At 42.7% G+C, this 567333-nt stretch overlaps 33 protein-coding genes, 1 long non-coding RNA gene and 1 other non-coding gene across 78 annotated transcripts; 21 read left to right on the top strand and 14 right to left on the bottom strand.

Moving 5' to 3' along the window:
• The first annotated feature begins 20340 nt into the window (after window positions 1–20340).
• LOC138202247 (growth/differentiation factor 10) lies at window positions 20341–25262 on the top strand. The gene is made up of 3 exons (XM_069156115.1): window positions 20341–20810; window positions 22210–23117; window positions 23528–25262. Exons 1-3 carry the CDS (start codon window positions 20564–20566, stop codon window positions 23717–23719), a joined length of 1347 nt encoding a protein of 448 aa, XP_069012216.1. The 5' UTR covers window positions 20341–20563; the 3' UTR covers window positions 23720–25262.
• Window positions 25263–27622: 2360 nt separating this feature from the next.
• Window positions 27623–30907, top strand: gdf2 (growth differentiation factor 2). Its single transcript, XM_069155361.1, has 3 exons — window positions 27623–27715; window positions 27793–28102; window positions 28910–30907. The coding sequence occupies exons 1-3, from the start codon at window positions 27623–27625 to the stop codon at window positions 29827–29829; spliced, it is 1323 nt and encodes a 440-aa protein (XP_069011462.1). The 3' UTR covers window positions 29830–30907.
• Window positions 30908–34639: 3732 nt separating this feature from the next.
• On the top strand, window positions 34640–42555 carry rbp3 (retinol binding protein 3). 2 transcript variants are annotated; one of them, XM_069155359.1, is made up of 5 exons: window positions 34640–37301; window positions 39809–40113; window positions 40371–40561; window positions 40688–40830; window positions 41654–42555. In XM_069155359.1, exons 1-5 carry the CDS (start codon window positions 34640–34642, stop codon window positions 41977–41979), a joined length of 3627 nt encoding a protein of 1208 aa, XP_069011460.1. In that variant the 3' UTR covers window positions 41980–42555. The 2 variants fall into 2 exon arrangements, with proteins under 2 accessions (XP_069011460.1, XP_069011461.1); XM_069155360.1 differs by lacking the exon at window positions 34640–37301 and having other exon boundaries at window positions 38848–40113.
• A 2778-nt stretch (window positions 42556–45333) lies between these two features.
• antxr1c (ANTXR cell adhesion molecule 1c) lies at window positions 45334–85013 on the top strand. The gene is made up of 18 exons (XM_069156114.1): window positions 45334–45606; window positions 57730–57801; window positions 60378–60449; window positions 61088–61169; window positions 61307–61337; window positions 61427–61500; window positions 61602–61670; window positions 62622–62702; window positions 63877–63937; window positions 65365–65463; window positions 65803–65872; window positions 69523–69601; window positions 72591–72686; window positions 72797–72835; window positions 73174–73272; window positions 73393–73560; window positions 74961–75041; window positions 82099–85013. The coding sequence occupies exons 1-18, from the start codon at window positions 45449–45451 to the stop codon at window positions 82360–82362; spliced, it is 1695 nt and encodes a 564-aa protein (XP_069012215.1). The 5' UTR covers window positions 45334–45448; the 3' UTR covers window positions 82363–85013.
• A 16717-nt stretch (window positions 85014–101730) lies between these two features.
• Window positions 101731–116246, bottom strand: ubtd1b (ubiquitin domain containing 1b). The gene is made up of 4 exons (XM_069156112.1): window positions 115563–116246; window positions 107476–107703; window positions 107165–107322; window positions 101731–106583 (listed from the first exon to the last, which is right to left on the bottom strand). Exons 1-4 carry the CDS (start codon window positions 115642–115644, stop codon window positions 106314–106316), a joined length of 738 nt encoding a protein of 245 aa, XP_069012213.1. The 5' UTR covers window positions 115645–116246; the 3' UTR covers window positions 101731–106313.
• Window positions 116247–116950: 704 nt separating this feature from the next.
• Window positions 116951–138171, top strand: mms19 (MMS19 homolog, cytosolic iron-sulfur assembly component). 2 transcript variants are annotated; one of them, XM_069156104.1, is made up of 31 exons: window positions 116951–117038; window positions 117482–117530; window positions 118189–118289; window positions 118443–118528; window positions 118683–118757; window positions 119180–119249; window positions 120929–121057; window positions 121193–121254; window positions 123994–124080; window positions 124199–124273; window positions 125296–125373; window positions 125878–126016; window positions 127064–127218; window positions 127425–127503; window positions 128118–128243; window positions 128332–128413; window positions 128531–128628; window positions 128846–129004; window positions 129412–129567; window positions 129787–129886; window positions 130117–130219; window positions 131219–131296; window positions 131382–131508; window positions 131617–131723; window positions 132037–132093; window positions 132182–132368; window positions 132492–132574; window positions 133527–133691; window positions 134768–134827; window positions 135520–135620; window positions 136092–138171. In XM_069156104.1, exons 1-31 carry the CDS (start codon window positions 116951–116953, stop codon window positions 136120–136122), a joined length of 3093 nt encoding a protein of 1030 aa, XP_069012205.1. In that variant the 3' UTR covers window positions 136123–138171. The 2 variants fall into 2 exon arrangements, with proteins under 2 accessions (XP_069012205.1, XP_069012204.1); XM_069156103.1 differs by having other exon boundaries at window positions 131216–131296.
• A 69-nt stretch (window positions 138172–138240) lies between these two features.
• On the bottom strand, window positions 138241–148771 carry zdhhc16b (zinc finger DHHC-type palmitoyltransferase 16b). Its single transcript, XM_069156110.1, has 10 exons — window positions 148681–148771; window positions 144963–145272; window positions 144685–144879; window positions 143564–143652; window positions 143452–143480; window positions 143191–143324; window positions 141694–141779; window positions 141469–141592; window positions 140595–140665; window positions 138241–140515 (listed from the first exon to the last, which is right to left on the bottom strand). Exons 2-10 carry the CDS (start codon window positions 145245–145247, stop codon window positions 140413–140415), a joined length of 1116 nt encoding a protein of 371 aa, XP_069012211.1. The 5' UTR covers window positions 145248–145272; window positions 148681–148771; the 3' UTR covers window positions 138241–140412.
• Window positions 148696–164408, top strand: vps35l (VPS35 endosomal protein sorting factor like). 5 transcript variants are annotated; one of them, XM_069156106.1, is made up of 30 exons: window positions 148696–148841; window positions 150248–150347; window positions 150588–150770; window positions 150949–151068; window positions 152164–152188; window positions 152493–152572; window positions 153227–153355; window positions 153524–153608; window positions 153694–153750; window positions 153869–153965; window positions 154923–154970; window positions 155119–155212; window positions 155396–155596; window positions 155731–155777; window positions 156289–156400; window positions 157678–157794; window positions 157889–157942; window positions 158033–158113; window positions 158218–158280; window positions 158390–158475; window positions 158567–158647; window positions 158808–158871; window positions 159341–159439; window positions 159579–159656; window positions 159844–159958; window positions 161334–161473; window positions 161689–161854; window positions 161929–162047; window positions 162879–163028; window positions 163177–164408. In XM_069156106.1, exons 1-30 carry the CDS (start codon window positions 148729–148731, stop codon window positions 163273–163275), a joined length of 3003 nt encoding a protein of 1000 aa, XP_069012207.1. In that variant the 5' UTR covers window positions 148696–148728; the 3' UTR covers window positions 163276–164408. The 5 variants fall into 5 exon arrangements, with proteins under 5 accessions (XP_069012207.1, XP_069012206.1, XP_069012210.1 ...); XM_069156105.1 differs by having other exon boundaries at window positions 152490–152572; XM_069156109.1 differs by lacking the exon at window positions 148696–148841 and adding an exon at window positions 149286–149334 and having other exon boundaries at window positions 162882–163028.
• get4 (guided entry of tail-anchored proteins factor 4) lies at window positions 163795–173015 on the bottom strand. The gene is made up of 9 exons (XM_069156111.1): window positions 172845–173015; window positions 170932–171010; window positions 170489–170570; window positions 169915–170064; window positions 169218–169356; window positions 168303–168443; window positions 168085–168160; window positions 167858–167930; window positions 163795–166964 (listed from the first exon to the last, which is right to left on the bottom strand). Exons 1-9 carry the CDS (start codon window positions 172982–172984, stop codon window positions 166873–166875), a joined length of 972 nt encoding a protein of 323 aa, XP_069012212.1. The 5' UTR covers window positions 172985–173015; the 3' UTR covers window positions 163795–166872.
• A 6257-nt stretch (window positions 173016–179272) lies between these two features.
• mrtfab (myocardin related transcription factor Ab) lies at window positions 179273–222013 on the top strand. Of its 17 annotated transcripts, none has more exons than XM_069156091.1 (19): window positions 179273–179542; window positions 180046–180110; window positions 184740–184920; window positions 205845–205910; window positions 210717–210772; window positions 211265–211340; window positions 212043–212204; window positions 213081–213244; window positions 213323–213469; window positions 213690–213761; window positions 214339–214523; window positions 215499–215670; window positions 216003–217424; window positions 217573–217779; window positions 217923–218015; window positions 219124–219264; window positions 219410–219502; window positions 220193–220256; window positions 220504–222013. In XM_069156091.1, the coding sequence occupies exons 3-19, from the start codon at window positions 184797–184799 to the stop codon at window positions 221079–221081; spliced, it is 3822 nt and encodes a 1273-aa protein (XP_069012192.1). In that variant the 5' UTR covers window positions 179273–179542; window positions 180046–180110; window positions 184740–184796; the 3' UTR covers window positions 221082–222013. The 17 variants fall into 17 exon arrangements, with proteins under 17 accessions (XP_069012192.1, XP_069012194.1, XP_069012193.1 ...); XM_069156093.1 differs by lacking the exon at window positions 179273–179542 and adding an exon at window positions 179657–179773; XM_069156092.1 differs by lacking the exon at window positions 179273–179542 and having other exon boundaries at window positions 179810–180110.
• A 21473-nt stretch (window positions 222014–243486) lies between these two features.
• Window positions 243487–277236, top strand: shisa8b (shisa family member 8b). Its single transcript, XM_069155358.1, has 5 exons — window positions 243487–244021; window positions 244653–245334; window positions 256218–256342; window positions 270988–271101; window positions 274942–277236. The coding sequence occupies exons 2-5, from the start codon at window positions 244694–244696 to the stop codon at window positions 275592–275594; spliced, it is 1533 nt and encodes a 510-aa protein (XP_069011459.1). The 5' UTR covers window positions 243487–244021; window positions 244653–244693; the 3' UTR covers window positions 275595–277236.
• Window positions 277237–282899: 5663 nt separating this feature from the next.
• desi1b (desumoylating isopeptidase 1b) lies at window positions 282900–287705 on the bottom strand. Its single transcript, XM_069156083.1, has 6 exons — window positions 287283–287705; window positions 287084–287105; window positions 286943–287012; window positions 286716–286825; window positions 286029–286151; window positions 282900–284982 (listed from the first exon to the last, which is right to left on the bottom strand). The coding sequence occupies exons 1-6, from the start codon at window positions 287368–287370 to the stop codon at window positions 284901–284903; spliced, it is 495 nt and encodes a 164-aa protein (XP_069012184.1). The 5' UTR covers window positions 287371–287705; the 3' UTR covers window positions 282900–284900.
• Window positions 287706–287794: 89 nt separating this feature from the next.
• xrcc6 (X-ray repair complementing defective repair in Chinese hamster cells 6) lies at window positions 287795–295760 on the top strand. Of its 2 annotated transcripts, none has more exons than XM_069156081.1 (13): window positions 287795–287842; window positions 289484–289594; window positions 289770–289879; window positions 290331–290472; window positions 290858–291109; window positions 291327–291513; window positions 291667–291853; window positions 291958–292126; window positions 293249–293410; window positions 293582–293711; window positions 293873–293973; window positions 294893–295009; window positions 295201–295760. In XM_069156081.1, the coding sequence occupies exons 2-13, from the start codon at window positions 289522–289524 to the stop codon at window positions 295398–295400; spliced, it is 1830 nt and encodes a 609-aa protein (XP_069012182.1). In that variant the 5' UTR covers window positions 287795–287842; window positions 289484–289521; the 3' UTR covers window positions 295401–295760. The 2 variants fall into 2 exon arrangements, with proteins under 2 accessions (XP_069012182.1, XP_069012183.1); XM_069156082.1 differs by lacking the exon at window positions 287795–287842 and adding an exon at window positions 289066–289303.
• Window positions 295761–295939: 179 nt separating this feature from the next.
• On the top strand, window positions 295940–301273 carry LOC138201850 (uncharacterized). 4 transcript variants are annotated; one of them, XM_069155357.1, is made up of 8 exons: window positions 295940–296080; window positions 296282–296399; window positions 297084–297161; window positions 298066–298116; window positions 298263–298313; window positions 298412–298462; window positions 298708–298749; window positions 299552–301273. In XM_069155357.1, exons 2-8 carry the CDS (start codon window positions 296357–296359, stop codon window positions 300262–300264), a joined length of 1029 nt encoding a protein of 342 aa, XP_069011458.1. In that variant the 5' UTR covers window positions 295940–296080; window positions 296282–296356; the 3' UTR covers window positions 300265–301273. The 4 variants fall into 4 exon arrangements, with proteins under 4 accessions (XP_069011458.1, XP_069011455.1, XP_069011457.1 ...); XM_069155354.1 differs by having other exon boundaries at window positions 296277–296399; XM_069155356.1 differs by lacking the exon at window positions 295940–296080 and having other exon boundaries at window positions 296172–296399.
• A 1674-nt stretch (window positions 301274–302947) lies between these two features.
• josd1 (Josephin domain containing 1) lies at window positions 302948–310138 on the top strand. Its single transcript, XM_069156080.1, has 4 exons — window positions 302948–303392; window positions 303496–303624; window positions 306119–306313; window positions 307199–310138. The coding sequence occupies exons 1-4, from the start codon at window positions 303028–303030 to the stop codon at window positions 307296–307298; spliced, it is 789 nt and encodes a 262-aa protein (XP_069012181.1). The 5' UTR covers window positions 302948–303027; the 3' UTR covers window positions 307299–310138.
• Window positions 310139–310959: 821 nt separating this feature from the next.
• Window positions 310960–322930, top strand: cbx7b (chromobox homolog 7b). 4 transcript variants are annotated; one of them, XR_011178633.1, is made up of 7 exons: window positions 310960–311260; window positions 313884–313927; window positions 314430–314495; window positions 315138–315204; window positions 315309–315693; window positions 317155–317480; window positions 322463–322930. XR_011178633.1 is itself a non-coding variant. In XM_069156078.1 (7 exons), the coding sequence occupies exons 2-7, from the start codon at window positions 313916–313918 to the stop codon at window positions 317355–317357; spliced, it is 774 nt and encodes a 257-aa protein (XP_069012179.1). In that variant the 5' UTR covers window positions 310960–311260; window positions 313884–313915; the 3' UTR covers window positions 317358–321269. The 4 variants fall into 4 exon arrangements, 3 of the variants coding, with proteins under 3 accessions (XP_069012179.1, XP_069012178.1, XP_069012180.1); XM_069156078.1 differs by lacking the exon at window positions 322463–322930 and adding an exon at window positions 314225–314265 and having other exon boundaries at window positions 317155–321269; XM_069156077.1 differs by lacking the exon at window positions 322463–322930 and having other exon boundaries at window positions 317155–321269.
• Window positions 322931–327439: 4509 nt separating this feature from the next.
• On the bottom strand, window positions 327440–330675 carry LOC138202233 (histone acetyltransferase p300-like). The gene is made up of 2 exons (XM_069156076.1): window positions 330462–330675; window positions 327440–329046 (listed from the first exon to the last, which is right to left on the bottom strand). The coding sequence occupies exon 2, from the start codon at window positions 329015–329017 to the stop codon at window positions 327746–327748; it is 1272 nt and encodes a 423-aa protein (XP_069012177.1). The 5' UTR covers window positions 329018–329046; window positions 330462–330675; the 3' UTR covers window positions 327440–327745.
• Window positions 330676–332882: 2207 nt separating this feature from the next.
• On the bottom strand, window positions 332883–336158 carry LOC138202232 (uncharacterized). Its single transcript, XR_011178632.1, has 2 exons — window positions 335945–336158; window positions 332883–334509 (listed from the first exon to the last, which is right to left on the bottom strand). It is a non-coding gene; the product is annotated as an uncharacterized lncRNA (long non-coding RNA).
• A 2202-nt stretch (window positions 336159–338360) lies between these two features.
• Window positions 338361–372463, bottom strand: ep300a (E1A binding protein p300 a). Of its 5 annotated transcripts, XM_069156074.1 has the most exons (32): window positions 371937–372457; window positions 369090–369772; window positions 367672–367851; window positions 366293–366623; window positions 365863–365982; window positions 365299–365538; window positions 364868–364973; window positions 364617–364742; window positions 363961–364078; window positions 363567–363708; window positions 362505–362579; window positions 362112–362197; window positions 361718–361873; window positions 360241–360729; window positions 358385–358793; window positions 358084–358202; window positions 357807–357870; window positions 357350–357525; window positions 355878–355966; window positions 354676–354756; window positions 353966–354022; window positions 353767–353844; window positions 353593–353660; window positions 353133–353283; window positions 352119–352265; window positions 351898–352011; window positions 351609–351774; window positions 351273–351440; window positions 350960–351121; window positions 349983–350264; window positions 348884–349844; window positions 338361–339822 (listed from the first exon to the last, which is right to left on the bottom strand). In XM_069156074.1, exons 1-32 carry the CDS (start codon window positions 372028–372030, stop codon window positions 339464–339466), a joined length of 6597 nt encoding a protein of 2198 aa, XP_069012175.1. In that variant the 5' UTR covers window positions 372031–372457; the 3' UTR covers window positions 338361–339463. The 5 variants fall into 5 exon arrangements, with proteins under 5 accessions (XP_069012175.1, XP_069012170.1, XP_069012173.1 ...); XM_069156069.1 differs by lacking the exon at window positions 338361–339822 and having other exon boundaries at window positions 344179–349844; window positions 371937–372463; XM_069156072.1 differs by lacking the exon at window positions 338361–339822 and having other exon boundaries at window positions 344179–349844; window positions 363621–363708; window positions 371937–372463.
• Window positions 372464–385353: 12890 nt separating this feature from the next.
• On the top strand, window positions 385354–397951 carry l3mbtl2 (L3MBTL histone methyl-lysine binding protein 2). The gene is made up of 17 exons (XM_069156067.1): window positions 385354–385820; window positions 385943–386060; window positions 386298–386431; window positions 389496–389574; window positions 389922–389998; window positions 390440–390557; window positions 391444–391578; window positions 391847–391935; window positions 392027–392273; window positions 393594–393661; window positions 394075–394179; window positions 394344–394491; window positions 395275–395357; window positions 395483–395717; window positions 395928–395993; window positions 396079–396222; window positions 396297–397951. The coding sequence occupies exons 1-17, from the start codon at window positions 385470–385472 to the stop codon at window positions 396662–396664; spliced, it is 2565 nt and encodes an 854-aa protein (XP_069012168.1). The 5' UTR covers window positions 385354–385469; the 3' UTR covers window positions 396665–397951.
• On the bottom strand, window positions 397943–405441 carry chadlb (chondroadherin-like b). Its single transcript, XM_069156068.1, has 11 exons — window positions 405372–405441; window positions 403144–403308; window positions 402801–402995; window positions 402538–402693; window positions 402306–402451; window positions 401073–401354; window positions 400776–400995; window positions 399792–400065; window positions 399282–399694; window positions 399026–399192; window positions 397943–398854 (listed from the first exon to the last, which is right to left on the bottom strand). The coding sequence occupies exons 2-11, from the start codon at window positions 403306–403308 to the stop codon at window positions 398545–398547; spliced, it is 2328 nt and encodes a 775-aa protein (XP_069012169.1). The 5' UTR covers window positions 405372–405441; the 3' UTR covers window positions 397943–398544.
• Window positions 405442–405806: 365 nt separating this feature from the next.
• On the bottom strand, window positions 405807–412649 carry rangap1b (Ran GTPase activating protein 1b). The gene is made up of 16 exons (XM_069156066.1): window positions 412501–412649; window positions 412024–412140; window positions 411770–411897; window positions 411494–411553; window positions 411099–411278; window positions 410866–411000; window positions 410558–410716; window positions 410346–410459; window positions 410161–410260; window positions 409860–409944; window positions 409341–409503; window positions 409091–409174; window positions 408489–408591; window positions 408128–408216; window positions 407345–407466; window positions 405807–406911 (listed from the first exon to the last, which is right to left on the bottom strand). The coding sequence occupies exons 2-16, from the start codon at window positions 412133–412135 to the stop codon at window positions 406827–406829; spliced, it is 1719 nt and encodes a 572-aa protein (XP_069012167.1). The 5' UTR covers window positions 412136–412140; window positions 412501–412649; the 3' UTR covers window positions 405807–406826.
• Window positions 412650–414300: 1651 nt separating this feature from the next.
• Window positions 414301–428596, top strand: zc3h7bb (zinc finger CCCH-type containing 7Bb). 2 transcript variants are annotated; one of them, XM_069156064.1, is made up of 21 exons: window positions 414301–414494; window positions 415295–415356; window positions 415482–415518; window positions 415821–416018; window positions 416619–416777; window positions 416965–417105; window positions 417190–417232; window positions 417329–417567; window positions 417657–417942; window positions 418807–418865; window positions 419046–419145; window positions 419406–419567; window positions 419702–419907; window positions 420000–420100; window positions 420696–420877; window positions 421153–421232; window positions 422423–422679; window positions 422789–422894; window positions 423248–423356; window positions 424099–424232; window positions 424441–428596. In XM_069156064.1, the coding sequence occupies exons 2-21, from the start codon at window positions 415298–415300 to the stop codon at window positions 424474–424476; spliced, it is 2694 nt and encodes an 897-aa protein (XP_069012165.1). In that variant the 5' UTR covers window positions 414301–414494; window positions 415295–415297; the 3' UTR covers window positions 424477–428596. The 2 variants fall into 2 exon arrangements, with proteins under 2 accessions (XP_069012165.1, XP_069012166.1); XM_069156065.1 differs by having other exon boundaries at window positions 414301–414822.
• Window positions 428597–430138: 1542 nt separating this feature from the next.
• tefa (TEF transcription factor, PAR bZIP family member a) lies at window positions 430139–440392 on the top strand. Of its 2 annotated transcripts, none has more exons than XM_069156063.1 (5): window positions 430139–430382; window positions 435460–435831; window positions 436396–436613; window positions 437531–437742; window positions 438517–440392. In XM_069156063.1, exons 1-5 carry the CDS (start codon window positions 430307–430309, stop codon window positions 438536–438538), a joined length of 900 nt encoding a protein of 299 aa, XP_069012164.1. In that variant the 5' UTR covers window positions 430139–430306; the 3' UTR covers window positions 438539–440392. The 2 variants fall into 2 exon arrangements, with proteins under 2 accessions (XP_069012164.1, XP_069012162.1); XM_069156061.1 differs by lacking the exon at window positions 430139–430382 and adding an exon at window positions 433801–434160.
• An 828-nt stretch (window positions 440393–441220) lies between these two features.
• Window positions 441221–442942, bottom strand: phf5a (PHD finger protein 5A). The gene is made up of 4 exons (XM_069155352.1): window positions 442824–442942; window positions 442471–442494; window positions 441591–441757; window positions 441221–441417 (listed from the first exon to the last, which is right to left on the bottom strand). The coding sequence occupies exons 1-4, from the start codon at window positions 442873–442875 to the stop codon at window positions 441328–441330; spliced, it is 333 nt and encodes a 110-aa protein (XP_069011453.1). The 5' UTR covers window positions 442876–442942; the 3' UTR covers window positions 441221–441327.
• Window positions 442943–443938: 996 nt separating this feature from the next.
• aco2 (aconitase 2, mitochondrial) lies at window positions 443939–453384 on the top strand. Its single transcript, XM_069156060.1, has 17 exons — window positions 443939–444047; window positions 446056–446198; window positions 446403–446661; window positions 446773–446865; window positions 446978–447136; window positions 447269–447419; window positions 447579–447683; window positions 448020–448111; window positions 449030–449135; window positions 449276–449433; window positions 449525–449598; window positions 449692–449803; window positions 449906–450184; window positions 450277–450468; window positions 450686–450818; window positions 451520–451641; window positions 451737–453384. The coding sequence occupies exons 1-17, from the start codon at window positions 444012–444014 to the stop codon at window positions 451866–451868; spliced, it is 2346 nt and encodes a 781-aa protein (XP_069012161.1). The 5' UTR covers window positions 443939–444011; the 3' UTR covers window positions 451869–453384.
• A 2040-nt stretch (window positions 453385–455424) lies between these two features.
• Window positions 455425–463768, top strand: csdc2a (cold shock domain containing C2, RNA binding a). 3 transcript variants are annotated; one of them, XM_069156058.1, is made up of 5 exons: window positions 455425–455588; window positions 459385–459758; window positions 459918–460040; window positions 460616–460809; window positions 463097–463768. In XM_069156058.1, exons 2-4 carry the CDS (start codon window positions 459571–459573, stop codon window positions 460776–460778), a joined length of 474 nt encoding a protein of 157 aa, XP_069012159.1. In that variant the 5' UTR covers window positions 455425–455588; window positions 459385–459570; the 3' UTR covers window positions 460779–460809; window positions 463097–463768. The 3 variants fall into 3 exon arrangements, with proteins under 3 accessions (XP_069012159.1, XP_069012158.1, XP_069012157.1); XM_069156057.1 differs by having other exon boundaries at window positions 461504–463768; XM_069156056.1 differs by having other exon boundaries at window positions 455427–455588; window positions 460616–463768.
• Window positions 463769–463864: 96 nt separating this feature from the next.
• On the top strand, window positions 463865–482144 carry gucy2cb (guanylate cyclase 2Cb). The gene is made up of 27 exons (XM_069156059.1): window positions 463865–468590; window positions 469221–469333; window positions 470344–470411; window positions 470609–470824; window positions 470991–471112; window positions 471396–471498; window positions 472401–472515; window positions 472972–473113; window positions 473998–474080; window positions 474173–474281; window positions 474960–475041; window positions 475298–475400; window positions 475548–475607; window positions 475687–475758; window positions 475905–476009; window positions 476154–476240; window positions 477388–477520; window positions 477621–477758; window positions 477987–478063; window positions 478143–478234; window positions 478323–478481; window positions 479353–479545; window positions 479615–479789; window positions 479892–479990; window positions 480176–480270; window positions 480368–480444; window positions 480698–482144. The coding sequence occupies exons 1-27, from the start codon at window positions 468389–468391 to the stop codon at window positions 480912–480914; spliced, it is 3237 nt and encodes a 1078-aa protein (XP_069012160.1). The 5' UTR covers window positions 463865–468388; the 3' UTR covers window positions 480915–482144.
• A 213-nt stretch (window positions 482145–482357) lies between these two features.
• Window positions 482358–500906, bottom strand: kctd17 (potassium channel tetramerization domain containing 17). 5 transcript variants are annotated; one of them, XM_069156051.1, is made up of 7 exons: window positions 500446–500906; window positions 490868–490976; window positions 490370–490461; window positions 489467–489613; window positions 488290–488415; window positions 487620–487755; window positions 482358–486004 (listed from the first exon to the last, which is right to left on the bottom strand). In XM_069156051.1, exons 1-6 carry the CDS (start codon window positions 500800–500802, stop codon window positions 487660–487662), a joined length of 927 nt encoding a protein of 308 aa, XP_069012152.1. In that variant the 5' UTR covers window positions 500803–500906; the 3' UTR covers window positions 482358–486004; window positions 487620–487659. The 5 variants fall into 5 exon arrangements, with proteins under 5 accessions (XP_069012152.1, XP_069012154.1, XP_069012153.1 ...); XM_069156053.1 differs by having other exon boundaries at window positions 489515–489613; XM_069156052.1 differs by having other exon boundaries at window positions 489467–489610.
• Window positions 500907–501760: 854 nt separating this feature from the next.
• On the bottom strand, window positions 501761–510464 carry plbd1b (phospholipase B domain containing 1b). Its single transcript, XM_069155351.1, has 11 exons — window positions 510178–510464; window positions 509408–509630; window positions 508786–508869; window positions 508137–508278; window positions 507910–508050; window positions 506758–506902; window positions 504684–504884; window positions 503492–503632; window positions 503198–503383; window positions 502958–503064; window positions 501761–502522 (listed from the first exon to the last, which is right to left on the bottom strand). Exons 1-11 carry the CDS (start codon window positions 510275–510277, stop codon window positions 502346–502348), a joined length of 1647 nt encoding a protein of 548 aa, XP_069011452.1. The 5' UTR covers window positions 510278–510464; the 3' UTR covers window positions 501761–502345.
• A 12-nt stretch (window positions 510465–510476) lies between these two features.
• Window positions 510477–510549, bottom strand: trnar-ccu (transfer RNA arginine (anticodon CCU)). The gene has a single exon. It is a non-coding gene; the product is annotated as a tRNA-Arg (tRNA).
• A 473-nt stretch (window positions 510550–511022) lies between these two features.
• cby1 (chibby 1, beta catenin antagonist) lies at window positions 511023–512609 on the top strand. Of its 3 annotated transcripts, none has more exons than XM_069156047.1 (5): window positions 511023–511096; window positions 511330–511428; window positions 511663–511768; window positions 511886–511998; window positions 512178–512609. In XM_069156047.1, exons 1-5 carry the CDS (start codon window positions 511091–511093, stop codon window positions 512256–512258), a joined length of 405 nt encoding a protein of 134 aa, XP_069012148.1. In that variant the 5' UTR covers window positions 511023–511090; the 3' UTR covers window positions 512259–512609. The 3 variants fall into 3 exon arrangements, with proteins under 3 accessions (XP_069012148.1, XP_069012149.1, XP_069012151.1); XM_069156048.1 differs by having other exon boundaries at window positions 511029–511176; XM_069156050.1 differs by having other exon boundaries at window positions 511029–511181.
• Window positions 512610–513198: 589 nt separating this feature from the next.
• On the top strand, window positions 513199–518055 carry pdap1a (pdgfa associated protein 1a). Its single transcript, XM_069156046.1, has 6 exons — window positions 513199–513460; window positions 514374–514456; window positions 514536–514610; window positions 514989–515113; window positions 515266–515417; window positions 516509–518055. The coding sequence occupies exons 1-6, from the start codon at window positions 513448–513450 to the stop codon at window positions 516541–516543; spliced, it is 483 nt and encodes a 160-aa protein (XP_069012147.1). The 5' UTR covers window positions 513199–513447; the 3' UTR covers window positions 516544–518055.
• Window positions 518056–520247: 2192 nt separating this feature from the next.
• sh3bp1 (SH3-domain binding protein 1) lies at window positions 520248–534503 on the top strand. Its single transcript, XM_069156044.1, has 18 exons — window positions 520248–520493; window positions 523357–523399; window positions 523809–523913; window positions 523997–524073; window positions 524555–524666; window positions 525026–525102; window positions 525193–525280; window positions 525358–525426; window positions 525561–525651; window positions 525734–525870; window positions 527956–528067; window positions 528429–528510; window positions 528602–528682; window positions 529686–529799; window positions 530277–530374; window positions 531161–531326; window positions 531476–531846; window positions 533741–534503. Exons 1-18 carry the CDS (start codon window positions 520444–520446, stop codon window positions 534025–534027), a joined length of 2160 nt encoding a protein of 719 aa, XP_069012145.1. The 5' UTR covers window positions 520248–520443; the 3' UTR covers window positions 534028–534503.
• On the bottom strand, window positions 534475–547484 carry cdc42ep1a (CDC42 effector protein (Rho GTPase binding) 1a). Its single transcript, XM_069156045.1, has 4 exons — window positions 547372–547484; window positions 542680–542792; window positions 539666–540657; window positions 534475–536176 (listed from the first exon to the last, which is right to left on the bottom strand). The coding sequence occupies exons 3-4, from the start codon at window positions 540135–540137 to the stop codon at window positions 535458–535460; spliced, it is 1191 nt and encodes a 396-aa protein (XP_069012146.1). The 5' UTR covers window positions 540138–540657; window positions 542680–542792; window positions 547372–547484; the 3' UTR covers window positions 534475–535457.
• Between the last annotated feature and the right edge of the window lie 19849 nt (window positions 547485–567333).

Genomic DNA, 567333 nt, shown 5'->3' with positions numbered 1-567333 from the left:
AAAATGGTTGAACTCTAGAGAAAGAACCGTTTATTACATCTTGTCTGCCTCAGCAGTCGTCCTCAAGCCAGCAGTGTTGGAGAGGTTGGATCATTTAAATCCTCTCCGGGGAGCTAATCTTCGATTCCATGCTTTAAGCCAAAGAAACATTTTAGGCCATGTAATTACTCAGCTTTCACAATGCCTGCATCCTCGCCTGCCTGTGTACCTGGCTGGCTCCCCGAACACGGTTATTTGCACAGCTACCAATTGCTTGTAAAAATGAAAAATACAAAAAAAACCCAGCTTCTGAAACAGAACAACTCATTACTTTTCATAATCAAATTCAGATTTCGTTTATTCATCGACTTCAGTTTTTCTTATGAAAACCAGGTTTCATTTTTTTCTGATTTAGACGCTGATGGTGCTGAAATATTACAGTGCAAGTAATAGTGCAGGGACACATTAATGTGTTTATTTGATCACAGACAATAAAATGTAGCTGCACGCGAGAAGTCAGCGATCATAAACTTAAAATGATGTTAGATAATAAAAGTAAATGAGCAAAAATGGAGGCAAACAAAAGCATAAACTACGCACAGTTTAATTACCACATACATGCAAAGACACATCAGCTCACATGTTCACACGTGACTTTTCTATGGAGTGATCTTGTACTACACGCTCTGTTGAGGCAGCTAATTGTTTCCTTACTGTGTCTAAAAACTGTAACAACAGAAGTGTGAAAATATAACTTATTTGCGACTTCGAACTCTGAATCCGACAAAAATGAATTTAATTTGAATGAGTAAACTTTTGTAATCTTTGAGTAGTTCACTAAGGTGTATTAAGGTGGTCCGCTGGACGTATATTTTTTATTCCAGTTTAAGTCATATACAAGGTAAAGTTTATAATATAACTCCAATATTAATGTAAGTTTAACATTCATAACATAACATAACAAGTTGATTTGGAAAACTTGTTAGCACCTTCTGAAGCAGTTTCCGGCCACCTGAACAAGGTGATCTCCACCATCACCTGACTCCTGAAGGCTGCGTCATGTTTAACAGCTCATGGCTAACATCGTCCGTCTGCTGTTTGATGCTGGGAAGATGGCGTTCAATGGGTTTGTAAGGTTCTTGTTGTTTTGTTTTTTTTAAACGCTGCCTTTTATACAAAACGATGATGATGAGAATGAGTCAACTAAAAAAGTAAAGATGCGAGGCGTTAAACCCAAGCAATGAGCTGAAAGATGCTAAACTGCAAATTAACAGATGGTTTTAATATATATTTTTCAACAAAGTTTAGTAGCTCTGAAGTGATTTAAATTACAATTTGCGTGTTCTTTGTTGTTTTCTTTTTCCTTAATGTTATTTTGTTACTTCCAGGGTTTTACTTGTTATTGCAGACTTTGACCACGAGGTGGAAGCTGTGAGTCTTTCTTCGGTTCTGCGAATCTGTTGTATAGTTGGTAAACATACACATATTTTTTAAATATGCATGTACACGTACTTTTAATAACTTATCTATCAGTACTTTAACTGAATAGTTTGCTTTAGATGCCGAAGCTGTGCTGTCAGTTACAGAGCAAGATAATGTTTGCGTGCATAAAACTTGAACTTTGTTTCTAGGGAAATAGTACAAATTCTAATAAACTCTTAATACATTTTACTGTGAAGTTGTTTTTTTATCGTTTACTTGTCTCGAAAATGATGTATTGTTCATTTCTAAGTGATTTTTCGGGTTTATGGTCTTTAAATATTATTTAATGTCCTCTGTCAATAGCCAAAGCATGCTGCCATGTTTTTGAATTATTGTTAAAGACAGCAACATCAAAACTACAAAGCCCTGGAAGAGATTCTGCTAAATATTGCCAATAATAAAATTAAAATAGTGATTGTAGCAGCTCTAAGTTTTTGCCTCTTAAGGACAAAACCTTTCACGTCAATGCAGCAACATGACAAAGTAGAAATAAAGTATGTAATAGTCTCATGGCTCTTTCCAGATTTCAAATAGGGGTCTAACAACTCCGGTAATTTTTTTATATCAAAGTTCAGCCTAAAAAGTTTGGAAACTGCACGAAAACTTTGGCAAAGTAGGGAAATATTATTCAGCTGTTAGAAATGATCGTAAATCTGGTTTCGAACCCTAATTATCTCCCATTTTTATATCTGTCTTTTTGAACAATAACCTCAAATGGAGTGATACAGCAGAGTCCAGCATGTGACGACGATCAACGCAGATCTGTCTGAATATCAGAACCTTCAAAATAAATCATGACGTGAAGGTCTGGGAAAGTTTGGACTTGTACCATTTAACTCGGAGCTCCTGCTTTTCTCTTCAACGTCTCCTGTTCCCTCCTCGTTGTCATTTTTCACTTTACCCCATTTTTCTCTTTTCGGTCGCACACATACAGTTCTGTTATCAGTTCAAAGCACAAAGAGAGGTCAGCGAGGGAGCGTGTCAGTCAGACAAGTTGTCACCCAAATGATGACAAATTGGCCGCCTCCCCGCTCGCCTCCCAATCAAGTCCAGACCTGGCTTTCATGCGCGCATATTTCCTGTAAATGGAGATCGATGGCACTCAGGTGAGGCTCACGGTCGTGTAGCTCAGTCACATGCAGTCAGCACTCTGTCGCCGCCATGTAGACTTAACATCTGCTTAGAGTCAGAAATCTGAATTTATCTGGGTTTCAGGGGTGCGTTTAAGTGTCCCGTGATGACCTACATGCTTTCGTCAACCAGAACAAACACTGAACACATCTGGTTTGGACAAGAAAATTGTCACATTTGATCGTATTGAACACAATTGCCGTTGGCATCAAGCTTCCTCTTACTTTTATGAAGCAAAAGGTGCAAAGACAGTTCCTTCACCTGTTTCTGATCTCGACGCTGTCGCTGCTCAATGGGCTGGTTTCCAGGGAGACAAACATCGTGTAACCCAACACAGTGAGTCCTGCAATAACATTGTCTTTATCGTCGGCGATGGGTGGAATTTTCTCATTTCACGTCTTGAAGCTGCGAGAATATGCAGGAATGCTTTTCCTCCTGGTGAATGTAGAGCAGAACACGGGGCAAAATATTTACTCTCTTTGGTGCCATTTTCTCTCACTTTTTCTGGACCTTTATTGTCTCTCTATCTTCCTTTCTATCTTTGGCCACTTCATTCATCCAGGCTGTGTTTGGATAGCAGCTTCACATGGAGCTGGAGCTGTTTATGTTTCATACTCAGACCATATTCAGCCATATTAACTCGAAACTCGGCCGATGTCTCTGTCCAAGCAGGTAAGGGATTTAGCTGACGAGAGGTCTCTTACTTCTGTTTGTTACTTCCAATCTGATTCAGGTTGATGCCTACCTTGTCAATCCACCGGTTTGTCACAAGCGTCTCGGCTTTGACTCCCAGTGCTGAGCGTTGGAACCAACTTCCAGGATTCTCATGATAAATTTACAGTGTTTGGCCGTGACTGTAAGATACGATGCTACAAACACACTAAAAAATTACGCAGTCAAAATGTATTCAGTTTTGGTCAATATAGTACCAGCACAATACGGCGATAACGATAACCAAGGTAAAGAATATCTGTGCTTGGAAATACATCAATGCGCATTCAATTTTACAATCAACATTGTTTAAGGTCAAACGTGAGCTTGTTATGTTTAACACGGACTCAAAATAACCATATAACAACTGGTCAAAACTGTTGGTATGAGTTGAATTTAACCCACTACATTGGTTTGTGAACTGGCATCCTGAAGCCTCGAGTTCGTCGTTCCGGCCGTTGCCATATTGTTTTTTTTGGAGCCAGAGGTGACCAAATTTGAACAAGCTGGGGAAACGACTGAGAACCAGAAGACACTACGTCCCGCCCACCTATGGCAGAAGTCTGACTGCCCCCCGGGCCTGTCGATCAAACCAGACCCAACCCCCCCAAACATACATCTCTTTGAGGCCTAATGTCCAATTAATCATGGAATTATTTTCAGTTGGAACACCAGAAAAACTAATCAAAAGGAGTGAATTTAGCAAATGCCACCGTAATACAGACATCATTTAGAGCCAGCCCCCCTGTGGCTATCAGTGGTATTGCACTTGAAGGCACTTTCGCATTGGCTTCACTTTTAAGACCTAAAAGCTCCATCCACTTCTATACAGTCTATGGTTTTGGTGCACCAAGCAGGAAGACGTGGACGAGACACGTAAAGGTTCGATTTATGCGCCAGCCGCTACTGCAGTAGAGAATGGTAAATAAGAAAATATCCGAATTTTGATTGCAACTATTTTAGTTGATACAAATCCATTAATCCTCCTAGTTTGCACTCGTGTGAGCAATTCAACTTACTTTGCCTCTCCAACAAAAACAGTGTAGTTTACAGCTCCATAAGTAAAAACAGCAGAGGGATGCTGGGGACCGATGGACATTAAGGTAAGTTAAACATGGGAAATATAAGTTATTTTGCACATTTATGTCTCGTTTTCATCACGTTAGTTTCCTCTCTGCTTCATCTGCTTTGTTGTTGTTGCTTCAGGGAAACCCTCCGAGATCCATAAAGTTTAATGTTCTGTCACAAATCTCACCTTTTACCGTCCGTTGGCACTTGAGAGACACAACACACTGACTTTATTCTGTCTTCTCAATTAAAAGAATGAAATGTCTAGAGGACAAACGCAGGACAAAGGTTTCTACAAGGGCTTGTGCCGTGATGTGGACGAAAACCAGGATGAAGCTTTTGCTCCGATTTTCTTGCCATCACTACATTCATTCCCGTTTGGTCAAAATGCTGAGAGGGGTTGCGGGTGTTGGTGGGGGCAGAGGTGAAATCCAAAACTTTGAAGCTAAGCCACAAGGTTTGCATAAAGAAAACAACCCCGGACCTCAGCTGGCAAACGTGAACAAAATAACCCGACTCGTTTTCTTTTCTTACCACAAGCTTCCTCCAGGCGGGGGTCCGCCAAGTCACAAATTAACGTTGATTTAGAAACAACAGAAGCCTTTTGTCTCACAGGGCTCGGATTTTTTTTTCCTTCAACCATTGAGCCACTTGGCTCAGCGTCTTGTTATTTTTCCACGCATAAAACTTTCATGATGAAATAAAGCAGAGGGCGGACGGCGGCAGGGACAGGCCGCTCGCTAGGCCTTTGGCTGCTATCACTCATGAACCTGTCTGACTGATGAGATGAAGGAGAGCTTGACGTCTTTTTTTTTTTTTTTTTTTCTGTCTTTGCCTGCATCTGTCTTTTCCCTCTGTTTCTTCATCTCTCTATGGTCTGTTTCTAAACTGTCTCTGCTTTAATTTCACCCATCTTTTCCTTTCTCTAACTTTCTTTGTTTCTGTTTTTCCTCCCATCCGCTTCATTTAAACTCAATTACCAAACCTTTTTACTGGCATGCAAGCTTGAAAATCAATCTTGCTGACAAATCAAAATCACTCCTGTTATCTGTATCATTTTCTTTCTTGTCTTCCCCCATCGCACAGACACACACACACACACACACACACACACACACACACACACACACACACACACATGCTCAGGTTCCCTCAGATGTCGGGTTTTGGGATTCATTCTGGACATCTGATGAAGAGGTGCGTCTGGGTCATTTCCACACGGATGTTGGTTTTGCCCGCAGAGCGTCTCTTCAGCGTCAGTATCTGATATTCATATTCTGTCATCTGTGGTGTTTTTCTAAGCCCCCTCTACCTGTCCTCATAAATAAGGATAAGCTGCAGATTTAATGGCAGACAATGGTAGCTGCTGGTGTGCCTGACACTTCACTTATTTCACGTCTGCAGTTTTGTGCCTTGGTTTCACATTTTATGACGAGGAAACTCAACTTATGTCCCCAGGATACATGTATAAGTATTTTTTTTTAAACAAAGCCATGATTGATCTGAGCATTTCTGAGTATTCAGGGGTTAGAAAACTCCACCATGTTACAATCTGTCAAGCAAAAAAACCCCGAACACAAGTTACTCCTAAAGCCTTAATGTTCTTTAAATTCAAGGGGCAGATAAAAAAAAAAAAAGAAAGAAAAAAGGGTAGCCTAAACATAACTGTGACACAATATCAATATGTAAAGTTGTAATGATGGCTTATGATAGCAGGTAGTATATGATTCACTCTTCTTTGCTCTCTGTAGTCTTTACCACTCAACTGATACCTCGCTCTTGCTAAAACCCAGCTGCTAATGCAACCCAGTATCACGGCAAAGCGTGAAATAGATACGCCCGTCCACTACAGCAAAACGTGAGATAGCTACGCTTTGGGCTGTCGAAGTGTAAAAGTTACACGTTGGAACATGTAGAATCACTTTTTTTATTTTTATTTTGAGTGACAACTTGTGGCTTTTCCCATTCACTTCAATACAGAAACAGTTTTTATTCAGCTAGCATCTAGTGGCCATTAAAAGGAATTGCATTTTCATGTACAGATTTCAGTGTTGGACACCTGAATGCTACAGCGGTTCACATCGGAACAAAACCACATTTTCATTCCTCTGTAAATGGGGCATTACAGTATAAAGGGAGGTTCAGATTCTTGCCATTAGTTGCCAAGTTTTTTCATCAATTATCAAAACACCACATGGCCAATCAGAAATATGTTTGCACAGTGGTTCACTTACTTTTGGATCATGTTTTGAAACAATGGGCAAGGTTACATCCTTCAGTCTGAAAATATGTTGTTTATGTCTCTGCTTCTTATATATTTATTCTGTTCCATTTGACTTTTACCTTTTTACGCTAAAACACATCAGTTACACATTTTTGTCTTTGAATTCCTTTTTACAATTTCCGATCCCTTCGAGCTCTCAACTTGCGAGAAGACAGACGTTAAAGTTAATTATGAAACGACACATTAAGCCAAGTTCCTCTTTCCTCTCCAGCAGTAATATGAAGTAGCAATATCAAATGTCTTAATTAGAGATGTTTGGCAGAAAGAACCAGGCTGACCTCACCTCTAAACACACACCTGACTGACTGAGAAAGAGAAGAGGGAGGGGGTGGGGGGGGGTAGAGGGAGCACGGACAGAGGGAAAGTTCACCGCAGTGCATTTGATGTCAGGAGTTCGGGACTGGGTCATGTGGTCATTAACGGCAACCTGAGAGAGAGTGTAGCGGCGGTGTGAAGTGGAAGACAGTGATTATGGGAATAATTCAGTCGGAACAAGAAATCACCTCAGTTCTGGCTCAGTGACAAGATTGCGGCTGCGTGTTCATGCTCTTTCACATTTCATTTAGTGTGCAGCAATAGAAATATGGGTTAATTAGTGTCAGTGAAAGTGGACAATTGTAACTTTTACAAAAGAAAGATATGGCGGATGTCAGGGTGACAGTATTACAGCCATGATGCTATGGAAGCTTATTGTGTGTGGGTTTGTCCGTGTGAGGCTTGTGCAGTTTATAGGTATTAGGAAAAGTATTTACGAGGGTGTATTTTAAAAGAATTTTTTTATTAAGATTTGCAGCTGCAACTAGAAACACGATTTTGTAATGATGAAAGTGAAGCAAAACAGTAAAAGTTTTAGGTGGGAAAATGAAAAGTGATCTGATGGATGCTAATATTTATACATGTAAGATTTGCTAAATAGATACAAACCATATTATAATATTAAGTAATACTTTAAATCCTTAAACTTAAGAAATGATCTCCTGAAAAAAACCCTAGTAAAAGCTCTGCAACTGTAACTGTAATATGTCTCCCTGGGCTCTGTGGATAAGAGGCACAATAGATTTTTGTAAGTTGTTTTAAAGTCTGTTATATTTTTACACTATTTACAAAAGATACAAAGAATCTAGCGAAATGAACACGGTTTGTGAATGAATGACTAACGTGAAGATCCTGAGTCCGAGCCAGTTGAGAATCACTGGTCTAAATAGCTCAACTGGAATATAAAAAAAATGACGCATAAACTATCAGGGTAATAGCAGGAAGAAACTGTATCTCTGCCAACGAGACAGAAAGTCTGAGTAACATAATATCACCTCAGACTTTTTAGCTCTTGGTGAACAAGAAACACCCAAAACCTCCAAAACCTCCTTAACTCAAAGAGCTGGTCATCTTACCATTAAATAATCTTATTATAAAATCCCTTTAATTGATGTTTGCGTGGAGGGTTTCAGTTCCATGGGAACGGACGTTTTCAGTTTGAGAATCGGACCATTAAAAGTATTAAGTTAGTTTTTCCCAGAAGAAAGGCTGCAGCTGACGGTGGAAGAGCTTCGACACAATATCCACACCAAGAAACAAAAAAACAACTAAACTCATGTGTAACTTTTCCAACATTAAGAGAGACAGGTGCAGTCTTATACAATAGCAGTAGCAGTAAAATTGCGTGTTCTGCTTAAAGGAACAGTTTGACATTTTGGGAAATACGTTCATTTGTATTCGTGTCAAAGTTGAACAGGACGGTCAAAATGAAGCTATACAGCTCGCAAATGGCTATCTTAGCTTAGCATAAAAACTGGACAGAGTAGGCTTAGTTTTTGTGCAGATTAAACATCGGACATTATTTGTGTAACTTTGACCACAAATTCAATTTCACAACTGCAGCTTACATTAGCTGCAATAGTCAGTAGACGTGTGGGAATGTCGCCGCGTTTGTGCTAGCTTCAAAATGAAGAACGCACAAGAAAGCAAAGTGCTGTCTTGTATTTCCCGGCACTCTCTCTGAAATGTTTTCAACTTGCATCTTTACAGTTTCTGTTAAGCCAAGCAGAGCCGTTACAGTTTTTTATGCTAAGCTAGGCTACCTGACTACATAAATAGCATTCGGACATAACCGCGTTGATCTTAACATCTAAATCTCAGCAAAATGGTGAAAATATGTGTGAATATGTTTCCCGGAATATAAAACTATTCTTTTAAATCCTAAAATTACTTTGGAGAGCATATTGTTTGCTACATTTGTCCTGACCTAGACAGCAAGGTTTAAGACTTATACTGTCTCAAGTTCAATATGTTTAAATTATAAAAGAAAAAAAAGTAAAGCTATAACTTCGTATTTCTGCCGTCACTCTGCTTTGCATCATTTCCCTGCTATCAGTAGTTTGCTGCCTCCTTCTCTCTTTCACTCACCGGCTTTCACAGACAGGAAGCAATTCACTAACCCCTCTCATCACCACTACAGTTGTTCCTGTCTCCAGCACTTTGGCAAGCCGTTCTGATAAATACCATGACAATTCATATACAGCGAGCCCGCCATACCATATTAGCCTCAATATGATGGAGTGTGTGAATATGGAGCACAAATCTCGGGCCCCTGACTGAGTACGGTGCAGTATCCTCTTAAACCCCTTCAAAAAGCAAGCATTCCCTCATGGATTCATGAAAAGAGCCCATTTATAGACATGAAAAAAAAAAGGCCTGTTTCAACAGACTTTAAGTGCAGCAGCCAAGGAAAACAATGTGCCTGGCCAGAAAAACTGAAGTCTGTAATGCACCGACTTAATTCCATTCTCTCGCATGAAAAGAGAATAAAAAGTTCAGGGCCGGCTGGAAAACTCGCTGTGTCCGAATTGTGTGCGACTGACAGAGGCACTGACATACAAAGTATCACTCTGCACGAAAATCAACTTGAGGCTAAATCACACCACAGGCTGCCTCAGCGGGGCCGCAGTACGTCACAGCGATATGACAAGTGATTTATGGACAGCAGAGAGAAAATGTGAGAGGGACAGAGAGACATAAGCAGACTGGGAAAGAAGTAGAGAAGGGGGGAAAAAAAGAAAAGAAGTTTACAAAGATAGAGTAATAAAGTGAGGGGGGGGATGGAGGGCGCTTGGTGCCAGTCGTCAGTCCATTTGGTCCATTAATGCGGAGAGTAACGGCCTCACTGACTGAGGGATGATGGAAAAATGGCTCCTTCTAGTAAGGCAGCCCTTGAAGTGATGTATAGTAGCGAGGACAGAGCGCAGCGCTCCTTCTTCCTCAACTCATCACAGACATAAACAACAAGGGCTCTTTCTGTAAAGAGAGGGCACTTTCACAATACAGAGCCAAAGAAAATTCAAGTGTAAGAACTGCACTGTTTAGGTCTGAAAATCTCTGCTCTATTCTATCTTTAAATATTATTGCTGAATATTGCACTGATGTAGGTTCAATTCGGGTTGTTACTTCTGTCCATGTGTCTGAAACTAATGCAGGATTTTAGTAGAACATGACAGCAAACGCCAAATATTACAGTCGACTGTTTAATCACTGCAATAAATGAGTGCAAAAGATATATTAAACTGAACATAACAATAGTAAACTGTTCCAAACAGATTATATTTAAACAATAAAACCTTTATTTCTTTTTAAGTGACCGTGGTGTAAGTGTGGTAATGCATGAAGAGCTGTTCCAATACATTTAAGTAACGACTGCAGTGGGGTTGAACTTGAGGGTTTTAGTTACTGCGTTCCTTCAGGGCCTTACAGAGGTCATGGAGAAAAATGTATTTGTCACCATATAGATATTTTAATAATTTATACTCACCAATGATAAGCAAACATTAAATGACATTCGACACATGTCAATATCTGTCAAATAAAACGCAGTGTTTTTTAAAGATCTTGCATTAAGGCCCTTTAATCTAATCTAACTACTGACGACCAATTCTGATTGGCCGAAGGTGTGAACCCAGGTTCACCACCAGCTGGTTGGAATACTACCCAATGAACAATGCTAATTTTCTTACACCACATCTTATTTGCAGCTTTGATAGTCATAAGAAGATATTTTTGTGGTTTGAAGTCCCCAAAACCATCTCACTATAGTTGTACAGCTCCTCTCTTAAGCTTTTATCCGGAGCTCTACTAAGAACAGACTGTTTTGTGACTGTCTTTAAGGCGCATTGATATCAATGACTCTCTTCTGATTGGTTGATTCTTTCCTGAGTGCTTTTTGACACTCACAGAATTTAGACTTGCACTTAGATTTACTTTGTACTTATAATCAAAAAAAAAAAAATGAAAATCTGAACATATACAATGTAAGACCTTTGAGCAGAATAATCTTATAGTCACCTGTACGTTTTCTAGCAAAGTAGAAGTTATAAAAGTTGTTATCTGAACTTTAGTACTTCTTGCTCATTGCGGATGAAAATTAATGAATTTCAGCCATTCCTGAATTCCTAAATGTTCGTGGGAAAAGTTATTTCAGACATTAATGTCTTGCTTTCATCACTTTTGTTTCATCCATATGTGGTCAATCATGATAAACTTGTCTGCATGAATTATTAAGTCATGAGTTAGTAAATGGTGTACACAAATATTTCACAGATAAAGAAATCTAAAATGAAATGTACTTTTTCTCTGAGCTCATGATTCATTAATCTGCACACAAATGTATAATCTTTCATTGTTGTTACCTAAACCAGGCTGCCAATGATGCAGATGAGATTATCCTTCCCAGGAAACATCAACAAATATTAATATGAATATGTATAATATACAAAGACAAGTTATTGTTGTACTTAGCAACATGGAAAGATGTAGTTTACATGCTTTGTCAGCCTCAATCTTCCTTCATCTCAGCAGCGTAGCGTGGAGGTGGTTTTCAAGACGAAGCCAAGTACGAGTGTGAAATCGCCTGGTGCTGCGAGCCATTCCCACTGGCAGCGACAGATCTGCAATCACGGCTGGCTTTTAAAATCCAGCTGGTCCAGGAGCCCGAGATGTGAATAATTGGTGCAATTTGAGATCGTTGTCAATTTTTCAAATAACTGACAAACACGTCGTGGATGATTGTTCTCAGACGGGGCCCTCTGAGGAGGAATCGCCAAAACAACTTGCTTAGAGAAAATTGCAGCCCTGACAACACTGGAGGAGAATGATTATCATTTACTAATGAGGGCTCTTCTCCAGGGAGACATTCGGTCTCATCCGTCACACCGTCACAGCCTGACTTAGACTCTAAGGTTTGGGCCCCAGTTACAAAGGCTCCTCACGACATGTTTTCTTATGATTAGTGAGCGTCTGAGTGCGTCCCTCAAACTTCAGAGTGGAAATCTGCTGTTGGAAAACACGGAAACTTGTTTTTCAAAAGTACGTCTCAGAAGTTTTCAAGCCTTTTTGCGCTTATCTGTCTTTGGTTTTTAAATTCAACACTCTGGTTTGATCCGGTTTCTCACTTTCCTGTTGTGTAAAGGGATTTCCACAACTTCTTGTTCGTAACCATAATGAAACTAAATTTCCTCCTTAGAGTCAATCCATCTTCTGGCCTCACCAGCACATCAACCGCTTGATCAGACAGTAATACACAATGAGAACTTCACTTTGTTAAAAAAAAAAAAAGAAACCCACAAAAGTATTTTCCTAATTGGACCGCTTGAGGAAAAGCGTGTCAGGGCTGAAATCCATCACGCTGATTGCTGGCCTTGTCTGCGTGGAGCCGCATCGGGTGGTGCTGTGTGGGGTTTTGTTGGGGTTCTTGTGGTTTTGGATTCTGCACATGCTTAGTTGGATCTCGGGAGGGAAGCCCTTGTGCAGCCCGAGAGCAGCTCATTACCTCGGTTAGTCGTCAGCCCCGTTGTCTGCAGTGGGATGATAAATGAGCGGGTCCTTATGTGTGGCTCTGACAGCCCCGTGGCACGAGGTCAAGCTGACATCTATCGAGGGACGCGAGCAGCGGGGAGGCCGAGAGAGAGAAGCCACCACACTTCAGGGAACCTGTGGGGGATTTCTGGGAATTTAAACACACCGTTTAGAGGCTTTTTCTGGCAGCACAAGTTGTGTGAACAGTTCACATCCAACTGGGATCTAGTCAATTAGCCACTGGTAGTCTATGTTCGATTTTGTGTTCTGATCATGTCTCGGGCTGATTTTAAAAATACATCATCACTAAACTGTGTCAGATTATATGACATAAATTGTATAACATGAGTGCACAAGAAGAAGGTTCCACGTGGCAACCAACAGTGACGTCACCCGTTGGTTTGTGAACGGCCGTTACAAGGCCTCAAGTTTGGGTTTTGGCCGGCGCCATCTTGCTAGTCCAGAGTGGTTTGGAGCCGGTAGTGACCATATTTGGGCGAGCTGGGGGGCAGCGGGCGGTGGATTGGACACGATCTGATTAGAAACCCGGCGATACTACGCCCCGACCGTAATCTGACTGCACCACAGGCCTGTCAAACAAACAGACTCGCCCCCAAAAACACAGTTTTTATTTAGTTCATTAGTTCTTATTCTCTAATTAATGACGGAATTATTTTCAGATGGACCGCCAGAAAACTAATCATAAGGAGCGACTTTAGCTAACAAAACAGAGATAACTCGTGGAGAAATTTTATTGACCGAGAATTTTTAGAGACTAGTTGAATGGGAGTCTATGGAGCCGGAGGCTTTTTGGAGCCGACCTCTAGTGGCACCCGGTGGTATTGCAGCTTAAGGCACTTCTGCATCGGCCTCATTTTTCAGAGTGGGAAGAACAGTCAGTGGTTTGAACCTTAACTGGGCCGAGACCCTCTCTGTGGAGTTTACATGTGCCTGTGCCTGCACGGGTTCTCTCCGGGTACTCTGCCTTCCTCCCAACATCCAAAAACATGCATGTCAGCTTAGTTATTGATTCTAAATTGCCCGATGGTGTGAATGTGAGCGTGTGTGTCTGTTTCTATCGGTCTTTCTGTGTTGGCCCTGTGATGGGCTGGCAACCTGTCCAGGGTGTACGCTGCCTTCACCCAAAGTGAGCTGCGATAGGCTCCAGCCCCCCCCCCCCCCCCGTGACCCTGTTCAGGATAAAGCAGGTATAGATAATGGATGGATGGAAGTCGCAGTACATTGTTGCACACTACAGAACGTACAGTACAGCACTCAAACGCACATAAAATCTATTTTCTGGCTACGTAGAGAGGCACACACATGCTCTACGCCTTTTCGTCGATCGCTGCATGACACAGACCTCATAGAAAACACACACACGATGCCGATGACTCTTCTGTCAGCAAGCTGCCCAGGTGCTGCAGAAATGAATAAATACCGTCTAATTCTCCTCATATGTCGGTTGTTATTTTTTCACCATAAAATCTGGCAAATTGCAATGATTTGCAGTCATAAATTTGTCATGCGCAAGTTTCCCTTCTGACTCCAGCAGACATTCCTCTTTCGGCTGGCACCGCTGCAGCTACTTCTAATGCATGAGACAACCGGATATCTCCCGGAGAGAGCCAGAGGGGTGTGTGAGTATGTGTGTTTGTGGACCTGTCATTCTTGTTTGAGTGATGTTGATGTGAGCTGAAGTGGCATGACAGTGTGGCTCTCTATGAGGGAGGTATGGCACCGAATCCAGAGTGGATTGGGGCATGGTGTGTGTGTGTCCGTGTGTGTGTGTGTGTGTGTGTCCGTGTGTGTGTGTGTCCGTGTGTGTGCGTGTGGCTTGGCAGACATTAAGATGAAGGGATGTCATGCCCCTCAGACTCTCACACACTCAAACACAAGCGTCCACATCCAGCATCAGCGAGCATGAATGGTCATTCAGCTGCAGCCAGCAGTATGAAAACAAGTCAAAAGGAGGAGAGGGGGGGGGGGGGGGGGGGTCCCAGGCCAAAAGAAACATGGTGGGCTCGTCTGTCCTCCTCCCCTGTCCTGATGAGCACCCCAGGCAAATATTCGGTGAATGAGAGCATATTTTGGGGGGCTACACTTCAATTTCACCCTGCAAAGGAGGATGATGAGGAGGAGGAGGGGGAGGAGGAGAAGGGGGAGGAGGTGGCGGAGAGGTGACTCATCCATGATGTCATACAAATGAAAAATGTTAAATGGATCTCGGTGTGTAATAGAGGATGTGAATTTTGGCCTGCTTGTTGGTCTGGTAGTTCTATTACTGTACATTTATTACTTACCGTGTTACTGAAACTAGACTTCCCGCCCTGTGGTATCAGTCAAGATGCAGTTCACGTCCATATCTGCCCGTATAATAACGTATGTAGTGAAGGCTTTGCCGATCTTTAATAAAAAGGTATTGAATACGTTTTTAGGGATGTATAAATAAAATAGATTTGACTTGCCTTTTTTTCACTGTGTTGTTCTTAATGAGCTGTATCCTTGACTCCTATCGGATGTTTTCGCCAGATGTAATGAAATTCCCTCCAGGCGTTCCCGATATATCTCATTCACAAGAATGCAACAGACATGAAGTCACAGCACACTTGACTTTTGTCCACCAAAACAATTTCAAGTCCGACTGAACATTTGTGCCAAGAAATTTCCTCAAGGTGTGCCACAGTCTTCTTTTTTGTTATGGTGTTAAAAAAAAAAAAAAATGGTAAAAAAAAAATGGTGTTTTGCTGACCATTATGATATCATAGTGTTAGGTAGACAGACATGACGGGACCCAGATGCAGGACTCAATGAGCACAAACGAGAACGTGGGTCAGACAGAGCTCAAAACAAAAGACTTTTCTTAGAAACTCCAGGCGGCCGACTCAAAGTAGTCACAACGTGAGGTGACCAAACAATCTGGCGCTGAGCAACTGCAGGAGTATTTAAGCAGAGGAAGGCTGATGAGGAGATAACATCCGGGTGTGTGGCAGGTCATCAACGGCAGGTGGAGTGAAGGTGAAATCAGAAAGGGGAGGAGCTTAGCGCCAAGGAGACGGACAACATGAAACAAACACAGACAGACACGTGAGGAAAAGGGGGGAACCGTAAACACAGGGATGGGGAAGGACAATAGCTGACGGATCAGAACACACAGTGAAGTTGACCCACGACCTTTCGGATAAAAAAAAAATATCATAACCTTATCATTTTATCTGTGTGGACATTTGTTTGAAATTTTCTTCTAATTAGCACATACGTTCTTTAATTATGGCCACAAACATGTTTTGTGGGGTCGCAGCGTGACCTTTGACCACCAAAATCAATCAATAAATCTATCAATCAATCAAACTTGATTTGTTTAGCGCTTTTCCGACAAGTACATTACAAAACAAAGTGTTATGCAATAAAAAAAAAAAGAGTTGCCTTGTGGTGATGCACAAATCCGATGATGATCTGTATGGCTGAAAAAGAGGCAGCTAGCTGGTTAGCTTTGCATGAAGTCTCTAAAGGCAGAGAAACAGCGAGCGTAGCTCGAAGAAAGGAGGTCACTGCACGTAGCTAAAAAAAATCTCCCTGCAAAACCAACTTTACATTTTTATACCCCAGTTACTGTACAAATTAAACAAATAAGGCAAAACATTTTAATTTGTAAACTTTAGAGATGTAAGTAGGTGGATTTTTTTTTTTTTCTCCCATTCAGCATGCTGTCTCCTCACTACTCGTCTTGACTAATTTTTGTGTGAATATTATGCAGTGTTTTATCATTTTTGGGGGGGCGTAACCTTTACTAAAATATTTATCTCTAAAAATATTTTGTGAACATTCTTGAAACGTCTTTCATAACATTGTCAGAACATTATGCCCGAATTATTTTTCTGTTTTCTGCAGCAAATGTTTTCATGTTACCAGAGTGTTATTATTTTAGAATAGGATAATGTCCTTAAAAACCACTGCATCCTTTCCAGCTGTGTGCTAAGCTTACCGATTCTCGTATTTACTGTACAAATGTCAGATTGGTATCAGCCTTGTAATGTAACACTTGGTGAGAAAGTGAATAAGCCCATTTCCTGAAAAGTCAAACTATTCCTTTACGTAACTGTTACAAAGAAGTAAAACTACAGTTTGGGCCTTTATTGCACTGTTTTATTCATAAAACAAGTTCCAAAAATAACTTCTCCTGGGATATAAAACCTCAAGCCATTTAATATTTGTCCTAAAATGCCTAATAATGACTGTTTTTCTATGTTCGCTCTCTGGTTCTACACTCTCTACTTTGTTTAGCAGCTTTACTGGTAACCAGGCTGACGTGTGTGGGACACAGAGCCTGGACACGGTCCTTTGATCTCTGGCAGCAAATCCACAATAATGAGGTGACTTTATGATCATTGAGAATTTACGCTCATTGGATATAACAGTTTTCAATTCAGTAAATTATGAGCCATGTCCCTCTTAATGTCCGCCCTGACATTTTCTCTACTTCTCCGATGGCAGGCAAGCTGTTAAGTGAGGGGTCTTACAAAGTTTGCTGCGGGTGTGACAAATACTCATAGGGGTTTAAATTACCTTTGAAGTTGTGGCTAATCACTGTGCATGAGGCGGTTCTGGCTCAGTGGCGAGGAGTCAATGTGGAGCCCGGTTCTTTTGGCTGGCAATAAAGTTTGATAGTAGAAAATGTCACAACATCACCGGTAAAGGCTCCTCAGAAGAAATGAGTAAAGTCCTCTGTTTCTTTCTACCAGCGTTCATAGAAAGAGGAGCACAATGTTAACCTTGTAGTCAATGTGAGAAGGCATACATCATGACCTCAAAGGCAGCGGATAAGAAAAGATTAGATTCTGTGATAACAGAATAACATGAGTGAAGTTGATGCCAGAGGGTAGTTTTCTCTCCCTTCAGTTATTGTACTTGAAGAAGTCAAGAGTTGACAAAAAAACAAACACATTAAAAACAGTTCACAGTTAGATTTGGTGATTAAAAAATGTTGGATAGTGGCCTGAATGTTGATCAGGCAACCAAGCCAGAGATTGCAATGAATGAAACATCAGTTCAATCAAGACCAACCACATATATAACTACATGTAGGCAAAGTTCTCTCTGCTGAATAAACAATTTGAAGTCCTCATACCTAAAAAATACCGTTAGCCTCTGCCATCCAAAACTAACCACGTCTGTCTTTTCTTCCCTGCCAGCAGGCTCGGTTAAGTCTTGGTAGCTCAATCTACCAGGTTAAGGTTAGAGAAAGATTGTGGTCATTTTGTAAAGAAACCCACCTTCAGCTGTTGGTAACAGATTGAATGTGAACCTTGGTCTCCAATATCAGAGTCGTGCCCTTTGTGCCCCCATTCATCTTCCCTGACCTCCCTCTTCAGAAGTTTTGTGGCACTATAACAACATGAAGCTACTTTCAGGGCCCCAAATCCCAATGGGCCGATTGGTAATCCAGCCTTGGCTGACTCTCACCTTTGTTTCTGAGTGAAGAGTCCTTATTCGCGTGATTACAAGGCGTTGCTTGTCAGGAAAACTTTAGTTGTTTTAAGTGTTTGATCAAACGATTAAAGCTTTTGTGTTTTTTGTTGTGAGGACAAAAATTGTTTCTGAGTCTTTTTGGTGTGAGAGAACTCATCTTCCTCAATGTTACATCAATTTACTTTGCACAAAAAAAAACCTAACTAACCTCATTAAAACCAATTACACAACCCCACGCTGAGTGATAACAGCTTTTGATTACTCCCTGGGAGGAGACTGATGCTATCTGGCTCTTTCATTGAAGCAGCATGACCTTTAAACACATCAATGTTTTACTGAAGGGGATCCCAGTCCTAGCACAGTCCTTTATCTCTGATGTAGGACACAGTGGTGTCAAAGAGCGCCTTGTGATTCCCCCCCCAGGACCAGTAGGAGGTATTTTAATGGCTGGCTGACCCATGGTGGCAATAGCCTGCTGCCATGTCTCTCACAGGGAATCCATTGTGCTGCATCAGAAACGCAGAAGTCAGTCAGTTCTTCTTGTGCTGCTGTCTGCTAAGGTCTGACTAAATGAAGCTGTCAAGCAACACAATGACAGTGTTTCACCTTGAGGCGGGATTTTTTTTTTTGCCTGCCTATCAGTCAGTTGAGTTCCTGTCCTTACGCTCGTCGGTCATCTTGATGAGCAGTCTGGAATAACCATCCTCAGTTCAGTTTACAGGGGTTTGAAGACGTTTTTTGATCATTTTATGTTAAGCGGCGGGTTCACTCAAAGTATGGAAAAGTGAAGTATATGTTTTTGCTTGAAGTTCAACTTTTCTGAACTCTGATGAGCAAATTTGTATCTTTGGCAAGCAAACTGTCGTCTATAAAGAACAACAACCAACATATTTTTTTTTTACCAACAACTGCAAGTGTTCACGAGTGTTCTTGGGGTTTCAACCCCTTCAAACTTTTTACCATCTCTGTGCAACTTGGAAGTCTGTCAAGTTGTGGCAGAAATCTCCACTCTGCTTCCACAAAGCAAGTGGTCTTGATACTGTTGACCTTTGAAGGAAAGGACGGCTGGAGAGTTTAAAATTTTAGCAGGTGTTGCACCATCCAGGTTTCTTTATCTGCTTTTGTTTGAGAACAAACCAAGCAGCAAACAACAGTGACTTCACCCATTGGTTTGTGAACTGTGATTACGAAACCTGAAATTCAGATTTTGGCCATCATCATCTTGCTAGCGCAGAGCAGTTTGGAGCCAGAAGTGACCATATTTGGATGTTCTGGGGAGGATCGAACGGTGGATATCTGAGTGCACCACAGGCCTGTCAATCAATCACATCAAGAACACGGCTTTTAGAGGCTTAATTTCAAACTAATGACAGGATTATTTTCAGGTGGACTGCCAGAAAACGAATTAGAAGGAGTGACTTTAGCCAACAACACAATGATTACTTGTGGTAAAAAAAAAATTAGATTTTGTATTTCATGAGGACATTTGAATGGGAGTCTCTTGAGCCAGAAGCTTTTTGGAGCTAATGCCAAGTGGCCCCCCGCGGTATTGCAGTTTATGGCCCTTCGCATCAGTCTAATTTTTCCAACCCCGAAGCTACGCTCCCTTTTATATTCAGTCTATGGTATAAACTCTTGATGATGTTGATCCAGTGTAGAGACAGTTATAAGTTAATGATATAAATAACCGAGCAAAGCTTTTTAACAGGATCAGACTGATTATTGTGTTTTTCCCTTCAAAACTTGGAATGAAAAAAGTTAACCACAAACTACAGAGAAAATTTAACTAAGTTCGGTATCTTTAGCATTGATACGTTTCTGTCTATTAGCCAATAGCTCGCCAGCCACAATCATGCATGTAATCAATACATCTAGCTCTGGCCATTTGGCAAGGAAATGTGGATGAATTTTGCTATGCCACTTTCTAGCTTTTTCAGGCTTTCATGGTTGCCTCATGGTGAAAATGCAATCAGTGGGTTTTTGAAGAGTTTTTCCATGATAAGAGCACCACAAAAGAAATTCCAGCCACGTCTGCTATATTGGCATGGAGGCAGAATCACCAGAGATAAATACAGCCAAATAAAACTGTAGGTATTCGCATGGCTACAAACAGAGTTGATTAAGAACTACTACATAGCTGCAAAGAACACAGTAACTTCATACTGTTGATCTTTCTACAAACTTTCTGCTCTAGCCTCACTGAAAGTTTGTAATGTACCACAATGATGCATAACGTCTAACCTTTACTGTAAATGTATCTTCAGTGGAAGTTATTACTGTCTTGAGAAGCTCTACAGTTTGCTGCCAGTCAATCACACGCAGCTCCGGGCTGCATGGCTCTCGTTGGCTGTGCGCTCCGAGGCGTCACCATCAGTCATCCAGCAGCAGCGCCTCATGCATGCATCCTGCCCGGTTCTCCTCCCATTGTAGAAACAGCTGTAGACCGTGAACCGTGGTGTGCGAGTCTGACACGGATTACCTGGATACCGGCTTGGAGTGTGGGTGGGCATCAGCCAGCGAGAAATAGAAAGCGTGCATTTCTTTGACGCACGGACTGAAGTTTCTTTTTGAATGTAATCATCCTCCTCATCTTCAGCCATGGCGAATCGGCTTTTCCGTATCCTGCATCTATTGGTGATTCTGGAGTGCAGCTGGGCTCACCTCGTTTCTGAGGGTCTTGACGGTGCCGATGCCCCACCGGCGGTAGAGGAGCGCGTCTTTACGCAGGACAGCGCGAACCGGGACATGGTCTCCATCAACATGTTCAAAGTGTACGAGAAGTACAGTAAAGAGCCGGAGAGCCAGAGGGAAGGAAACACCGTGAGAAGTTTTAAAGCTGTCCCGAGTGAGTGACTACTATATTTCTTCCACTGACAAAAGGACTGAACATAACCAGGGTATCCAGTCTAAGCAGTCTGGGATTTTAAAACAACAGTGAGAAACAGAACTACAAAAGTGACGTTCAGGTTTTTGGTTTTGTTGACTAATTAAGATTGATTAGGCATTTAATAAATAGACTACATAAGTGAAAAAAAGTAGTTTTCTTTATTTACTTTGAATTTAGACACGCTGTTATTGTGTCCTGATTAAAAAGGTGACATACATATTTGTAATATGTCATAACCAACACAAAATAAACAAAAAGCAGTTTTTATTTACAGAAGTAATGAAAAAAATGATAACATGCATATATAGGTAATAGATTATATTTATTACTTTTTAAATATTTCCTATTTGTCCTTAGATTAAACTTAATAGTTTATAGAATGTGGAGTGCTTTGTGCTCCCACTGTAAGGCTCATTTTAGAGGATGTGTTAGATTTTTTTTTTTTTTGCACACTTCAAGCACAAAAAGACCTTTTACAGACTGAACATACACTATTAAGACAGAAAGTACGCATTCAACTTGAAAAGTCCAAACACACACCCACAATAGTACCTTGAAAAAAGGTCTGATCTTAATTATTTCATCCTAAACTTCCTGAGTGCAGGTGTTTTGTCAATCACCCAGCCGTCCCTCCCCACTCCCCTCTGGGCTAAACGTCTTCACCTCCGTGCTCCGTCAGTGTTGTGATTTACTGAACTGGAGGACTTAAAGCCTCCTAGACTGTTAGTTCCCCAGTAGCTGTAACAGCCTAGGTGTTAGACAAAAGCCTATTATCACACCCAGACACCGGCTGCACTGCAAATAGCCTCAGAGGAGCTCTTTCTCCTATAAGCATTTCCATATGCCGCCACGACAGACCTACTGGACCGACCCAATGTTTGTCTTTCAGGCTGCGGTGGAAGTGCGGGAGACAAGGTTGAACTTCAAGAGTATAGCTATCTAGGATGAGGTTTTTGTTCATGCATGAGGCAGGCACTTAATATTTTCCATGCTGCTACTGCTGCTTATGTCAGTCAGATGTATTGAGCAAGATTTGGCAGATGATAGACTGGAAGCTGGTATTCACTTCAGTCAAATGTGCCAGAATGAAGCGATAAAGAAGAAAAAAAGAAGAGAGGGGAAAAGGTTCAAGGCAGCAACGTGATCTCTTCACTCGTCTTTATTGTTCATTTCAGAGAGAGCTGCTCCCTCAGGGCTTCTTAACATTATATCTGTATGGTTGAACTAGAAAGCATCACTGTTTATGAATTCCGGTCCAAAGCTGTAATGAATTTAGGAAAAGCACTGAAGACAGGATTAAAATAATCTTTTAACCTTTTAATTTCTATTCTAACTGTATTTTTTAAAAATTCCCCAGGAATCTCACAGGGCAAAGAAGTGTTCCAGTTCAACCTGTCCTCCATCCAAAACTCCGAGCTCGTCCTCTCCGCCTCTTTCCACTTTCTCCACAAGCGGCCCCGCCACCACCAGAGGCCGTGGCGTTTCCGAAGGCCTCGCCACCCATCCGGAGGCTTCCAGCATCCTCATCCTCCCTCCTCCCAGCTCCTCTTCTATGGATCATCCCCAAACTCTGTTTTTGCAACACCACTGGGAAACATAACTCTGGCTCCTTTCAAGAAAGGCTCTTGGCAAACAAAGGATGTAACTGCAGTGGTGAAACATGCCAGGGATGTCAAAGAGCTCGTGGTCACGGTGGAGTTTGATATGGGGTTTGGGGCGGCTCGCATGCAGCAGCGGAGTCCTCCTGGCCAAGAGCGCCTCTCTCCAGCCAATCTGCCGTATATGTTGATATACGCTGACGATCAAGCTATTGATGAGCCGAACAGCGTGTCCCTTTCGCTCCAGAGATATGGGCCTTCCGCGATAGGGGAGGAAACGTCTGTCTCAGCTTCAGCTTCAAGGATCCGAAGGGAGCTTCATCTCCAGATCCAAACCAACGACATCCCAGAGGTCCAGTTCAACACCTTGAAGAACCACGAACTGTGGCAGAACACGTATTTCCCAGCAAAAGCCAAAACTGCGGTCAAACCGGGAAGGAAACAGGGCCAAGTGAGCGGTGGGGGTCTGAGTAAGCCCCAAGTGCTGAGCTTTGATGAGAGGACAATGAAGAAGGCCAGGAGGAGACAGTGGAGCGAGCCCAGGGTTTGCTCCAGGCGCTATCTCAGGGTGGACTTCACCGACATCGGCTGGAGCGAGTGGGTGTTGGCGCCGAAGTCCTTCGATGCCTACTACTGCGCAGGGACCTGTGGATTCCCCATACCAAAGGTGAGCCACAGAAAACTTGGACTTAACATCACAAGAAGGTTGTTTTGCAATCATCTGTTGAGGGGGGGAACGTTTCTCATAGTTTTAAACATGTACGTTCAAGCATGATGTAATTAAATCAGAACTAGTTTGGAAGCCAATCACGGTCGAAAATGCAACGTACACAAGTGTGATGTTAAAACGTGACGTCTTTTGATTTTGATTTGATTTTTGATTTTATACACTTTATTAATCCCCGAGGGGAAATTTCTTTTTTTTTTTCTTTTCCTAAAAAGCAGGCACATAAAAACCCCAAAGAGAACATGAAAAATGTTCAATATTCGCCTTTATTTCAAGGCGTTCGAAAAGAAGTCGTTCTCGTTCAATCGTTGTAGTATTAATTCACTTTTGCCCACTTCTCCCTTCCTCAGCTGGCGCGTCCGTCCAATCACGCCACCATCCAGAGCATCGTCAGAGCCGTGGGAATCGTCCCCGGCGTCCCTGAACCGTGCTGCGTTCCAGACAAGATGCGTCCCCTCAGCGTTCTCTTCCTTGACCCGAGCAGGAACATGGTGCTGAAGGTTTATCCCGGCATGTCTGTGGACACATGCGCCTGTCGGTAGGGAAGGACCCACGCGGGCCACCAGAAGCCGTGATCAATGAAGATGAGAGACAGTGAGGACGACGTCAATGTAGACTCGTCATGTTGCAGGAAGGCACATGTCAGATGGAAGGAAAGTTGTGCTGAGACCCAGTTAGGACAACCGAGAGTCTGAATAACTTTTTTCTGAACTCTTGGACTTGTTTGGTCTCTGCCATGATTGGACGCTGCCTTAAGTTTTTCCTGCTTTTCTAATAATTTTCATAGATGTCTTTTCGTCCGCTTTCATTCATTTTCTCCACTCTTTCAAAATGAGGAAGTGCCCTTAAAGAAACCTGTGTTTGTTATTCTCTGTGTTGACTAGCTGGATGGTGAAAGGTTTAGGACAGAGCTCCTACAGGCAGATCAAGCTTCCATTGATCCTTAATAAGCTTTTTCAGTCTTTTTTTTGCTCCTTTTTTTTAATTTTATTTTTTTTTACATTGGATTGATTTATTAGGTGATTTTGCCTGTTTTGGTTTTAGTTGGACTTGATTTGCTTTGGTGTAAGTATGGACTCAGACTGAACGGGACCTGGTTTTGGAATCTGCTCAGACTTCTAAAAAACAACCTGTGACCTTTTAGGCTCTGGTTTGATGAGCTTCAACTTGTCGTGAAATTTAAGGTGTCTGCTGCTTACCTTCATCTTTCATATTCTCACGTGAAGTTTGGTCAAATTGATAAACTACACACTGAAGGAGAGTTTTGGACATAGAGGCTGCATGGCAGCATGTCCACTTTCTAATAAATCAACCCTCGTCATGTAAATAGGGTCGTTACTAATGCAAACTAAGTGGTACTTATTCTTGAGGGATGTGGCACTCTGAGTGACCTATTGAACTGTTTATATCATGCATGAGCGGTCATGTCTTCCTTAAACTATATTTCAATGGTTATTTGTTTATACCTTGTATATAATGAGTGTATGTTGTCACGCTGAGTGTTTGAGTGGCAGCACGTTTCCGCTGCCTCCTACATCGCAGAGTAAAAAACGGTGTGTTGCTGCCACCTGCTGTGCATTTTGTGAAAGTTGAAGGGACTTCAAACTTTAAAAAATTCCTGTACTTCCTGTGGCTATTCAGTATTTCCCTTTAATATTCAAATATTGTTTATCCTAAATTGTATGTACAGTTTTTGATATGTACAGTAATGGCGGTTGATTTCCATGGTTACTAAAAATAAGATATGTATGTATCCACTTTTATAACTCTATGGCTAAAGTGTAATTAAATAGTAATATGATGTGTGTTTACCAGATCAATTGCATAATGTATGCTTGGTGTGGAAATAAACTGAATTGTACATACATTCAAAGACACTTGTTAACTTAGGTTTCATAAAAAGCATAGTGTGTACATTTGAGATATAAATTACTGTATTTCACATATACTTTAGATGATTTTACATTAGGTTACAGTTTATTTAAAGTATATGATATCTTGTTTTATTGATGTATCATGATAATCTTGATTGTTTTTATAATTAAATTAGATTTTGGATAGTAAAATGTGTCTGATTATCCTGAAGGTGTTTCTTCTTTGAACAAAGCTACTCAAATTTAAAATCAAATGAAATAATTTGTTTGAATGATCATTTTAGTTAGTTCTTTGTATATAGGCAGTAATGACATGGAAAACTTAAAGCTGCAAAGATCAATATTTTAATACCAGCAATGGAATCAGATGATTATGTGTCATATGACAGGAGTCACTTGAAGCAACAAACAGAGAATTATATCCAAACTTCATTCCATCTTAACTCTATTAAGCATTTTAGAGACTTTTAGCGAATTGTTTTGTTTTCATGGTCCACAACTTACATTTTTTTCAATCTTCTCTGTGTCTAACAAGTTAAAAAAAAATACAGACCCTCCATCAAAAGTTGTTGCATGTTTGTTTGATGTGTGCTAACACTTCACCAATATCAACTTTATAAGGTGATAATATGATAAAGAAAGTAAAATGCGGCAGAAACATTTGAATACTAATACTAATTTCTTGACTGGAAAACTTGGACAAAACATTGGCATGTTGGCATAATGCCAGTAGTGCTAATCAGGCACAGACAATTGGCTAAATTCCCATATCATTAAGTTGTTTTTACGACATATTTCTCACCCGGTTATTCAGACAACACAACAGATCTTTTTCAGTCCACTTTTTCCTCAGTGTTTGTTTTCCTCCTGCATGCCTACATTATTTGCTGTAACCATGCCAGTACATTTTGTCGTCGCCTTTCATCGCTGATAGACTCCATAGAGAGGAACTCTTAAAACCATGAAAGGGCTTCAATGAAAGCATTTTTATGAAACCCAGCATGAACCGAGTAGTCACTGCATGAGTGAAAGACAGAAATTCCAAGATAGGCCGGACTCAGGCCAATGTCCCGAGACATACTGGCTTGTGGTTCGGACTCAAAACTCCCACAGGAACGCAGGGTAAAGTCCCGCTATCCCATCAACCAACTCAGACCATCGTGTCTTTGTTCGACTTGCCAGTGGTGTGAAATAATCTCTGCTCTCAGATTTTATAGTTTCCCTGTGTAAAGTTAATGAACACTTTACCATGTGTTGTTCTTAGGAACACTTTGCATTGTGGCTGTTCTTTGAAGAAAAGATATTCTCAAACGTTTTAAAGAATGAAGTACTATGTGTCAAACTAAATTTCCCAAGTGACACTTCCCAACAATTTTTTCATTCAACAAAATCCCCTGATTTAACCATGTAATACCGTCGGAAAGGCGACATAACAACAACATAAAGAAACTGTTTCAAAGTCGAAGAATACATTTACATCTCTTGCTAGAAGTGGCGCCACTTGTCGGTTAATCTGCCAACTCTGATGTTTCTTCAGCATTGAAAGGTTCGTCTGACCTGTCAGGTCACGTTGCCCCGTCATAATTACAGTCATTCCACTTCCTAGAACCAACGACCAAGCAGTCGTAACGCGACTGCATCAACTTAACGTGAACGTTGTAGCATGGCAGACCTGACGTCTCATCACCCTACATTGCTTAGAGCTTTATTTCTGAAATATCTAAATGATTAACAACTTATTTTTACATCATTCCAGTGTGATTTCTATATATAATAACTGTTGGCTGTAATAAAATAAAATATAATGACATTTCTTTTGTATTTGGGCCAAGTCAGAGGGCAGTTGTTAACTTCTTCAGCAACGCGCTCGCGTACCTCCAGGTGGAGCCTTGTGTGTCATCAGTTGTACTCGGACCACAGTTTGGGAATCACAAGCTTAGAAGAATCCAGAAGTGCACTGTAAGTGATGTATTCTTGTTTCTCGTTTGCTGGGAAGCTATTTTAAGGTAAAACATGCCAAATTTAGCTACGTGTTGAGATTATTCTCGGCAGATAGCAGTAGGTGTACGGGAAGGCAGGACTGGTTGCATCCTGCTACCACTGACTCAAAAATACAGACCATTATCTTTTCTAGGGCTAGCTAGGGAAGAAAAACAAGGGTCTTGCGCTCTGTAATCTGTATTTGTTACCACTCTAAAACTACCGTCGTCTCTACTAAACAACACCTGATAAAATGCTAATGTTACTGGAGATTTCATAATTCAGAGGGTTTTCATAACAAACCTGGCAGCTGCATTTTCAGGATGACGTTTCACCAAGGCAATGTCTTTTGGCTGGTCTCAATATGAGGTCACAGTTTCACCCTCAAACTTGGAAAAGTCATTTTATGGAAATGTCTGCCTGTCAGTAACCCCGCATTTTCCAGCGCCTCCCTGATTATCGCCTTCAAATGTTTACAGAGTCTTCATTAGCAGCCAGCCCTCTAATGATAACAAAGCTTTAAAGAAGGCATCAACGGCAGTGATAAGCACTATTTTGGTTGACAAAAGTCCCCCTGTTTACTCTGGGAGCATGGGAGCGGACATCAGGACTGTGTTCCTTGCATTGGGGATCTCCATTTTCAAACTTTGCCACCGCAAAGTCTGTTTTCAAGCCGGGCAGAAGGTGAAGTTTGTGCCAGCTCAGTGGCCTAGAAAAAACCTTATCTCAAAATGCAGACCTCCAGATCCTTCCTGTTCCAGGTGTGTTTGAGTCTGGTGGTTTCTATCAGCTCCTGCAACTGTAAGCCTCTCAGCAATGACATCCCAAGTGAGGACTTCTACTCACAGCTGTCAGAAGACCTTGTGGAGGAGGAAGACGTAGACCTGCATCTGGAAAACCTCCTGGGAACCATGAAGGAGGGTTTTCTGAGGCAACTCAACCTGTCAGATGTTCCTCAGGAGCACAGCAAGATATTCCCTCCTCAGTTCATGATGGAGCTGTACAACAACTACACCTCGGACAGCTTGGCAGTCCCTCAGTCCGATGTCATACGAAGCTTCACTGTCCAAGGTACATGAACAGGGTTTAACGGGACATGAGAGAGGTACATTGTGAAATAATCTTCGTTGGAGGGAGACTTTTCTGGGTAATAAAGATAACTCTTAACCTTTTTCCTTAAAAATCCCAGAGAATCGATTCACATAATTTTCTAAATCCTTCCCTGACAAATGCCAAGTTTTGTTGTTTATGAAGTTGATTCATGGCAGTTTATGTTACCCGTATTTAATATAATCGAGAAAAAACTGTTGAAAATTAGCATTTTCTTGGCACATTATTTTTTTTAACTTTAATTGTTCACTTTTTAAAAAGGAATTGATGTCTACTCATAACCTTTCATCACTATGGTCAAAAGTGTGTTTTTTTCTGTAGACCTAAATATTTAAAATTCTTCAGTAATTTTGGGGTTCCTGTCCTGTTAATCACTTTTCACATGCAAGGCACCAAAGTATCCTAGCACTTCTTTCATTGATAATTTGGCAAATCATTGTTCAATAATAGTTTCATTTCTACTTTAAAAGATGAGAGAAATAATCATGTCAGCTTCCTCAGCTGGTTAAACTGTCTGTGTTGGCTTTGGAACTAGTTTTAGTAACTTCCTACGCAGATGTTGAACCAATGAAATACCATCAGACGAAAACATGAATGCTAACGCTAACGCTAACCTATCCACTGGGTAACAGTAATATTGAGGAGCTGCCGAAGCAGAAAATTAAGTTAGACTTCAATTTCTTCTTCACCAAATAAGTACACACCAAATATCAAAGCTCAGCTGCCATTTCAGATAAATAATCTGATCTTTTCTCATTTCTCCAACAGATATCACACTTTCTGTGACAAATGGCTCAAAGTCAAAGCACAGGTTGCAGTTCAATGTCAGCATCCCCAGCCACGAAAAGATCACGACTGCTGAGCTGCAGCTCCTCTTCCTCCCGGGTGACAGGTCGAAGGTCCCCTCCCACATTTTCAAGGCCACCGTCAAAGTTTATGAAGCTGGTTTCAACAATTTCACATCCACGACCCAACTACTGGTCGGCAAAGAGGTGACGGGTTCGCAGAGCACATGGGCAACGTTTGATGTGACCACCGCGATTCAAAGCTGGATCAAGTCGGGACGTGGCGCAAATGTCTTTGAAGTGGTGGTGGATAAGAAGGGCTGTGGGGCTTCTGATAATGGAGAGGAAGGAGTCAGCTGTATAAATATGAGCGTGTCCGTTGGAGATAACAATTCAGCAGCTTTAATAGTCTTCTCAGATGACCTTGGCAACAGGAGGAGGGAGACAAAGAAGGAACTAAGAGAAATGATCCTTCACGAAGAGGAAACTATTCTTCACTCGGGGGCCGACTGGAACAGAGGAAACCAACTTCCAAACGAGATCCCGGAGGCTCAGCACCCACGGAGAAAGAAAAGAAAGGCAGAGAGGCAATACTGCCAGCGAACCTCGCTGAAGGTCAGCTTTAAAGATATCGGCTGGGACAGCTGGATCGTGGCGCCTCCAGAATATGATGCCTTTGAATGTCGAGGCCTGTGTCACCACCCGCTGACGGATGAATCGACCCCGTCAAAACACGCACTCATCCAGACTCTGATGAACATCAGGGACCCAAAGAGGGCCAACATGGCGTGCTGTGTTCCCATCAAACTGGACCCCATCACAGTCATGTATCAGGAGAATGGACGCCTCACCATAAGATACCTGTATGAGGAGATGAAGGTGGCAGAGTGTGGCTGCAGGTAGTCAGAGAGGGCTGGTTTGTTGTTTGTGGCAGCAAAGGCGGTTCTACATTTTTTATTCAGTTCAGTCCAATGTTCGCAAGCGCATGTAACAACCTCCATTGCCCAACAGGTAGTGCGAGCCTGAGAGGAAACATGGATACCTACAAGGTTTTCTTTTCAAAATGTTCCTCATCAGGACGGCACATCAGTGACATAAAAGTCTGAAGATTTCCTCTAATCTCAATTTATATTTTGAGCGTCAACAACAATACAATTTTCCTGTTTTAAAAAGCATTTATGAGCCACCACCGAATCATTATTCATGGTCATTCAGAAAAGTATAAAAATTATGCCGACTTGGTTCAAAAAGCGTAGCTGATGATGAAGGGGAGAAGAGGACTGGAGGGAGGTTTCAGGCCTTGCCCATACTAATAAGGATATTTTACAAAATGAACATTTTCCTAAATTTTTTCGTGTCTCATCCACACGCAAACAGCGTTTTAGGTCACTAAAATTGAGACTATTTATTATTTCATACGTTGACACCAGCAAGCAGAAAGCCAAAGCAAACAGACACATTTTGCATATCGTATTTAATTCTCACTAGGTGTAAATAAATAGATATCCCTTCCTGTTTCAACTTTAAGATTAATAAAAGTATATTATTTGTATGTAGTACATAATTTAAAACAGAACAAAAGTATGTAAAAAGTAAAGTCAGAAAATAAGATTATAAAAGTCCATTCATCTTTAATTATTGTTATTATAACTAGTAGAAAGATTTATTTGACTTTGTAGAAGAGTATCATTGGTAATTATAAGCTGGTAAAACATATAAATCGACTTTTAATCACAAGTCATCTGCAGACAGTATCTTCATGTAAATCTGTATATTACTATTGTAAGTGTAATTTGTTAATATGGATATATATCTAGAAGTAGTCTGTAAATTACTGCTATACTGCTGATGTTGCATCAATAAGTGAATTTGTGTTTAACTACTACACAGGGTGACAGAAGTAAACTCCTAATGTTGATATATCTGTATTTGAACCTTTTAATAAAAAAATTAGTTCAATCAAAACTGATTGAAAAAATGTGCCAGGTTTTTCTGTCATATGTTTCATGATGTCAACATTTTGTTTCTGATAGCTTTCAAACTCTCAAATAAAAACAATTCTTGAGGAAAATCTGAAGTTTAAGTTTTAGTTATTCAATGAATTAGTAATCTTATCTACTCAGCTCAAACTTCGTTCACTGCATTTGGTAAACTTTTTGCATGTCACAACACAAGTTCACAAACTATCCCTGTGACTGATCACTGTCAGCAAGCTTTGTGTGGAGTCGGTGATGTGATGTCCCACCTGTCATTAGGTGGAAATGAAAACAGCTGTGCATCACTGAGTGTGTTCATGTGGACTTAAACATCCCAGTTATTATCAGGTTTTTGAAGTATCCCATTTTTGTGTTTGAAAACCAATTTTTTTTTTCCAATTGAAAAAACCTGGATAAACCCTTTTCTTGGTTTTGAGAAACCCAAAGTGTACCCTGATGGAAACCAAGATACAGTTGCACATGTATGTATATCTTATCCTGGCATCTAACGTGCGGTTTTAACAAAGAGACATAACAGAAACACAAACAATGCTGGCAATGAAAGCCTCTTACTTTTGGAGCAGTGAAGAAACAGTTTTGTGTTTCGGTAATGAAATAATGAAATATACAGTACATACCTCCGATTGTTATACTCGAGTTCATATTTCATTATCTGATGCTATAAATGTATGTTGTCATGTTTAACAGCTGTGGTGCTGAGGGGATCTAATTAAAATAGTGACCAAAGCACCAGTGGACTTCCGCCCGCGAGTTCTACATAGAAATGTTGAGGTTGTGTTGCTTTTCTTAACCGCGTGATTTATTGTTGTTTGTTTCGAACCACAGGAGTTGTTCTGTAGTAAACTGGACTTTCAAATATTCTTCAGGATCAGTGGGATCTTTTTTGTAAAGGTGCGCTGAGACCACAAAATATATTTATTTCTGTGTCGTCAGGAAGGAGGGTTGAGAAGTCGTCAGTCGTGGCTACAGAGGCACCATGTGCTCTGATTAACGCCCAGAAGCCCCCATAGCACTCAATTCTGACATGCTAGACTTTTTGTAGGGCTGTCGTGCGGTGTCCCAAAATCTGCATCGCAATTATGTCACGCTACAAGGCCCATTCAACATTCCTGCCATTCATATTCGTGGCCGACATGGGAAATTTGTAGGCAATGTCTTAATTGTGTCAAAATCGGGCTGAATTTGTGTCGTCTGAACCTGGCTTATGTCACGTTTTGAAGGTTAACTTAATCAGTAAGTTTGGGCCAATATGGTAGCTAGAAGCTAAGAGCACAACAATCATAGGAGGAAAATGACTTGATATATTGCTAGCTGGCCAGACAACAGGTAATAATATTTTTTTTTAACCAGAAAATGATAAGCGTACAGTGAATTACATTATTCCAGTCAAACAAAGTGCTTTCACATATGTTCAGTTTTCATGACGCAGTAATGCTCACTGTCAGCTTTGTAAATATTCGAGGTCAGCGACACAGCCTTATCAGAGCTGAACCTCCAGTGTCAGGACCAATGAGGGGACAAGTTTATGGAAACACTTGCTGGGGTAGCACTAAATTGTTCTTGTCTTAAAATAGCAACAGTATCAGGGCCAGTAACTGAGAAAAAACTGGCTCAGATTTTGCCTCATGATATCCGGTTCTTTCCAATCATCAACAGTTTGTCACAACAAAGCTTGTTTATATCTCTGTTGATGTTGGTTTTTTTTTTTATTTATATTTTAAGATATTGATAAGAACAGCATTTGGGGGCCAAATTGAGAAAGGCATGGACATTGGTCAACTCATTCATTTCATAATTCGTGAACATGGTGTCTGTGACCAGATTCTAACAAACCAAATTTAGGGCAAAGAGTATGTTTGTGTGGGACAAGATGGGACATGTTACCAATGCTGAGAGGTGTTGATGTCCATCCAACTTAGAAAATAAATACACGCAATATGCTATGCAGGTTACATGTTAGAGCTTTAGTATAAGAAGGACTAAATAAGAACTTTTCTATGCTAAGTAAATTCAGAAATTATAAAAGGAAGCTAAAGTTTCTCAGTAAGTGCTCCTTTGCAGTCTGCTCAATGTGGTAAATGCAAGTTATTTATAACCGACCTCAAACAGACCCATGATAAAAGCCTTGCCTGCTTTCTTCACAGCTTTTGAAAAATTAAAAAAAAAGGATTCTACAAAAGCATTTGTCCTGCAGCACAGACATTTGAAAACTAGAGCATATAAGTTACCTGAAGAGGTGGAGCTGGGAATGGCATTACACACCAGTTGACTGAATTTCGAGTACACTTTGAACGAGCCAGATTTGCCATCGTTAGCTCATTAAACATTTAATAATATCGCATTACATGTTATTTTGCACATACAAACACCATAGCAACATGTCCACAGATAGAATTTGGACTCTGCTTTGTGTATAACTAATTTGATTAGCCATCTGGGGTTTCGAGGTCGGTGTTGATGAGCCTTTTTCCGAGTCAGAAATCCAACTTTCCGGAGCGTTCCAGTCAAAATTTCCAACTGGGAACTTTCAAATTCCAACTTTCCAGTTTAAATGAAAATCAGCATTAGAATCTATCTCACTGAGATAACTACTGTCACTTCACTCCTTCATTCGGCACTCCAACTGTTTCACAATTTAAGCATATTAACACTCCGGGGATTTTAATATCAAGCACTGAAGTAATCTGTATTTTTGTTACACGAGTGTTTCAAAGGTCTTGATTGGCATCCCGGGGTTTGGCAGTGGGGATTATATTGTGTAAGGTGTGAGGCAGCATTAAAGGTTAAGAGGCTAAGATTAGTTGAGCACCACCTAGCATTTGGAAGGAGGTGGAGCCTGACTGTTTTAGGTCTGCAGAATTGTCTGGATCGTGGTCATTTGGAGTCCTGCTCTTAAGCCAGTGTTGACGTCAGGTTCAATACAGAGTTTGAATTAAAAGGAAAGGACGGAAGCTTGACAACTATCAATCAACCCTTGGTTTCTATATCCAGAAAATGACTGTACTTTTTTTTTTTTTCATTTCTGATCCCGCGTGAGTTTTAAGAGGGCTTTGCCACGTGTTCGCAAACCGTGTAATCATGTCAGCATTGGAGCGACCCAGACATGACCCCTAAAGCTACCAACAGCACCAAATTACTCCACCATAAGCTTTCATAAGAGGCGAGGGAGAGAGAGTGAGTGGGAGGGAAGGGAAAGTGTGAGAGTTTGTGATCAAGCTTTCGCACTGATCAGTCCACCCTAATTCCATACCCGTCCACCAAAATGTGTTGCATCTAAAATAATATTTTAGGTGGTATAAGGTATTACATATTGAATTTAGCAAATGATGGCGACTGTAATTCAAGCTCAAATAATGTAATGTAATAATGTGTAATGTAGGTAACTGTAAACTGTGCCGGATAAATGAAAGATACAAAGCACTTTTCCAAGTACCAGAATCCAAATTTGTTGCATTTGTTTGGTAAGAAACTGCACCTCCCATTTACCAATTTTTACTCTGTCTGTTATTGTCAGCTGGCTGAAGCACCACAGATAATGCGATTAAAGGTTTACTGGGAACAAAAGCCTCTTATGTTGATGTTGCTGTCCCCAAAAAAATCTGTGACAATGACATATTCCCTCCTACAAAAACCGTCTCCGGACAGACAAATAAACTAAACACATCTCAGCGAAACGGTAGACGGAGTGCTCCATTTTCCACCAGAAGACATTGATGATGGCCCAACACACACCACCGCTGCTACTGATGCTTCTACTATGTACTGTGTTTGTCAGCTCATCATTCCAACCAGCTCTGGTATTAGAAATGGCCAAGATTCTTCAGGAAAACTACTGCCTTCCCGAGAAGCTGTTCGGGATGCAGGAGGCCATCCAACAAGCCATCAACAGCGGAGAAATCCAGCAGATTTCAGACAGGAAGACACTGGCAGCTGTGCTCACGGTTGGAGTACAAGGAGCCCTGAACGATCCACGGCTGACTGTGTCATACGAGCCCGATTTCGTCCCAGTGATGCCACCAATGCTGCCGTCTCTCCCGAAAGAGCAACTGATCAGGCTAGTGAGAAACTCTTTCAAGATAGATATCCTGGAAAACAATGTCGGTTATTTACGGATAGATCGGATCATTGGGGAAAACACAGCGGCGAAGCTCGGCTCTCTGCTGCAGGACAACATCTGGGACAAAGTTGCTCAGACATCCTCACTAATCTTTGACCTGAGGTACAGCACAGCTGGAGAGCTGTCTGGAGTTCCTTTCATAATCTCCTATTTTTCAGACCCTGAGTCGCTCATTCATATCGACACCGTATATGACAGGCCTTCCAACACAACCAAGGAATTGTGGACTATGTCAACAATAATGGGGAAAAGGTATGGAAAGAAGAAGGATGTGATTATTTTGACCAGTAAACGTACCATGGGGGCTGCTGAGGAAGTGGCATACACACTGAAAAACCTTAAGAGAGCCATCACAGTTGGGGAAAGGTCTGTTGGCGGGTCAGTTAAAGTCCAAAAAATCAGGATTGCTCAGTCAGATTTTTATATAACAGTTCCTGTGGCAAGATCTGTAAATCCAATCACAGGCCAGAGCTGGGAAGTGAGTGGCGTTTCCCCGACAGTCAATGTCATCGCCAAGGAGGCAGTAATGAAAGCCAAATCACTTCTGGGTATCAGGAAAGCCATCCCAAAAGTTGTGCAAAGTGTTTCCGACATAATCAGAAGTTTGTACGCTTTCACTGACAGAGTTCCTGCTCTTCTTCAACATTTGCAATCTGTGGACTTGTTCTCTGTCGTATCTGAAGAGGACCTAGCAGTCAGACTCAACCAGGCCCTCCAGACTGTGTCCGAAGATCCACGACTGATTATCAAGTACGTGCAAGATCATGTAGAGGAGGACCCTGATCTTTATAAAGTTCCAGACGAACCCGGATTATTAGGGGCATACATTGATAGAGTCTTCAAAGTGGATGTTCTCCCAGGCAACACTGGCTTTCTCCGCTTTGACAAATTTGTCGAGTCATCTGCAGTGACTAAACTAGAAGAGCTCATGGCTAAAAAGGTATGGGAACCCCTCAAAGATACCGATAACCTAATTATTGATCTTCGCTATAACACAGGTGGATCCTCTACCTCTCTAGCCCATATTTTATCTTACCTGCACGACGCCTCCTACAAGCATCACTTTTTCACAATATATGACCGAATTCAGAACACAACAACAGAACACGACTCTCTGCCCAAAATCACAGGCCCGACGTACGGCTCCAAGCGTGGGGTTTACGTGTTAACCAGCTACTACACAGCAAGCGCCGGTGAAGAGTTTGCTTACCTCATACAGTCCTTACATCGGGGCACAGTCATTGGGGAAATTACATCTGGTAACCTGATGCACTCTAAGACCTTTCAAATAGAAGGGACAGATATTGCCATCACTGTCCCTTTCATCAACTTTATAGACAATAATGGGGAATTCTGGCTAGGAGGCGGTGTGGTCCCTGATGCCATTGTGCTCGCAGAGGAAGCTGTGGACCACGTTCATGTGATTGCAGAGTTTCACAGAGGCCTCCGGGCCCTCATGGTGGGGACTGGGGAGCTGTTAAAAAAGCACTACGCTACCCGTGAAGTCGCACTGCAGGTTAACAAAGTGCTTTTAAATAAATGGGCTGAGGGATTATACTGGTCAGTGGTGGACTTTGAATCCTTGGCATCTCAGTTGACAGCAGATCTCCAAGAGACTTCAGGTGATGAGCGCCTCCATGTTTTCTATTGCGATGTCGAGTCTGAGTCAATTCACGAAGCTCCAAAAATCCCCACAGCAGAAGAAGCCGGATTTATAATCGATACTCTGTTTAAAATTGAACTTTTACCAGGTAACATTGGCTACCTCAGGTTTGATTTGATGGCGGACATAGAAGTGGTGAAAGCCATCGGGCCTCAACTCATTAAATTAGTGTGGAGCAAGATAGTAAACACAGATGCCCTCATAATTGATATGAGGTACAACACCGGTGGTTATTCAACAGCAATTCCCCTCTTGTGCACCTATTTCTTTGACGCTGAGCCCGTGCGACATCTTTACACCGTTTTCGACCGTACGACAAACACCATGACAGAAGTCATGACATTGCCTCGTGTGAGCGGTCAAAGATATGGATCCTCCAAGGACCTCTTCATTCTCACTAGTCATATGACCGGATCAGCGGCCGAAGTGTTCACTCGAACAATGAAGTACCTTAATCGGGCCACAGTTATCGGGGAACCAACAATTGGAGGGTCTTTATCAAGTGGAACGTATCAGATCGGGGACAGCGTCCTGTACGCTTCCATCCCTAACCAGGTGGTTTTGAGTGCTGTCACTGGGAAAGCGTGGAGCTTTTCAGGCGTTGAGCCTCATGTTATTGCGCAGGCAACTGATGCTCTTCCTGTAGCGCAGAGAATCATAGCAACAAGGCTGTTGAAGAGAGTGCAAGGGAAGTAATGTTGTAGTCCACTTTCCTTTGAAAAACATTAGTTGTTGTGTATTTAACCACCTCGTCAAAGTTCTTAGTTGTGGCATGTGAGGCCTTATCATCGGTATTTGTGAATAAATCCATTGAACCTCAGTATCCCAATGCTTTTCTGTTAGTTTGACTAGAAAGGAGGTCACTTTGTATTACAGAGCTGTAATCACATTATAATTTTGATGTTCTTTGGTTTAAAGGTTTAGTGTCACATGTACTGTTTTGGAGGCCTTTCCACACAAATTCAGTCATGGTAGAAAAACATTATATTACATTTTACAACATGTGTAACATTCAACACAAAATGTTAGCCCAGTAGTCCAGTAAAGAGGGATTTAATGGATATCTCAATACTGGCTGAAAATCCCTCACATTACAATAACCTCATTTCAGCGTGTACAGTTAGTCTTTTTAATTAAAAAAAAAACTTTTAATTATGATGAACCAAATACCAAGTTTTCTAACAGCAAACTACACAGCACTTTAAGCTTTGTAAACTTTGTTCTCTCACTTTATCCCCCACACACACACACACACACACACACACACACAGACACAGACACACACACACACACACACACACACACACACACACACACACACACACACACACACACTTTTTATTTTATTTTATTCACATTCTGTAATGTTCTTTTTTCTGTTTTACTTCACTTTTTTCTGTCTGATTTCCACAGTAAGGTACATGTTCTGTTGACCCCTTCATGTCTTTCCTCTTTTGTTTTGTACTTTTGTCCAGTTTGCTGTAATGATGTCGAAGCTGTTCTTCTACTTAACCAGCAGATGGAGCAAGTACCCAACAAACCTAAACTGGATCTCCCGTTTCACTTCTCTGTTGAGCTGAACTGCTACTAAACATGTACCATTTATGAAACAATAAAGAACTGTGAATGATTAAAAAAAAAAAAAAAAAAAAAAAATCCCTTTTTTGACCATGAAGAAATTATTGAGTGTGGCACATATGAGATGAGTTTGTTTTGGCAGTGTGAGTTATTTGAACATTTTCATCTTCAAAGATATGGCCTAAAATTCACTTAACACATCAATGGCACCATTTACATACTGACACTGAGGGTCTTTGCAAACACTGTAACTGATTTACCCAGGTGGAGTGAATATTTTCACCATCTTTTCAAGATATTTCTCTGTTACAAAACTGACCTATCTACAGTAACACATTTAGCTTGAAATAACTTTAAGTTTAAGTTTAAAAAACCATGTATAAATTTAAGACCAGTATTTTCGGCAATACCTTCTTGTTACTACACTGTCTTGGCTAGGTTGTTATTGCATTACAGAGGTACTCAGGATAATGCGATTAGAGGTTTATTGTGGACTAAATCCTCTTATGTGTGTGCGTACAGAAACCTTGCAACCAAAACAGTGCCATTTGACAAAGAACCTCTTTGGAGAAGGAAGTTCAGCTCAACAACTTCCACTTCCCAGCTACTCATTTTTTGTCTGACTACACTGGGCAAAAATGGCGAAGTCTCTCTTTCTGGTAGCATCTCTGCTAGTTTTGGGAAATGTTGTCTTTATCCATGCCTCGTTTCCCCCCAGCCTTATTGTAGATATTGCAAAGATTGTCATGGACAACTACTGCTCACCAGAGAAGCTGATGGGGATGAAGGAGGCAATTGAATCTTCAAGCAGCAACACTGAGGTTCTCAACATCCCAGACGCTGAATCCTTGGCTAATGTCCTCACCGCTGGAGTCCAGACCACGGTCACTGATCCGCGCCTGAAGATCACCTATGACCCAGCATACGTTCCTGTGGTTCCCCCACAGATGCCTCCCCTGCCCCCAGAGCAGCTCGTCGCCGTCCTCCAGACCTCCATCAAGCTCGACATCCTGGAGGGAAACATTGGCTACCTGAGGATTGATCATATCATTGGGGAGGAGGTCGCTGAGAGGGTTGGCTCGCTGCTTTTAGAGCTCATCTGGAATAAAATCCTGCCCACTTCAGCGCTGATCTTTGACTTGCGCTACACTGGCAGCGGGGACATCTCAGGACTCCCCTACATTGTGTCTTACTTCACGGAAGCAGAGCCTCAGATCCACATTGACAGCGTTTATGACCGGCCCTCAAACACCACCACAAAGCTGTTATCGATGACAACACTGCTGGGGCACAGATATGGCCTAACCAAACCCCTGATCATCCTCACCAGCAAAAATACCAAAGGTATTGCCGAAGATGTTGCGTACAGCCTCAAGCACCTGAAGAGGGCCACCATTGTTGGTGAGAAGACCGCCGGGGGTTCAATAAAAATTGATACAATCAAAGTGGGCGAAACCGACTTCTACGTTACAGTGCCAACTGCAAAGTCCATCAACCCCATCACTGGCACGACCTGGGAGGTCACAGGTGTGACACCGGATGTGGAGGTTAATGCCGAGGATGCCCTCGCCACCGCTATCAAGATTGTCAACCTCCGTGCCCAAGTTCCAGCCATCATTGAGGGATCAGCAACTCTGATTGCTGACAACTACGCCTTTGAAAATATTGGGGCACATGTGGCAGCAAAGCTGAAAGAGCATCTGGCAAATGGTAAGTACAGCAAGGTCGTCAGCAAGGATGATCTGGAAGCAAAGCTGTCCTCGGATCTGCAGACCCTTTCCGGGGACAAGCTCCTTAAGACCGCCATCAAAACCCCAGCTTTGCCTCCTATGGTAAGACCCTAGTAGTTCCTTTTTTGACAAATGATCTGGTGTTTAAAACAACTTTTTTTTTTACATCTTTAAAGTCAGATTTGCAGAGATGTTATTGTAGTACACTAAATAAAAAGGTATAGTCAATGGAGTATAGGATATAAATTCAATTCATTTGGAAGAATTATCGGTGCAAAATTGTAATTTAATGATTATTTATTTTGAGTAAGACATATTAGGGATACAAATGCTGAGTTGGTGCATTTTCATCTCCCCAGGAATATTCTCCAGAGATGTATATTGAGCTGATCAAAGTCTCCTTCCACACCGACATATTCGAAAACAACATTGGCTACCTGCGTTTTGACATGTTTGGAGACTTCGAGGAGGTCAAGGGCATCGCCCAGATTATTATTGAGCATGTGTGGAACAAAGTTGTCAACACTGATGCCATGATTGTCGATCTCAGGTGGGTAATCCTGCTCACAGCACAAAGCTTCTGTTCAAAACTCTGTGTTCCATTTTGGTATACAAATCTTCCCCCGAAGCTGCTGAGCAAACAATGACTTACCATGTTCTCTAAATGGATTTGCAGGAACAACATTGGTGGCCCAACAACAGCTATCGCAGGCTTCTGCTCTTACTTCTTTGATGCCGACAAGCAGATTGTGCTGGACAAGCTGTACGACAGAACATCTGGTACCACCAAAGAGCTCCAAACTCTGCCTAAGCTCACTGGTAAATAAAAAGAAAATCAAGTCACTGTATTTATTTCATTGTGTGCAGTAGATGTCTGTTAGCAGCTAACTGGTAAACATAGTGAAGCATTTATTGGCGAGACGTATTCCAGTCAAAATTTGGTGAAGACCAAAAACATAGCTAGAAGCAGAGATAATTTACATCCACCTGGTGGCCAAAGACATGATCCGTAATCAATGTGAAATTTAGCAAGTTTCGCCAATCAACTTAAAAGGTAATACATGTTTTTACAGCATGTTTCTGTAACGCCCAAGTGGCCAAAAATCAGTCTTATGCAGGTTCAAGAATACAAGAACATAAAAAAGTAAAGTGCCTCAAGTTTAGGCACCAAAATACACCTGGATAGGTTCAGGAAAAAAAAAAATCATAATTTTAGTCAAAATAAATAATGATTTGTAACTGTGTTACGCACATCATGTAAGCTACGTAAGTTAGATATATGAGGTTATGTACCTTGTTCTCCTGGGTGGAAATACTGAAAACACTTGCGGACTTTCCCACATTTTGTGCTTTCTCACATGACCTTTTACCCTGTTATACATGCGTGTACCTGGACGAGACAAAAAGTGACACTGACAGGGTATCTTCTAGTGGACTGATGGGTGTATTACATGCTTACATGCATGATACCATGTTGCGTACTAATACCTTCATCCGTACCCAATCCTTCATCATTCACTTGCTACCATCTTCACTTATCCTATTTAAACTCGACCCTTTTCACTATCCTCAAATCACTTTGCTCCGTCATCTCTCTGACATTTTTCACCTTGTTCTGTCACCATCGTATCCTCCTCTTCAGGCGCAAGGTACGGCTCCAAGAAGAGTCTCATCATCCTGACCAGCGGAGTGACCGCCGGTGCTGCGGAGGAGTTTGTTTACATCATGAAGAAGCTGGGCCGCGCTATGATTGTCGGAGGGACCACCGCTGGGGCCTCCCACCCACCCAAGACCTTCCGGGTTGGCGAGACCGACGTCTTCCTCAGCATTTCCACCGTCCACTCCGACACCACCGCTGGGCCGGCCTGGGAGGGAGCCGGCATCACACCTCACATTCCCGTCCCAGCTGACGCTGCCCTCGAGACCGCCAAGGCCATCTTCAACAAGCACGTTGCGGGCCAGAAGTAAACTGTCCTGAACTGAGCCAAGGGAGGAAATCAGGAAGTCACTTTTTCTTTGGCAGCCAAATGGTTTCAAGAATCTGGCCTTGTTTGAAAAGTTAACAATCTACAGTAGTTTGAGAACAAAGTGTAATCTGTTATTCATCCTCTCAATACCCAAGCCTTCTTAGTCTGTAATATAGAGCAGAAGGTTTCTGTAGTTTTTAATTTCTGTCAAATGTTACTCTGACTGTTGAAGGTTTTGAGAATGAACGGCGCTGAAATGCTGATGCGATCCTTTTGTGAAGTATGAATGTATATGTGTGTCAAAGATAAGTTGCAACATTAAAACAACTTGAAAAATTTGCATTTTTGAAAAGTCAAATACAAAAGAGCGGAAATACGTTGAGTCAACACTTATAGATGCTTCCAAACAATGTTGGAGATTCAGAAGTGGAACCTCTGTAAAGAGATTGATTTGTTACTCTGGAATGGAAATCATCGCACCACGGTCACTATACTGAGGATAGAAAATGCTGTATGTCCATTATGCAGTTAATGCAATCTACTTGGGTTGTATCAATTCCAGTGGTAAGACAATAAAAAAAAGACAATAGAAATACAAAATTGAGTGTGTGTTGGTCTTGTATTTTACAGCATTGGAGACAAGAAATCAGCTACAAAAACCTTTTTAAGAATGTATTGTGCAAGTGCTGCTAGTTTAGAGATGTTTTGGTTTAGTTTACCAGAGCATGTAACATTTGGCATCTTTTAAACTCTTACACCACTCGTCTCCGTTGTTCAATAGCTAAAATGTTTACTCACTAAAGAGTACAAATATTACCTTTTACAGTGTGTACATTTGCAGTACAATAAACATCCACTAAAAGGCATGTTATGCAACTTTTCAAATTTAGTGTTTTGTCAGTGACAGTGCAATTTTGAAGCTTACACTGTGTTTAAAGGCAATTATGTGAAGGGGTGCAGGAACATGTTCGCCTGGTTTCAGTGGTTTGGGTTTGGAGTTACAGCATATCGTTCATCACAGCAGAAAATACAGTGGATCATTTCCTTCACATTCAAAGACTTCCTACCTGATCTTCACATAAACAACTTTGAATAAAGAAACGTCAAGTAAATGAACCCATGTTTCCTGTTGAACACTCAGGCACACTCGTAGCCAACAATCTTAATTTCAACCTATTTATCGCAGTCTTTCAGCATCGTCCTATTAAAGTTAAGTTCAGCTGTCTCTAAAGTTAGAATTGGCCGGAAACAACTGAAGCTGCGGTGCAAATGTGAATATGTGCAAAATGGTGCAATGGAAAAAAAAAACTCAGGAATAACCCCGAGCAGAAGTAAGGTCAGTAATGACCTTCAGAGAAAAATCAAATGAGTTTCATAAGTTTTCCACATTGGACACATGAGATCACCTGTATAACACGTGTTTACCGCATGTTGCAACATATGATAACATGGGGAAAATATGTGGAAAAGCTTTCACATGGGAATCGACATGGGCTTCACACAATTCACCATGAAAATGGTCCAAAACCGGGTGTTTACGCTGACGTAAAATACATGTGCACAATATGTGGTCACATGGGATCACATGAGTTTTTGCACATGTGTAATTCATGTGTTTTTTTCTGTAAAGGACCGGACTGTCTGCCTGGTTTGTGTTACAGGTAACAACAGAGCAGATTACATTGATTGTGGTGATTTTTGTGTTTAAGTCTTCAGGAGTATAGGAAACATCGAATTAGCATAAACAGGTCTGATTCAGCCGTAGAAACGGGAATGTGAGGCTGATATCAGGGAGTTTAAATTGCTTTTTCAATTGCTATTGTTAAAAAAAATTTTTTTTTAAAAACAATAGAAAAAAAAAGGAGTTGAATTTCATTAAAACACTTGTTTTCCCTTTATGGCAGCATATCATTAATGTAATTGCCCCGGTGCAAATATTTTACCCCATCGTCCCAAAAGCCCTACATAACATCTCTCAAATGTACAAACGTAAAAGTAGCATTTTCCCAGTATGCCTTCTTCCTTTACTTTTTAGTGTAAAGCAATCACTTCAATAGGTTTAAATAATGGGTCAAAGTACTTTTTTTTTTTAAATTTTTTTTTTTTTTAAATCCAATAAAAACAAACAAAAATAGGTAAAACAGGCTATGACTCAAACTTTGCATGGGCCCCTGGCAGCCTCTGGGCTCTGGTGCACTGCAGCAGTTGCACTGTCCATAGTTACGCCATTGTACCTTTAAACAGGTACAGATACACGATGCATAAACTGTAATGTCCCAAAATATCACAATTAGCCACACAGCAAACTTGGGTCCACGTAGTGCTTCTTCAAATATGCCCAAAATACATAGCCTACAAAATCTGTACGATCGGTCCAGTTTTGATGTAGCAAACCTCTGATTGCAAGAAAAAGTAAAACTATCTCTTGGTATGTTATTTTAGATTTAAGTCAGTCCACTTTGCTTCCTTTGGATAAAATCTCACGTTTAAAACTATCAAATCATTGGATAATCCATGATTATCCTGTCAGGGCGCGTTCTTATGGCTCTTTCAATAAGCAAAGTTATCAGACAAGTATTAAGATTCCTCTAAAAATATATTTATTTTTTTTATCCAAACTTCACCTCAGATTATACTTCCCTGTGTGTCACTCTCAGTACAGCCTTTGGTTTCAGGAAGGTGTAATTAACACAATTGACTGGTTGCAGCAGCACAAACTGTAATCTTTAATGAGGAGACAAAGTGCTAAAATGCTAAATGAATAAACACACAATCAGTGTCAGAATAAGGCTCCTGTAATGATCGTCCCATCCTGTGTCACCGAGTCCTCGTAAAAAATGCGCCAGTCTGCCACGTGAGGGAGGCGCAAAATGGGATGTTGACCCATTTTTTGGGTCTTTTTTTTTTTTTTTCTCCTCCTCACGATGAAATATGAAACCTGGTCCATTTCAGCCCAGTCTGTCCCCCGGGCTCCCAGTTCCTCCAGCTCCAAACTCTGCTCTACATTACTCCATTCGCGCTTTTTCACAGCTAACACAGTTCTGACACTTTAACAGTAAACTTCTGTGCATTTGTACATCATTTTATCCTTTCTCCAATTGACCCGCCACCGGATTAGTTTCTGCAGAGAAAAACTTTTTTTTTTTTTTTTTTTTTTCTCCCCCCTCAGCCAACTGGATGTGGATTCTGAACTTATTTTTGTAATCCTTCCCTATGAGAGAAAACTTCTCCAGCTGGCGTTCACAGCAGGATGCGTCTCATGAATGAAAACTGAGTTTAAAATAAGACACGTGAAGCATCGCCTGAATCTCTTTTGTCTCTGTTGCATCTCCGCCTCCACTTTTTATAACTGTCTCTGGGATGTAAAAACCCACTCACTACTTTGCTTGTGTTTCTCTTTTTACACACAAAGGAATTACGTGGTTTTTTTGTTTGTTTTTGTTTTTGTTTTCCCCCACCGAGGAGAAATAATGGCGAGATTTTTGTTGAACACGAGTTTTATTCTGGTTTTGTTCGGATTATTTTTGCTCTCTTCATCACCCGCTCGAGCCGAGCCGGAGCTGCAGGACGAGGAGGAGGAGGAGAGCTCCTGTCAGGGCGCGTTTGACCTGTATTTCGTGCTTGACAAGTAAGTGGAAACAGCTTGGCACCGTTTTGTTTTCAGAAATATTTTTCTGAGGCAAGTTTCTGTCGAAGAAAGTTTGCAAAACATCACGTAAATTAGTTCATATTTGCATTTACGTTTCTGTCAGGGCTTTTATTGCGGGTTTTACTTTTGTTTGGCGCGTGTCATACTCAAACTGTGTGCGTGTGGGGGAAGGGGGGGAGGTGTGTGTGTGTGTGTGTGGAGGTGGGGGGGGGGGAAGCCAGTTTACCTGTCAAGAATGAGGTGAATGTGACGAAAAGTTCAACTTCTATCGTGAAAGTTCTTCAAATGCACGAAAATGTTTCGACAACCCGGTTTGCATTAGATTACTGAGCACCGCTGCATCTGCGCGGGCGCGCGCGCGTGGTGACGCAGGAGAGGAGGCTGACTTGCAGAGCAGTTTGCTGAACAAGCAAAAAAAAAAATTAAAAAAAATGAGGAGCGATGATCTGGATGCAGCAGGAATGAAACATGTCTGTCCAGGTTTTAAAAACTCCACTGTCATCATTAGAAAAAGAAAATCTGGGAGGCAAAGTTTTTTTTTTCTTCTTCTTTCATGCCCACCCGTGCTGAAGGGACTTTTTTTTTTATTTATTTTTTTGCTCACCGTTCACTCTTTCATTTCCACTCTCTGTACGCCCACATAGGAAAAATGCTGTGGTTGTGTGACATCTTTGCGCTGGACTTCAGCAGCTGGAGAAAAACAGCAGAAACGTCTGGAGTGCCGGCTTCTCGCTTCCACTGTCGTCTGACATTTTTGCATTCATTTTAGGCTCTTAAACGTACGACTGCAGGCCGCTGTGTCAGATTAGGAGGAGAATCCGCTTAAAGTTACCCTGTTATCCTGAGATGATTTTATCTGGATTTAAAGTAAACAGCTGCATCAGCTCTTACCCTCCCTCTCGCACTGATGGAGCAATGCCAGAAATGGGGAGGGAAAGGACCGGAAGCAACCACATTTATGGCAAATGTGGTCTTGGTTTGGAAATGTTGCACGCAGCACCTTTAAAAAGAGGGTTTTTATGGGGTTTTGTCCCTGAAGTCATGAGATAGAGGTAATAAGTGTCACGCAGTTTATAATCACTTGACCTTGTTTTTTTCACACTTGATGCCCCCCCCTTATCAATGAATCCCTATGACATGCTAGTATATGTGCCTTGCTTGAACTTCGCAGAACCTTTTGACATTTTTTATGGCATTTTATTCTTAAAGGGGGAAAAAAAAACGCACAAAACACAGGAATTATTTGCTTGTTCTGTGAGGTAAACACTGACACATGTTACAAATAAGAAAACAGCCCTATCTCCCCCCCCTCCCACCCATGTCAGATGCTATTGTTAGCTCTCTTGCGTGATTCGGGGGCCCACTCAGGGAGTGACTAACAAGACATAATTTGTGGTCTTCAAACAAGAGGAAGCTCATTAGAGACTTGTCTCCGTCCTCCTACAGCCGTCCCTCAATCCCCATCCCGCAGGCCTGAGCTGGTTTTATGAGACGCAGCTCGAACTCTGTGCCCTGATTTATGCATGTGGAGGTGTAACGATCACTGGGAGGAGGTTGTGAGAGGATGCGGGCCACTGCGACGCATGCAGACCTCCGTCCAGCCAACACAACGACATGCTGCAAAGATTTCAACTCCTTCAAATCTGAGACAACTTGAGTTAAACATCCTGTGCGAGGTTGGATAGCTATAAGTGCTTGCTTAGTAGACTTGAATAGTATGTTTAAGAATAAGTCAACACGCCAGAGGCACATCCGCTTTCAATGACCAATTCCAAAGCCTAAAGTCATCATGATAGTGGCAAGCGTTTTGAGTGAAAACAACAAAATATAACTTTTTAACCTTAAAATAAGAGTTTCATAGCCATGTATATGGGACACTGACTTGTAATGAGAAGAACGGCATCTCTTTGTTTCCTCTTCACACCCTGTTTGACTGTTCTTTCACGATGTAACTTTGGTAAGTGAGTCGGATATCCAGCGGAAAGAGCACTTTTTGTGAGCATCTTTTTGAGGACTTGTGGAGCTGCAGGTGACAGAGGGTGATCCTTTTACTTTACTCTGCAGCCTGTGGAGCCGGCTGACGGGCTGCAGAGCACGGGAGGAGCGGGTTTTGTCCGATGCCCAGGCATTTTTCAGTTTCAGTTTCTCATTCTTTTCTTACTAGAAGAAGAAAAATGTTTCGATTATGCACCGTTACCCCAGAAAATATATGAGTATAGTCGTACCCTTCTAAGAGCCTGTCGCAGTTGATTTGATTCATTCATCTGAATCCTGTAATTACAGCTTACGGCCACAGAGGGCGCTGCTGCTTCTGCTCAGCAAAAGTGACAAATTGTTGCTTTACGTGCTCACAACGATGAAGCTAACATGATTCTGTTCAGCAGGTTTAATGTCTACTATGTTTACCCTCTCTGTTCAGTGTGCCAATTTTCTAATTAGCACTAAACACAACGTACAGTCTAAGTTGTCATCAGTTTTTGCAGAGATACAGTATTTAAATCTGGATCATAGAGCTGGACAGACCAACCAGCTGACTGACTGACACTGACATGCTGCTAGCGTGACTGAAAACATTGATATTGGTCACACAAAACACAATTGAACTTAATCCTGGGCAGGAAGCGTGAGTGGTTGTTCAGAAAATCCTCCGAAACATGTTGAACTGATTGAACTGGGATGGCTGCGTTTGATTTAGGATGACAAATGTGTGTTGTAGGTGGAGAAAAAGGATCACGAGTTAGTAATTGGGGGAAGCTACTGCTGCGCTGGCTCGTAAAGTGGATTCCAAAAGCATTGATTGCAGACTTCCGCAGATGATGTCACGTCATGGCTCAAACATGGACGGAGCTTGTTCAGACATTTGGGTGGCTGAAGGGACGAGATGGTGGCTAAAGGCTGTATGGTTGCCAGTTTGAATTTGGGACATCCGGGACTGGGTTTGGAAAATGTGGGCTTTATTTTAAACTGTCATTTTGCCCTACAGGACTTTATGACACAATAATGGAAAGTAGTGTTTTTACAATACCCAAAGGGCTGAGGAGCAGCAACACAACATCCAATGACAGGCCAAAAAGGTCGAAATCAAATGAACGTAGAGTCTGGGTCTCCCTTCAAACCCCAGCAGCACAGAGGTGTCAAACTGCCACTTTAATACGCAGGTAATAATATGTAATAGGATACAGATGTTGGAGTGAATGGAAAGACTGCTAAAACATATATATGTTGTTGAGCTAGGAGCAAAAACACAGCCAAAATCACAAACAGAGGGTCTTGCCATGAAACTTAATGAAACGGGGGTGTTTATTGAAAACATGTGAACAATTTTCTTGGCCACTAAAAGTAAAAAAAAAAAAAGATCTTTAAATTAAATTAAATGTGGGAAAATATGGGCTATAGACATACCCGCCACCCACAGTTAACAGTGTGACATCATATCACTTTATTGTGGTGTATGGTATATGGTTATTATATAGACGTCCCAAAGCAATTAACTGCCTCCTTTGCTACTATAACCTAAATAAAATCACACAGAAACAACACTAAGAGTGAAAGCAGCTGTGTGAGGCTGTGGTTGTCACAGTGGGGCCTAAAATGCTAACATCAGCTATTACTATGTTGAGTAACTTCGGGGTCTGTGAAATGAGGCCAATGCGTAAGTGCATTAAGCTGCAATACCGCCAGGTGCCACTAGAGGTTGGTTCCAAAAAGCCTCAAACTCCATAAACTCCCATATAACTTTTCAGTCATTAAATTTTTTTTCACAACCTATTTCGGTTTTGCAAGCTAAAGTCACTCCATGTGACTTCTGGCGGTCCTTCTGAAAATAAGCCTCAAAAAGCTGTGTTTTGGCGTGTCTGTTTGATTGACAGGGCTGAGATGCAGTCAGGTTACGGCTATCAGTGGGCGGGATGTAGCGTCCTCGGGTTTCCAATCAGATCGAGTCTGATCCACCGCTCGCTCCACCCTAGCTCGTCCAAATACGGTCACCACCGGCTCTGAACCACTTCGAAACCAATGGGTGACCTCACTGTTGAGGAAAAGTTGAAGGAGGTCATTACAATTCATGTCATTTTTGGAAAAATTTCACAAAAAGCCTAAATCGCAACCTCATGGTGGTCCTAGAGGTCAAATCAGATCGTTGGGTCTCTGGACAAACTTTAATAGCCGTCCATCGATTCATTTTGTAGATATTTGGTTTGGACCAAAGTGGTTGACGGGCCAAGAGACCAACTATCGCCACGGTTACACCGCCAGCATCGCTGCAAGCACACGTACAGCCAAAACCTACCAGCCAGTGCCTGGTCGTCTCAGACCTCCTCAGACATGATGGCTGCATAATTTGAGGTTTTGGCACATTATGCACAGATGTTTGCGATTTACTTGTTGGTCAGTTTAACTGTCATTTGCTGTATACCTTTAATCCCTGTATTGCTGCATGTGTGCACGGAGATTACACGGCTAATCAAGGAAGAGATCATCAGATTACAAAACTCGTACCAGCCGACGAGCAAAGGCCGGTACAAAGTGTTGTAGAGGAGGAAGCGGGCCTCGCTGGAGGAGTTCCCCGTCTCTCGACAGACCGCCATCTCTACCGTTTCGTCAAATTGGTCGAAAAATATTTTAGTCTATATTTTTAATAATGTTCCCCTTCAGTTATCGGAGTTTAGGTTGCTTCAATTTTTTTTTGTATGCTGATTCAGAGCGTGCTGTTTTATATGGAACACATTGCCAGATGAAAAGTTTTGGCTGTTTTCATAAGGCAGATACAGGAATTCACCTCTAGGCCAAAATGCTAATGTTCACCTCATAAATATGTTTGTTTTTGGTTGACTGGGCACGGATCAGCAGTTGTTGTCGCACATTGTAACTCCACAGTATTGGAGTAAACTGATTTATGGATGACTAAACGCATTGTGGTTGCATCATATTACCGCACAAATGTAACGAGCAGGTCGAAAAGTATTCAAGCCGAGGTCTGTTGCCTCCATTTCTTGCCTTGCCAATGTTTTTCTGCTTTTCTCCATTTCCACTGATCTCTGGTGTCATCCCTTCACCTATTCACTCCACTCTGTGCGCTCGTCTCGGTGTTAATGCAGCGCTCTCAGATGTGCAGATGCACTTGTCTGCGTACATTATCCTCTGGTAACGGAGAAATCGGAGCCGTTTCTGCCTTGTCTTTGTTTTTGAAAAAAAAAGTGCCTGTTGTTGTTGATGTAGTTAGAAGTTAGCGCTCCCACTGGGCGTTTGGATCACGCTGCCTGAATCCAGCCAAGTCAGCGGAAAACGCAAAGTGCAGCTGCAGTCTGTAAATACTTTTGAAATGTCTGAATACGTTCTGGCTGTGGAATGACACCCGCTCTGTGATTGGTCCTCTTTCCTCTCGCAGGGTGTTGCTTTGGCGTTTACAGGAGGAAGAAATGTCAGCTGAAGTGATATCATGTTGTCGGTCTTTCAAGAACTCGTGGCCAAAAAACAGAAGCGGATCAAGGCCACGACTCGGCCTCAGTTGGAGATAGAGCGCTTTGTGGTCAGATAAAGACTGAAAAATAAAACTCTTTCGACACACATCTCCAACGACTCTCCACCAGCTCGTTATCCACAAGTTTTTTCCAAACAATTCCTGTCGGTTTTGGAATGGAGGCGCAGCATTAGCTCAGCAATCACGCAGTAAAGACTTTGACTTCTGCAATGGCTGTAAAAGTAGGTTAGTGGTTTTAAACAAACAAATCCTTGTGCCCACTCAGTTAAATTGGAGCGCCATCATTGGCTGCAGGCTGGGGTGGTGTGGGTAGGCCCAGCTGGAATGGCAGACAGCCTCCTCGGTAAAGTATTTTTTTTTTTTTTTACTTTATTTTTCCTTCTTCAACACTTTGAACCGTGAGAATGATGCCGAGCCTCGAAGCTTTCAGACCGATTGAGCTTTTTTCCCACATGCCGTCAGCCTGTCAGAACTTCCTGTTGGGTAGTTAGGAGGGGACTTGATCGGGAGTTTAAAGAAGAATAACAGTGACTTGCAAAGAATCAGTTGAAGAGGTTTAATATTAAGGAAACATGCCTCAGCTGTAATATCCTCACAGGATTGCAGGCAGAGTTAAAAAAAAAAATCCTCTGACATCCAAAATGGCCACTTCAGAAGCTTTAGCACAGTCAGCTTTATTTATATCAACTAGTTTCTCCTATGGAGGCACTTTAAAGCAATTTTAATCAAATGGGTCCTATTTTTCTCATTTTCAGATTATTATTTTTTTTACATTCTGCGACTCCGATAGAGTAGTTTTCCATAATTCACAGTTTTTTATGAATCCTTATTTTTGGTATTGTGGTCCTTTATGAAACCCCTCGGTTCATTCTGTCTGAAACAAGTCATTTTATCTCCTGTCTTCTGTCTGAATGTGATTGAGGATCTGAGAGAAGACAGCACGAACAGTACAGCAGGACGTCTCCAGTAAATAATACGTACACATATACGTAGCACGAGCCGTATATCATCATTTTTGTTGTCTCTCCTCACGGGTCTTCTTTAATATGTTCGGCCACTTGGAGATATCGGAACAACCAGTAAACACAATGACATCGTTTGACCGTCTTACTTTGAGTTGCTATAAACCATTGCTAGCAAATCGTTGCCTATTTTTCCTGAGCTGACAGGAGCATTTCTTTGGAGCTGAGTTTCTTGCCGGTGAGTCAATAGTCAATAATAATCAACTGTTCAGGTTTCCACCAGCTCAGAGCTGCTAGTTCAGATAGTCACTAGTTACGTGGTGCTGAGAATCTACTGTACAAAAGCTTATCGCTGTTGAGACTGAAAACAGTTGTCTGCTGCTGATGAGACCAAGTTGACTGAACCAAAACACTAAAGTTGCTGGCAGTAAAAAAAAACGAAACAGTTCCCTGATTCTGCGTTTTAGAAGTGTGGCACCGTATTTTCTACTGTTCCATGTAGGTTCATTAGTTTCTACTCATTGTTATTTCAGCCAATATAAAACACTAAACTAAGATGGCAGACACCTGATAAATTATCGGAATATTAACGTCCTATTTGTGAAGATGTTAGCGTGCAGATGTTAGCATTTAGCTCCGAGCACCACGGTGCCCAAATACAAGCCGACAGAGGCGCTTCAGAGTGGCTTCATATCAAGTGTGCAGAACTTTATTTGAGGATGCCACTGTGAAGTAAAGCAATGCAACTTAGGTAAATCAATTGTCACCCACACAACAATAATGCAACTGTAGTAAACATTAATTGAATCTCGACACAGATTAAGATTTAACGCACGGATCAATCATGTGCCAAGAGTCTGCTCTGGAAATAAACCAGCCCGTATACAACATCACGGCGTGTCTTTGAAAACGGTCAGCTTTAATGTGAAGGACACATTATTTGCAGTAAAGACCTAAAACATGGAAAACACACAGTTCTTATCCTTCGGAGTCTGTTCTGCCTCGTTGCTGCGTGCGTTTCCACGGCAGCATTATTACGCTGAGGAATCCTCCTTTAGTTTCTTCTGCTTCGTGTTGTTGTTGCTCTTTCTTTTCCCTGTTTTCTCTTCTTGGGTCTCTGACTCACTGCTTTTCTGTCTTCCTGTCTTCCTGTTCTCCTGTCTGTCTGTCTGTCTCACCCCCTCCACTCCTCCAACTCAACTTTGTGCATTGCTCAATACACACACACACACACACACACACACACACACACACACACACACACACACACACACACACACACACACACATCGCCTGACTCATTTTCTGCACATCCGGCCATTGAGACTTCACCCAGTCAGCAGAAAAAGACTAAAGATTAAAAATGATGGAAGATGTTTTTATTCTTCAGGTCTTGTCCCCCCTTCACACAGTCTGTTTACCATCGCTGAGCAGTAATTATGCATAATACCTCCCTGAGTGCTCAGAGTTGTTTGGAAACAAAGGGTCACGTCCTTGAATGTTGCACCGCTGCTGCAGCCGCAGAGAAAATCAAGTATCCCAACTACTTTTTGGTCAACTAACCTGAGACTGTAGAAAACATGAACGAGGCATTTAAGACGTCGCACATCTGCAGAGGGAAGTTTAGAAACCTGCATGAAGCCATGAAAATGCTAGTTTGTGCCTCAGTAACGCTGAAGTTGCTGCAGCAACCAGCAATATTACAGCTGATTGGCTGTCTTACCTACTTAGTGAAACAGTTCTTGCCACTTTAACAAACATTAAATGAAAATCATTTCCATAATTCTTCATTGATATGCAAACTCTGACACAATTTAACACCCTCCTTATACTGACAAAAGATAAGAAAGGTAACGGTAATTTAAAAACTTCCAAAGGATGCATCAATATGATGAATGATAAGGAGACATGTTGTATCCTGGGAAAACTTCCATTGTAAATGTAAAGAGCTTTTCTTCAGCCTTTAGAGTGGAAGTTTTCCAGACTTTGAACATTTTACATCCATGACAATAATCAGTTTTAAATGCAACCAGAGCTGCTGATTTTCCTAATCCCTGCATAACAATCCTGTTCTCCTACTGATTTATCTTCACTATGTTCATCAGATTACTGCACATGCTTTGTCCTTTTAACATCATATTATACCCTTTATGTAGTTCATGACTGATTTAATTGACTGTCTGCTTCTACAGGTTTCTTTTCTTGGATGAAGTCCTCTGCTTGGTGATGTTCAAAATATTTTTAATGGATATTCAATGAAACCCATTCAAAACTAGTCATTTGGTGACACTGGCACACCAACAGTAATGCTGATCAAGGTGATTTAATTGGTTGTTTAGTTCTTGCTTTGGTTGTGTGCTGGCCATGCCGGCTGAAGCAGGCCAGGCACTGGGCCGTACAGTTGGAGTTTTAATCAAATCATCTCCATGTTTTCTCTGGCAGAAAACTTCACACCTGAGCCAACAGATTTTTCACATTTATCTCAGTCCCACAGTTGAATTTACTGCAGTTACACCGATAAGACTCTTCATCTTTCCCTTCCTCTGTCTTTCCTTTTTCTTTTGTTTCTTTTTCTCCCAAACGGCTCACGACCAGACACATGGTTTTCATCCCGCTCCAATCGAGAAAACGCCAGTGCTCGGCTTTGACGATTTGCTTGACATAACTTTTCAAACTGTAGTTGGGCTCTCACCTCTCTGAAACTTCATTATCCAAAACCCCAAACCGCTGAGCGTCAGGGCTGAATTCAGATCATTAAAATTAGATCAAGGGATTGCGGGAGGAACAAGGTACCGCATAAAATGGTTTCATCAAGAATCATAGAAGAAAATGGCCCACTTCCTCTCCAACACTGTTTGGACAGGTGAGTGAAACTGCAAGCTAGGCTTCGGTCCCACGACTGCAGCCACCTCAGACAATCACACTGTTCCAAGGCAAACAAGAGCCGTTGTGGTTCAGAAATAAAGATAAGCAGCTAAAAACCAAACGTGGGAGTCCTCAGATTCACCCGAATGTTAAATAAATATTCAGAAACGATCCCCACACCTCTGCACGACTTTTAGCTGCACGACTCGACCAGACTTTATATTCTTTCTTCTCTTGTTGCTATAATGGAACAATCCGCACAACATTTTGGCTCCCGCCATTCCTTCAGGTCGGAGGCCGTCTGTCTATGAACGTGTGCACGCAATCCTTTTGTGACTATTTCTGTTTACGCTGCACATTCTCTCAAACCAAATCTCCTTCTTTATACCTCAGTCTTTTTTTATTTTATATTTTGGGAGGATTTTGTTTGGCTTGTAAGGTCTTGTCCTTTTTCTTTGCTCAGTCAGCCTCCCAGGAATGTGAGCTTTGATGTGGGGAGGAACAGGTCATGTCATCAGAACAGCAACAAGACCGAGAAAAACGCTTCAATAGGACTTTTCGTTGACCAGTATCTGCAACTGTTCAAACCGGATGAGTGAGAACACAGAAAATTAGAATAAGTATATGTTAAAGTGGATGATTTTGTTGTGTTTGGAGTACATGTTTCCAGCAGGGGAAGCCCACAAGAGCCCAAACCTGATCCTCTAACTCTGGCAGTGTTCGTCCAATGGTTATACTCGTTTCCTTTTTAGCAGCTTACCTTAGTCCCTGCAATCAAACCGTTTGTTTTCCTTTGAGTATATATTGAGTTATATTACAGCAGTAAGTGTTACCACAGTGACTGTGTCTCATGTTGAATGTCCTTGAAAGGCCTGTACTGTAGCTGGAAAGTTTGTTGGGAGTTCTGACAGTCCACTTCAAGGGATGATATGGGCAGTAAGAAAAAAACTTTAAAAGCAGAAAATTTGGGTGGACAAGGATCCAAAACATGAGTCTACAACAGACTCTGGTTTGGCAAGATAAAAGGCCTTGAATGTCTTGAGGCATGATGGGAAACTCCAGAGTATTCCCAAGCTGTGTCTTCCCCCAAGCCTGGCCAAATACAATAATTGCCCCTCCACTTCCAAGGAATAACACTAACACTATGGGGTATATAACCACCCTCACTCAATTGCAGACTAGTCCAATTAGTCACAAATCATTTCCGTTTTCATGTGACTGGTTTTGTTTTCCAAAGAAACTCCACGAGAAACCCGAACTTGGTTTCGGTGTATTCGAATATCCACATAATAGAAATACACTGTAAGGAAAATAAATATTTTCTCACCAGGTTAAAGCATGAGAAGCCAACACGTAAGAGCTAGTTCGTCCTGTTTTTCATGTCTAGACGTGATTCTCAGGCAGATAGTTGGACCTTTATTGGGCTGGGAACTGATAAAACAAAAATGTAAAAGTAGAATAACAGAGACTGTGTTTAGTTTGCTTTCCATTTTCTCCCATCGCTCTAAAACAAAGCGGCTGTTTAAAGACATGACCTGCCAGTTTGTTTGGCTTATTACTGAATATATTTGGCTTCCTGGATGACTGCCTGTGAACTAAATTGAAGCCGGTAAAGTTGAAATCTGGAAATCCAGCTAATCTCAGTGGATAAAAACTGGTGTTGACCATTTGTCCCATACAGAAAAACAGCAACATGTCACCACTGTGTCTAACGCCGTTACATCAGTTAGTCAGCACCGAGAATAACATTGAGTCAGCCTCAGTCTCCTTCATCCTCTGAACAAGCCTCCAGCTTGACCACAGCCAATTAGCTCATTTCCCAAGTGTCATCTCTCCTGGCTTGTTCGTCTGCTAAACGGATGACCTGCTGACTGGTCACTTTGTGGCTCGAGCCCTCTCCTGTAATCTTCACACTTAATGACATTGACGCAAATACACACTCATACACACTCATACACACACAAGCAGTCTGGCCAGAGGAAATTAGTTCACCTCCAGGGAGTTATTTTTATTGCAGTCCGGTTTTATGGAGGTTCTCCTGGGGAGACCAGGGCCTGCGTTCCTCCAGGGGATCATTCAGGATGCAGGACGGAGCTGAATTATCCTCCAGACGCTTTTAAGTCACCAGTACACTTAGTGCTCTCTAATGTACCGCACAGCCTAATTATTTTAAGTTTCTCCCCCCAATGCTGTTTGTGTTAAATGAACAGGAAGGTCCATGTTCTTCGTAAATTTAGCTTTAATATTTCCCCCTTTGAAGGTTTAGTAATAGATACAGGATGTGCTCGTTAGCCACAGCAACTGTTGCATAAAAGTAATATTCCTTCAACTAAATAAAAAGGAAACTATGGTTTTGTTTTGAATTCTGGCGGCAGACAGTAAAGTGAATGTAACAACGTTTAACGGCGGTGTTTTTCTTGACAAACATCCAGCTTATTCTTCGTGCAGCGGCGATAATGATGCGACCCCCCATCGTCTTTGGTTAGCAGGGCTGTATTTTTCCTGCTTGAACGTTCTACCAGATGGAGCCCACAGATAGATTAAACTTGGCATTTGGTTGGAGTCACAGATACTGTAAAGACAAATTATGTTTTATGAGTGCTTTAGTCATTTGCAGCTATGCTAGCTAACAACCATGAACTGAAGCTTCCTGTGCTGCTTTTATAACGGTGTCATGAAAATAACTGAAATACGTTTTACTTCCTCCTGTTATTAAATAATGAAAAAGAAATATTACCTGTATGTGCAAATTTCTTTCTTGACATGTTTGTGTTCCTCCCTTTTTCTGTGTGTCAGATCTGGCAGCGTGAAGGATCACTGGGATGAAATCTACTACTTTGTGGAGAACCTAGCAGAGAAATTTAAAAGGTAAGAGATACTTAATAAACATTCATGTAAACATACAATTAAGCCGGCAAATATGACTCAAATATTCCTGCTGTAACATCGGAAACATTTGCAAACCAGATTGAAGGTCTCCAAAACATCTTGTAGCATCGTATTGGACTTCCTGGAGCCTCGAGATGGAGCTCACTAAAGAGAAACACACACTTTACACAGCATTCACCCCGGCGAGGCAAAATCAAATCTGAGCTACAACCGGCCATGTGTTAAGCCGCTCCGTCCCCGGGCCGATGATTCACTCAGGCTGCAGTAGCTGCCCTGATGCCTGGTGTCGGTGGGGTTGTTACCGTCTGCGACTCCAGGCTGGAAGGTCGTCATGTATGTGATTCGTTTTATAGCCTTTCAGAAGTATCGATTTCAGAACTTTTTTTCTCCAAATGTTACTCAGATCTATTTTCTACAATAAACTTGAGCTCAGTTGAGTTTTCTTTGTTATTTCAACTGATATTTAAAACCAGTAATGCAGGCTGATCCCTTTTATTTATGAATTTTCTTGTCATGTCAGATCAATAATCATCCAGACATGCATTCTGCAACTGTTTTCTGCTACGAAAGCAAATGAAGATCCTCTTTTATTCTCAGATGATTTTAATGCAATTCAACACCAAAGAAGTAAGTGTGGAAGAAAGATGTAACATTTCAACATTTCACGTCCGTCCCTCCGGCTCGTGGGTGGCTTTGTTTTGTCCGTACCGCTCGAAGGCCACAACAACACCTGGAGCTTTGCGGTCGAGCCGTAGCGAAGAGCCGTCCCTCCTCAAAGTTTCAGTTTTAAACAAACACGAGAAAGTTTTAAACAGTGCGAATCTGCCTCAACTTACCGTGTCTCACAAACAACACACGTCTCGCTTCAGATGGTTAAGTGTGTGTATAATTCCTTTCTAAATAAAACTTTTCAACAAACAAAAATGACAAACTTTTCCACATCTGAATGTTGTGTGACGCAGTCTCAATATCAACATTTATGGTATTGTCACGCACAGAGGGTTCAGATCCACTGATGCTGATGTGTGTCGGGCTGCGTTCAAAGCAACAAAACAATCATCCATATAAAGAGGTGCTAGAGAGTTTCTATGTGGGATTTTTTTTTTTTTTTTTTGCATGAATATGACCTAAAACATCCTTGGATTTCCATAAAAGTCCCAAAAGTAGATGAAGAGGACCCAACTAAACAAATGAGACTAAAACATCATAGTTGGTCATTTATATATTAAAGAAAACGATCCAATATTACATATCTGTGAGTGGATAAGTATGTGAAGCTTTGTTTTCAGTATCTGGTGTGACCCCCTTGTGCAAGCAAGTAAACATTGTTGGGGACTGTGGATCAGCTCGGAGGCTCATATCTTCATACAGAACAGTTTCCACTCTCGGCTTTGCTCACAAAAACTTTATTTTTCTTTAACCATTCGTTGGTAGAATGACTGACATTTTCCTTAAGAATTTGCTGGTATTATTCAGAATTTATTGTTCCATCTATGATGACAGGTCATCCTGGCCAAGATGAAGGAAAACAGGCCGAAACCATGATACTGCCACTGCCGTGTTTCCCAGATGGGATGAGGATCTGATGTTGCACTGCAGTGTTTTTCTTTCCCCAAACCAATCCTTTCCCATTTAAACCAAAAAGTTTAAGTTAATTTTGATCTCATCTGTCATTTTTCTGGCGTATCCTTGTGATCTTTAGAAAACTTGAGACGGCCTGCAATGTTCTTTTTGGAGAGCCGTGGCTTCCTCTTTTCAACCCTGTCGTGCACACCATCATTGTGATAATTGTTGGTAGATCACTTCTGAAAAGGGTAACAATGGTCTTCACTTTCCTCTATTTCCACACAATCTGTCTGACTGTCGATTGGTGGAGTCCAAACTCTTTGGAAATGGTTGTGTAATCTTTTCCAGCCGGATTAACATCAACAACTCTTTTTCTGAGCTCAGAAATCTCTTTTGAATGTGTATTTGTACTCTTTCACAAACCTGTATTGTGAAGCTGAGACTTTGACAGATTCCTGTTCTTTAAATAAAACAAGGCTCTCACTCAGACCTGACTATTATCCTGTGGATTGAAAACACCTGACTCTTGTTTCGCCTTCAAATTAACTGCTAATCCTGGAGGTTCACATACTTTTTCCAGATAAGTACTAAATCATTTTCCTCAAGTAATAAAAAATAAATAGAACTGTGAAGTCTTACATTATATTTATGCAGAAATATAAAAAGTTCACAAGCTTCGAGCACCACCGGACTGTTGGAGTGACCTCAAAAGAAGTGAAGTCATTTGTCTCCAGTGAGATGTCCATTGTTAAAATCAAGATTCAAAGCGTGAAAGTGAAACACATGATGAATTACTGACTGTTATTTTATGTTTCTGAGGAAAACAATGTATTGTTTGTGTTTTATTACTGTAACTAAGCATTGTGTTCAATGTTTCTGATTAATCTCAGATGGTGTAGAGATGTTTATAGCACTTACTCTACATGTTGTATTTGTTCTTTGACAGTCATCAGACCTTATCATCACTTTTTCCATTTTACCTGTTCTAGTCCCATGCTGAGGATGTCCTTCATCACGTTTTCCTCCAGATCCTCCACCATCATGAAACTGACAGAAAACAGGTAAATTGTGTCTTTTATAGTCTGCTGTTAAGTCTAATTTTTTTTAACATCACCCTTTAATGTAATTACTGAACATCAACCTTGAAACATAAGCTGCATTTATGTTTTTATGTAAATATAATTTGAACATGGAAGGATCTCAAGCAAGAGAAACAATCAGCTGCAGGGTAAACTGAGTAAAAGCAGATGTTCTCTGAACTGACATGAAGCTGAAAACTGGCCCACATCATAATGTAGCTGTTGTTGGATAAAAGTGAGTTTTGCTGCGTGAGACAGTTTTGTGTCCATCATTCATCACAGCTGCCGAAACTAAGCTTTAATTTCTAACACAGCCGGCATTAGTCAGTGGTTAAAAAAGTATTCCGATTCTTTACTTTGGCAAAAATATGAATAGAGAGTAAATATACTCCAATCAGACACTGGTTTTTTGTAAGATACAAGCCAAAGAAGGTTGGGAATCTTTGGCAATGCATTGTAGTTTATTCGTTTATCATCACTAATAGCTACAAATATGAAGATAAACTTTCAGTAAAATAAAGTATTTCCTTGTCAAATGTAGTGTCATGGAAGCACAAAGTCGTATGATACAATAGTGTTCATCAAATCCAACTCTTTGCTGTTGTCCTGTCTGTGTGCAGAGTGAATATCAGAAAGGGTCTGAACGCTCTGAAGAGAGAGATTCCTGGTGGAGACACGTTCATGCACCTCGGGTTGCAGAGTGTAAGCCTGTGTTTCAATGTGTCAATGTTTCTATACTGCAAATCAATCTTAATCTCATTTTAAAGTTCATTGAATAACCAGTTTAATATCAAAGTTTTCTGACCTTTTTACAATAAACGTGTCTTTTCCTGTTAAAGGCAAACGAGCAGATACGCAAGGAGAACTTTGGTAAGCATAAAAAAAAAACATTTGTTGGGAAGCTTAACTTCCGGATAAGTTGCATGTTGAAGTCACGGCACAATAATGTGTTTTTCCAGGTACCGCCAGCGTGATTATTGCACTGACAGACGGAGAGCTGCAGGAGCATCAGCTCCTCGATGCACAGCAACAGGTAACAAAGCTCCAGGAACAGATACTCATCTGGATGCTCTCCTTGCTTGACTGACAGTTTTCTGGTCCTCACTCCGCTTGTTGCTTTGTGTCTTCCTACAGGCAGAGGAAGCCAGATCTCTCGGGGCGATTGTGTACTGCGTCGGTGTCAAAGACTTCAATGAGACGCAGGTAGTGCAGATGCACACGGCTGCTTTTCACTTACACTCCCCAAACTTTGGCAGGTGGGGTGCGTTTAAAAAAATGCTGATATTCTGGTCTGGTTTCCAGCGGTTTGAGGCCGAGCTTTGTCCATTAACGGCTCAATTTTAGGCTTACACTGTGCTTTTTTTTTACAGTCACGTGACGAGGGTAGTTCATCAGCTCAAGTAACATTCACCTGTGTCCACATGCAGCGCAGCAGAGCAGAGAAACCAACAAATTAGCGCGGCTTTCAGTGACAGAAAAAAATGCTTGTGCGACTTTCATACTGAGCTGAAATGAAACGGGTGCACAGAAATTAAGTAAATAAATCGCAGTTACTGGACGTAACATCAGTTCTATGAGTGTGTTCGTATTTTATTTCTTATAGGGACAAGACGATGGTAGAGGAAACACTGCTGATGATCACTTGAAATATCTTTAAACAGTTCACCATACAGTGCATGTGCTGTGCCACATGTGCGCAGCGCTCCAGAGACGAGGAAACATCAGAAATGCTGTTACCACTCTATATTCAGCGACCCCTGCGCAGTTTGGCGAACCAATCGTTTTTTTTCCTGAAATCCAACCCTCAGATGATTCAGGTTGCTGTATTTAATGTGTCAGACCATCAGTAACCTCTCGTTTCACTGATTGGAAGTAGATCCATTACCTGATTGTGGATAATGTGAGATCATTACTGTGGACGGGATTCAGTGTGCGCACGTGTGTTTGTGTTATTACTTTCTTCATGTCCAAAATGTCTATAATTATAGCACACCTGTACATTTAAAGCCAAGTCGGCTTGTTATGAAATATCAAATATCAACCATCGGGGGAAGCTCCAATTACTCACCTTTCATTTTTGTGTCTTTTGATTAATTTGTGGATGAATTCCTCCTCTCCTCTCTCCTCCCTGTCTGTACCTCTCTCCCCCTGCAGCTGGCCACCATCGCAGACACCATCGAGCACGTGTTTCCTGTGCTCGGCGGCTTCCACGCGCTCCGGGGCGTCATTGATTCGGTAAATAAAGCTCTTTCCTGTTTGGAGAACCAGCCTGCAGCTGAAACTCACAAACAGGCCGTTCAGACGGCCACATATTAAACCTAAATCTCTCCGGAATTCGTACAGGTTTTTTTTTTTTCTCTCCTGCATGTTTGTTTTTTTAAGCCGAGAACTGACGTTAGGAAACACTCTCGACTGCAAAGTCACAGAAAAGTCACTTAGTAAATGTAAAAAGAATATATTCAAGATGATACGTCCGCTTACGTTCCACTTCTTCAATGTTGGCGTTCAAAAGAAGCTCTGACCAGTCAAAGTTTCAGCTCCGTCTCGGGTCTTACGTTTTTACCAAGCAGCAGGCCGAACTGTCACTCTTTGTTTACACTGGCTTCATGAAACACATATTCAGTACAGCTCAGACAGGTTTGGCCCCAGGAACTCACTTTCTCTCCCTCAGCTAACAAAGTTGAAAAAGCTCTGTTAAAGTTTGCTTTTCTGTCATAAAACCCTCCAGATGACAGTTTGCTGAAACCATCTCCTCCGTTAATGTCACTAAACCTGTCAAGCTTTCTGTTCATACGGTGGATTTATCATTCAAAATTATTCCTAATTTTGTTTGAACAGTAGATTCTTGGTTTCTGAAAGCAGTAAACGAAACCAGGCTTTTTTTTTATTATTTCTAACCAGTGACCGCAGAGTTTTTAGAGCTGAAATGACTGTCAGTGGCAGATTTGAGCAGCTCCACCTCATTAAGTTAACTTCAGCTCCAGGAGTTGGTCGAAAACTCGGTCTCTAACTGATTTATCGCACGCACACTTGTATTACAAACGGTATCATTTCTGAATAATGTATACATTTTATTACATGCATAATAGTGTTGCTCTATCTGTGGGAAAATCCAGCGTTTAACAGGCCTGCGGTGCCGAACTATATTTGCTAAGCTAACATTTGAGAGTTGGGTGAAGAGGTTTAGCTGACGGTGATTGGTGTGAATAGCTGATGAGATTTTAAGAGACGCACTGATTCAGTATTATCAAGAATTATATTAGATTACTCCACTTCCCGAGAGCCCCAGAACATTTTTATGGAGCTCTTATCTCTTTTTATAACCGTGAAATATTTAAAGCCTTTCTGTTACGAGCAGGCCAGTATCAACAGAAGTGTAAAACAATCCCTGTTATCCTTTCTTCTCCAGATCATCAAGAAGTCCTGCATTGAAATTTTGGCGGCCGAGCCCTCCAGTGTGTGTGCGGGAGGTGAGGAGTTAGAAACACACACACACTCTCAATGACACACACACAAATTAAACCGGGTCCCTCCTGAGTCATCGACACAGGAGCCAGCATTGAACTGTGTTGATTTTATTAGCGGGAGCCTTCCTCCGCTGCTCTGAATTATGTCTTAAAAGGAAAACAACCATATATGGGCGTCCAGTTTCCTTGAGGGAAATCTACTGGGATGTGGTTCCGTGGCGGGAATGACATCACTCATGAAAGGGATTGACCGTGAGAGAGTGTCAGCGGTGTGATTGGCTGCAGCTGAATCGTCAAGGAGACGGCATCCTTTAGTGTCCTGCCAAGAGAAAGATTATGACAATTAGAGCAATAATAAATGGACATTAAAAGCCACAAATGAACAGATAAAAGCAGGGCTTGATTAAAAGTTTTTGGAAAAAGCAGAAGGACTTTTTTCACATCTGCTTTTGCCTTTTATTTTACTTTCATCCCACGAGGGAAATTATTTCATTTCACACTGAATAGCATTCACTGGCCTGCTGTTATTCACTGCTCTGTTCAGCTCGGTCCTGCAGGTTCAGTCTCATCAGACACGTTTATAGCGTCCACCAGTAATAAGCAGCATTAGTTTTATTTGATTCTTTTTTTTTTTTTTTAATTGCACTTTAGTCCCATTTTCTGCAAATGATGTTTTCACACTGTATTGTGGTTCATTAGGAGACTAAGTGCAGTTTTATCTTGGTGAAGCAGTTCTTTGTTCTCACATGGACAAATAAACTGAAGCAGACAAGACGGCGTAAGATCTCCATAGCAACAAGTCTCTGAACGTCTCTTATAACTGCCACCTTATCAGGGTTTTTTTGTATTTAAATATAATTTCTGGCTTCTTAAAACATGAATAAGGATAATGATAGTGAGTTACTTGGCCTGTGGTTGCTAACAACAGAATACCCAGTGGACTTTTGCAAATTTATGACATGAACTTTTGTACATTTTTTCCATCCTTTTCCAGAGCACTTCTGTCATTTAGAGGAGACAGCATCTCCCCAGAGGAACACCGATGATAACACTGGTCTTCTTGGCTACAGTGATATTATACTGACTCTTTGTTGATGTTGCTAGAGTAACTTTTACGACGACTGTTTCTCAAATACATTGTTGAGGTGATCCTCTGGTTCTCCTCTCGCCACTGGCGACATCGTCGGCTGCTGCAACTTTTCCCTTCAAAGCTCTGAAACGGTCTCACTACGAGTCTTCGGTCTGAACTTGGCTGTGGATCGAGTCATTAGAGCCAATTTAACCACGCTAGGTGTGAAATGTAACCGTTACATCTTAAACAGGAAAATGAGCTTCATGTAGAACACAGTAATAGAGTATCAGATGTGGTTTTGTTTGGCAAAGGATGCGTGTCAAAAATGTTAAAATGTCAACGTGTGTCATACAACCAGAGTCTTTTCAAGTGGTGGTGAGAGGGAACGGCTTCTTCCACGCGAGAAACATCGACCAGGTGCTCTGCAGCTTCAAAATCAACGACACCATCACAATCAGTGAGTAGACAAACACCGAGGTTTCCTTTTAACGTTAAACAAACTGGTCTGTAGTGGTGGATCCTGACAGGAAGCAAATGGTCAAATTTAAAGGTACAAAACCAACATATAAACCCTGGAATATCAGTATTATACTGGTCTACCAAAGCTCATGCTGATCAGACTTTCACCTGCCAATATGGTGTCTGTAGTTTACAGTAATACATGCCTAAATAGTTTAATATAGTTATATATATATATATATATATATATATATATATATATATATAATATAGTTTAAGTTGATGACTGCACTCTGAAGGAACGTACATTCATCCAAATGTTGTATTTCACTTCCAGATGAAAAGCCGGCCGGTGTAGAAAACACCTTCTTACTTTGTCCAGCTCCTGTTATCGATGAAGTCGGGAAGTAAGTGCCTCTTCTTTTTTGGATTGACTTCATGTCATTTGTTCTCACAGATCCTCTTTCAACTCCCTCTCCATGGAAAAGGCTTCTATTTCACGATAAGCGGCATCCACGTGCATCAAAGATCACATTCTTCACCTGAAACACAAAGCAACACATGAATGCATCTACGTGTGTGTGTGTGTGTGTGTGTGTGTGTGTGTGTGTGTGTGTGTGTGTGTGTGTGTGTGTGTGTGCGATAAGAAGCCTGCCATACATTAGTCATCTTTACGATCCCTATCCGAGGCCGCATTCCTCTCTTCTAGATCCCAGTATAGCTTAGAGAAATATAAGAGGATCTGCGGTGCCAGCACACACAGCGGTAAAGCCTTCGTGGATTTGACCCGCTTCTGTCGTGAATTAGAAAAGAGCAGCGAAAACAACCAAAGACAATTCTTTATTGACTCACAGAGAAACCAGGAAGTCGAGACTACAACTCCCAGATCTAATGTACCTCACTTATAAATTCTGGTGACAAAACTCAGGATCACGTGTATTAATGTTTGTATTTTGAATAGAGATTCGGTTCTGTCAGTGTTCAGAAGGGCAACGACGGGTTGTGAAAACTAAGACAACTGAGGTTAGTCTCTTCAAAACTCTCACCACACGACGGTCACACTAATTTTCGGTGTAACCCTCGCAGCCCCTCGTCAGCCCGCCGTATTCTCCTTTTGGAGCCCGACCGTGCGCCAACGTCAACAATCCACAAACCTCCCTGACCGAACTCTTTGTGGGAAGAAAAGTACACGCAGCCGCAGAATACAAGGTTGGGTGAATGGTGGCAAAGACTTTAAACACACAGGGACACAAAGAGGAGAGGAGGAGGCCTGTCAGCCGGTGTTAGTCTCTCTTCGTGTGCCTTCTTGACCTTTTAGGAGTGTTTCTATAATTTGGATACAAATTCCTCCATTTCGTTCTCCCATAGCAGTTATAAATCACATTAGCAGTTGGTGTTTGCGCTGGCAAGAGAGAGACTTTGATTTTAACTGCAGATGGGAAAGATTTTAAACAACCTGGACTGATGTCTCCGACTCTGAAGCTTTAATCGATACTTTGGCAGAAGGATTGTAAAACTATGGGTACACTCTGTGCCCCGGCTGACTTTAAACCTCCCACGGATTCTCTTCTGGCTTTGTATATTTTTCTGCACTCACCTCAGCACTCCTGAACTTTCCGTCCTTTTATGCCTGAACACTTAACCTCTCCCGACTCTCCAGTCATCTCCTCTCTCCACCTCTGTCTTTACTTTTCGTGCCACGGCGGCTCCTCCCGGCCCGCCTGTTCGTCTTTCTCTCCCTATCTGTCTTTTATTTTATCTCTGATACACACGAACTCCTTATTTCATCCCCCTGTCAGTCTTTTCCTCTCTGTTAAGCTGTCTGCTTGTCCAGTTCTTTGGCTGATCAAAGCCATTTAGCAGTTCGCCTGCTCTTTCAAGTGTGTGGGCCATGTGTGTTTATCTGCAGCCTGATTCTCGGCAGGGTGGAAAAACCTCCGGGAGAAAAAAAACCTGAAAACCAGACTAATGAAGATAGATTTAGAGTCATAATATTATGAAAGTGATTTACTTTTGGTAACAAATTGGACAATTTTGTCATTACTTTATTTGAAAACCAACATTGTCACACTGCATGATGCTCTATTTTGTGGTCATCTACCATTGTTTTAATGTGTGTGTGTGTGTGTGTGTGTGTGTGTGTGTGTGTGTGCGTGCGTGTGTGTGTGTGCGTGTGTGTGTGTGTGTGTGTGTGTGTGTGTGTGTGTGTGTGTCTGTGTGCGTGTGCTTGTGTGTGTGTGTGTGTGTGTGTGTGTGTGTGTGTGTGTGCGTGCGTGTGTGTGTGTGTGTGTGTGTGTGTGTGTCTGGACTGTCTGCCCTGTCTGTTTCTTTGCTGAACAGCTGTTTGCGGCTGTGCTCTACATTTCTTCCCCACCATGTTTCTTCTTCACATCCTCCAACTCACAGCAGTTTAATCTGTCTCTTCCTTCTCCTCTTCAATGTTGTCGTCCTCTTAAAATCTTTCTCTGCTCTTCCTCGTCTTTTATTCATCACTAAAATTCAGATTATTCAAGGTAATTGACTTTTTACAGCCAAACTAGATTTGTGAGGAATAAATTCAGCACAGTGTTGAAATTAAAATCTTAATTTATACCTACTGTATGGACCTTTAATATCATGCTTTAAATCTATGAAACCCTAACCTCAAACCTGGAGGGGCTTGTTCAACTTCTGCACATGCAGCATACTGTGCTGGATGTGTCTGGTCAAATCTTTTACCTTTGATTACAAAAAAAAATCACATCAAAAACATATTCTGTGACTATCTTGAGTTTGAAATGTCTTTATGCTCAGATGTCTGTTTTCAGCATAGCATGCATGCTATGACTTCTCCCACTAACCCGGCTACTCTCTCTCTCCACCCTCCTTCTCTAAAGCCAGACAGGTCTGGGATTCAGACTACAGACAGGTTTATCGGTCAAACGGCCTGTTTTCCAGCTGCCAGACCTCATTCACATCCAAGCGTGCCTTTCATCCACCTTTTTAAGAAGTCAGCCACAACAGGCTCCGAGGAGGTCACTGACGGTCACTTGAAATTCTCAGAATTGTTTTTCAGGACTCGGAGGGGGAGGGGGAGTCAGACCATCTTCCAAAAACCTGAGAAAGATTTGAGCTCCTGGTAGGAGTTTTGACACAGATGAGGTTTGAACTGGAAAACAGACGAACGCTTGTTTTCACCAGTTTGTTGTTAAAGGGAGAAACTCCGTTTAAGTGTATTTTACACCCCATAAACGAAATTATTTTGCAGCTCCGAGCTGCGATCGGGGACCGAGTTTAATGAAGACAAGGGGCAGATATTGTTGACATTCCTTACAGTGCAATTAGTATGATGTCATTTCTTGGAAAAATACACAACCTGCCCAAAAACATTAAAAAAAAAAAAACACTTTGAGCTGGCAGCGTTTTTTTTTTTTTTTCCATTTTCATTCGCTCAAAATTCATCTGTCCCACACCGGCCTTCATGCCTGCAATGTTAGGTCACACAATCACACCTTCAAATTGATTTTTTTTCTTTCAGTTTTTTTACCACAATGGAAAACCTTTGTATTTGCTTCATTAATGTTCCGACTGGTCAATTACAAGTGAAATGGGGCTTGTAAACAAAAGTCACACAATTCGCCAAGTGCCTCATTTGTTGTATTTTTACAGTTTCTCCTGCCAGGTTGGGGATTCTTGCAACTCCACGAGAACCACAAGTAGTCGAATTCCAGTGTCTGTAGCCAAAGAAGAAATTGCTGACTGTCAGCATCAGTACAGACGTCACTTTCATAGCTTGAAAATCTGTCTCCGTGGACTCTCTTGTGCTTTGTGGTTGCTTCCTGTTGGTTCAAATTACATTCCCACTTCTAATGAACCACCTCTCAGTTCGCCGACAGTTTCAATGACGTTATTTGGTGTGAGCCTAAGTTCAAATGACATCATTCGGGTCAAACAAACTGAGCACAAGGAGGAAATGCTTCTGACCTAAATAAACTGATCCAAATTTGCTGTAATTTTATACCCAAACACAGAGATACTCATTTTTCCTGTCCTGTGTGTGTTTGTCGTTTTGTTTCAGGGTGATTTATCTTCAAGTGAGCATGAATGACGGTCTGTCCTTCATCAGCAGCAATGTCCACATCACCACCACAGAGTGTGTAAGTGACAAACTTCATGCATAACCCCTCAATCTGCACTAGTACTACTAAAAAGGTTTAAGTGTGTGGTACAGAAGATTTATATCAGTGCATCTTAAAACAAAACTATGATTATTTTTTTTCAATGTTTCTCTTAAAGATGCAACAAAGAGCAGCACTAAAGCAAGAAATACAGTTCAATAAGGAGAGATCATTAGGAGTGGAAAATAATGTCATGAACTAAAGACAGTTTGACCAATAAATTTAGACTCTGGTGATGAGAGCCTGCTTCTTAGAGAGATGTCCCGAATGTAGGAGATAGGCTCCACACTGGAGGTGGTGAAATGAAGAATGCACATTACAAAATGTTTAATTGATTAAGCACCAAATCATAACATAAGACATCTCAGGGCACTCAAGTCAGGAACCCAGCAATTTAAAAATTCCCACGAGCGACAGAGGGAAGGAAAAACTCCCTTTTAACAGGAAGAAAACCTCCAACAGCAGGAAGGAAAAACTGCCTTTTAACAGGAAGAAAACCTCCAACAGCAGGAAGGAAAAACTGCCTTTTAACAGGAAGAAAACCTCCAACAGCAGGAAGGAAAAACTGCCTTTTAACAGGAAGAAAACCTCCAACAGCAGGAAGGAAAAACTGCCTTTTAACAGGAAGAAAACCTCCTACAACAGGAAGGAAAAACTCCCTTTTAACAGGAAGAAACCTCAGACGGAAGCAGCCTCGGAGGTAGGCGGTCATCTTCCTGGATGATCAGAGATGACTCATGGAAACTTCAGCTGAGGCTCCCAGGAAAAGATGGATGAGGTGGTGATGGGGAGGAGGAGGGTGTGTAAGGCAGAATGGCAAAATGATGATGATATTTAAAGAACAGGGATGAGAAACTGATTGGCTCAAAATCACAGGCAGAAAGATCATTAGGCAAGTATGGTGACGACGAGATTATAATTGAGTGATTTTACAGCATGGTGGAAGTGACAAAGCAGGAATGAGGATGAAACGTGAAGGAACATAAGCTTTATTAAAAACAGTAAAAAGGAAAGGTGGAACTTATTTTTTGAGTCAGCGTCTTTCTGTCAATTCAATATTTTTTTAGCGATCAGAATCAGGTCTCTCCTTTTGAGATATAGTATGATCTGTAATATATTAAACATTTCTTTTTGTAATGTAGGCTATACGGTTTCCACTCTTCCTCCTTCTTCTTCTGTCCTCTCCAACCTCCTCTCTTTTCTTAGAAGTGTTGCTTTGTTCTCTGCAGCGGGTTCCCTCTCCCCTTCGCCTCTTTTATCCTCCCTTTTCTCAATTTTGTTATTTTCCCCTTTTTTTGGGGAGCCAAACCACAGGGGTTGGTAGCAGCGATCGACCCCCCCCAAAAAAACACCCTCTGAACCCCCGCAAGGTAGAGAGACGAGACGTTAGAGAAGGAGGTTCAAGCTCTGACTGAAGTACCCTTGTGCAAAGCATTTCTCCCTCCAGTGCTAAATGTATAACTGGGTCACTGTGAAGCAGGGCAGGGCTCCAATCCCTGAGAAACAATATTAAATAAAAGATGCCATTCAGGGTAATTTAAAGCAATTTACCCAAATAAAAGACGTATGTTGGATCATATGGCCGCAGCAGATTCCCACCCGACCGAAAACGAATGCGCCCTTTGAAGCTGTTCTCCCATCAGTCCGTGTGACATCATGTTCAGGGAGATACTGTGAATTCAGACCGCTGTGTTGTGGCTCGTGATTTACAGACGTCAATTAGACATGCCATTGCAATTAGCTGCTTCTCGCCACTAAACTAAACCATACCGGCTGATGTCGTGGACCGGGCTGGAGGAGGCACGACAAGTTCGCCAACTGGAGACGGGTTGGCCGACGAACGACATGCAAGTGTAGAGGCGATAAATCAAAGTTGAAATAGCCGGCTTACAAAATACACTGCATGGGACGACGCACACACTTTACATGTGTCAAAGTGGCAAAATCCAGATGTGGCTACGATTGGAATTTTCAGCATTGTTTGCCAAACAATTACCTCATTAAATGTTTTAATACACCAGATGATTAATAGATCATCAACGTCAGCTGATTGGGAGATTCCTGACCAATATTAATGTGGTGCCAGTGATGTGCTTTCTGCAGCGACGCCCCACTGCTGAGTTCAGATAAATCCCCCACATCTTCACCGCACGATAGATAGTTGGATATATAGTGGAAAATCTTAACCGCATGTGATTCTCATCTGCGGTCTGTAATGGGAACCATGTTTGTCTTACGGACGCCGGCCCGGCTTGAAGAGAGCCGTGTGAACAGACGGATTCATTCAGGGATCGCACGACTTCCATCGGCCACTGTCATCGAGGGGAAGAGGAATATTACAGCGACAAAGAAAAACACTCGGACTGCCGGCTTCCTCTGCCGTTGTTACGACTACCGCCCGCACTACATCTGGTGCTGCCGTTACTACTGCTACGATAGTAACTGTAACCTCGACCCGTACCGGAAGGAAATTCTGAGCTTTACTTTAATTACAAATGTTTTGGCATCAAAATATAGTTAATGTACCAAAAGTAAAAGTACTATTTCCACCCAATTCAGAATAATTTGTATGATATAACTGAAATATAATTAGTGATGCAATAATGTATGCATGACTTTAATGTTGTAGGTTGGGATAATTTGAGTTTTCTCCATTTTTCTGAAGATAATCATACATAATGATTTTATTTGTTAATTAGATATGTATTAATAACCTGAATATGTAAAGTAACTCGTAACTAAAGTTATCAAATAACTACGGGGCAGAGAATAGAAACACAACTCCAACTACTCCTAATACTGCTTGTTGTCTCAGTGCTCGGCTTCCTTCCTCGAAGGGACACGAGCAGAGGATTTCAGTCTTTCTTTAGCTGTGTAAATGTGGGTGGATGAAGTGAGTATCTGTGCAGTCGGCCTTTCCTGGTTTGGTAAAAGTGAAGTACAAGCGTTGCGTATTTCTGCTCTCCAGTTCGATGGCACCATCCTGCTGGTCACCCTGCTGGTGTTGTTCCTCCTGCTGGCTCTGCTCTTCATGTGGTGGTTCTGGCCTCTCTGCTGCACTGTGGTAAGACTCACCGACTAAATTCAGCAAGTTGCCTGAACTCGTCTTGAACTCAGAAAAATGTGTATCACTGTGATTTTGACACTCATGTAATGTCTCCGTTTTGTCCGAAGGTGATCAAAGAGCCGCCCCCCCCACCTCCTCCTGAGTCTGTGAGTCAAAACACACACAAATACACACACACACACACACACACACACACACACACACACACACACACCGAGTAATATCAATGCACTGATCTGACTCTGACTGATCTGAGTCTGTATGGAAGAATGGGTGTGGAAACACTTTAATGCCGGCCATCTATATATTTTAATAAACAAAAGTCATTTACACACATAAAGACTAGAAATGAATGATTTCACTTCACGCACAGACCTCAGCTCGGTCATTAAAACTTGACACTTTTCAGCGACTTGCAGCAGGTATCTTGAAAAGTGTTTCAGCCGGGGAGATGTCAGCTTTTCTGTAATTATTTGTGCTTTAGGAGTCCGATGATGAAGACGGCCTTCCCAAGAAGAAGTGGCCCACTGTGGATGCCTCATACTATGGAGGAAGAGGAATCGGAGGGATCAAGAGGATGGAGGTGACGAGATGATACGAGCTAAAAGAATATCACGAATCAAATCTACAGATTACATTAACTGCTTGTATTTTGCCGTGTGTTCCTGTGTTACCTGCCCCCCCCCCCCCCCCCCCCCCGTAGGTGCGCTGGGGAGGGAAGGGCTCGACCGAGGAGGGGGCGAAGCTGGAGAAGCCCAAGAACGCCGTGGTGAAAATGCCGGAGCAGGAGTACGAGCCCTACGAGCCCAAACCTAAGAAATCTCACAACAAGAAGGCGCCTCAGAGCCGGAAGTGGTACACACCCATCCGGGTAAACACAGCCGCAGTTTCACACCGGACCGTCACACAACGGGGCACTGTAGTGTTGAGAATTACTAAAACTTCTGTTCCTCTTAACAGATGCTGAAAACGTTAGTGTTTAGTTTAGGAATGCATCTGAAATATCTGCTCTTCAGGGGCGCACAAATCTGCCTTGTTTACAGTTTGACCGCTCTGCATTTTTGAGTCCTTGCCCGCTAATTTCCAAATAAGTGAGGCTAGAAGACATTTTGAAAAAAAAAAAAAAAACCACAGAGAGGCCCAAAACTCTTGAGCTGAAGTTAAAACATGAAAAGCACCATGAGAGGAGTACGTTTTCGCAAGACAGCAGGGAGGAATAAAACCCGTCCCCAGCCATGTTTGTGTATAATTAGTTACATAAGCAAAAGATTTCTCCAACTATCAACATGCACACACAACCACAGTAATTTAAGACACGCTGCAGACAGAGAGATATTATGGGATCTGCCGCCAAAGCAGCTTGTGTTTAAATCGTGCGCTACACTACAGCTCTGTGGGGACACTGGCCTATGGTACAGTAGCAGCACTGTTATCGGTACACTGTGTTTCTAAATACAGGCGCCGCAGTGATTCGCAGGGAAATTTTACACTGTTCATACATAAGTCACTGTAAGGTACACAGACTGTGGGGAAAGACTAGGTACAGGGGGCCAGCTGGACTACGGTTGGTCCGTATGCAGCTCCTTATTTCTGCACCTGAAGATCTTATGATGTATAAGTTCACTTCAAATGAGGATATCATCTAACGATCCTCGAAAATGCAACATCTGGCCATTTTAATCCATTAAATCCTGCAGATTTGGGCTCATAACTTTTGTCCTGCAGCTCGGTCAAAAGTTAAATACAGTAAAACACACCCTGTACCCTGGATTTATCTTATTGTTATAGCTGGGATCATCATTTCTTTCCTGTGTGTTAGAAGTTAGCTCCTGCTCAGTTGCTAATTCTTTTTTTCTGTGTAGATGATGTTATTTGTGAAAAGGGGTGCTGTATTAATTGCTTTATACTGCGACAGGTTAAGTGTTTCTGGATAAGGGACTATTATATAACCAGAGGTCGTCATGATTAATTATGACTCCACACTATCAACCAGAGAAGAAGGGACCGATCAGTAGAATCAGCTGCTGCAGTGTTTGTCTGGTATTAAAACTTGCAGACTCTTGGGCTTGATTGAGGACAGACCATAGACCGAGTGTTCGCTGATACGGGAAAATCTGAATTAACAGGCTTTTATTAGGTTACGGATAGATGTGTGTAGATGTGTGTGTGTGTGTGTGTGTGTGTGTGTGTGTGTGTGTGTGTGTGTGGAAGAGTTTTGGCGTGCAGATGTGGCCAACCGTTGAACCTCTCCCTCTCCTCCGTCCCGTTCAGGGTAAACTGGATGCGATCTGGGCTCTGTTTCGCCGCGGGTACGACCAAGTCTCCCTGATGAGACCCCAGCCCGGCGATCACGTAAGTTTCTCAGCAGCGTTTCACTTCATCGAACGCTCCCACACACACCCACTCGTCTCCAGTTCATCCTTCCCGCAGCGGTTTATACTTGTGGTGACCCACAGCTGCATGACTCTCCTCTCAGTTTTCCTTTCTGTTTTGTTCTGATCTTCAATCACATTTTACATTTTCATTTTTTATGTATTTTCTAGTTGACATTTTGTTTACTGATTTTTTTTTTTTTTTTTAGCCAATTTGTCAATTTACTTTACTTTATTAAAAAAAATTTATAACATTACTGATACCTCGACCTAAATTATATTTTTTTTCTGTAACAATTTCATCACCATTACATTATCATTACATCTCGTGTTCAGTACAAATCTTTAGTTTTCATGCAGTTTAGAGGGGGAGAGTGAAACCTGGGTTGTTTTCTGTAGCTACAACCGATGTCCCCTATAAATGCCTCACAGAGAAGCGCACACAATTCAGACGAGTGTGCGGCCAAAAACTGTTTTTAAAACAGTGAAATAAGGTGTTCTTACATAAGATTTGAGCTCCATAACCTGAAACTGAGTGCTGTGGCTCACTGAGATTTAACCCTGCATCAACAGAGCATAATTTATGCGTTTTAAAATGAAACCACGTTGGTGTGGATGTAGGGAAGGAATCAAAATTAGGTTACAAATAACAAGGCATTTTTTGATGCTCGATACTATCGAACCGATTTGGTTTGTTAGTTCTGCAGCTACTTTATGTCTGATGGGGAAAAATGCAACATCACACTGTTTATTTCTAGCATAACCTTGGTATGCAACTTTTCAGGTGAACAAGCGAGCCAGAGGCTCTTGATTTTAGGTTTACTGTTTATGTTTTCAAACTATTTGTTTAATGTTAAAAAAGAAAAGGCTTGGAGAATATTGAATCTGGTTGCTTTAATATCAAGTTCTTGAAATCCATCGAGGAGTGTGACAGGTCTGCTAACGTTGATCAAAGATCGTATATAAAATGGGCGTAGCCTCTGTGTCTGTGAAGGAAGCCAATGTGGAAGTGCCTTAAGATGCAATACCATTGAGGCCCACCAGGGGCAGGCTCAAAAAGCCTCTTGCTCTTACAGACTCCCACTGAAACAGCAAAATAATTCCATAATTAATTCGATATTAGGCCTCAGCGAGAGAGATGCTTGGGAGGGTGTCTGGTTTAATTGACATTTCCAGGGTGTAGCCAGGTTTGCGGTAAAGGTAGGCGGGCGTAGTGTTCTCGGTCAAATCCACCGCTCACTCCTCCCCAGCTTGTCCAAATATGGTCACTTCTGGTCTCGAGGCTTCAAACCAGCAGTTCACAAACCAACGGGCGACATTGGGGTCACTGGACTCTGACGCAGTAGCATCAAGGACTGAACAAGACAATGTGGTAAGGAGTTGCTCATCGGTGTTGGGAGTGATGCTGGATTGGTGCACTACGGTACAGTTGGTACACTAGTGAGAGTTAGAGCAAACAAACACACCGAATCCACCCTCCAAACTTTTCATACGGACAGTATCACTTGTTCCGAAGGCCCATGTGCACCATTTCACTGCAAAGAAACCAAACTTGTACCAGAAAGTCGTTTAGACGGAGGGTTTAGCAAACCGTTCCCGACAGAAGCGTTAGCAAAATGTGTATCGGAAACATCTGAATTCTTGCTGGAGTTCCTAAGTCATGTGATAATCCACTCTGGGGTGAGAAAATTTGTCTGAGGGACAAAACCCAACATTATGTTCCAAAGTGGTGCCGTTTTAAAAGCCTTCTGCTGTTTGTGCAGCCTGAAAATACTTCAGTCATCTCTACCGATTACTCATCCCGCCCTCCCGTCCGCCATCTGTCCGCCCGTCTCCGTCACTCCTGGTGTTCCTGTTTTGGCGAACACCTCCGTTGGCTCATTCCATCCCGTTGAGCCGCTCTCGCTCTCACACCTGCTTCACATTAGACGCCATAAATCGGATAAAACGCAGAACCGCAGCTCATATCCTCGTTGCTCGACGGGAGTTTTTTTTCTGATGTGTTCGTGTGTGTAAACTGGTAAAAAAAAATGCTCTCATCTTCACAGATTAGCCACATGGTTTTAGTTTTAATACCCGGAGCCTTTCTGTCCAAACACCCCAGATAGGAGTTAAATGTGGAGAGAAGATGGGAGTTCACTGAGTACAGAAAACTCTCCGGGGATGTTTTAAACCCCTCGGACACATCCAGCAAAGACAGTTAAAATGTTTAAATGTGTTGTATATAATAAAAGCGCTAGTTTTAATGGGTACTCTGTAATTCAGTGGTGGATGATAAACGAGATGGATAAACTAAATTCTAAATGTGTTTAACGCTAATGAGCAAATGTGGCAGTGGCACGTTGACGCACGAAAATAAGATGGTACACAGATACCAAACTGATGTTAGCTTCTAGCTCAAAGCACGGTGATGCCTGAGAACAGCCCTGTTGAGCCGTGAGCACATCTAGATTTTGCAGCCGTATATCAACAAGCAGTTTTGGTCATCTTGGCCACCTTCTTCTTTCTTACCAGTATCTCTTCAGTTTTTCTTTTTCTATGCCCTCCCTCCCGCCCTTCCCTTTTCTTCTCCTCTCTACAGCCGACTCTCCTGCTGATCAGGCATCGTCCCAACCACTAGTTAAAATCCTGCCTTATTAGCAGAAAATTTCCAATGATCTTTTTTAACGGGAATTCCACATTTAAGAGTGTTTTCTTGGCACCACAAACAGGTAGAGAGACAGAATTTGCAGCCAGATAATCGTTTAGTTTTCCCTTACACAAATGAGATGAAAAAAAAAAAAAAAAAAAAAAAAAAATCAGTTAGCTTACGATTACATCTTTACCAAAGCAAACTGGCAGTCAGACAAAAAAAAAAAGATTTGGCATTTGATTTCCTTCATCAACATTTTCTCTTACGTAGAAAAGCTTTTAGCCATGATGGCTGGATGCGTGAGCCCTGCATGATGCAATGCTTATTCACTCGAGGAAAGCTTCTCTCTTTCCACTCAAAGGATGTCGCCTTAAGTCATTTGCGGTCTGTAACAAAGCTCTAGAAATATCTAACAGTCCGGCAGGCCGGCTCATTTCCAGGCAGCGTAATGTTTTATTTCACAAGGAAAAGAGTGGAAACAAGGGTGAGGCACCTCAGTCCCGACTTTAAGTGTTACCTGAAAACCGATACGGCGTTAAAATCCTGCCAGAGGTTTTCGATCCCACCCTGAACAGACCTTTGAGAGCAAACTATCACGCTGCTGGAAAGATTTTCAAATAAGAAAACTCTCCAAATGAGCTCAGTTCGGATTCTTGATGCTTTTTTTTTCTTTCTGCTGATTGCAACAGCCGAATGTCGTTGAGACCAACAATGCTGTGCTGCGCACTCATGACTTATTCAGCCTCAAAAAGTAGAAGTGTAACCTCGTGCTGCTTTCACTTTTTTTTTTTATGTTTAAAACTGTATCACGTTTTAAAATTGTTTTAGTTGTATCTCTGTAATATGTGTTAATATAACACTGATTCAGCCGATATCCCAAAAACACACAGGTTACGAGGAATAATGTTCTTCCACACATGAAATGATGCATTTTGCTGCGCGCTTTATTGATAACATTTTGTCTGAAGATGCAGAAATGTGAGATATGAGTTCGTTTGAAGAACTAATCATGAGTCCGATCAACTTGAACCGAACGTGGTGTAAACCTTCTGCAGTGTTTGGCCGGACCGTGTGTGAAACGCGAGACGGCTTTTATCTTGAAACGGATGCAGGAAGTCTGGGCTTTCAGCTGACCGCCGGTGTAAACTTCATCTCCCAGTCAGCCCGTCACTCATCTGGCGACAGATGCCGCGTTCAAATATGTGTTTTATAACGATCCAACGGCTTCGTCTTCTCCCTCCGTCATTCTGCCTTTTTAGGTTTCCTCTTTTGCGTTACTCGCCTGCTGGCTCGCTAAAGCGTCAGCCGGCGAAGTCGCCCGTGTTGCCGTTGCCGAGCGGCGGTGTGTTCACGACTTAACCGCAACCATACGGCGCACGTGACTCCGCATGTCGTAACCGTGAGCGCACGAGTTTCCATTTGAAGGCAGCCTGACATCCTGCTGTTGTGGTCCAGCCAAAAAGAAAAAGGCGTGACTTTGACTTTTAACAGCAGTAACTTGTGACTTTACTCACTGATTTCAGTCGTAGTTGTGCCCTGACACACACACACACACACACACACACACACACACACACACACACACACACACACACGCGCACACATTTCTTTCCTCTCTGCCAGCTACGAACCCACTAACCTCTCGGCTTGTTTGCTCAGCATATTCTCTGCACTGCACGGTACTCCGGTGCAGAGCGGGCAGACGGTACGTGTGTTGATGTGAAGTTAAGATCCCGGTTATCTACATTTGAGAAAGGAGTTAGAGACATTTTGAGATCGCGTGTCACCAAACCGCATCCTTCACACTGACGTCAGAGGGTACAGTATAAACTCACATCAACGCGAGCCTCTCCGGGGAGGCAGTTAACAGGCTTAAGGACATGAGGTAATACCGATGGCAGACGACTGCCAGGCCTGTCTCCACCAACTGCCCGACCATGTCTCACACACACACACACACACACACGCACACACACACGCACGCACACACACACGCGCGCGTTTTGCCCAGGCCGAGACAGTTTTATGACCTCTGTAAGACTGCAGACGGTGGAGGAGGTCAGTGAGACAGAACAAGCGAGCGAGGCTTTCTTTAATCCAGGAAAATGTTCAGAGAGCCGCGGCTGGATGCTAACAGAGCGACGTACACGACGCGCGGCGGGGATGAAGAAATGAACACGATTCAGTTCACGCTTCTTTATTTAAATTCGTCTTTAACCTGATTTAAAGGTCTAACGCACGCTGAAAGACACTTTACAACTGGTTTTGACGAGCTCAACGAGTTACCGTCGTACATACTTCAAGCAAAGGTTTGCCGCTTTGGGAATTGAAGCACTTTGCTTTCTCACTGAGAGTTAAAAAGTAGATCGACACCCTCCTTCATGTTTATTACATATGAAGTCATTGCCAGCAGCACAAAGACTCTAAACAGCGGTAGCTCGCCTCACGACACCTCTGCAGCCATCATATCTCACATGTTTAATGCATTTAGCCAAGATTATCTGTTTTTTTGTATGAATTAAACTATATAGTTAACCGGTTAACCAGCTGTTTTCTTGTTATACTAAACCAGGTTAGCCAGCTACCACCCACAGCCACGTAGTTAGTTTAGACGTGAAAGTCTTCTCTCCAACCTCTCAGCAAAAAAAGGCAAATAAGCAGATTTGCCCAAATGTTTTTGAAGTTATGCACTCGATGAGACATTTGAACACGATAACGACTGAAACATCTGCAGTTTTAGATTCATTTCACACCTTTTTAACAAGCTGAGAACCTGTTATGTGGAACTAAAGAGCTCACTAGCTTCTCCATAAATGCGTGTTGGCACGGCGCCAACGTCCAGCACGATACTCGGAGAATATATATTTAGCCAAAAGAATTTCCTCCAGGCAAGAAAAACCGTTTTCAAGAATTTGAGTTGATCCTCAGTTTCTGGACCGACGTGTAGGAATGCCAGACGGGATCGGTGGCGACAGACCAGAAACTGGTGGTTCTTCTGACTGTTTTTATTGATTCTCTGCCAAATGATTTTTCTGCCTCCGTGTGACTGCGTGTTTTGTTGCGCAGGGAGACTTTGCTGCGTCTGTATCTGACCACTTTCACGTATTCACGTCGACGTCCTGTATTTTTTTTGCCATCGTTGCATTGGTAACTTTAAACTGACCCGACGAGAGGCGAGTTGCAGTTCGGTGTCGGAGAGGAGTCTGCGGTAGATGCAGAGATGTTTGGTGAAATGAAAGAGGACCGCGGCGGTTGTCTGGAGAAGAGGGCAAAAGTTTACAGAAGGAATCTGTCCCAGTTTAATTCGGTTTATTATCTTCTTCTGTCTGACTCGTACTCGCTGTAAATGAATTCTGTCAGGCTTTACCTGCGTGAATGTGACGCCGCATGAATAATATACATCCAAATCCAAACACTTTGTGCTCAAGCTCTTTTTAAGATGTCTTCATTCCGCACAGCTTCGTAAGTGACATCATTTTCCACCACGTAAAACCATAGTCCTCATTGATACTGCTTATTTGCAGATTAACATTACTTCACTCCACTCTGGCTGCCAACCACACACAACTATGGAGCGGGTAGAGTTTCTATGGTAACAGCGACCTCTGAACTAGCTGCAGCTGGCGGGTTGGTGTGAAAGTTAACGAGTAACTCAGGAGCGAAATGGGATTTGAGCCGGAATAAATGAATTTGTTTTACAGTCTGATAAGTCAGCCTGACGCTGTTAAAGTGTTCGACCTCAGCTGCTTCCTTTAACCACCTCTCGCGCACACAAAGCGCACAGCTGAAGAGAGCTGCAGGACTACGACCACTTATGTTACTGAAAGTTCAATTAAAAATGCAACAAATGCCCACAAATGAATTTATTAATAGACAATTTACGACAGTGAAGAGGAAAATCTTAGAAGCTGTGCTGCTGATACAACCCTTGAACCCTGTTTGCAGATTTGAATGCTAACATTTGGTAATCAGCAGTAAAACTATAGACTGCGTATAAAAGTGGACGTAGATTCCACATTATAACAAGTGAGGCCAATGCTGAAGTGTCATAAACTGCAATACCGCTGAGAGACACGGCGTGTCTGTTTGATTGACAGACCTAAGGTGCAGTCAGGTTTCCACTGTAGGTTGCCGAGTGTAGCGTCCTTGGTTTCCCAATCAGATCAAGAGAGACTTGTTGCTCCTCCCAAGCTCGTCTAAATCTGATCACTTCTGGCTCCAAAATAGGGAAACTCGAGGCTTCAGAACAGAAATTCACAAACTTGACTAAAACAAAGTACAGCTGAGGCTGATGGGAAAGTCATTTGTTGAGCTAATATATTCATAAACTTGATCAATGAGCTGAAAAAGAACATCAAGGAAACTGCAAACGTTTTCATGTTAAATGTCTGTTTGTTTCTTTCAGGGTCGATGCATCAACTTCACCAGAGTGAAAGACGAGGCGGCAGCAGCCAAGGCTGCACCTCGCGCCCCGATCCACACGCCGTCGCCACCACCCCCGGACTACCGCCCCGTGTCTGGCTCCCCCTCCTCGTCTCCCACCCCCGCTAGCCCTCCTGCCAGGTCACCCCCCTCAGGCCAGGTGCCCCCCGGACCGCCCCCGTCCCGCATGCCCCCGGGGCTTCCCTGTCCACCGCCATCACGTCCTCCACCCAGCCTTCGGCCCTGAATCACACAGACAAGCCCCCTCCCACCCTCCCAACGCACCCGCTTTGATATCACATTGATATTACCGCCCTGGCGACCAGTTCTTGGTCCTCGCTGCCAAAGATACTCCTGCTACAAGCCAAAGATCAGCAGTATGTTGAATCCCAAGTCGTTCTATGGTCCTCTTCTTGAAGGGGGAAAGAGTGTCGAGTAAAACTGTAAGCAGGCCGTAACGTCTGGAGGAAGAATTGTAATTGTTGACGTGCCAAAGCAAAAAGTGAACCCCTCTAAAATCACGTAATGTAATTTTCTCCAGATTCTGAGTGCTAAAAATGATCCTGACTTGCAGTTTGACTTATGATATTCTGTCTCGTACAGATCGAACGGGGTGAATCGGGGAAATGTTTGACTCAGTGTCCGTGTTCGTGAGATCAGGGAGGATTGTTGCTGGACAGCAAAGCATGTAGGAACAGGAAGTCCACAGAAGACTCGTTTCTTTGGTGTCTTTATCAAGTATTGACTTTTCAGATGAAAAGTAAGTTTGTATTTGAAAATCTGAGTAACTGTGTTAAACATTAAGCAGAAGGGATTGGCTTATTGTGTGGGCGAATCAAAGGTTTTCTGAACCGCAATTTGAATTGGTTGTTAATGGTGTTGATTTACAAATAAAACAGCTCTGTCTGGCTAGAAATTCGTTTTTTTTTTGTTTTTTTTTTAAAAAAAGATCTTTCACCGTTTTGTGACGTTTTGTGACGTTTCTTTTATCGCGCGAAACCAACAACTCCCAAACCGTTAAAACGGAGATGAAACAGTTACGTGATTAGTGGTCCAGTTTGTGTATCGTTCAGTGACAGGGAAGTGTACAGATGTTTTATGGAAGGTATGTTTTTACAGTGTATGTTTGAGATGTGTTTTAAATGCTATGTTGGTTGATATCTTTGAGGCTTTGGATTTTGTCCTTAACCACCTTTTCATGTAGTTGAATTTAGATTACAGCAATATATATTTTTTTTTGTTTTGTTTTTTGGGGGGGGTATCTGCGCACATAGACTGCTGGGCAACTACAGTATCTTTTTGTTTTGTTTGGACATTGAAATCGAGCATCCAGAAATCAGGTCTCTCCTCACCTTGTTTTGTTTTTTGTTTTTTTTTCCACACGGTCCTGATACTGTACTTTGATACCATTCTGTGTATGTTATGTCTTCAGTTATATCATCACCGGTCACATTGCAACTGCAGGGCAGTTCAAAGAGCATCTAATTTATTTTACTCCCCGACAGAAGTAGAGGAGAGTACTTGAATATCGACAAGGTGTCCAACCACCAAGACGGACGCTGTGTGCAGAATTTAGCAACACAACAGCTAACCATTAAAAAGTCATAGAAGGCTTACCAGCGTTTCTCAGCGCCTCAGCTACACTCAAAAACATCACGTCCAAACTCAAAGGGATTCAGTTACCCTGTAAGTTGTGTGTATTAGATTTAAAACTAGCGCCTAATAGCTGGTGAGAAATTGAGCATGTTTGCAGTGGCTACGTGCTAAATTAAGGAAACTACGGGACATCGCCCGCCAAAATATTGAACCAGAAACAGCAACAAACCATGGGATTTTGTGTTCAGGGTGTAGAAAAGAGGTTGAAACTGCTGGTACTCCTTTTATATCCAGTGCCTTCTGGAATTTTCTTCTTCTTTGTTTCTTTTTTTTTTTTTTTTTTTATAATTTCCTTTTAACGTACGTCATTCAGTTATGTCCTGTACCGTTGCGTTACAACATGCCTTCGCCACTGAAAAACTCCAGTGAGCTTGCTATAGTTGAAACAACTTTTAATGTGAAGGAGCTGCATGTTGAAATCATCTAATTCATTGTGATGCTTTGGTAAAATCTCCATAAACAAAATGAGACACTGGCAAGATAGCCACACATTCAGCGAGACATTTTTAGCATGAAATTTGCCGACATTTCCCACAATCCCTGCAGCTTCTGATCAAAAGGTGGTGTCGCCGCCATTGCCTGTATATAAAACGGGACGTGGCGGCCAGGTCTGAAAAATGAGGCCTTAAACTGCAATACCGCAGAGCGCCACCGGGGGGCCGGCTCCAAAAAGCCTCTGGCTCAATTGAGTGTCACTTAAATTCTCTCATGAAATACAAAGTCAGTTTTTCGTGTTGATTGTGTTTTGTTTATGGTCGTTCTGCTCCTATATTAGCATCACCTACTAAAGTTCAAACATGTTGCAACCTTTCTAAAAAAAAAAAAAAAAGATTTAAATTGGGGTTACATGCAGTACTTGTTTCTTTCTTTTGCATTTGATTTTGCCTTAAAAAAAAAAAACGTCAACTGTTTACAGACTCCTGAACGTGGAAGCACAATTAATATTGTGTATTATTGACAACTGGTGCAACATCAAACCGCAGCTTCTTTTTTTTTTTTTTACATCCTGCTAACTGGGTTCAACTTTACATGAATCGAATTCAACTGTTGTTATGCGACACAGATGCAAGTCTTCAGTGTGGATTCACAGTTTGTGATCCGGATGAGATACTTTATGTTAATCCGTGTTTTTTTTACGTGTATAAACAGCAGTACTGAAGCAAATATGAAAGACGTATATGATTTTCTATTGTTCATTGACATGACTTTTGAAACCGTATCAATAAAGGTTGACTCCTAAGCTTCTAGTAGAAAGTTTCTATGTGTGATTTTTACTTGGACCGGTGCTTAATTTAGGATTCAGAATAAATCAGTCTGGTTTCCCGACGCCGTTCAGGATAACGCAGGTATAGATGATGGACGGACGTTTGGAAGCAGCGGCACCTCGTCTCCTGATTTCCAAAAATAGCCCTTTTCTAAAAAAGACGTCGTAGCAGGACCAACAGCACGACGCCGTCTGTTTAATGAGGTTCCACTAATCTTAACAAATGAGTGCACCATGATGACTGTGACCATTTACACATCTGAGTCGAAGCTTACAGGTCGTTTAAAGCAAACATGAAAGCAGAGAGATGTTGAAATGGAGTTCCCAGTGTTGCGGTTCCTTCCGAAAGGGGCCGGAATCAATAATTAGATCCAAAATGGAGCTCAAATGACAAGATGTGACGTGAAATAAATGACTTGTTGGCAGGTGAGAAATGTGACTCTGCAGCTCCATTCAGCTCTGCAGTGCGTTTTAATGTCTTTCAGCTCATTGTTTTTGGCCTGCCGTTCACCGCCCTGACTCACTCTCACGTTTCTCTTCTTTGTTGTTCTAACAAAATAGTTCTGATAACTCCTCAGTACACAACCTGTGCAGCTCCCAAAGCCAGAAAGACAAAGTTAGTGATTCACTCCGATTTAAGTGATTATTCCCCTCAGTAGTTGGTGGAGATCAAAATCAGAGCTAATAGAGTGAATATTGTATTTAAACCACCAGCTGATGTTGGTGCACGTCTGTTTGATTTTCCAAGCTACATACTGTAAGCCCATGTTCGTTAACACGTCAGCCATTAGCTTTATCAGGTGGAAATTGAACTGGGCTGTACATTTGATTATGTACATGATGTAAGGCACAACAATCTAAGTTGTGTAACACACACAAAAAAAAAAAATGAAATACTTTAGCATGAAAAGTTATAAATATCCTGCAGTTAATGAGTTCCTACTCTCAGCTAGTCTGTCATGGAAGAAAGAACCAGAAAAGTGGCTTCGCTGTGGAGGATTTTCCGCATCCGTCAGTCCCCCCACCCCCACCCCCACCCCGAGGCTTCTTCTTTGCTGGTGGAGGTCACGGTACTTTCCACCGTCCTCTCTCTTGGTGCCACGCTGCGTTCACCACCGGCTACTTCCCGGTCAGGGAACAACGTCGCCGCCGGACCTGAATTGGAGCCGCGTCAGAGCGCGGCCTTCCTGCCCCCCCCCCCCCCCCCCCCACCCCCTCCACCCCCCACCCCCACCCCGAGGATGCCACTCCGTAAGCCGACAATCGAGGTGTCACGTTGATAACTCGGTGCGTGTGACGACACACGGTGTGTCGGCGGAGCCTTCAGAGCGTGCTCCTGTAATGAATTTAATGCAGCCAGAATAGCCCCCGTGAGCAGTTCCATCTGGATAATTACTGTGCAGTCTGCGTTTTTTTTCCCCTCCGCATGCAGCGGAGAGAAGGATGTGGGATGTTGAAAGGGGTGGGCTGAACCAGAGACATGGAGAGAAGAATGGAGAAAATGAGGCAGCTCAGTTCTTCAAACGGACACGAGGGAGCGAGCAGAAAGCGAAGAACAACAGCAGCTGGACTCTCCGTCGCAGACACATCACCTACAGCAGCGTTCTCGGGCTTTCTGCTTCAGTTTTATTCACATTTGGACTATGTTTAAGTTTGATGCGATGTTTTTCATCTTGGAAAAGCTGTCTATGTAAAAGTCACATTAACTTTCTAAAGTGACAAGTCTTTATCCGTGACACCGTGGTGACCTAAAAGAGCTGAGTTTGCCTGCGATGGTTTGTTTGCAAGGGTTACCAACGGTTACCTAACAACAAAGCATTAAAGTCCAAGAAGTTGAATTCACCAAATGCATGTGTATAAAAATGGCCACAATATGTGAAAACAATGCACAAGTGCCTTAAAGTGCAATACCACTGGGGGCCCACTAGGGGCTGGTTTAAAAAAAAAAAAAAAACCTTTGGCTCCAATAGACTCCCACTGAAAAAGCTTCACCTTCTCGGTCAATACATTTTGGTCACAAGTCATTATGATGTCATTCACTAAATAGACTCCTTCTGATCAATGTTCCCTCCTTCTGAATATAATTTCATACATAATTAGATATTAGGTTGCAAAGAGAGGTATGTTTGGGGACGTGCCTGGATCGAGTGACGTCACTGGGTGCGGGTCGGTTGCTGGGACAGGTGTCCTCAGGTTCCAACCACGTGGCAACCAACAGTGATGTCATCCATCGGTTTGCGACCTGCTGTCATGAGGCCGTCGCCATCTCGGTAGTTCAGAATGGATTAAAGCCAGAAGTGACCGTATTGTGTATTACAGCGCTTGGCTAAACCCAATGGCCTTGATAAAAAAAAAAAAAACTCAATTGGGAATAAAAAAAAAAGCATCTGTGTTTTTTTTCCCACAGCCAACTTGAATGGCAGGCTGTTTCCTGCGTCCTTATTTATCTTAACAAACAAAAGCCTCGCTGCTCAGGGTTAGAAGTGGTAATTAAATGGTCCGGCTGCCTCACCACAACACTCAGTTTTAAGTTCGCTCTCCGTTTCTCGTCTGGTTTGCAGATATTCAGACAATATTTGTGGGAAGTGAATTCCCCCCCATCAGCCACCACCGTGAAGCCGGACGGGGCTCTGAGCCTCCACAAAACATATCATTATATAAAGTCTCCAACAGCATACGGACTTCTATCTGTTGTTGTAATGAGAGGTGGAGGGGCTTCACTACTGCCGTATGATTATGATTGTTACTCAATGTTACGGAGGAGGCAGCTGCTTTATTTATAGTGGATGACATGTTTACAGCTGTTTGGTTTTCTCTCTGTTCAATTCTTTCTTTCTTAATTCTTTTGTTCTTTCATTCTTTCCTGCCTCTCTTCTTTCTTTCTTTCTTTCTTTCTTTCTTTCTTTCTTTCTTTCTTTCTTTCTTTCTTTCTTTCTTTCTTTCTTTCTTTCTTTCTTTCTTTCTTTCTTTTTTCTTTCTTTCTCCCTCCAGGCAGAAGAAAACCAAGGCCCATAGGAATGTGCTGATGGCTGAGTGTTTCATCTTGGTCTCACATTACCGCCCAGACTGAACCTCACTGACCCAACACACACACACACACACACACACACACACACACACACGTACAGCAGTGTTTGTCATTGTGCCTGTATTTTGATGCCCCTGGTTACCAGGGAAACCGCTGTGAGTGCAAACAGCAGGCTGGAAAGATAGAAAGCTGTCCTGTAAGCACACTGGTGGTTGTTTTTTTTGTATAACCATATTCATGTTTCTCATGTTTTTCATCCTACATATACGACCACAGGAGGCTGGTCTGCATTCTGCACATTTAACTGGCCCCAAAGAGGCCAACGACCAGAGATTTGACAACCTTTAAGTGCTTCTTTCTTCTGTCTATAATTTCAGTTCCCGATTTTTGTGTTTTTAGTATGAGACTACAGGTTGCAACATCTCATTCTGAAAACAGACCTGTCCACAGAAAGGTTGACTAAACTCCACCTGACTGTCAAATCCGCCACCAAACATTTGCTGCTCTTCAGTAATTTTCCGCAACGGATGATGTTGTGGATTTTGGAAAACCCCGAGTGGCAGAGCGACAACTGCTGACTCACACTGCTGTAAACTGTGTACGCGTGCATGTGTGTGTGTGTGTGTGTGTGTGTGTGTGTGTGTGTGTGTGTGTGTGTGTGTGTGTGTGTGTGTGTGTCTGTGCGTGTGTGTGTGTGTATGTGTGTGTGTGTGTGCGTGTGTGTGTGTGTGTGTGTGTGTGTGTGTGTGTCTGTGCGTGTGTGTGTGTGTATGTGTGTGTGTGTGTGCGTGTGTGTGTGTGTGTGTGTGTGTGTGTGTGTGTGTGTGTGTGTGTGTGTCTGTGCGTGTGTGTGTGTGTGTGTGTGTGTGTGTGCGTGTGTGTGTGTGTGTGTGTGTGTGTGTGTGTGTGTGTACATGTATTTATGTCCTGGTGTGGACCTAAAACTGAAGACCCACCGTTATAGGGACATGTAACTCTGGGGTTAAACTTAGGTTGAGGGTTGGGCAGGACTGATTAATTATTTTACAGATTTTCATTTGTTTCATTTTGAATTTAAACTTGAAATTTTGTTTTTCGTTCAGCTTTTTATTTTCAAATAAAACACTCCGTTTTGTGAATGAAGCTCTGTGGAGAGTCGGGCCGTTAACGTGAGACAAACGTTTAGCTGGTAAAAAAAAAAAAAAAATTCTGGAAAACGGGTCAATACTTTTTTAGTTTCAATTTACTTAAATACATTCAGGCTTAATTGTGTTTTTAATTTTATCGATCGCACTCTTCCTTCCACCGTTCTGATCAGAGGGATCCTCAGATTGAGGTACCGGCTCACTCACTGCTCACCAGGAGTCATTTGTTGCACCTGTGATGTTCTCACTCACCTGGTGGTCGTCAGCCTGACTGGGAGGTTATAAAGAGCTTGGTTGGATCTGTATCTTTGTGTATCTGGGGGAGTTGTGTTTGAAGTATTAAGTAGTTTTGTTGTTGTTGTTTTTTTCTTCTTTATTTAAGCGGTGTGGAAGGTTTCTACCTTCAGCCCGCCTCACGTTCATATTCTGTTCTGCTCCCCGGTGACTCCCAACTTTGATTTTGTTTGTCTATCATTTTTGATAGACTCAGTGTGGAGTTGTGATCCCTCCCTCCTGCCCTCCTTTTCCTTTACCCAAGGGCCCCCTACTGTATCTTGTTTTTGTTTTTTTTACGTGCAGTATTTCTTTAGTAGTTTCCCACCTGATGACCCCTGTTTACCAGGTTTTGTGGTTCTTTTTGGAAACGTAGCCCCGTTCAAAGATGCTTTAATCGTCTGTCGGTACCAACAGAAGCGTGACTATCGCAGACATGCTTGTCCGGCCATGTCTCCATGAGCCCAATTAAACTTGATGACGTGCGATTCTCTCATCTCACGAGGATGCACCAACGGTGCCATTACCAGGCAGACATGTACACAACAGTTGGGTGGTTGGTCTGAGTTGAATGTTTGCCAGGTGTTGGCATGTTTTCGTGTCATCCGGTACGCTGAGAGTTTTTTTGTGTTTCATTAATTTTCTTTTCTAGAGATGTGACAACATCCTCCGGGGCTTTCTGGCGAACATAATCAACACCGAACCATCTTTGGGAACTACAGCTTTGTTTATGTCTGTACATGACACACGATGTGGCAGATGATGCTTATCAGATTTGTTCCTGTGATCTGAGGTTCCAACCGAAGCCTGACAAACATGACTGGACACAACAGGCCTGTCGGGCTTCGGATTTTTCCACACGTTGAATAGATGCCTACGTGAGGCTGCATTTACTAGTGATGGTGAGATGAAGCCTCATGAGGCATCGAACCACTTCAGCCAATTGGTTCCAGAAAGGGTTCATTACTCGAAGCTTCATGTGAACACGAAACCACCTACTGGCCAAGTGTATAATCACAGGCAGCTGTATCTGAACCACATAATGTGATGCATTGAATTTTTGTGTCTGTTATGGCTGTTGGGAATGACTGAATTACAAAAATGTATGACCAAATAATTTCTGTACATAAATTATCACATATGTGCATAATAAAATATTTTTTGAATGTATTCTGTGTGTGTAAATTTTCCCAAAATGGTAGTATCATATGATATGGCAGGTTGTGTAATAATGTTTTTCTGTCACTTTAGGAAAATGGCATGGGCTTAAGCAGGCAGAGGACAGTGAAAGTGCTTGTGGAACGAGGAAGAGGGGACTGAATATGTTTGTGTAACTTGGACAATGATGTACAGGACAGGGGACATTTTATTCATTTTTATTCAGAAATAACAGTTTCTCAACAGTTTTTGGTTTTGTGGATGTCCACATGTCAGAAGTAAGGCTGACAGCAGCCACCTTTTCCACTTTAGCCTTAGCCTTCTCCTTAGCTGACTCATACTTGGCCTCCACCATGGCCTTCAGAGCCTAAAGGAAAAAATATATAGTGCTGAACTGTGAGACACAATAAAGTACTCATCTGTTTCATGCATGCACCCATACATACCTGCCTTGTAGGGAGGACATAATTAGGATCCAGTTTGGACACAAATGCCCTGAATCCAACATCATCCACAATACTGAAGGGCTGTGTGTCCTTCACTATCATGGAGACGAGGGCTTCATCCAGCTCTTGTTTTCTGGTGGCTGGTTAAAAGAGAATAAATACAGTGTCTGTTACCTGTCTTTATTTGCACAATAAACAAAAGTGAACAGGGAAAAATTGTGAGGGTGCATTTGTAATATTGTAATGACTTACCTTGGCTGGGTGAAGCTCCAGTTTCCTCCTTATTCTCATGCAAGGCACGGTAATGCCTCAGCATGGATGAGGTGTTGTTATTGTACCCCAACTCACCTTTGAATAAAATAAGAAACTGTGAAAAATACAGTTCTTGATAAGCAAACCTAATGTGTCTGAAATAGAGTTAGATTTAGCTTACCTTATTAGGAGTTATCAAATCAAAGTGTTCCCACACAGGGGAAATCCTCCTCTTCCCAGCTGGCTCCATCTTATCACCTATCCTTCTCTCCTCACTCTCCTAAATCTCCAAACTATCTCTCTCTCTCTAACTTCTCCAAACTATCTCTCTCTCTCTCTCTCTCTCTCTCTCTCTCTCTCTCTCTAACTTCTCCAAACTATCTCTCTCTCTCTAAACTCTCCAAACTATCCAAACTCTTAACTGACCCCAACTCTCCACCAACAACCCACATTTTGAAAGGAGCCTGAGGGGTTTATATTGCTGTCAAACCTCCCGGCAAAATCTGAACCACTTCCCGAAGCAGTCACGTGGTACAGCCGGGCAGCGAGGCTTCGGACGTCATCATTTTTGGCTCCTCCCCTAAATGAAGCAAGCCTCGACACACGCTTCGAGGACACGCCCCCTCCGTTACTCGACACACGCTTCGAAGCGTCGGCACACCTCGTAACATCACTAGCATTTACATAGTTTGGAGGGTCGTATCATTTTTGTTTTGCCTTTTGGAAATTTCTATTTTTCTTTTTAGTTATAAGGAAGGTGCAGGTGCTGAATACAGTAAACACTGTCAAATTATCAAAACACTAAATCTGCAGAGAAAGACTAAGGCCTGTTTTCAGCAAATGAGCCCTTTGGACTTCTGTTGCTTTGTTGCACTCGTTGCATCTAAACAGAGTTTTCAACTACATTTACAGAAGTAGCTTAAGTTAGCTGGCTAACGACCAGCTAATGAAGCCGGCCAGAGAAACTTTTCATTTTAGACAAGAAAGTGGACCGTGACTGGCCGGAGTAGAGAAGTCTGCTTTGGTTTACCTCTGTCTGAAATCAAGGACACATTGTTTATAGAATTATTGAAGAACTTGTACAGTAAGTACAGTAGCTTTTTTTTTTATTTGTAATTTTTTTTTATTTTTATTTTTTATAAACTTCACGTGTGCCACACGAGAACAGGAAGCGTGAGCTACATGGGGGTGCTGGGTTTGGCCAGAAGGACTCGGGACAGCTGTTGAATATGAGAAAGAAAAGAGAAAACTGAAACTCCTGTCGCTCTGTGGGTGTCAGTGGAGCGGCACAAAAAGAAAGAAAAGGAGAGTGCAGCCGCCCCGGTGCCAGCTGTGCTCCGAGGTGAAAGGAATTACAGTTCTGTGATGCAAACGTGGCACCCGGAGTTGCCCTCCGAACCCCCCCTCTCCTCCTCCCTCCCTCCCTCCCTACACACACACATCCCCCTCCTCATCCTCCATGCTTCCTCCCTCTTCTTCCTGCCAAGCCAACATGTCCACTCAGGCCCCAGGGCCGACTTGTGTGGCACAGACGCCCCCCCCCCCCCCTCTCCCCCTCCGCCCTCGCCCCCTCCCATCCCCACCTCCACTTCTTCATCTCCTCCCCCAAAGAACTTTTTTTACTTCGTGTATTTGCGCCATGCTGCTAATTAATTTGTTACGAGACTCTGCAGGTTGTCCAGGAAAAGTTTATTTTGACCGAGACCGTCTGTAGGAAGCGTGACTGTACCTTCATAACTTTTATGACCATGCAACCCCCTCGCTGGGAGGTAGGGAGGACAAGAAAGATAAACAGAGATCACAGCTTGTTCCTCCTGAACACAAACACACACACACACACACACACACACACACACACACACACACACACACACACACACACACACACATTTGTTGGCAGGGATCAAGAGAAATAAAGGTGGTCTGGTTTAAAGAGACAGGGGGTTCAGAAATAAGCAGAACATGGCGATGAAGGAAAGATGCATGCAGAAGAAGAACAAGCACGTTTTGCCAAAAGTTCTTTGTTGAAAGTGTTTGATGGACGAAGTACTTGCATTTTTTTGACCTAAAGTAAAAGTAGCAGTCGAGAGGTATTATCAGCATAATGAAGAAAATGTCCTCCGTGATATCGTTCTAACCTTTTATGGTATTGTCAGTGATGTAACAATGAGTAATGGATATCTTACTGTTATTGCTGAAGGTGGAGCCAATTTAAACTATTTACAGGCACAGAGTTTATCCTTGTGGTTCGCAAGCTTGAGGTTTGACCAAAGTGGCGACCGACCATGTCGCCACCCGTTGGTTTGTGAACCGCCGTTTTGAAGCCTCGGGTTTTCCCTTTCAGCCGTCGCCATCTTGGGTTTTTTGGAGTTATAAGTGACCATATTTGCATGAGCTGGTTGAGGAGTGAGCGGTGGGCCTGAGTCCATTTGACTGGCAACCTAAGGACACCACGCCCCAGACACCTCAGGCGCAAACCTGCCTGCATCCCAGGTCTGTCAATCAAACAGACACACCCCCAAACGTACCTCCCTTTTAAGACGTAATATCTGATTAATGATGGAATTTTTTTTTTCAGAAGGACCACCAGGACACCGATTGAGGAGTGAATTTAGTGAATCACACCAATAATAACTTGTAGAAGAAATGGACTGACAAGCCCCGGCAGAAGTGCCATGAAGTGCAATACCACTGAGGGCCACTAGTCAGGAAAGGCTTTGGTTGTGTGACGCACATACAACTTCTGTCATGAAATACAAACTTAACACATTTTTGTAACGGTTATTGTCATTCACAATGACCGAATTGGGGTTCATGATGCTCTTTTTAAATAAATGTCACAGGAGAAAGGCTAAATTAATTCACAGTTTTTGCTCTATGAATCAGCCAGATGAAAAATAAACAGTCCACAACCCCCCCCCCCCCCCACCACCACCACCACCACCACCACACACACACACACACACACACACACACACACACACACACACACGCATACAGTCCCTCGACCTTTCAGCCCTTTTAATGCACACATCCGACAGTCCCAAGAGTTTTACATCATTGGAAGGACCTGCAGACGCCGCCGGGTAATAAAGACACAGGAGACACGACCAGAAACAGGGAGGACCTGACGTGACCAAAGTCCGGGACCAGACACAAATCTCACAGTTACACGGTGTTTGCCTCAGCCAACCGAGGAGCCAGGACACCCACAGTCTGCAGTTCTCTTGGCTGGATTGGTTCTCATCGCCACAAATGCCCTCATGTGCAAAGTCACTTTTCATTGCCACATCCTAATATCATGCCTTTTTTTTAATATTTGTCGTAGAAAGTAAATGGAGGAGAACTCTCTGCCTCGTGAAATTTCATCTGGCATTTAACTGCTGTAGTCCAGCGTGGATGAAGTGAAGAGCCTCGACTTTTTTTTATCGTATTTAAACCACTGTGTTTTTGTAGCGACCGTCTATTGTGCAGTAGAGAAACCATGTGATTATTTAGGTAGAGCTGAAGCCGTGGTTAAACACTTTTTTGACTTATCGGTATCCAGCAAAGTTCTACACTTGAAGGTTTGTTTTCACTGCACGACCAAAGTAATGCTAAGAGGGACGTATGTATTGTCTCATCTGGTTTCAGTGGGGAGACAGATGGAGAGACTCCATTTATATTTATAGTCTGAGTAATACAACCACAGACTGAAGAAAAAGTGTAGGTGTGGTATAACTGAAGGGAAAATCCATCCACTGAAAGATGCTGCATTAGCCGCCACTAGCATACCACACCTGAACCATTTGACTTTCAGGGGTCGGCGTGCATTGTGGGTAATGTTGGGTCGTGTCTTCGGGTTGAGTCCCTGCTTTCTCCTCCCCGGCTCGTCCAAATAAGCTTCACTTTTGGCTCCAAAACACCGAGATGGCGACGGCCAAAACACCAAACTCGAAGCTTCAAAACGGTCACAGAGCAGTGGGTGACGTCACGTTGGATTGCGGCTCGGTAGGACAACGGAAACCGAGCTGATTCTGCGGCAAACTTTTACTCCATTTCCTTCCGGTGTGAAGACTTTGAACAAACATATTTTCCGGTGTGAGGGCCCTCTACTGCAACACTGCACGGCTCAGAAACATCAATTCTGCTTTAAAGCTGCCGTGACAGTCAGATGTCATCTCCAACCGCAGGATGAGACAGAAACCAGCGGTGCAACATGATAGGACATAATCTAGTGACAGAAATTGTCCATTTTTCCACTACCCTGCTGTGTCATGCGGTTTGGAGAGAGCGATATGTAGGCCAGCAGTAATTATGCTATAATGACGGTATGTGTGTGTGTTTCCATCAAGAAGGTAAATGCCCTGCTTCTGTCACAACCAAGTAATTTAGATGGTTTGTCCCGACGAGAATGACAGCAGTGATCAGTGACAGCGGGGCCTCGATGACTTGACTTTCGATTCGTCCATGTCATTACGCCACAAAAATAAACTTTATTTATATGGCACAATTACAAAGCGCCTCAAATTGGTAATGAGAGAGCACTGCACAGCGTGAAACATACAGGTTTAAGGAAAACATAAAGACATTAATCAACATTTAATTTGGCGCTTTACTGGTCGGCTGTTTATGTTCTATTTGTAGCGATTTTTTTTTATTTATTTATTTTTCCTACACTGCTCATGATGATTTTATTGTTGAGAGCTTGCTTTCGGCTTCATTCTTGCTCACTTTGTCGGTTTAATATTAAGCTCCTGTTCACGTGAAGGTTAGCGCAGCCCCTCTAAAGGGTGGACCAATCAGTGGCCGGTGGGTGTGGCTAAATGCGAAGACATTGAAGTAGTTTCAGTAATGGGGTGGTCAATACCGATTGGTTAAAAACTGCTCAGGTAGCTTCAAAATGAACCCGAGGTCTACACCCATTAGGATGCAACCATAGAGTGGATATAAAAGTGGTCCGGGTCTGGAAAGTGATGCCAATGCAGGAGTGACTTAAAGTGCAGTACCACTGAGGGCCACTAGAGGTCGGCTCCAAAAAGCCTCCGGCTCCATAGGCTCCCATTCAACTTCTCTCGTGAAAAACAAAGTTAATACTTTTTTTTTTTTTTAATTCGTTGTAACTTTCTGGTCAGTTTTACTCACACCTGCAAACTTCCAGTGTAAGGTCGACTTCTCTGACCTCCAAGCGACCGTTGCCTCATTTCATCCGTTCTCTGTGGGGAAACTCCGCCTTTGATAGAGCTCGTATCAGCAGCTAATACCCTGCAAGCCACTGGCAGATTCACCTAAGCTACAGTCTGGTACAGGTAAAGCTCCGGCACAGCCTGCTGATTACAATGCAGCTGCCGAGGAGCCTCCTGATTGGCTGCAGGGAAATGAGGAGATGGTTACTTTGGATCTGGGGGATTGAGTCAGTGTGTCTTGTGCCATAAACCTGCATGGGGGAAAGATGTGTGTGTGTGTGTGTGTGTGTGTGTGTGTGTGTGTGTGTGTGTGTGTGTGAGCTCACTGGCCTCTTCAGAGTGAAATCTGAAGTGTTAAAGATGCTCCAACTACACGTCCTACATGCTTGAAATCTTCATTCTTAATTAACACTCGTGATTTAGTAAAACGGACTGCAGAAATAAAAGTTGAAATTATTAGAAAATACCTTAGTAATGTGCAAAATCTGTTGCTAGGATACATCTGCAACACTGCCCAATCACAGGCAATTATCTATGTAAACTGGAAGTCATGGTAGCATCTCAGTTTAGTTACATTTAGGAGGCTTATAGATGTTAATTTGCTGAAGCTGACTGACCTTATTCAGTCAACGCAACATTATCTGTGTAACGCCACTAAGACTGACAGTAGTAGCTTTGTAATTTGAGGTAAACTATTTAGAATTAAAGCTCGAGTGTTTAGGACTTTGAGGGCTCGATTGGAAGACATGGAAAATCATACCGGTAATCAGTTTTCACAAGTGCAAACTATAAAAACCTCGATGAACGGTTCTCAACTGGTGCGTCGCGGCCCTAAAGCGAGCCGCGGGGGCCACGTTTGAGTGGGTCGAGGAAATGTGTGTGGACGAAAAAAAAGTTCGGGGATAAAAGTTGTACAGAACTTCTGTGCTTTTATTTTGTCCGTTTGACCGTTGTCACGACGGTAACGTCAGTAGTTAGCATTTGTAAACAGGTTTAGTAAAAGAGAAGTCAGCCTTTTAACTTAAAGGGACAGTGTGTGGGATTCAGTGACACCTAGTGGTGAGGTTGCAGAGTGCAACCAACCAGTCACCCCAGGTTTCCCACAGCCTGATGTGTGCTCAGGCGTTTTTGACCTTGCAGTGACTAACTGGATTCTGCGTCTCCTCGTTGTCCTGCCCTGCCTCGTCTCCCTCGTCTCCCTCGTCTCCCTCACCCTGCTGCTTAACGGACTTTCACATATAATCAGGGGTTTGACATCGGTAACTGGATGCATTTCACGTGGGAATACACATCGATTTCATGTATGATCCCGGGGGAACTAAACGGACTTCACACATTATACCATAAAAAAAAATAAAAAAAACGTTTCAATTGGGCAAAATACGTGTTTCATACGCGCAAGCGCGTGTTCTATAGTTCACATGTTTTCACATTTTAAGTTTCACATGTCCAAAATCACGTGGACATGATCACGTGTGAAATCTTATTTGTTTTTCTGTGAGGGAACAGACATCTCCTTCACAGAAGCAAGACACAGATGATCTTTGTGGTCATGTGTGTGTGTGTGTGTGTTGTCATATCTCATTATTGTCATTTGGTGGTTCTTTGTGCTCATCTTTTTTTATTTTATTTTTTGTGGTCATTTAATGTCTCCGTGGTCATGTCGTCTCTTTACGCGGTTGTTTTGTCTTTCATGTGGTCACTTTATGTCTGTTTGTGATTATGTTGTGTCTCTTCGTGGTGGTTTTGTGTCTCCGTGGTCGCCCGCGTGCAGAAAGCCTGACCTGGCCTCGTCACGGCGTCTCTGGCTCTGCTCCGACTGGGTGCCGTGACGCGGTGCGTCAGGCCACAGAGAGGGAGGGGTGGTGGTGGTGGTGGGGGGGGGGGGGGGGGGGGCGGAGGGGGGTGACCGGGTTCACGGTTGTAGTTTACGGGAGAGGGTGTCAGCTGAGTCGCACCACATATTAGACGAGGTTTAGCGCGCGAGCCAGGTGAGCGTTGGGTAATTGGATGAGGGTCCGGCGAGAGCCCGAGTCCACCGGGATTAGCTTCGACGAGCCCTACGAGCACCAGCCAGCCAGCGAGCTGAGAGGGTCCGACCCCTTCATCCATTCTGGTTCCAGTACTTTTGTTATTCCGCTTTACATAACGATCCCCCTGTATTTACCCCACAGAGAGCACACGCTCTCCTCTCATAAACATCCCGATGACTCACGAGTGACCTCCAGTTCCTGTAAATCAGCGCAGCAGCTTATTCCACCGACGTCCAGTCCACGACACACCGACAGGGATCAGCGTGCAGAAATAATTGTGGGTGTTTGTTGGAAAGTAAGCCAGAACGACACGGAGCCCGCAGCTGCAGACGAGGGAGGATTAATAAAGGGTAAAAGACATTTGTATTCCCAGTAAAAACATTACCAGGACATTTTGGAGAGATGTTCAGTTTACTGTTTACTGCTGCTATGAAACAAAGCCTGCTGGGAAAATCCAACAAACGCAGCCAATGTTCTTCTTTTGCCAGATCATTAAAAAAAAAAAAAAAAAAAAAATCGAGCCATCACAGGAGGAAAAACTCAAAAGTAAATCTCCCATTTCGTGTCAAAATATTTGCTTTAACGGCAAACTGTGATTGAGGGAAATCACATGATATCTCGGTAATAAAAAAAATAAAAAAAACTGGAAAATGAAGACGAACGGCGAGTGGCAGCGACAAGTCAGAGCACCTCATCACGTTATCGTTGTTTTGGTCGCTCTGTGGGATTCTGGATTGTAAAAATTTCCACGACTACAACTGGGAAGAATGCAAGTCAGAACCTCAAGTTGGAAACGGTCAACATTTTTGAGGACTTTATTTTTTTTTCCGAGCTGCAGCTCTCTTCCAGATGCAATAAATATTAAATTGGACTTCCACCTTTTGTAATCGATCAAAAATACACCTAATGTGGCAAACCCCGTGCGCGATGTTCCACCTGCGGGCTCCTCGTCTGCAGATCCCCGACGTCCTTATATCCGGCGTTGGCTTCAAAACTTTGTTCCCGACCGTCGGCTTCCTGTTTTTCCACCTTTTTTTTTTTTCTTGTGGTGTTTTTGTGAAAGACCAACTTTGCTAACTTTGAACTTGGCGTGCAGGAGGCGACGTGCAGGTGACGCCAGCTTGTTGGAGAAGCTGAAATGCTACTTCAGGGTTGTTAAAAAAAAACAAAACAATACGCAGCAGAATCTAACATAACGTGTTTCCTGTGCTCTTATTGATTTGGATAAATTACTTTTTATTTGTACCTAAAATCATCTAATCTTGGAAACTCAGATGTGACATTGATTCTGTGGCTCTGTGTCAGTTATGTGGCGGTGTGAGACTCGGTTTGAGGTTCTGGGAAACGTTTCTCTTTCACTGCAGTCGGTTGCGCTTTTAAATCCAAACATTTCCATCGCTGTGATGTGCACAACTTTTACAAAGGTTTTGACAGTAATCGGTGTCGAGTTCTGTCGTGACGTGCACAGGTGCTCGATTTCCTGCTCGTCACCCCCCCCCCCCCACCACCACCACCACCTGTTCCCCCGACCTGCCTCAGCCGTAGCCGCTCTGTAACCTTCACTGCTTTGATAAAGTAACGGAAAATACCGACATCATTACGTTGTTTAAGAGGGTAACCGGTTATTTGTAACTTTCCCAACACCGAGAGTAAAACCTTATCTGTCTGCACTCACCATCAACGCTGGCCACCGAGCGTCCGCCCGGGAAACTGACGGTCAGTAGATGTGTGGAAGCTGCAGAAGTTCTAATTACAGACAGATTTGCTGTTTGAGTCCAGCTTTCTCTGGACATTTGTTTTTGAACTTGATTTTCATTCACCACTCCCTGCACGGTGGACTTCTGACCGGACGGACCGCAGAATGTGGCCCCGGCCGATGGGCAAAGCGTGGGCGTAGCTTTGCTTTGTGATTCTGTGGTAATGATGGTGTTTGTTTGGGACTTTTTTTTGGAGGGGGGCGGGGGGGGATTTTTGGCCAAAATAAATATTTATTTACAATAATGAAATGCAGTATAGGCTGTACGGAAATGAAAGTTTTAAACAATGTTCTTGCACTTGAACATTGTGTTAAACTTCATCTCGTATAAAGAGACTTTGCAGTTCATTGGGAAGGATCAGTGTTAAACTTTACGACGTCCACTCTCAGTGGCGTTGCAGGGGGAGAAAAAAAAAAAAAAAAAATGAGTCGCACATTGCGAAGTAGGAGTTACATAAAACATAAAGACTGACGTCCAAAGTGAAATTAAAAATCACAAGCCAGTGACGGCGTTACGACCCCTCGTCTCTATCCAGGCCTTCAGCAGCTCTCCGAGGGTCATCCTGGGTCTGTCGGTGCAGGGAACAGAGCTTAGAATAAAGCTGACTGGGCGAGTGACCGCAAACACAGCGCTGCCTGTGAAATTCCACCGTCAAGAGGGGCTTTTTTTTTTTTTTTTTTTTTTTCCAGGCCCGCTGCACCACAACCCTCCAGAGAACCTCTGCTGACTGTATTTGCAGAGACTGAAAAGTTGCCTCCCCACGTGCTTTTACATAGAAGTAAGAAAATGCTCTCATTGGCTGTTTACGGTGACAAAATCAGAGCGGAGCTGTTGCATTTTTCTGCTCTTTTCTGCCTCGCAGACAGCAAGTGATTCGTTTTCCAGTTCTGATGTGTTTGTAATAAACAGAAGGGGAAACAGGTTCATTATCAGAACCACTGCTGCTCACCGCAGTTCAGTGGCAAAAAGAGAAGAGCGCCATCTACAGAAAGTCAAACGGCATCGTCATCGGTGACCTGTTACTTCCCGTGCATGCTGTTTGATTGACAGGTGGCTGCTCTTTGTCCAAAATGCCACCCTTTGATTACAAAACTTTTACTTTGAAAGGGGTCAAAAGTCAGTTGTGGTAGTGCAGGTGTAAATCCATCAGCGCACATCCCATAATTTCCTTTTGAAGGTCTTTAGCAAACGTGAAGATGAAAAACTTCTTAGGCTCCATCATTTTTTTTAACTTTGGACAACGCTGCTGTAAATCATCTGATTAATGTCTGACTCAAAAACAAACAAAGTTATGTGTGCTTCATCTGCTGCTCTGCCCAGGAAGCCCCGGTTCATTTTAAGCGTTTGAATTAGAGCACAGCGCCATCTTGTGGTGGTGATAAATGCTTCAACATGTAATGAAACAAAATGTTCCTGGAAGAAAAGAACTCAAACACAAGCTATCATTTTTTTTTTTTTTTTTAAACAATAGTTTGATTTATTCAACAGTTTAAAAACATAATTTTAAAATGAAATCAGCATACAAATGAAGTGTAAAATAATTTGCAGGTGTCACTCATCATCAAGACATGTCCCCATTGTGACTTAATTTCTCTTTTACTACAGATATATATACTTTTTTACACATACTAAGATGACGGAGACGATATGAAAGACATGTCATGAGATCTTCGAGTCCTTCAGATATGGCTGTTCTTGTTTCAAAACCACGAGAGCGTTTTCTCTAACCGCCGTCTTCAGGGAGTTTTGAGTTTTTAAAAGACGAGGATAGAAATATACGCATGTCAAAAAAAAAAAAAAAAAAAAAAGTACAACCTACTATGGCTTTTATAACCAGCTGAATAAACACCTTCATATGCAGTTCAGATCCATCCGTGGACCCGTGTACATACATGTGCCCGACGTCATACAGGCCTTCCATGCGAGTCTTGCACGACAAGTCAAGACGTGTAGAAATGTAAGCTACCTTCCAGCCGGCGCAAGACAACAAACGTTTCGGCTGGTGTGGTGACGGTCGTCCGTTTTGCACCGCTCTCGACCGAAGTTCAACACATTCAAGGTGCTCGGTGAACAGAGACACCTGCAAAACGCTTCCTGTGGAAAACCGATGAGAAACGCCCACAAACAGAATGTGGTTGAAAGCTCTGGAAGAAAGCGGCCCGTTTGCAAAAAAAAAAAAAAAAAAAAAAAAGATCAGATGCTCGGCAAACGCTGGAAATATATTTGTAGGCAAAGTGTCACATTTGAAGTCGACATGTGAAGCCATGAAATGGATTTTGATGCAGTTTTGTGTACTTTAAAAAGACAGCATTTTGCGATGGCCTTGTTTGTAGGAACTAAAAAAAAAAAAAAAAAAAAAAAGATCTGACCGCAGGTGAAGTGGTTCAGGACACAGAGGAGTGAAATTCACAGCTTTTTAAAAAAAAAATAATTAAATCGCTAAAAAACCCAAATGTTTCTGGTGTTGTGATGTGGTTTTGCCCCGAAGGCTGACGAATGAGAAAAAACAAACACCACAGGAAACAACAGATGTTTTTTTTTTTTTTTAACTCTGTCTGACCTCCGTGTCTGGGAATCCGCCAGCACTGGAACATCAAGGCTTTTTTTTTTTTTTTCTAAAGTTGACCAAACATTAAATTGTGTCGCGGTGCTCCGTGAAGGATGGAGACACCAGCATTTATTTCCCTTTTTAATTAACGTCCGACCAGTGAATTTGAAGGGTGCACTGGGAGGGGAGGATAAAAGGCCGCGCAGACGGAGGATCCGCGCAGACGGGGTTCAATTCGAACCTGCCGTTCTGCGACACCGCATTGAACTGCTTGAAGGACGCAGACTGGTTCTGGTAGCTGCTGCGGCACCAAACGAGATGGTTCCTATCGTGGTTCCCTGAGGGACACCTTAAAGCTCCGAAAGCCCTTTTACACTGTCGTAACATGTGGTCCCTTTTAAGTTTAACACGGCACGATGGCCACTGCTCAATCTTAAAACTGTTAAAAAAAAAGAAAAGAAAAGCAGAGCGTCTGTCCACCTCGAGGCTCGGAGAGTCTCCGACCGTCACGGCCCGCCGAGCAGAATGCTGAATGGACACTTGCGAAATAAAACTGTGTAGGCATACTTTTGAATATTTACTGTGTAAAAGATGAGAGCCCGGTGGGGCCCAGTGGTCAAGGCGACAGCTGGGAATACATTTCAAAGTGACAAACATTAAAACGGTTGGAACCACCGACAGAGGCAGCTGATTATCTGACACAGGCTTGTAGCCGACAACGCTTCAACCATCACTAATGGCTGGTTTCTAATGAAACCTGCAATCAGAAACAGAACTGACATGAGGTCCATTGTATTGCACACGCGGAGAGAAATGCTCGTTCAAGTTTGCATACGATGATTAGGAAATATCCCTTTAAGAACCAGGAGGTGGAGGGGAAAAGGAAGTGCGACGAGGCTCAGGGATGAAACGGGTTAGAAGAAAAACAAACAAACAAACAAACACTTTTTTTTTTTTTTTTAAAAACCAGCAAGAGCTTCCTGATGTGGTTGAGCTGTGGCTCAGGTCGGTTTTATTCCCTCTGTGATGATACGGGTGGAGAAGTGCATGGTCGGAGCGGCGAATGAAAACAACGAGCTGGAGACTTGTGTGGCGGGATGAACACAACAACAACAACAACAAAAAAGTATTTTATCAAAAAAGAATGTCTGACCGCTCAGCCCTGAATAGGTCACGTCCGATTTTTAACAAAACAACTGACGCTAACATGACCTGGAAGTGTCTGCGATGCACACGTGTATCCTGTGATATTTTGTTAGGTTTGTTGTTGTTTTGTTTTTTCAAATATTGAGAAATAGATTGTAGATTTTAGGTGCCCGGAAAAAGAAACAAACAAGTCTGAAAACTTTAAATTGCGTCTGTAAACTCGGCCGTATTTAACAAACACGTCTTGCAGAGGTCAAATGTCACGCGTCTCCACTTGGTTTTAAAATCCAGGTCAGTATGAACCGTCATGACACTTGACGCGGTGGTGGAAATATGTAAACCGTGTAAAAGAGTGGTAGGATCGGTGTTCCAATGCGTTTCCAGTCGTTAAGATCGTCGGGCCCGAGGGGAACTTCGGCGTGAAGTCGGTCTTGTTTTGCTTGTGCCGTCTGGCAGCCACTTAGGTCGGCGACAAAGCTGTTGCTTTTCCACTTCGAATCTTTGTTCTTCAGTGATTCGAGTGCGAAGCCGACCAGATGTTCGGTATCTCCGTACCGTACGTAAAAAGCAGAACTTCAAAGCTCAGCGTGAAACTGAGGAAAAAGTCAAATGACTCGTTCGCTGCGTTTTCTGCCACTGGGAGATAAATCTTGATCTTTTTTTTTATCTCGTATTCTTTAACCATCTAACAAGAAAGCGACCACATGAAAGACTAATCGGCTAAAATGATGAATTTGGTTCGTTTTATCAAGGTGTGTGACGACTTTTTTTTCAACATGGTGACAATCTTTTCAAACAAATCCGTGATCAAAGGGTCACTCCACCGCTTTAGTAGTTCACTTTCATAAAGTTGGAGGATTTTGAGGAGAGATTTAAAAAAAAGAATGGTTAAATTAAAGCAGCAGAGGCCGTAATATGTCAACTTTCATCCCTAGTTTTGATTCAAGCTCCAAAAAAAAACCAAAAAAAAAAAAACTCCTACAATTCCCATAATGCAACAGGATCGTGTGTTAAGGTTTGACATGGCGGGTAAACGGATTGTCACGTGTGAAGCGCTGGATGTAAATACGCCCTGCAGGGGTCGCTAGAACTGCAACTGAAAATCCCCAGCTTTTTGCGACCTTTCAGCTCCTTGTTTTGACTCACCGCTCCACATCAAAGCCATCTGTACCGCTGGTGAAGAAAAAAATGAACCAACGTGATAAAGTTCCCGGAACCACATCAAGAATAGAAGGCGAATGAATCCCGGATTTACATTCATCAGGTGGTGACGAAAACAACAAGGAGCAACTGAACTGATCATTTCGGAGGTTTGTTTCTCGCCTCCTGGTGGTCGCGGTCGGTAACGCAGCCGTTGCGTGGGACTTTCCCTCCACAAATGGCACGACTGACTAAAGCTACGACCTGTGCGCCCGTCCGCCTCCCGAGAGCTACGTCGAACTGAAATGGGCCGAATGCACATAAACACCCATCATTAAGTTTTGTCTGCAATATTTATGAAATCTTGAAAAAAAAAAAAAAAAAAAAGGCAGCAGTTATAGCTTATAGTGATCTAAGAGTTCCTGAATCTAAAAAAAAAAAAAAAATACACAAGGCTTAGGCTAGCGGGGAAAAACTCACGTCTTTCAGGACGTTAAGCCTTACTTTGTTGTTGTTGTTTCGTAGAAGGCACACAAACTACCACAAAAGAATAGTAATAATCTTTGAATGTGCAAAAAAGCTCAGTTTACATTATTTCCTCGATAAAAGAAAGAAGGGTGGCGCGGGGGGGGAGAGGGGGAGAGAGAGAGAGAGAGAGAGAGAGAGAGATAGGAAGAAAATGTTCAACATCGCGCTCTCTGCCTTCTTTCCCTGTTTCTGTGGAGAACGAGGCTGCAGGTCAGTCTACGAGTGTCTTGGTAGAAATGTGCTTTAAGAACCAACACAAACACACTCTGCATTTCCTGCGTTGGCACTTCAGTTAGCACGAGCGCAGACAAAAGGGCGGAGGCCGAGGTCACGCGTGCGGCTGTGACGTGCACGTTTTGTATGTGGCTGAACAAGGCTGCACTCCAAACAAGACGGTTTTGGAAAGAGGATGTCGTGGAGTCGGTGCGGTGACTGGAACAACTCAGCAGACCTCACTGGAAAAAAATTAAATAAAAACACAACCACACACTCGACATGAAAGAAAGCAGCACTTCAGAGTCTCTCCCTCACGCTTTTGTTTTACTCCAAAGTAGTTTTGTGCCTCCTCAGTTCATTTTTCTTTCAGTAACGGTAGCTGTTGTCAAAAAGAATAAGTTATCCAGCATTAGGAGGCACCTGTGGTCCTTCAGTGTCCCTCCATCGTCCCTCTTCGTCCTCAGTCATTCGGACGCGGGCTCGGAGGCGGCGGTGGTCGGGGACGGCTTGGGCGCTCGGAGGGCCTGCGGGTTGACGATGACCTGGATCACAAAGTCCTTCTGGATCTTGGTGTCTTGCAGCCGCGTCTTGTCCGTGAGCAGCTTCCCGGAGAAGAACCAGCGCTGGTGGGCGGCGTCGATGTCCTCTTGGGCCTGCAGCTGCTTCTTCAGCTGCCCGATGGTGTCGGCCATGCTGGCGCTGAGACGCAGGTCTTTTCCTGTGGACAGACGTACCTGCACAGGAACAGAAGGTGGGAAAAAGATGGTGAGAACCCATCTGGGCAGAACCAAACCCTGCCGGGCTCCGGTGGGCGCAGTCGGACCGTCGTGGGAACTGAGCTCCCCTGGTCTGGATCCACTACATGAGGAGGTGGCAGTCAGCCAGTGTCTCTTTCCTTTGGCTTCCATTTTGTTTGGTTTTGCTCCATTTATTTCCCTTTTAGTTATGTAAAAATAAACGCATTTCTTTCTACAACTCACGTGTGGTCTCCCCTCTTTTGTCCGACCTTGAGGCGGGTTGTGACGCAATTTAAAAAAAACAAACTCTGCATGGAGAGGTGGAACAAAGTGACACTTAACGCGGTTGGCAGCTTCTTCCAGACATTAGCTCGAACCACACTTGTGCGGGACCGAGTATCAAACTTCTAGACTTTGACGCCAACCAAAGTGCTTCGATACGATCGAGTGGGCCGTCACAATTATGACGAAAACCATGACTCGTCCCCATCTGTGGGTTACTACGGCGATGAACCACTTAACTCCTCACATAGCGGGCGAAGCAACACATCCTTCCGCATCCGTTCTCATCACCGTACCTTGAGCTGGAATTCCTTCTTGGGGGCCACCGCAGGTTCAGGGCTGTCGCTGGGGTCGTCGTCGCTGCGCTCTGAGATGAGGTTGACGGGCGGCACCAGGCAGTAGACGGGCAGCTGGTAGCGGTTCCCGAGTTCATCGTAACACTCTGTGAGAGTACCTGAGGAAAGAAAACGGGAGAGGCCGTCAATCAAATGTACGACTGGGGAAACGGCTCATTTTGTGTGTATTCTGCGACTTCCGTCTTTTTCCTCTGACGATTCAGAAAGAAGGAAGAAGTCTTTGTGCGTCGCGTTGCGCGGTCGCTCCTCACCGTGTGGCAGTGTGATACTGGCTCCGTCCACTATCGCCTGGGCTAGCTCGTGGTCGTTACACTCCAGGGCCACAGCGGCGGCTTTCAGGGCGTCCCAGATCTCCTTCCGGCCCTCGAAGGCCGGCGCCGTGTCCCAGAATTCGTCCCGCTTGCTCCGCAGCTGGCCCTCCGTCATCGGGTAGTCGCTCTTCCACTTGGGCCGGTCTTTTTTCAGCGGCTCGTTGCGTCCTGCGGTCGGTACGGGTGGAGTTGTTTAAGCGCGTTCAACATATACTTCGGGTTTATTTACACCGATTGTTGTTATTAACGCATCAGTTTAATGTTGATAAACTTAAAGAGACGGATGATCAGAAGTTACTTTAAACACACAGACGGGCATCGTGTCACACAGCATCCTGGAAACACCTCATTAACATGCGCCCTGTACGTTTCCGTAAAGTATCTGAAGCTGCCCGCGGCAGGTTCATCGCAGACTAAACATGTATTTACATTTAATGTCTCTCGGCAAAAGATTTCGAACGGACGTCACTGGAAAGCTGCACTGCTCTGTCGCGGTCACACGGACACAGTTTTTCTATCGTCTGCGTGTTAAAATGTGTGAACGTGAACGACTGCAGAGAAGAAGCAGATTTTAACAGCAATAAACCGCCGGCAGACAGAAACGCCGGCTGTCACCAGAGATCGCAAACATCCCGCTCCAACATGTCGTCTCCATCTAAAATTAGGAGGTCTTTCAGAGTTTGCAATATGCATGAAGCATGTGCAGCCTATATCTGTCTGTGTAACCGTAGCTGCGTTTCTCACCATTCAATATTAAACGCGGAGCACTTCTTTAAGTGGAGGGAGAAGAGGAGGGTGCGAAGACTCTGCCGTCACCATCTGCCAATCGGCTTGTTGCTCCTCGCTGATCGAAACACTCTACCGGCTCCTAAATGGTGAATGAGCTCCCCATCGACATCAGGACAGCAGAAAGTCTGCACATCTTCTGCCGCAAACTAAAAACACACCTCTTCCGACTTTACCTTGAATAGTAGAACTTTAGTAGCGCTTAAAATGACACTTACTGATAGCACTTTGTAGTTTGGCTATCTTGAAGAAAATTGTATTTTCTTGATTCTTGTTGTTCTGGGTTTTGTACCCTCATGGTTGAAATGCACTTATTGTAAGTCGCTTTGGATAAAAGCGTCAGCTAAATGTAATGTAATGTAATTTACTGTCACAGTTTGTGTCATTGCTGCGGTGACAGAAGAGAAATCTATGATTGAAACGGGTGCCGAATGTCAGCCGTTCTAGTTTATGTCTTCAAAAAGCACTTTCGGGGCCCTTTAAAATCCAGGACAAACCCTGCATCAGTTTCTGTTTATAAATGGCTGCGAGGCTGAGACGCAGTGGACTGATGGAAAATGAAGAGGAGTATAAAAGGAGACAGCACTTGTCCAACAGGTCTCCTTTCTTTCCAACTAATTATATAAAGTGCGGGCGGCTCGGGAGGAGTAATTTGTCTGGTGTAGGATTATTTGGAAGTGAAGCACCACTTCCTCACCACCACTTCCTCACCACCACTCAGCTAATAGACATGTGGTGTCTGTGTGAGAGACCAGTAGGACCACGTAGTGCAACCAAAGACGCTTATTCAAATGTATTTACACACACGAGGTGGTGATATTTAACAGTCAAAACTCACAACAAACCAAACCTCTTATGAAACAAGAACATGTTTATGCCTTTGTGGCCTGAATTTATTTGTTGACATTTAATTGCGGTGCAAGCTACAATATCAATCGTATTCATTTATAATTCATTTATCTTTTCTGAACTTATGTTACAAAGTGCGTCATACAAAAAGAAGCCATGGAACCAGACAAGCTGTAAAATGCTGTGACACAATGAAGTAAAGCAGTGACAAATAAAAGAATTACAGTAAAAATAACACAAATCTGAGCAATAAAACACGGTGTCAAAGGAATTTAGGTTCCTTACTAAAATCAACCAATTCTTACAACAAATGTTCCCACATTTTTTCAGACTATGTACCAAACTAAAGTCACCGTTAGAAATTCCCTGATTTAACGATGCAGTCGCCTCAGAAATGCCTAAACAACAACAAAAGGCTGCTGTTTCAAAGTGAGAGAACACATTTACATCTCTTGTTAAAAAAGCAGCTCTGACTCTTCTGCAGCATTTAAAGCTTCGTCTGAACCGTCAGCGTTGTCACTTTCCTCTCAACAGTTTTTTTGGGACCTTGCAGCCGTTTCTAAATCGCTCCCGGTCCACCTGCTGAAACGATCAACGACTGAGGGGTCGTGATCCGACCGCGTCGAGCCAACGTAATGTCAGATGTGACGTCAGCCTATGTGGCTCGGCGCGGGCAAACTCTACTTCTAAAGTGATTAACATCATTGTAACGTGGCCGTGTAATAACTGTTTATATGCTTTTATGGTGATAAAGCTTTAGGACAGTTTGAGGGCAGTCAGCGGTGCAGCCGGGTTCCACCAGGTGGAGCAGAACCACAGTTTTAGGATAAACACATCATCAATACACTACAGGTTTTTTTTTTGTTTTGTTTTTACAGCACCAAAGACATTACATTATACATTCATTACAGGAAAATGCTTAGATTTTGTTCAAATAGCTGCCTAGCAACCACCTCCATTACCTCAGTACCTCGATATCTTCCGTTTACTGCAGATCCTTCCTCTCTGAAAAGTGTCTGGCCCATAAACCCGTTTCTGGCTGTTAAACAACAGGCATCCCAGAGTCTGGTCAGGAAATAGTCACGTAAGCGTTGTGTCTGTACTGTCATTGCATGTCTAGCGTGCCCTCCTTCAATCTGGACTCCCTCTAAAGACCCACTGAGCTTCACTGTGCACCAGAGAAAAGACTAAATAAGTTTAGGTCGTAATGAAATGCACTGTGGTTAGAGGGCTAGACGTACAATTCATGGGAATAAGTGTGGTTTTGTGTGTGTGCGAGAAGCAGGCAGCACCAAAAGAAAGCGATTCAAAGGAACGACCTCGTCGTACTAAAAAGGAGACATAATGCATCGCAGACACATGAAGCAACATCGGGGTGTTTTTCACCCTGCTGGCCTCCTAAAAGCAGGTGAACACGTGACGAGGCTACGATCAACTGGCTCGTGTTTACGAGCGTTAATGTGAAGCGGCATGAACAAGGCTGGAGGACCATATACGTTGCTATATGTCCGGTAAACAAAAACAAACAGCTATAGGTGGCAGTAAAAGGATGATGTGATTCCTGGAAATAAAATAAAAAAAGTTTAATAAAATGCTGCTCTGGCCTTGTAAAGACATTTAAGAGACTCACATTCCCCTGATGTGAGGCAAATCAGAAAAGTGGGGCGTTCGTCTGTGTTTCCCTTTTAAAAACAGCGAAAACATGTAGCGGAGCGCCGGATGGATGGACGGACGGATGAATGGATGGATGGATGGATGGATGGATGGACGGACGGATGAATGGATGGATGGATGGACGGATGGATGGATGGACGGATGAATGGATGGATGGATGGACGGATGGATGGACGGATGAATGGACGGACGGATGGATGGACGGATGGATGGACGGATGGATGGACGGACGGACGAATGGATGGACGGACGGACGGATGAATGGATGGACGGATGGACGGATGGATGGATGGATGAATGGATGGATGGATGGACGGACGGACGGATGAATGGATGGACGGATGGACGGATGGATGGATGGATGAATGGATGGATGGATGGACGGACGGACGGATGGATGGACGGATGGATGGATGGACGGACGGATGGATGGACGGACGGATGAATGGATGGACAGATGGATGGATGGACGGACGGACGGACGGATGAATGGATGGATGGATGGATGGATGGATGGACGGACGGATGGATGGACGGATGAATGGATGGACGGACGGATGAATGGATGGATAGTGACCCGGTTGACCCGACGCAGACCGCGTGGACGTACGACTGCGACACACGTAGCCTCCCGCACGCCGTCTCTTCCCTGTAGCTGCTCATCTTATCGCCACAGCAGCGCTTTCTGTTGTCTGCAGCTGGAGATAAAAGTCGGCCTCTGTGGCATCCATGATGTTACTTTGAAAACATCCGCAGCAGACCGGGAGCGAATGAAACCGATCCCGCCGAGACAAAAGACTCGCCTCCAAAATGAAGACCAGTTTCGCTTGTTCCCCGCCGACCCGACGCCTCGGCAGAAGTCTTATCTTTCCTTTCAACTTGAATTTCTTTGTTGATTCCCGAGACTGCAGAAGATCTCAAACGGAGCTGGAAACGAACCTTTTTAGTAGCAAAGTGGAAAATGTTGAAGTAACACGGGCTTGAGTGACAGTTTATTACATATATTTATACAGTGTGCGTGTTTGTGCCCCTCAGCTTGTATGAAATTATGATGTGGAAGCAAGTGGAGGACTATAGAAGTGGAAGACTGCAGTACTAGTTATACGTCTAAAATTAGTGAAGTTTTTTAAAACAATGAAACATTCAAAGTGACTCGTTGACAGTTGGACACATTGAAAACAGTGTTTGAAACGTTGCCGCAGCTTTTTTCTTCTTTTTTTTTAGATCACTGAAACAAACAATTTTTTTTAAACATTGAAACTGTTTTAAAAAAAAAAAACATTTCAAATTACAACAGTAGGTCAAAACCTATTACATGGCTGGACCGTGCGTGAAAGGCTGAAGGGCTTTTAATTTGAAATGAGTGCTTTTAATTTGAAACTAGGACTCAGGCTGCCACGATTTATTGTCAGACAAATAATTGCAATTAAAAATCCGTCCTTTTCTTGTTAATTTTATGCCACTATTAGAGTACAAGCCTAAATCATAGTTGAATAATATCCATTCACCTTATGTGGTGTTGGTCTTTGGAGCTAAATCTATGATGTTGATGTTAAGAGATGGTTATAAAAATGTGGTTGGTTGAACAGAAGTTAATCAATGTCGTGCTCTTCTCTTCTCTGGCTCGCACATCGTCTAATTTTAGGCGCAAACGCGGAAAAAAAAACCCCACTGGCACTGTAGAGTCCTGACAGACTGGGCTTTTAGTCTATCATTAAATAGATTTTCTGCCCTTTTTGTTGAGTACGACTACAACACTCACTGTAGGTACTGATGTTACCTCATCAGAGCAATAAAGTGCTTCAGAGCACAAAGTATAGCCTGACTGATACTGGATTTGTGAGGCTAAAATCAATATACGAGATACACCAGCCAATATGTGTACGTTTTAGTCCCATCGATGCAGCTGACTTTCAACAAACAGCGGGACATTTTAGCTTGTAAATGTAATGCTTTTTTTCCCCCCTGTAACTTTTAATCAATGCCAACAAGAGCCACTTCCACATTACAGTCCATCTATCGTGACACAAGGTATTTGTCCTAAATGAGCATGAGTCTTTGCAGGAGTGTATTTCAGACTTGAGGATGCAAATGAGCCTTTTCTGTCCTTCAGTCTGTGGTGCAACACACAAATCACCGAGCCGCCTCCTCCAAAGGAAGTCACAAAGTCTTCCCTGCAGGGCAAAAGTAGCAATCAATTAACCCAAATAGTTCAAATTAAAAGAGATGTCTTGCGTATTTGACCTCGTCCTCTCACATAGCTGTCTGTCTGCCTGAGGGTGTGTTAAGCAGAGTAGATCCAGTTGCGAAAGAGAAGCCAGTCAATGACGCAGCAGGACATGATGTGACTTGTTCTTTTTGACTGAAGCTGCAGAGAGAGTCTGTTGATACCAATCAGGTTGGGAAATCACCGCGAGCCGCCGCCAAAAACCCGAGGAATCTTGGCTGTGAAGGCTTTGACTTTAAATAAACACTTTGGCAGACGACAAAGACACACACATTACCTTCAAGGTCATGTTGGTCGCTAAAAATCTATATGGAGGTGTTTGTTAGTGATGCGGTCATGTTGCCAGGGGTCAGGAAAGTCGACGTTTCTAATGAAGCTGGAATCAAGCTTTGAAACCTCCCGAACTTCTGATGGAAACTGGAGATAATTCCTGCTGGCAAAAAGACTGACTGAAAAATGTTCCATCAGTGACAAACAAAAGGGACACAACTCGCATCCAAATGAATAACAGACAGAGATTTCTCAACAGTCACAATAACATGAAGATTTAACTGAACTGTAATTACACTGCATTTATACTTGCTGCTAAGAATCTCCAGCAAAAAAGAAATCTGAGAAAGAGAAGTAACTCTGATATGAAATCAGTTTCTTTATATTAAATTCAGCAACTTTTTTTTGTTTTTGTTTTAAGTACAACGACTATCCACTACAACCATTTAAAAGATTTGGCCAATTGCTGGATTTTAGAGCTGCAGATAACAATTATTTTAATTATCTTGATTAATCCATCAGCTGTTTGGTGTCTAAAATGTCAGAAAATGGTAAAAAAGAAATTCGACAAGTGTTTCCCAAAATCTAGTCTAAAAATGTCTTCTTGTGTCTCGACCAACAGTCCACAACCAAAAGACCTGCAGTTTATTGCCATAGAGGACGAAGAAGCTGCAATCAGAACATTTGATATTATTCGTTTACTTGAAAAATGACTCAACATGATTAATCGATAATCAGAATAATTCGTGGTTAATTTTCTGTTGATCAACTAATCAATGCAGCTCACTGGATGGACAAACGTTTGCAGGAGGCTGAAGGTCTTTTCCCGTCCTTCTTAAGTTTGTCATAACATTCATAGATAAGTCTATGAAGGAAGTCTGTGAAGTCTCTAATCATACAATACAAAGTGTATTTTCAAGCATTTATCATATGAAGTGCTAAATATTATTGTCTTTGTTGTCTGGGGTCAAAACTTTGCAGAACTTCACACCGTCTGCCAATTCAGCTGCACGGCGCCTGTGTGTGTGTGTGTGTGTGTGTGTGTGTGTGTGTGTGTGTGTGTGTGTGTGTGTGTGTGTGTGTGTGTGTGTGTGTGCGCGCGTTCAGTTTAGTCTGGTTGTAAATATCACGTTTACGCGTGCTAAGTGCTGAAGCAGCGGTCCAGATTCCATCTATCAAAGACAAGTAAAAGAACCGAACGTGTCCGTTCACTGGTGTTTATCTTCGGAGGAATGCTATCTTCCGGGAAGGTGCAGAACTAACGGACATGAACTCCAGCGCCTGATGTGAAAATCCAACAGATCAGAAACTTCCAGGATCAGTGTAGCCTCCGCTAATTTGTTGGCAGTTACAGTAATCACAGCGCCCTCCACTGAAATATGGGGCTCGCGGGACAACGTCAACACTTACAAGACAGCGATTCATCCTTCAAGCTTACGATTGTGGTGGATTAGGAGTGAGACTTGTATTGTTGGGTGAGAAAGTTGTCAGCCTTCTTAAAAGGTGCATTGCCACAAGGCAGCTACGGGAAAGGAACTTACTCCAAACTGGGACCAAAGGAAAGTGGTTACATCTGCAGTCGGGAAAAACCTGTTCAAACAGCAGGTGAACTTTAAATACACACAACGAACCACATGTCTGCATCCGTCTGACAGAAACCTGCTTCCTATTCAAAATGCCAAAAATGCAAACCAGTACCGGATTTCTTCCCCTTTATTTGCAGTTGTGCAATCTCTTACTTCAGCGTTCGTGCCTGCATAATATAATCACTATCTGATCCGAGTTAAACCTTTGTACACACTTCTGTAGAAGGTCGATGATCGTTTTTAAGTGCGAAAATATTCTCTGAAGGAATCGAAACGTCTCCCCGACCACAGAGAAAGACCACCGTGCCATACAGCTCTCTCTACAGCTCAGCAATCAAGTTTCCCAACAGAAAACAAATGTAAAGCAAGCATGTGAAACCTGATCAGAAGTAGTGACTCGAGATGCTCTTTGAGTTACAGTCTGACGCAGGAGTGAAATACACCTGGGTACAGAGAGTCTCAGGCGACCTGGGACCTGGAGGGGGTAACACACTGAACCAGTCAAAGACCTCAAAAACAGGATTATTTCGCGATGAAAAGATAAAGACACCCGTCGTTGCAAAAAAAAAAAAAAAAAAAAAAAGAACAGCTTTGACATTGTTGTGATTTAAAGAAGCACCCAAACCAAACCTTACCTCCTCGTCCACCGTTCCTGGAGGAGCCTCGGCTCTGTGTGTCGTCCCAGCCTTCCCAGTATCTCCCCACACATCCCCCCATGGTGGCGAGCGGGCTGCAGATGGGTCTCCACGGGTCTCACTAGCCGAACAGGGGGCCCATTGCGGACGAGGACGATGAACTAGGTCCGATGATGAAGATGAAGAGGAGGAGGAGGAGGAGGACGGGTCGCTGGTAGAGCGCCGTGAGCTTGATATGTCATCCGTAACCACAACGAGGGCAACGACCGGAGGTGTTTAAAAGCACTTTTGATAATCAATAACTCTGAAATCGTGGTTTTCTCTCTTTATCAAGAAATACTGCCACGAAACCCGAAGCTCGTGGCCCTCACGAGCGTTATTAGGAGTTTGGCTGCCAACCCAGCGACATCTGCCAAACACGTCTTTTTTTTTTTTTCTTTCTTTCTTTCTTAAAGTGATAGGAAAGAACCAGCACGTGTCTGATAACCAACTCGCCTGTTGAGTGCGTTTAGCTGTAAGTGATGTCGACCAGCAGTCCGAGCAGCGCGCACCTTTCTCGCTAGCAGGCTAACAGGGCCAACCAGCTAGCTTACCACAACATCAGTAAACACAAACTTCCGCGCGCTCGACATGATTTCCGTGCCTCTCCGCGTATATGTTTTAGGTTGTCACAGTTTCCTCCTCCTTCCCCCACCCACCCACCCACCCACCCCCTTCCCTACAGCCCTCAACAAGAAGCGGCACTTCACTTCTTTGACGCCGTCTCCGGATGTTTTTCCTTCTTTATATCCAACCAAAACGTGACTTCCCTCTCGGTTGGTGAAAAGGTGACTAGTAGCGTTGAGCTCGCGACACCGAACTTTTTACGCCTGCGCGTGAGCACGCCGGAAGGTGTTGTGTTCACTTACCTCGGGAAGAAACGCACTCACGAATGAACGCGTCGGCAAATACATGTGAAACTGACCGAGGTATTATATACCTAGTACATACAGCAACGTTTTTTTTTTGTTGTTGTTGTTGTTTTTTAAATGAGTATATCTTTTGTATTGATACTGTGTGGGAATTCATGAAACCGTGGCTCAGTGACGAGGGTCGACTGTGTTTGCCCATGAATATCGCAGTTTGCTAGTTGAACTCTTAGTAGTATTTTGGAATTCGGACAGTACTTGAATGCAGCACCAAACAATAAACGTTAAGGGTTTTTTTTCAACGTTCAACAAACGTTTACATTGAAAACAACTTGAAAGTAATTATTATTGATTTATCCGTTGATGGCCCTTTATAAAAAAAAAAATTAAAAAAAAACATCATGTCAAATTATTGACTTTTGAGTTTCACCCGAAACTTTTCGCGCATGCGTGGTTTCAGTGTAGTCACAGAGGTCCACGATGGCTGCGGACAGTAGCTTGCTGCTGTGTCTGGTGGAGGAATTTGTCTCCGGACTACAGGACAGCAAGGCAAAAGACGCAGCGAAAGGTATCGAAACGCTCCACGTTGTTTAAACTCGACGCATTTAAAGCGCAGTCTCGTTTGACAGAAACGCCGTCGATGCTGCCGAGAGGCGTTGAAAGGATGCAGCTAACTTTAGCACCACAACATCCTGTGTGTTAACCACGAGCACACACGAGCTGTGACATCGGTTTGCTCCTTTCGTCGCCGTAACAGCGCGTCCTGAGAGCATACCTCGTGTTTTACGGTATTGTCACGGTCCTACATCTCAACATAACGCCGCTCGTTAGCTGCTGTGTTTGTGAATGGACCCTGTAACCTTTGAACCCGCCGGTGCTGCAGCTGCTACACACGACTTAGTGATTCTCCACGTGTGTTGTTTGTCTTTGGGTATCTTGTCAGTTTTTTGTTGTTGTTGTTGTTGTTGTTGTTTTTAAGCTACAGTCCACTAAACCTGGCTTTTTGTTCAGGTGTCATAGATGGACAGTTTACAACACTGCAGCTGGTGGAAGCTCTCGGGTAAGATGTCAGCAACAAACACGATCATCACGTAAACAAAAACAAAAGCTATAATATCATTTTCACCTCTGGTTGATGCTCTTTGAGTTGAAGACACGGGAAGTGCTGTGAATAGAAAAGGAACCAGGTTTTAGTTGAAAATTATAAGAAATGTAATCGTGCCAATATTATTCTTAATCAAACCACTTTAAGATACCTGTATTATATTTTGGGCTTTTGCTCGGTTAAAGATAAGGTTCTTCAACATGGATAAAATCCAAGACCACAATATTTTTTTGCCAAATACTTAGAAATAATGTGACAATGTTGTAGCGATGACTGTTGGGGCTTTGTTAAAATATTTACACTGAGATTTTTTAATTAATAATCAGTAGTAATTTGGATATAATAACACAATAGGTGAAGGCAGAAACAATAGAGCAGCTAAAGCTGCCTGCTAAATTCAGAATCTTACATCTGTAATCCAGCCATTGAAGCCAGGAAAAGACAACACTTTAGATCTCCAATATCTAGTCTCACATCACGTGTCGATATAGTGTCGACATATTTCCCAGACCTTGTTACAGGCTTTATTTAAAACACAGCCAGAGTTGCTCATTCATTAATATTTAACAGTAATTCACGTTTTCATTTCCTTTCCTTTCCTTTCCTGCTGTAGACTCAGTCTGACCAGTTCTCAGCCGCACACTCGAGCCCGAGGAGTCCAGCTTCTCTCTGAGGTTTTACAGGAGTGCTACGCAGGGCTCACGGAGAGAGAAGGTACACCTCGTCTTCCTCCTCTTTACTCTTCGGTAGCAAAACTATCAATACTGCCGAATCGAAATAACTGCGATTTGATTGTCAGTTCTTTCGCAGTTTTATGTAAACATCGATCTTTAAATCAGCTCGTCTCTCTATGTCGCTCCTCCACAGTGGAAGTGCTCATTTCATTTTATGAGAACCGTCTTAAGGACCATTACGTCATCACACCGCCTGTTTTACAGGGACTCAGAGCGCTGGTGAGTCCATCTGTTTTGCTTTTTGTCTTTGTGTTGGCATATTTGCGAATCATTTTGAGAAGCTTCAGATGTGATAGTAGTGACTAACATTGTGTATGTGTGTGTTGTGTGTTGTGTATTGTGTATGTATGTGTGTGTGTGTGCCTTTTTTCAGACAAAATGTACAACGTTGCCTCCTGGCTCCGCTGTGTCCATGCTGAGGTCTTTGTTCCAGGACGTTCATGTACAGGTGAGACTGACATCATTATATTAAAGATATTTAATTAGCATCTTTTATTGTGAGGGATAAATACAATGTTAGATTTAAGTTTAATGGGGAGGACCAATGACAACCGATCAACAGAAAGGAAATAAATTGGCATGAAAGGTTTCTATTTGTCGCTGGCTTTAGCTGCATGTTTAGATGCACAGCAGCAGTGTCACTGACTTATCTAATGTGACAAACTCTCTCTGTAGTCGTAATATATTCAAACCCACACACGCACGCAATATTTGACCACACTTGTCAGGGAGTGTGGTGATGTTCTTGTTTCTTCTGCAAAGCACTTCTTCTTTTATGTTTAATTATGTTTTGTAGGCAAAGGTGACTCATTAAATGTTCCTGAGGCCTTTGCGTGTTAGAGCTCACACGATGTGTTTATTCCCCTCCAGTCCCTGATGCTGACAGAGAGAGCCTGTGTCTACAACATGCTCATCAACCTCATGGAGACCAGAGAGGCCGGTAAGAGATAAAAGAGTGAGGCAGATGGTGGAGCAGGTTGCTCAGCAGTTGTGGGGTTGGTGGTTCAATCCCCGGTTCCTCCTGTCTACATGTTAAAGTGTCCTTGGGCAAGACACTGAACCCCAATATGCTCTCGATGGCAGACCTGTTGTTACTGGTGTGATGGCTGTAAATTACAAAGTGCATTGTAGAGCTGTGTTAGAAAATTTACTCAGAGGCTTGGTTCAAAATCAAGCATTTATTCTTGCAAGAAGGAGCAAATACATGAACCCGCAAAGAGAGGTGTCCAGCAGTGCTCCTAGATCTCCGCCGTAGGGCAGCTTTTATACAGTGTGACAAACAATTGACAGTCACCACCAATTCCTTTGTATCTGCTTTCGTATGGTAATTCACAAGATAAGGACACAGGGGAGTCGTCAATTAGATATGGAAAGTAAAACAAAAAGGAATCACTTGCAAATAAGACAGAAAACAGAAGAGACTTTCCGGAGCCACAATGCAAACAGAGGAAGAGACAAATATTTTCTTTCCATCAACCTGTTAAAGTAAAAAGGTGCGATATAAGTTGAGCCAGTGGAGCATTTCAAACTCTTAGACTGTAGTAGATGTGTAGGATGCAAATAGAGGGCTGACAGATGTGCAGCTGCACTAGTTCTGATGAAAGTAATCTAAAAGTAATAGTAATATTTGCTGTGTATCTCTTCAATTAAACAAAAATAAATAGTTGATTTAGAAGTAAATGTTTTACTTAGTAACTGATAAATCCCCCCAGGTCAAATATTTTCTGGTTGCTGGTCGCTTCTTTTCTTCTTTATTTGTTATTTCATAGAAGGAAATGAATCCTTTATCCAATGTTTAAATTAGGCAATCCTGAACATCATTGGAACCTCCAACCAACATCTTGAACAGATTCCTCAGACTTAGAGGAAGCAGTAGAAATGTTTTTTTGTTGTGTAATTCACAACATGGCTGTCTGTCCTATGTAAGACCTTGGACTCACTGCATGTGTGTTGTCGTAGGACATCTAGATTTTCTTTTCGGGGCTCATTTCAACAGGTCAGAGCAGCCACACAGCCTGTGTACAAACTCGTTTCTTGCTGCTGGCATCATCTAAAGATTAAGCATCTCATCTTTTTTTACACGCGTCAGTCCCAGCAAATACCGACAGGGAAAACATCAGTGATTATATGTGTACTCTATAATCATAACAGAAACCCAGAGTAGGCTCTAATTATATCATTTCAGTAATGTAACAGGTGAAGAGCAGTGTTTTCCGGTGCACTCTCCCTCCCTTTACCTGGAGAGTAAACAAAAATCACGTGACGGCTGTTTGGCCACAACTCTTCACTTGTCCGACCTCAGACAGTCGATGATCTTTATCAAAGGGAAACTCGGTATAGACCGATGGGATTGGCAGTAGCAGTGCTGCATCAGTCACACTACCTGTGTGGACACACACACACACACACACACACACACACACACACACACACACACACACGCACGCCAGCTGCAGCTGTACAGCGAGGTAGATGTCACGCACATACCGTGCAGACAGCGAGCTCAAGGCCTGAGGCCTTTGTCACTAGTCAAAACATGACATGTTGACCTTGTATGTCTACTGTCATGTAAAACTTGATAATAAAAAAAGAAGCCGTCTCTGCTTCACTTTTCCACAGAACTGAAGGGCTTGGGGGCCGACTTTGTGTTTGGTTTTGTCCAATCAATGGACGGGGAGCGGGATCCTCGCAACCTCCTGTTAGCCTTCCAGATCGCCAAAACCATCATTCACCGTGGATACAATCTGGGTGAGAGCACATACGCCATCCTCTCGTTGTTTCCTCTGTATCTCTGTCCCCCTCTCACTTTTTTCTCACCCTTTTACCGTCCAACTGCTTCTGAAAGTACTTTGCCTCCCTTTCATTTCCTGTCTGCTGCCTCAGGTAAATTCACAGAGGAGCTGTTCGAAGTGACGTCCTGCTATTTCCCCATCGACTTCTCCCCAGTAAGTCTGTGTTTACGCAGCTGGTTTGGACCAAGAACTGACGACAGTAGACAGAAATGTTATCACCGACTTCCTGTGACCTCAGACAAACTGTAGAGAACAATAATACAGTGATTGCATCCTTGTCTGCTCGCACACAGTTGGCATGTCTCCGTCACGGAGGATCATCAGATTGTCTAATTAGATCAGAGCAGAAGAACATATGATGCACATTTCACAATGTGTATTAATAACAAATCAAATCAAAAACGCCTTATCATCCTAAACCCTGATGACATACAAAGACATACAAAGAGCATGACTTCTAATGCTGTAAACTGAATCATGCACTCATGTATTAGTTGCACTGAAATAAGAAACTATTTTAAATTAGCACCCTCTGAAGACATGAACCTTCAAGGGTCGGATTAATTAAATAGATATTATCGTACAGCTACATAAATATATAAAGTTGAGCATGTTATTATATTTTGAAGTTAAGATTTATTGACATTATTAATTCCGTCATTATTCAATGAATCACTTTATCCATGCAACATTGACATAGTTGCATTTCTTGTATTGTTCGACTATGTGTCCAAAATGTTAATATATGTGGTTTATTATAAAAGACCAAGAAAACCAGTGAAAATTTCACTTTTGAGAGGTTTTGTGCAAAAAAGGACTAACGGTCATAAATAGATAACGATTAACTGTCAAAGTAGCCAATGGGAATCAGTTTTATTGATTAACTTGTCAGTTATTTAATAAAATGGAAACATTACAAGGCAATAAGGGCAGACCGATTTCTGCACTTGTGTACAGTGGTGTGAAAAAGTGTTTGCCCCCTTCCTGATTTCTTATTTTTTTGCATGTCTGTCACACTTAAATGTTTCAGATCGTCAAACAAATTTAAATATTAGTCAAAGATAACAAGTAAACACAAAATGCAGTTTTTAAATGAAGGTTTTTATTATTAAGGGAGAAAAAAAAAAAATCAAAACCCACATTGCCCTGTGTGAAAAAGTGTTTGCCCCCTAAACCTAATAACTGGTTGGGCCACCCTTAGCAGCAACAACTGCAATCAAGCGTTTGCGATAACTTGCAATGAGTATTTTCCAGCTGTGGAGGAATGTTGGCTGACTCATCTTTGCAGAGTTGTAATTCAGCCACATTGGAGTGTTTTCCAGCACCAACCTCCTTTTTAAGGTCATGCCACAGCATCTCAACAGGATTCAGGTCAGGACTTTGACGAGGCCACTCCAAAGTCTTCATTTTGTTTTTCTTCATCCATTCAGAGGTGGACTTGCTGGTGTGTTTTGGATCATTGTCCTGCTGCAGAACCCAAGTTGGCTTCAACTTGAGGTCACGAACAGACGGCCGGACGTTCTCCTTCAGGGTTTTTTGGTAGACAGTAGAATTCATGGTTCCATTTATCACAGCAAGTCTTCCAGGTCCTGAAGCAGCAAAACAGCCCCAGACCATCACACTATCACCACCACCATATTTTACTGTTGGTATGATGTTCTTGTTCTGAAATGCGGTGTTACTTTTACGCCAGATGTAACGGGACACACACTTTCCAAAAAGTTCAACTTTTGTCTCGTCAGTCCACAGAGTATTTCCCCAAAAGTCTTGGGGATCATCAAGATGTTTTCTGGCAAAAATGAGACGAGCCTTAATGTTCTTTTTGCTCAGCGGTGGTTTTGGTCTTGGAACTCTGCCATGCGGGTCATTTTTGCCGAGTCTCTTTCTTATGGTGGAGTCATGAACACTGACCTTAACTGAGGCAAGTGAGGCCTGCAGTTCTTTGGATGTTGTTGTGGGGTCTTTTGTGACCTCTCGGATGAGTCGTCGCTACGCTCTTGGGGTAATTTTGGTCGGCCGGCCACTCCTGGGAAGGTTCACCAGTGTCCCATGTTTTCTCCATTTGTGGATAATGGCTCTCACTGTGGTTCGCTGGAGTCCCAAAGCTTTAGAAATGGCTTTAGAACCTTTTCCAGACTGATAGATCTCAATTACTTTCTTTCTCATTTGTTCCTGAATTTCTTTGGATCTTGGCATGGTGTCTATCTTTTGAGGATCTTTTGGTCTACTTCACTTTGTCAGGCAGGTCCTATTTAAGTGATTTCTGGATTGAGAACAGGTGTGGCAGTAATCAGGCCTGGGTGTGGCTAGAGAAATTGAACTCAGGTGTGATAAACCACAGTTAAGTTATGTTTTAACAGGAGGTAGCAAACACTTTTTCACACAGGGCCATGTGAGTTTGGATTTTTTTTTCTCCCTTAATAATAAAAAACCTGCATTTTGTGTTTACTTGTGTTATCTTTGACTAATATTTAAATTTGTTTGATGATCTGAAACAATAAGTGTGACAGACATGCAAAAAAATTGGAAATCAGGAAGGAGGCAAACACTTTTTCACACCACTGTATTTGTGTCTTTCATCAGTATATTCAGAGTAAATCATTCATTGGTCTCTTTCTCATCGCTCAGTTCATATCTGACAGAATGCAAATCACTGAACTGATGTTGCGACTAAATGTCAACATATGTAGTTTCGACCCGTTTTACAGGCACAACCTGGTAGTTTATCACAGTACATCAATCATTTAGAAGCTTTGACAGAAAATACATTCAGGCTCTATGAAGTCTCTTGTTGGTGATCATTACGTCTGTGCAGACTGCTCAGTGTTTTAAAAGTCTCACAATCTCTCCCTGCTTCCCCCCCCCCCTCCCCCCACACACACACACACTCAGCCTCCCAATGACCCCCACGGCATCACCAAAGAGGAGCTGACCGAGGCGCTGCGGGCCGTCCTCGCCGGGACTCCACAGTTTGCGGAGGTAGGACGGTATCAGTTAACATCCACCTTTTTAGGTTTTGGAACGATTTTGTGACCCGAGAAGAGTCGGCCGTAACGATTTAAAACGGACTCTTATTTTTTTTACCGCACTCCTACAGTTTCTGTTACCTCTCATCATCGAGAAGCTGGACTCAGACGTCCAGAGCGCGAAGCTGGACTCGCTGCAGACTCTGGTGAGAAACCCATCTCAAAAATTGTTCTAAACATTGGACTGACAATTTCCCACCATGTACTGCCCACTGCAAAAAGTCTGTATTGGAAAATGTGAATAATACACACCTGATGAGTCTCTTAAAGGTCCCATACTGTAAAAACTCCGATTACTGTTTCTTTTTTGACTAGAAAGCAGGTCTGAGTGCTGTACAAATTCTTTGAAAGTATCAAAATTAGTCTGCAGAGAAATGCACACAGCGGGTATTCAGCAACGATGCTCTTTGGACGACCCATTTGCACTTCTTTTACTTGATGTCACAAACTCAAGGTCATATCATCTGTTCGCCCTCATCACGGCCCACTGTCCGACCTTTTATGATGATGAAAACACTAAACTCATTCTGTCATGTGGCTACAAGACCAAAGAAAAGCTGTGGTTGGTCTGGGAGTGTGTGGTGGCGGGGTGTGGTTAGCTCAGCTGCACGGGGTAGAGAGTGGGAGGAGTGGTTCAGGGAACGGTGCCGGGAAGGTGTGATGAGCACAGCTGAGCTGGATGTGAACTGATGAGCTCTCCCCTATAAAGGGGAGCAGGGAGAAGGAGGCGAGGGAGAACGCGGTTGCACAGAGACATTGGTGTGTGGGCCGGGCAAATAAAAGCAGTTTGCACCCGAGCGTCTGACTGAGCTCCAAGGAACCCCCACGGTAGCTCAGACGTGCTACGGAGTGCACCACTCAGAAAAGAATCAGCCAATCAGAAGAGAGAATCATTGATATCAATGTGACTTACAGACACAAAACAGGCTTGTTGGTGGAGCTCCAGAGGGGAGATGTAAAACTATACCGAGGTGTTTTTCTGTACTTAAAACTACAAAAATAAATATCTTCTTATGGAAAATAAGGCTGCAAATAAAACAGCTAGATGACAACTAGAGTGGAGCCGCTGAGAGGACCAGAGCAGGGAGTCATATGTAAAACCTATGAAGGTGAAGCAGTGTGTTGCTGTAAAAGTTTATTTCTTCGCTCACCACACTTTATTTTTCAGACTGCTGGTGTGTCACAATATGAACACAAGGACTTGGCCGAATTCCTCGAGGGACTGTGGGCGTCCATGCGCAGAGAGGTCTGTCTGAGATCAGTTTATAATCAAGCAGCAGCAGTGCTTGTGTGTGTGTGTGTGTTTGGTGTCTTAGCTTTGTTAAATATTTATCCATCTTTTTGAGTGTTTTTTTTTGTGGAGCCAAAATTCAACTTGTATTAGTATTTTTTCACCTCGAAGAACCGGCTGTCATTTTAAGACTTGAAGACTATCAGCTTTAAACTCTGCAGTGTTTATTCCATTAGTTTGTGTTGTTTGTCCATTTTGAAATTCTGCTTTTGTAATTACGATTTATGGCTCCAAGATGTTTAAAAATGTCTCCTTCTTCTAACTATAGAAATAATCAACAATATATCACTGTTTTTTTGAGACTGAAGGCAAGTTTATTATACAGTGAAATCCAACAAATCAAATACAGAAATGCATGAAATGAACCTTCTTTTGACTAATGTTGGACCACCAGAGTGAACAAACTTCCTGCGGTCGCCTTCATGAGGTTAAACGAGGCTCTTGTTTGTGTCGCTGCAGGTGTTTCAGACTTCCAGTGAGAGGATCGAGTCTGCAGGCCTCGCTGCTGTAACTGCACTCACTTCCTGTCTGTCTCGCTCAGTCCTCAACTCCGACTCTGATGACTCACTCGGCACCTTCCTGGAGCTCGTTCTCAGAGGTGAAATGGAGCTTCAATGCACGTGCATGATCAAAATCTGAATTAAAACAAAAAACATTTTGCTGCAGGGATGGAAAAGTTACGACAGGAAACCCATTTTTTTTATTCTTATACCACAGTGTCTATGTTTGTTTCTTGAATTTCAGCAGCTTTACTCCACCCTGATGTGTCATGTTTAAATATACAGTGTTACCCTCGGTGATGGTTGGGTTTCTCCTGAAACTTATCAGTCGCAATTTTACAGTCATTTTAGGTCATATGCATATAAGTGGCTATTACAAGCATAAATGTAAAAGCTATAATGAATGAGAAGAGAGTCTTAACTCTAATTATCTGATACTGTCTTGTTCTGGGGTTGATGGTACAGTATCAGTCATTCTGGGCGTTTTTACACCTGAAAGTCTGGACTGAAGTCCAAACCAAGTTTTGTTACATTGTACACATTTTTGCAACGTTGCAATTTTGGGGGCGCATTGAAGAACTTTGCATCATTTGTCAGCGCCAACGTGGGCTGCAGCTCCCTGATTGGTTTGCAGACAGGCATGCGTCTGACATCAGCGTGTTCAGTTCAGCATGTTCTGTTTGAAAGGAGAAAAATGAATGAACAGACTATTTGATTATTTCTATTGAGGTATTACTGCCGTCATACCAAAGTACAGTTAAGTAATTTGTCCCCTCCTCTTTTCATCTTCTTTTGTTTCATCGCTAGCCTGGCTTTACTTCCTCTAATTTGTCCAGCAATCCAAACTAGTTTTTTCACCCTGCAAACAAACCAAACTATGGTTCAGTTTGATGCAGACCACCTCTTTGAGTCCAACTAAACTTTGGTCTGGACCGTTCACCTTTCACACCTGATATTTTTGTTCGGACCAAACTAAAACTCTGCAGGTCTGGATCAAACAGGGAAGGTGTGAAGACGCCTTACAAACATCAGCAACACCACAGTGTTTCAGTGGTGGTGACTTTAATAATCAGTCCAGAGCTGTGAGACACGTTCAGTGGTCTTTTTAAAAAATTTTTTTTACTGAAAGCGTGATGTTGTTCCAGACTGCAAACATCACCTGTGTGAGCCGGACTTAAAGCTGGTGTGGCCCAGCGCCAAGCTGCTCCAGGCCACATGCAGCGCCTCCAACAGGGCGAGCCACATCATAACAGCTGCCGTCATGCCCTCTCTCGTTGAGCAGTACAATGACAGAACAGAGGTAAGAAATGTTTTTGGATTTTTAATACGAGCAGGTTTTATGATGGGGATATTAGCGGTTTTACTGTTGTTGTATTGTAACCATCCGAACTGTACATTTTTTTGGTTTCAGTTTTATTCACATTAGTGTTGTTTTACAGTCATATTCATAAAATGAATGTTGTGTTTGACGCCATCCGTTCTGATAATCATTTCCTCTCTGAGCAGTGTTCCCACAGACGCACACTGCTGGAGGTGGTCCAGAGATTCATCCAGTCAGTAAAAGTCTGCCAGCCTTCCGACAACGGTGAGTTCAGAGCCTCAAACACACCTCCTGACTGGTCCCGGCTGGTCCCGGCTAGTCCTGTCTGGTCCTGTCTGGTCCCGGCTGGTCCTGTCTGACACCCTCTGATCACACAGCTGCATCTCCTTCAACTTTAACACCAACAAATAGTGATCAAACTCTTTAAATTCTACCGTATCATTTGTTTGTTTCAGATTTGTGTCTGAATAAAGTAATTATTTCCTCGTGATGTATGACTTCATCGCTGATATTTTGGACCACTGTTCTGTGTGTTTGTGTCTAAATCTGAAACATCCCATAATATAACAAAAGACAGAAGAACTTACTGTATTTTAATTATGACATTTTTACACTATAACCAACTTGGAAAATATCACAGTTTCACGATTATCATCATCAGTTCAAATGAGCCTTAAAGGACCAGAAACAGAAGGAAATCCAAATTTCTTCACTGTTGTTCATTCACCCCACTGTTGACATTAAACATGAATTTTGCAGATGTTTAGTTTCTAGCTGTTTATACTGTTAAAGTCAAAAACAATTATTTTTTTTATTTTTTTTTTAAATGGACGAGAGAATTTCTCCTAAATCATTAGTTTCCTGTGTCTTCTCTTCAGATGAGAGCGTGTTTTCATCCTTCCGAGGGTCTCTGTGCAGCGTCGTCTTCTCGGCGCTCTCTGAGACTAACTCCAGTCTGCAGATCACTGCCGCCTCCGTGCTCACCTCACTGGCACAGCAAACAGGTGAGACGACACAAACCCTCAAATTTACAACCTATACCCGAGTCCGTTGTTTTTGCTCCACATATTCTAAACGCTCTCTCCGCCTCAGGTCTGCTGTCAGACTGTGACATCCAGCTGGCCGTGGATCACCTGACCAGGCTGCTGCTGGCGGAGGAGGACGACGGAGTCAGGTCAGCTCGTGGGGTCTTTCCTCTGTCACCTATTTGGTTCCTGTTTCGTTTCATCTGTTGCAGTTTAAATAACGATAAATCTCATCCGTCATGTGTCCGTTCTGTTTTGGCCTCCAGTCTCGCTGTGGTGGAGTGTGCCGGAGCCTTAGCAGAGCTGCACCCGGCAGCCTTCATCACTAAACTCATCCCGAGACTAAAGAAGGAGATATTTTCTGGTGAGCAGACACAAAAAAAAAAAATCGAATTAAGAAACTGCAGAGAAACTCTACAGATATTTATAATTGTACCAGCAAAACATAATCATGGATGTCTTTCGATTTTTCAATATATAAGAAATTAAATTAAGTACAACATAACTGATGTTTTTTTCTTGAGTTTACAATCTGCATGAACGGACCTGACGAAGCTTGTCCTCTCCTCTTCTCTGTTCAGAGCCGATGGATCGAGACCCCAGAGATGCCTCCGATCTACATTCCCATCATGCAATGCGTCAGCGGTGTTTGTCCGCTCTGGCTGCGGTGTCCGTCCAACCCAGTGTTGTCCAGGAGAGCACACCCGTCCTGCTGGACGTCCTCAGTTCAGCACACACAGGTAATCTGTCGGGAGAGATGCTTTTTGACTCGTTTTTTTTTCTAAATTGTTTGGTGGAAGTCAACTTTTTATATTTATAGATTAGAATTGTAATTCAGCTCAGACTGTAGAGACATGGTTTTGGAACATTTTCTCACACGTGGTGCAAAGCAGCGGCAAACACAACAAAAGTGTCTTTGGTAGTTTTAGACAGGTGCATTTGTCATTTTCTTGTTGTTGTTTAAATAGCAAATGTACACGCTCCATCAGTTCACCCACGGAAGAGTTGGTTTTATAGGTGTGATCAGGCATATCGTTGGTGCAGCGTTATCTTGAGGGAGTCTCTTATCGTTCACGTACAGATTTTAGAAATAAAGAAACCAAACTAGCTTCAGATGAGCGACTCCGTTTTTTGTCGTTAATTTCAGGTAGCGTCAGTTTTTGTCTGGAAGACGTGGTGCTGGCGTGCCGCAGCCTTCAGAGGATAGCAGAGCAGGTTCAGGACACCGAGGAGACAGGACGGTGCTTCCATGATGTCATCATCCCGCGCCTGCTGTCTCTGGCGCTGCAGGCAGCTCTGCAGGGTGAGCAGACCATCAATACAATTTATAATACTTTCCTCTTCCTGTTTCATCATAACCCTTTATTCATCAAAGCTAAATCTATCCAATTTTACTAACAGGGATTTGATTGGCTGACCTTCCTCTCGCCTCTTCACCCACATTGTAAAACAAAAAAGTAAAATGTGTGAATTATTTGTGCTGGAATTAAAAAATGTTGCACTTCCTGTTTCTGTTGCGCAGGTGAGGTGACATCTGGTCCTCGTAGTCCTCTGACGGAGGAGGCCGTTCTGTCTGCTCTGTTTCCCGTCATCAGTACTTCCTGCTCCCGGCTGCAGCCCACGTCAGTCCACTTACCAACATATTAATGTCGTCTTACCTCATGTAAATGTGGACTGATGTACTGATCAGTGTCACACTGAGACAGTAGAAGACTCTATTTTCACACCCGCAGATCTGAATGTGACACAGTTTTTTTTTTTTTTTTTTTCCAGTCTGTTTCCTTTAACTTTTATTTGCTTTCACTCTGAGCGTTTCTCATGAAGTGTGTGTGGTTTCCTTTGATGTCGTCAGGTTGGCGAGACAGACGGCGTCGCGGGCCGTCTCTCTCTTCCTGGATGGCGACGTCTCCTTTCTGCCCGACAACTCCTTCCCTTCACACATCCGGCTGCTCAAGGTGTGTTTTCTTTGTGTTTGAACAAATATGTGTGTCACCAGATGTCATAAAATGTTCATCATCATCTCTAAAAGAATACATCATTGTCATTGAAAGCCATTTTAAGAATCCAATTATTTTCTATTTATTGCACATGATTGATGACAGTCAGTCCCTCCAGGAAAGTGCAGTCTTGAGGATGCCAATAATCAACACAAAATTCAAACAATCCTCAACAATATTTGCGGGAGCTTGAAATTTGGCAAAATTCTTCTTTCCAAACAAAACTTATTAACAAAAATAATCCTCATCTACAATCGGCGCGACTCGACTCCGTCTCCTCTCATCAGCAAAATAAACGTTGTGCTTGTTAATTGGAAAAACCCGAACAAGCGGAAAAGCCGGAAGGGACGACGGGCATTGTGAGAAATGTGGTCTTATTATTAAAATGAGGAATACTAAATGTTGAATTTAGTTTATAGATACCGCCAGCACTTTGAGACTGCACTTTGTTTTTGAATTAAACAGCATCTGAGGCTTTTATTTTGACAGCAGATGTAGCCTTTGTTTTCTATTTTACACTCAGTCTGTTTTGTAAAGCTGCGTCATTTTTATAATTTTTTTTTTAACTTTGAGCCCCATAAGTTCAATAAATGAATAAAAAAAAATATTAGAAATAGAATATTTCAGTGATGTATAACATGCTTATTATCACAGGAAGTGATTACATATTACTTTTTTATCAGTGATATCAAATCTTTTTTTTTTTGTTTTCCTCAACTTGCAATTTCTTGTCCACAATTTTATTGCTAAAAACTCACTTAAAACCCAGAAAATTACATCACACTCTTTGAAGAAATTCCACCAAAAATCAAGCATTTTTGATCAAAAGAATTCAGCGAAATGCTGGCGGGACTGGAAAGCAAATCCCTGCTTTATGTTATGGATTTGCACCACTGTATTATGCCACCTGTTACTTGGAAAGTGGGATCATTGAGGCTTGCACCATTTTCCCAGCAGCAGCAGCAGACGGATTCATGGAGCCAGTCCCAGACGGTGTGTCTGCTGATGGGCTGTGTGTGTTCGTTACCTCGCAGCGTGAGTCTCAACCTCAATCTGGCTTTACTTCACATCCTGTCCTCGTTTGAAGTCCTCCGAAGCTTTATTCTGACGTGTCGTGCAGGTGGAGGTGCCGCAGATGGAGCGGCTGCTGTCGGAGCTGGAGGAGCTGAGCTGCACCTGCAGCCACCAGCTGTCATACACGTCTGCTGCAAAGTGCTTCGCCGGCCTGGTCAACAAGAGCCCGCAGGGTCAGACTTGAGTTTCTACACTTCTGTCAGAAGTCGGTGTTTGACTGAACTCGGAGCTTCACCTCATCGGTAACGAGCTGCTGGGATGTTTTCTTGTTTGTTCTGCAGGTGATTCTCTGGACGGCCTGATTCGGAGGACGATGGAGAGAGTGTGCAGCGAGTTGGACTCGACGTCCTCCTCTGTGCGCACTCAGGCCTTCACACTGATGATCTGGGTGAGAGTCACTGCAGATCCTGAATGATAAAGACACATTTAGTGCATGATACTGAACAATGGTGTCATCTTATTTCACCTGCTTTGCCATCGCTGACCCGTCCCTCCGGCACCCGTCTGTCCTCGTTCACATCCCTCCTTTTTAGAGCTGCTTTTAATGTGTGATTATGTCATGTGTATCCACTGCCGTTGGATTTAACTTGTACTGCAGTTCTTTCTGATCATTTTAACATGGAAAGCATCTTTGAGTATCATGAAAATCCCTCTATAGATAAAATGTATTGTTATTATAATTAAGTTGCTCTTGTCTGCAGGTTGCCAAGGCTCTGCTGCTGCGATACCACCCTCTGTTCACAGCGATGACCGACAAGGTAAATTTCTCTGAGTAACACCGAGCGGATTGTTTGTTTTACGCCGTATTATTCTCTCCATTCACTCTCTCCTCTGTGTGCTGCGCAGCTCTTCTCTCTACTGGAGGATGCCGATCTGGGTCCGATGGCAGCAGACGGCTTCTCTCTGCTGATGAGTGACTCCGCTGACGTCCTGAACCGCGGCTGCCACGCCGACGTACGCATCATGTACCGCCAGCGCTTCTTCAGCGAGAACTCGGCCAAGCTGGTGCAGGGCTTCAACGCCGCGCCGCAAGGTAGGAGGACGCGAAGGACTGGCTGTTAGACAACAATTTAAGGGAGAAGAGTTACTGTCTTGTGATTTCATACATCCAGTGGTTATCTTGGGTTAATTGTTTTATTGTTTGTGTCTCCACCAGAGAACAAGCCCAACTACCTGAAGGCTCTCTCTAACATCGTCAACAAGCTGCCCAAGCAGGTTCAAGTCACCGAGCTACCAGCGGTGAGCACGACGGAGCTGTTGTGGTCTCTGCAGAAACGAACCAAATAACTCAAATTGACTAGCGCCTGTCAGGGCCACATGATCACTCGTATTAAAATCAAGGACAAAGTCTCCGACCATAGACTGAATATAAAAGAGGACGTAGCTTCCATGTTGGAAATACAAGGTCAATGCGGAAATGCCTTAAGCTGCAATACTACAGAGGGCCTGTAGGGCTCGGCTCCAAAAAGGCTCTGGATCCATAGACTCCCATTCAACTTCTCTTATGAAATACAAAGTCTATACATCAGTCATTATGCTGTCATTTACTAAAGTCACTCTTTCTTATTAGTTTTCTGGAGGTCCATCTAAAAATAATCCCATCATTAATTAGATATTAGGCCTCAAAGAGAGGTATGTTTAGGGGCGTATCTGCTTGATTGACAGGCCTGTGGTGCAGTCCGTTTTCCAGTACAAGTAGGCGGGGCTATAGTGTCCTTGGGTTCCCAATCAGATCGAGTCAGAGTCACCTCTCGCTCCTCCCCAGCCCGTCCAAATACGGTCACTTCTGGCTCCAAAACAGCAAGATGGCGACGGTTTATGAGCCGGTGGGTGACGTCACGGTTGGTTGCTGCTTTGCTCTGACACATTTTTCATTCGGGACATCAGCTGCATCAAAACAAACGCTCCTACTTTCTCTCTCTACAAATGACAACGCAGCGTTACACCACAGAGCAGCAGAAACCGGCAATAAGGGAAATAAAGTCTGAGACACCGACAAAAAGAAAAAACTCTCAGAAAGATAGTTGTTCAACAGTTGTCTGAATAAGAAAAGATGAGAATTTGAATTTGACTGTTTTTATGTTGTTTTAGATTCATAAAGCTCCTGATTTCAGTTTAAAAAGGAAGAGCGTACCCCTTTCTGTAGAAACACGATCATCGGTGACGTAAAGTTGGTTTGTCCTCCTCACAGCTCCTCTCTCTGCTGCTGGAGGCCTTGACGTGTCCCGATCAGGGCGTCCAGCTGTCCACTCTGTCCTGCCTGGAGCCCGTCCTCATCAACCCGCCGCCAGCTCTCATCCAGCAGCTGGAGGCGTTGGTCAACAGGCTGCTGGCCCTCATCTGCAGTCCGACCATGGTTAGTGACACATCGCTATCACTGCCAGAGGTGGAAACTATGTACACTGACTCCAGTACTGTACTACAGTACAACTGTTGAGCTCCTTTACTTTAGTATTTCCATTTGATGCTACTTTTTACTTTATACATCCCACTACATTTCATAGGGAAATACTGTACTTCTACTTCTATTCTAATGAACTACATTTATTAACATGCTCCAGTTACTTTTTTAGATGAAGATTTTAAATGATGGATGATTTAACAACCTGTTAAAATACAACACTGTTACAGATTTAAACCTTCTGTTTCCAACCTTTTTCTCTTTGTCAAAAATCTGTGTAGTCGGATTTCAGATGTCCGAGTTGTTAACCGGTCATCCAAATAGTGATTTTTCTCTCTAAATTGTCCCATGGTTTCATAATAATGAACGTATCGAATGATCCAACATCTCAGCAAAAATCTAAGATTAGAAAAAAAAGTAAAAAAACGGAAAACAGATTTGTGGCTCAGAACTTCATTTTTTTCTTTTTTCCTGTCTCAGTAATGATCTGATGACCTCTCACATGTTTCTGCTGTCACTGGATATAAAACTGAATATAAAGCAGTTCCAACCAGCTCCACCTGCAGCAGCTACAACAGTAACATGCTGCTGACACACTGATGCTTCACTGTTAATTATCTAATGCTATCATATATGATAATACATCAGTCAGAGGGACCAAATTCAACTTTTATTTTAATACCGTTACTGCATTTTGCAACTAAAACCTCTTTATTTTGACTTAAGTAGGATTTTTCATGCAGGACTTTTACTTTTAAAGGAGTATTTTTACATTACCGTATTGGTACTTTCGCTTCAGTAAAATATCTGAACACTTCCTCCACAAACTGCTCATAAACGGTAAGAGTGCTTTTTGGGTGAAGCTCAGTGTCCCGGTCCTCAGGAGCACAGTGGGAAATGTTCTTCATGCTATTTAGCATAACCGCCCTTCATCTTCATCAGGTGGAGCTGCTCATTATATATCATAGACGTTTTGTTTTGTTGTTTTACTGGGAGGTCCTAACATGATTTTGTATTCCTTTGTTTTACAGAGCGTACGGATTACATCTCTGCGCTGCATCTACGCTCTCTCCCACTTCCCTGTACACGAGGTAAAGCTGAACGTTGTTGATGTTTGACAACTTTGTCTCTCAAAATCTTCTTCGAGTTTCCTGTTGACTCACATTTAAAGAGGAAACGTGGCTGGAACTTGCTAGAATTTAAATGGCAGATACTTTTCCATGATTTCCCTCATTGCCATCCAATAAACGCTGATTATTCAATGAAGCCTGTTATGACCGCTGTGACGAGCTTCACAAGTCATGATTTATTTTGTACGGCCAATTTTATAAAGCGAGGGCAGAGTGCAAAGTGCTCGACTCCACTGACTGAAAAACTGTACACGCGATCCATTTGTTCAGATCATTACTGTTCTCATATTTGTGCTGCTGAATCATGAACCCTGAAACTGTCACCTGAACAGTCGAACATTAGTGTCAGTCAGCTGCTGAAAGGAGCCCAGAGAGTCAGAGTTTATCAGTCTGTGGAGTCGACTTCAGTTGACAGTTCCTCATGAGCTTTCTTTACCAGATTGTATGAAGTTCTTACACTTTATATGTCGAAGATCAAATTTTTCACCCGCCATGAAATAAAACGAACTGTGCTCCAACATGTGAATACAGTTTTACCGTCTGTAGCTGCTGTTGTTTGCTCCTTTTTGTCATGTCATGCCATTTGCTGTAAAGGTAACATTGCAGTCAGGTTTCATGTCGGTACGTTTCCTTCTACCTCTCTGTGGTTGAAGGTTTTGCCGTTTCGGGCCCGAGTGCTACGAGCGTTGGCCCGACCTCTGGACGATAAGAAGAGGCTGGTGAGGAACGAGGCGGTTCAGGCCCGAGCAGAGTGGTACGGATCAGCTCCTACTGTTAAACACGGACTCTTGATTTCAGCTTGTTGCAAAGTCGGTTGGTCATGAGTTTGTGGAAAACTAGATGAACGAAAACATTTGGACGGGTTCAGCACCTACAGATGTGATGAAACAAATGCAACTGTTGAATGTAACTCAGTTAGTCTCCCCTTTATGTTTTAAGATGCTACAAATTATATCCATCTAAGAAAAAGCCTGAAAAATCAACAGTTAAATCTGAAGTAAAGAGACTCGTTGCTATGGAGATGTTGCATCGTCTCGCCTGGTTACTTACTTCATAATGTTGCAGACAGGAGAATTGCGAGTATTTTTTTCAATCTCGTCTTGAATCTTTGGTCTGAACTCTACTGAACTCACTTGTCAAGGTTAGAAAGTGCCAGGATTCACTCACTCTGTATTTATTGCTGATTCTCCATAACACGGCATCTCTGTCTGGTTTCTCCTTGAAGGTTTCTCTTAGGAAGTCCTGGAGGAAGATGACTTTACACCTCAAGTTCATCCAAATCCAGAGGAAACTGAACTCCAGGACCAAGTATGAAAGGTGTGCAGGGCACTCAACAGCTCCCTTTAATCATGTCAACTCTCCATCAACCCTCTGGATGTCCCAGCATCCCTCTACCCTTCCTCCTCACTTCCCTCACTCCTCTTCCTCCTCCTCCTCTTCTCCTTTACACTGAAATGTTTGTTTTAACTGTATGTTCATGAACGCACAACTAAGAGTATACGGACAGATGCAGTAAATCTGCCTGTGGAGCCTCGTCTAAGTTAAAAGAATAGTCGTCCTTCTCTCTACGTATGGGAGCGAATGTCACACAGAATTGAATGAAGACAATTCAATAACACCCCAGAAATGATTATAATCATAATAAAATTGACTATTTTTCATGTTTAGTAGATTCTTAATAACAAAATAATAAAACAACAAAGATCATTTTTTTGGGTTTCTTGCGACATTCTTACATGTTTAGAGTCCCGAAATTCAAACTGCCTCGAGTGCAGCTTCATTGTTCTCCGATCAGAAACGTCCGACAGGAGGAAACAATCAATAAGCTCTGAGGCTGCGCACGGACGATGTGCAGCACCGGGAGGTTCACGGAGTCGGAGGAAGGAACGACCTCAATGAGTAATCGATCGCGTGGTCAAAATCAGCACCTGTGCTACACATGCTTTTGTGTGCAGCGGTCCGCCATGTTTTATGATCCCGAAATTGGAGCAGAGAGCGCACGTCAAAGTTCGTGACAAATTATTGGAGAACAGAAAAGCAGCGGCAGGGAGAAAAATCTGGAGTAAAAGTGGTGGAGAGCGATGATTGTGTTTTTGTGGGTGAGAAACGTGTGCGTTGTCTTTGGAGTGAGTGAGTGTAATGGTAAATGGTCTGTACTTGTACGCTTTATCACCTTTTGGTCTCAAAGCGCTTTAACATGGTTTTTCCCATTCACCCATTCACACGCTAATGAGACAGATCACCGTGCAAGGTGCTGCCATCAGGAGCACATTCACACACCGATGGTTCACCATCGGGAACAACTTAGGGTTCAGTGTCTTGCTCAAGGACACTTAGGCATGTGGACAGGAGGAGCCGGGGATCGAACCACCAACCTTCCGATTAGTGTGCAACCCACAGTACTGTGTGTGTGTGTGTGTGTGTGGGGGGGGGGGGGGTGTAGTAGTAAAATTCATGGTGAACCGCTCCATGAATGTCAAAGGAAACTCACCGGATCGCGTGCCCATCCCGATGCAACGTTATTATTTTTTGGACCATTTGGAAACGCGAATGTCCTTCAAAACACGTCCAGACTCTTTATTGCTTCTTGAAGCTTTTTTTTTTTTTTTTTTTTTTTAAGGGTCTGTTACCAATTTCCAGAGTTTAACTCAAAAATGAAAGTGAGCCGTCTGTAACTCGGGTGCTGATTTTGATCAAGCAACGAAATGCGTAACATTTGCTCATTAGAGTTCAACCTTCCTCCTGCTCCGTGCTCGTCACGCAGTTTCACAACTTATCGATCCACTCTCATGAAGGTGCTGTCAGATGAAGACACGCACCCCTGTAGAGAGAAGGCAAACAGAGCGTATACTTTCTGAGGACATAAAGAGAATTAGGGCTGCTGGAAAAAAAACAAAAAAACAACCTCCTGATCCTCAGTACATGTAGAGCCGATCGAGATCACCGGTGAGCCAGCGGGCACCGACAGACCTTTATGCTCTCGTGTGGCGAATGTGGAACTGAGCAATAACGTGACTCATATCAAGCACTGACGTGACTGATATTTCAAGACGCATTTTACACAATTAAATATCTATGTCGCGCTTAATGTACGTTGAATTAAGATTGTTTTGTGAAGAGTCTGTCAAACATCTGCCTTGTATTCTGTCAGTATTTGATGCTACATATCATAGTTCATATTACGTCCTGTGGTTTGGTTGGCCGACTGTGGACCTCCACATCAACTTAATGCCAAGGAAATAAGACAATATTTAATGTCTAACATAAGATGTCATTAAAACTTTTCTTTGTAATTTACACAAAAAGCTGCTAATGTCGGTTTTTAACATTTCAAAAAATGATCACCTGGAAATGGAAACACTTCAAACAGGAAATTGCAAAAAGTTATTTTATTTTAAAAAGACAAGAGAAATCAAACCGGAGCACAGCTCCTATTGGTTACAAATGATGTCATAGCTAGACGTCACGTTTCAATGGCAACTACAGATCCAAACTTGTCCATCATGAAGTTACAAATGTGAGCATTTTGCTGTGGAATTAAAAATGATGTCACAGTGCCTGATTCACTTCTTCTAAGTGGCTCAATTTCAAGGCTCAACAACCAAACAAGGCACACCAAAATCTCTTTACAAGTTTAAGATGACTAAATTAGTAGTTTTTTTTTTTTTTTTACACCGAAACTGTCGAGGAAACAGATTGTTTCAAGTCAGAAATGTAAGAAAAGTGAATCAAACTCTTGGTTTTCCGCTCGTCTTTGGCACCAGAACATCAGTTCAGACCGGCGGTCTTCGGTCTCGTCAGCACACACAACAGTGGAACTGTTGGTGTAAACATGCAGAGTAGTAAACATCAAAACAACACGTTTGAAAAGGACACTGAAATCAAGAATTAGTATTGAAAACGCGTTTTCATCTCATGACTGGCGTCCGCCACACGTCAAACACGCCGATCGGAGACACAAACACACACTTATCATGGACAACCTGTACAATCACAACTTGAGGACGAGGTCTCGGCTCAGATCTCCGGTCAACGCCGAGTCGGGGATCAGTTCAGTCTGCCGTTAATGGTGCCACGTCGTGCACTTTGAGCGTCGGGTGAATCGTGAGCACGTCGATGCTGACCGTGTAAACAAGCGAGACGTTTTCCTGTCCGTCTGCCCGTTAACACTCCAGCCTCACATGGAAGAGGAGCATCTGCAGCTTTGCAGCGCAAATCAACAGCACAACGCAGCTTTTATGGTGGGAGTGAAGCTAAATAGGATGAAGTTGTAAAAAAAAAAAAAAACTTTCAACTAGACAAAGACGGAAACCATTTGCACAAAGAAACAAGCACATTAACAACACAGCAGGAAGAAGACGGCAGCGACCGATCTCAACAGAGCAGTGTGGAACTTTTGTCAGTGATTACAAAACCCTCCGCAGCCTTCGGCTACTATTGGAACTGAAATAAAAAGCAACACCACCGACAGTGACGTCACCCGCTGGTTTGCTAACGGCCGTTACGAAGCCTCGAGATCGGATATTGGCCGTCGCCATCTTGCTGGTTGGGAGTTCGGACCGTATTTGGACGAGCTGGTGAGGAGCAAGCGGTCGATATGACACGATCTGATCGGAAACCCGGTGACACTACGCCCCGCCCACCGATAGCCGTAACCTGACTGCACCTCAGACGTGTCGATCAAACAGACACGCCCCCAAAAACACACCGTTTTAAGGATTATTTTTGAATTAATGACGGGATTATTTTCAGATGGACCACCGGAAATCGAATAAGAAGGAGCGACTATAGCTAACAACACCGACATTACTCTTGGAAAAAATTTACTGACTTCGAATTTCACGAGAAGTTGAATGGGAGTCTATGGAGTCGGAGGTTTTTTTGGAGCCGGCCTCTAGTGGCACTCGGTGGTATTGCAGCTTAAGGCACTTCCGCATCGGCCTCATTTTTCAGACCCGGAAGCTACGAACACTTTTATAAACAGTCTGTGATCTAAACCCACGCAATACGACTCCTTCCACTCTTGATGCACTCAACCGGCCAGCACGGGAAAGTCTCACCAGACACCAGATTTAAAAACTGTGAAATACAGAGAAATGTATCAGTATGCAAAAGTCCTGCACTGTCAGTTTAAGTTCATGAAATCGTCCGGGCCTCCTTACATCATTCATCCATCTTTTCATCTCACTTTTTAAGAGTCTGGCGTGTCGGTGCAAAATATTCAGTTCAAGAAACGCACAACTACTCTTTGCTAAAGGTTGTGAGGACGAGGTTTGGGCTCCTCAGAGATGCCGGCCAGCAGCACCTGTAATTCAGTCCAGTCCCAGATCTGACCTCCAGCAGTGTACGAGGCTGACGGGAGGAAAGGTGGGAAATGACAAATAATCTCAAGGTGACAAGTGGCTTCCATGTGGCTCCACCTTTCTATCAGCGCAAATCCTAACACGAGCAAAACGCTCTTGATTCGCGTTACTCCGTTTTCAAATGAAGTGAAGACAATGCAGGTGTGAAGGTTTTAGTAGGGTGGACATTTGAAAGGGTGACGGTCAGATGGCCATCGGGTCTCTCCTGGTGACGGTGCAGTCCCACACGAGGCCATCTCCGTTGGGCAGGTGGGTGGAGGGCAACAGGACCCGCGTGAACCAGTGACTGAGGAGCAGAAGAACAAATGACATGAGATGTGGCTCAAAAGAAGGTTTTTAATTCAAGGACTCCCAGAAAGACTCACCTCCTGTTCTCCACCCCAAACAGTAGCTTCCAGTTGGTCATTACGCCGTGATGATACGGATTCCTGAACACCTGCGTTGGAACAGAAAGAAACATAAACACCTATTGTTGTGTTATGTATACATACAGTATATCGACGTGGTGTTTTGTACTTGACACCTGCAAAATCAATCTAATTCAAGCTTTTTTAGGTTCAAATTTGCTACTTTGTGTGTTTGTCCATCATTAGAAGTTTTGTTTTGTTTTGTTTTATCGAGGTCTTGGGTGCTGTGGTGAGTTTCCACTGTTTTGTGCAACAACAAGGACTTCATGCTTCAACTTCAGATTTTTTTTTTTTTTTATGTCTTTGCTGAAGCCTGCAGCGTTAGAAATCCAAATATCTTGCGGCCTTAGAGCTGCATCCTGAATGAACTTGGCTTGCGGAAGTCATTCTTGCCTTCAGCATAGTTGTCTTTTCCCCGTTCATTCATCTTCCACTTGGTGCACAAACGCCGGCATCAGCGTTACAATGACAGGAAAACCGTTTCACTGCATTCAGACCAAACAGTCCTCAGGACATTCAGGAGAGGAAATCCCCCCCTCCTCCCCCCCTTCCCCGAGAACTAAATAGGTTTGAAATACCTTTGACGTAACGCCACGCAAACGGAGCCAAATCGTCAAATCACAGTCACACCGTGTCCTCCGATGTGCGCCGGCTTAATAAAGCCCAGTTCTTGGTATTGTGCGTCTCCATTTGAAACTCCTTCCTCTGCTGTTTTAAACGGCTTCGCTCTTGGCTGTAGTTTACTGTGAGCTTACCGTTTACACCGTGTTTTAACACTGTGAAATAGTTCCTGCGGTCCAAAAAAAAACCCCGGCTGCTTGTGTGTACGTACCCTCCCCTTCTCGTTCAGTCTTCTGGCCTCCTTGCGGTTGATGTGTCGCTCCACGTTGGTCTCTCCTCTGCAGATGAGGATGATGTGCCACAGCGTGAGTCCTCCCAGAGCTACTGACACCGAGCTGCAGGGGGGGAGGGGGAGGGAGAGGGAGGGAGAGGGGGGTCACGGTCACGTCACAGCCTGAGCGGTCCGTCTGGTGTTTGTGTTCAGAGCGCTGCTCACCTGGTCAGCACCCAGAGGAAGATGATGCTCTTGTGAGCAGTGGTTTCTCTGGCGGTGAAGTCGGGAGGAGGCGTCTGATAGTAACTCTGAGGGGGACAGGAAACACAGTCGGTCTGCTGTCACGGTGTCACACTGGCGGCAAATACCGTTACTTCACATTTAGATGTGACCCGATGAGGTTTTGAGCTGCTTGTTCATCCCGGCCATTTCAACTCTGGGTCAAAACAATATGTACAATATGTTTAAAGTCGTGTTGGCGAGAGATCCCAAGACCCGGACGTCTGACGAACCTCAAGCCGAGTCGGTGTCGAAAGCCCGCAGCTGTTTGTTCGCCAGCTGGCACACCGGGGAGATCCTTGATCGGAGATGAATATGAGAGCGGACAGTGATGACGGATCGTTTTCAGCTCTCCCGTTTCGCTCACCGAGCTCAAATTCTGCCTTCGTACAAAACATTTCACTCTTGCTCCTCGCCGGGTCATCCCATCAGCAACACCTCGACCGACCGCATGAAACGAGCTCATCAGTTCAGGTGAAGAGCGTCTAAACAGAACCGGGGCATTGAGTTGGGTTTATGGGGTGGCGCTACAGTTGGGTATCGTTCAAAACTTTTCAGTACCGATACCTTGACCTCATTATTGAACGCTACTTTTTTTATATATATATATATACATATATATACATATAACAATTGTATAAAAGTCATTTTAAGAAAAAGAAAATGACTTTACACATTCCAGGTCTTTACTTTCTTTACTTTTCATCTAGTTTAGAGCGGGAAGGTGTAACCGTTCGATTTCTGCAGCTTCAACTTACCAATGGTACACCAACGTCTCGCATCGTCTCATTAGACCTTACAATTTACCCATGTCCCTAAACGCCTCGCATCAACCATAACGCGAGCTATCGCTGGGCGTTACAATTTACCGATATCCCTTGAACACCTCGCATGCAAGCTTTCAGAAGACGCTGCACTTTACCGACGCTCCCAATGTCCCCGAAACGTCCCACGGGGAGGCTACCGCCAGGTGCTGCAATTTACCGACGTTCCCCGAACGCTTCAGACAGATGCCATCTCGAGACGCCACAATTTACTGATGTCCCTAAATGCCTCACATCCAAGCTATTGCTGGACACTGTAATTGTTTTCCAATATTTCCTCCATGCTTCAGATAGATGAGATCTCGACTACAGTTTACAGATGTTCACTACATGCTTAAACATTCTGTTGGTAAACGCGAGCTTGCTGCTGCAGCCGAGCCTCCGGCCTGCAGTCACTGCAGCGCCTGCGACGAGTTTTAAAACATAAATGTATCCGTGCGGACGTCGTCTAGGTATCCAAATGTACCGAACGACAAGGAATCTCCTAATACTAGACGTACCAATCTGCATTTGTATCGAAGTCCAACCTTGGGTGGCATTCGGCTAAAGGGAAAAATAAAAAAAAATCTCCACCCACAGACGGTGGAAGTTAAAGGCGCTCTTCATCCAGCCTCACCTCCACGGCGCTGTACGCCTCCAGGAACAAGTCCCTGCTGCTGACGCTGCAGTAGAAGCAGCCCAGCGTCATGTAGACGCAGAAGCCGAAGAAGTAGCGATGGTTGAAATGACCCACGCAGTTGTTCAACCAGGCTGGAAACACGTTCAGGTCAATACGCACGACGAGAGGGAACACCAGAAAATACACTTTCAGAAACAAGGTATTCGTTTTCATGTATTTTCCTTCAGGGTTTTTGTGCGTGGCTGGATGGAAGGATACGACAGTGGTGGTCCATCTTCAAAACGCACCTGTGAGAGAAAAGAAACATTTCACTGTGAAGAATTAGGCCAGAAACCGACAACGTTTGTGAACTCTCCACACGAGATCTTACACGTTGCAGATGCTGCAGTGATGCGTCCTCGGCGGTTTTGGAGTGATGCATTTCTTACAGATGGACACGGAGGGCATTTGAATTTTATCCTGAAATATACAAAATACGACAAGTAAGAGGACATATTATTGTCTTACTGGAACAACAGTCCAAATAAATGTTTACAATTTAAAGGAAGTGAACAGAGGGAGATTTTAACAAATGGACGTACCAACATGTTGCACATCCAACAACATCCTCGTGTTTTTTTGTAATCAATGTTTTAGACCAGCGGAGGGAGGCCGAGTTCATCGGTGCCTCAAAAAAAAAAAAAAAAAGGTTGAAGGGAACTTTGAAACTTTTATTTTGAAGGTGTCCAGAACTTCCACTGCTGCACTTTTATTTTGAAAGACACAGGTTTCCCGTATTTGCATTTTTACAAGCTTTAGAAATCTCTCCGAGCTGACTGTCGTCTCCTCGGTGCTCCAGACCTCAGTCAAACATTCGCTGAATTTTTGTCGCATTACTTTTGGTCTCAGAAAAAAAGAGCTATTTTATTTTTTTCTGAATCTGGATCGTGCGAAAGCTTAATGTTTGGCAAAATTTTAAGTGACACATGTAGAGTAAAGTGATTTTGATGAAATATCACAATTTTAAACTTAGATTTGTTTTTGTTTTTCTAGACGGAAGCATTCATGATTACTTCAAGAAGTGTCGGAAATTACAAAAAAATTGTTTTTGCAGTTTTCGGGCTCTTGAAAGATTTCATTATGGCAATAAAAACATTTTTTTTTAAAAACATGCCTCTCAAACATGCCGGTGATTTTTTTTTTGGAGATTAGAAGGTTAATTCACAATAATCTTCCTTTTTATTTCATACAGTTCAATTTAGACTCTTGAAACTTGATGAGCATCACCGATTTAAACTTGTTCCAAAAGAACGTGTGCCTTTAGTTTATTTCCTGTTTTTAACAGTGCATGAAGGCGTTGTGTATTACTAAACTATTTTTTTTTTTTTTAAATAAATTTAAAACATTTGCCTCGCAATGTAAAGACTCAAGAAAAAAAAGTGTTTCCTGAGGTGAGACCAGCTGAGGACGGTTCCAGACCGTCTCCCCTTCAGGGCGCCAGGAGTTCGGTACCTTGGGTGGGTGTCCCGGGGACGTGGTGGTGGCCTTGTAGTAATGGAAGACCACCATGACGAGAAGCCAGTGGCCGCAGCACAGGTGCCAGACGGTCCAGTACACGGGGTACGTGCTGAGGATTGTGGGTAGGACGAACAGGTAGACGATGATCACGACCGAGGACGTCAGCAGGATGACGAGAGTCACGAACACCTGAGAGAGAGACAAGAGGGAGGCGGGTGAGGACGGGGAAGTAGGAAGGGTCGGCATCAAAGAGGAGGAAGAGGACGGCTCACCACTCCAAACCAGCGCGTCACGTTGTCCACGATCCAGTAGACGGGCTCGAACGCGCAGTCCAGCAGAGTGTCCGAGTTGGTGAGACTGTTGTAGTACAGCGACTGGAGGAGCAGCTTGCTGTAACTCCACAGGGCCGACAACCTGCCCCCGAGCCACGGCTTGCTCCCCCCGCCGCCGCCACCGCCGCCGCGGCCTCCCCTCTGCAGGCGGCACAGCCGGCACCAGCGCAGCGCCAGTCGCATGGCCCGGGATAGCTGCCACCTCCAGCTGCTGCCCATGCGCATGCCACCGCCGCCTCTCCTACACACTCTGCCCTCCAGACACACGCACACGCACACGCACACGCACCAGCAGTGAGACACGCAGGCGGCGTAGAACAGCAGCTCTTCGTAACGGAGCCTGACGGCCGCCGAGGTTTCCATCGCCGCCTCCTTCAGGAGGAGTCAGAGCGGAGTCAGGGAACCAACAGGGGGACGAGCGAGCCGGAGAGGAGGCGGCGATGGCTTTCCTCGAGAGCACAAGACGTCCGGTTTGCCCGGATCCCCCGTGTGACGCATGTCCGTCGTGGCAAACGAGGACAGGGGCTCTCGGCTAACGAGCTCCGCCCCGACAAATAAACTTCTCCTGTTAATAATTCACAGCAAATCCAGACCTGCTGGCCAAAACCACCTGGTGGAGACCAGCAGGGGAAATGCAGAGTGGTAACCCTGTAAGAGAAATGCAACGTGATGGATGTCTTAAGAAGGAAATGAAGTGGCAACCGGATCCTCCCGGGGCATCATTTCATGAAAGTGAGTATTGGTTACACAGATAAGACTCGTTCAGGTTCTCCAAAATAGGATGGCATTAATAATGAGGGACGTTAATCAGAGAGCTGACGTAAAGCCGGGCAACAGGCTGCCATCTATATTTGGTCATTGTTTTGTTCTGCTTACACACAGTGTTGGAAAATTGCTCATGTCTAGAAGGAAACGGAAAATATGAGGCGTATGCCATCTGTCAAGTTCAAACTTGATGACACAAGTTTTCCTTTCAATCTTCATTTAAAAAAAAAAAAAAAAAAGGGCGGCAGACTACTTTAATAATTAATGACCGCATTAATTTGATAGCATCAGAGTAAATACACAACAACACAATTGGATGGAACCCCATTTTTGGCAAGAAAATAAAAAGTTACAACGAAGCCCCTTTTTTTGTGTGTGTGTGTGTGTGTGTGTGTGTGTGTGTGTGTGTGTGTGTGTGTGTTCACGCCACCTTTTGAGGGGGGTACTGCATTACAACCAAACGCCGGTAAAAACAAGGGAAACGAGGAAGAATATAGTCGCATGTACTAATAGATTTTTTTGTTTATATTATAATGACCACTTGAATATTTATAAGTCGTGTCCCATCCCTAGTTGAAAGAAATACTAAGAAGCCATAGCGATATGTGCGAGTGCAGCCGGAGGATCCTCCGGTAGAGATATGTCTGTCTAAAAGAGACCAAAAGCCAAACACACTCGGTGTGCTGTCACAGAAAACATAATCTTTATATACGAGATGCTGCAACCAGAAAATATTTTTATTTCTGATGTTCCAAACCTTTCCTCATTTTTTTTTTTCTTCCCTTTTTACTGGCAGATCTGCGCTTCTACACGAACGAGACCTTTCACCTCCAACTCGGTATTTTAATTTGAAAACTGCTCGACCGCTTCGCAGCAGAAAAACCACAAGGAGAGCCGGTTTCTTCTTTTTACGGGTTGAATTAAACACCTCGCCGCTCGGGCCGGATGACGTAACGGCTCAAATCGATATCACGACGTGAGAGAAATAAATATTCGGCGGCCTCCGAAGACACGCGGAGCCGCACGTCTGATCTCTGCACAGACAGGCTGCCGACTGACGACACGGGATGTTTAGAGGCGTAACATTCGTCTCCGTGTTGGCAGGCGAGAGGGAACATGGGAGCGTGGCACCCAGCGGGGCACTGCGGTCTCCATGGCAACCTGCCGCCCTAAATCGGTGTCTTAGAAGACGGGAAGATCACTGCTTTAGCGTCTCCCTGTAATAAGCTCTACTTCGTCCTCTTCCTCTGTGCCGTCCCTCCGAGACGAGGAGGAAGACGAGGAGGAGGAGGACGACGTATCTGCCAGTTTTCACTTTTAGACAGTCGACTGATATGCTCGTCAATTCGGAGGACATTCATCACTATTTTGAAGTTATTATTTCAGTAATTCACCGAACATTTAAGTCTTCGCTTACTTTAATGAAACAGATTGAATGCTCAGATTACTGGAAAACGTCCCTCTCATTATCCGTCACAGTTTGCGACACAACACAGATGCCAATCGATGACTTCTACAGAGATAACTAAAGATCGTGTTTATCACTGTTCCTCTCCGGTCCTTTTGTTTTCAGGCCCTTTCAGTCATTATGTTGTGGCTGCACAGTTATGTAAGGCTGTCTGGCTGCTGGACTGCGACAGTAAAAGGTTTCCACGGTCTCTTCATCGACGAAGTAATCAGCTGCAGCAAACTGTGAATCAAGAGTCGAAATTGACAGCGTACATCTTGGCATTAACAACTTAACAGTTATTTTAACCGTCACTGAAGCTGTTGTTTTACTGGACGGTCTTTCTGATGATTTGGAGTTGACACTTTCTGCATGTCGGGGGAGGCTGAAGTGAGACGTGAACAAAGACCAAAACACCTGCACCTGATTTATTTAAGAATAAAGTAAGAATTAAAATCACTTTTCCCTTCAGACTATGAGCCACAAACCTCCAGAGCAGCCAAACAAAAGTCAACAACAACATCTGTAATATAACAAAAGTTGAAAAAAAGCCTTTTTCAGGCCTCAGTCAATTAATTGATTAATCAAGCAAAAGAAAATGAAACTTTTTTCAAATGAAAAAAAAAAATTCTACAACTTTCAGATTCCAGCTTCTTAAATGTGAATATTTATATTTCTTTATACCGCCATGATCATAAATTGAGCATATTTTGGTTGTGGACTGTTGGTCGGAACAAAAGCAGACATTTAATGCTGCATTTTGGCCTTTGGGAATCACTTATTAACATTTTCACCATTTTATGACGTTTTAAAGACCAAACAGTTAATCAACTAATCGAGAAGATAATCAACAGATTACTTGATAACGAAAATATTCATGAGGTAATAATTATTAGTTGCAGCCCTACGTGATTGACATGATCAGACATTTATATCGAATAAATTTTGATTTATTTTTTTTAGAGAGAAAATAATATTCAGAAATAATAATGATAAATAGGCAAATTTTACTTAGATCTCTAATAGTTGATATAACAATGCTAAATCGTGTATATAAGCCTTTCTTTAGGCATGTCATTATTTTGTTGTACCTTTACCTAAAGCTGATTAAATACTGGATTACAATATAGATATTAATGTGTGTCTCAGGACAGTAATTATATTATATTACAATAATATAGAAGACAGAAAAAGGTAACAAATGTCCACATGAAAGCAGTAAATAAATAAAAGACAGAATAATTTTAATAAATATCTACTATTGACATTTAACTGGTATAAAATGATCCAATCAGCTCCAACATGTCACGCTTTAAGGTTAGCGTGCTAACTGCTAGCTGCCTGCAGCCGCCTCTAAACCGACCAGCGGTCAGAGTCGGGTTTAATCAACCCGGTAGACGGTGAAAGGACCGACTCGACACGGGGGGAGGGGGGGACAAACTCTACCTGGTCGGGAGAACCGGGCGGACGAGCGTGCAGCGCCGCGGTCAGGTCATGGCTCGGTTGAACGGGGGAACCGGGATCTCCTCCGACTGCAGCAGACCGACCGCAGAGAGCCGGGAGTCTCACGGAGATCGTATATTGGACAGATGTGTCATTACGCGGCGGTAAATCCGGCGCTTCTTGTGAGTGAGGATATACGGCCGCGAAAGTCCTCGGGAGTGATATTTTAAACAAAACATGAAGGTCGTCTTCAACGTCCCCGGTAACGGTAAATCAACCGTCCCGTAGATAACGGGAACTTTCTGCTAAATGCTTCGATGTCCGAAATCTTGTTTCAGAGTGGCACCTCTTCTTTTTTTTTTTAATTTCGCTTCTTTGCGGTAGAAGCTCGCCTGAAATTGCGCAATGCATCCTGGGAAGTGAAGTTCTATCGTGCAATATAAAGTTAATTAAAACGCCTTTCAAATCGCGCTGTGGTTGTCGCAAATCATAGGCTGACACGTTATTATATATTCACAGTATCAGTCCTTAATGTGACACCAATAAATATTTTACAAATCTTCTATTTGTGAAGTAAAACAGCGCGTTTCCTAAATTGGACCTAACCAGGAAGTCCTACGCTGTCACATGATGTGGAAAAATGGCTGCGGTGCAGTGGTAAGATGTTGTTTTCTTATTATAAAAACTCCGTTTTATCAACATAAACCAGTTAAATCAATGACCTGTTCATGACGTGAGACGTTCGAGGACATAAATGTGGTACAAATACGTGTATTTTGAGCCTAATTTTAAATTAGTGTCCTACAACAAATGCCAACTTGGTTTGCAGCTTTGCAGCATAATATGACCAACTAAGAGCAACATCATCATTATCATCCTGCTTGTTCAGGCTGAGAGGTCTCTGGACACAGTGTGCTTGTAGGCATGTCAATTCAAATGAAACTTTTGCCTTCTTACCAAAATAAAAGTACATAAGTACAGTCAGCAAAATGTACTTAAAGTGTCAAAAGTAAAAGTACTCATGATGCAAAATTTGGGCTGTCATGTTTATTATATATAAATAATCGGAACGATGTGTTGTTTCAATGATGGTAGAGCTAATTTCAACACATGATACTCCTCTGATCTACATATGACAGATGATATGGAGGAGACATTTCAAATATTGATCTGAAAAGTAACTCGTAACTATTGCTGCGAAATGAAAGCAGTCAATCAAATAGGACAATAGAAGCAAGCAGTAGCTTGTTTTGTTAGACAATGCCTCTATTTATTAGGTAATGATCAACATCTGGGTGTAGATGTTAACACGCAGAGATGACACTTGTGTATTATTTGTGTTATTGGTAATCCCGTTAATGTATTTCTACCTCTGCCAAAAGGAGTTTGTGTTTCTGCGTGGTTTGTTTGTTTATCTGTTTGTCAGCAGGATTATGCAAAAACTACCCGCACGATATTCATGAAACCTGGTGGAGGGGTGCAACGCGGGTCGAAGAAGAACCCGTTACATTTTGGAGCGGAACCGAATTAGAGGCTGATCTGCTCTCCTGTCTGTCTGTCGTCTAACCAGGCGTTCCCGTGGACGCAACTATGACGCGGAGCTGCAGAGGTGTCACCTGGAGGCGTCTCCGGTCGAGTTTGGAGACTACCACCCCCTCAAACCCATCATGGTACGAGTGTCCTCCTGCTGTCCAACTACATTTAAAAAAATAAAAATAAAAACACACACACTTCCTCCTCTTCCTCCTTTATCCTGACTCTCCATTACTGCTTCAGTCATTTTTAAAAAAAAACTAAAAAAAACTAAACAGTTTTGCCTTGAAAAAGAAACGGTTAAAAATGTATTAAATGAGCTATAAAAAAAAAAAATCAAGCAGAACATCAGTACAGTCCCTCTCTTCTCCATCCAGGTGACGGACACAAAGACCCGCCGTGGAGCCCGTAAAGGCAGCACCTCCTCCTCTTCGTCCTCCTCTTCCTCGGTGCCCCCGGACCCCCTCAGCTCCATGCTGGACGGGACCGACCCCCTGTCCATGTTCGCCGCGGCCTCGGCCAGCGAGACTCCGGCCGTGTCCCACAGCAGCTCGGCGGGGGTGAGTTCACGCTGCAGGCGGAGCAGCTGATGTTTAGATACATCAATAATATTACGGGGAAACACTTGCGAAGATGATCTGTCGGCTGCTTCATCACTCACGCACAGGTGAATGTGTTTCATAAATGGAGAGAGAGATACCAGACTTTATGTTTAAGGCGCTGGTGTTGTGCTTCCAGGACCTGGGGAGGAAGAGGAGGGAGAAGGAGGAAGAGGCGGTGGGGCCAGACTTTGAGCATTGGTCATCGAAGCGAGGGGAAATCCTGGCCCGGTTCACCACCACCGAAAAACTCTCCATCGTGAGTCAGTCTCCATCCAAACAGCAAAGACCAAAAGTGTTTCCTTGGTCGGGGCAACAAATGATGGACACAATATTAATTTCTCTATTAAACCTTTTTAACAGCAAACCAGCTCTTTTTTTCACAATCATAGCAGTCAGAGAAGGACAGAAAACAAACAAACAATAAGACCTACAATTATTTTTGAAGTACATCGATTTATTCATATTTACCTCAGCACCCAGCTGGATGTAACAGTAGATCCTAATAATGAATCAGCTGGACTGAAGGGCCCGAGCCTGTTTGAAACAACTGGTAATATTTTTTATTTAAAAGTCACAGAACTTGGTTCAAACACTCTAAAATCAGAATAAACAGTTTCAAAGACACTTAAAATGACCACAGAGAGACAGTCTGGGGGCTCTGTGGGGTTTGGGGGGCCTCGTTCTTGTCTTTGTCCCAGGACCTGTTGTCTCATAATCCGTCCATGCCTGGACACAGACTAATAACAGAAAATTGATGGCTTGATCAGCTAATTAAATAAAAATGCATTTGAGTTGTTGATGAGGTTTTGGTTCAAATCAGCACTGTGTCTGTAAATGCTGTCTACAGCAAAGAAGAACAAATACAAAAATTTAAGACTTTTTAATACCCACTAAGACATTGTTTGAGGAAAAGGAATTCATCAGTTTTTTATAGATACTGGATTTTTGTGGTCGATACCAATACCGATATTAAAGGGTAAAATATATGGATAAAAGATACTGCTATTCTTTATATATGGTACATATAAACACACAATGAACCCTCATATATGCAATATTGATATTTATGGCAAAGATATGTAATGGCAGGATATTTTACAGTTTCGTGTCCACACTGACATCAGTGCTCTGAAAAAGTAAACCTCACTGGGAATTTGATAATTATAAATAACTATTAAAAACACAAATAGAACAATTTCTAATCTACCCCAACAATGTTTTTCTCTATTATGTTTTGTAAAAAAGAAAACGGTTCATATTGAGCAGCATATAAACTGATACCAATATGTCTGTGATTGGCCGATATACTTTATAAGACCGAAACCTAATCTCAACTTCTTTGTCCTCACAGAATCTTTTCATGGGCTCTGACAGAGGTAAGAACTGAGTTTATATTCAGCATAATAAACTCATTAACCTGTATAATCTGGAGATTCTATATTTTTTCCTCTGTACAAGATGAAAATGTATTGATGCTGTGATCCGAAGCAGCTGTATTTTATTCCTCTGAAGAAGCTCAGTAGTTGTTCTTGTCCCTCCGTCAGTCCCTGTCCTGCTGCTGTAAACACTCATGTGTACAATGTTGAACATGATCTTGTCTACCTATATTAAAAGAAAGCCATGAATGTATTAAAGTGCACTTTGGTTGAAAATGAAATGAATCCCTGCTGTGTTCAGCAGGAAAAGCTCTCAGTCCCGGGACCTCAGCTGTTTCGGAGAAAGTTCGGACTCGCCTGGAGGAGCTGGACGATCTGGAGGAGGTATGTTGGTTTGCACATGCGTGTGTGCTTTTACGAAGGTGTGTTGTCATGTTGGAGAACACTGTTGCCATGGCGCCACAGTTCAGATCATTTCTACCTAATTCTTTTCCCTCAGACGCCTCAGAACGTCACAGTAGAACTCTGTGTTGACAGTCTGACCCTGTGGGACCAATATTTGGTGCACAACCTGACGAATGTCACAGAAAAACACACCCGGTTGCTCCTGAAAAGATACGACTTCTTCGGTCTTTGACAGTAACGTTCTGCCCCTCTTGAAACACAAATGCCACTGAAGACACTTCGCCCGGCTCATTGCTTCATTGCCGTAGACTCTCTGAAGCATTTCAGAGGTCTCTGCTGCTCATTTCCTGAATTTGACACAAAAGTTGGTATATGCTCTCTGCTCAAATCTCAAATGTGCACAAAAGCAGGTGCTGATGTTGATCAAGCGTCGTAACTTACTTCTATGTCTGCTTCCCGGTGTACATTTGTTTAATGACGAGGTTTCAGAGTTCATTTCAAACTGGGAACATCCAACTTGAATTTAAGGCCAGCAAGTACTCCGGCGCTGTCTCCTTTTAAGATTTCAACATCGATGTCAGGTCTTTGATTCAAGCGAACATCCTTTAAGCTTGATCACGTTTGTGTGTTCAGGGTTCCCAAAGAGAGCTGCTGAACCTCTCCCAGCAGGATTACGCCAACCGCATCGAGGAGCTGAACCAGTCCCTGAAGGAGGCCTGGTCCTCCGATCAGAAGGTCAAAGCCCTGAAGATCGTCATCCAGGTAATCCGGCGCTTGAAAACACTGAACCCCCCCCCCCCCAGAGGAACAGTCACATCTTCTGTCTGTGTCTGTTAAGTCAACAAACACTGATTGATTGATTCATCTGTGGCAACATTACCAGTTCTTCTCTTTAACAACGTGAGCATTGAGTTGTGATGTATGTTCCAGTGCTCCAAGCTTCTGTCCGACACCTCGGTGATCCAGTTCTACCCCAGCAAGTTTGTTCTCATCACCGACATCCTCGACACTTTCGGTGCGTAAAGACGCCTCGTTTCCTTCAGTTCAGTCCTTGTACAAAGAATTGCTGCTTTTCTGACTCCGGTGTTGCTTGTTTGTAGGCCGGCTGGTGTTCGACAGAATCCTGACCATGTGTTCAGACCCGCGACCTTTACCAGGTACGGAGGCAACATCCAACTAATGTCGTTGTCATCTGTGCCCGCGAGTACGCTCAGGGTTTATGGCAGTTGGACCTCTGAGGGGACATTTTGTCTCTCGGTTTGTGTCCCACCTCAGACTGCTTCACGGTGGACGAAGTGAACGACACGGCCAAGGAGACGTGCCTCAACTGGTTCTTCAAGATCGCCTCCATCAGAGAGCTCCTGCCTCGACTGTATCCTTCAGAACATCACGCAGCTTAGCGAACATCTGCCTGCAGGAACTCTTCCCAGATCATCGGGACGAACCTGGACTTTATATTTTCTATGCCATCGCCGGAGGCATTATGTTTTCAGGTTGTCCGTCCCATTCTTGTTAACGCGACATTTCAGGAACGCCTCGAGGAAATTTGTTCAAACTTGGCAAAACCGTTCACTTGAAACCAAGGATAAACTGATTAGATCTGTGGGTCAAAGGTCAAGTTCACTAGGAGTTTAATATCTTTATGGTAGGTAGGTAGGTATGTACTTTATTAATCCCCGAGGGGAAATTTTTTCGATAATCATGTACACTACAACTTGAGTGGTTAGCAAAGGCATCCAACCATTAGGCGCTGATTGTAGTTTATATCTGCCCTTTGATTTATACTTACATTTTTCTGGTCTCAAATTATTGAATTAAAAAAAAAAGAATTTTAAGTTTTTTTTCAATGTTTTTCCTCACAGAGATCTGTACGCATAATGGTGTTAAACTTTTCATACATAGATTATTTTGCATGTGCAGAGCTGCCATTGACTAATCTACATATCTGTTAATAATAATGCTGATATATAAACATACATATTTACATCTAAATGGGTGTGTGAACATATTTTGGTCTTGATCAGGACATTATTTGTTCCTACCTTCACCAGGACACAAAGTTGAACCGGTTTTAAAATATATCTCCCTCCGTGCACTCATGCTCGGAGGGGATAGCTGAGGGGTCAGGGCACAAACAACGTGGGAGCAAATGCCTCCAGCAGTGACGTCCTGGTTGTAATCCAGACCTTTGCTGCAGGTCATTCCCTTCCTCTCTGACAAAAATGCCCAAAATTGTAAAACTAAATCAACTCCCACTGAACTGTGCTTGTATTGACCCTGACGATCTGTGTGTCTCATATAAATTGGACTCTTTAACCTCCGTGCACAGATACGTTGAAGCTGCCATCCTCAAGTGCAACCGCTTCCTCAACAAATCGTGAGTCCTCTCAGTGTTTGTTTGCAGAGTTGAAAAGTTGAAAGCTTGATTAGAGTTGGTTTGCTGGCTATTTCTGATGCATTTGACATAACAAATAGTCCATTTTGCTTATGAAATATTGTTCTTGCTGCCCCTCCACCTTCCATAGCGGCATTCAGGAGACGCTTCCTCGGTTAACGGCCATGATCAGAGGGATTGGAGATCCTTTGGTGGCTGCGTACGCCAGAGCTTACCTCTGCCGGGTGAGACGTTCCCACCTCTTATCCGTTTTTTTTTTTTGTTGTCCCCCCACCCCTCCCAGTCCCTGCTCGATGGACAATATTGATTTATTTTGGCTCGGCCATTTTGCATCCCACAGAGCATCTAACGAGATAATTGTTTGATATTCTGTGCATCCCGAGTTAGACTTTTATTTTGAAATCTAGGTGGGCATGGAGGTGGCCCCGCACCTCAAAGACAGCCTGAACCGCAACTTCTTCGACCTGCTCGGCACCTTCCGGCAGATCAGCGGAGAGAGCATCCAGAACCAGCTGGTGGTGCAGCGGGTGGAGGTGCCCGAGTACCTGACGCTCTACTCGCCCGCCATCAACTGGATCCTGCAGTGTATCGCCTACAGAGCTCCGGAGGTATCTACGTGGACTTTTACGTGTCGGCTTTTGGCGGTTTCATTGCAAAAAAGTCAACCTTGATGAAACCCTCCCAGAAGCAGAGACTCACCAGTGTTTCTGCTTTTAATGCTGTTTGTGTTTTTCTTCTTCAGTCTCTGCTGACGGAGATGATGGAGAGATGCAAGACGTTGGGAAATAAGTGAGTGCTTTTAGCCACAAAATGATCATGAAAAAATGTGTTTTCTGTTGGTGAAAAGATGAAGTGCAGCAAGAGGTGCATGTGTTAGTTTTTCTCTGGAGCAGTTTCTTCCTCGTTTCAATAGTATTTAAGATATTTTTGTTTAGATAAAGTTGACAGTTAACAGTTGACAGCTTTATCTTGCAGATATTAATGGATTAGACAGCAGGACATTTTTTTTTAAGTTTTTGATCCTCAGAATAATTTGTTCTTTATTCAAATACAAGTTACAACCACTCTGTAGCACCCAGTGATTTTAAGGGGTTACCAACCAAAAAGAAAATATATTAGGAAGCACGTAGTGAAAAAAAAATAGGTTCACAGTCATAACAGAGGAAAGATGATCCTATAAATGTACTTTACCAAAGATTTACTAGTATTTATTCAATGTTTAGATTGGTTTCTGGAGGCGGTGACAAACCGTGAACGTCCTTCTGACCGGAGCGATCCTCCATGTTCCTGTTTCCCACAGTGCTTTGCTCCTGAATTCGGTGATGAGGGCGTTCAGGCCGGAGTTTGTCGCAGCCAGAGCCACCGACTTCATCGGGATGATCAAAGACTGCGACGAGTCCGGCTTCCCAAAGGTCAGAGGACGCGAGCGGCGGTAGATATGGTCAACTAAAAAAACTGTTTACTGTAGACAGAGTTAAAGTGTAGAGAGGGAAGACGTTTGGAAATCTGTATGGAGTCGTTTTGTGTGCGTCATTAGAGCCCAAACGATTTATCGGTTGAGCAGTTTTATTCTCAGATATTGGCCGTCACAAATATATCAATGAAACTCTTTTTAACAGAACGTAAAACAAGACAAGATGCTTGAGGTAAATTAGAAATGATTCTATTTGTGTTTTTTTTTTTTTTAGATTTATAGTTATTAATAAGTATCACATTCCCATTAAAGTCTACTGTTTCAGTGCTGAGATGTCATTTTTGACACTAAAGTTTATCGTCCATCCGTTTTCTGTCACTTATCTGGGGTCGGGTCGCCGTGGCAGCAGAACGAGCAAGTTTGTCCAGACTTCCCTCTCCTCAGCCATGTTTTCCACCTCTTCCTGGGGGATCCCGGGCCAGATTAGATATATAATCCCTCCAGCGTGTTCTGGGTCTACCCCAGGGTCTCCTACTTCAACGTGTCCTGATGAAACACTTTAACTGGCTCCTTTGGACGCGAAGAAGCGGCTCTACTCGGAGCTCCTCCGGCATGACGGAGCCGAGCCCGGCCACCCTGCAGAGGAAACTCATTACAGTCGCTCCTTTTTTCAGTCAGCACCAGAGCTCATGACCGTAGTTGAGGGTCGGAACGTAGACCGACCAGTAAATTGAAAGCTTTGCCTTCTGGCTCAGCTCCTTCTTTCCCAGCACAACCCACGCTATATCCACCTGTCAGCATCCCGCTTTGTTCTGCCCTCACTCGTAACCAAGACCCTGACATACTTCAGCTCCCTCACCGAAGGCGAGGACTCCCGCCCCAACCCGAAGCGAGCCAGCCACCGTTTTCCGGCAGAGAATCACGGCCTCAGACTTGCAGCCATATTAATACTCAGCTGCAAACCGTTGGAGGTCACGGTCTGGTGAAGCCAACAGAACCACATCATCTGCAAACAGCAGACAATAAGGAGAGAGGCAATTCTGAGACTCCCAAACTGGACACACTCCTTCAAATCCTGTGCATGAAAATCCCAAACAGGAATGATGACAAACCTGGCCTGGGCTAACGGCCACTGGAAACATGTTCGACATTCCTCGACTGATCCGATTAAGATCATTTATCCCTGCATGCCAAAAATCCCGTATCAGTTGGGTTTGAGTCAGTTAAATGTTGTTAAAATACAAATGAACGTTTTGATTGTCGTCTCCTCTCCAGCATCTGTTGTTCGGTTCTCTGGGTCGCAGTCTGGCTTGCGCGGATCCTCCGGAGTCGGAGAGGCTGACGATCCTGAACGAAGCCTGGAAGGTGGTCACCAAAGTCCGCAGCCCTCAGGTTCTGTAGCGCCGACGCCAGCTTTCCCAAAGATACGTTATTCCAGTCGACACGTTCCCAGATTGTTACTCAAAATGTTCCTCTCGTTTCTCAGGATTACATCAACTGTGCTGAAATCTGGGTGGAGTTCACCTGCCGCCACTTCACGGTGAGTAAAACACAGGAGAGAGGATCGGTTGAAGATCTTCATATGATTTGAAATTGCTTTTCTCAACTCTTTCTTTTCTCTTTCTCTCAGAAACGGGAGGTCAACACCGTTCTGGCTGACATCATCAAACACTTGACGCCGGACCGAGCGTTCGAGGACGCCTACCTGCAGGTCGGCAGGATTTACTCGCTGCCTTTAAAAAAAAAAAAAAAAACTTCATCCTCGTTACGTTTTCCCCACGGTGACTCTCTTCTTGTTTCTTGTCCTGCGTGCAGCTGCAGTCAGTGATCAGGAAGATCCTCACCTACTTCCACGACTTCTCCGTCCTCTTCTCCATGGTGAGCGCCGCCGGTTTAAAACAAAGAAAAGGCACGATGAAACCCGCGGACGCACTTCGGAAACGGCCGCTTCCTCGTGCCTCAGTGTCTTTCTCGTCTGTCCCCACAGGAGCGCTTCCTGCCGTTCCTGGACATGTTCCAGAAGGACAGCGTGAGGGTGGAGGTCTGCAAATCCATCATGGAGGTCTTCATCAAGTGAGAGTTTGTTGCGATCGGGAGATTTCTTTGGTTTGTGACAGGAAGAAGGAAAAAAAGCGATGCCTTCTTACAAATTTGTCTCCTGCAGACACCAGGTGGAGCTCACCAGAGACCCGGTCATCCTCAACGCCATGCTGCACATCTGCAAGACCATGCACGACTCTGTCAAGTAGGCTCTTTGTGTTAGTGTGTGTGTGTGTGTGTGTGTGTGTGTGTGTGTGTGTGTGTGTGTGTGTGTGTGTGTGTGTGTCAGTGATTTTGAACACCTACTTTCCCAGTGCTGTGTATTTCCTCTGGTTGTGAGCGTGTCTCTCCTCTTTGTCTCGCAGCGCTCTTACTCTGGAGGACGAGAAACGATCTCTGGCTCTGCTGATCATCGGCTTCATCCGCATGGTGAGACGCTTCAGACCTTTGTCTGTGGTTCAAAGACAAACACTGCTGTCGTATTAGATTTGAATGGTTTTGGGTGTAACATGAAATGAACCAATCAGAGAGTCATCTCCTATTCCCTTTATAAGACGTGTGCTCTCACATTAGTGGAGTTATTTTTTTTAACTCGGTCGTTATATTTTCCTGCAGCTCAAGCCGTGTTTTTCCATTATTATTTTGAATACACCAACTTCTATCATGAAATAACTTTTCCAAACGATTCAAATTTCTTTTGAGCTCAAAAGTTCGGAAAATGACGTGATACTGAACAGCTATTTCTTTTCCTTCTGATCTTTATTTTAACCCACCAGCCATTATCTATTGATAAAGTAGTAAATGTCACAAAAGTACATTTTAAATTGTAGTCTTTGAATAAAAGAGGAAAATATATTTTACATATGTTTTGGTTTCTTTCTCTATCGGTGTTGTTCAGGTTTCCTTTGGTCGTGACTTTGAGCAGCAGTTGAGTTTCTGCGTTGAAGCCAGAGCCACTTTCTGTAACCTGGAGCCGGTGCTGATGCAGCTCATTCACGTCAGTAGAAGTCTGTGTGTGTATGTGTGTGTGTGTGTGTGTGTGTGTGTGTGTGTGTGTGTGTGTGTGTGTGGATTTGAATTTCATATGAAAGCACACAAACACCAGCTTCATCTTCTTTATGTAAAACGTTGTCCAGACGGTGAACCAGCTGGCCATGGAGACCAGGAGGGTGATGAGGGGGAGTCACTCCCGGAAAACTGCAGCGTTCGTCAGGGTGGGTCAACACACACACACACATACACACACACACACACACACGCACACACACGGCACCTATGATCACCTACAGGAAGAGATTTCTGCAGTGCCAGAGAAACCAGATTGAAGCTGTGTTTTGGGTGTAAAAGGAGCCCTTAGAAAAAAAAAAAAAAAGTGTTTCAATTAGTGTGTCTCTCCTCCAGGCGTGTGCTGCCTACAGCTTCATCACCATCCCGTCTCTCAGCAGCATCTTCAGTCGTCTCAGCCTCTATCTGCTCTCCGGTCAGGTTGCGCTGGCCAACCAGTGTCTCTCCCAGGGTGAGCCGCTGCTGCATTTTACATTTTATACTGGAAGGAAAAAAGTCTGTAGAAGTTCAGGGTGTTTTCACACACAGAAGGACCAAACTGACGGTTTGTAAAAGTGGACGTAGCTTCAGAGTCTGTGAAATGAGGCCAAAGTGGAAGTGCCTTAAGCTGCAATACCACCGAGTGCCGCTAGAGGTTGGCTCCAAAAAAGATTCTGGCTTAGAGGCCATAGACTCCCATTCAACTAGTCCCATAAAATTCTAAGTCAATACATTTCTTCCACAAGTTATTTCAGTGTTGTTAGCTGAAGTCGCTCCATCTTGATAGTTTTCTGGCGGTCCATCTGAAAATAATCCGTCATTAATAAAAAAAAAAAAAATAAGCCTCAAACAGCCGTGTTTTTGGGTACGTGTTTGTTTGATTGACAGGCCTGAGGTGCAGTCAGGTTACGGCTATCGGTGGGCGGGACGTAGTATCGTCGGGTTTCAGATTGAGTCGCTCACTTCCCCCCAGCTCGCCCAAATATGGTCACTACTGGCTCCAAACCGCTATAAACTAGCAAGATGGCGCCGGCCAAAGTCCGAACTCGAGGCTTCATAAAGGCCTTTTACAAACCAATGGGAGACGTCACTAAAGATCTTTGCATGACTTACCTACGTCCTGTCGTCATCATCTATGTGGGGTGTGTCTTCCCGTACTACAAACACTGATCGGTTTGTAGACTGGTGTTTCATCTGACGTCGGGATGTTGCCAATTCAACTGGTAGCTTTTTCAGATTGAATGTAGAAAAACGAATGAACAGATTTTTTTTTTCTATACGATTATTGTTATGGCAACACCGCTCTAAATATTTCATCTCCTCTTCTCCCTGTGTGCTATCACGGCTCGTTTTTACTGACCTTCCAGTTCATCTTCTTGTATTGAACCTCCCTCTTAAACATCCAAAAAGCAAACGAACCTAACCCGAGCTTAGTTTGATCCAGACCGAGACTTCCTCTTTTGGTCCTTTGGTTCGAGGCACCTTTCACACCTTCTATGTTGGTTCGGACCAAACTGAACACTCAGAAACAAAGTAGACCGGAGAGTACTCATCGTCTTCAAATCTCAGGCTCTTTGCTGCTCAACTTCTTTCAATGATTCCTACCTTTTCTTTGTCCTTCTTCCCCCTCTTGACATTATTTTCCTTCTCCCTTCATTTCTTCTTCTTCTTCCTTTCCTCTTCTTTTCTCCTTTTGTTTCCACCTATATTTTCCCACCTCTCTCCGCATCTCTTTATCATCTCTCTCACGCACATTTTCCGTATATTGTATGCCTCTCCTTCCACCTTTGTTTCTTCCTCCTTGTCATCGTCCCTCAACCTCTCTGTCTTTCGTCCCTGTCCTCCAGCGGATGCGTTCCTGAAGGCGTCAGTCAGCCTTCTTCCGGAGGTTCCTCGCTCCATCAGCGTGGAGGGGAAGCTGCGCTCCTCGGAGAGCTTCCTGCTGGACTTCATCAACAACTTCTTGGCAACGCTGCTGGTTGTCCCGGTAACTCACTCTCCGTTCTTTCTCATCAGCCTCCCCGGTACTGAAAGATGAAGGGGAAAAAAATCCTACCAGCTGAGGACGTTTAATTCTTCCTCCCTGCCTCTGCTTAGACAGCTCAGTGAAGGACTCAGATGTTGGTTTACAGGAGATGTACCAGACCCGGTTGCTCGCCCGGTATTCTTCATACAGTTTGACAGACCGGTGCGTGTTTGCAGGATCATCCGGAGCACGGGGTGCTTTACTTAGTCCGCGGTCTGCTCAACATGGTCCAGGATTACACCTGGGAGGACAACAGCGATGCAAAGGTGCGGGTTTACGTCAGCGCCCTGCCCCTGCTGGCCGCCATGAGCCAGGAAACTTATCTCTACTCCATCCCCAAAGGTAACAACACACACCGGAGGATTATTTTAGCACCTTTATAGCAACCTGATTCATTCTCTGTTTCCTGGTCTCAGTGGACTCCAACGAGACGCTGTACGGAGGAGACCCCAAGTTCCTATCAGAGATCAACAAGCTGTGTGAGACTCTGGTCGGACAGATCCTGGACCATCTGAAGGTGCTCGGGCGGGACGAGGTGAGGCCGGACAGAAATCTCACCGTGACTGACATGACTCACTTTTAACTTTTAGTTTTTTCCCCCGTGATGCTTTTCACTTTAAAACTTCTTGATAAAAACGGACTAAATATTTTTTGTGGACTGGAGGTTACGCTTTTTAGTCAAATGTGATGAGTTTCTGTGGTGATTCAGATTTAAAATCCTCCATTTGATGATACTTTTTAACCAAAGTTCTTCTGCTGCATTTATGCAAACCGACGCACCGAAGAGTAAAACCCGCCGTGATGTCACCTGTCGGGTTGTGAACTGCAGTTTTGAAGCCTCGAGACAAGTGCTGTTCAAAATGGCGTACTTGTATACTAACGCTCACTATTTTAAAGTGCATAAGTGTGTTCACACTGACTAGTATGGAAACACGCAGTGTGCTACAAGTACCCGTACTAATATATAACAGTACTATATGTGAGTGTACTAAGTACGTCATTGGGAACACACCCTGGCAATTTGGCTGTCACCATCTTGTTTTGTTTTTTTTGGGGCCAGAAGTGACCATGTTTGGAGGAGTGAGGTTGAACTCGGGCATGTCGATCAAACCAGGCAAACCCCCATAAATACCACTCTTTAAGGCCTAATATCTAATTAATTATGGTATTATTATCAGAAGGACCAACGGAGTAAATGTAAGCTATTGAAAACAATCTTGACTTTGTATTTGATGAGAGAAGTTGACGCTTATTGAATGGGAGTCTAATGGAGCCACATCGGCTTCACTTTCCAGACCCCACAGATTTCATCCATTTCCATAAACAGCCCGAGGTCGCACTGACACGTCTTCCCGCTCTCTTGCAGCAGAGCGCTCGCCGCCAGGGCGCTCTGGCCTTCTCCTTGTTTGGCGTCCTGTTGGCTCACGGTGACCTGAGGAACAACAAGCTGAGCCAGCTGTCCGTCAACCTGTGGAACCTCAGCCACAAGCACGGACACTGCGAGACGCGAATCTCCGTGAGTCCTCGACACACTTGTTGGAATGTTTCCTGTACTTGGCTCACATCACAGGCTCAATCATTTCAAAAGGCGGACTTGCGTCACATAAACATGCTCTTTGCGAGTGCAGACCGACTGACTTCTTGTCTCGTGGTGTGTGCCGTAGGTTCGCACTCTGGAGTACATCAAGCATCAGACTCAGCAGCCCGACATGGCTCACCTGTCGGATGCAGTCCAGAGACTCGCTCTACAGTCCCGCACCTGAGCACCAGCCGCAACAACGTTTGTAAAACTCTTCGAGAAAACTATTCAGATCAAATTTATGTAAATAGAAACTAGCGAGCAAGCACGGAGCGGTTTGAAGATGCCTTAATGTTGTTTGGGTGAGAATTTGAAGGGATGTGAATGGATTAAAAGTCCTTTGCGTATGACATATTCACACTACCCGTCTCATGTTCCAGTAACTGCTTAACTGCTTTTAGCTTCTTGACGCCATCTGGCTCACAAGTGTGTTGACTGTCCAAGGCTACAGGATGTTTCCTCCCAGTGAGCTCTGCAAACCACAAGAGAATCAAATTAACTTTCGTTCTTCCAGCAAACCGGGAACCTGGCAGGTCAGAGCACCGAGACGCCACATGTTAGGATGAACAACATTGGTCCTGTTGTTTTCTTTGTGTGGGATTTACAGTGAAACAGAAACAGCTACAAGTTGTTGGTTTTTTTTTTTGCGTTTGAAACACACTACATGATGCAGTAAAAAATAGAAAATGGAGAGGAAGCTGTCTTTGACATTCTCAAACTCTTCTCAGTTGTAGTTTATTTATGCAATTAGTGAACTGCTGAAAAGGCAAACACTCTGCTTTAGTTCTCAAAAGGACAGAAATCATCAAAAACAAAAGCTGTGATGTTCACTGACAGACAGCAGGCCTTCGGTCACACACACACACACACACACCCACAAACACACACACACGCGCGTTGTCCAAGTAATTACAGGAAATGTTCAGACTTAAGTGACTTTCAGGTTAACGAAACAAACTCCTCCCCAAAGTTTCAATGAATCCTCCTTTTACATGGTTCAGCTCTTGACATGTCGAATAAAGGACACGGTAACAATTAACACTGGATTAAAACGATGTACCTGTCATACGGATACCAGAACACCTTCTCTAACGATCTCTTCGGAAAATGTGTTCTGTTGCTAAGCAACCTAAAAGTCATTTTGGCCTGAATTGCCCTTTAAAAATGGTCGACCTCAGTGGTGTAACAAAGACGTCTGCAGCATGAGCCGGCCGCCACAGTGACACCTCAATTTGCATTATTTTAACAATATTTGATTTTATTTAAATGTTTAAGCTGAGTCGCTTAAATAAATGTTTGCAGGTTTTTGATCTAGAATTTTAGTTTATTTTTTATTTTTACAGTTTCTGAAGACTCTTTGCCACATCTCGTCTTTGTATCTTTAACACCAACATTAAATAGATGCTACCACTGCAGAGCGTGTACACTGACAAGTCAACACTATTCTATCTGTCCTTCTGTAGCCCTGTGACATTGTGCCAGCCAGTCCTGCACGGGTGCCCAAATGGCCAATATTAAAGGTCCCATATTGAAAATTTAAATTTATACATTTATTTTTGTATTTATTTATTTATTATAAAGCAGGTCTAGGTGCTATACAAGTACTTTAAAAGTCCCAAAATTCAGCATTGGTGCCGTTTGGGCTTCCTTGGGTTTGTGATGTCACAAACTCACACTGATGGTACATGTCTGCCACTTAGCTAGCAAGCTACAAGACCAAAGAAAGGCAGTGGTCGACCTCAGAAACGAGTCAGCCAATCAGAAGAGAGGGTGGTTTGACACCAGAGCATCTTAAAAAGAAAGACAGAACAGCCTGTTCTTGCCGGAGAGAAATAAAATACAGCAGATTTTTAAAAAAAAACATATTTAGATCGTTTTTGGTACTTTAACCCAGGAAAATATCTTCTTGTGGACACCACAAGTGTACAATATGGGACTTTTAAATACATTGTATCTTAAAAAAAAAAATAATAATAATAATAATCTAAAAGTAAAATATTTAAATGAACCAAAAGTATGTGACATAATTCAATAAAATATTATAACAGCTTCATTTAATTAGTATTTCAGCGATCTGATTTTTTTTTCAATTCGCGTTCGTTATATCTAATATATTTTAAAATGAAAGAAAAAAAATCAGTTCTCTGAAAATAAGTTGAGTTTAAACTACTGTATAGAATTAGTTTACAAGGTATTGGTTCATTTTAATATTTCACTATAAATGGTTAATTTTTGTATTCATACTTCTTACTTTTTATGTCTTCATTAATATTAGCCATTTAGGACCTCCATAGCCCGAAATACAGATTAATACAGAAAAGGAGATAAACATTCCTCTACATTGGAAGACCTCTGGACATTCCTGGTATTTAATGTAAATTTTGACCTCACAAGGGGACTGAACCCGTTAACATGCAACTGCAGAAGGAAAAGGCCTGGACTGGACGAATGTCACTGAGGACAAAAAGATGGTGAAGACTGAATGACGCGAGCAAAGAAAAAAAAAAAAAACCTGTAGCCTCTGAGGGCCGATGAATTTAACACTGATAAACAGCAGCCAGTGTATGAATCATGCTTCTTATTATGCACCGGCTGAGCTGATGTTTTAATGATGATCTGCCTCCAAGAGGAATTTATTTGGGAAACCAAAAAAAAAAAAAAAAAAAAAGTGGGGGAGGGAAGAGGGGGGGTGGGGGGCAAGCCTAAGCCAGAAATAATAAGGTTAGCAGCAGGTTTAAATATCAGCAATGTACAACAGGCAAGTTTCAATCCAACAGACGTGTCGGTTTCCTGTAAAGTCCACTGTGCAGACTCTAAATTCAAATACGTCGGCGCCAGAGTCGGATTTCTTGCAACTGGAACAAAAAGCCAAAACTGGATTTTTTTTTTGTTTTTGTTTTTTTTTGTCCGAAACAATTCCTCTTAGCGGCAGACGAGCAAGTGCACAGTAAAAAGTTGGACCGCTACAATGGAGCTATTTGCATACAGACAGCTGAATGTTTGCACTAATTTAACTGAACAGAAGTGACACTACGATCTGCACTACGAATGGGTTTGTTTGGTTGATAGTTAAAGGTGCACCGTGTCCGTACACCTAGAGATGAGACGCTGAAACGTGGCCTTGGCTAAAAGTACGATTTAATTTACTACCAAACGAAGAAGCCCGTAACGGAATAAGTTGTAAAAAAACAAACACAAATGCCGACAGCAGCTACACCGCGACTCTGATCGAGCTCCGCGAGGCCGTGACGAACAAATCAGTCGGAGGATTGTAGTGAGTCGACCGAACCCTCTTATAAACGTGTATGAAGAGGGGTTAAGACCTTGCGTGGCTGTCCTCGCCACTGGGAGACCCCAACCGTCCCCCGTCTCCTGGGAGCAGGCTTTCACGGGGGAGAGGACAGTTTGTCATCACATGTTTCAAAAATCCCACACCCCTAAACAAGAGCGCAAAGAGTCCCAAACTAACAAAAGTGATGATTGAAATAAAATAATATCTTCTTACAAGAATTCAACAACGGGAAGTTTGCAGTTTGGCGCAGTCACTCCAGGCAGTGCTGACAGGGTTGTTTTTGGCGGCTTCTTTCTTGTTCTGATTTTGGACTGGATGGTCGGGCTAATGGAGGGACTTTAGTGAAACAGCACGCCTCTGAAAACACGGACCAGCCCCTCGCCCAGACCCCGATGTGGAGGTGAAGGGAGGGAAGGTGGTCTTCCTCTTTTTTTTTCTTTTTTTCTTTTTATGTATTTGTTCGTTCGTTGTCGTCCTGAGCTGCGGGGCTCAGTCCAGCTCTATGGGGCTGCTGTCCTCCTGGGCTTCTTCGGCCCCGTCATCCTCCTCACCCGCACCCATCAGGCTGTTCAGCAGGTTTCCTGTCGGACGCAACACGAGAGATCGTCAGCAAAAATCAATTCAAATCCGGCGCAGGTAACTTTTTCACTCGGACATATTTCCATTCAAACCAGATATTGAGCGGACCCGTACCCCGCGTAGTTTATTTCAAGAGTTTTGGGCAAATTCTGTTTCTCCCCATTTGCATTTTCACTGCATGCTGCTTTACAATAATCCTCCAGGCATGAAAAAGTTAAAGACCCCTTTTATTTTGGTAACTGCACTATTGGAAATCACATCTTTTGCTTCTGGTATTGGTATTTCTACAGAAAAATAAACAACAGTTGTGGCAAACTGTTCATTTTTTATTATCGATAATATTAATCAAACATATCCAGGGGAAAGAACAACCCTCCACCTCGGCCTACTCAGTCTTGTAAATATTTGCTAGATTAAATGTTATAAGTTTTGAATTTGAAGTTCTACTTTCTACGTACATTATGTTCTCATTGGGTGTAAACTTGTATTGGGGAGGTTTGCGGTTTATGTAGGTTTAGTTTATACCCTGAATCAAAAAATGGAATTATTTTGAATCATTGTAGACCGGCTACAGTCTGATTTGGTTTGAGTTACAACTACATCATTTAGATGTTTTGGGTTTGATTCCTTTAAGTTTCCTCTTATTTCTGAGTCCTCTTTAGCTGCTTCTGCATGCAGCTCTATGAATAATGCAAAATAGGAGAAACTGAACGGACATTTCTTAGCAGCATCTCCTTTCAAGAGTAACTGATCCTGAAAAAGTGCCAATTATTTGAACCCTGGAAGTCGGCGAGTCGTATCCTACACCTAATGACCTCCCCATCAGAGCCTGAACCTTGTGAAACCAAGTGTAAATTCTCCAACTGAGCCCGTTCTGTAGTTTGGGTCAACTCACCTAGGAGTCCGCCGTACGATGGGGACTGTTTGGGTGGAACGCCAAAGAAAAGCTGTCCTATTCTGTCGAGATACTGACGAGACGGGAGAGAATTAAAACACAGACAATGTTTACATGAAATATTCCACCATAAAATATAAATAAGATAATATTGAAAACAAGACACCCGTGTTTTGTTTTTTTAATGATCTTTACCCGAATAAGATCAAAGAGTGCTTAATACTCACCTCATTATACATGGGGTCCCTCTTCAGTGAAGGCTGATATTGCTCACATAACACTGTGAAAACTGTTAATTTACCCCTGAGGAAACAACAGAAGAGCTTTAAATCACCCTCGGTCTTATTTTTCAAAACACAATCAATGATATTTATAGAGTTCCTTCTGCCGAGCGTTAAGCGGCGCAGACAGGTCGTTGGGTTTAATACGAGGTTGTTTTGCTCACCCATCCACTGCCAGCAGCAGAAACCAGATAAAGTTTAGTAGAGGCTGGACGAAGGGAGGGCCCTTCTCTATGGACGGGTGTTTCTCTGTGTACGTGCTGAACACCACGGAAGCGCTGTTTTTGTTCTTTAAGCAGAGGAACCTGCAGGGTTTGGAGGATACAGACGAAAACATCACCGAGACTGTGGCTGAAGAGAAACACCGAGAGCTCTTGAAAAGAAACAGCTGACGGACAGAAAATGGATATGGCTGCGGGCCGCCGCGCTGCATCAATACCGCCGTCTCACCACGGAGAGGTCCTGAAATCTACAACATTAAGCTAATAAAGGATTTGGATGATCGTGTTTCCCCGTACCAACTGTAGGCTCGACCAGGGCAGCCCAGGTAGATAAAACACAACTCATTCCAGTGTTTTCCCCGAGGCTGACATACACAAATATCACATATTTGAACACACGAGTTGCGTACACTGCAGTAACTGTAAGGGGACTACAGGCTGGTCTTTGCTAGTGTCTGCTGACAGCCTGCATTGTGAAACCTTCAGGGAACATGGTAAATTGTAGCATCTGATGACAAGTCTGTATGGCAGGCATTTAATGGACAACTGTAAAGTGTGGCTATAGGAAATAAACAGGGTTAGACTCTCCCCCTGTAAACTGAATGAGTCTCTGCATGAATATCAGTCACACACCAACACAACTACATTCTCAACCTGTGGGAACACTGTTACGTTATGTACTGAACATTACAGGCTCTTTATGCTCTCATTTCCAGGTTGGACATCATCTGAAGTTGTTTTAATTAACAGGAATATATATATATATATATATATATATATATATATATATATATATTTATTTATTTTTACAGTGAGCCAACGTCTGTTTCAGAGATGTGGGAGTGACAGTTCACTTACTGTAGGACGGCCTGCGCCACAAACATGTCGACCTCACTGCGGAAGCCTCGCGACGCTGAATACTCCACCAGCATCTGTGCACAGCCCTCCCCGTCAGACGAATGCAGGAAGTGGTAACGAGACTCGCTGTAGTTTTGCTCTGAACGTGGAGAAATTTTACATTTTGTTTGTTGAGATTCACTCAGGAGCAAAGCAGCAGCAACACAACAATAACAATAACAACAGCAACACACACCAGCCACGGTGACGCCCGCAGCACACGGACGACATGACCTACAGACATAATTAGTTAAGGATTGACTATGGAAGACAGGATGGGCGTGATTGGTCAATAGGACTTTGGTCCATCTACTGGTCCATCATACACACCCAGCGTGTGCTCACCTTCAGTCCAAGTTGGATTTGTTAGTGTGTGATTTTCAAAACACAAAAAGAACACCTATTAAGATTTTGAATATACCGTTTCTGTCAATGCTGGGCATCACTTCACCATCATGCTAAAACAAACACACTATAATGAGAATAAATGAGCACAATATTGAGTAGCAATAAATACCTTCAATTAATCACCAAGTAAAAACATTTGCTTGCTCGTGTTTTAAAATAACTCCGATCTAAATTTCCAATCACTTCAGGCTCTTGTAACGTGTTGTTGCTATTCATATACACGACACGAACAAAAAGAGGAACTGATTACCTTTCCACAAGGTCACAGCCAGCAGCTGGTGTAGTTTAGGGTGACCCAACTTGCCGGAGCCTCCTGTGGACCATTTCAAGGCTCTGGACACAAATGCCACTCTCTCCGGAGAGTTCTGGTCCATCAGGCTGAACAGCTTCGCCAGGCTTTCTGCTCCACAAACGCACACGCGTAACCAAAACCACAAAAACGTCACCGAGGGGATTCTGGGAAACATGTCCCTTTGAAAGACAGACTTCTTTGAAATCATGACGCTCTATTGCTCAAGCATTTACCAGCAAGTAAACAGATCAACCAGACGAGGACAGTATCAACTATTATACCATATAAAATCCATTACCCACAGCAACATTTTGCAGTTTTAAGTGCCGCTAACATGCTTGTTGTACAGTGAAGGCAGTAATGACCCTACATTTCTTATACATTTTTCATTCACACAGTCAAAGGGCAACAGATTGAAAAGGCACAATGTATGTTGCAACTATCAAACTATACAAAATGGACAGCTCGTTACAGGAAGTCTTGTAGATGAATTGGAGTCGTTCACAGAACCTGTTAAAAGTCTGCCACCCACCTAATATTTCATCTTCAACTTTTGTCTCCGATTTCTCCAGAACCTCCAGCACCAGCATGGACAGATCTGCTGCACTGTTTTGCTGCAAAGAAAATGACAAACAACTTTATTTCTTTTGTCTGAACTGTCACACAAAGTAATGTGGGAACCGTAGAAGAGACCTCATCAATCGTGATCGGTACAGCCTCACCTGGGAGCGCACACAAAAACAAACTGTTCACCATCAATAGAAACTTCAACTGACGATAAGAAGAAAAAGAAGAAGAAAAGACGATTTGTCTTTTATCTGTTCATTTAATGCCACTTTTCTGGTACAAGCCTAATCTTTGTGTAATCATACACACACCACATTAAGAAGAGACATTTTTGTCAATAAATAACTTTCTAGCATGATGTTAATCGTTTTGAGGGGAAAAACAAAAACAAACTAGTGCAGCATGTACCTGGTTATAGCTGAAGAAGAGCAGAGCACCGTTGTACATCAGCTCTCGGGCCTCAGCATGTTTTGCCTGTGACATGTACCTGATGGCAGAAAGGAGCATCAGCATTACACAGGAGATGATACGAGCTGCTTATCAAGGCAAACACATGCTTTGCTTGCATCACTCAAGATAATTCCTGCTTCCCTTCCTCTGCACGGTGAAAAACAAGCTGCCAGTGTAGATCCTGCATTAAGTTACAATTACCTCCTTACAGACCAGAGGCCCGTCACCGTGTTTTAATATCAACATCTTTCACTCTCAGCTTGTAATATTGCAATTCGGACTGTTAGTCATGACAGAGAGCCGGTTAACGACAGTAAGAGAGCACCGAACTAACTGTAACGCAGTCATACGATGAATTTGTTCCCGCACACAAAAAAGAAGAAACCTGCAATTTTTCCCTGAAATAACTTGAAAACGACTCAAGTTATGAGCCTCCGTCGTCGGTGATTCCATATCTGATGAAAATCATTCTTTTTTTTTTTATTTAAAAGAACAAAAAAAATAAATAAAACAAAAAAAAAATAGCACCGCTCCATCCGTCTTGAGGTTTGAAGCGTTTCTCCTCCAAACAGCGTGTTTCGGTTCCTTAGACACTTCAGGATAGTCCAACGTTTTGATCTTTGTCATTCTGGGGGTGATTTTTTTAAAATCAGGGAGTTTTTGGGTCGTTATTCTGTTAGAAAATAAATGGACTCGTGATGCTTTCTGACACCGGGCTCCAAGATTTCATTGTGCCGTATCAAAGAGACCCAAAAACAAATCTCCTCCATTTTTCTCTGGAAGCTTTCTTTGTCTGTTTGTCTCCCATTTATTCTGGTTCTGTTCAACCTGGGGTCCATCTTCCTCCTGGGGTCCATCTGGGGTCCATCTTCCTCCTGGGGTCCATCTTCCTCCTGGGGTCCATCTGGGGTCCATCTTCCTCCTGGGGTCCATCTGGGGTCCATCTTCCTCCTGGGGTCCATCTGGGGTCCATCTTCCTCCTGGGGTCCATCTGGGGTCCATCTTCCTCCTGGGGTCCATCTGGGGTCCATCTTCCTCCTGGGGTCCATCTGGGGTCCATCTTCCTCCTGGGGTCCTCCTCACCTCCAGGTAGTTTGACTTCACTCCCATCGAAGCTGCTCGGAGGTCTTAAAGCCTTCAACAGACGTGTCTACTTTAAAAACACAGCACCCTACAAAATCTGACGAGCACATTTTAAAAAACAATTTCCAAGTAAACATCGATGATAATTTCACAACTTTTCAGGATTAAATTACACATTTCTTAAATGAGATCGTTTCATTGTGTCCTTAAACATGAAGGACACAATGAGAACATGAGACGTGTCCCAGATTCTGTAGATTTGACCGGTGTTCAGGTAAGAATAAGAAGCTTTACTATAAAAACAAATAAAAAGAGACGCGAACTGAAAACATGTCGATCCATCCCAGAATGCGGCGGAGCAGAATGTGGCTACGAGCTACATGCTAACACAAGTGGACAGCTTCAACGAGCGTGGTTAATATCCAACTAATTTACAGATGAAGTGTCTTTTTCCAATAAGACACGAAGGCGGACTGTCTGTTTTGCGTCCGTAAGTCCAGCTGACTTGACTTCGACTGTCATTAGCTCGCTATTTGGTGGCGTTGCTAAAACACGTCGCTGGCTAACTCAGCCGTCGTTAGCGGTGCCGTTTTTTTTGTTTTTTTTTGTGATCGACGCGACGACGAGCCAAACAAACAGACGGGTGGGCGGGACCAACCAGGCAACCGACCAATCAGAAACGGGAAGGTAGCGGCAGCAAGGTTGACAGCGGAATGATCTGGAACAGGCAGGCCTCAAAGCCAACTGACAATTACAGCTGCACCTACGGATATAACACCGGGTCTTACCTAAAAAATAAAGTCCTGTACATCTGGTGTGCTTCATAGTAATCCCCCTTTTCTACGCTGGCTCGCAGTTTTCCTTCGACCCGCTGTACGCCTCCACGGTTTCGGGCACTGGAGCACCTCAGAGACTCCTGCTCCGACATCGTCGTTCGTTTGCAGCAGCGCTGTGTGAGTATCGAGCGAACGCTTTACGCCCTCGTGGCTTGCCGTAGTGGTAAATTCGGTCGGGAAAATGTGGGAACGAGCGTTTGAAGCCGTGGGACGTGCAGAGGACCCTGAAAGCAGCACAGTTCAAATTAGGAGAAATAAACAGAGGGGGGAAATGCACATAGTTTTTCTTTCTAGCTGTCTATTATTGCCTGAAGGTTTTCTTTGTGTTATTCTTTTTTTTTTTTTTTTTGCTCCTAAAGTCAAAGATCAGCATTTTAGAAAAGCATCAGCAGCATAGGCCTATCTGTCCTATTTTCGACACAAAAGATTTCAATTTGACGTTTTGTCTTTCAAGGGATGAAACCATCTATTATTTTTTTTTTAATGTCAAAATTGTAATTAAAAATGGCAATGCTGTTTTTGTACAAGGATATTATTTATTTTATGGACAACTTGGATGCAAATATTGCAGATCTCAATCTGGTGATTATTTTGGGTCAATGTCATATTCATGCTGTATTTATTTCTAATTTTGTTAAGTTTCAAATTAATGGATAATACGAATAGAAAAGTCTTTAACTTTGAATGTCTCTTACCTATTTTGTGCTCCACGGTTGTTTACTTGATTCTTTCTCCTTCAGCTTTACTTTTGTCAGATTGTTTTTTTACTTTTATTGTTTAAAATGTGTATTAGATTATTCTATAGCATGTCCACTATTGTTAATTTAACTCTATCCTTTATTTCTTAGCAACAATTCCCTGTATCATTTCATATTTAAAAAAAAAAAAATCAAAATACCATGGACTGTTAAAAAATAATGATGTTAATAATTATCCTTATTCATCCACATTGTTCATATGGTAAAAATGTTCAGGGTATGAGTTTTTGTCCTCAAAAATGGCATTTGTCAACAGAAACAACAGCATTTTCCGTTATTCAGTCTGTGTCACAGTTTGAAGTGATTTTTTTATTTGTTCTATTTCAGATGGATTCCCACCTGAACCCACTGCACACATCTTTCAAAGTTTTAGATCATGTCTGAGAGAAGAAATGCCAAAATTCCATTTTAATGCATTAAACAATAATATCAACTGAGCTCTTTCTTACAAAATTTTTGCTATAATGCTTTTGCTACACTTAAAGACAACTATACTTTTTTTTTTTTTAAAGATGGTAGAAATGTCAATGGCAGAGGCTGAAATCCAGACTTTTTGTATTGATCAAGCACCCATAGCTCTGTGCATACATTTTGGTAGATGATCTCTTTAAGCTCTCTGTACCTTTTGTCATACTCCCATCACTTGATCCACTGAGGATGTATTAACTTGAATGTTATAAACAACTGATTGTGAAACAGCTGGAGATTGAATTTCAACATGCATGGAAAAATGTATTGATAAATAAAACACAGAGGAAATAGTTCAAATTAATAGTATCATGAATAATAGATTTTATTTTATTTTCAAAACAACATTACAAATTGCTTTGGATGGTATCACCAGGACTAAAACATTACAGGCCGAGGCAAATAACACCAGGTAGATCTAGCCAAAGTAAAAACACAGTAAATAGGACAACAACAGTTATAATAAAACGGGTAAGATGCATTTTTTTTTTTTAGAGTGGGAGGAAACCCATGAAGTCTTGAGAAGCCTGAAGGGAAATCAGCTTGAAAACACAGCTTTGTACTTCAATTATATTATATTTCTATTGAACCAAATCTTAGCAAAATTTAAAAGGAGAAACCCGACAATCCAACAAATCCCACATGAGCAACAGTGGGGAGGACAAACTCCCTTTTAACAGGAAGAAACCTCCGACAGAACCAGACTCAGAGGTGAGCGGCCATCTGCCTCGACCGGTTGGGTTGAAGGGAAAAGTCAATATGAAGTACAAAGGATTACAGTTTCTCATATTTTGCCGACATCTATTTATGTAGATGGAGGCAGACAAAGCATAAAAACAATTGGGGATCCAAATTTATCAAGTGAAAATGTCACAGTGTCTATAATGATCTAGAGAAAGTCTAATGGGCCTAAAATATGAAATATGAATGAAGGACAATACTTACCTTTAAAATACTTGCTGTGAAGAAACTTAAACTAAAAAGGATACAGAAGCCTCCTTTTAGGAGACCTCGTTACTCATATGAGGGACTCGACCGTGAACCCAAAAATTGTAGAGGCAGGTGAACTCCTCGTTTCCCCAGTTGTTCTCAATCTGTAGCTTCACCTGAGAAAAAGTTAAGTCGTTTCGTTTCTAGAGTGAGAAACACAAAAAATTTGAAAAAAACAAGAAGACATCAGAGATAAAGTTGATATTTGGTGCACCTGCTATCTACAGTATGTGAACCATGGGATGTTTGCATGCTTTGCATTTTAAATAGCAGCTCCATCTTTAAGATACAGTTCAATTAAAGTAGTTTATAGTCATTAAGATGGCAGGAGGGTAAAAACACATTTAAAGCCAAAGTCTCCCATTTTGCAATGAGTTTTTTTGCAATATTTTTGAATGTGTCCAACTTCAAAAAATGAATAAGAAGTGATGTAATCCATACAAGAAGACTGAAGGACTGAAATGCTGCACCGTCCTGATCATATCTCATTTTTCCCAAATAGGTGCCTCTGTCATCACTGCTGGTCATTCCCTGAAAGTTAAAAGGTAAAAGGGGATCAGCTGAGCAGGTCGTTGTGCACTGTGGAAACATGAAGACAAGATTTTCAGGGATAACAATGGAAAATGTGTGACTTACATAGACAGAAAAGTCCCTCGGTGCACTTGTAATGTCTCCAGAGGATGACTCACTTTTGGTTATGTGGCCGAGCGTCACGTGAGTGATGGAGATGGTGTGAGACAAGGAGACGACTAAATGTCCCGACTTCCCATGAAAGCACCATCTTTCATTAAGGCGTGGTTCTGAATGTCCCTGAGGGGAGAAAAAAAAACAGTATTGTAGTCTTCACAGTTCATAACTACATGTTTTTTTGCATGTTGCTTGAAATAAGTGTAAACACATTTGGCTTTAAGTGCATGGCTGTGTAATCTCTACCTGAAGCTGTGTAGAATAACTTGTGCCATACTCTACCTTTGTTTTCATGGGTTACATACATGTATGAAGAGTGACGAGGATAAACGCTGGCACCTGCACACAAAAATCAAATGCAAAGTTAAAAATCAACCTCTGAACAAGTTCCTCAATAAAACACAAGTATGAGTCATCATGACACAGATGAAGGCTGTGAGGATCACCTACCTTTTGATTCTAAGGCAAAGTTTGACACATTGAGGAATGGTTTCACCTGCTGTCTTAATGAATACAGATCCTGCTTGACCTCTCTGAGCTGAGTAGTTGCTGAAACACAAAACACGAAGAGAAAAAGAGTTAGAAATATGTTGGTTTGTCTTGAATACCAGGGACCAATATGAAACAAGCTGCCATGTGTTTTATTCATGCATCAAGTGAAATGATTGTTAGTAGCAAGAAGTCACTCACCATAAACCAGATAAATCAAGAAGAAGAAATTGAAGACAGAGAGCTGGCACCATATTCTTGGAGCTGCAGAGACACAAACAAAAAGTTTAGAGCTTCATAACAAAATAAAAACATCTCTTTCGTTGAGAAAATGCTGTCATACAGGCAGTGCAAGAAGAAGTATTCATATCCTTAATTTAAGGGTTTTCCATTGTCCGAGGATAGTACCTGGTATCCAGTATCAGGGACTATTTTAGTACCGCCTTCATCGAGCTTCTAAGAGCGCTAAGCTGAAACTAAAAGGTGACGTGAAAAAGCTAACGATCACTATTGGTTAGAGGGAATCATCACAATCCCTGCGTCACTGCTTGTTCGATACGGGACGTCCTTCACACAGGCCGTCGTTAAATAGCCGAGCTAACGATTGTTGTTTTTTACTACATTTACTTTTTGTTGTTTACTCCTAGAGTAATGGCAGCTTGCAAAACCAGGATGTGGACAAAGCTAACAAAAAAGTTTATCAACAAGCCGCCGAACAATTAGTCCCTCAGCTATAACAGCTGAAGAGCAATACAGGAGATTAAAATACTCCATTAAAAGCACTGTCATGGTGCATTGGTGTCATGCAGTCATTAAAACCACAGAAAAATGTAATTCATGGCAACTAACTGGAAGCGTGAGCGCTTATTGGGTTCCTTGATTTATAATTTCTATGAAATTCATAGAAAAAAAATACAACACCAAGACAATACACAACTAGAGAGTACAAAATCACATTACATGTCAGTTGACTAAGCCTGCCTGAGCTCTGCACAAAAACTCTCAGAAAAAGTCTCAGTGCAGTTGTATATTGCCTTAGTGCACTCCTACAATATACATGAAGTTTGCAATAAGTTTGCTGATTCAGCTCTCCAGTCCTGCTGGTAACTTACCTCTTTTTTTTTTTTTATGGAGGGAGAAATTAATCTGTGAAAAAGAATACATTCAAATCTGCAATGACAAAAGTAAAAAGCTTGAAGTGAATGTTTTCCTGAAGCAGAAGTGGATCTGATCGTCTGAAGGACTGAATTCTGCTTGTTCTGAAGTTGGGCTGCTCAGTTGTGACATCATTCCATTCTAACATTACATATGCAAATTATGTTTACAGAACACACTCAGCTGATTTATGCATTAAATCTAAAAACATTCACTCTGTAATAGCTTCCAATGTATAAACTACTGAAACGTGTACAGGTTGCCAAATTGATTGAAGTGCAGTTACTCCACTGTTATAACCGTCCCGGCATTATTGTAACAAGACTTAAATATACATAATTAATCAATCAAATACTCAAGATGAAACACATTATCTATCGTTCACATTAAAGTGACCACTGGAAGAAAACAAGTAACACTATTATTGACCAAATGCTGTGATATCGATCTTGCAACGATGATGTAGTGATGAAAATATATTGACACAATGAGATCTTTGGTAAATAATCCTTAATAATGGGGATGAAATGACAAAGTGGGTAAAGGCAAAACAGAATAGCTAGAACTATTTGGAAATTTTAGAAAATGACATAACTTTTTAATGCAGCCTTTAATTAAGACATTTATGCCATATCCTTTAATATAAAAGTATTTTTGTGTCTTTATTATGGAATCAAATAAAACTGTTTTAAGAGCACATTTCTCGCACTGCAACCAAAAATCAAGTTTCTAAGTAAAAATATCTAAAACTACTACCTTCATGAGAAGCAGGGTAATGAGGCAAATGGCAAAGATTTGGCCACTTTCCTGACCGATTTGCCCTGTTTTATTTCATCTGAAGCTCTTTCCAGCAAAGAAAGTGGGACTGTCTGTCTTTATCTTTCTGATACTTGACATGCTACAAACCACAAACATGTTTCCACTGACTATTAGCATGCAACTGATTATAATTTATTCAGAATGTAATCCAGTTGAGGCCGGCCTTAAAATATGTGAAACTGAACTGAAATGTAGCTACTTGGTTCAGGAACAAGGCCTAACAACTGTCCCGCTATCATGAGCGATGTTTTCACCTATGAACTGACTGCTAGATCGACGTGTTAGACATTTTCATTTTTAGTTTAGAAAACAGAGATCCTTGCTTATTTCAGAGTGAAGGCAAAGATGATTTTTTTTTTTTCTCATATCAGATCTTCAGGACAGACCGTCCGCACTGTTATTTGCAAGTAAACAAATCAGATTCGATATGTCCAGACATCACCAACCTATCTGCATGGGTTGCTTTGGTAACCATAGACATATATACATTTCTATATAGATTAGGTTAGATTAGGTAGTTACTTTATTAATCCCCGAGGGGAAATTTTTTTCACTACAGCAGCATACAGGAAGCAATAGATAATAATAGAATAATAGAAAGCAATAAAATAGCAGTAAAATAGCAGTTAAAAATATAAAATGCACAGTATATACAGTACAGTATATATCTATATATATTATATACAAACAACCAAGAACACAGACAACAGTGTTATTGTTGTGTGATGGATTTTGCCAGAGGTGAGTTATCCAATATGGATAATAGTTTGTAATATAATATGTAATATAATCAGTCTCTGAACTGATTTATTCAGTAATCCAGTCATAAGTCTAACCACTTAGAAATTAAAAAAAAAAAAAACTTGCAAACAAAAACAAACTTTTCATCCTCGGGTTTTAATGCCCACCCTCAACCTCCTGCAGTACCCGCAGTTTGACTCTAGAGGGAGACAGAGGCTGTGCAGGGAGCTGCAGCTCCGGTTGAGAGAACCACGCTCCTCCGCTGCTTTCTCCGTTTCCTCCAGTTTAATATTATACGCATTATTTTCAGCACAGCGCCGCGTCTGACACGAACAAACAGGGCACGGCCTCCTTCTGGAGGTGCTGTCGCGAAAACCTGCGGGACGGCGTCGCTGGAGGAAGTGGGTCTCCGCGTCCCACGCATTCCCACGCAGGAGGAGGGTTTTCCGGTTAAAGTTTCCTTTGTGATTCGGAAGTGGCGGTGCGATGCAAAAAACCCCGCTCACCCTCACAGACACAACACACAAGTGGCGAACATGATAAGTAAGCTGAAATACACCAATTAATGAGATAGTGTGGGAGTAGTTTGTGTTTCGTGGAGGGGGGAGAGGAGAGGAGAGGAGAGGGGGGGACGGGACGGGACGGCCGGACGGTCCTCGGGGAACGCCTGGCTCCTCCGCTATGCTAACGGCAGCTCGCTAACTTGGGATGTCTTGACCGGCTGCCGAGCAGGTTTCATCCGTAGTCTGTGCCGGCTCTCGGTTATTGTTACAGGTGGTCGCCCTTCACGTTTGTTATCATGTCCGCAGGCCGACTCGTGTTTGCGCTGAGTGTGTTAACTGCCACCCAGACGAGCTAACAATAGCTTAGCATGCGTTGTCTCGTCGTGGACAGTGACAGCTCGCGGCCTCCTGAAACCTGGAGGAGCCGTCTGGCTCCTGTTGTCATTTATCAGGATTTATTTTACTTTCTGTACTGATGACTTGCGCAGACGAGCAGAGCCGCGGTAATAACACGTGTCCTCCTCCGCTTGTCGTCCTCTGCAGAACAACACACCGAAGCTCCGGCCTGCTGAGATGAGAAAACGCCCCTCGGAGGTTTTGTAAAACAGGTGAGCAACAAGTCGAGTTTCCATCTGGCCCAGCTGGTGTCGGGACAGGTGGGAGCCAGGCTGCTGGGACTTGAGGATCTGTTGTTGTTGAAGTCTTTGTGGTGGGGTTTTTTCTCCCTGTGTCTTGATTGTGAAACAACCACAGCTGTGTGTGAGTGTGTGTGTGTGTGAGTCTGTGTGTGTGTGTGTGTGTGTGTGAGTCTGTGTGTGTGTGTGTGTGTGTGTGTGAGAGTCTATCTGTGTGTGTGTGTGTGTGTGTGTGTGAGAGTCTATCTGTGTGTGTGTGTGTGTGTGTGTGTGTGTGTGTGAGAGTCTATCTGTGTGTGTGTGTGTGTGTGTGTGTGTGTGTGTGTGTGTGAGTCTGTGTGTGTGTGTGTGTGTGTGTGAGATTGCACTTGTGATATACGTGTGAAAGGCCAGTGTGGGCGTGTTGAGTGGAATTTCGGTGTGTTGAGTATCTTCCCTCAGTGCGTTGCAGCAGAACAGCACAACCTGCATGTTTGAACAGCAGCCCTCTTGTTGGGAAAGTTTGCATGAGGCAACTGCTGTCTCTGTCCTTCCTCTTGAAACGACCGGGTTTATATAAATGTGTAACACCTGATATATCCAGGTCGCTGTGCAGAGATATAAAGCCTCGCGCGCACTTTCTCACATCCTGCTGACGGGAGATATGCATCTCAAACAGATGTGTGTTGTTGTGACCGAGAGAGAGAGAGAGAGAGAGATTACATGTTGTACTAGAAGAAGCCATTGCACACATTATCTCACTGTCTCATCATGGTGGCCTACACAGTTTTTGAGTATACACTTAGGCCTGTCACTGTTGTTGAGAAATCGCCTGACTGTGATGATTTGAGATGACTGTAATTATGGTGCTTAATAGTTTCCATTCATCTGTTTAAAAACAGCTGCATGAAAGTAACAGAGATTTGAGGTTTGACGGGAGCACTTTTAACGATGTCTTATTGTTGCTCCCCCCTGAACACACACACACACACACACACACACACACACACACACACACACACCACCAACAGGCTATTATAAACGGCGCATGCGTGGAGAATTAGCACCACCATGGTACATTGTTTGTTTTGATCACTGCGAATTGTCACTGTCCGAAGTGTCTTTGTTTACTTCAGGCTTTCTATATAATAAGTGGTTGTTTATGTCACATCTGTGACATCTGTGTTTACAAAGTCTAAAAGGCAAACAGAAATATAAACATTTATTTATACATTCAATGGCACTTCTTCTTCATGATGTGAATATGTTTCATTAAACTGTAACAGCGGTCTAAAATGAACAGAAAAAGGAAGCTCTACAGTCTCTACACTGACTCGTAGATGACACTAGTGTGTGCCAAAAGTACTGCATTTACTCTTTATAGAAATATTTTGTCTCATCTTGACTGCATTTCAATTTAGCACTGCTGTATTTCCTTACCTTTCTAAACCATTAACCGGGTTTGTTATTAGGAGAAACCGAGCTAGATTCCACCCGTAGCACGAGATTTCAAGTCTCTCAGGTGATCAGGTCAAAATCAGCATGCAAACCTCACTTGTGTATCTCTGTGGAGTTCGAGCTGTGCTTGGCAGCTGGTGAGTGAGATTAGCAGATATTCTAGAGGAGGGACGGACCGGCTGATGCCATCAGGACACGGCACGTACAAAGTCTTTGACTCGCAGGACATCAGGCGGCTTGACATGTGACGGAGAAACATTTGTTTTGATGTGACTTTTAAAATATATTGATTGAGTTTTATTGACGCCGTCACGTCTGTTGTCTTTTAAGATACCCTTCATCCCATACAAAATCACACAGTGCTCAAACGCTGTTGTTACTTGTTTGAGAAAATAATTGTGACTTCGACCAGTTCAGGGTTTTATAGCGTGGGTTTGAACCTCAGTAGTTGTTCAACAGTGATGGAAATGTCCGGTATGGACCATCATGTACCAAAAACTGTCAAGTAGCAAAAGCCGGTATCAGATATCAGATAGTTCTGGTGAAGTGGGACAGGACAGAAATAATTGATAAGTCTTGCGAATGTGTTCTGATTTTTAAATCCACTTTTAAAAACACAACATCAGCCCATTCACCTGTGTTCTCACAGATCTGCAGGTATTTATTATTTTATTGATAAAAACTGGTGTTATATGTTGTAAAATATCTCCAAAGGTCCGAACGTTTCAAATCTGACATGATAAAACGTGCAGACATCCCTAACGCCAGCGACACCAACGGGAAAATTGAGTATTTGTGTGGCTAGCGAGCCGCTATTCAGACGTGCGCGTCGGCATTTGATTGTGAGCGAGCGGAGGGACATCTCAGACAACACTGCCTCTTTGTTTTCGGGCCCGCTGTGCAGTAATGACAGGATCCCCATCAGAACCCCACGGCTGCAAAACACATATTTGCAGTGCGAGCGAGAGAAAGGGAGAGATCAACACGCAGCGCAGCAGCATGTTGTGCCTTTGTAAACAGCCATCAGAGAGTAGCCGGGCCCGCTCAGTGCAGAGGAGTGTTTCATAAAGGAAGATAACCAGTTACACCGGGCCGACTCCAGTCAATCAGGAAAATCTGTCGTGTAGAGCGGGTTTAAATGACATCACTCTCATCTCAGACAGGTTAGTTCTCAGGCTTCATCTCCTGTTCGGATACAAATGGACCGGCCGGCCTGATACACAATGAGTTCTTCACTCTACTGTGTGAGTCACACCAAGTCTGATTTTATTTCGTGTTTGCTGCCTCACTGTCATGAATTACTGGCACCCTTTTTGTCACACAGATATGTCTGCTGTGTAAATAGCCACAATGTAAAACTGACAAAATAATAATTTCAGTTTGACTTATGTTAGAGTTTGATCTGGAAGTCCATAACAATGGACCTAATTGCTTTCAATGGTTTGTGTTTTATATACAATGGTCGTACAGCGATATCAGAAGATATCCATATAAATAATGGCTGATATGTCCCTGAAATAATACACACAGTATTTTGGGGTATTTCTACAATAACAACATTGTTGACCACATGATCAAATAGCCACTTTATTATTCATTTTAATAAAATTGCAACAAAATAAGTGATCCACTCTTATATGTCAGCATAAATGTAACAGTTTACCTTTAAACGTTCAGTAAAAATTCAACAAAAAGGATCACTTAGTTCTTCAGTTCGGAAACAATAACAGAAACTCAGACTCTGTATAAGATAGCTGCTTTCAGCCATGGTTGTTTCTCTGTAGTGATGATGCCATTACATCAACAAGTCAGAATATTTCCATTATCACGATATGAATATTAGAAATGATCTATTGTCGTGAACGATGGCACACCATTTAGACACGGTACTGGACTGTCACTTGCACAATCCAAGTTGCCGTATTCATTCATTAAATGTAAGTTGTTTTTATTCCTGTTGAATCTTCCACATTAATTCAGGGTCCAGAGGACAATGGCCAGTATGGACTTGAGTCCCTGATATTTTTCCAAGGAGAGTCCTGCAACGAACAGGAGTTCAGAGTTACAAAATGTGCCACACGTTCTCTTATATTCTCTGTGTGTTGACTGAACTGACTACATGGAAGCATTTAAGTCAAACTTTCAACAGTCAGCCCCATTTCAGCTTTCGACTTCACTTTAATCGTCCCCCCGGGGGGAATCGTCTTGCAGCCAGATACAACATAGACTACACACAAACATGCACACTGTTTTATAGCGTCCTTTATGAGATACCTTCAGCTCTGAATTGTTGGGAGGGTTAAATGTATGAAAATCGCACCCACATCTATAAACAGCCTTTCTAAAACAGTGGTCACAGCAACAGTTGCAAAGGCTCAAACATGCAAATTCTTCGCTGATGTCTGGTTTAATCCCGAGCCTACAGCCCTGCATTCTTCCTCTTCCCTGTACTGTTTGTGTTTGAGGGAGACAGAGAGAGCAAGAAAGCTACTAACTCAGTCTCCTGGCACTCGCTGTTTTTGACTTGTTAAAGCCTGTAAAAATTCCCCGGGTACCTTCTCTTTGTTTTTTATAGCTTGGGTTTGTTGCACTCAGCTCTGATTGGCCTTTTAAAGACAAGCTGATGACTGAAAATACCGTGTTTCAAGTGGAAGAATGGAAGTGCTGGGGCTTCAGCGATTAGACCCAAAGTTATATTATCCATAAGTTACTACTGTGTGCAGTATACATCTCAACAAAGTACAAACTGACTCGGGTGTCGTAGCACCTCACTGCTCGCTTTCATGGTCCCATCTGCTGTATTTATTTAATTCCTGTGAACTGCTAAATGGCTACAAAGACAAACTAGATATCTGATGTTAAATGGTTTTGAATGTGGATGTGAATGTGATGACCTGATCTTGGCCGTTGTTAAAAAATAAACATGAGCCAGAAAGGTTATGTGCTCAATAAGCAAATAAGAATGCCCGAGTTGTACTATTTGTCTTTGCTGCACCGATGTTTTAAAACCAATCTTTTATTTTGACGGGAGAACCAGAAGTATATCTGACTGCACCTCTAAGTAGAAAATCCATTTTATTTTGGCAGGATTGTTTTACTTCTTTCTCCGTAACCCTGATCGTTTCAAGAGACATGAAACTTTTCGTGTCCTGTTTTTAACTCCAGGTCTCTGTCACCCTGGCGACGATAGTCTCACATAAAGGGGAGGAGCCAAGTCACGGTATGGAAGTTGCCGGGGCGCCAGGCTCGGCCCTGAGCCCCCAGAGCGAGGCGGTGACCAACGAGCTTCAGGAGCTGTCCCTTCATCCCCCTCCCGGTCCGCTGCCTCTGCAGGAGCGCAAGAACGGTGAGACAACGATGCACGCAAACTTTACAGCACTGCAGCAACACATTTTGGTGTCAAAGAAGACGCCGCAGATGTCATGTCATGTCGCGAAAGTTTTTGTCGGCACTCTATTCTCATGTGACACAAACTGTAATTTCCAATGACATACGTGCAAGCACACATCCTAAGTAACATGTTAATGCTACTGTTGACCTGATGAGCGTGGTCATGAAGGGACTCATTTCTGGCCTGGTAACATCCCTGACTCGTATAAAACTGCGTTTTCAAAATACAACTTGTGCACGTTTTAACCTGCACAGCTTCTGGCAGATGAATATGAACGAATAAAAACAGCGAGTCCACAATAGTGTTTTGAGGTCGAAAAGCTTCTGACAGTGATATAGTGCACTGCAGCCCTCTGCTGCTAAGGAAGAGACGGGACACCGGCTGCTCACTCTGCTTATCAGCATGTCAAACCTTTGTTTTGGAAAAACACGCTTAGACTCTGTGGTTGTCTGTCCCGGCACAATGTCACACACAGCGTTGCTCGCCTGCAGTGCGGCCTTTCATGAGTTTATGTTCCACTGAAAGGATTTGTAATCAGGTGGTATAATGCACTTTTGTAGATATGTGGGCCATTGTGCATACGTTGGCGCGCTGCCTGACTCTTAGTGCTCACCACAGCTGAATTTGTAAAGGAGTCTTAGACAAAATCCATTTTGCATTATTGTCCTCTCAGCTTCACTCAGGTCTCTGCAGAGAGGCCGGAAAGGCAAGCGAGGACTGACCTATTGTCCATTAGATGTTTACATCTCAACCAACCGACTATAACAGATGCTATGTCCTCAGCATGTGGACCGAGGATGATTCAATGTTGTATTTACAAATTTCGTTCCTGGCTGTAGGGATGGTGTTTTTTTGTCGGCGCCACTGAGCGAATGTACAGGAAACACAATACAGTAACTATTTTGGCCTCTTCGCTGAAGGGACCATAAATTCCTCCGAGCAAAAAACTAAAACGTCCGCTTGGAGAATATGTTACATAAGTTGAGGCTAAATAGAAAGTGGAAAAAAAACAACTTATCTGAGAGGCCGAAGTTTAAGGTCAGATGAGGCTGTATGTCTTGTTCGTTTGTCAGAAGAGACATTACCTCAGCACAGAGGGCGTCTGAAGACAAGACAGACATAGAGATTGAAGTGCTGAGGTGAACCAGTGTGTGTGCGTGTGCGTGTGCACTATGTGTCTCCAGAAAGAAGGGAGTGAAGAAGCTTCTGTACCTAATTGGCTCGCTCCTCTGCGCTGACCTGCTGCTGCAGTAGATTAGAGTGTGCTGCATGTTTGCTCGGTGGACTTAACGCTCTGTAGGCCTCCTTTGTGTCTGCTGTTGGCTTCCAGCTTGGACCGCTGGGCTCTCGGTGCAGAGAGACACACACGGCAGCTTCCTTTGCTTTAAATCACGGTGGAAAAGTTTTCTGGTTTGGTTCGGGTTCACACTGCCAGATTACAAGTGAATCACAGCTTGTAAATGAAAGTCGCAGGAACTCAGAAAGAGCTGGAGGTTTATTAATGTGTCTAATGTTAACTGGTGGTTGATGGGTTTATATGTCTGCTTTTGGAAGTAAAGCATGATATCTGTTTACTGTAAAGAAGGCATCGGTGAATATGGACCATTGACAGGTCAGGTCTGTGGTGAGTCAGGTTGCGGCCATCGGCGTGCGGGATGTGGTATCGTTGGGTTTCCTAACAGATGAAGTCAGACCTGTCTACCCCTCGATCCCCCCCAGCTCGTCCAAATACGGTCACTACCGGCTGCAAACCTCTCCGAACAAGCAAGATGGCGCTGAACTCGAAAAATCCGAACTCGAGGCTTCATAACAGCCGTTCACAAACCAGTGGGATACGTCACTGTTTGTTGCCACTTGATATAAACACCAGAGCGATACCCGTTAATTGACTTAATCGATTAATAGAAAATAAATTTGCTAATATTTTTGGAAAATAATGAACTGTTTAAGCCCTGAGTCAACAAAAAGTGTCAATTACTTCCAAATTCAAGCTTCTTAAATGTGTGCATTTGCTGCTGGTCTCTGTCGTGTTGCAGCTATTCAGAGCCACAGATCAAATGGTACCTTTATCACCTGACCAGGTGAATTACTGCACAACTGCTGTGGCTCAAATGGCAGAGCCACACTCATCATAAGGTTGCCAGTTCGATCCCCTGGTCCTCCCGTCCACATGCCGAAGTGTCCTCGAGCAAGACACTGGTGTGTGAACAGGAGGCAAGCTTTAAAGTGTTTGGAGATAAGCTAATGTGATCGACCATTTATTATTTAACAGGTCCATCTGTGGTGGGAATGCAACTCTCAGTTTTTATAAAGTTTAAAACACATCAAATTATAGGTGCACTCTGGTATTTGCAACTCGGAGCTTCTGAATGTCTCTGCCACCAAAACACAATCAGAAACAGTCAGTTCAACAAGCAGAGGTAATCAGAGGATTAGTCAGATCTGGGATAGTGTAACTGTTACACACACACACACACACACACACACACACACACGCATATCTTGCTATATAAGAAGAGGCAGCCATATTGACCATTGTTCCCAGCCGGGCGTTGGCCGGCTAGGTTTTTTTTTGGAGGCACAATTGGTGTTGATCTGTCAGGAGAAGTGGAGGCGAGGTCAGACCAGTAAACGATTTACCGTCTGTGGGTGGTAAATCAACAGCGGCAAAGAATAACGCACTAAGCACGTAAACAATCAATGTCAGCATAAGACGTCGGGGCAAAGTGAAGCTAGGACTGCAGTGGAAGTCATAAAAAGAGAAGACACTTTGTTAATGTTATGGTAACAGCATTCAGAGGGATGTTTACATCATTTAAGAAATGTTTAAGAACGGTCCTGTGACTACACGTCATAAGACAATGTTTACCTCGCAGGAAGACACAAAGACACACTCTCTCTCTCAGCCTCAGGCCTCCACTCCCAAATTTAAACCCCCTCTGCTTCCTTACACTTCACTCTGCTAGCCAGAAGCAGACATGTCGCAGCAGGCACTCCTGCAGCTAATCTGGCATGGCCATGCATTCAGAGCACGGGAGAAATGCATTGCATGTGACTGCGTCTCTGCGTCTCTCTCTATGCATACGTTTGCGGCAGGAAAACAGAACCCACAAGAAAAGCTTATCGAAGCTTTATCTCTGGCACCACGTTATGCAACGTGTTTATTGCAGAGGGTCCTTCCTCTGTGACGGAGGAGTGCTGGGATGTTTATTGTTCACCTCACATGTGGGTACACATAGAGAGAGGTGACATGTTTTTCAGGACAACAATCAGGGACAGATGTTTAGGTCAGTGTGCATTAGTGTGTGTTGGTGTGTTTTAGTGCATTAGTGTGTGTGTGTGCGTATGCATTAGAGAGGAAAAGAAAGTCAGCTCTGATTAGAGACGTGAAGGCTGAAAAACAACAGAGACCGGCCTTAAAAGCAATTTACATTTCCCGTCATCCCGGTCACAAACTTGCCTCTGCAGTTTTCCAAAGAAACCTGAAGTGGTTTAGACTGCGATAACGTGATTGGATTGAGATCATTCAAAACTATGAGGCCGACAAGCTAGTTTCAGTGTGGGGAAGTGGGCTGTGGCAGCAGCAGCAGCAGCAGCAAAAGGAGGAGGAGGAGGAGGAAGGGGGCAGATGAGGAGGAGGAAGAGGGGGAGGTCATGTCTGAAATGGCACTATTGCATAACTTGTCGGGGAGGGAACAGAAGGAAAGCGAGGGAAAAATGGAAAGCAAGAAGAGAGAGGGGGTGTGTAACTTGTATGTGAGGAGGTGAGGCTTGGCACCAACTTGTTTTTGTTCTTCTCTTCTTTTTTTTTTTTTTTCTAAACCGCCTGAGAGTGCAGAGGAGTGACCAGAAAGTTTTCTCAAACTTTTTTTATGAAGAGGAGCTTAACAAACAAGTACATGGCATCAGGAGAGAACAAAGGTGGACCTGTGGGTGGACCTTGTTGTGATCCGAGGAGCAATAAGGCGCAGACACACCGACCCACACGCCCTCTGTGTCGGGGCGTGCGCACACTTGTAGACAAGACAGTCCACAGAAAGGGAATGTGAGGTGCGCTGCTACCTGTGGAGTACCAGCTGCCGGTGAGAGGAAAACCTCTTTTTCAATGTGGCTTTTCTGTGGCGGGACTTTTCTTCAGCCTTCTGCCGCTCTGCTGTCTTCTGTCACACTGTTTGCTCCGCTTGCGTCGGGGAGTATGAACCGCTAACATTGCCGGGAAGGTGACGCTTCCCTTCAGCATGGTGCAGAAGGACATGACTATCCAGTCAGGTAAAGTCCACTTCAGTGCTCCTTCTGCCGCCTCCTTGTCTCTCTCTGGTCTGTGAGCGCTTGTTGACTCTGCTGGACTTGTTTGTTTGAGAATCTTGACTCTGCTTGACTTTATTTTCCTCAGCCACCTGCCATTATTATCAACTAAACCTGTTGGTATTTAGAGTTGAAGACGCTGATTGTTCTTTTCACTGTTTATTGAAATCTTGCGTAGTAATTGTGTCACTAAATTTGAACTGAAGCTACAAATACAAATATTCCATTAAAAGGCGAAAACTGCAAACTTACAGATGTTACCGAATTGATTATGTAAAGCATCAATTTCTAGTTCTTTAATGAGGTAGTGGAGAATTGCAGCATACATTATATAGTGTGTAAACCAGACAAAGGAAGCAGACCGGGTTGTGAGGCCGGGTTTGCAGGGTCTTTCTGTGCGGATGAGGCCAGTGGACGTGTAGCTAAGAAGAAGAGGAATTGGTCTTTTTTTTTTTTTTTTTTTCTTTTGTCCCAGAAGGCCATCCGTCAGCTGTCATCTGTCCAGCCAAGAAAAAAGCCAGTGGGCCAGGATGCAGGCAGAGCTGGAGAGTCGGGAGGTTAGGTGAGGGAGCGACATAACCCGGGCTCACTGAGTGGAGACTGGAGCTGGGATGGTGGTGGTGGTGGGGTGGCGGGTGGGAAGTAGGTTAGAAGCATCACCGACTCTGCTCCAGATTTAAGTAGAAATGACCCACTCATTTCAGTCAGAACAGCTTGTTCCAGATCAGCACACGGACAACATCTGTCTGCCACCGCTGAGAAGAGGAAATGGTGTGTCATGATGAATGCGATGAGATGGTGCAACCGCAGAAAGCGTCGCCAGCAGTCAATGTTCAGTGTACAATCAATAGCTACAGCAGTGTTGAACTGAAAGTTCCCAGCGCCTGACTTGAAAAACTAGTTACCTCCTAGAAACTACAGCCAGGTTGGAGATGCCACTCAGGCTCCGAGTATTTGACTCTTTGAAAGGGGGCAACAAAAGGCACAATTTTGGTAGACTGATGTTGAAATTCTGTCAGTAAGATTGTTTTGGCTCACTTCATCATTCAGACAAACACCCATGAAGATCGCATGGCTCTTCGTCCTCACCCTTGCATGATGTCAAACGATGGGCTACAGCTTCCACTGTGATGCTGTGAGTCATTAAAGCTGGGGTCTGGTTGGCAGCAGGCAGACGTGATTAGTTAAAAAAAATGTCCTCTGAACCCACACGACAGGACGCTCGTGCTGTCGGGCAGCGTTTAAGATGCGATGGCTCGATATGCAGCCGGGTGGAGGCTTCGCTTTAGCCCAGCGCTGATTCAGGGAGGCTGATGGTACTGTTATGTAACACACTGGGAGGCTGCCAGCAGCAGAGGCCCCAGAGCTCTCTGTCAGGCTGAGAGTAGGAGGGGAGAGGACAGGGAAGAAGAAGATCGAGGCTGGTGGATGGCAAGAAAGGAGAGGAGTACGCATGAAGAGAGCATGAGGAAATGTAAAGAGAGAAAAACAAATGTAGAAATTGACACAAATAGGAAAAAAGGAAGGAAGGAGTTATGTTTTTATAGCCAAGCAAACAGCTGCACCAGACACAGTCTGGCTGCATGTCTCTTTTGCTTTATGCCAGTGACTCTGTGGTTGCATTAGTTAATCTCCATGTTTGCAAGAAAACACGAAAAATAAATGCTGTAATAAAATAACAACAGCATGATTTTGACTGTAGTTTGAGCGCATTTATTGTAAATCTGTCAAAGTGTATTTGATAATAAATGGATGTCTGCAGGCCAGAGCATAGAAAATTGCAACACCTCATTTCATCTTCCCTGCAGGATCACATAGCAGGTTGAATCTAAACAACTGGAGAGCTAATGTTGTAGTTTTTGGTGACTGTAAACAGCTTTCAGTCTAATAAACATACAGCCAAAAACATATTTATGCAACCGGGGCAAATTCTGCAAGAAGCTTAAATCTTCAGTGTGTCCAGCACCCCACGCACACACCCACGGGGTACGCATGACTCACCAGTACACACACACACACACACACACACACACACACACACACACACACAGTTCACAACTCGTGTCACTGTCGGGACCTGGACATGCACTTACAGGATCTGGTAGCCCTCCATTCTCACAGTGTGCTCTGACAGCACGGAATTTCAAACAAGCACCAACACAATCGCATGTTTGATTTGCGATCCAATAAATTCCTGTTAGATAATGAGAAGCAAGCGAGCGCAGTCAAGCAGCCGCACTCAGATCTCGTAGCCTAAAGCAAAAAAAAAAAAAAAAAAAAAAAGCTGCTTCATCAGTTTCGCAGGTCTGCTCGTAGCAACGGGAACACGATGCCCGCACACCCACAGGTACAAGCCCACTCATGTAGCTCGGTGCTCTTTAAAGACACACAAGCACACACATATGCTCTATCGAAGTCTGAGGACAGTGTCGGAGCAGACAGAGCGAGTATCCCACCACTTGCATTAACAGATATTAGATCAACATACAGAATTAGATCAGTCGTATTGCACCAATATGTCGTGCTGCGTGGTTCGGACATATTCAGTTATTCCCATTTATAATAAGTGTTGTGGGTTACAGAACTGAAAATAAATGCAGCATCTTGTGTAGGCAACATGCTGCAATGGAAGTGTGCTGGGTGTTAATGAGAACGGTGCACCGTTCTCAGTTTGCAGCAGTAATCTTGTATTGTAGCACGGCATGCTTTGGAAAGGGTTAATGGGAAAGTACTGGACTAAAATTTCAAATAAATATTCCACTACCAAACCCAACATTATCCACTTCAAACCTACTTTTAAACCCTGTGAATGAGGGTTTCAGTGGTGTACTTGTAAGTTCCCGCTGTCACAGGTGCAAACCTGCTGCCGAGCGAACGCTCAAACAAGCAGCATCACAAACGGACCACGTATCCTGCGCTTGCTTTTATTTCTCTCGTCTCCAACTCGACTCGCTCCGGTGTTCCTGAATAATAGAACAGCCATTAGCCCCTGACTCGCGTTCGAGCAGCGAATGTTACGTGCTTATCGTGAGCTGATGAACGCGGCGGAGGTCACGGCGAACTGACGGGATCTCTTGTTTGGTTGGGATGACTCAGACGTGAGCCGGGAGAGTCTGTTAATGACGGCAGCGGTCAGGATGAAGCTCCGTTGTTTGGACTGTGAAATAGATGCGAGGACACGCGGGACAAATGTTGGGTCTTATCTACCGAACATGTCACACCAGACTCAAGAACACCGCTGTTTGTGCTCGTTCCCTGAGGCTTCCAACGGTTGTGTGTCGTGTCCCTGTGGTAGCGCAACAAGCCCACTTTCATGTTTAGTATAAACTGTTAATAACGCATGATAAGTTATCAGTCAGATGCATCGGAAAGTGAAAGAAAGATCCTTTATCAGCAATAAACCAGATCTTCAAACACCCCGCATGAGGAATGACCCTCTTGAAAGCACAACACTGTTGTCTGTGTTTCTTGGTTGTTTATACATATATATATATTAAAAAAAAATATATATATATATACTGTACTGTATATACTGTGCATTTTATATTTAATATTTTTTTACTGTTATTTTATTGCTTTTTATTGCTTTCCTGTATGCTGCTGTAGTGAAACAAAATTTCCCCTTGGGGATGAATAAAGTAACTACCTAACCTAACCATAGAGTCAACAAAGGTGCGTACTGCACCTTGAGAACATGAAGCAAGCTTGACATGAAAGGTTTTTGATTTGATTTTTGTGCATAGAGAGAACGACCGAGAGGACGTGTCAGGAAGTTGTCCTCACTTTTTACACGCTTAATTCTCCACCTGTGTGTCATTTAAACTCTTGCAGAAAAATGGAAACCAACGATCCCATTAAAGGCCTGCGTCTAATAAAAGCCCTGACGCTGAAGCAAATTAACAGCCAGGCTTTTATTAGATGTTACATATAATGGCCAGAGGACCCTCCTCTGTTAGATGCTCATTCGCTGTAACACGCGCTCATCCTCACTGAAATTGTTTTCTGTATTTCTTGCCGGCTGCGACTGCCTCTTCTTTGCGGCCAGTCTGCCCCGCAGTCTGTCTGTTGTAGGTCCGGAGGGGAAGCCAGCCGTTACAGAGAAAAGAACCTCGTCTGTAAGTCGGGCAGGAGATTAGGGCGTTCGTCACAATAAAAATGGTTTTCAGATGTTGGCGTTATGTAACAGCCTTACACAGCAGTCATCGATGCACCGCCAGCTCTGCTACTCTGTTTTTTCCTCCCTCGCAGCCTCTAGACTTCTCTGAAAGTCTCGGCTTTGTCGTGCTCGACCTCCGCTTCCCCTCCTCCTGCAGTCCTTTGTGTTTTACAGGGAAGACTCGTGCTACCAGATGTTAACAGCTGCCGGCTGTCTCGCAGCTCTGCTTTTCACTCAACACTTGTGCTCTTATAGATGCTTCTCTCTCCTTCAACAGTATACAATTAGACCTCAGTCTGACAACTTTTTATGGACATGATGTGACGTAGTGAGGTGTGCTGCGGCTGGATGGTCTACAAAGCACCTTTGTGTTTAACAAGAGACTGTCAGAGAGCAGTCGCGAATACTTGTGAAATGCTAATTGTTGAGAGCTTAGCAACAGACCCAACATGACTACGCAGGAGTTACGGGCTGTGAGATGAGACTATATAGGATGTAAACAAACCTCCAGGCTATTGATGTTATTGGAAGAGAAGCTTGTTTGCTCTACGACCTGTATGTTACAAACTAGAACGTTGTCTTGGTAGGAGCTTGCGTTCGTACTAAAACTACGTTCCTTTTGGGACATAAACTTAAGCTCAGGAAAATTCAGGACTACGCATCCAGGAGGTCCTGTACAATTACTTCATCTGCAAAGCTTTGAAGAGTTGGCTTGGCCGGGAGTTTACCTCTTTTGAGACAAACAGTGAGTCCTCCGAGTGATCGAGTGCAGCCTCGCAACACCATCGTTTATATTTGGGTTTTGTGCCAGATTCCACAGTCTTTGCTCACGATTACGCACACGGCTGCCGCGCAGCTCCAAGTCTTTCCTCAGCGAGTTCACATGTCATCAACTTACATTCCTCCGACTGGGTCTCTTCACAGCTTCAAAAATGTCAGTGGATATAGGCTCAGAAATCCCGGGCCTGATGTCAGTGTTGAGTCACAGTCAAATGCAAACAGTGCTGGTAAGTTCCACGGCAGAGCGGGTGGGAGGGTGGGGAACAGGAAGTAAAGGAAAAAACAAACACCTTCTGTTTTCCCCTGCTGGAATGTTAATGGCCGGTCTGACCTGCGGTAGACGGACACTCGGTGCGGTTGGTTTCTTGGCGGCCCAGGTTTTGTTTGGTTCATTGTTCGTCCATCTGTCTTGCTGGTAAACCTGCTCGTGGCACAATTTCAAAGCCCGGGATAATACAAGTGAGGAGTATAAGGGCCAGTGTGTTATCTAAGTTTCAGTACAGATAAGAAAATACCTCAGCGGAGGGATGAGAAACAGTTTTAGAGTAACCTTGTTTAGGTCAGAAGAAATGTGGTCAAGGAGAAAGTAAACATGCCGACGAATCCAACCGATTGATTAATTGATGCTAACTTGGACACGGTTTGGACTTGCAATGGGCCACTTGTATAATGTGGCAGAGGTGCTGGTTTCTCATGTCTTCACTGTGGATGGACAAGTTAGGCAAAAATTCAATTTGATAACATACTGTTGAACCGGCATTACTGCTACTTAAAACAAACAAATAGTCACATGCTATTTGATTTTCGATAATTTAATGACCATTCAAAAATCACAACCCATCCCTTGTATTCAATCAGATATATGCTGTGAGGTAAATGTATTAACTCAGATCAGGTTGCGACCACGAGACTCAAATTTTTTGTCCAGTATAATAACATAAAAAGGACATTAATTCTTTCCCTGCATAAATACAGAGAGTAAAGCAGAGAAATGAATGGAGCTCTTTCCTCTAACTGAATATCGGCATATTGACTGAGCAGTTTACGTGATCTAAAATGAGGCAGATGTATGATAAATGCCGTTGAAGTAGTGAGACATAATCGGTCATTTACAGAAGTCGATAGATGAGGACATTTCAGGGTGGGAAGACTTCTGCCAAGTGGAGTCCAAGACAGATGTAGGTGATGTTGTTGTTGACTGTGCTGCTGACTTCCAGTTTCAATGATGGACATTCAGTGTAATGTCAGAGAATTTTCCTCGCGTGCTCCATGTGTGTCTGTTATTGTTTGTTCGAAATGATCGAGGGAAGTTTGTACTGCTTGTTGTGGAAAGGCTCATGTCTGAAGGACATCTGCTCCGTGCAGAGAAGGTCAGGCTGTCCCACAATCAGGATAGTAAATTACAAACGCGGGTTAAAACTTCTGTAAGTTTTCCCCCTCAATTTCAGACATTTTGAAGCATCATGAAGTAGTTCTGAATTTTAATGTTGAGTCATTATTTCTGCAAGATCTCCACGCACTAATTATATTCTCTCTGCTTGCACAAAAAGGTCTTTTTTTAGTTGTTTTTTTAAAATTCCTGTAAATGTTTTTCAGTGAAAGATAAAGCGAAGACCCACATGAGGGTGTCCAATGCCAAATTACTCTACTTAAATGTCCTGAAGCCAGAGCTAAGACACCTAATTTGTCCTGCTGAAGGTTAAAAGCATGTTGGGACTACAACAGCATGCAAAAATGTGCATTTTATACAGGGCATCAGACCTATCGTAGTTTAAAGTCTTCATACTGCTTTTGTTTTACCACGCTATTGGTGTAGTTGAAGGGATATTAGTAGGTTAACAGGACCACTGTGGAAATACCCGAACAACCACTGGATGGATTACCATAGAATTTGATACAGATAGCCACGATGCTGAGAGGACGAAACCTAATCAGTTCAGGTCAAACCTAATGACAGCGCCAGGAGCAGATCAAGGTTTTTATTCATCTGGAGACATATCTCAACATCTACTGGATAGAAAGGCACAACATTTTGTGCAGATATTCTTGGTCCCTGCTGAAGATGAAATGTAATCACTGTAATAATCATTTAGCATTTCAAGTCCCCATCAGGCCAATTGAATAACTAAATATCTGCAAAACTAGTGCGAGTCCCATCAGCTTCAGATTTACTGTGCTCAGAGCAAATGAGCAAATATTAGCTTATTAATCGTTTTACCTGCATGTCAGTATTACGCCTGTTGCCACAATTTATCGCTCCATGCTGCGATTGGCCAGCTGTTTTTTTTCTATTTGTGATTTTTCCATACATCTTTATGCTACACTGAAAATGCGGCCCATTATTTGTAAATACTATTTTGCGTCCATCTTCTCCGTGATGGACTGTTTTCCTCCATTTGATCTCTGACTTGGTCGGACATCACGTCTTAAGTAGTTCTGAGAGACCATAATTCAACCCTTAGTGGTTAAACCTAATTATAATCCACAACTACTAATTCAGGGGGAGTTGAGTCATGGGAAACCGTAAACTGTACTTCCCACACACTACTGCCATTAAACCCTAAAACCATAAAAACTCCCCTCTAAACGGCAGCAGTACTCACCCTCAAGGTAACGATGAATGTTATCAAACCACACAGAGTTTATACGTTACTGTTATTGCCATGGAAATCAGAGCGCCATGTTTCATTATGTGGACTACACAGATGAACTTGCAGGGTGAGAGTTGCCGTTGAGATGTTTAATAGGCTGCGATTTCAGGAAAACTGTGTAAATGGTGAAGGGTTTGTGATTCTGTGCCCTGAGGATGAAAATAACGTCCGACATGCCGTGTGTCAGTCTATGTTACGCTGACATCGGCTCAACCCACACAACCACATTCTCATCCCAGCGTGTGTTGTCATCTCTGCGTTTCCTGCCCAGACCGTGAATCATAACGGCAGGTGGACTTTAATCTCACGCTCACAACAGTCAGTAATTGTAGTTACCAGACACCGTTTGTTCAAGGCGTGTTTTCAGGTGCGCTGATAGACTCACGACTCGTCAGCTCGGAAGTACTGCGCAGTTTTCATATTTGATATTTATACTAAGGCCCTTGTTTTATTTATAGCTCGACTCCTCCCTGTGCTGGATATATGGCCATATGAAAGATATGAAAGCCACATGTCTTATGTCATGTCTCATAAAACATTGATTTTGTCCAAGGGAACGAGGCTTAACATTTTCTTGTGTGCGTGTGTGTTTGCAGACCAGGAAGTGTGTGCCTCAAAGTAACCTTACCCTGCTAGCGCACAGGTGATACCAAGCTGAATATAGACCCCTTATGGCCAGCTGGCCCTGCTATTTAAAACGGGGGAGGGCGGGGGGGAGGGGGTGCGGCCAATGACGGTGTTTCCCATCAGCATTCTGCAGGAGCCACAAACACAGTCGGGTAAACTACAAAAGAATCAGAACATTTGCAGACAGGCTCGGGATGCGTTGGATTTTATTGTGACGCGGCATCAGTCCAATAAGGGCCTCGTCCCTCTCCTAAACTACCAGCGTGAGTTCATGGAGGAGTTCATATAGGAGCGAGCTGCCTCCTCAAGGACAGGCCGTTCATAAACCTTTCAGACTTCCAGTGGTGATCGGGTGTCAATCAATCACTGGAGACGTCGGTGTGTGTGATTCATCCCAGGATCAGATTTATCACAGCATCTTTGACAAAGGTTGATTATGTGTGATGAGGTCATCACTGAAAACAGTTATTGTCCTTCGTCCAATGAAAACTGTTCATAGGTTGGTTAAGATATTTTTGAGAGCGAGCCTGTTCAGCCAGACAAAGTGTTTGATAACAGATTATCTCAGCGTTGTTGTGATTTTGATCTGTAAACTGTGTGTGTGTGTGTGTGTGTGTGTGTGTGTGTGTGTGTGTGTGTGTGTGTGTGTGTGTGTGTGTGTGTTTAATAGGGAGGAGGTTTGCATGTGGCAGCCCCTCTGAGCTTGTAACTGAATGAATGGCAACAGCTGAGCAGGAGAACTTTATCGGCAACACTCGCTGCGTGTGTGTGTGTGTGTGTGTGTGTGTGTGTGTGTGTGTGTGTGTGTGTGTGTGTGTGTGTGTGTGTGTGTGTGTGTGTGTGTGCACGCGCGCGTGCGCGTGCATGTGTGAGATTCAGGAGGAGCTGCAACCAGAGCAGTCTCACTGGGGACTCTCTCTGTGCTGAGCTCACTGATGTCCTCTCTTCCTCAGCCGCTGGCCTCTTTTTTCCGCTTCCTCACCCTTTCGTCTCTCTTGTTAATTTTCGTCCGCGACTCTTCCTGTGGATTTCTTTAACCGCGGCTCTCTGTAAAAAAAAAAACCCAACAACTGCAGAACACCGCTGTCGTGACTCGCCGGCTGCCACTGCAAGGAAAAGGAGAGAGCAGGAGGCAGTAGAGAAAGAGAGACGCTGAGACAGACCAATCGATTACTCCGATACAGAGGAGAGGCACGAGGAGAGCACAGCCGAGCAGCAGTGCTTTTTCCTTGCTGGTTTAGTTTAAAAGGAGATATTCTTTGACTTGTATTGGAGTCTTTCGAAGCATTTTATTCACATCTTTTGGAAAGAGAGGACAGCTAATTGTTGGGACGGCTTTTGACACATCAAGGACTCTTTCTTTCCTCCCTTCCTTCTTTTCATCAGTACATCCAACATTCAGGACGTTGAAGGAGGGCCGCTTTTAAAGAAGAAGTTCAATGTTTACCAAGTGATCGATCTCCATTGTGAATGATAATGCTGGACACCAACCACTGCCTGTCCTTCGAACCCTCCCCGCCGGGCTCCCCTCTCATGGCAGACGACATGGAGAAGGCAGGACTGAAGACGGATCATGACAGACTCGTCTATCACAGCCTGAAAGAAGGTGGGCGATCTGGAGAGTCGCACATAGACCGTAGACACGCACGATATCTGATATGACTTGTGTTTATGAGCCTCAGTCTGTATTTTCATATCAGTACTTTACAGCTACTTATAAATAGTTAATAAAGCTTTGCTGAAGATAAGTGGCTGGGTTTAGTTGCTTGTGTAAGATGGAAGGAAGTCGAAGTGGTTCCCTCTCTAATTTGAGTAGAGCAGACTTGACTGATGTGTTAAATTAAGGACGTGTGGGCAGCTGCAGGTGTGACTGACTCAGCCTGTGATGTGACTTTCACATCACATACCGCTTCCATATTAAAGCTGCCCTGAAAAGTTTTCATGTAAGCAATCGAAGCTATGTTTACATGTAGTGCTACTCTCCTAAACGCATTGTGAATACTTTGAAGTCTAACAAATGTATTGAATGAGCTTCATTCTTCACAGCTACTTTTTTTTTTTTAAGGCTGTTGTCTTCTTCTGTGTTTTTCTTAGTACGTCGTTGCATTTCTCGGGGAAATAATCACCAGCTGTAAATCAGAGGAATAGAGTGATAACCATCCGGGGGGGGGGGGGGTTCACCATGTCACCCGTGTGTTCATGTGTGCATCACAACAAAGAAAACAGCGTCCCACTCATAAAAACATTGCTCCACAGCGCTACTAGTGGACAAAATGTCCACAGGGTACCTTTAAGTAATAATCCAATGTCAGCGACCATCAAATATTTAATGCTAATCATATTTTATTTACAGTCAAATCGGAGGCTTCTGATTTTAACTTTTTATAGTGGTGTTGAGTATTTTAGGGTGTATTGTGACTGCCACTGTAACATTTTTGGATTTAGATGTGATTTGCTTTGAAAAACATTGTGTTCCCTAAAAATGGAACAAGAAAAAAAAAATCAAGGCAGCCAACAGTGACATACTATGAAAAAATGAGGGTCTGCAGCCTAATTTGGTATGGTCCACGGTTAGTGCAACAGTTTTGAGTTTGTTTATGACCGACAGTACAAGCAGGGGCCGGAATCACAGATGACTGGCTACAGATAAAACAAAGCATTCCTGTGAGGCTAGGATGATTGAAGATGGAGGAGAAAAGCAAGGGAAAGAAATTCATAAAAAAGAAAAAGGAGTGTTTCCTTTACCATTAAAGCAGCTGACTTTAATGGTAGACAGTAGACAGTAACTCTACAGGAACTCCAGCTGTCAGGGAAAGATTACCGCCAACCTTTTGTTAAACTATTCAAAGCAGGAACACATCTCATCGAGAGAAAGTGTGAGTGACACGAACTGCATAAAGCCATTAGCTGTGGGAATTTGACTTGTGTTGCTTGAACTTTAAGAGAATTAGTATTCACCGCAGCTCCTCTCGCTGTCATCTGGCTCCTCGGCACAGTGCGGCAGTGCGAAGGCAGCGGGAGTGAGTCCAAGGTGTGAATGGCCTTAACCTTGTATTGTTCGTGCCCTCGAGCTTCTTTCCATTCTCGCTGATGTGTGAAACATGTGGTGTGGTCAGGCGCTGCGTTCATCTCTCTGTTCAACAGATGCAATCAAACTGGGCCACAATGCAAAACCATGAGCTCATGCGGGAGGACATCTTCCCCGGCACAACGTTTCCAGCACCGATGCCAAGCGTGGCGTCCTTTCGAAGCGTCTGTGAGGCGGCAGTGTGATCTCGTATGTCTTCATCTGCCTCTGCGGTGGGCATGGAGCATTTTGCCTCTATGTGTGTGTTGCTGTGGTGGGTGTGCGCAGGCCTAGTTGTTCCAAGCGAGGGGTCTTCGGGGACAGTGACGAACTCAGACATGTTTAATCAGATCTACTGACACACGAGCGCAGCAGGATTAGCCCAGTTGGCCACCAACATCTTGGCTCTAACTCACAGGTCTCCTCTTCCTCCCCCTCTAACGGTTCTCTATCTGTACAACTTAGTCCTTAGATCCTTCTTTCCTCGCTCATTTGACTTTTTCAAAGGTTTTTCCTGGACTTTGACAGTATTGTAGTTTGCAGCTGCGATATGGCTGTTTGGTGTTTAACTACCGAGCTCGTCTGAAATTATGACCTCATTGTTGCAGTTGAAGACTTAATCAGTAGTTATTTGTTTTATTTAGTAGGTTTATTTAGTATTTAGTTAAACATATCTCAAAGGTTAACAAAAGGTCTTGTTTCACTATTTGATGATGAGATTACCTGACAATTAAAGTACATTTAAAAGTCCCATATTTTACATTTGCCAGTTTTATTTTTAGTAAATATTATAGCAAATTATTTCCCAAAACATCTCAATATAGTTTTACATCTCTGTTAAGCTTCTCTTTGGAGCTTTACCAACAACAGGCTGTTTTGTGTTTGTGTCTTTTAAGGTGCATTGATATCAATGAGTCTCTCCTCTGATTGGCTGATTCTTTTCTGAGTGACGCACATCCAGGTCAACTACAGCTTATCTTGACAGCTTGGTTGAACGTTTCATCCTGAGGGCGAACATAAGCGTGTCCGACAACAGAAAATCACAGTGACATCACAAATTTACAGATGTCGAAGCAGCTCGTCTAAACTGCACAGTTGCTGAATACTGACTGTGAGTTTTGACACATTCACAGTATTTAATTTAGCACCTGATTTGTAATCGCAAAGGACATGGAAATCTGAATTTACACAATATGGGACATTTAATGCGTAGACCTACACTCAAAATATTCATACCGGTTAGAGTCTGAAAAGAAGAAGTTAGTTTTGCTGTCTTCCTCTTTGTAACTTTATATTCTCTGGGACTTTCACTGGCACTTTTGTCATCAGGTTGACAACGGTGCCAACGTGTAGCCGTAAGATCACAGGTTCGATTGACTGTTTCTTTGTGAAGTCAGCAGGCTGCGGTTCTGTGTCGTTTCCTCTGCTTTATCTAAAATGTGTAAATGAAGCCATCTCTGCTGTCTTCCTGCCGCTCTCTTTGCTCTAACTTTTTATGACTGCACAGGCGAGCTTCGGCTGTGGCCTAGTATCCCAGTAAAATTGCCCTGTCTTTTCATCCTCGTCTTAAATTAACCAAAATGGCCTTCAAACCTGATTTAAGTCCCAGAGTGTGTCCCGGTCTCCCAAAGACGAAGATGTGTTTTTTTTTCAAACTCTCATCCAGCAACAATTAACAAATCATGAGCATCACTGCTGACTATGTTCAAGTCCACCAATGAAACCATGATTCCTGCAGCTGTTTCTGTTCCTTCTTGTATTTATGTGGCCTTAGTCGTGTTGTGTCTCTATGCCGAGTAGGAATGTTTCATGTCGTCAGGTTTTTTATTGGGGAAAAAAAAAGACCTCAAACTCAATGAGACTGTGATTAAGAAAAAAAATAATAGCGATGTCACTGTTTAAGAAATCAGATTACTACAGAAAGATACTCAAGTAATTAAAGTGCATGTGAACCTTTCTGCCTTTCTGTGCGGAGTTTGCATGTTCTCCCTGTGCTTGCGTGGGTTCTCTCCGGGTTCTCCGGCTTCCTCCCATCATCCAAAAACATGCACCTCAGGTCAGGTTACCTGGCGCTGCGCTAGTGGCAGCCTGTTGCAGCAGCTCCCCCCTGAGAGCCCCCCTGCTGTAGCGAAGAAATTTCCCCTCAGGGATTAATAAAGTGAAATAAAAAAAAAAAAATTAAAAAAAAAAGAACACACTCTCTCTCAGTACAAAAGGTGTCACATCTGACGGTTATGACTCCAGGCTGAACAATTCACAGCCGCCACGCACGTTTTGTCTTTCGGTTTCATTCCCGTGCTGTTCATTCTATTTATTGATAATTTGGTTGTTAGATCTGTGCTGTCATGGGATTTGCTTTCCCCATATGAACCTACAGTTTCTCCACTTCTGCAGCTTTTCACACTTTGCTCCATCACCAGCATGCGGGAGGCGTCACTGTGTGACTTTTGCAATGTCTTTCTTTTTTTTTTTACAAACTGGTGGAAAACTGGATTTATTGACAGCTGACAGTTCGACAACACAAGCCGATATTTCCACTGGACTAAACAGCCAGTGCTTCTAGTTCCTTCACTGTCAGACATGAGGAATAAAGAGAGGACTAAGATAGAGGCAGAGAATAAATAAGTGAACTGGAGTGTCTTGGCTGTGTGGAAGACGATGAGGAGGAGGCATGGCGATGTGAGGCTGGGATAGAGGGAGCGTATAGGATTCTCTTTCCCAGAATAAACCTCTTTCCTGGAGGTGCCAAGTGGTTCGGCATCTTATCCTGCATGGCACGGTTAGTGTGTTTCTGTGTGTGTGGGGTTATTGTATGTATGTGTGTTTGTGTGTATATGTGTGAGTCCAGGCAACACGTGAGTGTTTGCCAGTGGATTCACCTCTGAGGAATAATTCATCTCTCCGCTGCTGCACGGGTGGAACATATACATGAAACTTTCCTGGCCGTGTTTGGGTCTCTGTGTTTACGCCGCCGAACCTGAACCGACATGTTATTGCTTCCAGTGAGGAGTCTCTAGTGTTTGAGTGATACCTTAAGATGCAGAGCGTACACACTTGTAAAAATAACAGAGCGGTGCTGGGAACGCCAGCGACGACACAGAGCCAAAGAATGACATTTAGTAGCACAGGCACTGACATTAATTCATGGGATTAGCAGCGTTGCTGTCCAGTCCAGGACTGTTTGTCATAACAGAGCAGGAGCAGCAGCAGCAGATAGCCGGTTGGCTAGCGGGTTGGCTAGCCTGCCAGCCCCAATGATGTCACTTTGTCAGTGGGAAGGAACAGGTGCTGCTTGTTCTCAAAGTAGCAGACACAACCCTGGCCAGAAATGCTTGGGAATGTTCAGTGGTGTATTCCACTTCACACACACACACACACACACACACACACGTAACCTTTCAGCAGGGACAGCTGCTACATGTAAAACAAGAGCCACATCAGAGTGGAGCTGAACTGAATGTTTATGTCGGTGAAAACAGGATTCAAGCAGTCCCTCCAGGAAATCGTAAAGTTGTGAATAAATAACACAATTTCCCCAAAATGTCCTCAAGCTTGCAAATTAGCAATTTTTTTGTGATTTTTCTGCAAAAGTTCGTCAACAGAAGCTGTGCTGAAAGAATTACGGCCCTAAAGTAATCTTTTCAAACCAAAGAAATCCTCTTTTACAAATCAGCTGGGCTCTGCTGACTCTCATCAGCAAAACAAACTCAGTGCACCAGATAAAACATGAACAATCAGAAAATCCGGAGGTGACAGGGATTGTGGGAAATGTGGTCTCCTCCTTAAAATGAAGAATACTAAATGTTATATAAGTTTTATACAGTTTTAAGAGACTGCACTTTATCTTTGTGCATACACGAGGCCCATGTCTTGAATTAATATTAAGTAAACAGCATCTAAAGCTCTTATTTTGAAAGCAGATGGAGCCTTTGTATTCGATATTACAGTCACAGATTGTCTGAGCTGAACTTTGAGCCCAATGGTTCAATATGTTTAATAAATACATTGACCAAAGAAACTCACTAAATTACATCACAATTTTTTGATAAAAATCCACCACAAAATCAAACATTTTAAAACGCAACGATCACAAAAGAAGTTACAAAATCCTGAAGGGGCCGTTTAATGTGAGAACAGCGTGACAACATACTCACTCATTCGTCTGATTTTATTCAATTCTGGTTTTTAGAAACCATCAACAGGTAAGTTTGTGTCACATCTTTGGTTTTAAAATGGAAAGCGACTGTTACCAAGAAGCTCGGTTGAAGCAGAGAGCAGCATCCGTTAACAGCCTCAAACAAACCGTCACACCACAAACGAGTGTCTGCAGTGACAGCCATGTGGCCTCTGTACATCTCTGTCCCAGGCGCTGATGTGTTTGTTGTCCACGAGTCCAGATCACTTCCCTAAGTTGCCCTTGTGTTGCAACACAGCTGGCACAGCAGCTCAGGACGAAATACAGCAGACTGGCGTGGTGCTGCAGCTGTCTACATTAAAGCTGTTGTTCTGTCAAATTCAAGCTTTGGTTTAACTGCTTTTCATGGCGAATTGATTTCTCATATAACATTTAGGAACAGTTGTGAGGCTAAAATGAAGGCTAATAAGCTTTCAGGGTTGATTTGTAAGTTTAGTTTGACTTTTAAAGGTGCAAGATGAGAACAACTGGAATAAGTACTGTGCCTGCAGAAAGGTCCAACATAGTCTAGCTCTTTTTGTCATGCTTTGTGTTGCTTAAACCTCTCTTCCCCCGGCCTCGGCGTTATGTAACAAGCACTTCCTGTTTTGAAATGACGTAGCAATCGGACCATATGTACATTTATGTTTTGTCCTCATCTACACTCAAGTCAAAGCCGGTCTTGTTTTGCTCAACGTTGTCCGCATTTTTCTTTTCTCCCATCTTTTTGACCTTTGACTTTCTCGCAGACACTTTGATGAATGTTTTCTCACCCTCATCTGAACACACTCGGCGTACAGAATGAGAAAAAAAACCCTAAAAATCCCAGAAACAGGAAGTGTGTTGTATGAGCACACCCTTCTCGTACCCGCCTCCGTTTCAATTTTCAACAAAAAAAAAAGAAGTGTGAAAGAAGAGGGAAATGTGAGGATGAACTGGGTGTCAGAGACTGCAGGTCCTCTTTGTGTCTGAACACATCTATGCTCCTTTGCGTGCTTATTTTCTTAAATGTGGCTGATCGCGAGGCTTTTTGAGCTCGGAGCTCCTTCGCTGCAGTTTCGTTTTCTCACTGACTCTCTTCTCTTCTTCCTCCCCATCACCTCCTCTGTCTCCATGCAGTCCTCCAGCTCAAGCTTCAGCAGAGACGCACACGAGAGGAGCTGGTCAGCCAAGGGATCATGCCACGTAAGTCTCTGCTTTAAAGATTTCTGCGGAGATGCATATTCAATTGTCAATATAGTCACAGTAGTTTCATTTTACAATGCATGTACATGTGCCATATTGTTGCATCTACTGCCAGTGATCCAGATATTCTAATACACATTATATATATATATAAAAAAAAAAAAGCTCCATCTGACTCACTCTCATCTAAAGTATTTTTTTTATTTCATGTGTGGAAGATCTTAGTATTATAACACTATAAAAACCCATGCTGACAATATGGGCAGTCTGTCTGTGCCTTTAGGCCGAGGTCAAAGTATTAACCCTTTAAGATCCAGCATTAGACAGCACATCAGACCCTGTCACAGATCGTGTTTTAACATAATACCGAAGCTATATGTGCATGGTCGTTCGATTCACATGCTAAATGGGCCCCGTGCTGCCACATGTATAATTATCTACCGATGCATTATGGGCTGTGTTGGTAAATAGTATTATTCGGTCTTATTTTGATCATTTATTGTGATGGGATACAGTGTTGTGAAGGTCGGCCGTGATCTGTGTTACTGGTTTGAGTGTATGCGTTCTGCGTGTGTCATATTTAGCTGTGTCTTCGCCACCACGGTTATCAAATATGGCAGCTTCCTCTTCTTCTAAATCCACTTCCTGTTTCAAAGTTGTGCATATCACAAGAAGCAGAGACATACTTTTTTTTTTTAGGGGGTGGGGTTGAATTTGTTCATTTTAAGTGTAGAATGTAACTTTGGCAGTAAGTGCATGACTTTTTCTTTAAAAACGAATAAATAAAAAAGGTAGCAGGCAGACCACATCCTCATATAGTATTCATGGTAGTTAGACTTCATAAAGAGAGTAGAAAAATGTCTCCACATGGAGGCAGAATACCTGAGACACAAGCTGCCTGGTAGGACTGTTCACACGGAGAAACAGATGCACAGACGATGCTGGCTGCTTCTCAAAAAGAGGCGACGGAGACAGAAATAGGTGCGAACGCTGTTTTTCCTGAAAAGCAGAACAACACGCTACTTGTCTTCACGCCTTTTGAACGAGGGGACGACGACTCAGACAAATGGGTCGATTTTATAGCATGTGGGTGCAAATACCCTGAACAGGGAGCCCCCAGTCTAAACAGGGAGTCTCACATTCAACCATCTAGTCGCTCCAATTAATCTTTCTGTCTGTTGCTTTGGCAACAGGTCTCATACCAGGCCGCAGCTGGATTGGGATCAGCATGTAGTGGTCGAATATTTCACTCTCAAGCTACTTCTGTGGTGATTTAAAAAAATAAAATAAAATAAATAAATAATAAAAAATAAAAAAAAAAATAAAAAAAAAAATATATATATATATATGTATTTTTTTTATATATATATGTGTATATCAAAAGAAATGCATAGAATATAGAGGGAGAAAGACAAAAGCATGTGTTTAAATGAGATTGATCCCAACGTGATGACTTTGTTGCCTCCAGGGTTTTACAGAAAAGCCTTTATTTTGACTGTTGCCTTAAACCAGTTGGAAGAAATTTTCTATCTAGATATTATATTCAGGGTTCAAAAGTTCAAAGGTCAATTTCCCTGTGATATATTAATCTGCCCTTGTCTGGTCATTATTCAACGCTATAACTACATATATTTTAAATCCAATGGTGAGACGGTTATTAAATCATTAATCATTTGGAGTTAAAAAAAAAAACCACAATAGACCCAAAATCCAAAGATATTTAGTTTACTAGTGTTCAGAAAAGCAGCAGTTTATCAAATTTAAGCAGTAAGAACCATCAAATGTTTGACTTTATGGCTTTTAAAATGACCTAAATAATGAATCTGTTTATTTTGGTGACTTATCATTGCAACTCTTATGTTCTTCATAAAATCATGATGCTTTTTTAACCGCGTCGCTCAGCTGAAGAGGACACAGTTGTGAACTGCTGCATGGTTGGTTCCTGCTGTGGTATCAAATCCTCGCACTGAGGTGACTTTAGAGCGGTGGGTGGTGTGAGTGAGTAATTTTCCACCCTCCCTCCCTGAACACTGTCTAGGTGTTCTCGAGCAAGGCACTTAACCTGCAACCTGCTGCAGTGACGCTCCTATATTGTTGTGGTTGTCTCTATATCATCGATGTAAATATGATTCAGAGTAATTTTGCTGAATAGGGAGACTTTAAACGCATAATATATGATTAAACACACTATAACAACGCTCCTGTGTCTTGACGGTTGACATGTTTTTACAGTCAGATGGTTGAGTAATTCAACAAACAACTCACAGTTTGTCTGATAAAGTTGACCACTTGAAACTTTAAATAATAAACAACAATATCTGAATCATCCTGTGAGATAGTGTGTGGAGATGGTAGGCAGCTATATGAAAGGTGAAAGTCCTGAGTGGTATGAGATCATGTGTCCACTGATGAAAACAGAATATAAAATGCTGTTTAGGTGCCCAGAAGTTTTCATTTTGTCTTTGCGGGTTCACATAATTTTCACGCTTTTTTTCTCTCCCCTCATTGCTTAGTTTGTTTGAGGTTGTCAAGCTGTGCAGTTGTTCACTCGGAGCAGAGTTAATTTATAGTTGCTGCTGCTTCTTCAGCATTAATCTCTGACTTGACTATGATTGTTTTTCTTCATATGCAAGAAACAAGTATCGTCTTCACTCCGCACCAAGTTGAAATATTTCACGAGTGTTTCAGTAGTTCGTAGCGACGGGATCTGCTTTATCTTCGTGCTATTTTATTGTGATCTTGACCGTTGGTTATATCACAACTGGTATGAGGTTGTTTTTCAACGTCAGCAGTTGTGACATGAGGAATTCCTCCGACCCTCACCCAGCCATCTGTGGCACACATTCAGCCGACGCCCTGCTGTAGCCGCAATGTTCACGCTCCCGCACGCTCTCTGCAGGGATTTCACCAGCCCCTTGACCAATCAAACGATCGCTCTATTACAGCAGCGCAACTGCCACTGTCCTCCGAAACATCCTTCCCCAAATATATAGCGGACCTCTTTGTTTATCGTCTTCACATTTGTAATGAAGTCTCTGATGTTGAAGGCTCAGAGTTTGGTTTGTTGCTCAAAGAGATTCTCTATCTTTGGACAGAAGCTCTGCTTCAGGCCCAATACTGTGATGGAACTTTTTTTTTTTTTTTTTTTTGACACATTCTTGTTTCTGGACTGTCTTTTTTTTTTTTCATTTTAAGATAAAATGCTGGACCAATTTTTCATGTTGACCGATGGGGCTGGTTGCCGAAATACATGAATTTTATGGCACTGACGAAATTGTCTTCTATCGAAAAATGCCTTATCATTCGGTAATACATTTTTATACCCAGGCTTCATCCACACCATCACGTTTTTGTTTTAAAGCACATAACTTTTTCTTCGTTTAAACAATGGTAAATCTCATCGACATCAGTGAGACACTACATTCCTTATATGTAGCCTCTTTACTTGGGCGGCCCGTCTGTGCAGACTAAATCAGTTTCAGCTTATGTAAATCTTACATGAGAACAACTTATTTCACTATTTTTAAACAAATTTTCAAAAACCTCTCAAATTTACCTGCGCTGCAGTAACTGGCGGCAACCGTCTACTGATAGCATGGGAGGCGTTTAGGGGTCATCTGTAAACTATAGCTGCAAAAAACAACTTGAGTTCCACTCTCCCCCTCTAAACTGCATGAAAACTCACGATTTATGCCCTTATGTGGGATATCATTTATTTTTGATCAAATCGATTCGATAAAATTGGTATAAAAAAAAAAAAAAAAAAAAAAAAAGTAAAATTAAGGAATCACTATAGAAGACATGGTATCAGTACCGGACTAAAAAAAATGTTTTTTTAATACCCAGCCATATTGACGAGATGTAATTTGTGTTAGCTCTTTCTCCACAGTAGTAAAACTCTCTTTCTCTCTTGAGGCAAGTTCAGCCAGATACAAGCTTTCGGCGTGCTTAAATTGTGCACATACATGTCCCTGCTCTCTCACACTCAGACAACATACTCATTCCCACCTCCACCCAAACACCATGTACCTCCCAGACAGTCATGGCTGAGTGCAGATCTCAAAATGCATGCGGCTCTGGTATATTCAGCCTAAAATAACCACGAAACGGTCATGAACCAAATTAAGTGTGCAGATTTAGAAACAGTGTTAGAGGTTCATGTGAAAATGTTTGACTACATCGATCTGTGGAGGAGGTTTAAAATTCACCTCAATTTCAATTATTATTATATTTCACCAACAAAAATTGCTGCAAATGTAGATCGACACCAACTTTTGACTTCAGTTCAAGCTAAGAGAAAGAGTACATGGAAAAACTGTGTCGAACACGACTGGTTAAGGAAGAGTATGGTTACATTTGGGTTAATGAAACTGCCGAGTGAAGCTGATGGTTACAGTCATGTAGTGCCATGGTCCTTTAAAAGCCAAGCTTATCGCAGCTAACTCACTGTTATTGACTACATCTCGACATTTCCTGCAGCTGCTTCAGTGTGAAAGCCACGGTGAGTCTAATCATAACATGACTGTGATGTGAAACAGCATAAAAGAGATTTGCAGTGAAAACATGCTTTAATACCCGCACACGCAGCAGAGGCCCATCACACCAACAAGCTGTTGTCAGAGTGTGGTTTACAATAGCAGCCCTGACATTCTCCCCCTGCAGCCACTTCTGCTTTGACTCAGTCTTCCACTAGAGATGCATTTGTTCTCACATTGTCACTCTCTGAAAGGGGCATCACAGTTACCATCTCAGTCTGTCTGAGCTGCATCCGTCTTTTATTTATTTGTTTTTCTCTTCTCCTTGCAGCACTGAAGAGCCCGGCAGCTTTTCACGAACAGCGGAGGAGTCTGGAGCGAGCAAGGGTGGGTGACAGAAATACCGCAAGCAGGAACTTTCTCAGTGGATTTGAAGCCGCGCATAACAACAGGGTTGCTCAGCATTATAAGCATGTTTTGTTAAATGCAAAAATTTAGATTTAACTGACCTGCCGGTATGAGAAATTAAAATAATAATCTGTATCTGGTCTATTACATTCTGGTTTCTCTGTTTTTATGTTCAAATAATAATATTACAACCAATTCCTGGTTTGTAGAAGCTCATGCAAACTTGTCATGAGCTTCAAAAGTGGCAGCTGTCAGAAACTTTACCCCCAGAAATTTTCCCAGTTCTGGACCCTGGACAAGATTTATGGTAGCGGTCATATTTTATGGTATTGTAGGCTGTTTCTTTTCTTCGTTCTCCCTTCCTGCTCTGCATTTTCATTATTTTAGTGGTCTTTTCTTGTTTGTTCGTTTGTTTCTTTTATTTTGTCCTCCTTCCCTTCATCACATGTCTCTCCCTCGTTCCCACCCCAGACCGAGGACTACCTGAAGAGGAAGATCCGGAGTCGTCCTGAGCGCTCGGAGCTGGTCAGGATGCACATTCTGGAGGGTGAGTTTCAGCCAACAGGTCAAAATGGACGTCAACACTCGAGACACATTTTCGAAGTGTTATTATAAAACGAATGTTTTTAGTCAAGTCGAACATACGAAACCATACGAAAGTAAAATAATCGACGTGTCAACAAAACAGAACCAGTTCCTTGTGGAAAGGTTAATGCAGAGTTCCTCCTTCACCTCAGTGAACTGAGCTGAACAGTTTGACAGACCACAAAAACAAATTCATCAGCCTAAATTGTTCATAGGGATCAAATTGAATTCCTGTCGATGGAGTTTCACAAAAGGTCGTTCCAACGCGCCTCCATTGTATCTGCAGCTTTTTGAAAACATTTGAACTAATTTACGGTATTATCTTGATGAGGAGATGTTTTTTGTTTTTTTTGCCATGTCATGCTGCAGTGTTATACTGGTCATAAAGTGTCTCATGTCTTATCAGTAACAAGCAGCTTGTTTTTAGTTTGAGTTTTAAACTTGAGCTTGAGGAAGTGAAAAAATAAACCCAAAATTCTGAATGTGATTCTCAGAAAGCCGACGTCGCATCATCACATTATTTATAGCAGATCCTCTGATAGCTAGAGGATTTTTTATTTTTTATTTTTTTTTTCATCAGTACTTGGTGGTACCTTACCTTTGCTGTAGAACATAATAAATCACTTGATAAATAAATCTGCACCCCTCCCCACACCTCCCACAGAGACGTCAGCAGAGCCGTCTCTGCAGGCCAAGCAGCTGCAGCTGAAGCGAGCGCGACTGGCCGACGACCTCAACGACAAGCTCTCTCACAGACCGGGTCCCATCGAGCTGGTCCACAAGAACATCCTGTCGGTCACCTGCTCTCTGCAGCACTCACTGCCGGGTAACGACACATATCCAGCAACACTCAGACACACATGTCTCGATACAGGGAGAGTTAGCATCAAGCTTCTCACTGTCAGACACAGGAAAACACAAACACATGCAGTCACACATCTGTGATCAATTACACACCGTCCAGTCACACGTACAAAGAAGCACATACATTCAAACAATAGGGATTCTCCATTTGAACTGACATATAGTACAATTCATCAGATGCAGGTCAACACACTGTCGTAGGTTTGCCACTTTCAAACAAGCATTCTGGTGCAGGGAAGCACACACACACACACACACACACACACACACACACACACACACACACACACACACACACACCACACACACACACACACACACACACAACATTTGGCTGCACTCACAAGCACACATAGTTTGTAAAAACGAAACAGTGGACAGGTTGGGGTGCGTTCAGGCACACAAGTTCGAACACGTTGGATTTCCGTTCAGTCTGAACACACATCACCTCAGCAGTTACAACATCCAGGTATCTACACAGATGAGTGTGTAAACGAACACAACGCTCAGTCGTGGCTACAGGATCCATCATCCTGCAGGATGGAGTTCCACACAACTCTTGTCAGAGAAATGACGGAGCAACTTTGTTGGGACACAGTCCTGTTTTGAAACATCCAGTGTTGTTCAACTTCTCTAAAACTAGTCATTGCAGATTGCTAAACAGCTGTGACTTTGTTTGGTTGTTACACATTGTGGGGAAGCCAGGAATGGAGCTCCTCTGGTTACTGCTGTTGGCAAAATCCCCAAACGTTCAGTGTTAATGGCCACAGAAGTATTAAAACCGACCACTGAGATGTCACAGAGAACTAAATCTGGAAACATGTCTGCTCTGTCTCAGACTCTCCAAAAGGAGCCGGAGGAGAGAGCTCGTCTTTGGATGAAGACAGCAGTGATGCGCTGTCACCAGACCAGCTGACCAATCACGACTCTCCCCTGAGCGCCGTCCCTCAGCTGTCCCCTTCCGAAATGCTCCCCCAGAACGGGGACATTTCCCCCACACAGGTATGAATTGAATCATAAAGATCACATGAACTTAAAATCATGATGACACAGTTAACTAACCTCATGTCTTTAAATCAGTTTCTCACACAGCCCCCTACTCCTCCGCCTCCTCCTCCGCCACCTCCTCCCCAGGTGAACGGGTCAGACTCCTCCCCTTTCCCAAAAATGACAAACGGAACATCGGTGACTGCAGCGTCTTGCCGCCCCTCTACTGGACAGGTCAAGGTGAGCTGGTCTTTCTTTCAGGGAAGCAAACTTTGAACACCGGCTTGTTTTTTTGTTGTTGTTGAACATCCTGTGGATTTCATGAGTTATGAATAATTGTGTCCTTAATCTCTTTATTTGTGGAGCTGCTATAACTGGCTAACCCTTCCTCATCTCTTCATTTCCTCACTTCCTCCTCCCCCAACCCTATTTCTCACGGTCTCCTGTCTTGCAATCTCAGGCTAAGATGAGTTCAGACCGTCCTCCGCACAGACCTAAAAAACCAAAGGACAACAAGCCTAAGGTCAGCAAGGTCTGTTTCATTTTTCATTTTTAGGCTACTTTATAACGCAACTTGACTTTTAAGAACTTTGATTGTGTTTATCGGATTCATCTGGTCCATCAAGTTGCTCCCAAAACAGAGTGAGAAATATTGCCTCCTCAGATGTGGAAAAGCGAGTTAAAGGGCTCTTTGTGATTTCGGTGTCTGTTCCTTTAAAAGTGGAAGAACAGGGACTTCTCTTGAACCTCGAGGTTATGTACTGACATTTAACAATCATACAAGGAGAGCTTTACAGTAGAAGAGGAACACGTAGAGCTATTTTCTGCAACCAAAGTATCCTCAGTACATCACAATATGGGCTCATTTTGTGGAAGTTCTTGATCTTTTTCTGTAGTTATGTTATTAGTATCAATCTTCCCACATACATGTACTAAATGCACACACACTTCACACTCTAAAGTTTTGTTTAAAGGCTTCAAAAAACACCCACAAGAACTTTTGAACTAAAAATGAACTTCTCTAAACCAAGACAGGATGAACTCCACACATTGTTATCTTTAGTTGTCTCATAACCTCTTTTTTTTTTTTTTTTTCCCTGTGCGTGCAGGTGAAAAAGCTGAAGTACCATCAGTACATCCCTCCAGACCAGAAGGCAGACAAGGAGCGTCCGCCTCAGATGGATTCGTCCTACGCGAAGCTCCTCCATCAGCAGCAGCTCTTCCTGCAGCTGCAGATTCTCAGTCAGCAACAGCAGCACTACAACTACCACACCATCCTGCCCGCCCCTCCCAAGTGAGTGTCGAGCATGGCAGCGTGTGAGCGTGTGGGTGTGTGTGGGTGTGTGGGTGTGGGGGGGTGTTCAGGTTCGACGCACCTAATCTTTCTTCCTCATATTAAACCAGTGGTTTCAGTATAAGAAGAACATTTCTGCAGCACGGCCTGCAGACGGTTATTGTTCTGACTTCCTGTCTTCTCCAGACTTTTCTTGCTGTGGCTTCTTCATTCAACATCAGTTTATATTTTTTTTAGGGTGAGTCTCTAGAATCTGGTGCCTGAAGCAGGAGTCAAGTCTAAAACAGTCATTTGTGAATTTCGGTGCAACTGGTGCAATTTTAGAATTTTGTCATTAATTACTTAAAATATCAAAAGTACCTGAGATATTTAAAGTTTAGATATGTAAAGGTCCATATAGTACAAGTTCAGATTTCCATTTATTCTTTAATATATAGCAGGTCTTTGTGCTATCAATGCTGTAAAAACGTCAAAATAAATACGCACAGCCTTGTCCACTGCAACTGTGTCGTTTGGACGAGCCGTTCGGACGTCTGCGTTTGTGATGTCACAAGCTCATGCATCTGTCACTGCCCACACTGTCCAACTTTTTATTCCTAGAAGTCATTCTGGCGTGCAGACAGTCAGATACATGACTGAACTCATGACTCTTGGTATCGCTCCAGAGAGAAGCTAAAGAGAAGACATGTAAAACTATATTCGAGATGGATTTGGTATTTAAAACCACAAATATATCTTCTGGATATCAAGACTCTGGATAAAACACTGAAAAATATTTAAATGTGGGAGCTTTATTGTCTGAAATTCAACACAACAGGCAGTCAATGATACTAATTTGTACATTTACCAGTATTATATTTGTATTTCTCAGAGATCCTGCCTATATCACAGCGTTCTCTGCTCCATCAGAGAAGAAGGAGAAATATCTACGAATCTATCTTTTAAATAAATTTCCTGTTTTCTGTCGCCCGTCAGGCCACAAACTGAGCAGCCGCCCACAACCAACTCTGGCCCTTCGCCCTCCCGCAGCATTCACTCGACGACCACCACGGCCCCCTCAACTCAGACTGGGACTGCCCGTCAGAGCCAAACTGCAGTGGGAGGAGCCAAACCAGCCAATCTGCCTGCCAACCTGGACGAGTTCAAAGTAATTTAAACAGACAACTTTACCCAGAGTCAGAAAACAGGTTTATTCAGCTGATCATGTCCAGGAATTTACAACAGTCTTGTCGACTAATAAAGTGCAGCAGAAAATCAACAAACACCATCTCCTAACTGAGGCCATTTTTTTCGTATTGTCAACTCATTATTACTGATTTGTTCATAAAGCATGTTTTTAACCAGTATTTTCAGCACCCAACTTCCCTTTAAAATCCAGCCAAGAAAGTTTCTCTGAACTGAACGTTTTTTGTTGTTGTGTGTTTTCAGTTTGACTCAATACTTGTTATATGAGTGCCAGTCTGCTTTCTTATCCTCCAGGTTGCTGAGTTGAAACAAGAACTGAAGTTGCGTGGTCTGACCGTGTCCGGCACCAAGAATGACCTCCTCGAGAGGCTGCGCAACTACCAGGAGCAAAATGGCGGCGCTGCATCGGTTTTGAAAAATGGCATATCGCAGTGCAGCCAGCAGGGCGTCCCCTTCGCTGCCAGCACCACCACCATGTCTTCTCCAACCACAACCTCCACCCTCGACCAGGCAGCAGAGGGTGGCTTCAAGTTTTCTTTGTCCTCACTGGCTCAGGCGGTTCCAGGGCGGGTCATGCGATTTGGCAGCACCAGCTCCAGCCCTCCGGTGTCGCCCACGCCCTCTGAGAGGTCGTTGGCTGGAATGAGTCCGGATGAGACGAGCTGTAACGGAGACATGTTCGGAGAGATGGTGAGCTCTCCACTGACCCAGCTCACCCTCCACCCCTCTCCTCAGCACCCATCAAACATCTCCCCGCTCTCACAGCCTCTCTCCGTTGTCAAAGAGGAGATCCAGAGCTCCTGCAGCCGATCCAAGTCTTCACCTGCTTCTGTCCAGCCTCCAGAGCCCCTACCTGGAGTAGCCATGGAGACATCGTGTGTGGACAAAGACCAGATGCTCCAGGAGAAGGACAAACAGATCGAGGAGCTCACCAGGATGCTGAGGCAGAAGCAGCGGCTGGTGGAGACCCTCCGGTCCCAGCTGGAGCACGGCAAGATGACAGGCGGAATCGTGGTGAAGAAGGAAGGAAGTGAGAAGAGCAGAACATCCCCAGAGGTTAAACTCCAAACTCTGATAAAAGCCTCAGCCATCCAGCCCCCAACGCTCCCTAACGGCGTCGTGGTGAAGGTGAAGAGGGAGGTGGAGCCGGAGGAAGGGATGGAGGGAGTAACAGAGGAGGCTCAGGCGAAGAAGTCGACCCAGCCGTGCTCTCAGGAGACGCTGCTCAGGCTGCAGCAGATTAATCGGCTGCAGGTCCAACAAGCCGAACAACAGAAACAGCAGCCGAAGCTGCAGCAGAGTCTGATGCAGCTGCAGAAAGCAGCAGAGGCTAAATTGAACCCTCAAATACAGCAACAGCAAAAGAAAGAAGCTCAAATCCTGCTCCATCAGCAGCAGCAGCTGCAGCAGCTCATCATACAGCAAACCCAACAGAAGCAGCTACAGGCCCAGCAGAAGTTAGCACAGCAGAAACTGGCCCAGAAAAAACTTAGCCAACACAAGCTGGTGCAACAAAACCAGCTCAAGCTAAGCCAAGGGCCGGTCGAAGCTCAGCAGAAGAACCAGCTTCATCTGAAGCAGGTTCAGGTTCAGATCCAAAACCAGACGGCAACCGGCCAGAAGCCAGCGATGAACCAAACCCAGCAGAGGAAGCAGCTGAAGGCTCATCAGAGGCAGCAGCAGAAACAGCAGACGGCAGCTGTCACCACACAACAGGTAATGTGCTTCAAATCCTGCAACATAACTGGAATTTAGTGTATTTAAGAAACCACACAAGCATCTAATAAACTTATGTTTAAATGAATTAAGAAAATAAGCCCTTGAACATCAGTGACATAAAGAAACATTTGTTTTCTGTGTGCAGGTGACTCCAGTTGTCATCAACCAACAGAACGGTACTCCGCTCCAGACTCAGGCCATTTCATTAGACCTCCTCAAGGCCAACGGCACACCCACACTGGTCACCGACAGCAACGGCAACCACTACCTGATCGCCCTCAGCAGTCACGCCACAGACGGACAGAACGGAGTGTCCTCATTGGCCAAAGCTAACGGACGAATCACACTGCAGGTAAAGAGAACCTGGTGTTCTGTGGCGGACTGAACGAGGTTAATAATAATAATATATGACCAAATATTTATCGGTAACGTTTCTCTACTTGTTGTCTTTTTTTTTTTTTTCTTTTTTTTTTTTTTTTACTTTTTTTTTTTTAGAGATTGCAGTCGTCCCCAAGTAAACTGCCCAGCACTGACAGCCAATCAAAAGAGGCGCCAGAGACCGAACCTGTGAGCCAACCAAGCAAAAAGGTACAACAAGGACTCTGAATAATTTCTACATGACAAATGCTTCTTAATTACTAGTTTAAATTGTACATGCATGTAATTCCATTAAGTTTTTTTTTCATGATATTGATACTGAGATATATAGCACAACAAAATGCATGGATCTGAAACTCGAGCAGAGAACGCACAATAAAGCCTGTTACATTTTTGGGGAACCGAAAGAAGTCGCAGGGAGCCAAATCCACAAGGTGAAGGTGGGGCGGGGCGGGGGGGTCTCTCGAACCATGAACGTCACCGTTCATTGCTTTAAGCATAGCAAGACATTTGCAGACAACAGGAACAATCTCCAAACATTTTGATCACCCCTCATATAGTGAGCTGGTACGGTTATATTTATGAGGTGGTACTAAATACTGGATAGGAACCAGTGACATGCAGTAAAACAAAAGGGGCGTAGTGCAGTGGCAGTCGGTGTACAATCTGGAGAGTATTAGTGTTATAGTAACAGTTATAATAATGCAAGGTAATGCAATATGTCATATTATATAACGGTGTGCAATTGCAATGGGTCATAATCAATGTAATAGACTAGAAGTATAGTCATGCAATAATACAGTGTATGTAATAATAATAATACAATTTATAGTGAAAATACAGAGATTAATTATAATGTAACACAATCTAATGTAATGTAGATAAAGTTCGGTTTTTTTTCATGTTAATTAACTTTTTTCTTGACTTTTCACCCAGTTCCTCATTTCAGATTGGAGCTGTTGTAGATTTTAAACTTGTATCGAGGAGTTCAGTTCTGGAAATATATTTTGTAGAGCCTTTATAAACATGAAAAGCTGTCTTGGACAAAAGCAAAAGGATTTAATGCATCACTGTCACTGTAATGCGGCAGAACCGTCCGCAACATCCATGCAGTAACATGATCGTGCCACAAGGTGTCGCCGCCAACACAGTTTAAAACGGTTGAACTCAAACAGACTCTGAACTGACGACATGTTAAAAAAAAAAAAAAGCAGCCTGTTATTCAGGACTCCACCGGCCAATCACAGCTGAGTATTCAGTACATTGACGAGAACCGTTATCCAGTGTTTAATGAGTCTTCACCGCTGTCTCCCCTCAGGGACAGAAGGCCGCGCTGCACTTGGACACTAATGGCGCCCCGCAGGCCGGCCTGTCCGTCACCGCTCCGCCCAACCTGCAGCCTTTCTTCGACGACATGTCCGACAGCGAGAGCCAAAGCAGCTTACTGTCGTCTCTCAAGGTAACACGAGCCCCTCCTCCGGCCACCGGACTTCCCATCAGCATGTCATCTGTACTGCTCAGCCTCTCTTCATTTGACTTTTTTCTCTCCCTGTTTCTTCTCTTCTCTTCTCTCACTCCATCGCTCGGTCACACCACCCGGGCAGAGAGAGGAGGTGTGTCCGCCTTACGACCGGCACACATTGTTCACCCCTCCCTCTCCCAAACCCAACTCCTCCCTCCCTTCTCAGCGCTCCAAAGTATGTCCTCCAGCATGTTTTGCTCTCCATCCCTCCCACAGTATTGATCGTTTGTCGTGTCTGTTCCTCCATTTTCCATCGACTCACTCTGATCTCCTTTGAGACTGAACTGATCTTTTTTGATGTGTGTTTGACGCCTCGCGTCCTCTGCTGCTGCCAGTAGTCTCAGCTATTCCACTTGTATCTTCGCCAGCTGTTCTTCTATTTCATTTAGCTACTGTCTACTTTCCCACAATGCTTTTGGTAATTGTTGCAAACGTGTTGTTTTTTCGATGTTAAAAATGTACCGGATTGAAAATAGCAACTCGGTGGTCAGTCAAGTGTTTCCAGTCTTTAGAAAGTGAGAAGTTCTCGTTTTAGGACTCATACTGAAACCTGTTGTTGTCTAAAAAATGTTTTCGCCTCGGGGATTAATAAAGTAACTACCTAACCTAAATGTTATTAAAGAGCACAAAAGTCAAACAACAGAAACAAAATGCATGTTCTGTATTCAATCTTTCAGTTTAGTTCTATTACTCCCCAGTTGTTTTACATTTTACAGTGAAATCATATCATCCAGACTTTTCTACTTCAGACACCAGAAGCCTTCTAACTATTGAGTTTTCAGCTGGAGTGTGTTTCAGTGTTTCCAGCAGTGCTGCGTCTGCACGTGTAATGATGGTGGCTGATGAACATGTTGCTCTCTGTCAGCAGGAGAACGGTGTGAACAGCCAGCAGATGGACGACCTGTTTGACATCCTGCTCAAGAGTGGCGGTAATTTACTCTGCTGCAGAATTCAATTCAATTTATTTTCATTTGTATATTTATATAGTACCAAATCGCAACAGGAGTCATCCTGGGGAACTTTACAGAATGGTTCGGAGTCACCTGAGCCAGCTCCAACTATGAGCTGCGTCAAAAGGAAACTTTGAATCTATATTTAAAGCAGAGCCAGACTGAGCGCTGCATCACGAGTCTGTCGGGCCGTATTGACAACATTCACCTCTCTGTCCTCCTTCAGAAATCCCGGGCTTCAAGACCAATCCGGACCCGTCCCTCGCCCCCCTCCACTCCGACCCCCCCTCCCCGTCCACGGCCCCGTCCCCGCTCCACCTGTCCCCTCCCACCCCGACGGAGCCCCTCATCTCCCCTCAGCCGTCTGTGGGAGAGCCCTGCGCGGGCAGCGGGCACCTGGAGGACTTCCTGGAGAGCACCACGGGGGCCCCGCTGCTGGGCATGGAGCCCGGCGGCGGCCTGGCGCTGATGGACGACCTGCACAGCCAGATCCTGAGCGCGCCCAGCATCCTGGACCACCCCCCCTCGCCCATGGACACGTCTGACCTGGGCTTCTCGCCTCACTCCGCGGGGCTGGACTTCGGTGACCCCACTCTGGACAGCATGGACTGGCTGGATATCTCCATGGTGGGGAGCGCGAGCGGAGGGAGCGAGGGGCGAGGAAGAGGAGGAGGGGGAGAGGCTGGCGAAGGCGAGGGGGGGACGAGTTTAGCCCCGCTGGCGCCGCACACTCCGCCGAGCGTCTTCTCGGCCGATTTTCTGGACAGCACGGACCTGCAGCTGCACTGGGAGTCGTGTCTGTAGCCGCCTCGTACGCACACGGATGGACATGCGGTCGCTCACACTGTGTACAGGCTCCGTCTTTATTTCATGCACATACAGATACTTTCTCTATGCTGTCTACCACTGCGGGGGTCACTGGCACATGCTAACACACACACACGCACACGCGCACACGCACACGCACACACACACACACACACACACACACACACACGGTTCGCCCTGTCTTTCACTGGCTGTTTACTGCACGCAGGGTGAAACCAGCAAGAAACATAGAAGATAAATCCATAGACAGGACTTGGACTTGGACTTGAACTGAACTGGACTTTTTCAATTTGAGTTCTACGGGGATCCATACAGCAGGTTCAAAAACACAGTTTCCTGACCTGCATTTTAACCGGGTTGAAGTGAAACCAGTCTGAATCCGGAGGTCACTTCAACCCGTTTCAACCTTCGATAAACACTTTGTCGGCTCCTCAAGTCAGCAGCGTGTGTCAGTGCCTCCTAAACTTTGCACTTATGCTGAATCTGATTGGTTTAAAGGGGGCGTTCAGGTCAACAGCCCGATCTTAGCCGTTGATGGCGTGTAAACAAAAGGCAGCTGTTGGTGGCCTCAACACGGTGACCTGAACCCCGCCCACACTAGTCAAAAAGAAACAACCGTCATTGGTTGACAGTTGCTATTGAAACGAACCACATCAGTGGCAACGGTTTGAATTGAAGCCTCATTGAAGGTTGCGTATTATTGGTAACATTATGGTAGACCACTATGTATTGCTGTATATGGGGTGTATATTATCAATTGTCCATATGACTATTTTTCTTTGCTGGTTGCTTTAGAGTCGAGCGAGCCGGCTGGGGATCATAGGGTGAGGGCGGGGCCTCCAAAAATATTTGGACCTTGACATTTTTTAAAGAAAAAAAGTTAAAAAAATAAACATACTATAAAGAACTCAAAAGATTTGTCTGTTTTCTTTTGCAATTTTACAACGCATAAAATGTTCCATGTTCTGTATGTCAAATAATAATAATTAACAATTCAATTATTATTTAAGTAGTTTCCTAATTAAAACTTAACAGTTTTCATAATAAAAGTAAGACAAAACATCACAATCTATTTTATTGATTTATAATTATTTTTACAACATCTCTAGTAACACATACTTTATGGTTTACTTCAGACCTGGGTATTGTACGGCCCCTGGGCCACATCCGGCCCTTTGGCCGTCCCTGACCGGCCCGCGTGAGGTCAATGGTAAATTAGGAATCAGACGTAAATAAGTACATCATGCATGTGTAACCCAGGTAATGTTCAGTACCCCAATTTACAGATGTTCCCTAAACGTCTCACCACGGAGCTAGTGGTCTGAACTTCCTGGCGGTTGCCCGTAGCAGAGCTCTTACCTCGTGTGAGGGAAGCACATGACAGTGTGTGTGTGTGTGTGTGTGTGTGTGTGTGTGTTGAATTTGTGTGTAAATGTTGTAAAAGTGTATTGTTTGAAATAGACCTGTCAATGGGCGGTAGGAACAAAATCAGAGGACCTTAAAGGATCCAATTTTATTTGCACTTTGTTTTCTGAGATCTGAGTTTTTTGGGATTCAAGCAAACAACCGAAAATACCTACCGGTAACCCTTCCCTCACTGAACAAAAACAAATAACTGAAAAACAGCAAATGAGGTAATTACACGACAAACAAAATATCAATAGCTCTTATTACATTTTTGTATAAAGTTAATTTAATGCTGGTCTTTGAAATACTGCAAAAATAGGCTAATTTTCAAAATCTTTTTTGTGAATGTTGATTGAATAGTGATATAATGTTGATGTTTTTACAGTGCTTGCACCACATTTTAATATCTACTACTACCTGTAGCAGCTAATAAAAAACATACAATTTACTGCTTTTTATAAAGAGATCAAATTAATATTGAGCAGAATTGAGTTCAGCCTATTGGTCCGGCCCTCCACAGCACTCCCAGTTTCTCATGAGGCCCTTTGGGAAAATGAATTGCCCACCCCTGGTTTTACGTGATCCCAGTGACAAAGTAAAACGCCACAAGAGGGCGCCATTGTAAAGGAATCAGCTACTTTGATTATTGTGCACAAACCATCTGGACTCCAACAAGTGGATGTTTTCAAATTTTCGTTTTACTTACAAAAGTAACAAGTACAACTCTGGGTACCTTGCATATTTTTTTTTTTTTTTTTTTTTTTTTTTTTTTTTGCAGTACTTATACAATAAAACAGTGCATTTACTAGGTTTTTAGAGTATTTGCTGGCCTCTCACCTTTATTGTAGACAGATGACATAGGTCGCTTGCAATACAATTTTTGTCCAGCTGTCCAGGAAAACTGTATTTCCTCTAAAAAAAAATTGTTTTTTTTATATTTGAAACATTTTGAAACTGTTAGTGTGAATCCTGATTATCTGTTCAACTTCTGTTTCTATCCTCCCAGCTGGACCTGTTGGAGAAAACAGATGGAGAAAGCTCATTTGTGTGGAGTTGGTGAGTTTTCAAGACACATTGGCACAACTTATTGATCACATCTTTCATTATAATGCAGTTCATCACAACAACAGTCCAGGCTCAAAGACTCCCACACAACATTTTACATGTTTTTTTTGTTTAGTACACATTTTTATGTAAAAACTGTAAAGTCAGGTCAGTTTAGTCTTTAACATAAACCTTCTCTTTGTGTGTTTACTGCTCAGTGGTTGTTCACTGCTAATGACCTCATTTATACTCTGTAATGATGAGCCCATGGCCGTCCATCCAGATTAATATTTTGACCTTCATCGGAAAACATTTGGGCACTTCTGCTCTTGTGAAACACTACAAATAGCCTATTAGTAGGGATTTTTTTGTATATTTTTATTCTCTTTTTTTTTTAGCATTTCAAAATATCTGTCCATAATGCTGTCCAGGTTTTTTTTTTTTTTTGTTTTGTTTTTTTTTGTTTCCACATCATAAAGCTTCATACTTTGATAGCAGAACAAAAGGTTTCACAGATAAATTGCAAAGTTGGAATTAAACAACAGGCGTAGGACTACAGAGAGAAATTCCTCATTAAAAAGAGGCCAATTTCTTTACCCACAGAAGTCTCAACAGACCATTATTAACGGGAGAAGTCATTTAAATGACCGGTAATTAGGGAGCTCTTGTCTTGAACAGTGAGAGTAAAGTGACCTCTTCATCATCTCCTCCTCGTCTCCAACACGGACTGAATCAAGTTCAAGTTTGACTCGCTCACGTCTTCCTTTGAGGGCCCTCGTCGTCTCTCTAAGACCATGGTGAGCCCTCAGTAGCTCTCCAACACACACACACACACACACACACACACACACACACACACACACACACACACCGCAACACATGCAAATATCCAATGCACGGCACACAACCACGCGACCAGCTCAGTGTGCTCTTTCAAATTCCCTCCACACAGTGCAGCGTCAGTAGTGTCTTTCTCTCGGCCCTACACAGAGCAGATAAAAGTCCCGAGGCCATGCCAGTAATTAACCACAGAGAGCTCCAAAGGGCTGCGGCACCGCGAGGGCTAAAGATGTCCACATCCCTCTGACAGGAGCCTGCAGCCATGCAGCACTTTTAATCACACATGCTCAGAAAAGCTTTTATCATCCAAATGTAAATGTTGGAGAAATGAAAGAGAAATGGCATTTTTCTGAAGAAATAAATCCATCCTCTTCGTCATGTAGTTGGTGTCAAAGGAAACCGGATTTTTTTTTTTCTCCACTGATAGAGTTTAACCTTTAAAATCGCTCAGACTTTCAAGTGGATTTAAAGTGGACGTAATTTCCGGGTCTGAAAAGTGAGGCTGATGCAGAAGTGCCGTGAACTGCAATCCCACTCAAACCGCTCCACAGACTCCCATTCAACTTTTCTCATGAAATACAAAGTCAATAAAAAATTTTCCACAAGCTCTTCGGGTGCTGTTAGCTGAAGCCACTCCTTCATATTCATTTTTCCGGCCGTCCATCTGAAAATAATCCTGTTATTAATTAGAAAATAGGCCTCAGAAAGACGTGTTTTTGTGGGCGTGTCTGAGGTGCAGCCAGGTTTCGGTGGTCGGGACGTTGGTATCGCCGGGTTTCCAATCAGATCGAGTCGGATCCACCGCTCGCCCAAATATGGTCACTTCCGGCTCCAAACTGCTCCGAACTAGCAAGATGGCGACGGACAAAACTCGAAGTCGATGCCTCGCAGCGGCAGTTCAGAAACCGATGAGTGATGTCACTGTAGGTTGCCACTTGATCCTACATTTCCCAAAATACAATTTCTCCTTCTCTGTTTGTCAGATCCTGTAGACGGCCTATCGGTAAGTCGGTGTGTGTGTGTGTGTGTGTGTGTGTGTGTGTGTGTGTGTGTGTGTGTGTGTGTGTGTGTGTGTGTGTGTGTGTGTTTGTTCAACCGAACTGTTCTGGGTTCCAGGAAGAGCAAATGTTTCTCATCGAGCCTCCGTCTCCTTTTTCATGTGAAGCTGTAAGATGTGAGAGGAGCAGCCAGGTTAGGGTGGATCCTGCTGCGGCGACGGAGCCTTTGATAGCAGAGGAGGTGAAGGCTGACATTTGCATGGGGAGAGGGGATCAGGGGAAGGAAGTGGGCGGTGGGAGGGTGTTGAGGGAATAGCAGGGAGGATTTGTTCAACACCTGTTTGTTTGAAAGAAACGGGAGTACAGGAGAAAAAGACAAAAGAGCGACAAAGCAGCAGAGAGTGCAAACAGTGCAGACAACACAGTTTCTTTGAAGCTGCAACCTTAAAGCAGAAACCCGCTGACTCGTCCTTCGTTAGCTAACCGCAGTCCACATTAACAGCTTCAATACGATAGAACCAAACAAATTACAGCTTCAAATCTGCAGTTAAATCAAGTCTTTGAGAAAGTCTCGACAAATATTGAAAATGGAGCTCGATAAAGATGGAACATAAAGCAGAATGATTGATAGATCGTTCAATATTTGAGATAATGCTGTTTTTCCTGCACTCAGCAATATTTTTTACACCTTTTAATTGGAATAAATGACCGTCGTCTTCAAGGGGTCGCTCACTGTGACAAACCCACGGATGATTATCACCCAGCTCTGCAGTCCACTTTAACTCTTTGGAGTATTTTTGCATCTTAAAGCTCACTGTTTTGGTGTTATGTTCTTTACTGTCTTGGTTCAGTCTCACTCGCTCTCATCAGCACCTTTTTCAGCCACAGGAGGAAGCTGCTTCCACCAAAGAAGCCTCGATAAACCTACTGCATGGTTCTCACTACCAAACCAAAGACAGTTACCATTGTGAAAACTAAGTTACACAGATTTAGTAACTTGGCTGGCAAACATAGTGGAGCATTTAATGTTCAGAGAAAAACTGACAAGAGTTGGTGAACACAAAAACACAGAAAAAAAATCAAGGACAATTTTTGACCTAGATTTACCAAGTGATCAGAAACACAACTTAAGTGAAAGCTAATATCTGTTGGATATGTAAAAAAAAGTTTGCTAAAAAGTGATCCAAATGAACTTGTAACTCAACTTCAAATTTAACTTATTTGAACTAAAGTTAACATATCTTAACTTTACGAAAGTAACTTAACTAAATCTATCTTATCTTACTTAAACTGAAACTCACCAAATTGAACTGCACGAAACTCATTTGTTTTAACAAAAGAAACATTGAAACACGGCTACAGACACAACCTTTGTGAGGACTTTGGCTGTAAAATGAATTCCTTCACTAACGTCAAACTGGAACAATTAACGATGTCAAGCACAAGAAAAAAGTTTTCAAAAACATCCTACATGCTGCTTGATTGACATAAAAAGGTCAGAGCACCAACATTTTCTCCATGTTGTGTGTCCGTGTGCTGGCTTGTTGCCCCGGGGCCAAAAGATTGCAATGAAATTGGATGTAAGAACAGCTCTGACGAAGGAAAAACAACTGTCTGTTTGATGTTTTTCCAAACAAACCTTTTAAATTCAAATTGGTTTTATTAATTGGAAATGAAATGGAAAAGCAAAAAAGACAACTGGATTCATCCGACATGACAAATTGGGTGGGATCTGAGCGGGCTCTGGGAGGGACGCCTGCGCTCACGGTTGACTAGTCATTATGTGATCGAGGCCTGTGTCTTTTAACATAACCTTGGGACAGCTAAACTGACGGGAGAGTTATGTAATGCTCCCGTGTTGGCCTGGTTTGGAGGATTTTGTTTTGAACTCCACAGATGTTAATTTACTGGTTTAAGAAAAAAGAAAAAAAAACAGTGCAGTATTGTAGTTCAGGTGAGTCGTGCAGCTGCAGAGGAAGTTCGTGAGGAAAAAAAACAAAAACGTTTTACTATAAACACTGAAGCATGAATGTCAAGTTCGACACAATCGCCCGCTGTGTCAGATCTATTCTACGTCAATGGATCTTCATTTGCATACGAGAGATCTCAGAGGTTTGATCAGATTGTGAGAAACAAAGAAGCTTCACACACACACAACAAAAACTTCACAACTTAGTGTGGCGTATTTCTTACTCATCCATTTTTCAGTTTAATATAATAAACAGCTGTGGAAGTCGATATTTTATATCTCAAAGCTGCGTCCGATCATGGGAAGAGTGCGTAATGCAGAATGGACATGATGAGGACAGAATATGAAAGTAGGTTCATCACAACGAAAGCATCAATGAATTGACCGGTTCAGCCCAAACAGCCCTGAGCTCTCGGTCTGATTGGAAGGAAGCGTTGGTTTAGACGCCTGATCAGAGCGAGAGTACAGAGAGCTAGTCAGACCGATTGTACCGCGAGTCAGTCACATTAATGCATACGCTGACATTAGTGGGATGTAGGGTACAGTAGAGATTATATCTTCTAGGGATGTTTATATGTCTCGTACAGCTGTGGGTAAGGTGATTTATAAAATCTCCTGTCAGTCAAACTGAGGAGTCTGTGACGTCTGAGCTCAGACAACTGGAGTTTCTGTTGATGTTTAACCCTCCGTACTGTCTGTGTTTCTCATTGTAGTGTCAAAGATTTAAATACTTTTTTTAATAACACTGTACTTGCAAAAGAAAATTCTAAAAAGATATCTTTAATATTTGTGCTCATTTATCATGTACTTTCTCTACTCAGATTCTGCATCATCTAAAAGTAAAATGTTTAGTTTTTGGGGGAAAGTTTATTTATTTATTTATTGTTTGATCATCAGGATAGTTTTGTTTTTTCTGTAAGGCCTCTAATATTTGCAGCATCATTGCTAAAATGAAGTCAAAAGTGAAGTGACAAATGTTTACACAAACATCCAAAACAGTGTCAACTTGTATCATACCCTACTTGCTGTAGTATTCTTGTGTAATGAGGTTCTATTACAAACATAATCGGTGCACTCACTTCTGGTGTTATCTCTAAATAGATGGTTTGGATGGAGCCAGATCTAGATGATCTTGTCGGCTTGTTTACAGTTCGACTGTCATATTTGTTTCCTGTGTGGCTTTACTGAAGCAACATTGCAAAACAATATAACCGATAGAAGTGTTTGGCAAAATGAAATTATCCTCTAATTTGAATTATTTTGCCGCATTCATTAAAATTTTCAGGAGTGAAAATCTCTTACAGCAATAAATGTTTGAGTCTTTTGACTGAAATCTTCATTCAGACCTGGAGAGCATTTTGTCTCTCAGGAAAAGTTTAGATCACAAGCAATGATAACAGATTATAATGGTTATTATTATTATTATTATTATTATTATTATGAACATGCAGACAATATAATGGCACTCAACCTCTAGCCCAGATAGACTCTGAGTGATTACCTGAGAAAAGTGGAAAAAGCAGACGGTAGTGAGAGATGTGAACGAGTCGAGAGGGAGGGGAGGGGAGGGGAGGGGAGGGGAGGGGAGGGGAGGGGAGGGGAGAGGGATACAGGTATAGATATAAATAAAAACAAGGAGCAGCAGAGAGAATGAAAATCAGACAAAGCCAGAAAAAATAAAATAAGAGGAGAGCCAGTGGAGACCCCAGAGAGGAGAGAGGAGCTGCAGCGCTGTTGTTCAGTGTGATTAACTCCAGAGGAAGGAGCCTGCTGGAGGACTTACCGAAATAGCTGCTCCCTATTAAAATCAACTACTGTGACTGCCACTCACCTGGCTGCTGTTTAGCATTGCAAATGCACACGATAAGATGGCACAGTACAGCGTCTATAGGAAGCCTGACTCTCAGTCAGGAAGAGTTTGAGTCTGAACCAGTGAGACGGCGAATGAAATCTTTAGAATATTAACACTGATCTGTCGCTAAGTTAATCAGGAGTCATTTGGGTCCTCAGTGAGAAAAGGAGAACATTTCAGTTCAACTTTTATTGCCATTTAAGCTGCATTTCACGTCACCAAACTTCAGGTTTGATTTGGAGGAAAATCTGCTGGGTTGCTTTACGGCACAAAACAGAAAGCCGGTCCTGTTCTCCTGAAGCAGAGGTGACAGCAGCTAGATTACAGGTTTAATAGAGGAATTCAACAGAACGACCACGTTGGGTAAAGAACAATCTGTGAAGTAACATTGTTTATTGGAATATCCTCTTTATTATTAAAAAACACAAGCACCAACTTTAACTTTAAACTCTGGTCTCATAGAGATCAGCACAAGTCATTCAGAGACACTCACAGTAAAAGTCGAGGAATGAAGAAAGATGTCAAAGTGAAGTTGACTGTTGACCCGTTGGATATAAAAGGTTGGTTGGTGCCTGAATTCTTGCGTTATGGCCACAAACATGATTTGTGAGGTCACCGTGACCTCTGACCCCCAAAATCGAATGAGTTCATCCTTGAGTGCATGTGAACATTTGTACTTAATCAGATTAAATTCCCGAGAGGAATTAAGGGGTGTCTGAGTTCCTGCACATGACGGACAGACGGAAGGACAGCCAGCTCAAAAACATACTGCACTCTTACATGTTGGTACACTTACTTCTGTCGTACTTTCATGTCAACAGAGTAGCGTTGGGTTTCACGCTGAGTGCACTATCTGCGTACTTAAAGTGTACCGTTGATTGGTGTCATTTTACAGCAATTTTATTGCTTCTAAGTGCAGCGAGTTACTGCAGCTTTGGTTTTATGGGTAAATTTCAACTAGCAATGAAACCCCGACGTCATCCGTTGGTTTGTGAAGCTACTGCTGTTTTGATGTTGTCATTTTGGCCGTCGTCATTTTGCTTTCTTAGAGCCAGAAGTCACCATATTGGGCTAAGCTTGGGAGGAGCTACAGCGATGGATCTGACTCGATCTGACGGAGAACCCGAGGACACCAGGACCGCCCGCCTATATCAGAAACCTGACTGCACCACAGGCCTGTCAATCAAACAGACACGCCCCCAAATATGCCTTTCTTTTAGGTATAATATCTACTTAATTATGGAAGTATTTTCAGATTGACCACCGAACACTGATCCGAAGGAGTGACTTTACTAATGACACTATAATTTATTGAGTGTGTATTTCATGAGAAGTTGACCCTTTTTGAGTGGCAGTCTACGGAGCCAGAGGTTTTTTGGTGCCCGATATCCCCTGAACATTCAAACATAATTAACAACGTGAGGCTCTGCGACCGTCTCACACACAACACACACAGCGCGAGAATATTTCTGCCCAGGTTTTGTTTGGGAGTTTTAGACAGAAGCTGCATATCTCTGCTGGAGTTTCTGCAGGTTTTAAGGTTCCTGCTTCTTCACTGTTTCGCTGCTCGTCACAATGTGCTCTGTCACAGATATCAAAGCTTTGCACTCATCCACTAAGCCACCCCTCATTCTTCTGCTATATTTTCCTGTCATACACTGATTTCCTCATCTTCCTCCCACGAGCCACATTCAGTCAGTCCTGTGTGTTCACGTTGCTTCCACTTCTATTCTTGTGAGAACCCGATTTAATTTAAGATCTTCCAAAGGAGGAGTGTGGCGTGGTTTGGATGAGGCGTGCAGTGAAGATTAACCCCTGATATTCCCATGAAGTTTCCCCCACTGAAGTAGCAGTACGTAAAAAACCTGTTTGAGTTCAAATCAGCTCAAACAACGGAAAACTGTGTCAACCTCCAACAGACTAACACGTCAGTGCTGTCGGGACCAAAAAAAAAAAAAAAAAAAAAGAACATTGACAAAAAGCAGCTCTGTGATTGGCCGATGTAATGGGAAGCGTTGACACCTTGACCTTTTACAGCAACAGATCAGAAAAATCGATGGCTTGACTTCATCAACGGATTTTATGTCTCATGTTGTAACACTGAGTTGTTCAACTTTTTCCTCCCCGACCTTCAAAATTTAGATCCTTGTGGGGAAACTGTTTAGGTAGTGCCTATTTCATAAGAAATAACAAGAAAGTCCAATAAATACTTATGAAAAGTAAAATATAAAGAGAATAAATGAGCTGGGGTGCAAACTGGTGCTTTAGGACATCAGCAAATTAGTTATGGATCTGGTGTAAGCTGAGAAAACAAACAGACATATTATGTCTTCCTCTCCTCACCGATCTACACATTCAGCTTTCACAGTAGGTGTCCTGCTCTATTTGGTCTTAGCTCATCTCAGCCTTACACCTATCTCTCTGTCTTGCACACACACACGCACACACGCACACACACACGCACACACACACACACACACACACACACACACACACACACACACAAACTTTTTTCTTTTTTTTACTACCCTTCTGAAGATTTTTTTAGAGATTGTATTCCTTAGCCTCTTACCCTAATGTAAACCAACTAAATGCCGAACATTAATATCTGTATTTATTTAGTCTTGATTTTGCCTGCATGACAGCACTTATGATGATTAACCTCACCACCTCACCCCCCTTCTTTTCGCTGGAGTGTAAAACTTCTCAGAATGAATCAGAACTTTTCCTTAGTTAGGTCAGCGGTATGGTTTCCCCTCCAGGACCTTCAGACTTAAAGGGTGCTGCTGACCAGATTGAGTCGGGTTCCTACAGAAATGCCACCTGGTGGGTTTAAACAAATTTGACTTGGACTGATGCATCCTTCTGCGAGTATAATCTTTGATAAATAGTGTGTGGATCGTATGTATTTATTGCAGCAAAGGGAAATGAGGAGGCCTGCTCTTCCCTGTCGGCTGTGCGAAGAAGCAGACGAGGAATCTAAACCTCAGGAGTCAATTCTCCAAACCTGAACCTAATTAACTGTAAAACTAGAATCACATCTTAACCCTCAGAAAGCGCGCTCTACCCCCGCGGTGTTTGGCAGGCGTCCTGCCGTGACATAAACAGCACTATGAACAATTTCACCAGCTGACATCATCACCGCCAACACTACACTCATTTTATTGTACATGACCAGGCCATCTCTTGCTTTATTTGTTTTCTATATGTTACAGTTTTACACTCTTTTCTTCACTTTGTGATATAGAGCAGAGATAAAACTACAAACACATACAGTCCCAGCTGGAGTTCAAATCTGGTTCCCAGCTCACGCTTCTTTTTCCAGCTTTTTTGTCCAATAAATAATACATCACTGAGGCTTTTTATATCGAGAGGAGGAGCAGAGCCGCCATTCAAGGTGTCAGTAGTAGTTATTTATGTAATTTAACAGCATAAACCTTGATTTTTTTTTTTTGGACTTGTTTTCTTTGTTACTGCTCATCACTGGTATTATTAATTACTAATATCAATATTATTATCATAAACCTTGATTTTTTTTTTTCTTCACATTTCACCTTTTATGTTTGAAAAATGCTTTTGTTTTCATGGGCTCATCATTAGGACAGCTGTTAAGTCAATTGGTACACTCATTATTCACTTCCTCCTTTTCAAGGATACACGAGGCTGGGGGGCAGTACAATTCATAAAACATCCCAGTTACGTAGAATATTATTTTACCTTTAAAAAAGGAGACTATTACCCTGTTTACAGTAGACAAGATAATTATTTAAAATGACTAACATTAAAATGACTTTAAATTACACAGATTCATCTATTACAGTGTGCACAGTAATCAGGTCTGTTTTTAAGTGTTTGTTATTTTTAAGTCAAAATTTTTCAATATTTGTGTGTTGAAGCTGTATGAGAGGAGAGAGGAGCGGGACAGGGAGGCACAAAGACTGTGGGGAAATGAGATTCATTACAATTCTGTCCAGAAATGATGCCAGTAATGGACGAGGCAGCGTCAGGGCTGATTTGTATCTGTTGAGGAGAGCCGGGGGGCCGAGGCCCTTCAAATTGCTAATCAAAGTGAAGACTGACAGCTATTCTCACCGGGCGTCTGCACGGAGCCCATTCACCTCTGGAAGTCTCGGTGTGAGTTGTAATGGCCCCAAATGAAGCCGGGTATTTGCATCTCCTTTGATTTGGTAAAGGTCACCGCTGACAGGGAGGTCCGAAGGGGACCGAGCCTGATTGGAAACAATACTCTTCCACTCTTTGCTGGCGCTGCCTCGTGTCGAAATCATCCAAACCGAGACTCGGCACTTCTTTCTTTTTCTCTTCAAATAGCATACAGTGTCTTTAATTGGCTGCGCTCACCCATGTATTACTCCTTATTTAGGCTTTATTTACCACCAAGTCTTCTGTCCTTCCTTCTGTGAATTTGCTGCTCCATTGTTCACTTGGCATTTATTTCCTACTTTGTTCTCTAAACTATTCCTAAAATCACGAGAATCTGGCCAAATCTTTGTTTTGACTTTTTCAAGTTTGCCGATCATGAAACAAAATAAATCAAAATGAAATAATAATACACTGTTACGTGCAATAATGCATAGTGCACTTTATGACCAACAGTCAAACACACCAGATTGCTGCTCTCTGCTGCTTCTTGATCAATACTGTAAAAATAAAATTGTATTTCTTACATTTATATTCTATTTAACTATTTATATTTTTATTCTCTGATATTTCTGTTCTTTTTTTTTAAATATTTTGTAAATTTTTTGATATATTTTCTTGTTTAGGTTAGGAAGGACCAGCAAATTAAGAATTTCATTGTACGGTGTAATCGCCTTTTTTATACTCTGCATATGACAATAAAATTCTCTTAATTTAACTCTTCACCTAATTCTGGTAAAAACAAAGACTTGCGCTGCTGGTTGTCTTTACAACATGTTGTTACTCTGTTTTAGGGAGGGGAAACCACAAAGTAGGTTTACAATGCCTGACTGGAATTAATGACATTCGTGTGTGTGTTTGTGTGTTTGTCAGGGGATGTTGTGGGAGGTAGTCGTCCAGCGCTCTGATTCAGGCCCTCTGGGCTCTGCTGCCCTCTTTGTCTTTGCTTTTCTAATTGGCCGACTGAGTGCAGCCAAACAGTCAGAGGAACGTCACTAATCATTCACCTAAGTGACTCTAATAACTCGTCTGACCCTCCTTGTCATCGTCCTTCATTCGACACCTTCTCCTGTCTTTCGGGGAGCCTTGGGAGCGCCGTGTTTTCCACGTTGGAGAAGATTTCTGGAGGCAGTTTTGTTGAAAAAGACTCGTGGAAAATCAATGGCTTTTCTTTCAAATCGCTTCAGGCTGGCTTTTGATGGCGTATGAAAGTAGTTTGTATTGTGATCAGATTGTAACAACCTCCCATAATATCCATATCTGTTTCTTACTGAATAGTGGGCTTCACTTGGCAAAGAACAGATGTGACCGTGTGAGGTGAGCTCAACTCCTTTCTCCGTGTAGAAATTTCAAAATAAACCAGTATTGACTTACAGAATCACAAGCATTAGTGGATTTTCATCTATGATATGCTCTACCTAATCAACAGTGGTGGCATAAAGTACATTTACATTTTAATACTTTACTTAATTACAAGTACTTCAAATATGCAGTAATATTTGGGGTGTGTATGTTTGATTGACAGGCACCACAGGCCTGTATTTTGGGGGGGGGGGTGCGTCTGTTTGATTGACAGGTCTGTGGTGCAGTGAGGTTACGGCTGAGATTACATTAGACTCAGAGAAAGGAGAGCAGATTTAAAGTTAGACATGTATGCCATGATTGGCTGATTAAGATCACGGCAAAATATGATTGGTTTATGACTGTAGTCAGCTGATAGAAAATCAGGAAGAGAGAGTTAAAAGGGAATGAGGTATAAGTATAGTCCTCCTGATTGAATTTACACTGAGCTCCATTTGTAACTGTTACATATTATTTGGAAAATATCCCTCGCTTAGTGAAACATCTTTGCACACATGCTGTGTATTTTAGATGCTTTCCTATAGTTCACTTTGGTTTTATTCATCAGAGGAAAAACACCAGTAGCTGGTAAGACTGGTCTCTTTATGAGGTTTCTGAACATACAATACGAGGTCATGGCAGTCTGAACAGGATACAGTCTACATGCACCACCTTCAATACCAGGGTAAATGTATTCGGCAAAAATAATCAATGTCACTGCTGTTTTATGGATTGCGTGCAGCCATTCTGCTGATTGACTTATTAACCAATGGGGGTTCAGCTGATTAAGTCACAGACATACAAACCGGTCGGTGATCGATACAGAGCCCAAGTTTAAAGGTTATTCTGAACCGATTGATGTCTAAAATCTGATAATGACGTAATAAACACAGACTGAATTACTGCTGCACTTTGGCTCCATAATCAATTCAAAATGACAAGCTGCTGATCCACTCAAAAATGTGTCTTTCACTTAATGTTACATCACAGATTGACGTATGTGCACAGTTCACATTCATCTGTCCTGATCCCAACGCACACAAGTGTGATGTGGAAAACTCGGAAAGCCTCCAAACACTGAGAATAGACAGTGAAGGAGGACTCTTGTGTCCAGTATAGTTTAAAACTACTATTTCTACTAATAACCATCTTTCAACTGCCAGATGGAGTAAATGTAATTTAAAGAATTATTAACAAGGTAATTGAACGATTTTTGTTTGATAAACATCTAACACACTATTACCACTTTTAAGGATATCTTTCATAATTTGTCTGCAGTTTACTTTGTTAAAGCCGCACCAACTTTGCACCATGGCAGCCAAAAACAAAACTTTTTGGACATTTTTACAAGTGCTGAGAGGCTTGTTTGTGTTCTGGACATTTTACAGGAACTTCTCTCTCTTGTTATTTATGGCTCAACTTTTAATCCTGATTCAGTTGGCAGAAATCATAAAGCAAAACATCAGGAGTGTGTGTGTGTGTGTGTGTGTGTGTGTGTGTGTGTGTGTGTGTGTGTGTGTGTGTGTGTGTGTGTGTGTGTGTGTGTGTGTGTGTGTTTGCAGGTCTGTGATGTTTCATTCCAAAGAAAAACCCAAAATATAAAAAGGAAAAAATATTGCTTTTCCTGTGCAAAGACCTTACTGTTTTTGTACTTTTGTAAACACCTGAATAAAGCGTAATATAATCTGCTGTGGTGAGAGAGGTGAGGGATTAAAGTTACACGTGTACTCAAAAACAATATATTCTCAACTATGAATGAGACGTTTCTTTCCATGTCTCTGTCTCAAAATGAATGTGACTGCACCTTAGCCTCCTTAGACCCGAGCTTTAATTTTGTATGCATTTGTAATGTCTTCGAGTTATTTGGGAACAATTGGACCACATAATAACTAGGCATTATCTGAACATGAAGTCGTTTTTTGAAATAAATAATGTCCTCATATGGGACAATGGGTTTATTTTACTATATAAAACAATCCAGTCACAAGTGTGTAACAAAGTCTAAAACTGTTTTTTTTTTCAAAGCCTAAATGTGGCTGTGCAAAAACAAAAGTGAAAACTATGCAACACGTCTAAAAGCCTTGTGATTCTTTCAGTGTTTTGTAACTCTATAAATCGTTCTTTTTTTCCGTGCCCTGAAAATGATGTAGATTAACGTGTAATACACGAAAGAACTGTTGGTACTCTTGCAAACCTTTGGTTTCTTCCTAAATCTTAACAGAAGCTACGTTACTTTACTATTGGGCAGAAAGTCCCAATGTCCTCAAACTTCCTAATAGTTACTATTTCTAAAGTTGTCAAATTAATTGTATTGTATATTAAGCTACAAACGTTATTAATTTACAATGTTTCAACCATAAAGTTTGGTCAGGGTTTTAACACTTCTATCTCAGTCTCGGCCAAAGAGCGTTTTGTTTTTTTGACAGATTGTCGCCCTCCTGTCTTTATCCCGATGAGTAAATTGTGGTTTTCGCTGCCACTAAAAACCAAAAAAAAAAAAAAGTGTCCACTGGTGAGGGCGACTGGTCGAAGTTAACAAGAATGAAGTATGAGGTACAGCAAACCCAAAAAGTGAACTCTGGAGGTGAAACTCACTACAAAAAGTAAAAGATGCACAATAAATTTAAGAGCAGGGACTCAACAGTGAGCACCTTTCACAGAGGTGTGCACAGACATGCCGCAGCGTGTCACCTCAGGTTCTCCCATCAAAGCAGCAGACAACGTGTGACCTTACATGTTCTGTGTGGCGTTAATGCATGAGGAAGCAGACAGCAACCGAGGGAGAGATTTAAATTATTCTCCAGGCAAACAAAATGGAGTCCAAGCAAACATTTCCTCATGTCACATCTCATATAAACAAATCAGAGCCCATCACCCCAAGGAGAGCCGGGAAGTCAGCAGCATTTAGTCCGGTCAAAACATGTGCGGCGCTAAACGGCTCTGACTCCAAACATTGTGTCAGATTCTCTGTCGTGTTGTTGTTGTTGTTGTTGTTGTTGTTGTTGTTGTTGTTGTTGCTATGTGGATGAACAACATCGGAAACATCACACTCACTCATTAACTTTGTGCTGCGAACGCACGGCGAGGGCGGCCAGGATCAACACACACACACACACACACACACACACACACACACACACACACACACACACACACACACACACACACACACACACACACACACTCTTATGCAAACGCAGACTGTATAAGCAGATACAACAAGGAGGATTGACAGCTGACGCCTCAAAATCAAGCTTTTCTGCCAAACTCAGAGAGATGAGAGAACAAATTGCACATGTGCTTGACTCACAAACACACAAACACACAAACACACACCACTGCAGTGTGTGAAGCAGCTTCTGAGCAGAGCGAGTCATAGTATTTCATTTCCAGCTGAGATTGTGTCTGTATGTGTTTGCACATGACTGCTGGCATACAAATGAAAATAACAAGACACGAACACGCACACGCACACACACACACACACACACACACACACACACACACACACACACACACACACACACACACACACACACACACACACACACACACACACACACCCCACCTACTGCCCTAACTAGGTGATTTTAATTTGTAATTACCTTTTCCAGCTCCCTGGAGTAGAAACTCTTCATACTACAATGAGGTCCACCTGAACAAATGAGAGCACACACACACACACACACACACACACACACACACACACACACACACACACACACACACACACACACACACACACACACACACACACACACACACACACACACACACACACTGCAGTGTGGGCCGTGACCTCATAAATGCAGATATATCATTGCCTAAATTAACATGTGTAATTGGTACTCATTAAAAAGCTCCTTGCGTGAGGAAAGGCTTTGTCCATGAGAATACTGAAACTGGAAATGTAGTTTCACTCAGTAATGATGTGAGCCCATATTTCACATTACATTTTCAATTTATCATGAGCAGACATCCATGTGCAACCATCAGACTGTCTGTGGTTATATATTTGAACATTTTCCGACGGCAAGAAAAATCACCTCCAACAGGGTTGTTCATTAGGATTCATAGAAATATCGTCTTGTTTTCTTCCTCTATGTTGAATCCCGGCTGTAACAACATGTAAGAGTGTCTCTCGCAGCGGTCTCACTCGTCCCCGGTCCAGCAGGAATACATTAGTCCACAGGGCTGCTGTCATGCTGTAGTTGCAATGACATTACGGTCTATAAACAACGATCGATGGCCCGATGTTTGTGATCAATCAGCTTCCTGTTTGAAGTGTGCGGTCATGTGTTTGTGCCGAAGGAGCTGACATTATAATCAGCCGAGCCAAACCTCAGCACCCTGTCGGACCGCGGAGACCCATCTGTCAGGAGGCTCTGATGTACTCATGTTATTATGAGAACATTGATCCGGGTTTTTTTGGGTTTTTTTTTCAACACTGGTTAGTTAGTTAGTTAGTTTCAGATACAATAAATAGTATTTAGTCCTAGTGATCTTTTGACATGAATAAGATGTTTATATAACTATTAATAAAGAGATCAGATTGTCCACTTTACAGTGAATCAGCCATTTTGGTGTTTGGTGTGAATCGTATTCACTTTATAGCGCACTATAAAATCCTAAATATAGTGTACTATACTCCTCACATGTCTGGTCTGGTGCATTGACTCGTCTCCTCTTCTGACTGAGCACTTAAAAATTATTATTAAAACGCCGACTGGAACCATATTTCAGAAACTTAAGTTGCTCAGTATGACGAGTGGAAATTTGTTACGCCACATGAGCTTTAACAACAAAGGCAGGACTGCTTTAAAAGCAAAAGGTTACTTTAATGTATTTAATTTGCATGAGTAATGTCAATTCCTAATTAATATATTGAAGGTTAGTGAAATATAGGAGAGTCTCGATCACGCTCTTACAGAAAAAAAAAGTGGTTTCCTTTGATTCCCCAAAGTCTTCACATGGGAATCTGCATGGGCTTCACACATCATACCATGAAAATGTTCCAAAACAAGATGTTTCACTTGGAGCCAGTGTGCATCAACCTGCTGTGTTAAACATACTTTAATGAAAATTGCATCTGTAACAAACAGAATTTAATGGGTCAAGCTGATCAATTATTTGACCACGACGGCGGATAACTCTCTGAACAACCTTTGACCTTCACTCTCCGTTCGTTCACACACAGAGACGTGTTTGTCACCTGTAGATGTTGGTCAGCGCACAATCGTCTGTCGTGGTGAAAACAAAATACCCGGAAGAAGAATCAAGACTGAAGTCTGAAGCAGAGACACACACACACACACACACACACACACACACACACACACACACACACACACACACACACAAACAGACACTGTCCTGACTGACCTGTAACCTGTAACAGAGCACCGTCCAGACAACAGAAACACACCGAGTCTTTGAAGTGTGCAGACAGACACGACATTGGCAACTGGACACCACTGAAACCCGAAGTAGTACTCTCTCTCATATCTCACTGTATTGATCGTATATTTAGAAATAATTAAGTCGTGAAATAAGGATTAGAGCGCTCACTGACAGTGGCAACTTTCTTAAACTGGAACCTGTGTCCTACTCTTCATTTACTGTGTTTGTTTTCCCAAAAGTTTTACTCACTAACAAGCTTCAACCCATCAGTGAACTAAACACAAAGTACAGCTGAGGCTCATGGGAACAGCATACAGTGTGGATATTTGGTCATAAACTGAAGTATTGGACACCAACTTTCAGTTTTATTACAGTAGCCCTAAAAGGGAGAAACAGTGAATGACTGTAGAAAATATCATGGCAGTCATAGTTGTTGAGTCATTGTTAAGTCTTGTTTCTATTCCCTGAGCTTTTCCACTAACATGACTAAAAATAAATACATTTTGAAGTCACACTGTATTTAAACCTATTGTGTGTAAAATGTTTACAAAAAATATATTCCAGAGACTGAATAACACAAATCAGTCTCATAATTTTCAGCAAAATTGAACCCAATGGGATTTCCCAGGTTTATTGCATGAGGTAATATTTCAACACAAAAAGTCAGAAATAGCAGGACAGCTCCATTTCCTCTTGGTGTTGGTTTATATGAATGCTGACGAGGTGGTTTGACACATTTCTGTGTTCTGACAGCAGAAATAGGACATTTTCTGGGGTCGGTCATGTTGGCTGTTTGTGAACTTTCGGAAGTTAGATGTTTTCAAATGATGACATCACGACTTCCCAGCTTCCTATAAACGGTGTAAGTTGTATCGTGATGGACCTAAAAAGGGTAAAAAGAAGAATCTGTACACAATTGTGGTAAAGTTCTCATAATTTATGTGATGTATTTTCTGCCTCCACAGGTGTGGCCTCCTCTGCGATGGTTTGCTCTGTGTCTGATTGATGTAAATGGCAGAGCTCTAGAGAGAGAGGCTCTTTGATTTACAGAGACTGACATCAACACCTGACACTTACTGTTGATCTTTCAGATCACTGAAACTTTCTCTTCTTTGTAGCTGGTGAAAACATCTGGACACTATCTCTGTTTGTCCACATAAACGAGAACTAGTCGCCAAAAATGGACCCCAAACTACAAGGTAAGAAGCACCAGAACTGTTGTTGTAACACACAAAGCCAATAAAATGAATATTCAGAGATGCTGTGAAGTCATCAAATGTAATGTTCAATGTATTTGGGGTTATCAAAAGTATTATAAATACCTGGGTCTGGTTACACTTCATAGTCCTTACATCCTACCAGGTGTAGACCTCGGCTTAATTAGGAACCACTGGAGAAGTCTTGAACCCAACGGCCTTGATCCCACGAGTACTACACAAGTTGGGCATACGGTACGATTAATCTTCTCAAAACACGTGAAATATTTACTCGAACCACAAACACACACAGACGACCTAAACAACTTCTTGGAGCTTCTTTTGGCCGGAAATAGTTTCATGTTTGAGTCAAATCTAGTTTTCCTGCCATGGGACGGCTCTCATCCCGGGTGTCATTTGGTTTGCCGTTGGCTTGGCGACCTTCTGCACATCACGGTCCAATCAATGCTCACTGCTCACTCTTACATAACATGCATCTGTGTGTGCTTACACTGAATAAATTCAACATCGGCAGGAGGAAAATGATGAGGACGATCCTGTAAATAAATAAATAAACGTCCTCCTTCATCATGCCCTCCCCCGCCTGTCACCAGTCCTCCCTTCTTTCTGATCATCTCTCCTTCATCCTCGACCTGTCGCCTCTCTGACTCCTTCACCCTCATCCCAAAGACTCTCACCTCACCGTCTTCCTCCCTCCGACGTCCCCACTCCAAACCCATCTCTCTTTTGTCTCCGTGTCCCTCCTGTCTCATCTTTTGGTCCTCAGCCAATCGCCTCCCCTCCACTCTTCCACCTCTCCCTCCCCCACCTCCCTCCCTCACTCCCTCCCTCCTTCCTTCCTTCCTTTTCTTTTCTTTCAGCCTCCTCCCCAGTGCCCTACATTCACTCTCTCCTTTTCATTCCCTCTGTTACACTTTCTCTCGCCCTCTCTCTTGCTCTGACATCCAACACGCGATACAGTGAGGAAAAAAAACCCAGAGGATCGTGGAGGAAGTGTTGAGTTTTTGCTCTGGAATGACAGGACATAAAGGAGGGGATTTTGGGAGAGGCGATTAGCGGAAGGCGAAACAAAAAGGCCCTTGTCAATCTGGCTTATAATTCCATTAAAAATTATACATGTGGTAGTTTACTTTGAGAAAATCTCTTATAATTGGTCTCAGCGGTGGCAACTGTGTGTGTGTGTGTGTGTGTGTGTGTGTGTGTGTGTGTGTGTGTGTGTGTGAGTGTGTGTGTGTGTGTGTGTGTGTGTGTGTGTGTGTGTCCTTGCAGCACCGTGCCAGTCTCATCTCCTGGATTTGGCTTCTTCTGTGCAGGTTGGGATGTAAACAAAAGAATAGGCAAAGCTGGAGTTGGACCCTGCTGACTCCTAAATCTTCCTGACACAAGCAGATGCTGACAACACACACACACACACACACACACACACTCGACACAGAAATCTGCAAACAAGTGTGTTATCTATGCCCAAGGCACGAGCGGAGGGCGGGGAAGAGACGATAGAAGAAAGGATGTAGAAGTGGGAGACGGGGAATGTGTGAGGGGGGTTGTGCGTGTGTGTGTGTGTGTGTGTGTGTGTGTGTGTGTGTGTGTGTGTGTGTGTGTGTGTGTGTGTGTGTGTGCGCGCGTGTGTGCGCGTGTGTGTGTGTGTGTGGTTGGAGGATGTGGGGATTTCAGGAAAAGCAGGAGACAGACGGGGATGAGTAGATGATGAGCAGGAGTGACCGCAGCAGATGTTGACCGTCCTCTGTGAGTTGGAAACATATTGGACATGTTGTCTCTCTCACACACACACACACACACACACACACACACACACACACACACACACACACACACACACACACACACACACACACACACACAAACAAACAAACAAGGATGGAGAGGAAAAAGTGATAAAAAAAAAAAAAGTGAGTAATTACTCAGTTACAGCTGACATTTCAGTTTTCCCCTCCTCTTTTTATTCATTCCCATCTTTCTCTCCCCTCTTCTCTCCTTCCAGGCTTTATTTCTCAGGGGGATGATGGGAGATCCAGCTGGATTTAACCCCTCCTCCCCCCTCCCCCCCCCCGACGCACACACACACGCACTGACACACACTACGCTCTCTCTCTCTCTTTCTATCTGGCACTGAGGAGAAGTAAACAGAGGCAGAGATCTCATTTGGTTCGTGAACTGTTGCAGCGCTCAGTGCAGCCACCACACACTCTCACTTCGTTTCTCTTGTACGCGCACACACACTCTCACACACACACACACACACACACTCACACACACACACACTCACACACACACACACACTCACACACACACACACACACACACACACACACACACACACACACACACACACACACACAGCCGAAGGGATAGTGGCAGCAGAAGATCCCAACTGTCCCGGATTGGACTCACACCTGCCAGCTCGGAGTGAGCGACGTTTAAAAGAGGAGGAGGAGACGAGGAGAAGAAAAAGGAAAAGAGGAGTGCGCTGCTGTTGTTCAATCCCCACATTGAACCCACAGCTGACGATGGAGAACACATGAGGAGGAGAGAGAACTGCAGGGACACTCGGGGCGAACATGCTGCTGAGTAAAGTTTGTGGATGTTTCTAGAGCGGATCTTTCCTGCCCTTTAACTTTGGGGAAGAGCTGCAGAGGGTCGACTGTGAGCGGACTGCGAAGAGGAAAAAGGTGAGAACGCGTTTGGCTTTAAGTCTCCAAGAGTTTGTTTTCTATTGTGCCTCATGATGCTCTTTCAAAGAAACAAAAGAAAATATAACTTGCACCTGCTTTTCTGCAATTTTTTTTTTTTATGTATTGTGAATAAAGTCAGTTGCACTGATTTAGGTTAGGTTAGGTAGTTACTTTATTAATCCCCGAGGGGAAATTTTTTAAATTTTAATTTAAATTTCTCAGTTGGACGTCTGATGCTTTTGTCTTACAGTCTTTATTTAAATAAAAAAAAGCTATGTCATGTTTCACTGTGACGAAAGTGTCCAATAGCGACTGACTGATGTGTTGCAGACGTCCCCTGCTCTCTTTTCACTATTGATTCCATAAGCTTGGAGGATCAATTGATGCATCATGTGTTTTTTCAGCAGCGAGCTGCAAATCTGGTTTTGAGTCACTGGTGTAGCTTCGTTACTTCCTGAAAACTGACGACAAATAATAGATTTTCTGGGTTTGTTCTTTTTTGTTGTTTTGCCTTGTTTTATGTCTGTGGCGTATAAAAGAACCTGAATGTTATCGTCTCTTCAGTGACCTTCGTCCGTCTTTAACACTCTTCTGTCTGTCTCTGGACTTGTCTCCTTCCTGTTCGAAGCCTGCAGGTGGGACGTTGGATAAAAGGGCTCTCCCACAAGCATGGCGGCCACCGACCCTTCCTCCTGCCAACTGTTCTTCCTATTCCTCTTCTCCTTCCTGGTTATCCAGCCATCCCTCACCCAAGACCCATCTGTCACCGCGGTGACGGTAACCGAGGGCGACCCATTCATCGTCCCCACCGCACTGGTCAACCAGACAACCGCGAGCTACGTGGAGACCACCCAGACCACTCCTCTGGAGACGGGGCTTTCCACTCCCAGCAGTGGCGGAGACGCGGATGACGAGGACACCCCTCCGGCTGGCGGGACTCGTTGCATGGGTTACTACGACGTGATGGGCCAGTGGGACCCGCCGTTCAACTGCAACGCCGGCGTCTTTCTGTACTGCTGCGGTACCTGCTTCTACCGCTTCTGCTGCCAGTTCCGCCAGCAGCGGCTGGACCAGAGAATCTGCTCTAACTACGACACGCCCATCTGGGCCAACACCGGCAAGCCGGTGGCCACCATCACCGAGGGCCAGGAGGACCAGGACAGGGACCGCACACACCTCATCGTCTACATCATCTGCGGCGTGGTGGCCATCATGGTGCTGGCGGGCATCTTCACCAAACTGGGCTTGGAGAAGAGCCGCGGAGGAAGCGGAGGAGCAACAGGGACGGTTCAGACTGACCTCAACTCCAGGTGAGGAAGTGTGTAAGCGTGTGTGTGTGTGTACCTGTGTGTGTGTGTGTGTGTGTGTGTGTGTGTGTGTGTGTGTGTGTGTGTGTGTGTGTGTGTGTGTGTGTGTGCGCGCGCAACTATGTCTGCGTGTGGCGTTTGTTTGTTGACCACTTTCCTGATGTAACCAAAGAGATGGTTAGAGGTTTGTGTGTTTGGTGTGTGTTCAGTTGTACAGTTGTTCGTCTATACACGTGTGTGTGTTTGCATGTGTTTTCTGATGCATCGCAGGGATGTTGGAAAGTTGGAAATTCTGACACCTCGTGAAAAGAAATGAAAAAAGATTGAAAACAGAGGAACAAATTTAAGTCTCAGACACGCATTTCATCACAAAACCTGCCAGCTTGGAATTTACAACTTCCAACCTTGAACGTGTGTCTGTCGGCCCACCAACATGTGTGCATGTTTGTATGTTTGCTTGCATGTGTTCTGAGTTGTTGTAGCCAAATTAGAGCAGCTCGTCCCAACCCCTGAAAACTTGTTTAGAGCAGCTGATCCCTTTGTCCTGGAGGAGTTTTTAAAGTTAGGGGGAAGACAACAGAATCAGAGAGGAAAGAGCTCAAGAACTGAAAGAAAAAGTTGGCAAAAGGGAGTCCATTAATCATAACATGGTATTTTAACATAAGTGTAAAACGCATTGTATATTTTCACTCTCTGATTTTTGTTATGCATGCTGTGAATGAAGTTCAAGCTCATATATCCATATGCCCCCATATACATGGTATCACCCCATGTAATGCACCCACCAGTCCACTAGAGGACACTGTGTCAGGGTCACCCTTTGCCTCGCCGAGGCGGGAAAAGTACACGCATGTATGAGCCGTGGAAGAAGGAGGTCATGTGACAAAGTATAGAGAGTGATAAAGTGCGTGGAGGGAGGAGGTCGTTGGTGGTTGGACGAAACAAAGTCCAACATGGATTTATTTTAAGTCACGTATTTAAGTTATGAAATATACGCTAAGAAATGTATGACTTACATAGAAATTCTTATTTTAACCCAAATCACAATCTTAAAGCTAACCCTGTGATTTTTCGCACCTAAACCTAAAGCACCTTATTTTTTACACTTCTGCGAAGCAAAGCGTGACACTGACACACTACCCTCTAGTGGACTGACATGTGTATTACACATTTTTACGCAATACCATTTATCCTTCCCTTATTTTGCCTCTGCTCATCATTTTGTAAATGATGTTTCTAATTTTGCATTTTTTTTGTTTTATTTCTTTATGTTTGTTTCTTTGTTTATCCTTTTATTGCTTTTGATTTTGATTTACTTTTGTATTTAACCCCCTGTGCACACTTGCTTTGCTTGTAAGCATGACTTATATTTGAAATAAACAAAACAAAACAAAAAAAAGACAACTCGAGCAAACTATCCTTGCTGCGGTAACGCTTTCTTAAAGAAGGAAGATGTTCCCGCTTCTGTGAGAATTCCTTCTTTAGAAACCGGTTAGCTGTCACTGAAAGGGAAAACACAACCTGGTGAGGGAAATAAGCGTCTTTTAGAAATTTCTCTCCCGGAACACACACTCCCGCTGCAGTTGGGTTAAATACACGGTCCGGAGTTCAATCTGCTCGCCTCAGGAAATCATTACAGCAAACAGCGCACAGCATGAGCTCACATCTCCCTGATGAATCCGAAACTATCTAACCCTCGCTGTGGAGCCGCCTCTCTTCCTTCCCTTCTCTATCTCCAGCTTCTCCTTATCTCTCCGAGCGTCTTGTTTTTGATCTCGTTTTCTTCCTCCAATCTCCATTCATCACGTGCCGTTTCTTCCTCTCATACTGACTTTCTTTGTCACAAATCGTGCCGTTTTGGCTCCGGTGGTTGTCTATCTCCGCTTATCCAGTTCGTTTTACTTTCATTCTCTTGCAGCCTTCATTTTTCTTTTCATCCCTCTTTTCTCTCCTCGGGGGCGAAGGCAGGGGCCAGTTTCAGACACTCTGATCTTTATTCATTCCCCCTCCTTTACATCCATCTCCTCATCATTTTTCACCTGCCAAACCTCCTCTGTCTGCCTCACTTGTCTCCTCCTCGCCTCCCTCTGCTTTCACGTATTTCTTACTCTCCCCATTAAAAATGGTATCTCCCGTTAACCTGCAACGCAAAACTCATTCTGCGGATAATGCGCAGCCGGGATTAATTTTTCCTGCAGGGTAGCACCTCACTGAAATAGAAACCCTCCGGCTGCATAAACACCCTCCCTCCATGAGCCCATCTTCACAGATTATCGCTCCTCCTTGCGATTAAACAAATTTCACCGAGATTACTGCTTTACCACTTCTGGACTGCTCTGCCTGCACGCTTGTTTAGTTATTAGCCTGCTGACATAAATCCCTGGTCCTAAAGTGTACGTGCAGCTAAGACCTCATGTACTTGGTGAGGTGAAGCGCTTGAATAAGTACGTACACACGCCCACTTGAGAGTTGGATATTAAAGTGGTGAAACACAAAAGGAGATGCTGTTGCACCCTTCAAACTCTGCCGTGCACCTGCATTTCTGACGCTCTCTTTCCTTCCCGCCACCTTTTTCTCGCTCTCAACATCCTGCCAGCAGAAGGTGATTAATACTGAAATCCCACCAGTTTTCCCAAATCAGTTTTGAAAGTTCAAATCCAAAGTGATCCTCCTTCCCACACTCACACACACACACACACACACACACACACACACACACACACACACACACACACACCTTCCAGTAAATGTACCCCTCCACTTGTTCCAACCACACGCGGTTCAGTGTGTTCGCACACTGAGCTAATCCTCCGCCAACAATAGGGAACGGAGAGGCACCGCCTTAGGTCATACGTGTCACGTCTAATGAAAGGCCTCGACTGGAGAGAGGCTGGCTTTACACTGAGAGAGTAAACAAACACCAATGACCTTCATCATTTTACACACACACACACACACACACACACACACACACACACACACACACACACACACACACACACACACACACACACACACACGCCCGCACGCACGCGCACACACAAGCAGTGATTTATAGTTCAATTAACAACAAGAATGATAGTGGTGGCATTTAGTTTGCGTGAGCACAGTTCAGATCACACACGGAGAGAGGTCAGGATAGCCAGGAGGCGAGATGCACCGCAGCACAACATACAGGTGAGAGGGGCCCAGGACCACCGCGGTGGCAGCAGAGGTCACATGGTTCAAACAGAGTGGGCAAGTGTATCTCTACTACGTACAGTAGAATTCATTTTATGTTTTGAAGGAAACTGTGAGCAGATCAATATATTTGGCAGGAATGTTGACATTGAATGCACCAGTACCAGTAAGTAGCTGGCAAACAGTTCAATTTTGGTCATTCACAAACTGCTTACGGTCCTGAAAAAAGCTTGCGTAAAAAAAAAAGAAGAATAAAATGATGGTTTTCTCGACATTCTGGAGATACACGGTTTTCACCCGCCATCCCTGCTACATGCATTGAGATTTACATGTCTGATTTGCATGTCGTCTGTACCCAGCGTGTGCTGTGTTCACAGCAGTAGACCTTTCGGCCTTTGTCACCGTCACTTAAATGCTTTGACTGCTCTGCCTTGATTTAAGGCGGACAGATAAGCAATACTCAATCCAGCACAGCTGTACATTTGGGCTGTCGCCGCACTCCAAACGTTACAGACCCTCTCTTACTCTCTTTCAAAGACGTGGGACATTTTTGGCACGTTGATGTGATTTTGAATGACAGTTTTGTAGCTTTTGGGCCAAAAATGTTAGGTGATGGTTCCACTTTCCAATAAGTAAAGGTTTGTTTTAGTTGAGTTTAACTGCTTCATAAATGGTTGATAAATGCCAAATACATCAATAATAAGCATTAATAGGAGAAATATTTGGTTGTTAGACAACACTTATGTTAGTAGATCTTTCAGTACAACTTACACCTCTTTTTGATAGAGCTTTAAAACTCTCTTGATGGTGTACTAAAAACAGTAAAACCAAAGTTATAAAATAGAATAGCATGAATAACAGACTCAGCTATCTGCTTCCTCTATAACATACTGTAATAACCTGCAGGGGAAAAACACTCTACAGTGAAATCAATGCAAAACCATATTGTAAAATGTAGTAAAGTGTTAATTCATTGATTTTCCAGACATCGTTCCTGCTGCTGACACAACCAACTCTGATGTACACATGTTGGAAATACGCATGAGCATCATTCCAGCTGTGTACTGTCGCTATCGTTTCACTGTGACTTATAAAGGTCTTAGGAGAGAGGAAAAGACAGACTCCAGGCAGGAACCAAATCACACCACTGTGATCCATAAATACCCAGTATATGTGAGAAACAACTTTTGCACTAAGAGTTGGAAAGAAAAGACGTTTTCAGTGAAGTTTTCTCCCCCTCTGCTCCACTTTCATGGCTCTCCCCTCCCTCCTCATCCATCCTGCCTTCTGATCACCCCGAGGGTGGAGCTGTCACTCTCCATCACCTCTCACCTGTCACCAATGTGAGTGTGCGAGTACGTCTGCATGCATGTATGCCTGCGAGTGAATGTGTTCAAGTGCGCACATGTATGGGCCTGCGTCACCACTTGCCGCAATTCCTCCCAAAAGTGAAAGGACATGTAAGCTGACAGATTCCTGGCTGTATCAGATGTGACAATTTCCACCCTGCAGCTGCTTTACCTTCCTCTCTCCTCTTCAGTCCTGCCAGGCTTCGCTGGGCCCACACACACTTAAATGTGGGTCAGCGCCCACTGACTTCAAGGGTTTGGTTGTGCGCTGGTTCTGTGTTTGTCTTTGCGCTTGGTCTGTTTATCAGGGTGACGATGCTGAAAAAGGTATGCAGCTGTTTGTCTGTCGGGTCTCGAGGGGGGGGGCATCTCAAAATTTTAGGGTGTTCGAAATAGTTTATGCGGATATGAAAATGTTGTCGGTCAGAGTCGAGCTCATATCAGTCAAAACTGGAGTAGATGGGAGCATCACACACACAGTGAGCTCATTTCATCCTACTCCCATACTTCTAATGGGCCATCTGTCTCCAGATTCAAATAAACGTGAAAACCAGCCACAAAAAAAAAAAAAACTCTGAGAACTATAAGCTACTTGGAAAGTTTTAATTTACCCCAGAACTGAGTTTTCTCTGTTTCAAGGCAGCTGAATGCAGAAAAATCACTTGGCAGAACAAGTTAGCTTATTAGCATAGAAAGATTTAGATACTAACTGCTGAATAATATAACCAAAACATTATGTTGGCTGCTCGTTACTTTTATGAACATCTGAAATGCTCTGCAGGCACTAGATGCTGAGAAGTAGGTTTTCCATGCATATTACAATCACAGCTCTCTGCACGTCTAACGGGCTGAGTGGATGATGGTCAGATGTCACCGTGGTGTTTAGGCCTTATCTAATGGCAAAAAAAAAAGTACAGCTGATTTCATTTATGTGATGCACAAATAAACTTTACTAAAAGGAACGTCAACCTGCATATTAAATTAGTTTTATTACAAAATTTATCAGACATACTGTAGCAGCAATTTCTTCATTGGTTGAGTTGCTCTCTTTACTTCAGACTAAATTTGTAACTAGCATTATTTTTGATAAACATTATCCCACCTCAAAACTCATTTAGTAGCTGTTCTGGAGCTTTTTATTGTTTCACATGATCCTCATCAGTAGATTTAGTTTGCTAAATTGTCATATGGGACTACATTATTTTTAGCACCTCAAGTGGCTCTCCATCCACACTATCTCATTGGTAGAGACTTAAAGGCCATTCAAAAGCCTAAAATTCCTAAAAAATACAAAAAATGCCAGAGACAATAGAGCAGACATGGCAGAAAAATCTAAAAGCATAAGTATCTGCACCAAAAAAAAAAACAACCTTCATCTCTGTGTGCAGGCTTTTGTGTGAGTTTGTGTGTCTCAGACGTGACTTGTCATTACGTCACTTTTTATCACTAATCGTCAGTGACAGCGAGGCTGGTTTCAACTGTACCTTTGATGAAAAGCTGGAGCGATGAGTGACAAGAGAGCACTGACAGCGGAGGGGAAATAAAGAGATTGTGACACGGAGCTATATATCTGCCACTGTCGCTCTACTTTTTCAACGGATGATCTAAATGTTGTGTTTTTATAGATAAATCATATGAAGAATGCTAGAAAGCGGTTTTAGACGGACAGATGAACGTATACAGTAAAACGGGCGGCAGACAAATTAGAAGACAGGAAGAGTCAGTCAGGCTGATGGGTTCAGTGGAGGGAGATCACTGATCTGTTGCCCTGTGTGTATTTGTGAGTGTAACAGATAGAGGTTAACAGCTGTCCTCGGGAAAAGGCCAGAGATGAAACACACTTATCAATACATCCGTCAGTATGTGTAAGTGCCGCAGTCTGACGTGTAAATAAACTGTAAAAAAATTTAAAAAAAAAAAAATCTTTATCAGAAAAAAAAAAAAAAATCCAATATTTGGATATAAATCCACCGGAAGGCCAGACATCAAATGATGGTGCATCTACAACAGTGTATCCACATGCAGTCACAGGATCAATAATGTGTACATTAATGCATTAAGAGGACATGTGGACTGTATGCTGTATAGTACTTCCTGAGTTTATTATTGTATTCAGAGCATTACACATGAGAGCAGTCAATGGAGTCCTGCTGCAGAGAGATAGTGAGTTCTTGTTATTATCAGTGGTAACTAATCACTGTGCGTCCTAATCTGCCTGATCTGGGTGGAATAATTGATTGTTACAGGACATTAGTAAAGTCTCATCTCAACGTGGCGGTAATGTGATGAGAAAGCACGGAGGAACCCGATGATCTCACAGATCACAGGCACAAAACTCTTACATGACATAGTAATAAAGAGCCGTGGGAAAGGTGAGCTGAGGGTTACTCCTGGAATATATAAACAGCATATGTATGCTGTTAAGGTTTGTGAACTCAGAAGAAATAACTTTCACAGTGAAAGCTGCCGGAGGAGTTTGAGTCAGGGTAATAAAGTAGGAAGTGGAAGGTGGTCTGCTGAGGCTTGACTAGACCTGCACTCACAGCATAGATGCTATGATCTCATGTAGGGAAGTGTGGATGTTTTTTTCAATCATTCATGTCCAGTTTGACCAATCAAACCTTTAACTATTGGTTGAAATCCTGTTAATTCTTGCAATTGAAAGACTACAAACAAGAAAAGTTCTGATTACAGTAACTTGACATTCGTACAGATTCAGTGCGGCAGCTTGACGCTATGAATCATTTGTTATTTATTGCGAGGGGGTTTACAGACGTACAGTAATGTTAATGTTACCGACTGGATTGTAGTCTCCAAGATATCGAGTATGTCCTGTGAAACGAACAGCGAGGGAACACAGCAGAAGGTGAAAATAGCCAATAGAAGCGAGCTGACCAGGAAGTGTTGCCAACCTTCTTAGAAACCCACAGCACAGTAATAGATTTCAAGTCCCTGGAATCACTTCTTAGAAATTGTTTAGTATAAATGGCAAAAGTGTGGTAAAATATTAAAAATCTGAAATAAATCTGTCGATATGTCTGTGTTCGGTTAAGATTTTAAAATCCTCTTTAGACCTCTAGCATGGACTCCTCAGATAAGATAATAGATTAAAACTGCACTCACTGATGCCACTTTGACAAAACTAGATGAACTTACTGTCAGTGAAACAACTTGGAAGACAAACAGTAGTCACTGGCAGCACATGAACTGTAAACCTGCATTTATTTATTCACGGTCATGATTGATTCAGACTTCTTCATTTGCAACTATACAGCACACATTTTCTATCAATCCAGCCCACCCTGTAAGTATTAACCTTTTAACCAGCTGCACGGCCATTTTCACTCTTTCAAAGGCATCCACAAAAACTCTCATGGAGCTCAGCCAGCGCTCCATAAACACCACACAGCCTGGAGACAGGTGCGTTTTTTGTTGCAGATTAAAAGTCCAAATCAGCAAGTTGTTTAAGCGGTGAGCCAAGAGAAGAGTGCGCGGAGGCCCGAGGCGCCGCACGGCAATGAGTCAGAGAGGAGATGAGGAGCAGAGAGAGACTGGAGGAGAGGAAGACAAACGGTACGGTTTAAAGAGGAGGAAGAAGGGAAAGAGACAGATTTAGGGCTGAGTTTAGCTGAGGAGGGGGCAGGTAGAGAGAGACTGAGAAGACGGAGAGGAAAAAGAATTAAAAACTAAAGAGAGAAGACGAGAGAAAGTGATTTAAATCTTCGCGGAGCAGCGGGCGTTTAAGTCTTTTTGTTGTGGGTTGCAAATGTTAAGAAAAGCAGAAAAATTCACATCATAATCTAATATGCACTTTCACAAAGACACACACACACACACACACACACACACACACACACACACACACACATGCACAGTGTGTGTGAAAGGATTCACAATAAGATTAAGCTCTGAATTGATTTGAATGAATGAATATAATTTGCTGTTGCGAAATCCGGTCCCATAAATAGAGTTTAACTCAATCAGTTCAAGCAGTTTCAAGTGTTCAGACGAGAACTCCAACACTAAACGACCTCATTAAAGTGTGATTGTTTTTTTAGGGTTTTATTTTTGTTGTAACTGAAGTCAAATGTCCCAAACTTTTCAGACCATGTAGCACGATGTACCGAACCAAATTCCCCAAGTACCACTTCCCACTGCAGGTACCTTTCTATTCTAAGATTAAATTCCCTTATTTACATGCAATAGCCTCAGAAAGGATAAATAACAATTACCTGAGACCGCTGTGTCAAAATCAAAGACTACATTTACATTTCTTGCCCATGACAGAGTGTTAAGGACACATTGACCCCTGCAGGAGCCACTTCTTGGCATCTGTGGTGGTGTTGCTCAACATCACACCTACAGATAGTTTCAACAGAGAAGTGGCCAAAGGGACTCACTTTTCTGTTTGACAGGTTGGGTGTGAACATGCTGCCGCTGGCTGTCGCTGTCGGGTCGGTCATATGTGTGTGTTTTACGTACCTGTGCATGTATAAGTGTGTGTGTGAGTGTGTGTGTGTGTGTGTGTGTGTGTGTGTGTGTGTGTGGTACTGGGGGCTAAACACATGAGCTTCATTAGCAAAACAGAAGCACCAGTGTTTAAATTATTGATCAAGGGAGTGAATACCATCAATAGTGTAAATTCAGCAAATGCATAGGGAGCGGAAATGTGTATATTCAAAGTAGTGTGTGTGTGTGTGTGTGTGTGTGTGTGTGTGTGTGTGTGTGTGTGTGTGTGTGTGTGTGTGTGTGTGTGTGTGTGTGTGTGTGTGTGTGTGTGTGGTGAAGTAGTCAGGTACTGTATTTCTTCACCTGATTCATAATTAAAAAATTTAAAAAAAAAAAAAGTCCTGGCACATACATCTGTAAACGGGGATGTGTGTGTGCAAACACATCAAGATCTGAGTCCAAAATGAGACCATATTGCACATATGTCATGCAGCTAAAAGGCCGGCAGTCGTACAGCTGACTGGAATCTGTCCTAGAGGACACGTTGAACGAAACATATAATCACACAGCAAGGAGATGAGCCACTAAAAAAAACTGACAAACTGAAAAGATTGACCATAAAACCCACAGTAAAAAATGCAAAACAAAAATAAAAATACAGTTCTTTGGTTAAATTTTGTAGATATAATGAAAACAAAAACAAAAATCTTCCAACATTTCGGGTCACAATGCAAATAGATGACTTTGTAAAAACAACAGGCAGCATCATATGGCTTTTGGTGGATTCAAATCTCAGATTTTGCTGATGTGGCATTATTAAAAACCAGGAACAGGAACCTGTTTTGACTACATTTGATGATAACACTTTAAATGAGTAATCCAGAACAACTGTTAGAAATAGCATGATTACATTATTGATTTTATTAAAGTGATACAAATATACATTATTGACTGTTGTATGAAAACTTTGTCACCTCAGTGGTTCCACAACCTTGGAAACGAAGCCACAATTTAACCGTGCGCACGTCCATGTGCACACTCGTGCAGGTGCGCTGTTGTTTTTAAACAAACTGCACTACACCCCTGTAGATTTAACAAAACACACACACACACACACACACACACACACACACACACACACACAGCAAACACATTTCCCCCCGAGATGGGGGTGTCCTGTAAATGAACTGGGTGGATGTGTTTGTTCGTGGATGCGTGTGTAGACGTTCCAGCTGTTGGGGGAAGCCCTCTCAGGAGAGCAGAGATGCACATCTGTAAGAATAACAGATGTTTGCTATCTCACTAGTGACCTGTGGTGTTCTTTTTTAATCAAGCTGTGCAACTTCTCTAGTGTCAATAATAAATCTCTTCATTTATTTTCAAGTTGAAGGATGATAATGAATCATGTTTTATGCATCTCCTTGTCTTGACTGATCCGCGATCAAGTTTCTCAGTAAACCAAAAGCTCCTGTTTGTTTTGAGTTTCCGTTGAAAATTCTGTTTTGTTATTATCCCATTGTTGAGGTTCGTTTTTATTCCGAGCTTTTTCATTACACTATCTCTGGCTCGTTGCCTGGATGGGTGAGAACAGAGAACATAGTTTATATTTGTCCATGTGAACACTGCAGCAAACGAGGGATGAAATGTTTGTCCTATTACTAACATCTTTTCTTAATCGTGTTACACTCGTTACACCTCGTTCGTTTGGTCAATCATTTACACATTCAGAACACTACAAACTACACGGAGCAATGCAGTTACACAGATAAGCGGTAAAATCCAATGTTTTATAAAAGTGTAACTCGGTTTATCAAATCAAATTACATGCTGAGTTGTGTTAATGTGTGTGTGTGTGTGTGTGTGTGTGTGTGTGTGTGTGTGTGTGTGTGTGTGTGTGTTGGTCTGCAGGACTCTGACAGACCTGCTGAAGCAGCAGGGAGCTGAAGTGAGCTCAGTGGAGAATGCCACGGCCAGTCCGCCCAGCGGAGGGAGAGCCAACGGCATCTCAGCCAGGATGCTGCGCAGCAGGAGTGGTGAGTGCAGAGAGAGAGTGAGCAAGCACACACACACACACACACACACACACACACACACACACACACACACACACACACACACATCCACAATACACAGGTAGAGCTAATGAGGGCAATGCAGGAGACAGATATCCCGACTCTACGTCTTGATGCACGCTCAACAAACCGGGGAGAAAATCCTCGAAAGATTAATCAGTTCACGGGGATCCAAAGTTTAGTGGGAGAAGAGAAAATGTTGGGACAGCCGCTGTCTGAACGGAACCGAGTGATGATTTCATATGTGGCAGGAGTGTCAGAACAGTTATTTCCCAACGCGTCTACGTGGCTTCCTAACACCAAAACACTGCATCAGAAATTAGTCCATGACAAAAATCGGTTCCCCAGCACAAGCAGAGCGAAAATAGTGTTCACGGTTAAGAGCCGGAAGGATTACCATGAATTGTACTTTGGGGAAACCAAACTTTGGCTCCTGATGAAATGATTAAACTTTCTGGGGTACGTCTACTTCCTGGTGTAAAAGTAGGGACAAGTTCATTCAAAGTGAACTTGTGTTTTTGTCCGTGTGTGTAAAGTCAATTTTAACCACATTTCCATATTAAATCTATTTTAAATAAAAAAATTAGAGCACAATTTTAGAGGGACCTTTGAAGCAGCTTCTGCACAGCAGATAAATTTAAACACATTTTGCATCTGTTTCTTTATGTCTGGATTTGCATAATGAACAGTGTTATATGCAGGGTGGCACATGTGATGAAATAACTCGGTCCGATTGTGCAATTAAAGCTGAAACATTCACAGAGGATCAAGGAAAGTATTCATGCACTGCTAATTATGTTCGGAAAGCCATCCATTACCAATCCATTCATCCAGTACAAGGTCGCAGGGCTGGAGGCTTTTCTAACACACACTGCTCTGAGACAGACAGGTCGCCGGTCCATCGCAGGGATGACACACACACACACACACACACACACACACACACACACACACACACACACACACACACACACACACACACACACACACACACTGGGAAGTTCTCACATACATTTCCCAACGATTTTCTAAAACCAGGAGACCCAAGAGTAAACTGACACTATAAATCAGGAGTCTCCAACCTCTTTTCCTCTGTGAACTACTTTGACAAAATGAAAGTGTCTGAGAGTTGCTCATGTTTAATAACATTTATTCACATAGCTGAGCTCTAGCCAAACCAGCTGAATATGTTTCTGTCATGTGAACAATAACAACTTATTAATCAACAAACACCTCGATCACAACAGCTGAAATTTAACAGCGTGTGCATGCTTTTTTTCTGTATGCTTTTAACTTGAAAAGTCGGTATTCAGCCGACCAGTGGGGTAACTTTGATCTCTCACTCACTCAGTGACAGACACTTGTTTATAGCTCTGACACCGCTGTTGCAGTCCAGCCAAAAATATTGTGTTTATGTTATTTACCTAATTTATGAGCACCTGTTTCTTTTCGGCTCAGTGTGAGAGTCTCTGCTGTGTTTCTGAACTTTGGTATATATAAGAGCCACGAGTGTATTATTAAATTTGAGTTTCGGGAATATTAGTAATTTAATTTCTGAATTATGCTCATTGTGCAAGAACTAACATATGTAAAATATATATATATCTTTTTTGTGATATAATGACGTCATGACAGCAGCAGGTGCCAAACAGAGAGCTGCGTTATGGCACGGGAGCACATAGTTTTTCTACCATGTCACACAGTTTATTATTTTGTGTTTTCAGTTAACTTTTTGCTGCGTAAAATAAAAGATAAAAGGAAAAGAGTTAAAAGATCTCCTGTCATTCGCGTAACAAAAGGAAGTCGCTGCCTGCAGCTCATTTGCGGCTTAACAATGGACAACAGAGACAGAACGCCGCTACAGTATAAATGTAAGAATGAATTGGCTTTTGAATGTTACTTTCTATGAATGTTTTCATCACTTCTTTTTACATCACATAGAGCAACACGCACAACTTGCATCTTTCTATCCCTTTTTACTGGTAAGTGCTCCAAACTTGTCCTGTACGACGCACACACTCACACCTCATCTCACAAATGATCTCCCGTTCAGAGTTACTCAGTACCGTCTTCTTCAAGGTCACAACGTTCGTTTGGGGCGTCTTAATACATTTCTATGCTTTGTTATTTCAACGGGAGCTCAGAGTCTCGGTTCCACCGCTCCAGCCTTCAGATCACCTCACTGCCACCTGACTGTTTTCAGTTGACTTTATTCCCGCAGCATGAACACAGAGGGGACATGTTGGTGAAACCTCGTGCAAGCCAAATGCTTGAATTACAGTATTTCAATAGGGAGAGGAAGACACTCTGCGGTATGGCAGCTTGAGGCACTTCTGCATCGGCCTAATTTTTCAGAGCCGGAAGCTACGAGCACTTTTATATTCCGTCGATCGTCTAAATCTGGGGTGACTTGTGCATCTGTCTGAGACGCCAGCGGACCGTGATGGGCAGTCACGTGACATCTACACAGGCCAACAGAGGAGGCCAATAAAAACGTAGGGATCTCACGTTTGGAGAGCTGTTAGTGTGAATGTATGTTTTGCGCCGTGAACCAACGTGAGACTGTGTTGCTGGTGCTCATTACTGGCACTGGGTGGTGAGGCTTATTTTGGGAAGAGGACAAAGTGAGACACCAAACAATAGCGCATCTCCATCTGTAAGTAGAACACATGCTTGTTGCACGTGCAACACTTGTGCAATACACACACACACACACACACACACACACACACACACACACACACACACACACACACACACACACAAACAACATGCACACAGCTTAATTAGTATTTAAATGTAAGCAGGCTGAACCCCTACAGGCAACATGTGCCTTTTCCCTCCGATTTCTATCCAGATCCAGAAGTCTGCTTCAAACGCTGGTTTCAACCAGGTACACGCTGCTCCGAGTGGAGAGGCAGAGCAGGAGTGCCGTTATATTTTTCATGTCTGGACTGTTTTGTTTGGTGCATAAGAGCGACTGACCGTGCATGTGGGCCTGCATGTGTAGGGATTAGTATGCACTGGTGTTCGGCTGTACGTGAACACGAGGAGAGAGATGGACTGTTTGATACGAGAGGCTCCCTGAAGCTTCTATATTCACACCCTGACATACAGTATGTGGCGGACACTTTGATTAATTTCATCGATTACGTGCACTTGAAAAGGGCAACAAATTGACCGGCTGAAATTAACACTAAACAAGAGGGAAACAGATGTTTGACGGGCAGCTGCCGTATTACTTCGTCTCAAAGTTGCGTCAGACGGCCTGCGCTGCAGCACGAAAAGAAAAGTGCATGTGAAATCAGTCATCTATGATGGAGTGAATAAGAAAAGTATGAGAGCAGCGTAGTTGACTGGTCAGTTGGGAACCATTGAAGCCGGTCCATGTTTTACAGATTCCTGAGAACTTCTCAGCCCTGCAGTTATCAAATCATAAATAATAAGACGGATCAGCTGATCTCAGTAACTGATATCTGCTGACTGATTGAAAGTGGGCTGAAATGAGCTATTGGTAATGCTTGCTTAGGAAAAGAAAAATCTGCAGTCATGTCATCGTCGAACAACGGGTTATTACTTGTCAAAATAAAACGCACACACACCATGTACAGTACTCTCCACACTGAAGATTCCACGGTAGACGGCTCGGCTCGGCTCTACTCATTTTATTTTTTATTTTCCACAGTCTGTGGATGGTATCTGGTACCTGGTAATATTTTAGTGTCGAGGTTCCAAGCAAGCAGAGCCGATACTAAAAGATGATGTGAAAACACTGCAGACCACAATTTCCACACTCTCTTTGTAGGTGCACGCTCGAGGAAGTTTTTGTCCCGTACCTTCATCACTGGAAGCAGTTTGTTGTCCAAATAGATCAATGTGGCTTAGAAGTTTTGCACCCGCCGACTATTATAGTCTATTATTAGCGAAGCTAGTCTTGTGTCGAACTCTGTTCCCCCAATATGTGTTCCCTCATGCTCCACCTGCATTAAAACACTGATGTGGAGACACATTCAGAGCAAAGCTGTGTGCTCGTACGAATGAAGTCTTAAGAAGAGTCATGAAGCCCAAACTTAACTTCCTTACAGTCTGAGTCTGTGGAAGTTCTACAGTTGAAGTTCACATGAACACGAACGCCATTACAGAATTCCTCAATGCATCTAGTGCGAACTGGAGATGGGCATTTCAAGTAAAAATACATTTCGATATTCGTTTGGAACGATTTGATTATTAACCATCACTGTTTTTCTTCTCTTTTATGTTGTTTAATGGCAGTTGGCAAACAGATTTTTCAAGCAATACTGTAACCTTCTGGTGGGAGTAATGTAATACAACTAGGTGCTGGTACAAACAGGGGAAATAAGGGAGGACGATTGACAAATATACTAATCGATTTTTTTTTTTTTTAATATTCTATGGACTATATGAATATTCAAAAATCAAGATCCATCCCCGGTCCGAAAACACAGTTATCGATTGAAAAGAAAGAAATGATATGAGAAATGAGAACTTGGCCTCAAGGCTGTTGTCTAACACATCACCTGAACGCCGTCCACAAATGTCTTTTTGTTTTATTTGGTCACAAAATGGTTTTAAGCAAACTCACAGCCTGACATTTGAGGGTCGACACATCAGCGCATCTCATCATGAATCACCTCGCTGTGTCCCAGATCTTCATCCTCTCTTCACCCCTGTCTGAACTCGCGCATCAGTAGCGAGAGTATATTTGTGGTTGTTTTATTTTTAAGGCTGTCAAGATGTCGAATTAAAGCCGGCACACAATGTGTATGTAAATGCAATGCAAAGTGTTTCCTGATTGAGCCGCGGGACAAAGTGGAACGCCGCATAGATTGTCCGGGCAGAAAACAGATGAACAGTATTGGTTTTTCCATTGTAGACAAGATGGCAGACGGGCCTTTGGAAAAAGTAGTGCTCATTACACACAGAGTGATTAAACGGGTTTGAACTGACTGGAGTGGTGTTAAAAGGACTGATGGCATTTAGTCTGCGGCTGACAGTTTGCTTTTAAAATGAGACAACGTGACATTTCAACAAAGAAACTACGAGATCTTCCTCTAACAAACGAGATGTTGAATTCAGAAGCAGTAAAAACCCTTTTGCCTAATTCAGAACGCTCGGGGTTCTGCAGCTATATGTGGTCTGACCAATAGTTAGTGGTGGCTAATATTAAAGGGATAATTTGTCTTTTTGTGGGGTTGTATGAGGTGTCCATCGAGAGGGTTTTACTTGCAGTAGATGGGGGTGGACATGTCCTCAAGTTTGGAGATGGAGGCAGCGGTACTGCCATGGAAGCAAATCAATATAATACACATTAAAAAAAAAAGCCAATCTTAATATAAGGTACACTGTTTTTAGAATATTTTCACTGCTTTGCAGTCAGACAACTCTTTCAGTTGGGGAACTGAAGCCATTATGTCTCTCTCTTCAAAGCCACCAGGCTCCTTTGACGAAGCCAGGAATTTTACTTTGCAGAACGCAGAAGTTGCTACCGCTCCTTTGATTGATTGGTTTGTTTGTGCGACTTTATTGTTTTAAATCTTTAACGAGTTAAAACACCCCGATTGTGTTTGGATTAAAGAAGCTTAGATAAAGAGTTGCATCCAAATACCCAAATCTGAATCTCTTCTCATCAGGGCACTTCCAGATCAAAATGGTTTAATAAGGTTCAAAAGAGAATCAAAAGTCACAGCTTTTGAACACATACAAATTTACAACAAAGCATTTTTCAAAGTTGGTGAATTATTAAACACAGTAACAGAACATTTTACAGACAACAGCACCCGGCAGGAGGAGGTTTAGTTTCCTTGCTTACTTTCCAAAGTACTGAATGTGCCTATTACTCCCAAAGCAAAAGTGATTTAACACTCAGTCAGGTCATTGTGAGCTGTTAAGCCTTTTCTCCGTCACTATAGAAAGGATGCAGGTCCAAGGACAGAGACCTGAGAACTCCACTTAACTGTGACGATGGACATCAGCACAATTGTCTTAATTAAGGGATTTTTTTTTTTTTCTTGGGGAAAAAACCCCCTCTAAATATGTAATTTTAATGTACAAAGATGAGTTTAATCAATGCCAGGAGAGACTATAGAACACTAAAGTCACACAATGACAGAAGTAAACTAACTTCTCAAAGCAGCAGCAGAACTGCAGTTCATGTGTTGTGCAAATGTAAAATTGCTGCTTTTGTCAAAGGAGTCTGGTGACTTTGAAGAGACCATAGATGGATGTAACAATGAAAATAATCAAAATGAATATATTTGTTCAGTCTTCATCAAACTTTAAAGCCTACGTCTGAGCATCGTGTCCCACACGAACATACTCTTTGCCCCTTCTTTGTGGTTTGTTGGGATTTGGTCACTCTACGTACACTTGAAGTGATCTTTGATTTTTTTTTTTTAAAGCTGAAATACGTTTTGTTGTCCACAGCTTAGCTTAGTGTAACAAGTGTGACTGAGTCAGTTTGCCAACTTTGTGACTCTTCTCTACTCTTCAGGATGTTTAGTGTAAAAGCACATTTAACCCTTAGCTAGCAGAGTAGGAGGCGTGTGGCTTTCAGCTGGCAAGCATTTTTTTTTTAGACTTCCAAAGTTTCAATTATTAATTTCATCCTAATCTTCCTCCTCACACCAGGGAAGAACTTGTATGTGGAGGTTTTCCTCTTCACCCCTTCATTTAAATCCCTCTGGTAACTAACATATTCTGTTTCATAGTGAACTATGTCACATTACTGAGGCTAGAGAAGCTCCGACTTCTGTTTCACTGTGACTTTAAAGGATCCAAATGTCAAAAAGTCACAAATCTTTAAAGTCACATATTTTGAGATTTACATGAGCTATCACCGCCCGATGTTCACCGAGAACAGGAGGCAAATATTCGGTCCAAAAGTCTCCCAACAAACATGAGTCACTGTGTAGAGAAAGCTCGAAGCAAAAAGCGTTGACCTATTTATCAAAGACGACTGCAGAAGTAGTATGACCCAGTAACAAATCACTCTTCGCAACACAAATTTCACCTTTTCTTCTCTCGCGTTGTGGTTTTATTTTTTTTTTCTCGTCCTACCCCAGCTGTCAGAAGAGTTGCTTTGAGTGCTTGTCTCCTCCAAAATGTTTTCCTGCACTCTCAACTCTTCCCTGGGGTCATAAGAGGCAAACTACTTATTCCTGTAAATTAATGATCGCGTTAAGAATCTGTTCCTCCCTCCCGCTCATGTCATGTTGATTATTCTGACAAAAAACACGTGTACAACCAAGTCAGCACACCGCGCGGAGTGAGGACTGGAAAGTTTGTGGGTTGTGTTTGACTGCAGTAAAAGATGATGCACACCGACTTTCACGTACGATCGTTCTGTTGACAGACTCACTCGGCCTTCTCGCCTCATTCTCCAGCACTGAAGTCTTGTTCTTTACCATCTCGCAGACCATCGCACAGACACGCGGAGATGTTCGTATTTCGTCGTGGTGATGACAGATGCCATGAAATGCACTCTGTCCTTTATCGCTCCCCCCACCGGCACTTAAGACTCCCTTTGTGTGTCGTGCTTCACACAAACAGACACTCAGAGATGCACGTTTATACACAAAAACACACACCGCATAATCTACAAACTATAGTTCATGGTCATGAACACTCACAATAGGACATCAGCGCAAACAGCAGGCAGATGCTATAGACATATGTGCGAGTGTGTGTGGGGGAGAATGAATCTCATGTCATCGGAAGCCTTCAAAATGAATCTCATCTGAATGTTTTGCATCTTTTCGCTGCATAATTATCACTTCTGGGAGCTAAAACTCAGCTAACCAGCTAGACGAGCTGGAATGTCCAAATATCAGAATTGTTATAAAACAGGAAATGCTCAATTATCAGGATCAGTTATTTCAGCCTATAAAATCAATGTGTAATTGTTTTCAAGTAGATTTTAATCTTAAGGCAGTTTACTGAAGGTAGACTAAAATTAAAAGGTTTTAAAAGGGTTTTTTTGACACCGATTTAGAAACTAAAAATTAATCCAAATAAAAGAAGTAGAATGAAATGGATTAAAGCTGTCATTATAATTTTTGGGGAACCAGAAGTGACCATATTTGGACGAGCTGGTTAGAAACGAGCGGTGAATCTGACCCGTTGTGACTGAGACCCAAAGACAGTACGCCCCGTCCACTTATAGCGGAAACCACAAGCCTGTCAATCAAACCAAACACACCTCTAATTATGCTGCTTTTTGATGCCTTATTTCTAATTCATGATTTGTGAGAATTGTTTTCATAAGGATCACCAGAACTCTGATCAGAAGTACTGAATTTAGATAGTGACACCATGAAGACTTGTGGAAGAAATTTAGCTTTTTATAGTCAACCCGTAGTGGCCCTTTCAGCGGCCTGTTTTAATTGCACTTAATGACACTTTTGCAAGGGCTTCGCTTTTCAGACCCGGAAGTTGCATCCACTTTTACAGTATATACAGTCTAACAAACACTCAAACTCAGACATTCAGTAAAAGAATTAAGACTTTCTACCGTGAACGACCAAACTTAACTATAACTTCTAACTATGTTTTCCTGCTGTAGGTGTTTAAATTTCCTCATTAGTTTGTAAAATGTGCATAAATTTGTATCTCTATGGAAAATGGCAAAGAATGGGATAAAAAAAAATGTCGGTACTTATTGTTTGATTGTTTGTGTTTAGAGTAAAAAAGAAAATAGGCATCGTCGTCTGTGTCCATACAAACATATCGTTACACTTTTACTAATTACTAATTGATTGTTGTAGTGGCACCTCGCAAAGTAGGTCAGACTGTTTCACAGACGTCCGATTTATGCCATCGCCCAGACTGACGTCTTTCATGCAGCAAAGTCAATCAATCAGCTGAAGTATTTCATGTACGAGTAATGAAGTAAGCCAGTCTGTGTTTATAGTTCAGGCTGGAAAATAGCCACAAAAAACACCAAATGCCACTTTTACATGTTCTTTTTTGTGTAGAGATTAAGGAAAGCCCGGTGATTAGAGCAACACTAGCTGTTTTGGTTAAGATGAGCTAAATGTTGGGTCATAACCACTTCTGGGTGTGTGAAAAAATTAAATTAGGGGAAAAAAGTATTTTATAGTATAAAGAATTTCTGATAATGCACTTTTATTTCAAAGAACATGTTTTCAATGGCCTGGCAGGTGTGCAGTAGCCGTTTGCATTGGCATGACAACCAAAAGTAACATCGTCACATCAGCAGTTAGCTCTCATTCCTGCATTTGTAAACAGGTTTAGGATTTGATAAATCTGCCCTTTAGTTTTACACAGTTTAATATAGTCTTTAAACTTGATGAGCGTGACATGTTTGAAAAACAGATGCGATTTTTTTTTTTTTTAAGATAATCTTTTATTTAATGGGGATTTTTAGCTCAAGTTGGTTTGTTTTTTTCCCCCTGTTTTTGGTGTGTATTTCATGTTTTTAACGGTGCATGAAGGCATTGTGCGTTACTGCACTATTTTACTGTAAAATGGCTTAAAGATGTAAAAAATGTGGGTCAAGACTGAATGACTAAGGGAAATATGGGTCCTGAGGCGAGACCATCTAAGAGCCTCTCATCTAGATCCAAAGCATGCAGATATGAGCAGTGTATCGGTCTTCCCATCAAACTTTTGACTCTAGAGTTTCATTGAATTCACAGTTACATGTAAATGAGGGGTATTTTCACAGGTACTTTCTATAAAAATGAGAAGGATTTTCTCACTCTTTCCCCCCGGTCACACCTAGTGTTCCTAATTTACACACCTCAGTTGTGACGGCTTGTTTCCACCCTCCTGCATCATTTAAACAGATGAAACAGGAAGCCTTGCCGCTGTACACCTTCATCGTTCCCACCGAGAGAGAAAGGATCTTGCATAACTCATTAAGCAGCGTTCCTGCCCTCTTGTTCTGCACTTAAAAGATCCAGACGCCAAAAATGTACTCGGTGGTGCTAAATGGAGAAATTAATATGTGCAACTGTGCTGGAGTTTTAACATCCACAACCCCAAACCAGAACCTCTCCTAATTCCCTCCGTTAGTGTTTTATGTATTGGCTTTCACACACACAGACAGACACACACAGTTACTTAGTCCATTACACAACCGCTGAATTCTTGTATCCTAAAAGAGGTTTTGGCCAAGCACTCATTAATGTTTGTATTTCTACATCGGTCAATGTGAACGCATGGCAGACATCGGAATGACGCTCCACCACTTTTTTTTTTCTCCAAGTGAGGAAATATAAAAATATTTCCTAATCCAGTTGGTCCAGAAAGTGACCATATTTGGAGGTACGGTCAATCTGACTCAATTTGATTGGAAACCTGACAATATTATGTCCTGCCCACTGATAGCAGAAACCTGACTGCACCACAGGCCTGTCAATCAAACAGACAGGCCCACAAAAACACAGCATTTTGAGGCTTATCTTCTAATTAATGACGGGATTATTTTCAGATGGACTGGCTGAAAATTAATAAGGAGTGACTTTAGCTAACGACACCAAAATGTCAAGTGGAACAGCCACTGAAAACATCAGAATTATCTTGTTGAATTTATTAAATTAAAGCAATGGAAATATCAGCCCAGTATCACAGTAATGTAATGTCTGCTCAGGAACATGCCTGTGACACGCACTTCAACAAAAAGCATTACACCCCGTGGAGTAGAGCTACTTTATATGCTCGCCCACAAAACTATACGACATTGACCTCTTTTTGTAGTTTATCATAGTTACAGAAACCAAAAACACTGGAGAGGAAGAAACAGGGACAACTGGGACAAAGGATGTGAAGAAAAGTGACATGAAATATAAACATCCCCAGAGGACAACTGGTTATTTTACCACCAGTGTCCACAGTAAAATAATGTATGAAGAGCAGCCAGAACCAGAGCTGTGATCTGTTGGTCATTTACTGCTCTGACAGCCTCACGAGGAAAACAAAGATGAAGGCGATCGTAATCGTGATTATGATGAGGACATTACAAAAACTAACTTTTTCCTCATAATCCACTAATCTGGCACATGCTGAGGGGTCAGCACCACTGTGCACACACAGACACACACCTACACACACACACAATGTATATCACAATATGGGGAACATCTCAGAAGCTAATCAGCTTAAACTACAGCACACTGATTACTGTGTGTGTGTGTGTGTGTGTGTGTGTGTGTGTGTGTGTGTGTGTGTGTGTGTGTGTGTGTGTGTGTGTGTGTGTGTGTGTGTGTGTGCAGTGACTAAGGTAGAGGATCAGAGTTGTACGTGTAAATGTTGTTACCGTATAGACTAACTCTTGACATTTCTCCACCCCTCTGGCTTCAGCATAATTTTCAAATTTATTCCACCAGAACATCCTGCCATCCTCTCTCGCTCTCTCTCTCTCTCTCTGTGTGCCTCTTTCATGTAGCCTATAAATGTGTGTGTGTGTGTGTGTGTGTGTGTGTGTGTGTGTGTGTGTGTGTGTGTGTGTGTGTGTGTGTGTGTGTGTGTGTGTGTGTGCGTGCGTGTGTATTAGTATTCACAGGCTGTGCTGTGTATACATCTTAACATGTATCTGTGCACCGACAGTCACAGATGTGATGAAATCTTCTGTCTTTGATGCTGTGCTTTTTTTTACTGTGACACACTGTCTACTTATGCGCACACATGCACAGACTTGATTTGCGCACGATAAATCAGATTGCCGAGTTCATCAATATGCTTTACTGTTTCATTCAGCCAAAAGATCTGTCAATAAGCACACCAACAAACACAACCACACCTGATGATGTTAAAACGCTAAATACCACCAATTTTGTTCCTTTCCTCCAAATGACCTTATAGAGCATGTTGTTTGTGTGTGTGTGTGTGTGTGTGTGTGTGTGTGTGTGTGTGTGTGTGTGTGTGTGTGTGTGTGTGTGTGTGTGAGAACTTTCGTGAGTGCTGCATGTGTGTCCATCCATCCCAGGGGCTCACATCAAGTGCACTAGCTGCATCAGTGGACTTCATTAATGCTAATAGCCAGGGCTTTACTCTCTTACTCCCAGTTTGTTCCATTGTTCATTAACCTCAGCTCATTTAGCGTCGGGCGGGCTGGCCGTCAGGGACGGGACCACTGTCGCACCCAAAGTCACCAGCCTCAAGGTAAAAGGGCGACACTTTTTAACTCGCGTTAATCCAGCCGTCATGTGATCTTTCTACACGCCCTGGTATCACGCTAATGCCTGTAGTGAACCGTCAGTCCACTAGAGGATACTGTGTCAAAGTCACGTCTTGCATCGCCGGAAAAGTACATGCGTGTGTATAATCAAGGTCAAAGAAGGAGGTCATGTGACAAAGTACAAAAAGTGACGAGGTCTGTGTAGGGAGCAAAGACTGTATATAAAAGTGGACGTAACTCTAAAAAGGTTCTGGCTCCATATACTCCCATTCAACTTCTCATGAAATGCGAAGTCATATAAGTCATTATGGTGTCATTCGCTCAAGTCACTCATTTGAATCCATCTGAAAAAAATTCCCATTATTGATTAGATATTAGGCCTCAAACAAAGTTTTGTTTGTTTGACGGCGGTCGTTGAACAGAACAAACACAGGACTTTAACGCAGCAGAACGGTGTTAGAGTTTGTAAGAAAGCACAAGTCACTGTGGATTTCCTTTAAGTCATGCAGGTAAATTATTGATGTATCATAATGTATTTATTATGGTTATAGGATGTAAATAACGTTACATCAAATTACTTTTTTGAATTCAAACAATGATCTTTTCCGAACCAAGTGTCAAAATTGCAACCATCCTACATTTAACCCAAACCATCATTTTTGGAGCCTAAACTGAGGGCATCTTACTTATCACACCTTATCAAGACAAAACGTGACACTGACACGATATCCTCCACAGGGCACTGATGGGTTTAATACATGGTTATGTATGATACTGGGTAGTTCGACCACACACATTCCTCCCTTTGAGCTTTCTGTGACATTGCTTGGAGGTCAGCTTTGTTTTTGTCAAAGGCCAAGTGAAACTCTTCCACCTTGTGTCCCCTCATACCTTCTGTGCCTTTGGGGTTAGGACAACAATCCCAAACCACATCATCAGACCAGTGAAGCTTTTTTGATGAAGAAAAATAAGTAGATCTTAAAAACACAAAGAACGACAAAGGCCAACATGTGCACTCATCTTCACATGCAGGACGGAAAAATACCTAATCAGTGTTTTATACGATAATACAAAGTGATCCATGATCGTCAATCGTATCGGTAAATCAGCCAAACATTTTCACTGGACTGTAAACACACTGTTTAAATTGATTCTCATGGTACAACTGGTATTATGAGGTTTGCTTTGCTGTGCGCTGGTGCTGCCAGCATGTGGTCTTTTGCAAGTGCAAAATTAGAGAAAAGCTGGAGGCCAAAAGAAGGAGAAACTGCACTAAATGAGTGAAATCTCTGATGTCCCTGTATAATCGTCAGCTTAATGACAGCCCAGCAGCTTTTCGGCGGCCCGTTGCTTCGGTTTGGTGCGTCATACCCCTGAGGCCGCGACATCATCCAGCGAGCGCTCCGTTTGGTCACCAAATACACGCAAGCTCACATCCCTAGTGAATTACTTTTTAAGAGTGAGCCTAGTATTTCTATTTCCTTGCGATTGTGACAATGAAAGATAGACCAGCTACGGCTGTGATAACCGACATGATTACTGAATTTGGCATCTGAAAAGGTTTAAATTCTGTAAACTGGACTGTCTGGATTATATTTTATGACTCGCCATTACACGAAGCAACACCCTCCACCAATGCAGCCCCTTGTTTTGTGCTGTTGTACTGTTGTTTTGGCTCCGTTCAAGGCATCTTTAAATGAAGAGCTCGTTGGATGAACTGAACAGTGTCTTTGCAATATAGCCTTACCGGTCAGGCCAAGCCAGCGACCACTACAAACCCCCAAAGGCAGAGATCCGCTACGTTGGTTTATGAATATCAACCACTAAAATTTGAATTGAAAAGATAAAGGCCTTAAGGCAACGCATGCATTATAACCTGATTTTTAGGTCCTGTCTTTTAGAGGGGTCCTGTGTTTTGATACCTTTTATTATTTCAGTTTATTTTGGTCTTTTTCCCCTAAAACAAACATGTGCATGATCAAATTACAACAAATCCGCTGGCACACAACGAATTTTAGGCAGAAAGGAACCAACAGCATACTGTTGGGGTTGTGGATATTGGTCTGGAGGCATGTTATAATGAAGCTGCCACATGTGTTGTGTTGTGTGCACTGTACGCTAAGGGTACATGAAGGTGACAGGGTGTTTACAGACCGCACAGAGTGGAAGGTACTGGAGAAAAGTGTCAGGCCCCACAGCATATATCTGCTTCATGGTCCAAAGCCTGCATTTCTTTTTTTAAATGTATTCAGTCTGTTTATAGAAACTGGTCACATCACCTTTGAAACACTGGGGTTGGGGTAAAGGCTGATAAAAGCTATCATTAACTGTAGGTCTGGAAGCCCACGCTGGACTCTGGATTCAAAATGTTGTGTGACACTTTCTACAAGTGTGTTGCTCTCACTTTTATCGAGATACTGACTTTTTTTTGTCTGTCTCTTTTCAGAACAATACCATCTGAATAACTCTGCTTACGGGCCGTTCGGACAAGGGCTTCCACACCCGCATAGCAACCACAGCACAGCGGGACTAAACAAATATACCTCCCTCAAAGCTGTCGGTAAGTCGGACACACACACACACACACACACACACCAACACACACATAAAATGACGCTGACACTAACTGACACAGTAACCTTTCCAGTAAAGTACGATGGAAGTACAGGAGCTGTCAACTGATGAGGGTCTCTTCTGCCTCTTGGCAAACAGAGAGCTGATCTACAACACCGTGCTTCCTCGTCCTACAGACTAGTGGAGGGAAGTGTTATTTTTCATGTCGGAGTTATTGTACTGAAAGCGTTCTTTGTTGTAATTATTGTCAAAACTATGATTTCATTAAAGCTAATGTTGCTGCGCAGAAATATTTTAGTCTAACCAGACAGCACAGGTCATTGCCAAGGACGGAGCTCTAAAATACATGTATTTCATGTTGCACAGCTCCCAGACAGGAAGAAACTATTGGGGCAGACATGATGGAATCTATGTGACCACTGAACGTACCCTCCTTTGTCCCTGATTTTAAAAACTAGGACATTTTTATTTGATTTCTATATGTTTGGGTATTTCTAAGAGTAAATAAAGCATATAGTTTTCACCTTTACAAGAAATGTTTAGGCAGCTAAGTTGTACACAAATATCCCAAGAAGTATTAGTTGAAGCATCTTTATATTGGCTTATTTCAGTGATGTTTAAGAGATTAGCCTGAACCCACTCTTTTTGCTACCTGTAAAATATGTGGACTACTGTAGTGCCCTCAAAAATTCACACAATGGAATGAAAACTGGGTTAGTGACGGCACAAGATGATTATGATTCATAGTTGTCCCAAACTCCAAAGTACTACTCTGTTAAAGCTGGCTGGGCAGCGTCATTGGGCAACAATTTAATGGTAACCTTTCAGCATAATGTATTTCAGGAGATCTTCTGCACTTCCTCTTGGCCTTTAGAACATCTGGTCTGAAACGGAGACTTTAGACCAATTGTGGGTCATTTCGGAGAGAGGGCGTTTCTATTGGCTGTTTTACGAATGCAATTCTTCAAACGTTAAGACTGATTTAATGGAGGGAAACCTGGAGAAAAAGTTGAAATGTCGGTAGCAACTCGCAGACATTCAATCCCCCAGTTCCACTCTCCTACCTCCGAGGGGCACAGAGAGTGACCAGCGCAAAGGCCAGGACCATGTGTCATTGGACAGGGACCCCACACTGGCTTTCACCCTCACACCAAAGTAAAGTTTGTCAACCCTTAGAGTAGACCTCTGGGAGTGCATCGCTAAGGAGGAGGTGGCGAGGGACACAGAATCGTCTGGTCAAGAGCAAGGCCCAGACTTGGGGTGTTATTGACCGCAACGTCTGTCTTGCCCTGCCCGCCACAGCCTCCGCCAAGGGAGGTTTGCAGGTGCAACAAAAGGCCCGGGCAACGGTGGACATCGTGAATACCCCACCGCACTGATTACCAATAAACCTTTGAGTGAACTGAAGTGCAACACAGGACCAAAACATTATTTGCAGAATCACAAATGAACACAAATCTGATTATTTCCTAATAAACAACTTTCCTGAATTGACCCATGTAATCACTTTTAGCTTTCTAATGTTCAGTCACTGCACTTTCATGATGCATGCAGATGTGATTTCGTAAGAGATTTGTGACGTTAACCGCAAAACTACTACAGCCATGAAAGGAGGCCGTAGGGCTTTTACCAGGTGACGGTACAGAACGTTTCATGTCGGCAAAAGTCACACACACGTGTTGTTGTCCTTGAATGGGAGGTGTGACAGTGTACAGAACTACATCCAACCCCCAGGCACCCCATTACAACCAAACTAACCTCTACCGGTCAGCCAAAGGCAAAACTGCTTGTCAAGGTAGATTTTATATTTGTAACTATGATTATCTTTCCAATTGTAGATGGCAGTTTACAATGATAACAAGACTCAGGCTTCATTGCATGTTTCATGCAACCATCAATTCTCTTGGGTCAAATGACAAATGGAACATTTTAGGTTCATTTTAGGATACTTAGGTTTTTCTACTGTAACTTGGAACTTTAAGAAATAGTAGTGAGGTAAAGACAAGGCTAGTTTGCAGGTATTAAACGAGTTAAAGCTTGATATGCTAATATTTCCAGCTGAAGTTGGAGCTGATGAACACTTTAGCTCTCTTTTACTTGAAAAAAGATGTGACTCTTCAATCTCACTGAGGCTCTATGACGTAACTGCATAGTGTGCAAACATCCCTTACAGAAAAAACACAAGTTTCCAATGTTTTCCACACGTGATCACATGTATGACACATGTTTACCACATGTCACAACATATGATAGCATGAGGAAAGTATGTGGAAAGGTTTTCACATGGGCTTCACACATTACACCATGAAAATGTTCCAAAACCATGTTACCGTTTAGCAAAATACATGTTTCACATGTGCACGATCACATGTGTAAGTGATCACATAAAAAAAAAAAATAAAAAAAAAAATAAAAAGATTTTCAGACAAAAAAATGATGAAGGCACACTCAGAGACTAGTTACGTTCATGTAGCCAGGAAGCTAGCGGCAATGACCTCACAGTTTGGTTTATTTAAATAACTCTGTGACATTCATGCTTGCCTATGACACACACACACACACACACACACACACACACACACACACACACACACACAGGAACAGTCCAGACTTTGGGCGAGGGTATTTATAAACCCTCACTGCTGCGTCCCCTCACCCTGACACACATACCTTTACCTCCATCATCTCCATTGCACTCTTCGGTTCTTTCTCCCTTCGTTCTCTGCCTTGCCGTGTCTTATACAGAAGAGGAATAACTACTAGTATTCATTGACCTTGAGGGCATAAGCCAAATGGAAATACTTAAATCAACAGCTTTCCCCTTTGATCTTCTTCAAGCCCTCCGTCTCATCCTGACCTTCCTTCTCTCTCGCTATACATTATCTCTCCAATCATTTTAAATTATATTTTCTGAATGTTCTGAACAAGAAAGTTGAATTTACCTTGTAGTAGGGGAATGCATTTCTGATGTCTCACACCAACCTTCCTAATAAGCACTGGTTTTCTGCTCTTATTTTGACAGTCAGCTTGCTTTCTATACTATCATATCATGGCAGTCTTTCCGTTAACATTTCGATTTTTACCTTTACTCAACCTTCACTTGGTTGTTTCTTTTCCTCTAATCAGCCACCATCAACTATTGGTCCTATATTGTACACATAAATCAAGCAAAAGTGTTTCCATTTGTAAGGAGAGCAAAGTGTTGCATAAAAGTTGCTCCCTTTTAAAAAGTCTCGAAAACATCATTTTGAGGACAGAAAGAAGGTGACGTCGCCGACAGGTCGGAGCCAGGAGGTTCGAAGATAAAAGCGTCGTGGATTAAGTGTGACTCAGTCATCAGTGTTCTCAACACGACAGATTGTGTCTCCGACTCTCGGTTTGTACATTGACAGTTCATTTTGCTTCTGGATGTGACTCACAACTGCATCAGACTGTGACAAATTGGAAATGACTCAAAAATATAAACAAGTTTAAGCAGGCCAAATATAGCATGCGTTTGCTCTACTGGCCTAATTGTTAAAGGAGAACTCTGATTTCTTCCAAATTACAGTGGTGCAATGTAGCAGCTTTAGCAGCAAAGTAAAAAAAAATACTCAAGTACAAATTTGAAGTATTTACACTTGAGTAAGAGTACTTTCATTTCATGCCACTTTATATTTCCACTCCACCACACCTCAAGGGAACATACTGTACTTTTTCCTTTTCTACATTTGTCTTTGAAACTAGATCCCAACTTGTAGTAGAATGAAAAGGATCCAATAACGTCTGAATACTTTGTGCTATATATGACCTTTGTCTCACAACCTATCTCTTGTCTACTTTGCAGCGGACAGTGCGTCCCGTAGCTACTACAAGAGCTTCCCGCTCATGGACTTCTCCCAATACCAGCCTGTAGCACCTCCTGCCTTCCAGCCAATACCCGTGCAGCCCAAAGAGAAGTCGTACATCCACCAGCCGCTGCCAGCACACCATGACATCCACGCCCCCCTCTCCATCTCCATCCCCTCCAGCCACCTCGAGCACTCGCGGCTCCCTAAGACCAGCACGCAACCATTTCTGTCCAGCTCGGCCTTCAAAGCCTGGGAGCCGACCGGCCGCCACGTCCACAGGCAGGCCTCCGCCCCGGGGCGCACTTCCACCTCTATGCACAACTCCAACCGGAGACACTGCTACTCGACCCGGAGGCAGCGGAGCATAGAGAACATGCCGGACCTCTTTAATCAGTCTAATCAGACCTACGTAGGGATGTATGGAGGAGCGGAGCAGGAGCAGCATGTTCAGGGGCAGCATGTCCAGGGGCAACATGTCCAGGGGCAACATGTCCAGGGGCAACATGTCCAGGGGCAACATGTCCAGGGGCATGGGCAGCATGTCCAGGGGCAGCATGTCCAGGGGCCACACACATCCCAGCCGACCTATTACCATCACACCAGGCAGAAGAGCTACTCCACCCACAGCACGACTGAGGTGACCGTCTGAGGACCTCAGAGCGCGGCCTGCCACCATGTTCACAAACAGCTTTGGCGTTAGATTAATGCCAGAGTTTGGGATAGTTTGCCCAACATGAGAGGGAATAAATGAGGTTCAGATGAAAAAGTTGAAACAGTGAGATTCTAACATGGAAGCAGAACCACAACTCTTACAGTTTAATGGACTCAGCTAGTATTATTAGACCCCAGCAAAGGTCTGGTACACAAACAGATTACCTAAAGGATATCATGGTTTTCAAAAAAGTTTCAATGGAAGATGGAGGACAGAACAAAAAAATCTGATTCAGACCAACTCTTGATTTAGTCTGCAGTAATTTCTTACATTTGATTTTGAGTCAGATTTGGAAGGATTAAACAGCAGGTTTGTGTTAGCCAAGTAAATCTGGTTAAGTAGAGCAGAGTACATGTTACTGCAGAGTAACAACCACGTTATGGTCAGCTTGTTGAAAACATTCCACAAAGAGGTTTTGCTGGAACCGAAGCAAAACTGGAGCCGGCTGGCCATAAACTGACCAACACTGTCAGTCCAAAGAGACATTCAGCGCTAGCATGCAGCTACTTTAATGTAAATGTAGTTTGTAACCTTTTCTGTGGTTCACCTACAGGAGTTCGACCTCAGGAACCTTTTACTTATATTTGGAGGAACACTGAAAATGTTTCATATTTGTTGAGAACCATGTCTTTCTACACCTGCCCACTCCTCTTTCTCTTTATAGAAACAGATCAACATTTTTAAAGCTGGGCTCAGACTACACGATTTATTTATATTTCACGAAGGCAACTACGTCAAGTTAGGCAATCAAAGGGACATAAATTCTGGCCCTGTGTTTGTCGGGAGACTGGCAACACAACATTTACGATCCGGACCAGTTATCGTTCACGTTTGTGCATGAGTTCTTGCGCCGTCGGGCAGGACGGTCAAGAGGCTGTCAATAATGGTTATTAATCACCAGGTGCTGAAGTGCCTGTAATATTTCTCGTCAAAATGTTTCCTTTGTCATGGTGCTCTCTCGAGGAAATGTCAAAGAGGCACAGGTATTTGATGCTACAGCTCAGTGAACCGTTCTTCTCTTTGATTGTTCCACCTGACAGCAACATGTGCAACATCCCACTTTCTCTTTGCCATGTTTACAAAGCACACCAGAGAGCTCGCTGTCATCCTAATGGTCGTCGTCAAGGAACGCGACGTAGGATAAGTCAAACTCGGCAGGTACAAATTCAGACATGCAAGACTTTTTGTCGGGGTGTCGTGTGGTGTCCCAGACGGCGCATCACTGTTCTTCAGTTATGTCGCACTATAAAACCCGTTTGTTCTTCCCGACGTTCATATTCGAGCCCGATACCAGAAATTTGTCGACAATGGCCGATTAAAATCGGGTTGAATTCATGTAGTCTGAGCCCGGCTTAAGAGATATAATTATTTGCTTTCTTGCTGTCTCTCAGCAACCTTAAATCCGTACTGTAAATCCGTTGCTACATGCAACAATGACGTGTACCTTAGCAAAATTATTAGAAATTCAATAAGAATGAAAAATTTAAGATAAAGTCTAATTTGGTAGCCAAAAATCACCAACCAAGGACAAACATATTTAGAAATTCTGTGTCAGGTTATACTCCAGTTTGAGTTTATCTTTCAGATACACTGGGTATTTTATACTAAATGATGTATATATGTATGTATATATATGTATGTATGTATATGTGTGTGTGTATCTGTATATATGTGTATATGTGTATATACACCATTTAGTATAATCACAGCTCATCTCAACGTAACAGTTCAGGTACTTTCCAGGTTCCAGAAGCCTCTCTGGGCTTTACGTGGTCACGTTCCCTCCTGTTCTTTTTTTAAAAAGACTTCCATTACTTCTCATCTCTGTCTACCTCCATGCACAGCTGTTTTCTCCTCACTTCCTTTATCTCTCACCAATTTCTTTTTTTTTTCCACAACGAAGCGCTTTGCATTCTTTGCCATCAGGCCAAGCATACAGGGACAGCATCCCCGGGGTCACATTAGCTCGACTGTGAGGACAATGCCACCATCATGTCAGCTCCCATCAGCCTCCATCCCCAACCAGAAAGAGAGGGAGAGGAGGGAGGAGAGGGACGGCGCAACAGCCGGAGGCTGTGACTCTTTAGAAAAGGAGAGAAAGGGAGAAGAGAAAGGAGAAAAAAGAGGAAAAACAAACGGACATTGCTGCGCGTTTTCCTTCCTTAGGGGAAGGAAAGGGAAGGAGTCAGTGTGGATCTGGGTCTCTCACTATTGAACTGTCTGAGTCTTAACTCTGAGTGTGTGGGTGCCTCTATGTAATTTCGAACCCACGGGCCCCATCGCAGGGGAATTCGCTGAGGCATTTCCAGGCCCGGAGCGTTACACATTTCTCATTTCATCTCAGAAGCCCGGACAGCAAAGGACACCGTGCAGAGCTGTTGTTATGAACGCACAACAGTTGATCCTTTCACTGGAGATGTTGGTGAAGGTTTATGGCTGAAATACCCTCAGGAACCGCACGACGAACTGAACTGTGATCGCACACGTGTCCAGAAATGCCTCCAGAAGTTTAGGTGATAATATTTGTGCTGAAAGGAACTTTTGTATCCTGTTAAGTGTGAAGAGCTTTTGTAGCAGCGCAATTAAAAATCGAGCTAAAAGATTGGTGAAGGTGAATCTGAGCCCAGAACAAACACATGTTAATGGCCAAACTAAACCATACAACACAGTTGTTAACCCTCCTGTTATTGAACAGCAATAATGTTCTCAGGTCAAACTGACCCGGTGCATATTTAACCATTTGAAAGTAGTTCATATATGTGTGTATTTTCTCCATAAACATTATCTTTTCACAATTAATACCAATTTAATCCATATTTAGTGTAATTAAGTTTTTCGCCCCTGACAAATTATGATTTACATTCAGTCATTTTCCATTTAAAAAAAAAAAAAAAAAAATTCTTTATATTTGCAAAACATATTCTCACCTTTTTAAATTGGTTAAGACATTCAAAGTCACGTTTCAGCTAGCTGACAAATTGAAGTCCAATATTTACGCTCCTTTTATCTGTTTTTTCCCAGCTCATTAGCTGCTAAATGCTCCACAATGTTCACCAGAGAGAATCTAACTTTTATTTGTCTGTTGTTTGTTGCCAGACTGGTAGTTTTTCTCTGAAACCAGCTGCCTGACACAACCAGCTGAAAGACACTAAAAGGGCTCCGTAGAGCTAAGAGACGTATATTATACTATACTTTTAATCACTGCAACAAAAAAAAAACGTTTCACATTATACAAGCCGTTTGATAGTTTGGTCTTTGATTAAAAAATGATTACAGCAGCTTAAAAAACTTACACAAAGCTGATAATGTTTTAAATAAGTTACAATTTCTCCCTACAGTTATCACTGCAGCAGCTTTAAAGTCCACATTTTTTACATAATAGCTTGTAAAGATTAATGTTATCATTTCAAACTTTAGCCATAAATGTTGTCGATATCTAAGAAGTAAAGCCAGATGAAGAATTTAAGCTCTTTTCATGACCTTGAAGGCATAAAAGTATTTTAAAGTGCATACCTGCAGCACTTTTCCTACTTTTCTATTCTTTTCTTGGAGAAGTGGACCCCCTCCCTGCATTATTGTAGAGCTCCCTGAGTAGAGCAATTAACTAAAATTAGCAGTAATATAAAAATATTGTTTAATATACTGTTTAAAATTTGCTCTAAACCTCCTGAATGTTTATTTGAGCAAAATGCAGAATTATAAAATTCCCTCCTATCGTCAAAATCTAAAACTTTCTGTTGTTTCCAAGTTTGCATTCCAGATGACGTACTTCTCTTGGTACTCTCATAAATAGTACTCGAACATGTTAGTTCACTGACTTGTGTAGTACTTGAATTATGACAAGGTAGTGTTTTCTCAAATTGCTCATTGCTGTTCTGCACTTACTGAAAAATAATTTGAATGGATCACCCGCCAACACGCCAACATATCTGCCAGCTTTAAATAGTTTACCAAGAAATGAATGCGTTTTAGTGCCCTGTTTAACACACAATAAACACACTGATTATTCTGTCACACAGCAGTATGGTGTTACTTAGTGTCCTGCAACAGCTGCAGCTTCCTCAGACATCACAATTCGAAAATACTTCCGGTCCGTGGTCCCTCCATCTCTGTTATGTAGGAAGATGGCGACCGTTGAGAGTGAAAAGTGTCCATTGTTTCACACTCAAATTTTGGCCTGTTTTGAGTACTTATAGTGCACTGCATGTTTCCATGCTTGACAATGTGAACGCACTTATGCACTCAAAACAGTGAGTGTAAAGTAGGTAAGTACGCCACAACAGCACACAAGCTGCGTCCAAATCTATTTTGTTCAAACCAAATACAACGAATGCAGTAAAAGTGAAGGTGAGATCGCACTCCAAGATTCACCGTCCTCAGAGATAAACTTCTCAGATACCCAACAAGTGTCACACTGGCCCTCACAAACTCCCCCGAGCCACACGTTGTACACCACCGTGTCCAATTGTAGCCAGCATGACCCTCAGACTCATTTACTCATTTATTCACACACTTGCACATCGTCTACCCAGCAGGTTTCAACCAGTCAGGACAGATGACATGTTAATAAGACGGTAAGAGCACTGTGACGGCTGCTGTTGGAGACACCAAACCGTTGTCTCACTGAACACCTCTCCTCTCCTGTCTTGTTCTCTCTGAACATGCACCATGTCTGTAATTACGCTCTCCTTACAAACGCAGCAAAGGATCCTGGGCCGGCACACTTTCCTCCTCATGCTTTGTGTTGTGGGAGTTTTAAGACAAAATGTTGAGATCTTGCTGTTTTACCGAGAGCTTTTTAGAAGCAATAGCGGTTTAGTTCTTTGCGATAAAGAATTGCTTCCGATGTTTTTGTTGTTATGAAGTCGTGCGTTTGTCTCCACCGCTGATCTTTGCATAAAACAAACCACTTTTCCATCTGTTCATGTGAAATCTTTGACATCTTGTGTGCATTATATTTTAATGTTTTTAGCAATTTTTTTGGTTTTATGTAGTGCGAACACCATCTGAAAACACTATATTTATAAATATTGTGTAAATATGTTGATTTAATGGACTTTCCTATATATTTTATTTAAATAAGGGCTGTATGAATAATGTAATTTTCATTTTAAGAGTTCTTATTGTACAGTAACTGCCGTCAGATTTTAAGAGAATAAATTATTTAGTGTGTATGAAACACTATACATAGAGAGACCTATCTTAGCTGGGTTGTGCAATAGAAGAAGGTTAAAGTATGACTGCTGTGCTGTGTCAACTTATGGCAATGGGCTTTTTAAATTAGTGACAAAACAGAGGCACAAGTTCATTACAGAGTCGGACAAAGCAGCAATAAAGCATACGGGATGTTTCCGAGGGTGGATCGGTAAGTTTTGAGACTGCTCATGTTGCTCATGTTCAAAATTAGCACCCGAGGTATGTATGCTTTTGTGAGCAGTGGTCCGGTGTGTCTCAGATGTGTTACGCACTGGAAATTTGAGCAGAAAGCAAACATCGAAGTTTGTGACAAATTATTGGGGAACAGAAAGAAGCAGCAGGGAGCCAAGTCCACAGAGTCTGAGTGGTGGGGAGCGATGGTTGTTTTGTTGACGGTGTTGACAGTCTGACTCTGGGGAACAAATTCATGGTGCACAATTCCGTGAATGACGAAGAAAAAAAACACCTGATGCACCTTTTTTCGGTTTTGGACAGTGACGTTCCCTCACTCTGAAATGTGAATGTCCTTCGAAATACCTCTCCACGCTCGTCGATTCATTGGTTTAAGCTTCCTTCAGCATTGTAAGGGTCTCCGTTGCCGATTTCCAGAGTTTTACACAAAGTTGTTGTGTGTCCTCCGGTCACGTCCACTGAGAAAGTGAATGTTCGCCTCACGTTACTCGAGTCCGCCCACTCAAGTTCAATATTTTGAACTCGCATGGAAGCAAATTTATGTCTTTTTGCGTTGCACGAATTCTCAGACATTCGCGACTTGCACTGATTTTGTATGTGATCGCTCCGCGGGAGTAATTCGCTTGGCGTTTGGTCTGAACATGGCTTTACACTTTAATCGTTAGAGTTATACCTTCCTCTTTCTCCGTGCACGTCACGGTGCTGCGTATCGTTCACGTGCAACAGCAGCTCTTTATGAAATTATTGATCCTCCCTCGTCAATCCTTGATAAGGTTTCTGCTATGTAATAACACAATACTGACTAGTAGTGGTGGGTAAAAAAACTAGTTTTCTAGGGAAGTAGTTGTTAACATATTTAAAGCTGAGAAGCAGACTAGACAACAGAAATTGCTTCTTTGCACCAAAGGAAAGTTGACTTTGCCTCAATGAACCACTGCAGGTTGACAAAATATATACGACAGCAGAACTATGATAAATGTATAAATACAAATATGATCTAAAGTGTATTGGTGTGAAATACAGTATGTAGCAAAACTGTGTATATACTGTATGTATTGGTACTTCTCGCTACAAAAAAAGAAAAACAGCTAATTTATACCCAAAATGTTCTAGAGATGTTCTTTACAAGAGATTCTTAGTAAATGAAGCCACTTTTGCGAATAAAATAATAAAAGATTGTAAAATGAATATAAGGCTTTGGTTGGACTTGTTTTCATATCAAAGGGATGTTGGACCTTTAATTCTTCCAGGCGAACAACTCCAACACACAGCAGGCTCTTTCACCGGGTTTCATAAAGAGCAGACAAAACTCTTCGCAGCCCAAAACTGAACTCAGATCAACTTACTTTCACCAGACAAACATTGTAATTAGTTTCATTGTTTAAAATGATGTTATAGTTTGAGAAAGCTATTTTCAGTGAGGGGGAGAAACAGCTGCTATTATTACTGGCTATACTGGAGATATAATGCTGCTTTACTGTCGAGCACAGAGCTGCTCCTCAACAAAGTGTGACAGTAGTTACAGTCCATTTGGAATATTTCCCCTGCTGGGATATGAAGCTGCTCCAATCACAACCACGACCCAATAATTTTACCATTTATTTTGGATTTATTCAAGATTTACTTTTGCCATAAACTAGCTGACTCCACTGGACTGATCCTGTAGTGCCACCTTGTGGCTGTTCTTGATACCACATGAACCCAAAGCACTAGTAGTTGTCCTGAGATCTTAATCTACCAACTGCAACTCTTATTTTCTTCTCAATAGAGAACATTAATAAACACTTTTGGAATATATTTTCCTACTCAAACATGAAAACAGCAAGCCAAAAGAAAACTCACAGAATAATATTAATAAAGGATATTTTAATGTTTAGAGTCAAGTTTCAAACGTCACACATAAAGTGCAGAGTGTAGGTTTTAGCACTTTTAAGAACATTTTCAGTAATGATAATTAAAAAATGTTTTAAACAATATGCAAACCACTGCAGGTCATAGTTTTTTATGCCTTTTACCAAAAGGTTTAGGTTTAAAAATTTAACTAATTCAGTTAAAATGATATAAATGAAACAAAGATCATAGAACTTCAAACTTAAGCAAACTGATAAGACTATTTAGGCCTTTATATGCAAAATTAAATACTTTAATATTTAATGACCTGCAGATACTCTTTAAGTGTGATCAACCAGAACAAGACTAACAATAGATATGTTATTCAAAACAACAAGTGATCAGGATGTTTAACGCACTTCGGTTTTGACCTGAAATGAGAATAAACTCACTGAATAAAGATTAAGACACGGATGGCATCAACAATATGTTTATCCAGGCCACACAATAATAGAGGTACGTGGCTGTTGGCAGAACACCTGCAGTGCATATCATTTACTCTGCCTGGTTTAGTAAATACAAGCTATTCAAGTCCTTCAACATGTAGATGTAAACTGTTGATCTGTAACAATCTGTCTCTGTAAACTGAACAACGAGGCAAATCAAAGATGATCAAGCTGATTGGTCCTGTATTTTAAAAAATTAATTAAAAAAAAAAAAAGCACAATCCTGCTCTCTGTGGTCTTCAGTTCCTGAATGAAACCAGCAACAAAGAGGTTCAACAAAAAAAACTAAAACCTCAATTTAGATATTCTTAAAAACCCTAAATACAAAGACAGGCCGGCAGAGCAGTTTTTACTGACTCTGGACTTATTCTTGGAGTGCAGTGCTTTCTTAATGACCACAGGAATTAAAAAAAAAAAAAAAAAAAAAAAAAAAAAAAACTAAACATATTATGGCAAGTAAAGTAAATGATTGATTAAAACACCAAGGAAAATGATTCAGAAAGTTTTAACAACACCAGCTTGAGTGGTGAGCTAACAGCTATTGTTCAAAATAACCCTTTAACTCGCATTCAGAGGACCCTCAGCTCCGTGTGAAAGAAACTGGTCTGATGGGGTTTCTGATCACTCATGTTTGTATAAAATGCAATTTTATAGAAAACTTGGCCATACACAAAGGAACATGGGACTGATATTTGGTACTGGATTTAGATTTTTGCAAAACGTATGGTGAAAATTATATGTATGTATGTATGTATGTATGTATATATATATGTCAAACAGTAAATCTAAAACTATTAAACTAAGACATTAAACTCCACTCTCTGTCCCAAAGAGCTCTGAAATATCATTAAACCTGTGACAGAAAGGCCCATGTTTGGTGAGAGTGCGAGTCCAAAGTGTGATGGGATTAGTCCGGCTTGGTTTGCATACTGCTGCCAACGTAAGAACTGGTTATATACCAAGTGTATATCCTGCATATGTTTGGATAATTCAATTATTAAATGTTAACTTTTTAAGCGTCTAAAAATATTTCTCAATCAATTTCTAGACTGGTCATCTCGTTCTAAGACACTTCCTTTCAGGACTGTCATAATGAAGCACTAGGAGAGGATGACTGTACAGGAGTGAATCCACCACTGCTCTTTATAACTTAAGAGAAAATACTTTTTGAGGTGAACTCACTTCTGTTGTATACTGTTTTAAAAGCCTCTCAGGAGGTGAGAGGGCATAAGGATGAACTTAAAATATTTTAAAATGACAATTTAAAATATATGTTTAGAAAACATATAATAATTTGACTGAACTAGGGGAAGTAAACCGGATGAACAAAACCAAACTCTGAGTTGGATCTGACTGGCCCCAAATATTCCCTAAAAACCTCACATATGGAGAATTGGCTGAAACAGAGGAGTGTGTATTAATGATGGCTGCTTCGCTGTAAATGTGACTGGTAGCAGGGATCAACCTGTCACAGATGTTATCAAGTTTTTTCTTCTTTCCTAATTATGTGCAACTCTGTCTACTGCTGTCCAGTTATGTTGCTGCCTCCAGGATTTACCACGATGGAGTCCAACAAGGGACGGAGAGCCTGGCCAAACGGCCTGCGGAGGAAACACAGCAGACGGTACAGTTACACTGAAAACAAAAGGTCTAAAGAAAACTAAATACTGCATGTGAGCGAGGCAAGAGGGTTTGGGACAAATCAGTACAAGACCAAAGTCTTTTAATAGAGAATAAGACACACAGGGAAGAGACAAACAAACACATAAGTTAAAAAAGCAAATACTTCGTAATCACTTCAGTACTGTTGCAACTTGTTCCGATTACTATCAATATTTTCACTGTCACCTCCTGGTGGAGGTTTAAGTGTAATACACCTGTCAGTCCACTAGAGGATAACGTGTCAGTGTCACGTTTTGCCTCATGAAAAGTACACACACATAAGACTGGCATTGAAGAAGGAAATCGTGATGGAGGTCATGTGACAAAGTACAAAAAGAGCACCAACGCCCAAACACAGGACTTAAAGTCAGACGACCGGTGTTCAAGTCACAAGATTTTGCTGCGTAAACCTAAGAAACTTTACCTTTCACACCGAGGTGAAGCAAAAACGGGACAGTGGCACGGTATTGCCTTGTGGACTGATGAAAGTACTACGCGATATCCGGTTGAAGTATGACCAAACAAAGTGAAAATACACCATCACACAAGACAAGACATCATCAGCCTGGGAGGTTCAGGACATCCTGGGTTTTATTTGGGGTGGATTTTGAAGACTTTTATTTTCCTATCCGTCTTTGTTTTTTTTTTACTGGCTGCTTACAGGTCAATGTAGCATTTTCCAGCCTGAACCTACTTTTCAGAACTTAATGTGATATTTGGCAAACACAGTATATTTGAGTGCATATATTATACTGTATGCACAGAATTTGATTTATAATGTACGCATACAGTGTGTAGTATATACACACTATACTGTATAACGACATTTAATTTCAACTCTTTTCTTCAACTTAAGACTCATTGTTGTCAGAAATTATCGATGCAATGTTTATATTTTTGTGACAACCGTATGAGCAAAGAGATGTTTCAACTACAAATATAGAGAAGGGGACAATGAGACACTTATCAAACTGAGAGGACTCACGTGGACAGAACTTCAGAGGGAAGGTCTGTGATGTACGCCGGGATCTTTTGGCCCGTGAGGAACTCAGCCACCTCATTGCTGAAGGTGTTGCAGTTGTGCTCAAACAAGTTGTAATTGTCACCTCTGTTGCACCGAGAGAGCGAAGAGGGGAGCGGGGATGAAGAGTTGCATTCAGAGGAGAGACAGAGGGGCCGCACAGGGTGGAGAAGGGTGAGTGAGAAGCAGGGAAAGATAAGATAGAGACATTTTGACTGCGAGATAACAAAAAGGACAGAGGATTGAGACATAAGGTGACGTTCACTTCTTTGCCTTCTGTCTCCTTCCTCCCTCACTTACATCTCTTCTGTAAATTGAAGCTAATGTAGAAAAAAAAATCCAAGATAGTTTTATAAGATATCAGTTTTAATATAAAATAACACTAATTATTACCCACAATTAAAGTCTATTCACGTGTAATCATACTGTATCGTCTTTAAAGAGTGTAAAAGAGCAGTAACTTTGTTGCCGTGCAATTATCGTGATTTAATTTCTTTAATTTTGTCATTCCTAATTTAATAATCCACTGACAGGTGAGGATGAATCATGTAACAGTGATGTAGAAGACAAATAATAGGAAGTTAATATTTTAGTGGCCAAGTGACCCTTTACCCACTTACCTGACTTCCTTGGCGTCTGATAAGCTCTTACCTGTATGTGGACTCGGCCAGTGAAGTTAGATACTCCATAAATATCTCTGCAGGCACCTGAGTGAAGCCCATGTCCACGACAGACAAAGGCTCACCCATGGAGGTACTACCCTAAGACATATTCACACCTTAGCGGACTCCAAACACTGACAAAAGTTTTTACCATCCATTAATGTGTAATGTTTACGTGGTGCATGTTTGAGGTGAAAGGATGGAGCTGGTGCTTACAGGTGAACAGTTGTTGATGCCCTCTCCAACAAAGAAGTACTCCTTACCGTGGACCACAATAGCAGTGTGCCTGTAAAACACCAGTTAACAGGATTAGAGACAACATGTCTCCAAAGTAGTCTTATTTAAATGCACACTCACCATATCCCATCCAGCTGTTTCCCTGTGAACACAAAGGATTTAAATTAGGATTAATTTATTTCATCCTCTGTATGTTTTAACAGGGCAAGTAGTCGGAGCCCTGGTTTTACCGCCCTCTCCTGGTTTCCCTCGCGGGCAAGGGCGCACTGACTGCGGGCTTTCATAGAGCCGAGTTCCGGGTAGCTCGTCAGAAACTCACCGAGCATGAGAGGACTCATCTGGCGGGCCATGCCTCTGGACAGGTCGTAGATGTACAGTTTCACCGGGTAACAGCCAGTTTGATCCATGAAGACAAAAAAAAAAAAGTATTCCTCAAAATGACAACGCAATTAACTAACCTCGGAAAAGTTACCAGACTCACATTCACCGACAGCTGGCCGACCGGCTCGCTAGTTTACCGGTAGCTACTGTACAGCAAACAAAAGTTTAAAAATAAATAAATTAAAAAGCTGATAGTGGAACTATTCAAAATGTAAACATCGTCTAAAGGCTATTTAAAATGAAAAGTAGTAACTAGTAATGTAGCCCGAGGTTGCCGGGTGCTGACAGCCGGTGCTGTGAAACAGGTCTGACTAAATAATAACAGGACTGGGAAAAAAAATAATAAGTTCTTCAGCATGCTGACTCTTCTTCCGGTGTTATTCAAACAAGCCCCGCCCACTATAGATGACGCGCTGTCCCGCAGCGTGCTCGTTCACGTACGTGAACGCGCCAGGCAGCGACGAGCCCGGACTTGTGGGAAGGAAGCAGCAGAGCGCGGTAAGTGACTGCACGCTGCAACTAGTATGTATTTAGTTTATTGTTTTACGTTTAGTCGGTATAGTTTGTGTGTATGACTGGAAAGTTAAAGCGGTTATCTAAGCGGCCTCTAAATACCAACGAAACGAACCGTAACATGACGTCAGCTGTTTCAGCTCGTCATTACAAACTGAGCCGACGTTATGTTGCCTGGCTGAAGTTGGAGCCCCAGTTAATTGAACATGAATAGAGTAGTGATTCAACCTGAGTATTGTCCGAGGTTTGACCATTAACTTTGCTGAATTTGCACCACACCATTACATTACATTTCATTTAGCTGACGCTTTTCTCCAAAGCCACTTACAATAAGTACATTTCAACCATGAGGGTACAAATTCAGAACAACAACAATCAAGAAAGTACCATTTTCTTCAAGATAGCCAAACTACGAAGTGCTATCAGTAAGTGACATTTTAAGTGCTACCAAAGTTCCTCCTATTCAAGGTGTGTTTTTAGTTTGCGGCAGAAGATGTACAGACTTCCTGCTGTCCTGATGTCATTGGGGAACTCATCCACCATTTAGGATCCTGTAGAGTGTTTAGATCAGTGAGGAGCTGCAAGCTGATTGGTGGATGCAGAGCGGAGGGAGCTGGCTGGGATGTAAGGTTGGACCATGTCCTGGATGTAGACTGGACCCGATCTGTTCACAGCACGGTACGCAAGTACCAATGTTTTGAAACGGATGTGGGCAGCTACTGGTAACCAGTGAAGGGAGCAGAGGAGGAGGAGGAGGAGGAGGAGGAGGAGGAGGAGGGGCGGAGCAGTGTGAGTGAATTTAGGAGGTTAAAGACCAGCCGAGCTGCTGCATTCTGGATGAGCTGCAGAGGTCAGATGGTACTAACAGGTAGACCTGCCAGGAGGGAGTTACAGTAGTCCAGACGTGAGATGACCAGAACCTGAACCAGAACCTGGACCAGAACCTGCGCCGCCTTCTGAGTGAGAAGAGGACGTATTCTCCTGATGTTGTGCAGCATGTATCTACAGGAACATGTTGTTGCAGTGATGTTGGCAGAAAGAGAGAGTTGACTGTCGAGTGTCTCCGAGGTTCCTAGCAGTCAGGGTCGGGGATAACACAGAGTTGTCCAAGGTAATAGTCAGGTCGAGGGTGGGAGAGTCTTTCCCTGGAAGGAAAAGCAGTTCAGTCTTGTTGAGGTTAATTTTCAGGTGGTGTGAGGACATCCACTGAGAGATGTCAGTCAGACAGGCAGAGATTCGTGCTGCTACCTGTGTTTCAGATCGGGGAAAAGAGAGGATCAATTGGATGTCATCAGCATAGCTGTGGTAGGAAAAGCCATGTGAGTGAATGACAGAGCCGAGAGAGTTGGTGTACAGAGAGAAGAGGAGGGGACCCAGGACGGAGCCTTGAGGGACACCAATAGTGAGAGGACAAGGTTCAGACACAGATCCTCTCCAAGTTACCCGGTAAGTGAGGTCGTTGAGGGAGGATGAGAACAGGGAGAGAGCAGAGCCTGAGACATCGAGGTCCTTTACTTTTTGGTTTTGAAGAAGCAAGCCTGTAAAACTGACAATTTGCTGGTACGTTGTTTGAACACCCGACTGAATGCTGCTGGTACTACAGAGTGTAAATGTTAAATGTTGCAGGAGCATCCAGGGCTCAGACGGAGCAACAAGCAGTGAGGATGGCCGAGTGGAACGCCTACTACCGGAATGAAGACGAAGAGGAGGAGCAGGAGGAAGGAGAGCAGTCTGGAGGTGAGAGGAAAATATCCCCATTACTCTCTTCATCAAGTGCATGTAATGCAAGATTGTCCATACATCACTCTGATGTGGTCAGCGGTCCTCTATATTCATAATTCAGGAGATTTTTCCTCCACTTTATTGTATGTGTACATGCAACCAAAACAAATCAGGTCTCTGTCTTCGATAGTTTACAGAGTCACTGGAAGAGACAGTCTGGTGTTCTTGGTTGATGCCTCCAAGGAAATGTTCATCAAAGGGGAAGACGGACAACCTTCAAACTTTGACATGACAATGCAGGTAAGATGATAAGTTATCTTCCTCTTTTGGCTAGATTTAATTTTGCCATGAGTTATTTGTCTTTGACCACCTATTGTGTTGGTGTAACAGCTGTTCTTGTACTGGTTAAAGTGGATGTGATTGAAAATCCAGATTGTAATATGCTTGGCATTTGCAAAACATTTGCTAAAATAATCTCAAATATTATATGTAGACTGAGAAAAAGCTCCTGCAAGCACAAGTCATCCTGATTACAAAAGTCTTTAAAGTTATTTGGTGAAAAAGTGAGAATTGTTTGGCAGAGCTCATAAAAGAAAAGTGAAGCTCACCTCCTGTATGTAGCTTGTACAGAATAGTTAAGTCCTGCTTCGTTCAGCAGTCGTAACTGTGTGTGTGTGTGTGTGTGTGTGTGTGTGTGTGTGTGTGTGTGTGTGTGTGTGTGTGTGTGTGTGTGTGTGTCCTGTCCTTGTAGGTTGTGCGCAGTGTGTACACCAGTAAGATCATTAGTAGTTACAGGGACTTGGTGGCTCTGGTTTTCTACGGCACGGCGCAGAGCAAAAACCCCAGAAACTCCTTCAAACACGTCTATGTGTACCACGACCTCGATGAACCTGGTGAGAAGCTGCACTTGTGGAAATAACACACGATCGAACTTTATCTAATGTGCTGCTGATGTGGTGCAAACCCACGTCCTCAGATTAATTCAGATTAAACATATTCAACCTCTTTTTGTTCTTACATGTTATTTTACGAAAACAGAAGAGAATTTGAAAATAATAATGCAAAATTGCAGTTGATTTGAACCCATGCATTTTTTTTTTTATCAAAGCAAAAATGCAAGTAAACCAGTGATCGGATTAAAAGCTACCCATGATCGGATTAAAAGATATATTGGTGACCTTGTAATGGAAACCTTAAGTCTGCTTTCGTTTGAATTTTCTTTTCTTTTCTCCAAAATCAATATTTTTTTTAATTGTCTATTTCCTCATTTTGTCACAGGTGCTAAGCGAGTCCAGGAAGTGGATGCTCTACGGGAGAGTAAAGATGCCCAGCCAGCAGCAAAGACTATGGGCAGTGGGGAGACGTCTTTAGGTGACGCTCTGTGGTGCTGCTCCAACCTCTACAGCGACATCAAGCTTCGCCTCTCACACAAGCGCCTCATGATTTTCACCTGCAGGGACGAACCGCACGGAGGCGACAGCGTGAAGGACCGACAGGCTCGCACCAAGGCTGGTGATCTCAAGGAGACCGGTGGGTCAGAAGCAGAGGATGCTCTTCTCTCATGACAACATGCAGAAAGTCTGTGGCTTTATGGCAATGAGCTGTTTATAGGTTTGACTTCATCGACCCAGTCAGCCTTTTTTCGTAGCCAGCACCGTCATTTCACACTATTTTATTGCAGTCTCATGGTTGATATGATATGTTGAACCTGAATGTGGACTCTCTTTTCTCGTCCCTCTTCTTTTAGGTGTTGTTATTGATTTAATGCACCTAATGAAACCGGGCGGCTTCGATGTCTCGCTCTACTTTCGTGACATTGTCAGTCCACCAGAGGATGAGAGTGAGTTGGGGCTGCAGCTGGAGCTTTGTGACAAACTGGAGGACCTCCAGAAACGAGTGCGAGCCAAAGAGCAGAAGAAGAGAACTTTGGCCAGGTGCGGTTTTCAATTATTTGGTGTTTAAAAGTTATCTCAGCCTGTTCCTTTTCCCTCTTATTAATTGATGGATGTTTTGCTGTCTTCTTCCTTTTGTGGTTCATCTTTGTGTCTTTTCAACTCACACCATTTTTCCCTTTTTGCTGTCTATAGGTTGAACCTGTGTCTTGGTGAGGGCTTAAATGTAGCCGTGGGAATGTATGCAACTGCTGTGACTGCTCGAAAACCAGCCGCCATCAAACTTTACAGGGAAACCAACGAGGAAGTCCGCAGCAAAACTCGCACCTTCCATACTCAGACTGGCAGTCTGCTGCTGCCCAGTGAGATAAAGAAAGCCCAGGTAAAAGCAGACTTAATGTAATGCTGTTTTGTTTTGAATGTTTTATCAAACATTTAAATTTCACAATAAAAACTCTACTTTTTCTGTGTGTGTGTGTGTTGTAGGTTTATGGTAAGAAACAGATCGTGATGGAGAAGGACGAGGTGGACGCCATCAAGAAGTTTGATGATCCTGGACTGTTTCTGATGGGATTCAAACCCATGGAGAAGCTCAAACTGCACCATCATATCCGGCCTGCCGTCTTCCTCTATCCTGAGGAGGACGAGGTGAAAGGTACAACTGTGTGTCTGGTTGTGTCTGATATGTTTTGAAGTGAAGAGGAACAAATATGACACCAAAGTACTGAGCGTGATATTCCCAAATACTTTGACAGTGACACAAATTCCCCACCTGTCGGCAAAATTTGCCGTTTGACATCAAAGTCAGACACCTATGGATCTGTATGGTTGAGCGTGTTACTGTAGATATGCGTCCTGAAGGGCATCTTGTGGGTTACAATGACAACAATAGAAGTTCACAACACTTCTTTATCTTTCCAGAATAACTCTTACTTTAACCATCTCACCTCTGACCAACCAAACCAATGAAGAAAACGAGTAATAGCCAATCAGAGGCAGAGTAGGGCAAGTCTTCATGTAATGCAAGTGGTTGCTAGTCATGTCAGCAGCTGTCAAAAACCCAAACAGAACACATGCTGAATTAAAAGCCTAAAGTTCTCTGACATCGAATGTTCAAGACGCTATTTATCTGTCCAGTCTTCTTTGTCTGTATGACCAGTTGCATTCACCTTATTTAAAGTTACAAACATCATAGTCAGCTGAGAGTCACCAGTTAACACAGTCACCCGTTAAAGTGAAACACCAGCGCTCCACTTTGTCAGAATAAACACACTCCATGCCAATAAACCCACAATCATTTTCGATCTATCTATTTTTTATTTTTGGTTTAATGTAAAGAAGACGTTGATGATGTTAAACTTGCTTTAAAAGTTGGCAGTGTCTGCCCTTAAATTATCTGCAATTTAAAAAGGCAAGCTCATGTTTAACTTGGCTTTGAAATCTGGCCACTGATACTTTCAATAACTGGAAAAGAGAATTTAAAGCTGAGATAGTTGTATGTCTTGGCATTGGCCATTGTTTTACTCTTGACAGAAGTGTTGACTAATATGACTTTTTGTCATGAAAAAAAGTGTTTTTCTTGTTGAGGGGTTAGAAATGGGAAACCAGAAGTTTCTGTTTGCTGGCAGAAAAATCTAAACTCCTGTGATATTTCATTTCTGGGTGTTTAAAAACCAAATCGAGTTGTAAAACAACAATTGCAGTAAGGTATTATTTTCATGGTGTGTCCTCTATCTTCTGCACTGAATCCAATGCATCCTGTGTGTGTTCACTTCAGGCAGTGCGTGTCTGTTCTCTGCCTTGCTGAAGAAGTGCAGCGAGAAGAACGTGTTCGCTCTGTGCCGCTGCATCCCCCGCCGAAACTACCCGCCTCGATTTGTTGCCCTGGTGCCTCAGCAAGAGAAGGTCGACGAGGGGAAAGTGCAGATTACACCACCAGGTAAGACACCGCAGGGGTCGGGAGGAGTTTCAGGTGGATCCGAAGAACCCCCGACTGAACGGGCGGATGAGTTTAGGTTCTTTTAAAACCACTTTAGCACTTTATCATTCAAATACATCATAGTAGTTCATTGTAGTGTGAAGGTAACTTGCCCTCTTTTGTCTTTATCAGGTTTTAACGTCCTCTATCTGCCGTACGCTGACGACATCCGGACTCTGGATTCTCCCCGCTACCCGTCGGCCTCTCAGCTCCAGGTGGACAAGATGAAGGCGATCGTCTCCAAGCTCCGCTTCAAATACAGGTAAGTCTGAAAACACCTAATGACCAAATTCTGAAGGCTAATTGATAGCATATTGACTTTGGAAATGGACATGTGGTGGCGCTATAATCACAATAACATGCATAATTTCTTTGGTGGTTTTCTTTCAGTAGCATGTTTTCATTCTTTGTAATGTAACGCAGGAGTGATGCCTTTGAGAACCCAGTCATACAGACGCATTACAGGAACCTGGAGGCCTTGGCTCTGGATATGGTGGCTCCAGAAAACATAGAGGACCTCATCAGTAAGATGCAGACTAAAGGCCCATTCCCACCATCCCGTGGCCCTACCCCTTGTTTAGGAGTGACCTCTGCTGGGTAGTGGCCCTTCAGAACAAATGGGGACGCCACTTGTTGTTTCAACAGTAGCCACAACTCTCCGAAGTTAATTACTAATAAGTTTGTAAGCTTCGGGAATTTGATTATTACATTTATGGAATTATACAGTATGATGACTGTGGTGGCGGGGTGTGGTTAGCTCAGCTGCAGCAGGGGGGGAGAGTGAGGGAGTGGTTCAGGGAACGGTGCCAGGAGGAGGATAATTGGCGCAGCTGAACTGAATTGGGGGGAATTGGTTTCTTCCCTTATATAACTGAGCAGGACCTGGTGAGGGGGGAGGATTAAGCAGCCTGGAAACAGACGCTCGGAGGCTGGGCAGGAGAGCGCCAACACCAGGTGTAGCAGAGTGTGTGCCACAGTGTGGATCAAACAATAAAAGCGAAATCATAAACCAAACTTTGTGGCTCAGCGTGTGTCGTCTGTCTCAAGGAACCCCCACGGTAGCTCAGACGTGCTACATTGGGCGCCAGCACGCTCTGCTACACCCGGTGTCGGCGCTCTCCTGCCCAGCCTCTGAGCGTCCGTTTCCAGGTCCTGCTCGCTTCTATAAGGGAAGAAACCAATTCCCCCCAATTCAGTTCAGCTGCGCCAATTATCCTCCTCCCGGCACCGTTCCCTGAACCACTCCCGCACTCTCTCCCCCCCTGCAGCTGAGCTAACCACACCCCGCCACCACAATGACATAATGGTGTATCTCAGAGTATTAGCTATTAATGCTCACAAACAAGACTTCATTCAATCTGTTTAAACCAGAAACAAACATCTTCCTTCTCTGATGGGTACAGTCATTGCTTGTGTCTTCATCCCTGTCCTTCTCTGCCTCAGTGCCAAAGGCGGACCAGATTGACAACCGTCTGGGTCCATTGGTCCAAGATTTTAAAGATGTAGTGTACCCGGACGACTACAATCCAGACAGCAAACCGACTGCCAAACGCAAAACAGGTCAGAACTCGAGCCACCGCTGCAACAAAAGCAAAACTGCTGTTCACTGTGTGCATGTTCTTTAGTCTTGGTTCTAATCAGTCAGGAGTTATTGATGACGCTGTAGTTACATCAACAGGTTGTGTGATCATTATATGTTGAGGTATACTAAAACTCTAACATCTTATTTGACCCCGTGTCTGACCCTGTAGCTGATGCTGGAGGCGCAGGCGAGAAGAGGCCCAAAGTGGAGGTGACGGAGGACGAGCTGAGGAACCATTTGCAGAAGGGCACTCTGGGAAAGCTGACCGTGCCCGTACTGAAGGAGGCCTGTAAGCAGTTTGGGGTTCGGACCACCGGGACCAAGAAGCAGGAGCTGATAGACGCTCTGACCACCCGACTGGGCTCCTGAGGACTCGGGGTCAGATTCACTTGAACAAACCAGGTTCTGGTAAATTCTGTCCAGTATTTTACAAGCAGGTAACCAGTCTTCATTTGGGTCATCTGTGTTTGTTTTAAACTCAATATGTGGCCTGTGAACTTTGGGATGGACTAGACACTGTGTTCGTTGTTCGACAAATAAATCAATAAGATTCAATGAAGGTTGGAGCAACTATATTGAATGGAAACAAAAATAATGTCTCAAAAATGTTCTTTCTTTTCAAAAAATCTAAATGGAATACACTGTAAACGTTGTTGTAAAAATACTACGAGTAGATGATGACTCACGTTGCATTTTCATAAATAAAACTTTTTATATCCCTGTTTTCTATATTTGTTTCATTTTCATAACTGAGTAACTCTGTTCATCCTAAGCAGCATTTCCAGTTCTTCTCGTAGCAGGAAAAGAAAAGGTGTGTCCTCAGTAAGATTTCAGGATTATCGGCATACCTTGACCTTCTCACTGCATTGTTTTGCCGAGCAGTGCAATAAAAAGGAGCAGTGTTTGAGCTTTGGGCAGGCCTGTGCAGGCAAATACTGCTTCACAACAGCAGGAAGAAGTCTTCACATTCAACGCAGACCACATGTGAGTTACGTCAGGACTGAGAGTAGATGACATACGTGGAGGAGGTTGATCTGACTAGACTTCAGGTAATGGATCCTTGGGAACGTTTTGCCACTGATCAGAGTGGCTATAACAACATTATACTGCATATGGCTGTCCTGTTTTGGTTTACGACTCTTCTCTCTGTCTGTATGTCTTGATTATAGTCCCAGCTATAATTTGTGACGTGTATTATGACACTAACATTATAAACATTTCTCGACCGGCGTGTTACTTTGAAAGTTTAGGACTTTTACAGTGAAAGTTGAGAGCAGTTTCCTGTTCTTCTCGACATCGGCTGACGCTCTGCCAGCTGCAGAGAAATGGAGTGTCAGTGTGAGAAGGACTCTGATGATGCTGTTGCCGGTGAGAAAGAAATCCAAAAACTTCCTCAACTAAACCTTTAAAAGCAAGAAATATGTTGCTGACAAGTATTATTTGTAGTTCAACATCCGTTGTATGACAATACAACTTGAATATGGACTTAATACGATGTTTGTTGCTCACTTAAGGGTGTTTTTTGAATCTTGGGTGCAGAAACCAAGTCGTTAATACATTTGTCAAGTGTAGAGTGTAAGCGGTGCAGTATGCAATATAATACATCGAGTTAGCGGCTGAGTCTTTCTGACTTGCAGGGGGATTTTCAAAATAAAAGCAATGAAAAACATGTTACCTTCCAGTTCTTTAAAGTTGAGAAAAAAATAAATAAAGGAAACATTTGTAATACTGCTAGAACACATTTTATGTAGTTTTGTTAAATAATCTATTTGAAACCATTTAAGGTGCAGCCACATTTAAAAGTCCGATAAACATTCCTCATCAAAATAATCCTGAACTGGCAGATTGTAACATCAGCCTTTAAATTATAAACAATTTAAATGAAAGTATTAACTGCAGACACACACACACACACACACACACCATTCAGCATTCAGCAACAGGGTTTTCTCTGGATTTCTGCTTTCCACATTTGGGTGAAAGGTAAAACCCATGATATGATAAGTGCTGAACAGCGCTGCAATACTGATGTCATGTTTCCTCCCTGTTTAGGCTGGTGGCTGAACGGCAACAGTGTCCAGATGGGAGCTTTTACTGTGGTGGGGTATCTTCTCTACAGGTTTTCACAAAGTCAGTCACTCAGCAACACTTTCTGTCAAATTTATAGAAAAAGAGGATTTAGATGAGACATGTTGTTTCATGAATTTAAAGTAAAAGAAGTTGTTAAACAGATTCAGCTTTGTTGAACATGTTAGGAATGATCCAGGTGAGGACAGACACCACTTCAAAATTAACATGGTATTACCAAAGAATCTGTAGTTATTGTTATTGTCAACAAATACCACTAAAAGGCCACAAAGAGCAACACTTTTTTTTTTAATTAAATGTTTAATAAATAGTGCATTTCTTGGTTCATCCACAGATCATTACACACTCTGTAATATAAATTGTCATCATTCCAGTGTGGCTATTTTTAATCACATCTGGAAAACAAGTGTCTGTAGAACAGAGCAATAATATCATGCAGTGTGAAATATATGTATGGTGAAATGTTGAAAACCATAAAAGGTCTTTAGATCAGTCAGTTCTCTGTTATCCCAACTGCAGATTTGCAGATTTTTAATGGAGGAACACTTTCTGTGATTCAGACTCCATGTAATGGTAAAATCAAATTTTCCCATCTGTATGTTCAAACAGTACGGGTAAAAATGTTCACATTTAGATACTTTAAAAATGAAAAGTTGTTTTGGGTGGTTAAACTATAATTTTCTGGTGGTTTGTTGAATGACTGAAATGTGTCCAGTGAGGATCAAACTTATATCAGCAGAGTTTCTTACATTCAGCCAATCAGGAGCCAGCATTGGTAGAGCTTTTGTCAACACATTAATTGTGTTCAATTGATTTAATTAAGGATCTGACTGTATTAAATGTGAATAATTTTATATTCATTTTAGCCTGCAATGAGAAATAGTTCTCTATAAATCCCTTTAATATCTCAATCTGGTATCCTGACAGTGGTTTGATTTCCCTGCAGCTCTTCCAGCTCTGATCCGATGGCCGATTCGTCTCTTCTGCTCTTTAACTGGTGAGTTAATTTAAAGTTATCTGTTAAAGGTCAGAGGTCACGGTGTGCTCCCCCTTAAAGCCTGATTTGATGTGGTAGCACAGAAAAACGCTGTAATGATCTCAAGATCTCAAGAACACGAGTGTGTATTTCTGCTTCTGCCTCAGGTCTGTCCGCTCTGTGGAGCTGGGTGAGCCGCCTCGTCAGCACCCTCCGAGGTACAAAAAACATCCCATTTCTGACCGAGTCTTAAAAAAAAACCTTTGATGACAAAAAAAACATTTGCTGACTTTTCCCCTCATGTTTTCTGTCTCAGGAATCCAGAGCTTGTTTAAGTGGCTGTCTCGAACTTGGCAGTTCTTTGTCGGTGAGCGCTGCCTGCTGTTCTGTTGGATGTTGTTTACTCGTTACTGTGTGTTGTAAATGAACGTTTTATATAGATGTAAACAGGTCGGGAAGAGTTTACAGTTTGAGTGGGCAAAGTTGAGTCATCAGAGGAAGTGACTCAGTGATTTATGCAGACTCATAATAACAACTGGGTGATAGGTCTGCATAATTATTATGAAGCTTTAATTAAAACTTAAACCTTCTAACTTCTAATTTACTCCTCAGGACTTTCCTCCAGGTTCAAGCGGCTGGTTGATGCCATCACAGGTCAGTTCACGCTCATTTTTATCTACTTTATCTGCTGTTTCATGTTTGTCTGACTGAATCTCCCTCACGTATTCCACAGTCCTTTGAGTAGAAATAAGTCTCATTCTGTTCTGTTGTGACTCTTCATGTCTCACTGGCCCTCGACACACCTGACATTAACATCCGTCCAAATGGCCAGCTTTCAGTCTGTCAGTTCACACCTGTCATTAACATGTGTCTCGATGGACCATTTGTGATCCGATCTAACTTCCCCATTCTATATGCACGTGAACATGTACAGAAACACGAGGAGAGGAGTTGAAGCTACAAGCATTTAACAAAATGAGACATCTTTGGTTGCTGGAGATATTTTTATGCACCGTTTGTTAGAAATTTATGATGTATTTCATGTTTGTAAATGTTAAAACTAAAAGAAAAAAAGATAAACACAGAGGAGGCTTTGGTCACTGTGTTTAAATCACAGAAGAGCTGCTGAAATGTGGTCTGAGCAGATCAGATCTCAACGAGTCCTAGGTGCGTTCACACCTGTACTTTTAATGGACCACTTGTGATCCGCTCACCCAGGACAGATACATCAATCATGTCTATTCTGATGTGGATGTCTTTTAATACAGTAACTTAGACTGAGGAGGTCTTAACTAAAACCAAAAATCACATCACAAGCTGAACTTCGTTTTGTCTCGATCTGAACCAAACTTAAAGTACTGAACTTAAAACTACATTTCTTTCCACTCTGAGAGGATCTGAGAGGAGAATAAAGAGTTGACTTGACAAACAATCACAGAAGTTCTCTTTTCTGCAGGGTCGTCCAGAGAGTCACAGACAGATCTGACCATCACTGACCTCTCCTGCCTGAGGCTGATCCTCCTGGGGCCCGCTGGCGGAGGCCGGACCTCCCTTGCTGATACTTTATTGGGCAACAGTAAGACAAAGGCACCTATAGGTCCTCTAATGGAGAGCACCAAGCGAAGGACAGTCGTGGACGGTAGAGATCTGACCGTGATCGACACCCCAGATCTTTTGGGGACGTCGTTGGAGGACAACGAGAGAGCCAGGGAGACTCTGAGGAGCCTTCAGCTCGTCAGTCCCGGACCGCACGCCTTCCTGCTGGTGATCCGGGCTCCAGACTGCAGCATGGGGATCGACCAGGACGCCGCCCAGGCCATCAGAGCCACCCTGGAACTGTTCGGAGAGGGAGCCATGGAGCACGTCATCCCGGTGCTCACTCATGCAGACCGTCTGGGTCGAAAGCAGACTGTAGATGAGCTGCTGGATGTGGACAGTCTGAAAAGGGCTGTGTCTCTGTGCGGCCAGAGTCCTGAGCTGGTGGACAACAAGCTGGACCGTCCTCAAGAGGAACAGCGTGTGACGCGGCAGCATCTGTTGAGGCGTGTGACGGAGACGAAGGAGCTGAGGGGACATTTCGTCCACGAGCTGCAGCGGAGGGAGGACTGCATCAGGGAGGAGCTGCTGGCTGACATGGCCTCTGCCCTGGCTAGAAAACTGGGACAGTGAAGAAATAAGGTGGCAGGATTCATTTATGTGTTAAACATGTAATTTTGACTTTAAGTGCGAGGGTGATTCTTTGCCTGAGGTATTTTGGTCACTCTGCTGGTTTACCACTGTCCAGATGGATTTACTACCGCCGGTCGTCTTTTGGTTTTCAACATGCCGCAGATGCTTTTGGTTGGATATCATGGTCGCACACACACAATTGTCCTATTTTAATGTATTGTAGTTCTGCTACATAATCTTTTGTGTGGGCCTGTGGCTCATGTTTTCATACTCTGCTCCAGTTCTTTGGCCTCCCACATCCTTCATAATTTGTAAGAGATATCAAAATTTAAAAATGATCAGAGAAAATAAACACAAGTCATATTGGGGCGAGAGTTCAACAGCACTGTTCAATGTATTCTGTGTGTTCTCTAAAAGACACAAAGAGAAAACAGCTCTTCAATAGTTTAACAATTACTTCTGCTAGCTCAAATGTAATTGCAGGTTTTGATAGACTGTATTTATGTTGCTGCGGTGAACAGATAACTAGAAAAGGACAATGACTGTATTACAGCCAGTAAATAGATATGTTAGTCTAGTTTTAACTGAGATTTATTTAAACCCCCTTTACTTTACAAGTATATGACTGTCAATGAAGTGTCAACCTGATTTAATCTCTTTAAACTTTTTTGGTAGACTGATCTTAATGGCCAGAAATAAATGGTCTAAATATCCCTGACTGAAGCAGAGTGGCCTGATGATTAGGGAGAGCTTTCTACAAACATTTTAAAATTTACCCATCCAGAAAAAAACAAAGAGATTTCACATGTGCAAAAAGTTTTGATCACATTAAACATGTGAAACATGTATTTTGCCCATTGGTAATGTGGTTTTGGAACATTTTCATGTAGATTCCTGTGTGAAGACTTTCCCACATATTTTCCCCGTGTTATCATATGTTGTAACAAATGGTAATGTGTCCCATAGCTACAAATAGATGCAAAATGAGACCCAAAATGAGCAAAAATGGGAAAATAAATGACCTCAAATTTGTCACTAAAAGTGGCTCCTTAGTTAATGTGGTTCTTTGTAATATAAAAATGATAAATTAGAACCACTTTAAATTCAGCACATAGAAAAGAAAACTTTCTATTTGTTTTTAACACCATCCCTGGAAAAAGTCAAGTCCAATCGAGTTTGAACTACTTTCACGCGGCCTCGGCAAACCAGATGTAAAAGCAGGACTGTGAGGTGTGCCGCTTCACAGGTGAGTATAAAGTGGAAAATGCAAGAGTTTCGCAGTCTCGAGGGAGGGACGGCTCCACCGGCCACTGACGCAGGCGGTGACAGCAACATGGAGCCAGGGAGACGCTACTGCGCATGTCTGCGTCTGCACGGACGGAGAAAGAGAGAGAGAGAGAGAGACACAACAGGAAAAAAAAAAGTGGCAGAGACAAAGGACTGAGCAGCCTTTAGGGAAAGAGCAGAGGACAGACTCCGTCTTTAGACCGGTTTATGGCAGTCCAGCTGTGACGCCACCGCCGGGAAACGGGCGGGTAAGTGGTCGGTGTTGGGGGGGGGGGGGAAATGAAGTTATAAGACGTCAAAGGAAACGCTGTGGTCGTGTATGCTGTGGACACGGGAGTCACGTAGAGCAGCCACAACGACAGAGACCTCACTAACATGGCTTAAATGCATCTCTGCGTTGTGTAGTGTTGAAGTACAACAGCGGCCGGGCTTCCTCGACGCAGTGTGAGCTCCCTGACGTGTGTGGCTGTTGTCATATTTTGCTAGCTTGCTGAACAGCCTGCTTCCTCTATCCAGAACAAGAGCTGCTGGAAATGTTTACCTTCTTCTCATTTTGGGGTCTGCTGACCAAGACGGGTCTGGGAGCTTTATATCATGTTTTCTCAGCTCCTCTTGTCACCATCAAAAACTTAATTCAGCTCTGCTTTAAGCGTGCTGTTTAACCAGCTGTTCGTTAAGTAAACAAGTTAAATGTGTCGTTTTGGGCTTCTGCTCAGTTCTTGTTGGACTATGTTTGTTATTTTAAAGCAATTAACAACAACAACAAAAATGTGTCATAATAATGCTGCTTTTCTTTTTGCCTTTCAGTTGCTTCTCAGGTCGTCCCTCCGTGTTCGGCTTCAAACCCCTGTGAGAGCTGTTCCAGGGGAAGTGAGGCTTCACGGTCAGCAGCCTGGTGATGGAAAGAACTGCGAAGCTATAGGCTCGGTGGCCGGACGAAAAGAGGTGTGGACGGCACACAGAGGATGGAGGAAGTGGAGACACACGGAGAGTGATGGCAGCCTGATTGACGACTCCGCCGTGGCGTTGTCGGAGGAGTAATCTGTCTTTTGGGAGCATCCGGAGTGTCTTTTGTTCGGGATCTTCGCTGGTTATTCCGTCTTGACTTCCACTTTCTACGCCCGCCCCCCCCTCCACCCCCTCCACCCACCCCCTCCTTCCCTCCGTGACCTTTCTTCATCATTTCGGAGAGAGCAGGTGTTGCTGTGTTAAACAGCCACAGGTGTCGTTTACCTTGCAACCCCCCCCCCCACCACCACCACCACCACCTCCCCTCAGACCGTACACAGCGACACACAAGCTCCCTCTCTTCCGAGCGGCTGAGGGGTTGCCATGGCAATGGTTGTCATGATGCGGATGTAGCGTCCTGGAAGTAGTAGTTGTGGAGGTAGTGGTGGAGCGGGAGGAGGTGGCGGTGGCGGAGGCGACGGCGGCGGCGGAGGCGGTGGTGGTGGTGGTGGTGGTGAACGTGCGAGGATGGGAAGTGCTCCGTATCCAGCCGGGGAGTGGAAGGGGAAGGGGCGAGGCGGCCTGCAGGAACTGGGCTGCATGCCCTGGAAGGTCAGCAAGCAGAAAGGAGGAGGAGGAGGTGGGGAGGTGGTGGTGGCAGCAGAGGAGAGGAAGAGCAGGGATCCCAGGGACACTCAGCAGCAGCAGCAGCAGGATCTCTCATCCTCCTCTTCCTCCCTCACCCCCCCAGCTCCTCCCCAGCCTTCTCTGACACCCCCCGCCATTTATCATGAGAAGCAGCGGAGGGAGCTGTGCGCCCTGCACGCGCTCAACAACGTCTTCCAGGATGGGACGGCCTTCAGTCGGGACACCCTGCAGGAGATCTACCAGAGGTGAGAGACCAGGCGTACCGAAATATACCAACCAGTATTTAGCATATAAACGTTATGTGTTGTGGACAATCTGTACATGATCCCTCTTCTCGTATTGTTGCAGGCTTTCTCCAAGCACTATGGTGACACCTCACAAAAAGAGCATGCTGGGAAATGGGAACTATGACGTAAATGTCATTATGGCAGCGCTGCAGACACGAGGCTTTGAGGCAGTTTGGTGGGATAAAAGAAGGTATGTAAGGCTGATACTAAAAGCTTCCACCTCCCAGTGTTCACATCATTTCCTTATGTTGTAGCTGCAGTTTATTTTTTTCCACTGTTTTCCTCGTTGTTTCCTGAGAGTTGAAAGAGGGAGCCGAACCTAAAGAAAAACAAATTGTCTTTGTTCGACCTCTTTTGTTGTTTATATCCTGTTACTTTCTTATCTTGCGGGAGTACACATGGGGACCGAAAATCTTTCAAACAGCTGCGACAGCTGCACTAAGGGAGCACCCACTTCAATCCTAGAATGTAAACACAAGGTAAACGCTAGAAAGATGCTCGCTGTGTCCTCTGCTGCCCCTCAACCACCTGATCAGCACGGTCTTGAATGATCTCTTCGATTAGTCAGCAGTTCCATTATTTGACAAAGTGTGAAACAGTTTTATCAGCATTCGTACTTCCCTCCTTATCAGTCTTACATAACTGTAAACAGCTGCAGCAGACACCGTTGCTTTATCGATAAAATGTATTCCTGTTTTTCTGTTTTGGGCAAAACAGGAACAAAAACATAGCTATTCTTAAATTTATGACAAAAGCAGCGACACTTCTCTGTTTCTTTTGAACCTTTTGCATGTAATTCAGGCTGTCAAAAAGAAATCCCGGAGGGATTTACTATTCACCAATAAGTTAATTTTGACAAAAAGCAAAGTAAGGAAGGGTCAAAAAAATGTATTCGGCTCCAACATAACAACAACATATTATGCTACAGGACGTTCTGGTCTATTATCAGTGCACCGGGAACAATGTTTTTAAACGTGATCTGATACTGCAGAAAAGGAGTTTTTGTCTATGAACTTAAAAGCTGAAAGTTCAGCCTTTTGACACTTAGTGGCTGTTTGACTTTTGATGGATGGAAAGTTTGTACATGTTGATACACCAGCTTTCCATTCCAGACATTAGAAAATGCGCTTTGTGGTTTGTTACACGTCATTACAGTCAGCAGTGGAAAATTATAAACTCAAAAGTGTTTTGTAGTGCAGTAAATGTTTTTTTGTTTTTGTTTTATTAATTTGCCATGTTGTTTTATTTTCTGGCTGTTAGACTGTTATGACACTCCGGGCACTGTCTTGTAGTATATTGTGAATTGCAGAATTGCTTCTATTTTGATTGTTACTGTAGCAAATATATCACACACAGTGATGCTGTCACTCCTGCCCCGTATGAAAACATCTCAAGCAGGTTTCTTTAAGACAATTTCACATCATACAGAAATGAAAGGCTGGCTGCAGTGTATATAATTCATCTTGGGCCTAAAGTCTGCTAGATTTAATGGTCAACAATTATACAAGGGTGGATCCAAAAGTTCAGGAATTGTTCCTGTTTCATGCAAACTGAGCGCAGCGCTGCCATGTGCGCGGACCAGAGGGAAGCTATAACCCTTGTGAATAAGTATTTCAAGTCGTGTTGCTTGAAAAAAAAAAAAAAAAGTAATAAATAAATCAGCACCATGACCATGACACACATTTTGTGACCGCTGGTATGTGCGCACTTACGATTTCATCAAGGACCTGAAACTTGAGACACCTTAAAACATCACAGTAGATCTTGGTGTCGACAGTTTGACCCTAAAGGATGAATTCACAGTGACCCAGGGACGTTTTGCCTCTCTTGAAACGGGAATGCTACTCGCGCGGCTCATTTCTTCATTGCCGTGGATTTTCTGAAGCACTTCCATGGTCTCCTTTGTCGACTTCATGAGTTTGGCCCAAAATTTGACGTTCATTGTGAAATCACAAATGCGCATTAACCCCCCCCCCCCTCACAAAAACGTGTGTAACTCAGGTGCAGTTTAAACAAGTGTAACTTGGAAGTTACGATGGTGCTGCAGAGTGGAGCATGTCATGGTACAACTCTCCGCTCAACAACAGAAGCAGTCTCAGAACTTTTTGATTTCTCCTTGTATAACGATTATGGCATTTTGAATTGAACGAATGATTGCGAAGTTATCAGTATTGCCAAATAATCAAGAGGTCTGACCCAGACGGCCCACAATATATTATCACAATACTCGAGCCATTATGCGACATTATCGCAATATGCTGAGTGTTGCGGTAACACATTATAACTTTTTTCAACTGCAAATTATATCCCCACAGAAAAACTGTGTCAGCATCTGTTTTATCAAATAAAATGGTTTTCAGTCTGTTCAATCCGTTTTATTACAGCGAAATGGGATTGTCCATCTGACAGACAGACCAACACTTATAAAACCTGACAAATTCATCAGTTTATTTCCATAATAAATCATCAATACATGCATCTAGATGTTATGACGTATCAATCCCCTCTCCAGTAAACACACTGCCTTCAATACAGACAGCATTTACTGCTATAATGAATTGCAACATGATGGTAAATAGTGTTTTATGACATTCTGGCCTGAAAACAAACACACCATAACTTCATACTTCTACCTCTAACAGTACAAAAGGGAAGAAAAGTAAATGCATCCCTTCTTCCCGCAGGGATGTCGGCAGCATCGAGCTGTCCAACGTGGAGGGGTTCATCCTGAACGTACCGTCCAACCTGCGCTGGGGGCCTCTCCGGCTGCCGCTCAAACGGCAGCACTGGATCGGAGTCAGAGAGGTGGGGGGAGTCTACTACAACCTGGACTCCAAGCTACGTAACCCTCAACCCATCGGTGACCCGGATGAGCTCAAGTGAGGATGACGGGGAGTGTTGGCATGCTGCCACGATCATAACCGTTTCACCTTTCTGTTGTCCTAAAGCTCAGAATAATTAGTCTATAGATTTGTCCATGTAGAGGATGTAGCCAAGAAATGGATAGTTTGTGCCTTATTAGCAGTAAGTGTAAGGATGCCCATCTTGGTCTGTCCCTTTAACACTTTGGTTCACGGTAGGATTTATTTGCAAATGCTGACTAGGTAACATATTTGGTTTTCAGTCTTTTCCAAACTGTGACAATGTTAACAATTCCTGCTGCTTTCTCAAAGTTAAAGCATCGAATCCCTTCATCACTGGAAATCCTTTTACCCTGAAGCAGCTACAGGAATTGTTAAATTACAGTCAATACTTTAGTGTAAATTGTCATTACTCTGGTACCGTGGAACAATTAAGCAGTTCAGATGTTGTTGTAGCTCCAGTCTGCTGGATGAAAGTAAGATCAGCAATGTGTGAAGTAAATAAACAAAACAAGAGGACTGAAAACACTCTGTTAGAATGAACAGCTTTTAACCTGGTGTTATTTTCTCATGAGCAGGATCTTTATTTAGATTTTTTTTTTTTTTCTTGTGGCAGCCCCGTCCTTAATAATGCTAGCTGTATGTTAGCAAATGTATGACGTTAACTAGGTAGTAAATGTCGAGCAATTAGCAGCTTAGTCACCTGGTATTTCCTCCACCAGCTGGTGGAGACCCAACACGGAGCTAAAACAACAGTATTCAGTGTATAAAACACAACTCCATTTCTATTGTTTCCTAATGCATTTACCATTATAACTTCTTAAGGGGACGGTGTTGCAGTTTTGTGTTTACAACTTACTCTACTTTGATAACTTACTGACTTTGATTTTACTCCAAACACAGGAAGTTTCTCCGCCAGCAGCTGCGAGGGAAGAACTGCGAACTCCTCTTAGTCGTCTCAGAAGAAGTGGAGGCGCATCAAACGTGGCGGTCTGACGGCTAAGGGGGTTAAACCAGCCAATCACAGCTCCAATTGTGCCACCGGGCCAATCACAGAATGAATTTGGAGAGGAAGTAGCGTTTGTGCACAGCCAATGGCCTCGATGCACACTTGCAGATGTATTTTGACCCCCCACCCCCTTTTTTTTGGGTTTTGTTTACACGGCCATTGCTGGACACTTATCTGATGAGATGCAAAGCAATGAAGGAAGCAAACACTTTACAGGGAGATTTAAAGAATCACAGTCCTTTCTCACAACACAGTTAAGACTTTAAGAAATGTTATCCTGTTTCTGCTATTCTTGTGTTTTTATACATATTGATACATATTTTTCAGTGTCTGTTTCAAGCTGTTGATTTGTTTTTTTTTCTTTTTACTTTACAAGTTTCCAAAGTCATGTGAGTTCAGGCTTTATGAAACCTCCTGTGTTTACCCGCCTGTCTCCTTCAGTGGTCCTCCCTGCTTTAGTCATGATGTCCACTGATGTGTCTACGTGTTTTTTTTTTTGTTTGTTTGTTTTTTTCCTCCCTCCTCATCGTCAATCTCTTTCCGTCTTCAATCCTCCGTCCTTCACTTTCACCAAAGCGTGCCCTTCCTTGCCTCCGCGTGACTCCGTCTCACTCCTCCGCTCTGTCCCTTTTACATGTCACAGGTCAAAAAATCTGTGATTTATCACGTTGCCAACTTTGTATCCCAACATGTCCCAGACACTTCTGGCGCAGACTGAGCCTTTACTGTAGAGTCTGTGCTGACACAACAGTTTTATACGGCAACACAGAAATGCAACACGCAGTCCAAGCACTCCCTCTGCTGGACGTTTGCCTCGATTTCCTTCCAAAGAAGAAGTAACAACATCATTCATCCAGGGTTGTTTTTTTTAATTGTTAACATTGCTTCAAAGTGAGGAGGTCTGCTTGTCATCGAGGAAGTATTGCAATATTTACAATTATTGCCCTACATCAATATCTAGTTATATCAAGTTAGAATGATAATGAAACCTGCTGTCTTAAGTTATTGATAAAAATCAAATGCAGGAATATCTTTCTAACTGTAGAAAACTTGGCCATATTTTGTATTAATACGCTCAGTTCCTGTTTAACAGTTCATTCTTGAGTTTAAAAAATGAAGTTGACCGAACAATCTCAGCTGAAAGTCCTCTTTCTCGCTTTCTCTGGAGCTTTTGACCGTATCACACCGTCCGCATCATCAGACTGAGTTGCGTGAAGCTGCAGGTGTTCGACTAATTACTGGTGAACCAGTGAACTACTTGTTTTCTAGCACTCCAATAGAGCCAAAACGATGAGGTTGATCAGTCAACTTCCAGATAAATAATATTTCAATACAGCTTTTCAATCATTTATGTCATTTTTTTGAAAAAAAAATATCAAGAATTTTCTGATTTCAGCTTCTTCCACATCATTTTACTGGTATTTTTAATACCCTTTAATCAAATATCTCTGAGTTTTAGACTATTTAATTTACGTATCAAATTTTCTGAATATTTTCTGAAAATTTTCTGAAATTGTGTTCAAGTTGCAGCCATTCTCTGCAGTATATAGTTTGAGCACATTAAATCTGATGAGGACTATTCGATGTGGTCAAAAGCTCGAGAAAAAACAAACAAGTGAACTTTTAAGTTTCAGCAAAAAGATTTTGTCACTAAAATGTCATCAGTTTGGAAAAAAAACAACATTTCTTCATATCACCCATTTCTACTTTCTTTGAACCACAATAGTTTCTTACGGTTTCAAAATGACACCTCACAGACATGTTAAAACACTCAAACACCACAAGGTGTGACGCTCATTCATTTTTATTTATTAATTTGTCTTTAACACTCGTCCAAAGGCTCACCACCACAGCAGCCCTCTGTAGCACAGGAGCTCAGCCGATGAAGGGCTTCTCCTCATCCTCTTCTAACGTGTCCTTTGTCAAACCTGCCGCACGCAGCTCTTGGAGGAAGTCACTGATTGTCCCACCAAGTCGGGTACGGTCAGCAGTGGTGTACTGATCTGTAAAGTGTCAGAGTAAGGGGGATTTTGGAGAGTTGGTCTGGTGAGGTAAAGGTGAATCTGAATGTGTAGAGGGAGCAGAGACGGAGAGCAGAACGTGGTGAATAATCTAGACAAAGAAAATGTGGAACTACAAGTGAACGTTGACCGACTGGCTTCTGATCTAATGTTCAGCCAGATGTGTCGTGTGGTTGAGTGTTGTGAAATGAGCCTAATGAGAGATTCTGTTGTAGCTTTCAGATTTATCAGTGTAGCTGTTTATACTGTACATGTATTGTCTGTTAATGACAATATTGGCCTTAACTTGTTTACATAAAAAAATATATGTTTGTGTTGCTCTGAAAGATTAAGAGGGCCTTTGCAGTTTGACACCATTTCAGGAGATTATTTCCAAAGCACCGACTGATCATAGTTTTCGAGGAGAAACAGCTGATGCTCATCCAACGCACGGAGCAACTAATCTGTAATCATGCTTTCACTTTTGCCGCCAAGGACTTTATGTTCTTTACAAAAGTTAAAAATGGTATACGACTTTTATAAAGAATTTAGTGGTGCATGTCTTATTTTAAAAAGACACTCTTCTCCTCCAGCCCAGTCTTTGGACATTTAACGTCACGTTACATTTATGCCGACCTGCAGTGAAACATCACAGAAGTTGTCGTTAATTTGCTGAGAGTGTTCAACCCGATCACATCATGACTGGTGTCGCACATTTGCTTTTTTTAGCCATGACAATCTGTTCAGTCCTTCCCACTAAAGGAATCCTGATTGTCGCTGTATTTTTTTTGCATAGAAATAAAATGCTTATAATGGCACTTTATGTAAAAGTGAGAGTGTGGGCGTGTTGGTTATTATTTACCCTCTGGGTCATTGTGTAGTTGTGAAGCAGAATGTCCCTCTTCTCAGCCTCAATGGACATGTTTGATGGAAGGTAAATATGTTATTTACAGCACTGAAGTACTGTACTTCAATACAATTTTGAGGTATTTGTACTTGTATATTTTCATGTTGTACTACTTCTAACCATCTTACATTTCAGAGGTAAATATTGTCCTTTTTTCTTCAACAGGTGCCGTTCCTTGATACTTTTCAAATTAAGAGTTTACATTAAAGAATAATCTTATTAACACAGTAAAAGATTTAGATGGTGTTTTCCAACACTTTTGGGCTTTTGACACCTTACAGAAAGTTGGGTTGGGGGGCCCTTGTGTCATTTCAGATGTCTAAAGTTTTTGTAGTTTCACAATATAAAAAGTCCAGACAGGTAAACTAATCAAATATTTCACAAGAAGCACAGATTAGAAGAACGTAAAAACATGAGAACAAATCTGTGACTCCATCCCTGTAGTCATCTCATGACCTCTCAGACTTATCTTGTGACCCTCTGGAGGGTCCCAAACCCGAGGTTAGGAACCAGTGAATGTTTTCTATCCGTTTATAAAGTAGTTAAACAAGCAGCTGCGGCTGTCAAATGCTACTTTTTCATTGATCTAGAATACTTGAACATCGTGGTGTTGCTGCTGTAAGTAAAGTAAGTGGGTACTGTCATTGTTTTTGGTATCAATACTGATACCGAGTACCGAGGACGATGGGGCAGTTCGGTGGTGCGCGCGCGCCGACTCACCGTCAGGGAGCGCGCGTCGGGAACCGGGCGCGCGCCAAGCGGTGTGCAGATGTGTCGCAGATTTTGTAAAGTCACCGGACGCAAGCAAGTCGCTCTGGATAAATGGGGCCTTAAACTGTCAGGGAAAGTAGGCGGCCGAGGGAGAACCGGGGGGCAGCGGACGGAGCGGAGTTGCCGCTGTCGTAAGCAGTTAACGTTAGCTCCGTTTTGTGGAGGAGACGGACGCAGTTAAAACCCAGCGGACGGCAGCGTGCGCAGAGATGGAGCTGTCGGCGATTGGAGAGCAAGTGTTTGCTGTGGAATCAGTCGTCAAGAAAAGAGTTAGAAAGGTAAAGGTTTAAAAAAAAAAAAAAATGTTGCCCAAATCTGTCAGTCCGTTTAACTGCGGACGTTGTCAGCATTTGACGGAGACACATTTTTTTTTTTGGGGGGGGGAGGATGCTACTTTGGATGCTAATGAAAGCTTGGGAGATTAAATGAAGAGTAGTGCGCTACTAATCTGGTTATCTAATTGCAGGCTGTATTAAGGGGGCGGTGACGTGAGGATGTCCCTCTAACGTAACGTGGAGACTGTTGTCATTGCACGAGAGCTTAACGTGTCAGGTGTTTGCCTTAAATAGGCTGGAGGAAGGCGCGTTATCAACCACACACCTTTGTTTTGGGCCCGTTTGCTTGCTAATTGGGTTAGAGTCTAAATTACCATAGTGTGTTGACATGTGCAGGTGCGAAGCTAGGAATTATGAGGCCCAAGGGCACAGGAGGGCCCCCTGAAACTACTTTCCACCACTGTAACCAAACTGGTAAGGAAAACATCTGTTTGATTTCACATCTGTGAACTTTAAAAGTCGAAGCTATAAATACAGATTCAAAGGTAGAAATATTAAATGCATATTAAGCTGCATTTTCTGTCATTAGCAATGTTGGTCAGTTTATGCCGAGTGCAACTAATGATTATTTTTGATGACCGATTAACTTTTAAACTGTTAGAAGTTTGGTCTAAATTACCTTTTATAATATACCAAAGCCAAAAGTGACCTCTTTGAAATGCTTAATTAAAAAAAAAAACTAATTATAAAAATGAATTTTTGGCATTTTACTTTTTGAATGAACTAAATAATAAATTCTTTTGTCCTTCGCTGCCAATCAACTGTGATTAATCAAGTTTTTCAGCTATAATATACCGAATATAATCATAGTGATTAACAACAACATACATTTTCTGAGTGCGTTCAGAAGATGTATGTAACCAGTAGTGATATGCCAACATATAAGGAGTGGAGAGCTATTAAAAAAAAATTGTCTATGTGTGCATATTATTTAAATGCATCATGTGTTAAAATATGTAAGTGATCTGTGTTGTAAGGTATGGAAATCAGGCTTTTTAGATTAATTCATTACAGCCGAGCACATGGGATGCTCTTAATTAGGCAGTACACTCATCTTCTTTTACTGTATATGAGGAACCGGGTGTCGGGAAAAGTGGTGACTTCACCAGCTGAGAATACCTTTGAGAGCCTGGAAGTTATTATGGGATGATGTCACCAAGGATGACTGACTTTGAGTGGCTTAGCTAGTATGGAGAAAACATACCGATCATTTTAAATGATATGTGAATTATATTGTCTGATGGCATGTCAACATATCCCCACATATACACTCTATTCAATAGAAAGAATCTACATGAGTACAGATATGATTATTGATAAGAAAATGCAAGTAAGCATTGCTGAGATTAATTTACAGTGATCAATCAGTTGCGCTTTCATAGAAACAAGAGTAGGACTTTTACTTGAACGACTTCATTTTTATATGATATACTTGTATGATGCAATAAATTTATGATTCAGCAGGAGCAACTTGGGGAATTATGGTCACGTCTTTTCTTAATCATGATTAAAGCTTGATAGAAACTCTTGTGGAGATGAGATCTGTAACCTTTTCTGTCGTGAGGGCAGTTATAATCAAACAGGAAACAAAGTAAACTTGGCATCTCCCACAAACGACGCAGGCAGCCTTTGGCAGGTCATCAACGAGATGCAGCTCTCCAAAAGTTTCCATAAATTCTAAATCAATGTTGCAGAAGTTGCAGCCCTTCAGGGTTTGACATTTTCACCTGATTACAAAATTTCCTAAACTTTTCAGACCATGTATCAGCATATTCCAAGTTAGATGCTCCAAGTACCACTTGTTACTGCAGATATCTTTTTTGTTGTTTTTTTTTGTTCCAGAAAATGTAATTCACTGATCAAGCAGTAGCCTCAGACAACTTTATGGGGAATAAACACAAGGCTACAATTTTAAGATGTAAAGAATATATTTATCAATCAGAGCACTCAGAAAAAATCATTCATACTCGGCGGGGCTGCGGTGCAGAAACAGCTGGTCTTGGGACATTTCAAAATTCCTCTCTTTCTACTTGCTAATATAAACGGCTGAGGAGTTTGAATTCAGTTGTGTCAAGCTAATGCTAGCGCTTTGCTAAGTGGCGAATTTCAAAATTTTTTAAATTAACAACAAATTTTTATATGATTAAATATATATGATTAAACAACAGTTATTATATACTGTACTGTATACACAACAGTGTATACAGTACAGTATATAATAACTGTTGTTTAAAATAGAAGTAAAATAAATTAAGTTTTTTTGACATGGGCCAGTATGAGGGCCTTTCAGCCAGGATTTTGAACACCAGGTGGAGTCTTGTTTCAGTTTGGGAATCACTATCATAATAACATGAAATCTGACCTGAGGAAATCTAAAATGTGTTTTTTTTTTAGACTTTCTAGACTAAAGAATAAGAATACTTTTTTTTTAATTTCTCATTGATCATCAGCTGATTTACCTTTTAATGACTGTTAGATTAAAACAAGTAAAAACTAGATTATATTCTGTGACATTATGACATTAACCTGTTTACTGAGGCTGCTCTTAAACTTTGTGTCTCCACAGGGGAACGTGGAGTATCTCTTGAAGTGGACAGGATGGCCTCCCAAGTGAGTGTGTGGACTTAAGTTACAGAACAATGGATGGATAACATGAAATGAAATATTTTCCTCATAATCACATTGACATGTACAACAAATTACGCACACACAAAGAAAAACTCTGTAACAATGATAGTGTACAGTAGCATATTCACCATGAGTTAGAACAATGATATAATTAAGTAAAGGTATAGAAGTTATTAAAAAGTATGAGAATTTGTTTTTATGTTGTTTGTTTTTTTAAATCTATAAAAAAAACTTTCTTTCACTGTGATTAAAACGTAATGACTGGTTGACTCTCTGTAGATGATACCATCCACTTTGACTGAAGAAGATGGAGCCAATGTGTGAGCCCATTTTCAGACAACATTTTAAAGGGAAATGTTAAACCAGCAACACATATAATCAACACACTGATTTAATCAGCTGACTGTTTATAAAAACAAATAAATGATGGCGTTCATGGAAAAATAAAGAAGGCTTTTATACCCTTCTCTGTGACCTCGTCCAGGTATAGTACCTGGGAACCTGAGGAACACATTCTGGACCAGCGCCTGCTGCAGGCCTACGAAGAGAAGTAAGACACGTAATACGAGCCTGATGAAAAGCTCGACCTGTGACACATAGTGGGGCAGAAATACACTTCTGTGATTATATTTATCATAAAAAGATCATGACTCAGCAGACCAAGATCAAAGACCTCTCCCCATGGGGAATCAGCGTTTGTCCTGGCTTGTTGGATGTCCAAACTCAAAACGTATCTGCTATCGGAGTTAAAACGATGTAGCCGATGGCCGATGGATTCTGAGATCACATTTTATATGCGTTCCTCATTCTTTGCTCTCCACACGGACTGTTTACCTGCAGTTAGCCGAAGCCAGCTGGTGGCTCCTGATTGGTCAATACGACTCCACTATAAACAGAAACCAGAACACTTCCGGTACCAAAATCGTGTCCGCTGCTCACAGAAGACAGACTATCGCTCGCATCTTCAGTTCTCTTCATTGTGATTGCAGGCACACATTAATGTGCACTACACTGAATGACAGACCCTAGTTAATAAACGTAAATCTATGTTTTTTGATGGGAAAATGTTACCCAGTGAAAACCCATATAGATAAAAGTCTGTTACCTTTCTGTCCAAACAACATCAACTAAAAATGGTCAGTTAGTCAGCGTTTTTCTGCCAACCAGTTACCAGTCTGTTTGACTTTTCTAGAGAGCAGAGAGACCGAGCTCTGATTCATAGGAGGAAAGGAACCAAAGCCAAGAGACTCCTTCTGCAGGTGACGTTTTGAATTCAATTTAAACATCTTTTCCCCTTGTTGACCGCCTGTCCAGCAGTGGTGCGTATTGTCAAACGTCGTTTTTCTGTTTGGTCTTCATTCAGAATACGGTCTACACCATGGATCTCCGCAGCGCTCACAAGACTCCAGAGAAACCTCCGCCTCGCCTGCGTCTCTCTCTGACGCGCTCTCTGGTCCCAAAAGACGAGGATCAGCCGTACATGGCCTGCAGGCAGAGCCCACAACCACTACTGGCACACCGGAAAAGCGAACAGAGGAGGTCGGAGTTCAGATGCCTTAGCTCAAACTCTCCAAGTCTGACACAAGAGGACTGGGAAGGGATGGATGAGGAGGAGGATGAGGAGGAGGAGGACGAGGATGAGGAGGACGAGGACAAGGAGGTGGACAACAGTGTAGAAGATGACGAGGAGGAGGAGCAAGAGGAGGCACTGAAGGAGACGGCAAAGATGAGCGAAGGCATTTTAAATGGTATGTGTGTCAGTCGGTCAGCCAGTGGACTCTAATCACCGTCGTGACCCAGTTTTATTCGACTCGTAGTGAACTTCCTCGAAGCTCAAACTCTTTTCGCTGGGCATGCAACCAAACGCATAAAACTCGCCTCATCCTGAGCTGATTAAAGAGCAATTGATGCTGAGGGCAAAATATAGACCCATTAAAGACTCTATTTTTCATGTAAATGTCTGCAGTCTCTTGCGGCTCTTTTTCATTGATCATTTAGGATTTGTCCAAATCCAATTAATAATCTGCACCAAAGCGAGGTACATGGAAGAGAAGGCTTGTACTTAGACTCATGATTAATCAGAATGTTTTGGGTGCAACATAAAATAAACCAATCAGAGTGTCCCTTTGAAATCCAGGTGTGTTTGTACCTTGTTGGATTGGATATTGTAACAGCAGATTTGCCAAGCAGGCTTCTCTGCAGATGAAACAGGTCTGTTTTTGAACAAATTGTGAAGTTTGATGTAAAAATAATGAGAATCTCTCTCTGTAACCTTTTTATTTTTCATTTTTTTGGTATGTTTGTGCGCTGCTGTGCATCTCTTTGTTTGCAACAAATACGAGTATAAGTGTGTTGTGCACCTGCCTGTCCAGGCGCATGTTGCTACCTAAATAATGTGCCCTTAAAATGACAGTAAAATTCTGCCCCATTGACTTAAAGGGTCAATGTGGAAGATATTTAGTTTGGTTTAAAAATGAACTAAAATATCAGTGTTGATGTTTTACTACAGACATCTACTGTATTGTGTTACAGAGACATCTGCTGAAGATAGCATGCTAACCAGTTAGCCCCGATCTGTCCTTTCTTGTAATACCACTTTGTACCACAAGATGGTACGGCGAGTCGTCCAGTCTGCCGACATCGGAAGAAGAAGGATATTCTAAACACGATGATGGTAAAACAGAAGCAGAACAAGATGTTCAAAGTGGTATTACAGGATAGGATTTAATTCTAATAACAGGTTTTTGTTGGTTAATCACGCACTGGCTTTCTGCTGCTTCAAGATAGCAATTTTAAGACACCCATGGGTGCACATATTGCTATTTAACCAATGTGGGCGCTTGATGGAAAAAGTGACAACTGCATCTGTCTGAAACTACCAAAAACACCTGCAGCTGTTGTGCTGTTTTGTCTTAAAGCTCAAATGTTTAATGTTTGACTGCAGATGTAAAAGAGGTTCAGTTGGCAGTAATTTAAAGTAAAGACGTCTCCCCCAAAATAATAATGTGGCATCTGGGAAACACTAATAGCTGTCTGTTCCTGCCTCTGCTAATTCATAATATTTATCAGAGCAAAGATCCACGTCAGTTCCAGGGAGGTTAACTCAATAATAGTCCACGAGTGATAGGCTTGATGTAATTGCTGTCTGACTGCAACTCTGCCCTTTTCCTCCCTCCGTCTTTGTCTCTCCATGATCCTGCCTCCATCAGGACAGGAGAAGACAGACGACTGGTGCACCGCTGTTGAACCAGACGAGGTCGCTGCATCGGAGAAGCCGAGCGACGTCTGGAGACCCGTCGTCGGCCCAGGAGAGGTGACCGTCACAGACGTCACCCTCAACTCCCTCACAGTGACTTTTCAAGAGTCCAGAGTGGCCAAAGGCTTCTTCAGAGACTGGGTCCTGGAGGTCTGAGTGGGAGCAGGTCGGCAGTGGAGGCGCTGCGAGAGGGAGGTGGAGGAAGTGACTTTATCACAGTGTGTGAATGGTGGTGTTGCACCCTCTCTCTCTCTTCCCATGCCAGCTACTTCCAGTTCGGTGAGTGCTACATTTACATGCACTGAGGCGACTGAACAGCCGAACTCCTGGTAACGTCTCAATGGGATGACTGTCCCATACAGTGGGACTGACATGGACAGCTAACTTTAATCTCTAATTGATAATAACAACAGAGGAATTTGTGTAATTGAAACAGAGTTTGAACAGACAGACAGGCTGACGTGATACTATTGTACTAAATAAGGGTTGGGCTGCATAGATATAGCAGTATCACGCAGCGTTTGCTAAAGGAGCAAACACATCAAACATCTTTGAGCTTCCCTCCATGCAGATCAAATGTTCCGTTTATAACTTGACTAACAAAAATCATGTTTGTTAAAAAGTCCTAAAAGTTGCTATTGGAACAATTTTTCACATCGTGGGCTCTCAGCTCACGATGAGCGAGTGTGTGAGCGAGGTTGAGGTACATAAAGTCTGGCATCCAGTAAACTGGCAACTTTTTTGATAATCATTTAGAGCCGTTGTGACGGCGCTATTTTCATACTTTTTAAAAACCAAATATTCAATCAATTATATGAGAAAATCAACATCTTATTATTCCATAATGACAATAATCATGAGTTGCATTTGGATGCAAAATAGTTCAAAAAAAGCTCCACCCCAACAAATTACAGCAGTTAAATCCTGCTTTACATTAATGTATTTTATTCATTTTCAGACTTTTTACCCTTCAGATTGACAATTTTAACTAATAATAACAAAAATAATAATAATTGAATTACTAATAATAGTTGCAAAAAAAAAAAAAATAATCTTTTTTTTTTTTTTGTATCATGATGTGATATTTTCTGAGACGGTTCTAATACTGTGAAAAACATATACAACCCTTAAATACGGGACTATGATTCTGTTTTGTCTTTATAAATCTTTTTTTTTTTTTTACTCCAGACCAAAATGTCTGACCCAAGTATTCAGGCTGATTGTAGTTGAGGTGCAGTCGCAGCCACTAAAGAACTGAAAGAGGCGCAGACGTTGGCTGAGAATCGGTTCCTGTTAGCAGGACGGAGGGTAGCTGTCAACCCCTGAAGTCTTCCACTGTTGAAAATGTGTGAGAGGAGGTAAAGTGACTCGTAGTTTCCTTTAAAAACTGGTCCTTTAGATACATATAGTGTTTTAAGAGTGTAGAGTAGCTTAAAACTCTAAATTAAAAACACTCTCATTCTTTAGATTTGCATTAACAATCAGCACTTAAGTAAATGTACTTCGTCACTGGTCACTCAGAGTCTTGATCTGAGTGCCGTTCGTGACCACGTGAAGACGAAGAGGAAGAAGCTTCTGTGCATGTAAACGTAGCCGCTGTTTGTCGTCTCTCTTCCACACTGAATACGGTACATGCTTCCAACTACAGTGAGGTGGACGTAGCTGTGAGTCCCATACTAACATGCAGTGCTGTAGCTGTAACCTGCAGAACAAATATTATTGTTATATTATTACTGTACAACACGCGGCTTAGTCCTGTGCGCGTTTCAAAATCCTCTGAGAGGCGATTTGATCCGCCTGCACGCCTTCCTCCTCCGGTACAGTTATAATCAATGCAAAGACAGACAGTCTAGTTTTTCTTGGTCCACCTACATCTTCTTCTCAAAAACACACAGCCCTCCATACAAATTAACTTTACACCAAAATTACAAACCACAAGAGACTTGATAACAGAATGTATCGTGGATTTGCACTGTATTTACATCACAACGGTTTGTGTGTCCACCAGGAGCCTCATTCGTTGAGAGAGACCGACAGTTTTACAGGCAAATAGCAAAGCTGACATTTAAGTCTAAAGACGTTTTACACCAACATTCAGTAGCTTTTGAATAAATTACAAGGATTCTGTGTTGTTCCCTAAATGTAATTCCACATCAATAAGTGGAAAAGCCTCATTGAGACAATTAGCGTACAACAAACTCTCCACTAAAAGCCACATTTGTACTCTGAATTGATTTAGCTGTATCGTGCTTGAACTGAAAATCACAAAGTTTACAGGACTAACAACTGTTTTTGTAAAACAGTGTTTAGTGTGACCTTTAGGAAGTTACAGTTTTCAGTGAATTGACCATCACTTTGTTGATTTGAACATAGAATAAAATAGTTAATCCATCACAGCTAATGAAGTTGAGACAAGAAGAGCTTTCCAAAAACACCTCGCTGCATTTGATTATACAACACAGATTAAAAAAAAATAAGGTGATTGTTCACTGGGATGAGATCACATATCTCAAGGTTTATTTTAAAATCCAGTTAAGCATCAGCAGGTTCATTCTTGACTCTGGATAAAGCAGTTGATGGACTAATCTCATAGACTGAGTTTGCTCAGTTGTCATGGAAATGGAAAAAAAAAATGTTGTTAAAAAATTATCAAATATTTTCCACAGACTACTAAGAAATATCAGTTTTGGAATGAAGTTTCACACGAAACTCCCAATGTTTGTTTTAGACTCGAGAGTGAACAGCCGTCAATGCGAGCGTTGCCTCTCTAGCGATAACTTCTAAAGGCAGCTAATTGTGTAACGTTACAGTTACCGGTGTTGATATGTTAGTTGTTTGTTGATAAGGAGTTCAGAGCAGTTAGCTTTCTACCAGACTGAAGCAATTTTATGTAGCAAACAAACGATTCAAAACGGACGTCTTAGTGCAGCTAATAACGAAACACACGGTACCAAAAACGTATTCTAAATAAATATGCAAAATTCCACCAAACTGCCAAAACCTTCAGAGACAGACTAAAGGCAGACGCTGCAGTGACTCACTATCGCCCCTTAAGGTACGAAGTGGTATTACAAGATGGGATTTAAATCTTCCATAATGCACCTTTAAAGTTTATTCTTCCAGTTTATAAAACAATTTCACTTCAAGGTTTGTTACTAAAATTATCAATAGATTATAAAAACGGATATCCAAATAGATTTAGATATCAAAAATAACTATGACAATTTAATTCAGGATAATAACTCAAAATACAGAATCAAAGTTTCCCCACAGCTTTCCCTTCATCAGTATTCAGTGAGAGTGAATCTTAACTCGGTCTTAACTCTGATGGCTTCCTGCCCAGTGGACACAGGGGCCGATGTGATGTGTCCCGTCTCTGGACCCTCCCACGGTGGCGTCCCATTGGTCCTCATGTTGTTCATACCAACACTGAGGATGATGGGTCAGCGTCTCATGATCCTAAAACTGTCTCTGTGTGACAATGAAGCTGCAGGGAATGGAAGTGCCTGATGTTGCATCTTATTTGTTGTTTTGTCTGTGGAGATATTAATGTCCCCCTCTGTCCTTTACACACACACACACACACACACACACACACACACACACACACACACACACACACACACTGTCCCAGTTTATTTTGTTTCTGTTTGTCTGGATGCGACGTCCTCCACTGATGTCATTAAGACTTGAAATACGAGGAGACGTTAAAGCGGAGACAGTCGGGGGAGACCTGTATTTTTTAGTGGTTATTTTTCTACATCGACCTGAATGTATATTTATTCTTTAACGATACCTGTGTGTTTGTCACGCAGATGACTGAACAGGATAGTTTTTATACCGTTTGTGATAACCACTGAGCTGATGCCATATATAAATGTTCTGACATGACAAAACAAGCCGCCTGCGTTTTGCCCGACGAGGTCGCTTGTGCTGCTTTCGTCCACCACTGAGCGAAGAACCTTGCACTTTATCGTGATGTAACCCTGCACATTACCTGCTCCAGTCATTGTGTTTAGAATATTTCTATGGTAATACTACAATAAATGTTGCTCATGTTTAATATCAGTTTTAGATGACTTCTCCTGCTTATTTACAGTAACTGAAGGGATTTATAGATCTGTCTATCTATCTATGCCTGTCTCTCTATCTCTCTATATATATATCTGTGTCTCTGTCTACATCCGTCTGTCTGTCTGTCTGTCTGTCCGAGTGACCACCAAACCTCCTAAACTAAAAACTCTCTCCACGTGTGCACTAGATGGCGTCAGTGTTTCATATCAACTTTGGAGGAGCGTTTGAGAAGGCTTCAGACTCTGAGCCTCACACCCTCCTGACCTCTAACAGTCCCTCTTTTTCTTCCTAGCAGCTGAGTGGTTCATGAATGGTGCAGTGCCACAAAGAGGTTTCAAGAATCTTAATCCACGTAAGGGACAGGTTGTATAGTAATACCAGGGGAAAAGTTTTTTTTTTTTTTTAGTCTTCCTGCTAAAAGTGAGACATCTTCTTGGTATTATTAACAACGATACCTGGAAGATGTCCCAATAACAGTAATCTCCTTCACCGTGTTGGTCTCCATGTCGGCCTCGATGTTTTATTCGACAGGTTTCACATCAGATACTTTGAAGATACAGTTGAAGGCATTTCGCTGCTAGCAAAAGGTTCACAGATGACAAAGTTCTTTGTATCTCTGACTGCGATAAACTCAACAAAAACAATCCTTCCAGCTGTTAGTGGGCCTCTCTCCCTCATCCTCCATCTCTCCTTTAGGTCCTTGGTTGGCAGCTGACATGACCTGCAGTTGTGGAAATTCCAGAGTAAAGATTCACAATGGAGAAGCTGTTTTCTTGTCTTTTATGGAAGCGCTTGCAAGTCGGACCGAGTGTCACAGTCTGAAAGATTGCTCCTCTTCTCCTCCAGCTCCTTCTGGATCTTATAGATCTTCTCCATCAGCAAGTGATAGTACTCAGCCTGACAAAAAGAGAGGAGGGGAATCAGCACGTCTCAAAGAAAATCAGTAATTAAAAAGGCGAATGTACATAGAAAGGCCAATAAAATAGATTAACAACGATAACAAAAAAATGGTTTTAACTTAAAACAACTAAGAAACCAACAGGTTAACACACTCGTATGTTCTGACTTTGCTGCCCGGACCTTCAGCGTCATATTATCTGAGAATTATGTTACTTTTAGAGACGGATCTGTGACTGACTTAGCTGCAGGCTATTGACAGAAAATCTTTCTCCTCATCCTTTTCTCAGTAATGCAGTGAGCCACTCACTCGTCTGTTTCCCGACTCGTATATGTCTCCCTCAACTTTTCGGGCACAGGCCACCAGGTTACTCACCCGACGGTCCTTGAGGGCAGCAGGGTCTGGAGTCAGGAAGATGGTCTGAACACTGAGGGGTGAGCAAGCAGAGAAGGAAAACAAAGGGATGGAGGAGAGCGGGTGAAAAATGATGTTGTTAACTCAGTCAAACAACGAATGAAACGCAGTATGAGGGTGGATCAGAAACTTCCAACACACAGTATTTCTGTGTGGGTGTATATGTTGCAGTACCACATCCTCTGTTTGTATGAGTGTATTTGAGAAGTGCCAGTACATAGTCTTATCCTTACAGTGTAATGTGGTTCATGTTACTGTTTGTACGCACTAAATGTCTTGTTAAACCCTGAATATTAAACAGTCCTCCATGTATTGTGTTTGCGGTCACAGAGGAGGAATAAAAGTCGTCGTCTTGTATGATGTTGTCTCTCCACTGGTGCTCATGAAGGCTACAAGCAGCCATGTGTGAGAGTCAGCCAACTAAAGTTTCATGTCCAAGCAGACAAATAGAAGCTTGTTTTGAACATAAAAGGCACTTTTACACTATATGTATTTCTGAAATCACCCGTATTAAGATGATGCACCAACAACAAGAATCACGATCAAGCAGTGTATATCTAATTGAGCTGTGCAAAACATGATTGAGCATTGACTTCCTGTTTAATACTTGCAGCTTGTGTACCAAGTGGTTTCATAGTGTGATGTCCTCATGACCGCCTTTCATCACGCCTGTGGCAGAGGAAACATGTTCTCGAGGTGTTGATCAGACCGTTTTTTTTTAATGGCTCCTCCATTTTACCTGAAGCCATCTGAAAGATATGTTTATGTGGCACTTTTCATAATTCCTGCTGGCAGCAAGCAACTACTGAAAAGCCACTTAAGGTATCTAACTCTGAAAGCTGAGGGTCCTTCTAAGCTGGAGTCTGGGCTCTGAAAAAGTGCTCAGCTTTGAGTGCAATCAAGAACTTGTATCCTGATAGAATAGTCAACCATTCTTGTTCTAACCAATCAGTGACGTCATCCATTGGTTTGTCATCTGCTGTTTTGAAGCCTCAAGTTTGGCATTCGGCTGCCGCCATCTTAGTTTTTTGGAGCCAGAAGTGACCATATTTGGCCGAGCTGTGGAGGAGTGAGGGGTGGATCAGACTGAGGGCACTGGGCCCGCCCACTTATACCGGAAACCTGACTGCATCCTAGGCATGTCAATCAAACCAGACTCCCCTCCAAACATACCTCTCTTTGAGGCCTAATATCTAATTAATTAAAGGAATATTTTGAGAAGCACCACCTGTATTGGTCCTGATCTGAAGGAGTGAATTTAACAAATGACACCATAATGTCTTGTGGAAATTTTTTTTATTGACTTTTGTATTTCATGAGAGAAGTTGAATGAAAGTCTATTGGAGCAATAGGTTTTCAGAGTCAGGTATTGCACTTTAAAGTATCTTATTCTTATTTTCAGACCTGGAGGCTACGTCCACTTTTATGGACAGTCTATGATCGTTCATTATTTGGTAGAAGCATTATAGAAAGGGTAGATCTTTGGTCCACACTCCACATCAGTGGGTAGTAGTAATGCACCTGAAAGATGTTTGCGAACCACCAATAAAACAAAAAGAAGAAGAAGCCACCACAGACCAACGCGTGTGTGAGGCTTGCTCTCAGAAAGTCCTCCTTTTTTTTTTTTTTACTCTTATACAACTCTTGATTTTCAACAAACCGTCTCTCTCGTGTGGATTACTTCAAGCTAATTTGCCAGGACTAAAGTACACTTTTAGTTTACGATCATCCAGGTTGCTTGGTGCCTTCCAAACGGACTCTGAAAGTGACGGGCGACCAGAACCAGGCCATGAAAGCCTCTGAATCCAGTGGGTGAGTTAAGTTGGATGTTTACACCTGTGACAAGTTTAAGTTGTAGCCTGTTTCTAAGTCTGTGTGACCACCAGCGTTCGTCCAGTTCAGAAACAAGCGTTTCCAGTGTGATTCTGGCCAAAGAACGTATATCTCTGTGTTAATTAGGCCTGCATGGTTTGAATGTGATCAGGCGATATAATGCTCGTCCTGCTGTGGGCCCAGATGGCTGTACCTGCTCTTCTTCTCTCATCTCCATCTTCCTCTCTCTTTCTATTTTAAGAGATAAAATTGACTTTTTTAATCCCACAGTGGGGAAATTCCTCATGCCTCATCCTCATCCTTCTCAAAACTGAGCCTTGACTGATGCACTCTTTTCATTTTCGTCTGTCTGTGAACGTAAACACAAGGTCAATCGATTTAAAAAAAAAAAAAAAAATCTTGCAATGAAAATTAAACTCTAAAGGGGTACTTTATTTGAACATGCATTTGAACTAATCCGGGTCGTGTCCTGCCCAATAATACCAATTTGTCTTCGCCAATATACAGTAGAAAATATATTGACTCCTGAAAATGATTGTTCTCCTTTGAGGAACCCTGTAAATGGATATGTCTCTTGATATTTTCTATTTATTTCTGTTAGTTAAGGAAAACTCAATTGTGTCCACAGTTTCTAAACCACATGTTTGTTCCCGCTCAGCTGCTCTGGTCCATCAGTTTTGTGTTTGTCCACCTCAGCTATGATACACTGCCAATTAAAGGAAGCACTCAGTGATGTGACACTTTAAGTGATGCACTTAGTGCCTATTTATCTGTGGATGAATGTGGTTATTGTCCAGACTTTGGTGCTTGTTGGAAAAATTACTCGAGAGGCTTGGTTCAGAATCAAACACATCGGACATTTTATTCTCGCAAGAAGGAGCAACTACATGCACCCTCAAAGAGAGGTGTCCAGCAGTGCTCCCCCCCCCCCCAGCAGTTCTCTAACGAGGCTCTCCCATCCCCCCAGCAGGTCCTCTCCTCCGCAGTCCTCTCGCAGTCCTTCTTCAGCAGTCCTTCCAGCAGTCCTTCTAGCAGTCCTTCTTCAGCAGTCCTTCCTCAGCAGTCCTTCCAGCCGGGCTCTCCCCAGCCTGGTTTCCCCAGCAGTCCTCGTCTTCCCAACCCAGTCCTCTTCCTTAGGGCAGCTTTCATACAGTGTGACAAACAGTTGACAGTCACCCCCATTCCCTTTGTACCTGCTTTCGTATGGTAATACAGAGTTGGTTGTAGGTCACAAGATAAGGGAGTCGTCAATTAGATGCGGAAAGAATCACTTGCAAATAAGACGGAAAACAAAGGAAACTTTTCGGGGCCTTCTTGACAAAGAGACTTTCCGGAGCCACGATGCAAACAAGAGGAAGAGACAAATCCTTTTTTTCCATCAGTGCTGCTCAGTCTATAGTGGTATGAATATGTCCATGTTACTAAACAAGTAAATAAAATCTACATACATCATCTGTAAACACAACCTATGTGAAACGGATTTATACATTTCTCTGCTATTTATTTTTGTCACTGATGTGTTTCTATATATTTTGTTACTGAATTAGCCTAAATTTTCTCCACATTTCAGCAAAGGGTTTAATATATAAGCTATATTTGGTTAGTGTGTCCTGGCTAAACGTGTGGCCTCTACTGATAATGATAATGATGCGGAGTTTGCATGTTCTCCCTGTGCTTGCGTGGGTTCTCTCCGGGTTCTCCGGCTTCCTCCCATCATCCAAAAACATGCACCTCAGGTCAGGTTACCTGGCGCCGCGCTAGTGGCAGCCTGTTGCAGCAGCTCCCCCCTGAGAGCCCCCCTGCTGTAGTGAAGAAATTTCCCCTCGGGGATTAATAAAGTGAAATAAAAAAAATAAAAATAATAAAACAAAATAAATTAAACTCTTAGACTGTTTATAACTTTCATGAGAGCTCCGCTTGCTTTTGGGGGCTTTTGGTTTTAGTTAACTGCGGTTAACCAACTGATGGCAGCTGATGCGTCAACACGACATCTAAAAACCGGAAGAGAATCGGAGTTTCAGACACTCTTCAAAGATACGTTTCTCAGATTAAACAAACAAAATCCTCAATTCAGGGTCTGTTTACATTGAAACATGTTTTAATTTTACAGCCTGTTCGAGGGGACGGTGTTTCAGACTGTTTAGTTCCGTTAATATCCCATAATGTGGGAGTGAACAGAAATCAGTCAGTTAGTGAAGTTACATTTATTATTATGATCTATTGACAGTAGGCCGCTGTTACATTATACAGTATACATGTACTTTGTTCACATTGGTTGAGTTACTTACCAGCTGAGATAGTGAAGTGAAAACAAAAGGAGCGATTTAAAGAAGAAGAATGATGTCACCGACCGGAAACGTTTTAAACAAACAAGTTGTTTTTTTGTAATGTTTTTTTTTAGGCTTTATACAGTATATCTCTAGATAGTTTTGATAAAACCAGGACACATCTAATTCTAATTAAGTATTGAATTTTCTTCACATTTCTAAATAAATAAAGACATTTCTGCGAGCCTTGATCTGAATCCTATCAAACATCTAAAGAGCTGAAACATGCAGTCTGGAGAAGGAACCCTTCAAACCTTTGCATTGATCGCCTCTGAAGAAAATATTATTCAACCATCTCATTACTTTTTATTAATGTCATTTTCATTTGTTGTTTTTATTAAAAATATTCTGTTGACTCAAAACCCAAAACCAAACTTTTTTTTTATTAATATCATAATTTTATTTTATTATCGACTATTTATTGACCACTTGTGTTAAACATCTGTTGCTGTGATTATGAATATCATTATCGTGACTATTGTTTTGATAAGTGTACTGACTGCTTTTAAAAACAAATATTGCTTTAGGATATATTCTTCCTGTTCTTGGACTGTGCAGTGTAATACATTAATTCATAACATAATTAATTCACAGAAAGAAAAGAGGTTAAGGACTAAAAGCACCTTAACAATGATACGTGAAAGCACCCTGGACATCAGGACTTCCAGGGTTTGTAATAACAGGAATCTCCCTTGTTTTCTGGTCTTTTATTGAAGCATTTTTTTAGTCGGACACAGTCACCCATATACAAGTGAAGGCACACAACACTGATGTCATAACAAGTGAACCAGTGTTCTCGGTGCTGTCAACGTACTGACCCAACGGGGGGAATAAAAAGAAACTGCAGGAGAACATTGTGACTACTACAACACAAGAGTTATCTAAGAAATGAATGGCGAGAGCATCAAATCAAATTTACTGCACGGCCTAAAGATGATCTCCTCCTACAATAAGAACGGGAACGGGACGGGACGGGAGAGAAAATCTTCACCATGTCTTCACCCTTTATGTGTGGCCTTTCTGCCAACAAGTCTCCTTCTCAGCATCTGAGCTCCTTGTGGAGGACCTCCTGCTCCTCTGGGACCACCCTGACCTCCTTGATACCTGGCTGCTCTGTGACGAATGAAAGCGGCCATGAGGGTTGGGTTGGAACGAAGGATGTTGAGGACTCGCTGCTGCTGCAGCGGTGAGCTCGGAGAGCGCAGCGTTCGCTGGAGATCTTGTAGTGCTGCCTGGGGAAGGTTTCCTGATCCGGCAACACTTGCTAATGAAGCGGGTGCCCCTGCCACCCCTTGGCCTTGCTGCTGGCTTTGCTGCTGGCCTTGTTGCTGGCCTTGTTGCTGGCCTTGTTGCTGGCTTTGCTGCTGGCCTTGCTGCTGGCCTTGCTGCTGGCCTTGTTGCTGGCCTTGCCCCGGCATGGGCCCCTGGCCCTGATTGGGTTGTTGCTGCTGCTGGGGCGGGGTGGCTGGACCCAGACCAGGTTTTCCCAGGGACTGGTGGAGAGGAGAAGCTCCAGTCGGTCTGGGGTTGTATGGAGGCAAACCACCCGGATGTTGCTGCTGCTGAGGAAGAGCAGGCATGTTGCCCTGGGTGGGTGTCTGTGGGGTAGGAGGCTGCGTGCCAACGGATGTAGGAGTACCAGGACCGGTTGCTCCGTTGTTGGCTCCCGGAGAGGGAAGACCATTACCCCCAGGTGCTCCTCCAGGAGCGGGCTGGCCCACTCTCTGCATGATGGCCATCCTCCTTCTCAGCATCTGAGCCTGCTGCAGCCTGTGTTGCAGCTGCTGCTGGCGAAGCTTGTGCTTGATGTTGAGGCAGAACGGCACTGGGCACTTATTCTCCTGACAATGCTTAGCGTGGTAGCAGCACAACGCGATGAGCTGCTTGCAGATGGGACAGCCGCCGTTGGTTTTTCTCTTGCAGCCTTTTGTGTGCTGAACGACACGTTTCATCTTCTGACAGGACGGCAGAGAGCAGTTTGCATTTCTGCACTGACACGCATGGACGAGGGACTGGATGCAGCGCTGGATGCTGAGGCGGCAAGAGTCTCTGGGGCTCTGAGTGGGGGGGGCAGCCTGGTCTTGTGGGCTCTGACTGGGGGGGGCCGCCTGGTCTTGTGGGCTCTGACTGGGGGGGGCCGCCTGGTCTTGTGGGCTCTGACTGGGGGGGGCAGCCTGGTCTTGTGGGCTCTGACTGGGGGGGGCAGCCTGGTCTTGTGGGCTCTGACTGGGGGGGGCCGCCTGGTCAGGACTCTCATCTGATTTCTCCATCTGGTGCTCGTGGCCCTCAGTGTTGTAACCTGGTGACAGAGGACATGAATCACAGATACAAATACTAACGCTGAATGCTGCAGGTTGTATCGTGGCATCACCAACACTGTCTGACCTGCAAACTCTACTGTCGTGAAACAAGGCAACAAGTCACCAAACAAAAACCGGCAGGGACATTTGAGTAATTGAACATTTTCTTTGAATAAAGTTGAATGAATTTACCTTCAATAAGATGAGGATAAACAATAATTCTGCACATCCCAGAACCGTACAAGTTAGGCTTTATAGTAACTGATTTAAAACTTTTTTTTTTTTTCAAAAAACACCAGAACCAAAAAGCATTACAGTTGAACATGTGATCAATTGATCAGTCAAACTTTTATCAATAAACTATCAAATTGACAGAATATGTTTTTTTTCAACAAATTAGTGATAGTCAAATTGTGTGTGTGTGTGTGTGTGTGTGTGTGTGTGTGTGTGTGTGTTCCCATGTTCTCTCCGACCACACCCTCTATTTGCTTTGTTATCTATGCTGGAACTTCTTTATCTCTTCTCTCAACAAGCAGATTTCGTATTTTGGATACGAGTGAAATGGAAAATAAAAAATAAAGATGAATTTGGGCTGCTGCTCTGAGATGTCTGGCTTTTTCTTCCAATCAACAACAGTGACTTTTACTTCTGTTTTCTTTCATTACTGTTGTACATGTGAGCATGAGGCCCGTCGGCCTCGCTGCTCCGTGAATTTGCAGGTATGACTGAAGTTTGCTTCCGGTTCGGATCTTGAGGAGAAAGTTAAGGGAAACCTGATTTAAAGCTCTGACCGACTATTTCTCCGGGTTTTTTGCGCCTCTTAATGCAATAAAAGCAGGTTATTGACGCTTTACATGAATCCTAAATCTGTAGACGCACTTTCGACTTTGAGAAACCCGTTATCAATTAGTGAAAACGCAGAAAACCACCTCGACCACATGAGACCAGGTCCAGATCTAACTCTACAATACTTAGACAGGTCCAACCTGGATTAAATGATCCCAGATAGGAGGCTGCTGATTCTGTAAAACACCGTGGCTGAAAAGTGAAACCATTATTTGATTACATGCAACAACGGGACATTTAACTCCCTTTTATTTTACATTTCGATCAGATTAGATCTGATCCAGAGCTAAAATCACAAGACTTCGACAGGTCAAACTTGGACTAGACTTTCATAGACTGTCTAAAAGTTCTTTCAAACGTAGTTTCTGGTTGTAAACCGGGTTTACCCTCAAAGTCTGATCAGAAGCGGACTTCAGCGTCGTGTACCAGAGATCAAACCAGGAAACTCGGTTTAGTGTGAATCTGATGCGTCTCAAAGACAGACTATAAATTAATTTGAAGAAGTCCCAGTAAAATGTTGACTCAAGGTCAGCGGTGTCAGCTGCTACGGTTTGTTTTTGTATCTCACCTCTTTGACTTTTCGGTGACTTTCGCTTTCAGAGTCCGTTTGAAAGGCACCAAGCAGGATCCTTTTAGTCCGGGCGAGTTAGCTGTAGATCCACACCACAGGAACAGATGGGAGAGAAATAAATACCACTAATAAATACATACACCTTCCACATAGTCTTCTTCCTCCTGGACTTTGTGATACCTTCCTTCACTCACTCCTCTGTGACGCTGGTCTGAGGGACCAGAAAGGAGGAAGAGAGAAAAGAGGGAGGATCCTTGTCTCTGGTTCAACCCGGCCAGTTTCAGGTGACGCAGATCTTATTACAGCTTATTAAACAGATGTACTCTGATACATGTTGACATTTGACTGAAGATGTGAATGTATAAGGTGTAAGGATATAATGTATAAATGTGGTGAACATGTGTCATACGTGTGATCACACGTGTCCCGTGTGGAAAACATGAGAAACTCTTTGACCTGAAGGTTCGGGTTAGAATTGGCTGAAATGATGAACCATTGTTTACCAGGCTTTGGTTTTTTTTTTGGAAACTTAACATAAACTTTCATAAAGTTACTTGTGTAAAATTTCAACCCAAACTAGGCTGTTTTCCTAAACCTAACCACGTGTTGTTGTTGTTTTTTGTACCTAAACCTGAGGCACTTTACTTTTTACGCCAAGGCGAGGCAAAACGACACTGACACGCCATCCCCCTGGTGGACAGATGTGTGCATTACACACTGAAGATCAGTTTGTCTTGTGAACTAAAGAGTTATAGTTGAATTAAGTTTTGGTTTCACCTGCATGTCAGCTGAAACCTACAACGACTGGACAAACACTTAAAAGTCTGTTTCCACCAGTAGTGCACAGATTTTAGCACTTTCACAGATTTTAGTTAGATAGATAGATAGATAGATAGATAGATAGATAGATAGATAGATAGATAGATAGATAGATAGATAGATAGATAGATAGATAGATAGATAGGGAGGCAGGCAGGCAGGCAGACAGACAGACAGACAGACAGACAGACAGATAGACAGATAGATACTTTATTAATCCCCAAGGGGACATTTTTTTCACTACAGCAGCATTTATAGACAGGAAAGAAATAAAATAACAGTAAAAAATATTAAATATAAAAATGCACAGTATATACAATAAAATAGAATAGAATAGAATAATTAAATTAAAACTAACTAAACAATAGTGCAAAGTTTTTTTGTTTTTTTATATTTAAACAACCAAGAAAAACAGACAACAGACAACAGTGTTATTGTTGTGTGATGGATTTTGCCAGAGGTGAGTTATTGTCCATGTTTATTGTTTGGAGTCCGAGCCAGAGTGCAGCAGTATGTCAGCAGCCATGTTGCCAACAGAGGATTTCTCCAACACCTGCTTCTCTATGTGTGCAGGAAGTAGACTGCAAGGTGAGAAAAATCAAGTCTGAGCAAAACACAGCAAGACAAAAGCAGGCCGTAAGGAGACAAAAGAGGGGCGTTTGTAAAGTGTCTGGTCAACTGGTGTCCCTCTCAGCATGAGAGGACTGAGACGGAAGAGACAACAACCAAAGCCAGCTGTGCATAGTCGACTTACATTCAGATATGTCCACATTTGGAAAACTTACAGGGATGGTAGAGCAGGGAAATGTGCCTGAAGTTAAAGGGTGTTCACTCACGGGAAAAGTGCAACAGATCCGTGTGTCGTTTAACACTCACACACCAAGTGAAGTGTATTTTTCAACCCCGGCTTGTTAGATCTTTACATCGAGGAGCCGGCTTCAGAGTTAACCAACGGTCTCTTCACCAAACAAACACGAGCTTCATCAAGATGTCTTCCACTGAGACGGCTGGTCGTTCTGATGATAAACTCTGAATTAAGCAGATATGGAACGTTGTTTTTGGTTTTGGAACCTGTTTCTTAACACGATAAACAAGACAAGCCGATATTGGCCTTTATATTTTACTGCTGATGTGCTTGGCGCTGCAAACAACATTTGGAGCAGATATAAAACTAACAATGGGACTAAACCGATTGGAAAATACGTAAAATAATCATTTTACATGCAACAACTTCCTCTTTCAGATTGTTCTCCACAATATGAAAACCCAAAGCATGACATCGCTTCCTGTCTCTGCTTTCAGTCTGAAAATGACCCTGACTGTTTAACACCGTGTAAAATGAGTCATTGTAAAACCTCCTGAGAGCCTGATCACTTCAGCATGTTGTAGTTTCACTTTGCTCTGATGACTTTTCTTTGGTTGATGGGTTAGAAAATGCTCACCCTGCTGGCAAACAGTTGGACTGCGTCCTGTAGCAGAAATATGAGCCCACAGCCTGGATGTGAACGTCCTGAAATACTAAAACTCTGGAGCTTTTACACATCGTGCACTGTTAACCTGCTGCTGTGGAAATTCCAGGATAAATATTCAAAGGAGAAGTTGTTTTCTGGTCTTTTATTGAAGCATTTTTAAGTCGGACACAGTCACATCGATAGATCCCACACAAAGAACACACTCACATTTTATAGTTTGTGGCGACGCTCTTCTAGAAGTTCTTATGCTGCCTAAATGTGCTGAATTTAATGTGTTAAGTGCCATGAAATAACCTATGTTGTGACTTGGCGCTATATAGATAAAGTTGAATTGAATTGAATTGAATTGAATTACTTGCCAGTGAAGCATGTCTGAACTAGTCTGGTCAGGTCTCCTCTGCCTGATGCAGGGTGACCTTGATAACAGTCACTGAGACTCAGTTACTAAACATGATGCCGACAAAACGCAACACAAACTCCCTCAGGAAAAGTACAAACTAACACACAAGAGCCTCATGTTAAAGTTTCCCTTTACACGCCACCATTTTACCATGTTATGCTCACTATAAATACAAAAAATTAAAAATGATTGTACAGAAAACACAAGTTCGATATGCAGCTCTAAGTAATAACTCCTGTTAAAATGAAAATCTAAACCTGAAGGTGAATCAGAAAAGAAGACTGTTTAAATGGTAAGAACAGCTAAATACATCAGTTCTGTACTAACTAAAAATACAACTTTTAATCAAGAGCTTGGTCATTCATAAATATCAAAACAGAACTTCAAGGTTTTAAGACGGTACAACTTTATGAGGATGGTGTCTCGATGATACTAGAAAACTGTTTTTGTGCGTAAACAGCGTCATTGGAGAGGCAGCTTGGGACAACAAACAAATCAAACTCAAGCTCTGAAGTGAAGGCACACAACACTGATGTCATAACAAGTGAACCAGTGTTCTCGGTGCTGCCAACGTACTGACCCAACGGGGGGAATAAAAAGAAACTGCAGGAGAACATTGTGACTAAAACAACACAAGAGTTATCTAAGAAATGAATGGCGAGAGCATCAAATCAAATTTACTGCACGGCCTAAAGATGATCTCCTCCTACAATAAGAACGGGAACGGGACGGGACGGGAGAGAAAATCTTCACCATGTCTTCACCCTTTATGTGTGGCCTTTCTGCCAACAAGTCTCCTTCTCAGCATCTGAGCCTGCTGCAGCCTGTGTTGCAGCTGCCGCTGGCGAAGCTTGTGCTTGATGTTGAGGCAGAACGGCACTGGGCACTTATTCTCCTGACAATGCTTAGCGTGGTAGCAGCACAACGCGATGAGCTGCTTGCAGATGGGACAGCCGCCGTTGGTTTTTCTCTTGCAGCCTTTTGTGTGCTGAACGACACGTTTCATCTTCTGACAGGACGGCAGAGAGCAGTTTGAATTTCTGCACTGACACGCATGGACGAGGGACTGGATGCAGCGCTGGATGCTGAGGCGGCGAGAGTCTCTGGGGCTCTGAGTGGGGGGGGGCCGCCTGGTCTTGTGGGCTCTGACTGGGGGGGGCCGCCTGGTCTTGTGGGCTCTGAGTGGGGGGGGCCGCCTGGTCTTGTGGGCTCTGAGTGGGGGGGGCCGCCTGGTCTTGTGGGCTCTGAGTGGGGGGGGCAGCCTGGTCTTGTGGGCTCTGAGTGGGGGGGGCAGCCTGGTCAGGACTCTCATCTGATTTCTCCATCTGGTGCTCGTGGCCCTCAGTGTTGTAACCTGGTGACAGAGGACATGAATCACAGATACAAATACTAACGCTGAATGCTGCAGGTTGTATCGTGGCATCACCAACACTGTCTGACCTGCAAACTCTACTGTCGTGAAACAAGGCAACAAGTCACCAAACAAAAACCGGCAGGGACATTTGAGTAATTGAACATTTTCTTTGAATAAAGTTGAATGAATTTACCTTCAATAAGATGAGGATAAACAATAATTCTGCACATCCCAGAACCGTACAAGTTAGGCTTTATAGTAACTGATTTAAAACTTTTTTTTTTTTTTTTCAAAAAACACCAGAACCAAAAAGCATTACAGTTGAACATGTGATCAATTGATCAGTCAAACTTTTATCAATAAACTATCAAATTGACAGAATATGTTTTTTTTTCAACAAATTAGTGATAGTCAAATTGTGTGTGTGTGTGTGTGTGTGTGTGTGTGTGTGTGTGTGTGTGTGTGTGTGTGTGTGTTCCCATGTTCTCTCCGACCACACCCTCTATTTGCTTTGTTATCTATGCTGGAACTTCTTTATCTCTTCTCTCAACAAGCAGATTTCGTATTTTGGATACGAGTGAAATGGAAAATAAAAAATAAAGATGAATTTGGGCTGCTGCTCTGAGATGTCTGGCTTTTTCTTCCAATCAACAACAGTGACTTTTACTTCTGTTTTCTTTCATTACTGTTGTACATGTGAGCATGAGGCCCGTCGGCCTCGCTGCTCCGTGAATTTGCAGGTATGACTGAAGTTTGCTTCCGGTTCGGATCTTGAGGAGAAAGTTAAGGGAAACCTGATTTAAAGCTCTGACCGACTATTTCTCCGGGTTTTTTGCGCCTCTTAATGCAATAAAAGCAGGTTATTGACGCTTTACATGAATCCTAAATCTGTAGACGCACTTTCGACTTTGAGAAACCCGTTATCAATTAGTGAAAACGCAGAAAACCACCTCGACCACATGAGACCAGGTCCAGATCTAACTCTACAATACTTAGACAGGTCCAACCTGGATTAAATGATCCCAGATGGGAGGCTGCTGATTCTGTAAAACACCGTGGCTGAAAAGTGAAACCATTATTTGATTACATGCAACAACGGGACATTTAACTCCCTTTTATTTTACATTTCGATCAGATTAGATCTGATCCAGAGCTAAAATCACAAGACTTCGACAGGTCAAACTTGGACTAGACTTTCATAGACTGTCTAAAAGTTCTTTCAAACGTAGTTTCTGGTTGTAAACCGGGTTTACCCTCAAAGTCTGATCAGAAGCGGACTTCAGCGTCGTGTACCAGAGATCAAACCAGGAAACTCGGTTTAGTGTGAATCTGATGCGTCTCAAAGACAGACTATAAATTAATTTGAAGAAGTCCCAGTAAAATGTTGACTCAAGGTCAGCGGTGTCAGCTGCTACGGTTTGTTTTTGTATCTCACCTCTTTGACTTTTCGGTGACTTTCGCTTTCAGAGTCCGTTTGAAAGGCACCAAGCAGGATCCTTTTAGTCCGGGCGAGTTAGCTGTAGATCCACACCACAGGAACAGATGGGAGAGAAATAAATACTACTAATAAATACATACACCTTCCACATAGTCTTCTTCCTCCTGGACTTTGTGATACCTTCCTTCACTCACTCCTCTGTGACGCTGGTCTGAGGGACCAGAAAGGAGGAAGAGAGAAAAGAGGGAGGATCCTTGTCTCTGGTTCAACCCGGCCAGTTTCAGGTGACGCAGATCTTATTACAGCTTATTAAACAGATGTACTCTGATACATGTTGACATTTGACTGAAGATGTGAATGTATAAGGTGTAAGGATATAATGTATAAATGTGGTGAACATGTGTCATACGTGTGATCACACGTGTCCCGTGTGGAAAACATGAGAAACTCTTTGACCTGAAGGTTCGGGTTAGAATTGGCTGAAATGATGAACCATTGTTTACCAGGCTTTGGGTTTTTTTTGGAAACTTAACATAAACTTTCATAAAGTTACTTGTGTAAAATTTCAACCCAAACTAGGCTGTTTTCCTAAACCTAACCACGTGTTGTTGTTGTTTTTTGTACCTAAACCTGAGGCACTTTACTTTTTACGCCAAGGCGAGGCAAAACGACACTGACACGCCATCCCCCTGGTGGACAGATGTGTGCATTACACACTGAAGATCAGTTTGTCTTGTGAACTAAAGAGTTATAGTTGAATTAAGTTTTGGTTTCACCTGCATGTCAGCTGAAACCTACAACGACTGGACAAACACTTAAAAGTCTGTTTCCACCAGTAGTGCACAGATTTTAGCACTTTCACAGATTTTAGTTAGATAGATAGATAGATAGATAGATAGATAGATAGATAGATAGATAGATAGATAGATAGATAGATAGATAGATAGATAGATAGATAGATAGGCAGGCAGGCAGGCAGGCAGGCAGGCAGGCAGACAGACAGACAGATAGACAGATAGATACTTTATTAATCCCCAAGGGGACATTTTTTTCACTACAGCAGCATTTATAGACAGGAAAGAAATAAAATAACAGTAAAAAATATTAAATATAAAAATGCACAGTATATACAATAAAATAGAATAGAATAGAATAATTAAATTAAAACTAACTAAACAATAGTGCAAAGTTTTTTTGTTTTTTTATATTTAAACAACCAAGAAAAACAGACAACAGACAACAGTGTTATTGTTGTGTGATGGATTTTGCCAGAGGTGAGTTATTGTCCATGTTTATTGTTTGGAGTCCGAGCCAGAGTGCAGCAGTATGTCAGCAGCCATGTTGCCAACAGAGGATTTCTCCAACACCTGCTTCTCTATGTGTGCAGGAAGTAGACTGCAAGGTGAGAAAAATCAAGTCTGAGCAAAACACAGCAAGACAAAAGCAGGCCGTAAGGAGACAAAAGAGGGGCGTTTGTAAAGTGTCTGGTCAACTGGTGTCCCTCTCAGCAAGAGAGGACTGAGACAGAAGAGACAACAACCAAAGCCAGCTGTGCATAGTCGACTTACATTCAGATATGTCCACATTTGGAAAACTTACAGGGATGGTAGAGCAGGGAAATGTGCCTGAAGTTAAAGGGTGTTCACTCACGGGAAAAGTGCAACAGATCCGTGTGTCGTTTAACACTCACACACCAAGTGAAGTGTATTTTTCAACCCCGGCTTGTTAGATCTTTACATCGAGGAGCCGGCTTCAGAGTTAACCAACGGTCTCTTCACCAAACAAACACGAGCTTCATCAAGATGTCTTCCACTGAGACGGCTGGTCGTTCTGATGATAAACTCTGAATTAAGCAGATATGGAACGTTGTTTTTGGTTTTGGAACCTGTTTCTTAACACGATAAACAAGACAAGCCGATATTGGCCTTTATATTTTACTGCTGATGTGCTTGGCGCTGCAAACAACATTTGGAGCAGATATAAAACTAACAATGGGACTAAACCGATTGGAAAATACGTAAAATAATCATTTTACATGCAACAACTTCCTCTTTCAGATTGTTCTCCACAATATGAAAACCCAAAGCATGACATCGCTTCCTGTCTCTGCTTTCAGTCTGAAAATGACCCTGACTGTTTAACACCGTGTAAAATGAGTCATTGTAAAACCTCCTGAGAGCCTGATCACTTCAGCATGTTGTAGTTTCACTTTGCTCTGATGACTTTTCTTTGGTTGATGGGTTAGAAAATGCTCACCCTGCTGGCAAACAGTTGGACTGCGTCCTGTAGCAGAAATATGAGCCCACAGCCTGGATGTGAACGTCCTGAAATACTAAAACTCTGGAGCTTTTACACATCGTGCACTGTTAACCTGCTGCTGTGGAAATTCCAGGATAAATATTCAAAGGAGAAGTTGTTTTCTGGTCTTTTATTGAAGCATTTTTAAGTCGGACACAGTCACATCGATAGATCCCACACAAAGAACACACTCACATTTTATAGTTTGTGGCGACGCTCTTCTAGAAGTTCTTATGCTGCCTAAATGTGCTGAATTTAATGTGTTAAGTGCCATGAAATAACCTATGTTGTGACTTGGCGCTATATAAATAAAGTTGAATTGAATTGAATTGAATTGAATTGAATTGAATTGAACTGAACTGAATTGAATTGAATTGAATTGAATTGAATTGAATTGAATTGAATTGAATTACTTGCCAGTGAAGCATGTCTGAACTAGTCTGGTCAGGTCTCCTCTGCCTGATGCAGGGTGACCTTGATAACAGTCACTGAGACTCAGTTACTAAACATGATGCCGACAAAACGCAACACAAACTCCCTCAGGAAAAGTACAAACTAACACACAAGAGCCTCATGTTAAAGTTTCCCTTTACACGCCACCATTTTACCATGTTATGCTCACTATAAATACAAAAAATTAAAAATGATTGTACAGAAAACACAAGTTCGATATGCAGCTCTAAGTAATAACTCCTGTTAAAATGAAAATCTAAACCTGAAGGTGAATCAGAAAAGAAGACTGTTTAAATGGTAAGAACAGCTAAATACATCAGTTCTGTACTAACTAAAAATACAACTTTTAATCAAGAGCTTGGTCATTCATAAATATCAAAACAGAACTTCAAGGTTTTAAGACGGTACAACTTTATGAGGATGGTGTCTCAATGATACTAGAAAACTGTTTTTGTGCGTAAACAGCGTCATTGGAGAGGCAGCTTGGGACAACAAACAAATCAAACTCAAGCTCTGAAGTGAAGGCACACAACACTGATGTCATAACAAGTGAACCAGTGTTCTCGGTGCTGCCAACGTACTGACCCAACGGGGGGAATAAAAAGAAACTGCAGGAGAACATTGTGACTAAAACAACACAAGAGTTATCTAAGAAATGAATGGCGAGAGCATCAAATCAAATTTACTGCACGGCCTAAAGATGATCTCCTCCTACAATAAGAACGGGAACGGGACGGGACGGGAGAGAAAATCTTCACCATGTCTTCACCCTTTATGTGTGGCCTTTCTGCCAACAAGTCTCCTTCTCAGCATCTGAGCTCCTTGTGGAGGACCTCCTGCTCCTCTGGGACCACCCTGACCTCCTTGATACCTGGCTGCTCTCTGACGAATGAAAGCGGTCATGAGGGTTGGGTTGGAACGAAGGATGTTGAGGACTCGCTGCTCCTGCAGCGGTGACCTCGGGGAGCGCAGCGTTCGCAGGAGATCTTGTAGTGCTGCCTGGGGAAGGTTTCCTGATCCGGCAACACTTGCTAATGAAGCGGGTGCCCCTGCCACCCCTTGGCCTTGCTGCTGGCCTTGCTGCTGGCCTTGTTGCTGGCCTTGCTGCTGGCCTTGCTGCTGGCCTTGTTGCTGGCCTTGCCCCGGCATGGGCCCCTGGCCCTGATTGGGTTGTTGCTGCTGCTGGGGCGGGGTGGCTGGACCCAGACCAGGTTTTCCCAGGGACTGGTGGAGAGGAGAAGCTCCAGGCGGTCTGGGGTTGTATGGAGGCAAACCACCCGGATGTTGCTGCTGCTGGAGCTGCTGGACATTGGGAGGCTGCTGCTGGATGTGAGGCACCATCTGCTGCTGAGGAGAACTCATCATCCCCCCTCCACCCACTGGCTGAAACTGATGGAGATGGTGTTGAGGGGGAAGTGCACCACCTTGCTGCTGAACCTGCTGCTGCTGGCCTGGAGTTCCCATTCCCCCCATCCCGACCCCCTGCTGCTGAGGAAGAGCAGGCATGTTGCCCTGGGTGGGTGTCTGTGGGGTAGGAGGCTGCGTGCCAACGGATGTAGGAGTACCAGGACCGGTTGCTCCGTTGTTGGCTCCCGGAGAGGGAAGACCATTACCCCCAGGTGCTCCTCCAGGAGCGGGCTGGCCCACTCTCTGCATGCTGGCCATCCTCCTTCTCAGCATCTGAGCCTGCTGCAGCCTGTGTTGCAGCTGCTGCTGGCGAAGCTTGTGCTTGATGTTGAGGCAGAACGGCACTGGGCACTTATTCTCCTGACAATGCTTAGCGTGGTAGCAGCACAACGCGATGAGATGCTTGCAGACGGGACAGCCGCCGTTGGTTTTTCTCTTGCAGCCTTTTGTGTGCTGAACGACACGTTTCATCTTCTGACAGGACGGCAGAGAGCAGTTTGCATTTCTGCACTGACACGCATGGACGAGGGACTGGATGCAGCGCTGGATGCTGAGGCGGCGGGAGTCTCCGGGGCTCTGACTGGGGGGGGCAGCCTGGTCTTGTGGGCTCTGACTGGGGGGGGCCGCCTGGTCTTGTGGGCTCTGACTGGGGGGGGCAGCCTGGTCAGGACTCTCATCTGATTTCTCCATCTGGTGCTCGTGGCCCTCAGTGTTGTAACCTGGTGACAGAGGACATGAATCACAGATACAAATACTAACGCTGAATGCTGCAGGTTGTATCGTGGCATCACCAACACTGTCTGACCTGCAAACTCTACTGTCGTGAAACAAGGCAACAAGTCACCAAACAAAAACCGGCAGGGACATTTGAGTAATTGAACATTTTCTTTGAATAAAGTTGAATGAATTTACCTTCAATAAGATGAGGATAAACAATAATTCTGCACATCCCAGAACCGTACAAGTTAGGCTTTATAGTAACTGATTTAAAACTTTTTTTTTTTCTTTTCAAAAAACACCAGAACAAAGTCTTCGGTTCTTGTTGGATTTTCCATAAAACTCAAGTGGAAGAGGCTCTTTCAGATCACATTTCTTAATGGGTTTGCGTATCAGGGGTGCAGTGCTGTAGTTAGAGTGGATACTGTTGTCGGGAGTCACTGTTATCACTTGAATTTGAAGATTCAACATCGGCGTCTGGCTCATAGTCAGGAGCACCGTCCACCTGCCACGTCACAGTTGGGTCACTCACGTTCGGTATCTCTCAAACGTTCCTCCGGGCAGCTTCCAACTCAAACTCCCCAACGGCGGTGTGATCCCCCTGCTCTTCTGAATTATTGATCTGTTGACCCTCACCACCTTTTCTGCAGCACCAACTGGGCCCATACAGGCAATGACGTCACTATCTGTATCAGCACTGTTGATACCAGACACACAAACAGACCTTCTGGCATGAATACCATGTATTTTATTTTTTTTTTTTTTTTTTCTTCCTCTGGGGTAATTTATGTCACTTAAAATACTACTTCAAAAATATAAATTGATCAAAACTTTAAAATCAACACTGAGTTATGAATCTACTGACATCAGTGTGTAAAACTCTCCAGCTGACTCGCCATATGAAGTCTATGTAACACCATCAGTGTTTCAGCGTCTCTCCGAGCCGAAGCTCCTCTTTAACTTCACATTAAATGTTTCCGTTTCCGCTTTCAGTCCTAATTTTAGGGAAATACTCCACTTTTTTTTTTTTTTTTTGTGCGGGAAAAAGCGCTTCATTCACAGCGACCTGCGGCTAGCAGCGCCGGCTAGCGTGTTAGCATGCTGAGTCATAGCGAGGCCCCGAGCGGAACAGAACCGAAACTGAAAACAGACCGAGCCGGATGTTTTGGTCGGGTTTAATTTAACATACCGTTTGTTTTCGACGAGCAGAACAAAACGGACCTGTCATTGATAGAAAACACTCAATGTTGACGTAATCACAAGACGGTGCTAACAGTTAGCTCCGGCACTTACCTAACCCCGTCTGGAAATAATCAGATTTAAGTCCACTTCCTTCTCAGACTAAATTCGCTCCCCGAATATTTGATTTTTTTAGACTTTTGATTATCTAAACAATGTGCTGTGGTTCCATCGGGGTTTTTACTGAAGTCACAAACAAACTTGATCCTCCGCCACAAACATAAAAACACACCTGGACCAGGAGGAAGTTTAGTCTCAGTTTGTAATGACGAGCTGAAACAGCTGACGTCATGTTACGGTTCGTTTCGTTGGTATTTAGAGGCCGCTTAGATAACCGCTTTAACTTTCCAGTCATACACACAAACTATACCGACTAAACGTAAAACAATAAACTAAATACATACTAGTTGCAGCGTGCAGTCACTTACCGCGCTCTGCTGCTTCCTTCCCACAAGTCCGGGCTCGTCGCTGCCTGGCGCGTTCACGTACGTGAACGAGCACGCTGCGGGACAGCGCGTCATCTATAGTGGGCGGGGCTTGTTTGAATAACACCGGAAGAAGAGTCAGCATGCTGAAGAACTTATTATTTTTTTTCCCAGTCCTGTTATTATTTAGTCAGACCTGTTTCACAGCACCGGCTGTCAGCACCCGGCAACCTCGGGCTACATTACTAGTTACTACTTTTCATTTTAAATAGCCTTTAGACGATGTTTACATTTTGAATAGTTCCACTATCAGCTTTTTTAAAAAATTTTAAACATTATTTTTTATTTTTTTGTACCTCGGAGGGTGCTGACGAGGCGGCTCACCCAGCTCCACAGAGCGGACAGACCTGAGGCAGAAGCAGAAATACACACTCGTGTTCTTGAGATCTTGAGATCATTACAGCGTTTTTCTGTGCTACCACATCAAATCAGGCTTTAAGGGGGAGCACACCGTGACCTCTGACCTTTAACAGATAACTTTAAATTAACTCACCAGTTAAAGAGCAGAAGAGACGAATCGGCCATCGGATCAGAGCTGGAAGAGCTGCAGGGAAATCAAACCACTGTCAGGATACCAGATTGAGATATTAAAGGGATTTATAGAGAACTATTTCTCATTGCAGGCTAAAATGAATATAAAATTATTCACATTTAATACAGTCAGATCCTTAATTAAATCAATTGAACACAATTAATGTGTTGACAAAAGCTCTACCAATGCTGGCTCCTGATTGGCTGAATGTAAGAAACTCTGCTGATATAAGTTTGAGCCTCACTGGACACATTTCAGTCATTCAACAAACCACCAGAAAATTATAGTTTAACCACCCAAAACAACTTTTCATTTTTAAAGTATCTAAATGTGAACATTTTTACCCGTACTGTTTGAACATACAGATGGGAAAATTTGATTTTACCATTACATGGAGTCTGAATCACAGAAAGTGTTCCTCCATTAAAAATCTGCAAATCTGCAGTTGGGATAACAGAGAACTGACTGATCTAAAGACCTTTTATGGTTTTCAACATTTCACCATACATATATTTCACACTGCATGATATGGTCTGTTCTACAGACACTTGTTTTCCAGATGTGATTAAAAATAGCCACACTGGGATGATGACGATTTATATTACAGAGTGTGTAATGATCTGTGGATGAACCAAGAAATGCACTATTTATTAAACATTTAATTAAAAAAAAGTGTTACTTCCAGCAACAGCTTCATCAGAGTCCTTCTCACACTGATACTCCATTTCTCTGCAGCTGGCAGAGCGTCAGCCGACGATCACCAAATGATCACTGGTTTACTTGCATTTGGTGAAAAATCAACTAAAAGTAAAGGAGAAACGTTTTTTAAATGGCCTCAAAGCTAATTTTTCTTATACTGCAAATTTTGGCACCTTTAAACTGAAAAATTCCCTTATACAGCAGCAATAATCTGATATTGGTGAGTGGCAGTCTGACCCATTCAAAAAATTGGAAAGTGAGACATACTTGCCAAATAATAATAAAAAATAGACTTCCTGATCTTCAGTTACCATGAAATTCCTCGCAGTGCTGCTCAGATTTGTTGAATTGACATTTATTCTGTGGAAAATCGCAAAAATATGAAAGAGGAAACGCAAGTATTTTTTCCAATGGTACAAACATACTTTATTGTACAATTAATTTATTGGCAAAAAAACAATCAGACCACCAAAATAACTTAAAAAAAAGAAACTAATGAAAATGGAGCAACAGTTATTTTTGCTTTCTCTCAGCAAGCACCGAAATTGTTAACAAGTGGAACAAAAAAAAAAAAGTGGTCAAAGATTCCATTTGAATACTAAACAAATATTTAAATAGTCTTCTTTCCAGTCTCTCTTTAGGAAAAGAAATGATAAAAACAAAACTATTTGTTCAGTTGCCATCAGTTTGTACAGTGATTCAGTATGTTTACAACTATATTCATGTACATGAAACATTTCTTCAAAAAGGATGGTCTAATATACTCCACGGCCTCCCCAGTCCAAACTGAATGACTGTCTGCAGTGTCTTTTTGCTTCACCATAACATCTTTAATACAAAACAAAACATGTTTTTATCTAATAATTCCTGTAGCTTCAAGTTTTATTTCCAAAAAATAAAATTAAATAATATATCTATATATAAAAGACAGTTTTTCCTTGTTTTTTTTTCTTATAAAATAAGTCTCAAGATATATTGCCACCTGGTTCTGATGCGTTCCCTCCCCATACCCAGCAAGCCCAACCTTTCGAGAAAAATAGTGAGCATGTGAATATTGTGTCTTCAGTCCTCTCCATAAAAAGCTAAACAACCAAATTTTTTTTTAACTCTTTCAGATCACACCTCTAACCAACCCCCTGCTTCGGCTCTGTTACTTCGTGCAGGTTTCCCGTCTTAAGTTTTGAGATTGTTCAGGTGTGTGACTTGTTGCAACAACCCCCTTCCTCCTTAAAACCTTGTCAAAAATACACAGAAAAAGGCGCATTGGTGCTTGTGACCTACTACACCCCATACTGTACATTTTAGAAAAAAATTCTCAATACTGTACATTAGCTCAGGAGCACTTCTGTAGTTTTTTAGTTTTTTTTTTGTTTTACACATACAGCAAATATCCAATCAAACGAGGGGGGAAAAACAAGCAGCAGAAAATAATTCCTCTGCTCATAAGGTTTTAAAGTATGTACACTTTTTTTTTGTCTTTTTTTTTTTTTTTTTTTTTTTTACATCTTTCACTTTCATTACAAAAAAAACCAACAAAAAAAACAAACAGTATCTAAGTCCACCATTTCTTAATTTGTACAGTACTAACAATGTGGCTGAGAGGCAGTCATGATGATGAGGAACAAAAAGGGGGAAGAAGTGTCGAAGGGGAAACTGATGGGATCAAGGACACAGGCAGGATTTTCTTAAATGTCCGCAGCCCTAAAACAAGAAACGGTCTTTTCTCCGTGTCACAGTTCAGAAACACGGATGTAATATATATGTACACAACCTTTTAAACATCGGGCAGCTCGCCGCGGGTAAAAGACGCCCGCCCGCAGCTGGACAATCAGACAGTTCATCCCTCCTTGTTTTGTGTCAGGTGGTGGGGAAGGGTGGGGGGGGGGAAAGCAAAGTGTGCACATTCACCGGAAGGGGGTGGGGAGGGCGGGGGTGGAGAGGTGGCCCGTGGGTGCAAGGACTTCTCTCTGTGCTGCAGATGTGGCCATTGTTTGCAGAAAAATACGACCAAATCCACAGCCAGCGTCACCCGCTGCCCAGAAACACTGTTAAGGTTTAATTCAAACCTATAAACCCTGACAAAAAAAAAAAAAAAAAAAAACAAAGCTCAGATAGCTGTCAAAAAACACACCCTCCCACCCACCTAATCAAAGAAAATAAATTCTATATATGCGAATTGCTGCAGTCACTACAGTGAATTTACAAAATGTACATTTCTGTGAAAAACTGTCCAGAAGACGACTCCTGTAACGGAAGATATGTTGATGCTTGTTTTACGATTCATTTGAGGGAACAAAGTAATAATATAGAAATAAAATAACGTACTCTCTGCAAAATAGATACAATCATGACTGGGTATTTGAGGAGGAAAACAAAACCATAAAAAAGGTACATCAGGTCAACTCACTAATTTTTAGCCACATTTAAAATCTTAAAAATATTCATAAAAAGGCAAAATTCTCAGTCCCCAAAAATATTGTGTCATATACTTAAGGAAGAAATATCTTCAACCTGAAACACTGCCCTTCCACCTTTTTGTACACAATTGGCAAAAATATATAGATATATATTAACAGCAATAACTTACCATTGTTTTAATTTATTCATTTATTGACTTCTAAGATTGATGTTGCATCTCCCATAGGAAGGAAGCTTCAGTTCATATTTATACATCACAAAAATATTTAAATAAAAAATAAAAACTTCTAAAACCCCAAAGCCGTAGTCCGGTCTCGCTCTCCTTTCATGGCAGTTTGTCATTTGGGGCAACAGATCAGAGCATCAAGACTGACAAGACAGTATGGAGTCAAGGCTACATAAGGTTGTGGTTCATGTTCGTCCCCAGCTCCTGGTTGTTGTTGCTGCTGTTGTTGTTGTTATTCCCACCCAACATGTCCGACTGTCCTCCCTGCCCTCCGTGCAGCCCCGTCATCCCGCTCAGTTGGGACATAATGGAGTTCTGGTCTGAGCTGAACTGACTAGGATCCACTGAACTACCTGCTTGCTGCTGCTGAGACAACGCTTGCTGCTGGGCCTGTGGGTGTTGGGGCGGTGCCATACTGGGGTGATGTTGACCCAGATGGCCCGGATGGGGTGACCCAGTCTGGGTCTGCGGGGAGATGCGATGAGGCGAGGGCTGGGGCTGCGATTGGGAGGAGGGCTGCATGCGTGGGGACGGGCTGGAGTGCGGAGGCTGCGACTGCGGCCTCGGTGAGGGCTGAGGCGACCTGACCTGACTGCTGAGCGATCCTGCTGGACCGAGTCCTCCCTGCCCCTGGAGGTGAGGATGGGGAGACTGGGCCATCTGCTGCTGGGGACTCATGGGACTGCTATGCTGTGCTGGAGAGCCTCCTCCAAGGTGCTGCTGCTGCTGCAGGAGCCTCTGGTGGGTGTTCTGGTGAAGCATGCCTTGTGACGTCTGCGGCAGCGGAGGCCCTCCTCCTCCTCCGACTCCTCCTTGCGGTTGTTGCCCCGGACCTGATCCACCTTGTCCAGGCTGGAGCGGGGGTCCTCCAGCACCTCCGCCAGGCCCGACGCCTTGTCCTTGAAGACCACCCATTGCATTTTGCTGCTGTTGTTGTTGTTGTTGTTGTTGCTGCTGCTGCATCTGCATATGATGCTGGAGCCTTTGCTGGAGCGCCGCAGCTACTTGTGACATGGAGTTAGAGTAGCCTTGCTGCTGCCCTAGCTGTCCAGGCCCACCCTGTGGTCCTCCCTGCTGTTGCTGCTGGGGAACTCCTACACCTCCACCGGCAGGCTGGGGCTGAGAGGAAGGGGGCATCCCTGGCTGTCCCTGGCCAGGCTGCATGAAGCCTTGCTGGCCCGGCTGCTGCTGCTGGAGTCCTTGAGGCTGCTGGAACTGGCCATGGTTTCCCATTTGCTGCTGCTGCTGCTGTTGCTGTTGTTGTTGCTGCTGCTGCTGCTGCTGCAGGTGTCTTCTCATCAACAACTCTCTGAACTGTGGAGTCATATTAGTAATGCTGCCTTGTTGCCCTGCTTGCATCACTCCCTGTTGTTGTTGTTGTTGCTGCTGCTGCTGCTGCAATGCAGCCATTTGCTGTTGTTGTAGATTCCCAGGCAACATGGGGCGTTGTTGTTGTTGTTGTTGCTGCTGCTGCTGCTGCTGTTGTTGTTGTTGTAGCTGCTGAAGCTGAGCCATGGTGGGCATATTCCCGCCCCCTGCTCCACCCTGAGCTATATTCATCCCCGGCTGACCTGCCTGGTTCACATTAACCTGCTGTTGTCCATCCATAGTAGCAAGCTGGTTGGCTCCAGGCCCTCCTACACCAGGCAACCCTCCAGTAGCACCTTGGAACCTCACACCTCCAGGACCTCCTTGTGGAGGACCTCCTGCTCCTCCGGGACCACCCTGACTTCCTTGATACCTGGCTGCTCTCTGACGAATGAAAGCGGCCATGAGGGTTGGGTTGGAACGAAGGATGTTGAGGACTTGCTGCTGCTGCAGCGGTGAGCTCGGGGAGCGCAGCGTTCGCAGGAGATCTTGTAGTGCTGCCTGGGGAAGGTTTCCTGATCCGGCAACACTTGCTAATGAAGCAGCCGCCCCTGCCACCCCTCCAGATACACCCATCACCTGCATCAACCCTCGGTTTCCTGGTTGAGGCGCTTGCTGCTGTTGTTGGGCAACCGCTGGCTGTTGCTGTGGAGCCATGTGACTCATCAGGCCTGGCCTTTGTTGTGGGTTCATGGTTGGTCCTCCAGGGCCCCACTGCTGGTTTGTTGGCTGAAGCTGACCACCTCCTCCCTGCTGCACCTGATGGAGCTGCTGTTGAACTTGAGGTGGCAATTGCGACTGAGGGCCAACTGGCTGCATCCCAGCTAGCATTCCTTGCTGCTGTGGGTCTAACATAGTCCTCCCAACAACTCCCTGTGCCTGCGGGGGCATGCCCTGGGCCCCAATGTGGGGCATTCCCATTTGGGCCTGGCTGTTCTGGTGGTGAGCATGTGGGGATATCATGCCGCCCTGTCCCAAGCCACGTATCTGCGCTTGGACCTGAGCCATCTGTCCCATCTGTCTCTGGTTCTCTGCTAGGCGCTGGATTTTTAGGGCTGTCTCTACAGCAGCCAGGGGGGGCCCTTGTTGCTGGCCTTGCCCCGGCATGGGCCCCTGGCCCTGATTGGGTTGTTGCTGCTGCTGGGGCGGGGTGGCTGGACCCAGACCAGGTTTTCCCAGGGACTGGTGGAGAGGAGAAGCTCCAGGCGGTCTGGGGTTGTATGGAGGCAAACCACCCGGATGTTGCTGCTGCTGGAGCTGCTGGACATTGGGAGGCTGCTGCTGGATGTGAGGCACCATCTGCTGCTGAGGAGAACTCATCATCCCCCCTCCACCCACTGGCTGAAACTGATGGAGATGGTGTTGAGGGGGAAGTGCACCACCTTGCTGCTGAACCTGCTGCTGCTGGCCTGGAGTTCCCATTCCCCCCATCCCGACCCCCTGCTGCTGAGGAAGAGCAGGCATGTTGCCCTGGGTGGGTGTCTGTGGGGTAGGAGGCTGCGTGCCAACGGATGTAGGAGTACCAGGACCGGTTGCTCCGTTGTTGGCTCCCGGAGAGGGCAGACCATTACCCCCAGGTGCTCCTCCAGGAGCGGGCTGGCCCACTCTCTGCATGCTGGCCATTCTCCTTCTCAGCATCTGAGCCTGCTGCAGCCTGTGTTGCAGCTGCTGCTGGCGAAGCTTGTGCTTGATGTTGAGGCAGAACGGCACTGGGCACTTATTCTCCTGACAATGCTTAGCGTGGTAGCAGCACAACGCGATGAGCTGCTTGCAGATGGGACAGCCGCCGTTGGTTTTTCTCTTGCAGCCTTTTGTGTGCTGAACGACACGTTTCATCTTCTGACAGGACGGCAGAGAGCAGTTTGCATTTCTGCACTGACACGCATGGACGAGGGACTGGATGCAGCGCTGGATGCTGAGGCGGCGAGAGTCTCCGGGGCTCTGAGTGGTGGCGGCCGCCTGGTTGCTACTCTCATCATCCAAGCCAAGGCCTAACTTGTCCATCTTGTGCTCGTGGCCCTTAGTGTTGTAACACGTGATGCAGAGGTCGTAATCCTGTAACAGACGACATGAATGGAGGTTAACAATGTAATGAGCTGAAGACTTTATAGTGGCATAGTAAAAAAAACATTACTATCGAGATATTTTCTTTCAAATCAGACCCACCATGACAACCGGCTTTCCCCGACTTACCTCACAAACGGTGCAGTGGAAGCGAGTCTCTACGTGGTGCTTGCACTCATTGCAAGTGTAAACAAAGCGGTCCTGGCTTTGGTTATGCAACTCCACCAGCATGCATGTGGAGCTCCACATTGACCTCCGCAGCGAGCTGAACTCGAGGTGTTTGTCGCGGGCCAGAGTCAGGAATGCATCACGACCATCCATGAGATCACATGCCATCAGGGGATCCGGGTCTGAAATGGGGGGCAAGGCATTTGCCATGGGGGCCGCAATCAGCCGGATCACAAAAAACACCTAGGACAGGAAAAGGAAAGGAGAAAAGATGAGGGGCAGGTGATCTACTCCACTTTATGCCAGCAGTTGTGCCAGAATTCCAAGTAGTAAAATCGAGAAAATCAAGTCAATAATTTATTTATTTTTTACGCCGCTCATTTTACTCTTTCTGTAAATAACACAAATGTGATAAGCTGAATGCATTTAGAAGCAATCAGCCCAGATCACTCCGCTTCAGCCAGGCCATGTTTACATGCGTTCCCACTGCAGCCTCACAGCAGGAGATACTTAAAGCAATGATTGATAACAGGACCGACCACAGCTGACCCACAACGATCTCCTCTGCAGCTGAACTCGTGTGCAGGAGTTCAGAGAGAAGTCTGTGTTCGGCTCTCAGCACTTTTATGGCTTCAACCCGAATCTCTCTGGTTTCGAGGGAACTTTTATTTGCGTGTTCCCGTTTGTAATTTCAGGTATCTGCCTTATTCTAGAGTTTCATAATCATTTTAGTGATGTGAGGATGTATTAAGTAACTGCTTATGCAAACCATTTCCTCTCTTGCTGCTTCACATTAAAAGTCCCACTGGCGAACTGACAGGACACTTTTATTGTGAAGAATTTGAAGGAAACTCGATGTGTTTCTCACAGAGTTAATGGAGCTTCAACAGCGTTTCAGGTAAGACACTCTACTTTTTTGTGTCATTTGCTCATCCTACCTCTTTGTGTTTTTCCATAGTGGCATAGAGTTTCTGTGAAAGGTCATTGGAGACATTGGGCATCCCTGGCTTCTTCTTATTGGCTCGGCTCAGGCTGCTCTTGTTCTTGCTTGTCTTTTTGTTGTTCTTCTTCTTTGCATTTTTGCTGTCACCTTTTGTGTCCTGCACGAGAAAGAAAGAGGTTAAGAAAACCACAAAAAACATCGGTGATCACATTAACAACAAGCTCATGATGAGGCAACCTTTTTCTCACCCCACTCTCACAGCAATATGTACGTAGACTCAAGGACCATATCGAGTGGTTCATTCTTACATCAATACTCTCATTGGAAGTGCTGTTCTCCTCCCTTTTTCTCTCCTCTTCTTCCTGCTCCAGCTCTTTGATGCTCTCCTCCAGCACATTTGGCCAGAAGTCACCCTCAAAGTAAGGCAGTTCCTTGGCACTGGTCAAACGATCCTCTGTTGCCTGCTTGAAGATATCCTTTTGGGATAAAAAGACAATAAAGTTAAGTGCAATGAATATGACCCACATCAGTCATTACAAGAATATTTACATAGACGTTCTAAAAAGCCTAGATTGCAGAGAGGCTAAACCTAAATCTCAAAAACTACTATTTCTTCCAAACATGGTTTTATACTGCCTTTTTACCTTATAGTCGTGCACTATCCGCTCTGCCACGGCTTTGTCTAGCATCTTCTTGTACCACTCCTGAAGGCGTTTGGGTTTTGGGATCTTCTGATCTGCAGGGTGACAGTGGAAGATGTAGTCGTCCCCTTCACTGGGCGGGCAGGCCCAGATGTGGCCAGTGGTGTAGCTGAGGAGGATGCACAAGAGACCATGAATAATGACCGCAATGAATCAACCAGTAAAGGAAAACCGTGTCTCAGTAAAGCCTTCTTGTACTCGTAACCAAAATAAATGTTCCAAAAGCACTCACCCTAATTTCCTGACATACTCCAAGTAGCCAATGAGGATTTCATGGTAAACTGCTGTTCTTAGAGTGCGCGGCCGAAAAAAGTGTACACTGTCCAGGTAGGAGATGTAGACTCGCCTGAGTGGGTGAAAAAAAAGAGTCATTAAGTGTTTCAATAGGAGACAAAAAAACAATAACAGTACTTTGTGAATAAAATCCTGTTTCTGATATAGTGATATCCTTACCTCTGGTTGGGCTGAGGGCAGTCAGATCCATACTCCTGAACATGCATACCGAAGAAGCAGACGTCGGCTCCATCAATGTCCTCAAATGCAAAGAGGGCTTTTGTCCTGTACGGGAAAGACTCCGACATCTCTCCGCTGTCCACAAATCTGCAGACAAAAAACCTGAATGAGCTTACTGTGAAACAAATGTCTGCACAAACTAAAGGTTATCTAATACTTAGAGTGTTTCACATTGAGAAAATATTAGCTCTATTAAAGCTACTATTAAAAAAATACTTAACTATTCTTAGCTCCTATTTAAACAATATTAGTTTTCCCATCTTACTGAACAGGTCAAATATTCTTAATGTTTCTTCTTTTACATTAAATTCTTTAAAATTCTGTAAAAAAAAAAAGAAAAAAAGAAAAAAAAGAAAGGCCAGCAGCTGTTTCCTTATTCATCACATTGACTGTGAACATATTTAGATGAGCTGGGAAGGAGCGAGTGATGGATCTGACTGGATCCGAGGACACTACGCCCACCCACTGATAGCGGGAAACCTGACTGCACCACAGGCTTGTCAATCAATCAGACGCGCCCCTAAAAATACTGCTTTCTGAGGTCTAATATCTAATTAATGATGGGATTATTTTCAGATGGACCATTTTAAAACTAATAACAAGGAGTACATTTCGAGAATGACACCATTAGGACTTGTGAAAAATGTTTTATTGACTTTGAATTTCATAAACAAAAGCTGAATGGGAGTCTATGGATCCAGAGCCTTTTTGGAGCCGACCCCTAACGGTCCTAGGTGGTATTGCAGTTTAAGGCACTTCTGCATTGGCCTCACTTTTCAGACCTACAAGCTACTTCCACTTTTATGGTCTATAGATTGACTAAGCTGTGAGGTTACATTAAACCATAATTTGCTACGTTTATTAATTTATTTTACAAAAAAAAAAATGCTATTGTGAGCAAACCAGACAGGTATCTCCAATTCTGGGTGCCAAGAGTGCGTCTTCTTCCGTTACCTGGACTTCATGCCTGGTTTAACCTCCACCACTTTGTCAGAGACGTGCACAACACGGATGAAGACCTCTCCGGCCTCCGGGTGTGTCTGACGCTTCAGGAAGTCATTCACCCTCAACTCCAGATAACTGCCCAGCCTCGTCTGGGGCAACCCTGTCAGACAGCGAGTCAACAAACTGTTTATTCCCACTCTACATGTCGGTCTACTTCTGACAAAGTGCAGTTCAGTTACAAAGCTCGCATGTCAGAGGAAAACTAATCTGAACGGTAACTTTACTGATTTTATGTAATGCCTTTGGTCAAGCAGTGATACAGTTTAGATTAGAGTCTTGAGTTGGTAAATGGTGACAACCTGAAAACAGTGAGTCAGATTGATGATTGGGTCGAATAAGTAGACCAGTATCCAGTATGAAAGTGTATAACAACATTTTGATGAAATAGGATGGGAGCTTTGCCACTTACTTTTGGCAGAATACTTGTTTTCTTTCCTCGTCTTGTTGGTCTTCTTTAAGCAGCCATCACAGACAAAACTGTGGTACAGCAAGTAGAAAAACAGAAGTCGAGTCAGTTGAATTTATTGAATGATAACTTTCCCGTAAACCTTGAGAACGACTGGAAACCGAAAAATCTACTCACCCTGATGGCCAGATTGTTTCATGGTGTAAGACACAGATCTGATGCATTCTGCGGCCACAGTCCAAACATTCAACAAGCCTGAAAACAGGGACAGAAGTTACAAGTTATACACGTTCTGCACGTCTGTGAAACAAATTGGGTTTCATCTTTTTTGCCCCGGAAGCGCCGGGACATTAAACACGGTGGGCAGTTGACTTACAGCTCAGGGTCCAGTGTGTCATTCTTCTTCTTCTCAAACTGCTCCTTGTTAATTGATCTGAAAATATTAGAGGGAGGATGATGATATGTAGAAGAACAAGACAATATGCTCAACATACTGCAAATAAAACCGCTTCAAAGTTATGGTTTAAAACAAGAGGTGTGACACAGTTTCACTTGAAAATAAGAAAATAACCAAAGCAAATAATTGACAGTGGTATACTGCTGTTTAACATGTACCATTATGTAGCTTAACATCAGGTCATAATGTGTCATCTGTAAATAAAGGCTCTTTAAGAGGATACCCTGGGCATCAAATTAATTTGGTGTATAACGTACACACACACATATACAGTGATTTTGCAGTAAGATATAAACAGAAATGTAACGTAGCTCAGTTGCTCATGTTCACTTAGAGGTCGGATACCAGAGTGACACCTTGACAGGATTTTGATTGCAACAAACTGAGCTCGTGGTGTTCTTCAACTGCAGCTAAATGTTATGGTTTGGTTGTGTAGGAAAGGCAGAAGGACTGCTGAGTGCAGGCTACACTATACATCCAAGTTTAAACAATTAAAATATGATTTAAAGAGTAGGTAGAAAACATTAAAAGGCATGTAGCTATAGAAATAATTGCTGCCAGGTGACTGGATTTAGGTTAAGAAAAGAAAGCTTCAGCTGTCAAAGATCATTCAAGGGACTGATACTCACGTCTGTGGCTGGGTGGGGTCATCGCCCAGGGAAACGGTCTCCCCCTGGATCTCGTTGAAACACTTCTCGCAGAAGTGGTACCTGTCAGCAACAAGCCCAAATTTTGGTGAACTACGCCGTTCCCCACAGCACAGTCAACCACAGACAGCACACGGGAGGGCAGGCACCAAACGGTACAGGACATGGGCAAGGTCAGGGTGCCACAAGTGGAGCAAGCAGGAAGTGCAGGAAGGAGGAGTGCAGTACAGAAAGCAGGAAGTTGTCATCGCAACAGTCAGTCATGAGTTGGGGGGGGGGGGGGGGGGGGGGGGGGGGGGGGGGGGGGTTGGAGGTGCATGGTTGGTCAAGGCAAAAAAAGCAAGCCAATGTTGACATCACAGCCAGTGGAAGGGAGGACAGAGAAGAAGTGAAATGGACGGGGAACAAGACGAAGACGAACACAGCAAAGAGCCGAGGCAAAGCACAGATTAGCAATTTGGACAAGAGAGGATGAGCAGCAGCAACAACGACGATGACCACCATCACAGCTAACAGAGCAGGAGCAGAGTCAACAGGAGCCAAACCGGAGCAGGAAGTTGTATCACAGGACACAAACACTAAACAAATGTGAACGTGTAAGCACAGACAACTGCTCAGCTGTTCATTCACGCAGTTCATTTTAAAGTCGGTCCTTTCACATTCCTGTAAGGTTTCCACGGGTGTTTAAAACAACTGAAGACAGGTAGGATGGAAAAACATGTAGGCCGCCATGTTAAAAGAGCAAATTTAAACATTATTTTGGATCATTTCTGTGCCGAGTTCAAAAGAAGATTTTATTTAAAGGCTCCAATAGAAAAAAAGACACTTTCTCTGCTTTGTTCAGCTTTTTTATGCAAAAAAACTAACAAAACACTGTTTTAAACACTGTACTGAGCTGCTATTTTAAGAGTTGTTTAATGACGAATGTGACATGAGGACTGACTGTTAAAATGAATTCGGCACCACACGAAGGTATAAAAAATGGGGAACATGAAGTGAGGGGGAGTGTTTAGGGAAACAAAATTATCCAGATCAACATTGCAATAAAACAACTTCCTATCTACATCACATTCTCCGTTTAAATAGTTTGGAATGAATCTCGTCTACAAAGCCTTTACCAACCCATCCTCATCAAGGCTTCCCTTTACCCTCCTCTACCTGATCCCACTTCCCCCCCTCCGTACCTGTTCTGGTAGCTGAAGAAAGCAGCGTCTCGGGGAATAGTGCACAGCTGCTTTCCATAGCAGCACAGTGTCTGAGGAGAGAACTCCAGCTGATGGGAAGAGAGAAAAAAAACAGGATGAAGAACATATTTATTTCTAAATCCATCAACAACTGTGGGGACACTGCCCTCTAGTGATCAAGGAACACACATCAGGAAAAACCTTTCTCTTGCAGGGCTGTATGAAATTCATTGCTACATAACAAAACAATATTGCAATAAACTTTAGGTGAGTTTCAGTTTAATCACATTGTGATAGTATCATAAAACTATACTACTGTGTTTTCTTGCATTTTCTATGTTAATGATTTAAAGAAAAATGTGAAAAGTTAAGTGTGAATATAGTTTTTAATGAAATAGAAAAAAAAAAAAAGGAAGTGTCATCAGAAACATTCCACCTTTTAATACCAGAGAAGCTCAACTGCGTTTTTTCTGTTTAGGTTTGTTGCGTAAAAAAAAAAATCTAATTAGAGCTAATGTCAGGTGCTACTTTGTTTTCCCTCATTGGCCTGTTATTCTGAAAGGCTGGCTGAAGGCTCGACCTGACAATCAGTTTTGTTATTTGTCTGCAAAACCAAAAATAGCCGAGTCTAATGTGAGCTGAAACGTGATATGTCGGTGGTATGCCCGAGGCCAAATTTAACTTTGAACCCACTTCAGCGCTTCCATTTTCAGATGTGAATGAGCAGAGTTCATTTCTGCATTTGAACCATATTGAAAACTTTCAGACACACCAGCTATATGGTGCAGACACATTATCACCTGACTGACCAATCAGGACTCTCCACCAGAATACTGCTCACCAGTATTGATACTTGTCGTTACTTTAATTCATATGGTTGCGAAATTTAAAGGGATTACATTTAAACTAAGCGCACAAGAATGCAATGGGCCCTTTGGCCTCTTATTTAATATAAATTGGAAAATGATCGATGCTTCCTAATGATTGTTAAGCAGAGATTTAAAGCCGATTTCTGTTGGTTTTTGTGTGAGATTTAATAATGACTGCCTGTCTATCTTATGTGATTGGTGAAGGAAAAATAAACTCCAGACGGAGGCTCGTGTTAAGAGCAGTGAGACAGGATATGTGCACAGGTCATTTAGATGCTTCAAAACAGGTTCCTTCAGATGAAAGAGTGTGTTTGAAGAGAAGAAGTTATAGTTATTCACAAACATTTTTAAGTGTAATTCTGTAAAGTTAATGAGTGTAAAGGCCACTTTGTCCAGATTATTCTAAACACCACAAATATATGACATCTCGTCCCCTCGGTACCTCATGACAATTAGAGGCAGGGGAAAAAGTTAGTGGGCAAACAAAATCGCTGAACGTTAAGTGAATGAATGATTCGGATACTACCAACTTGTTTGTACAACAGTTCTGACCAATACCCCCCATCCATTCTATCCAGGTAATTACGCAGCATTTCATCTCACCTTCCTCCCACAACAGTAACCGAGGGTCTGCATCACCGGGTCGATCTCCTGCTCGAAAACCTCGGCCAGCTTAGAGCAGTACTTGTAGACTCGTGATGTCTTGCGATTGTACAGCCAGGCGTTGTTGAACATCAGCCAGATGTCATCCACGTACTGCCAGGGGTCCTGGTACTGACCTACAACCACGACACAAACCGTGGGACGGTGTAGTAAGAAGACTTTTCAAACTGAAGACAGTTGGCTTATTGGGGCATCTATTAATGGGCAAGAAAGATAGGACCAGCTGGTAGCCAGATGTACGGTTTCCACGTAAAAAGCTAAATTAATTCATTTTAAATATGCAAATCATGACTTCCCCAAATCTATCCACAATTTGATTACTTCAAAAAGTGCGTTGTGGTCCATTAAGTTTCCCAGCAATGACCAAACCCTGTAATATGTAGCAGCAAGTACTAACCTGTGTCTAGCTTTCGCTTGATAGTTGATAAGTCCATGGGGTTCTTCACAATGTCAAAGTAGTCCTGCAACATCACACGGTGTTCGTGTCAAAACTGAGCACTTAATTACATATACAAGTAAAATAAGACAATCGGCAATAGTCAAGGGATCATAGATTTCTCTCAGCTCTCATAATCTAAGGGCACGACACCAGCAAGGATGCAGACTTTTAAATTAAGACATATAAACATGTCAGAGAAAGTCAAAAAGATTTCAACCTAAGCAGGGGTACTTACAGGTATGCAAAGCAGTTGTGGGTCTACAGGCATCCTGAAGGGCAGAGACTCTGGGTCTTGTCTGTAGAGAGATTCAAGTGTGGGCATCAAGGCCTGACGAAGCTCCTCTGGTTTGAAGACTAGGAAAAAGATGAAGAGGCGACAATGAGATTAAAAGAAGAATTGAAAATGGTCAGTTTTCCACAATTCTTCCTTCAATTAGCCCTTTAGATTTCATGTCAAAAACTGAAAACCACCACATTTGGATCAATAACAATATAGATTCAAATGTTAAAAAAAAGCAAAGCTGGTAAAAACGTACTCTTCTTTTTCGCTGGGGCCTGTGTTACAGCTGCATCCGAAGTCTCCTCTTCCTCTTTCACCTCCTTCTTCACCTCTGGCTTCCTGTCTTCCGTCTTTATACTCGACGTCTGCATTGTTGTCGATGTATCCATAGGAATTCCTTTACCTCCCTCTCCAGAACACTCTTCCTTTTTCAGTTCGGATTTGATGGGCTTTTCCTCCATCTTGAGGTTGCTGAGCTTCCCTCCTTTGGAGCAGCTGCCGGCATCGCTCTCGTCCTCCTCATCCTGCTGCTTGACCTCCATCTTGGGGTCGAGGTTGGCGGTGGAGGTGTTTGATGGGGGCTGCTGGGACGAAGTGTCCAAGCTGCTGACGGAAGCTGGCGTCAGAGCCTGACTGTCTGCCGGAAACGAACCCTTCTGGGATAACTAAAGAGAGACGCATAGAAATAGTGAATAGGACATAATCGTGCCTGAAAGGCAACAAAAAAAAACTAAATGACAAGATAAAGTTAAGACATAAACATCCTGTGGGGGTCAACAGGTAAAACATGGTTCAAACAGAGTGCGCAGGTTAAATATAACCGAGGCGGTTGGAAAAATGTTTGATCATCATGTGACTTTCAGTACTGTGCAAAGGTTTTTGTGCACAAAACATGTCTCCATCATGTCTATCTTCAGCAATAGTGTGTAAAAATGTGATATAGTTTACATTTCCAAATATTCTTTGATAAATAGTGAAACATTCATGTGCGACCTGCTGTTTAAGAAAGTTACCAAATAAAAGATCACTGCCCCAAAAAGTGCTACGAACAGAAACATTGTATTTCGGTTGAAACAAACTGATGAAATGAAACTGGGTTTAAAAAAGGTGAAGCTGCTGAAGAAATTAAAGTTGTATCTAAAGTTTTCCACAATGTAAAGACTAAAGCGTAGCAACAAGACAGAAGGTGGTTATCAAGTATCAGCTAGAAATTTAGAAGCAGACAGGTGTTTCCAGATGTGCTGTGCCAGCTATTCAGTAGAAATACAAAGAATGGGCGAGTTTGACCGTAACACTGGCGTCAGGCAGGGAAACCGAGTGCAGCACACAAATCACTTTCCAAGCTGATATGAAGATGTTCAGCAGAGCCATCGGGTCAGAGCTGCCACAGCCAGACAGGTCTGATGAGAAGTGAGCTGTATGAAAGTCTTTCCTCTAATGTGGTGTCTGAGCCAATCAACTCTCAGACTGGGCTGTTCAAGAATGGCAACAGGTGCCGAGGATTGACGAGTCAAAATCTGAAATTTTGGGCCCCTAACAGAAAGGGGTTCATGTGTTGAGAGGCTAAAGAGCATTTCCTCACAGATTCGGGGCTTTATTTCTGCAAATGGAGTTCAAGAACATGTCAGTGTTGAGAAGTACAGTCAGGTTCTTATTCGAGGACTCATTGACCCCAAATTCATTCTGTAGCATGACAATGACCACAAACACGCAGCCATGAAGAACGATGTCTTTAGCTGCAAGAAGAGCATAAGTGCTGCAACAGATGTTGTGGCCCCCTGCGGAGCACTGATCTTATCATGGAGTCCGTCTGGGATTACAGGAAGAGATGGACGAGATCCACAGAACGTGCGTGGCAAAGTTTTCCATGATGCTGAACAACATAACTGTGAACAAATGTACCTAGAAAAATGTATGCTAATTTAAAGACAAAGGTGGTCCACACCACATGTTGATTTGATTTATATATTTATTGCTCACTTTTTAAGGAATTTTTCACAACTGTCTAAATCTTTTACAGAGCCCTGTATAGACATTATCAGAGCAGATGAGTAAAAATACATACAACTTCTAAGCATAACTAGAATACAGTAGATGTTAAATCCCACTGACCGGAGTGCGTGGCAGCTGACTTCCATGCGGTGTTGAGCTGGAGCTCAGTCCAGGGTGAGATGGAGTGGTCGAACCAGCTGGGCCCATGTGCTGCTGCAGGGGCTTGTTGGAGCCAGGACCCTGTCCATGCTGATTCTGCTGCGGAGCGGGGGGCGGCGCCAACTGTGATGCATTAGGGGTGTGGGGTTGTGGCGTCTGGGACCCAGCTAGTCTGGGCGGCGTTTGGTGGGGAGTCGGCGATCGGCTGTGAGCAGGGGAGGGCGAGCTGCCGCGCATGGCTCCCAGATGGGGGATGGAGTTGGGTTGCTGGTTTGTGTTGGATGGAGTCACTGAGGAAGGAGAGGCTCCGACCAATGAGTTTGGAGCTCCACTACCAACACTCTGGGGACCCATCGGCCCCACTGAGGAGACCCCGCTGGGACCGCCGGCTGAACCTGGCTGGGCTAGAGGACTAGCAACTGACAGAGAAGGAGGAGTGCCCATCTGCGTCTGAGGACATAAGAAGATGGAGCAAGATGATTTAAAGCTGACCCATGCTTGACCCAGAGTTTCCTAACTTCATGATTTGCACTTTGAGAACATTTTCGAGGAAAAAAAGTTGTTTAGCTTTCTATTATTGAATTTTAGGGATTTTACTACATACATCTTTATGTTAATCCAGGAACATTTCTATGCAAACAAAATTTTGTTAAGTAGTTCCTGAGCAAAAGCTCCTTCTCCTTTGCTCAGGCTCCCTGATAGCTCTCTCTGATGGCCCAGGAAATCTTGGGATATTGTCAAACACAGAGACGCGTATACCTTGCTTGGTTGTTAAAAGTGGCTGTTGTAAAACAGCCGAAGTGAAAGAAAACACTTCCTGTCAGACGCTTTTGACGACATCTAACAATAACATCTACAGATTCTAACTGTGGCTGAATAATTTTTTTGGGCTGGACTACAACAGCAACGCAAGCCCTATAAACCCCAATGTGTGTGTCTGAGCGACCGAGTGATAAAGTTACACCATTGGTCGGAAGAATGCTACGACTTCCATTACATTTAGCTGACGCTTTTATCCAAAGCGACTTACAATAACTGCATTTCAACCATGAGGGTACAAAACCCAGAACAACAAGAATCAAGAAAATACAATTTCTTCAAGAAAGCCAAACTACAAAGTGCTATCGGTAAGTGCCATTTTAAGCGCTACTAAAGTTCTACTATTCAAGGTAAAGTCGGAAGAGGTGTGTTTTTAGTTTGCGGCGGAAGATGTACAGACTTCCTGTACAGATTGCACCTCATTTCAAATTAAAAGTCTCATTCACTGATACTGTGAAAAAGCACTTGCTACTGTTGCTGCTCTGCTAAACATAATGCTTCCACTGCACTTTCTGCAAAGACACCATCTAAGATAGATCTAATATATGGATATTAATTAGTAAAGACCTAACTGAAATTTATCTGAAATAAACAAGAAGAAGAACTGCATGCTTCCTACCTGGGCCATGCCTCCCTGTGCTCCTCCAGGCTGGGCCATCCCAGGCTGAGCCGTTCCAACGCCCGGTCCTGAGCCCGGAAACTGCCCCTGGGACAGAAACTGGTTCTGCAGCTGGTTGACATTGGGCTGCCCCACCCTGGGTCCAACCATTCCAATCTAGAGGTACAAAAAAAGGCATTCGCAGAGGTCTTTTAAAACACTTTTCAACAGGAGGAGTTTGTATGTCACTTGAAATAATTTGCTGCCTTCACATTGTGTTCTGACATGCACAACTCTTTGCTGAGAAGCATTTGATAAATACTGTGTAACGAGACATAGTTCACTCAAGTGAGTTCTTTATTTGGCATAAAAAAAAAACAACAACGATGTGATACTTGATGTGTTCGGTACTGACCTGGTTGCCAGATGCTCCCATGGGAAGAGGAGGCGTGGACCTCTGGCCCATAGACTGCATCCCCATCTGATTGAACTGATTCATACCTGACAAAACACAGACAGTTATCATTTACAACACGGAGACATTTCATGTGGAATATGCACAACATTTGTATTTGTTCTTAAATTGTTCCTGTATACATGCCGTCATCAGGTTTTCATGTTGTGTAAAAGGTATTTAATACAGTGAAGTGTAAACACCAGGGCAAAGAAAGAGCTCCATAAACCCCTTCAGTGTAATCAAGTTTGATTCTCTTTGATGTAAGCTAACACAATAAAAACTGTGTGTCAACTTTTCTTTAAACAGATGAATCAAAATAATGTGTCCTGGTCTCCAACAGATTTTGTTTACCTGGGCCTTGCATCCTGTTGACTATCTGATTTGGTCCAGCCGGTCGCAGCATTGACGGGTCGGGAAGGGGGCCGTCTGTAAAAACGGGGGCAGGAGATAAAGAAAGTCAAACTGTCATCTGTGCACGGGAGAGAGGGAGATGTGCAAATGTCCTATCATATCAAACCACTTCTCTGTTGGCGTAAATATTCCTGTCAGCACCCCAAAACCACTGGTCCCCAAGCGCTGCACTTTGGCTTCCCACTGCTCTGATGTGTGAATAGGAAGGCTCAAAATGCAGAGGATCAATTTACCCATGGGGATCAAAAAAGTACATCATCTTCTATCCAAGTATGCGTAGAGAGTCTTGTTTGAACTCTGGAATGTTTCTCTTTTTTTTCCGATTTGCTTGGTCAGATCCGTTGCATTTGGAGTCACGAGGCAACACATAACCGAAAAGAGACACCGGAAAATACAGTTTGATCCGTTTTTTAAAAGTAATCGTCGAGAATGTGTATGATCTTTACCAACTTGTAAAACAACCAGTGACCCATGGGTGACTGAAGATACTATATTTGGGAATGTGGTATGAAAAATTCACTGTGAAATAAATTTACAAGATGTCACAGCAAAATTATTCAAATACTACTGGTGCTTAGTATACCGATAGCATGTGAGGCGTTTGCGGCACGCCTGTAAATTGTACTATCTAGCGATAACTTCCATGTGTGGTGTTCAGGGGAAATCTGTTAATTGTAACCACAGAAAAGAACCTGGGTTACACTCTCCCCCTCTAAACTGCATGAAAATTTAAGATTTGCAACGTAATGCTTTCTGTAATTTTTGTCTTCTAAAAATGGATTTGATAAAATTGGTAAAAGTGAATTGTTGAGAAGCTCGTACTGAAATCACTTTTGAACGGTACGCATTGCAGGTTGGACTAAAGCTTTTGCAAGAAGTTAAGTGATATTAAACAATATCAAAGGTCCCTTTATCGCATTCTATCAGAATATATAATCATTCACATAAATGGATTCAGCCCACTCTAAAATAAGCGCATCAAGCCTCCATATGTCCACTCACTTGGAGGGAGTCCTGTGGTGGGCTGACCCATGCCTGCAGACCCGATGCCGATACCTTGCTTCTGCAGCCGGGTCCTCCTCTTCTCCTCCAGCTCCTTCTGGATCTTATAGATCTTCTCCGCCAGCAAGTGATAGTACTCAGCCTGATAAAAAGAGGGAAAGGGAATCAGAAATGTAGCATGTGGCAAAGAAACTTGAACACAGACAGGCAACAAAAAAACTCTTGACATAAAACTAACATAATAAATATTTTTAAGAACAAAGAAAAGTTACAAACAGGGTAACACAGGTTGGGCTTTAGCTGCTGTAAGATTTATGACTGACAGAGTGACTGCTGGTTATTGACAGACAAACTTCCCAGCAGTTTACTCATCCTAAAGAAGTAAGCAACTTACCCGACTGTTTGCCGACTCGTACATGTCTCCCTCAACTTTTCGGGCATAGGCCACCAGGTTCTCCATACGACGGTCCTTGAGGGCAGCAGGGTCTGGGGTCGGAAAGATGGCCTGGACACTGAGGGGTGAGCAAGCAGAGAAGGAAAACAAAAGGATGAAGGAAAGGTGGTTTAAAAAAAAAAAAAAAAAAAAAAAAGGATGTGAATGTGAACTCCTGTCTCAATCAAGCAACTGATGAAACACAGTCTGTTATTAGTGCATGTGTCTTTGACAAGAGCCAGTAAACAGTCATATCCTCACTGAGTATTGTGGTTAACTTTGTCTGTACTAAATATCTGGTTAAACCCAGAGTATAGTACAGTTGACCATGTATTGTATTTACTACCACAGAGGAGGAATAAACATTATCGTCTTGTATACCATTGTCTCTCCATGAGTGCCACAAGCAGCCATGTTTGAGAGGAACAAACCGGAGCGACTGTCAGCCAACTTAACTAAACTTTCACATCCGAGCAGACAAATTAAATCTAGTTTTGAGCATAAAATGCACTTTTTAAACCACACAAGCACCGGTATTAAGACAACACATTGATGGATGTGATTATGTATGTAGCTCAAAAGAATAATTTAACGTTGACTTCTTCTTGAACACTTACAGCTTGTGCACCAAGTGGTTTCGTAGGTCCTGCGTGATGTCCTCATGCCAGCCTTTCCTCATGCCTGTGGCAGAGGGCGGGCCTGCCGTGGGCATGGAACCAACTCCACCAGCATCATTCAGCAGACTGGAAGAGACAGGAAAAATAAATGTGTGCCCTGGTCTCTTGGCGAACTGAACAAAATGGTGAAAAGTCCCTCAGCATCACGATTCTCATCAATGGTGTCTTATGGTGCTTGTGTTCCTTCTTACCCTTGGGTGTTCACATTGAGATGCATCATGGTATCCTGCAGCAGGCTGGCTTGTTGGCTCTGAGTGGAAGCACCTACACCTCCATTGACTCCCATAGGATTCACACCTACACAGGGAGATGATGGAATGTTGTTTAGCTGCATGACATGACTACATATTCTCCAGCTGTTCATCAGACTGTATTTTCTGGGCTCCTCTATTTTTAAATGGAGCCATCTGAAGGACAATCTTACATGACACTTTTCATAATTCCTCCTGGCAATAAGCAACTACTGAAAAGCCACTTGAGGTGCCTCACTCTGAAAGCTGAAGGTCCTCTTGTCTGGGACTCTGAAAACACGCTGAGCTTTGAGTGCTATCAGGAGCAGACATTCGTCTATCATTCTACTAAAAATATCTGGAGAGGGAAGCAAATAAACAACCTAACTCACCCATTGGATTCAGAGGCCTCATACCAGCTTGCCCCTGCAGGCCTTGGTTGGCCATGTTGGGCTGGGCAGTCGGAGACTGGATCTGGTTCCCCTGGTAGGTGAGGCCCAGGGCAGCGTAGGCTCTTTCTATGGAGCTGGGGTCAATCTGGCTCGGCGGGTTGAGGTTAGGAGCGCTTGGTTGGCCACCTGGGACTGCCCCGAGAGAGCTGCCCAGTCCTGCAGCAGCCGCGCCAAGTAGAGCTGTGAAGACATAACAAAGACAGATTAATCCTACATCTGATCTGTTTGACAGAGAATAATCTGAAGAAAATCCTGCTACGGTAATCATACAATTATTTTGTACACTATTGATATTATTAGTGTCACTAAAGCTTCCGAGGTTGCTGGTTCCAATTCAGCATGAAGTAAGGCAGAACAACATTTTTCAATCAATATATTTGCAAAATCACATAAAAGAAGTCAAACTAGAAATGATAATAAGGTAGTATGATATAGTTCAGATATACAGTGTAAAGAAAAGACATTTAAAGTTAGATATATTGTTTTTTTTGGTCAGATACAGACACTCACACTGCGGGTTCCTCTTGTCCCCGGCATTCTTCAGCGGCAGGCAGACAGGACAGTCGTGTCGCGTGCAGTTCTTCCAATGGGAGATGATCTGCCTCGATGATGCACAGTGAGCAACTGAGGATGAAAAAGGGCAAAAAGATAGAGAGTTGGGAAACAGAGTTAGATGAGGGAGGGGAAAGAGATTAAAAGATTAAATGAAATTAGAAAGCTTGTGACTGTTAGAGATTGGATGGTAAATCAAAAAATAAGGCTAGTGTTGTTTTAGTGTCTTAAGTATCTATCACAAAAATCCAAATCAGCAAGACCTGTACTTCTGTTGGGAAGAACCCAGCCAGCACAGTTAAAATGAGCCTGCTTGACAAATACAGGGATACATCAGAACCATCTATTGAGTCCAGGAACATGCAGAATCCCGTCTACTCACCCTGACAGGACTTGCCAGCCTGGCAGTGAGTCATGTGGTTGAGGACATTCTTCATAGTGCGGCAGTGGGGTAGGTTGCACTGCCGGACTTCGCCGTTGGCTTGCTCCCGCCGCTGGCACTTGTGTGCATGGAGCAGGAGTACCAGTTGCTGCTGGATTAGCTTGCGCTTTTCAGGGTCAGCAGTGGGTGGTGCTCCGGCTGCAGCAGACGCCGCAGACACCTGGGTGCCGGGCCCCACCAGGCCTGCCTGAGCGCTGGGCACCATCCCTGGGGCTCCTCCCACGGGTGCACCTGAGGGACCACCCACACCTGTCTGCGACTGCTGGGCGCCCTGGGAAGTGGGAGGGAATAAGAAAAGGTGGGATGGATGAGACGAGAGAAGACAAACAGGGAATAGACAGAGATGAGGCAGAAGATTACAGGGAGTAAGAAGTGCAGAGGAGGTAGAGAATAAAACGGAAAGGCTCGTGTTAATAGCAATACGTGACGGGTTAAAGAGTATTGATCGGGTCAAATTAAAGGCAATGTGAAAAAGTGGGAAGAGATAATATAGTTGGAGTTTTAGGACTGCACCCTCAAAATCAGTGAGTTGAGTCGTCTGTTGGAAACCCCACAGTCTTTTATTTTTCATAATTTTTAGAGATCGGATTATTTTGCACAGACATTGAACCCCCCCGCCTACCTCCGGAGGATAGAGGAGAGTCGGGTACTCGGGACGTTCAGGTTAAAGCTGCCACACCGTGCAAGGATACCTGGCGGGCCAGGACAGGGTGTCACAGAGAGACCCTGCACCTGCCTCCAGCGACACGACGATGTCGAGGCCATCAACACTCAGAGCAGGCTGACTGGAGTACATTGCTTCGGTGGAGGTGGACACAGAATTGTGTGGTTGGGAGTGAAGCCTTGGGGGTGTTTTTGACTGCGCAGGTCCTCTAAGGTGACGAGAAGCCCAAGCAGAGGTGGCACTTCAGGAGATCTCTAATAAAGCTACGTAGTGACCAACTAAAGGCAAAGGACCAAGCCACCCCGCTCACTGCCGACGTGGAGGAAGGGGAGGTAAGCCAATGACCAACCGACAACACCTCCCCCACGCAACGCCAAAAGAGGACTGGTTAGGAGACCCTCAGTGATCCGAAGACGAAAGAGAGCACGCTGCCGATATTTTGATTGCCATATAGTCTGTATATATATATATATATATATATATATATATATATATATATGTATAAAATATATATATAAACAACCAGATCCGGCCTGACTGCCAAAATCCTAAGTTGGGTACAGCCCTATTGAGTGTATCTGTAAATGTGGGATGCAGGGATCAGACAACAATATTTTTGTCAGAAGCATCTACTCAGTCAGTTTGTGCTCCTTACCATGGCTCCCATTCCTTGCATGGGCTGGTTCTTCTTGTCCACGTTGAACTGGGCCAGGCTGTTGGCCATGGAGCCTTTGTTCTGGAGCTGAGGGCCCAGCCCTGCACCTCCCAGACCTTGATTGCCCTGACCTCCATAGGGACCTCCAAAAGGGCCGCCTGGGTTGCCCATCATTCCCATCTAGCAGAAGAGGGTGAAAATAACGAGACAAATAGAAGTTAGTGAGCACGATGAAGGGACAAGAGGAGTAAACAAAAAGCGAGCAAATAAGATTTACAAATAAAGTATGTCTTCTTGCAGTGACTCAAATTTCTGATATGAAAGTGATTTAGTGAGTGTATATATAAGCTCTATGTATACCAGTAGTTTGTCCTCTGACTGTTTACATTATACATCAAATCTTAGCTGTTGAATAAACAGGACTTGTAGATACTTCCTCACACCATAGACTTCCTCAAGGCTAAACTTATAGGGATGTTTTCACCTCCCTAACAAAAAAAAACATTAAATCAAGTCTGTCTTTACCACTTACACTTCCTATTGCTCAATAGTAATTAAGTCTCCCAAAACTGAAGTGAGAAATTCTTCTTCTTCTGACAAAAATCATCCGAAAAAAACATCTAAAATCATGCACAAGAACAAAAAATAATCTAAAACATATGCAATCAACAGCAGTTTATAGTAGTTTATAACAGCAATCTGACATGAATAGTTCCTCTTTCCTCCCTGCAGACAGAGGGGGCTGTTTTATAAAAAATGAAAATACTGATCTATTCCTCATCAGCATCCCTCTGTCTTCCCTCCTCTCTTTCATTAATTGCATTCACAAGCTCCATTTCATTTTTGCTTTTACTTTTTTCTTTTCCTATACCTACCCCGGAAACCCTCTCACTGTGTTAGATCTCTGCTTAAATCAAACATCAGTGTCTCCACCATGTTCAGTCAGCAGCAACAGCAGAAGCCTGCCGCTGCAACATTTTACTGTCACTCCCGAGGGACTGTCAATCACACAAACTGAGCCGTTTTCTGCCACTTCAACTACAAACATGAGAGTGCTGTGCATCACTCGTGGTTGTTAAAATACTGCGATATGGTCATGGAATCAAAGCATGACTTTGTGGCGGTGCAAAAAAAAAAAAAAGGACTAAGTGGAAACTAGATCCTGCAGTTAAGTATTGTAATTTAAAAGGAGAAACAAAAGCAAAATATTTTCTGTTTATTTAATAATTATATACCAATGCTTCCCTGAATTAGTTAATGTGTCTTGCTTGAAACGTACGGCTCTGGGTAATATTGAAGGTTTAAAGAATTAAGCTGAAGATAATAAAAATAAAACCATATAAATTCCTTCCTTTTTTAAAATCTAACATGATAGAAATCACACACACACACACATTTCTATAAGTTAGAGTCCCTACCTTGTTCATTGCTCCAGGTTGCTGGCCTCTCATCCCTGCCTGGCCCCCGGCTCCCTGCTGCTGTAGGGTCTCAGCCAACAGGTTACCGCTGCCGGCCATCCCCTGATTACCAAAGCCCATCCTGGGGGAGCCATTCATAACCTGGCTCCCAATCATGCCTGGCTGCTGCTGTCCGTTATTGCCTTTCTGCTGTGCTCCCATCATGGCCCTGTTCATGCTGCCCATCATTCCAGCTGCAGCGTTCTGTTGCTGCTGCATCATGTTGGCCTGCTGCTGGGGAGAAAGGTGCTGCTGCCCCTGGCCAATCATCTGTTGAGGACCCTGACCAGGAGCCTTCATGTTCACCAAGTGTTGCCCCATGGTAGTGGGGCCTCCTTGGCTACCCATGGGTCCTTGGTGCCCTTGCTGAGCCGAGGTGGTCGCCCCCGAACGCAAAAGTTCGGACAGCTGTTTGTGCTTGGCCACTGCATCCTGGCCGCCGCCAACACCCCCAGGACCTCCTCCAGGGCCAGGGCCAAGCCCCAGACCCATTCCTGCTGCCCCTCCAGAACCCAACCCTGCAGGTCCTCCTCCCAGAGTGGTGTGCAACTGGTTAAGGTCCCCACCATTGACCAGACCTGGTTCATTAGAGCTGATGAGCTCATCTGGGAGGTCATGCTCCAAGTCAAAGAGTGAGCCAAGATCTGAAAAGAAGAAGGACACAAAGTTTAGGAGGGTTGAGACAATGAGACAGGAGACAAAACAGGTAGAGGATGAGGAGGACAAAAAGGGCCACAGCTATGTTAAGCTGCTATAATCCTTGATTTTTCAGCATGATTGAGTGAAAATGCAATTGCATGCTTGACATCAGAAAGTGATAAAAGCTGTTTCGAGGTGTATGACCATTTTTCTCCCATTAGAAATAATAACATGCCCATAATGCACAAAACAATAAGTGATTGTCAGATGACCATGTGGTTGTGTGTGTAGTTGAATGCACATATATGCAAACACACACGCCCACATGGCCTGCAAACGGAGAGAATCACTGACCAGCAAAGACAGGTTTATACACACATGGTGACAAATGGACCATTTCAAACAAACAATGCCACAAAATGGAGTCAAGTCAGTACAGACACACTCTCACTGAGTCAGTTTGATTGCAGTGAGTTGAACAGCACACAGTTTAGGCAATTAAGAAAGCAACATGATTGACATCAAGACAAAAGATCACAACCCACCAAACCTCTCAGAGTTCATAGTCTGATGTGGTCCTGATTTCTATTTTTCCATAAATCACTGTTATTCCTCTGAAGCGACCACATACTCAGTGAGCATTTAGACATCAATTAGTTGTGCCAGTTATTATTCAAGTTCATCACAGATCAGAAAATTTAAATGTGTTTTATCCCGTTTCATTTGCCTATTAGCTGAATACTTTTTGGTGGCAGGTGGAGCCGAGAGCTCGAGAGGAATCAATCAACAGAAAATTTATCACCAATTATTTTGATAATCAAAACATTGAGAAATATTACCAGAAAACATGCAAATCATTTACCAGTCCAGTGTTTCCACATGTAAGAAACTGTTGCTTTTCTTGGTCTATATGCCTCTAATTTTTGTATTTTCAAATTTTGAACTGCTGGTTGAACAAAACAAGACATGAAAATGTTTCTCTTTTTTTTTTGGTGATGTTTACAGACCAGCTGATCGGTCAACGAACTGATTGACAGACCATAAAAACAATCATGCAGCTGCATTTCTAACCTTCACTGTACTAAAAAAAAAAAAAAAAAAAAAAAAAAAAAAAAAAAAATCGGCATTATTTCTGAAGGCGAAAGCACAGAAACAAGAGGTTGTATAAAAACAGGTTGTGTTGCTGGTTATTTTTTGTTTCCAAATCCAACTCTGGCAAATAAACACGCTGTCTCCAATAATTTTAACATTTACTGCTGATTTTCTTGACAGCAGCGAAGTGGTCCACAAAATGCAATCACGCAATGTGTGCAACATCCGAGTGTCTTTCTGCCACCGTTAAAGATGAAGCTGTTCGCGATTAAACAAAAATAAATAAAATAAAGACCGAGTGAATGATTTAAGTAATGAAATCTGGGTGATTATTTCGTGCTGGGAGCAGTTTTTTTTTTTTTGGTGGCTAACTTGGCTCCCTGGTTTTGGTGTCGCCTCGGCGGGGCATGGCGCTGTCCATGCTCCACGGTTTTGGGCTCTGAGGCCACACGACATCCAGAAAAAAAAAAAAAAAACACACACACAAAAAACACACAAAAAAAACAACATAAAATGGCAATTTGAGCGGAACAACCAGTCGGACCCGCGGGCCTAAATTTAGCAGCAACCGCTGGCGACCCCGACGTGATTACGGGTAGTTATGATGAGGGCTGTCGGAGACGTTGGGAGCCGTGAAAACTCAAATACCGGACGGGAGGAGCTGCGGCGACCTGACAGTCGGACACAACCGTGAGGGGGGCAGAAACTTCACCGCGAGTTGGGTTTTTTTTTACATCCGAGCCCCGGTTGAAGCAGCCATCGGCTCCCGGGCGACCGTCGGTTTGTGGACCCGCATTCAGTTTGGCTAACTGGGGGCTAGCGCAGCTAACCTTCGGCTAAAATGGCTGTTAGCATGCGAGCCGTTCTCCACACACACACACACACGCACGACTGCTAGCACGCTAACGCTTAGCGAGCTACGACAAAAACAGAAGGAGTAAATCCCGCCGTCTTCCGCTTCTCTTTCACGCCGACACGAGCCACCGAAAATAAAAAAAAATAAAAAACAAGACTTAACGAATAACGGCGTCACACACACACACCAAAAAAAAGGGGGTATCCTGAAACAATACGTACCGTTTCCTTCGCTGGCGGAGGCGGAAAGTGCCGGAGAGGAGAGTTTAGGCCTCTTGGCTGAAGGCGGGCCAGAGTCCAGAACGTTCTCGGCCATATTTTTTCGAAATAAAAATATATAAAGTCTCCACAATTGCAGATGTTTTCACGCCCTCGGAAAGCTCATTCCTTTTCGTTTCCAATATTGCGACTTTTCCCCCTCCTTTTTGGGGGACTAAGGGGGGGAAAGTCCCGTGTACGAATTACTCCTCTTTCCCTGGGTTCGCCTCTCGATTTCAGCCTCGGCGTATATCAACCCCCCTCCCTCCCTCGGCGGATTTTTTGTTCTTTATAAATTTCTGCCAGCGGAGGAGGAGGAGAGGAGGAGGAGGAGAGGAGGAGGAGGAGGGGGTCGGTGAAAGTAAAAAGAGGGAGACACACGCATCGGCTTCCCTCTAAACTTACAGTGCCTTTTCAGATGTAAATAAACTGTCCCCGGGTGTCTCTCCCGTGGTTGCGTCCGTCATTTCAGCCTCCTTTCCGGCGGAGCCTGGATGAAGATAATGTCGGGCAGAAAAAGGCTCGTTTGCCTGCGAAGTGACGGCGGTGGCTGCTGGTGAGGATGAGGGGATGCAAAAAAAATAATAATAATAAATAAAAAATAATAATAAAGGTGACAAATGTGCAGCTGCAAATGGTGGACAACGTATAAATGCTTCCTGGCTTGGATGATAAAAGAAGAAGAAAAAGTTAATTATGATTCATTTGTGCAACAGCCTGAACATGTATCTTCTGAGATTTTGCTTTAAAGACAAAATTGGGATCATGTTCAACATTTATCTTTAATGCAAGTTATTTCATTTTTAGTCACTTTTTTTTTTTTTTTTTTTTACAGCTGGATTCTTTAAAAACAAAAAACAAAACATAACAGTCGCCTTAACTTCAAGTCCAGCAGACCACGATGGATCCACAAACACTACACTGTGTCCAACTTCTTTGAAAAGACTTGGTGGAACTTGATTCACTAAATTAAATACCCAATTCTGTCTTCCTTGTGATAGCTCCATTCATACATTTGTAAACCCTGGATCGTACAGCAGAGACATATTTTCAGGATGGTGGAGACTCTGCATGTTGGCTTTATCACCAGTCTCACATTTTAGTCTAAAAGTATTCTTCTTTACTCTTTTTCTTGCACCACTGAATGAATCATAAGTGTCCACAATGTAACTTACCTTTTCTTAGGCTGAGTAAAAGTGCCAGTACATCAATGTAAAAATTCTCAATTACAAGTAAAAGTCCTGCATGAAAAATCCCAGCAGTAAAATCTAGTTAAAGTATCCAAGCAAAAGTCCCGGTTCGGGCCCTCTGACTGATCATTAGATTGCTAACAGTGAAGCATCAGTGTGTCAGCAGCATGTTACTGTTGTGTAGCTGCTGCAGGTGGAGCTGGTTGGACCTACTTTATATCCACTTTTATATCCAGGGACAACAGATACACATGAGAGGTGATTACTGGGAGAGGAAAAAATTAAAAACAGTTCCGATCCACAAATCTGTTTTCAGTGTTTGGACTTTGTTTTTGAATCTTTGGTTTTTGACGAGATAAAATAATTTTAACGTTATTTAAATGAAACTATGTGACAAGTTGAGAGAAAAAGCACTGTCTGGTGGAGCAGTTAACAACTTCCAGACATCTGAAATGGGACCCTGACACACTTATTTTTGTACGAGGTCTGAGAACAAATAGGCTGGAAACCACTAATTCAGTCTTGAACAATGTATTGTACTGCTTGTTATATTATCTATCAAATCTTCATCTGAAGACTAACTAAAGCTGCCAAGCAAATCTTGTAGATTTCTACTTTTAAAAAAAAAATTACACCATTTTTCCTACAATTTTTCCCTCTGAAATGAAGTGCAGGGCAGTATTAAGTGACGTCAAATGGAAATATGCATACTTCAAAATTCAGCAACCTATCAACATTTTCTTCTTAGCCTAGGATGGATGGATGGGTGGGTGGGTGGGTGGACAGACTGGTCTTGAAGTATACGTGTACTTTCTTACTCTCTGCAACACAGAATTATTCTGTGTTTTGTAAACTTAATGAACTGTACGAACTAAAACATGTGTTTGCTCTCAGCTGTTGGAAAGACTCAAACTTTATAGGCAGAGATGTTCAATAAGGAATTGTGGTGGCGGGGTGTGGTTTGGCTCAGCTGCAGGAGGGACTGATTGGGGGAGTGGTTCAGGGAACGGTGCCTGGAAGGGGCTTAATTAGCCCCAGCTGAATCACATCCCTGATTGTCCCTCCCGAACCCAGATAAAACCCAAGCAGGTCACCAGACGAGAGACGGAGGACAGAGGAGCAGGGTGGCCGCTTGAGAGAAAAGACCCAGAAATTGTGGCGTGCTCATGGTTTGTTTGTGTTGGGTGGCATAAACACCTTGGAAACCTTACATCGGCTGACTGTTGTTGTTCGTGTTGGAAAGAACCCACTGGTGATAGCGAGCTGCATGTCACACTGGCACCCAATGCGGGGCCCAGCGAGGAGACGGACACGCAGCAGAGGGGCCTGCCGGCACCAGCGGGGCATGCCGGCACCAGCTGCCCTCGTCCTAGGTTAGATGCTGGAGGAGATCGCGGCCATGCAGAGGAGCCAGGCGGAGGCTAACCGGCAGTTCCTGGGGGTACTGCAGAGCCAGGCGGAGCGGCAGGCCCACGCACTGGAACAGCCCGCTGCACGATCTGCCGGCGCCGCCCCCCCTACGTTAGCAGGAGTGGTGCTGCATAAAATGACTGCCGCAGATGACCTGCAGTCATTCCGGCCCCTCGGAGGAAGTTCCAGCCCCAGCTTCCAGCTCGGCCACTGGCGGCTCCACGGCCTCACCCCTATCCCTTCTCCACAGTCTCCTTAGGCGTCAAGGCAGGACTGTTGGAGGTGTGGGCAACCTGGACACTGCCGGAAGGAGTGTCCACTCATGGTGATCCAGGTTGCCGGCCCTCCAACACCCTCCCTCGGTCCAGGGGCGACATACCGCGTTCCGGTAAGAATCCAGGGGGGTGTACATCAGGCAATGGTGGATTCGGGCTGTACACAGTCGATGATTCACCAGAGCCTGGTTCGGCCTGGGGCATTGGTGGAGGCATTGTGGGTGAAGATTAGCTGTGTGCATGGGGATGTTCATGAGTATCCCATAGTGTCAGTGGAAATTAGATACTTGGGGAAAAAGCATAGCATACAGGTTGCAGTTAGTTCCCACCTTACATACCCCCTAATCTTGGGAACAGATTGGCCTGGGTTTCATAAGTTTAATGAGGCAGTGTGCAGAGGTGTGTTCACGGCAGACAGGGTCATGCGATATGTGTGCTGTGCTCAGTGGTGATGCGATGTTGTCCGACACTGCAGACGGGGAGGGGGATCCAGCGGAGCCTCCCGTGGAGACTCCACTGGTTCCTGAATTACACTCCATGGAGGATTTTCCACTTGAGCAGTCTTGTGACGATACTCTACGCTTTTCCTTTGACCAAGTGATAAGAATTGATGGTCAGCTGGTGCGCCCTGACGCAGCAGTCATATCCGCACTTCTCATTGATTAGAGACAGGCTGAGGCAATTCACACCGGGAGAAAAGCTACTTGTATTGCTTCCTTCTTCCAGCTCGAAACTCCTCGCCAAGTGGCAAGGGCCCTTTGTGGTCACACGGTGAGTAGGGGATGTCGACTATGAGGTGGTGCGTTCTGACAGGGGCGGAGCTACACAGCTCTACCACCTCAACCTCCTAAAAGCATGGAGAGAGACGGAGTCTGTGTCTGGTGTCTGCAGTATCTGAGAGAGGAGCTGGGGCTACAGGTTCCAAAGTCCACCAAACCTGCCTCGCTCCCTTTCGACGCCCATCTCTCCGGGACCCAGAGAACAGACGTTGCCCAGTTGCAGGAGCAGTTTGCTGATGCGTTTTCCCTCCTGCCAGGACGCACGAACCTCATAGTACATCACATTGAGACGTCCCCAGGCGTGACGGTGCGGTAGGGTCATGACTCTGTGGCCATTTAACACAAAAGAAAAGCTGTTCAGAGGGAATTGGCTGCTATGCTGGAGATGGGAGTAATGGAAGAGTCCAACAGTGCCTGGTGTAGCCCCATTGTTCTTGTTATCAAGAAGGATGGATCTATACGGTTCTGTGTGGACTATCGCAGGGGGAATGATGTGTTGCGATTTGATGCGTACCCAATGCCCCGGGTCGACGAACTCCTGGACCGGCTGGGTACTGCGCGTTTCTTTACAACACTGGATTTAACCAAAGGCTACTGGCAGATTCCTCTCTCGCCGGAGTCCAAGGAAAAAACGGCCTTCTCCACTCCGTTTGGGTTATACCAATTTCCCACCCTTCCCTTTGGGTTGTTCGGTGCCCCGGCCACTTTCCAACGCCTCATGGACCGGGTGCTGCGTCCGCATGCTGCATATGCGGCCGCCTACCTGGATGATGTAATCATCCACAGCACCACCTGGGCGGAGCATGTGGGCATGGTGCTGGAGTCCCTGAGGCGGGCCGGGCTCACTGCCAACCCAGGGAAGTGTGCGGTTGGACGGAGGGAGGTACGGTATCTGGGGTACCACTTGGGCGGCGGGCAGGTGCGTCCTCAGGTGGACAAGACTGCTGCTATCGCAGCCTGCTCGCGGCCCAAGACTAAAAAAGAGGTGAGGCGATTTTTGGCGCTGGCAGGTTATTATAGACGGTTCATCCTGACCTTTGCGGATCTGACCAGTCCCTTGACCGACCTGACTCGGAAAGGTGCCTCAGATTCGGTCCAGTGGACGGAGCAGTGCCAGTGGGCGTTTGAGAGGGTGAAACACGCTCTCTGTGGGGAACCGCTCCTCCACACACCTAACTTCTCTCTCCCCTTTACCCTGCAGACTAATGCGTCGAACAGAGGGCTGGGGGCCGTTTTGTCCCAGGAGGTGCGGGGGGGTTGACCGCCTTGTTGTGTACATCAGCCGGAAGTTATCGGAGAGGGAGGCCAGGTACAGCACGGTGGAGAAGGAGTGCCTGGCCATCCGGTGGGCGGTCGACTCCCTGCGGTACTACCTCCTGGGACGCCCATTCACCCTCTGTTCGGACCACGCTCCGCTCTAGTGGCTCCACCGCATGAAAGATACCAACGCCCGGATCACTCGGTGGTATCTGGCTTTACAGCCCTTTAATTTCAAGGTGGTCCATAGGCCCGGGGGCGCAGATGACCGTGGCTGACTTCCTCTCCCGCTCTCTAGTGCCTTAAAGATTTTGAAACACCATACCAATAATACATTGTGTAGAAAATCAAAAGTCATCTTTCTGTATGGTGTTCCAGTGCCCCGCTCATCTAAGGCAGATATTTCTGCTTGTTCAACAAACACTCTTACAAATCAATGTAAATCTAATTACATGCCTGTGCAGAGAGTTACCACTACATGCATTGTGTGCATGTAGTCTTCTGCTTAATGTGTTTGTTTGTTTATATTGACTTTTAGTGAGACAGTACGAACTGTTCTCTGTAACTGTCAATTAAACTCATTGAGTTCTGCATTGGTGTTCATGTGAAATTAATTTGTTTCCAGCATTTTTTCTTAATGTGGTATGATTTGCAATTCACACCAACAACAACTTCGAGAGTGAAATTTACAAATCCTCTAAATGCGCACCTTCATGTTGCAATGTCAGCAGACCGCCACAATGTGAACGTAATGGACAGAACAAACCACAGATGATTGTGCTTTATTTTAGTCCAGTTTTGAGGCTAAAAGTTTAGGTTTTGTCCAGAGGATGGATGGCCTGACAAAAAGTATCACAGCCATTAAAGTCTAAAGCATTACTCTATAATATCCTCTGTAAATTGTTGTGGCCTTAAGGTTGAACAAGAGGAAAAGTCGGTGTTACTAAAAGGTTTTATGCTCTGTGGCCATTTAACATTTTGAAAGAAACTTCCTGCCCTCAAATGTAGGGCTGTAAGTTATCATTAATAAACACACTGTTCACTGGTAAATATTGGTCCTGATGATGGTGTAAAACTAAAGGTTACAGGGTTACCGCCACGACTTTTCTTTCATAAAACAAAGAAGGTCAGTATTTCTTATTGTAGGAGGAAGAACAGTATATATACTGTTGAAAGTCCCGCATCTATAATATTAACATTTCCTTTTGTCATTAGTAAATTAAACCCGCCTCTTAATACCTGTATTTTCTGGCGTTTGGTTTCCAGTTTTGCTAAAACCTCAACTCCCAGAATTCCCTTGTCCTTCCGTGAGAAGATGACGTCAAAGGTAGGCGACGGCATTACAGTGCCGGGGAGCTCTGCAAATGTAGCTAAACAATTCATATCCTAAAACAACTTCAGTTGTATGAAACACTTGTCAGAGTCCCTGAATATGAACAGCTTCAGTAGAAGGACTCTTTAAAACAATAACGACCAGGTGACCGCGTCATAATCGGACAAACTAGCAATTAGCTTGCAAAAAAAAAAAAAAAGTGGGAACTAGCCACACGTTTTGTTTACGTTTCCACTGCTGGTCGTTTCAGAGAGTTTAACAACCACAATGTTTACATGCCGACGTGTTTACCATCATTGTTTGTGACCCGAGACAGCTGTTGATGTCGCAATGCACCACAGACAACGTCCACATGAGCTTCTACAGGCTAATGTAGCTTCTAGCTCACCGGACCTGTTGTTGTTGTTGTTGTTGTTCAGCTCTTTGTGTTTGTTTGTGTTTTTACGTGAAGGTTTTATACTCATGTTGGACTTTTGATTTTGATATTAAAACCGTGGAAGTGTTGTTCTTGTTCAAACCGACACTGTGATGTCCAGGCTGGTTCCACCGTTGAGATGCTGTTTTATTCAGTCTTGTTTGTTTTGAAGGCAAATAATAAACAAACTGTTAGTAAACTAATTACTAATAGTTTCTTTTATTATTTGCCTTTTTTTTTTTTTTTTTTTTTTTCTTCAGGCAATGGGGCCTTGCAGCACAGTAGAAATGCTCCGCCACCACTAGAACAAGCTTTGGGTAACGGGATCAAAATTTGAATTGAAAAATCAAAGTTTCAGGAGGTGTTGGTGTCGCTTCCCAAATGTTGTCACCACCCTACATCATGTGATTGTAATCGGTCTAATTTATTTCCGGTGTTTTGCAGCTTTCAGGAACACGTACCCGCGCCATCAAATACCACGCAAACTGTTACTTCAGTAGCAAATGTACTGTATGTGTTTTTTGTGAATGGGAATAATAAAACAGGACCATGGCTGATGGGTGTAGGAAAGGCTGTCAGGATGAACCTCCCGTCTGCTCAGCAGACCTCCAAAAACCTTCTTGAGGATTTAGAGAACTGATTATGATGCAGGTGTAGATAAACAGCGCAGATGTACAGTTGGTAGACGGCTGGCGGGCCCGGTGCTCTGGGCCTTCTTGTTTGGCAGGTGACCTGGTGGCCTCAATAAGGAGGGAGCGACTACAGAATAATGTTTTGGTGAGGCTCTGGATGTGATTAAATCTGAAGAGACAGTCGCCGCAAGTCTTGTCCATCAGGCCAGACTCTGCCCCGATCAATGACGAGGAGGGAAGAGCCTCTTTTGAAATTGGATTCAATGCAATATACTGAAAGCTTGCAAGGAATTGTTCATCTTTATACTCTCGTCTATGATCTGAACTGACAGAAAAAAAAATTCTTGTATGCAGGGGAGACGGTGAGAAATGTGACTGTTCATCCAGCATGAAAGTAGTGAGATGAAGGAAGGATGTCAACAATTCTGATATAATAACCAGGCTTGTATGTTTGACTCTGAGAAGTAATTTTGAATCATGTAGGTTGGACCAGAAAGGATATTTCTGCACGAAGTGCTTGATTGAATTTAAGAACATTGCTGTTTGTGAAACCTTTTCTGCCTTAAAAAAAAGAAGTCCAAACCAACTATGGAGGCTGGACATGAAGGGCAGACATTCCAGGGAAGGATAGCTGGAGGCCACGCACTGTATATTCAACATGGATGGACATCTCAAGCAAAAACACCATTAAATATTAATTGCATATGACTATTATTCAATGATTGGCATGAGGGTTGTTTGTTCTGCATGTCTAACATCAAACGTACGTCATCTGGTACCAAAGCGAGCCATTGATTGTTGATCTGTGGATGGACCGTCTGCCCGGTGCTTCATTCTTGAATGACTGTGCAAGTTATGATATGCTACCTTTACCAGATAGTTTGAACTACACCTCATTTTTTTTTAATTAATTTTTTTAACATAGACGTTTTGACGGCTGGAGTCATCTCTGCATGTTTCTCCTGTTTGGACCGTAGAATCTAATCTCGCAGCACCACACACGTTTTACAGGATTCTGGCTGTAATGTGTTCTCCACGTCCACACAGCTTTTAGGAACTTTACCACCGACCATCTGGCGATAAATAACATGTTATTACCAGGCACCGGTAAAAAAAAAAAAGGGATATAAAACAATTGTCACATATACTTCGATTTTTATTTTTATTTTCGAATGACCATTAGAAAATTCAAAAACACGTAACCAAAAAACACCAAGATTTTAAATACTGAAATTCTATTTTTTCAAACACACACACACACACACACACACACACACAGATTTGAATGTGTTAGGCGATTTTAAAATTTAGGCACACAGAATAAAAATGTTTTAGTATCTTGTGGTCAACCAGATAACCAATGATTATTTCCCATCTAAACGTCCACTGAAATGATTGAAAGAGTTTGAAGAGCCACAACTAATAAAATTAAATGCTACATTTATTTGAAATAAATAACTAAATTAAAATACATCATAATTAAATGTTTTTGTTTGTAGGATTCTATACTTCAGATGTCTTAATCCAACGCTGTGTGCCGCGTCCCTGGCTGCGCTGCCAAACAAGAAAAGACCATTAACAGGGCGAGTAGCAAAAACACAGTCACAGAAGTAACAAAAAGAACATATGTTTTTTTTTTGAAAATCAGGATAGTGTTATTACAAATTTAGTTAAAATACAGCACATGCGTGGCTGCTGTGTATCTGTCACAGGACAGGAGAGGGGATAGGTTAACAAAACAGTGTATTGTAAAGATGTTTGTAGTAGATGAGTTGAAGGAGGTTGGAGACCAACGGAGCACGAAGGTTGTGGTGATGAAGGATGGAGCAGCTACCCAATAATTATAATTAATTGCAGGAAAGCTGTAAGAAACAGACATTCTTTTCAAATAAAAAAGTTCAGGTTGAAAGACACTCATTTTGTTGGTTTATTTTTTTTTTTTTGAAGGTGGAATCGAAATTGGCACCGAGACACCCGGATTTTAGCTGGTATTGCTATCAATTTTCCAAATGTTGGTACGTGGTGACCTGCGGTCAAACCTTAAAACTGAAGGTGTCCCAGCATTTCTTTTTGGGCTCCACAGTTGTGTAATGACGGAGGAGATCATGGAAACTAACACATTGTCTTCTTTAAAAAAAAAAAATAAAAAAAATAAAAAATAAATCACTATTTTAGAGTTACTTTGAATTGATTTCACTGTTTAATGATTGGACTGTTTGTTGTATTTGTTTTTTAATCTTTTGCTGTAGGTATTGTTATAATTATTATCATGGGAAATTCATAATCACTAATTAACCTAAAAGGCATTTTTTTTGGACTGGAGAAAAACCGGAGCGCCCGGAGAAAACTCGGAAACAGGAAGAACATGTAAACTCCACGCTGTAGAGTTCATGTCAATGGGACAGTGCTAACCACTGCCCCACAATGATGCCCATGAAATACTTATAATACACCTACAGCAATAGAAATGGGCCTCAAAATAGAAAAATGGTGATCACTTCTTCTTTCCGCATAAGAAGCGAAAGCCGCCACGGATTCTTCTGATGAGGCGCTTCCAGCAGTTGTTCTTTTTAACTTTGCGCTCGGTGTGGACGTCTTCGTTGTTCTTCTCTGAGTTGGTCGTCCCTGGTTCTGTCATCTGTGACGAGGGACGCTGCTGGCTGACCTCTAGGGTTCGTTCTTCAATGTCTGTTACGACATTGCTGGTCTCATATTGGACATCCTGCTGACTGTCTTCTTCAGTGTCCATTTGGAAGCTGTCGTTGTAAAAACAGACAGGCTGCTTTCTGACTTTATAAGTGTCCACTTGGACCCCATCGTTGTAAAAACGGACATCCTGCTCACTGTCATCTGTAGTGTCCACTTGGACCCCGTCGTTGTAAAAACGGACATCCTGCTCACTGTCATCTGTAGTGTCCATTTGGAAGCCTTCTTTGTAAAAACGGACATCCTGCTCACTGTCATCTGTAGTGTCCATTTGGACACCGTCGTTGTAAAAACGGACATCCTGCTCACTGTCATCTGTAGTGTCCATTTGGAAGCCTTCTTTGTAAAAACGGACATCCTGCTCACTGTCATCTGTAGTGTCCATTTGGAAGCCTTCTTTGTAAAAACGGACATCCTGCTCACTGTCGTCTGTAGTGTCCATTTGGAAGCCTTCTTTGTAAAAACGGACATCCTGCTCACTGTCGTCTGTAGTGTCCATTTGGACACCGTCGTTGTAAAAACAGACATCCTGCTCACTGTCATCTATAGTGTCCATTTGGAAGCCTTCTTTGTAAAAACGGACATCCTGCTCACTGTCGTCTGTAGTGTCCACTTGGACACCGTCGATGTAAAAATGGACATCCTGCTCACTGTAGTCTGTAGTGTCCACTTGGACACCGTCGTTGTAAAAATGGACATCCTGCTCACTGTCTTTTGGGTCGTAGTCTTCACGGTCAATTTTGACACTGCTGGTGTTGTCTTTGGAGCTCTGAGGGACGCTGTGTTTGAAGAAGGGATGAGATAGGACTTGCATGGGTTTGATGCGCAGATCAGCATCCAGGTCCAGCATCTTTTTAATCAGTCTCACTAGAGGACGTATATCGCTGTGGTGTCCCGTCCTCTTCGCAATCACCGCCTGAAGCTGATCAAGACACTTGAGCCTGAAACATCGGGCTTCTATTGGTTTCAATCCCGTCTCGCAATAAAAATAGTCTGGTTCTTTAAAAATCCAATGATCTGGACTGTCCTCTTTATAGTGGAAGTAAAACTTAGAGCCCATCGCATTGTCCAGGATGTAGTCTGCTGGCTGGCCCTGACTTTTGATGATGTAGCTGAGAACATCGTAGTCAATGTTCCCGGGGTACATCGGAAACCCTGTGGCCAGCTCCACAGCTGTTACGCCCAGAGACCACATGTCGATGGCCCCACTGTATGGCCTGAGTAGAATCAGCTCTGGTGCCCTGTAAAAGGTGGTCTGAAGACCTTTAGTAGGGCGAGGTTCACACGCCAGATGTGCCAGGCCGAAGTCAATAATTTTAACTTTGAGTGGCACCTGACGCCGGTCCAAAACCATGATGTTTTCTGGTTTTATGTCTGCGTGTATAATTCCCTCTGATCCTAGATATCTCAGGGCCGTGGCCAGCTGGTACAAAATTGGCCGCAGCTCGTTGATGGGAATGCCCTCGAAGTTTTGGTCCTTCAGGTAATCATATAGGCTTTGATCAAGGACTTCGAAGTTCAAACAGACGTGCTCCTTGTGGAAGAAAAAGCCGTTCCACCTTACGATGTTGCAGGTGTCTGGATCCAGACACCGCAGGCGCTTAAGGATGTCAATCTCCAGTTTTGCCTGTTTCATGATTTTAGGATGGCTCTTATTAATCTTGACAGCCACTGTCTCGTTTGTCTTAATGTTGTGGCATCTGGTTACAAAGCCATAGCCGCCCTCGCCGAGTAAAGATTCCACTTTATAGCAGTCTCTAAGTGTGCTTCCCTCATAAATTTTGAGGTCATCTGATGTTTTTTTCAGAGACATGTTGACGGGTGTTGTGCAGGAAATTGTTGAGCGAGCTGAGTGCTGAACTATTAAACAAAACAAATTAAAAGTTCCCCTTTCGGGATTAATAAAGTACCTATATCTATCTATCTGTGTATCTATGTATCTATCTAACTCTCTATCTATCGCTATCGTACTATCTATCTATCTCTATCTATCTCTCTATCTATCTCTCTATCTACCGCTATCGTACTATCTATGGTAAGTGAACGAACAAACTTTGATCCAAGTTGTTTTGCTTGCAGTCAAGTTGAAGGTCTGATACGCACTGAAAGATTCTTCAGGGTGCAGCCTTTATATTCTAAGACCTCTATGACATCACAATCACCCAACATTCTAATGTGTGAGTGTGTGTGTGTGTGCAGGTTTATATATCCTTGTGGGGACATAGAAACACACACACACACACACACACACACACACACACACACACATACATACATAGTCATTGTAAACCTCAAAACAGAATTTAACACGGATTACTGTGAAACTATTATATTATTAAATTATATTATAACTTAACTCGTCAATATAACTTGAATTAAGATTGAAATGTTTTGATTTTAAAGCACAATCACCAAAACAAATCACAAATGTGTTGACCGCAGCTGACTGCAATGAAGGAAAAATTTCCCCAGAACCTCAACCAAGTGTACATTCAGTAGACTGCGCTGTTCGCAGTTTATTCACACTGGTTTCTAAAGGACTATTTTGATATCTCTTTGTCTTATCTGGGGACATGGCCGACCACCTTGGCGGGGTTGCTTAGAGCAGTGGACATTGATTTGATTGGCAGATGAGAGAGAACCAATCACAAACAAGGCTCACAATTTGAGGTCATTCTGCCAAAATGAATGGAGCCTGTCCACTTCTGAAGGCAGAAGGTGAAAAGATGCAAAGCAACAGAATGAATATTATGTTCTACTTATTAGCTTTTTACCAAGAAGAGTATATTCAAGTGTAACCCCACCAACATTTTGAATAATAGCTATAAATTGATTACATCTTTTCTCAGTAACTGTAACTGATTACAAATATATTTATTTTGTGATTTAATCACATGCAACTCGTTACTCTCTAACACTGTAACAACGTACACAGAACCAATTTATTACTCGACCCTGCACGTCCCTACAGCTCTGTGTAGAGTGTCAGAATCTGGTCCTTATATGGCTATAGCTCATGAAGATATTTTGTATTTACTTACTTACATGTTTTTCAGTTGAATTTCGTAGAAATTAGTCTTGCCTAGAAATTCACGTTTCATGCTTCAAGCCAGCTGATTCACAATAAACACTAAATGTAAATATTGTTAATATAAACATTGTTTTTATATTGGTTATGTTTATGGGTGAGAAAATGTAGAAACATGGTTATTTCTTATTTAAATCTAATAGACAGACAGGTAGAGATTATTCCAAGACACAGCCTATGACAACAGTTTCCTCATCTCCAGTGTCTAGAAACTGGTGTGGCCGAAAAGTAATTGTTTTTAAATATATTTCTTCTGTGATAGGAAATAGAAAATTGACTGCTAATCATAACATGAAATCCTCTCTTTCCATTGTAGGGCACACAGAAAGACACCCTACCACTGAAAAGAAGAAAGGATTCCTTAAAAGAAAGTCACGAGGAGTTGATGGTCCTCTGCTGAGCACATCACAGGATGCCCTACCACTGCGTGGCCTACGGATGTGGCAAAACTGCAGACGACGGTGTGACACTGTTTAAATTCCCCAAGGACCCGGAGGAGTTTCACAAATGGGAGAAGCAGGTGCAACGCACTCGCGCCCACTGGACCGCAACACCAAACTCTCACCTGTGCAGCGAGCATTTTGGAAAGGAGTACTTTGAGTCCCGACCAGGTCCAGGGGCTCTGAAGCTGAGGCCGGGAGCCGCTCCGACAGTGTTTGTCCGTCCACACTGTCCCTCCTGTAATGGAGCGGGCTGCAGCAGCTGCCTGCCAGCGATCCAACGGAGGAGAATCACAGCGGAACCGAGAGAGCCGGGCGTTAGTGTGAGGAGCCATTATTGTGGACCACAGTGGGATACCACAGAAAGAGAAAGGCATTGTCAGAGCTTTCAACCGGTTGTACACAGGTTGTGTTCACCACTCTTTTTGTATTTTTCTCCTCACAGGCAGAAAACAACGAGAAGGCACCCATGCAGTTTGATGATGCTGACGGAGGAGGTAACGAGGAGCATCTGACAGGAGGAGGGTTGAAACCGGGGGGAACGGACAAATATGGGCAACCAGGTGAGGCGCAAATTAAAGGGAGAGAACAAAGTGCATTTTTTCTGTCCTTTCATTTCATTTCCATTTCGATACAAAAGTGAGTCAAAAGCAGCAACGGCACTTCTCAACAATACACGTGAACCATGAAGAATCTCAGTAGGCTGTGAGGGAAATTAATAAAGTAAATAGATTGTTTCATGTAAAAAAAAAAAAAAAAAAAGTAATCTCTTTTGATTGATTTGTATGTATTTTTTATAGCGGTGTGTGAGATGTGTGGGAAGACCGGCACCCTTGGCACCTTCTTCTCAAAGTCAAAGCGTTTCTGCACCATATACTGCTCACGCTCCTTTTCATCAAACTCAAAGAGGTCCTCCATATTGGCACGTCTGCAGGTGAGAAAATATTATGTTATTTGTTCATTCAAACAGACTCTGCTGTTGAACACTGGGTACGTAGAACCAGTGGGGAAGGTTTAATTCATTACTTTGCTTAATTAAATAACTAGAAGTAATTTGTGGAGAGTTTGAGACTTTTACTCGTCATGTGAAAAGAAGTTTCCCATGAAATATTCTTTGTGTTTGTGGCTTATTCAGTTCTCTATAGAAACAGCTAAAAAAGTTCGTTATCTGGAGTTAGCATTGAATTAATTACTATAGAGAAGAAAAGTGACACATTTTTCGTATAACTTGGGCCGCAAATAACGGTTATTATTTAGTTGATGAGTTTCTTGATCAATTAATGAGCTATTTGAGCTTTATAAAGTCAGAAAGGGGTGAAAAATGGGTGAAAAATGGCGACCAGTGTTTATCAAAGCCCGAGGTGCAGCCTAAAGCATCTTGTATTGTCCCGGAAAACAGTCCATAATCAAAACATATTTGGTTTATTATCATGGAGGACTAAATGAACCAGAATATGTTCACATTTAAGAAGCTGGATGCAGAGAATCATTTTTTTTAATTACTCAAAATGATTGCCATCTTATCAAAATAGTTGGTGATTAATCAAGTAATTGACTAATTAACTAATTTCAGCAAAATGTATAACTATTTCCATCTGCCGCATCTATTTTTACAGCTCAAATTTTTCAATCTTATTACGTTGATCTTTTTTGAGTAAATATACAGTGAAGGAAGTAATTATTTGATCCCTTTCCAATTTTGTAAGTTTGCCTGCTGACAAAGAAATGAACGGTCTATAATTGTAGGTAGGTTTATTTTAACAGAGACAGAATATCCCCCCCCCAAAAAAAAATCCAGAAAATCACATCATATAAAATTTATAAATTGATTTGCATTTGATTATGTGAAATAAGTATTTGATCCTCTACCAACCAGCAAGAATTTTGGCTCCCACAGACCGTTCAGATTAGACCTCTGGCTTTAAGAAAGTACTCTGAATCTCAACTCGTTACCTGTATAAAAGACACCTGTCTCAACTCATTACCTGTATAAAAGACACCTGTCCACAGAATCAGTCAATCAGATTCCAACCTCTCCATCATGGGCAAGACCAAAAAGCTGTCTGAGGATGTCAGGGACAAAATTGTAGACCTGCACAAGGCTGGAATGGGCTACAAGACCATCGGCAAGCAGCTCGGTGAGAAGGAGACAACTGTTGGTGCGATTATTCGGAAATGGAAGAAACACAAAATGACCATCAATCGCCCTCAGTCTGGGGCTCCACGCAAGATCTCGCCTCGTGGGGTATCGATGATCATGAGAAAGGTGAGGGATCAGCCCGGAACTACTTTGTCAGTGGGCAAACTTACAAAATTGGCAAGGGATCAAATAATTATTTCCTTCACTGTATTCTTTTACATATTTACAATAGAGTCTTAAATCACATTTATTGATTTTTGTCCACATTTTCAAATCTTAATGGGCATTTACAATCTCTTTTACGCATCAACAAATCTCAGGATGCTCTTAAGGTTTTGCATATTCCTATACACTTTCTTAAAATCAGACTACAAATCTAATTCCATAAGTGTAGAGTGAGATACACCTTCACAAGTCTCCACACACATTTGTTAACAATATTTATCCAATAATAGACTGATAGACATTGTTGGTGGTGTTAAATGTAGTCTTATGAAGGCTTTTTTTGGTCCTATTATTTCCATGATTTGTAATAACGAACACAAGGTGGCAGTGTTGGTATATTTACTGGCCACCACTGCAGGAAAAAACCCCGAGGTAGAAGAAGACGGAGACCGCGCGCTGCACAAAAACACGCTTGCCATTACGCAGTGACCTGAGAGCGTGATCTCGGACACAGCGCGTGCTTTTCTTATTTGTCATTCTCTAATTAAACGGAGACGTCTACGTATTATAAAATACTCAAATGGTTCTCAAGTGCTGCGTCGACACCTGCAACAACACTAAGCGGCCGACCGTCGCCTTTCATCGGTTCCCACTCGGCGACCCGGAGCGGCTGAGACAATGGCTGTTTACCCTGGCCATGGATGTAAACACTCCCCTCCACGTGCTCAACAAGATCTTCGTCTGCCAGAAGCATTTCCACCCGGACGACTACCAGGACACTGTGGACCATCCGATCCGCCGGGGCCGGCTCCTCAAAGCCACCGCCGTGCCCAAACAGATCAGACACGCCTCGGAGCCAGGTGACCCCTCCGCCAAGTATCAGCTGGTAAGGTCAACAAACAAGGAGGCAAATGAAAGTCTTTTATTTTGAACTCCCCCCAAGACCTCCAAAGTTATTCACTCTAAATGTAAAAGAAAAAAGATTTAACTTTCATTCAGCATTAAAAACGTGTTGAAGAAAGCTGAATCTGAGAGCTGAGCAATATTATGGTAACTGTTTCCTCTTTTTTTTTTTTCTTTTTTTTTTTTTAAAGATTTAATTTAAATGTATTGTTTAAAAACAAACTATAGCTCACGGGACAGTGAACAATAATATAACGGTGTAAACCATTTCATAATAAATATACATGACATATAACCTCTCCACTTTGTGTATAATGCTCATGGTTTTGAGTTACAGCCTATTTTTGTATCTTTACTGAAATGCTCCAAAGCTACATGTTTTAAGCCTGTTTAATTACTTAATTGCATGCTGGGTAATGCTAATTTGTTTGCCCAATGACATCACTTCCTGCCATTTGTGATAACTTTCATTCACATTGTGACGATCTTTTTTTTGTATGCCTGTCTGTACCAGCTTGTGCTTCTGGTACAAAGATGTTACGCTGCAGCGGAGACCCAAAGACTTTGAGTCTTGACAACTGTTAAATTTTGTTGTTGTATTTTTAAAGTTGATACTTATCCTTGTTCTAATAAAACCGTTACCACAGACCCTGGTGGTGTTTTGTTTGTTTAGTCTTCTGTTTACATATCAGAAACTATGACCAAACTGTACCCAAAGTTTCTAAAGGAGAAGATTTGACCATTTTTGTTATCTTTTTGTGTGCCTGTATCTCTCTCTCTCTCTCTCCAGGGAAAGCCCCCAACAAAAAAAGCTACTGTGCTTCACAAGTTGAACAAAACTCCTCCAGCAGCCCCAGTGGATGCTAAAGGCACTGACCACACACACACACACACAAATTAATTACTTGCAGTTCACAAGACATTAAAGTTCCAAAATAAAACACAGAATCACTTCATGTATGTTAATAGAAAAGTTTACACTTGACGCAGGACCTCACATTTTGAAACATGCATGTTTTCTGGTCACTTTTACACATTGCTGCTTGCAGTCATGTTGACATATCGCGGCCGTGTGGTGGGGGGGCATGTCTCGACTTATCTCGGGAAGATAAGCTTTACTGATATTTGCTGCTTCTCCTGTAGAAATATTTTGAGCTGCAAATAGACTTTGTAAAATTTCTTTCTTCATAATTCGCCTGCTCTTTTTATTCTGTAGCATCTACAGGTTTCGACTGGGGCACCTACCTGGAGAAGGAAACATCTCTGGCTGCGTCTGTCTCCTGCTTTGGACATGTGAGTCATGTTTTTGACGTGTAATGTCTAGAGTTTTTACGAACACACAGCAGATCATGAAAGATAAGATGAGACTTTATTAATCCAACGGTGAGGAAATTTAGTTGTCGCAGCATAGGAATGTTGGGGGGGGGGTGAAGGTAAGCACACTAAGAATTTTTTTTTTTTTTTTTTTTTTTAAATATGCGTACAATCAAAATAAGATGGATAAATAAAAAGTTTTTAAGTATGAAAAATAAAGACCAATGTATAAATGCACACAAAGTGGGGTGACTTAGTCATTAGCAGAAGTAATTCACCAAATTTAAAGAACACGGAAGTGCTGAATAAATGAACTTTATTATGTTAATAGTTTAACTGTTGAAATTCCTGGAAGGTATTTGAATGTGGAGCATGAGACATGTCACACTGATGATCTGTGGGTGACCTCCGACTCGGCAGGCTCCTCTGTGTGCCCACTGGGACGACATCGCTGTGGGGGTGAAAGTGGAGGTCCTGAACACAAATGCAGTCCTTCCCAGTAAAGTCTACTGGATTGCTACGGTCATCCAGATTGCAGGTGTGTACATCAAACACCGAACCTTTTGTTTTGTAATTATGATTTTTGTTTTTATTTTAAGCAGTTGCCACTTTTATTTTCTTATTGTCAACCAGTCTTAAAGGTACCGTATTTGACACATTTCCAGTGTTTAACTAACAGTCTTGATATCCATAAGAAGATCATTTCTTCTTCCTGCTGGAGCTCTACCAACAACAGGCGGCTTTGTGTCGGCCTCTTTAAGGCACGTCGATATCGATGACCATCTCTTAATTTCTGAGTGATGCAGGCCAAAGCCAATCAAGGGTTTTCTTTGGTCTTGTAGCTTACAAGCTCCATGACTGAATGACCGTTCAGTGTTTCTTTCCAGATGTAAGGGTTGGACAGTGGGCCGTGCATGACATCACAAATTCACAAAAAAAAACTAACAGCTGGTCCAAACAGCACAGTTGCTCAATACAGTTTGTGTATGTTTCTGTATGTAGTGATTGTTTTAACTCTTTCATAGTGTTAATGTAGCACATAAACCTGCTTTATAACGGAAAAAGAAACGGAAATCTGCTTTTATACAAAATTGGGCCTTTAAAATGATCTGGAACAAGATTTAAGGGCTGTAGCAACACAAAAATGAGACAGAAAACGTTGTTTTTGTTGTTCTTAAGTAGCCAATATTTTCACCAATAAGATAGACTGGAGGCAAAAAATAAAGTATCTCAGCACTTGTAAAACTGAATGTTGATACGTACCCCACCCGTTTTGGCTGTGCTGTTCCTGGTATTTAACGTGATAAAGTACAGTTAATTCATCAACAGTAGACACTACCTAATATGGGATCTTAACTGAAACTTATATTTGCCTGAAATTTTGCCAAGCAGTAACTCTTCTTCCTCCCCTTCCTTGTGTCCAGGATACAAAGCTCTACTGCGATACGAAGGCTTTGAGCACGACAGCAGCCACGACTTCTGGTGCAGCCTCGTCTCCGGAGAGCTGAACCCGATCGGGTGGTGCGCCATGACGAGCAAGCTGCTGGTGCCGCCACAAGGTGAGGATTCATGATCGGACCTGAACCACACAGAGCTGCATGACCACAGAACATGTTCAGTGGCCTCAATCAGGACAGGAAACATGAGTTCTTACTGTCTCGGTTGGTTCAGCACAATACATGGCGCTCTTTAGGACTTTTAAAAACAGAAGTGTTGGAATTTTATTAGGATCAATAAAGCACATTGATTCATTCATGTTGTGATTGTCCCTGATTGTTTATTTTATCATGAGGATGTTTTGTAATTTAACAAATTGTGCGTCTACAGATGTGAACCCGGATATCTCGGACTGGAAGGAGTATCTGATGAAGAAGCTGGTGGGGTCCCACACTCTACCTGTTAACATCTACGTGAAGGTACATCTGATATTAGGATTTGTCTCGTGTAACCCCTGTGTCTTGTACATGTGAAGATTATACTGAATCAACATCTCTGTCCTCTTCCCAGCTGGCAGAAAGCATGAAGACCAGTTTCAGGGTGGGCATGCGTGTGGAGGTGGTGGACCCCAAACACGTGAGCCGAACCCGCATGGCCATCATAGACTCCATTGTTGGCGGCCGTCTACGGCTGGTGTACGCCGACCGAAGCGACTTCCCCGAGAACGCCGTCTACGATTTCTGGTGCCACATGTGGAGTCCCCTCCTGCACCCGGTCGGCTGGTCCAGCAAAGTGGGTCACGATATTAAAGCATCTGGTACGTACAAAGTTAAAGAGAAATTGAAGACACCTGCCAGATAGCTGGGGACGAAAATCCAGTGATATCGAAGCCAGCTTGTAGCATAGAGGAAGAACGCCATCTTGTTTGATTGAAAGTACTTTGTCTCCGGGGTATAATTTAGCTGCGAAAAAGGAGAAGTAAATATTCAAGTCCTATAGAGACCGTGAATGAAACGGGGGACAAAAATCTGAGGTGGAATTTTGTGCAGCTGGATTAATAACCTCTGTGTAGAAAATATTTGGAGGAGCACCAAGTTGAGCTGGATCAAAGAGAGCATTAAGACTTCAGATGAGGACCTTGGACCTTAGGATAAAATGGCAGCAGGTTTTGTTGAGGTTATTTGTACCTACTGAAATAAAGCACAGATTTGTCATTATTATACAACAATGAGTAACGACAGTAAGCTGGCCAGTCAGAGAGCGCAGACCTCTACCAACGGTCCACTCGTCTAATTGTGGTAATATTACATTGTTCTGGTTCTCACCTGTGAAATCTCCATAAAGACTGCTCGCTGTATTAAGTTTGAGCAGCTGCTTGAGAATCAGATGATTTCTATACCCATGGGTGTGGATTGCGAAATTGAGTCATCGTATTTCTGGACTGGAAAATGTTTTTTCACTTTTGAACTTTGACGCCATCTAGTGGAATTTAAGATGTGTGACATTTAGTTGGCCAAATGCCCAACCTCAGTTACTTACAGGGAAATAAAAATGTGTGAATCTGCTCCGTGATTCAGATCTGCACCAAAATGTATTGTTTTCATGTGAATCATGAGACACCCTTCTACCAAGTTTCCTGGAAATGGGGCCAGTGGTTTCCCTGTGATCCAGCTGATCAACAACATGTAACAAACTGAAAACAAAACCTCCTTGGTAGAGACAATAGTGAAAACACATGACAACATGTTGTGTTCTTAGTTTATCAATCCATTTGCAGAGTTTATTAATTAGTCTGCTTTGTTTAACAATCTGAACAAACAACTTTCCCTGTGATGTTTTAAGGACTGTAGGAAGACCAGGAAATTAATGAAACGCAAGCGAAACACACATTTATTTATATGTATGTTTTCCATCCACATTGATGATGTCATGTTCTTAAAGTAATTCAAATATCACATAGCGAGCTGAACGGATATAATTTGAGCCTTTGCTACTTGAAATTCATCAGCTGCTTTAGCCGATGGATTAAAAAGTCAGTTCCTTCTTCTGGGTTAAAGAATACTGGGCTTTTCACTTTTAGATTTGTTGCACCTTTATAATAAAAATACATGTTTTTCCTCTTACTTTTTTTTTATAGCAAACAGCGTGGAAGCTTCTAGTTATGTGAAGGGCAACTATGACAGTACATTCACACTCTTTAAAAAGGTAAGGAGTTGTTTATACTAAAGATATGATGCATGACCTCAGTAACACCTGTCTTATAGTGTACTTTCTTTTATTACTAAGCTATAAGTGTATGAATCAACTGATGTTGTGCCTTTTTTTTTCCTGAGACTCTTTAGATGTGATGATACTTTTTAGACTCAGCCAGTTAACACTTTCTAATCTGTGTTCTGCCGTAACACTTGAATCTTTACAGGTTTGCTCAATTTAATCCGGTTTTAACACACACACTATATTAGGATCAGTCATTTCTGAGAAGAGTTTGATGTTAAAAGTGCTGGAAATATTCATTGTTCTTTGGTCAGAGCTTTTATTTTCTGCAGCTTAACTTCACTGTTTTACATGAGTGTAGACTCAGCGTGATAGTGAATGTGAAGCTCATGTGCGATCCACAGCCTCGGATCACCTACATGGCGGGAAGTTTCTTTGAAGAAGGAATGAAGCTGGAGGCCATTGACCCCCTCAACCTGGGAAATATCTGTGTGGCCACAGTACATAAGGTAAGGCCACTAATTCGGCCCTCATCAGTCATGTAGGAGGTGATCCGTTACAGATTAATAAGATTAATGACTTTGTCTTGAACCCACTAACGTCTTCACTGCGGCGTCTTTATCCCGGTTTTTGCTGTGTGTCTGTCTCTGTCTCCCCCCTCACTCGTCTCCAGGTGCTCTTTGACGGCTACCTGATGGTGGGTATTGATGGCGCCATATCAAACAATGGCTCTGACTGGTTCTGTTACCATGCCTCCTCTCACGCCATCCTGCCAGTTGACTTCTGTAAGAAGAACAACATCCCTCTCACCGTACCGCAAGGTAAATATCAACCTGTTATTCCAGCAGTAAGAGGCGGATCAGAAAGTCGTGAGACTGCTCCTGTTGCGCATGAACAGTAAGTAACGCCGGGACGTGCACTGATCAGAGGGAAGCTACAAACTTTGAGCAAGTACCTCAAGTTTCGTTGTTTGATTAACATCAGCGCCTGAGTTACACATGTTTTTGTGACACGTTGGGAATTTCTACCAGATGGCACACCGTAAATTTTGTATCAAACTCAAGAATTTGGCAACGGAGACCCCTTGAAACACTTCAGAAAATCTACAGCAATAAAACAATGTCACTGTATGTACATACACGTACATCATGTCAGGGGAGTTTTCTTCATCATGTGTGGGGCTGTGCACCGTGAATTCGCCCCCCAGGATCAGATTGTCAACATGTAGTTCAACTGTGATGGTCTGAGGGGAAACATTCAGAGCAAACAAACAGTTGACGGTCTCCACCACCTCTTTTCGCGGATTTTGTCTCCGTGACTTCCTTCTGTTCCCCCAAAATTTGACACAAAAGTCGACATGCTCTCGGCTCAAGTTTCAGGTACATGGAGAAAATGCGAATGCCCCGACTGAGGTCATAAACGTGTAAATCGGGTGCCGAAGATGATCAAGCAACGAAACTTGGAATACTTCCTAACCGAGGTTATTGCCTCCCCATGTTCCCTGCATGTCACGGTACAACAAGAGGAGTCTCAGAACTTTTTTATCCACCCTCACATATTGTTTATATTCACACTTGTGTAATATACTGTCTGTTTCCTGGCAGGTTACGATGCTCAGACCTTCTCCTGGGAGAAATACCTGAAGGAGACCGAAGCCAAAGCTGCACCGGCGAGACTGTTCAACGCTGTAAGTCCAAACCTGGTGTGAAGTTCTGCTGTTTTGAAAGGCCAACTGCGAGTGTGATCACACACACACAAGTTGATCAATTTAATGTACCGGGACAACCCCTTTCTGAACGGCTCTTTTCTCAGGACTACCCCGGTCACCGCTTCTCACCCAACATGAAGCTGGAGGCGGTGGACCTGATGGAGCCCCGGCTGGTGTGTGTGGCTACCGTGAAGCGCTGCGCTGGCCGCCTGCTGCTCATCCACTTCGACGGCTGGGAGGACGAGTTCGACCAGTGGGTGGACCACCAGTCCCCCGACATCTACCCCGTCGGCTGGTGTGACCTCGTGGGCTACCAGCTCCAGCCGCCTCCTGGACTCGGTAATTTACCTGTAATGATGCAGAAAAATGGGTTAAAACGCGTAATTAATTGCAATAATAATCTATTGCAAATAAATACAGCAAAAAGATTTATTTGAGGCATCACAAGCTTACCTCATTAAGCTGGAGGCAACTGATGGTGTTGGTCACTGATGTGTAGATTTTTCTGACCCTTTAATAAAGTGACAGATGTTTTATTCTGTTTTCCAGTTGAATTTATTGAAACCCAGGTGGCACGGAACAAGAAACCCAGGACCTTTGTGTTCGGGAGAAAGAGTACGTTCTGACTCAGACATGTACATGGAGTCTTTGTTTTTGTTTTTTTTTCCTCATATGATGGTGATCGTTTTTCCTTCTTTAGAAAAGAGGCACTCAAGGAAGAGGCTGTCTCAGGAACAAGCTGAAGATGACCAGCCGGCTGAGGTCCTTGTTGCCGAAAGTCCTCAAAGCCTTCCTCCAAAAGTGCCGCTCATCCAGCCCAAGTCTGAGCCGGTGGAGCAGGATAGTAAGCAGACAGACTCACTTTGTCCTCATTTGCTTGTCAAATTTGGGGATTTACTGACCTATCTGTGTCTCCAGTTTGTTTAGTGCAGGTGAAAGTGGAGGAGATGGAGACAGAGACCCCTATCGAGATCCCAAACAACCCTCAACCAGTCCCTCTGGGTGTGATCAAACTGGAGGAGGGAGGGCGGCCGTTGAAGCCGGGACTACATCGAGCAGCAGAGGCGAGCAGTGCAGAAGATGTAGCGGGCGAAAAGACGGCGCAAAGTAAAGACGGAGGAGATGAGCGCGTGAGATTTATCTGTGATGGCAGCATGGAGCAGAGTGAAAATGATCGACTAGACCAAGAGGAGGGGAGCCTGGCGGATGAGAGCGTCATGGATGAAACATTGGAGAGCAGCATGGAGCAAAACGTGATGGAAGAGGCTGAAGGGATGGTGAAATGAGATGAGTGGGTTTCTTTACAGAGGCGATCTGCGGAGGAGCAAAGCGACTGAATGACTCCATGACGAAGTAAAATAAAGCCGATGTGATGAATATATCGTCACCTTCAAGACTTCAATCCTGGCTGTTTTGGTGACACTCATGATTCAGTTTAAGACTACAAGTCCCCGAGTTCTGTGGGAAACCAGCTTTCCTTAAATAGCTACTTTTTCAGAAGTCAGCAGATAATAATCCAACATTCAGCAGCAGAGTTGGTTATTTAAAACTAATCTGCTGACAAAGATGGCCAGCGATGGGCATTAGCAGTGACTTAATAAAAACTCTGATAGCGTTTGGAGAGTAAACCCTCAATAGTAATGCTGCATCAGTGAGATACGCTAATGCTAACACTGGATCACTGATTATCCTTGTGCACAGGTAGGCTTTTTGATCCAAGTGTGGGAATGACAGACTCAGCATAACTATAAATACTCTTTAAGGAGTTAAATACATAACTTTCTTACAGTTAAATGACTTTTAGTATCAAAAACTGTTTGATTTCATTAAAATATAACATTATCTTACTATAACTTAAAAGATGACTGTGTATTGCTCGCAACAAGCGGCTTCAACACTTTTAAAACTACCTCATTTTCTCCATGTTATTAAGCTCCACTACACAAAAGTGGTTTAAGTTTCTCTCGTTTTAGTTTAAAGGTCCCATATCTTACAATTTTTTTTTTTTTTTATATTTGTAGTCTTGATGTTTTAGGTATCAAAAACCATCATAACATAGTTTTACATCTCTTTCAAGCTTCTCTCCGGAGCTCTACCTGTTTTGTATCTGTCTCTTTAAGGTGCATTGATATCAGTGACTCTCTCCTGATTGGCTGACTGTTTTCTGAGTGACACACCCCCAGACCAATCACAGGTTTCCTTTGGTCTTGCAGCTTGCAAGCACCATGATGGAATGGTCACTTTGTGTTTTCCTTCACGTAAAAGGTTGGACAGTGGGCTGCACTGAGGGTGGAAGTGAGCTTGACTTTGTGACATCACAAAGTTAAGGAAGTCCAAACGGCTTGTTCATCAGCAAATTTGTTGAATATGGGTTGTGTGCATTTCTGTGTCGTCTGAACGTTTTGAACCTTTTACAGTATTCTTATAGCACCTACACCTTTACTGTCAAAAAAGAAATAGAAATCCCAATTTACACAATATGGGACCTTTAATATGATTGTCTAACATCAAATCTGTAAATGGGACTCTGACAGTCTTGTTGGTTAATAACGACATCAACCAAGTGTTTGTTATGTTTTATTTTTTTTCCTCTTTTATATCCAAATGTTTTCTCTTGTAAACATGCCATCAATGATTATAAAAAAAAAAAAAAAAAATACTGTTTCCTAGGTTTACTGCTTTAATGAAGTCTTTATAAATGGGACTAGATGTTGTCACGTAATGGTTACAGATATCTGACATGAAGACTAAAATTCAATCATTTCTGATCAAATAACGGCAGTGCTGGCTTATGACATCGACTTCATTTACCTCTTTAAAGATAACAATTTTAACTAGAGCTTGGTCTAACTAGTTTTATGTAGCTGGGAATGTAACTGTAAAATCTCTGACCTCATTCAACAGTTGAGTGATTAGACAGCAAGAGGAAATGCAATAAACAACTGGCCTATAAACGGTGTGAATGAAAACGGACTGGCTGGAGGTGTAAAATACAGCACAGTCTCTGCAGCTAGGTTTTTTTTAATTTTTTTATAGCTGGCACATGTTACAGTTTTTATGACGAGAGTCGATTCGATGTTAAACTCAAAATCTTTGTCGGTTTCCTGGAAGCTCTGGTCTCCAAACTTCAGAACAGAATCCAGACGCAACACCAAAGGCAGCAGATTTAAGCCATGCTGGGTTTCTTTGTGGTTTTGGTGGTTTTCTTCGCGGCTGCCTGTTTCGTGTTCGGACTCTTGCGAAGTTTGGATTTGGCTTTGATCATTTTGACCTGCCGCAGGCCGTTGAGGTGCATTGGTTTGGGTTTGTTGGCCTTCGGCGCCTTTCCCGGCTTCGGGATGACCATCGGAGCGGCGGGGAGACTCTCTCCTCCAGGACAGGACCTGAAAACGTGGACATCCTTGACCCTTCGACCCCTCAGTTCGGGGGGATTGGCGCAGGTGGCTCGTACCTTGAGGTTAACTTTCTCGATCCATCTAGATGAAGAAAGGAAGATGGTTATTTAAATAAAACGCCCAGACACTAAATAAGTGGCTTTAAGTGGCACAATTTTCCAACGTCATTCTTATAAACTGGTTTTGTCCCTTTAAGGAACATTTTGAAGCTGTTAAACCTCAGTCATGATTACACTCATTGTGCTGTCTTACAGACGTAGTGGCAGCAGAGGGCAGTCACACATCAGAGGGTTGTCAGCCAGGTTGATGACCTCCAGAGAGGTGAGCAGGTGGAAGTCGGGCACCTCCTCCAGCTGGTTGCCCTCCAGGAACAGACTCCTCAGCCCTGGACCCAGACCTGCCAAGGAGTTCTGCGACATCTGGAGAGAGACAGATAACGTCAGACGTCAGGTTTGAGGAGAAAGATTGATGTTATGGATGAAAATAGACTTTTATGTTGCCCACTCACTTTCTCCAGTCCCATGTTATCCAGATACAACTCCTTCAGTGTCCTCTCCAGCGGCTGGAAAGCGTTGGGTCCCACCCAGCGGATTGAGTTTCCAGACAGCCTGAGGTCCCTGAGGTTCCCCGCCTTGCTCAGCGCTGCAGAGGGAACCTCCCTCAGCTTGTTTCCGCCCAGGTGGAGCGTATCCAGATCGTTGGCCTGGTCCAGAGCCCGGGGTGACACGTGCTCGATGGCGTTGCCGGTGAGGTAGAGGGCTCGGAGCCCCTCGGCCCCCGTCATGATCCCCGGCTCCAGCTTAGTGATGGCGTTGTTCTCCAGGTGAAGTGCCAGCAGACTCGGCAACAATTTGAAGGCTGCTTTGGGGAAACCGCTGAAGCGGTTCTTCTCCAGGTGGAGGTAAGTCAGCTGAGGCAGACCTGTGGATTCAGATGGCAGAAACTGAATTAGGCTTTTGTTTAACCAGTAAAGGAAGTCAGAATGCTGTTGACTAATTCAATTTTGGCTGTAAAGAACCTTTAAAGGCGTCGGGGCTGAGGGAAGTGAAGTCATTCTCGGACAGGTACAGGTATATGAGTCCCTTCATCCCGCTGAAGGCCCCTCCCTCCACCTCCACGATCTTGCAGCGCTGCAGGTGCAGGGACACGACCTGGCCGACGCCGGGGAAGCTGTTGCTAGGGATGTAGTGGAAGTGGTTGCCGCGCAGGTCCAGGAGACGAGTGGCGGGAGAGAAACCCCGAGGCACTTTGGTGTGGCCGCGGTTTTCACACGAAGAGTGGTGCGTCTCCGCCTGCCGACAGAGGGGGAACGGACATGTAGTGGACGAAGGGGACAGAGACACACGGCTAAACCTAAACACCGAACCTGACAAACTTAACTGATGTCACCTGTGTGCAAACAACACTGCTCTAGAATGTATCTGATAATAGCCGCTGTTTGTAGTTTATACATTTTAGCAAATTACTCAAGAAAATCATGAACATAAACAAATCCAATGCAGACTTAAAATACAAACCACTTTACAAACGTGCAATAAATAACTACAGCAGCGAGCAGCCAAGTGCTACCTTGGTTTGTTCGTGTGGGGGTGGGGGAGGGGGTGCAGGACAATTACGTCTCACATGTCACCATTTTTACTATCAACTGTGGGAAAATGTGAAGATATGCACATCCGAGCCCTCACCACTGACCTTACAGTTACTGGGCAACCTGCTCTACTGTCGGAGCCACAGACAGAAGTTCATTAACATTTAATGATATTGAAAGTAGTCTGGAAGTCTTTCTACTTCTACTGATTCTAGTTTCAAGACATGCAGCTTTTACAGACTTAAATCTAATTGTTAGATTATTTGACTTTGTTAGATCCACAATTTTTGCAGTGTAATGTCTAACTTGATAAGAAATGAGTGTCAGTACATGAAAAAAAAAAAATAGTACATTATAACCAATATCCCTTTTTTTTTTTTAATCCAACCGGTCCTCATCACATACTTCCCTCACCTCACAGACGCAGTTGGCGGGACACTTGACCTTGTTCTCAGGCTCCTGGGTGGGCGGTGGCGTGATCCTGGTTGCTTCCTCGAACTCGGCCTTCAGCATGGCCTCCTGGCTTTGACAGCGCAGCTCTGGAGGGTGAACCGCCTCCAGGTTCTCTCCCGAGAGGTGGGCCGGTCCTCCACACGTCCCCATCAGCTTCACCTTCCCCCGGATTGCCCACTCTCTGCAATGGAGCACAAAAGAGAAGATCAAAGTGGGGACGTGGCTGTCGGTACGTCATCCTCAAAGGTCTGCTTGTACCTGAGTGGACGCAGGTAGCAGTTGCAGTAGATGGGGTTCCCGGCCAGGTTGAGGCGGGCCAGCTTGGGTGAGGCTTCAGAGAAGGGCTGGACAACGCGCAGCTGGTTGTGGCTGATATCCAGGTGCGTGAGGCTGGGGGATTTGGACACAGCCGTGTTGGCCAGGTCCTGCAGGGACATGTGGTCCAGGAAGAGGTGGGTCAGCTTGGTCATGGACACCGCCTCCTCTCCCAGGTACGTCATGGGGTTGTAGCTCAGATCCAGACGGGTCACCTCTGTCAGTCTGGACACAGTGAACACACGGACACGATACGACACAACAGGTCCGTCTGTGAGTTGAACTCCCTCGTGTGGCTTTTTCAAAAGTTATGAGGGTTTTGTTTTTATCTTTTGGACACACTAATATCTTACAGCTTGTTTCATCGTTGACAAAGGAGGCAGAGCATGAAGAACTTCAAAACAATGTCAAATCTAACAAAATTATAGATGTTGCAGCCACTTTCCATTTTAGAATGAAGAGACATAAAACACAAAAGCTAAATTTAAACTAACATTAACAAACTATATGACACGTATAACTTTTAAAACATTTCTGTTATGAATTTAGACTAAAGTCAAGGAGGAAACATTACCTGGTAGAAATAATGTTTTATCACTAATATCATTGTAGCTCCATATGTTATGTGTTTCTGACATGAGTCTTATTGACTAATTGACTGTGAAATACAGGCCGCACCTTTAAATGTTTCAGATGCAGCTATTTCTTTTCAATGGCTGAACACAAGTGCATCTCCCCTCCCAGAGTTCAGTATTCTGGCCGTCGCCATCTTTCTATTTTGGAGTAAGAAGTGACCATATTTGGACGACTGGGGAGGAGCGAGAGGTGGATCTGATTCTACCTGATTGGAAAATCAACCTGACTGCACCACAGGCCTGTCAATCAAACAGACATGCCCCAAAACATACCTCTCTGAGGCCCAATATCTAATTAATGATGGGATTATTTTCAGATGGACTGCCAGAAAAATAAGAAGAAGTGACTTTAGTGAATGACACCATTATGACTTGTGTAAAACATGTATTGACTTTGTATTTCATTAGAGAAAGTGAATGGTCGTTTGTGGAGTCAGAGCCTTTTTCAGAGCAACAGCCACATTGGCCTCACGTTTAAGACCTGGAAGCTACGTCCACTTTTATATTCAATCTTTGGTCCCACCTCACCAAGTGTCCTTACCGAGTCATGGTCTCAGTGGGGAAGAACTGCAGCTCGTTGTGGTCCAGACTGAGTCGGGTGAGCGTGAACAGACCGGCGAAGGCCTCGGTGTCCAGGTAGTTTAGAGAGTTGTGACTGAGACGAAGCCACTTGATGTTTTGCAAGCCCTGAAAGGAGCAGAGGTCGGCTATTTAAATCCTGGTCCGAAGCCGTTTTTGCAGTTCTTTTTGAGCAGGATGTTGGGTTTGTGTACCTGGAAGGCCAGGTTGGGGATGTAGACCAGCTGGTTGTGCGTGAGGGAGAGCAGGTTGAGGAAGCCCAGCTGAGTGAAAGCTCCAGGCCTGATCTCTTCCACGCGGTTACGGTCGATCATGAGCTGCTTCAGCGAGGACAGACCATCGAATGACTCCTGCACTCACAAAACCAAACTTTTGTGTGAATAAAGGCATAGAGCAATGATGAGGTGACGGGAGAATTGAGGTGGTTGTGAAAACTGGATGTGGAGTTTGTGGTCACCTGGTAGAGAATATCAATGTTGTTGTTGGCCAGGTTGAGGAAGACGAGGCGGCCGAGTCCGCGGAAAGCCCCCTCCTTCACCCTGCGGATGTTACAGCGCTGCAGCAACAGGTGAGTCAGGTAGGGAGTGTGTTTAAAAGCCCCGTTGGGAAGTTCCTGGATGTCATTACCTCGAAGATCCAGTTTCACTGTGATCTATAGAGCATGGAGATTAACACATTAGATTGAGGACAAGGAGTAGCACAGAAAAATGTAGCCTTGTGGTTATAATTCTTTAACACGGTCATCATAGTTTGTATTTGGTTGATATAAGGCTTCAAAGGATATGGCAGAAATGTTAAACCTCATCGACAGTAGGAGGAACTTGGGTGAGGTTCTTGTTGACGCAGGTCACAGTGAGCTGGATCTGATCACAGATGCATTGCTGTGGACATTGTGCTGTGTGCGCTGCAGGGATGCAGAGGAGCAGCAGGACCCACAGGGTGTCAGGAAGGAGCTGGGAGTTCATCTGATGGGAAATAACACCAGTTAACTCAGTCTCACTTCTACCTGTGGAGGTAAGTCATGGTTAATAGTCTTGGGCCCGGGACCCCGGGGCACGGTAGATTGATGGTAGATTTTATAGATCTGAGGAACCTTAGTAGACCCGTTATTGATTCTTGAATTCATTTATGTGACCCTGAACCTGCCTTTAGTTACCAGTACTGCTACTGTAGGTCTAAACTGCTGATGGAACTCCAATGATGCACTGAGCTCTTCCACTCTCCGTGCATTCATAAGCCTCTAATGCATGTCAATAACCTTGTTCCTTTCCTTTCTGCAGGTGTCTCTGGCTCTGCACGTTTCTGATCTGTAGTTAATGGCCCCATCAACCAGCCCAGTCTTTGTTGTTTTTCCATGCTGCTCTTGTCTCTCTTCGCTCTCCCCTTATGCCATGCTTGCTCATGTGCACTGAGTGTGGCGGTCCTCAACTGGTGTGGTCACACGCGTTCTGCGGTTGTAAGGCCGGATGAATGTACTGCCAGATTCTTGAAAACAACGTACGAGATGACTTAAGGTAATGAAAAGAACATTCATACATGCTGTTTAATTGCCTGATGTAGCACTCTTGTCAGGTGGAGGGATTATCTCGGCAAAGATACGACAAATTTTCATGAATTTGTGAACAAAATTTGAGTGAAATAAAACTTTTCTGTGCATAGAAAAAGTCTTAGATCTTTTACTTTAACGTAAAAAATTTAAGCAAAAACAAAATAGCTTATATCTTAATAGAGTGTATAGTATTATATCAGTTACAGGGACAATTGTCTGCCAAATTACTTCTCTTGTTTTAATTTATTGAGAATACATTTGTACATTTAAATGCATGACTTACACTCAAGTGTTTTTACAGTATAGTGTAGAATTGATCATTTTCCACAACTGCAAGAGGCCACCACTTCCAAAACCATGCAGCTTCTGGTTCGGTGAAGTTATATGACAGGACGTATTATATTCTGAGTTAGTCTCAATTCTATATGAGAAGAAAAAAAGGTGTGTGTCATATTGATTTATTTTTCCTCTCCAAAGCTTAGTATGACAAAAGAAGTCTCCATCATTCTGTACTTTTGGGGATTAGTGCCATTTGGTCAGATTGGTCTGCTCTAGTCTTCACTGGAATGCCTTAAAACCACATTCCCATGTCGGATCAACAGTCTTGATCCACAGGAATGGACATGAAAAGCTTCGCAGCTCCACACTCTGAAATTTTGAGTCTCAAAATGTTGACACGTGCAATGGTGCCATGCCTAAAAGCTTTCATGTCAAAAGTGTCACATCAAATCCTGTCATAGATGAACCATATGGAAACCCATGACTGCATAATCGGCCTATTCAGCGCTATCTCAAGCAGCGGAGCAAATGACTATGAAAAGCACCGATATTTAGCAGCATACTATGTTTTGTTGGTATGACCCCCGGTACAGAAAGGGGCCAAGAAACCAGAGACGGAGGAATTTCCTCCATCCGAACTATTTGTCCGCGTCCCTCTGAGGATCAACAGTCCAAACCGCAGAGGAGCAGCCGCACCGGCCGCGCACAAAGACGCAGTGTCTTTCCCTGCCGGTGTTGTGCCAAAACGCGTTTCCCAATGAAAAAAACGTGTGTCCTCTGGCCAGGGACGGTGAGAAGACTGTTTTTAAGCGGCTCTGAATACGTTCACCTCATTACCTGACATTACCTGGCATCGTGCAGTCGTGTGCGTAGAGATGTAGTTTTTGCGCAAGTTTTGAGACAGAAACCTACAGAGGGATGCGATTTGGACAAATACCAGTCGTGTATTTCTTCAATTGAAGTACATAATAACAGTTATGAAAGTATCAAGTCATCAGCATTGTAAAAATTCAAGAAATGTTTCTTTAATTTGGCGCAAAATAAAAACAAAAAACATTGTTGGATATTTGACGAATAGATATGCAACTTTCAATTTAGATTTTCGGTGTTACTGTTAGAATCGCGTGAATAGCTAAATGTAGGACAAATCCTTCCATTTGGTTATTTAGTCATAGGAATGGATTAGACGCACGGACTCACCGTGGTTCGGTCGTGGTTCCGTCCAGCTGCAGGTCGTTACTGGCCGCTGACTCTCTCACGGACTCTGCAGCTCTCTCACCCCCCCCCCCCCCCCCCCCCCCCGACTGTCCCCCATCCAAAACAAACTCCGTTTATCCCCTTCATCCACGACGACTCCCTCCTGACGCGCACACCTCCACCTCCCACCACTGGACTGTGCACACTGCTGCTCTCAGCCTGTTAAAGGAATAGTTCACCCCGAAAATATAAAGTTATTCTCGCCTTTTTCTACTTGCAGCTCACTCAGACAAGTGTTTACAGCATTATCTGATTATGGTCACCTGTTTTCTTCACCAAAGTTGTTTATCTGAGGATGACTAGTAACTAACTTGGTACCGCTGCTGAACACACACAGTATATACACATACATAGATTGAGTCAATCTTGTCAGATGAGTTACATTTAAGACACAATATTTAGTACAAAATAACAACAGATCAGGTAAACAAACATCTTGACTGAATAAATGCACTTGTTCATAGTCTATTTGTTATTCAGATTATCGAAAGGCTATTACAGCATATTCCGTTTCCCATCACCAACACACAAACAGCTACATGAGGTAATACACACAAAATGAACTTGTGCAACACAAAGTCAAATAAGAACATTTTTTTGCCCCCAATAAAACAGCAGATAAATGGTATTTTGGTCCCCTGAGCCCTGCAGTGCTACAGCTGATCACAGTGCAGGTGTGTGTGTGTGTGTGTTACTCCTCTGATTTGTCTGGACTTTCTAAGCAGTGGCAACATGGTGATTGTAACTGGACAGCCTGCAAGACAATCAAGTCTTCTCTGTATTTTGGACTAATTTATTTAGATTTATAGATTTATTGTAATCACCGTTTCTGTCTCAGCATTCCTTGACCACATTTAGAGAGCAACAAATATCAGTGCGTGTGAGATGCAGGTCTCCAGTTACAGCAGGTCTGGAGCTGCGTGTTCTGTCACACTTTGCCAAACTACCAGATTAATTAACCTGTAAAGAAATTTCATGTTTATCCCAACATGTCCGTAGATGTGCAGGGACTCTTGTCTGAAATACATGTATTGTTTTGTCATTGCTTAACAGCAAATTTCCAAACTGAATGCAGATATTTCAAAAGGTGCCAGAATGATGTTGTCCAATGTTAGCTCCACTTTTTCTTCTCCCACACATGGCGAACTGATATTTACTTCTATATATTTTTTTTTTATTATTATTATTTTCTATCTATTTTCTATAAAAAAATATAAGTCACAAGCAAAAGTAGAAAAATAAAACTTAAGACATTGTGGACAGTCTTTTGTCCTGCCTTCATAAAATGCACAAATGAGGAGCGGACATCAGTGGTTGTCCTTTTGTTCAAGTGGGAGGCAGCAGTGTCAGTCCAGTGTGTGTGTGCGTGTCTGCGTTGGCATCGGCTGATCGCTGCGATCAGTGTTGGTCGTGGCACATCTTCTCCAGAGCAGAGCTCAGCCTCTCGCTGGCGCTGCTGCAGGACTTCAGGGCTTCACTGTTCCTGCAGATTCACACACAAATACAAAGTGTAAGAATAAAATCTTGTTCTCGTAACATGTTCAACACCAGATTTACGCTTTTATTTCGGCTGTCCAGTCTCCCTTCTTGATCATAACTTGGGTTGGTACCGATACCACGACTTTGATAGCAGTTTCTGAAAGTTTTTTTTTTTTTTTTTGAGACCTCCTTGATAAAATCCATTTTATGAAAAAGACAATTACACATTACTGTACAAATCTTTAGTGTTCATGCGGTTTAGAGGGGGAGAGTGTAACCCAGCTTATTTTCTGATGCCACAATTAACAAATGTCCCCTAAATGCCTCAAATTGAAACTATCGTGAGAAGCTACAATTTATAAACATTTTGTCTCCGAATTTAGATGAAAGAAACTTAATGGGAGTCAGAGATTTGTGAAGATGAAAAATGGTCCTACTTGGACAGGAAGGTGTGAAGCAGTGATGCGTGGTGCTGGGGGAAGTATTCCTGCTGCACAGCATGTTCCAAACACAGCAGCTGACCTGGGACCAGCAACGCCTTTTTCATTTTCCCCTCTCCCTGAAAAACACAACAGAAAAATAAATAAACTGACACAGACTGAATTGATATAAAGTTACATGCTCCGTTTCAACTGACATACTTCCCTTAGTACACGAACAAATAGTGATCTCAGACGTTGGGAAAATGTTTTTATTTATTTTGAGAGGGTAGTTTTGTCTCAAACAAAGATTTTGTGCGTCAGGCTAAACAGAAAACAGAGCCTCGATCACTTCAGCTGTATATTTGTCTGAAGATGATTCAGGTTTCAGAAAATCGGCATTTCATGTTGCTACTACTGCCGACATGTGCGGGAGGCTATAATTCAAGTAATTTGCAACGATTCCTGTGACCAGCGGCCAAACATGCAGCGCCTGTGTTGCCCTGCGTTTGGTGACCCATCAGATTATTCTTACCCGAACCACCTCACTCCTCATGTCTCAACCTAACCAACACCGCAGGTCACCGAGTCTGACGGGTCATCATGTACGCTGCATGACCAGTTTTGTGTGGTATACCGAGTGGAAGTGAACGGTTCTATACATAACAGGAGTGTTAGAGTGGATGGGAGATTAGCTGCTACAACACTCGTGTGGATGGAGCTCTTTTTTTCCTTTCAAAACGGTGTAAACGCGGCCGTAGATGAGAGGGGGGGGTTATGGGTACTGCAGCAGTTCTGTACCTTGAGGAGTCCCATCATGATGAGCAGTGTGGAGAGGAAGCAGTACGACTGGAGGGCAGGACCAGAGAGCAGCTTCTTCAATACTGCATCTGTGGGACACGGTGATACAGGTCATTTAAATGAGGCAGCCGGTAGCTCTGACACCGATCACATCACTGTGTGCAGAAAGAAAGAGATCCAGCAGCCGCGCTTTTCAATTATTAGAAGAAAATACAACAGCAAAACACTGATGTTTGTTTGCAGTAGTACGAAGGTATCCTCCCGAATATGCAGCCACCTCTGTGAACTACATTTGGAGATGGACTGAAGTCTGCAGATGCTCCAAGTCAAAAAAGGTGAGTACGAGTGTCATTTTACTCACCAATAGTTTCTAGAACGGCAGTATTGACTTCCAGATCTTCGGCGTACAAGGAGCCAATTTTCAAAAAGACATCAGCAGCCTTGTGTGGCTCGGCTGCGTCGACCTGAAGAGAACAGAGAAGTAGATCAGCAGCAGCTTCTTACATCCAGTTGGTGCACGAATTCTACACCTGAACGAGCACACTGAGAAGACGGCATGTTGTGATGGCACTTTGGTTCTCCTTCGTGACGAGGCTCCTGCTCAGCATGTTGAAACCGAGCGAGTATTTCGCCCTCATCAACACAATCGTTGCTCCCCGCCTCTCCTGCGTGCTGGACTTCTTTCTCAAAATGAAGTTCAAGCCAATGAGTCGCTGTTTTGACACCGTGAAGAAGATCCAGCTCAAATCAAAGATATCGCTTGATTGGTTTTTTAACAGAACGGAGCTTCCAGGGTGCGTTCAAAGTGTTTCAGGAGAGCTGCACACAAAGGGACGACTTTGAAGGACTTGGCGGCCTGATATCAAATCAGGAGCGTTTTTTGTTGTCGTTATAGCTGCAAACTCTGAACTCTCTGATGGCACCTCGTACATCAACAACATGATGGAGGCACTTTCTTCTCACCTGTTGCTGCAGGCTCGTCCTCATCTCCCCCAGCTGAAGAAGCTTCTCTGCAGACGGGCAGCTGAGGAAAGACATGATCTCTGCCTGTGGACGGACACAAAGACGCAGTCAAAGCCACCGAGAGAGCCTTTTCTTTTCCTGGTTTGTGCAACGTGCTGATGGCACGGCACTCGACGTTTGAGTAGAAATGAACAAACAGAAGCACATCGATGTGAAACGGGACAGTGACATTAGTTTAGTTTGGGCTTACTGAGCTCTCGGGTTTTGCAGGACCGTCGTCGATTCTATTTAGTCCGTTTTCCTTCACAATGCCACCGTACTCCTCGTTCTCGTCTTGACAGTCATCACTGGCGTCATCTTCGTCATCATCATCATCTTCCTCATCCTCGTCATCAGGTTCGCCTTCATCATCGCTGTAGTGAAGTCAAACAAATACAATTTTAGATTTACGCGTCCATATGCGTGTGCAGTTCATTAAAAATTAAAAGTAGCTTCAGGAAATATTCAATTGATTAAACTTAAGCCCAACTGATACCGATTTTATCAGCTGATATTGGCCTGTCAATGATATATTAGTAGCAGCATATATGTTGGCTGATATAAAAACATTTTTTTTGCAAAACATAAGGCAGAAAAAGGTGCATGAGGTAAGTTAGAATTATCTGTGTTTTTTTTAGTTATCTATAATAATTATTGTACATTTTTTACTCCCTAATGTTGCTATCGGCCTCAAATATCCAGTATCAGTCGTCTCGAACACAAAAACGACCTGAGTGATGCCAGCATGTCTCCTTTGTCCATGTGCTCCATCGTCTCTCTCAAAGCCTCACAGCCCTCCTCTCCCAGACAGTTACCTGTTAAAGTCACATTCGACAGACATTTTAACCTCTAATAACCATGTCTTATTTCATATAATAACGTTATTTCACTTTCAGGTTTGAAAAAAACACTTAGGCTACACTTTTCCAAGAACATTTTAGCAGCTTCCTAATTCCACAACTTCCGCAGTATTTCCAACTCCGCTGCCTCTTTCTGCAAACACAGCAGATCCAGTTCCACAGTGAGCGTACCGTTCAGATCCACTTTCTCCATGTGAGGTTTGTCCACGATGGCCTGAGCCACTACCAGCGCCGCTGCCTCCGTGATCTCACCAAATGACAGGTTGATCTCCTGAAGACGACGGCAACATAACACGGCAGTGTAAAATACGCTGACGAGGGAGTAGACACGGAGAGACAGTTGACAGTGAACTGACCTGGAGGATCGGCAGTCCTTCTCTCAGGACTGCAGCGAGGGCGATGGCTCCCTCGGAGCGGACCAGACAGTCGCCGAAGTTGATCACCTGGACGTTCCGAAGGTGTCGCAGAGCCTGGACGGCCAACGGGACGAAAAGAAAGGACGTGTTTAACGCACCGGAAACGGCTCCTCTCTGCTCGCAGGAAATTTCTGACGATAAACAGGCCTCACCTGCGCCATGGCCAGCGTTCCCTTCTTGGTGAAGGTGTTGTCGTTGAGGTTGAGGACCCGCAGCTCTGGATTGTGTCGCATGCCTGAAGCTAACGCCATCACACCTGCGTAGTTTATTCCATTCTGGGGCATGTGGACCTCCTCCAGGCTGCCAATCAGCTTCCGTAGAAAAGCAGAGAGAAAGCTTACAGTCGCCCGAGGCTGCATCTTCAAATGTTTTGTCCGACCAGGCGGTTGGGATTCTTGATAAGGTGCAAGACACATCTTATTAAGAAAAGCCAGTCCCTTTGATGATGAGTGTTTTCTACCTGAAAGGCCTTAGCCAGGGCACGAGCTCCCTCATTTTCCAGGCGGTTCCTCCCTGCAACGAACACTCTCAGTCTGAACGGAGCTCCGAGAGCCGACGACTGTCTGTGGCAATCCATCAGAGCTTCAGCCAGGATCTACATCGACCGGAGGAGCACCGTCACCGTTTGCACCGAAATACAATTCCATACTAACAACACTGTTTTGAGCCAGTTCTGCTTTTCCGCCGGCTCACCTTTCCTCCCCCGATCCCCATGCCACAATTGTTGAGCCGCAGCTCCCTGAGGGTGTGACAGGAGGGGCTCTTCAGCAGCTGCTCGATCCCCTTCACGCCGTCGGGTCCGAAGGCGTTATCGCTCAGGTCCAGCTCAGTCAGCCTGGCCCCGGCTCTCATTAACGCACTGCCCAGGGACCTCTGATGAGAGCATAAAAAGAGAACATGTGCATTAAAAAAAAAAAAAAAAAAAAAATATATATATATATATATATATATATATATATCCGCGAGACCGGGCGTGTGTGAACACATCAAAACACTGAAATACAAGGAAATAGAGAGGACATCAAAGACGATCCATTACAAAACAGCTCCATGAAACAAAACTGCGAGCCAGTGGCTGCGTTTCTCACCAGAGCTGTTGGGATTTCAGAGCGCAGCCTCCCGGTGAACATGTCGCTCCAATAGCATCTCTGAGAGACAAAGAGTTGTTAACCGGATGAAAACAGAGAGAAGTGGTGTTGCTTTTCTCTTCCTGTTTTGGTAACATTTGCTTGTGATGCATTTGATTTTTACTTCAATATGAAAAAAGTCAAACAAGTCTCTAATGTCACTGGAATAACAACATTATGAATCCTTCCCACGGATCATTTGAGCTTTACTTGGAAAGGAAACTATGATCGGAGTACCTGCAGCAGGTCTTTGCTCTCCAGAGCCTTGGCGATGGTTTGGGCCGCCTCCACTCCCACGGTGTTTCCTTCGAGGCGCAGAGCTCTCAGACCCCGGTGCTGTTCGATCTCGCGGACCAGCTCCTCCGCTGAAAGCACAGAGGGGAAGATGATCGAGTGTGAGGAGAGGACGGGGAGAGGTCCTCCTGATGTCAACAATAACACTGGTGCAAAAGAAAGGAAAGCGATGTCCTCTCGGCTGCCCGGGATCTCACCTGATTCTGCGTTGTCCAGCTTCAGTCCCAGGCCTTTATAGCTCAGCTCCCCGTCCCCAACATGAGTCTTGGAGAGAGCTTCAGCCAGCTGTGCGATGTCGTCTGAGGCCATATTGACTGTGTGGAGACATCCAGATGTCAGACAATACATATATATATATACATATACAAGAGCTATTCAGGATACAAACAGGCAGAAGTTCAACAGTATAACGGAAACCGACTAAAAATGTCCAGTGACGGTTGATGAGCTCCACTTGAAACACCAGAAGAGAACAAAACCGACAGCAGTCCTGTTAGCTGTTTAGCTCCATCAGCGCTAACTACTAGTAACGAGCGACATGAACAACGCTGACATCACCAACTACAACTGGCTGTTAGTCCGACGTTCAGAGGTGAACTCTCGAGTCTATTTCCCATTTGTTCAGTTCAAAAGTTCTCATTAAAAGACAGACAACTGTTCGTTATGAAACTTACCACAAATCCCGCTTTCTGAGGAAGTGATAGTGAACACACGTTTCTCCTTCCGTGCAGCGCGCCGGTTGCTCAACCGAGTGACGTCACGAGGTTTCTTGTTCGTGGAGTCTGTCCACGTCCGTTACAATTCGTGTACAGGTGCGTTAGCGCCACCTGCTGGTAGACAGACAGACAGACAGACAGACAGATAGACAGACAGACAGACAGACAGACAGATAGACAGACAGACAGACAGACAGACAGACAGATAGATAGATAGATAGATAGATAGATAGATAGATAGATAGATAGATAGATAAAAAAAATTCCTTCCCAGATCAGTTTTCCTCATTGGTTTCTTTTAATTCAATCAGCACTAATATTAATCTCAGAAATACTCGATGCTATCAGATTAGAGTTGGAAATATTATAGACTCTTAATTCTATAAAAAAAAAAAATATATATATATATATATTATATTATTGAAAAACATTTATATAAACTTCTTTGTGAGAAAAGTGCAAATTAGCCAGTAATTTTACATGAATACAATTTGCTTCAATCAATGCGTTTTTAAAAATGTTCATCTTTTCTTTTCTTTCCTTTTTTTTTTTTTTTTTTGTCAAACATTTGTCAAAATTAGTTTTTTTTTTTTTTGGTACCGAGTTTGCAATCAAGATCATGATGTACAGGGTCATCAGTGCAAAATGTACTTGTTGAAAACAAATTTCAGCGTTAAAGGTTGGTCACGTGCTGCTGATGGACATTCCTACCAAAAATAACAGGTGAAACAAAAAGAAGAGAGAAACCACCAATCAGGGGCGTTGGAGCTGATTGGCACCAGCATGTCTGTAATTTAAAGGTAAAAGTTGATCGAGGAGTTTGTAATAATTCTTCAATGTTTGGGTCGCCGTCCGACGGGACAATGTCCAGCGTTTTTTGACTTGTTTGATGAAAATATGTGGCTGAAAATCAGGAGGTCCTCAAAAGATACCCACACCCAAGAAAGGACTGGGTCCTCCGTGGGTGACCCCGACTCTCAGGCCCCTGACCCTTTCACGGCCCACCTGAGGAGATGGAGGCAGCGAGGACGTCCTGCACAGGGGGTCAGAGAAGATGACCTGAACCCGCAGGTTGAATCGTGACTCTGGGAGGAGCTGAGCAACGAGGTCATCCTGCTGAAACCAGCAGAGAGCGGATCAGAGACCTCCACCCGAGGCAAGGCTCTGTATTCTGTTATGACATATGGGGCTGCAAGTAAAACATTATTTTGCTTATCAATTCAATTTCAATAAATAAATAATAATAATATGTGCCAAGCACACGTTCACAACAACATTAAATGACGACGTTACAGTCTAGCGTGGATACATAATAATAATGTAAAGAATTAATACATCAAGACACGAGTGTCCTGGAAGTAGATTTCAGTCTCCACATGATTGTGACGCATTAATAGTAGTGTAGTTGTCGGGACTGTGAGGGAGAAACCACGTGACCCAAACAGTGACGTTGCCTCTGCCGCCCTCTGGTGGCCTCTGGTGGCCTCTGGTGGCCTCTGCCGCCCTCTGGTGGCCTCTGGTGGCCTCTGCCGCCCTCTGCCGCCCTCTGCCGCCCTCTGGTGGCCTCTGCCGCCCTCTGCCGCCCTCTGGTGGCCTCTGCCGCCCCTCTGCCGCCCTCTGCCGCTCTCTGCCGCCCCTCTACCGCCCTCTGCCGCCCTCTGCCGCTCTCTGCCGCCCCTCTACCGCCCTCTGCCGCCCTCTGCCGCTCTCTGCCGCCCCTCTACCGCCCTCTGGTGGCCTCTTGTAGTTCTGCTGGAAACTTGTTGCAACACCGCACTGTCCAAAACAGCTAAGCCGTTAGCCGAGCAGCAGCGGAGAAAGCAGCGCTGCGTCCACACACCAATGACAGGGACACCGACCCTACAAGCATGCTCCCGGACATTGACTGATACTCGGCTGGCTCGTTGTTCCGACAGTTATCGCGCCGCTTGTCTCTGAACCGAAGTGTGGAGGTGAGAGCAGCCGAGCGGAGCTCCGGGGTCCGTTCACCTGCCCGGTGGAGCCGCTCACTTTGGGTTTACGCGTCAGCTGGAGCAGTTAAATGAGACGACATGCAAAGCGAGTGACTTTAAAAAAAAAAAAAAAAAAAGAAGAAGAACGAAACCAGTTTTGTTTTTTAAATCCACCTTTTTTTTTTCCTCCTCCAGTAAAGTAGTGATTAGCATTTAGCACGAATTAGCATGTAGCGTTAGCTGGCTAATCCCGACCACCTCCTGGGAGGTGAAGTCCGGCAGCGCTCCTCACGATAACCGCTTTAACATCTCTAACACCTGCTTAGATGTGAGCTTTATGTCTTATATGCCTCCGTGTTGGTTTAACTTTCTGCACGAGTTGACATTATTGACGTTTATCTCACGCTAACGTTAGCTCACGGTACCACACACACACACACACGCAACGTTTAAAATATGTCCGGGACATTAAAATGTCCTTTTCCACGCGTGAATGTCTCTCCGTACGTTCAGTGTCAATCCTCAGGTTACCTGAAATGTCACCGTAGCTGACGCTGAGGGGTCGCCGGCCTCGGCGCGAGGCGGCCCGGCCGTTTTGTTTACGCAAGTCCGGTGACCGCTCGGCTTGTTTGAGTGACAGGCCTCGGTCTGTCACTCAAGATGTGTTCACTTTTAAAAGCGCGTCCTTCAGGACAGTTTCATGTAAAATGTGGATATTTCACACATTTGGCAGACAAAGCGGTAAATGCTGTTGTGTAAGTTTTGAGTTTTAAACGGGTCAACCACATCCTCCTCTTCAGGTTATGGATCCTGAACGACAGAAACGACGAGAGGACATTCACAAGGCAATGAGCTTCATCCAGTAAGAGGACACGTGTTTGATGCCTCCTTTTTTTAAAAAAAAAAAACGAATCGTTGTTATCGTACACCAATTTTACTTTGAGATGACAAACATCTTTTTTATTTTTTTTTATGTCCTGTCCACAGGTCATCGTTGCCTTTCCCAGAGCCAGAGAGTTATGAGGTTTGCATCGATCCTGTTCAAGTTTTTATCAGCAGTGTGCTCATACTGTGTTTATATACTCATTGCTTCATACTCCGTAATCCCACTCGCATTTTGTTCTGTTATTACCTGAACCTGAGCTCCGACATGATTTTATGTTGTCCTCAATCCTCTTCTCACTTCAACTCTCCTTGTTCCTTTTTTGTGTCTGACCACCTCGTATTTCCTTTCCAATACTTTTGTTTGTCACCCTCTCTCAGCTCTTCACTCATTCAATCCTTTCTTTATTTTTTTTAACTCATTTTCTACACGATCCTTTTCAGGCATTTCTGACCCAGTTGGTGGTGAACTTGCTGGACGAGGGAAATTCTTGTTTTCGAGAGGGAGACTGGCGTCAAGGAAGCCAGCAGTACGGAGAAGGGATCAGCGTAGCCCGCTACGCCCAGGCCGAGGCCCTCGTCATCCCCCACGAGCTGCTGGAGAGCCTCTACGTCAACAGGGCAGCTGCCTTCTACCAGACGGTGAGGGGGGGGGGGGGGGGTTGCCTGCAGATTGACTTGACAACATGTACATTTCGGTGAATAGAAAATTGTAGAGAATGGATGTATGCTTGACTTTTCATTGATCCATTACAATTAAAACTACAGTTTTAAAATGATATGAAGCCTTGCTTAGATCAAAGGTTCACGATGAGATGAAACTGTTTTTGTATGTTGCAGCGAAAAGTTGCAGCAGTTTAAACTGGCTCATCTTTGCATAGGCCTCTGGGTATATTCCTGTGAAGCTCCCATGGATGACATCAAACTCTCAATCTTCTCGTTTCTTTGTTTTCACCTTTCATCATAACTAAAAATGCAACTTTTGCAAGTAGCTCACTTTCACTATCCTTATTCGTGTTTTAAGATGCCAAGAATTATATCCAGGTCTGAAAAACCCAGAAAACCTGTCAGAAGTGCAGGGAGTCGTTGCCATGGAGATGTTACATCGTGTCATTTGGTTGCTTCGGTGTAAACTGGCAGGTTTCAGTGTCACAGACTTGAATTCCAAAGGCCTTCTTGCTCTTACTGTATATCTTGTATGTCCCTGTGTTGTTGTTGTTGTTGTTTGTGTTTCGGTCTCAGAGGGAGTATGACCGCGGCCTTCAGGACTGTGACAGCGCACTGTTTGTGTCAGAAGGCAGTCGCAGGGCTTTGTACCGCAAAGCGATCTGTCTGAGGGAGCTGGGCCGACTGCGAGAGGCTTATGAGTGCGGAACCAAATGTCTGCTCACAGCACCTCACGTATGTTAATAGTTATAACAAATTACTTTTCACATTATTTTTTAAGTATAAAATGAGCAGAACGGGTGAATTTAAGTGCCAATGTGAGTTATTGATGAGATGTATTTGACGACTTCATAGATCACTCACCTGCAAATGAATGAGTGATCTGAATTGGTTGCTCTTGTTTTGATATGTCCTCCTCCAGGACAGGCAGGTGAGTGAACTGGCCCAGGATCTTGCCAACAAACTGGGCCTGAAGGGTCGTAAAGCCTACGTCAGCCCTCAGATAGAGTCCACAGCCACAGAGGGGGAAAGTCATGGTGAGAGTTCCCCACCCACAGGAGAGGTAGGAGCCGCTGTCACATGATAGATAGAGGTTGTAATGTGGTTGCCGAATGAGAGGCTAATGGTGTCTTTTCTGTTTCTGTAGATGTCCTCCAACGGGCTGGAGTCTCTGGGTGACATTGGGCCAGGTAAGGCAAACTGGCAAACCTCGAGCTTGTCCGCTCCCACCCAGACTTCCATGCGTTTCCTTCACTTCCCTCCTCATTCCTGTTCTTCCTCCTCAGCTGACCTCTCCAGCGCACAGTGCATCCCGGCTCCTTTGGCCACGCCCATCCCAGTCAGCGACGACCCCTCAACCAGCGTGGTAACCTCGTGCACCGAGCTGCCAGAGAGCCCCAGCAGCCAGTCCCTGCCTCCCATGCCGTACTCCGTCCCGGTGTCGGAGCACATGGACGAATGCAGCAGCGTCATCAAAGAGGAGCTGGACAGCCTGTTGGAGTGCATCCCCAAGAAAGTCAGCGAGGTGAGTGGAGAACACAGACAGACAGACGAAAAGAAATCAGCCCAAACATGGTCATAATTACTTCATGAAGTTCCCGTCTCCTCCTCCAGAGTCCAGTTCAGGGTGCTATCCCCACCAACCTTCCCAACACGGCTGTTGGTCTCCGGCCTCCTTACTCACCAAGCCTTCCAGCCCCGTCGTCCCAGCTCCCCCAGGCTTTCTTCAGCTCCATGAGTGACATGCCCCCTCTGGATTCGTACGCACCGCTGCAGGACCAGGGCTCCACCCAGGCGCAGGACGCACTGGGAGGCTTTTCCACAGGGGCCACAGACGGAGAAGGGAAGGCAGGAGTCGCCGCTGGCGGGCTCGACTCGTTGTTGGAGTACACTCTCCCTGGTGAGCACCGCGGCAAACTTCTTATCTTCACATATTTAATTTTATATCGAATTTAAGGATTCATTTGTGCGTGTATGTGTGTTGCACTGCGTTGTCGTGGTGGTACAAGAATTGAAAAGCGTTCCACTCATTATCTCGATGTAAAACATTATGTAACTGAAAGACAAGCACAGTGCACACGGTGCTATCCCTGGTGGCCATGTGAAGTTATTTTGACCCAGTGAAATGTGTCGCGGTGCTTCAGCCTAGTACGGAGCAAAGATTCACAATCAGGCAGAACCTTTTTAGAACGTTGCAGGAAAAGTTGCCGCAGTGTGAACTGGCCCATCTCATCTCGACTGAAGCCAGCTGACGGTGTCACCTGTTACTCAGCTTATCAAGTTGGCAGTTTCAGAACGCAATGCACTATAGTTAGCAAATGACAGAACTGCTCCGAAAAAACAGGAGCAATGTCCTGTCTCAAGGTCATGGCATAAACTTGTCTCTTTCATCACTTTTGAAAAAGCAACTGTTGCGTGTAACTCACTGTCACTCTCCTCAGTCATGTTTTAAGAAGCTACAAATTATATGCAGTCACAAAAAAGCCTGAAAACCCAACCGTTAAAAAAACAGAAGTGGACATGTTATACCGTCTCATCCAGTTGCTTTGTCGTGTAAATTCGCAGGTTTCAGATTGATGCAAACTGGAAAAGTTTAAAATCATCTGGTCTTAATTCTTTGGCTTGAAGTGGCCTTTAGCCACCAGAGCACAGCTCCTCGGGAGTTGGCTTTAACCTGCGATGTGCGTCAGCAGCAAACAAGTGTGAGTCAGCACCGTTACAATATGGTGTCTGACATCCGTGTCCTTGTGTCTGTGGTCTTCAGGGGGACGAGTGTGTCACAGCTTCATCCCCGGAATGCGTAACCACGGTGCTGCACATGCAGTGAGTAAAACACATCATCTGTTACTTTCTTTGCATCACGTGTTGCAGAAAAACTGCTTTTTAATTTGTACGGTTAAATGTATCGTCTCATGAATTGCAAGCTATACTCATTCGTAGCTTTTTTTTTAAAAATTCATTTTATCTTTATAAATCACATCTTTTTATGCTCTTCTTCCTCAGAATGGTCCAGCAGGAACCAACCTGTCTCTGCTCTCCAGGAATCCTCTGGCAACCACACACGAGTTTCGGCAGGCCTGTCATGCTTGTTACAGCAGAATAGGTCAGATAAAGTAACATCTGAGCCACTCTGTTGTACTAACCTTTCATAGTCTACTCTTTGTCCTAATTCTTTCAAAATGGTCCAAGTGGGATTTTGCAGCGTTGATTTCTCCCTCAACAAATTTGCAGGCATTAATCGCTGACAAGTAGGAACTGTAACATTACTGATTGAAATCTTTAAAAAGTAATGAAAATAGATTTTTTTTTTCTCTTTTTTTTATATAATCTGTAATCTAACCTCCCCTGTCCTCCTCTCCACAGGTCCTCGAGTGATGGACTACAAGTATCAGCCAGAGGCAGCGCATCGCTGCAAGAGAGATGTGCTGCTGTGTCGCCTCAAAAACGCAGATGACCCGACCTGGAAGAGGATTCGGCCCCGGCCGGCTCGCAACAACTTCCTGGGGGCGTTTGTACTCTGTAAAGGTGTGTTGACATTTTGATGTTTGTTTTTAGATGAGAAACTCAGGTTGGTAAATTTCCACTGCCAGAGGCCGCTGAAATTTGGCAAATATTGTTTTCTATTCTGTTTAACATCCTTCTGTCCGTCGGGCCCACAGAGGTGCAGGAGCGTCAGGAGTGCCAGTACGGGGAGAACTGTACGTTCGCTTACTGCCAGGAGGAGATTGATGTGTGGACGCAGGAGAGGAAGGGCGCGCTGAGCCGAGAGCTGCTGTTCGATCCTCTGGGGAGCACAGAACGACGGGCGCTCAGCGTCACCAGACTGCTGCAGCTGCACATGGGCATGTTCATGTTCCTCTGTGAGGTGAGGCCGCAGTCTGCCACAGATTCCTCTTTCTCATTGTGTTCTCGCTGCACCTTCCTTTACTTATCCGCATTTCCTTCCTTTTTCTTCAGGAATGTTTTGACAGTAAGCCTCGCATCATCAGCAAACGCAGCAAAGAAAACTTAGCGGTCTGCTCAAACCTCACAGCTCGGCACCCATTCGACGACAACAAGTGAGTGGAGTTTCTACGTCTTTGTTTTGCACAAATATTATGTCTTCAAAAAGAGCTCAGTGAGGTTTATTAACAGTGTGATAAAACAAGGTGAAAAAGTGAGAACATCACGGTGATGTGCACGGAGCAGGGCGAAGCTATAACTTTCCTGACTACGTGGTCCCAGTTAGTTCCTTGATCAACATCAGCACCTGACTTACTTGGTTTTCGTGACCACTGGTACGTGCACATGTGTGATTTAGCGTTCTGGAGCGTTTCAAGTGTCTCTATTGCTGATTCGACAGAAAATGTAATGCTTCCTCTGTTCAACAGGAGGCAGGCTATGGTTAAATCGCAAATGTGCACATACCAGTGGTAACAAAAACACATGTAACACTGGTCCTGATGTTGATCAAGCGTGTCGTTGAATACTTACTCATGAAACGTATTGGTTCCACCTGCTCGACAGGCATTAGTGCTGCGATCTGTTCGTGAGCGACAGCAACGGTCTCTGAGCTTGTTGATCGCGCCTCTATATTTTCTAAAAGCCTGCGCTGTCCTGCAGAAATGAGAAAAGTCTATCGTCACACATCTTAACCCCAACTCTGACCCGCAGGTGCCTGGTGCACGTGGTGAGGTCAGCCAACGTGCGCTACAGTAAGGTGCGTCCGCTGCACCCCCTCTGCCAGTTCGATGTTTGTCGCCACGAGGTCCGCTACGGCTGCCAGCGCGAGGACAGCTGCTCCTTCGCTCACTCTGTCATAGAGCTCAAATGCTGGGTTCTGCAGCAGGACACCGGTGGGTAGAACACAAACACAGAGAAACACTTTCCGTTTGTTGACAATATCATTACATTCCTTTCAATTACTTAAAAAGAGTTAGCTCTCGGATGTAATAAAATGTAATAAATATAGAGGCCAACCATATTGGCAATACTGAAATAAAGTATAGCAAAATGTATGCTGTATTTGTACGATGTTATAAATGAACATCCTAACCCAGTATCTAGAAATATAAGTAAGTTGAATTGTGAAATGTTTTTTCACTTGAGCTGTGTCTAATGTTTCCTTCAGGCATCACCCACGAAGAGATGGTGCAGGAGTCCAAGAGACACTGGCAAAGGTTGGAGCAGAATGCACAGAAACAACAAAAGGTGAGGCCGGAAACAATTGGATATCTTTCCCCTGGTATCAAAGAGCTTCTCCTGTCAAGCGTAACGAACACAGAGGTTCATGCTCCCCCACCAAAGCAAAGAGACCAGCTAGTGCCGTCACTCAGACTGGGTCTCCCAACATGGCAAAGCCACTGAGGACTACATTTAGGAGTTGCACTTGTGGGTTAGATGTTAAACTAATTGTGTCTTCAATATCATTTATTCTTGTAGCTAACTGTAGATTTGGAGCATAGAGGGACTTTTTATTTGTTTAAATGCAGAAGTAAATTATTGTTTGTTTGACAGTGAGATCACAAACCTCCCGTTTGCCATTGTGCATTTTTTTTTAATTTTTATTCTAGATAGCTTTTTTTTGTTGGGTCAAATATTATAAGCAGCTGTATACTGGCCTATTTAGTGAGGATAATACAGCCCAAAGTTGAGGATAATGTCCACAGACAGCCAATCAGAGTCCGCAAGTTGTTGTTAAGGGAACATCAGTAAATCTTATTATCCACTGAAACCCTTCATGGGCGACATTTAGGCAACATTGATAAATTGTAGTGAACTGATAACCTACATGTGAGATGTTTGTGGAACATCTGTAAATTATACATACACACACACACACACACACACACACACACACACACACACTAACCCCTCTTAAAGTGCATGAGTCTCTGCATGAGCATCAGTTACATGTTGCACCACCCATCATCACAAGTAAAATTTCAACCTGTTGAAAACAGTGAGCTCTCTCAGCGTTGTCTCAGTTCTTGACACAAGAGTTTATTATCAAGGTCGTCCATGCTGGCAAAAATGTTATTATTTGAATTTCTGTTCTTATATCATAATCAAAGGGAACTTCACTGTTGTATATAGTATATAATGAATCATTAACATCATGAAAACATTTACAAGGTGACAGTAAAACTCTGACCTATTGACAAAGCAGGCCAGTTATGTTGGTGACAATATCATAGTAGACACTAGAAATGTTCACTGTGATATTGGAGTCACGCGCTTCTTTCTCTTTTACCATTTCTCAGCCTGAATGCAATTAATCATAAAAGATGGTGAATGTTTCCTGTGTCTGTATCTGTTAAGATATCATTCTGGCAAAAAAGGATGCTTCATTTTTTATCTTCATTCAATAATGTAATTCCCTGTTTCTCCATCTCTTCCAGCCCATCCACATACCCCACCCGAGCAGCAGCATGCCTGCAGGAGGGCTGGGAGGGCTTGGCGGTGTGGGCGGCGGAGTGGGTGGAGACGGCATGGGCGGGGGTGGTGTGAGTCCGGTGGGAGGGTTAGGAGCAGGGGCGGGAAGGGGGCGGCCCCTCAACCTGAAAATGAAGTTTGTGTGCGGCCAGTGCTGGAGAGAAGGTCAGGTCAACGAGCCCGATAAGAACCTGAAGTACTGCACGGCCAAGGCGCGGCACAGGTGAGGCCGGACTCCCACACGCCGTCTGTGTTTTCTAACCAGTCAGTTCAGCATCTAACCACAGTTTGTTTCTTTTGCTTCTTTGAATTCATGTTCGCTGTCTCTTCAGCTGGACAAAAGAGCGCCGGGTCTTGCTGGTGAAATCCTTCGAGAAGAAGAAGTGGGTTGTTGTTCGGCCTCTTCCCTTCTCCCGCACATACCCACAGCAGTATGACGTGAGCTCCTCCATTTTGTATTTGTCCTCTTCTCCCTCTATCCGCCCCGCCGCCGCTCTCACGTGCTCAGTACAGCTGACTGCTTTCCCCCCCGAGGGACAGGTGTTGTCGTAACATACCTCTTAATTGCAGGCTTACCACATCCTCGTGGTTCACCTGTAGACATTTTAAACAGCTCTTACTGGCAGCCGCAGCAGTTGTTCAACATTGTGTTGTCTGGAATTAAATTACTCCACAGTAACAACTGTCACGATCACAATACAAAACTAAACTTGCTAATTCACCAGAGATCCATCAGAAAAATCTTTACACTCCTTACACGTTTCACTCTGTGACCCTTTCATTTCCCCCAGATGTGTGTGCATGTGATGAAGCAGAAGAAGTGCCACTATATTGGGAACTGCTCCTTCGCCCACAGTCTGGAGGAGAGGGACGTCTGGACCTACATGAAGAACAACAGCTGTAAGCTCCTTGTTCAATATACAAGTGATATACAAGAGTGGCTGTGAATGAATTAAAACCACATATTACTGCTCAAATTTAAGGAACCAGTTTTAGTTTGTCATTTCTAATAACATCGCATGAAAACGGTTGACTTTTTGACAGATTTGTACAAGGAATCGTTTAATCCTTTGTAATACAGTGACTACAGATAAAGTTAATTTCAACAGCACCATCAGGAAAATTGGCTTTTTCAATCAATTATTCAACAAAAATATCAAGAGATGTAGCACCTCATTTAAACTGAGAATACAAAACATCAATTTGATGTCATTTGTTTGAGTATATCACCTTTTTATAGGCACTATTTTAAAGATGATCACATATTTTCATGTTGAAATATGTTGGAAAAAGTCAACAGTTTCAATGGGATGTAGTAACTTGTTCACACTTATCTAGTGTTATTGTGGAAATATACAGTATGTTACTGTACAATCAGTAATCATCTTTTTTCACTTTTATTTTATTTTTGTAGACATGCACTGTAATTGTTTTGTTTTTTTGTGATGGAAATTCTTATTTTTGTGTGTTTTTCGATCTCATCGTGTCCTCTGGTCTAGCGCGTCTCTTGTCCCGCCACTACAATCACCACGAAAGCCCATAATTACATTGATTTGACTCCACTCGCACTAATTGTTGTTACATCACTGCCTCCAAGGTTACTGAGGTTGTCTTCCTTCTTTCTGATCTCGCTCCTCCTCAGTGAGAGACATGCAGCAGATGTACGAACTGTGGCTGCAGCTCACCAATCAGAGTCGACGCTCGGATAACTCGACTGTGACGCCCCCACCGGAGGACAAGCAGGTCACCATAACAGCAGATTACACAGAAAGCATGGTGAGCGCTTAACAACACAGCCAGACCCGCAATATTTGTCCACAGATCATCTCATGGTTGCTAAGGCGACTCAGGTAGCTGTAGGGGGGAAAAAAACAAATAAATGTTCTGAGAAAACCTTCGAGAGATCTTTGCAGGATAGTTGACAGTAACTGACTGTTTCTCTGTTCACTCCCGTTGGCCTGATCGTTGATGTGTATCATTTCAGGGAGGCAGACGGTTGTCGGACGGAGACGACCTCTGAGTGTTGCTGCAGACAGAGAGACGGGCCTGCCAAACCAGCCACATCCAAACACTCTGTCATCTCTTCAGTCTGACCTCCTCTAGCAGCGAGAGAGCAGGTGGACACAAACATGTGGTCGACCCCGACGCTCATAGACACACACACACAAACATTTACACACAACACACAAACCACAGGCAACAATTAACACGCAGAGAAAAGCTTTGGAGGTAAAATGCAAGAGTTTTTCTTGAGCATGTTGTTCTCCGTCATGCTGCAGTTACATACAGCACCTTTAGGTTCCCCTTCAGTAAATTGTACCACAGAAAATCCAGACAACTAGTTTTGCTGTGACTAAAATAATCTATTAGTGTTCTGACTGAGCATTCGTGTCCACCAGGCATCTATTTTTTTTTTTTTTTTTTATTATTATTATTTTTTTAATCCTCATAGCACTGAAACAGTTCTTGGATGAGCGCGCTGGTCGCAGCTCTTTAATTTTGTTTGGCGATGGTTCAAAACCCCATTAAAGCTCGGCTCTAAAAGTTGACATTTTAACTTCAGAGTGCCAGAAAAACGCTAAACTCTTAGTGCTGTTTATGACCGTCTAAACTGAAGAAACTATGAAGCATTGAAAAAGAAGAGGTTCCTGGTGGACACGCCTCGCTAAGCTCCGGAAATCCTCCTCTTCTTCCTTCACGGGAAAATAGCGAGAAAGTCGAAATCATTTCATGGAAGTTGATTTTGAGTATTTTTTTTATTTTTTTCAAGGGGAGTTTCACTTCCTTGTTATAATTTCTGCCATATTGGTAGAACACTATGAATGTAACGCCTGCATGGGCCTTCAAAACGAGGAAATTAGTCATTTAAAACGTTGCTATGGTGGAATGTGTGTAGGTATAGTTGCGTGCCCAAAACCTTGTGTAACATTAAACAGTCCCCCCTTCTTTAATATATATATTAAAAAAAACAACTTTGACAGCAGTTTATGCAATCCACAAGCAGTGACCCACATGCACACAGTCGTATGTAAACTTAATGATTGCTGCCTGTATTGAATCAACATTTGCTCGACAAAACATGGGGCGCAAATATGCTTTGTCAGCGAAAAATGATCAAACACATTCGGCTAAGTTACACAAGGCTAAAGGCTCGGAGCGGTTGTTGCCAGAGCAATCAAGGGGATACACACCATATGATAAAGTGTACTGGCAAGCAGCAGACATATGAGACGTGACTGCAACACACACACACACACACACACACACACACACACACACACACACACACACACACACACACACACACAGAGAGAGAGAGTCCTGGCCAGAGCTGCTCTCAGTAATAGACCAGTTCAGACTGCAGATTTCCATTTAAAATACATGATGACCTCACCTGGACTGAATGAAGAATGGTGAAAATACCGACCTACCTAAGTTGTGAAAACAAAGATAAGATCTTTGTAATAATGTGTGGAAAAAAAGACGTTTAATGATTTAAACACAGAAGAGCAGGTAGAGAGAAAGCTTAAAGAAAAGATTGATAAAGATGATTGGGAATATATTTTTCTAGCTTGATTGCTGAAATATTGAAGATAATTTGAATGTAAGGGCAGGTTGCCACAGCTTTAGTTCAAGTGAGGTCATTATTTGCGTAAAAACACCAATCATGCTCCAACAGCCTTCAGATGGAAACCCGCCTTCCTCATATGCACCCAAATGTTTTGTTCCTGACAGCTAAAGGTAGCTCCTCACATGAAGCTTTTCACAAAGGGCAACCTGCCAGCTTTAGACAGGGAACCAACCCACACCACATATTGTGCCTATAAACCAACACATCAACATGTGACACAAACACACACACACACACACACACACACACACACACACACAGGCAGGATATCTGTTGCCATCTTATTCTAGCCTTTAATGTGGACAGACACGATGAAGGTATGTCTATATTCAGATACACCCATATTATACATATTTACAAATAATGGTATACTACTAATAATAATTGATAACTTAGCGGTTAAGCTTAATAAATATATAACCTGAAAACCTGTATTGATTACATAGAAGAACTTCTTGTTATTGAGGTATTGCTATATGACATGTATCGCTGAACTAGATGACTATAGTGAATTTTTTGTTATTTTATTTTGAAAATCTTCCTTCTGTGTGGGTTGTTCCAGACAGGGCTGTTTGAAGGGATTAGAGATGGACGACTGAGGGTTAAATCTTTCAAATCTGCGAATCAAGCCAACTTGAGAGTTGTTGTTTTTTTCCTCCACAACGGCAGCAGCTAAACTGGACGTAGAGAATGTGGAAACTTTCCTGTCCTGTAATGTTTCGATCAAAATTCAGAGAAACTACGCTTTATGGTTTAAGTAATCATCGAGGATTAAATCAATAAATGGCTTCACTTTACAAAAGTATGATGTCAATCAGTGCGGGAAAGTATGTTGATCAATAGGACCAAACCTTTAAAAAGAGCAAAGAAGAGAGACTTCAAACTACATAAGACTCGGTCAGCGGACAACCAAATCTGCAGCGTCTGAATTATCCAGCGTGAAACCTGACTTTAAAACCTGAGCAGGATTTAGACGGCCTCTCTTCCCGAGCTGAGCCTAAAGTGCAGATCCCAGGTCAGTTTTTCTGACAGCACGTCGGCTCTCGTCTGGAACAGCCCAGCCATTAGCTTCTCTGAGGGATCGTATTACTACTCCTCCTAGTATTATGATGAATATGATGACTATAATGATTGCTATCTATGGATCTATTTCTATTTCTCTTCTATATGCTTATTGATATATGTATGTTAATTGCAATGTATAACTCTCTCTTTATATATGTATCCATGTATGAATATAATAATTAACAGTAAATATGCGTCTGTGTATGCGGCAGTGCGCCAGCTGTCTGGGAGGCAGTGAGCGGGAAAACGTGCGGCTTCTGACACCGACTGAGTTTTTCCTTAGTGCTACACGTGAACGTCGCCTGAGCTCTGTTTGACGGCCAAAGGATTATTAAAAAAAAAAAAGTAGTTGATGATTGAATTATATTTACTGTAAACGGTCTAAGATCAAGCTCACTGCCTGTGTTGTTGTTTTTTTGTTTTTTTTTAATGGATTGACCAGACAAGGACAGATCTGGAAACAAAAGCATACATGGAGGCCTATATACTCCTGTATAGCGCCTTATTCAATATACTACACTTATAAGATGATACATACCCCCTATTGTATAATCCCGCTTACTATATACACTATATGATACCTGATACCTATTATAATACTTAGACACCCTTATAAGGTAATTTAGATAAGAGATGGGCTGTCTTTTTTTTCTGTGGCTGTGGTAAAGTGTGCTGTGGTCAGGTGCAGGCAACGTCAAGGCCATGATTACAATAGTCTTTATCTACTCGTCTGGTACTCGTCAACAGCTGTTTGTTTTTCTTTAAATGCAGAAGATCCATGCTGACTTTTATGAAAACGTGTTGTTGTTTTTTTTCCCACTGTAGACGTCGGATCCGTTTTCTGGTTTAATCAGCCGTGTCAAAATGTTGAACTCATTCCTGAATGTGTGCATTAAGTTATTTGGAAAAGTTTTCTGCTCGGGCTGGATGTCCCTAAATATCACTCGACCTAAAGGTTATCGTCTGTTCTGACTTCTGTGAGTTTCTGTGAATCGGCTCTGGTTAATACATCCTGCTGCAGTTAAATGAAGTCACATGGGTCTCAGCTGTGAAACAAGTTTCTGCTCCACAAATATTCATCTCCCCCCCGTTGCCGTTCCTCTCTGCCCTCCTGCCGCCTGATGCAGTTTGCCTCCTTTAATCCGCAGCACCAACACACCCACACAGCCACAAAAGATCTTAATGAATCGTTTTTCAATAAGTTTGAAAATTCTCAGTTGTTTCAGTTTGTTTTCAACAACTCAAATGAAGAAACCAGGGTTGTAAGAAGTGGAAAAAACAAGGCCTCTTTTTGTACTGTATTTTTACATTTGGTTGTTTGGCGTTTTGTTTTTTCCTCTCGACTTTGTTTTCTCTTTTCTCCTCCCTGGTTGGAAGTTCATGATCACACATGTGGACCAAATCTCTTGAAAGCATTTAATAAACTGTTTTAGAAAAAAAAAAATGTTTTATGTATTTATCAAAGCACTCAATTCACATTTAAGGATTAATGTCCCAGACATTATGACATGTGATAACCAGCAGTGGAATGCAAAAAGTACTTTACTCAACTACTTTACCTAAGTACAAGTTTAAACCTCGATTTTATGCCGCTTTATACTTTTACTTCATCTCGGTGACAAATGTACTTTTTGCTTAACTATATTTATCTGATGGCTTCGGGTGTCTTTTCAGGAAACAAAATTTCATACACTTCCTGTCTAAGAAAGGTGATTTTGAACTAGAATATTTTTGATAAACTGAATTATCAAAAGTTCCTTTATGACTTGAGAAAATTATCCTACTTTTTAAGCTACACAAACTATTTAAAAAAAAAAAAAAAAAAAAAACTGAAATCAGTTGGAAAATGAAAGCTATAAATTGGACTGTTTATAGAAATAATATACATGGTTCTCACAGGACAGCGACAGCACAAACATACAGTAGGATGATTTTATAGAATACAATGCATCGCTGAGATTAGACTACACGACTATCCCGTATAAAGCAGTTCAAATGAGCCCAAACTTAAATAACAACGGCAGTAAAATCCAAATGCATTATACTGACAGGGAGCATTTTTCTGCTCAGTGTGTACTTTTACTTTTAATACCTAAATAGTACTTTTACTGAAACTAAGGTTTTAAATGCAGGATGTTTACATGCAGTGCAGTATTTTCAAACTGTGGTACTTTTACACAAGAACCTGAATACCACCACTGATGTTCAGCACCGTAGTCAATCAAAAACAGTATCTTAACTTCACACTGACATGATGTATTACAAACTGGTTAGACAGCTTTTTTTTTTAACGTGTCTACAATCACCTTCCAAATACACCCAGTGACCTGCACAAAGGCACTCCTCAGCCCATGTAAACTCTGCACCCCCAGCCATACAGTCTACGGTTAAATCCCTTTTGTTTGATAGACTTGTCTCTTGGCGGACATATTTACTACCAAAAGTAAATGTACTACACCTTGTTAATTAGTAACTGTAATACAAGCAGGTGTGCCAGTTGCTCGGCCCTCTTGCAGCTTCATGTCTGGGGTGACAAATGCACGTTAAACACACGTGAGTTATGCAGCCTGTTGCCTAAAATATACATTGCGGGTTGTTGGTGGATATTTTAAGAATTTACTGCCCCAGTAGGGACTTAAATTGCACGTTAGTTTATCGTTTAGCCCTGCGACCTGTATATTAGTGTCACTGACTAAAAATACTCATTTGTGGGCATTTTAAACCACACCGTGTGGTCGTGACAGACGAGTCAGAAGAAGCTGCAGGTGTTCCCTGTTTGTTACCCGTCTTATTATCTAACACTGTTGTACGTTTAGGCTTTTTACTTTATTTTTGCTTGAGGCAATACCAGGCGCTGCTCGGGATTGGCCGTCAGACGTGACGAACGCAAACCTTTCTCGCTGCTGATTGGCTGATGGGAGTCAAGATGGGCGGATTTAGTTAAGTAACAGTGTGGAGTTCATCGTGGGCGACGCCGTCAAAAGTTCTGACATTTCCAACATTTGTACGAGCTGTCACGCTGCGTTAAGCACCGCGTACAACTTCCATGATTCAGTGCAGTCTTGTTTTATTCTAAAGTTAATTATTGTGAGCTACAGTCAAGCTCTGAAGTATTTGTTGACTTCAGTTGCAATTAAAAGAGAGGGGGGGGGAAATGACTACAGAAATCCCGGAGATATTCAGGGAGCTCCTTGAGCATCCATTTACTCTCCCGAACTTTGATGAGAATGGTAAGTGATTGATTTTTTTTTTTTTTTTTTAATCGAGTAACATGGAGTACAGTGAGAGTTTGTTTGTATGCAAAGAATGTGTCTGATTGAAACGTCTGAATTTCTGCAAATTGAGTGCGTAATGCCAGTCAGATGACCATCATGGGGATTTGTGCTGCGTGCATCTTCGCCCTGATTTAGTTAAGAGTCCAAAGGTGGACAGGTTTCAGCAGATATAGTGACCCAACTTACTGTAGCTTTACACAACCAAAAGATATTTAGCACAGAAATATGCAGTGACGGATTCTTTTCTGTGTTTTGTGTATTGAATATTGTACCAGTACCTTTCAAAATAAAAGTATCCTTAGTGGTCACGGGGTTGTTGGAAGCGGTGACATCACGGTGGAGCGAGACAAAAGTTGCTATTAATACTGTGAAAACACATTTAAGTGATTTATTTTTTTTAGGCTTATGTTGAAATATGGGGATTCAATGCTTTCTTTCATGGCCCTAATTGATAGTTAACATCTCTTGAATAGGCCTATCTATTTGGATGCTGTTTAATGAATAATAAATTAAAGCTACAAGTCAAACTCACCACGACCAGTGAAAGTTCATAGAAGAAATGTGCATCTGCATCCATACTGATCACGGTGACTGCAGACCTCATCTGTCAAACCAACATCTGTTCCCGCAGCGGGTCTTCTCTGTTTTGTCGTGTTTTTGCTGCTTCAAGTCCTTGAACGCCATCTTAACAACTTTATCAGAAGCACACATTTGATGTGTGATAGTCAAAACACACTGACGTGTTTTTTTTGTTTTTTTTTTCTCCCAAAACACACCGTGGGTGTGTTGAACAGAGACGAGAGAACATATTTATCCTTTGCGGATGAAGATCATTATGGGCCCATTACTGTCATTGTGTTTGATGTGTTAGCACTGACTGAATGTGGTGGTGCTGATCTAACCACTCTGTGCAGGATCTGTGTTCGTCACCTGCTTTCATCTCTGTTAAGTGAATGTGTGTGTGAGTGTGTTACAGTAACATCATTATGTTGAGAGGTAGGATGTTGCTGCTGACCCCATTCAACACAGTAACCTCAGCCTCAGTAATAGGACCCTCTGTATATCATTACATCAGATATCTGACACATTTAAAGTGTAGCTTATGACATACTCATAATAATTTTCTCTCTTCCATATTTCCACTATTAAACAGATTGTATAGCCAAAGTGGTAATAATAATGAGATGCTTGGATTCATAAACATTATTCTGATTTAAAAACATTTCAGTTGTGCTACGCAAACTATTTGATTGTTCGAACGGTTTGGGAGATGTCAGAGATTAAGTGTTTTGAAGATCATACAAGCATGCAGTGCAATTACATTTTTGAGTGCAACGCTCCTTTATTGGATCTTATCTCATTATGCAGTTTATTGAACGTGATCATAGAGGTTGCATGGCCTGGACCTTGCACCAGGCAACAATAAGTCTGGACTGACAATAAACAGAGTCCATGTGTGGCATCGGACACACACACACACACACACACACACACACACACACACACACACACACACACACACACACACTAGTGACCAGAGTGACACAGATTCCATAATTATCTTTGTGTGTGTACCGCTCAGAGATCGTCTAACAAGCAATTGAGAGGACTTTGTAGGCATCAGAGTCATAACTTCTGTGTCTATATTGTGTTTAACACAGAACTATACATGGAAAAGTTATTAACATTGTGCACTATTAGTTCCACATAGCTTGTTATTTCTTCTACTGTCAAGTGGAGTGTTTAAATGAAGTGGGAGAGGCTCTATCTGTAAAAGCCCATAATTAAAGCCTTGTTTGTGCGGCACCTGTGATCTTCAGCGCCTGCTGAATTAAAATACTGGTTTATCTTGCTCTCGCAATGTACTTTAGAAGAGAACACAATGTGGGACAAGTTTGAGTGTGAGCCCAGCGACCTTCATCGAGCTCATGTGCACGTCTAGCAGATGACCCTGAAGGCTTCTTCGCGCCTCGTGATGTAACAGAAACATACTCTGCAACACACGCAAGCAACATGGGAGGAAAACAATCGGTATCAGTTGAACTGCATGCTTTACTGCCATTAGCGATTTATCATACAAGTGTCGGTGTATTGTGAATAAATCATGCTTAGTGTCAAAGAGGCACACATTGAAGGGAGCACAGCTGTGGAGAACATGTCCTCTATATACATGTGTTCCTCTCTTAAAGAAGACAGGATGTAGGTGTATTATTACTGTTTTTATTGATTATCGAGTGCACATACATTGTACATCCTGTTTTGTTTGTGAGTAATCTGTTTGCTTTTCATCAATACATTAGGTGAAAAAAAAAAAAATTCTGGGTGAGATTTACTAGTCTACTGGAGGATTCAACATTTGGATGAATCAGACATTTTTAGGTGACATAGCTATATTTACCTGCTACATAATAAGAAAACAAGCAGTTGCTTGATGCCTGATTGTGATGAAACATCAGCCTTCACAATCAAGATGAAGCTGTTGTGCACTAAGTCCTGTGCTGTTGTGGCAACTGTGCACTGGGAGGCGCAGATCTTCGCCCTCGGGATGTCTGCTGCAGCAAAGCATCCCGAAGTACTGTAACATAAACCTTATGGGGGCTACTTCTATATGGCCAATTGCACTTTGATACTGCAGCGCCGCCCTTTCCGCCCCTTTCCATCCCAGCATGTGAGCGACAGATACGGCGCGGCTTCATTGGAGGAGGCCGGTCGATATGTAAGAGAGGCTGCACGTGTGTTTACATGTGAGCGGAGCGGCGTTGGTGCTGCAGCATAAAATGCACACGATGTACTTTGTACTTATATGGCTGTATTTTAAAAAAAAATAATTTTTTTACTAGAACTTGAATATTAGAAGCTGCGAGTTGGGTTTCAGATTTCGCTCTGAAAATGATTTGACAGCTCTGGATGGACATATTTATCGACTCTTCACGAATAATTGTTTCCTGAAAATTGAACTGAAGCCTGCTTCTCGCTGTTCGCCTGCTCAAAAAACATGGAAATGGTTTTAAAACGGCGTAAGGACATAAAATAATAATAAATCATGCAGGAAAAAGTCCCTCCTGTGGGATCAATAAAGTATATCAATGGATGTATGTACATCTCTCTAATATGACAGACGAAACCGATTACTGAATGCAGGAATATGTCAACGTTGTTGCACTTGACGCGCTTATTTTAATGTGTCAGTGAAGCATATATATATAACTCGGTCAACCAATGAGAGCACAGCTATGTGCAATAAGCCCCGCCCACTCGTTCCCAAAACATGAATATTAATGAGGGAGGACACAGCCAGCCTATCAGCGCGAAGCGAGGCGGACGTTTATTTCCTCGGGGGGTGTGTGGTTTGTTCTGAACACCAAAACCTCCGAGTATCTACTTTATCGAGGAAGTGGGTCAATGACGAACTGTCTGGTCTCGGATGTTCTGACAGTAAACGTAACGCTTCAGTGTGTGTTATTATTATTTTTATTTTTTTTGTGCATTTAAAAATAGTCTGTGTCAGCGGGGTAACCAGCAGACGAGCTGAACAGCACAACAGCTGAGTTGGGTTTGTTTTATTTGGAAGTTGCTGAGTGGTTTAGTGTGAACAACAAGGGGGTAAAAACAATGTCGGGAGAGCAAATTGCCATCGCGCTGGAAACGGCCGATGGGGCCCCCACCTCGTTCCCGGTGGTTTTGAAGAAAATAATGGAAATGCCTCCGCCGAATATACTGGACGGTGACGACGGTAAGAGCAAATACATTGACTGAGAGGAAGAAGATGCAGGTTTAAAAAAAACAACAACAGCTAAAACAATTTTAAAAAAAAATGCACAAAGAAGTGAGAATATGTTTCATCATAACAACGCAGCCGCCGGGCGAGCATCCCGGAGGAGCGTGGATGTGTCCAAATGTGTGCCAGGACGCTTAACTTGTGTCACCCAAACACCGCCGCTTGTTGTTGTACATATTGTACTCGGGCCTCTTTTCTCTGGAGTCTGACCCGATTCACCATCCGGACTTTTCTAGACACGTCTCTGGCTTTAAATGCACTCTTTGTTGACACAGAAAACATGTTTCTCAGCTGCAACTGTCACTATTTTGACATTATCTCCATATCTTGATGAGTTGTGGTGTTGGGTTATCATGACAGGACATGCATGTTGTTTTGTTTTCTCGTTTGTAAAAGCTGAATTACAGTCACTTGTTAGCTGTATAGCTTTTCTATTATTTGACTTCACCCACTTATCATTGTAACGACATTATTGAAGAGCAACAAAAATCTCACAGTGTAAATATTTAGTGAAAGCACCAACAATCATCCCTACAATATAAGTGCAATAATGGTATTCGGTCACAAACTACCATGATGTTTGATTACAGAATTAGCTGCGTGTGGTAAAATTGTTGGTTGCAAAAGATGAGGTCCAGTTATGTTGTTTATGTTTCCACATTGTGATTGAACCTCAAACTACAAATTGTTCTAACTTTTGCATCCAGGGAACACATCAGTGAGGTTGCTTTGTTTGAATCATAGCATCCTAAAAATGGAGTGCATTGTTGTTGTTGTTTTTGTATTAGTAGTTGGCAGCCACAGCACGTTAGAGCTGCAACAAATAAGTTCATTAATTGACGAGCTAATCACAGAATTAATCACCAGGTGTTTTGATAATCAGTATTTTTTTTAATCTAATAATTAAGTGAGTATGTCTTCGGGTGTGGACTGTTTGTCAGGACAAAACCAGCCTCTGAAAATACTTGTTATTTGCAGCCCCAAGAGAAATGTTATTTATTGGTCTTATTGAGGACCCAGCTGAGTGTATCTGCGAAGTCCAGATGTTTTGTTGCAGATTGCGGCGCTCGGGTTTGTGACGTGACGCAAATATGTGGATTTTAGTCTCTTTGCAAAGGAAAATCTTACACGTTTGAAAAGTCTAAACTGTCCGTTGTAAATTTCACAAGATCAGACACACAAATGCCTTAATGTCCAATGTATGCTCCTCTACTTGTGAAAACTCATTCTTTCCGTGCATCTTTTCTGTTTCAGAAACCGACAAGGAGAAGCTGGCCGTGGGAGATAATGTGGACCTGTGCGGAGGCGGTAGCGACATGGGTCCTTCGGCCGCTCTGACCCCCGCTATCTGGGACAAAACCATTCCCTACGATGGGGAGAACTTCCACCTGGAGTACATGGACCTGGAGGAGTTCCTCATGGAGAACGGCATAGCCACCTCACCTGAGGAGGACCTCTTAAAGGACAGCTCAGACGCCACCAAGTCAGAGAAACAAAAGGTCCCGACCAAGGTTACCAACCAAGGAAGTGTGGCCCTGCTGCCCATCCAGGAGTTGGACAAGTGTGATGAGGAAATTGTCATCATCACCAAGAGTGACAATGAACTCACCTGTGACGTCATTACAGGTGAGTGGAGATGGGAGGATCAGAGACTCGGGGGGGGGGGGGCTACAGGTTTCTCCTAAATATGCAAAGTAGGATACCAGATGCTCTGGTTGAGCCCTCTAGCGAAGGTGTGTGTGTGTGTGTGTGTGTGTGTGTGTGTGTGTGTGTGTGTGTGTGTGTGTGTGTGTGTATTAAAGTCTCTGCTGGCAGTTAAACTATTTGCAAATAATATTTATTCGGCTCCGTCACAGATGTCGAGCTAACACGATATGCGGTGACACTGACGTGATCTCAGAACGTCACGCAATCCTGAAACAAGCCGCGGGTGGTAATGGTGAGCGGGACAGCAGAAATAGAAGCTGCATAGTTGTGGATAGCAGCGTTTACGACAGGATCAGCAGCCGTCTGTACACGTCGCTGTGTCGAAACACCTGATGGAAAATGTGGAGTTCAAGAAAAGCAACAGTAGAATTAGCTTTGGTGCAGCTTCATGTCATTATTTGACAATTACACAGAAACCAAAGAAAACAGACTTCTGGTGTCATCTGCAGCTATCTAATATTTCTACCTGTGCTATCTGCTCAGAGGTGATCACTGAGGACCGAGCGACGCCCGAGCCCATCGCCCCGGACGACATCGAGGTCGACATCAACTACGAGCCGGACCCGACAGACCTGGTCCTGTCGAGTGTGCCCGGAGGCGAACTGTTTAACCCGCGCAAACACAAGTTCAGCGAGGATGAGCTCAAGCCACAGCCCATGATTAAGAAGGCAAAGAAGGTGTTTGTGCCTGAAGAACAGAAGGTACGCCGGAGCAGAAACACAAAAAAACAGTTGTCAGTCCAGCAGCAGGCTTCACTGTGTCGGTGGATCACATGTCTTTTGGGGAACCAGTAAAACAGAAAGTCAGAGCTTCAACATTTGAGGTTGAAAATAAGCTGCACTTCTTAGACTTCTGTAACGCTGTATGTTGGAAGAACTATAGGTTCCGATCCATGTTGGCAGTTTCACACATTAAGGTGTAATTTTTCATAAAAAACAAAGGAAAATGAGCCTTTCCTTCCAGTGTTAGATGACACCATTAAGACAAATTAAAAGGGTTTTAATCCGGCAACATTTGCAGTATTTTACAATCATTTCTCGTTGGTAATTGGATCCGTTCTTTCCTTAATGCTGTAATTGTTTTGTTTTGTGTTAGTTATAGTGATAATAGATCCAGAACAAGGATAGTTTACCATCTTCAATGCAAGTTTAAAGTCTTGGAAATCGATTGTCATCATGACATCGTATTTCCTTAAAGAAATGGAAAGTGACCGTTTTTGTGACCTTGTGATTTCATCAGCTAATGTCTGAATGCAGCAGCGCTACACAGGCAGTAAACAGCAGAGTAGAAATCAGGCTATTTAAGTGAATGACTTGTGGAAACTCACAGTGACTCAGCAGTCTGGTAATCTTCTGATCGATGTTTTCCTTCCTTCCCGGTCCTCCAGAGAGCGCCGGCTGTGTTTACATGCAGGAGCGTTGGCTGTCAGCCATACAGGCTATTTTGAATGAACGCTGCGCTTGTATTACAAATTTAGGGGACGTCAGATTTGGGCTAATTTGCACTGATAACATTCGTGAGGCTGTTAAATCCGGTTATTCCAGTAACGGAGCTAAAGAAAGCAGGATGGTGTCTCTGACTCACTCCAGTCTGTTTGTCTCCCGTCTGTCTTCTCCAGGATGATAAATACTGGAATAGGAGGAAGAAGAACAACGTGGCGGCCAAACGCTCGCGTGACGCCCGCCGACTGAAGGAGAACCAGATCACCGTCCGAGCAGCTTTCCTGGAGCGCGAGAACACGGCGCTGCGGACCGAGGTCGCCGAGCTCCGGAAGGAGTGCGGCGGCTACAAGAACATCGTGGGACACTACAAGGCAAAATTCGGAGAACTGTAAGGGACCAGGGGAAAAATAAACAAAATGAAAACATGATGTGTAAAACACATAGAAGGTAGCACAGTATCAGTCATCTTTAGAAGTCTGGATTGTTCCACGTGTTGATACCAAATCTACTGTACCGCTGAAAAGTTGTGCCCTGGTGTAGGTGAAACAGAGGAGGAGGAGGAGGAGAGGAGGAGGAGGAGAGGAGGAGGAGGGAGAGTAATACTCCTGGAAGACTCAGTGATGTGGCTTAAATCTGCATTGGTAGCAGATCTGAATAAGTGTGGCCAGATTTGGGAGACGAACTGGCTTTTCAATTAGGAATAACAATGTAATGTCTTAAAAGGCCTTTTATGGACTTCCTGACTCGTCTTCAAAAAGAGAGATAGCAACGCAGTGTTTCCCCTACTATTGTTTTGGGAGAGCGGGCCGCCCCACCAACGGGACTTCCCGCCTGAAAGAAACTAAATACGAACATACTCAGAACTGCAGTTACGTCCAGTAACTACTATTTATTTACTTATTTCCTGTTTCATCTCAGCTCAGTGTGAGAGTTGCACGTGCATTTTTCTGTCACTGAAAGTCGTGCTTCTTTGTCTGTTTCTCTGCACTGCTGTTATCTGGACATTTCATGTTAAATATTCTGCTTCACGATAAGAGAACTTCTCTATTAATCACACAGCCAGCCTTCAGAGTTGCAGATTTCCCGATGTGATGTGTTTTAACAGCGGCCGCCCTCCCTCTTCCTGCTCCTGTCATTCATCCTTGTTCTCTTCTCTTTCAAGTGCGGTGCCGGACGACCAATAGACAGCCGGTGATTTATTCATTTATTTGCTCTAATGAATAAATAAATCCAAACCATTGGGTTTAGGAAACCCTACAATTAATCAGATGAAGAAGAGGATGAAGAGGAGGCGGGACTGATGTAGCCATGGAGATGTAATAACATGTTAAGATATCATTATCTTGTTTTTTTTAATTATTATTTTGATTATTTGTATTTACCATGAATGAGTGACAAGAGCGTGACAGGAATTTCAAGTGCTACTTTAGCGCACCTCGTTTATGAGGCGGACTTTTATCATGTTTTGTACACCTGTGGCCGAACGAGATCATTTGTGATGTTTATTTTGGAGCACCTGGCTTTTATTTTGAAATTTCCAAATAAAACAGGTCATATTTAGGTAGTAGATATAATAGTTTAGACGGGATGAGTCCTTATTGGGGTTTGCGGGTTGCTTCCAGTTTTCAGACTGTAATGACTTCTGAAAACCGCTTGTCCGTTTTTTATTTTACAAATTTCTATTATATCGTGTGAAGAGCTGGGCTTTTCTTGGCCCCGCAAAAAAAAAAAAAAAAAAAAAAAAATCGTTTTGACTGTGACATTTTCAAGAAGCTTCTTCAGGGGATTATTACGGTGACGTGCGGCCACGTTCACCGCTCTTCGTGTACCAGCGGCACCGAGCGAAACGTTAACCTTTCTCCGGGGTCAGTGTGTGTTTCTCCGTCACTGTCGTGGTGTTCGTCTGCAGGTTGGACGCCTGCGTCGCCCCCTGCAGGTCGTCAGCGTCACTTTTATGTCAGTAACGCTTCAGAAGTGTCTTGTCTAAGTCTACCGATGCATGTATTTTAAATAGTTGCAGGCTAAAATAATACTTTGTTGACTTTTTTTTTTTTTTTTTTTTATCATTTAAAAATGTATCAACCTCATAAAAACACAGATGCAGTCCTCACCAAGGCTTTTGGATCATAATCAAAGAAATGAAAACTTTAGACTCTGTTAGGAGCTACCACTTCCCGTCTGTAATCTTTGTTTAAGTTTCCATCATACTGAGTTGTGTTTGATATTATCGATCGTCTCGGACCCGTAAGCTGACGGTATCTGTTGCGTACCATTTTTAAGAAGCCTGAAAGTCTCAATAACACACACACTGTATTGGGGCATCTTTTCCATAGATAAATAACCTTTAAATATTTTTAAGTGTCTTCTACGTCGAAAGCCATTTCAATGCAACGTGCAGTCTGCCAGTTTACAGGGAGGCATATTGTATAAAAATACATCCGACTTCTACAGCTGCAGCTCAACCCTTGGGTCATTTTACTGTCCATTTCTGACAAAAAAAAGGGAAAGCTGTTCTTCTTTTGCTGCCGTGCTTCCATCCAGTTTACCAAAATAAATCCAACATTAAAGGGTTTCCATGTGTGAAGAATGTCAAACAAGAAGATCAAATACTCTTTAAAACAGCTTTTTAAAAACTTTTTTTTTTTTTTTAAAGATTGTATGTAAGTGCAGTCTTGTGAGGTAAAACTAGAAGTCAGGATGTTGTGGAAATATTTCAGATCTCTTCAGCTCCACAGAGATCATATCACTCCAAACCTCATTTATTTTACCAACATCATTATTAATAAACTTTTTTGGAATAACTCTTAAACAATGACGAGCTTTCTGGCTCCTGTTAATACTTTTTACTGCTTCCCGTCTCAATCTGCCTTCTCTCTGCAACAGGTCAATTTGTTAACTTCGACAGGGTTGTTTTGAACCTTCCTTGTTACTTTTCTTTGTATTTCTTTGTAAAGAAAACATCTTGGCATTTTGAGTGTGGCTATCTTTTGTGTCTTTATGTATATATCGTATATATAAATAAAGCCTTGTTGACAGAGGTTTGCTGAGAGTTGTTTTTTTTTGTCTGAAGGGAGACGAGTGAGCAGTTAAATCACAAGACCGTCGACTTGGGTCACAAATAAAGTCCAGTGGAACCGAAAAGTTTCAGAAGGAAGTCGTTATTAATGCAGTAAATATTAAAGTGGCCCGGTTTTGAGTTTTGAAGTTAAGAAACAGCAAAAATAAGTACCAAAGTCCAATCATCTCAAGACAGAGACTACACCCCCCTCTTGATTGTATGTAATAAGATTAACTGTAACTATTCACATTTACAATCTACTGTCTTCTGATTTGACTACGTGGGAAAATCATATCTGGATTAATGCACAAAAAATAATCTTGAATAAACACTGTCTTGCTGTGACAGCTGTGATCTGTCCATGTTCAATGCCTCTGGATAGTTACAGTTTAGATGCAGAGCAGTGTGTGAACAAAGGTGACAATAAAAGGAGTCAAATGTTGCCAGCTAGTGGAAAACATTGAAGAAAAAGGAGGAGGAGGACGCTGCATTGTCTAACAATGACACGGTTTGTTATCTGAAACTCTATTCAGGCTGCTGGTTACTCGTTACCTGAGGTCTAATGTTGGAGAAAACAAAGAGTGACTCAGTGCCCCGTGTTTTCACTCTTGTTCATGATGAAAACTGGTTTTTTTTTATGGACAGAAGTTTCCATGGTAACTAGGCAAACCCAAACTGCTGATCAAGATAATGCACAGGATCAAAAGCTCCACAATACATTTTGTTAAGTAAACTGTTGCTTCCAAGATGAAGAACTAACTTTAATGCTGTCTGAGTATTTAAAAAAAATACACAAAGGAGTCACAAATAAAGAGAGAAATATAAAATCGAGCTTTATTGATGAGTCAAAAAAATGTTTCTTGGAAGATTGTAAGAAAGTCTGGAAACTAAAATGAGGACCGGGCCGTGGTGTCTTCACCTCTTCTTGAAGCCGTACTTCTTCCGTTCATAAAACAGATCTGTTTTGGAGCTGCCCAAGTTCACAATCTTTGGACATCCATCTCGCTGGAGAGGGAACAAAAAAAAAGAGAGACAATACCGTTTAGAAAACATTTCATCTCGAAGAAGCAACGCATCTATTTTACATTTACAGCCAGGTTCAGTTTGTAATGTACATTTTTCTACCGAGTTGCTTCGGTGCCCAGTAAAACAGAGAGAAGGAGGAGGAGGACACTCACATCTTTCTCCTGGATGGTGCACTCTTTACAGTAGTAGGCGTCAGACACGCCGGGCCCTCCGCAGATGACACAGCGTCCCTGATAGGATCCGTAGTTACACTCGTCACAAATGCGCACCAGCGTGCACGGCCTCACGTAGGAATCACAGATGACGCACTTTCCATCGCCTGCGAACAGCAAGAGAGTCAAGTAGGAGGCAACACACACACACACACACACACACACACACACACACACACTCACTATTATTGTAATGTACTTGTCATGTCCATTGAACCCGGTGATGTATTTCTTATTCATGTTGACATGTTATTGATTTAAATAAATAAACAATGATCATTTCTGGGTTTACAGATGATGAAACATTTCTATATAGTGTAAAAATAAAACAGCCTTTATTGTGAGCAATAGGTTAGGTTAGGTTAGGTAGTTACTTTATTAATCCCCGAGGGGAAATTTCTTCGCTACAGCAGCATACGGGAAGCAATAAGATAATAATAGAAAAGCAATAAAATAGCAGTAAAATGCACAGTATATACAGTACAAAAAATACTTTTACTATACTTTTTATATCTACATATATATGCAACAAAATGAATATTGTCCTCTAACTTCTCGTATTTTCCCGAGTGGGGAACTTTAATATCTCTTTTGGTCAGCTGAAATGTTTTGTCACCAATTTATTATTATTTTTTTTTAATCATCCTACAACAACAGAACAATTTATTATTTATTTTATGTTTTCTGCATCGTGACATAAACACGCAACATGTGAAACTGTGAGAAATGTCGTTTAAAAAAAAAAAGGTCTGATTTGTGATGTAAAACCTGTTGTTTGGAGATTTAACACAGAAGGACATTCACAACATTTCACACTTACATTTCTCGCAGAGTCTCCCGATGGCTGTGAGTGAAAACAAAGCAGTCGGTCAGTGTGACGTTCATTTGGTGCCGTTTCGTTAAAGATGATTCATTTATCTCCCGTTTGCAAAAAAAGAAAACCCCGCCATTTAAATCAGTGTGAAGCTGAAACATCAGAATAACAGACTTGAACACTTCGAGGCGAAAAACACTTTCAATGAGATCCATGCTTGTAGCCGTTAGCATAGCAGCTAATGTTATTTCGAGGGGGGAAAAAAAAAACTACAATTATGGAAATCAGGCTGCAGCACAAATGACCGTATAGAGCACTTATACGTGAAATGGGTTAAAAAAAAAACAACAACAACATACCGACACCGGCTTGTTTTCGGCAAAAGATCAAATCTGGATGATGTTTAGCCATTGTCGGCTAACGTAAGGCAAAGCGCTGCGGTTTGAGTCAACTTTGACCTCCTTCTTCTTCTTTGGTATCAGTGAAAGCTCCGTAAATCACACCGCCACCTACTGGACCGGAGAGGGTACAACACCTTATAAAGTAGGGACACTCCGGATATCAAACTTGTTTCAGTTAAATATTTTAATAAAGCCCTTTTAACTTATCCACTGTCTCTAAAAGCTAACTTTAACCTGAAATATGCCAGATACGTGAGTAAATGTAGCCTACTTCATTATTTTCAACCGTGATCAAAGGAAGGCAGTTGAGATGGTCAGAGAATATACTGGATTTTAACTCGACTTTGTAAACATTTGTTTGTTAATTAGTTGTTGGAAATAAATAAAATGTGCACTTTTATATGCAGTCTGTGGAGAATCCCTCGCTGGGGTCAAAATAGAAAAGTCTTCTGAGTCAATTTTAAAACATACTGTTCTTGTGAGAGCAAATGAAGTCGAAGTGCCAAGAACTCTCTTTTAACTCTCTTTTAACTCTCTTTGCCTTTTGGGGTTGAAATCATCTGGACACCAACAGTATTATTCCCCTTCTTCATCAGCTGCGGCTCTATGGCGCTATCCAAGGGCCTTTACATCTCTACTAATAGTTTTGCAGTCATCTGGTCTTCCATAGCTGCTGCTTGTGTCCTGATGACACAATGAGGTTTTTATACATGCTGTCAGATTTTAAGGTGCCTAATGCTGACTCATTATTCTCTATTCTCAGTTTATATGGTTTATGCACTTTGTAATCTGATGTTAGACAAATCAATACTCCTGTTGACTAATCATGAAGCAATTAAGATTTGATCAAAATTTGCGTGGAAATACAAAAAAAAAAATCTTCCGCGATTATGTGAGAGGGGACGCATTGGGAGGAATGGACAAGATGAAGACCATACTGGACCTGAGAGGGACGTGGACAAAGCGGAAGCTGTCCAGCCGGCCTCTAACGGAAGGTGGCGGTAGCACGGAGGGAAGCCAGCTGCTGACAAACCAGAGAAGAAGAAGAAGAAGAAGAAGAAGAAGAAGAAGAAGAAGAAGAAGAAGAAACGGGTTTACAATCGCGTGACGTCACCGCCGACCCTCACATCTTTGTCAGTGAACAAAATGGCAACCTACTGTCTCACCGCCGCCCGGCTCCAGGTAAGAGACAAAACGGACTCGTGTTTCTGTTAATCACGCGTGTTCACAGACTCACTTTCCGCCTCCGACTAAATGAATGTGACGCCGCGCGGCTGTGACCCGACGGGACGTCTGAGACCGGTAATTAGCGGGTTTTTAACGCGGTCCGGGTCACCGCGTCCCCCGACCGAGCTGGACCGAACAGACGGTCTTGACAGAAATAAATCACGAATCAATCACAGCTAATGTCTCCGTTTGTAAGAAGTTGTGATCGACACCCGGAGGACGTGAACCCACCGTTGGTCGGCTCGTTGTAATGGTTGTCGTGAGAGAGCAAGGTTACAACAAGGTTAGACTCCCAGCAGGCTGCTGACATCCACAGTCTGGACACAGGGGACACAGGGGACACAGGGGACATACTGGAGAAAACATGGTCCTGGCCCTTAGTTTTTTTTTAGGGGGGGGGGAGGATTTGTTAAAAGAAAAACAGATCCCCTCTCTCTGCTGTGAGGTTCACAGGACGTGTGTCACGTGTTCAGTAATAACTGTTTAGTGTTTTTAGATGTCATCTAATGATCACAGACTACAAGGTGTCAAAACTCACAATATCCGAAGACAAAGTCGACTCTGATTGACCTCTAATGGAGATCACGCTCACCGCTGGGGGATGAAGACAAGGGAGACCACAAAACCACAACAGCCTCCTCTGACAGTGACGTAAAAAACTGTATGTTTTTAGGCCTGGAAAGTCACATGTTGACTAGTTTATGACCTTGGACTGAATAATGGGAGGTATTGATCAAATATTGAATCGATACACGAGAGCCAAGTCTTCGTCTTTTCTTATTTAGATAAAAGAATAAATCTGTCAGTGGTTTTATGACCCTGTGGGTCAATCTGTGTATTTGACAATCCCATAATGCTGTAATAGAAATGATGGATGTGAGATGACTGAAACTTGATGTTTTATTTTGGGGGATATAATTTGCAGTTGAAAAAAGTAATAAATCAGCAACAGATTGTGAAATATGTTATTGCAGTACTCTGCATATCCAGCATTGTGATAATATGGTGTTGTTGGCTCTCACCTCTCACCTACATCCATAGAAAATGTATAATAAACAACCTACAGAAGGCCAAGCCTCAAACTTTACCCTTAATTCTCTCTAAAATTGATGACTAAACCTAAAACTAGATTTCAGCGTTAACTCGTGAATTGTCTTCTTCATTGATTGACAGCAGCTCTTTGTTCGTCGCCTCTTGACACTTAAAGTCAACCGATTATTTCATCGAGTGACCGCTAATCTTTAGGATGCATCTTCTGGTCATTGTCGACCTTCAGCGGCTCCACAGTTTCTTATCAGGAAGCTTCTTTGATTTATTCTCGTGATTTAAAAAAAAAAATCTCTGCTCACAGCTTGCTTTACAATCATTCATGAAAATATATATTCAAACCGAGCTGCAGCTGTAGAAGCGCCGTCTTCTCCTGGACGTTCCTCAGCAGCTGCTCCGGAGGGAGCTTGTGGGTTAAAGGTCACATAAGGACCACTTTATAGTTGATCGGGCAGGACTCTGGACACAAACAAACGCCTCCTCAAGTTTCCACCCCTTGTAAATCCAGTCACATGCACCGTTTGATGTAAAAAAATTAACCCTAAAGTCTTCATTGAGTGTTTCAAAGGAGTGAAGCCAGTGTTTTCATAAGCTGAGAATGTATTTGTGGTCGACCTTATGTGTGAGATGAGGCGCCGACATCTGACACTAGAGACTGAACTGAGAACAGGATCGCATTCACCAGCTAACTTCCCATTATATAAGTTATGTTTCCACATCAAGAGGGTTTTGGGGACAGTATTCCCCCGGCCTGCTCTCTCGGCTCGCTCCTTCAAAGATTTTCAGAATAAAAGAACTAAACTTGAAAGAAACATTTACATATCGAATAACCCCGTGTTTTGGGTGACTGCCCATATAAATCGCCCGCTCTGTGATTATGCTCATACTGGTATGTTTGTGGTGTTCGTGTCTCCAGCTGGCCCTGGGTCACGGTGCGAGGCGCCTGCATGTGTCGGCAGCTTACAGAGCCAAGGCCCAAGTGTCCATGAGCCGCTTCGAGCCCACTTCCTTCGTCAACTACGAGAAGCTGCAGTCCAATGTTGACATTGTGCGCAAAAGGTCAGTGTTCTTCTATGTGCTCCTGGTCACATCTCTGTTTCCTCAAACACTCTGTTATCTGTGCGAATGTTTGTCTGAACTTTACCCCAGTTGTTCAGGATAGTTGTTGTCTCTCCAGCTCTCACCAGTCTGCCCGACTCGCACTGCAAAATGAAATGCAGCCTCCTTTAATCATTAAGATATGGTTCAATGTTTTCTCTCCAGACTCAACCGGCCGCTCACACTCTCAGAGAAGATCGTGTACGGCCACCTCGATGACCCCCACAACCAGGAAATCGACCGCGGTCGCACCTACCTGCGCCTGCGGCCCGACCGCGTGGCCATGCAGGACGCCACCGCCCAGATGGCGATGCTCCAGTTCATCAGCAGCGGCCTGCCAAAGGTGGCCGTGCCCTCCACCATCCACTGCGACCACCTGATCGAAGCTCAGACTGGAGGGGTGACGGATTTGGCCAAGGCAAAGGTGAGAGGGATTTGTTTACAGAAGATATTCTTGCGTTGTAATGATAAATTCTTGTCAAAATGTGACACGCAGCATCTTAAACTTGAGCTGGAGTCGTGGCTCTCTTCGTAGGAAGTCAACCAAGAGGTCTACAACTTCCTGTCCAGTGCTGGGGCAAAATACGGAGTCGGCTTCTGGAAACCCGGCTCTGGAATCATCCACCAGGTATAATTACTTCAAATTTGAAAGAAGCTTTGGCTGCACATGCTAATCTTTAGAGCCACTGTAATTATAGTGCTATAATTATGCTAACAGTTGTATTTTTGTGTCCTAACAGATCATCCTAGAGAATTATGCCTACCCAGGAGTGATGCTCATTGGTACAGATTCCCACACACCAAACGGTGGTGGTCTCGGTTCCATCTGCATTGGAGTCGGTGGAGCTGATGCAGTCGATGTCATGGCGGGAATCCCCTGGGAGCTCAAGTGTCCCCAGGTTTGAAGAATCCACCATTTATCACACATTATTCTGCCGCGTCTCTTTGTTTCATCTCCCTCTAGTATGTAACTGCAGCTGTTTTGTCTCTGCGTTCCTGCACTTCTAAAACACCATAAATTCCCCTCTAAGGTGATCGGTGTGAAGCTGACCGGCAAACTCTCCGGCTGGACGTCTCCTAAGGATATCATCTTGAAGGTGGCCGGCATCCTGACAGTGAAGGGAGGCACCGGAGCCATCGTGGAGTACCACGGACCGGGAGTCGACTCCATCTCCTGCACAGGTCAGAAATAAAAGGTTTTTTTTTTTTAATTTTTTTTTTAACCTTGAACACATTTCACTCTTCCATAATAACACACTTCAAACCAAGACAACCCTCTTTATACCAAATGTGTAGAAACAATAACAACAGTACTGCTCATGATTGTGTCTTTGTGTGCAGGCATGGCCACCATTTGCAACATGGGAGCAGAGATCGGAGCCACAACCTCTGTGTTCCCCTACAACCACCGCATGAGGACCTACATGGAGAAGACAGGACGTGGACGTAAGTTCAGGGCTTATAAATAACGTTTTAAAAAGTATTCCCATTTAATCACATGCAGAGTGACGAAAACTTAATGATAGAGTTGTGTCGAGTTGGTAGCGGGCTTTGTTTGAATCTGGCCAAATACCACACTTGAAAGAAAACATAATCAAGATTACAAAAAGGCATTGCGGTCAGTTAAAAAACCTCTCATGCAGAAAACATGGAGGAATTGAAAGTGTGTGAAATGTCATCCAAAACTATGTTTACAGAAGTTTCCCTGGAGGACTTTGATGTTGTAAATGTGAGATTCAGTGTGTCTCAACACGGCTCCCTCCTCCTGGTGTTTCTCCTCAGAGATCGCTGCCCTGTCTGATGAATACGCTGACTTATTGGTACCAGATGAAGGATGCGAGTACGACCAGGTCATCGAGCTCAACCTGGACGAGGTTTGTCTTTTTTTTCTTTTTTTTTTAAATGATTGTTTGGTGTTTGTGCCTTTTTATTGAATAATTCAGGGGTCACTGAGTTCTACTGCAGAGATTTATGACCAAATCTCAACTTTCCTCACAGAAGTTTTATTTGTATATTCTATACACTTTGTATTGTTTATTTTAATGGTATTTTATAATCCGCTGAAAAGCAAGCTGTTCGTGAAATTACAATATTTACTCAGTGTGATGAAAAAGTTCTCCGACTGCGCCCACAACAAGCAAAAACTGCACCTGATTTAAATCTGGCTGCCATCCCAGCAGACAAGTGGCGTCCTTGTGCAGTGACACGGCGCTCGCGGTGCTCCTGCTATGCTTGGACGGTTCCCAGGAAATCCTATTCTGTAAGCTCTCCCGGCACCATCTGTGATTCATGGTGGATCTCCTCCACAGTATCAAAACAGCTCAGCTTCAGCTCGAAATTCACTTTTGGGAACAGGAAGAAGTCAAATTCAGCAAGTAAGGGTGGCGGGGAGTGATGAATGAGGAATCGTTTGAGGACGAGAACACAGAGACACTTGTGAGACAGGTGCTGATGCTGATAAAGCGATGTAACTTGGAAAACTTATCCACAGAAGTTATTACTTCCTCCTGCTCCGTGCTCATTTCTGTGCTGCGCTACGTTTGTGCACATGAACAGTTTCTGAACTTTTTTAATCGCACCTCGTACCTATTCTGAAAACATGCAAACCTGTGTGGGTGCTGTCAGAATGTGCCTTCACCTCTGAATACCCGTTTTACCACTAGAACTGATCATGTCTGTAATAACTCACAGCAACATGTATGTGTACGTGAGAGGTTCAGTTCATGTGGTACATTTCGAGTTTATTTGAGAATCGGCGTGTTCCTTCACCGTCATGCTATTTCTCTGTCCAGCTGAAGCCCCACATTAACGGACCGTTCACCCCCGACCTGGCTCACCCAGTGTCCGAAATCGGTGCTGTGGCTGAGAAGAACGGCTGGCCGCTGGAGGTCAAAGTTGGTAAGAACCCACCAGAGAGGGATTAGCTGCGTGGCTTCATTCATACTCCTGCTTTTTATGTTAATTGCAGACCACAGATGAACATTACCAGAAGGATGAAGTTGCGAGTTTAACTCCCTCTGGTTGCTTTCACTTTTCAGGTCTGATCGGCAGCTGCACCAACTCCAGCTACGAGGACATGGGCCGCGCCGCCTCTGTGGCCAAGCAGGCTTTGGACAAAGGCCTCCAGTGCCAAGCTCAGTTCACAGTCACCCCCGGCTCGGAGCAGATCCGCGCCACCATCGAGAGAGACGGATACGTGAGTTCTGGCACTGGGAAGAAGCGGAGAGTCACTTTCCTTACAGGTGGTGAAGTGATGAAAGCTTTAATGTGCTTTTGTTCTCCCGTAGTCAAAGATCCTCGAAAATGTGGGAGGTGTCGTCCTGGCGAACGCGTGCGGACCCTGCATCGGACAGTGGGACAGGTAGCTATAGACCAAGAGCTTTGGAAGCGTTTGTTCCACGGCCAGCTCGTTCAACTCCACACGTCAACATACCGTCTGTGTGTTTGTGTTCAGGCGTGATGTGAAAAAAGGAGAGAAGAACACCATCGTCACCTCCTTCAACAGAAACTTCACTGCCAGGAATGATGCGAACCCTGCCACGCACGCCTTTGTTACTTCTCCTGAGGTAAACTCACAACAGACCAGTCCACGCTGCCGAGGACACACGAGCTCATATTGTGAACCTAAATGCCTCCCTTCTTCTCCTCCTCCTCCTCCTCCTCCTCAGATTGTCACCGCCCTCGCCATCGCCGGCACGTTAAACTTCAACCCCGAGACGGATTACCTCACAGCCCCCAACGGAGAGAAGTTCAAGCTGGATCCCCCCACCGGAGACGAGCTGCCCTCCCGCGACTTCGACCCGGGCCAGGACACCTACCAGCACCCGCCCCCGGACGGCAGCAGCCTGAAGGTGGACGTCAGCCCGCAGAGCAACCGGCTGCAGCTGCTGGAGCCCTTCGACAAGTGGAGCGGGAGCGATCTGGAGGACATGCGGGTCCTCATCAAGGTCGGGTCCCTGACATGAGTTTTAACAGTTTGCGCTGCTGCTGAAAGAAGAAGCGCTGTTTTTTTAATCGTAACCACGTTCTGTCTCTGTAGGTGAAGGGAAAATGCACCACAGACCACATCAGCGCTGCGGGACCTTGGCTGAAGTTCCGCGGCCACCTCGACAACATCTCCAACAACATGCTGATCGGCGCGGTGAACAGCGAGAACGAGGCTGTGAACAAAATCAAGAACTACCTGACAGGAGATTACGCAGGAGTCCCTGACGTGGCCCGTCACTACAAGGTGAGGATCCCAGAGGAGGAAGATTCAGCTTCATCATCATCATTCGGCCAAAGCTGCTTCTTTCTTAATGTTAACGTTCATAATCTTGCTCCAATCGCATGAATTCTGTTGCTTTACTTTCTGTTCGACACTTGAAAGCCACTGAGCTCTGAATGGAAGCACGTCCTGCTGAAACGCTGAATAGATGAACTCAGTCCTTGTATCTGGTTGTGTGCAGGCCAACAGTGTGTCGTGGGTCGTGGTTGGAGACGACAACTACGGCGAGGGCTCCAGCAGAGAGCATGCGGCGCTGGAGCCCAGGCATCTGGGCGGCAGAGCCATCATCGTCAAGAGCTTCGCCAGAATCCACGGTACCGCATGAACACTACACAGGAGGAGGGGGAAGTTTAGTATATGGAGGAAGCCTTGAAGTCCCCCTTTGCATGCTGAATGTCTCGTGATTTGTTCCAGTCCATCACTTTCGTAGTTTGCCCTGAATTTGCATAATTATGCATTCGGTTTTTTGCGGTATCTCGGGAACGCCTCGAGGGAACAAACGTTCTCCTGGACTGGATGAACTGATTAGAATTTGTTGGTCAAAGGTCACTGTGACCTCACAAAATGTTTGTGGCCTTAACTCGAGGGCCTTGGCGCAAATTATGACAACATTTCACACAAATGTCGAATAGGATCATTTTATATCCAAAAGGTTAATTTCATTGTGACATCATAGTAATCGTCAGAAACACTTTTCTGGTCATTATTCAACACCTTAATTTAGGAACAGAAAAGGAGACGGTGAGCTAATGTTTCATGTAATGTATCTTTATTTGTTGCATCATGTTTAGTCAGAATCAGCTTTATTGGACAAATTCCTGTAAAGTCATCACTGCATACATTATGTTGGTTCTCTGGACAGATATGAATGTACTTGACTGTCTGGTGGAAACACAACTACTATACATATATTCTAGTATATTTCACCCTGCATTTAGGAGCGTGGACATCTTTGACCCCCGTGTTTGCAGGCTTTTTATCTCGGTGAACAACCATGTCTCCTTCGTGTCCTTAGAAACGAACCTGAAGAAACAGGGCCTGCTGCCCCTGACCTTCAGCAACCCATCAGACTACGACAAGATCCGCCCCGACGACAAGATCTCCATCAAAGGACTTAAGACCTTCGCTCCAGGAAAGGTAGGAGTGCGGAGCAGCTGGTAAAACGGCCTGGTTTAAAGTGAGCTGTCAGCAAAAAGCCTCTTTTAACGAGCCTTTCTTCTGTTCCTCCACAGTCTCTGACCGCCATGGTGAAGCACAGCGACGGCAGCGAGGAGAGCCTGAAGCTCATCCACAGCTTCAACGAGACGCAGATTGAATGGTTCCAGGCAGGCTCCGCCCTCAACAGGATGAAGCAGATGAACTGAGGGATGTAGAGAAAAACACAGAGGTGGAGGATTATCAGGAGGGAAAACAGGGTGGTGAGGAAGGATGTTCACCACAGTTTCATCATCAGCATCAGCACACGGCTTCGACTGAAGAAATGTGTTTGTATATCTCAAAGAGTAGAAAAACGTCGGACTAAGTGTCGAGCTGATGTTGATGATGGAACATTTGGTCTTTGGTCAGATACTTGTTCAAAACTTCATCTGTCAATACGTTGCATTTCTTGAAGTTAATGTAAGCTGCTATGTTTCAGCGTCCAGCAGTGATACGTGGTTAGCGATTCAGTTGTAAAAACAAAGGGGAGACACACACACACACACACACACACACACACACACACACACACACACACACACACACACACACACACACACACACACACACTAAGCGTGACATAAAACACTGCCAGCTGATGCGCTGCCAGTGTTTTTGCAGCTGTTCAAACACGTCAGTGCAGAGTGGAGGCTGCTTGTTGCTTTGGGTTTGTTTTGACCTCTGCATGGCAATAATCAGCTTTAGTCAGCTTACTCGTGTTATTTAAAGTACAGCCTAGACAGGTAAAAATTACACCATTTGTTTCATTTCCTGCTGTGTTAAGTTTGCTCAGTGAAGTTGTAATGATCCAAAAATAAACTTGTGGGCACACTTTTATTCACTCACCGACTTGCAGTTTGCTTGTCTGCCCCCTGGTGGCCACGAGGAGACACTGCAGAGTTTTGCAAGGCATATAAACTTGAAAAAAAGCAAGTCCACATGTGTATAATTGGGATTCAGGCAATTTAGGGTAACTTGTTGGCTCCATTGAACTTCAGATGACTGTGTGTGTAACAGTGTGACACCACTAGGGGGCGTTTTTGTGTCCATGCCCTGCACTCCGGTATATTTTTTCATCCATCACAAAACATACTGTAAGTGTTACAGGTTGTAGACATTTCCCAACACACAAACACAATACTGTGTACCAACACACAACTGTTCTTCCCTGCTACTTTCTCTACCGCCATCCTTAAACTGCTCCCCCCCGTCGATCCTGACGTTTTTACAAGGTCAAATACATCCTATTTAATTATACTTCTTTTCTGCCGAGGTCCAGACCCTGCATGAGTTTTCATAAAAGGCTTTTGTTTTTTCTTCATGCTGAGGGTGAGCTCGGACCTGCGTCCTCTTCCATCCTGTATCTCCAGTGCCCTTTTTTGTAGGGTATCGTGCCATTTTTTTTTTTTTTTTTTTTTAACTCCCAGAAAATAAAACCACACAGAGAGGAGGGGGTCATTTTCAGATCAGAAGCAACACTTCACTTCCTGCTCCCTGCAAGATAAATGTACCAATCATATGAAGGTGAAATCCATCCCCCTTCTGCTAAACCACTGTATGTAAAGTGTCTGGTTCCATATGTGCATTTTAGTGTTTGTGTTTCTTTTCTCCCAGATTATCTTTTCTGTATTATGGAAATACCAATGGGTTGTAAAATAAAAAGTCACAGATCTCATTTATTTACATCGGCTCCAGAGATGTCACTGTCTAGACTTGGAGTTATTGATATCTTTAGACATTAACCTTGTTAGACTGAACCATCCTTTTTATTACAACTCTGTACATATTAACAATATTCAAACCAGGACAAATGAACAAAGTCTTACACTTATAATGTGCTTGCGATTATCCTGTTAATCAGGATTGTTACAGGAGGATCGAGTGTTTTTCATCCATGTAAATGTAAAAAATTGAATCCTTGACACCTCTTTTGAGTGACAGGTTCTTGACAGCTCAGATGTATCTGAATAACTGAGGTGCCACATTTGACAAAAAAAAAAAAACAGACCTGAAGACAAAAAAAAAACTGTCTGCCTTTGCTGTAGGACGGGGGTGTCAAACATACGGCCCGCTGACTGGATCCGGCCCGCCAAGGGGTCCAGCTCGGCCCACCGGATGACTTTGCTAAGTGTGAAAATTGCAGAAAGACATAAATTGCATTTCTATGAGAATATGGAGGTTTATGAGTACAAACGTTTTGTAATTTTTTTTTAATCGATCCAGTAATTGCTTCAAAAACAGCGTAAATGTGACGTCTGCTTCGGAGGCAGAAGCGCTCGCTGCTCGCTTTGTGACCCGTTAAATCTGCAGAGGAGAGCCCAGGCAGATGAACAGTGGGCTGATGTCTGAGTTTTTGGTCTTTATGTTTCTAGTTTATTGTAGAAAGACCTTAAAATAGGGTTTATCATCCAAAAACCTTCACCAATGATTTAAACATAGAGAAATATTGTCATTATGTATGCGTTATTATGCTATGATTTTACTGGTCTGGCCCACTTGAGAAAGTGGGCAGTATGTGGCTGCTTAACTAAAATGAGTTTGACACCCCTGCTGTAGGACATTTGAATCTGATGCATTCAGATTTGTGGGGAATGACAGTGTTTAAATGTTTTTTAAAACTCTTTGGGAACATCAGAGGTCAGGTGTTTAGATATTGTCCACAATCAAGTATAATAGTAATCATAATATGCACACAGGATGTACAGGAAAATTATGAAATGTGCAGAATATGAATACATAATAATTTACTCTTGTCAACAGATGAATCTGAACGCAGCCGTCGAGTGTCGCACTGCAAGATGGAGCTCAAACATCGAGGTGAAGGTATAAGTTGAACACATTTTAAGTTGAGGGATACTTGAAGGACAATTTTATTTGCATAACACATTTCAACAAATAGGCAATTCAAAGTTCTTCACGGAAAACATACAAGTCATCTAACAAAATTACAAAATGTAAAAGCAAAAAATAGATAAAAAGAAAAATAGAGGATTTAAAAATAGACATGCAAACCTCATTTCAAATGTGTAATTTAATTAAATACAGTCACACATTAAAACATAATTCCTGCACTTGGATAGGATTCAGTTTAGAGGAAAACTACCTTGCTCAAGAGCAAACTGTAGCATTAGTTAATAATAATAATAATAATAATAATAATAATAATAATAAATAGCCACAACTGTTTGGGGTAGTTATTAGTAAATATGCAGGCATATTTGCTAACTACCCCCAAACAGTATAAAAGTATGCACACTTTTCACAGCCTTTCATTGATAGCCTGAGATGATGTCATCAGAAACGTCCCGGAAGGAAGTGGTCCATTGAAATTGCATGAAAGACCAGAGTTTAGTGGGAAAAGGCTGCAAAGCTGTCATATAACCAAAACATTTTAAATAAGCTTTATTAAGTGTCTCTTTAACCAGAAAAAGTCACAAAAACCCACAAAATGATCACGTGTACATATTACATACATAGTCACATATTTGACTTTTTGATATGTAAGGACACAGACAAAGCACATTATGGCCCGCTGGCTGAAGTCTGTGAAGCAAATACCCATTCAACATCCAATTAAAACTCCCCGGACCGAAGAAAGCCATTAAGGCATGTTTCCATCCACGAGGAGAACAAAGCTTTGACTGTGGCATAGTGAAGCCCGCTGTTGTTTTCAGCACAGTAACCCCCTGCACCCCCGCCCCATCTCTGCTGCCTCCTTTTGATTTGCTGCTTTTTCATCCCGCCTGTGTGCGCCGCATCCATACCAACATCCACAGACTCCTCCACCACCACATGTCCCAGCAGCTCGCACCCGATTCAATTACATAATTGCTTTATATCGCCGCGAAAGTCGGAGCCGTCTGACGTCTGACTGACAGCCGATCACGGTAAGTAATCGTTTGATCGATCGGGTTTGGGGGGGTGACGTGCAGCCTGGCTTTTACGCATCCGAGCCTTTTATTCTCCGGGGCGGGCAGGCGGCGTCGGTTCGTGGCTGTGTGGTGATACGATCCCGGTGTGGGGGTCTTTGCTCAGATTTTATTTATTTTTTTTTTTTTTGCGATCTCACTCTTCATCATTCTTTAACATGTTGTGACGCCGAGGCGAGGCGAGGTGTCACATTTTGCGGCCGTCATTGGAGCATCCATCCTCTCGAGCTGCCACAGTGTGAGAATGTTCTGGAAACAACCCGCCTGGAGGGCTCGTATTTTGTAGTGAATTATTGAGGCTCCGTCAGCCTCACATTTTAATCTAATTACACCATAAAGCGGGCTGTTTGTCTCTTTAAAAGGCTGATTACAAGTTTGCAGACGGGCTCCGTGTGTTGCAGAGGAGCTGACGTGTCTCCCATGCTGATGCGGAGCCCCACAGACGGCCACAGTGCCCCGGCTTCACAGGGAGGTGCTTTTGGCCTTTTGTCTCCTCTCAAAGCCCTTCCAGCTCCCTTCCTTCCTCCAGTCCGGGGCTGACACCCTCCGGATTAAATAGTTCCCACTACTCATCACACACCAGCACTGCAGACTCATTAAAGAAGTCCCATTTGTTGGCCGGTAACAGCCCTAATATGTGGGCTAATGAAAGAGGAGCTCGTGCTGCTGAATTATTTAGGTTGCATATTTATGCCTTGTCATCCGTCAGTCATGCTTTCAGCCCGGTCCTCTGTGCCCCCATGATGACAGGTGCTCATCATCACTGCATCAACAACAAAATCCAACATGATACCTAGAGGATAAAAAGCCCATCACCCTTCAGCCAAAACAGCCATCTCTTTCCCTCAATGAGTTTTTAAACCAGAGAGATTAAAGCCGATCCTGTGGTGATGCTGAGGACTTTTGAACCCCTCTGATACTTTCACACGTGGTTCTGCTTCACAGAGGCCAACTTAAGCCTCTCAGTTACTCCAAAGTACAATTTGCACTTCTCAAATATGTTTTCCATATCAGAGCCATTAGGTCTTTTTCAAAAGACATTGCTTCATTATTAAATATTTACTACTTATTGAGAAAATATTGTGGGGTGTTGTTTCCACCCCGCAATTAGGCCTACTTATGAAAATAATAAATGATACAAGCAGGCTATTTCAAAATTATATGACAGAATTAAAAACTTGATGCATGGTAACTTGTTGCTTCTGTAATGCAGTCGAAAACACATTCACTATATATCTTATTTTATTTTAGTCTCTTTGACCTAAGAGAAGGACAAGAAATCACTGATAGCAAAGATACAGCAGGTGACGTCATTCTGTCAGCACATCAGCATAAGAAGTGCCTCTATATATCATTGTCAATAATTAAAATTTTAAACTAATTTGAACTCGGATGATTCACTTCTACGGCTATCAGTGGGCGGGACGTAGTACCTCCGGGTTTCCAATCAGATGGAGTCGCTCCTCCCCAGCTCGTCCAAATATGGTCGCTACAGGCTCCAAAACCGCTCCGAACTAGCAAGATGGCGACGGCCAAAACCCAAACTCTTGGCCTCATAATGGCCGTTCAGTCAGACATTACTTTAAAACAATTGAATTACAACCTAAATTTTTGTTTCCTTCCCTCCACATTTATCTAATTCTAATAGACTATTCCTTCTTTTTATACTTCAGTTTTCATTAGTTGGCCTATATTTCTTTCTCCAGGTGTACATGCTGCCTACTTTAAACAAATGATCATTCTAATAAGGACCTTTTCAAATACAGTAAAAAAAAAACAATTGTCACAAGATTAAGACTAAAACAATATAAAACATCCCACACAGGCCTCTCAGAGAGTAAAGTAAAATCTCGGGGCTTGCACTCTTTATTCTTCATGTGAGCTGTGTTTGTGCATCTAAAACCTCAGTTTGCGTTTATGACGTGTTTCTGTTGGCAACCTGTGCCTCAAGAGGCCTCCTGCCCGGGATCCTGTGGTCCGGTTCAAAGATAGCCTCCATCCCACCACACACGGCTATATTTAGACTGACTGTGAGAGGCAGAGAGTGTGATATTAGATGGAGCCAGTGGGACTCACTCTGACACGCACTCATCTCATCTGTCTTTGTCGAACACTCAGCCTGAAAACATAAAGAATGGCCGGGGGGTGGCTGCCGATGACCCCAATATCCCGCCCACACACGTCTGTGGTTTCACGATAAACCATGTTTTAGTGTAGGTGTCTAACCGCCGCAGAACAACGGCCCCGGAGCCCTTTGTGTTTGTAGCGAATGTCATAATGAGCCGGCTAATGACACGCACATCACAACCGTAAGTTATGAAATGATAATTGGGTTTGTGTCGAGGCACGGTGGAGCTCTGAAATGAAACGGTTCAGAGAGCAGCTTGTTGTGAGAATACCGAGCAATCCTGTAATGGATGTCAGTCTGCTGGAAGTGGTCACTTTAATGTAATAATGTGTGATGAGCCGAGCCCAGCACCTCCAGGATTGGATTTTTATTTACATTTTATTGGGACCTTTTGCGAGATTGTGGCCTTTCCCTTGGAAATCTAATTTTGTTGTTATTTTCTCACAGTAGCTTCCGGCTGTTGTACACCTAACTGTGTTGTACAAAGCCAGAAGGGATTCACTATCAAACACGATTAAAGGAGAATCAACTGTTGGACATTTCGGAGCCTTTGTCAGGGTCTGTAATGTGACCTTTTTCTTAATGGATAAATGTGACAACGTTCATTGGTGGAGTCGGATTCAAATTGTTGGAGGCCTTCATATTAAAAAAGCATAATGCACCAATATTCAACTTTAATGAAGGGAGAAATTAAGTATAAAAAAAAAAGCACAACTTTGAGGGCTTCAAATTACCAAAATAAAAATAAATAAATTGAGGTATGTCAGTTCTGGGCAATAATGTTTTTATCCAGTGTTATCATACAAAGGATTTATGACTGAGTTGATGATACATTGATGACACCTTTGTGTTTATTCCAAATTTTCAGTATAACTGAATTTAGACCGGATTGTTTACCGGACAGAGACAATAAGTGTCCATTTTGGACAAAAGTTAATATCTCACTCTACGCGTGCTTCTTAAACCTCTTTGTAATGATTCAATTTACAATGTTACTCTGTGATAGTGAGTTGCTTAAAGGATCCACCGACTGAAGAAAACAAAGATGGCTAGAAATTTTGTAGTAATATTGTGATATCATAATGACCTCATATTGACTTTGACCCCTGACCTCTGACCACCAAAATCAAATCAGTTCAACAAGTCCAAGTAAACGTTTGTGCCAAATTTCAGATATCATTTTCACGGGAATGGGACGTATATACGTACATGCAGTGCTTTTTGACATCTAGAGCACAGGTCCAGAGTAATCATCAACCTCACTGGTGGAAACTAGACACAAAAAATGTCCCTGCAGTAAAATGTGCATCAATACCAGACAAAATTAAAGCTGGGTTGGAATATAGGTTGCTCGAAGCCATTTAATCAGTTTTGTAATCAGTTGGAAAAGCTTGTCTGGCCGCTGTTGTTATTTGGGAAAATATGTCTGACTAAAATGAAGGCAGTTAGTGGGGAAGTGAGTAAAAGCAACAGACGCTGAAAGCACTTCACCACAAAGTAACATTTTAACGTTGTGAATCTCACCTTCAGGGTTTTTGTGTGTCTTTGTCAGCCTCTGATCCCTGACGAAGCCTTTCTTTCTCTCTCTGTCATCGTTCTCGTACCTTTCTTGCTCCTTTATTGCAGCGTGTCGTCGCTCCACTCCTTCCAGCTGCAAGAGCTCCGCTCTGAACATCTCCTCTCCCTCACAACACACTCGTGCCATGCAGGAGGTGTAACCCTCCTCCCTCTTTTTCTTTGCACACCATTGGAGGAAACGTTAAAAAAAAAGAGGGGGAGTAAAAAAAAGTTCCCGACCTGCAACAAGTGGAGATGTCAGACCCCGACCCGTCCTCGCCGGCAGACCCCCCGCTGCCCCTCGCTTCCCCACGCACTCCCCTGCAGCTCTCCTTCCCTTTCCTGAGGGAGGGCAGCCGGGTTTGGGAGAGGGAGAGGAAACCGCCCCAGCCTGGAGAGCTGCCCAGCCCACTGCCTACCAAACGCACCCGCACATACTCAGCGTGAGTACGAACATATTGGCCGAGAGTTTTCCTTTTTTAAAATTTTTTTTTTTTATACTGATTATCCAAAAATAACGTCTTCAAATTACTGTGGTGATGATTTATAATGCACTGCCCCGCTCTCTGTCTGTTTCTGTCTACGTCTCTGTTTCTCTGCAGGACAGTGCGAGCCAAATCAGGTCCTGTATTTAAAGGAGTGTGTAAAAACTTCTCCAGGTCTCAGGGTCATGGATTCATACGTCCGTCTCATGGAGGGGAGGACATCTTTGTCCACATCTCTGAGTGAGTGACCTCACTGAGCTGTCCTGCAACTAGTCGGTGAATTTGTTCAGCATTTAACTTCTAGCACATATAGACCAGCGGGCTCCAAACAGTAACAAATTACATAATTTCGCAATTTCGACCCCAAAAAAACCCATAAAACTTGCAAATGACCTCAAAATCTTTGACAAACGCTGCTGAAATTTTAACATTTTGTGAAAGCAACAATTTAAAAAAAAAACTTCTGAAGGGACTGATTGAAACTATATTAGAGTTTTTATGATTGGAATAAGCCGGGAAGGTGACAGCAACAGGTGGATCTGAGGCTTTCCGTGGAAATTTAGGACACGTTATACAATACAAATGCGAAAGAAAACCAATTACCTGATCTTTATTTCCTATTCTACCAGGGCTCCTTATTCCTTATTGGCCCGAGTGCATTATTAGAGCAGCTTCATGTCAAAACTCACCTTAGCTTCAGAATCATTCTGAAGTTGAAAAAGTTTATATTGAAAGAAAGTACTGGCCAAATATATGAATAACCAATACTTATTAATTACTTCCTATTTTTGATGTGATTTCTGTTTCCTGGACAGCATTGACGGGGAGTATGTGCCTATGGAAGGGGATGAGGTCACGTACAAGGTGTGCCCTATCCCTCCCAAGAACCAGAAGATCCAGGCTGTCGATGTGGTGATCACCCACCAGAATCCGGGCACTAAGCACGAGACCTGGTCAGGTCAGATCATCAGCTCCTAGAGCAGCGCTTCCTGGCTGCTTGGATTCAAAGGCAAAGAATGAGTCGGATTTACTTTTTAGGTTTTATGTTTTCGGGTCATGAGGGATGGGACCAGGTCAGGGGGCAGAGGGATCCGAGCTCGGCGTACGATGAAGGCCGGCCTGATGTGGTGACCATTTAAGTATAAAGGTTAGAGTTGGAAGTTAAGCTTTGAATGTATTTGTTTGAATGTTTTTTTTGAAGGTCATGGTTTGGGTTTGGAGGTTTTTGTTTCGGGGTTAAAAGTTGGGTTTGGGAAGTTGTGGTTTTGGCCTTTGCACTAGCATTTTTACTTTGACCTAGGTGATAAACTTCAGTTGGGAGATCAGTGGCTGTTAAGGAAGTGATGTCGGGACGTCAAAGCCGCAGATGTATTAGGGGCCGAAATGCATTTTGAGCAAACTGGAAACAATTCAGCCATATTGATACTCTATGTGCGCACTGCATAACAATTTGAGGTTCAAGGGACCAGCCCAATGGAGATCTGTGTTTTACTGCCACTTTGTTTTCAACTGATATAAATTGCAAGCTGCAGTTGCCAAAAAGTTATTTGGAAAAAAAAAATCCCGTTGAAAACATACAATACATTCTAGCCATGTTGTGTGAGTGTTTACAACGACAGATGGAGACAGTTTTCTCCAGTCGAACCAGGATTTAAAGGGGGGGAAAAAAACACTTTTGTAACATCCCTGTCTGTTGTTTGCAGAAAGGCTTGGCTTCCCGTCAGAGGAACAGCTTGTCAGATCTGCCTTCATAAATTCAAAGTGTTCTCAAGGTTGTTTGATGTGCCATTAAACACAACCAAGTGAGTACACTCAGCGTAGTAAGTAGATACATTTTACACACATTCAATTTGCTCTCGATGTATTCTGGCCTTGAGAGCTGTGATAAGCTCTATATGTTAGGAATTATTTGCCTTCTTAATATTGTAGCACTGCAGTATTTTGTCTGCTTGGCAAGTGTAGAAATCCAGTATTATTGTAGCCAGCTCCTATGACGGTCTTACGTTTTAGTGGTAGAGATAGTAGAGGGATGTGGTGTAGACCTGCCGCTGGAAAACCAGGCCAGAGGGTTTGGAGATGGGGGAGGAAACTGGAGCGGGGAAGAGGGTCAAGGAAGGGGAAGAGGATGGAGTGATAATCTGTAGAGGTACTTGAGCGCAGAGTCAGCGACATTTGAAATGTTATCAACCATCAAGCACGTGTGAGGAGGAAGATCAAAACTAAAGTCAGCAGTTTACAAACTGCCGGTCATCAGGTGAAGCTAATGATGTCAAAGAAACAGTTTGACATTTTGGAAAAAGAAACGCTAATTTGCTTTGTTGCCTGGAGTAAGCCTGATGTCACCCTCGTGTATGTGGTAAATATGAAGATATGGCCAAAAGACAGGTAGCTTATCTTAACATAAAGACTGGAAATAGAAAAAAAAGACCTTGTCTGGTGTCTATTTAATCCAGCGACTCCCAAACTGTGAAGTGGTAATCTATTAGGAAATTTGGTTTGGTTGGAAAAGTTTGGGAACCTTTGAGGCTAAACTAACCAGCTGTTAGCTTGAGCTTCATATTTACCGCACAGACACAACAGCAGTATTGTTCTTTTCATTTGACTCTCGGCATGTCAGCAAATACGTGTATTTCATAAAATGTCGAACCATTTCTTGAAGTCATATATTTAACCAGAAAAAAGAACATTTTACCCTGAGACTGTTCCTGTTTTCTATCTTTGTGACAAATGACTTCCTTCTTTTCTAAATATTAATCAATTTACAAAAAAAAAAAAGAAAAAGAGTCACCACATGAAATTTAAAAAAGTTGGGTGAAGCTCAGGATGATGAACTGCTGATTTTTAGGTAGAAGATTGAAGATTCAGAAAGTTTCACAGGTCACAAGCGAATGACTGAAAAAAACAGAGCAGCAAAAGCTTCCAGATGTAAGTTTAAAAAAAATATTTATTGACTTATTTATTTTCATTTGTAACTATGAGAACATTAGTTGTTTGGTAATTAAGAGCTGCATTTATAGGTATTTGTGCAAATCTAAGCCTGTTTGAAAACACTGCACTTCTCACTCTGATGATACTACCCTGTTAAAATCCCCTTTGCTACTGTCATGTCGTCATCGACAGGCAAAAAAAAAAAAAAGCTTTTCCGAACGTTTCTAATTTCTACATAATCTTTGTCTAATTTTCAATAACTATGTGACGTTCAAAATAACACATTTTGTTGTTTTGGAAATCGGCATGTTCTGTACTGTTTGTCGTAATTTATATGTAGAATATGTTCATTTTGTTTCATCATGCAGTAACGCAGCTGGAGCCTTCAGAGAGGCGTCGTCAGGTCTCCTATGCATCTTTGACTTCTAGCCAGAGTGTGACTTAACATAGTCAACCACTTTTCCAGCGCATGGTACAACTCAACTCGACTCTACTCGGCTTTTTTGGTTTTCCATCGAACAAAAGTTGTGGACATAGTTCCTGGTACTTCTTTGCTATCACGTCCTGCAACATCATTACATCACTGAGTCATCATTGCACTACACGGGGCATCCTGCTCAAAGCTGCCAGCCAAGCTACTATAGAATAGATGGCGACCCGCAAAACAAAACCACTCCGTGGACATATTTAAGAGATGCAGACGTTGATCTGTTTGGTTCCAGGAGTATGAATATGGTGTTAAAGATGACTTTACGTAAGTTCTGTCCCTACGATGACCAGCTAATAGATCTGCAACAAAAAAAAACAAAAAAAATCCAAAAAAGTACCTGGTACCAAAAGTGAGTAGAATTAAATAGAACAGTCAAGTTGAGCGGGACAATGTGATGGAGAAGCTGCAATAGTAGCACACTGTATCTGTTTGGTTTCTTTTACATGTGAGAGAGCCAAGTTTGATTGTGTTCGCAAGCACTTTTATTTTTGTCAGATTACTGTGACACTTGTCTTTTATCGTTTGAATAAAACTTACTACTGTATTCACAGACCTGTGTGGCAGTGTGTTTAGAGACTGTTCTGTTTTTTTCTGAGGCTGGATTTTCTCTCCGTCTCTCCGATCCTTCTTGGTGTTAGTACAAAGTGGAATAACTAGGGCAGTTATTTTAAGAGCCCTCTTAACTTTGACAAAGTTTTTGCAACGAGCTCTGTCTCAATTTCTCAGACAGCTGTGCACGATTTTGGGAAATATTCATCTGCATGTGGTTTTCGTCTTGTTTCATGTCCATGTCCTGTCCATTAGAGGGCATCCCTGCACTGATAACCTGCTGATTCAATTACATGACTGTCTTTGGTGGCTTTAAGACATGAGAGTCAGTGAAAAAGGTCATGACAAAAAACACAAATGGGCAAAAATAGGCTTTCATCTCGCTGACAAGAAACAAAGGCCGCCGCTGACAGACCGAGACACTCAAAGACACAGCAGAATATACTCTATTATACAAAACTGTTTTAGAGTTCAGAATCAGTTTATCGCCAATAAGTAATATTTTTACATTCAAGAAATTTGTCTTGGTGTTATGATACATTACAATCAAAAACTAACATAAGAGACAAGTAGCTATACAAAGTGAGAAACATTAACACAACAAATATATATATATATATATATATATATACAATTTCCAGATAAGTACAAAAATATACACTACTGCAAATGTACACAATAAAAACAGCATTTGAAATGTGCAAGTGTAATAATACAGAGAATAGTAAACTACTGTTTATCATTAGCCTGTTTTGTTAAGACAATAATTCTGACCACTAGATGTCAGTAATGTGTTGAGGAGAATGAGGAGAAGGAGAGAAACGTGAACTGTCCCATTTAACTTTTCAAATCTTCTCTGCCTTTTTATGTCAAACAAATAAAGACACAGGACATCTATTTACCAGGTCTGTCACACTTCATCCTTACAGCACAGTGGGATGAAAAAAAAAATACAGAAAAATGTATGAATGTAAATAGAAATGTCTGATTTTAATGCCTTGTTTTCATCGTTTTCAGGTTCTCTCAGTGGGTGCACTGCTTTCATGATGCCTATGTGTGTGAGTTCGAAGAATATTAAGAGGGTAAAATAAGCCTATTGAATATATTTGAAAAAAAAGAAAAGAAAAAGAAAGTGAGGCTGAAAATGTTTCAGGTATAAAGAGAAATCAATAGAATAGACAATGATAATATGAAAATGACAAAGAAAGCAAACATGAGGTTAATCATGAGGTGGTAATGAGAGGACTTTGGTCCGATTCATACATACTGTGTTTGTTTAGTTTTTAGACGTGACGTTTTATATTGATCGGTATCTTGTAAACCTCAAAATTGTAGCAATATGTCTTATTGTAGTCAAAAGTTTGAATTGTTTTAATTTGAGCACCTGATTTCTCTGATTAAAGAAATCATAGGAACCAGCTCCTAACAGGACTGTTTTTCTGACAGGTTTCCTGACTTACCATCTGTGAATATATATTCTTCAGAAATATATCCTAAAACATCATCAGATTTTTACCATCCTAAAAGAAAATAAGAAGAACCCAATTTAACAAATGACACTAAAATATAATACTTGGTACTCTATTAATTGAGAAGAATGATCTAATATTACATATCTGTGAAAAGTGTGGTAAAAGTAAGTTAACTTCCAAGATTAGCAGTTAATTTGAAGGTGAAATTAGACTCAGGTGTGTTCAATCAATGATAGAATCAATTGAGAATGAGAATCAATGAATCAGGTGTGAGTGGGCACCTCGTTTTATTTAAAGAACAGGAATCAGTCACAGTCTGAGCAGAGAAAGAGTTGTTGATGCTCATCAGGCTAGAAAAGGTTACACTATCCATGAGCTCTTCACACATTGACTAATGTTAATGTCCATGAGTCCACCATCAGGAGACCACTGAACACTGAAGGGCAGAAAGCTATCGGACTCCAAAAAGAACATTTCTGCCCTACTGAAGTTTGCTAAAGATTACATGGACGAGCCAGAAGGCTGCTGCAAACATGTTTTGTGGACAGATGAGACCAAACTAAATGAAAAGCATTATGTTTGGAGAAAGAAAAAACACACGCAGTCCAACGTAAGAACCTTATCTGTGAAACATGGTGGTGGTAGTATCATGGTTTGGGCCTGTTTTGCTGCATCTGGGCCAGGACGGCTTGGCGTCAGTGATGAAACAATGAGTCCCGAATCAACTCAATGAACTGAATTTCGAGAAAGTATATCATGCAGCAAGACAATGACACAAAAATTGTTCTGTCAAAGAATGGTTAAGGAAAAATAAAGTTAATGTTTTGAAATGGCAGTCAAAGTGCTGAACTGAATCTAATGGTAATGTTGTAGAAAGACCTCAAGTGATCGTTCATGTGGGGAAACTCACCAGCATGTCAGAGATGCAGCTGCTCTGTATGCAGGAACGGGCTGAAATCCCTTCAAACCAAAGTGCAGAACTGATCAACAGTTACAGATAAAGTTTATATAATGACTCTCACAACAAAGGTTCACATACCTCACACTCACACATCTGTAATGTTGGATCATTTTCCTTAAAAAATAAATGACCGAGTCTGATGTATTTTGCTCTCTCTTTCTGGACTTGTTTGAAAATCTGAAGATGTTTTAGGTCACATCTATTAAGATACATAGAAAAGTCTAAACTTTGGTGGTGGGGTGGTAAAATCAATCAATAATCCCAACGTGTTCTTCTGCCAGCTTCAGTTCCCACAACTTCATTCCCTCAGTCAGTTCACCACGCCACTGCATTTTAAATGTAATTTAACTAACATATTTATTGCTTTATTTTTACTTGTATCATTTTGTTGTCTACGTAGGCTCTACACACACACACACACACACACACACACACACACACACACACACACACACACACACACACACACAGACAAAACTTTTATTGCCATGTTCAGGTTGGTTCCCTCGATGTCACAGTGATTAACAACATATTTGTGATGTGGAGAGGAAGTGCATTTAGTCGTCGACTGATAATTTTGAGTGTGTTTTTGTGTGCGGCTGTGTGTGTCTGACTGTGTGTAAAATAATTTAGATTTAATTCAAGCGGAGAGATCGTATTAACTGAGTGAGAGCACTCTCAGTTGGTAATAATGACTTTAATATAGACTTCATTCAGTCCCCAGTGACTGTATTGCAGAGTCTGGACATCCACATGTGGTGCAGATAAGCAGGAGAAAAAGCCTCTTGAAGTGAATCAACAGGTGTGTGTGTGGTTTCACAGTACAGGCACGCTATCTGTGAGGAGTTTTACAGCCTGAACAACCTTTGTTCTTCTCTTTTTTTTTCCCTTCAATACTTCTCAGGTGTCATTCAGAAATTTATACGTTTATGAGGTGTGTGTCTGATTGCTATCTGCCTTCATATCTCTGAGGTGTACACGAGGACACACGCACACAGATGTCTTCTGTTGTTTTGTCATTCCAACTGTTTCTATCTCGAAGTGTCTTTTGTTTCTTACCAAATCTGTTTTCGTTCCCAACAAACTTTCCAATAATTGTTCTTTTCATCACTGTTTCTATGTCAGACAGGACAGAGCGAGAGCTCATTTGTTCATTCCTGCCGGCTGATTTCTATTAATTTAAATGCAACCTTGTTTTGCTTAAAAGTGATTCAAACTGAACTTTCCAGAACAGATGAGCCAAACAAACTTCGGTTTATTAATGTAGATAATTACATTGCTTCACCTGAACCCTAAATGACAAATAAAGTTCATATATTTTACTTTAATTTATTTGTCATACTTCAGCATCCTCTCGAGGGTAAATGGTGTTTGTTAAATGCCACTAAAAAACAAGTGTTGTTCCTGTTTAACTTCGACTGTCTACGAGGGAGGTATTGTTCCTTAGAGACATACGCTGCATCGTGTGATGGACAGATGTATCCACTGAGCATCACTATAGCCGTCACCTCACACCTCAGTCCCGATAAATGCCCTCTACAATATTACAGGATGTTAGATTGTTTTCCAGAAGTTACATGTGTGCAAAATCTCACCATCACACAGTGATTGTCATCATCACTCAGATTATTTAGGCTTAAATCACACCGATATATATATAAAAAAAAAACCGGTTGTCTTATTTTTACTGAAATATTAAAGTAATTTGTTATTGAATAATCTTTGTGTGTTAGCAGTAAATCAACTAAACAACCAGCTGAAACATGCGCTCTGTGTGTTTGTCTGTTTCAAGCCTGCACAACAAGACGGAGAAATTTATATGGCCTGCCTCTGTGTCTTTAAAGGTTGTATATTAACATGGTGCTGTAGAAAGGACGGGTGAGCGGCTGCTCAGAGGAACAAATGAGGCGTGAAGCTGGAAGGCACACATCCCAGAAGAGAAAACTCGGGTCCTGGATATTGCTTGTGTACATTATACTTTTCAGGACGGACTCTGTGAATTGGACAAAAATTTATGTCCGCAGACCAAAAGTGAAGAGGACGTTTTTGGATTGTTTGGGGACTTCAAGACACGGTACACTTACTGGACTCTGGATCAGTGGATCAAGTGGGGGGAAAAAAAGCCTTCAGCGTACCATGGACTCTCTTTAACAGACCATAAATATACACAGTGACCTCAGTGCTGAGAATGGGCCGAGGTACATGGTGCTTGTGTTTGTTCACCTTGGGGGTTCTTGTAACTCCGTGTCTGAGCACCAGACCGTGTCTGGACGGCGATACAATGAATGTGATCCTGCTGGATGATGAAGAGTCTCCCTGGAGCCTGAAGTACGTGGGGGGAACAATATTAGAGGCCATAGAGAAGGACTCAGCAATTAATGCTGCACAAGGTAATTAAATATGAACATCTAAACATGTGTACAGAGAAATATAGGTAATAATACTTTGATCTGTAGTGTGAGAACATGATCAACTGTGTATGTAACTAAATTAATGTGTGAATAGCTTTTGCAATTTGAATAAATTTGTTTATGTATTATTTTTGCAAAAAATTAATGGGTCATTATACAATAAACCAAAAGGACCTTTGGTCTGTGTGATAAGTTATTAGGCTATAAATTGTGACTTGTGGATGGATTAATATGCTACATTAGTTAAAGGCCTCTGGTGTTTGTGATTGCTTGGTCAAATACAAATTTATAAATTTGTCGGGTTAATTCACCCCTGCACCTCCTGCCAGATGTTATTATTACTGTTATAATGACTGTCTAGTTAGCACCACACCGTTTATTTCGGTTTCTACTTCAGTTTTCTGTGATAGCAAATCTACTGTTCAGTGAATTATGACACAAAAGTAGACAAAAACTGGATTTGTGATTATTGTCATTAGCAGATTTTTTGCTAGATTTAACCTGCTCGGTTAAAGTTTTGGAAAGTAACCTTCTTTGACATCGCAGCATTCAGGAGTCCTGCACAGTAACATCTGGATCCTTGTCTTTCTGCTCACGACCACGTTACAGATGTGAAGTTCAATATTACGGCCAACTTCGGAGGCTTCGACACGACATTGTATCCGCGAGTAGGCTGCGTGAGCACTCAGTGTGAAGGAGTGTCGGAGCTCACCAACCTCATGGTGAGTTCAACACCTCCGTCAACACGCACAGCTGGTTTTGTGTCTCGGGATTAACATCTGCAACAGAACCGATCAGGCTCTAAGCTTCATTTTCCCCAGTTCAGTTTAGACAACAGTGAACCGCAAGGCCTTTTTTTTTTTTTTTTTTTAACTATATTTTCACAACGTTGGAACTGAAAACGTTTAAGTTAAGTTAAATTAAGTTTAAAAAAAAAAGGTACGGGCCTCAAGTTCCTGAGTTGTGACGTGTGTTCTGACGTTTACAGAAATGGCAGAAGTTCATCTTTCGTTGAATGTTTAAAACAAATATATTGCAATTTTACTCGTGGTGAGGTTGTTTTCATAACTTAGATCATAGCTACGTCTGAGGAAAATGTTGATCTTCACAACCGCCTCATATTTTCCCTCTGTGTCTTTACATTTCACTAAACTGTTAGCCAGTGGAGCTTCTAGACCTGTCCACTTTGCCGTTGCCGAGCAACTGTGTGTTTTAACTATTCAACCACCTGAGCTGCATGTGTTGCACGTGGCTTCCCGTGTTGTAATCACCATCAGTATTAACCACCAACCCCGCAATTAGTGGACGGCCCACTCTCCCGCCTGAGACACACCTGTCCCCAATGACGTCATCAGCCTCCTGTCCCCAATGACGTCATCAGCCTCCTGTCCCCAATGACGCCATCAGCCTCCTGTCCCCAATGACACCATCAGCCTCCTGTCCCCAATGACATCATCAGCCTCCTGTCCCCAATGACACCATCAGCCTCCTGTCCCCAATGACACCATCAGCCTCCTGTCCCCAATGACATCATCAGCCTCCTGTCCCCAATGACATCATCAGCCTCCTGTCCCCAATGACACCATCAGCCTCCTGTCCCCAATGACATCATCAGCCTCCTGTCCCCAATGACATCATCAGCCTCCTGTCCCCAATGACATCATCAGCCTCCTGTCCTCCAGGTAGCGGTGAACCGACAAAGACTCACACTGCGCTCCGTTTTATTTTGCAGGAATCAAATAGTTTGGGATGTGCTGTGCTCGGGCCCACCTGCACCATTGCTACCTTCACGATATTTGAGTAAGTGCTGGTTTTTCTGGCCTTCATGTCCACAGTTGTTCCGATTATTGGAAAAAAACCAAACACCGTTAACGTATCTAAAATACAAATACACTCACTTTGCATTGGGGACATTATTCCCTTTATCCCAACAGTGTAGACACCATCATCTGTCTCTCTCTCTCATCCCTTTCCTGTTTCTCATTGTCTCCTGTCAGTGCTAATTTCGGCATGAAGTTGAAGACACCCGTCATCTCGGCGGGAAGCTTCGGCGTCTCCTGCGACAACACGCTCAACCTTCAGCGACTCCTGCCGCCCGCCCGCAAGCTCTCCTGGTTCTTCATTAACTTCTGGTCAGAGATCAACGTGGTCAAACCTCAGTGGGACACGGCCTATGTTTACAAGAAGAGTGCCAACACCGAGGACTGCTTCTGGTGAGTCACTCAGGTGGTGTCTTCAAAGAGAAACTCTGGATCTTTATTATACAATCAGGTGATTCTGGCATTTAAAATGTAAAATTGTTAGAGTCAATAGTCCAAAGGTCTGTAAATATGTTCTTTTTTTTTTTAAGGAGGAATTCACAGTGGTTTTCTTCTGCAGGTATATGAATGCACTGGATGCCGACATGAACGGGTTTGCCAAAGAAGTGAATCGAGTGGTTCTGCGCAGACCTGAAGACCTGATAAACGTACTTAAATCACCCAGAAACAGGACAAGCCATTGTACGTTTACAGTTTTTATTTATTTACACAATACACTCTGTTTCCTACAGGAGCTCTCTTTATACTTTAAAAAAAAAAAAACATTTCTAAGTGACTTTTAGAGGTTGATAATGACTGTTTTTAGTCAGCTTCAAATTAAGACTCTGTATTTCTTTTGTTTCACGCTGATGCGACCAAACATTTTAGTTTGGTACTAACTTTTAAAGGTTGAAGTGGCGATATACATGTAAATCAGAGTTTTATAGCCACCTACAGGTTAAACATGCCACCGCTTTGTTTGCAGTGTTCATCATGTGCGGGTCACCGACGGACATAATGGAGGCGAAAAATGCCTCTAACGCGACAGACGGCAGCGATATTCTCTTCATCCTCATCGATCTTTACAAGTCAGTGTCGCGTATTCTTTCATCTCTTTTCGCATCTCTAACTTAGTCGTGTTTTTTTTTTATCTCGTCTTTCTCCTCTTTTCTGGTACTTCCCGTATTTGTTACGGCGACATGTTTTCACTCATTGTCGTGGACAGTTTGCCAAAAGCAATGAATACTCAGCCGAAACAGTAAGCTCAAAGTAATGGATACACGATGGGCTGACCTTTTAAAATCACCTGTTCCTCATTTTGTCTATAATAGCGATAACGAATGTGGATACGTGCATAAAATTACCATTTCGTAGCATAATGATTTTTTTTTTTTTTTTTGAAACAGTTATTGTATATAAATGTATATTTTCTGTCTGCCCACCTACAGACAATCACAGTTTATGTTGGTAAGGTGGAAGGTGAACTAACCCTAAAAAAAACCTTTACTTAAGTCTTCAAATACAATCCAGGTAAAACACGGTCAATTCAATAACCAATTAAAGCACTGCAAGTACAACAATGCTCAACATGGTGAGCACAATCAAAGAATTTTGTGTCTAGACTGCAGCTTTTACTAAACTACCTAACAAGCACAATTATCCATCCATTATCTGTATCTGGCAAAGTCGGGGTCAGAAACTATACAGCTAAAATTACTAATTTAACTATTTACTAATATTTGTGTGAATATATGGCTCTGACACTGACATTTAATAATTTCCATTAATAGTTAAGGTTATATTTGTACATATTGTTCAGTCTTTTTTGATCTTTTGAAATTTCGCTGTGATAAAAAAAAAAAAGAAATGACTTTTAAAGTACGAGTCTAAAGATGTATCTATGTAAACATGGGAATGAGGTATTCCTGTGAAGTATGATGCGCATGCAGCTCTGTAAATTAACAGCATCCCCTCCGCCTCCTCCACACAGTGACATCTACTACACCAACACATCTTCCATGCCAGAGATGAAGAACGTGTTTGTGCTGACGATGCCCAACACCAGAAATTACTTCACCAACTCCGACCAAAAAGGCAACAAGACGGTGAGGACGCGGGAGTCCAAAATCACGCTGTGAAATAAGGGTTGGACATTTAGGGAAATAAATATTAAATATTAAAGAAAAACTGATTTTTACAGGCTTTTGTTTATTTATTTATCTATTTAGCAAGACTTTCTTAGCTGCCTCCACGGGTTTTTCTGAGCACCAAAATGAAGAACTATCCCTTTTGATTTTTAGAGGACGCAGCTGTTATTGGTGTCCACTCACCTACTGAGTACTGACTCCAGTACACGGTAGGTGAGTGGACACCCAAACATTGACATAGTCTCAGTTACCTCTGATTTTATTTAGTCATTAACTTGACAGTTTTTGTTTTGAGGTAACTATCTCGGATATTTCCGTACAGAAACACCTCTTTCTAAATAACGGTGTGTTAACAGTTCTGACAGGAATTGACTGAGAGCCGTTCCAACCATCTGTCTGTCTCCCTCTGCGCAGATGAATGACTACGTGGCTGCGTACCATGACTCGGTGCTGCTGATCGGCCAAGTGATGAGAGAAATCGCTGAAAAAAATCAGACGGAGCTGGAACAGATGGAGTTTATGAACGTGAATTACTTCAGAGACATATCCTTTAATGGTAAGAATGGCGGATCAAGGAAGTCTTTATTATCATTGGGTCAAGGTCAATGGCAGCTGGGAGAAAAGAGAATCTATTTGTCTGCATGTTGGTATTTAGTGCCTGCGGCCAAACAGAAGCAATGTAAGCCCTTTGGGGCTGGCTAAGATCAGTCAGGACTGACGGGGCTTTCTTCAGGGTCCTGACTCTGTGCAGATGAGTAAAGGTCGTTCAAGGTCGTGCCTGAAATGTTGCTGCACACTTTAGCAGTACTCTGCAATCTGCCCCCATTTTCACATTGAGTGACCCCTACACATGGTAAACATAACACGCTGAAATGGGAAGCATGCAGACCTTCATGTTAACAGTGACACTGTCAGCATGTTAGCATACTGGTCGTAGCATTTAGTCATTTTTGCCCTAAAACTAGTCCCAGTCAAACATATTGAACTACTACAATGAGCTGATGAAATATTTAAAGTGTGCAAGGCTGGACTTAAATCTCCTCCAAGACGGTGAAAACCTCCAGATCATTCCCCAGGATCCTGCTGACCTGAGAGCCGACACTGGTGGCCGTGAGGTCGACCAGATGGAGGCTGTCAACTGCTGTCACTTTTATCAACTTGTGTTTTTCACTGACATGCTGAAAAGATGATGCGTTATAAGCTCGCAGGCCGCAGCTGGAAGTAGCCTGTGTGTAACTGGGGGTGTGACACCCCCAGCTGGTAATTAATTATGTGAGGTCTGACTGTCTTAATTGTTTTTTCACCGATTGCAAAAAAAAAAAAAATGCATGTTGAATCATATCACGAAACACCACAGTGCACCAGCTGGTAGCCTCTATAATGAAGACACCCATTAAAGGGACTGTTTGTGTATGAAGGTGTTTGTATGGTTTTGTTCAGGAAGTGCTGGATACTACAAGCTGGACGAATATGGAGACAGAGATGTGAATTTCTCAGTCATTTACACCACCACTGACAACAAGGTACCTTATGTTCATTATTTTGACATTTTTGTTTGAATCTCTTGCTTTTGATTTTATGCTGAAATGTTGTCGTTCTTTCATGTCGTCCTCAGTACAAGATTTTATTCTCTTTCGACACTGAGCACAACCGAACGACAGTGGTGGACACGAAGCCTTCCTTCATCTGGGGGAGAAAACTTCCTAATTTCAAACCAGAACACCGTACGGCTAACACACACACACACACACACACACACACACACACACACACACACACACACACACACACACACACACACACACACACACACACCTCTGAGCTTAGCTGACAGCGGTAAGTGATCATTCGCGAACATGATGTGCTATCAGGCAGCAGTATTGTGATCTGAGATCAAACTCGTCGTGTTCTTGTTTTATAGTGAAGAAATAATGTTCGTTAAAGATCAGAATCTCGTCGGAGGCTTTTCAACGCGTTACAAACTAGATTAAAATAAAAACTGACAATGAAGTGACAAGTTCTCTCTGACAGTTGGTCAGTTTGTCTCGTATTTGCTACGATCAGGGAGAGTTCATCTTTTTAAATGTTCATGTCACGTTCAAGCTGGTTCAAACCATAAATAACTGGTTTTTTTTTTTCAGATTAGTGGTTAAAAGATAATAATTCCTAATGATCTTCCAATGTAAGTGATCAGAGACCATGTTTACAATCCTCATCATAACCTCGCAGGATCAGAGAGCGTGAATCTTAGTCTTCAGCAGTCTGGTAGAAAAATGAAGCACGTCTTTAGCCTCAGTTTTATTTGTTGTCCTGTTATTCAAAATTTACATAACGAGTCGTTAACTTCATTAACTTTGAAATGAAGTTGTGTATTTTTCCTTTCTTCGTTCTTACAACCGCAGGCCCTGCAATTCACAACATCATCGTCATCGTGTTGGCCGTCACAGTGGTTGTCGTGGCCACCATTGCCTTTATTTTTTGCAGGTATGCCATAGCACACAATATGATTTAATCAAAGATTTTCTTAAAATTTCCGTATATCTAGTGTACATCCTGTATGTTCAGTGAAAAAGGTCTAATTTGTCCTGATTTTAGAACTAGCTAAAATTGTTGTGTAAAATTTACAAAACTGACACTAAATAAGGGCCAGCACATATTTAGTTGCATGTCTTGGGAACCAGAGGTCTACCCTGTGTGAGTATTTAATCCTCTAATGGTGTATTTTTTTCCCCTTGTGCAGACAGAACCAGAGAGATCGGCTGCTCAGGAAGCGCTGGTCCCACGTTAACGCTGATCTCATCACACTGCTGGAGAGCGACGAACACAACGTCATCTCCCTGGAGGTAGATAAGATGTAAACCTGTCACTCAGCCTCATTCAGAAAGTACTAGCAGCATCCTAAAGTCAGAAACCTGCAATCAAGTGAAGCAGAAGCTTATTTTCTCTGAGAGGTTTGAGTTTCTACAGTAACCTTCATCTTCTCCGATCAGATTGAAAAGGAGAGGAAAAACGTGAATTTCAAGATCCGCCGTGCGTTCTACGATAAGAAGGTAATGAATGAAATGAATGAAACTGCTTTTACACTGAGTACAAGATGTAATTTGATCGGTGCTGATGTGATGTTTCCAGATCGTGATCCTGAAGGAGCTGAAAAACTCGGATGGAAACTTCAATAAAGCCCAGAAGATAGAACTCAACGCGGTGAGATGAACACGCAGCTGATGTTTTTTTTACGCTGTGGTTTCATTGATTTGATCTCCTTTTATTGACTGTTTTCTTTGTTAATATTCATCCAAGCTCTAGCCTAATGTTCGATGTCTTTTTTTTTTTTTCCTTTTCCCCTGCAGCTGCTGCACATCGACTATTACAACCTCACAAAGTTTTATGGCACTGTGAAGTTTGATCAGGGTGTGTTCGGAGTGTTCGAGTACGCAGAGCGGGGGTCGCTCAGAGTACGTACGGCATGCACACACATCAGTGCAAAAGTAGAAACAAGCAACAAAAATAAATGCAGAATAATCTGATTTTACCAGACCACAGCATCATTTCATGTACAAGTCATTTAAAACACACGATCTGTCCCTGTTTTCATCCAGTATGTGCTGAATGACAAGGTTTCATACCCAGATGAGACCTTCATGGACTGGGAGTTCAAGATCTCCGTCATGTACGACATCGCCATGGTGAGACAGAAACTCTCGGTATTAAAGATGATCAAAGATCAGGCGCTACATGTGTGATTTGACACGTAACTCACTGCTCTGGAGATGAATAACGATCACGTGTCATAAAGAAGCGACATGCAGGAATCGTTCAACAACATAAATCATTAGCCGTGTCGGGGACAATATGTTCCTCTGTAATAAATCACAGGATTGTGTGTTCTGTTAAAGATCTGAGTCATAACAGTAGTGTTGAGCACTATGTCATCAGTTGTTACTTTTTAATCTTGAATTTTAGTACTTGTATTGACAAGATCATGGACGTATTTATGAAGTTGGACGTAAGCAGGATCTTTTAAAACGAAAAGTGCCAATAAATAGCTGAAATTACAAGACGTTATATTTTCTTCCTCAAAAAGGAAAGTACGTGTCCAACTTGCCATCCAAAAGACCTGAACTTTAAAGTTGTCTAGTTATTTGGGATCATTGGGACCACACAAGTATAAAAACTAAGCACCGTCTTTGAACAGGAAGTTGTTTTTGAAAAAGATGATGTCCTTGTATGGGGACAATGGTCTTATTTAAATGTATAAAACAATCAAATGACAAGTGTGAAACAAAGTATAAAACACGTCTAAAAGCCTCGTGATTCATTCAATGTTCTGTGACTAAATTTCCACTGTTTTTTTAGTTACTTACTAAAGTTCTATATGTTAAAGCATCTATTTAGAAAAGAACAACAATTAAAAAGCAACTTAAAAAACATCAAAAATAAATACTTAATCTAAACTGTGGCACCACTTTACCTGTTGTTCTGAATTGAATGCACAATTATCCCTCGATTTATAAATCTATATCAGAAAGGAAAGGCACATGCAATAGTGCACCTGAAACTGTCAGTTTGCAGTGTGATTAAAAATGTTCTTACTAAAGCATTAGCTCCAGTTATAGCTCTTAGGGGAGTATTAAGGTACACGCCAGCAGAGGAGCATTTGGATGATACACGGGTTTATAATTAGGAATTGCTGCTGCAGTTTTGTCGAGCTGCCAGTAGAGGTCACTAAACATCATGGATGACTCTGCTCTCTTTGATTCACTGTAAACCTGCATCATTGGAGAGTGTGTCTGCTCCTGTCTGACGCTCCCAGTGTGTGACTCCTCTGTGCAGGGCATGTCCTACCTCCATGCCAGCGACGTCCAGGTGCACGGCCGCCTCAAGTCCACCAACTGTGTGGTGGACAATCGCATGGTGGTGAAGATCACAGACTTTGGCTGCAACGCCTTCCTCAGCCCCGGCCAAGGTAAAGCCACAGTCTACAACTACGTCGTACCTCCTTACGGTTTTGGTCCTTTCTTCACTTTCTTCTACTCCCACCTCCCGACGCTCCTTCATCCTCTCAGACCTGTGGACAGCTCCGGAGCATCTGAGGATAGAGGGCACCTCTCAGAAAGGAGACGTCTACAGCTTCGCCATCATCGCTCAGGAGATTGTTCTCAGGAAGAGCACCTTCTACAGCAAGTCCTGCTCCGACCGATCAGGTGCTAAACGCTCAACTCCACCAAAGTCCAAAATCAAAACCACACTCATGAGCTCGGATACAGTACAGGACGGTTATGGTCAAGTAGATTTGAATCAAACTGAGATTAGAGGCTTCTGTTTTTGTAAGAAGGAGTCGATCGAGGCCTGTTTGATGCAGAGTCATTGCTTTGCTTTGACACGCACTTTATTATATCGTCATTTAAACAGATTTCTGTGTTTCCTTTCAGAAAAGCTGTCCAGGGTCATCACATCCTACTTCAGACCTGATCTTAACTTGGAGATGCTTTCAGAGAATGAATCAGAGGTTTGGTCTCCCTTTCATCTCCCTGCATGCATTGTTGTGTCTGATGTGTCTTTAAAGCTTTGCGTCCTCTGACTCCCAGGTGTACACACTGATAAAAAGCTGTTGGGATGAGGACCCAGAAAAAAGACCCGATTTTAAGAAGGTAGAAAACTGCCTGGGGAGAATCATCAGGTAATCACGCCCACTGATCTTACAGCCTGTGGTACACGTCTCTAGTTGTTTCACTGAAACTAAACGTTTTCATTTCCTTCTCCTCCAGTAACATCCATAACCAGGACAACGAGAGCTACATGGACAACATGATCAGACGGCTGCAGATGTATTCCAGGAACCTGGAGCACCTGGTGGAGGAGAGGACGGTCCTGTACAAAGCAGAGAGGGATCGAGCCGACTGCCTCAACTTCATGCTGCTCCCTCGGTCTGTTTAAAGGAGCACGCAGAACACGGTCACCAAAACCATACACTCATCACACTCAGAGAATTATTTCTGGTTCTAAATACACTGTGAACAAACAGAAAACAGTAGCTGGAAACACAGTATGAGCCCAGTGACTCCCAACCAGGAGTAGCCTGTTAAACACCAACTTCTTTAAGGTTAAGTAACTTGTTATTTAAAAAAATAATTCCACATATTGAGTCATGTCAGCACCGTAACACCTCAACATGTGCCTCCAAATAAAAGGAGAGTTGGCAAGCAGGCAGGGAAGCAAAAAAACAGTTGGCCAAAGCTAATGAGTAAGTGGTGGATATAGTTAGATAAATGTACTCAACAGTTGCATTAGCTGAAAGTAATGAATGGCTTTAAAAGTCCATAGTAATGCAAAAACATTTGAAATACCAACTAATATGGATGAATTGATGGAATAGTTTCCTCAACGTAGTGACGAGTTAAATAGTTAACTGAAAATAGGCTAATTGATCGATTATTTAGCTTAAAGAAATGGTTCAAAAAGTTAGCTTAAAGTAATGGCGAAACCTTTTGAAATTTCTAGCTTGTGGTTGAAATAACTAATGTAAGGGATAAATGAGTGAAATAATTAGCTTCAAAGTGGATAAAGGTGCAATAGGTAAAAATGGATGGGTGAAACTGCTGAAAGTAAATCGATAAATTGTTTCTACAATGTGCCTCGATTGTTGGAAGGGTTAGCTAATGGATAAATGGTTAAAATGGTGAACATATAAAGTGATGGATAAATGGCTGAAACGGTTAACTTCAAGTAAGCGAATGGACATTTAAACCGGACTGACGGCTCAGTATGTGTCCTGCGTCTGCGTCTCTGTGTGTCCAGCCCTGTGGTGAAAAGCCTGAAGGAGAGCGGTGTGGTGGAGCCGGAGCTGTACGACAAAGTGACCATCTACTTCAGTGACATCGTGGGCTTCACCACTCTGTGTCAGTACAGCACCCCGATGGAGGTCGTGGACATGCTCAACGACATCTACAAGGGCTTCGACAGCATCGTCGACCACCACGATGTTTACAAGGTATGTGATGGGTCTGAAACTCCATCTATAGACGGATAACAGATCACCGCATCTTCCGTCCGTCCTCAGGTAGAGACGATCGGTGACGCCTACATGGTTGCCTCCGGCCTGCCGAAGAGAAACGGGAACAGGCATGCGGTGGACATCTGCCGCATGGCGCTGGACATCCTGGCTTTCATTGGCACCTTCCAGCTCCGACATCTGCCTGGGATCCCAGTGTGGATACGCATCGGCGTGCACTCAGGTAGACTGGATATCCTCCCTAAATTCAACGACCTTCTTTCTTTTTTTTTCTTCTGTAGTCTATGATGGGAATCTGACTGACCATCTGTGTGTTTGTGTCCAGGTCCTTGTGCAGCAGGTGTCGTGGGGATAAAGATGCCCAGATATTGTTTATTCGGAGACACGGTCAACACGGCGTCTCGCTTGGAGTCTACAGGACACCGTGAGCAGACAAATAAACACACGCACGCACAGAGTCATTTAAACTGATTTAAAATGACATTTCCTGCAGCCACCTCCTCCGTTCCACTTCTTTTACATTAGCATCTGCCTGCACATTGCTCTACTGCAATTACAGAAGCCACCAGTCAACCTGATTGAATAAATCGAGCACTTTATATCCTGCAGCCCTGCGGATCCACGTCAGTCAGCCTACTATAAATATCCTGCAGAAGACAGACTGCAAGTTCGAGTACGAAATGAGAGGGGAAACATATCTCAAGGTAAAGGATGGCCAGTTTTGAAATAAAAAATGGTGGCTGTGCAGATTTCACTGCCACACACTGGTTCCAGTGACCAGAAATATGTGTGTGTTTCCAGGGTAAAGGCACAGAGACAACCTACTGGCTGACGGGTGAAACTGGCGAAGACTACGACCTCCCTACTCCACCCACAACGTGAGCAAACACTCCAACTCCAGAGATTTACTCTTCTCAAATAATCTGTCTTTACTCTTCACTTTATGTTCTGTAGTCGTGGTTTTGATTCTGACACTTTGACTGATAAATATAAACTTAGTGTAGCATAAAGACTAGAAACAATGACCTCACATTGTACAGTCAAAACTTTAAATCTGACCCTCAGACATGTATTCTGCCTGGACATCATACTTGAGATTTGCCTGTTTAAACCCGGTTCCCTGTTTTCCAGAGAGAACTTCCAGCGGCTCCAGCAGGACCTGGCCCACATGATCCTGACATGTCTGGAGCGCCGCTATCGAGGTTCGGTGCGGAGGAAGAAGCCGCTGTCGAGTCAGAGCGGAGAGGACGACGACAAGGACCGGAAATCAGGGGTGGAGTCTGAGAGCAGCCAGCCGGAGTACCTGCAGCTGGCCACCGTGGATAACACCCTCAGTACCTTCCTGTAGGACACACCTGCTGCTGCTGAGAGCATCTCTGACACAATCAGCGGTTTAGGTTGGTGCACCGGTCAGTACGAGCGTAGAGGTGCAGACTGGGAAAAGGAGGAATATATATATATATATATATATATATATAGATATATAGAGATAGATAGATGGTCTCATTGTTGGTTTGTGCTGCTTGAGATGGAAAAGTTTTTATTTCAGAATATATTTCTGACATTATTTCTCCTTAGAAATGAGCTTATTGTGCTCCTTACCAATGGTGGAAGAAGTATTCAGATCCTTTAGTTATGTAAAATTACCAAAACGGCAACATAAAAATACTTCATTACAAGAAGTACAGATGCAATAGTAGAACAACTTAGTTAAAGTAAATATTAAAGTTGAAAAGTCGATGGTTTGGTCTGTCTCACTGATATATGATTATATTTGACATCATTAAATTATTGATAGTGAAGCATCAGCGTGTCGGCAGCATGTTACTGTTGTAGCTGGTTTGAACTAGTATAAATCCAGTTTTCAACACGGGGACAGCAGATAAAGGTGAGGGGTCGTCAGATGATTACTGGGAGAGGAAAGAAGTTCTGATCCACAAATATGTTTTAGGTTTTGGACTCTTTGTCTAATCTTTGATTTTTCACTGGAACATTTATTGAAATGAAACCATGTGAGAAGTTTAGAAGGAGAAATCATTGTTTAATGGAGCTGTTAACACCATCTGAAATGTGACCCTGACTACACTGATTTTTGTAAGAAATCAGAAGACAAAAAAGTTGGAAACTATTGGTTTCATCTATATCATTGTGTTCTATTTAAAAAGTTTGTTATATAATACATTGTGTCAAATATTCATTTTAAAAAGTAACTAAGCTGCAAAATAAATGTAGTGTAATAGAAAGTAAATGAGAGAGTGAGTGAATGAACTGAGATACTCTTCACTGAACCTCTGCTTCATGTAAATAGTCAGCTGTGATGCCGCGTCTTGATACAAGTTGTTATAAATTGATCGGTTTCATTCATCAGAGGCTGAACTGAGGCTATGAGGAGCATCAATGTCCAAGACTACATTCAAATATTGTTCTGGTACACGTAGATGTTTCTCATGTTTGTTCTGGTCAGTAACATTGATTGTTGAAGTTTGTGATATTTTTACTGCTTTATATTTGGGACGTGACTGGTGATTGTTTATCTGAAGGTCAGTAAGAAGAAATAAATGATGTGTTCAGCTCTATAGAGCTTATTGATATGTTCCTTTATGTTTGCTATGAGATAATAATTTGCATTTATAGTCTGATCTAAATTATATATCTCAAGATGACTTTTTTAATGGACATCTTGTGCATCTAATGTCACTTTTGCAGGTTTTCCAAACATGTCAACCACGAGAGGTTAAACTGAGTTCAGGGAGTAAACGGTCTGTGCTCAAACACTGAAACAAAACAAGACTTTAAAATCTGTATCTTAAACCAAAAGACACATTTTTAATTTTTTGTTGACAATGGTGACATTCATTTACATGAAAAAAAGAGCCTCGCCCTCTGTCACGTTATTGAACATGTTTGATGTTCAGCTCCTGATGAGATACAATTCAATGAAATTTAAAACACAGCGTTTGTTGAAGCCTGTACAGGATCGTCTGAGGTGTTACATTTCATGTGTCACATTGTTTTATGTTTACAGACAGAGTACAGCGAGGCTCTACGAACAGCAGGTGACAAACTCCAGCATCAGAGAGAAATGGTTTCCATACATATTTGCCTGATAGATATTTGTTGTTGTTGTTGTTGTTTTTTTGCACAGAATAATGACAGCTAGGTAAGACTTTTACACATCAAATACTTTGGAGAAAACACACGCTCACAAGTAGTGCACAAATAAAATAAATGAAGTGTGGATCCAGAAAACCAAACGAGGTAACCGGACATGCAAGTGGAGGAAAACTCTCAACTTTATTATCAGAGTAACGCTTGTTTAACAGCATTATATGACCTACGACTAAAACCGAGCGTATTCAGTAAACCTGGTGAGACTTATAGACACACGTTTTTAGATCATCATCAAACTAATATAACACAAAAGCTAGTTTTCGAGTAGAAAAAAGCAAAAGTCACCCAAATATGACCCCACAAAACTAAAAAAAAAAAAAAAAATCTTCTTAGTGTCACATTAAAAAAAAAAAAAAAAACACCTTGAGAATAAATTAAACAAAGTACAAAATCAATTTTAAAAAGGTGTTACATTTTATACAAAACAGCTTCAACTCCTACATGCAGCTGCTAACTTTCTTTATCTCGACTTAAACACCCTCTCGGAGCAAATACACCAAAAAATTTTTACATAAATAACAAACCTGAACTGTGAGATTGTAAACTATCCATTCTTTGACTAAAATATTAATACAACTTAAAAAAATATATAAATGCATGTAATAACACCCATGATAATTTTTGACATGTTGGTCTTCTGACATGTCGGTTTTGCTGCTTGAACTCAAGGCACTGAATGATCCAAGTTCAAAAGAGCAATAAAAAAAACAATAACTCTTTGTCCACTTTGCTATTATCACTGTAATGATTATCATATGCATGTTGATTAATTGGAGCTAAACTAGTAACATTTAATGTGTTTTGCTAAGATCCTAAAGGTCCAGAATATCTCTTTAACACTAAAAATGGACGAGACACTTTTGTCCTACACACACGCAAACACCCAATATTGTATTTGCAGCCTTTTTTTTTCTTTCAGATTTAATTATCAAAATGTCGGCAAAAAAAAAGTCGCCAAACATGATCTTAAATTGTCGATTGTCTCACATTGTTACTCCAGCTGCTTCTTTATTGCCCGTTTGAAACAGCCCGAGTGTACTTGTGTGTTTGCGGGTCAGTCGGGTTACACAGGAGCCGAACGGCAGCAGGTTCAGACTTAAGCTGCCGACGCTGAACACGCTGCAGTCGTCTCGGGCAGAAATAATCTCTGCGGGTTGTGGTAAACTTCGCTGGGCAGAGTCGAGGAACTGTAGCGTTCAGGGTTGGAAAGATCTGGTGATATTTTAGATTTTTAATCTTTAAACCAACAAAATCCATAAAAAGACTAAAACCAGCAAAGATTTTATTCTATTCTATGAAATGTCAGTTAATCTGTAGCTGAAAATAGACTCCAGTGAATCCACTATTTACTCTACTGTTGTGGTTATTTAAACCTCCATGAAACGACTGGAAAGAGAGTCAGTGTCTCTTCTATCTATATATTTTCTGTTGTATTTGACTAACTGTTGTCCGATTAAGCTACAACATGACGCTGGACTACTGTAGACATATTCTAAATGTGTATTTACATGTTTTATTACTGAACTGAACACCCTGTTGTTTTGAACTGATGTGTAACCCTTTACGGTCCACCGTTCAACGAGTACTTTTCCCATCCAGTAAATGTGCTGTCGAAACCTTTGAGAGGTTTGTTTGCTGAATAACTCCAAGAAATTTAGTCTTTTATTATCAAAAGTCGATTCATGTGCCACATGCTTACGCGGGGATTTAAAATCTGACCTGTGGTGCAATTTTAACAATAGAGGTTGTTAAAAGTTATGTGCCATGTCAGTCACTGTTTCTTAATTATTTTTTTTCAGTCACACCTCTGCAGCGCAGCAAATCTGCCCACTGTGAGTTGACAGTTTCAGAGCTGTTCTTTACTTGAACAAAGAATACATAACCTGACTCTCCTGTCTTCTCGTTTAAATCGGCCTTCCTTCCTCTACCCTTCTTCTTTTTTGAACTTTTCCCAACTGTGCTGCTGCACCGCCACAAGGTGATGCAGGTGTGTCTCGGCACACAGCAGGGTGTTGATGCAGGGACAACATGTGGAGCAGTGTGTGTTTCTGTCCGTGTGGTGTCCACGCTGGCTGCCCTTACTTTGAGCTCTGTTGGACAGTTTTTGGTGACCTTTGTAAGCTCCAGCAAACACGTGTTGAAGTGACACCGTGTCTGTCAGTTTAAAGCGAAGGTCTCCAACCTTTTTTCTTCCAAGAGCTACTCGTATCATTTATTCACATAGCTGAGCTCCAACCGAACCGACTGAATAAGCTCTTTTTAATGTGAGCAATAACAAATTGATGGGGGCGAGATGTCGGTGAATTTGATTGGATAGAAATTTAAACACATTTAACAAGCGACTCCGTGGTATCAAATTTCCGTACATATTGTTCGAACGTTCAGTGAGCTACTCAGAAACGTGTAACGAGCAGCAGGTCTGGGATTTAAAGTCAACCAAACCAAACAATGGCTAAGCTGACATATAATATGATGAGATCAAACCAGATGCACCCGTGAACACACAGAGCAACAAAGAAGCTGAAAGAGCTGAAGGTGGACTGACTCGCGGATGAGGCCACGAACGCACGTTTAAACTACCATTAATATTTACTACAAGTTTAACAACCACGTGAAGTTCTGGCTGAAATCTTTTTCAGTGAACAGTTAGTGGGATCACTGTGGCTGTTTTTTTTTTTTTAAATTTTTCCATGAATGTCATACTTGAGTGCAAAATAAATGGGGAGACTACAGGGGAAAGTTTGGGGAAGAAACGTGTCCATCACCGGGACGATGGCAGATAACTGATCAATGCCTCGTTAAGAAATGTAATGATCCAACACCGTCAGATCATAGTGACACAGTAACAGCTCCTCACGGGGTAACCAAGACGAGATCTGTGCTGTTCAGGCAGATTCATATTCGCTGCCATGTTATGGGGCTTTAGCACCTTGGTTCAGCCAGCTTTAATATGGATCTTTGGTTATGGTTTACTAAGCTCCACTACTGCCCTTTGGCAACACAACGCACACGGACACGTGATCATTTCTAAGAACTGAGTTGGACTGAATAGTTTTGGATGATATTGCTGCGACTCACTGTGATATCTAGGTGCCTTTTGGTCATTCGCTAACTGGCATGGTGTCAAAGAACTGGTCATGATGCTACAAAGGTTTGGATGGCGGTCCATTGACGCGACACGCAGTTGCACCGCGCACAGACTGTCATAAGCCTAGAGAAAATAAAGTCTTGCCGTTTCTACATCCGGGAACCGTGGATCTGGAAAAGCTGTGAAAAGATAAACAATAACAGATGTCAGGGATTCCATCTAATCTGGAATGATTTCATACAATCTAAGCTCTGTAATGGTGGTGATGATGATGATGATGATGATGATGATGATGATGAATATGGCGAGAGAATGACTGTAAATGACTTAACTGACAAGCATAATGACTGTGGACACCAACAAACCATACACAGATATCTTGAGCACTGATCTTGAAGTGTGTGTGTGAGTGTGTGTGCCCCTGTGACATTTACTTCATTTTATGTGTGTAAATGTCGTATCACGTGGTGGGTAATACTGTGTGTGATTTTTACATCGACACCGCACGTATGCACACAGACTGAGAAGGACATCTATCGCTACTGCTGCACTGAAAGGTCAGGGATATTCCATGTCACAGCATTGGTAATGAGAGCCCGTAGAGATGCAGCGCCTGATCAATAGCTGGAAGGTTTTGTCGGGTCGCTGTCGGGCCACACTGAGCACGCGCACACACACACACACACACACACACACACACACACACACACACACACACACACACACACACACACCCCGGGCGGTGGAGGACATTAGGACAAGCAGTGCTTTTGGTTTTATATATTTCTGTCTGAGGAAACAGAGGAAACATTTTCAGCAGTGGGATGAGACTTTTTTTTTTTTACAACTATATTTACTGACTTTGCATCCAAACATGTTCTACTTCTAGTAAAGAAAGTAGGTTACATCCCAGCAGCTTCTTCTAACAGATGCTGGCCATCTTCTTCTGACGCCTGCTGTAAAACAGGACGACGGAGGGGAAGATGGTGGCGGTTGGAGCGTAGTGTGGTTTATTTGCAGAGATTTTCAGCAGACAGCATCAGGACTGGAGATTTTTTAATTAAATAATGATGAGAATTTTCCAGCAAATACTGTCATCTTCAGGGCTGAGTGATAATTCAACAGCCCAATTCACATACTTCGGATTATATTTCTTATATTCCTCATTAAAGGGTGATGATAACAAAATTCTAGGTAGCTGCCAGAGTCCTGTGTGATTGGCCCGAGTAAAGACACAAACATCTTTACCACCATATAGCTGTTCATAAAAAATAATCTGTTGCCTGAGAATTTCTTTTCTGAATTAGCTTTCATTAAACGGAGAACAGAACTTTTGTTTCCCCTTTCTGCCAGTCAGAGTAATCCTCTCACTGTTGCGTCTGTAAAATGATGGATAAATGAAATTAAACAAATTGATACCCTGCGAAATGACTTGTTTTACTATTCGATAACATTTGAAAAGTCTAAAAGAGCAACACGATTGATTTATTTTATCCCCGTTAGCATAGAGCTAAACCAGAAATCAGCTAACTTGGCAGTGTGGGAATGTCTCATCAGACACCAGATTTAAAACCTTCGTAAAAGAGGTTTGTCAAGCGGTGACAGTCTTTATCAGCATGTTCAAATGAAACAGAAGGGCAGCTTAGAGGTCATACTCAATGCTGTGCCATGACACACCCTGCATTTCTGTAGACATCACACACTTACACACACACACACACACACACACACTAAAATCTACCAGATCTACCCACTAGCACATCTTTTTTTTGTTGTTGTTTTTTTTGTCCTCACCCATTCCAGCCTCTCTTTGGAACAAAGAAACATGACTCCCTCATTCTCTAAGCCACTCATTTGGTGTGGTATCTCTCCCTCCCTCCTCCTCCTCCTCCTCCTCCTTCGCTGCTTCCTCCGCTTGCATCTCTGCCGGCTTCATTCAGCATGAAGGAAGGAGGGGGAAAACACAAAAGAAAAAAAAAGAAAAACAAACGAGACAGAAAACGACAAAAATGAACACAATGATGAGTGTCAGTGAGTGGACAGTGAGAAGTTGAGAGGTAAATACAGAGACAAGATATATTTCAATATATCCATATGAGAGAGGAAGGAAACAGAGTGAGACAGAGAGACGCTCGATCACAGCAGGGAAAGAGAGGCAGAGCTGTGTGAATGATGGAGTGAATGTGTTTGTGAATGACATTTCGAGGCGAGTGACATTTGGAGCTTTCAGTGGAGATCGCCGGATCAAAGCGCGCTCCCATCCACTTCAAACGAGAGGCGATACCTCGCTCCTCTCACACATACTGCGACACGACAGAAATACGCACATACATGACGAGGAAAGGACCACGCACCGACACACAGCACAATCCTGCAGAGTCTTTGAACATTCATTGTGTGTGTGTGTGTGTGTGTGTGTGTGTGTGTGTGTGTGTGTGTGTGTGTGAAAAAAACAGAGATTCACCTTGGTTTTGTGGCTCTGCTTTGTAGCCAGCCCGGATCCAGGTGTGTGGAGCTCCTTGGAGACGACGCACAGAAACTCGGCCTGGTCTTCTGTTCCGTAGCTGTACGACGAGCCGATGTTCACCATCTAGAAAAACCAGGAGCGAGACACAGACGCGGAGAGATGTACAGGGGAGACAAAGAGGCAGAGTGAGCGTCGGGAGCAGAGACGTGGCAGCAGACAGAAAGTGACCCCAAACTACAGCAAAGGGAAGAACATCAGGCTCATGCATCTGGGAGAGGACAGCTTTCTATTAAACAGCAGTGGACTCAACGAGTACTCGTGGGAACAGCAAAAAAATAACTGTGGGTCAGCTTCTGCCTGAAAATGTGTGCAGCATGCAGTGGAGTGGGGTGCCGAAGCAGAGGTGTGGGAGAGGGGGCGGGGCGGGGCCTTATTGTGATTTTTCTTTTAGGCTACAGAGTGGACAAGCTGATCAATTTAACTCCATGAGGCTCTTAGTTGGAGTGTCACTTTGGGAGAGAGCGTTAAATCGATCACAGAAAGGCACTCTGGCCTTCTTCTTAAAAGATAATGGCAACAGCTAAAGACTTTGTCTCATTACTGACATTAGGATCAATATAATCAATATCTGGTCTTGATGCTTAGTAGTTGCGAGCTCTCTGCTTCTGAAACTGAGTAATCAGCTGGTGACCTATTGATCATGTTGCTCTCATTGTGAACACACCCTTTGTGTTGGTAGTTTTTTTTTTTTTTTTATCTTGTTGTAGCAGATCCAAAAGGAACATTTAATGGATTTAGTGGTTCTTTAATGTAGTGATTTAGACCCAGAACAAAAGGCAGAACAATTAAGTGATTACTCAGGGCTGTAACCCAAAACAAACCCGACTATTGTGCTTCCTTTTTGTGCTGTACAATTGCAAGTTATGGATTCAGTGGTCTGCAGCAGCCCGACCTCTTTATGTATTCAGAAGAACAGAAATTTAAGGTTAGACTTACTGGGACTACCTGAGATTAAAGCTCTTAAGGTCAATGAATCGAGATTTGTCTATGGGGATAACCTATTTTCTGATATAAAGTTGTTATTTTTGGGGGTGCGGACAGCAGGGCTCAGGTCAGGGCCAAAGGGGGAGGGGGTCAAGATTGAAGGGTCAGCAGCAGCGTGAGTCCAACCCACAGTCCAGAGCAGTCCGGTGCGGGGCTTTCTGCAGGCACGCACGCTGACCTGCTCAAACTTCCAGCCGTCCGACATGGTGGAGACCATCTGGGTTAGCTCCTCCTCCTGACACTGCAACACCCGGTAGACGTGCTTGGGGGGCACCTGCTGGGGAGACAGAGAGATGGGGGTGGGGGTGGGGTTAAGGACACAGGAAGAGACAAAGACAGTCAAAACTTTGCTAGATTGAATAAAACAAAGAAAACTCAACTATAATGTGAACTGTTCAACTTACAAAAACAAAAAGAAACGCTAATATGTTGCACTCATGCTATATACTGTAACTGTGAGTGTGTGGAGGATAAAAAGCCCTAAAAACAACACCCCGGTCTCTCACTGACCGGACCCTGTTTGGCCAGTGAACCCTTACAGCGCTGATGTGGCGGGCAGCAAGAAAAGAGAAAAGAGATAGCAACACAGGCCATTTTGTATTTTCAGATTTTTGCAGCATATTTAACCCGAGGCAAACACAAGCAGAGAGTCCAGTGAAGTACAGTAGAACGCCAGGAGAGTGGGAGTATGTTGGAGAGCGCAGAGGGATTATGTAAGCGTGAGTGCAACCATCCCGAGAGGAGAAAAGAGGAACGAGAAGGCTGACATACAGCAGAGGGTTCTTTAGAGAAGCACTGAACTCAAAGGAAATGAACTGGGAGTCAGACCGTATTGTAATATCTAGTACAGTGCTGGCTACACAGAGCTGGTGGATGTAATATGGTGTCACAATATCAGTAGTTACACTGTGATAGAAACAATGGTATTTGTTTGTATTTGGGAGTTTTCTTTCAAAATGAAGTAACAGAGGAGACTTTTTATAGAGCTCAGAGTAGCACCAAACAAAAACACGTTGCCAGGTTGTGTGTTTACCTGCGTGGCTTTGGAGTCCCTCTCCACGATCCTCTCCTTGATCAGTTTGATCAGTGGGGTGATGTTGTAAAACTCAGCCTCTTCCAGGACACCTTGGAACAAAACAAACACACAACTCAGCTGCTGCAGTCGACCCTGAGTTCATGTCAAATGGATATGATATCATGATGTGCTGTAAAAGTTTACAGAGTTATGGTGGATGTTTTCATTTCAACCGCCTGTTTGCTGCTTCAAAGTCGCCCTCCGCTCAGAAATATGTTTTATCTTCTTGTTCTTTAAGTTGAATGTTTGAGTTTCTGTTGAATGTGCAAAATGTTTCTCTGCGCCCAATGAAAAACACTTTTTAGGTATATATGTACATATACAGTAGTAAAGCAATGTAAGAAGAGAAATGACATCACGTGAAACAGTCCAGAGAATCCTCTCAGATGTCCTTATTTCTATCAGCCCAACAAACAGGACAAACTCAGTAGAGTTTAGAGTCAAAGCGTGCGAGACCTTCTTCAGCGAGCTCCTTGTTGTAGACCAGTTTGCCATGCCGCAGGTAGTTGAGGATGGGGCCGAAGTAGGTGGGGTCTCTGTCAATCACGTAGGCTCCTGTCTCATCCTGTTACAGAGGACGAACCACAGACAGAAAGAACACAGTCCGTTATACGGTTATCACATGAACACCGTGTATCGTCAGGACCACAGTAGGCCTCGACGTGTTTAAACTTTGGACTATAGAACATGTATTGACCTGTATTAGGGCGGTATTCTCTGCAATGCTGTTTTATTATGAAAAGTAACCTGTTGCGGAAACTCAAGACAACTTTTTGTGGTCACGTGTGACTTAATGCACAACTTTTTCACGTGTGTAACAGTTATTTCTCGCATACGAATTTGGTTGCTTTATTTGTCTTCCTTAAGAAAAGGACTTATTTAATACACAGTCTGGTGTATTTTTGGGCACAAAAGCTCAATAGCTGGAGAAAAACCTGCCCACTCTGCAATGTGTGTGTACAAAGATAACAGGGCTACCAGAAGTCCAACAGAAAAGAAACCTTTCACAACGCTGACCATGAAAAGTTCAGCCCGCTGTTTGCCGTTCCTTTCAGAGCTTCCTGTAACAACGGCCTCTTGCAGAAACGCTCCGAGGAGACGACGGCGACTGTTGTGCTCACACGTGTGTCGACAGCCTGCTTCTCTCCCACCTCCGGGCTACTTCTGCCAAGCCTGCCTGTTATGTCATGACTGCTGCCCCTCCAACATATACACACATCCTCACCCCCTCCTCTGCTCTTCCTCGTGATGACTGCTCGGAGCGCCGCCCTCCCTTTTAGAGCTGAATTTGCAAAAGAGACACCGCTCGAGAAACTCGCACAAAAACACGGGTGCCTGAAGGAGATTCGAGGAGAAGGATACGGCGGGGGGAAGAAGAGGATGAGCTTTTGGGAACTGTAGGAAAAGGGAAGTTAAAGAACATCGTTGTCATTGTGTGTCATTAACAAATGTTTCAGTGGGTTTCCTCCGTACAGGGAGATCAGGCAGACAGATAGACGTGCGTTACATTATATGAAGACAAATTTACATCTATTTTGATTATGAGTTTGAAAACCGGCTCTCTGACTCACAGGGTACGCTCGCTGCTTCCTGTCAACGACATGTCAAAACAAGAACATGCCTGAAGATACTGAATAATGAAAGGTGAAAAAGTAATCTGCAAAAACATAACACGATCTGAGCGATGAAGCCCTCGTACTTCAAACTGGGATCTCGTATTGAGACATCGGGGAACAGAGCGTGGCCTTATGTAGCTTTAACTAAACACCAGCATGTAACTGATGGCATATACATCAATATTTTGGCATCCATATATGGATCGGAAAAGACAGATAATACCCAGATTTAAACAAGAAGTTGTTCACCATGATGAAGAGAACCTGCTTCACGTGACTGATTCTTCGACTGCTTACTGAAGCGGTAAAATACAACTTTGGCCTTTTGGCAGCATCTTGTGCAGATGCAGCATTATATCTTTTATGAGTAGCTGCTGCACAAGCAAAATACAGCTCGCCATAACTGGACTATTTATGACCTTCTATTATTTGATTATTACCTGATCTCAAATATTGAATCCACACAAAGGCTTGCCTACATTGTTCACAGAAAAACACCCATGTATCTGATATTCCTGCTCCGGTTGGTGTGCTTTTGTAAAAAGGGCTTTTTCGCCCACGCACTTCTTTCTCTACTGATGTGAACCTGGTCAAATCAAAGCTGAAACTTTATTGTAGTATCCATATTTTCAAACTGAATGAGCTGACGCACGAGTAAAAAGTAACATGATTACTGTACAATCGTGCAACTGGACAATAAGCAAACAATATTTCTTACAGCCCGTTTCCAGCTCGGGTCGTCTGTCTCGTTCGTCCTCACTTCCTGCACATGGAGAGGCTATTAGATTACTGTTAGGCCTGGCTTGTGGAGGTGGCTTCTTAACCCCCTCTCCCCCCCACAGCCACCGATAATGTGTTTGCTAGGAGAGGCCTAAAGGAAAAGGCCTTTTGTGCTTTGACTGGTTGTAAAATCAGGCAGATTGGGGGTTGATTGCACTGATGTCTCCTCCTCAATGGTGACTTGTTACCGGTGGTTCTCCCTCTGAACACTCCTGCAGCACCACCGACCTCGGTCTTTCTATCTCAAGGAGCTGGAGGATGTAGCACGAGCTCTTTCTGAGTTATAACTCAAATCTTAACTAAAGGGAGAGCACTAAATTTTACCAGGCTGCACCGCACAAACTACCTCAGTTGAAATACGAAGAGAACATGATGATGTAAACAGATTTTTTTTTTTTAAATGTCTGTTACTAAAACTGCCTTTTCACAGCTTAGTATTACTATGACTAAAACTAATGTAGCATTGTTGTGCTTCATTTCTGTTGCATCTAATTTGTGGAGCATTTTTTTGAACTGGTTGAATAACATCAGTGACACCGACTCGTTATTATAAGGATCTTATTTTCTCTCTAAAAGACAATTCTGATTATGTGGATGTTAAAAATGTCTATTCTTCGAGTTTTTCAAATCTCACTGTGACCTGGTGATGGGGACAAGGAGGCTTATTGTATTTCAGTGTGATAGATGGTGCGCTGCTGTCTGCCCAATCTTCATGCAGTAAATGACTTTGTCACTCACACTCATCTCTTCAAATCCAGACAATCGTCCGATGAGCCGTTCCCACAGTGAGACACGAAATAAATTCAATGAACTAGGACAGCGACAAACACACCGAGACGGATTCAGACTGTACAGCAGCCTGCGGGATGGCGATGTAGCTCGGTGAAGGATGGATCGGAGAGGGAAAAGAGAAACGGGCAAGGCGGGAGGAATCCTGGGAGAGACATTAAAATCAACAGAGGACAGAAGACGAAAATGGTCGGAGAAACAGCAGAACAAATAACTTCCTATTACAAATGAAGGGGAGACACAGTTAGAGACCAAATAAGCAACAGGGAAAACAGAGGGACACTGTCAAGACATGGAGGATGAGGACATGTGTGTTTTTTATGTCTGTGTGTGACTGAGAGACAAAGAGGGAGATAGAGACAGAATGGAGGGATGTGACGACCAAGAGGATTCCTGTAAACACAGTGTGTGTGTCTGCACTGAAAAATCACAGTGATTAGAGCGTGGAAGGGCTGAGACTGCAGCAGAGCATAGACAGAGGCACACACACACACACACACACACACACACACACACACACACACACACACACACACACACACACACACACACACACACCATCCTAAACGAGCAGAGCTGCAGTGGAGGACAGACCGACGCCTCATCAACGTGACTTGACTTGACAGTGTGGGCATGACAACGGTGGGGAGAAGCTTTCTGAATGTGTCAGAGCCACAGTTTCTCTCTCTCTCTCTCTCTCTCTCACACACACACACACACACACACACACACACACACACACACACACACACACAGACACACAGACACACACACACACTCTGTAGTTATTCATTCTGACAGACGCATTTGCAGCCGCACTACATTTACTCTTGAAAAATATGATCACCAATTATGTATCTGCAACATACGGTGTTGAATGCACCCTCCAAGCCTCTCCTCGTCGCCCTCTTCTCCTTCTCTCGTCGTCTCTGCACCACAGATTGCACAATAATGCAACATACTAATATCCAATGTGCGAAAAGAACTCTGGAGTACACGGGCGACTTGTTTGGGAAGCTTTCTGATGCATCAGGGAATCTCTTCATCTCTAGACAGATCCCTTAAATTCCCCTTTTTTACATTTACTAATGTATAATGCATCTCATACAAGTACGATGGCATCATGCACATATTCTACATCTGCTTGTTGCAACAGTTTACAACATGTTAACAGTCATGTTGTAGGATTACGACACCAATCACTATTGAGCCGGTAAAGATGTCCCCATGTATTTATAGTTCTTTGGCCGTTTCCACATTCAGTTTGTAACTAAAGTGTGTTCACAGCACAATACTGTCAACTGCTGAAAGGACAGGGACACTAGCTGGTGAGTTAATGGTTTACAGAACATTTGTTCAGGGAAATAAGATGTGACTTCACAACATCACGTCAGCAACAACCAAGAGCCAAACCAAAGCCTTGTTAACAAAACCCACACACAAGATACACACACATGAAATCTGCTGCCTGTTCGAGCATCTGTTAACAGCCACCGACTGATACTGGAAAAATGTAAAACTGCAAGATGTTACGTTTTTTTTTGGCATTTAATTTTACCAGTCGTTGCGCTCAAATCCTGCGAGTGCTGTAAATATTTACCGGACAAGAGGCGGATTTCAGAGAAACCAGGGCGGATGTTCAATTTTCTGTTCGAGTCACTGTGACATCGACCCTTCAAACTCAATAAATCAATACTCGGTCGATCCAGGCTTGACGTACGCTTGTAAAGTTGTGGCACGACAACCACGCTGGCATTTTCTGCCTTTTGTTGAGGATCAAGACAAATGTTTGGAAAACCTGAAGTTACACTAAAGCCCGTTAAATTATTTTCCGTACGAATGTTTTCTAAAAACAAAAGTCAAATCCAACAGAGAGGGATGTTAAATCGGTGGTAATTCATGCAATATTCAGAGACTAGACTGTTGGTCTGTTACAGCGTGACGATGACATACGCATACGTTGTGATGCACATATTTATATACTGCTCAGTCTTGTAACTGATCTAACGGAGGGGGGCAGGAGTTGTGAGAAAACGCTCGATGTATGTGCGATTTCAAATTAGGGATCAGCCTAATTTAGCATCCGATCGCAGATGGTCTGGCTGAACCACTGATTCGTCAGCGCTGGTGACATTTTTGATGTGGGAGGCATCAAAGCGGCTCCACGCTGAGAAAAACATCCAGTTTCGTGGGCCTCCGCTCCTTGCTGGGGGAACGAAACAGCTTTGTGGATTATAAAGTGGATTTTTCTCCCGAGTCCCAACCTGTTTTAGCTCTACAATCTGTATTGATTTAATTCTCTAAGTAAACAACAAGGCGTTTAAGGAAATAGGAACTGTCGCAACATTTCACCGAGCAAGCTTACACTGTGCCCCCAAACTAACTTATGTATCCTGATGCTGACAAAATAACAAGTTTACACAACTCTTAAATAAAAATCTTGTCTCCAGCATTGTTCTAAAGGTTACTCGTCCCAAGCCAGCGTCTCATATAAGACATCTCGCAGCACAGATAAAGTGATAATGCGAGTCCAGGCATGTAGGAAAGACAATTAATACAGGCAGGACCCCTCATGGTATTTAACATAAATCAAACCACTGATCATCACTAATAGAATCATGTGGTTGCATCAGATAACATCATCTCGGTATCAAAGCTAAATCTTTAGCTACATAATGTAATTGGCTCTAGACGGCTAGAGGTCAGATTAGGTTGCATTAGGTTTGAGTCTTTGAGGGGGGGCAGGGCCGCTGAGGGCAACGTAATCTCATTAAAATAGTGACATGCAGACACACTGTCCGTGTCTGCGGAGGACCCCTGAGCAGAGACACGCTAACACCGGCGAGTTAGAGGGCGACTCCGGCACAGATGAAATCAGCCTCTCTCCTGAGTGAAGGAAGGAAACACAGGTTGGACCGCAGTGAACTGTGAGATTCAGCCTCAGACTGCTCTGTGTACTAAACAACCCCAGCAGAGGCTGGTGTCAGCCGGGTGTCTGCCGGGCAACACGGTACGCTGGCACAATGGGCCCCTTCAAAGACACCTCCCTGTTCGCTTCATACGTTTCCTCGTCTAATTATTGGACAGCAATTTCAGTGTCTTTAATTAATTGTTTCCCGAATTTCCTTTCTACAAAGGGAACATTGCAAAGGTAGGGTTTCACTCGGGAGAGTTTAGCAGAGATCCTGACACATCTGGTCTGGTGATCCATGTAGTTGCTGCTCCAGCAGCCATTATAAAACCTCTATTACCCTGAAGATTTATGTTTCCTTACATAAAAGTGCATTCATTTAATTCAACCTATGATTTTTGCTGGAGTTGGCTCTGAATTCAGGTGAAGAGGCGCACCACTGAGGGGAACCCTGCGTAGCTATTACCTGTACAGGTGTGATGTTTGTAGTCGGCCTCTGCCAGACTGTTACTCACAGCTCCAGTTTTCTTCACTGTGATCATAGCTGAGGAGCTCTGTTCACACTCATGTTTTCTCAGCCACTGTGAGGGGGCGACCAATCAGTGAGCATCGTCAGTGGTTCAGTGCAAAGTCGAGTGTTTTTTTTTTTCTAGATGTAGTTACTGCTTCAATGGTTTCAAGATTAACCCGAGGTCTACGCCCAGTAGGATCCAACAGCTACACCAGGCTGTGATGTTTGCAGTCAGCTGATGCAACAATATGAGCCAAATATTGGTTGGTCGCTAATATTAACTTTCACATGTCAACACAAGTTTTAATCCTCTGGAGGAATAAACAGCACTTGAAGAAGACACAGGAAGTTCCACATATGTCGACTTTTTAGAAAATGGTAGATTCACGAATCAGACTTTTTTGTTTCTGACCTCCTTTGCGCCCAATCTGTTGTATCTGTCCTGTTTGTTTGCTCTCAGCTGTTAAGATGAGTGTGTTACTGATTCAAAGGTTAATATGTCCTGTAAGGTTTCAGAGCTCCTTGTAATTTTTCATGTAATTAACAGTTAAACATTATTTAACCAACTCACCAGAGTGAGTGAGCTGCAGGGAGCGAGGATGAGGAGGGGACAGGATAGGACAGGACAGGACAGGACAGGACAGGACAGGACAGGACAGGACAGGACAGGACAGGACAGAGGACGGAGGAAGGTGTAGGCGTGTGTTTTGTATGTGTGTGTGAGGCACAGCGAGGACCGGTGTGTGTCTTCAGGCAGTGCAGAGGGAGCTCCTATCAGGTCATGGCTGAAGGTCACACAGGAATTTATTTTTTCCCCGCGGTGCAGCAGGGGAACAGTCATCATTGCTGTGCAGCAAAAAAAACAACAACAACCTCCTATCTCCAATCCTGCTGGTTGTTTCTGGTTTTACTGCCTCTGGCTGAAGGACTACCTGCTCCTCTGATCCAGCGGAAATTCTTCTGCAAGCCACAAGCATGTGACTCTGTCTGAAACCCTCTGCTGGATAACTTCTACAACACACAGCGGTGAAATGAACACAAAGCCGATTCGGGTTTGGGAATATGACGCTATTTACTGAGAGATGATATAAATTCAGGTATCAGGTATTCAGTTGGTGGTGGTATAAGGCAATGTGGGAAACCACTGAGCAGGACTCAGCATTGATGAGTTTCTATTGTGAAATGTGACAAAGTCGTGTCATTTGTCTGGTATTTGATTTTAAGCCATAACCACAAAATGATCTTTCACAATATTTTTTAAAAATTGCAACTAACAATCATTTTCCAAATCAATCAAACTACATATGAATTTCTAAATAATAATTTGGTACATAAAATACCAGCAAGAAGTTTCCATTAGCCTGTTAGTCAAAAGAAAGACATAAACCTCTCGTTGTGTGTTGAGTCTACGACCACCACAGCCGGTGGAGGTGCTGGTGGACGAGGAGACGATATCTACAACACTTACTCGCTATTATATCCGTTTAGGATGCGTATTTGCGTCATCCCAAGACGGGCGGTGAAAGAAAAAGATTCATTTTCTGTTGCCACCTGATTCAACCAGCTCAGTGAAATGACCCATAGACGATGTCAGCGAAGTTATGAGAAATCGTGCAAAGAGTGTGATCGTTAAGAGGCGGGTAAAGGGTGACGTCGAACATGATCTGAAACATGTAAGTAGCCTCACGTTACCCACCGAGCACGGCTGCTCCAGATCGCTTTATGGGCTGCTGACGGGCAACTTGTGCACGATGTTTACAACATAACACTCTCTTGCACCAAAGAATATATATTCAAATCATTCACGTCAACACTTTCTGTCATTTCATGATGTGAACAATAGCTGCAGCTCCACATTTAAAAAGCTAATTATCAATATCTCTCCGGTGTGCTGCTGGGCTTTGGACGTTCACCATATAACTGTATCGTCAGTGGTTAGCATTTGGTCAAAGGTCTCTATTAAATACCACACACACACACACACACACACACACACACACACACACACACACACACACACACACACACACACACACACACCCTATTTCCTGTCAGCTCTCTGCTGTGCTACCAAACAAAGACACTCTATGTTACTGATACTGCAAGATGGCCAAAATACTTCATATATATTGATAGTGGTATAAAATGACCTCCACCGTCTGGCATTTTATCCACATCATCCCCTCTGACAACTAATTATTCCTACAGTTGCTGAAGGAGATTATTATTATTTTTATTTTATTACCTGACAGCAACAAAATGCCAACTTCCTGTAGGCTACAGGCTGAGGAAGACCTCCCCCCCCCTCCCCCTCCACCCCATCCCCCTCTCCTGTCTCCCTCTGTCACACACATGCATATCAAAGGCGGTGGGATAATAGAAAATCTGCATCATTTATTAGTCCTTCCAGCCCTCACAGTGCGGTCGCTCTACATGTGACTGGGTAGATGCATAATACAGCCCCGTCTCTCTCTCTCTCTCTATAAGATACCAGCTGTACAGCTACCGACTGTGGGCTCGCTGCAGAAGAGGAGGCACGTGTTCTTCCATCTGACCCAGGCTACGTTCACCACAAAATGATGCATAGACACACACAGACGAAAAGGAGAGAGTGAGGCAGCTTTATGCCGCACAAATATCAACTCTGTAAATCTATCACTGCGGTACTAAAGAGTTCCTTTTATGGCCACTGTCAGACCTGAGGAGATAAAATATAGAATAATATTCTGCCGAGCCAATTTTTTTTTTTTTTTTTTTTTTTTTTTTTTTTTTTTTTTAGCCAATCCCCTTTTGTCAGGTTGGACATTTAACACGCCTTTCATACCACGGCAGTGCCTGTTACAACATATCAAACAGATCAGACATAACTTTTTTCACAGCAACAGTTTATAAGCTTTGTTTTTACCAGTGCATGATGGCAGATAGAGCATTTTTAAATCAACGTTAATAGCCCAATTTTATGTGAAAACACATATTTCAGTCAAATACCTGGCCTCCAAACACACACACACACACTATATAATGTACTATAAATCTATATCAAAACAAACTTGAGCTCCCTGTCAGGTAATAACAATGTAAAGAAGGGATGGAAATGACACCAGTGTGGTTGTGAATATCAACATAAACTCACTAATAGTTTACTATTAGTATTACTAATTAGTCATTACTATTAGTAATACTAATAGTAAGAAACTAAGAGTCTCTGTTGTAAAGTGTTGTTGTAGTTTTTCCATCTAAAACCCTCATTTCCACGGTGATAACCAACAATGTGATCAAACTCGACATGCCTTCAGGTCCGTTTCAGCTCGTTAATAAACCACGTGCCGCAGGCGCGTGCTGACCTCCCGTTAAAAACAAAGTAACGGTTATTTCCCGCCAGTTAAGTAAACGACCGCCGGGATTAAAGCGCCCCGAGCGGGCTCACCGTGTCTGAGTGCAGGTCCTGCTGCTGGCACAGCCGGTACAGGAACGAAGTTTGCTCCTTGAGGAGGGTCTGCCGCGTCGTGAGGAACACGGTCCCGCCAACGTTCAGCCGGACCCACTTCCCGTTGTTCCCCCCGTTGGGGTTGATGACCGAGCCGTTGCCGATGCTCTGCGGCGCCGTGCCGCCGGATTCGGTCGCGCTGGCGGTGGCGGAGGTCGCGGTCTCTCCCGCCTCGCTGTCTTTGTTGTTATTGTTGTTGTTGTTGTTGCTGTTGCTGTTGTGATGGTGGCGTCCGTGGTGCGTCGACAGCGCAGCGACGTCCGCCGGTTCCCGCCGGTCCTCTGCTGCCGTTGCCATTTGGGAAAAGCCGCTGGACACGAAGTAAAAGCGAGCGAGGACGTCCGGTCCGTCCTTGACTGTTGCCTCGGCGTTATCTCTCCGTTACCGACCGCGCACGCTCCGCCCCAGAACTGCACGAGCTCCAAGATCAGCTGAGTCAAGGTACAGAAAGTTAGATATACTACATCCGGGAAATACTTTAAAAAAGAAAAGAAGAAGCTGTCCTATACATTTCTGCCATATCTGAGGCAGACTGTAAATAAAAGTTGTTGTTCAACAACAACAACAACAACAAAGATGGAAAGAAAATGGTCTCACGTGCGCTTTTAAAATGTACGTTTTTATGAGGGCTGTGTTCACCTTCTTGGGACATTAATGAGTGGTGGGCCATTCATTCTCTGAGCACTGTGTGCATTTATTTGTATATGGGCCTGCACCGTGCAAGCAGAAGATAAACAGAAATGATAAAGCCCCCCAAAACTACATCTTAACTTAAGGTTCCTAAATGGAGCGGTCCATATCATTTTAATAAACAAATCAGCAATTAATCAAATAATCAAATACCTGGAGCCCCATAATGATCAGGAGCAACAGAGCAGAAGTTGCTCACTTTGCCGGCTTGGCAATCCAGTTCAGGGTATTGCTGGATATTTAGTAAGGCTGTACCTGTTTTACGTGGGGCCTTTCTGCAACAAATCTGATTAATCTTGGAAGACTAAAGTACTAAAGTAAGGTTGAAGTTGAGTTGGTTTCTGTATTAAATCCATAGAATTAACCGAGTGAAGGTTTGTGTTTTATTTTGAAAGCATAATTGGCGCCATTTCTAGTTTGCACCTTCTTTTCTTTAGTAAACTTAACAAGAACTCCAAAAAAAACCTGGGTCTTGTAGTTTGTGTAAAACCCTTATGAACGTTAAACAGAAAAAAAGCAATTTATAATATAGGAAACTTTATTATTGTTAATATTTGCATGAAGTCAGTCAGATAGTTCCAAACGGTGTAAACCTGAGTAAACATTGATTGCATAGAATTTAAAATAATAAAGCAAATCAAGTTATGTGCAAACATTAATAGCGTTTCCCTGATGACTGAACTCCAAACCTTTGCGCAATCTTTTACACAGTCGGTGAGAACACTGACACATAATCCTAATTTGAATCCAGTCATTCTGCTGCATGAATACTGAGAATGTTAATTTAAAAATGCATTTTAGGATGATATAATAATTGATTAGGTACGAGTTAAATAGCAAATCATCAGCGTGGTGTCCATCCACCTCAGACCAGCTGGCACCAATCAGCTGAGAAATAAAGGATTGTGACACCAAATTCAAATAGATCACACACAGGACAATGGGATAATAATTTGAGTTAAAATATATATGATTAAATTATATTTCTGAGCAAATTAGGGAGACATTTGAATAATACATTTCCAATCTTATGTTCAATTATTAGAGGTGCATCAGCAGGATGTTCAGTGACGTGACAAAACATTTCAGATTTCCTTAGCTCAGCACGTCAGCTCCACCTGGCTGGATGGCATCTTTAGTCTCTGTGCTTTCAGGGCTGGCACAGTGTGGGCCTCATGGTGACAAAGGGAAAGCTGTAAGTGTGTGGGAGACCCTGATGAGCCGTTAGGTTGAAGGATTGCCACGAGAACGGATGCAGACCCCCCTGCGTCGTGGGGCCATTTATTGCCTCGGCGACAAGCTGGAGAGCCATCTGGTAGTCCGTCACCTGTACAGCGAGGCAGACATGAAGGGGGAGGGCAGGAAAGAAAATTAGGTCATTTAATAAGGTTTAAATAAGAAACTGATACTGGGCATATCCATAAAAACATTGCTGCTGTCAGAAATGGGGTTTAGAAATTCAAAACTTGTACTATACTGTTAGTTTCGGGGTAACATTAGCATTTAGCTCAAAGCTGTCAGAGCAGCTAGCGTGACTGTTGACATTTGTTAAAAAAATTATGTAATTAATTTAGATAATTAAAATATTAAATGACTAAAAACAATTGTAAAACAAGTGGTGAGTCATTAACCAAATATAACCAAATACCAATTAACCAAAATATTATTTCTACAGAAAAGCATTTCAAAGACATGCGAGAGTCACGAACATAGCATTTATCAGAAAGTCGATTCTGGCCCTAATGCACTGATATCCTCTAACCTTGGTATCATAGCAGCCTCCTGGGCGCGGTCTCCTTGGTCTCAGGTCGTTACGGCAACAGATGGTTTTACAGGGATGGCCCTTGGAGTAGGGATCTCTCCTGTAGTCTGAAACAGAACCGGCGTGGCTTTTAGCCGTGCTGCTGGATATAACACCAACAAAGTCCTGAAATGTTTTCTGTCACATCTCTGAGAAACAGATGCAGGACATGAGAACTGCGAGCGTTCTTGTTGCACCTACTGTTGTATCTCATCATGTGTTTGAGGGAGCTGAGGTCGGACACCTTGGCCTGGTCCCTGCGGAGGATTTTAGCTCGGGGACAGAGATCGTAGGAGAAGTCTTCTCCGTATGTCTTCCACATCACGCTGTACCCGCTCAGGTTGTAGATGTCAACATGAAAGGGTATGTTGTAGGACGGCCAATAACCTAACAGATGTGGCACAAGGAAGGCACATCATTACCTCAAGAAGTCTTTTTAGATTAAGCTGAAAGACCTACAAACAGTCAGAGAGACAGAGATGGGGAGTTCCTGACCTCTGCGTAAAGCTTGAGTCTGATCAGAGTGCATCACCTTCCCGGGAATCTGCTCTACAACAGTCAGAGCTCCGGTCCTGATGCTGTGACCCAGAGAGACTCTGTTCAGGTCCACCACCATGTACTGACTGTTGTACGTACCTGAAATACAGAGAGGGACAGAATCACTTAATACCAACAAGACTTACTTAAATATTAACGACCGATTACGTCTACTTCACACATGCTATGATACATTTTCAGAGAACGCAGACAGTCGGTGGTTGAACGAAAATCAACCTGCAGAGACGAAAAAGACTGATTGAGATTGCTAAACAGCTGGTCACGGTTACACCGACTGAGAACCAGTAGAATCTGTATTATCATAAAATAAATGCAGAAGATTTACAGGAACATTTTGATGTTTTTTTCTCAATAACTTTCAGAATTTTTTTTTTTAGGATGGGTCACCATTTTAGTCCGAACGATGTCTGACCTGTACATCACTTGGCCGATGTTGACCCATCACATACATATCTGTTTGGCATATATGGTGACCAACATGAAAACTTTTTTTTTACAGAAAATAGTGCAGATAAAGAGGCTTGGGGTAAAATTGTCTTTTTTTAAAATGTATTTATTTTTCTATAGTAACTTTATACCAATACAGGGAGTTTCACCTTTGTTGCTTCTAGCAAATGATTATCACAGGAAAGATAACATGTCGAGTCTTGCATGCGCCTGAGGGATTTGGATCTCGTGGAAGAAACTCCGTAGACTTCTGGCTCCTGGGTTACTTACATGCACAGACAGCAAGTACTGAACCTAATCCTGCTTAAATGAAATGAAAAAACAGACGAGGGTAAAGGGCTCCCGTGCCTCCCGGCCAGCGCAACGGTTCGGCAGGACGGTGGATATGAGAGCTGAGTGATGAGGTGACTGTCGGTCTCAGGAACACCCCGTCCTGTTCTCCTCTGTCCTCCCATAGCAACATGACAAGGAGGATCAAAGCAGCCTTCAATTAACACGCACAAGTGTTGTGTAATGAGCAGGATGGTCTGCTGCTTGAGAGTCAGTTAAATCACGATGGAAATCTGTCAGACAGCTTTATTCCTCAAACCCAGAGTGCAACACAACAGCAGCAGGTGTTTTCTAAGTTTTGATTAAAACACCAACAACCACCAATCAAAATCCTTCTTAACTCAGATCTCACCTGAGTTGTATTTGGAGAAAACTTGCGCCCACTCCTCTCCCCTGTGAGCCAGACTGTTAGCCAGGCGGACCCTTTGCCAGGCCAGCAGGCTGTGAGGGCTGAGCTGAGAGAACAGAGAGACATTGAAGACACCGATGGAGGTCTGAGTCATCAGCAGGCCGCTCCCCAGCAGGTAGAAGTCATCCAGAGACATCAGGAAGCCTGGAGGAGGAGGAGGAGGAGGAGGAGGAGGAGGAGGAGATAAGAGTGTCATAAAGAGGCCAAGGGCAAAAGGTGAGTGAGAGGAGGAGGGTTTTGTTTTGGGACAAATATTTAAGGGGATATTTAAGGAAGGTGAGAAAAGTACAAGGTTGAGATGTGATACCACCCACAGCTTGATTCACGCCTCTTTGCAAAGGTGGAAAGTTACATTAACTTAAATTTGGATTTCAAGTTCAAGTCTGAGGTATTTGTACTTGTATGCTACTTTATAGTTTGCCTGTATTACGTTTCACAGTGACAGATACTGTTTTACATTTTGTTATAGTTACAATCAACAGACTGTCCAAACTAAACATGATCTAAAAAATAAAATATAACGCGTTTCTGTAGATTAAAATGTCAAACATAATGTATATATAGTCGTTAAAATCTCCCCTACTGTAAACAGGTATAATATCCAAATGTTGCACATGTTAATGCTTCAATATGAATCCATCTTCTTCAAGCCATTATAATCAATATTTTTGCACAATGACTCACGTGACTGTGTAATGTAAAAGTGTCAACTCATAATGATGAACCTGCTGAGAATTATATGATTCAACCCTGAAGTTTCCCTCTGAGCTTTTAAGCATCTTTCACCGTTTCACTGTTTTTTGTTTCTGTTCAGCAACTTTCCTGCTTTATTTCACTCTCAGTGCTCCGATGTTCTTCGCCGCAGTAGGAGGCTGTTTACAGTGTGAACGCTCTAAAACCCCAGAGTACATTATTGGGGACAAGCAGCAGCCGGATAATGACTTCAGCTGCTAAACATGATTCAATATTCAGCCTCTAAAAGACTGTATTTCCCTCAGGATGTGGTGGTGAAGAGGGGAAGAAATACAACTCTAACTGCATGCTGATGTTATCTTTGTGTACAACTGTATGCTAACAAGTTTCCTATATCATCTTGATGATATGTGGTCATGAGTCAGTGTTGTGTTCTGCGGCCTACAGATGGCTCTAGGAAAGTTATAGTATGTTTCAATAAAAAAAAAAAAAAAAAAAAAAAAGACTTGCATAACTGTTTTAAAGGGATAGTTCAACATTTTGGAAAAAGCACTTCTTTACTTTGATGGTGATAAACAATCTCACACCTGTCTGGGAAGCATCAGAAGTGTTATTAGCGGCACTATTTGGACTATTAATGCTATCGCTGTTATTTCAACCAAGAATAAAGACTACTGTTGGTGCTGATCTGTTCAGTGTTTGTCATTACCAGAGACAAAGCAGCTTAAGAAGGCTGCAGGGGTTTCACATCACCTCCACTGGCCCCAGTGTATTTCATCTCTTCATTCTAATACGGTGCAGTGATGTCCTCTAAAAATAGAGCTTTAAAACCACTTGTGTTCTGATAGCAACGGAGCCCGTAAGAGGATTTTTATGACCCGGACCACTTGGCAAATCTTTGGCCATAAAAAATTACTCAGCCTCCTCAGACTTTACGGTGAGGAACGCGTTTCTTGGATACGACTGTTTCCTTATTACTGAATAAGCTGTGTGCTTAGCAGGAGAATTATGTGCAGTATGAGAATCTTCATTGAGGATTTGGATTTAAGTCCTGGACGTCAGTGTTTATATTTTCCCTGATGAAAATGAACCCATGTGGATTAAGGACAAGCAGGTTCACCTCAGCTCAGAGCGTTTACAAGAAAGCTGTGATTTATCTGTGCTGTGGGTCGACAAACTTTGTGCTGCATTTCGAAAAACACGACTCCATCTGCAAGATATATATCTGACCTTTGGTCAACTTTATATCCCATTTAAGGAGGATGTGTAAATATACAGTAGTCTTCTGCAGCTCATATATGTGAGATACTGTGAGTGTGTGTACCAGGGTAGCTGCTGAACGACATCTTTCCAGTGGCGGCGTACGCGTCAGACACCCTGAAGTCCCAGTGTTTATAGATGCGCATGGTGGCTGCGTAAGTGTACCAGCTGGAGTGGCCAAACAGCAGGTTCTCAAAGCCTGGCAGCACCTTAGACACAGAGAGGAGAGAAAATGGGTTGTGATGATGTTGTTTCTGTTTCTATGCCTCCATGACAGCCTGCAGTTAAAGAAAGTATGTTTCTGGGTTGTCCCACTCGTCCATCGGTTCTCCTGAATCGCTCTTTAAATGTGGCACCAACATTCACTTAGACACAGTGATGATCACGTGACATTTTGGGGGTCAAAGGTCAAGGGCACCTAACAACCTTTCTGGCCATAACTCAAGAAGTCATGCGTGTAATAATGACAAAATTTCAAACAAGTGTCTAATAGGACAAAACAATAAAGTGATGTCATTTTTTTCTTTTTTTAATCCAAAACGTGAAAGGTCAACTTCAAGGTGACGTCATGATGGTTTGTAAAAACACTTATTTAGCACCATAACAGAGGAACAGACGGGGAGATTGTGACCATATTTGAGGTTTGGTCAGACACTGAATTGGTGACACTAATCTTGGGTGTCCATCTTGAAACTGTGGTGATCTTTTGGGCTGTCAGGCTGAAGATTTGTTTGAAGCATCTACGTTTTAGAGTTTGTAGCTTCATTGCAGCAACATCCATATTTGAAGCATTGTGCTCTATCATTGTACAAAACCAGCTTTATTGGCCAAATTAATTCAAAGTCTTCACTGTAAATATTGAATGAGTCTGGACAGACGTGGATGGATGTAAACTGCGACTTGGTTGGTGGAGGCATAAAACCAGCGGTTCCTCACAAGTTACAGAGAAAAATAACCCGGAAATTGGAGTAACATAGTGCTGGTTTTCTTAGTGCACCTCATCCCTCAGTGTCCTCACTTCCATCTGCACTTTGTCTTTGTTCTCTGAATGGGTGCAGGTGAAGGAGGAAATGTAACCCTTGGAATGGCCCTTTATACGCTTTGACTCATTCAGAAGAAAAACAACCCACAGGGGCCAACAATAAAAGCAATTAGGTCCATGTTGAAATTTGCCAACTGCTCCCTCGCAGCCTGAGCCAAATGAGCTTGGCCTAACCTTTATGAGAGCAGTGCAGTGGCCCATTCCTGGCATCCTGAAAGTCCCTGTGGAGGAGTTGGAGCGAGGCGTCAGAGCTGGGACGAGGTCCAGGAGGTCCCCAACGCCATTCAGGAACTGGACCGCAAACGCTGAGAGAGGCTGGGCAGGAGGGAGAGCGAGTGGCACAGATTAATGAAATGATACTGTGACAATTCTCTCACCACCTCTCCTGCACACTCACACACCTCTCTCTGTTTGCTTTTAGCCCACTGTGCAGCTCCAGCCTGGAGTCCATCCAGCTGGGCCAAGATCAGTCCCAAGTGCTTCCACAAGGGGTCACTGTTCCTCCTCAGCTTCACCTGCTCTCTGACCCATTGGTCCTGTTTGCTGCAGATCGATCAGAGAGCAGAGAAAACATTTGAACTGTTTCTGTCATGATGCGGTTAATTAGTTTCTCAAATGTGCCTCCTGATTGTCCCACACAACTACAACAATCATTTCATGCATACAAGTGTGTACATTGTGTGGCCTGTAGACTAACATTTGACAATTAACAGACAATACTGGTGACCCTATAATAATAGTTAATATTCAGTATCTTAACATTTTTTTTTATGTGTAATAAAAATATATATATATGAATGCAAATATTGGTCATTTAACCAGAAAAAAAACGTATTTAGTCAGGTAAAAAAAAAAGACTCGATCACAGTGTGACTCAAAAAAGTTGTCCATGAAGACTCAGAAAAATGAAATCCTCTCCTTTGTTGCAGGCTTTAAAGACTATTTCTCTGTAGCTGAACAGAGACACCACTGGTATATCAAGAGGAAACTAAATTCTGTCGATATAAATGAGTTAAATTTAATTCAGATACTGTACTGTATTGACTGTACCTCAAAAAGTTTTTCAGGGGAATCAAAACGTTCTCGTCCTTAATCAGCTGAGGGTACATGTTGGAGTAATGACTGAACATCTGTCTGTAATGAACAAACAACAAATAAAAACAGTGACAGCAGCTCTGTGACATTCTACATGTAAGTCATGACGTGATTACATCACATCATTTCTGCGGATATGTCAGTGTCCTGCTACGTCCCAGAGGTGCTCTACTGGATTCAGGTCAGGAGCTGAACTCTTGGTCATGTTTATAAAACCAAGAAACAGGGATGATTGTGACTATGAGCTGAAGGGATGTAAGCCTGCATGGTTGAAAGCGACACTCAGACAGGCTGTGGAACTGGTAAGTGATTGGTATGAAGGGTCCCAGCGTGTGCAAAGAAAATGTTCATGCTCCTGACCTTCATATCTGCATGATTTTATACATTTCACTGCTGCCACATGATTGGCTGACTGGAAAATTGCACGATTAAGCAGGTGTACAAGTGGCCCTAATATAGTGGTTGAATTTTATGCTGTTTTCTGATCTAAAACACAGAAGTGAGCTCAAAGAGTTTGGTTTTGAGAATATTGTTTCATTTACATTTTGCTTTTCTCTACAAGAACTGTCCTACTCACCCAGCAGTGAGGTAACCTTCCAGGTAGCCAGCTAGGAAGAAGGTGGTCTCATCTTCCTGTGCCAGTCCTCCATAACCTGCACTGATCTCCAAGATGCCCCATCCAGAGAGGAGCAGAGTGTCATTGAAGTAGCCGTGAGCTCCCCCGTCTCTCTCCATCACCCCCTCCTTTAGGATCACACTCTTCTGGGCAGCATCCCAGCGCACGGTGGCCTCTTGGAGCTCTACCATTGTCGTAGGATGGACAGGGTTACAGGGTTGAAGTTAGATAACATGCATTATGTAAGATAATGACATGACACCAAAATAATGAGCTATGCTTATGTGTTGTTTAACTAGTTTGTGTCAGATTAATATAAGTTTTTACAGGGGTCCCTATTGCTTGGACAGACAGGCATAATTTAGGCTACTACTTAAAACTAAATATGGTTTGTTGGATGTGTAGGTTTAAACATAAGAGTACATGCAAGATTTGCTCCAAGTTAACATTAGCTAACATAAAACAACAGAATAGATAAGTGTTTTGATATTTATAACATTAATGCAGTATGTCCAAGTAAATACTCTATCATGATGTGATCATATTAAAAAAGAAAAAAAGAAATGCAAATACATTTAGAATATAGCAAACAAAAATGTGCATTATGTGAGCCTTACATATAACGTATCTGTGTCTGCCATACGATACTTTTATATAGTGTGAGGAATAACTTGCTTTCTTCAACATAACTGTATTGGATGGATCCAAAACAACACAGTAACGTTACTCACGGTAAGTTTGCACCTTAGTTCTCCTTGGTACCTCCATGGATTGCACTGATACAGCTAAAGTGCACAGCAGTACGCACAGTCCGATGCACTGTTTCTCCATGTCAGATGACAATTTCCTGCGAGTATCTCAATAAATAAATGCCCTTGGTGTGGTAACTTCGAGAGCGACGTAGACCGAGGGCGATTTCTCAAAATATTGTGTCGCTGTTAAATTTTTATAACTTAAAAAAAGATTCTTCGAAAGCGTAAGTCGTTGTCTATTCATCAACTTTATTTCCCTAGAGATAAAAAAAAGTGACCACCCCAGATGGGACTCGAACCCACAATCCCTGGCTTAGGAGGCCAGTGCCTTATCCATTAGGCCACTGGGGCTGCATGCGTCATGAGCGATATCACAGTGATGATGTAGATTATACATTCCATACGGCCAATGAGAGTTGACGACTTATTGACTTAATAATACTTTTATGTACAGTCTAAGATTAATAAGACATATTGACTAATCAATCGTTTTCTTTAACTTATCTGAATAAACGTTTAGAGTTTGATAATAATGTAAACGCTTGGAAAGATCACCATGGTGATGCGGTTATGTTTCACGGATGGTTCCATTATCGTTCCAAAATACGGGGAGTTTAGCCACACTAATGTGTGTGAGTATTAAAATTTAGAAAGAGTTACATAAAAAGAGAATTTAAATGACCAGTTATTTGTTAAATTTCTTTAACTTGCGAGTTGGAGTTTTTTCCAACTAGTTTGTACTAAAGTCGTTCAGTATATGGGAAGTTGTTGTTTTTTTTTTTGGGGGGGGGGGGGGTGATAAATGGTACATTCACACTTGCGCAGTAGCAAGCATGTTTGGAGAGAAAAGAAGTTGCAACCATCACGTTAAAAATTTAAATAAATAGTCTGTATGGAGGTAAATATTTTAGATATGTATTTTCAGTGACACGACAACTACTAACCCTTCCGAGAGGCAGTCGACAGTTTCAATTAAATGTAAGGTATGACTAATTCACACCAGTGGGTGTTAGCCACCTAGCATTAGCTTGGGATTGCACCCTTAGTGACGTAAACAAATAGTGTAACTAGGAGAGGGCTCGCGTTACTTAAAAAAAATACTAATTAGTCATTTGTAATGTCTTTTTTCAGGACCTCAAGAAATCACTAAAAATGCCGCTCTTTGGAAACACATTCAGTCCGAAGAAAATTCCTCCTCGCAAATCTGCATCTCTGTCCAGCCTTCACACGGTGAGTCGAGGAACATACTGCTGAATACTAATATACTGCACTATATATACTACACTATATATACTACACTATATATACTACACTGTACTAATGTTCACTGGTGAAACATTGGTCAAAGTAGTTGTTTTAGGACACGGTTAAATGTGCAGAAGAGGCTGCAGCACAACACCCTGCGAGCCGGTATTTGTCAGTGTGTGTAAATGCAGACAGTTTTAACCTTCTCGTGTCTTTTAGTTGGATCGTTCAACCAGAGAAATAGAGCTGGGCCTCGAGTATGGACCTCCTGTGATGAACATCGGAGGCCACTGCTGGAAATTTGAAGACGGACAGTGGATAACAGGTAGTAACTAGTGGGTGTGTCTATCTGCTGCTGGATAGTCTTCTTCCTCTTAACAGACAACACAACACAAATTCAGGTTGTTGTTGTTGTTGTTTTTTTCTCGGTTTGTGAAACCAGAATTTGGTGGACATACATCTGGTCGGGAAGTGCAGCGGCTTAAGAATCGAAATGTCCAGCTGGAGGAGGAGAATAACCTTCTGAAACTGAAGATTGAAGTTCTCTTGGACATGGTGAGACCTGAGAAGCTGTTATTATGTTCTTACATTACAATGATAATAAAAGATGCAATATGAGATGCGGTGGTAGGAAAGATTAGATCGCAGATACACTGGATTGCCTTTTCAGATGCCGACGTCATTTAGTTTGTGACCAAAACTATACGTAACCATATTTAATCTTCTCCTTCAAGCTGACAGAGACGACAGTCGAGTACCACCTGATGGAGAAAGAAGTGGAAGATGTAAAGACTCAACATCGAAGGAAAAAGTGACATATCTAATACGATGCCTCCTTTATTGTGGAATTAGCTGTTTTTGTATTCACAGATAGTAGCTTGTTGACGTAAGGGAAAAGTTCCAGGAGGAAACAAAAGATATCATACTTTTTTCTCACAATGAGAACTCTTGTGTTGTTTGTTTTCTGGCCTTAGAAAGCTGCTGAATCAGATTTAGTGACTCCCTGTATTTGGTTCGTTCTGCATTTATTGAACTATTCATTATTATTCATAAATCTGTTTTCTTCACATTGTACTCCAGACAGTGTCCTTGAATTATTATTTTATGTATTTACTGTATTCTCATTTTTAGATAAAAAAAAAAAAAAAAAATCAAATCAAATTGATTGGATCAGAGAAGTGTTTTTCTTCTTTCAGCTTTCAGAAAACTAATTCAATCACTCATTGGATGAAGAGTTTTAGGAGTTGTAAAACATTAAGAAGAAAACAGATGCAAAGCAACACAGTAAAGCTTTATTTACTATGTACTATTTATGCTTTTCCACACTGTATATGATTAGTATTCTTTAGTTTGGGGTAAGAGGTTTGACAAATTACACATTTTATCTGAAGGTCCACTCACACTTTACACTTTGTAGAGTTTTTACTTGCAACTTTCTAAATTGACATTGAGCAAAAAAAAAAAAAAAAAAAAGATTCAGAAGTCTAATAATGGTTCCACAACATGATGATGGTTTCGTAGCGTTGATTTTATACTATGAATAGAAACTTGTATTATTATCTATGTAATATTTACCAGCACTGTGATGTACTGCTCACATTTCTGTAGTTGAAATGTAGTTTTTAATTCAAATATTTTTCTAAGAATATAATCCCACAAAACTATTCTCCAGAAGTACAACTTCACCTAATGTATTAAACATACAAATCTGTAAAAGAAGGTTTACGTACGTATTTCGTCTCTTCCATCTGATTGGTGGATCTTCACGTCAGTTAAAATGCGCCGTGCAGCGATTGGCTCACGATATTTTCTACTGCGCATGCCCAAGTGGCTACGAGTGTGTGCAGTCGTTTACCGACGTTTGTGCCCCAACAGCGGGAGAGACGAAGTAGTTTCTAGCCTTTTTCTTACGGCACTTTAAATTGCCGGCTTTAGCTGTAAACTGCCGTATTATTCCCGCAACATTTTTAGTACACTTTGTCGGTACAAACTTCACTTTGAATAATGCCTCGTGGTGGTAAGTATTATTAAAACTATCGTAACATGTCGGTTTCTCGCGAGCTAATTCTAGCTAGCGAGTTGTTAGCTTAAGTAGCTTGAGTTCCCGTTAACTCTCACGTGTTTAGCTGTTAGCGTGCTAATTGGTTAGCAGAGCTGTTATTTGTGGATACTAACGAATAATAACAATAAAAAAAAGACCGAGTCGACTTACTAATGGCCTTTTTAAGTTATTTTAACGTTGTATTCATGTGTGGATCTCGGGACCAGTTTGTTTGTAGGTTCACCATGTAACGCTGTTTGAGTGGTTCCGCTGTTCAACAGCTCGTACCATGTGGACAGGACGCGGTGCCGACCCACTGGAACTTAGTTATCCTCATTTATTATGACTCCTGCTGGGTGGAGGTTGTTAGTACTCACACATACATTCACACATGTTTTGTCACAGTCACCGCCGGCCGTGTATAGGGTTGTGTTTCTTCCGCTTTCGTTACCTGTGGTACTCGGTGGCCGGTGAAGGGAGCTGGCCCTTCGGCAGACGTCAGTGTGACTCACCACCTCACGGTCTCTCTGCGCCTGATCACACAGCAGACTGACAGCTTCCGTGGACATGTTTGAGTTCAGTCCAGGTCGTAATGTGATTGTATTGGGATCATATCGCTCAGGCCGTCAGGGGCAGATGTGTCCACATCCAGATGTGTCCACATCCAGGGGCTGTACTCGGTGGCTGATGTGAGGGATGGTCAGTCACCAGCTCGGGCGTCTCGGTGTTATCAGAGCATCAAGGCATCGTTTATTTAAGCGGCTACACCCAAGTGAATCAGTCGTCAGAGAATGTGCTGAACTCTACGTTTTTATTTCTGAAACAAACAAACGAAAAAAAACTTCCCACACCTCTGGATACCTTGATGACTCGGATAATTGTGTTTCAGGAAAAAAGGGCCACAAGGGCCGAGGGAAGCAGTTCAGTAACCCAGAGGAGATCGATCGACAGATGAAAGCACAGAGAGAGTTGGTGAGTGAAAGACTTTTGTGGCAGATCCGGTGTTACCTTCAAACCAGGTCTGGTGTGATTGTATGTGTGTTTTTAACAGGAAGAAAGCGGTGGTGCAGAGAAAGAGAGCTCTCCAGATTCTGATGAGGAGAGCAGCAGTGATGATGAGTCTGAGGTGAGTGAGGTCTTCTCAGGATATGATGCTGACTTAGTAAAAGTATTTGGTTTGTTAAATTGTCAGTGAACTCAAGAAGGCCTCAATTACAGTATTGCTTGCTGTAGCTTTTAATTCGTTCTCGGTGTCTACCTTCGAGCATTTCTGTGACGAAATCATTTAGTTTTCTTTGTACATGTTGATTATTAATTTCCCTGATTTCCTCTGAAAGTCTTCAGAAGATGAAGCTGTCTATGTTGCGCACAAGGGATCATAAAAGCCTTTTTCTAGAGGACAAAATCACAACAAAATAATGGTTCATTACAGCAGCCACTGTTGCAAAGAGACAAGCCCTGTGCAGGTAACTGGTTTTATAAAGGTGTTTCTTTTTGCACACAGTCTAAGAAGAGGAGTGGAGTGGAGGGGCTTATTGAGATTGAGAATCCCAACCGTGTGTCTCAGAAGAGCAAGAAGGTGGCCGAGGTAGACGTCACTGCTCCCAGAGAGCTGTCTCGCAGAGAGAGGTGGGTGTCGCGCACGACACAGATGGTGTTATTTTTGGTTTAGATCCTAACAATATATAGTGTTTTTAACCCTTGTTTGTCCCTTCAGATTTATTGAGAGGGACTAAGTTGTACTTTATCTTATGAGTATACCTTCCTCTTCTCTCTGTCAGAGAGGAGATAGAGAAGCAGAAATCGAAGGAACGCTACATGAAGCTCCATCTTGAGGGGAAGACCGAGCAGGCCAGGGCCGACCTGGCCAGACTGGCCATCATCAAGAAGCAGAGGGAGGAAGCTGCCAAGAAGAGAGACGACGTCAGGAAAGGTGAGAAAACACATCAAGGAACCTTGTGTAGAGCGGAAACTAATGTAATATTTATCCAGTTTGAACAGTAATGTTCAATATTTTGTAGTAGCTGGAAGCACACAGCAGCAGAGATCACTTCGGACTGCATCAGCAAGTTCACTCTGCTGCTGGTTTGAACCTTCAGGTCGGCATCTAAACTCGACCCGTGTCAGGCCTGTGCATACGGAGTGGCTCAATGATATAGGAACAACTTTTAATATGATAAATGAAATTTAAATTGTGATGATGACAATGTTCCAACTTGTTGAAGTTATGACGTCTGACGGTTCTGCAGCGCAACGGTATGACCCACGTTATGTACGCAACTTCTGCACAGCAACAACAAATGCGGCTGAAAGTTGATCCACGGAGGAGGAAGTGTTTTCAAAAAGGAAAACCATGGAAATAGTTTGATTACAAAAAGATCAGATGTACAACAGACTAAAGTAATATGTTAGTTTGTTACAAAATACTTAGCGGTAAACTTATTTATGCTGACATATGAAACTGTAACACTTATTTTGTTGCAACTGTATGTTCTTGAAATTAATAAAAAAAAATACTTTCAGTATTTTTGCCATATCGTCGGGAATATTTTTACACTGAAATGCTGTGATATTTTTTAAGGGCCACTTCCGCCATTCCTACCGTGTGTAAGGTTAAAATATTAGCAACCACTTTTGACGGCTGTTAATCAGCCAGTAAGGTTTGAGTTATCAGTGAGTTCAACTCCAACACAAAACGGCTACAAATCGTGAGATGATTCAGCAGATTATCTTGAGCTGGAGGATTTCTTGGTTTTGATTTGTTTGTACATGAACCGAACACTTAATGTTTACACACTGTGTCTTGACAAGTAGAGAATACAAATGCCTGAAGAAGGTGGGAACTTCGAACAATGGGATTTACCACTTTTCTGGGTTAATTAACTATCTTCTCCTCATAATAACCTTTTCCAACAGCAGACTTTATGACTCAAAGTATGTGGAGGACTTAAATGGACATTTGTGTCATTGCTTTACACCATTCTCTCTGTCTTACACCATTCTCTCCGTCTTATTCGTTATCAGAAAAAGAAGCAGATGATACCAAAGCAAAGCGCTAGTCGTCCACTTGAAATCTCCAACATGTACTTCAGTCTCAGAGGGATGGTGGGAGAAGGAGATCTGGAACGAGAACGGGGAGGGGACCGATACGAGTGTGGCGTCAGATCACGGCTGCTCCTAAACTCCTGTCCCTCATTTCAAATCAGAGGGGCATGGGTCTTCCATGAAAGTGCGGTCATGACGGGGGAAAAAAAACGGACGGAGCAAAGCAAGATGAAGAGGAATGCAACATTTGGGATGCCTCTAGTTTTCTTAAAAGTTGAAGGTTGAAGAGGAGACAATCACAGGTTTTCCAAATGCTTCACAGCCTCTTCACCCCCCCACCCTCCAACACACACTCACACTCACTCGCCCAGGGTTTTAATTCTAAAGCTGCTCAAGTTATTTTCATTCCTTTTGGTTTCTAAATTTTTACAAGTTAATAAATAGAAGCTTACTTGACATGTATCACAGTGAGCGTGCATGAAGATTACTTTGTGCTTTACTTTTTTCTTTCATCTCGTCTATTTGGTAAGAAGGCAAGTCAGATGGAGGAAAATAATCAGAGGATAAACCGATAGGCAGGAAATGGAGTTCACTATTTTGTTCTGGGTTTAAAATGACATTTCATCATCTGCTGATGCATCTGCATCTGACATGATTTTTTTTGCTTTCTTTCCACCATCTGAATGAAACTTGTGCTTCTTCCACCGGTTCATCTTGGTCCCAGTGTCGGTCTTACTTTGATGTGAACTCTATTTTACAATTGGCAATTTACAAAGTTAGAATAATTAGCTTCTCTCCCATCCACAGCATGTCAAAAAAGTAGGAAATATTCAGTATATATTCCTCTCCCTCATGCATCTTTTCCAAAATTAAGCCTTTACTCCCTTCAGTCAACTTTTTGCTCTCAGTTCAAAAGTGTTTCAAAATGTGTTTTGTAGTGTTTCGCTCAAAGCACCAGGAATATTACTTGAATTTTCAGTTGTTGACCAGGAGTGCTTGTAAACACCGCCTCAAACTGCCTCAGTAACTCACCATGTTTCTGATGGGATCCTATGGAGGGGAGATTGTGTCTTTTGTTGCCTCTTGAAAGTTTACACAAGACCAACTTACTGTCTTTCTCCTGTAATTAAAGTGCGACACAGAACCTACACCGAGTTAGTTTATTAGGTACAATCTACAGCGACGCACTCCTTTACATCAGCACCACTAAGAACACGCGCACACACACACACACAGCTAAACTCCTCTCAGTGCAAATACAACATTAAAAACGGTAAAGAAGAGGCTTCACTTCAGGTCATTTGTATTGTTTAGACTTCACAGGTGTACATAACAAACTGGAAGCTCAGGATGTGACAGATTTAGAATTGCCTTGATCAGGAAAACGGTAATCCCTATAAGACGGAAGTAGATGACTGACAAACCATAAAGTTTAAGAATTGTAGCCACAGCATGAAAGTGAATTACACGTTTTCCATGATGTATTTCAAGTCATTTTTAAAAATAAAGTCATCAATAGATACGGGGCTGTTTTGTGTTTATATTGGAAATGTTAATCTGTTGCTCAGCTGAAGTAGCTGGGATGTGTCGTTTTATTTCATTCTAATAAGTGTTTGTTTTTTTTCACTGCGAGTTGTTTTGACAAGAAAGAAAAATGCTTTGGCAACAGAACAAAGAAAGACTTAAGTCTATAACTTCATTTGCAGAACAGATAAGGTATTCATTTCATGTTAATTATGTGCATTTTGCTAACGCTACCACTAGACTGCAGCATCTGTCGGACACCCGGTTAGTCCGACCTCCACCTGCAGCATCTGACTTTGTGCAGCTCCTGATGTTTTGCCAGTATCTAAAAGAGTCATGTTCAGCAGTATTATAAAAAAAAAAAAAGGTAAATACTATTTTTAATTTGAATTTTGACAGACATCAACAGGAAACTAATGTTTGTGATGGGGTAATGCCATGTCTCCTAAATCTACAGGTCAAGCAGCACGGTTTGCCAAAATGTTGCAGCGTTGAGGGTGTAATTCAAAGGTATGTCACTGATATTAGGTGAAGTCGTCCCTTTACATGCACACAGTGGCATAGGACCGTCTCACACATGGAAACAAAAAGGGTTCAAGATGGTTTAAATTTTAAATCACAGTAACGGGTATTGTTGTCAGTAAATGAGTTGAGAGCCAAGGACATCCCCCGGTAGAGCGAGTGCAGGGGCAGAGGGTTGTTCAGTTGGATATGCGAGTCTCGCTCTATGTTAAAGGCTGAAACAACATATTGGGAAAATCTTTCATACAGTATATAAGTGTAGGCAGTGGTGGAAGAAGAACTAAGGTCCTTTACTCAAGTTAAAGTACTACTAAAACACTTTACTAAAAGTAAAAGCCCTGCATTCAAAAGCTTACTTAAGCAAATGCATGTGAGTATGATCACAAAAATGTATTGCTCCTTGTCAGTGTTTTGTGCATGATGTTTCTTTTTGTATTAATATTACTGCTGCATTAATTAGCATTTTACTGCTGTAGATGTTCAAGGCTGAACTCATTTTAACTGCTTTATGGACTGTTGGGTATTTCTTTCTGGAGTCATGCATCAAATACTGTAAGATTTTTATATGTTTGCAGAATCCCTGTGAAATGTCAGAAAACAGCATCTAATCCTTAAATTTATCTAAAAATTCAAAATCATCAAATTTGGAGATACGTGAATTTCATTTGACAGGAACGGTATGAAAAGCTGTTATCTTGAAAGTACTTAAAGCTGTCAGACCGATGTAGTGGAGTAAAAAGTATCTAGTAGTAGAAGTATAAAGTTGCATACAAAGTAAAGTACAAGTATCTTGAATTTGTTCTTTAGTACAGTAATGTACTAAATGTATTTGGTTGCATTTCAAAAAAATATCTCAAACACTGCTGTGTGCTCCCTCCCCGGGGTTGGTGGTGGAGAACAATAATAGAGCTAAAAGGAGACTGGTCGTGAGAAAAACAAATATATAAATTAATAAAGGTTAATGTTGCTCAAATTCTTCTCAATGATTAACTGTTAAACTAAGCATGAAAAGAATGTAACATGTTAATATTTACAGCTCCCCCAAATAGTCCACAGATGTTTTACTGTAGGTTAAAGGCCCAAAAAAACAACAACCTTAAACTAAAATACACCTCAAAAATGTTAAAATAAAGGCAAAGGAAAGAAATTTGTCACAAAAATAAAACCTCTGTAGACGAATGGATATTAAAATAAGAATATTTTTAAAGCTGATGTGATTTTTTTTTTTCTTTTTTACAAGCAGCAGTTGACAGTTTCCTCTTTTGGCTATTTCACATCCTTTTAAGTGTTTAGCAGCAGCTGTTACAGAAGCAGCAACCAAACACAATCTGCCAGCGGGGATTTTGAGGGGTTGGGCGTCACTCTGGTTCCGAGCAGTCCTGCGGCACAGAACTGCACAAATTATGTTTCGTGAGATGTCCACCTGTAAAGACATCACGTCCAGATTTACCCTCTCGTATAGTTAGAGGTCAACAGAAGCTAAATGATCTGTCATTATACCTACACAATCCCACTCGTTATCAGTGGCGTCTTTTTAACCTGTTAAAATCATAGCGCGACACTAGAACTTAAGAAAAAAAACAACAACACTCCCTCTGACAGCTGACACTTCATCTGTGTCACTTCCTCATTCTCTACCTTGTGTTCGACATGACTTCAGAGCACTCCCCCGAAACGAGAACGAAAACTGACGGCCAGAGCACGCATACCTAAACACAGAAAAACAACCACCGCTGGGGCAGAACGATCGGTCTGCACCTTCTCTTCCTGATGAAGTAACACACTGTGCGGACTGTTTTCGCGGACCGGGATACCTTGAGGGGCTGCACAGGTCAGGTTGAGAAAGCGAGTTGGACTCTACTGACAGCATGCTGCGGCAGTCTCTGAGCATCCTGAAGCAGTTCAGCTCTACATCAAAGTAAGCCTGTCCCCTTGTTTTAGTTGAATACGTTGAGTGTAAGAATCAATCAAGACGGTTACACTCTTATTTACTCTAAATTCAAGGGCCTCAAAAGTTGAATGTTTTGGTGTGAGATACACGGCTGATGTGAGCTGAGTTAACCTGGACTTGGTCTGGTTGGACCAACAGCTTGCGATTACTTTCATTCAACTTTAGACAGAATTTGCTGTGTGACTCCAGGGTTCATCTGATTGCCTTCATGATGCTTCTTCACTTGTGTAACTTTTGTTTTTATAATGTATTCGTTTCTCAGAAGTCTGTTGAGTCTACATCGCAAATTCTTCCTTTTGAGGTGTCAATCTTAGGATGGATCACAAGACCTATTTTACTTTCCTCTAATCTACCAACTTTTATGGACTCACAAAGGTTTTGGGAACTTCTGTGCATCATTACGTTGCCGCTCTTCAGAGGCTTTCATGTCATTATCATGTTCTGTTTTGGGGAAATGTTGAATTCTGCTTTCGTTTCCATGTTCCCTTTTCACTGTGGCAACCATAGGTTTGAAAGGTGTGCTTGGCTGCTGTAGGAGACAGTTTCTGGTTCCTCTTTGAGGTGACACATTCTGTTTGGGTTGGAGGGAAACCTCAGGCTCACGTACGGGTGAAAGTCAGAGCGGTTGAGCACATTTGACTTGATAAATGTGATTCCGGGTTGTGTTATATGTTGGCAACAGACAATGTTAAAGTAGTGTTTGTCGGCCAGATGTTGGTGCTCCTCGTGTGGACGTTATGGCATCTCTGAGAAGAAACAAAACTTTCAAACTGTAAAATTAGCTTTTTTTCAAAGAATTACAGTTAAAAAAACAAACAATTTGTACAAGGCCGAATTACAGCATAAGTAGTGGTAGGGCAGTTTGCATTGTATACTCGAGGCCTTACAACATTATAGAGAGAAACGTAACAATTCAACAATTCCCACGAGTGACAGTGGGGTTGAAAAACCTTTAACAGGAAGAAACCTCTGACAGAACCAGACTCGGAGATCGGCGGCCGTCTGCCGTAACTGGTTGTGGAGAGCAGAGAGAAAAAAGAACAGCATAGAAAAATAACAAACTGTTACAACTGGGTAATTGTAGATAGATTCCAGCTTGTTCATGTCATCGATGAATCTTCCACCCACATCAAAATGTATCACAGAGTTCTGCAGGGTTCTGTTTTAGGACCGATACATGTTTGGCTTTAGATAATCAAAAGATTTAAAGAGCAGAAAACATCTTTTGCAGCATGTTCTGTACTCATGAGTTGTCAGTTTATCTCAGCTTGGTTGATAACCATTGTGTAACTGATGTTTTGCAAATGAGTAGGTGACCAAATCATAGACCTTACACCCTATTTGGTTTCCTTGTTAGAAACCTGCCTGCGGTTGGATGGAAGGAGTGTGTTTGCAGGCCATGCTGCTTCCACTTCTGACGCACTCTGGTTTAATGACAAACCTGCATAGCGTGCATCTGCAGCAGAGCAGCGTGGGCTCCAGCTACCACAGCATCTCACCCCCTTCTCAGCTTGTACTGAAGCGGTGACCTATGATCAGATAAAAGCCCATGCAGGCTTTTACTTTTTCGATATAAGCATGCGTTTAACTCTGCATGGAACCAAACATTTGTTCTGATCCAGAGAGTCCGAGGACAACAAAAAAAAGGAAATGCTGTGTAATTTAAAAATGTTGAACATTTCTCTTCTTATTGTCAGATGTTCACTGGAGGAAATGAGAACAGACACCTTGAAGGTGCTGAAGCTCATCTGATCCCTTTGTGAACTGGGTTGGGTTTCCTTCTTTTGTGACACAAGCTTAATGTTCTTCTCAAAGCTGGAGAGAAATTTGTTGTCACCACTCTGTTGATCTCTGAAGAAATGGAAGAGGGTGTCGGTATTTTAGTCCCTCCCTGTGGGTAACAAAGTAAACCACAGCAGCAGCCCTCTATTTCAGGTTGAGGTTGTTGTCCTAGTTGTGTTTGTTAATCAGGCCTAAAATGTGTTTAACCACATGCAGTCATCTTGAATTTTCAGTGCAGGAGAGGAGTAAACTGCAAGACCTCTGCAGTGGATTATCACTTTATCAGTTGTCCTCAAAGTTTGACTTTGACACAATAGGAGGTCAGTGTAAGGATTCCTAGCAGGTAACTTAGTCCTGTAAAATCTTGCATCTCAAACTGCTCCACCAGCACGAGACGGCGGCACAATAGTTTTGCACTCTAGTTACATAAAAAAATGTAAATAAAAAATTCTAACTATTAGATGGATCACCATCAAAATGTATACATTTGACATTCATCATCCTCAGAAGATGAGTCTTTATGACATTGATGATCCTCAAAATGTTTCATCAAGTGCCATCACCAGGTCAAAATCTGATTTGTCCAATATGTTTTGGTTTATGTTTAAATTGTGTTTATGGTTCACATTAAATCAAGATGGTCACCATGGTAAACCTCATATCTGATAAACATTTACAGGTCACTGTGCTGATGTTAGCATTTCCTTCAACCCTTAACAAATATATATTCCGTCTTCAATTTTTAAGCATGATCACAACCATGTACAAATTCTTATATGTACTAATTTCAGCTCAAAATGTCATCTGTGCACCGTTAAAATCGTTGATATGTGATGTGTAGATTTATTTGGGACTGGGGCTGTCAATCATTCTTATTTTTAATTAATCTTTTGGTTATGTTTTGATTAGCCAAGCAATAATTTACTATTATCATTAAATTAAATTTCCAGTACAATATCACAGTCCAAGTTGACATTTTTCCGTTTGATATCAGACTTGTTTCCCTACATTATATATCCATTTACTGATAAAATACACACATCTGCAGGTCACAAGATGCCACCGAACTTCTACACGAGGACCTGGTTATGGTGAGAGAAAAAAAAAATCAGTTTCATTGCCACAGTTATCAATAACTTATCAGTATAATTAACATTAGAGCTTTAGCTGTTTAATGCAAACATTGCTACTCCATAAGCTTCAGATGATACACCCGCTTTAGTTGAGTTGAACTTGGTTTTAGTCTGATATCTATTTTTATTAAGTGTAATCTATAGCATACATTATATTTTATTCTAGTTTTTACTTCTATAACATTACATGCTATTCACAGACATTATTGAAAACAAAACACACCATAACATCATCATTAGAGCCTTTTTTTTCAGCTCACATCTTCACTGTGTGTGTCTCTGTGTGTGTATGTTTGTGTGTGTGTGTGTGTGTGTATGTTTGTGTCTGTGTGTCTGTGTCTGTGGGTGTGTGTGTGGTTGAATAAAGGTGGGGCAGCGGGTGGAGCCGGCCAAGAAGGCGGCCCAGGTCCTCCATAAGAAGCTGCAGGGCTGCATGCAGAGTCAACCGGGGCTGGAAGCTGAAAAACGAATGGTAGTGAGACTCCTACATCCACCAGATGTATAGAAATGTTTTATTGGCGAACTGAAAAGTCACATCTGCTTCTCTGTCTACAGAAAAAACTTCCTCTGATGCTGCTGTCTATCAGCATGGCAGAGAGCCTCAAAGACTTCGATGCAGATTCCTCAATCAGGTGACACGTTTGATTCATTCATCAATCAGTCCATCCAACTGTCAAATCATCCATCCATCCAACCATGCCCTGCACTTGACCTCTTTAGTTTCTAACTGTCATGTGAAAACCTCATGACTCTTATATAGAGGATTTTCACGTTTTCAGTTCTGAATGAAAAAGAAAAGATGCTGTCTACAACTTGTGACTACAGCTCAGTAGACTCACCAGATGAGTTTCAGTTAATATCATGTATCCGGCTCTGTATAATGACGTGTTAATTTATTTTAGACCTGACGAAGATACGTGCCAGATCAGATTATTAAGTTCTTATTATGTTGCAATTTTCCTGTGTTTGCTTTTAATGGTATTTTTTCCAACACATCTTTCTCTAGATTTTGATGTAAATGCATTTTTATTGTTTTTAATCCTAGCATAGATTCAAAAGAATACATAACTAGTGAAACTGGTGTTTACCATGAGGATTGTGTTTGTGAAACAGGAGGGTGCTGGAGATGTGCTGTTTCATGGAGAAGATGCTGGCCAACATGCTGGCAGACTTTGAGATGAAAGTGGAGAAAGAAGTCATGGAGCCGCTCAACAAGCTCAGCGAGGTGATGATGGCTCACACTGCAAGTTGTCGAACAGAAATTAAGATAAAACTTGTGATATGACTTTTGATTTTTTTTTTTTTTCTCGTCATTTTCTTTTCATTATTTTTCAGTACAAGCACACTTATGTGTATGTAAGTTCATATAAAGGAGTGGAACAAAATAACAAGAACAGAAAGTTGAATTTTATTGTTAGTCATGCTTTATTCTGCACATCCACAGCACGTGCCACATTATTATTAGTATGTATAAGTATTTTATTGTTAATTCCTGTCCTTTTATATAGCCCTTATAACTGCATGGACAATTAGCTGCAACTAAGGGATTATTTAAGGTAATTTTCCTTTTTTTTTCCCTTATAGGATGATTTACCAGAGATCCTTAAGAACAAGAAGCAGTTTACGAAGCTCACTACAGACTGGAACATTGCAAAAACCAGGTGAGTTACACAGCCTCACTCAGGACTATGTGTGTTATAATTTAACAACGACACTACAGCTTGCAAACTTCCATGTTTGTGTGTTGTCAGGAGTCAGGCCAGCACTGGTGCCCAAGCGAAGCAGGATGGACTCAGGGAGGAAGTAGAAGAAGCTTGGAGGAAGTTGGAGAACATCAAGGTATGAGCGTTTTCTTTTACAGCCGACTGGGCCATCCAGTTTTGACCTCTGACCTCTCTGTTTTTGTGTCTCTGCAGGACCAGTACTCTGCAGACCTGTATCACTTTGCAACTAAAGAAGATGACTATGCTAATTACTTCATCCGTGTGAGTTGCAGTTAAGATGATGATCTTTTTTCTTCTTAACGGATTTAAATGTGCACAAATGCAACGACATTGTATTGTCACATAAAGTATGATAAAGCTGTAATTTAACCACCAACTTTTGTTTCCAACCGTAGCTTCTCGAACTGCAAGCAGAGTACCACAAATATTCACACCAGTTTCTGGACAAGAACATCAGCGAGCTCAAAGAGAACCACAATCAAAAAGGTTTGCGCTAATCTGTGCATTTATTTGCTGCAGTATTCCTACATGTGTTCTCATTTCCTCTGTGCACTCACTCGTTCTGCAGAACCAGCGCTCGGCATCTCTGGGCAGAAGGTCTACGGCGAGCCTCTGCTCTCACATCTGTCTCAAAGCGACAGAGAGATCGCTGTACCAATCCAGGAGTGTATTCACATGCTTCTGAGGACAGGCATGACAGAGGAGGTAGGACTGATGGGACCACAGGGTTCACACTGAGATAATCACAACACTCAGTGATAACTGTGTAAATTCATCTTTAAAGCGCTTTTATTATCTACTTCACTTCCTCTCAAAGTTCCTGTGCACAAACACAGCAAAGATCTTGTTTGCTCGTGTTGTTTTTAGACTCAGACGTTTGTCATTAACTGCTGGACGTTAATGTGTTTTTCCCTTTAAAAATGTGTCATTTTTTTTAGGGTAGATTTATTTTCTCCTTGGCCCTGCAAATACATTTTAGCTCTAGAATCTGTACATAGTGCTTTAACATCATTATATATACACACACATTTACATTGTTATCAGCTCATCCTCATTTGTATTTGCAAAGACGAGATGGATCTGAAGCCATGCTAGCCGCTCTGCAAGTTAAATGCTACTCTTAGCATGCGAACAAGCTATTCCCTGCGTTCCAGTACTACCAGACTACTTAGTATGTCAAAGTTCAAAACTTATTTTTATGATGAAGTAGTGTGTCCGCATTGTACTACATGCAACAGTAGATACTTTTTAAGGGTAGCTGTAGTCCGCACTAAAAGTAAAAAGAAATAGTATGCGTTTGTAACGCATCATGTTTTTTCTATTTATATAAATTATATTTATAAATTATATTATAAGTACAATGCTGACATGCTGATATGCAGCATCCTGTTCATCCTCTTAGTTTACTTTGTTAGCGTGCCAACAATCGCTGACTTGCACTAAAAACAAAGCACAACTCAGACTGATGGGAGGACCATTCGTGTTTGCAAGTATTTAAGCACAAATCATCATGTTTGCCAATTTGAAATGGAGACCATTAATGCCTATGAAACACTGGTAATAAAAACCGACTGGACCCAAAAATAGCAGGCGTTAATACAAAAAGGGCTCAACAATAATCTAACCAGGAGTCATCAAAATACCGAAGTAGTAAGAAACACACTGGGAAAACCAGTGGGAACAAAGAGCACAAGATAAACAGAGTACTGGTACTAAAGGCTTGGAACCAAGCAGCCACCAACAGTGACATCACCCATTGTTTTGTGAACCGCTGTTATGAGGCCCTGAGTTCAGATTTTGGACGTCGCCATCTTGCTGGTTCGGAGCGTCTTGGAGCCAGAAGTGACCATATTTGGGCGAGCTGGGGGGGTCGCGAGGGGTGGATTTGAACGCGGAAACTACACACCGCCCCCCTGTAGTGAAAACCTGAGTGCACCAAAGACCTGTCAATCAAACTTATTGAGGCTTTATATCTAAATATTTATGGGATTATTTTCAGATTGAACGCCAGAAAAGTAATAAAGCGGAGGGACTTTAGTGAACTAAAAATATATATATATTTTTTTACTTTGTATTTCATGAGTGAAGTTGAATGGGAGTCTATGGAGCCATGGGCTTTTTTGGAGGCAACCCCTAGTGGCCCTCTGTGGCATTGCAGTTCAGGGCATTAACGCTTTTACAGTCCCGGAAGCTACGTCCACTTTTATTTACAATCTATGCTTAGAACACACAGCTTAAGTACACCCGAGGAAGGGACAACAAGGGGACACAGGTCACACTCAGGGCGGGCACAAGAGCAGGAAGTCAAGACACGTGAAATAAGAGAAGTGAGTAACCAAAATAAAACGCGTGATAAAACATGTGATGAAATGAAAGCGTAACTCATTGACAGGTGTGGGTCATGACAGCATAGAATTTTATAAGAATCCACCTGATACTTGTTTCAGTCTGGTCTGAAGTGTTGGACTGACCGACTGGTATTGACATCCTTCATCCATCCAGCTGAGGTGGCTACAGATTAAGGAGCTCGGCTTTAATAAATGCTGTTAATACAGACACCTCAGATAAGATTACCTTTAACAAACACCAGCAAAAATCGGTCAAATTTTCTTGGATCGCTTGTCATATAATCAGTGAGTTTTACAGGCTGCTTGTTTTTTATTTTATTTTTTTAGTTTTAGTCTTTGTATGCATCAGGACACTCATCAGACCTGGTCTTGGTTTTGACTGCATCTCCACCTCCCTCCATCCCTCTTTCCCTCTGTTTGACTCCCTGTTGTCCCTCCTCAGGGTCTGTTTCGTCTGGCAGCTGCAGCCTCGGTGGTGAAGAGGCTGAAGACTTGTCTTGATCAGGGGACGGTCGACCACAGCGAGTTCAGCATGGACCCTCACGCCGTGGCCGGTGAGAATGTGTCCACCTCTCTTGTTTTTCCCTTTTATGTCCTCTGGGTGGAGTCTTGAGTTTCTGTCAGGGTCGCTCTTACTCGTCTGTTCAGCCAGCGTGACTTTCACAGCTCGTTCTAACTGTCCAGTTCCTCCTCTGTGTGGTCCAAGCACACCGCCTGTATCAGCTTCCAGTGACATCAAATACACCATTTCCATGTCTGCCATGTGACATTTTCAGTCACATGGCAGAATTATTAATCGATAAATATTATTATTTATCAATCGGTAGAAAAACTGGCTGTAAATGAGTTCATGTTACCTGAGATTCTTCAGTCAGAGTTGTGATTATGGTGATTTATCTCTGACTTTGTTGACAGGAGCTTTGAAGTGTTACCTTCGAGAACTTCCCGAGCCTCTGATGACCTTTGAACTCTACAGTGACTGGTTTAAAGCAGCTGGGTGTGTATGATATCTCCACTCATTCTCATTTCTCGTCTCATCCCTACATTTCTCGTGTTCTGTTTCTTGAGTTTGATCTCTTGCCTTGCAGAGAAAAAGATTTGCCAGAGAAGCTGGAGCAGTTCAAGAACCTCCTGAAGAAACTGCCACCTGAAAACTACAACAACCTCAGGTGGGTACCATTTCTTTTTTCCAGAGTCACATGATCCATATGTCTCTCTGTGTTCGTGTTTTTCAGTCTCAAGCTCAAACCTGTCACAAATGTACATGTCAAAATTGTCAGGTGGACTGAAAACATCGGTCGATTTCTATTGTGCTGGCATAGAAGGCATTTTTACTGGATGCATACTGGTATGGAAACGGACTGAACAGGACCACAAGCAGCTAAAAAGGATCGTAAAAATGTCATTAAAAGAGACAGGAACACCACTGCCACATATTCAGGATATTTATATCAGCTGCTGTAAAAGGATGGTTGTAAAACATCATGAAGCATCATGGGTAATAGCAGCCACCCGGCACGGGGCCTGTTCTCCCTCCATCCATCAGGGAAAAGGTTGCAGAGCATCAGAGCTCGGACCAGCTGCCTCAGAGACACCTCAGCTGGTAGATTAATAAACATGCACACTTTACACATTACAAATTATTCATCTATTTATTCATTACTGAAGAGTATTTTGCATGTGAAATTGTAACATTGTTACTTTACCATTATTGTCTGATGATCAATTAACTATTTATTTATTAATTGTTTATCACTTGCATCCTTGCTGTTTTTAGGGCTGTGGTAGCTGTGGCAACTGAATTTCATTCCATTTGAATATGCATATGCATTTTTAATGTATATGGCAATAGTAAACTTGAATTAGAAAAAGGATCACACCTTTATATTTACACTGAACCGAATGCAGTTTTAAACACACTGGTGACGTAAACTCTATTGATTCCCTTATTGTCTCTGTCAGCCAGTTTAGTTCTTTGGTTGTGACTGAAATATTTGAACAGCGTCATTCACACATTCAAAGTTTTCACCTGACATCAACCATGTCTTACCTAGTGGATGCTTTGGTCTCAAGGACGACAACCCCCTCAAATCAAAAATACAGTCCTCTCTGGTTTCCTGTGTCTGCTTCCTTTTCCCACTCAACTCTGTTTTTTCTCCTCTTTCCTACCAGGTACCTCGTCCAGTTCTTGTCTCTGCTGTCTGAGCATCAGGCTATAAACAAGATGACACCCAGTAATGTGGCCATCGTCCTGGGGCCCAACCTGCTCTGGCCTAAAGCTGAGGGGTGCGTGATGAACCGCTCATTTTACTGTTGATACCCTGTGTTCCTTTACCTCACTTTGTTCAATCATGTTACCTGTCCTGCCTGCTCTCACTCTTTAATAATCTTTGTTCTTCGTATGAGTTTTGCTGTCATATTTTGTCAAAAAAATGTCCCCTCGGGGATTAATAAAGTAACTACCTAACCAACCAGATGAGCTCGTAACACAAAACTAAACCGCATCTAGTCGTTAATAGATAAAATGGGTTGAAGGAAGCAGCTCTGTAATCTCTGTGGTTAAACCTCAATGGAAGATATTTTTTTTCAAGAAAATGAAACCGCTGTTAGAAACTTAAGCTTTTAGTTATTGACTCTCTGGTTTACTTTGTGTTTAAAGAATAATTTGATAATTTCAATAACTTGATTTAACCATGAAGACTTGAGTTAACCCCTCAGCAGTCTGCTGTCTGAATCCTTGTATGAATCTCTCTGCCTTTTTAGGGAAGCTGCTCTGTTTGACATGGCATCAGCTTCTTCAGTTCAGGTGGTGACGGTCATTGAGCCTCTTATTCAGTACAGCTCCAGTCTCTTCCCCGAAGGTATGCAAACCTTATATATATATATATACATATATATGTATATATATATGAATATACATTACAGGTCCTATAATTTATGGTGTTTATATGGTTGTCTCGATGTCCATAAAAATATATTTTTGTGGTTTTAAGTACCAAAACATTTCGATATGGTTTTACATTTCCTCTCCTCTGGAGTTCTACCAAGAAAAGGTGGTTTTGTTTTTGTGTTTTTTAACCACGTTGATATCAAGCAATCTGATCTGCTGATTAATTTCTTAGTGGCGCACGTCCAGGCCAACCGGAGTTTGTCTTCGGCCTGGTAGCTTGCTAGCTCCACGACTGAATGATTGCGTAGTATTTTCTCCAACATCAAAGATCGGACACGGTACTGTGCTAAAGGCCGCACATAAGACACGAAAGTGAGTTTGTTAGATCACAAACTTACCAAAGTCCAAACGGCACAGTTGCTGAAGATGGGCTGTGTGCAATTATGTGTAGACTGAGCATTTGACACTTTGACATATTTATATACCACCTAGAACTGCTGTATTATAAAAAAATAAAGTTTGGGACCTTTAAGGCTGGTCACCTTAATGTCCACTTTGATGTCCTCGAACCTAAAAAGCAAACAAACTGCACTGAAAAAATAACCATCTGGTCAGAGGGAACTAGATGACGGCAAAGAATGGTCCCAACTACACAAAGAAGTCCCAAGGTGCAATGACCCAGAATTCCTATTTATATAAAATAATGTCTGAACTTTCTGTTGATATGTTTTGTTTTGTTTTGTTTTGTTTTGGTCAGCTATATCCTTTGAGATCCCAGAAGTACCCGACGTCCCAGAAGTGCCAGCTCCGACTGACCAGTCCCTCTTCTCAGAAAGGCAGAAACTGAGCAGAACCGTTTCCTCCTCTTCATCCACAGCCTCCTCCTGCTCCTCCTATCACCCCCCTATCACCAAGACAAACAGGTAACCCCCTAGAAATACTTCAATCACAATCTGCCTCAAATCAAATCAGGATTGGACTGACAAGTGGTAACCCGTTGGATTTATTGGACCACATTTTGGTGTATTTACCAAAAAACATAACCGTTTGTCTATTTCTTTCTTTCCATCAGCACAGCCTCTCAGGACAGTGGCTGCTTCTTCCTGATGAAGTCTGGCTCTGTGAGTGGTCGCAGTGGCACCTCCACGTGGGGCAGCCCTACAGCTGAGACTGCAGCACAGGCCCTTCAAAACACAAAATCCAGCAGCTTATCCTCCTTCGACCCTGGACCCGTTCCGGCCCCCAATCCTTCCGCTGCGTGCAGCTCCACAGCGAACCAGAACCCATCCCCACCCAACAGAGCAGCAGGTCCGGCACCAAACCCGGGTCAGATCAGGAGCCCCACCCAGAAGCAGTGCTCGGATCAGGGCCAGCTGGAGCCAATTTTGGAAGCACCGCCAGACTCTCCCAAAGTGTTAGTGAGCTTTACATCACCGTATAAACGTAAGTCAAAGGTTCAAACCTTTTGGAATAGGGTTAGGTTAGGTTAGGTTAGGTAGTTACTTTATTAATCCCCGAGGGGAAATTTTTTCGCTACAGCAGCATACAGAAGCAATAAGATAATAATAGAATAATAGAAAAGCAATAAGCAATTAGTGTATTTAAAACCAACGTTTATTACTGTTTCAGATCAACCAATAATCTAACCAACGCCACCAACACAAACCTCCTGAACTGTCGGTGTGTGCATGTTTCAGTTTCTGACTCCCTAGTGTTGCACTAATTTTGGGGAAATTTTTAAGTTAAAAATTATGCAACAGATATCCTCCATCTTAACTCTCTCTATGAGTCAATCAATGTGTCTAAAAATGTGACTACGCTGATGACATCACTGACATCATCAGGGCCATTTTTCACTTTCTAAAGGTCATGTGAGAGCCTCTGAAGATGAAGCAACAGCAGAATTTATCGAGCAGCGCCCCTTTAAGAGATCCAACATGCAAAAACAGAAAGCCCCTTCGGTAACTGTTTTTGGCTCTCGTCTTTTCTATTGTGTAAACAGATTCTTTACTTCTGCCCCTTTTTCTCACACAAACTCAAAGTGGTAGCTTATTAGTGCAGGCTGACAGAGAGAAAATAAACCTATCGCTCTTGTTGTAACAACCAGGATGTACACAGGAAACAGGAAGTGTCAGACCACTGACCAAAATATCAGTCACTGTTGTAACTGTCTCGCTGGCGGGTAGAGGCTGAAATACTTTTCCTTATAAGTCCTCTCATCCTGTTTGTCAGCCTACAAGCTGAACGTTTAACTTTACCTGATGTTGTAAAAGCAGCAGGTTTTTACTCATTTTATAATCACATCTCACTGAGGTATCTTCTGATGTAAAGGTCAATGTATCATTATGTATTTTCACCACCGCTTAACATTTCTCTAATTTTGACTAGTTTGTCTTTCAGGATTTGTTTTCTAACAAAATTGAATTTCAGCGCAACCCTGACAGACAAATGTCAGACCTGCCTGGTATTTGAACTCAGTGTAGAGGTGTTTTAAAACGGGGCTATTCAGCTTCAATAGGAAGTGGGACACAGGAAAACCACTGGTAACTCAGGGGGCTGCACAGAATCATTTCTCAATTAATGACTGCAAATAACTAATAATAGATGTGTTACGACATGGAATAAACTAGTCAGGCACATCCCTTCTCTTGCATTTAAATGGCTTCCTTATATTTGATTACAGACAACAGCCAGCTTAGGTAACGTGAGTCTTTTCTGTGGCCTGTCAGCCCAGACAGCATCGTGAGGCGTGACTGAGTAAATCGCAGGTGCAGAGCAGTTTGTTATCCAGTTGCGGTCGATCGCAGCTCATGTTGTTGCTAACTCATGCGCACCATGGGGTTAGCTTGATCCTCCCCGTCCCTGAAACGGCCTCCTGTTTTCAACATTTTCAAAAGGACCGTGTCAGGCCCACGGGCCGCTGGTTGGATAGGCCTGTTCTAAACACTCAATCTAAATTGCATATCCATCAGTTAATTCACAGTATTTTTATTTAAGTGTATTTTTTTTTACTTTTGTTGTCAGAGGGAGGAGATATAAGTTCTGAGTGACGCTGAGGACATTATCCAGATTCATTTGAATATCCTGCTAATAAAAATATCATTGGTTTTTACATGAACTTAATTCATAATGAGTTATTTTGAGTTCTATTAAAATAAGCATTCTCTAATCGTTTCAATTGTCTCATCACATTTGTCACAAAAATTCAGGTCAGAGGGAAATCATGTGACTGCCACTGTGGCCACACGTGGCACCTACAGGATGAACATGCTAAAATGTAAATGTACCACACGTACAATCTGATTGTTCTGTTCTTTTTTGTCTTTACTATTTACAGCGAAGAGGAATGCCATCCTGAACAAACCTAACCCGGCGGGCGAGCAGGTGACAGTTCAGTTCTCGAAACCGAGACCCACGCCGCCCCCGAAGATCCAGGCCCCTCCGAACCAGACCGCGGCCCCGGCGGTTGCCGACACGAAGCCGAAGCCCGGACCCCGACCTCCACCTCCACCGGGCAGCTTTAAAAGGCCTCCGCCAAAAAAGCCCGGACTAAAAGCCCCAAACTGCCCTCCACCCCTCCCTCCACCGTCACAAGCAAAAGAGGTGCCTTCTATAGCACAGTGAGAAAAATGTTCTTTAAATATGCAGAGCTTTATACTTTACTTGGTAAAAAGCAGCTGAAACACTTTTATATGTTGCCGGTTACTTAACTTTTTCTTTGGTTTCCCCATGTTTTTGTCACCAGCATCATTTATTTATTCTGCTGTCCAATACTTCCCACATCTTTCTGATCAAAGAAACAATTGCCCAAAAATAAATACGTCCACGTAGTTTTCTGGATGGAATTTCCCATTTAGCTACAAAAGTCCTACAAATGTCAGCTAATTAAACATTGGAAAATGATTTTATAAACTTTGAGGCTGAACTTTTCTCTTGTGACATGAAACTCCATCCAAAATCTGTGTTTCCCCGTCGACAACGGTCTGATTTCCACCTTTTTAGTTCTACAGATGTTGGAAAACTCCTTTAAACCAACATTAAATGTTAAAACAATGTAAATGAATGCACGCCTTATTAAAAACATCTTTATTGTCAATTTATATCATCATAGTATATCATTGGTACTGACTGCAGCATGTGGATGTAAATTGCACTATGTACTGCAGGTGCTCATACTCTAAGTACATACTTATAGGAGGTCAGTTGATATCTTCATTGTATAAAAGAGCATATAAACGACACTTCTATAAAAAGCAATACAGGGGGCGGACTTCATAATCAACAAACAAAGGTGCACAGAGTATCTATATAGTAGGACTGCAGCATAAAAGGAACAGTTATAAGGTTAAGGCTTTAGTTGCATCAAGCAAATACCAATACTACTTGTTATATTCCATCAGTCCGTGTAGTGTAATCACTGAGATGTCTGTATTTCTTTGGCTTACCAGACGAGGCCTCACAAATTTGGAGATTCCCGATCTCTCATTCATGAACTCCCCCCCCCCTCCCCTGGTGGTATATTCCTGAGTGAAAGGTTGACAAGAGATTGTAGTGATGGTTCTGACGAGATACAACATATTTTCCTATGCCCCACTTCCTCTCTGTTTTGACATCAGTAACGTGGGAGAGAATCTGTCTTCCCCTTCGTATAAGAGGAAGTGTAAAGTATAAAGTGAATGACGCTGAGCAACATCTTCCTCTGAGGCGATCTGAACTACATTCTCTGGTACGTCCTCACCTACCATGCCTCCTCTTTACTACACTTTGTTTTTTGTTAAAGCAGTCGTCCTTTTTGTGCAGAGCAGGAAACATGCGGCATCGAGTCCTTCCCTCCTTTATAGATACATTCAGCAGCAGCTTTGCATCAAAACTGTACATCCCCGGAGCAGGATTGCATATAAGTAAGGAATCCAGACGCTGGATTCACGTTGTGGCGGTCATCCTGTCAACAGAACCAGCCTTGTCAACCAGATTTTAGATGATTGTAGATGATTGGAATTACAGAGGAATCATACGTCACCAAAAGATTTTTAAAACTTTTGTCAAACATTTGCTCAGACTTTGATTTCGTCCTCGTCGTCGATGTAGCTGTAGGACATTTTCTTCGTCGGCTGGCTCATGATCATCATCTGTGAATCTCCAGCCTCCCTCCTGCTCTGTCCCTTTAAGAGGCCGACGCCATAGTGGCGTGCGAGCACATCTGTAGCGCTCTGGAACCGCTCGCTCTCCATCCTCATCCCCGCCATCGCTCGCTCAGGAGACCCAATTACTACATCAGGAACTTTAACGGAAAGCCCGTTCACCTCCATCGTGCCCCGATCCTCCTCCTCTTCCCATTCAGCCCCATGTGGACTCTTCCCGCCCCCACAGTCCTCCCTCAGCAGGGAATCCACGTACGAGATAGTAGCCGAGTCCATCTCCGATCCCTCGTTGGTCAGCCCGCACGCTGACCCCACCTCCTCCCCCTCCCAGGGGTGGATGTGCTCCTCTGGGTGACCGTCGATCAGGCCGAACACCTCGCTCATGAGGGAGGGGCCGAGGTCAAAGGTGAAGTTGTCCAGGGAGGTGAGGGAAGGGAGGGAGTCGGAGTAGGTGGCGTGTTTGGGGTCGGAGGTCACAATCGAGGTGGAGCAGGTGGATAAGATGGTGTCAGTGGGGTCGGTCAGTGAGCCGCGGTGAATGTTGGCGGAGCAGGAGGTGGGGAGGGAGATGGACGGCTGCTGACGCTCGGAGCGGGAGAGACGGGGCAAAGTGACGAAACCGGACTCCAGACCTGAGGAACACACACACACACACACACACACACACACACACACACACACACACACACACACACACACACACACACACACACACACACACGGAGACATGAACGTCTGATGCACTTCTTCATTTCATTTAACTTTCAATAGAAATAGTTTTTGACACTTCTTTGCTTTCTTGCTGAGAGTTGGAGAAAAGGATCAGCAGCTCCCTCATATACAGTATATACTTAATTCAATTCCATTCAATATAATTTGATTCTGTTCTATTTAATTCAGTTCAATCTAATTCAATTCAGTTCAGTCTAATTCAATTCAGTTCAATCTAATTTGATTTTATTCATTTCTACTCGATTCAGTTCCATTCCAATTCATTTGTCTGCACCTAGATATTCTGCTGATTAAGAACCTCTTTTTCGGCTCAGAAAACACTGCATGGGAGGGGTCCGTTTCAGCACCGTAGAGGATTCATTTCTTGGCTCTGGTCTTGTGTTTGAAGGGCTTATAACTGTCCAATATGTATGAAAAGTGGAAAAAGAGCAAACCCAGCTTTGTCTACTAAAACTGCCCACCAGCACCTGATCACCCATACAAAGCTGAAGATTCGTGGTTATCTGAGTGACTCGCTGGCTGCATCTCGGCTGTGCAAAGAAGTCATTGCAGCCTACCTGGAAATAGTCCAGCACACAAACCTTGCCTTTTCTTTTTTTGTACAAATGAAACTAACCAGAAGTTAATTACAAAAATAAATGTAACTCCTAGCAGGAGTATATTTTTCACGTCAAATGATTCCTTTTAAAGTGTATTGAGAGCCAACTTGCATCATAGGGGGAGTCTTTTTTTTTTTTTTTTTTTTTTTTTTTTAAATTTCCAAACTTGTATCTTAAAACGAGCAGCCAAAACTCAAAATCAAAGGGTATTAAATTCTGTATATTTTTTTTGCACGACCTACTCTGTCAGATTATGATGCAGTCACACTCTTAGCATGATTTAACAGTTCCAACAGGGGGCGATGTCAACCCAGCCTGTGTGATGAGGACAAACCAGGAAAAAAAAAAAAAACCACCATGCAAAGTGCGGAGTTGTCCAGCCATGCGAGCAGTGAATCATCTTCCCGAACCCTGCCAGGTCACTTAACAAGTCACACACTCACACACTGCCTGTGCTGCATGACCCAAATGGGTAAATTACCACAGCACTTCTGAATGCCAGCCGCACATGGGGCCAAGAGAGTCTGCAGCTTTTTCAATCCAACCGAAGAAAACGGCATCCGATTTCACAGATGAAATAAATACAAAGGATTTGGTTAGATGTAAATATTCCATGTGTCATAATTCACAATTCCTGGAGAGTAAAGTAGCTTCTGTACAAAACACTGCAAAAGTAAACGGTCTTACTTTTTGATTTAAACTTAGATTCACATAAAGAACACATGAATAGAAATGAATACTTGCATGTGTTTTCGTATAGTTACTGGATACAGCAGGCAAAAGAAGACAATATTTTAAGAATAATAAAAAAAAAAAAAAAAAAAAATCACGTATTCAGATCATTTAGAGAAATCGTTTGATATTTTGTGAGATTTGTTTTCTTATTGAAAATGAGATTAAAAGACATCTCTCTAATGTCTGTAAACTTGATATGAATCTACAGTCAGGAGGTGGTTATCTTAGAGAGAAACTTCCAGCTTGACTCCATATAAAGTCTACCTACCAGCCCCTATCAAATTTGTGAATGAAAGAGATTATATCTTATTTGTAACAAAAAACAAAGTGCTGTTCCTTTTTCCAGTCTATGATGAGCCAACTGTCTCCTGAGGATTTGATAGACAAGCTTCACATACTCTTCTGGAGTATTTCCAAAAATGGATTGGACTGTTTCTTTATTTAATCATTGTCAAGGCAGGGAATTGTTTGGTGTTAACAATAAAGTCTCACGCGCACGCACACACACACACACACACACACACACACACACACGCACACACACACACACACACACACACACACACACACACACACACACACACACACACACACACAGAGTAGGTCAGACTGCATGAGCCATGACTGTGCTGTTAACATCGATCTCTCCCACGAAGCTTGTTGCCAGCTCCGTCTGGATCTCTGTGTTATCAGTGTGAAGGCTGCTGACGGCGAGACGAGGTGATTCATAAGGACATCTGGGGCAAATCTGTCTCCAGATTACTGGCAACAACTGAGGAGCGGCTTTCAGCGGACCTCTGCACATGGTCGCCACTTCGTAGTTTCCGGTTAACACTGGTTAACTCTTTTGAGCTTTTCCCGCGTGTTTCACTTTGTTTAGCAACGCTGCCGTTTCATTTGAAGGAAAACATCTTCCCCTTAAACTTGGGGATAATTTGGGGATTTGGTGGTGTAGTACTTCCCTCAATCCTTGATTATCTGAGCAAAAACAGACACCGATGGTGTTCCGATCCCTCAGAGTTAAAAAGCAAAAAGCTTATTTCAACCATTATAACAGGAGAAATCCATTAAAAGTAAACGACGCACAACTTGTGTAACTTTGTCTGACAACAACAAAGACTTTTAATCTACAGACTACGAATTAGACAAGTTCAGGCTCCAATTTTAGCAGAAATAGACAAGTTGCTTGACTTCAACCTGCATTGACTGACTTTCTGGCCACTTGGGGGCAGCACTCTGTAAACACAACGCTGACATAAACCGCATTTCCACAGATTGTTTCAGCTCTAATCGACTCGCTTTTGTAATCAGGCACTTTCCTGGATTTTGTTTTCTCCTGCAGATATTACCTCTGCCGAGGAATATTACCTCCTCAATGCAAGTTTGCATCTCTGAATAGAAAGACTGGCCACTGCGCTGTGGAAGCTTGTGGTTTGTAATGTTTTCACGTCATCTTTTAGTATTGGCTTAGTTCGTGTGGAAGCTGACAGGTGATACTAGAAGTGGAACCAGGTACCAGGTAGCATCCACGGCAACCTAAAATAGCGAGCGGAGTTAATCCGAGCCAAGCAGTCGAAAATGGGCTGCACAGTCCAGTGCAGCTGATATGACGAACTTGTTAGCTAAGCAGTTTATTGTGTCCCGTAGATTCTGAGCATCAGAAACCATCCACGTTTCTGACGACCTGCTGAATGTAAATCCAATATTTACTCTCTTTTACCTCTATTTTTGGTCTCCACCAATTCCTGAGGGAAATATTTGTCTTTTTAGCTGCCAAACTCCAGTTGTTCATTTTGCGTACCTGCATTTGGTGCAGGCAGGTGGTGTAGTGTTTTTTTTTTGCTGTCTGCTGCAGCTGGAAACGATTCCAAGCAGAGCGGTCACTCTGAATAAAACTGTCAAATTGTGGACTGTGAAACCAAAATTTAGCTCAATTATACTAAAATGCCCCGCAGAGCTGAGGGGAACTCCAAAATTGGGTGATAATTCTCTGCGGGTTTGTCACTGCACACGTTGATACGCAGCATTTAGAAAATAAGATATCCCCCTACTCACCATAAGAGCTCTTCATCTCCTCTGGCGTGCTTTGAGAACTGGGGAAGAGCACCTTGGTGGTGGGACTCCCATTAGGCATATCCACATCCAGCCTGGGGAGAGAGATGGCGTTCTTGATGATGGGAGAAATGGCAGGAGGCGGTGGCGACAGATCCTTGGATCCGTCTCTGGGTCGAGTGTCGGAGCCCCTCCTGATTTGACGGAGCGTCCTGGAGAAGAACGCGCCGATCTTGTTGTCCGGAGAGGAAACAGAATCCGTTTCCCCGTTGTTACCGTTGCCCGACCCGCCGTGATTGCTAAGGAAGGAGGTGTCCCCGAACGCATCGCCGCCACGGCCCACGTGCATCGTGTGGCGGAAGTCAGGCAGAGGAGGGCTGATCATGTCCACCGTGAGGTCGCCTTTATGACGGCGCTTGCTGTTGGAGTGTGAGACCAGACCTTTCAGGCCTGACAGCTTCTCCTGAAGATTCATGATCACGCAAAGTGAATGGATTAAGTTTTCGTTGAACTTCAAACAATTCCTGGAATTGCCTTTAATCCCACTGAAAGGCCAAAACTGAACCACAAATTTCAATTTCTCCCCACTTAGATTTTTGCCAAAATCCTTGACAGTTCAGCAGTCCGAAGTATGTTCCTGGAGAAAATCTCTCCAAGGTTATTCCAAGATCGTGAAACTGTGTAATTTCTGAGGCCAAAAACTTGTACTCCAGGCCGTGTAGCACCAAATAGTTCACTGGGATATCATCTGTGTTTATCACGTATAGGCCAAATTCTGTCCCACTCTTTGGAGCTTGTTGTTATGCATAGCTGGCTGAATTAAACAGGCATAAATTGAGGAGAACACTATGCAGTTGTGTTCCTGGAGGCAGCCGATCCAGTTGGAGTGTGGTCAGGTTGCCTGGCTCGCTTTGGGCTTTGGCTTTGTCAACATCAGCTCAGAAATAGGTCCGAGTCCAGCTGCAAACGGTTCTGCGGTCGCACCATGGAGCCATCTATTGAGTGAACACAGGGAAAAAACATCTATCTTTAAAATGCAGACAGAGATGTAATGATTTTGAGGCATATTGAAAGAAATGGATGACATTTGCAGTAATGCTGTGAAAGCTGAGATTCGTCGAGAGACCACGGTTGCTTTTCCTCCTCTGGATACTGCGTGTCGTTGTATAGCAACGTCTTTTTCTGCACACATCTATCTTTCCGCAGGTTTTTTTTAGGTTTCTGCGTTCCAAGTGTCCGCTGGTCTGAAACCATCTAAATTTAGACCACAGTCACTCCTCTGTGCAACACACCAAAGTCTGCTTCTGGTCCGTGAGAAATGGGGAGACGTTGAGGGAATTTCTGCTTCACTTTTGTCCTGCTTTGTCTGGCGCGCAGGTTACGCCGAGTTCATTTCACATGTCACTGACAAGACTTATCGTGCATTTAAAGCGGATCAGCAGGTTTCATTCAACAGGCTTCCATTTGTTTATAAACAGGCGGAGTATGCTCGGCGAGATAGGAAGAGATAATGAAAACTTCCTGATAGGAAAAATACCCCTGCGACTTGGCTGTACTGCCAGACCGGAGTCCCAAAACAGCCGAAATACAAGCAAGTACCAGATTGAAAAAAAAAAAATGGTTCGGACTTTGTCATGAACTTCCTGAACTTATTAAACTTTTGTTACAGAAGCTAATGTGGTCCTGAACGCTAATGCTAACAAAGGTGCTAACTAACACGTTGTTTTTTTTAACATTTTCTTAAACTTCATATTTCCATCTCTAAATTATGATCTTGTTTTAATTTGAACTAGCAACTGACTGAAGATTAAAGAAATAATATAAAGTTTTAGATTTCTTTTTAAACTCCGCTTCAGTTATTTGACTGATATTAACTGGCGTATTTGGTTTTATATTTTTGACTTGACTGACAGTCTTTCACTGGCTTTTTTTGGGGGGGGTTTTAGAGCATCATACCTCCAGAAGAAGTCTATAAGTTTGTAATGAAGCCATACAAGAAAAATTGGCCTTCTGTCAAGTGTTGTTCATTGCCAGCAGAGTAATTGATATCCAATTCTAAAATATTTTGATAGCATAAGGCAGCACCGACATGGACCTCTGGTTCTCTTTAAAAGCTTTCCACTGCAGCCGGCTGGCCTCCCACGCATGCACGGCCCCGTCTGGCTTCATTAATGACCCGCTACGGTTCACGAGATGGGGATTGCGTCAGGTCCAAGGCAGCCCTTCTAATTTGCTGCCGACCGCAGTCCCAGGCCCTACGCTCCACTTCCCCTGGCTGCCGTTTTAAGAGGGGCATCTGGGAGCGGAGAGGGAGGAAACATGCCACATACCAGCACCGAGCAAAGCCATATCAAGGCTCGCAGAGGGACGCCAGGGACCAGTATACCGAGGTGTGAGCTCGAATCTGAGACGGCGTGAGCCTGTAGGGACCTTCGCACGTTCCCATGAACTGTGCCAAAGCTGCAGTCGACTTCTCGGATTCAAAAAAAACAAAACTCCCTTGGGACTGTGATCACAGACACAATGGCACTTATACTGTTCCCAATTAGGGGAAAAACATTTGTCTTGCTATTTCAAGGTTAGAAAGGAAAATCTCAGTCTAATTGATAACCTGCAGAATTACAGGAAGACACATGGAAGCATTAATTACTGTGTGCTAACGGACAGCCCTTCTCTTTTGTCTCTGCCTGTAATCCTGTTGAAAGACCTTTGACCACAGCTCAGAGGGGGTCGTTCCCGCTGTCTCCTCTTAGGTCGAAACCTCTGGGCGACGCTCATTTGATCTGAAAATCTTATCCGCTCTCCTTTCGTCCACCCTGTGGAACTTCTTTGCACTTGCTCTGTTTTCTGAGTTACATACAGGAGCCAGTAACTCAGATAAAATGGCTTTAAAAGCACAACAAGGACGACATATATGTTGAATCAATACTTTTAATGCTATAATCCTGTAGCAGGCTGCCCGTCTTCGTCTTAGATATCAGAAAAGGGACCTCTTGACAGAAGGCACTTGAACATACCCTGGATTATCCCCTAATCCTTCATGTCCTCCATTATCCCCGATGTGGCGCCTCTTTCTGGGCACGGCCTGACTGCTACCACCTCTGGTCCACCGGTCCACTGGTTCTGGTTTCTGAGGGGAAAAAAAATTGAAAATCACTTTAAGGGAGGGAGAGAGTGAGAAGTGATGGAAGGAAGTAGAAGACGAAAAAAAATTAAGTTTCATTTTCACAAAAAGGAGTGAAGGGGAGGAATGGCAAGTCGGAAATGAAAAGAAGATGCTGGTCAACAACATTATTGACATCATCACCACTGATTGGCGTGGCTGACGATTATCAACACCTGTGTTATCTTATTATTTATTTTTCAGTACTTATGACTTTTCCCCTTTTTTGTACCATTTTGATCCATGCTAGCAGAACAGCTTTAAGTTTCCTGACCCTCAATTCTGTATCTAGCGCCACCAACAGGTCGAAGTTTATGCGTAGCCAGTGAAAAATTTCATTATCTAATCGATGTATCGGCGCAACATTTGGCACGAAAATTATTTATTTGTAGACCGTGAATCCTAAAGACTTTGGTGTTCCCTATTCCCAGACTCATTGAGCATTGATAGGGAACATTATTTTCTGTTCCAACCTCAGTACGGGATAAAAATGAGAGTTTCATTGCATTAAAACGTAATGCTCAGTCCAGGTTTAAGTTGCTTTTTTGGCCAAGTCACCATTCAGGGGATTTTGGTGCATTCATACATCACAGACTCAATACAATCTTTCCATGTCACTGTGTATAGTATTTTATTGAGGTGGCTTTGCAGGATATAAACCAGAGTCACCACAGTCTAATCGGAGCCGTGTGTGTTGTGCATTGTGTGTGCGTGCGTGTGTGTACGAACACATTCCTCAACAAAGCATCAGTCATTGAGTCTTTCTCTCGATTACGACCATCAAACATCCTTCTTTTCAACCTCTGCACTGATTGAAACCATGTTTGGGTCGGAATCTCCTTTTTTTTTTTCTCGCTCACTCTTTTCTCTGCTCACTTTTTCGTTCTCCCTCATGTCATTGCCATTCTTGCCTGATATTTTTCTTCAAATTGCCTCTTACTTTTTGTCTTTTATTTCATTTTTTTGCACTTTACCATCAATCTTTGTTTCTTTCCTCGTTCTCTTTCCTTTGTTCCATCTCTTTTACTTCTTTATCAACAATTGCTCTCTCTTTTCTTTTCTTTGACTGTCTTCACTGACTTATGAAGGCTGAAACAGCTTGAATGGAGCAGCTGTTGGACCACACACACATACACAAACACATAATCTCCACTTTTGAGAGCTATAACTCAAAAATGTTTACTCTGCTATAGTTTGTCTTAAAGTAAAATCAACTTTAGACTTTGTGTTTGGTCGCGGGTCTTCCCCTCCCTTCTCTCCACCTCTCCTCTCATGTCCTCCACTCACTAACTCGGCTAACCAGGTGAACAAACATACAAGATAAGGGCAAATTTTTCAGAGTCACCCTTTGACTTTCAATTACGTTTCTATTTTCACCATCCACACTCGGTCTCAGTCCAAGCAAAACACTGCTACACTTCCTCCTGAGCCATGAAAACATTTTCATGCTTCAATAAATATCCATACTCTCTGAGCCTCCCGGTTTCCTGCTCCTGCTGGAGTTGGCCATCCTAATTTGCCTTCTTCGTTGCTCCTTTCAGTTTATATTTCCTTCGTGCTCATACATAAACTTGTTTCTTTTCATCTCCCCTTTTTTTCAGTCACACATATTCCCCCTTATTCCATTTGTTATTTATAATAGAGGTATAAGGAAAGTTTTAAGCAGTCAATTTTGGTTTATCACAGAAGTATTGTGATCAGCATACCGTATAGAAACAAAACATGTGGTACAGAAATGCCAAATATTAGTTTGAGTTAGAAATAGTGTACCGTTTCTTTTTTTTACTGTAACATTTCTCACAATGCGTTTGTCACAACCATTAGCTAAGCCTCACCCCCTTTGTTGCTGCTCGTACACCTGTCAAAGCTTTCACGACCCTTAAAACGTTTACAATAATGGTGGAAGATTTACTACAGAAGTAGTTTCTAATTTCTAGCCAGTGACAGACGATTTTGAAACCTGAAATTAAAACTGCTGTTATATTTTATCCGCCATAGCTAGCCTGATAATTAAGCTATTAACGCCTGCTGACTCGTTGTAAAATGATAATATTTTAAAGAATGGCTTCATGCTTAGGCTACATACATGACATGATATTAAAAGGTATGACTGTATCGACTGAACTGCTAATGTGAGGTGGTGAGCTCTTTTGCGCTTGCAATTTTGGTCAGGTTGAAAAATTATCATTCAAACTCTTTGGATGCCGAGTATATCGCCTATTAAGCCAAAGCATGTAATACACCCACTAGCCCACTAGAGGACAGCGTGTCAGTGCCACGGCTTTGGCTCGCAAAAAGGATAAAACCACGTGGTAAGGGTTAGGCGCTGAAACTGCTTGGTCAGAAAAAAAACTAAACAAATCCACATCGCTTTCTTATAGACTCAAACCCTTGCCTATTTTGTTAAATTACCTTTATCACGTGACCCGTGTCATGTATTGTGTCTACTTTTCACAGGAGGCCAGGCACACTGTCCTCTAGTGGACTGGTGATGTATTACACACCTTGGCGTGCACACTGTCTAGTCTGCTCATCTATTGTGAAAGGTCAGTTCTTTAATAATAAAATTCATATTATCCATATTATGTTGTGTTTGTCCAAGAAAAAAACTACTGGCTGTTGTAATTTGTTTAATAAACTTTCAAATATTCAGATTTTTGCCAAAAAAAAAAATCTAGTATCAGTTAAGGTCTAATGTGACCACATAATCTACAGGTCAAAGTGCATCTTTAACTTCAGAGCTTACATTCTTGCATTCAACATTTTGAGTGATGTTTGTGCAATCTCAAACATTTTTGGGTAGAAATGTGTTCCTCCATGCAGCTGGCAGAAGAGACAGTCTGCTGTGGATTTTGTTGACCAAAGTCAGTCAGTTAAAAAAAACGTGGTGTTGTCCTTTACTGTAGGGGTTGGATCCTGTTGTAAGATGAATGAATTGTGACCATTTGATGACGACAGACAGTGATGGTGCAAATTTCCTAACTTGTGTGGCCAAAAAAAACAGCCATGGTGCCCTCTGGTGTGAAAACAAATACAGCAGCCGCATTCAGAGTCCACACTTCTGCAACTGAGCCTTTCCTGGTTGGCTGCGTCAATGACACCTAAAGGTTACAGAGGTCCCCCTCAGAGGAATGTAGTACTCAGGTAAAAAAAAAAAAGTAAGGATGAATACTACAGAGGAAAAACCACAGGGAACGTCTGGACTCGTTTACTTAATCAAGTGCTTTGACATGAACCACCTCATTAGTGTAAATCATGTGAGGGGGATGTAACAGAAATGTATTACATGCATGTGTTAACCATCTGCTGCTACATACAGGAAGCCAAGATGACAATATCAAAGCACGTACTCAAGAAGGATATGCTGTACGCCTACCCCGGGGAGACTAACTAGGGGAATGACAAAGACAGTTAAACATGGAAAAATTCCCACACTGTACAGATCTACAGTGAGGAAGACTGGATCCATCACTGCAATTTATCATCACTGAAGCCCGCCGGCTGTTTATTGATCACCCTTGTGCATGTTTGTTTACTTGGCAGGCTTTCACAGGCCAATTCTGTATCAGTGCATATGGTTGTGTTCGTGTCTTTGTGTGGCCTCCCTCCTGGCTCACTGGCAGGTTGCAGGGTCACAAGGTCACTCCCCCAACTTGTAAAGAGTCCAAGTCCTCGCTGCCTGCTTGTCACCATAATTAAAACACGCCAAGGCCGGCGGCTTCAACTTCACCGTGTCTAGTTTCACTGAAGCCGAGTACATTTGGCTACTGTCATTGACATATTTGACAACTGATAGATTATGTTGTGTAACTTCTGTAATTACAAGGCAGAGTGATAAAAATCAAAGCACTGCCAGAACTTATTTTGACCGAGGCTGCAGTGAGGGAAATACTAATGATATGCTGCTGCTACTGCTGGATATAAATATGTTGCAGAGCAGATTGAGTTTCATGCCGGACCTGAGAGAAGACCTCATTCAGTGGGGCCGTTAACACTGTGTATGACAAAATTTTTAGAGCTTTTAATGGTACTGCTGCCTTATCTCAGACTAAATATTTACTTTCTTCCTTCAGCCAGTGCCAAACTTTGACTTAGTTATTAGTTAAACTGTATTTTAATTATTTTTTTTGCTTATATATTTAATTTTTATTTTTTAAATGCTGATAACCACACCACAGCAAAGCAATGCTATCAGCAGGCCACTGATAAGTTCTTTTAAACGTGTTTTCCTCTCCAAACAGAAGTAAAAGTATCAGAGGAATACAAATATCATCAAAAAACATTGAAAAATCACTCATAAGAATATTATGAAAATATTACAGGATAACATAGCTGCTAAATGATAAAATCACTGCACAAATAAACTCAATGTCTCAATATACAGAGAACAATCACTGCAAAGTCATTGCACTTTCTACAAACACACATACACAAAGTCTCTGCATCACTTTAAAAATAAAGTCAACTCAGGTTCCCGTTAACTGACTGAGGATTACAGAATGGCTTTATTTCTGTCATTGGACGTCAAAACTGAATACAAACTCACCTCAGGAGCCTGAGACACGGAGAAAAAAAAACTCCAGTTGTATTATCTTTCCGGGAGACAAACGCTGTAGGTTGAGGTGGTCCGAGCGAGCCGCTGGTGCAGCCGGACTGTCCCGCTAGTGCGCCGGATTTGTGGAGCGGCGCAGCGCGGCGGATGAGGAAAGGGGCGGGCTGAGGTTCAAATACCAGCGAAACCATGAGAGAGCCACGCCAGGAGCTCCCACACCGTTTCATGCTTCACTTTTTATGTCTCACTGTAACAGGGGCTTTCAACACAAATGACACAGCCATACGTCCAGAGTACAGGCGCTGGAGCGTCATATCAAATATGTTTTTGGAGACTCATGTAGGCATCAAAATCAACTTGAATAATGTTGAAGGGGCAGTTGCCTCTTTCCTATTTAATAGATGAGGGTGGAAAGTTGTTTTTTTTGTAATTTACTCTTAATGACAGTAAGTTTCACTAAAGTGCTCGTCACCAGACTTTACCAGCTGAGTATCTGCTGATTTTCAGCTATGGGGAAATACATAATTATGAAATTGTGTCACAGTGACTCAGCTGCTAAAGTCTCCTTAAAGTCCAATAACAAACAATTCAAAGTGATAATTAAAGCTAAACCTGATATTGACTTTGACCTTTACTGGATTTTTTTTTTTTTGTGTGTTAAAAAAAAATATATAAAAAATATATTATAATTTTTTTTTTTTTTTTTTTTTTTTTTTAAATGTTGAAAAAATAGCAGTTTTGACCTCATGTTAAAGCCACCAGTAGACATACCTACTCAAGTTAGCCTGCTCAACTGGTGGCCCCGTGCCATCCTCTCTTGTAATACAACCCCGCACCTCAAGCGGTGATAGTGAGTCACTGTAGCATCCAGTCTGTCCAAGGTCAGAGGAAGAAGAATTTTCTAACCTGTTGCTGTGAAGAAAACAGTGAACTCAGCATCTAAACACATTAGTGTTGTTTTCTGCTGGACACATCTGTTGGCGAGCAAAGAAATTTGTTTGTTGACACAAACCAGTTACAATAGCTATACATGACTATCTTAATTAGCTCATTATCTGGCTATCCATCACAACGGAGCAATTCTACTCGGCAAACAAACCAACCGTACGACCTAGTTTAGACAATTAAAAATGAATATTTAGTGTCGTTAGTGACAACACAAGTTGTTCCAAAAGACATTTCAAATGTGGTTTTGCTGTGTCTTGTGATTATGGTCCTGTTAAAAAATGGAAATACACAAACGATAATGTAAACGATTGGCTTTACCGAATGCCTTTTTTTGTAGTCTTATATTAGAATCATGTTATAAAAAAAAAAAAAAAGCCAATTACCAACTAGCACCAGGGATCAGACCAAGCTGCCAAAACCCTGAAGGCCAGACTGGACGCTACAGTGACTCACTATCGCCCCCTAACGTACACAGGTGTATTACAAGACGGTATAAATTTGACATATTCTCACTTTAAACTTGTTAATTTGTTGATTTTATTAAAAGTAGTAGTAAGTTATTATACATTATTGGGAAATATTCACTTTGGAAATATGCAAATTCTTACCATGAGTTTGAGGAGAACATCGCATGCACTCTCATATCTGTTCACTAAAATTTAGACTTGAAACCCGAAGCAACTTCTAGCCTGGTGGCTTTGTCAAGTTCACCAGTGAACACGTTGAATTGCATTTGTTTAATTTGTACAAAACATTCTCAACTCAAGCTAAAAGTGTTTCTGATGATATTCTGTTGATACATCTGACAGACTGTTAAAAACATAGTTTCTTATATTGGAGGCTGGAAGCTGTTCAATGGGCAGTTTTGCATGTTGGTAATGTTGCCATGTAGCTTTAAAAACTGTTTGAACAAAAATCCTGATAATTTGATGTCAGCCTGTTCATTTTCGGATGATTCATAAAGATTAGGGACGAGTGAGTCACAGAACAAATGGCCTTCCGCTAACTGCTGTTTATGACAGTTGATATTTTGCTGCAAATTCTTGTAAGTCGATGGTACAGTCGGTCCATCGGAGGGAAGGGTCCATTTTCATCTTTTGTAAGATCAACATAAGTAGAGTTTGCGTACATATTTTAGCACGCTCAGCCTGAAACTTCAATTCAATTTAATGACAACAGCAGGACTTTATCCAACACTCCCAAGAACAGCTACCGAGGTGTAGCCCCCCCGTCAAACGCTCACGACAATGCTTCCACGCTGACCTGTCCTGCAGGAAACGGAGGCTTATCAGCGGGAACAGAATCCTCCTCCGGACCTCAAAGGCCTGAAACAGGCCCGTCTGTCGTTAAAGCGCCGTGGTGGCCTGTAGCTCTGCCAGCGTTCACCGCCGCTGGTGACACCATAGCCGCATACCACTTGTGAGTGAGCTGCAACACTTCCCCGCTGCCCCCCAAACCCTAGGTACCACACACACACACACACACACACACACACACACACACACACTAACAGGCTCACGAGTAGCCAAGCGGAAGTAACAGTGACACACAATCTGGAAAGCTGCCATCGCTCAATGTTTCAGAACAACACCCGTCTCTCGCTCTCACAAAGGCTGAAGTTGTCCTCTGCTGATACATGTTGTCAGTGTTTCTTTTAAAAGCTGTTTCATTAACATTTTTAAATACCCACTCATTTTCTCAGACAGTTTTCAAACTGAATCGAGGGGATTACTTTGTGAGTAGTTACTGTCAACACTGAATTAGTGAAGTTCATCAGGACATTTCAACATGTCAACATTTTGTTGACCCAAGCGGCAACCGACAGTGACATCACCCATTGGTTTGTGAACTGCTGTTATGAGGCCTCAAGTTTGGGTTTTGGCAGAATTTTGCTACTTCAGAGCAGTTTAAGGCAAGAAGTGACCATAATTGGACGAGGTAGGGAGGAGCAAGCGATGGAGCTGACTCGATCTGATTGGATAATACTACGTCCCGCCCAGCATTAGCCGTAATCTGACTGCTCTGCAGGCCTGTCAATCAAACTGACACGCCGTTCAAAACACTTCTTTTTTAGGCTTATTTTCTAATTAATGACGGGATATTTTTCAGATGGACCGCCAGAAAACTAATAAGAAGGAGTGATTCTAGCTAGCAAAACCAAAATAACTATTGGAAAAAATGTATTGACTTGTTGAATGTGCGTCTATGGAACTGGAGGCTTTTTTGGAGCCAACCCCTAGTGGCCCTCGGTGGTATTGCAGCATAAGGCACTTCCACATTGATCTTGTTTTTTAGACCAGAAACAACATCCACTTTTATATACAGTCAGTTAGTTTACCTCGTTTTTTCAAAATGCCTGTACAACACCAAATGAAACGTTTGGTAACTTGTTAATGATTGGATCGGGGGACTTTTTGTGCCTTCAAATGTGTTTAATGTTAAAAAGGTTTATTGAAACTTATCACTCGTACATCAGCTGATTTATGGTGTGTTTAGTGACAAAGGATTGAGCATCCTTTAAGAACAGACACTGTTTGATACACACCTCTAATCTGTATATACAGTCCTGCAGGGCATCTGAGGATTGTCCTGTGTGTGTGTGTGTGTGTGTGTGTGTGTGTGTGTGTGTGTGTGTGTGTGTGTGTGTTCTGTGAGAGAGACTGCATGGCTGTATTTGGTCTGTGTTGTCTGCTGCTGCCACCTTTGCCCACACTCCCCGCGCATGACGTGTTGGCACTGTTGCACTGCCTTCATTCCTGTTTCAACACAGATTCATTCAACTGAGCCAACAACCAACCGACCAGCAGTGACGTTCACTTTGGATGTTTGTTGACTGAATTTACAGGCTTCTTGGCTTAGGTGTCCCGAACCAGCAAGCTCGTTTTCTTACAGAAAGTGCCCCTTTTAAACTAGTTTGCACCGTTTCTCGATAAAAATTCCATACGTCAACCACTACGTAACTCACGTATGAGCAGGTTTACCCAATCACCACACACATTAAAAATACCTAAACCATTAATTGATCCTACTAACAAGTGTTGTCCACATAGCCAAAGCTGAGTTAAAAAACGATTGGTTAAAACACATCATTGAGCCTCACCCTGGCTCTGGGCTCTCTATTCTGATGCATGTGGATGCTGTACTTTATTTTCCTGCAACTGTAAATACTCACCAGAAAACACACGTATGCGGTTGAAGATAGTCCCCAACAAATACAGTCTTAACTCTTATTGTTGTAACACATGCTATAAACTGTAGTGTTCAGATGCAATGGAAATACGACATCTGTTTTTTTAATTGACCTTTTCAGTACTGTGTACTAATACATTATTGTTTTTTGTTTTATCGTGGGATTTGTTGACAATTAAAAAAAAGATGTGGAATGAACTAAAAAAAATATGTTCAGCCTTTGTCAATTGGTATGATCTGATTCATTACAATAATTTAAAAGGAGGGCTTTTAATATCAGTGGTAGCTAACCCATATAAACAGATTTAGTTACTAATTCCTTTTCAGATTGGGATTACTACTACAAAAAAGAAGGGCATTTAAAGAACACAAGACCTCCACCAATAGTCAACTCTCCTGTGATATGTAAATCTGCAACTGCAACCACTATATATTAATTTGTGTGAATATACAGTTGTACTTCCCAAAACTATTAGAATGATGTCAAAATAGGCTCTTGTCTATAGCTGAAGCCTAACATGTGAGTTATTGTACCGGTTCTGGTTCTCCCTTATGAAACCACTGTTCCTGAAGTTTAAGAAGGTACACGTGGTACAAGGGCACCATCAATATGGATTACGAAATTGAGTCATCGTATTTCTAAAATTGCCTATTTTGACCCTTTTGAATTTTGCTGCCATCTACTTGGAGTTTAGGATGGATTGCATTTAACAGGGCAAATCTTGCAATATTAATGAAAGTGAAAAATAATTCGTAGGTTGGCACTGTTGTTCGGATCCAGTCCAAACTTTAATGGGTTCTTCCTCAGCTCTTGCTTCACCCTTCTAATTTCATGGAAATCGTGCGGGTAGTTTTCACGTAATCCTGCTAACGTCACCGAAAACATAATCTCCTTGGTGGAGGTCAACATAATCAACTAATACATGATGATGGATTAATATGAGTAAAGCTAACCAGAAGTCGATAAAATGGTGAAATTAGCCACACAAGTGACGCTTACAGATTTCATTAATAACCAATCTAATAGCATAACATGAGTGTATTGCTCTGGAATTTGTCCTTCTATATAGTGAATATTTACTTTTGTTACCCTAAGTATATTTTGATGTTTAAACTTTTGTTTAAGTAAATATTTGAATACCAGAGTTTTACTTGGAACAGAGTATTTCTACACTGTTGTGATGTTACCATGGAAGTATCTGACTACTTCCAACCACTGTTTCATGTTGACTTGATAATCGCTCTTTTAAAGGTAAATGCTGCAGTCCTGATGTTCCAGTCATGTATATTTTCATTATGTCGTGACTCTTGTTGAAATATCTTTTGAAAGCTGTGTAATCGGTTGTTGTTAGTTGGTATTTTCCCTTGGCACATGGAGATGATTGACTCATCTCGAGGTGCTCTGATTAAATCATGTTTGTTTAATAAAGTATTAAGGGATTTTCTTTAAGGGGCTTTTTGACTGCTGTTATCTGAATTGATATGTTATCTGCTTTAAGTCAGCACGTCAGTCTGCAAACCTTTTTAAGATATTGCGATTAAAAAGTATTTTGTGGAGTTGCAGACCAATGTTGAGGATGATTTGTAGCATACTGTTTTGCGTGTGTCACTTATTCTCCTGCAGACTTCTTGCTGTGGTCGAGTCCTCTTCTATTTTTATATACCACTTTATACCTCACGTATGTTTGACTTCCCACTCCTGTAGATTTATTCTTATATTAAATCTGTGTTTGGGCCTGATGGTTGTCCTAATTTGGAGGCTGCTCACGTCTTTGTTGCTACGAGTTTGAGATACAAAATATTATTCCTGTAGATATGCCGAAGCTGTCATTTGTTGTTTTTTTTATAGACCACTTTCCCAAGCATCTCATCTCTCCTCTGCCTCCTTTTTTTTTTCCACAATCTCAAATCTGTCCACCTCTGTGTTCTTGCCCTCTCTCCCAGGCTTTCCTTGCATCCCTCTCCTCTCTCTCCTTCACTCCATCCCAAGATAAACAACCTCTGTTCTGAGGCATGTCAGCTATTTGTTCAAAAAAGCTCACAAGTTTTTGGACGCTGTTCAGATCTGTGTCCCCGAAGGGAGGCAAGATTGCAAATTTAGTACTTTTTCACCATCTCCCCCTCTGTTTTTCATTTTTCTTGGTCTATGCTTGTCTTTTTTTTCTTCCAACTCTCTCACGACTCGTGCATCTCTCACTTAAAAACTGGGTGATTCCCAGATTTGTGAGTTTTGACACCCTGCCATCTTTAAGTTCCTCGTGTTGCAGCCAGTTTGGCCGTACAGAATCGTCAGATTCTTGCTTGTTAACTGGTGATTTATTCTATCTCTGGCTTTCATCACTCTCCTCCGATTCACACATGAGGCGAGAAACTAACACGTGAACACCAGTTCTCATGCCTCTGGGCAGCTTGTGTCAAGTCCCTCTGAGAGTCACACACACACACACACACACACACACACACACACACACACACACACACACACACACTTCAGGGACTCTGTGGCAAAACCCTCCCAATTTGGCATTTGCTTATCGCAAGCTTGTTTGGAAAAGCTCTTTTAGAGTAATGAGCTGAAGTGTATGTTTCTCTGATAACAAGGAGGCGTGAAAAGTGTGTGTGTGTGTGTGTGTGTGTGTGTGTGTGTGTGTGTGTGTGTGTGTGTGTATGTTTGTGTAAATTCAGAACATTGTGCATGGTTTCTTGCCTGAAGAAGTTTGTAAAATAACTTTTAATTCAACATTTATCTTATTACCTCAATCAAGGAGGTTATATTTTCAGTGCAGCTTTATTGTTTTTGTGTCTGTTTGTCTGCAGGATTACTAGAAAAATTACAGACCTGACTTTTATGACACTTAGTGAAAGGGTGTAGCATGGGCCAAGGAAGAGCCCATTCAATTTCATGCTGTGTTTAAATGGAAATCGTGAGCTCGTGGTTACAACATGGGAAGTCGTGTGCACCGTACGCTTGGCCTTCAAGTGGTTAAGTCGTAAAAACACTGTTGCTAGGCAATGGCAACATGGACGGCGTCTAGAAGCCTCAGACGCTAACAATTTAGCAAACTAGCAGGGGGATAACGTAATGCAGGAAATGCAAAGGCACGGAGGGAAGAGATGAGGCCGATTGGAAGATCAACATTTTCCTCAGATGTGGACTATTATCTAACTGATAAAGACAAACTCTACATTAATAAAATTACAATACGTTAGCTTAACATCCAATGAAAAATTTACTTCATTGGCCTCTACCTTTTCCATAAACGTCAGCAAACACGTCACAACTTGTGAACTCGAGGCTTATAGAAAATTTCGAGTTACGACGTCATGAATATCACGAGGAAGCCGTTTATATGGACTTTTTTCATGCATACAGTAAATACGACTCCATTGAACGCAGCATTAAAGTGGATCTGAATCACGGGACGGGGATCGCCGAAGGAGGTGGACAGGTTTAGTGTCCTTGGGTTCTCAGTGCAGATCCATCCCACCTTATCCCCAATCTCGTCCAAATCTGGTCACGTTTAAAAAAAACAAAGATGGTGATGCTGCAATGCCCAGACTCAGGGCTTTGAAACGGCACCTCACAAACCAGTGGGTGAGTTGGCTCCTCAAGATTTGTCCTGGTATGCCCGATGGCCAATACACCATAGTGGGGCAGTGGTTTCAAAGGGGAGAGCAGGAACTGGTTCAATTGTAACATCATGAGAATTATAAATATATCCAGACATTTAAAGTGGTTGCGGCTGCAGATTTGCATATGATAGAAGAGTAAACTGTTGGCCTTGGCAGAGGTTTGCGCACTCCGAGTACCGTTCTGGTCTTCTCAAGTGACTCCCTCCTTAACAATAGTTTTATGTGTTCCCAAATTGAACTGGTGGAACCACGTACAGGTTTCCAAACACACTCACTGACCATTTTCCTACTGTGTGTGGGTATGGGTGAGAGTTTGTATTTGTGACAAACACACATTTGTGCACACACCGACCCAGAGCCAGTGATGTGTACTGACACACAAACAGAGATACATTTCTCTTTGTTCCATGAAAACACACACAGACAAAGACACATTTCTGTGTGTCTTTGTCTAACCCACACATACACACACATGCACATGTACGACAACACAGGCACTGTGTTTAGACTAGGCCACCATTCCTATATAGAGATACAGATCACTGTTTTGCTGCAGCATGATGAAGGGGTAATTATATCTAACCAGAGAGAAAACAACAGGGGAGGAAGGGGGGGGGGGGGGGTTTGGAGCACTACCCGACTAAAAGAAGGGAGGAGGGACAACTGCCTTTCCTTTCATGGGCCAACATGACCCACAGCAGTGATGGTGAAGAATATGTTTATATGTTTGTGTCTAACTCCAAAGTCCACCTTCCTAATCCCGCCTCCTGCCTCAGAAGGAGGTGTGCAACGACAAACAACAGCATCTGCAGGCTTGTTAACCACTGTGATTTACTTTGTGTTGGAGTGTCAAAGTTGCTTTTCTGGTCTCAACCAATTTTGTTGTTGGCTTGTCTCCTCGGTAAGTCCTTCCAAGTGGTGTCGGGAAGAGAAAGACTCAGCTGCAAAGTGCAAATGATGCTGATTGATGCTTCTGCTGGAATGAATCGCAGCGTGGGAAACGTGGTTTTGGAATATATTCATGGTGTAATGTGTGGAGCCCACGTAGATTACCATGTGAAAACCTTTCCACATGTTACCATATGTTGCAACATGCGGTAAACGTGTCATACATGTGATCATATGTGGAAATCGTGGGAAACTCTGTACTGGGAGAGCTGCAGCGTTTCTGGTTGAAGCCAAGCTTCACCAACAGTGACTTCACCCACTGGTTTGTGAACGGCTGTCATGAAGCCTCGAGTTCGGATAATGGCCGGCGCCATCTTCCATCTTGCTAGTTCAGAGCGGTGACCATATTTGGATGAGCTGGGAAGGAGCGAGCGTTAGATCTGACTCCACAATCTTTAGCTCTTATAGCTACTGTAAGCTGAATTAGCTAGGTAGCTAAAGTTGCTCAAATCTGACAGTAACAGCTGTCAGGTAAATTGCCAGAAGTGATGGTCAAGGGCAAGAAATGAGCAAATGCTTTTGTCTCTGTGTCCAAAAATATCTAAGAATTCAAAGCGGTAAATTTCCCACCGTTATCATTGTGAACTGCATGTGCTGTGAAAAAAAAACAGGACTGAGTGGAGCAAGACTTAGCGACTGCCTATCAAAGCACCTCATGGCATAATGATGTCTAAAAATCTGACAGTAGGATGGAGTAAGAAAAGTGAGGAAAGAGTGGAAAGGAAGTGGAGTTGCAGAAAAGCACTGAGGAGGGAATGAGGGAGTCTTGAGCAGGAAGGTGTGAAGGGAGTGAGCTGAAACAGGATGAATATTTCAAGCTAGAATGTCGGGATGTCTTTCCAGGAAACTACTTTCACACAGTGCAATGCCTGCCAGATACGCTCAAACCATTTCCAGCGGCACAAACCCAAGAAATTCAACCCAATTACCAAAGTCATTTTCAAGCCAGCAGCGAACTGTAACATTCAGTATTTTCATTTGAGACCAGAGACTTTTTCGGGTAATGATCAACAGCCCTTTGAAATTATAAGTAATGGCTTGGAAAAAAATCTCCCTCCCAAATTATGAAGCAACTTTATCGACTTATGTACTCTCATAATGAGTGTGCTTCCAGGAATAATTTTGTTTTGGGTAAATTTTGTAATATTGCTGTTCCTCGATCCACATGGAATAAACTAAAAGAGGCTAATCTCCCCATTGAGCATTCCTTGAAAATCCATTCTTTGACATTAAAATAGCAGCTCGGGCTTCATCTCACTGATAAAGTCAAAACGCATTAAAGTCCAACTTTGTCTTTAAGTGGCCCAGCGTCCTTTGTGTGAGTTTTGGACGCTGAAGCAGACAACCTGCCTGCCAACAGACTGTTTTATAAAGTAAGAATTCTCACTGTCAAAGCAAAACCAAACTTTATTCAATTTAATTAAATTCAAGTTCTCAGTCGAAGTAATAGCCTCTCTAATATCTATCTGTTGCAGCGGTGCACATCGCGCACCAGTTAGTAAATCCTTTTTCTGCAGCCTGATCCGACTCCCCAGTGACCAGACTGGTTTAAATTAGGACTCTCCAACCTTTAGCGGCCTGTGCGCTAATTTGACTCCTAGAATAACAGCAGCTACTGTGTTTTTCAGGAGTCTGGAACCGAACGTCTGTCTGGGGAGTCTGCAGTGGACACAGGTGCTCCCTCTCTCTCTCTCTCTCTCTCGCTCCAGGTTTTGGGTTGAATTATGAGCTCAGGAGGGACTGTTTTACTATTTTGGAGAAAAAAAATCCACAAATGTCTTGTTTTCATCAGTACTGTTTCCTGATCGGATCTTTACTCTCCAGTCCGTCTGTGGATTTGGCAGCATGTGTGTGTTTATCCATGTGTGCTCGAGTGGGTGTGAGTGTAGGTGTTGTATATGTGTGGGGGCAAGTCTGCCAGTTAACCCCTTTTAGATGATGACTTACCAGTAAATTTTATTATATTATTCATACTTTTATGATTTGCATAACAACAGACAGAGGCGATGTCGAGTAATACCTGACCATCTGATGCTAAAACAACTACAACTGCAGCCCTGCAATAATGTGTCTGTTACACTGAATCGGAGGGAATTAAATCCGATTGTGACTTCTGACTCCATTATATTGAAAATCTGTTGGGAGCTCTAAAGTGTCTGGCTCAAGAGAATAGTCTGACATTTCATGAAGGTCAATAACCACTCTCGTGTCTGTGCAGCACATACAAAGCAATAAACTGGGGAAACAGCTTGTCTGACCCTGTCCAAAGGTCACAAAAATCGTTTGCCAGCAGCTCTAAAAGTCTCTTAATTAACACATTTAATTAACCCATTAGTTTAGCACAGACAAATGACAAAGTGCAAACAGTGGACAAAAAATAGTCAGGCATCCTTGTCTCTGTAAAACCATTACCATGAAATTTTTCACTTTTGTTTGGGTACCTATTAAACAAACCAGGTAAAGCACTGCTTCTTTAGGGTTGTTGAAAGGCAAATATGTCACGTGAAATGAGAAACGTTTGGTACAGTTACTTGTTACAGTCTATATTGTGTACTAAGCCAGCAGTCGCTCTCTATTGGAGTGGTATTTTTCTCATTCAACATTGGGTAAGCGCATATTTGGGAAATACGATAATTAAACTGCTCCTTTAAAGTTACCGCCTCGAAGATCACAGTTTTGTTCTCTTTGACAACCCCTATGTCGATAAGTGCTAATTGCAGCCATGTTTTTGGATTTCATTTCCCAGAGATCCTACCAGTGTCACCTGTGTAATGTCAGTCAGTTGCTAGTTGAAGAGGGAGTTTAAGAGCAAGGTTGTTGTGTAATCTCTGCCTTCCCTATATGTTGGAACAACCTCAGCTTGGTGATGAAAAACACGCCGTTGTGCGCCGCTTGTGATTTTTCCTGTTTGTCCACGTTGTAACACTGCAAATGAAATGACTTTGATTGTTGGTCCAGGACCGATCACCTTTGTGTTACCTCATTTAGCCACATATAGTGACTTATAGACATTTATTCAAGATCTTCAACTTCAATATTCATTTTCCTTTAAATGCTTACATGTTTATTTATAGAACACCTTTCAAGAGCAGAACAAAGTGTTCAAGCAGACATAAAATACAGATTTAAGAAGAATAATAACACCATAAATTATATTACAGCATTCACTAAGTTTATAGCCACATTCATATCATGATGGATAGATCACAAATATTGTTTTAGGAGATGGTGCCAATGTGGCGTCTTGCTCCAGAGAGCATGTTTGACTGAACTTAATGGCCTGGACACCAAAAGCAAGTAGAAAATGTCAGATAAACAAACAAATTCGGAGCAATTCCTTAAAAATCTGTCATGTTACTTCCTCTAGTTCTTGGTGTTTGTCAGGATGACAGTAAAGTCAATAAACTCAAACAACCACACGATCAGAAAGATGATCTCCCAAGCAAACTGCGTGGAAGTAATTTATTATAGGTTCACATTTATGACATCACTGGTTGGTTTTGTTCAAGGCTTTAAACCATTTTTGTGCTGGTTTTCTGAGATGAGGAACAATTCCTTTTTAAAGCCAAGATGCTGAAAAAGAGACAAGTCATGTTTGGACTCTGCAGCCAAACCTAAAAATGTGCAAAGTGCACTTTCCCACCAAAGAAAATCAACACACTGTAAGTGGAATCACACTTTTTGATAAACTACAAACCATAAAGGCCGGCGTTGGAAATCCCCGCCATTCCTGGTTTCATTTTTCAAACCCCAACCGTTCCCTGCTCCACCCTTCACCACCTCCTCCTCAGCTCACCATCAGTCCACACTCACACACATCTGAGCTCACACATGCATACTGTAGATGCAGCTCTCCATTGCATTCGTCAAACTGGGATGCGACTCTGATTAGCTTCCTGGCAGGAACGCTACCACCCACCCCTGAGTCGAAGCCGGGTTCCTCCAGAAGGGCCCGACAGTGGGTGGAGAGCTGTAGCCGACGCTGTTTGTTTGCACTGTGCGCCGTGTTTCCGTGAATTCTGACCTGACAGGAAGCGCGGAGGGGAGACAGGACAATGGGCTATTGTAAGACCACGCTTTATGTCACTGCGAGGCTGAGACAGGAAAGCACACTAAGACGTGCCGCATGCACCAACTCTAACCAGCACGGACACACAGAGTCACAGAGACCCGAGGAAAGACCGTCGAGTTCCCTGTCCTATCTTTTAATCACGCAACTCTCTCTCATGAGGATATTTCATTGACTACACAAGTTTAACCTCCTCTTGGTCTTACCTTCAAGTCACCCAGAACTTTCACCCCCATCCTGAACCCAAACTGAATCCTCACCTTAAACCCGAACCTCAACCAGATCTAACCCTTTCCAGAAGGGAAGAGCAAGAAATGTTCCCCTCTGCTTTATTTTCACTCTCAGCCCATGACACATCTGTTCTTCATAATACAGTAAATATAAAACACACACACACACACACACACACACACACACACACACACACACACACACACACTGTCACAGTAGTATACATCCCTACACATGTGGTGCAACCCCCATAAATATCTTTTTTAGGGTGTGAGAGCCTCCAAAACTCTATTTAGACCACGACCAGACCAACTGAAATGTGTTTGTGGTGTAAGAGTGACCAAAGTTTCCGAAAATATCAAATGAAGACATAATGCCAGCGATAAAACTACATTTTCGTTGCAATTAACAAACTATTTATGTGTTTGTGATCGAGGATTAATGTGATTCCTGACATTTGAATAACTACATGTACCATATCCTCACATCTTTGAAGTAATTTTAGTGTTGGTAATTTTGAGAGAGCATCAACCAATCAGTGCTTTATAGGTGGGATTAAGATGAATGATGTCATATTCCTGTGCCATAACCAGAAAACTGCTACATCAGTGGAAAATAGAGATGAACCATAACTCCAAAAATGTCAGGCCTGAGGAAATTGTGAGACGTTGAAGCTAAATGTGATTGAGCAACTGTACCGGGATGAAATACAGAAGACATGTCGGTCATTGACCTACTTGGATTCATAGATGAAAATTAAGGAAAATTAAGCTCGATTTAAGAGTTTCTTAGAAGACACATCAGTGACAGAAAGGATGAATTATTTTGCTAAAGACTGTGAATCTGAAGGTGTGATGACAGAGACGCTTATATAAACTGTACTGTGTGTTTATTCAGCTAATCCACTGGTCAGCGATGTCAGAGACTCTGACAGAAGAGAGGTCAGATCATGTGTGAGTGTGTGGATGTGTGTGTGTCTTTGTGCTGTGAGGAATGTCAGTGTCTGACCGGTGTGCTCTTTGCACATGGATGATTGACCTTGAAGACTGACCCTCTGGTGAAGACTGGCTTCACTCACACACACACACACACACACACACCAGACATGCCTCTGATCCAACAAAATCCAGATCATGCTAACCGAAAACATGCTCTACAAATGTTTAGACACATTCGTCAAAGCTTATCTTAGCCCGTCTGTGTCTGATGGCAACGTCAGTGTGATTTCACTCGCTTCACTGTAATTAGTTCTCAATATGTTTGACTCAGAGGCATCTAAATAGCAGTGTGTAAGTGCAGTGGTAAGTTTGCAAGTGTGAAAATAGCTGAGTGTGCGTGGAGAGCTTGTTGATTAAGGTTTCTATTTCAGTACGATGTGGAAGAAGCAGCTGTATTTTGGATTTAGTCACATTCTGGGTGACTCGTTTTGCTTGGAGTCAGTCTTGATGGTGATTCTTTAGGAAAGCCACTAGACTACTGGTGACTGTCAAACTAACAAGGTAGAAAAGACTGTTCCCGCATTAGTAAAAAAATAGCTGAGCCGACCTGATGTTTTCAGAAAAATGCCGGTTAGTGCCTGTCGCACAGTCTGTTTGGATACGACCACTTGGTGGTGCCAAAGTGAGAAATGTTAAACCCTGTAGACTTAAATGTCCCGTATTTTACACTTTTCCTTTGTTTTATTTTTAGTCTGGAAATCCATAAGGAAACCAAAAACCATCTCAGTATAGTTTAATCTTAAACGACTCCCTGGAGCTCTACCAAAAACAGACTGTTTTATGTCTGTGTCTTTAAGGTGCAGCGATATCGGTTAGTGTGATCTGATTGGCTGACTCTTTTCTGAGTGAAGCACGCCAATGTTAGCCACAGGTTTATCTAATAGTTTATTTTTACACCAACCCCTGAAGGAATTGTTTGACTCTTTAGCTGCTAAACGCTCCACCAGCTAGTTGCTAACATTTTGTGCTATTTGGTGCGAGGCATCAGAACTTCTTAGTAAAAAGAACAGCCTCTTAAACAATGCTGATGGGGGTGCGAACAGTCAGCCCAAATAGTCCAGTTGTGGCCCAGAGAACCAAAACAAGTTGCTAAAAGATGCTAAAACTGAAGTGAGCTTCAGAGGCAGGTGATATTACACAAAGTCATTTGATCAATTGGTTGTATAAAACATTAATTATAGGAGCTTTAAAGTTTGCAGAAATTAAGAAAAAAAAAAAAAGTAAAAAGGCAAAATGTGTGACTGTATTCTCATCATGTTGTCTACATTTCAGGAGTTGTTAACTAAAAGACTAAAGTTATATTGTACTGTAGCTTTCGTTCAAGGCTACTACCCATGAAAACAATTTGTCCTGTTTTGACCAACTACATTTCTACTACAATCTTCGATAACACCCCAAGAAGGTGCTTCTCAAATCTCAGAGCTGAAGTGTAGAGGTGGAGGCAGAAGAATGAGGAGCTTTTAAACATCGAGAAAGGTGAACAATGTAGTGGTGCACAGCTGCTATGAACCAATTACAAAGAGACCAATAAAGAGGGCATCGAGTTCCTCTCCTCTGGTGATGTATTCACTGTTGATTCAAACTGTGGTTGTATTGCAGTTTGGACTATTGACAAAACAATACTACTGGAGAAATGTGTCTCTGTGTCTTTTCTACAATAAAGGTATCGCAGTGACGGCACTGTTAAGAATGGCAGAATGAGACAATTACGGTTGATCTTTCAGTTCACCAGACATTTTCCTGCTGGGAAGGCAGTCTATATATCACCAGCTTTGCAGCGACATCATGCAGAGACAGCAGTGGGTAAGAAGAGGTGCAGCTCTCACAGTGACAGGTACACATAAGTGAAATGATTTACGCTTTTCTATCATAACTCTCTTTTCTCTGCTCCTTCATTCTTCCTCTTCAGCCTCTCTTTTTGTGGCCTTTTTATTTTTTTTTAACATCTTTCTCCAGCTCTGCTCTGCTGCTGTGATTGCCTGTCTCCTCGTGGCCTAATGCCCAGCCACCACTGGGTAGCATTCCTCACCCCGAGCCAACGGGAAGAGAGGGATCGAAAGGGGGGGAGAGAAGAGAAGGACAAATGGAAGGAATGAGGGGGAAGAACCACATGTTGTAGATCTGTGAGCGCGTTGAGGATGCGAGGAGCAATTTCTTCTCCAAATTGTTTGTAGTTACCAGATTTCTCGCAGCGCCCACTGCTCATAAACCTTCAGTCACGTCCACTCGCTCTTAGACAGCCGCCCACTCGTGACAAAACTCTCTTTCAGGCCATAAGAAACTCGCACAGTTTGAGCATGCAGAGGTCTTTTAAAATACACACGGCCTTTGCTTTCTTTTTTTTTCACAGTGGGAGATGAAATGTCATATCTTGAAGGTAACTTATGATGCCTGCGCTGCTGCTGAGGTGCAAAAATAAAGGATTTGCTGAGAAAGCAGAATGGACTCCACCCTGCCCTTCAGCTCTTATTTCTTCTCAACACTTCAGCTCACGTGTGTGTGAATGGGTTTTAAGGCTTTTAGGAGCATGTGTGTGCAGGCAGTACGGAGGATTTTGTGTGTCTGTACTGTGTGTGAGTGTATGGCATGTCCTTTGGAAGCTGCTGGCAGATGGTGCAGTCAGACTGTGGGCACAGAGAGACGGTTAGAGAGTTTGGCTACGCCTGAAATTTAAGCCGGACTGAAACAGAAGAGACACGCATACAGTCCTTTCTATTTCATCTCTTTCTCCTTCGTCATTTTCTACTGTCGCTCACCTTATTTCTTGTTTCTCTTTTCTGGTGTAACTCAATATGGATCATCTTCTGTTTTAGCACACTGGTATGGATGAAAGAGATTATTTCTCTCAAAGTTTTTAAAGTAAAAAAAAAAAATGCTCCTGGGGATTAAGGGTGTTACTGTGGGACCAGGAGTACCGCAGGTCGTACTTCTAGAGTTGCTAGGATGTAGCTTACGTAGAAAAATAAAGAAAAAGTCAAATTATTTGAAAGAAAAAAAAATGTTTACATAAAATAGGAATATGACAGCATTGTGGTGAGATACTGATCTTTATTGTATTTATTGTCACAGTTAACAATCACCATTTGACTAGAGGGGGCAGCCGGCACAGGACATGTCTCCCACTAACTCTGTCTTTTATGACACCTTCTGATTCAAAGTATGCCTATGTTTAACCTATTCTTATCTATTTGCCTTATCCACGTCATTTTGCACCAAACTAAGTGCTGAGGTTGACGAGGATGATTTTCGTTAGCTTTAGGCGCCAAAACTACTTGCCTTGGTTTCGTAAAGATGGTTTTCGGTATGTTACTTGCTTAAGTAATGTTACATACACAAGTTAAGTTACATTAAGCACGTTATGTACATTAAATATGTTCAGTAAATCTACTTACACGTTACTTGAACTAAATCTATGTTGATTTCTGCTTTCTCACAGACTTGAATTCCGTCTCCTGACTTCTTTCTTCAACAACCCTTCAAACGTAGGCATGCCACAATTTATGAGCTGTTATTGTGAAACTAATTGTGAAACAAGACCTGAATCAGGGGGGCCGACTCTGTCAACCTATAACAAAATCCACTTTCTAGCACCTCTATAAGCTCTAATTAGCTATACATAATAAACATGAAACATGCAAACATTATGCCTCAGTTGTTTAATTTTTTTGTTAAGAGCCAGGTGAGGTGTTACCGTTTGGTTTCTCTTGTTGCGATAAGCTAACATGCTCCTGCCTATATGGCTTAATATTTAATGTACAGATGTGACAATGGAATTAATTTTATCTTTTGTTTCCAAGACACCAAATAGATGTATGCCCCCAAACTGTCAAACTATCCCTTAAATAATGTGAACTAACACCCAGTTTAAAATTATTCCCACATTTGGAACATAACAGGTGGCGTTGATGAACTTGAGCTGATCTGATGCGCTGCGGAGGGTCGGGGCTCAAAGTATCTGTAGTTGGAACGTAATGGGCTTTTTGAACAGCACAATCAATTAATCAATCCCTGGTTCTGTATAATTATTATTACAATAGTTTAATATTGATATTAAACTATTTAATCAAAAGCATAAATACTTCTCTCTAATACAATAAGTGACACAAGCTGTTTTGCTGCAGCACGTATTTGAAGTGAGTAAGAGGACTGTAAGAAATTTGTTGAGTTAAGAAATCTTGGCTATGAAAGTGTTCCGCGAAAAAAACATTTCTATGTATGAGAATGTATATGAGCTGCCTGAGGGTCACTGAGGTGTCTTGAAAGTTGCCAGTTAACGTTCAGTGACCAAAAGCACGCAGCTGTCCCAGAGGAGCTGTTCAGCAGAACAGTGTGGTTTTACTGGGAAGCTCCAGTGCCCCTTTCAGCCTCAATTAATGGGAATAAAATGAGAAGTTGAAGAACTTAAAACCAGCAGCAAGGCTTCAGTTTGTGCATGCACATTAATCAGGGTGATCAAGTGCAAAACTGCAAACTTCACACAGATACCTGCGGATGATTTTCTCCACAACAACATAAATTAATTCCTGCATTGTAGGCGTCATGCATGCTGCTGCAGCTTTAATTGATTTCTTTCCCATTTGAGTCACTGAGGTCAAAGACAAAAACAATGTCTCTTCGTTTTTAACTGTCGTTTCCAGCTTCTCTTTGGCAGGCAGTTCGATAAATTCCCATTGCAGATATCCAGTCCAGAGAGAGATTATGAATTGGCTATGTGACAGCACTTACATGAGTTTGGAAAGACACTGAGAGACACCGAAATATCTGGTAGTCTTTACAGAGTTGTATAATTAGATCAGTGGCTTTTGGCTGCAGTGGAAAATATTTGCAGCACAATGTAATGACAGAGAAAGAGGAGAGGAAACGGCTGGACGAGCGCTCATAAAACACACACAGTACACCAGAACCAACTAATACCACCCATCTTAAGATAATTAGACAATGGAACGCCATTTATAGTCCTATCACTGTTTCCCTTCACATTCCTCCCCCAGAGAAGAATTAATTTAGAGTTCAGGAGCGTGTGTTCACTGTTTAGTCTTCGGCTCCTCTGGGTTGTAACCCCTGACCCGACCAGATCACCAGAAAGCCTACGAAAACCATCAGGCATCTGCTTATCTAAACTGCAGCACCAGCATCGTTACTCAAACGCCATCCATTCCTCCTCTCTGTCATAACCAGAGCTCCGCTAACAGGAGACTTCTTTTCATCAGGGTAGACTCAAACAGGCCGGACAGGCATTTCCTGTGGGTGGGACCTGTGAGCAGAGACATTCTTGAGCCAGGCACCTCCAACTTCCTGTCTCTGTTAACGCAGCACTGAAAGACGCACTGTCTGGACCTGCGCTTACTTTACTTGACACTGTTATCCAGAGTACAACAAGTTTAAAGATTACTAGCAGGTGAGGTATTGGGTTAAAAGTCTGAGTACCTACAGTAGATAATGGAGGAATCAAAAAATACCCTTTAACCCAAATGTAATGATGTGAAGCAGAGAAATGCAAGAGAAAATATTAAAGATCCATTTTTTATTTATTTATTTTATATATATAAGCTAATTGAAGAAGTTCAATTCTGAGGATTGTATTTCATAACGGTGGAGGATGTGGTAGATACATTTACATGAAACTCAATCATGCATATGATCAATCAGCTGTGCAAATGTTTAACCATAACACTTTCAAATTCATGATACATGATTAAACTTCCATCTGAAGGTGATTGTTCTATTTTAAGTATTAAGAGTCACAGTGTAGGCAACAAATATCAACAGGTCATTTCCCACAATATGTTAACTCTAAAGTAGTTTTCTGAGCTCCGTTCATTGGCAGATAGCTGTGTATTTCCAAGCTTCCAGTGTCAGTGAACGTTTTCCTGAGTGTGTATGTGCACCACAGGGTGTTAAGAGGAGGTGTGACAATCAATTAATGTCCTCCCAGAGGTC

Source organism: Embiotoca jacksoni, unplaced genomic scaffold, assembly GCF_022577435.1.
Source record: "Embiotoca jacksoni isolate LCO1_2020_lvr unplaced genomic scaffold, fEmbJac1.0.p SCAF_20, whole genome shotgun sequence".
NCBI lineage: Eukaryota > Metazoa > Chordata > Actinopteri > Embiotocidae > Embiotoca > Embiotoca jacksoni.
Note: the sequence above shows the minus strand (reverse complement) of the source record. Positions and strands in the feature narration are given on the sequence as shown.

Coding starts and splice junctions, on each gene's coding strand:
- antxr1c (XM_069156114.1), top strand. CDS start 45,449: ATGGCGAGATTTTTGTTGAACACGAGTTTTATTCTGGTTTTGTTCGGA. Junction 45,607..57,729: donor CTGTATTTCGTGCTTGACAA/GTAAGTGGAAAC, acceptor TCTGTGTGTCAG/ATCTGGCAGCGTGAAGGATC. Junction 73,561..74,960: donor AGTGGTACACACCCATCCGG/GTAAACACAGCC, acceptor CGTCCCGTTCAG/GGTAAACTGGATGCGATCTG.
- cbx7b (XM_069156077.1), top strand. CDS start 311,192: ATGGAGCTGTCGGCGATTGGAGAGCAAGTGTTTGCTGTGGAATCAGTC. Junction 313,928..314,429: donor TGGACAGGATGGCCTCCCAA/GTGAGTGTGTGG, acceptor GACCTCGTCCAG/GTATAGTACCTGGGAACCTG. Junction 314,496..315,137: donor CTGCAGGCCTACGAAGAGAA/GTAAGACACGTA, acceptor TGACTTTTCTAG/AGAGCAGAGAGACCGAGCTC.
- plbd1b (XM_069155351.1), bottom strand. CDS start 510,277: ATGGAGAAACAGTGCATCGGACTGTGCGTACTGCTGTGCACTTTAGCT. Junction 508,051..508,136: donor CTAAAAGCAAACAGAGAGAG/GTGTGTGAGTGT, acceptor CCTCCTGCCCAG/CCTCTCTCAGCGTTTGCGGT. Junction 503,065..503,197: donor ACACATGATGAGATACAACA/GTAGGTGCAACA, acceptor GTTCTGTTTCAG/ACTACAGGAGAGATCCCTAC.
- mms19 (XM_069156103.1), top strand. CDS start 116,951: ATGGCTGCGGACAGTAGCTTGCTGCTGTGTCTGGTGGAGGAATTTGTC. Junction 130,220..131,215: donor CACACATCCGGCTGCTCAAG/GTGTGTTTTCTT, acceptor CCATTTTCCCAG/CAGCAGCAGCAGACGGATTC. Junction 133,692..134,767: donor TCATCTGCAGTCCGACCATG/GTTAGTGACACA, acceptor TTTGTTTTACAG/AGCGTACGGATTACATCTCT.
- sh3bp1 (XM_069156044.1), top strand. CDS start 520,444: ATGCTGCGGCAGTCTCTGAGCATCCTGAAGCAGTTCAGCTCTACATCA. Junction 523,914..523,996: donor TGGAAGCTGAAAAACGAATG/GTAGTGAGACTC, acceptor CTCTGTCTACAG/AAAAAACTTCCTCTGATGCT. Junction 531,847..533,740: donor CTTTACATCACCGTATAAAC/GTAAGTCAAAGG, acceptor TACTATTTACAG/CGAAGAGGAATGCCATCCTG.
- LOC138201850 (XM_069155353.1), top strand. CDS start 296,912: ATGAAAGTATTAACTGCAGACACACACACACACACACACACACCATTC. Junction 298,117..298,262: donor TCTCTTCTGCTCTTTAACTG/GTGAGTTAATTT, acceptor CTTCTGCCTCAG/GTCTGTCCGCTCTGTGGAGC. Junction 298,463..298,707: donor AACTTGGCAGTTCTTTGTCG/GTGAGCGCTGCC, acceptor TTTACTCCTCAG/GACTTTCCTCCAGGTTCAAG.
- LOC138202233 (XM_069156076.1), bottom strand. CDS start 329,017: ATGGAGAAATCAGATGAGAGTCCTGACCAGGCGGCCCCCCCCAGTCAG.
- xrcc6 (XM_069156081.1), top strand. CDS start 289,522: ATGGCCGAGTGGAACGCCTACTACCGGAATGAAGACGAAGAGGAGGAG. Junction 292,127..293,248: donor TGAGGAGGACGAGGTGAAAG/GTACAACTGTGT, acceptor TGTTCACTTCAG/GCAGTGCGTGTCTGTTCTCT. Junction 293,411..293,581: donor AGTGCAGATTACACCACCAG/GTAAGACACCGC, acceptor TGTCTTTATCAG/GTTTTAACGTCCTCTATCTG.
- rangap1b (XM_069156066.1), bottom strand. CDS start 412,135: ATGGCCTCAGACGACATCGCACAGCTGGCTGAAGCTCTCTCCAAGACT. Junction 409,504..409,859: donor GACATGCTGGCATCACTCAG/GTCGTTTTTGTG, acceptor ACTTCACTACAG/CGATGATGAAGGCGAACCTG. Junction 408,217..408,488: donor TGCCGTTCTAGAAACTATTG/GTGAGTAAAATG, acceptor CGTGTCCCACAG/ATGCAGTATTGAAGAAGCTG.
- josd1 (XM_069156080.1), top strand. CDS start 303,028: ATGGGAAGTGCTCCGTATCCAGCCGGGGAGTGGAAGGGGAAGGGGCGA. Junction 303,625..306,118: donor GTTTGGTGGGATAAAAGAAG/GTATGTAAGGCT, acceptor TTCTTCCCGCAG/GGATGTCGGCAGCATCGAGC. Junction 306,314..307,198: donor GGTGACCCGGATGAGCTCAA/GTGAGGATGACG, acceptor CTCCAAACACAG/GAAGTTTCTCCGCCAGCAGC.
- desi1b (XM_069156083.1), bottom strand. CDS start 287,370: ATGGATCAAACTGGCTGTTACCCGGTGAAACTGTACATCTACGACCTG. Junction 287,106..287,282: donor GATGAGTCCTCTCATGCTCG/GTGAGTTTCTGA, acceptor TTGTGTTCACAG/GGAAACAGCTGGATGGGATA. Junction 286,826..286,942: donor GCATCAACAACTGTTCACCT/GTAAGCACCAGC, acceptor AATATGTCTTAG/GGTAGTACCTCCATGGGTGA.
- cby1 (XM_069156047.1), top strand. Junction 511,429..511,662: donor CTCTGTCCAGCCTTCACACG/GTGAGTCGAGGA, acceptor CGTGTCTTTTAG/TTGGATCGTTCAACCAGAGA. Junction 511,999..512,177: donor TTGAAGTTCTCTTGGACATG/GTGAGACCTGAG, acceptor TTCTCCTTCAAG/CTGACAGAGACGACAGTCGA.
- vps35l (XM_069156105.1), top strand. CDS start 148,729: ATGGCTCGGTTGAACGGGGGAACCGGGATCTCCTCCGACTGCAGCAGA. Junction 157,943..158,032: donor TCACCTGCCGCCACTTCACG/GTGAGTAAAACA, acceptor TCTTTCTCTCAG/AAACGGGAGGTCAACACCGT. Junction 162,048..162,878: donor AGGTGCTCGGGCGGGACGAG/GTGAGGCCGGAC, acceptor GCTCTCTTGCAG/CAGAGCGCTCGCCGCCAGGG.
- zc3h7bb (XM_069156064.1), top strand. CDS start 415,298: ATGGATCCTGAACGACAGAAACGACGAGAGGACATTCACAAGGCAATG. Junction 420,878..421,152: donor GGTTCTGCAGCAGGACACCG/GTGGGTAGAACA, acceptor TGTTTCCTTCAG/GCATCACCCACGAAGAGATG. Junction 422,680..422,788: donor ACGGCCAAGGCGCGGCACAG/GTGAGGCCGGAC, acceptor CTGTCTCTTCAG/CTGGACAAAAGAGCGCCGGG.
- mrtfab (XM_069156084.1), top strand. CDS start 205,527: ATGAGAAAAAAAACCCTAAAAATCCCAGAAACAGGAAGTGTGTTGTAT. Junction 210,773..211,264: donor GGAGTCTGGAGCGAGCAAGG/GTGGGTGACAGA, acceptor TTCCCACCCCAG/ACCGAGGACTACCTGAAGAG. Junction 213,762..214,338: donor ACAAGCCTAAGGTCAGCAAG/GTCTGTTTCATT, acceptor CTGTGCGTGCAG/GTGAAAAAGCTGAAGTACCA.
- csdc2a (XM_069156058.1), top strand. CDS start 459,571: ATGTCAGACCCCGACCCGTCCTCGCCGGCAGACCCCCCGCTGCCCCTC. Junction 459,759..459,917: donor CGCACCCGCACATACTCAGC/GTGAGTACGAAC, acceptor GTTTCTCTGCAG/GACAGTGCGAGCCAAATCAG. Junction 460,041..460,615: donor ATCTTTGTCCACATCTCTGA/GTGAGTGACCTC, acceptor TTTCCTGGACAG/CATTGACGGGGAGTATGTGC.
- l3mbtl2 (XM_069156067.1), top strand. CDS start 385,470: ATGCCCTACCACTGCGTGGCCTACGGATGTGGCAAAACTGCAGACGAC. Junction 389,575..389,921: donor AGCCCCAGTGGATGCTAAAG/GCACTGACCACA, acceptor TTTATTCTGTAG/CATCTACAGGTTTCGACTGG. Junction 394,180..394,343: donor GTGTGGCCACAGTACATAAG/GTAAGGCCACTA, acceptor ACTCGTCTCCAG/GTGCTCTTTGACGGCTACCT.
- cdc42ep1a (XM_069156045.1), bottom strand. CDS start 540,137: ATGAATCTTCAGGAGAAGCTGTCAGGCCTGAAAGGTCTGGTCTCACAC. Junction 536,177..539,665: donor GGAGATGAAGAGCTCTTATG/GTGAGTAGGGGG, acceptor TGTGTTCCTCAG/GTCTGGAGTCCGGTTTCGTC.
- LOC138202247 (XM_069156115.1), top strand. CDS start 20,564: ATGGCGAATCGGCTTTTCCGTATCCTGCATCTATTGGTGATTCTGGAG. Junction 20,811..22,209: donor AAGTTTTAAAGCTGTCCCGA/GTGAGTGACTAC, acceptor AAAATTCCCCAG/GAATCTCACAGGGCAAAGAA. Junction 23,118..23,527: donor GTGGATTCCCCATACCAAAG/GTGAGCCACAGA, acceptor TCCCTTCCTCAG/CTGGCGCGTCCGTCCAATCA.
- shisa8b (XM_069155358.1), top strand. CDS start 244,694: ATGGCGGCCACCGACCCTTCCTCCTGCCAACTGTTCTTCCTATTCCTC. Junction 256,343..270,987: donor GATGCTGCGCAGCAGGAGTG/GTGAGTGCAGAG, acceptor GTCTCTTTTCAG/AACAATACCATCTGAATAAC. Junction 271,102..274,941: donor TACCTCCCTCAAAGCTGTCG/GTAAGTCGGACA, acceptor TCTACTTTGCAG/CGGACAGTGCGTCCCGTAGC.
- chadlb (XM_069156068.1), bottom strand. CDS start 403,308: ATGAACTCCCAGCTCCTTCCTGACACCCTGTGGGTCCTGCTGCTCCTC. Junction 400,066..400,775: donor CCGCCAACTGCGTCTGTGAG/GTGAGGGAAGTA, acceptor CTCTGTCGGCAG/GCGGAGACGCACCACTCTTC. Junction 399,193..399,281: donor ATAACATGGGACTGGAGAAA/GTGAGTGGGCAA, acceptor GTCTCTCTCCAG/ATGTCGCAGAACTCCTTGGC.
- gucy2cb (XM_069156059.1), top strand. CDS start 468,389: ATGGGCCGAGGTACATGGTGCTTGTGTTTGTTCACCTTGGGGGTTCTT. Junction 469,334..470,343: donor CGGAGCTCACCAACCTCATG/GTGAGTTCAACA, acceptor TTTATTTTGCAG/GAATCAAATAGTTTGGGATG. Junction 470,412..470,608: donor GCTACCTTCACGATATTTGA/GTAAGTGCTGGT, acceptor GTCTCCTGTCAG/TGCTAATTTCGGCATGAAGT.
- zdhhc16b (XM_069156110.1), bottom strand. CDS start 145,247: ATGCGCATGGGCAGCAGCTGGAGGTGGCAGCTATCCCGGGCCATGCGA. Junction 143,481..143,563: donor CACTGCAGCATCTGCAACGT/GTAAGATCTCGT, acceptor TTTCTCTCACAG/GTGCGTTTTGAAGATGGACC. Junction 140,666..141,468: donor GACTGAACGAGAAGGGGAGG/GTACGTACACAC, acceptor GTTCCAACGCAG/GTGTTCAGGAATCCGTATCA.
- kctd17 (XM_069156051.1), bottom strand. CDS start 500,802: ATGGCAACGGCAGCAGAGGACCGGCGGGAACCGGCGGACGTCGCTGCG. Junction 490,977..500,445: donor AGGACCTGCACTCAGACACG/GTGAGCCCGCTC, acceptor CCTCTGTAACAG/GATGAGACAGGAGCCTACGT. Junction 487,756..488,289: donor AGCAGAGCCACAAAACCAAG/GTGAATCTCTGT, acceptor TGCTGAATGAAG/CCGGCAGAGATGCAAGCGGA.
- gdf2 (XM_069155361.1), top strand. CDS start 27,623: ATGGGAGCGGACATCAGGACTGTGTTCCTTGCATTGGGGATCTCCATT. Junction 27,716..27,792: donor GTTTTCAAGCCGGGCAGAAG/GTGAAGTTTGTG, acceptor TTCCTGTTCCAG/GTGTGTTTGAGTCTGGTGGT. Junction 28,103..28,909: donor ACGAAGCTTCACTGTCCAAG/GTACATGAACAG, acceptor TTTCTCCAACAG/ATATCACACTTTCTGTGACA.
- rbp3 (XM_069155359.1), top strand. CDS start 34,640: ATGGCCCAACACACACCACCGCTGCTACTGATGCTTCTACTATGTACT. Junction 37,302..39,808: donor GAAAGCGTGGAGCTTTTCAG/GCGTTGAGCCTC, acceptor GGGAGGTCACAG/GTGTGACACCGGATGTGGAG. Junction 40,114..40,370: donor CCCCAGCTTTGCCTCCTATG/GTAAGACCCTAG, acceptor TCATCTCCCCAG/GAATATTCTCCAGAGATGTA.
- ubtd1b (XM_069156112.1), bottom strand. CDS start 115,644: ATGGGGGGATGTGTGGGGAGATACTGGGAAGGCTGGGACGACACACAG. Junction 107,704..115,562: donor CAGGAACGGTGGACGAGGAG/GTAAGGTTTGGT, acceptor TACCGACCGCAG/GACGCAACGAGCCGCTGAAA. Junction 107,323..107,475: donor CAGTATCACACTGCCACACG/GTGAGGAGCGAC, acceptor TTCTTTCCTCAG/GTACTCTCACAGAGTGTTAC.
- phf5a (XM_069155352.1), bottom strand. CDS start 442,875: ATGGCTAAACATCATCCAGATTTGATCTTTTGCCGAAAACAAGCCGGT. Junction 442,495..442,823: donor CCGAAAACAAGCCGGTGTCG/GTATGTTGTTGT, acceptor TTTCACTCACAG/CCATCGGGAGACTCTGCGAG. Junction 441,758..442,470: donor CGGGAGACTCTGCGAGAAAT/GTAAGTGTGAAA, acceptor TGCTGTTCGCAG/GCGATGGAAAGTGCGTCATC.
- ep300a (XM_069156069.1), bottom strand. CDS start 372,030: ATGGCCGAGAACGTTCTGGACTCTGGCCCGCCTTCAGCCAAGAGGCCT. Junction 362,198..362,504: donor CAACAGGATGCAAGGCCCAG/GTAAACAAAATC, acceptor GTGTTTTGTCAG/GTATGAATCAGTTCAATCAG. Junction 357,526..357,806: donor CAAGCGAAAGCTAGACACAG/GTTAGTACTTGC, acceptor TCGTGGTTGTAG/GTCAGTACCAGGACCCCTGG.
- tefa (XM_069156061.1), top strand. CDS start 434,040: ATGTCGGGAGAGCAAATTGCCATCGCGCTGGAAACGGCCGATGGGGCC. Junction 435,832..436,395: donor CACCTGTGACGTCATTACAG/GTGAGTGGAGAT, acceptor CTATCTGCTCAG/AGGTGATCACTGAGGACCGA. Junction 436,614..437,530: donor TTGTGCCTGAAGAACAGAAG/GTACGCCGGAGC, acceptor TGTCTTCTCCAG/GATGATAAATACTGGAATAG.
- aco2 (XM_069156060.1), top strand. CDS start 444,012: ATGGCAACCTACTGTCTCACCGCCGCCCGGCTCCAG. Junction 447,137..447,268: donor GGGAGCTCAAGTGTCCCCAG/GTTTGAAGAATC, acceptor TTCCCCTCTAAG/GTGATCGGTGTGAAGCTGAC. Junction 450,185..450,276: donor ACATGCGGGTCCTCATCAAG/GTCGGGTCCCTG, acceptor CTGTCTCTGTAG/GTGAAGGGAAAATGCACCAC.
- pdap1a (XM_069156046.1), top strand. Junction 514,457..514,535: donor TGAAAGCACAGAGAGAGTTG/GTGAGTGAAAGA, acceptor TGTTTTTAACAG/GAAGAAAGCGGTGGTGCAGA. Junction 515,114..515,265: donor GAGCTGTCTCGCAGAGAGAG/GTGGGTGTCGCG, acceptor TCTCTCTGTCAG/AGAGGAGATAGAGAAGCAGA.
- get4 (XM_069156111.1), bottom strand. CDS start 172,984: ATGTCGGAGCAGGAGTCTCTGAGGTGCTCCAGTGCCCGAAACCGTGGA. Junction 170,065..170,488: donor AGTTGAAGATGAAATATTAG/GTGGGTGGCAGA, acceptor TTTGTGGAGCAG/AAAGCCTGGCGAAGCTGTTC. Junction 166,965..167,857: donor ATCGTACGGCGGACTCCTAG/GTGAGTTGACCC, acceptor TGCGTCCGACAG/GAAACCTGCTGAACAGCCTG.